We start from the raw sequence: 503,756 nt of genomic DNA on the forward strand, positions 1-503,756 counted from the left end.
TCATAGCCACAGTTGCTTCGCGGCGCTAACACGGAACTTTAAAAAAAATGTCGCGACTCGGAAGCGTTATGCGCCCGCCTACGCGAATCACGCACGTATTAAGATTTGTGGGGGCGGAGTTAGCATGCAACGCAAAGCCAACGGAAAGGCACGACTCGTACGTGTCGGCCATGACATCAGATTTGGGACATGACGACAACCGAGAAATAGTCAAGAAGTGGTCTATTTCGTTCTGTGACGAAAACTACAGTGAATCGATACTATGACAAATGAAAACTTAGTTGGGACCCCAAATCATCTGCACCCAGAACACGGCGCAGAAAGTGAGCACGGCGCATACCACACTGAAGCACATCCTTCCACATCCCGAGGCGGGCAAGAAATAAAGCACAGACAGGTCCAGCAGTTGCCTTCGGCGAATCACGTCAGTGAACTGCAGTTCGTTGTACGTCAGCATCCGACACAGGGCAGGATCCCGACTCGGCGGGTTCTTGATCTTGAATGCCAAGACGTCGTTCCGGTGGACCATGTCAGGAGGGTAGATATTCGGAGCGGCTTCTTCAGACTCTACGCAATCGGCGTACCTAGAACAGAGTGTATTCTTTTTCTTTCTTTTGGACATAAATACGGGGCGAGCTGGTAAAGGAACTCCTCGCCAAAAAAAGGCCTCAGCCTGGGCGCTCGGAAAAACTCCGCGTGTCCAGGCTCATGCTGTTTCAGTATGGAGTTCTACAGGAGACAGCCTTCACGAAAATCAAATACCAAATTCGCGACGAGGAACCGGCAACTTTACCAAGCCTGGTGGATTTGTTGGCAACGCGCCTACACGACCGCCATGGTTGCCAGTTCGAACACGGGCGGGGAAAGGGAGCATATGGCGAGAGTGGCGCGATGCAAGCACATGATGCAAGCACATGGTGCAAGCCGAAATGGGCCACGCCGTGCTCCGCGTGCACCGTTACGGCGCATTCGGGTGGAAATTTCATGGCAGCACGACCTAGCACTTGGAAATTGCTAGGTCGGCGCCCGAGCTGGATCACGTCACCGTTGCCATCGGAACATGAGTGACAGGAATCAAGTGGTCTTAGTAGCTTGTATCACGCTAGGGGCATCGTGGTCGCTCGTCCTCGGGTTCTGTCATCTGCTAACAACCCACGTGAACTTCGACGTGCGGGACAATGAGGGCCCTCGCTACCCTTGCGATGCGGATATGGCGACACTGGATATAGTTAGGCTATTGGATGCCCGGTCGCTTCGAGGCCGAGCGGAAGAAGTGCTAGGTGGCAAATTCCTGGCGCTCGGAAAGTGGCACGCGAACATCCGAGATCTGACGAACGGGCGAGAACAGGCAGGATCTCGCAAAAAAAAAAAAAAAAATTGCCACGAAATGACCACTCGAATTCGTCATTAGATATACGGTGTGCCGAGCCCCGATATTTCAGCAAGCGTTAAATAACCCGTTGAAGAAGCCAATGAACCGACAGCGCCGCTCATGATAGTTGTCTCACGGCAGGAACCCACAACACCTCATATTATCATCATACAAAACGATACAAGGTGTCTAAGAAAACGTGTCATTAAATTATAATTTAAAAGACTACGCCACCTAGAATGATGCGGTGAACGGCGGCATTTGCTCTTACTAGGTTTTTGCTACCCCCTGATGTGTATGTCATGTAACTTTATTAGGCCAGCTTGTACGAACTGAACTCGGAAATTTGCCAAGTAAAGGTGACTTTTTTACCCCACCAATGTGAAGCTCGTGCCGAATTTACTCAAGTTCATGATAGTTGACGCGGATATCGAGGAGCTATCCCATCGGAAAAAGTCACTGGACGATTAGGATAGTAGGTAATGCGAAATCTGAGCGCAGCATGACATCACTGACCTTGACGAAAAAGGAAAACATGCTTCTTTCAGTAAAAAAAAGCCGGGTGTGAGTTGTCATTTAAAGGGAGACTTCGCAACCAAATAGATTTCAAGCTTGCGGTATTCCCACAATAATTTACACAAACTGAACACAGTTGTGAAATATCTCATTTGAAAACGAAGGTGGAATCATAAAAACCACTTTTGAAATTTGAAAAAGTCTGGCTCCCACCCATAGAAATCGTAAGGAGAGAGGCCAAAAGAAAAGCTGGGAGAGAGAGTGATGGGGGAGAGCAAAGGAGTTGTACGAGGCACAAAACCCTCTCCCAATGTCCAAGTCCGGGAGGCGCCATGATCGATATTCTGGATTCGGTCGGATTCGGCCACAGCCCTTCCACATGCGAAGACCAGATGCGTTCGACGCAATGGTATCCAACACAATGCAAGTCGCTTCCGCTTGCGCTGGGCTCAGTGTGCCATGCCGTGTGCGAAGTGTGTTTGTTCGGTCTGCCATCACCTGTGCGCCTGGATTCCTTGGGGAATGAGTATCGTACGGTTTAAACCTTGTGCTGCAACATGAAAGAACGGCGCAGGGAACTCGTAAAAGACACCGTTCGCAATGCGCTAGGCCTACTGTATATATCATGGCGGCTCACAGGTTCAGATGCCCCTCTTCGCTGGCTTGGTTTCTAGTTATTATGAGAGTTCTATGTTCTCACTGAGCATCAATGGAAGTACTTGTTTCCTTCTTTCTCTGGTCGGGCAACGTCACCATGCATTAGTCATACCATTCCTGCGCTGTTTCCAGACTCTCAGGGAAGCAGATGACCGCTGTTTCTTTCCATCTGTGTCTGAGTGATCTGATCTCGAATCTTCGTCCACTGTTTTGTTTCGGGAATGTAACACAGTGGCTACGACCGGCGTGGTATACTACTACAGGGTGACGTAACGCGTTGGCCTTCGAAGGGGAAAGTTTCTGCGACTCCTCTCCACGGTCCTGTTTCGATTGGATTGCCCGCTTATTTGAGGCATAATTCGTCACGTGAGACAGAAACAAAGTAGATGGTAGGTATACGGTACGATGCGCAGCAATTTTTCCACCCATCGTTCCGAAGTTGATTGTTGAAAGTAGCGCTCGTCTTTGTTTCCGTCCTTGAATTTCGTTCAGCGTGTAGACATAAACCATGACCTGTGATGATGGAAATGTCCCAGCATGCAGATGCTGGTGGCCTCACACTAGGACGGTGCGGGAAGAAACTCAGGCAGGTACAGTTGCGCGCGCCAGCAGAAGCACGTCTTCTTCGTCGCCACCCCCCCCCCCCCCCGCAAGCGCACCCATGACTGTGGGCGATTATCAACGCGCCCAAGGCAGAGAATCAGATGTGCAGATATAAGGTGCTACGAGAGCAGACTACACTCGGTCTGCGGCTTCTGCCTGTATAAACGCAATAAAACACGCTTGGGCAGTTCTTTCGGTAAATACTCTGTTTTTTGGGCGCGTTGGTAATCATCCACAGTCGCGGGTGCGCTGAACGAAATACAAGGACGAAAACGAAGACAAGACACACAAGCGCTACTTTCAACAATGAACTTTAATGGCAACTTACGCGGGGGTTTTAAGCTGAAAGAAACTGATTTTCTTGTTTGTCAAGGTCAGTGATGGCATGCTGTGTTCAATCGTAATCGTAATCGTTTAATGGACGACTATCGTAATCGTCCAGTGATTTTTTTACGTGGTGCGTCCACAACAGACACTATAGGGAGGGAGAATATGCGCTTATTCCAAGAACAAGAGTAAAGACAAATCAAATGCAAGGTAGACTTCAGGGGAAAAAGTGGAAGATCAAGAATGGAGACGCAATGATTATCTATGACGCACGTCACGAAACTGTTGCTGATACCGCGGTCAGTGTGAGCTTATTGGGGATGAGCACTAGGTTTATAGGCAAGGTGCCTGCACTCTTAAAAATGAACTTCACCACATAGCACGCTCCTAGCCAACCATCATCCCGAATGACAACGTTCTCGCCCCTGATTTGTTGAAAACGGGAGGCGGAGCCTATTCTGTGCCGTGCATAATGAACACAAAATAGGCTCCGCTTCCCGTTTTCAACAAATCAGGGGCGAGAGCGTTGTCATTCGGGATGATGGTTGGCTAGGAGCATGCTATGTGGTCAAGTTCATTTTTAGAGTGTGTGCTCGTCACACTTCGTTGTGCAAACGAATTTTTTTATAGTCACCCACAGTTATCAAACACCCTGGTTGGCTAATCAGTATTCACAGATAAGCCATGTGAACAATGATGTAACCACGAATCCGGGCGCTGGCTGTGCTGTCCAAGTGTTTTCCCCCCTGTGAAGTCGGCCCAGTAGGCACGACCCCCCAAAGCAACATGCCGCTGTGCACGTAGGCAGACAGCCCGGGGCTACCACCGCCACAACCACCGGCGTGACACTGTGGTCGCTGTGTGGATAAATTTTGTCTGCATAAGGGAACAAGTGGACTGAAGTGGGGTAGTTGGTGGAAGTACATACTACTGGAATAATGAAGTGCAGCACAAACGCGCGCACAATAGAGTAGGCCAATTATGGTCTTTATAAGCGGACAACCGCAATTTGGCGACAGCTCGAGCGGGGACACTTGCTACAGGAAGGTCTGGGACCTGGTATCACCGTCCATCCCCGCCGGGTTCCTGATCAAGACTTTGTCTTGATTTGCATTGTTGCTGTTGAGTACTTCGTTCGTCGGACGTCTTTTTTGGAACCAACCTCTGCTCCTAGAACGCATCACGAACCTCTGTATTTGTATTGCCCTATCCGGCCGCTGCCTCAACATAAGACTTCTGGAGCATGACTTCGTCTATACAGGACGCGCTCCCTCTGGCCATCCGCCAGTTCGCCGGGGTTCAAACATACTACGGTAATCGCCGGCAAGGATTACGATGAAGCTGTTCGCGAGTTTCTTGAAGCGTTCTATACGTAAGTTTGTAGGGAAACACGTGCATAAGGGCACCATCCCTTTCTTCCCGTCAAGAATACACGTGGTATTTGGCCACGGTTTCAGCTTGCTCTGTCGTTTATTGCTCCACGTGTAAGCTACTGTTTTGCCATTGGTCATGAAATTCGGTGGCCTTGTGTACCGTGTATACTTGTCTTTGCCACAGTAAACTCATTATAATTGCGAGTCTGCAGTTGTGTCTGTCGATTATTGTACTTTACCTACCTTCCCGCCTTTTTGTGCTTCAGTTCATTACTTCAGTATGTCCACATAAGCGTGCTTCTCATGTCCAAGGAACATAACCACAAGGTTTCTGGCGCCCTCGACCGCATTTGAATCCGCTAGCATAGAATCAGTGGTCGTCGGGAGGGGTTGCAAGATTCTTAGGGGTGTTAGTGGGTGCGGAAGCGTGGTTCTGGAAAAATCCCTCTCTGAAAAAAAAAAGGATGAGTGTGAGGCCATACCATTCGAGGCGCTTGCGTCGAAGTTCGCCAACTTGCGCCATGACACGTTCTCGACCAAGGTGTTCGATTTCTGCTTCGAGTCGGCCTTTGAAGTGTCTGTATAGGGCGTAGTCGATGAAGTTTGCGGTGAGAATGACTTTTCGAACGTTTTCCGGTAGTCGGTGTGCCGAAGCCTTGATGGCTGGTCTGGTGTTCCGCTGGAAGGCTATCACGTCGTCCAACGTCCAGCATAGGGCCTCTTTCAGCAGGATCAGGGATTCGTCGAACATATCGGCGATCATCACTAGGTCCATGTTGCCGTCGATTCTGCTCACATTATATATGTTTTTAAGCAGCGAGAAGTGGTATTAAGTTTATACATCTACATGGTGTTATCGTCGAGAAAGTTTCCGAAAAATAAGACTGCAGGACATAAAAATTCGTAACCTTTCGGTGACACTCATAAAAGTTTTTGCAACTCACAACGGTAGTTTGCATCTATGTCACGTACTAATGAATCTAATTTTGTTAACTAAAGTAGCCAACGGGTTTTTACGGCCGTAAAAACCCGTACGGACCCTTTCTTCCCTCCGGGCTGTCGACACACAATTCGCATGAACATTTAAACACGTCACACCTAACCCTTTAAATACCATGCCAATGATGAGGACGGTGCCCAGAAGAAGAACAGTCTCTGTTCGAAATATCGGCGGCTTCTGTCCTGAGGCAACTCCCTCCCTACATCTCTACCGGTTCGCTGGATTTCTACCCATCTACGTGCCAGAAGAAGGTACTTTTGTGTTGCTGATATCGAAGTACCATGTACCATGTTATAGTGTCCCACTCACCGCTGTGGTCCCGTCAATCGCTACTATATTCTATATTTTGTGTCGTCGATTCGCCTGCGTACGAATGCTACTGCTGTCCTTTAGATGTTACAACGCCAACGACTTTACGTTGAGACTCTTTCAACGAAGCTTTCACTTACAGTGAATATATTGCAAAATAAATATATATATACATATTAGACCAGAGAGGTCCTTTAAGTATCGTTCAATGCTTACCGTGCTATGAACTCGGCGATGGCTCTTGCGTTGTTGGGTGTGTAAACGTCATAACCCAAATCAAAGGCCATCTGATTGACCCCGAATCCTCGAGGCCCGATTCGTTGACCGGACAGATACAGTTCGAAATATGCCATGTTATGAGTGTCTTGAAAATCGTCAATGTGAATGTCACTGAAAACAATCGCGTACGTAGATTACATAGATAAAAACTGCAAACACTTACTCCCCACCAATTACCTGGTCGACTTGAGATACGAAGCCAACGACTCAAACGCGGCATCAGGGGATCGCAGAATGGTGACGAAGAAGGCGTTCCCGGAGACGACGCTGGTGTACTCGCTGCGGTTCGAATAGCGGCTGTGGTGAGCGAGGATGTTGTACTCCATGTCGTGCCTGGTCGGCACCATGGACCGGTGGAAGGGGCGTGGGTAGCCCAGATAAATATCGCTCGCCGGAACAGCAAACCACAGTTCCCGGCTGTGGCCGTACCTCAGTAGAATGTTCTGCACTGTTGAACCGGCGCACTGGTGGGTCTTCAGGAATACGATGTTCTTCGCGGGGCTGCAGGAACCCGGGGTCCTGAGAGACAACAGGCAATCTCCAGGTGGGAAAGAGGAAAAAGAGTGGTACCACTTACACGTTTTGCCATGCAATGAGCCTGTAGCTGCAGGTCAGAAGCAGTAACAGAAACAGAGTGGGCTTCAATAGCACACGGAAATGCAGGAGGTTTCCGAAACTAGTTCGAGAATACTGGTGCCTGCAAGCGCAACTGCAGTCTTTGAGAATTAAAAAAAGTGATTTGACGACATTGAAAACGATCGGACAGGTGGACATCGTGGCTAGTCCCTTAGCAGATCAAAGAATAATGCGCACAAAAAGACAGAAACAGTGGTAGTCGCACGAACGGTACACCAACAAAAACGATAGAGCGTGTTGATGATAAAAGTTCACCTTCGTTAATAAGAACACTAATCACTGTGAAAATGGCTACCAGAGAAAGCGTAGAAGATACCCTTCTTCTTCTTCTTCTTCTATGGCCGTGAGCCACTAAGGGAGATTGGCCACAATTGGGCGAAATAACATCTGTGTGGCAGTGGTGAAATGCAGGGCCAGGTTAGGTGCAGGTGCATGATAACTGACGTGTATATGGCGTATGACGAATATCCGTGGAGTAAACAGGGTGTTTCAGTTAAATCCCCGGGGCGGGGGAAGGGTGCCGAAATAGCTTGCATTTGCTGGACACACACGTGGGCATTGTCACGACTATAGACAAAAAAAAAAGTAAGAGGGGCGGGAGATGAGAGTTGAAGGGTGAGGTATAGGCAGGACGAACGGTACTGATGAGACGGAAGTGCACTGTGGATGAGAGGTGCACTAGAGGGGTCTTTGCACGAGACCCGTTTCTTGAAGGAAAAGCACGAGGTTGCAAGTTTTGGTAGTTCGTTCTGCAGAAGAACCTTCGGGGAATAGGATGTCCGTCACTATATGCCAGGCCTGGCGTGTGGGAAGTGGGTTTCCCGCATAGTGTGCATGGTATGCGCGGCATTCTGTCAGGATATGTTCGATAGTTTCCGGATGATGACAGTGACTGCAGCTAGGATCCTCCCTGGAGCCGATCTTAAACAACTGCGAGTTCGTGAACGCAGATCCCGTGCGTAGCCGATGCAGCAGTGTCTGTATGACTCGGGGAAAGTCTCTAATGGGAAGAGAAGGCCGGTGATTTTGCATGATGTCATATGTATGCAGGGATGACGCACCTCAACTAGCTGCTTAATGGCCATGTGCCTGTAGGTGTCGGCCGGAACTGGTAGGAGTGGGCTGCAGCTAAGGTGTACTGAGGATGCTAGCTGGTCCGCTCGTTCGTTGCCTCTGATGCCGACATGAGACGGGATCCATTTGACAGAAAGATCACCTCCGATTAGCTTATGTTGGGCACACAACCTCTTATACAGCGAGCTAGGATGCTACCACACATGGGGTTCATCACGGAACAGAGGGCACTTTTTTTCGAGTCCTTAAGTAAAACGGCGTTAACTATTCCTCTCACTTGGACCGCGGCAGCTGCGTGTAAAAGAGCCAGAAGTTCGGCAGTCGATGATATAGGGTAACGGGCTGATTTCCCTTTATTGCCATGCCATGTTCAATGATGGGATGTAATACGCACTATGTAGCGCTTCTTTCACGGTCGTCAATGGAACTATCTGTGAACACCAGAGTATGCGAGTGGTAGACGTCACTTATCAGGTCCTCAGCCGCCCATTCTGGCCACCAGGGGGCTGGACTCACGCTTCTTCTGTAAACCTGGGATGTGAAGCGTTGGGGCGGGCACGAACTCACGCCATGGAGGCGTAGGTGGACTAGCTGGGAGTCGATGTAGGGCCCCACTATTGGCCAGAGAACTGGTGGCGCCCTATGGATGTGTGTGTCCTTCTTTGAGGTCCGTAAAGAGGGAACGCTTGCTGAGAAATGTTGCCGCGTTATCCAAAAACCGGAGCCCCCTGAGCTCCGAGTGGACACTGACAGGCTTTTCCTTAGCTTCCAGGTACGTTTGGGTGACGCTAGAAAAGGTAGGTAGACCAAGCGCAGTTCGTGTTCCGGCGTGATGAATTAAGACGCTCAAGGGCCTGCCGTTGGCGCAAATCCCCGGGCTAAATAATTCACGAACTGGATAATCAATCGAACCCCCTCCTCAATTTCTGTCTTCACACTGACCTAGATAGCGTATACCGTGCTGGCCAAGGCTAGACCTCCCCTCTCAGAAAAATCTAGGATCCGCCCCTCATTTCGCCTGTCTGGTCCCCACTGGGAAAGTTCCGGGGGTGGGCTCAGGCCCTCAAGCCCCCCGCAGTCGGCGCCTATGTGAGATAGTGTAGGATACGACGTTCTTTTGTAGTAGTAATTCTGGCAGAGAACTGCAGTCCCCACTCTTATCGCGGCTGCATCTCACGCCTTCAGCTTCGGCTTTGCGGAAACAAATATGCGAACAAATGCTGCCACGAAGAAGCCTACCAGGGGGCTCCACGATCTATCCAAAAGCGTTAGCGTAAAAGCGAACGGCTGCTACCAACCTTGTGAAGCGAATTTGCAACTTGCTGTATTCCTCAGTTAGTACTTGGCTGTAAATATTGGCTGTAAATATACTTGACAAGTTCCGATCCTTTCCTTAGAACCAATTGCAACGTTGTTACGTACTGTAATTTTTTATCTATTGAGATGATACAATAACCGTTTGTGCAAAATCACTTTGACAGAAGATGGAAGTCGATGACCAACTTCTGCGTTCAGACCAATGTGTTCTGGTTCAAACACTTGAATCAGAGCACACAAAGCTGCAAGCACAATGCTACGAGCAGGAAGCCTTGATTGAAGCTCAGAGCCACGAACTAAACGTCCTTAGAGAGGTAATGCATGCAACTGGGCGGGTAGGAACGAGCACCACTTGGGTAATTCTTCGAGGCATTTAATCCAAAATTCCGCTCTGGCAGGCGCGTATTTGTCCTCAGCATTCATTTATTACGGGAAAATTATCTTAGTCCATTAGCTTTCTCAATTTTGTTGTTGTTGTTGTTTTTCGCCACGTTCGAATTTGGATTCTGGCATGGAGACACGGTTTATTTCCTACTGTTTTTCTGTGTCTTATTGGTCTTATCTCACAAACTCGATCATATCTCACAAAAGTGAAGATAGAAGAGACTTTGTCACGATGAAAGCATAGCTTCAGGCACTTGCATAGCACACGTACAACAGGCTAGTTTACTTGGTGTCATCCTTCTCGCGGCTTAAACACAGGCTTCGTGTATCATGTTTGGGACGAGCATTAAAATGATTGGATTAATGTGATTCTGCACCTCGATATGTTGCGTTTAATTTAATTACAAGTGCCAAAATTTGTCCAGAAACCTTTAAACTGACTATCTGACGCGAACCAAAGCTGTCAGAAGCTTTCCTACAAGGCTCAGAATCACCATGCAGAATATTTCCATTAAAAAAAAAATGATTTTCATTGTGTCTTATAACCAGCACTTTCTTTGCCGCGATGTCACTGCCAGTAGCTTCCACTTCCTGACCTGTCAAGCAACCAATTCGAGATTACTAGCTGATAACGATTCATCATATCTCAAAACAGTCCTCAATTACCTGTATCTTGGTCACACACCGTGGTGATGGCTAGCGAGCTCCAACAGTGTGTGCTTGTATCACCGAACTCTGAATATCTGCTGCATCAACACGTAACTTACAGCCATATGAGACTCTAATCTCAAAATAAGTCTCCTTCAAAGTACAGGTCCCAACAAAAGTTTACGGAACACGCAAGCGGTGTATTTTCCCCTCGGTGCGACACCCTAGCGGCAAGCGGAAGCGGGCTTGTTCACACATTCAGAGGTGTGGTGGAGTGCGCCGGCAGCGACACCAATTCAAACCACGTTTCGAGCGGAGGAAATACACCGCTCGTGTGTTCCATAAACTTTTGTCCTGACCTGTGCGTTCAGTTTTCTGGACGTCGCATGTTTTGAGGACTACCGGTACCCTGCCAGTTGAATAATTGCGGTGTCTGTTGCAGGAATTAGCAAAGGCACGTCTGAGCCAGAAGGTGTCTATGAGCACTGGGGTAGAGCAGGAGGAAAGTCTGCTAGAAGAGAAGGAAACAAAGGAAGCCTCCCTGACATCGAAACTACAAAGCCTCGAATACAAACTACGGCAGGTAGGATCACCTGTTAACGGTGCTGTCACACTTGCTCGGACACTTACTCGGGACTTACTGGAATGTGGCACTGGTGCATTTCTGACCTGTCCATGGAGCCAGTGCTAATATTTACCCAGTGTCCGAATGTCTGGAGTGATTTTTATAGAGTTTTCGACACCAATATCGCTAGTGCCTTTCTAAACATCTCTGAATTTATCCGTCGGGTCTACTGGGACCGATCGTGCAAACATGCTTTTGCTGAGTGGCGCCTTATCAGAATTAAATTTATGAGTACGCCATGAAAAGTGTGTGAAGTGGCAGGTCCAACAAACCCTGTCATTGAGGTAAGATGAGCTCTCATTTGCCATCATAAATTTGATATGTGATCTGACCGCTTCAGCCAGGCCAAAACTAACCACTTTGAAAAAATGGCTAGGAAGCAAGCGAGCTGGTGAAGATGATGCATAATGTAAAATCCCCGAGACTAGGGAACACGAAAGGACAGACACAACACGAAGTCTCAAACACAGCTGAAAATTTTAATTCACATACAAGATGGTTATGGTTGTATATAATTCTTGTATGTGAAGTAAAATTTTCAGCTGTGTTTGAGACTTCGTGTTGTGTCTGTCCTTTCATGTTCCCTAGTCTCGGGGGTTTTAAAAAACTGCGCAGAGTGCAATGGCCAGTGCCGGCTGAACTCCACACTGCAGTTCTTCTCGTTGGACTGAGATTTTTTTCATCACACGGGTGCCTAAACCTCGTCACATCGGCTGCATGATACTAGAAAAATGTGCTTCACGTGCTTAAAGATTGTACGTCTGCTGTGCACATGGCAGATTGCTATGTGCGTGATTTGTTATTGAAGACGACGGGCAGGCAGGAGCAGACAGAGCTGTGGTCGCAGCTCTCGGAAGGGACATAATTCCATTAACATTCTCAGACTTTTCAGACTCGGAGTCTTTCGACTAATTCAAGAATCTGATTAGGTCTACACGAAAACCATATCGAAATTTGAAAGTAGCCGCCGTCTTCTAGCTGAGAATTGTGGGAATTAGCTGGTGAGCTCACCCTCCAGACTCCAGAGTGAAACGAACTGCCTCGGATGTGACCATGAGCGAATATTCGAGCGGACGGATCTGAGCTAATTTTTCATAAACCTTCAAGGCCGCGTGGATACCCGTATTGGATAGGTTCTTTGATGGAGCGAGCTGTTTTAGTGTTACTAGTTTAGGCTGCCAAGGGGACGATGGACAAAGGAGGCAACGCACAACAGAAACAGATTTGCCTAAACTGGTAATGTTACACCAACTACCCCAACTTTGCACTTTGGCTGTTCAGTGGCCTTTCATTATCTTTTGTTACTCCAAGTCCTACAACACTGGGCTGCATTCCTCAGTTCCAGAAGTGAGACAAGAATTACGCTTATTGTTGCAGTCTCACCAGGAAGAGTTCCGGCTCAAGGACGAAAAAGAACGCCAAGCCTTGGAGCTGGAGGAGCTCGTTCGTCTTCGGAGCGCCTTAGAGCTGGAAAGGAGGAACCTTCGGTCAGACTTAAGAGAAGCCAAGCAAAGGGAGCAGAGACTCCTGGTTGAAATTAATGACCTGGAGGAGCAGAATGTCTCCCTGCAGAAGGATGTGGCATCCTTGCAGGGTTCCCAGGTGGGCCTCTTTTATTTTACTATCTCAGTCGTTTGTCTTACATTTTGCGTTAAGATATCAACGTACCAGAATGTCACTGACTTACGAACTTTCCAACTTAGTAATAGTAATCGTGGAACGAGCGCAAGTTAGAGTGATATGCAGTATATATGATGTGCACCGAAAAATATCAAGGATCCCGTCTCGTCTGCTTTTTCATATTTTCCCGAGTTCCCCTAGTTCATGTCCCTGCACTTATTTCTCAAACACAGGGAGATGTTTCCGCCACAACATCTTGCGTTTATCTAAAAAGCGAGAAGCGCTTTTTTTTTTTTTTTTAATCACATTATCAAAAATGTGCATTTCCACACAATATTGCCCAATTTTATCCCGTTTTACGGCTCCCGAAATAAAACCCAATTTCCGAAACAATGTAAAACCTGAAACCCCCAAGGGCCTAATTATGACTGATTATGTCTAGGTTACTTATAATTGGGTACTAGACAGGAACCTCCATCTTGGAGAGAGATAACTGTCAGGTGCCTAGCAGTCGGATTCTGATTTACTAATATGATTCCAATTAGATTAAATCGGTTAATTCGTCAATCATTATTGGAGCCTCGCGCATATTCCAGGTCGAATTTGAGGGAGCAAAGCACGAGGTCTGCCAACTCTCCGAAGAGGTATCCTACTTGAAGAGCCAGCTGTACGATGCTGAGGCGCTCAGAGAAATTACGGAAAAAAAGCTCGAAGAAGCCCTCGAAGCGTTTCAGTCGGAAAGGGAGCAGAAGTATGCCCTCCGCAAAGAACTCGATCAGCGGCTGACTTCAGAGTCTCCTGTACTACATCTGAGTGGGCTGTCTTTTACAGCGTTCCACCTCGACCGTAAGTGGGACAAGTTTTCACTTTTTTGCCATATCACTGAGTACTAATGTTACCAAATAGCCTGCGTTGGGTCTACCCGTAGCAACATTTTACGCTTATGTTTCATTAATTATTATGTTAATTATTAATGTTAATTAAATGTTAATTCATAATAATGTTATTAATGTTAATTATTAATTAATGTTAATGTTAAATTAATGTTAATTATTATGCGCAAAAACATGTACATTACTGGCGACATGTCTGAGTATTCTAGTAGGCAGTGAACTGTGCCAACTGTGCAGAGAACAGTGTTGTCGACCTGAAGGCAAAGGTATTTGGATGGTAGCGGGCAACAATGGAACTGCTGCCACCTGGTGTATTGAAAGTGTAATATCGAAGCTACTGTCCTAAATGACTGTCCTAAACATAATTTTGTATGCACCATTTTTCACGGTCAGTAATAATGACAGTGACAAACTCTCCCAAACCTTTAAAAGTACTACAGGCAAAAAGACGTGTCATGGTCACACCTCTAACTTTGAAGGAGATGTCATTAAAACCATTTCCCGTGTGTATGAGCTGCACGTGTGATTTTAAGCGGGTCTGATGCTTTTTTTTTTTTTTTTGGAACAAGAGTTCCCGAACATTCGTACAACTACAGTCGTAGACCGATAATTTGGACTAAAAAAAGAACCAATGTATATTTCTGCGTCCTATGATTTGAACCAGTCCTGGGAAGACAGGCTCGATTATTTGTACTCATCTCGCTCCAAACCTGCATGGTTTTTGGGACTTGCCAATTCCCAAGCGCCAGAAATGTGACAAAAATGTACTCCCGTGCCCGATATTTCGTACTGCTTTTATGACACAAAGGCACGAAGGCTATTAGCCACTCCTCACATGATGCATGCGGCAGGCGGAGCTTATTTGCGCATGACCAAACCCAAACGCTCAACTATGAGCATCTTTGAGTATCGGAAATACTCAAATGCCGACCTCAGCTTGAAGTGAGGACGTCGATGATTCGTTGATGCACCCCCATCCACGGTGGCAATCCTTGACGTGGTGACCATACTGATGATGCACTCTCTGAAATTTGCCGCAACACGTCTAGATTCCTTTTTTAACCCCTTTGCTTCCACAGTTTCCGCACCCCTTCATGCACACCATTCCGTGCTTGACGTCACAGGTATAGCGGTATAGTTGACAGGTATAGCGGGAAAAGAATAGCTTAATAACAAAAATACAAAAAATGGAGGCGAATAATTTTTGCTTTATTTTTGCTCCTCAAACTGTAACGTGATGCACTTAACCATTTCGATACTGTCGTCATTTTCCCACTTAAGATTCATCCATTCATCCTCATCATTATGACATTGACATTTTCGCTTCTTCTCAGTAATTTCTTACAAGTATTAGTGCCATTGTTTCTGCTTAACTTCGATGTTTCACTGTTAACTTTGTTGCCATTTTGTCTATTTGAAAGTCTGTGTTTCTCATAGCCTAATTAAACATGTATAATATTTTGTGGTGCACCAACAAGGAGACCCTAATGGTTGTTTTTGGGCACCTAAACAAAAATAAAGTTGTTATTATTATCATTATCATTAGCATGATGCCTTAGAGGTCCGCGGCGCAGACACAGCTGAAAAGTCAGTAGACGCGCCGGATCCGACGCCTCACTCTCTCTCTATCTGCATCGCTATCCTTCAGTTGATCATCATCTGTGGTAAATTCTAGGTCATCACAATCCTCACCGTCGTCGCTTTTGAATAATCGCTCCACTATTTCATTGCTGGTAAGACTTCTGCTCCACCACGCTCAAATTCAGAGAACATTTCCCGCGTAAATCGCCAGCAGAATACTGGTTTGCCACTGCCACCTAGCGTTAAAAGGACTAACCAAACGAGGAGCAGCACTGACAGTGTCGCAGTCTGTTGGCGTGCTTTCGAAACAAAACGCTTTTCTGCAGTTTCTGGTGAATCGCTGACGACTTCTTCCGCTTCGGCTCCTTTCAAGGAGGCCCCTGCATCGCCCATCTTCGGAAGCGAATGGGTTAAGTAACTTGGAATGTTCGAAATGAAGTGGATTTATCCCATTCACAAAAAATTTGGACTGATTCCGTGGCTACTAGAAGTCCGAAAAATCAGTGGGGGATTGTACTTCTGCCAGATGTCCCGAGCATAAAGTCTTTGCCTGCCCATGAAGGCAATAAATGCTCTTCTTTCTTTTCTGTCAGTTCATGTGAGTGGCTCTACTTTGTAAAGACAACCGTGGGAAAAAATGCACGCGGGCATTTTCCTTTGTGTAATGGCTGCCCCCGTCATTGCCAAACCTTCAAAAGAAAGACCAGCCATTACACGTGCGTGTATTACTTTGTGCAATACAGTGTAAAACCACAAAATCAAGTTGCATTCTCACATTTTTCTCATTAGATTCACTGAAAGCACCAAATAATTGCAAATACTGCGATGAGCCTCTGAAAATATTAAGGAGAAAATAGAATTGATGCACTCTGGTGGTCACATGCTTTGTTGAGGGTGAGGTCTGAAGTTCCATTCTTCATTGTACATTCGTTTAAAAATGATCTAATCCTGTGTAAACAAGTACTATGCCAAAGATGATAATGCAGGCAACAGCTGGGTATGAGAGTCGGGCATGAGAGTATGAGAGCCGGGTAGAGTTGAGATGACACCACCTTTGGGTTTCAATATGGAATGCCATACTTTTTCTGAAGTGCCTTTTTTCCTTTTTTTTTTTTTGTGCACATTCAATTCTAGCACACTGTGTGCCTACAGCTGTACAATGGAACATTTGCTATTGCATAATACATGGTATAATTAGTTGGTTACGAAAATTCCATGTGAACTTTGATGCAATGTTCAATCCAATGAGGTTTAGGCACAAGCTTGAACCAGGTTCCCAAATTGTGTTGGGTTTCAAACTAAATTGTGTCTCGTTTTATTTGTAAGACCTAAAAAGTGCTGTCCAGAAGAAAGCTATTTTTTTGTTTCAGAAACCTTTGTCCTGTGTTAAGTGAGGTATGGGGACCTACGTCCCTGATGGGTTACCTTGAAGGTCATAATTGGGACCTGCAGCGTATTGTAGTACTCAGTGGTACTTGTAAAGATACAGAGTTCAACTCTCTATGGAGTTCCTCTTTTGCTACAGCATGCCCACGGACCCCACGAAGTTGCATGTATCATCACTCGGGTGAAGGTGAAACTTTCTATAGCCACACTGCGCTTCGCTGTCCGCATTGCTCATCATCCCTGCAGCTGCAGGGAAATGGACACACTTATGTATCTCGACACGTGCAGACGGAAACATCGAATAGCTTTGCTGACCCGATCCCATGGAATAGCGAGGAACCCCCCACAACGCAACGGTTCTTCGTGCCACTGTCTTCCACGGGGTTGCATTTCGTTGACAAAGCATCATCCGGTGATGGATGCGAAACAGCATCAGGCAACATTCAATGGGGTTTTGAGCGTCTATGCTTGCATGAGGTACACGAGAATGTTGTAAGTGGTGTCAGGTGTGGAATACCTGGTGATTTTGGTGCATGTGATACTTCTGCTGATGTTGGACGTGACTTGAGCTCTTGTGGACACTCTTTGAAGCGTAACACTTCAGATAATTCTGAAGCCAGCATGACCGAAGACAGTGCAGACTATCTTGATGGCAGGCTTTCAGCATGTTATCTTCCTGAATATGAAGGAGGGACCAGTAGTAAAGAAGGAAGTGTGATAGGGAACTATCTATGCAAACCTCGAGCGTCATCAGCGTCGTCAGAGCAGTCCACTGCGTCTCCGCCGCTGAATGTCGAATCGCTGGCGTCATCATCATCATCATCATCATCCACGCAGTCCAAGACATTGACACCACTAGTGGATTTAGCTCAGCAAAGAATTAAACGGAAGAAGCATTCCCGGCATTGTAAAGGGCTGCGCATTGCAGGCAAAATGTCATGCGCGATATTTGACGCAATATTTGGGCCCTAACTTTGCTCTGGAATTTCACATATAGATAGTCTGACTATGGTTAGATTCCCTTACTATGCATCTAGTCAAGGCAGGAGTACTTCAGTATTTTGAAAGAATTGCGAGGAAGCAAGCGAGCTAGTGACTAGAATGTGACTAGCGACTACTGACCCCTGAGACCTCGAGATGACAAAACTGACACTTTGTGCCGACTTGTGGGTCATTTTTGTAGTCCCGCAGTCTCTGGAGTTTTCGTCATGTATTGTTTAGTGGTTTGTCTGTGATAATACAGTGATATGATAGAATAGCAGCTGTGATGTAAATTAACGTATTTCTGAAAAGGAGGGATGAGTCTCTCCGGAATCGTAAGGTGGTGTGTTTTAAACACCACCTGGCGACCACCTGTTAAAAAATTTTATACAGTGCAATCCCGTTACATTGACCTCGAAGGGGACAGTTCCTTCTAATTAAGTGCAGTTTGAACTAAAGGGGTCACCCTGATTGAGGGCTTACTGTGCTAGCAACACATAATAGCTGCATCGGCAATGAGTCATGGCTAGTCAGGAACTGCCTAAAGTTCATGGTCACGCGATGCCGAGAATAAGACAAAAATTGTTGTATTTTTTTTGTTGTTGTTGTTTTGTTGTTGTTGTTTTTCAGGCAAACGTGGTCGAAAATATGCATCTGAAAGATGCTGTTGACTGACATCTTATGTTTTGCTGTTTGCTTGTATGTTTGTTTTGATTTTATATAGTATTTGGTCTAGTAGTGAGTCATGCATTTCTGCCATACTTTGATACAGTGATATTTTGTTACTCTTGCTCCGAGTTAAGCTCTGAGCTGAGTAATGTTGCACAGTATTCCTTATTCTGCTCAGCTCAGAACAGGGTGTAATGCTGCTGCATTCCCTGAATAGTATTCAGCCTGCTTGTGGCAATGTTGTGGCTGCTTTGCAGCGCCTATATTACCATATATGCCACATATTACATTGTTTGTATTTTATTGAGAATATAAGTCTGCGTTGTTTGAGCCACTTGTGGAACATGATTCCTCTGCCATTGAGTGTACTGATGTGAAGTTTTACCTGTGCCATGTAGAATGTGCAGTTAGTGTACAGTACAGTACAGTAGTGAATAGTGAGCTATCTGTTACACACAGATGGTCGGCAGTCCAGCTAAGCTTATTATGTAAAGTTTTGCTAGCCACCTAGAAAATGAATTGGTGACTGTTGAAAGTAGTGGCTGTAATGAGTAGAGCTAAACTTAGATAGGCACACGTTGGAGATGATGCTATATCTAGAGATAATTGGTGCAAAATACAGCTTATCCGTAGGCGTCTTAGACAGCATGGAGTAATTTCACAGATTATCACGCAGAAGGTCCCTATCAAGACTGCAGTCCTAGAACCTCAGGAACGGTGGTATCAGTTTCTCAAAAGGTCGATATATTTTGGTAGTCTGTACTTCCGTATTGGTGTAGTACTGTACTCTGTGGGCAAGTGTTCCAAACTCCCCTAGCAGGTGCAAAAGGCACATTCCACGTGGGACTTCCTCCAGTGGTGGCTCAGCAGCTCTGCGGGTCGTTGCAGTCAAGGTTGCTGCGATCATGATTAGGGCCCGGATATTTAGGCACTTAAAAACTGTGGAAACAGGCAGGCGATTAGGCCCTCGCAAATAGCAAAATAGGCAATATAAAATAGGCACGTTAATCTGGTACACTTTTTGGCTCTGCTGGTACACTCCATCCAGGAAAAAAGGCTACAGTACCGTACAAGCTTTGACTTCTTGTTCTGCTGAGGCGGCCCAGAACCATGCAATATTCGATGCTACTATTCGTTCTCCGCCCTCGAAGATCTCGAAACGCAAAGAAAGGCCAAATCTTTTGATAAAATATACATGAACCCCTTCTAGCAAACCAAGGTACTGAAGGAACACGAGAGAACTGATGTTCTGAAGCTGGAACAACATAGAAGGGACGAATACACACAAAGCCGTCGAGTCCTACAGCTGGCTAACCTTTTCAGTGACTTTCATCGTTTATCGTACTGAAGGAAACCAAATGCAAAAAAAAAGAAGAAGAAGAAAAACAAAAGGCACAAACACACAGAAACGAAAAGCAAAATGCAGCACTCAGCATGAGACTGAAAGGCGCACTCGCACCTCTAAAAAAAAAAAGCTGTCATGGCATCTAAAAACGTTAAAAAAGGGTACAATGCAATAGAGTCGATAAAAAGGCATTTAGGAGTTTATAGGCAAATGCCTAAAATTCCGGGCCCTAGTCACGATGCATCACATTTCAACTATACGGGGCGAGAAGGTCCTGCATCCAAATAATACGTAAACAGGTGGCACTATCAAAAAGCTTTCTTTTCATTGAGCATCTCTGAGACAGCGGCCAAGGACTGAGCAGCGAGCGGCTCATTTGCATACTCTCATTAATTAGATAAAACTCCCGTCTTTTAAATTTTGCTTCGGACGCTTTGGGAACCCCTTTTTACCGATCGGAGATTTCGTCGAAAAATGTTCCAGAAAAGAAAAAAAAATGTGTCGACACTCTGTGATTTTTTTAGTGATTAATTTGTTTTGGTCTACATGTCTCTTGCATGGAGCAGCGTACCAACGCGATCTTTTGGCCTGCTATCCGGCTATAAATTACGTGTTCATCCACGTAGTTCATACACGGGGTGTATATAAGGAATCAGCTCAGAATGTACCCTTATCACGATGTCGACGACTGCACCAAAGCGTCTCTTCTGTCCGTTTTTTTATCCTATGTCACGCCTGTGTGTGAACCAGGCGGATGAACACGTATTTGGCAGCCGGACAGCTGAGCGAAAGAGCGCATTGGTGCGCTACTCCGTGCAAGCAATATGTAATCTGAAACCAACTAATTACTATAAAAAAAAAATCACTAAGTTTTGACGCAGTTTTTTTTTCCTGGAATATTTTTCACTGAAGGTCCCAATCGGTAAAACGGAAGTTCCAAAAACGTCCGGAGTAAAGTTTGTTTTATTTAAATATTGAGCACGCGCAAATGAGTTTCTTGATGCTCAGTTCTTGGCCGAAGTCTCGGGAGTGATGACTAAAAAGAAAGCTGTTTGATAGCTCCACCTGTTTACCAATTATTCAGCCGGGGGACGTTAGTGAAACACCCGGTGTGGGTGGTGTTTCACCTAACGTGATAAAAAAATCTACTACTCTTAACATTATGGGGTCAAAGCTCATGGGGTACTCTACCCTTCCGTGGTATTTGTATGTTATGTTTGACGTTTAATGTTTTTACAGAGTCCCACTCTGAAGACGGACACCACATTGACGAGGACTATTCCGAGTCAGACGTTCCTGAGTTGCAGCAACTGGAAGCTGACATCATCAACCAGCCATCGGAGAGACGTGAGAAAGCTCCACGATGTGCAGTTGAAGCCCAATGTTATTAAGCTTCTAATATTTTTAACTGAAGGTGGTGATGTTCCAGCGACCTGTCGACCAGCGACTGTGAACGACCTCCTCAGCGAGCTCCATGTGACTGAAATAAGGAAGCTCGAGAAGCAGCTTGAGCAGGTAAGTAAAGCTATCGGGAAAAGTTCAGTTTGACTTAGAAGAACTGTAAAGTGAATGTACATACAAAAAGTATGTTTTTCTGAAAGCTCGTAACTTGGATGAAAGCGTAACAAATTATACAGAGTGAATGTGCAGCCAATGATGGTTCATACTTATCCAAATCTACTACTGTTCTGCAGATAGTGTGGGCCTCTAGTACAAGGCATACCTGGGTTTGCCTTTTCTGGTTAAGCGCCCATTACAAATTTGGGAGTAAAAATTGAGCATTATTTTTTATCTACAGACCCAGGTGCAATCAGCTTTTGATCAGTGGACCACACTGGCAATAGATAGCAAACAAGTCTGTCAATAGATATGTTTCCACGGAAGTGCAGTAAAGAAAGTAACTTGGACCAATTCGGAGTTAGCCTGATTGAGACCAATCTCAATATGGGTAGGCCAAGTCCTGGGAGGAGTCCGGTTTCACCAAAGGAAAGTTGGAACGTATCTGTACTTTGCTGTAACAATGGTCTCGTACCTATTCCATTACTTAGTTTAGCTAGCGGGTACAACACTGAGCCAGAGCACACCCTATACATTCTAATCAAAGTGTCACTCAGTTTGCTTTGACCGTGTATCGATGTTGAGCATAAGGTAAACCCCAAACTGTCATTCTTTAATGGGTATATACACCGGCAAACAACAGTACAACGACGAAAAAGTTTCCCGTTTCATCGTCAGATTAACGTACCATAAGCTGCAGGTCCCTTTTTATGTATGAAGGGTGCGTAGCATTCCGGTAGTGTATATACCCATTAAAGATGTCAATCCCCGGCATTTGGACTGTTTTCAAAACTGTCATTCTTAAAGCATTGTAATACCTCTGTCAGACGGGCACATATACGGCCCTTAAAGTTACGGCATTAAGGAATGGCCGTAAGTTACATACGGCCCTAAGCTCTGGGGAGCTGCCAGACGGTATCCGTGAAGGCATTTTGTCGATGATGTCCAAGTCGATAAACAAGTCTGTGAACGTTGAATGTAATGTAGCGAAATCACGCTTTTTCTTACTGAAAGTACACGAAAACAACGTTTTGTTCGTATTTTCAAAATACAACAGCAAACTATATTTGCTTTTAAGTGCTTTGTATATTTTTTTTAGTGGCGTCTGACTTTTTGGATGCAGACGACACGGTGCGATGCCGTGTGCAGTGGTTCGAGGGTGTAACTACAAACGTTGCACTTGTACAGGTGGGATAAAAAGTGAAGCAAATTGCAAAAACGCCAGAAAAAGACGGAAAAAAAAAAAGATGACAACATTACGTCGGGTAAAAAGCATTTTATTTCGAATTGAATTAAATGTGCTAAATCCTGTTTATGGTATGCTTGGTGACGAGGCTTGGGCAGTTTCGATGGAACGCCGTGAACGGTCTTGCGGGAACGCCGTTGCCCTTCTACCTCAGTTTTGTCGCAAAGGCCTTATTGCTGACCGTCTGGCAGGAAGTTAATGACAGTATGCATTTACGGCCGTGACCGTTAAGGCCATATATGTGCCCGTCTGACAGAGGTATAAGAGCACTTGATGTGACAACTTTTGCAGCTGGAAACAGAGAAAGGTCAGGTGGAATCGAAACTGGAAGATGCCTTACGTCAGCTGGATGAAGCGAACGGTGCGTCAGAAGGACGGATGCCTAACCTTGCCCGCCTTCGACGGCAGGTCAATGCCCTCGCAAATCTTCACAAGGAGGATTACGGAAGTGGGGTATGCTCCGTTCCTGTAACTGATTCCTGCGTATGTGTCAACATGTTCCTATGCATGCTGCCGCAATATGTAACAAGAAAGCTCTGTGCCGAGTGTCATGGCTGAGCGACACAGGGAAGAAAAGAGGCATTTTTTATGGCGGTGTCGTTAGAAAAAATGCTCGCTAGAGCTGGTGGAATTATGTAGTATATTCAGATTCACACAGAGTCACACTGTCAGTGAGTCACACAGTGAGTCACACCGCCAAATAAAATGTTTAAACCTACTTAAAGGAACCATCGCATCCAGGAACATACTATGTATGAGACCGGTACGATAATGAGACTCTGCATGTAACGATTTTGACAGTGATGCCAGAAGTGGGAGATAAAGGGAAACAGTATTTTTTTTAAAGGGATATTCATTATTTTAGAGCATCAATAATAGTTGCAGGCATTTTCCAAGGCCTACGCAGGTTTTAACCTCATGCATACGTTGTTCGTTGGCTTCTCTCAGCTTGAGTGCTTCATTTATTCAGCGACGCTGCTTGACGCACCATAGTCCGAGTTGCTTTAGCGCTATAAAAGCCCCAATGATGATTGTCATACAGTCGCCGACCGATTTTTCGGACCTCGAGTTTTCGGACATGCTCGATTATTCGGACTCGTTCGCGGAACGGCCGCGGGTCCCATAAAGTTGATGTATAAGAACGTTCAAAATTTCGGACGCCGTGCAGCCCCGTCGCTCGATATTTCGGACTCTGTTTGCCCGACCAGCGAATTTCTCTCTTGGGGTGACGGAAAGTATTGGTATCGTCCGAAATTCGTATCAAAAGAAATCAACCAACTAAAATATTGAGGCAACAAAATAGGCAGTGGTGATCGTTCATTTTCCATTCCTCTGAGTAGAAGAGGTCTGTCGTAACGCTTTTGCGTCATCGTATTTGGCCAACGGCCCAGCATGTGCTGTCCGCCCGCGAGTCGCGCGACAGCGCTGTAAAGCGAGCTTCACCTAAAGCACGCATGCGTTAGGTGAAGCCGACTTGCGGACTTGATGACGGCAGTGCCTCTGACAGTGTACATTGACGAAATGTCGCTTCGGGAAATAGAAGCTGATGTTATCAGGCAGAGCTGGAAGCGCGTTAGGAAAGCATCGACAAATTTTACCAGCCTACTAGAGCTTAGTAAAGGTTATTTTGAAGCGAAATTCGTTTTTTCGGACTTTTGCGCGATCCCCTCCGAGTCCGAAAAATCGGACGGCGATTGTACATTGACCCCAAAGTATCGCACTGTACAGGACACGGGAGACCTGCAGAAGCTGAAGGAGTCGCTGTTACGGCACGAAGACCGCCATCTCAAGGCTCTGAGGCTCGTCGAAGAACTGCAGAACGACTTAAACAAAGCTCAGGATACTGAGGATGCTGAGGAACAGGTAGACCGGCTGCGTGACCAAGTCGCCAACCTCATCAACAAGGTGGTTTTGTAATCTCCTTCTTGGGAATGTAACAACAACGACGAAACAACAATGTAACGTGCTTGTATTTGTCCGCAGATAAAGACCTATGAGGAGGAAATTGCGGACCTGAAGGAAGACCTCGTGTTGGTGGGAACATTCACCGAGGACTGCCAGAAGCGCATGGGTTCCGCGCAGGTGAGCCAGACAGCCTTCAGGTTGCGAAATATTGCTCAACTGCTTTTGAAGCAAACTTGTGCCAGTTCTTTTTTCCTTTGTACCGCTCCTGTTACTTGCGCTTTCCTCACTAGGGCGGTGCGAATAGTAATTTTGAAGTTGGAATCGGATATGAATTGAATATAGACAGCCAGTGAATACAAATAATGGAACAGGTACGAACGAAAGCTGATCGGTCTTTAATGAACAAAATGTAGTACACGGGGACACTCTTTAGATCTCGCACTGCTTACTTCCGTGCAAATACACTAAAACCCCGAATGAACTGTCGCACACAATCTGAATCAGCCCTCAATCCTGATCAGCGTCGTGGAGCTAGGAGCGTTTGGCACGGAATTTGACAGAATGCCTTATTTTTAGGGGTGTGCGGAGGTTAGAGTTCTCGAATTCGAAATCGAATATCAATCACTCCAAGTATCTCATTCGCGAATCGAATACCCAATGTTGGGATTTCTGAATATCCGACTACTCGCAAAATATGAAGGACGCCTCCTGAAAGTGGGCTTCACCTGACGCATCCTTGCATGAGGTGAAGCCTGCTTTACGGAATTGCCCATGCTGCAGGACCTACGCAAACAGATTGTAGTTTAGCTTAATAATGTGAACCCAAGTTTATTGTGCATACTCCGCAAGAGGAAGGGGCGGCGTCCCTACCGTGTGCACTTTAGCGGTGGCAGTGGGGGATTTTGATTTGATGTTTGGGAGTCTACCTTTAAAGACTCTTAAATAATGCCTACAGCCCAGAAATAAAAAGGGCGTCCTAAAGATTCACAGGGCATGTATTGTACGCTCCTTCCTATAATCTTCCTATAAAGCTCCTGTACACTCTGTAGATGCCGAAAGATCTTTCAGCGAGTATAAAATGATTGCAGGCGACAGACAGCATTCTTTATGAGAGGAGGACACGAGATAACGTGTGTGTAATGCCGAGCCACAACCTGGCCTCGAATCTACAATTTTATAAAATGTTTTTCGTTCCCACATTATCCAAGAAAATAAAGCGTTTGCCATTTGAAGCAGCTGTTTGATGCCGCGGAATGCTTGCCACGGAAAATCGCAGAATTTTACGAGACGGTGCCGCAGAATTTTGGGTTTGCTGCGGCAGAAAAAATGACTACTGCGGCCTTAGTAGTCATATTCGCAAGTGGCTAACAAGTGTCTGCGCTGTTGATCTCTGTCGCCGAGACTCACTTTGTGCACACCTGTGGGCAATCACAATCGTTGTCTAATCACAATTGTGTGCAATGTGGATCCTGCTTTAGTGCGTTCGGGGTATAATTGTTCGACACGTTCCGGAGACAGGTCAGTGCGGCGATTTGTAACAGCATTACTGCACACTGAAAAGATTTGTTCATTCGCAACCTGGCTTGTTGGTATGGAAGGATACGGCTTTTAAGCTTTCTAGACGTTGAAAGAGTGCAGGATGTCATAGTAAGAGATTTGCCAGTACTGGAGTAGTTCCAGTTGGAGCCTTTAACGGAGAACTGCACGTTAAGCACTTTGACGCATCATCGCGTCGCTCGAAGAATCCTTAAATGAGACTCCTGCGCACTTTATCTGTGCCACTTGACGTTGCCTTCTGCATTCGATATGCACAAACTGAGGGAAAGCAGTACACACATGTGTATTCGCATACACGTGCGGTCCGTGAGCATGTAAGCGTAATATCCGTCGCGGCTTTCCAGAGTTTGCATCTTCGTATGGTTTTGGATTCGGATGTGAAGAGCAGGCCGCTCTGTGGCGCCGTTATCGCTGTTGTTAGCACAGCGCGTGCTGAAAGCGAGAAAATTCAAAGTTTTTTCGAATCTCTCTATTCGATTGGACGACCAAATCGAATATCTGATCTGTGCAATTTGATATTCGAAACTTCCGAATATTCGCATAGCCCTATTTTCCTCCCTTGTGCACCGTGGTGATTTTTGCAGCGTGCTGCACGCTTACTTTCCTTGCCTATGCTCTTACACTTCTCTGCTTGATCAACCATTTCTTTGCTTATAGTATCTAAGTTGCGCGTTATGCATGTGTCTGATGCTGCTAAACTACATTCCGTCCTGGCATGCGTTGCCCATCATCCTATATCCTCCTGCACCGCACTGACAGAGCTTGAGCTGCTTCACGTCCCTCTGTTGGCTTCAAAGCTCCATAATGCGTGTTCAAACACCAACTGTTAAATATCTGCTGATGGCTCATCTAGGAGGAGCTGCTGGCTGCATCGGATGAACTGGCCCAACTGTACCACCACGTGTGTACAGTGAACGGAGAAACACCGAGTCGCGTAGTTCTGGACCATGCTGCAGGAACTAACGGCTCGATGGACAGTGGTACGTTGCATTCCGGCAAGTCCTTTCGTCTGTGACCTCACTGCATAAGGGGACTAGGAGGATTTTGATAATCTCCGAAATAATGAACCTTTTCCTTCGCAGCCATTCCAAATGTCCCAGCTCCCGACAACAAGCCAGCCACGATCAACTCTTCCGCCCTAGACACGCTCCGGGAACGACTACGCACGGATCACTTCCGCGCAGTTTTCCTACGTGGGAACACCTCCATCGACCCCGCACAGTGCGCCACTCTCGGGGAGACTCTCCGCGACCAAGTCCGTCACCTTCGATCTGCCGTCGAAACTACGCTGGGTCGCTCTAGAACTCCAGGCGACGGTACGGGTGAAGAAGACCCGCAAGAGCAAGTTATCAAGCTGAAATCTTTGTTATCGACGAAGCGCGAGCAGATAGCGACGCTGCGTGCCGTGCTCAAAGCGAACAAGCGTACCGCCGAGATCGCGCTTGCGAACTTGAAGTCAAAGTACGAAACTGAAAAGTCCGTCGTGAGCGACACCATGGTCAAGCTCAGACACGAGCTGAAGTTGCTCAAAGAAGACGCAGCGACCTTTGCATCTCTACGCGCCATGTTTGCTGCACGGTGCGAAGAGTATGTAGCCAGGCTGGACGAGCAGCAGAGACAGCTCACGGCTGCAGAAGATGAGCGGAAGACACTGAACTCTCTCCTGCGTATGGCCATCCAGCAGAAGCTGGCCCTGACCCAGCGATTGGAAGACCTGGAGATGGACCGGGAGAGGTCCCACCTGAGAAGGGGGCCACGGAGGGGTCCCACGGGACAGGGTGGGGGATCCCAGCGGGGGAGCCCGCACCACACAGCGTTAGGTTTTTTTGGACATTAGCTACATTAACGTTAGTTCTGGTTCAGCAGAGGCGGTTTTTCGAATATATATACTGCGTGATTTGTTTTCTAGGCAGCTACATATAAATGGTTATGAGGACTGATTCTTTATGCCTTTATTTATGCCACGAATCAGGATAATGCAAACTTGTCTGTTTACAAATGGAAAGAGTTGCAACAAAGTTGTCAACAGTGAGTCCCGATTTTTTTTCTTTTCTAGAATATAACTTGGCATAATGTTCAGTTTTAGTATGTATGTATTTATATATAGTTTTAAATATGTTTGATCGGTGCTTGTTCTTTACTTGTCTCGAGTTTAACTGCTTGTTTTTTTACCTGCCTTACTTCCGCATACTGTAAAACCCTTCAATTTTGCGGCCAAAATCACTCGCGAATCGGAGCAGAGCGCATATCCAGCGCCACAAAGGTGGTAAATTCTGGATGCTAAAATTTGTGGCTTGACTGGTGATAAGCCAGTTTTGAAACGACCTGTACAGCTATTTGATTAAAGTAGCATTGCATACTGTTGTCTGCAAAGTAGTCCAAATGCTGATTAATAACCGTTATACAACCAACTGTGAAAATGAATTTCTCGATTCCAGCACAGTTTTCAAAGCATCAATACTTGCTGGAAATTTCCGAGTGCCTTTAAAGGTAGTGAAAAGGGGGAAGGGAGGGGGCACAAATACTAAGGGTTTTACAGTATTGTTAAGCATAGTGGATGCACGAATATGCTTTAAAACAGCTACTTATGTTGCTGTTCCCTATAGTAGTACTGTCTGACTAACCTATTTATTACTCGCAAGTGTCTCTCTGAGCATGAGTTCTCAAGTGTGTAGGAGTTAGCCGACAAGCACTATACACGTGCAGAGTTCCCCATTTCGGCAGAGATGGACTAGACATTCCTTTTCTCTCCAGCGACGGACCCCCGCCCCACTTTTATGAAACTGAACAATTTTGCTGAAACATTTCAACTGGCGTGCGTAGTGTGTCGGAGAATACCAGGCGTGATACTGTGGCGACGCTGGTGTACTGCCAGTACCGTCCAACGTTGGCTATCTAGCTGAGTGACAAACAGCCGAAACTGCAGACAAAGGTGGCCAAAGTGTCGACTTTTTTGCGACCGCACCCGTGCAATTTTTTATCTGTCCTACTTTTTTGTGACATAATAGCGCTAGGAGCTCAAATGCACATTCCTACGTTAATTTTGCCTGGTTGTCCCGATTGTGCATCGCACACTAACTGCGTTGAATTTATGCGCAGATTATGTAAGCGACACAATGCTGACTGGCTTGTGAAGGTGACTTATGTCGCAGCTGCACGTGACACTATATTTTGCAGCCTCAGAATATCGTGGAGTGCCAATTTTCGGGAGATTTTCGCCGCAGCCGCAGAGTTGCTTTGGCTCGTCAGTGATGCATTGTTTACGGATTTGTTTACATTTGACACGAATTTACGTGCGTACTTAATGCTGTCTCTTATTTCCACGCCTGTCAGGAGCTTGCAGTTTGCACCGTTATTTATCTGTTACCGTTTCCGATAGACGGGTGAAGGCTTAGTTGTAACAAATTTTGAAATATGCCAAAGCCTCGAAGGTATCGATTGCACGTGACCGTGTGGCCATCTTACGAATCCTTCTGGTGCTGGTTTTTTATTTTGTGTATTACGGTTGAACAGTGTTGTTGACCAAAATGCTATATTAGCACACAGCATTAGCTGTCTCGCGACGTAAGACCACGAATTACCATGTATTAACTGAATCGTGCTGGCGTCGTTGTAGACGCAGGAAAAAAAAGAAGAAATGTACGAATAATTACGTGTGGAAGTCCCATGTCTTATAATAAAAATTGTGACTTTCTAAACGGTGGCGTATGTATTACATGTAGCAGAGATACAGACCTTCGAGTATGTCTGTAAACAGACACAACCGTCTGAGTAACGTACTATTGAAAAGTTGTCATCGTAACGGTGATTGCTATAAACGAGCTGGACCGTATTTGTTTTTTGCTTGCAGCCGCCATTAGCAAAGTGAGTGCTTGTGAGTGTTGGAAGTGCCTAAATATTTAAACTGTGCCTTTCCTTTTTCTTTTGGTTAGTTGTCATCCCCAAAGTTGAGAAACAATTATTCGCAATATTCACTCGGTGTTGCTTGGATCTCTTGGCGGGCCATTTTTAAATGCGCATGGAAAGAGAGAACTAATGCAGTTTCCTGTAACGAAGGTTCTCCCAGTACTTGTATGTATTTGTACCAAATAAAAGCTAAGGTGCTTGTTGTGACAGAAGCATTTTGTACGACACATCTTTCCAGGGTATCCGTAATGGTGCACACAGCGTCCAGTCCAGGTGACACCAGGGATCCAATCTCGCAAACTGCTGCGCCGTAGGACGACTATTCTTTGGGGTTTCAGACACAGTTTTTCACGCTGTCATTTCTTGATGTTTTCTATGCCTGTTCCCAACCACCAACTTGAGATTTGGCACGAGATGCTGTTAACAGGGCCATTCTGAGTTGGTGGGAATCGTTGATGAAGCGAAAATTAGCCAGGTTGGACCAGCGCCCCTATTCCCCTGTTTCTGATTTTCACAGTGGTATATTCTTGTCACTAGCTCGCTTGCTTCCTAGCGATTGTTGGATATTAAACCTTTGAGTCTTGCGCTAGTGTCACCTTTCTGTTTGTGCCCAGACTGGCTTTTGCACAATGGAAAATGTTTGTGCCATTCTTGGACATGCTTCATAACTTCACTTGTATTTCTCTGTCTAAAAATATTGCCGTCTGTGATAAAGCTTGTGGGACTACTGGTAAATACGTGAATGACAACTCTTAGGAAGCCATGATGACTGCGTCTGAAGAGCTGGCTTTACTGTGCCACCAAGCATGCCTTCTGACGGGAGACGCAGCCCTGGAAAGTGGAGCATACGACGCTGCTGCTGAGGGTACAGTCCATCATGATCTCCTTCTAGGCAACTAGGAAATTTATAATGTGTAACGTCGCAGGAGCTTGGTTCCAGTTGTATTTCTCAGTATTGGTCCTAATGGTAACTGCGTGCGAGTCATGCAGGACGAGAAACAAACGTACGTACAAAACGGGACAATACGAGCCCCAGTTCTGCCCTGTACGGCGCCTCGCTTGTATTCTTGGATGCAACCCAAACTCGGGGATATGCTCTTAAGGTAATGCCATTCCTTGCAGCCCCCCCAAAATTTGTTTGTTCGATTATTGTAGCACTGGACTACTACCACGTGCAAAAGTCCCTCCATGAATGTCTACGGACTGAGGACTTCCGCTGTGCCTTCCGCCAAGTAGTTGTCGATCCAACACCCTGCACGGGCTACGTAGAAAGACTCCAACAGCAAGCCATCCACCTGAACTGTGTGGTCGTCTCCGCTCTGGAACATATGGTACTTGCTGAAGAAAAAAGCATCACTCTCCGCCAGCTCCTCTGTGCAAATCAGCGCACCTCCGAGGTCGTACTCCAGAATGCAATCGAAAGGAACAACTTGGAAAAGGCTGTATTGGGCTGTGCCATTCAGCGGCTTTATCGGGAGAACCACGAACTTGTGCAAGAGATCCAAGAGTTGACCTCGCTTCAGGCTCTCTGCGCAGCGCGATGCGAAGACTATGCAACCAGGTCAGTCTCGAGGGTTTGTTGCACGAAGCGTGTGTCTTGTGCCGTTTCCCTATGCACTTTTGTTATTTAAACGCGGGCAAAAACAACAAATGTTACGGGCCTTAAGGCTTCGAATCTGGCAGAGGACAACTGCACGATACTGTTACTTGTTAGACACTTCAGTGGCGGGGGGTCTAACCCCAAGTGGGGTCATACTCCCGGTGTGTGTAGCCCCCACAGAACCCCTCCTGAAATAGTTTTATGGCTGCACCATCCTGTCAGGGACGTGTCATCCTCCGCAACGGACATTGGGCGCACGAAGTGGCGTGCTCATGTTTAAGCTTTGCACCGTCGATGTCGGCATGCCAGTCACCCCTGCTGCTGCCCGCTGTCTGTCGTCGCTTTTTCTTCATACTGAGCATGGCACTTACATGAACGATCTATGCCTTTGACAATTTTTGTGGTTCAATGCTGAAGACTATAGAGGTAGCACGGCATCCTTAGGAAAGGCTCTCCAAGAAAAAAAAAAACTCGGGACACATTTTTTACAATGTATAATGCGTATTCGACATCAGAAAATATGGATAGTTGATGCGAAAGGGTGCCTTCTTGACCACCCCAATGATCGTTCTTGCAGGCTTGACGAATGCCAGCGGCTCCTAGCAATCTCTGAGGGTAGCCACGAGACAACATCGGAGCTCCTAAAGGGCACCATCCATGAAAAATTGAGGCTCGAAGCCTTGGTGGAGGAACTGTTGCAAAGGCGGAGCGGCCGAGGACGGGGCTCTCATCAACCATAGGCTCAACGAGGCCGCACAATTTCAATTCAGGGGAACACCGATATCTTCCGGATATTTAAGAGTGTGGTACACCATAGTGACACCGCAGCGATACGATACATTACGGATATAATGAAATTATTCATATTATAACCCAATCGAATCTTACAACTGGTTGTACTGTCTCAGGTCTTTCTTCGGGTCTTCGAAAGACCTTCCAGACGGCCCTCGAGTCGACTCGGGACACATACTAACTCGTCCCTCATTTTCCTCTCCTTCCTGCTGTCCTGTCTGCATCTGTCTATGCATCTGTGTGCCACAGTTGATTGAAAGTAGGATTAAAAAAGGATTCTACGAGAAACATGAAAGAAGATATCCAAAAGTGTACCGCGAGCTTAAACGTAAACCAAAACCGAGAAGTACTGAGGGGAGAACGACTGGTGATTAGTTGGTTCTTTAGGTGCACGACTCACCAACAACCAGAGCAGGAAATTTCGCTACGACATCTTTCTCCCTTTTCTCTTTTCCAATTAAATCGTGGAAATGGAGTCGTGCTCACTTATGTTCAATGCGGCGAATGAGTTGAGCATGAATGAGCAAACTGAGTGAGCAAATGGGAGCTGTAGTGAGCAATAACAAAAGTATCCAGATTATTGCGGGTGCTATGTAGATTAGCTGGATGTGTACCACTAGGGGGAACCCTCATTCCTCTCCCGCTATCATCCTAACCATCACAACACAATCAGAGCACGACGGCGACTGCAGTTGTCTCTCGACGTAAAGCCCCGAATTATTGTTATTATCATCATCAGAGCATGATGGCCACGGCCTAGAAGCAGGGATTTGCGCAGGATTTTCATCTAGGGCTAACACCCTAACCTTTGCTGGTTTTGGGACATTTTTGTCCTATATATATATTGAAAGTACATTGGGAAACGTTGTATGAGGGGCGTGTGGGAGTGAAAATCCCTGGCCTGAAGATTGTACAATAGAAAGAAAAAAAAAACAGTTTCTTTGGCCTACCTAAATGTAGCTTTAAATCTTGGTTGCAAGGAGGTTGGCCCCTTCTTCCTTGGGCAGTTCCTCCTCTCCAAGTACTAGTGTTGCAACTGGTGACTTCGTGCCATGCAACCACTGTAACCCCCATGTAACCCCTTCGAATGGCAACAGGACAAGAGCGAGCTGGTAGATGTTGATAACACACACAAAAAAAACCCAAGACAGGGAAGAAAGAGACAACACACACAGGATCAATCTCTCTCTCCAGATCGTGTGTGTCGTCCTGTCTCAGGTTTTTCGTGTGACCCTTCTGATGGCTCTGCTGCATGTCATCTTGGACTTTTCGCTCCCCTCGAGCTCAGTACATATAAGCGCAAGAATTTCATCTACGCATCTTGTAAACTACCTTGTGTTGAAGCACACACAGTCCAAGATTACAAAAAAAAGAAGAAAAATACTTGATACGCGTGTCAAATTACCCGGGCTTTCTGTGTCACAGCCCGAAGATGCCAGATATTGGAGTTTAACCTCATTTCATTTTGAACACCACCATCTTACTAGAAGGTTTAACCATCACTACTACTGTTGCTGCTGCTGCACGGTAGGTTGTAGGTTTCACGCTTTTCCACAACACTGCGAAACGCAGAGCCCCATTAACTGCAACCTTCCATACCACATCACTATAGAAAAAGGTTCTCACCGTAACTTCAATGTCACATCTCAATATTGCAATTTCTTAATCTTCCCGTTTGTTTCTTTCATTTGCGTACCACGTACCATAAGGTATTAATTTACGCTCCACATGTAGTCTCTTTGTTGCTACGCACCTCTTCTATTACTTACTATTTGCAAGTAACAGAAGTAAGTATCCGTTTCGAGAGAATCGAAAGGATGGCGGCCAGCTGGTGAACGTTATAGTGCGGAATAAACCTTGAGCTTGAGGAACATCGGGGGAAAGACGAGACGACATGAAGGGCACAAAAACTTGTATTTAGGACCTTCGTATCATCTCGTCATTCCCCGGCATTTCTCAAGCTCAAGTTTTATTCTGCGCTATAATCCGTTACGATACATTTTGCTAAACTGGAACCTTAGTGCACTGCGTTTATTTGTGCAGCTTTTGTGTAATTGGTTAAAGCATATGGTTTAGCTCTTTTTCATGAATTTGTGCTCCATTGCAAATGCTTATCCACTGCAAAACCTTCAATACAAAGAACTACAATTTCTTGTGTAGTGCTGTCCTCGTTACAAGGGCATTTGGTGCATCTTTAGAAAAAAAATAGGTGCAATAAAATATTGGTCAAGTTTTTCTGTCGCTCAATAGAGAGCTGTGCCACATGCTAGCAAAATGTATAACCGTGAATAGCAGACAGCTCTGTAGCAAAAAGCAACTGGGAAATACGAGTGGAGGTATTTCATAAGTTTGATAATCTCTTGCTATCTGTTTAACGAAATACGTGCGCTAAAGCCATTCCCTTCATTTTACAAGGTTTACTTGAACACTGGCAACGAAATACTCTGTTATGACCTTTTTTTGTTGAAGAAATGACTTTTGTAACGAATGAAATGGTGTCCGTAGATGAATGTCAACCTTCGTGTTGAACGAACGGATTGGCGATCGACTCCATGCCGTCAACGGGAGAGATAACCACAACAGCAGTTCCTCGGCACACCACAAGCCCCAACTCCCTCGTATCGTCGGTTAACTTGTACGGGTCGTCGGGGTCACGCAGGAATTCCGTTGTGTTGTCTATGACGAGGTTCAATAGGGGGTCGTACCCCTTCAAGATGCCGGTAGCTTCACGGCCGCCTTGGAACTTCACTCGTATAGCTTTGTCTAAATATTTTGACAAGTCCACAATACTCTCCTTGCGTTTCTTTTCTTTGTCGCCTGCGTTTGTCGTCGACATTTCCGCTTTTAAAATGAAATCACAGAAAGATATAGCAAGAAAACCAAACGAAGTAACAGCGGCACAGCGATTTTATAAACGAAAAAGGACGCGCGGCGGCGTGCAGGCCTGTCTCATTATTCCATTTCTAGGTTTCCTTCGCAGGTGGCGCTAGTGACTAGTGATCATATATCATACCAGCGCCTCATCATAAGGCGCTGATCATACGTTCGTAGGGTGCGTACATTTCCTTGATCTTTCCTTCCCCCTTTTATCATTCCTTTTCCTTTTTTTTTTTTTCTGCCAATAAATCCCCCCCCCCCTTGAACTTTGGTTGAACAGTGGCGGATCCGGGCAGGGAGGGTTAAACAGTTAAACCACGGTGGTTTATACATTGAATTTCCTTCTCTCCCCTCCCCCAACAAGCGCTTCGACAAAGAAACTGCCCCCCCCCCCCCATACCGGGGGTATTGATCCGCTGCTTACACGTGGAGGAGATGGCTGGCAAGTTTTTGCAGCTACAATTACAGCATTAGAAAACACACAATTACACCATTTAGAAAAGAAACCATTCAGAAACTCCCGTCCGGTGTGAGATACCTACAACGAAAACGTGCAAGACATTTACACCCGAAATGTCCAAATATTACTAGTCTGTGCTGTATAAGGGAATCACGTGCGATATTGCACTGAGGGTACTCGTGCGATGACCATCATTTATGAACCATGATTTTCTCTGCAGACGGGGGGGGGGGGGGGGGGCAAAGCTCTTCTATTAGACACAATAGACGAATGTCCATTCTTGAAATATACATTGAATAGAATCGCAAACAACAACGCAAAGTGGATGACAATTTTTCAAGTGTGATTAGAACACAATCGCAATAAATATCAACACGACCGTGCTTTTTGTTTTCTGCCTTTTGACTCGCCTTTTTTTTTTTTTAGTTTTACTACCTTGCAGTATTTCGTTTAATATGACGAAAACACATTAGTAGCTGAGTCAATGTTTAATCGGCTGTGACAGTGTTAGAGCTCATGCGCACCTGTTCAACTGGTGTACACTGCGAAACTGTTTCGTATCTTCCATTGGCGCTAAATTCCTTCCTGAGAAGAGGTTCGCCTGCGACGAACCTTCGTGTCACCTCAGTGGCAGCCTGCGGTTGGTCGAAGAATGGGTAATGCCCAGCGCTCCTCAACTGCACCAGTGTCAGATTTCCACCTTGTGTGACGTATCCCATAAAGTCCTCATCTGCGTTATCTTTCCACCACAGGTGACGTGTTCCCAACCTGAAGGCTTCTTTTCCACACCAGTTAAGTGTCCTTAAAAATTTTTCTGTCGCAACACCTGACACCTTTATGTCTAACTGTCCTAGGAGCACGAGAACCCTGTAGCCATTTTCCAGCAAGGTCTCAAGCTCTGGACCCACAGTTCGTGTGTGGTCTTGGGCTAGGTTTGTTCTTACAAGGAGGTCTGAGCCGCGGTACAAGACATCGCTGCCGACGTGCAGTGCGTGCTTGAACCCCGGATTATTCATAAGATGTCTGAATTGAACGTGTTCTTCGGGCTCTGTTGCTTGTAGAGGGTTTGAATCGTAGAGGTACCCTGTTAGGGTTGTCATAAGCTTGGGATTAGAGGCGTCCAGAGTCCAACCGAATGTCTTGAAAAAGAGATGAAGCGATTCTAGTTTTTTGTGGTAATCCTTTCCGTAGACGAGGTCTTTGATTTGATTGATGACAGCTTTAAGTGTCTGGTACCCGGCTTGATCAAGTAATCCCAGCTGGAGCAAGTAGTCTGACGTGTCCAGCTGGATCATCGCTTCTTCGAAGAACCCAGCGTAGCACATGACACCCCTGAGGCTTAGGTGGAGCGGACCTCCTTCCTTTTGCATTAGGTTGTGCAGATGAGACGCCGCTGCTACAGCGAACCTAACTGTAAAATTTGAAGCTTCACTGTGGTGAGACACTCCAAGAAAGAGAGAAGTCATTTTAGTCCCTTTGTGGACCAGACGCATTTCCGCAACAATTAGTCCCTTTCTGGACACGGCAGCGTATTCGGATTACAGGAGGATAGCGCAAGAAGAGGACACAGCGGAAAGCAAGTGGACAGGACGAGCGTTGTGTACTCTTCTTGCACACACACACAAAAAAAACGGAATAGTTTAAGTGTACCTCCGTAAGACTCTCCAGCGACGTAAAACTCTCGTCCCCGGTATTCGTAGAAAATATCCAAGAACTTGCGCATAAATTTTTCAATGTCTTCGCTGCTATCTTCCATACTTTTCACGTAACCGTCAGAGTGATTGACAAAGCTGAATCCCGCTCCCGCTGGCTGGTCAAGATACAGAAGGTCGTAGTCGTCGCTCAGGGTGACGTTCCTCTTATACAGACTTCCATCCTTGTCAATTCCAATGGGTCCATTTTCGACGAACTGACCAAAAAGCGACGATTCTGCTGGTCCTCCTTGGATCCACATGATGAGCGAGGCGTTCTCCTTCTGCAATACAAGGATACGCGGCATTAGCTTCTCTTAACTGCGCCATTTGACGATGATGTTTTCGCAGACGCTCGTGAACAAAAGGAGTAATTTTACTCCTCTGGGGTACTAAATGCCTTTCCACAAAAAATAGTCCCTTTCAGGAGTAAATGAATGTCACAGAGTGGAGACTGCATTTTACGCTCCGTTCTAAGAGTTCCAGGTACGTAATTCGCGTGAATGCATGAAAATACTTTGAATCAGAGCGTCAACCGTGATATATTGGGTGATATAAAATCTTGCGACATACATAGGGCACAATTTGCGAAGAAAGAAGCATGAACTGTTTCTTACTCTGTGTTGGTCGAAAATTTCTAAGTTTGCTTATTTATACAGCCTCATTCAAATCGACGAAGAGCACATATTTACGTAGACTGCTGCACTTGGAAGACCATCTGCGAAGTTCATTGACTATTAGCAGTCCTGGGGAGTAAATGTCGGTGTTAGGGGACTAAAACAGGGAGTAATTGCAGTCTATGGGGCTAGAAGCGACAATTACTCCCCATTTTACTCCCTTTTTTTTTTCTTAGAGTGAAGATGAAAAATAACTGTTCTGAGGTTGCGAGCACAACAGACGAACACAACACAATCCCCGAGGCTAAGAACACGAACAATTGGAATATGGAAGTCGTCGAAAACGCCAGACCTTGCGGCATTGATGTCTGTGTTGTGTTCGTCTGTTGTGTGTTTCAGGCTCAGGACAGTTAATTTCCATCATGTTTACCTGATGCCGCTGCCTCGTATATACTTCTGTTGCATGTCTGTGCGTGTATAAGAAGAAACTTAGGAAAGAATGCGAAGGGGTGAGTGCGTGCCCGGTCAGTCGAATGAAGCCCTTTGTTAAGTCATCGGAAAGCAGATGTCACTCTATCGGCAATCGAGGGCTGCGTGGTTCGATTGCCCGCCGTTGTCTGGCTTCTTCGGCGTTTTGCCATATTTCAATTGTCCGTGAACAAGGTACGCTGTTTGTCAATGGTTGCCCGCACTATAGCGCATTTTTATTTTATTTTTTTTACACGTAAGCGTGCGCTCAACAAACCTGTGACTTGACAAGAAGGAAGAACAAGTGCTTCGTCATCTTCCCGTCAGTAGCGTTGGCATCAATACTTATGTAACCTGAGTGCGCGTTCACACCAAACGAGTCGTGGAAAAACTGTACTTTGCCACCTCCTTCTGTGCCGTTGTAGATAGAGTGCTTCACCACCGGTCCGGCTTTGAATCCGAAATTGTCTTCCGAGCATTCCATTCGCCTGTGGGAAGAAAACCACGCAAGAACGAATCTGTCGGTGCGAAAACGTCGGCGTCACATAAGATGGGAAATGCTGTATGCTTCCGAGTCATGAAGACAACCACAAGTCGATACAAAGAGAACTTACAAGCCCTGTTCGCTGACCAAAGACGTCAGACGTCTGTCGACTACATGAATATTTAAAGGCGTACCTTATTTTCCGCTGTATAACGCGCGCGTTATACATCGTCAAACAGTGTCCATGCAGAAGAGGCGGTGCGCGCTACCGGTGCACGTTATACATCGGACCTTTTTCCGAAAGAGTAATTCCTAAGAAAATGTCGTGCAACCACTAGCCTCGCGCATTGGTCTAGTCACTTAGCACTGGAGTTCCGCTCATTCGTACGAGTTTAATGATCGGGAAAACTGGGAAAAGTGGTGACGAGCATGTGTACACGAAGAGTGGACAGATACACCGTACGCAAAGCGAAGTGGACCCAGGAGGCATGGCACACAATGTCAGTGATCCTCACCTCATATAATAAAAAGCACTCATAGTCGACGCACATGCTTTCATTACTATGGGTACTAATTTTACCTCTATAGTGCGCGTTACACTTTGTGCATTTTTCAAAATTCGCTCAGGTGCGCGCGCTACGCACCAGAAAATACGGTAATAAATTGGTACGTATGATACGCGTTACTTACTGCGAAGTCACACACGATATTGCTCCGATCAACACAATAGCGCCAACAGCAAGCTGTTTGCAGGCGTTTTTGGTGATCGTCATTCTGATCTCAGCTAAAAGACTCGTGCACGTGGGAGGTTCTCGTCGAAGGTCAACAGGTGCAGGCTAAGCCATAACTGCAAAAGACAAGAGAACCGAACATCGCTTGAAGATGCAAAACGTTTACATGCCAAAGCACATATGTTGGAGCAGTACCGTAACCGATACCGCTATACACTGCGTAGAGGGATAGAAATATCCAACGAATCGGTAAGGAGACGTCGAAGGCGCGTTTGGACACTTTCAGAGATGTGGTTCATTACATCAAGGACGCATTGTACTTTGCGCCAAAATTCAGAGGAAAAAAAGAATTATTCTACGTGTCGTACTTAGCGATATACAAGCCCTCGAACACACTCCCGAGCAAAACTCAGACGTCACAGTGCTCAGAGATGCGTCCATTCCCATTGCCAGCCGTAAGCACGTGACCCCTCGTGTGCTGCCTCACTGGCGGCGGCGAGGGTTGTGATGTCAGAGCCGCATGAGTTTCGGTATTCGCGGTGCTCCATTTTCACCGCTTCCATTACCCTTTCCGCTGTGAAACTTTCAATGCAGGTTCACATCGGTGCAAAGAACCATCTTTCACGTTTATGGAGTACCTTAGGACGACAGCTGCCGATATTTCAAAACAGAAGACTCTGAGGTAAAGGAACTGTAAAGTGAATGATAAACCCTAAAGCTTGTAACTTGGATGCCGCACACACGAAGCAGTTATGCTGTTCATGGAGTATCTTTTTAGGAATCGAATTGTAAAGATTGCCGCTCCAAGCAAAAATTACGGACTCCAATCCGGCAACCCTGAGGCGGCCCCCCGCGCCATCTACTGAGAACTGAAGCAACTACATCACGTCATCTTGTAGTTACATACTTAGGCTGCGTTCCAATACTAAGCGCAGGAGAAGCTCTCTGAGTGGACAGCTAGGTAGACGCCCAAGGTAGACGCCTTGTCGGCGGATATTTGGGACAAACTTCGCAAACAAACGCTATCGCGATCTGTCATGGCCCGTAGGAACTTTAATTTCGCATTTCGTTTAAACGCTCAAATAATCAAATAATTCAACTCGATTTTCGATGCATTCTTCCTGCGTATCGTTATATTGCAGAACACAGTGATCAGCGAAAATGCCGTCACGCCTCATTGCTGTTACGGCGTAGTATTCCAATAAATGCGCGATTCTTGTATCTTCAATAAATAAATTAGATAAAATATCTCTCTTTTGGACTTATTGTTGAACGCCGTAAACGCACAAAACCTAGGAGTATCGATGTCGTCGACACGCGTATTAATTTTCACGGCTGCTGTCAGCGACGACCACACAGACGCATAGCTAGTGTGCATCGATGCAGACTAGGCGAAAGACGCCTGGATAGCAGTCTAGGCGCGAATTGGAACAAACCTTAACATGGCGGCACTTCCGGTTAGACCACTAGGCAGTCGACTAACCGGGGTATTGGAACGCAGCCTTAGTCTCTTCGAGGGGATGTAGGCATGGCCGTATAACTCAACCGCGAAAACGAAATGTATGCTGCTCTCGTGGCTGTTTTATTAAAAAAATATATGTACTGGATAAGAAAACGCTCTGTATAACACCGCTGTTCCGGGATTTCTCATGATTCATAAAATCACCGTTAACTGAATTTTATAGTCTCTCTTCGGTCATATCTGCGTCAGCAACTTCCGGTGCGCATCAGAATCATAGATTCAGGCAAGGGCAAGAGTCGTTACTTATGTGTTTGCGATTCTTGCAACACTATAGTGGGTGGTCCTTATTTTGGCCGCATGCACCCGTCATACGCTCGAAGGTGCGCCCGCTATAGCCAAAGGCCGCGTCTGAGCATCGGTGTCTCGTTTTTCGTCTACGTATGTCCCGAAAGGAACGAGGATCTGCTTATTGAAATTTATCTGTTAAACATTACCTGCACACAACAGGACATATCCACCGTACATCGCTTCGGACCATTCGGTTCACTTAAGACTAATTCGGCATGTATTCAACGCAGCGAAATTCCTTGCCTCTTGGAACTTGCTCTCTTCGCAGACGTTCGTGTCGCTTCCTGTACGTATTCTATTTCTCTTATTGTTTGAGCCAACTGATGTGAGTTTACTCAAGCAAGGACATCTACGGGCAAGCTCTTAAGCCCGTCATGACTTATTGCATGGTGTCCTGAGCAGGGTATACGTATTGCTTCTCTGAAATGGCCTCTATCAGTCTGTCTTAACGCAGAAACAAGAGACCTTCCATCTCTATTCCCAAACTTGCAGCAGTCAGCACCAGCGAGTACATGGCGATCTCATGGACTTACCCATCGAACTGGATGTAATTCATACCAGCGGTGGACTCACTCTTGCATTCACTATGACGGTCGTCGAAATTTTGGAGAGCTATTAGGCGTGCACACACAGGCACTGTGTGTGCCTGATTTAGCTTGTCACCATTCCGAAGCTTGATGACGATGGCGACGGTGCATAGTTGCTTAGACCCTGAACGGCAAAAGTGCAAGAGTGCAGGCGAGATGGTACACTGCTTACCCTGTACTCCTGCGATGATGACTCGGTAAGGACGTACACACAGAGTAATGAGCGTTCAAGAAACGTCTTTATTTGTGTTGTATGTCTTATTATGTAACAGTTGTGTAACAGTAACATGCTATTATTTACCGACCCAACCTACTAAACGCGCAAGTGACGCTACAGGAAATGCATTTGACATGCTTGTTCCGTAACAATTCGTTATGTACTCGGTTGGATCGCAGGTCCGGATGTCCTAACCCCCTCAATTTCAGTCGGTACATAGAGTACCAATAAACCGTGGTAGTATAATAGCATGCTTCCCAAGGCAGGACCCCCCTCCCCCCTCAGAAAAATCATGGATCCGCCCCTGTGTCCGACAGCCCCTACGTGCTGTCGGAGTCCGACACACTCGCACATAAAAATCGCACTGACCGTTCCACTGACGTCGTGCACGTCAGTAACATCGTTCTCCTGCCTCCGTCGCATCAAAACACGTTTGAGATCAGCAATGTCCCAAGCCCGAGTGAACCATGTGGCGCTTCTGCACTGCCACAATGAGCTCGTCAACAAATTAAACCCCGCTGCCATTGCGGGCGAGTTCATAGGACGGCCCGCAGTGCGAAGGGACACATTTTTCACCACGGCGTAGGAATTATTCCCAATCTCATTTCGTTTCACTCCGCATTTCATGGTAGAAATCGAATACAGATAACAACGCCAACGCCAAGCGTTCCACCAAAAATAATATTTGTCTTCGTGTAATTTATGAAATAATTGCGCGATGCGCAGTACAGAGTGCCTTCATGTAAGTTTTATATTGCTCTTTTGCTCAGACAATAAGAGCGAGGGTACGCATTTCATGGGCGAATGAGTTGTGGCGATCCCATACGCGGAAAACGTCATTCAGACGAAGGCCATTAAATGTCTCCGTATGGAACGGCACGAATGACCGTAAGACTTAACTCATTACGCACCTAATGTCAGTTTGCCCGTGTGACAGGGGTACAATGTAGATTACTAAATACTGACCTGCAAGCTACTATATACCGAGTTACTAGCGAGAGTTTTTAAGGTATGTAACTCAAACACTGTACCCAAGTTACTGTACAAGTCTGGTGTGAACACGGAGACGGCAATGCCTCGAAGTTGGTCGTAAGACGTTGGGCCGAATTGGTGCAGAAAGCTGGCAGTGTGAACGCTGTCTAGCGGGAGCTCTTGCATGAAAGTCTCAAGGACACGGGCGCATTGCAGTGCTGTTGATATTCCAGTAGGCCGAACATAAGGCCTTGGCGCAGGCAGCATAACCCCGAGTTTGGGTTGAAGACAAGGGAACCCTTGCGCTTTTGTTCTCAGTAGACTCCTCAAGCTCACGGCTCGAGGGCTTGATTCTTTGCAATTGCCTGTTCTCTCTGGAGTGCCTCAGGGTTCGCCACTCGAACCGCTTCATTTTTTAATTCGCAAAGATAGCCGATGTTACTCATCAGGAATGTCATGACTCCTTGTTGCGTCAAACCAGTGGTGACGGTGCTTGATATAAAGTGTCGACCTAAAGAGCGCCTTACTGCATGTACTCAGTAAGGAGGGTGGTCTGTAGTGCCTATTACACATGTGACATCCACTGGTGAAAACAAAAACTTAATTTAAATGATGATGAGTGAGGAGTTTCACCGCCAGGGGCGGTACCCTACCCTATTCCTGGCGGTAATGTGGTGAAATGGAATATTGAGTCGCGTCACAGTGAGGACAGAAGTCCTACGATGCCCAAAGGCTTTAGAAGTGCTTTTAAGGGCAGAGCGCTGGTAAGTTGGTTTGGCCATGGACCATGCAATGTTGTCATACTGAGAGGGATTTGAAAGGTTGGTAGTGTGGGCAATGAAGAAAGCTGTGCTCTGCAGTGACGGCATCTGAGAGAGTAAACATCGCTCAAGCGGTAAGGCCACTGAGCTGTAAAAGCCACATTGAGTCGCATCCGATGAATTAATGCAGCATCTTGATGAGGGGTGTTTCATGTCATCCGGAAAGCACCGAGAAAATTGTGCATCGTGACATTAGAAAAATGGAATGGAGAACTGTGCAAGAGAGTACGTATAGCCTACGACGTAGAACAGGAAATAGACTTCTCCTGTCGAATATCACGCGCACCCAACAGTTCTGACCGTACTTACTTACAAACCAGTACGTATATTTACTGAGTTGTCCGCTACAGTTGTCCGCCAAACAGAGTGATCATTCGTACAGGCTGCCTTATCTGTTCCTACTACTATTTCTTCCTCTTCGCTCTGCAGCTGCTTCGCTATCGAGTTATGCGCCAGTGCCCGCAGTAGAGCACTACAGATGTTTTCCTTCAACAAACGCACGCATCATCTTCACCGTTGCTTCGGTTTGATCGAAGAAGGGATAATGTCCACTACGTAAGAGATGCACAAACCAGAAGGACCCCTCCTCCGTTACATACCCCGATACGCCTTCATCTCCGACCGACCATGGAACGCGATGTGCCGCACTGAACTTACTTCTTCCGCGCCAATTTAAGCCTCTCACAAACGTCTCCGCGTTTGCAGCTGGAATGACAATATCAAGACCGCCGACATAAACCAGGACTTTGTAGTTGTCAAGAAGCTTTATAATTTCCGGCGAGATGTCTCGAAAGAAATCGAACGCCAAGTTCGCGAGGATCGTCGTGTCGTGCTTTCTGAATTCTGCGTTAGCTCCAACGTGGATCGCTTCTTTAAACTCGCGGTTCTTCATTAGTGTATCGTAGTGAGTTTTTTCCGGCGGCATAACTGGTTGTAACGCGTTTCCGTCGTATTGATATCCAGTAAGTCGTGTAAAGAGAGTCTGACTAGAAAGGTTCGGCGACACCCAAAGGTCTTTCTGAATTATGTCAGCCACCGCAATGGGGTCTCGGTTGTCAAAAGCCGCCCTCAGCCTTGTGAATACGTCTCCAAAGAGCTCCCGTCCCTTTTGATCCAAGAGCCCGATATGGTAGAGGAACTCCGTGGAGTCGAGTAGATTCTCAAGCGGTGCTATGAAAGGAACTCCACATATGACGCCGCAGAAGTTGAGCTGGACGGCGCCTGGTAGGTTCCTGTCCTTGTGGAACTTGATGCCCGTAGCCACGGCAGGTCTCGCTGTATAGAATGTAAAACGGATCGAGTGAGTATTAATACGACTGCGGGAGCGTTGAATGAGCGCTAGTACTGGGCTTCTGGACTGCATGAAGTGAGGTGTTTAGATCATAACTTAAGGCGTCGTCATAACTGCGACACAACTGTCGATTTTTGCATTGCCCTTGCGTAGCTATCCCACGGTTCTGGTTATGGCAGGCTATGATATGGCAGGCTAACCCATGGTTCGGTTAAAGCTATGGTAATCGTCAAGATAAAACTCTTCGCAGATGAGCGTTTTTGCAGGCAGCATCTGATCCGCATCCGCAGAGCTGGCTCATTTTCACAGCGTACTTTCCGATCCGTACGGTCCCCAAAAGCAGATGATAGCGCAGATCTTTTAGGATGCAACTGCGCACAGGTGCACATTGTACAGACGCCATCTTATTTTAAGTCAACTTCATTTTTTGCATTACTAGAAACTTCGTCGATTACCTGTGCGTACAAAACAAAATATTAGAAATGCTTGAAGACATTTTTCTGTCATTTTTGCTGTGCAGAAAGAGGACAACCGGATGGAGCATCAGACGCCGCTGACTGACTTCGTGCCGGCTTATCGCCATCCTCTATGCGCTATGTTGTTATCCGCGACTGACCGGCTCCGCACCAGCGCTATCCGCGTCCGATTACGCTACGATTATCCGATTGTCCACGCGATTATCCGCGTTCGCGATGATTAGTCATATTTCATCCGAACATGCAAGTATATTCTACGGTATCAGGTTACGTTCGCGGGTTGAGCAGGACATCAATAAGAAAGAAAGCTTGTCCAATAACTGACCACGAGTTGTGGTCCACGTCAGAACAGATGTAACACTAACCTCCATAAGAATCACCAGCGGGGTAGAACTGGCGTCCCCGATACTCAGGAAACAGTAGCAGGAACTGACGAAGGAAGTCGTGAATATTGTCGGCGATGTCCTCGAAGCTCTTGGCGTACCCGTTCTCGTTTTGCGTAAAGCTGAAGCCTGCCCCAACGGGTTCGTCCAAGTAGATAACGTTGGAAAAACTCGCTATGTTATGCTCCCTTTTATAAAGAGAGCCATTTCGTGAAATCCCAACAGGACCGCTGCTGAACAGCTCTCCGAGGAGGGACGATTGTCCTGGGCCCCCTTCCAGCCATAGGACAAGTGGAAGGTTGGCCGAGTTCTCCTGCAAGAGTAGTGAGCTAAAAACGGGAGACATAATGTTATATTTATACTACAGTCGTGCCAATGACTTGACCCCATTGATATGTACTACTCGAAATATACGGATCATTTTTACGGGGACCAAACCTTTGCAGTGTACTTATATATGTCTCGTTAATATGGAAACTCACTCTTCAGAAAAGACCAGCTTGCGGGCCTGACGTCACACTTAGTGGTGGCGCTGCAGTCAGCAGATCGTCTGCTTGGTGTAGGCAAAACAGCAATCAATTCGAGGGATTGGAGGGATCGTTGCACACGGTCCCAAATTTGGGACCGTGTGCAATAGAGGGTAACAATATGGTGCAGACACTGCCGCGTCAGTTGGACGACGACTATGTCATAAATGTGAACATAAAGAGGGCCATCATGCATAAGTCATCGTTCTTGTGCGGCTCCGTACGGGAATCCACAGTGAAGGCGTGGCTGCGATACTTGGTAGACAAGCCGCTGTATCGTGAGAAGAATAGTCGACTGGGCTACGTTGGAGCCGGCGGTCAGTCGCAGGCACGAGCAAAGCGAACGAGGAAATGACTGCAGATGCAGCTATCGAGCCACTAGATATCCATCGCGTGCCAGAGTCGGAGATGAGCGACGCCCATAAGCACACCACACTATGTCATTTGGTTTCGTTCATTTCACTACTTACCTGTACCCCTCAACCACGCGTCCTAATGAGACACGCATAAGACGTTTCACGGAAATCAGTGTAGTGGCATCTTTGATACCACCCACCCATAACTTTTCGTAGAACAACACAAGAAGGACATTGGGTTCTGAATGCGATGTTCGTATCACAGAGATGGACATTTAGCTTATCTGAAGAATTGGCAATTAAATGGCATTGAGTGCGCAGGAGCCTGAAGATCATCACCACGGCAGGACAATGGCAACCGCACCAAGCAGAAGAAGAAGAGATTTTTGGCAACCAGCACGTCGTATGTCATGCTGCCAAGATTTTGTCTACTTTGAGTAACCCATATCGTTGCGCACATGAACAACGTTCCTTCCTTTTTGGATGCCCCACACAGAAATAGTAAGGAGAGCCTGAGAGGGCCTGGAAGAAAAGCTGAGAGAGACAAAAGGAAAGGTAAAGGATTTCATAAGGTGACGGTGCCTTCTCCCGTTTAATTTATCTGAGACTGTAACTATTTACGGATCGCTTGATGCCCTCTGCAGGATCCTCGTTGCCACACTTCTGGAATTTTCTTGCGAGATCTTATACTGCTTTGAGTTCAGCTTGAGTTTAAGTATAGACCGTATAGTTACCTACTTGAGCCTTAACGTGCAGGAAGAACAGGGAGGTGCCACATGTTTCGTTGATGGTAATGTAGCCAGAGTAGGCTCCTCCGACGCCGCACGCTTCTTCGAATAACCACACTCTGCTCCTCTTGAGCGCTTCGTCGATTTTTCCTGCTTTTATAAGCGGCGATAGGAGCAGGGGTCCTTCTGCCTGTGTCTTAGCTGCACTGGCTCTGAAAGGATTAGAACGTATCACACCTGGGCGTATAGCCAGTGGGGGGCTAGGGAAATCATACCTTTGGTAGTGCATTTGGGAGAGGGAAACACCTCCTTCTCCATGTAAAGTCCCCATTGAACCCCCACCCCCGAAATATTTTTCGATCGAGCCTGCTGGTATCAGATGCCAACTTACTTCTGGGCAACATGACATAAGTCTTTGCAATGTACACGTACACTTTTTTCATCTGTCTTTTTTTTTTCGAGGTGCACGTTCATTTGCAAATACTCGAGTGCCTGAAAACGGGATGATTTTGAAAAGACTATAATACCAAAACAGACAAGAATTGTAGTGTCTGTTTCGCATAAGCAGATGAGTTGTGCTTCGTGGCAAGTACCTATACGCTCGTGGAAATGACTGGAGCTCAGAAATGAGACTCTTTCCATGAAAGATGCAAAATCGCACAGGTTTTCTAGCACATTTACGAAAGAGTCCCCTTCTGTCGAGTTTGACAACCGCAGTGCATGGGTGCAACCATCGCAGAAGGTGCGGAAGCGGCTGTATAACGTGGTTTGTGAACGCCATATTGTTCTATCAGATGTTGTTTTTAGCACATTGGGACGCGTCACGGTTAAAGGCAGCCGGTATTGCAGGTGTGGCCCTGCTTTTGTGTAGCCCTGAACTGGTTTACGTGAGTCAGCCATGACACCGTAACTGACACTGAAAATTGTTTCTTTAGAGCCGTCTTCTGCGTTGTAGCTTCTCGTCTGAGGTATATGAGAGCGTCCTGGGCCGACTTCACAGGGCCAAAATGGTCCAAGTTATTCGTAGTTCTGCTCTGCGGCAGGCGCAGCATTGTATAGCCACACAAGTGTGGGTGGACTCATATTACGTTGTAAATCTACCCCCAATTATTAATTATGATGTCCTCTGGGAAGTAGCGCGAGATTTTGAATTATTTATGAAGCAATTGAAAAGATACGTTCACGATTAGAACTTCATAAAAAAGATATCTCCCAGTCACTCCTTCAAAGAAGTTTCGCTCGTTATTATTTAGCCAATGTCGTACAAACCTAATTTATAACGAAAGTTCCGCGTCTATCTTTTGTGACATCACAGTTGGGCTGGGCACGAAATACTCTCACGTTAATTTCTTTTTTTCGCGGGCGCGCAGTAGATAGATACCCGACTTCTGCGTCGGAGCCACAGGTCAAGTTACAGACGTGCTGTCCTTTGTCGTTGCGACAGAATCCACATTGGATTGGCCTGGATTGCAAAATGGACAACTATGACATCATAACAATGGCGTCGCGGTGCAAATATAGCTGCCGTGGAAGTCATATACGGCACGAAAGGCAATCACTATAGTAAGTCAAAAACCCGAGCCAGCTCAAAGAGGCCAGAGAGTGTTCACTTCTCAACTGCTGCGTGTGTCGCCATCATGTACCATATATAGGAATGTTAAACATGATCGCTAGAAAACTCAGTTTTGCAACAAACTGTCCCCTTCCATTAATTTTAATCCCAAAAGGCTTCAATACGATAATATTATTACGAATTAGTGTATTACACACACACACACTTACCTTGTAATCTCCAGCGAGATCAACAGCAGCGTCTCCAGAACGACACAAATTCCAGTTGGCAACATTGAACAACTCTTTCTGCTAATTATACGTTCGTATACAAATGACGTCCTTAGAAGCAGTGCAATCCTCTGCGAAACTTTCTACCACCAAGGTACGTTTCCCTCCATTCCATCACAGTCCACGTCTAGCGAACTATGTGTGCATATACTGAACAAAATGACGGCTGAGGACAAGGTTATAACCTTCATACAGTTGTCTGCGTTGGTGCGTCATGAAGCGCATGCGATTCAAAACTAGGTTACCGTCCCTTCCTGCATGTACCTTTCCCTGGAGAATAGATCTCTACCCGAGAAACGTCATCATGACGTTGATAGACAGACTGAAGCCGAAACTAATCGGAAGGGAATGAATGGGTTCCACGAATGGGCACTTGTTCGCTGTCTCCTATCGAAAGCAAAGTAGGACCGAAGGTCGCGTCCCTTTCAGGGACCATCGTAATCCCATCAAGACTGTGGCTTTCGGGCGCGACCTTCGAGCGTAGTTCAACTCTACCAGATTGGTGGCGCTGTCGAACACTATGACGTCATTTGTTTGTAAACAGGGAGAGGTCCATTGCGTCCCCGTATCTCCGACGGCGTATGTAGTTGACGGACTAGATTTCTTTTCCATCTTAAGTTGAACACGACTATAGTGAGATGACACAGCAATTAAACAAAACAGCTAAGCGGTCGGAATGTCGGAATGTCACAGTGAGCCATTCAATTCATCCCATCGCTCATAGGTGCCGCCACGTCGCCGTAGTCGGAGTCGTACGGTGTGGTGAACGGGAAAGTTCACCATACGTACGGTCTTACCATGGGGATGCGTCCATTCCACTAAAACACTTCGAAGGGCGCTCCGTATTGGGATGCGATTCTATCTAAACCACTCCAGCAATTGAGTTTAAGCTTGTATGTTACAAAAAAAGGGGGGATGCATGAGAAGTCAGAGAAAAAAAGTATAGCTTTCACGACAAGGAAAGATGGCCATCGTGAAGCTCTGTAGCGTTTATTGCAATGTTGTGGATTCTAGGTCAGACCAGATCACGTCACCGTCTTTTCTTTTTTTATCAGATCCTTTAAATTGAGGTAAAAAATATATGGGAAAAGGACAAGGCGCAGGCTAGATGGTGAAGCATGATGATGGAGGAATACCCTGCCCTGAGACACGGAACGAAACAGACGACGCAGGGAACTTGCGTTGTGTCGTCTCTTTGTGCCGTGTCTCGTGGTACTCCTCCATCATAAGGTAAACAGTGCTGACGCTAGACGCCAGCAAAGTTTTCTTATTTCCTTGCAGGTAATTTTTTCGTGACTTCACCTGGAATCGACACTTCAGCTTCGCGCATCAGTTGTCGTCACTAAGTTGCATGAAGATGTTGATGCCACTTCGTTCCCCTGCCATTTCGGCGTCACCGTACAAGGGTGAAGTTCAAGAACGCAAGTTCTACACTTTGGGACGAACCCAGCTCGACGGTTTCACTGGACATACGGGTGAGCAGCGCAGATGTCGTAGAAACGATATGACGTCGGCAGTAGGGTCTGGATCCCGGGATCCCGAATTCGCGGGATCCAGGGATAGGCCCGTCCCGAAATTTCGGCATGATATATTTCGACTTTCCTGACATTCGAATGGTTGAAGGAAGTGATTTTCCCATGATTTTCTTCTAGGGGGGGGGGGGGTTGAAAATCAGTGGGGGGAGGTGCGGACGGTCTCACATGACGTCACAACCACCTGACCATACCCTATGACGTCACGTATTTATTTCACCCACGTATGATGTCACCCAGTGGCTTTTCCCAGGATTTCTGTTTTGGGGGGATCGGGATTTGAAAGAGTGGAATGGAGGGTACAAATGCGCTTTAGAAGACTTGCCCATTAACAACTGTGTTTCTGGCTAAATGAAGCGACATTCAATTTTCAAACAGTAACGCTTTATTACGGTGAATATTGTTTTGCTGCTCTCAAAATACCACCTAGGTAGTTCAGGTTTGTGAGCATCTTCCGTTCTGGTAAAAATGTTGTTTGACATTAAAAACAAAACGAGGACAGGTCACGAGAAACGCAAAAAAAAAAAAAAAAAAGGAAGAACACGCACACACGACGCAGAGCATTTCTCTTCATGCCCAGGAAGCAATCGCGAACGTTCTCAGCAGAGTATTCGATTCATAGTCGAGAATGACCTTTCTACGCAAGCCGTGCCAAGAGGAAGAAGCAGGACCACCATGGCAGCCCTTTACAAAGCGGGGAACATTGCGCTTCTTTCGCTACTGCTTGCGAACGCGAGCATGCTTTCCTGCGATGCGGGTTCCGTTGGGTAGCGTCCGTAAATTCGGTATTCACCGCAGAGATCCGCCACACCCCGGGGGGGGGGGGGGTGCAAGAGCAGCACTGAGGAGTAGCCTGAACGTTCGTGCAAGCGGGCCGCTGTGAGATCTCATGAAATGCATGCCACAGTTTAAATCCACGTCACCTCCGAACCATAGCGTAGGAAACTGTTCTCCAGCGAGCCCTGCGAGCTATAGTATCCTTCCTGTACGTAGCCCTTGGGCAATTGGCCTATACACACGCCCAAGTATTGCTTAAACCTATGACATAAGTTTCAGTGCAACTGCAAGTCGCCAAGTACAATCCGTTGGCAATGTCCTTGCACGACTTTCATCTTGCATGTAGGGATGCTTTCGCAATGGTCAGTGAAGGAATCTTCATTCAAAATTGTAGGCTGCATTGCAGTCATCGTGCGCAGTGTTTGAGCATGAAGTTGATGCCTGGTGACTGAGCAACAGTGCCTTTTCGTCAGTCCATTTCATATTTTCTTTAAAGTAAGGTCCCTGAGCTTGAGGTTTTCCTTCTTTCCACAAAGGGTTCATATTTGGTACTGAGTGCCGTACTGGGAGAAATTAGTCACGTTTCTCGCAGCAACTCGAATGTTGACACAAGTGCAATGCACGTATGCAAGAAAGAAACTTCTAAAGGTTTTCAACTAGTCCTTCAAACTAGGGGAATAACCTTAGCCTGTAAGCATGACCTCAGTCACGACAGAACATGCAGTCGCGAAATTTGGCAACATGGGCATTTGGTGTCTGTAGACGTATTTAAACAAACACACAAAATGTATTTAAGTAAAAATAATTTTTTCTATACCGTATTTAAATACAAGATATAAATAGGTGTATATTTAAATACTGCCTATCCCTGTGGCAAGAACGAACGAATGCAAAAAAGAAAGCTCCTTTCAAGTCCAAGCGTTTTTCCCACGCATGTAGACAAGACCGCCAGCTTCCATTTCTAGCTCACTTCCCTTCCTTTCGCTCAAAACAAAAACTACTCCGAAAACTGAGAACTAGACATTAGTGCCCTACTTACAGAGCCAACGACATTCCTTTCTTTCTTGCTCAGATATCTCTTACTTTTTATTTCGTCGTACATTTTCATCTCCCTTCCCCCGAACGCACCGCATCTTGACCTCTGGTAACCTCTGACGCGTCCTGATATCGAGGTTATGTCGCCCCCTAGCGGACCTTCTCGCTCCCCGAAGCTTATGTAAGTGTCTTTGTACGAAAAATGTCGTGAGATTGAAAAGCACCTACACGGCGCGTCAAGACGGGCGGGGAGATTGAACGGAAGCTGACGCCATATGTGGCCGCGCATACAGTGCCACCTGGCGGTTATGTGGGGGTTTATATTCACTGGGAGTAAGAGAGAGGGAATAAGTGACGTTCTTTTATATAGTCTCGTCCGCAAAATGTCCGATAGGAGCGTATTAGTTACGCTGACCGCCGCAATGGGGCGTGGATAATCTCGAGGGTCGAGCTACGATTTTTCGGTTTGAAGCGGAATTCGCGACACGAGGAAACAAACTTGGCGTTATAAATATCAATGACGAGAGCTAGCAGATTTCCCCAGAATAAGGTTTTATGCGAATTTTACGTGATATAATCGTAACCGTTATTAGAGAATAATTTTTTTTAAATGACTGAAGTGAAACAAAAATTCCGTTTCATATCTGCACTTCAGGATAAAACATTATTGCAATCCGCATAAGGCTTTTGTAAAGGTCCAAGTTTGCAAAGGTAACAGACAAGCAGTGAGACACGCCTATGAACAAATGCTTATAAGGTAAAGGCTTTCCGTATTCTTTTCTTTCTCTTTTTTTATTTTATTTTTTGCGGGGGGGGGGAACTCAGAAAGTTGCAATTTCGCGAATGCCTTTGCTTTTTTAACCATATTTCTAGGTCTTTCATTGTCTTTCATGACCATCTGGTACCGCAACTCCGCGGAAAAAAACACCCCATCTCATGGTCACTTCGTCAGATCTAGTTGTTGTTGTTGTTGTTGCAACACCTTTGCTGTGCTTCCGTCTGCCCAGAGTCCCCAGAAGACGAGAGATAGTCGAGGTGTCTCGTTGAATGGTTCGTCTTCCCAAAAATTTGATCATTACTCGAAGGCCTGTCATCACCACGCCTTCTGAGCAACAATCAAAATTTGAGAAAGAGTATATCTGCTTCCAGGACGTATTTACCTGCACGTATGAAAAATATTACGTGTATTGGCTCAAAAGGTCAAGACAGTACATAATGCATCATGCCACATATCCTGTTAGCAGTGTACTGCACGTGGTCGCGATTTCTTGCCGACCATCGTTTTGACTAACAACTTTGTCTGTTTCATAAAATTAGCACAATCTGCTCGTTACAAACTGAATTACGTGACGTAGCCACTCTTAAACGTAACATCAATATACCTAACACAAAATCAACGGTTGCGCTGCGGCTTTGCATGGTTGTCGAAAAAGTGGTCTGTGCGCGTCGTTCGCGAACATATTTGGTATTCTGAGGCGCGGGACGTATGATGGATTGCAGCGAGGCGGTTGTCACCGTTCTTTGTCGAGAAGTTATGGATGGCTTCGACATGTGCGCCACCCTCCCCACTCATTGGACAGTCTCATTTGACGTAACCGTAACTACAATGGAAGCTCGTCGTCTTTTCATAATTCAGTTTTGCAGCCGCGGACGTTAGGTTGTGTTCCCGCCGGATGTGGTGTGGACGTCGTTGAGGTTATTGATGAAAACCTCGATGATAGGCGACGTCCGAAAGTTTCTTGACCTTCAGGTCATGCCCTGTGTGCTTATATTACATTAAGATTGTGACAACGTTGATGACAGTGTCTCACGAATGGTTACGGATCATTTAACAGTTTCCTTTATAATCAATGAGAATACAATGTCCATCTCGCATTTGAGGAGGCACTATCTTTCACAACGTTTTTGACAATTATGGTCGTTTTCACCATCTTTCACGAGGTGCCTAAATGTGACGATATAGAGCCCCCCGAGCTGCACCATGCCCAAGAAAGGTGCTTCTGAACTCGTGTGAGACAGTACCGCAAACGGAAGGCTTTGATAGAGGCCGCAACTGCTAAAACCTGAGCTGAGCGTGTCCGAGAGCCTAGAGTCAGAAACTCGGTAGACGCCTACGACTCCTCCACCAATGATGTCCCAACGTTCTGAAACGCAATATCACGAAAGCCGACAAAGCAAATTATATGCCCAAGACCTCGAAGACCTCCTCCCCTTCTCCAGTTCCTTTTCTCTCTCTCTCTCTCTCTGGGCAAGTTGTGTGCATGCCGCTGCAAGGAATCGAAAGAAAATCATTTTACTGTTTCCATACCACGATAAGTTTATTTATTCTCAAACCAAGAAGGCAGTGCCAGCGGCTTTGAGAGAGGGAGAGAGAAACGTCATGACCGAAAAAGCGAGGAAGTACTAGACTTTTAATGGGCAGTGTTAATACATTACGCAGTGAAGAAGTCTCACGGTAAGATTTTCTTGCACTCCAACTCCAGTAATGAAATGGGTGGCCTCCATCGGGCCCCTTCCATGCTTCTATACGGGTCTTGAGGCACACACCGCACGTATTACTCGAGGAAGGACCCTATACGACAACGCACGTGCTTCGTGCACGATCAAGTCCAGAACATATGTCCGGCGTATTTCTAGACATATCTTCCGGACAAAGCGTATAATAAAGAAACAAAAATGTCCGCGGGACATTTTTCCGTACCCCCCAAAGTTTGTCCCCATGGTTTCTGGACACTCTCTATAAGCTTTTCAGATTGTTTTTTTTTTTTTTTTTTTTGTTACCGGCATTGCATACCAAGTTCGGTGGATCAGCTGGTGGCGTGTCCGTCCGCACATCCCAAGGGTGCGGGTTCGAATTCCGCCGAGGATGATGCCTAGGCAAAGTGGCGGGGCGCGCCGTTTTCCGCGAGGGACGTTAACCTACATGCGAGCAAAATTAATCTACAAACCAACCATCAATTGGAAACAAATTGGAAGTTTAATATAACATTTCATAGCGGTGGGAATTTCCCTTTAAAAGTAACATTATATAGGTTGCATGAAATTCATTCAACTATTGTTTTGAACTTACCCATACAGCGCTATGTCTGGCACGCGGGGCATGGCAACAGAAAAAGAAGCAGGTTGAACACTTGCGTGTTAGCAATTTTGGTACAACTACTGCTTCCCCACACTCACTTTTACCTTCCATTCAACGCTTTCACGTCCATTAGAGCCACCTTCCTCCCCCGCTATATACACGGGACGCCTCCGTATTATGGTACGACTGCCCGATGTCCGAAACGTCAATAGGCGCCTCCCCACACGGGCTTTCAACGATGCCATCATCCTGTCCACCCCCGCCTTGTAACTCTCACTTGTGCGTCCACCCGAGCGTTATTGATACAAAATGGCGAACAACGATGGCTGTCCGTCTCTTTCACAAATACAAAGGAAAGTGACGTATAGCCGGTACAGTGACTTAGTGACGGCTTCCCTTTGAAGGCTACAAGATTTCCATTTCCAGGTTGCAAGGTTTCGACAGTTTTTGTGTTAGTTTCGTTTTCGTTTTGCGGCACACGACACTTCACGGGTGATACCCGATTTCTTTCTTTAATATTGAACTTATGCCACAAAGAAAAATGTCTGCTAGAAAAGTTATTGTAGCACCGTCAGCGTCGCGGTTTCTTTTTGGAAGCAGACGACAGTTGCTTGTCGACACGCATTTGCCTTCTGAGTCGCTATTGTTATTTTTATTATTATTATTCGGGCATCGGCGTTACAAGTAATCCATCACATCCTACAATATTAGTGATTGATAGATTACTTATTTGGTAGTGCGGGGGCGGCGAGGGTGATGGCGATGACATGTTCCCGACTGTCGCAGATTGAAACATATTCGACCTCATGAATACCTTGACATCGTGACATTAAGCTGATCAATCAAAAACTGACCTGCACGGCCATTGGTGACAGCTCTAACAAAGAAGATTTTAAAGATTTCGATCTTCGGGGGGACCACTGATAAAAGAGGCATGAAAAGAAGTGACACGCAGTTTGATCGGATTTAGTTGAGGATTAATGCGGGATTATAATCGGGAGCCTCGGTATTATGCAACTGAGACGCCATTCTCTTCTTCTATTTTACGCTGGGTGACCTACTTTTAACGCAAAATGCGTTCTATCAATAGGAGTGACTTTGGAATTCGCCTCCTTCTTAATGGCCAGCTGTTCGGTGACGCCAGTATTCGTTGTTAACGGTGGTAGGCATTATATCGGGAATAATGTGGACCCTGCTAAAACAATCTCAGCCGTGCCAGTAACCTAAGCTGAATGCTTACTTGAAGCCGGAAGACACAGTGAGTCTTCAGAAGGTAAAGATTTGGGTAATCAGCGACGAAATCAAAACAGGAAAGAAAAAAAAGTGAGCCGTTTGTGCGATTCGGAGGATGCCGCTGCCATGCCTCGAAGAAGGCGGGTCCAGACAGTTCGCTGCGCTACACGAGCTAGAGCCACTCAAGTTAAATGTTTGCCAAAGCTGAACATGTAACAACTAAAAGGTTATGTTATAAAAATAAAACTCATTTTCATTCCGTAGACATATTGGCAAATAAGCCAATAATGGGCCCCACTTGAGAGCGCACTGTCCTAAACACCTCCGGACAAAAACGGCACGGAAGCCACACGCATGGATCCGACAGAGAGAGAAGATTCTCTCTCCTATTATTCCCGGTGTGCATCCATTTACGAGAGCGATCACGATTCCAGTAGCGGAACAACGGAAATGAACCACAACATGGCTATCGAACCCGAACGAATTAACCGTCCGTGTGTGTGTGTGTGTGCAATCTGTTTTTCCTCGCGCTGATTTCGATGCTTTCGCAAAATAAATAACCAGAGTGTTTCGAAACGGGCGCCGACAGATGTTAAACGCTCAGATGGATTTCCTTTTTTGCGTCTGTATTTATAGCATTTACAGCATTTGCGAGGAAGCTTTGTTTCGAAACGTCTCGTAACCAACATCTGTCGTGCTTCCTCTGAATGTATAGCGTGAAAAACATTTCGCACGTTGGAGGGGGAGCTCGCTTATTATAACAAAGTTTTGTTCCGACCACCTCTCTTCCTCTCTGTACTGATCTGCGAGTGATGCAAGCGATGAGTACGGTTTCGCCATTACATGGCGGCATATGATGGCTGGCTCGCGCATCTTACGACGAGTAATGGTGAGGTTTCTCTTATTGCGCTGTCACCGCGGAACAACTGTTGCTATATGAGCGATGCACAGACGTGGACTGATGGAATGCAGGAAGGAGTGGACCACATCGAGATTAGTACGCGTGAGCGTATTTCAGGGGAAGCTGTGCAAGACATTCGTCTGAAGGTATATGAAAACCACAAAAAACAGCACAACAGAGCCACCTGTCAGCCTTTAGCATGTTCCTGTTTGAAGTAAAGACTCCAGCGGTATTGTTTTTCTTTTCCTTTTTTTTTCTTCTTTTTCTGGATTCTACTCACATCCGTGGAGCGTTGACCGACTAGCTCGAGCAAAGGCTACCACCCCCAAGCGTTGTGCACCCGCGTGTGTGATTCTCATTTGCGTGTGTCATGTGTGTGCGTGTGTGCATGCCTCATCTTTTTAATCGTCATCCCACTCATATATTATCCCACATGCACCGAGGTATGGTACCGCAATTGTTGCGGTGAAGCACCTCATCTCATCGTCATTCATGTAGTTGTTGTGCACACTGCATTAGCCGGCTCCACGAAACGTGTTCCACAACAGCATGATCTCCAATCCACTATTTTTGCGTGTGTCTCATTACCATGGTGGGAAATATGAAAACTGACAATGCACGCGTTGTCTTTTGGCATACGCCGTCACACTGAGCTCGCTTATCGAGCCCAAACTGCGCGACTCGCTCATCGTCCTTGCGATGCCCCAAGTTCGTGCATAAGACGAGCTCTGATGTCGTACACCTGAGTTGCATAAAATGACCGGAACGATATATGCCGCAAGTCGATCTGTCCTACTCTAGGGGACACGCGTTGTCTAAAATCGGCACTCCGTGGTTTATCGGGTCTCAAATATCCAGGTGTTGCAAGAGACCACGGGGAAACATCCCATATGTCATCATCACTTCTGCTTCCTTTATTGTTGTTGTTGTTGTTGTTGTTGCAAGACCATTTCTTGCGAGTAATAAACACGTGCTGCACATGGTCCACCTTCACATAGGATATTGGCACAATATTGTCAAGCGCAACCGAGGTAATATGGGACGGCGAAGTACTGACAGCAATTTTAGCTAACCGTGTCGCCAACAGTATACCTCGTCTTCTGCTGCGCTGCCTCTCAGTCAGTACACTGTAAACTGAAAAACACCCTTATGGGTGTAAATCGCTTGTCCTATAATTGACTCCTCTTTTTACACCGTATGGTCTGGAACACCCTTTTTAGAGGGTGTATCCCGTGTAAAACGCCCTTTGAAAGGGTGCTCTTCCTTGAAAATGCCGTCTTTTGCACCCTTTATACACCTTTTTAGGAGGGTGTTTAACGATCTTACACCCTCCTAAAAGGGTGTTTAAAGGGTGCAAAAGAGGGCATTTTCAAAGAAAAGCGCCCTTTCCAGGGGTGATTTAAACGGAATACACCCTCTAAAAAGGGTGTTCCAGACCATGTACGGTGTAAAAAGAGGTGTCAGTTATAGGACAAGCCATTTACACCTATAAGGGTGTTTTCCAGTTTACAGTGTAGGACGTTTTTGTCGCTCGGGAAGGAGAAATAGTGACACCCGATGCAAAAAAAAAATATTTGTTGCCACACCTGGACTCGTCCCTCTTTCGGCTCTTTATCATAATAATTTTAATATTAACTTTATTTTAACGTAATTAATAATAAGGTTTATCGCGATAAACGCAAACGCTCGTAGAATGGACAGAAGGCGATATATACACCCAGTGTTGCACACCAAAGACTTCCTTCTAGAAAATACCACTCAGAGTCATAGGTTTCCCAAATTTAAAAAAAAAATCGTTTTTATGATTCTTGCTTCGTTTTCAACCGAGACTATTTTGTAACTGCATTTCGAGGATGTCGACGATTAGAGAAATAATACAAGCTTGAAATCGATGTGGTTGCGAAGTCTCTCATTTTAAGTAGTCCACGTTGTCAGTATATTAGCGCGCCATGTGACCCAGTATTCATGTTAAAAGCGATGAAAGTGGGGACACAAGGAACAACGGGACAACAAAGACACTGCACAGCATTCACAGAGCGAGCTGCATAAAAAGGGCCGCATAAAAAGATGAGCCCTATACGAAGGTTGCAAAAAACGAGGAAAGCCCAGACATTGATATATCAAAGACTATATGCTTGTTAGTGCGTGCCTCTCCATGTAGTGTTTTCTCCCGTTGTTCTTTTCCTCACTTTAATATGAACCAAGATTGATTGATTGATTGATTGATTGATTGATTGATGTGTTTAATGGCACAAAGGCAACAGACCCAGACCAAGAGACCCAGTGTTTGGTTTTATTCATTATACAGTTGGTCATGTTTGAACTTTGTTTGAGAGCGAAAGACCGGTCAGGCTATTCAGAGTCACTTCGAAGCCCAAGTTGAACACGGAGTGCTCCTTTGAAGTTACGCAGAGAGAGTTACAAGACATGATGCGCAAGGCAGGAGATTCCTGGAGTGAAGGATGCCGAAGTTGGCAGTGCTTCAAAATTCCATCACGTCATTTATTTCGATTATTTAAGTGATATATTATTATAATGCTATACTGAAGGACATGAAACGACATCAAGAGAAAAGAGATAATTCTTCAATATAATTCATAATACTTCAATAATTATATCAGCAAGTATGTATTCTGGCACAGTTACGTATTCAAGCAAGCTAAAGGTACATCACTTTCTCACGGTATTAAGCGTCGGCATATTAAAGAAGAAGGGAGGGCCAGGTTCTAGTGCTGACTGCTTTAGATTGGTTGTAATAAATTGTAATGTGACGAAAAGGTAACATTCTGTGCGATTACTTTTTTCTTTTTTCGTTTTTTGGTGCTTATTCTAAAAATTCTGCTAATCTACAAGCGAGCAACTACTATTCCCTGGTTCCTGTTCCCGTGAGCGATGATAAAATCATAAAGTGTATAAATTTAACTCGAAAAAACGTCAATGTGCAACGGATACCGTGGTCTAATGTATATACTTTACTACTTTCCCAGCGATTCGAGACTTGCAAAACATTACAACAGACATGGTGATAGCTGTAAATTATCGTCGCGTGGCATTCCTCTTATTTGCAGATTTCGAACGCAGTTCTGAATTACATATATTGAATTTACTATTTTCCGGCTTATGTACTGTAGCTCAGTCTCATCAGCGCAATACAAGTTGAGATCACCAACATTCCTTTCTCGATATGATTATCCAGAGATGTTCTTACTGCCACACACACACACACGCGCACACATATGGGATGATGATTTGGTGGGTCATTCACCGTCGTTCTTACTGTCATTGGTGGCACACTCAGGGTACTCGTACCCGTACTCGTAAGTACTCTAACGTAACTTTGATTTATGATTCGTGGTGATCTGATTTACGTCGGGACTCATCATGCGCGGAGGATGAAGTAATCTGTGCGGCTTGCGACCAACTTTCTCGCGTGCTCTACCTGGTTCGAACCCGCAACCTTGCAAGCGTGTAAGGTAACACAAGAACGAATTTTACGTTCTTTGTAACGGCACGCCGAAATTCTTACAAACAGGGCCGTGTTGAAGTTGATTTTTTGCTTCCGTTAGGTTTCTCTTTTATCAAATATAGAAATTTAATAATTTTAGTCACCTACAACATCTCCGTGTACTTTCTCTGCTAACATAATCCATCTTGTTTAATACTAGCTGTGCGGTGGTGGTGGCTGTGTAGTATACTACTAAGCGGGGCATGAGCAAATACTGGTATGTCCAGAAAGACAGGGACACTCTCACGAGCGAGAGATCCCGAAAGAAAACAGAACACTCACCGATTACAGATCATGTCCTTCCCCAAACACGTATTCATTAGAAAAGTTCCACAGGAACGTCCAGTTGACACCGTGGGAAAGTTCCAAAGTTCCACGCAAGATGTTCGAGGCGACGCATGTTGTCCTGCGTCCACTCCCATAGGACACCAGAACTCAGCGTCTTCTTCAAGGGACAGCTTCATCTACCACACGTACATATAGTGTTTGAGGAGCCACGGTATCGTAGACGTATCTGTGGACAACGCGGGCCACCACGCTTGATGAACGTCAGCCACCTTCTGGATGCTTCCAATCCCAGCAAGAGAATGAGGCACCCAGGTTGGTGATGCAACGGTATACTTACCACCAGATTCAACGTGCCATTATACACGAAATCTCCTCCTCTCAATTTTTTCGCGTAAGCTTTCGACCCCCATCCCCCCCCCTGCCGTTCGCGACTTCCTCGGGGGGGAAGATGCTCCTTCTAAACGGGGGGATTGCACATATACAGTGGGGTGCATTTTTTGGGGGGAGCAGGGGGGGGGACGATGGTAGGAGGAGTCTGAGCCGTGTGTGTGGGGGGGGGGGGGATTCTAAAATGGGAGAAAGGGAGTGAGTTTTATTTTAAACGAGAGAGGAAGATTTGTGGGGGAGAGGCAAAATCTGGCTGGTCGGAGGCGTCGATGGAAGCCGGAAATGGAGAAATTTCGCTGGGACTCGAGTGGTTTTTGACGATGTTGGCCCAGGCATTCGGTTTATATTTTGAGCATCGAGGTTTAAGAGTCTGCTTTTGGTAAACAAACGAGCTATATTCTCCTCCACAGTGAAGACTTCGGCCCTCACTGTGAGCCGACTCATATACCATTTCCCACATCACCACCCCTACACTGTAAACTGAAAAACACCGTTATGGGTGTAAATGGCTTGTCCTATAACTGACACCTCTTTTTACACCATATGGTCTTAGAACACCCTTTTCAGAGGGTGTATTCTGTGTAAGACACCCTTTGAAAGGGTGCTTTTCCTTGAAAATGCCTTCTTTTGCACCCTTTAAACACCCTTTTAGGAGGGTGTTTAACAACTTTACACCCTCCTAGAAGGGTGTTTAAAGGGTGCAAAAGAAGGCATTTTCAAGGAAAAGCACCCTTTCAAAGGGTGTCTTACACAGAATACACCCTCTGAAAAGGGTGTTCTAAGACCATATGGTGTAAAAAGAGGTGTCAGTTATAGGACAAGCCATTTACACCCATAAGGGTGTTTTTCAGTTTACAGTGTACAGAGCAGGAACGGACAGAACGCTCGTTGTACCCACTTTTACCATGTTTTTTAACATCACTATAGCCGAGAATATTGCGTGGCAGACAGAGACATCTATAAGCGAGGAAATAGCAAGCCCGATAACACGCCGCCACAGCAGAGGTTACCAATTTGAAAAGTCGGCTCCGTTACTCTTAACGGGTAACAGACAAGAGTAACTTGGTGCGGCTTACCGACAAAATAATTTCTGCGTAAAATAACTTCGAAATACCAGCAAGAGGCCAATTTGGCACGTTGATTTAAACTGCAATGGCACTAGTGTATATAATTTTGGCAACTACTCTATCTTTCTTAGTGGCCCAAAATGATGCTTCGGGTTTTGTTTATTTATGCGTTTCCATGTGCTTCCAACGCGTTTCCAAAGAGAAGGCGGATCTTTCCTCGATGATGCTTTTCAGCCACTCGACGAATGGATGACCAAAGGATTCTGCGTCGAGCAGACCGAACACAGCATAAAGCGACTCACCCGCAAGACAGCTCATACCAGGGCAACTAATACTACACCCACATCTTCTGGATTACCGTTCGATCCCTACAGCTGGCTAACCTTTTCAGTGACTTTCATATTTCATCGTTGATTTCTTAGGCAATTTGAGGCTTTGTTTGTATCTGTCCCTTCTATGTTGTTCCAGCCTCAGAACATCAGTTTCTCTCTTCTTCTCTTCTTCTTCTTCGCTTTTTTTCTTTTTGTACCATTCAAATTGAAGTCACGCCAGGAAATGCCGTATCAGGAAGAAATGTGACTTATACTGACTGGGTTATACGAATCCCGCACATGAACTTTTGCCGATGTACACTGAAGGATAATTCAAGCGCACTGCATTTGTAATGGGAAATGGGAATCTTTTTTTAAAGAAAGAATGATAGATAGATAGATAATTTTATTTCACACTCACGGTGTTGGAAATCAGGGCAAAAAAGTCATGTGGCTTTTTTGCCTGCCATGTGGCTTTTATTGGAAATAGGGAATTCAGAAAACAAAACCAAATAAAAATGTTCCACATTTTCGTCGCCGCATGGAACACTAAGACACTAATCCTTCGAATAGGGGGGGGGGGGGATATGTTTATTAATAAAAAAAAAGAAAGGAAGGGTCAGCCAGACGGAGGTCGGCTTGCTATTCCAAATCGAACAGGTGATCAATGGGCTCAATCCGAAAACAGCGTCTCGACCAATAGACGCCTTCCGATTTTTCCGTACACTGTTAGAAAAAAAGGTATAAAGAAGGTATAATAATGGGCTATTGTACCTTTTTTATACCTTCTGTTGCAGATATATACCTTTCGAGGGTATAGAAAAGGGACAAAGTGCCGATTTATACCTCCAATCGTGCGCAGGGGTATAAAAGAGGTATGAAGCAGGGATAACAAAACATATTTATACCTCATTATCACGTGTTTATACCTTGTGTATAACATACAACCGAGGCTATACTTCCTAAGGTATAACTGCAGGCTGTTTGTACCTTCATCGTTTTTATACCTTTACTTGCACCACGTGTTGAATCACATAATTTTCTTTTGTTGAAGCGGTGTCATTTAAGATAAACAGTAATTTGTTTAAGAAACACAGACTTTGTTAGAGTTGCATCTACAATCTATAGGTTGAGTTGAGACTGCGTCATATGTGTACCTGAAATAATTAAATCTTGCCGTTCTCACCCGTATGGTTGTCCGCCAGGCGAAGGATGCTCTACAGTTTGCCAAGTCGCCAGCCGTATATCAGTATTTGCTGTCCTTTAGATGTCGATCAAAACTGCCAAACACGCGGAACGGGTATTCCTCTTTGAACCTTTTCTTTCTTATATTATTTTATTTTATTTTTATATGGGGAACTCGTATGGCGTACTCCAGCGTGGTAAAGAAAAAAAAAAGTACGCTTTTCTTCTCATCAAATGTTATTTCAACTCCCTGTATTAAAATTTTGTCGCAAACTGGATTGATGATGATGATGATGATTGAAAGAAAAAACTGGGATTAGAATATACCTTTGCAGAGGTACAGTTTATGTGAAGAAAATGTATAAATTCTATACCTCCCCTAGGGTATAAACTACATATACCTTTCCGGAGGGTATAAATTTATACCCTAAAAGGTACGAGTTATTGCACGGGCGATTTATACCCTAAAAGGTATAAATTTTTCTAACAGTGTAGTATCGTCATTAGCCGGAATACGGGTTGAGACCATTGACCTACTCAAATGACAATTAATGTTTTAGTATTCAACACGACGACGAAAATGATAATGAGGATAATTTCGATTTGATTTTGTTTTCTAAATTCCCTATCTTCCAATAACCACTGTAGTGCGGTTTAACTGTAAGAAAAATTTCCGTAATTTTACTCCATAAGTGACTACTTGCTCTGTTGCCGGCATATGTGCCGTAACCTATATGCTAAACAAAATCCGTTGGGAGTGCATCCCTATAAGCAGTTCCGGACTGTGCTTTCGCAGATTAATATCCCTGTAGTGTAAGTGTCATGCTTTTCGCTTATGGGAGCTGTTCAGTGTGCACTCCAAACAATTATTTCTTCTTCACTTTTCTTTTTTTTTTTTGCAATAACTAGGTTACGGCACATATCCCGGCAACAGAGTTAGCAGTAACTTATGAGTTATGAGTAAAATTATTGATTTCTTTACAATGTGCTTCGGTAAACGTCATTTGTGGAATTCTTACATTTCCTTCAGTACAAGTGGAATTCTGAGAGATTTTTTCCTGATATGGTCTGTCCTGACGCAACTTCAGTTTGGAGTATGAAAAGGTACCCCAAAAACAACCCCCTTACCAATCATACACACACAAAAAGTTGAGTGTGCTATGAGCTGTCCTGTATGAGTTGTCCTGGTTCGAGTGTGATATATTTTGATTTAGGAATAGCAAGCCGACCTTCGGTCAGGCTGACCTTTCCGAAGTAAACGTATATATCCCCCCTGGTTCGAGTTGTCTTGGTATGACCTGGGTGGTCGCCCATCAAGTTAAAACCCTATTTAAAGTTGAAAACTACGAAACGGTCTGCCGTCGAACTTCTCGCGATTCGGACGATACCCGAAGCATTTCTTGTGCAAGATATGAGATGGCGTTGAGATAATATGTCATCTCTTCGATGCCAGCAGGAACACTGCACACCGTGGACCTCAACCACCCCTGCGCGTTCTGGCTCCATCAAGTATGTTTCATCATAAGGGAGTTCTCAATCACTCAGTCATGAGAGCTAGTGCCTCTCCATGCTTCTTTACCGCTGTCGTTCGCGTGGAAACGTATTAAGCCAATACACCGTAGGACCCCGTAGGAGCCGATATGGGGCACTAGAATCATTCTAGCTCACCTTAAAGCCGAGCCTAGAGGGTCGTGCACGAGGCGAGTCAGTTCTTTCTCCCTCTTCATTTTCTATCCGGTCGCCAGGGCAACCCACAGCTATAGCCTACACAACTAGCCCTATATATGCCGCAACAATCGCAGCACAACATCTTAGCCCAATATTGGACCAATATTGGCAATGTCGGCCCAATATTGGACCAATGTTGGGTCAGTATTGCCAATATTGGTCCAATATGGGGCCAAGATGTTGTGCTGCTTAAGCAGAGTCGTACAGAGTGTGATGGCGCTGTAGTCGTTAGAAACATCACGGCATCATGACTGACTAAAACCTACACCGTTCCTATACGCACGTGTACTGGAAGCTGCCAGGAAAACCGTTGGTTTAATACACCGAGTCATAGGCATTGCTTCTCGATGACTCGAGCGTCGAACACCCTGTTTAACTACACGTTCAGTATATTCTGCTAACACCGCAGACAATTAAAGCTCAATATCGAGCTTCAGGTTTTTCCAAAGAATTGAGGCAACTACCTTTTTTATGACGTAATGTCATGTGCGCATCGGTGTAGCGTCTCGTTACAACCAATCTACGCAGGAAATGAAATGCACAGCGAATGACATTCACACTGAATCTCATTCATTCGCTGCCGGGAGGGGACCTGTAATGACACTTGCTTATGGAAGGAGTTTCGGTTTGTTCTGCTGCAAAACTGCTTCATCTCAACGGCAGGGGCGAAACCAAAATATAGTAACGTCAAATAGAAATAAGAAAATGAGTTAAATGAGTTCTATGAAAAGTTATCGACCAATATGTGTTTTACGAGTTTAGCTATTATCGAGATTAAAAATGAAGACGCGTCGCAAGATTTGCAAAGAACTGTGTCCTGGTTTCCCAATAACTTCAGCGTCCGAGTTTCGATTTTTTAATGCGATTTTTCCTTCTTTATTCTTTTACATAGATGAAATTACACTCTACTTGAAGAGGTCGCGTGGTATGCCAATCACGGGAAGTTATGAATGAAACTTTCGGTTTAAGCTTTATTATATACAAAGAACAACAATTAAATACATAAATTCTAATATAATGCGTTCCTAATACTTTACGGACTGCTCTTGACATAATTCCCCAATGACTTTTTTTTTATTTTTCTTTGATAATTCTCCAATAACGTTTTGCGCTGTGTAGCTCTGCGCAACGAGCTGGATGATATTCGCACGCGAATAATGACATTCAGCGTCACCGAAAATGACATTCTGCCTTCCGCGTGACGTGTAAGACAGTAGCGAATTAGAAGATTAACTGGGTTCGAATCCCTGCACCGGCTGTGTTGTCTGGGTGCTTTCACTAGTCCTCCCCGGACGCCGTAAGTCATATGTCGGCACAGTTCCTCGTGAAGTCGACCCAGGACGCACCGCCACCGCCACCACCACCACGAAACTGTTTCAAAAGGCAGCGTCCACGTGTCCCATAAAAGCGTCCACACGATATCCAATTTGCACATGTATAAATGAGCTTAGCTACAGAACCCGAATCATCCCACCTCAATGGTCACTCGAGGCGGCTTTGTGCGACGAGAAAACTCCATTCTGACTGCCCTCAACAAAACGATCTCCCGACCAGCGGTCGGTGCACCATTTACACGGTATACAAACAGAAATCGCAATGGTCACTTTAGCGGTCACACTGACCAGAGCGCCTCGATTCAGACCCCGAATACCTTTCTCGGCGAGCAAATTTTTCATACAGCTTCGCGAACTCGAACCCCAAATTCACGTGTTTCCTTTTTTTTTCTTCTTCTTCTTCTTTTTTTTTCTTCCTTTTTTTTATAAAAGGACCGGATATGCGCATACCTAGCAAAAAATTTCCCCACAGTGGCCGCCATCTTGTTTTTGTCAAGCGTTGTCGATGTCGATGGATCCAATTTTGGTCGGCCGTCATTTTTTCCCACGGGCAACCTAGATGCGCTGTTTGAGATGCGTTCCTTTTCAATACGTAACGTTCCATAAAAGGAACTATTCTGAACGCAAAAGTTTTTTTTTATCTCCCTTATTCGTCAAAAGTAAAAAAGAAGTTCGGGAGGGGTGGGAAAAGAAAGGTATAGCGCTAAGAAATAGAGGGTTTGTCCAGCAGAAGGTGGATAGCGGTAGATTCTTATAAAAGGGCAGAGACGGGGCGGCGCAGAGGACGAAAAACTAAAAAGTAAAAAAAAAAAATTGCGCGACATAGCGAAAAACTTAAACAGATTAGGACAAAACGTGTCCCCCTCAAAATATGCGAACACCTTACGCCGAGTTTGGAAAGCTACGAGCTTTTTTAAAAAAATAAAAAGTTCCGTTATAAGAATAAAAAAAAACTGAAAATGTCCCGTTTTCAGACACAACACAAAGGCGCAGAGCCCAGACAGTTTTCTTTGTGTGTGTGTACCCGTCCAAGATTTTAAACTTAGGGGTTTTCATCTCGATGTATTTAACGGTGAAGGTCTTTCGGGAAGGGATGCATAAAGAAGAAGAAGGGAGAGGAAGCAAGAGACTAGGTCGACGGGGTTATAGGAGGAACTATATGCCACCTTTTCTTAGTTAGCGTTGATTTTAACATTTTGTTGACTCGTTTCGCGAGGTAAAAAAAAAAGGAGAAGAGAGGGAGAAGGTGAGACCGTTACCTTTTTCATTTTTATTTTTATTCTATCGATCGGCGGATATTTGGTTTGTGTTTGTGCTTTGGCTTTGCCCGTCAGGGAACGGCATTGAAACGTCGGAAAAACCAACATCGCTAGTATAGAACGAAATGTAAATAAAAACGGAAATAAGAGCGGTTTCTCCTATCTTCCTTGACTGAGGAAATGATGGAAATATGGATACCTCTTCGAATAGCTTATGCGAGGAGGGATCGACGTCGTGATGCTTTTTTTATCTGGGCATAAAAAAAAAAATGAAATAAAAGGTGCGTTAAATGGTGTTCAGAAAAGGAACGGTTGACCTTTCTTCCGTGGGATCCCATCGTGAGATTTTTCTTCCCAGTCTCTAGACAGGGGTTCAATACAACGGGTCCTGCGAAGGAGGCAGGTGGCGCTCCGATCAAGGTGAGCGTCATGTCTTTTAATGCGTGTGCATTTGGTTTCGTTCGGCGTTATGCACGGAGAAAGTAGGCCAAGCTGTTTGCTATATGCATGGCGCACTTACTTTGATGCGGGAGGTAACGCATTAAAATTCACCTTTGGTTACAAGTCGAGCGACTATTCGACTACAACATGTAGTGAATTTTTATTTATGTGTTTAGAATATTTGTGGCATAGAAAATGCCGTATAGAAGGAGGGTAAACACACAGTACAAAACATGCGTAACTTCGCTCGTCAGACGTCATAGATCAATTCGTTGAAATTGCGTAGGGAACACTCAACGCGAGAACCCTTCAACAAAATCGATGAAGAAACAGGACAATATTTCATATTCAACAGCTTGTTCTGGTCATCTATTCCGATCAGTAATTGAAGTAATTCCTCAGTAATTCCTCTACGCGCCATGCTGATATATACAACGAAGGGGGGGGGGAGATATGTTTATTAGAGGTAAAGGAAAGGGAAAAAGGTCAGACAGGCCAAGGTCGACTTGCTATTCCCAAAAGAGAAAAAAGGATTGAGGAAGGAGGAATGAAGGATTGATGCATGCTTGATGATTCAAAAGTAACCATAGTGTATTTCAACGTTGTACCCTTATTGCATGGTAGTGATGGTGATACTGCTTGCAGGAGTCGGCCATGCTTAGGCGGGCAACGTCATGGCTACCACGGGTGGGGACAGTGCGTCCTGGGCCGACTTCACAGGGATCTGTGCCGACATTGGTCTTGAAGCGCCTGAGGAAATGCGGGGGGGGGGGTTAATGACAGGATCGGCTCGCCGTTGTTGGCGACACGGAGGTGGGCGTCGTCACGACGCGATAATGTGCGAATCACCGGTGTATCCAATAATTGTGACGGTGAGACATAACGAGAACATTTATTTAAAACAAAACCGTCCGATGATCAAAGAGGGCCTGCCCTTCTTCTCTGGGTGACAGTTGCTTTGTTAACACGGTCTACCATGGTGGACCTTGTCTCAGAATATGACCGAACGGTCGCGGGGTACGTATTGCTATAGGAGTACTGCTCCTGGAAAGATTTTTCCTAATCTTACCTTCTTGTATCGAATACGACCGTCAGCAAAGAGCTGTATATTAACGTTTATAACTTTGACAATATCACTGATGTATAGGATGTTCATTTCTATCCGTTACAGTTTTTTATATATAAAAAAAGGTATGAAAAAAGGTATGAAAGGTACACGTACAGATGTCGTTTTTGCGAGTTTGTTCTCCGCCCAGACGGACAACCTATCGAAGTGAGGACAACCTATCGAATCGACAAGACGACTAATCACCTAAAATGCAATAATTAACTTTGTAATCAGGAACTTCGGGGGAAAGCGAGATAGCATGATAGGGAGACAATCCTCGTCGAAAGCCATTATGTTTTTGTTTCCCTAACTCCTGAAACGAGCGCATGCCGCGAAATAGCCATCGCCGAATTCGTTATGCAAATGAGACGAAACCAAAACAGCGCGCCTCAGGAGCGCTCGACGTTCGCCGACCAAAGCGGTTCATCTGGCCAGCAGGTCAGCACCTACTCCACCAATCATCTCCATCGCTCCAAAGCACACGTGGCCCTCTGACGTGGAATGCGCGCCGTCCTCCATGCGCTCCGATCGGCGCGGGTTCTGTCGAAATTCGGCGTCCCGCTCATTGGTGGAATAGGCAAGGTCGTGCTATGAAGACTGAGAGGTGGTGGGTTCGAATCCTACCACCGGCTGTGCTGTCTGAGGTTTTCCCTGGGTTTTCCCAATACTTTCCCGACGAATGTCGGCACAGTTCCCCTGAAGTCGGCCCAGGACGCACACTAACTCCTTCCTGCTGTCCTCTCTCCATCTGTCCACGTCTATACGCCGCTCATAGCCACAGTTGCTTCGCGGCGCTAACACTGAATAAAAAATATCGAAATTCAGCGATGAGGGGGTATATGTTTATTAAGAAAAAAAAAAGAAAGGAAAGGCTAGCCAGGCAAAGAGCCGGCTTGCTATTCAAAAAAAAGAATAAGGGAAAAAGATGGATATTTGAACGCACGTGCGCGCGTTTCAGAATTTTTTGAAGAAATGGAACAGCTTTCAATGAGGATTGTGTCCCATTCTGCTATCTCACGTTTGCCCAGGAATCCCCTAATCAAAGAGCTAATTAATAATTTTTAGGTAATTAGTCATCTTGTAGTTATACATACTCTCTTCGAGAGGATGTCCGTCTGGCCGTATAACTCAACTACAAAAACAACATCTGTGCTGTTCTCCTAGAGCTTTTTATATAAAAAAAAATCTGTAACGGATAAAAATGAACACAACAGCAAAGGCCCGAAAACAGATCCCTGAGGCTCCCTGAATGAACAGACAATTGAGTAGATGGAGTTTTGTTATACTCACTGTAGGCGCCCATTTAGATATGACGAAAGATGGCCTATCAAGTTTCCATTTTTGAATACACAATACAATTTATGTATAACTTTGGATGTGACACCTTACCCAAAAGCCTTTTCCAAATCCAGAAAAACAGCACCCAACCTGTTGGCGCGAATTCGTGAACAACGATAAATCGTGAACAAACTCAATCAACTGGAAAATAATGGACATGAACCCGTATTTGCAACCGTTCATCATACGGTGTTCTTCTAAAATAAAAAGACAGGCATATGACGTACTACTGAAAACGTGTCGAGAAATCTTACAATATGACGTTGATAGGTCGGTAGTTTTCAACATTAGACCGACCAGAACAATCTAACTCTCCAGGAGAAAGAATTAAAGCGTCTGGAGCAATACAGTGGGCGACAGGAAGTCCATGAACTATAGTTCAGTATGCTTTTGTATATGCAACTTGCAAGTTAAGGGGATGTTAGAGAAACAATCGAATTCATAATCGAGAATGCCAACGTCTTCCGCTTTGTCAAAGTGATAGGTTGTAATAAAAAGGCTTATACTACGGTTAGGAAACAAATCACATGCGAGAGAAACAAAGGAATGATCCGAAATGCCATCAATTACAACCCAGGAATTTTTTTTCTTTCAATCCCTTCCCCCATATCGTTGCATATGTTTTTGGCTGAGATGTAGGAAACATAAGGATAGTTGACTCTCGTCACTTACGACATGTTAGTGAAGCTTGCATAGAATGGAAAAGTAAGAACCGAAAGAAACTTTCGGCGAGCATTTGCATTGAATTCATTGAGCCATCTCAATAGGGTTCATTTCCACCGGACGGGGAATACTTGTGAAACATAAAATAAATCGCTTATCCAAACTTTCTCTTTACGACGGCATCATTTCTAAGATCTTGTCCACATAATGCGGTTTGCCTTCACTCGATCACATTAACGAATCAGCCGCGTTGACAATCTGACATCTGCTCTTCGTTACAAAGTGCGGAACCGATTATGGACGTCAGAGTTGGAGACTTTTGCATATCACGACCTCCCCGGGATATGATGAGGATGAGACAGCATATAATCTTATGCAGCGGTTACTATACACGCAGCTGCGCGTGTTTTTTTTTTTTTTTTTCTCTCTCTTTTCATTTTTTCTCTCTACCATACCTTTTGCTGTCGTAAACTGAGAGGTTCTGTGGTGTTTCGATTGACTGTTTCATTTTGTCATCATGTTCCTCTGTCTTGACGGGGTTCCATTCCCTTTCTGCAAGGGCACATTCGAATTATATTAATAAGCAATGAACAAGGTTCCAGGGACGACTGTGCCTTCAGAATAGGATTATCAAGGTTTAATGCACACTAAAGTAATGTCACAGAGCTTGTAGGTGGAATACATTGCTACCAGCGCCATTCTCGTTAAAATAAATCGGCCAGGTAAAACATAGGAACCATACACACAGACACACACACACACGATACGAGAGAATTGGGACTCGACAGCGAGCCAAGTAAGCATGCAGGGCCGGATAAAAGCGCACACCAACGGCATTTCGACCCGGAAGCGGCTTCCCAAGACAAAAAGGCGGGCCCGGCTTTTCTGGCGAAAAAAATAATCGGGGCGCAGTTAGCGTAACAAAAACACAAGACCGTATTGTTTGGTCTCCCTCACGTAGAAGGAGAAAAATAAAGGTATTTGTCGGCACGTATGTCTCGTTTGTTCCGTGACGCGCATAAAGAAAATGCGTTAACTGTGAGCTTTGTTATCTAATACTGTAGGAGGAGCGCGTGCTGTGGACAATAGTATAATGGTCCAAACAGTACATTAAAAAAACAATTCAAGCGCCAGCGATACCGCGTTTGACTGTGCACACTAACGGCGATGCAGTGTTGACACTTTATGCTCATATTAGCGCTGGTATTTTCATCCCCGTGGAGCGTTTTATACGTGAAATTTCGCTAATTTGACGAGACTGCTGGTGCGCATTGTGCTCGGTAAAATATGCTAGTTACGAGAATAATATTCCACCACGCAAAAAAAAAAAAAAAAGCAAAGGGAATAAACATGTGGTGACATCTGTTGTATGCCTAAGTCTCGTGGTCTACTCAGGATGGTTTTAGAAAATCACTTCAGGTTCATTACCTAGCCGTGGATACCTACTATAATTTCTAAAACTGATTTAAATTGTTATCTCAGTGAAGTGGAACCATAAACCCTGCATTTTCATTAACTCTCGAGTGTTACTGAGCCCAAGATTTGGGGGTTTGAACCCGTCCGAGGTCATCCAGCAATTTGGTGGCATATTACGAGCAGCTTAGACACACGTGGTAAGCGCAGCATCAACAGGCACAGGGAACACGTCCAACTACCAGCAACCTTGTTTCCAGACGTTAGGTTATCACGTCGTCACTTGGCCACGTCACTAGGGGCCGTCACGCAAGGGGTGTCTTATACCAAAGGGCCGACCATTTTGACGTCACTCGTGATCACAGTATTGTCTAGTGACCTAAACGTCCTCTCACGAAGTCAAAATTGCTTGGTCCATGGCCGAATCCAGCCCACCAACGCTGTGCCCTAAAAGCACTCCTAAACATTTTGGACACCTTAAGACAGCTCAGTCTTCACCGTCTGAAATGAGGCAGAGTATCACCCTTGGCGATGAAATTATCTTCATTAAAATATTGAAATCAGGTTTTTGTTTACCATATCCTCTCGAACCCTATGTAATATTCACCCTCGACGTAAAAAAATCAACTGTCACAAAAAAAAAGGATGAAAAGGAATAAAAAAAGATCGACACCACAACCACTTCCCTTCCCCAACAGGAAAAAGCGCGTCTCCGACGGGGCAGCTCCCGTAAAGGACGACTCCCGAAAACTCGCCGAAGGGAATCGGGCAGGCGGGAAGGGACAGGCAGCCACCAGTTGCTCCCCTCCCCACCTCCCATCTATTTTTGATCAATCGTTGATCTTCCGCGTTTGACACAAAATCTGTCGCCTTCTGCGCGTTCGACCCATGGTTGACGAACCAAGTTGTCAAAAATCGCTCTTTGCAGACACACGCAGAAAATAGCGGCGGGAACCAGCTGCTTCAGATTTTATTCATTATTCGTTGCTCCTAGAGAATACGTCCTTCACACGAATCTTTTTTTTTTTTTTTTTCTTGCTCGCCGCGTTTATGATATATGATACGAAATATGATGGATCGCTTGGATCAATGCGAAATAAATGATTTTTTTCGGGCGGACATCTTTTTTTTGTGATGATTCTAACTTTTTGCCGTGTAGTTGCGTAACGTTGTGTTGTTGGGAAAAATTTGTGAGAGCGGAAGAGAAAAACTGGGACGCTAACGTTTTCGTGGACGTTTCGTTCCGGTTGCTGTTGCGGGCTCGTCCCTCGAATAAAGAAACTCAAAATTTGCCCAATACACCGTGGAAAGAACACATGCTATTTGGGGTGGGGTGGGGGTTGAGGTCGGTGAGCACTTTTTGGAGCGTTAAAAATGAAGCTGAAACCCCTCTGAGTTTGAGTTCGCTTACTTGATGACAATACACACCCTCTGAGCTTGAAGAAAAGTAGCGGAACTTAGAGGTACTGTACCACAAAGCAGAAGACAGACAGGTAATGTTGGGGGCGTAGCTTAACAGCTTGTTGCTTGTAAACCCAGCAGAACAAGTTATACACAAGGTATATCTAAACTGGTAGCGAAAACAAGCGACAGCACCAAATCAGACCCATCGGCAAGGCTATCATCATGACGCGCGAGCGATCTTCGGTGTTGGTAGTAGGGGTACGATCGTAAACAAAAAAAAAAAAAAACTTTACAAGATGAGCATGGCGTGCGTGTGCACTAATAAGTTTTTCATAAATTCAATGTAGAGAAAGCTATCTGTTGCCCCACTCGTGTACACATACGAAATCATCTACCACCCGAGTACGTTTCCGTATCCTGCTCTCCTAGCGCATGTGTCACAGTGGGCTCGTTTATCCGTGCATCTCTCTATCCGTGCCGTGTGTCCGTGCATTGTAATACGGATTTCGTACAACTTTTTGGGGTTTTACATGAAGCGACGTTCACATCTTGGAGCTGTAGACCAAAATTAACACGAGTGAAGAGATGAATACAATGCATCCCCAGGAATCAGCTGTGCACCAACGATGTCATGTTTTTTTGCAATGAACCCGTTATGGCCACTCATTGAAGAAATGCAAACGTCTATTCACTACACGTGTACATATAGCTCTTCGCGAGAAATGGACTTTAAGTGAACCTAGTCAAAATCTGTGATAACTGTATGTATTTCGAATTGATATGTGTCATTAAATCTGATATGATTTATTTTCCTCTGCTCTCGTCCGGTGTTGTTGCCCTGGATGGTTAGTATGGTTCGGTCAGGGAAAGGGAATACAACGCAAACGAAGTGCGCGAATGTAAACGTTCCATGGCTAATTATGCGCTGCTTATTATTCATACTGCTGACGTCATCTCTGACGTCATTTATTTACAATCTTAGTAGTCCGAGAAACGGATGGATGGCGCTGAGGGTCTCTATCATGGCGTCATTCTGAAGATGCATGGGCCTATAGGAGTTACGCTACCTGTTTAGATGTACCTCGTTATACATGGGATGGGACTAGGTACGCTAAATATATCCTTAACTTGCGGTAACGTCTGGTGGAAAATAGTTATATATTTAAATAGCTATATATTTCAACTATACGTTATAGTTGAAACGTGGGACCAACACTGGACAGCTGTTACGGTGCCAGCGAGACATCATCAGCCCACGGGGGCTCCAACGTATCGGTTCATATTGACAACAGACGTGCGCAATGCATGCAGGACAGGTCCTGGTCATAGGCGAACATGTACGTGAACAATGTACATTACAATGTACAGGGCGTGTGCAGATAGAGTTGTCCCACATTTACGCCCGTAACGCGTTCCCTGCCTAACCCACGAACTTCCGGTGGCGCACGACGACCAATTATGAGATGAAAAGCGCAATAATAAAAGTCGTAGGAACGAAGGTGCGCGTAACAAAAAAAAAAAAAAAGGAAGCCACGCAAACATGCCTCTCCGTCCATCCCGAATTGCCTACACCGATGTCAACATGGCGGTCTCGGCACAGTTGCGTCGAGCCGCGCTAGGGGTGCCACTGGTGCAGAAACCGCAACGAAATAATCGCGCGGATGCTTATGTGCTCATCGGAGTTTGTAAACGCGGATGTCTTTGAGATTCGCGCCCAAGGAAGCGTAATTTCGTTTAGTTGGGTGATTTTTCGTCTCTCTGGTGATAAGTTTGGCACGGCTCCGGTGGCACCCCTAGCGGTAATGCGACGCAACTGTGCCGATGCCGTCATGTCCTATTGGTAAGGTTCCGCGTTTCCTTTTTTAGCCGAAAAACGGCGAAAAACATACGCCGTTATAAATTTTTTCGTCAATTTGGTTTTAACCGAAAAACACCATGAATGTCCGAGGAAAGATGAGAGAAGATATCATAATGTGGGAGATGTCATAACGGCAACGGTGCTAAGACAGCACGGCGTATAGATGTAGGCCAGCTGGCGAAGAAACTCAGGAACGCAAAAGACTGGACACAAACAGAAGGACGACACTAACACAAGACTAGGTCTCACTCAGACTTGGAAAGAATAAGCTACCAAGTCGGGTATAAGAATCACCTATAATTTGCACTGCAGGCACAATACGTTCATCCGTGCAATCGTTTTGATAAATGTCGACAAAGAACAGAGTATATAATTGCTGCAAAGTGAAGTTACCTATATGACGTGTGACAAGACTGATGTGAGTTTGCCACAAGCCACCGCTTGGTGGCTCTGTGGCATCAGCAGTGCATGGGTGGGTAGGCAACGTTTGAGGGAAGTCACGTGGAAAGTGATGTCCTTCCGTCATGCAGACTGAGACATTCACTAACTGGAAGGCTAATTGAGAAGTCAGTGAGGTATACAAGGAATTCGTAACATGAGGAGTTCTGTATTGTATGAGGTTGCTTCCTTGCGGATGGCATCGGGGTAGTGGGCCACAACCCGGGTGGTGAATTTCCTCATTTATCATCATCAGTGCAATGTGTTGTGGTTGTCGTTCCCTTGAGGAGTCCCTTCCGTAGCCTAATTATGTATTTAATATATTTCTATCTACGCAATAACGAGGTACGACAGCAGAGTAACCGTTGCACTGTCACAAACGAGCTATGTGTCTGTATCTAGACCATCACGCTTTTGGATTAACCAATTGGATAATAATTTGGATCACGCGTTAATCACGGATTAACGCTAAGGACACATTCAACAGCGCGGTTCTCACTGACGTCATCACAACACCCCTATGACCTATACCAGAAAGACCGAACGCAAAGGAAAGCTTACCCACGTGTCATCTTCGCTTCCTACGCGCGCGCGCCGGCGCCGAATAACCCACGTCAGTGTCATTTCCTTGGCGAACAACCGCTTTCACCTCGAGCGTCACACGCCGGAAAAGTTCCGCTTCCTCCTACGTTTTCTCATATTTATTTATCTCCACCTTTACCCGGTACTACTCGATGTTTCTTTTTCTTTATTTCGTGTCAGTTTTTCTCTTACATTATTCGTGATGCTCGAGTTGAGCTTTAAACCAACCGCTCTGCGGAAATTGGTAGTTTCGTTTTCCGAACATTCGGCCAGCCACACTGATCTAAAGCGGGAAAGACACACCAAAGGAGAAAGAGGGAGAGAGGGGGATTAGAGTTGTTAATTAAAGTTTTGATACGTTTATACGGAGTGTCGGATCCTGAAAGTTGGCAACAAACTCCCGACAAAATAGCTCTATTTCATCATTTAAGGATATTCGGCAACTTTCAAAAGCATCGTGCGATCGTCCTCACGTTTTTTTTTCTCTCTCTCTCTCTCTATTTTCTGTTAACGCCGCGAAGCAACTGTGACTATAAGCGGCCAACAGACGTGGATAAATGAAGAGAGACACACGGGTTCGAATCCTGTCACCGCGGCTGTGCTGTCTGAGGCTTTTCCCTGGGTTTTCCGAAGACCTTCCAGGCTAATGTCGGCGGAGTTCCCCCTGAAGTCGGCCCAGGACGCATACTAATCCCCCTGTCCCCCCACTCCTTCCTGATGTCCTCTCTCCATCTGTCCATGTCTTTACGCCGCTCATAGCCACAGTTGCTTCGCGGCGCTAATACAGAATTTAAAAAAAAAAAAGTGTCTCTAACTCAGCCGATCTCTCGTCCTCCGACCATATGAAAATTGCTTGTTCCATGGCTATCCCACCACCCACGCTCCGCCCTAAGAGCACTAGTAAACTTTTTGGACACTGTGAGACTTCGGTCCTCACTGCGGGGCGGCAAATGATTCCGTTCCACCATATATTACCGCAGCAATGGGGCAGAATATCGCCGCTGGCAATGAAATCCCCCAATCATCATAATTAAAACAAAGTTGTCGTTGTTGTTTGTAAAAGCATACCTCTACGGTCGAACTTGTGGGCAAATGCGTATAGTTGCGTTTTTGATCTTTCGGAAAAACCACGGTTGCACCTCAAATTGCTGTAACAGTAATTGCAGGTACCGCAATTGTTGCGGTGAATCACCTCATCCCATCATCATCATTCATGTAGTTGTTGTCGTTGCAGTACCAGAAACATAGCGGCGCATGCGTGTCAACTCCCGTCCCATCGTCATAATACGCGTTAGTGTAGTGCTAACATATATAAGAGCCCTGTGTACCGTTACCGTGGAGAGAAGAATGGGTCGTATCAGTGTTTCTCAATCGTAACTTTGGAGCTTCAGACAGGTATTGTACATGCAACGAAAGTATGCCCTAAAGATTTTAGTTTTATATATTATTAAGCCTATACTATAGTTACGTATGTTTTGTTAATGTTATGTACACATTTTTTATAAATCAAAGCCCCCTCAATGAAGAAACAATATACAGCCAAGTATCCCGGAGGACAACTGTCAACAAAACTGTTTAATAAATATATATACAGTGAACCCTCGTTAATATGACCCCCGATAATCTGACATACGCGCTTTACGACCATACTCCTGCGGAACAATGCAGTAAAACCTCTGCAAATCCCCCCCCCCCCGTTAATATGACAATTCCGCATTGTGACCAAAATTTTCGGGAACGACCATGGTCATAATAACGAGGGTTCACTGTATATTAGACTTTAAAAAGGGGTCACGACTCATGTTTGACGGACAGGTAACGGACACGATACCGACCCGTACAATGGCAGCCGCCATATTGAATTTAGCACCCTTACAATATGACGTCATCCTTCTTTGCACATCAAAGACGCGCATTATCGATCTCCCGGCCCAGACACTTTTGGAAGGGAATCTGTCTTGAAACAGCAGTGGAGACACCCGCCTTTTGAAATGTAGAGCGGAAGTTGAGCACTCAGACCGGAAGTGAATCTACGGACGTCGCCTGCAGCAGATGAGCCTCTGTTTTCTCGCGCGTGGCTCGGGTGCGTTTTCATTTCTTTCTACGTACGTGCGAGTTTTTGGAGACGTCTTCGTTCTTCAGACGGGGGACGATTTTTGTGTTTTTATAGAAAGATAGTTTAGTAGGGCAATGTGGCGGATGTGTTACACGTCTGTCCCGGTATCTATAGCGGGGTTGTTGTGTGTGTATCCGGTGGCTTTGGCAGGAACTGTGAGAACACTATACGAGAGTTGTTAAGACAATGCTCACGAGGAAGCCATGCGAGACGAATACGCCGATAAAAGCCGGAAAAGTTGGAATTCCTGAGTAACAAAAGACGACTAATCAATGTGTTACTTCGTAATGAAATAAGCACGCTGTTGAAAATACTCGTCTTAAAAATATTGTAATTACTAGGGGGCCTTTTGCGTTTCCTCGATAGTTTTACCTGCGCCTCAAGGCCTGCTGTCGAGGCTACGCACTTTGTCCGCCGAGGTGACGTGAAGTGAGTTTGGGGAACTCTCTAAATCGTCAGTGCATTGCCTGCCGAGTGTCACTAAAGCATGTCGTATGACAGCACACGAATGATACTAAGCGGAAGCGTCATTCGCTTAAAGCGACACTAAATTAGTCCGCGAGACAGGGGAATATAAGATGTGGATCAATTTGTTGCACATTGCTCTCAGAAAAACTGGCCTCTCGTAACTCATGATTTAAAAAAAAAAAAGATTGCGTCTTTGGGCACTCTTCTGAACGCGTTTAAATACGGTAACTTCATAGAGCAATCTTCTGATCACGATCCCACGCGATGAGGACTCCGACGACCCTTTCTTCCGGCTGACGTGTTAACAAACACCCGCTCAAAATGGCGCCAAAAATCGCTCCCCGGCGATCCTCCTTGGGCGATACGTGTCAAGGTCCGTGACCCCAGGAGCAGAGACGATAATAATAACGGTCTCTTTCCCGATCTTCTTTATAACCCCCCATTCCTGGACGCATAATGCGCGATCCCGGAAATAGAAGCCCCAAAAGAGGAAATGCTTCGCTCCGGAAGCTGTGCAATGAAAAGAAACCCCGCCTGGTGGTCGATGCTGGTCCATTGGTCGTCCCAGTTGTCTAAGTAGCTGCCGTAAACAATCGGCCGCACGTGTTAGGCCTAGTGGCCGTTACGTCGCGCACGCTGGGCTATGGTTACCTGAAGCGCCTGTTCTTTTCGAGATACCGTCGGTGATGTGTGACAATATACAATGGGGTGGACGTCTCCATATTTTGGTTTGTGAATCGTTTTGGGTCTCTGTATATACGAAGTGCGGTGCGGAGAGTGGCAGTTGTTTCGTGATGGGGATTTGTTAAGGAGGAGTTAGCCAAGGCTGGCTGACTGACTAGTTGACGATCATGCCATGTAGGGCGAGATACTCAACCGTTGATACAACTCATTCGTTAGGATGAGTCCATGTGCAGCCGTAAAGCCTTCTGCTGCATGATGAGAATCGTAAGAAGAGTGGCTAGTAGAAAAACTGTGAGGAAGGGGGGGGGGGAGATGAGGTAAGGAGGTGTTACCCTCCCAGTGCCCAAGTTAGCCGCCATGACATATCCAACGTCACCGTTGTAAAGCCACATCTCAGCCGCTAAAGCTCTGGTAAAACTCTGGTAAAATAACAGGAACATTTGGCCCTTCCGGCATCGAATCCAGTGTGAGTCATGTTCTGTGTCTGTCTTGTCCGCAGTGGTCGAGTGTAACGAGGCCACCTTCCATAGGCAAGGAGGAAATAAAACTAGTTGTTAGAAGGCGTTTGTCTCCCCGTCTCGTTTCTCGACACAGCATGAGTTACTACGACATTGAATGATACTCGTATTGATTAAAGCGAGGCAGTTCTGTAAGCCAGATATCGTGAAAAGTGAATCTGCGAGATCGCGCTCCTGAGTTAGAGTGGCGGTCCTATTGTGAGACCATCGCAATATAAGTACACGTCACTCGCAGGGGGGCGCCACAGTAGCTAGCGGAGTTTCCGCCATGGGCCCTACTATAGACCCTCACCATTTACTTGGTGTTTCGAAGTTCTTGTGCTGTGCGAATGTTTGTTTGTGCAGTGTCCCTGTGGCGAACGAAAACTGAAACCCAACATAGCAAGACATGGCAGCGCTCTGGACTTGTGGACGCCATCTAGAGGAGTGACATGAGTGAATAAACTCTAATAGATTCAAGAACTACGCGTTGTTTCAATCAGCGTAACACTGTCTCGTGTAGCACGTCAGACAAACCCTTCCTTCAGGAAACGATTATATATATTTGGCGGATGAGAAATTGACGTTACACAAACGGGGACTCTCCTTCGAGCCACACCTCTTCCGAGACCACTTTATCAAAACCCGACAGATGTTTGCACAGATCCCCCTCAGTGTCTTTGAAAAGAAAGAAAGCTCACTCCCATTCCGACACTCAAACACAGAGCCATTCACACATTTCTACGTTGCAGTTCGACATACTAGGCCACAAACAAACAAATAACCCTTTCCTCTTATTCCATTTGCAACCTCGATAGAGGACGTATAACCCGGGCCTCACTGAACAAATCTTTGATGTGGAGCGAAAAAAAAAAAAAGATGGCCTCCAACCGTCACGTGATGGTAAGAGCGCCATCTATAGACTGCAATAAATAACAGCGACAGCTCGTTACAGGCGATACATCTTCGCCCTCTGCTACACTTTTTTCTTGCCCCCCCCCCCCCCTCAAGCGTCTGTTCGGGGCAGCTTTTCTTTTAAAACACGAAGGCTATTATTACCGGTACGATTGAAATGAGACGCTTTGGAATCACGCGTTCCATTTTGTCCTTCCTTTTAGGATGAGTTCAAGTGTGGCGGGGAGTTTGATGTCTTTCTCAGCAGCCAAAGGGGTTGTATTGGTAGAAAAACGCAACACGGGAGGGCGCTGCTGCTCGCTCGCAAAGCGACGCGTTTTTTCGTTCGCGGGGAGGTTGTGTGTGAACCCCTTTTCGCGACTTTTCTAATCGGCTTCCACCTCTGTTCCATTTCTTCTTTTTTTTTTTTTTTTTCTGTGGTGAACGAATAAGTGTGCTGTTCGCGTGCCTCTGACGTTTTGACGGGCACTTTGCTCTTTTTTTTTTTACGTCCGTGAGGTTAAATACCGATGCGCAGTTTGGATTCCGAGGTCGCACATTGGGAAGCAGAAATGTCGGTAACGCTGCTGCTATAACGATCAACTGGATAATGGATAAAATGTGAATGCGATACAGTCTTATTCGATAACTTTACAAGTTCTATACCAGCTACTGTGGTGGGTTCAAAACGTACCACCGTCTGTGTTGTCCCAGTCTTTTTGAGATGCATGGCACAGCTCCCAGTGAATTCAACCCAGGACCAATACACCCCTATCTCTCATTCCTTCATCCAACCTTTTCACCACCTGTCCACGTTTGTACGCCGCTTATAGTGACCGTTGCTTCGCGGTACGGGCACGGAATAAAAAAAACGATAGATAAAGATGAGCGCGGATAAGATTGATAGTATCCGCATATGCACGGTATCCGCGCATGCAAGGTCCGCAATCGCATTCGCGCGGATACAAACTTTCGCACAGCAACGCAAGCGATGGCACACTTCACTTTGGATTCAGATTCACTGCATGCTCTCAATTATCGTTCGCCCTAAAGGACGTTGACAGAGACACCAATGCTTATCTGCCGTAAGACACTGCTGATAAGACACTAATGCTTATCCGCGCACCACAAAGGCGCGCGGTTTTCAGTATTTTTTCTTGACGGACTTCAAAGCATTTCATCACGCTGAGCAGCGGATATAACTGCACCCGCCGCAGACATCTATTAATAAAAAGCGAGCATTTCCGATCTTCTTGTTTGCTGTTAAAATTAATTTTGACCTTCTTCCCCTTCTTCGTCCGAGCTTTTCGGCGACTAAAGTCTCTAGCAAATTTTGACCGATAAAAAACTCGAACGAATCCGTCCCCATGTTGTGTCCGTTGAATTTGTACGGCGTCGTCCACAGGGCCTGGCAACCTTGAAAGCGACGCGGGTGACAAAGGTTTCAACGAACCATTCTCAATGGGTCATGTTATTTTTGTATTTCTGGTTGCTTCTTTTTCTGTAACGATTTTTTACACGTGGAAATCAATATGCGAAACTAAAATTCTTGTCCCCATAAAAAAAAAAAGTAGACAAAATATAATACATTTCTATTCAGGGTGCTCAATCAGCATCCTTTAGCGCATATAGCGCACGGATGGATGAACGTGGCCCTCGCAAAAAATAAAAATAAATAAAAATACAAAACAGTTATGCATCGGGGGAAAAAAATGACCTCGTAACGCATTTGGATATGCGTAATACAATAAGATGTATCGGGAAGAAAGGTGAGGAACGTGGTGAAAATATCGCTACATAGCCTCGGGAAGGGGGGGGGGGGAGGTATAGGTGGTCTCCCGGCGCTATAGTATGATAAAAAATATATATATATATATATAAAGGGAAAAGGATTAAAAAAAGAAAGAGATTTGCTTGAAAGGCTCGTACGTAGTTCGCTATTTTTTATCGCGGCGTGCATTCATAAAAAATCTAGCTGCCGTGTGAGTCCTCTTTTCTTCTTTGGATCCCGCGGGCACATTCGGGTAAATGTTTTATAGCCGAAATGTCCTTGAGATGCGAGAGATCGGGCGTTATGGGAAAGAGCGAAAGCGGCGTTTTATCGTAAATATGGGCTCAGTGGGGTTTATATAGCGAAGCCACCGTATTTTGACGGTTGGACGGTCGCGGTTGCATTGTTTGCGAGGGCACGGCTTTCGAGTAAATGTCTTCGAGTAACGGGTCCCTAGTTCGAAGGGAGACTCCTGCAACAGACGGAACGCCTAAGGGAAAGTTTAGTGAGAGAGGACGAGAATAAGAGTAAAATGCAGAGAGTGAGACCGAAAAGCTAAGGCATGGCTTCAGACAATGCATATAGCTCCATACGCTATGTCTGCAGGGCCATAACTGTGTTAATCGCGTACGACCCATAACTGTACATAGCACGAAACGGCACAGAATGTCAACTGGTTGATTTTATCGAGTACGTCCTCGAGAAATCCTGAAGGGTACTTCGAAGTACGGTCTCTAAACGGGACGCCCTGAAAAGGTGCAATCCTACGTTAAACACCCTTGTTTACTACGAAGGAACTATGGCTATCAGTACAGACGTATGAGTACAGACTATAGTACAGACGTGACGAACTGGAGAAATGATCCGTTAGCGTCCTGGGCTGACTTCAGGAGGAAGTGTGCCGATTATGTGTCAGAAAGGTCTACCAGAAGTCCCAAGGAAAGCCTCTGATTGCACAGACGGTGACACGATCCGAAACCTGTCAGCTCCCAGTTCTTAGCATGACCCTGAAATTGCCGCCTAGTGGGATACTGTATTCATTCAGCCACGCCGCAGGTGTGTTAACCGTTATTACCAATAGCTATACGATCTTGTACAAATCAACCTTCAACGGATATTGTGAAGATATCCGCGCTTAATTCGTGAACGAAGGTGCCAAAGCGTACGAGCTCAAATTAGACTCCTTGACTCGCATCAAAGAGCCTCTCGAGCGGCGAGCGAATGGAAAAAAAGAAAAAAAGAGAAAAGAATGAAAGGAACCGAGGCGTTCTCAACTCTGACCCCGACGCCACCTGTTGGCCAATCGACAGAACGAAAAAGTGGGAAAGGTCACCAGATGACCCCTGGTACTCTCAGGGCTTTCAATGCGTTCCACCTTTCTTCGTTTTTGCTATCGGGCCCTCCGACTAGATAGACGGCGTTGAAGCATACGTGCACAGAAAGGTAAATACGAGTAAAAGTAAAGTATAACAAAGAAAGTTTCGCCCTCGTTTAACAAAAGGCACGCATGGCTTTGACAGACACGTTGACTTGTAATCGCGCTCGAACTTGTTGTGTTTTCGAACAAGAAAACGTAGATGCTTCCGTTTCGACAGCCTCAAAGAATGATGTCGAAGGAACAACGTCATTTCTGCATCCTTATTTCTCGGTTTCCTATAGAATCGATTTACAATGGGGAGATATAGGGGAGTTTTCACATACCGCTACCGGTAGTTCTGCGCACGCGCAAGACCACCACGTTCTCGCTTACGTGCGCAAAGGCCATATCGTACGTTGCATTAAAGCTCTCTATTAACTCAGACGAAATAAAAACTACTCAAGTGAAAGGCGCGTATCCAAGCTTTCGTGTGGGTTAAATTTCGTTGATTCCGTAAGTATTGCGTCCCGGGGCACCTGTCTCTCGGCCCATGCGGACGCGGACAGCTCGAACGACACGGGTTCCGTACGCTCTCTTGACGGACTTCGGGAGGACCTACGTCGACATACGTCAGAAAATTGTGCCAGACAACTGAGCGAAAGCCTCAGAGAACACAGTCGGTTCGTGATTCGAGCCAGGGGCAGATCTAGGATTTTTCCGAGCGGGGGTCCGCTATGGACAAGTGCCAGGTGCATGCTGGGATTGGTCCATTGAACCCTATGTTCAAGACTGGAATTGAGGGAGGGTCCGGACCTTTGGACCTCCCCCCCTCCCCCTAGATCCGCGCCTGAATCGAGCCCTCCCATCACCCAATCATCAGCATGGCCTTAGAACAAATAGAGGGACTCGATGGAACCATGAACGTCAAGACGAACTACGGTGACTCACCAAACAACTGAATAGTGGAGATTTTTTTAAAGCTCTCTCATCTGCTCTCTTTATTAACACCCACCAATTGGTATTTATTACGAGACGCCGCGAACGAGGCTGAAAGCAAAGTTAAAAACAGCGAAGACGGCGCGTATAACGCTGACCCAGATGGAAGGCCTTCGTAAGCCGCTATAAAAAGGAACGCGGCAGTCCCTGTTTGTCCACCCAGACCACCTTTCGACAAAGTTCAGCCCTTTGCACAATACCAGGCGTCGTCTTAAGCTACGAGGAATGCGTACCAACTGCATGTCTGCTGTGTCCAAGTGATTCTGCATCGTTTTCCTCAGCAGAATAGCTGCTCTGACGGCGAGTGAAGGCGTGTTATGTTTCCAGTTGCAATTAAAAAAGACAAGCTAATTGCACCTGGCAAGTCGAAGTAGCGATATATGTGAAGTAGAGCACTGCAAAAGGCCGGGCTGGCCCGAAAGCTCGAGCCCGGCCCGGCCTGCGGACCGAAATCGGGCCTCAAAGTCAAGACTGCGGGCTCGGGTTCAGTCCGAGCGTTCTGGGGCCTCAGTCGGGCCGAGCATTTGTGAAACACTCTTTCGCAGTATTTATTCTTCAACGTACGTTTTGAAAACAAAGTAACGATGTCCCTGGGTGCTCCCAAGCTCCGTCTTTCTGCTAAAACGCTACAACACAGGCGTCGAGTTATTCTCGACTTCGCCATGTTGTGCATCTCGCCCTCGCTGCGGCGTGCACTGTGGAGAGGCGCGCTAGACTCATCACCCACGTGTATACAACTACAAACCGCATCAAAACCTGCGCTTGCGCGTTCCAACAACAACAACAATAAATGAGGGAGAAGTGATGATGACATGGGATGTTTCCCCGTGGTAGCCACTGGGCTCTACCCCATCTCACAGAAGTTAATATGAGAGGATGAATTATGATGAACGCGAAGCGCTGACAGGTCGGACTTCTGTTCCAAGTTATGTATGGTTTACGCTGTTTGCTGTGTACAGTGTCCGCCACATTGCGACTGCGCTTTCCGCAGCCGGGTCAGGCTCTGGTCGGGTAAGCCTTCGTGGCTTCAGGTACGGGCCGGGTCGGGTCGGTAAATTCAGGCCCGTGTAGTGCTGTAATGTGAAGTCGCGAGGAAAGTCTTTGCCTTGAAAGAACTGCGCCCCACATCATCAGACCTCTGCCAAAAACTTATACCGTGCCGTCGCTTACCACTTGAAGCCAGTGTTGTAGTAATCGCTTACTGAGCAACTAGCTACCCAGTGACTAATTAATAACTCTTCTCAGAGATCAACTTTCGTTGTGAATGCTAGTCAGCGACAGGTACTGAACGAAGATGAGACTAGTTTCTGAAATTATAGAGCTAAACGGGGAATTCTAACGTAACTGTAACTACAGTCGCTGTCCATATTTCGTGTTTTAGAAAAATATTTTAGAAACTTGCCGCATCTTTCTTCACTACCTGTCGCCTGCTGGTATTCAGAATGAAAATGGCTCTCTGATAAACAACAACAACGAATACACTGATGATGATGATAATGGGGAAATTCGCCACCTGAGTTTTATCCCACTAATCCAATGCTGACGGGACTGCATGAGATGGAACATGACAATGAGTTGACGATGGGGGAGAGACGGTATTGGAAGCCTGCACTGCACATCAGCATCTGCGGAGTAAGGCCCTGTTATGACTCGTTCATCATAGATCAACAACTTGTCAACCATTTGTCAACTAGCCATTTTGGGCATCTCGCCGGGCTCGGGCAGCCATCTTAGCTCACCTTCAAGCTGCCCATTCTTTGAGGATTTGCGAGCCTAACCAAGGTCGTCTTCTGAGAACCAACTCCGCGTCGGCCTGGTTTCCCCGACCAGCGGCTACTTAAGCGGCCATGTGTGGCCCACTTTTTGTCACTTTCACTCTTGCTGTACAGTATGTAAAATACACGTTCACTTTCGTCCTGCTTTTGGCTGTTGTCTACATTCCTGCCTGGGTGTTGGGGACCGGCGACGCTACCAACTGGAGGGTTCGCAACAACTGGTGCCAGCGGCGGAATGGGATCCACGGTTTCAAGATGCAGATGGTGAGCGGATTTGACTTTACTGTTACTTGGTCAGGATCAGGACTAGATTTGTGGGCATTCAAATCTATCTGGTGGAAGCCTTTCGGATTGTACTAGTGTTTTGGAGTAGTCCGTCAAAGGTGCCGTAGGACGGTATAGTCAAGTGGATAATCGCATCATGGATCTGACACAATTTCGAAGGATAGACCTAATTCAGGTGTGCAAGGAATTCGAAATTTCGGTAGGCAATGCGGCCAGGAAAGCGCAAGTCATAGAGGCGATTGTAAACGCCGAACTAGACCAGGACGATGTGACGGAAACCCTCAACGAGTTAGAAAGGAAACGACAGGAAGAGAAAGAGAAAGAGAAAGAAAAGCAGAAAAAGGAATCGCAGGCTCTAGAGGTGGAAAGGTTAAAGCTAGAACTAGAACTTCGCAGAGAAACGGCGAGCGCTTCGCATGCAAGGCTGCCAGTCGCAAGGTCAGAGAACGTAGACATGTCCAGGCTTTTACAACCTTTCAAGATTGGCCAGGACATTGGTCTGTTTCTGGTCAATTTTGAGCGCGCATGCGAGAGGGAGGGCTACGCTGAAGAGAGTTGGCCCGCCAGGCTTATGACAGTAATTCCCTGCGAGGCGGCCGATACTATAGCACGTCTTTCGGCCGAAGACGCGAAAAGCTACGAAAAGGTGAAACAGGGTCTGCTCAAACGGTTTCGCTTATCCGCTGAGGCTTTCAGGCTGAGGTTCCGCGACGGTGAAGGCAGAAACACTAGTAGCTTTGCCGAACGTGGGTTTGACATTAAGGCAAACCTACGTGAATGGATGAAAAGTGCCGAAGCTTTCGGTAATGCCGATAAAGTCCTTGAAGTGATTGCGCTCGAGCAGTTCTTTCAGGAAATTCCTGAAAATATTCGAAATTGGATACGCGACAAGTCTGGGGTTGCTACAATAGAAGCAGCCGCCGACTTAGCAGATGAGTACGTCTCTGTAAGGGGAATGGACATAAAGGAGTCCACGAAGAAAAATAGGTCAGGCCCCGTAAACGGGAAAGCGCGCGAGCAAAAGGCGAACGAGGAGAACCCGAAGAATGGCCAGGCTAGAGGGGATCAGAAAAGAAAAGAAGGGCGCGACGACAAGGAGAAAGTAAAAGCTTTTGAGAAAAAACAGCCCGTCGTGTGTCACAAATGCAAATGCGAAGGTCATATTGCGATAGGTTGCAGGAATACTCGTGTCGCGATGGCCTATGAAAGTGGGAGTAGCGAAAGCGAAGATGAACTAATGAAACCATATTTGCATCAGCTCGAAGTCAACGGAATCCCGTGCACTGTCTTACGAGATAGCGGGGCGAGTCTAGATTTAGTCCACCCGTCGTTAGTTTCGCGCGAGAATTACCTGAGTAAATGTGCATGGATTCGTCAGGTAGTGGAGGAACAGACGGTATGCTTGCCAGTAGCGGAGGTGACCCTAAAGGGAAAGTTTGGAGAGATCCGTACCGAAGCCGCGGTGAGTGACCGTCTCCCCGAGAAGTACATGTACTTGTTGTCAAATCGGACAGCTCATATGATGCGTAAAGCCGGAATGAAGTTAGAGACTGAAACAGTTTGCGCATTGACCAGAGCTAAGGCGCGAGAACTGAGGGCCTTGAAAGATGCCGAAGTAACCGCGCAACAGAGCGAAGCCGATGCCACACGTGGCGTCGAACATGCGAGTAACAAGGCGAGTACTGATAGCTCAGACAACTCGGGCGGGAGTACGGGGGAGTTTCTTGCACCTACGAGCGGAGCGTTGTCTAATTTGATCAGGGTAGACAGAGACACTCTTGTCGAACTCCAAAGAGAAGACGAGTCCCTCACCAAACTACGCGATATCACGAAGGAAGGGATAGCTAACAAGAATGTCAAAATCACTAAGAGAGACAATGTCTTGTATCGCCACTATGAAGACAGGAACGGAAGGGTGGTAGATCAACTGGTTGTACCCAAGAGCTTGCGCGCCGATGTTTTGCACCTGTGTCACAGCAACTCCTGGGCAGGACATTTAGGGATACGCAAAACGAAGCAGCGCCTACTTCAGGAGTGGTACTGGCCGGGGTGCTTTAAAGACATAGAGAATTATGTCAGAGCTTGCGACACGTGCCAGAGGGTGGGTAAGCCCAATGAGCGTACCAAAGCGCCTCTAACTCTGGTACCGATCATTACTGAACCGTTTCAGCGCTTAGTGATAGACGTGGTCGGACCGCTGCCTGCGTCCAAAAACGGGAGCAAATATGTGTTGACCATGATTTGCCCAGCTACTAAATTTCCCGAGGCGATACCCCTAAAGGAACAGACGTCTCCTGAGATCGTAGACGGTCTACTCTCCGTTTTCGCGCGGATCGGTTTTCCTAAAGAAATCCAGTGCGATAACGGTTCTGTCTTCACCAGTGCGTTAACTACGACATTCCTAGAAAAGTGTGGAATTCGCGTCATCCACAGCTCGTTGCACCACCCCCAATCGAACAGTGTCGAAAAATGGCACTCGGCATTGAAACGTGTTTTGAGAGCATTAGCCCACGAGTACAAGACGGACTGGGAATTAGGGCTGCCAGGCGCTATGTTCGCGCTCCGATCGGTTCCGCACGAGGCCACTGGGTTTAGTCCAGCAGAACTGGTCTACGGACGTTCGTTGCGTTCGCCTATGCGGTTAGTTAGAGAGAGATGGGAGAGTAACCAGACTGACACTACAGTGCTAGAGTACGTCCTCGATCTCCTGCAAAGGTTACAAGATTCGCGTGAGGTGGCCGAGGCTAACATGAAAGAAGCGCAACAAAGAGCGAAGTCGTATTACGACCGTAATTTGCGACCTAGGCTGTACCAAGAGGGGGACAAAGTTCTTGTATTACGCCCTACGAGGGCTAACAAACTCCAGGTGCACTGGGACGGGCCCTTTACTGTGTTACGCAAGTTGTCAGACACAACGTACATGATTCAGTTTAGGGGGAGAAAGAAAGAAGTGCGCACTTACCACACTAATCTAATGAAGCCCTATATAAGCGTGACTCATGTGGTAAGCGTGGCCTTAAATGCCCCGGAAGAACAACCCTCGGACGTTCCTGAATGGGGCGACATTGGAGATAACCAACCCACCGTAGACGAGATCGTTCGGACGGTTGTAGGGAAGATAGAGCTATCGGAAGAGGAAACAGATGACATCAGGCGACTTATTCGAGACTTCGAGGGACTATTCTCGGATATCCCCGGCAAGACTGACCTGATCACACACGACATAGAACTTACCACCGAAGGTCCCGTGCGATCGCGTCCGTACCGCATTTCCCCGCGACAGGAGGGCATTATGAGAAAGGAAGTTGAAAGGATGCTCGAGCTCGGTATAGTCGTGGAGGGAGACAGCGACTTTGCGTCGCCGATGATCATCGTGGAGGTACCTGGCAAAGAGCCGAGACCCTGTATCGACTACAGGAAACTCAATGCGGTAACGAAAAACCAGGTCTATCCGATACCGAACATTGAAGAACGTGTCGAGAAAGTGAGCCGAGCGAAATTCATTTCTACTCTCGATCTTATAAGGGGGTACTGGCAGGTACCGATGAGCGAGAAGGCCAGACGTTATGCCGCATTCACGACTCCGTTCGGCACATTCGTGCCACAGATGCTCAGTTTTGGGTTAAAGAATGCGCCGTTTTGTTTTTCCCGGTTAATGGACAATGTCCTGCGTGGAGCGGAAAAATATGCGGTGCCCTATCTGGACGACATCGCCATATTTTCAGATTCTTGGCAGGAACACTTGAATCATCTCAGAGATGTTTTTGGGCGGTTAAAGAGAGCCGGACTGACTCTCAAAGCCAGTAAATGTCACCTAGCCCAGGCCGAAGTTCTGTATTTAGGACACAGGGTAGGACAGGGCAAGCGCCAGCCAGCAGAATTGAAAGTCTCAGCGATAGCGGAGTTTCCCCGCCCTCAGAGCAAGGCTGAAGTTCGTGCCTTTCTTGGATTAACGGGATATTACCGGAGTTACATCCGTCAGTACTCGGAGATAGCTAGCCCGTTGTCAGATGCGCTCCGAAAGACAGCACCCACAAAGGTAGTGTGGGATGATGCGAAAGAGGGAGCGTTTCAAACTTTGAAGGCCGCGTTGACTAAGCCACCGGTTCTCATGGCTCCGGACTTTAACAAGCCGTTCATAGTCCAATGCGACGCTAGTAACCGCGGGATGGGAGTTATCCTTTGCCAAAAGGGCGCCGATGACCAAGAGCACCCAGTTTTGTACGCCAGCAGAAAGCTCTCGGTGAGGGAAGAGGCCTATAGCGCCTCCGAAAAGGAGTGCGCCTGCTTAGTCTGGGCTACCCAAAAGTTGTCCTGCTACCTGTATGGAACAAATTTTGCTTTCGTGACAGACCACTGTCCACTGACGTGGTTGAATCAGATGTCCGGGAAAAACCCTCGTCTACTTCGGTGGAGTTTGGCGCTACAACAACATAACTTTGAAGTTCGGTACAAAAAGGGAAAGGCTCACGTCAACGCCGATTGTTTAAGCCGAACGTGACTTGCTGTAATTCCTTACCGTAGCGCCCATTGTCAATGGAAGAAAAACTTCACGTGTCAAAACGACACTTTCCTTTTGGAAAGTCTACAATTTGAAAGGGTGTCAGGGAAGTGAAGTAATTTCTCTTGAACTTATATCGTCCTACGTGTTCCCAAAATTATGTTTGTTTCCTACGAAAAGTTAGGAATGCGTTTGTACATGTGTATTTGTATATGAGTGGTTAATCCTGACTAAGTGATGGTGAAACGGATTCGCCGCTACGCTGTGGATTGAGGCTCGTGGTTTCTGGTTCTGTTGTCTGTTTGCTGTGTTGAAGTGTTCTTCCTCCAGTTCCAAGCCATCCTCTACTCCGCCACGAAGCAAAGCAGCGTTTCCCGGTCTACACCTGCATCATCAAAACGGGAGACGGGAAGAACCCCCTGCATCTACCGCAAAGCTGGGTCGAGGACTGCCAATTCTGGAAACCCTGGGAGCTTGACTTCAGTGCCTTCATGGAGTGTCCACCCCACCTCGTTGCAAAGAATTGGCACATTGGGCGACATCCAGATCTTCTCAGGCCTTCACTGTTGAACTGTAGTGCCTTCCAAGATCTACCGAGGGCGGCGACGAGTTGTTATGACTCGTTCATCATAGATCAACAACTTGTCAACCATTTGTCAACTAGCCATTTTGGGCATCTCGCCGGGCTCGGGCAGCCATCTTAGCTCACCTTCAAGCTGCCCATTCTTTGAGGATTTGCGAGCCTAACCAAGGTCGTCTTCTGAGAACCAACTCCGCGTCGGCCTGGTTTCCCCGACCAGCGGCTACTTAAGCGGCCATGTGTGGCCCACTTTTTGTCACTTTCACTCTTGCTGTACAGTATGTAAAATACACGTTCACTTTCGTCCTGCTTTTGGCTGTTGTCTACATTCCTGCCTGGGTGTTGGGGACCGGCGACGCTACCAACTGGAGGGTTCGCAACAGCCCCCGTAAATGAAGGAAGGCACAGAATGTGGAAAGGCGTACTAAAAGGAGACCAATGGTATTGCAGAAAATCCAGGAAAGATCTGCAGGGTGCGACGGTGTTGCAGGATGTCGGTCCAGGGTCCAATGACTGTCACCAAAGTGAACGGAACGGCAGTGATATTATATAGTTGCAGTTACTGGGTAATTGCTCAGTAAGTTATTAATTGTAATTAGGTTACTTTCCAAGACTGTCGTCCCCGATTTCAACTGCTCGCGTAAGTTAATGAAAGGCAATGCTATCAGAATCGATCTCGAATCTATAACATTTTCTTCCGTGCACACTTCAGCGTTCCGCGAAATGCATAGCAGTATATGTGATAGTGAGCGCCGTCATAGTGAGTAATATGAACGGAATTAGTATATGCTACCGTATGAGCGTTGACGATATATATGTCAGATCTTTACTGTTTAGCTGTATTTTTTGCCTCAACAGTTTGTTGTGTCGTGCAGGGTAGGAACACTGATTGATATTGGAAATACAACAAAACGTATTTATGGTGATTGCACGTAAAGCTTTAAGTGTTTTTCTTTCTTTCTTTTTAGTATGATGTGAAACAGACGTGGCTGAAGTATTTCTGTCGAAGTTCGACAATTTTAGGTGCTATTAGTCGCCGAATGTGGTATTGTTTCTCGTGACACATGTAAGCCTGCTGGAAGAGGGCTTTGCCCTCGTTGACGATTGCCTTTAGCTGTTCTATGACATGGTGACTCTACATAAGTGTCGTGTTTGCCCCCAAAACATCGAAAATTACAAAATACGCATTCGATTCACACTGTTGTTCTTCTTGACCTTAAAAAAAGCTCCGAAATTTCACTGCCAGATCAAACGTAATTAAAAGACGCACGAACACGCGCCTTAACATTGTATAATTTTAAGTTTGTGCTATAATTGTAGCTCGCGAGTGTTGTTGTAGATTGATTTTGTACCACTTACTGAACTCGTCACTTTTTTTGTCCACCCCTCATGTAATGCCCCTGGGCCCTTGAGGTACAAGAATAATAATAGTAATAAAAAAAAAGCTGCCGCTGATGGGATAACATAAAACCCACAGCTGTCAATGATGTACAGGGTGTGTGCAGAAAAACATGACCCGCATTTTTACATGTAACTCGTTGTCTACTTAGCCGAGGAACTTCCGGTGGCGCACGACGGCGTATTTATGCGTGCGAAAGCTACAAAAAAATCCTGGAAGCCATACTCAGCGTAAAAAAATTAACTGAGCGCGAAAACATGGGCTTCCATGCATTAGAATAGGGCGGTCATGACAGTGCATGGTAGTGTATTTCGGTCTCATGAGAGTTACGTGCAGGCACCGCTAGGGGTACTGCCGATGAGCATCCATGTGGGACATCGTTTCGATTTATGCACCGATAGCTCCCCTAGCGGTACTTGAACACAACTCTCCTACGTGCACCACGTTGCCCTTTCACATACACCCTTTTGTCCACCATGTTGCCCTATTCTGATGCACGAAAGCCGACGTTTTCGTTGTTCCGTTTATTTTTTAAGCTGGGTATGGCTTCCACAATTTTTCTACAGATTTCGCACGCATAAATACGCCGTCGTGCGCCACCGGAAGTTCCTCGGCTAAGTAGACAACGAGTTACATGTAAAAATGCGGGTCATGTTTTTCTGCACACACCCTGTATATCAAACTCGTGGTTTTTCTCTCTACGTACAGTGTCTTATACTTTATCACCTCACAAGGAAGAGACGCAGTGCTTGCATTTAACGCTCCATTTATCCTTCAGTCACTTCCTTGCGTTCGCTGTTGTTGTTCCTCCAGTCTTGACGACCTAATCAACCAAGGTTACGCGTTCAGTAATGTTTATATTTCACCATCAGAACGGCAGCATTGTAAATATGCACAAACCGCTACGCGCAGAACGACTAAAACGGCCTTCACCCATCACACGTGAATCACACACGCAACTCAGTCGGGTTTTTACGACGGCCAGAGAACAATGGCGGTACTTAACCCTAAATCACTAGATACCAGTTCAATAGATTCATTTATTGAGACGTATCGTGATCGGAATCCGAGGCTATCATACTTTGAGTACTGAAGTATAACGTGTTCTCAGTTCAAGGGCTCGTCGTCTTTGAGCATCCAGCAGAAGCCCATATGAAGCGAGGTACAAAAACCGCCATATTCATCGATCTTTCGCACTCTAACGTTCTGGCACTCTCGCCACTGCTAAGGGTCACAGCGTGTTCTTCCCATCGACGTGGCATCGCTGCTGATAAAGCGATAAAAAACGAGCATCCAGGCGAATAGGTGAGGAAATATTAAGGCAAGAACGCTACAATTACAAATGATACACATTCAGGTGCGTCTTCTTGTGAACTTCTTCAGATACCTTTATCGGGAAGTATTCCAGTGCCATGTACAACGGTGTTGTATCTAGGCCGGCCCAGAAGAAGAACAGTCACTCTTTGAAATATCGGCAGCTTTCGTCCTGGAGGCACTTCCCTTCAAATTTCCTTACCGGTTCGCTGGATTTTCTACGCTTCTACTGTTTCCTCTTAGGTCGACGGAGGACAGCACGAGGGTGACGTTAGTATATGTGCCCTAGGCAGACTTCAGGGGGAAATGTCTGGAAAGAGAGCTCCGGGTAGAGCACCCCGTCCAGTCCCTTGCATGGCCTTTGAGTTACCAGAGGATGTCATGCAAACACACGGAGTCACGATTGCACACTTTTATGGATGACCCCGCTTGCAAGAACGTTGGGGAAATTCCTCGGTGGTGTCATCAGTATAGCTTTGGCAGTGCATCAGGCCGGAGTCTCATAACTTTTTCCCGGCAGTGACGACGGAAATCAGGGCGAGTTGGTGAGTTACGTGGACACGACGAGCACTTCTCCGTGCCTACGTCTTCGTGTGTTCTGTGGGCGCTCCTTTTGATGTTGAGTTCTATCCAGCAGCAGCACCTACGACGCGGCCGGCACGGTATAGTATAGAGTGGCGTCCCATAGCCTGGCTTGATTAGCGGTAGCAGTGGCGTAGCCGGCCCGAAATCCCTTGGCAACTTCAGTATTGTTAAAGGCATGGGCGTACCGAGAGGAGAGCAGGGGGGGGGGGGGGGGGGGGGGGCGTGCCTCTCCTGGAGTTTCGAGGTCACTTGTGGAAACTCTTTAATCATGGGTCATGATTTCCCGCTATGCTTGCCAATTCTTGCCTGTTGTCCCGTTTCGTCCACGTGTTCGTGAACCTTCCATTTTTCTGTAACCGGTCTGTAGCCTAGATCACTACGTTCACATAATCCCCTCCACACTCTAACAAAGCAGCCATTCACTCCGGCCGTAAAAACCCGTACGGAACCTTTCTTCCCTCCGGGCTGTTGACCCACAATTCCCATGAACCTTTAAACACGTCACACCTAACCCTTTAAATACCATGCCAATGATGAGGACGGTGCCCAGAAGAAGAACAGTCTCTGTTCGAAATATCGGCGGCTTCTGTCCTGAGGCAACTCCCTTCCTACATTCTACCGGTTCGCTGGATTTCTACCCATCTATGATTTTCCTCAGACATATATAGCAATGTGAACATATGAACACCCGCACAGTCCGCCTCCAGGAAAAGATGTCAGGGGTATGCATGTTTTGCCCCCCTTGGAAAACATCCTGTGAACACCCATAGTTCAGGGGGGTGTAAAGTGAATGGTAAACCTATAGAAACAGTGTGCTTCTGAAAGCTTGTAACTTGGACGCTTCAGATATACGTAGTACCTCACTGAAGAGGTGACGACGGAAAAAACAAGGACAGACATAGTACCTCATAGTGCCTCCATAGTACCTCATGCTGTACATTGTGCATTTTTTAGCTATTTAATTTCAAAGATTGCTGCACCAAGCAAAATTTGCGGACCGCAAGACGCGGCAGTCCTGAGGAGACTCGCGCCACCTATTGAGAACGCGAGGAACTATAGGCTAGTCATCGGGTAGGTCGTGGCCAGCTGCAACGCACGCTTCATTGTCGAAGGTGTACGGTTGGTGCATTGATTAGCGAACATGAGCGCGTAAACCAGACATCCATAGAAATCGCCTGGATGCTAGCTTTTGCACACAGCAGGGATGCCAAGCGACCATTGAAGCTGAAAGACGGAGGTCACCGAAAAGGCTAGCCAACTGTAAGAAATTCCTCGGTGGTGTCATCAGTAGCTTTGGCAGTGCATTAGGCCGGAGTCTCATAACTTTTCACCGGCAGTGACGACGGAAATCAGGGCGAGTTGAATCCACATCTTCTGGATTACCGGTCCAGGGCTCTAGGGTTTCAGTGACTTCCATCGTTCATCGTTAATTTCTTAGGCACTTGAGGCTTTGTATGTATATTTGTCCTTCTATGTGTTCCAGCCTCAGAACATCAGTTCTCTCATGACCATTACAGCTTTCATCATCTGGTCAGTCTACTCACGCCGGGACCGTGGGTAGAGGCCAGTAGTGGCAGACGACATGGAGACTCCGGAGAGAGAGAAACGCCGACAGACGGCGCATGTTGCGCAGATATATTTACGAGTTACAACAGCTTAAAACGAACATCTCAAGAGTATCTGTTATTCTTCAAAACAGGTTTAATAGTATAATTAGTAACGTGTCTCAAGTGCGTTATGTAGTATTTCAATTTCACATGATGCCTGCCCACCACAGAATAGAATAGAAAAAAAAAAAATGGAAACGTGGAGCTGTTCCAGGACGCTTGACGTGTGGAAGCACTGAATGAATTAACCACCAATCCGAGGCGGGCTCCCATTGTTTTCCTTTGCGAGCTAGAAGGTCGCCAAGTCCAGTCTCTAGAAGTATTCAAAATTAATAAGCAAAGTATGATGAAGAAGTGAGAGGTGATGACGTGTGTGTCATGTCATCACAAAGTCAAGTTCTCCTGGCCATGATGGTATCTTAAAACATAGTAGTTATATTTCGCTTTACAGTCCCTTTAACGCTCTGAAGGCGTACGTAGTACCCAGGCCTGTGGTATACACACATGCAGGCATGTAGACCTAGGTCGTGGGAATGGTGAAATGAGTCTGCGTGAGAGATGTGTCGTGCATTTATAGCTCCGGAGTGAGCTTTGAAAGGATTACGGTAATGGTCCGAGCCTCATATTATTACAATGACTCTTCGTTGATATACAGTGTCTTCATTTTTATCATTTACAGAATTGTTATAAAAATGCTACGAGAGCAGCACAAATGTCGTTTTTGCAATTGGGTTATACGGCCCGTCGGCGGACATCTTCTAGAAGAGAGTAACTGCAAGGTGACTAATTACCTGAAATTCATTAACAATTTAAGGAACTTTGGGCAAAAGCGAGATAGTAGAACGGGAGACAATCCTCGTTCAAAGACATTCTACCTTTTAAAAATCCGAAAAGAGTGCGTGCCGTGAAATATCTATAGCTGAATTTCGGTATACAAATGAGCCGAAACCAAAACAGCACGCCTAGGATTCGCGGATTCGGGTGGCCCATCCCTAGTAAAGTCCGAAGCATCTGGAAACATAGCTCGCTCTCGCCCATTGCAGGCTTCTAAAACAGACTGTAAAATTGATCTAGTCAATGCACAACGATAAAAGGTCTTGCTTTGCGCTGAGTGGCCGCACACCGTCACTATAGGCGGTGCAACACCAGGAGACCTTCGTTTCGTTCTTATTTTGGTTACTTGCTTTTCTTTGTCCGCACCGTGTCTGATTACTGAAAAGAATTCCTATTGTATTACCCGGGGTCTATAATATCTCGCGAAAGAAACAACGGACCTTTTTCTGCCATTAGCGCGTTGATTACCTGTACAGTTTTGCGAGCCTCGCGATAAAGAAAAGTCATGGGAACGACCAGCGCTATAAGGACGTATTTCGAATCGATATTCGAGGCACGGTAATTGCTTGCAGGAAGATTTAATGGGCAGATGGCGACTGATTAGCGTAAGACATTGGCGGAATGTCAAGGCTAAAAGTGGTTTTGTCAACACGACGTACAGACCACAGTGACGTTACCAACTTCTGTGTTCCGGTTAATGGGGTCTTGACGGCACCAAACTTTTGTCTTACCAATGTGCCCACAAAGTACTACGAGCTTATCATCAGAACGACCACAAGCGTCAGACATCTTGAACAGAGCATACGGAACCACAACTTCGCGGATGTCATATCAAACTGACCACAAGGCACAACAAGCTTTAGATTCCGTATCAAACTGACCAAAGGGGGCAGCTAAATATTCTGGTCTTATCGAGGGGGTTACACCATAAGGCAAACTTTCATCTTAGCAAAAGTGCCCCCAAAAGGCTTCACAAACTTTAGTCTTCTTGTCAGTCTAACCACAAAGCGCCTTTTTTCTGATCCTTAAGCCATGCATACAAGTGGCTCACATGAACCCACTCGGTGTCTTTTATTGCTGAATCTCACTACAGGTAAGAACCTCATGTTAGAGCCCACATAAAATGATGCATATGAAATACTTGGACTGCGTTCAAGAAGCCATATCAAACACTGTGCTTCGCGTCAAGAGCAACGGTATAAAAATGTAAACTGATAAAAAAAAATGCACAACTGATCGCAGTCGTTCCTGGGTACAATCCAGACTTGCATAGCACATGGTAAAAATTAAAAACCTACTGTATCATCGTATGCTATATTAAAGTATGACTAAATGCTCAAGGCTGTTCACGACACCCGGTGTTGACACGACCTATGACAACACGACAGCAAGAAAACAGAGAAAAAATGTTGAACACAGAAGATAAATGGAGAAAGAAAGAAAGAAAGAAAGAAAGAAAGAAAGAAAGAAAGAGAGAGAGAGAAAGAATGAATGAAAGATAGAAAGAAAAAAGAACAGACTGTAAGCAAAATAGCTGTAATGAAAGAAAAAGTTTGGTCTACAGGACGTGTTTCATACTTTTCTTTTTTTCGTCTCTGCCACTACCACACGCAGTGCGGCAGGCAACTATACCAAGAACATGGCTTACTACGTTACGCTGCTTAATACCATCAACCTTCGAGCGTATCTGGCAACATAAAACCCAACAGGTGATAAATGCTCTCTACACCATAACTTTTTTGAATTGCGCTCCAATGGCCTGCGCCACCAAAGGCGGCACACACGACGCCACCTGCTGATACTGTTCCAAAATGCTTCCTTCAAAGACGAAGTCATCGGGATAACCCTGAATCCTGGCGCACTCCCTAACAGTCAATACTCTGTTTTCTTCCGGATGGAGCACCGGACCCCTTTTGCTCATGGGCTCGGGGTTTGCCACGACAGTGTGCAAGTATCCGTCCCACTGCAGCCGTCCGTACAAGCCAACCCAGTGATTCTGCCGGTCTGCAGTATGCACCAGCGTCCAGGGAATCAGTGTCTGTTCCTGCCTAAACATGGGGTCGCACTTCTTAGTATCGCCGTTCACGCATGCGCAGACACCGCGCAGCGTCCCTGTATCTGGATCGCGGTGCGTATAAACCAAGGCGTGCGCGAGTGTATTGTCTGAGAGACGAACCGACTTGTTGGGCAGGTCTCTCCAGTCTGCACCAGGACTGAAAGGGACGTTGTCGATACGAGCTTGTTCTAACGGTTTCATTTCCTTGCACTGATGGTTGCTTAACGTGGGACGTTTGAACCGGCGCGCAAACTCAGTGTTTGAGCCCCTCTGAGGACGAGTCTTGTTGGTTAGTAACGGTAAGTCTGAGATGGCGTCCCTCAGGGTCATGCGACGGTAGGGCGCCGACGGGGTCGCTCGAGTCAGAGCAGTGGAGTAGCGCCTCCCGTCCACTGCGATGGCGAGCCGATCGTCAGATACCTCGAACGCGTGTGTCGGCTCCGGAAATGACGGAAGGCGAGAACAACTGGCAGATCCGAAAATAAACAAACGTCGGAAGCGCTGTGGCACACCGTAGCATCCGTCCTGCAGTACCCCGCAGGACACCTGGTACCCGAGATCGAAGAGACACTTGAGAACGAAGACCAGCACCGCGCCGCTGCTGTACCTCACTAGGGACCGCTCTGCTGCCAGGATCACAAACCGCGGGTTCAAGTATGAACAGTAACTGAGAAACGTCGCCACCTGAGATTCCCTGAAATGCGTCACGTCGCTAGCGCTCAGAGGTCGGAACGTCTTGAGTGACTCGAAGGAAGGTGAGCCACAGATGAGACCGATGTTATCCGTTGCAACTTGTCCCGCAAATAGGCCAGAGTCCGTGACGCAAATGCGTTTCAATACCGCTTTTGGGTCCTGTCGGGGAACATGGCAATCTGGAAAGTTTTTATGGTAGGTGGCCTGGTGAATCGTGCTGTTACTTACAGCTAACACCGGCTCCGCAACACCGCTGTCCCCTAGACCACGCATTAAACTCCCCGTACCACAGTAGACATCAACTGCTCTGAGTGGCTCTGAAGAACGCACCTCCTCCATTTGAAGCCCGTACTCGTGTTTCGATATCTGTCCACCAGGCGGTACCTCGTCGATGATTCCGGTACCGCTGTCGTACAACTTGTTGAAATAGAACGGGGGTTTTGATGGGTCGAAACATGTTCCGTGGACACCAGATGCGCTGTAAACGACATCACACTTTGCAACGACGTCTTCGAGGTTTACCTCGCATGTATCATTGCTCTGATACAGTTGATGAACGTCGCACACGTCTTGCCCTGAAGACGGCAAGTCTTCCGGTCTATAGAACCTTCGCACTTTGAAAGAGGCCTTTAGGTCAAAGGTACGGTGGAGGTCAATAACAGCGCCGACAATGTAAGGTTCTGGAAGACGACTATCATGAACGGTGGGAGGCTGTAGCTGCTTTCGATACCGCTCTGGGTACGCCACATCAATACTAACTTGACGTTCGGCCATGTTTTTATCCCCGTCTTTCACTCTTTGTGGAAATCCATTCGGTTTTATCAGGACGTAGTCACCTGGTGCGTAGGGAGCATCATCCTCTACTGTCACGTCTTGTGCACTGTACGGAAAACTACAGCAAGCGCAAGTTATACCTGCCTTCTTGAGCGCTTCGACCAGTTTCACTTCACAACCCAGAAAAGTGCAGTGGTCCACATCGCACTGGCCCACACACTTGTAGTCTTCCCTGATTCCCACGTCGTGTGTCACTTCCCCCACAAACTGCACCTTACACGTTGACTCTATCGACACCAGCGGGACATCATCACATTCCTTTGTCAGAAACACCTGTCTTTCAAAAACCCCTTTGAACTGGCTACCGAAGAGCGTCTCGCTGTAGCGTCTGAACCACACGATGTGCGCGAAAGCCTTTGCGTCTTCCGTTTCGTACAGAGCGATCACTCTTCCGACGTAAACGATCGTGTCTGGTAGGACGGACCACACCTGAACATCATCGCCAACCTTAACGGTGAAATCCGCCGTTCCATCCCCGATCTTGTTCACTATTCGCACGCAGCCATAGAAAAACCTGTTGCCGACCCTCCGCGAGGACCTCCTCAACCAATGATGTTCCACAGGGTTCGTCGTGATGTAGCGTCGTTTCAAAAACGGCCTCGAACGCAGTATCGCGAGTTCAGCATCCATCGCGTCTTCCTCGACGTCGTTGTGTTCCTGGCTGCCCTTGACGTGTCTGTCGCCACAGCGACGGCGGATGCAGCATTGCTTAAATGTACCTGAGCCGCCGTACTTCTTCATGTTCCTGCAGAAGACGCACTCCATACAGTCGGACGCAAGACAGGCTTCGCATCGGCCACAACGGTTCTTACGCTTCGAACCCCCGTCCAAAATGACATCTTTGCCCGCGAAGAGGTTCGTTATGGTTTCTTCTACAATAGGCGACAGGAAGGTCTGTACGACCATTGTACTGTCTTTAACTTTTCGGCCCCCTTTGCGAACAGGGACAGTTTGTTTCGGATTCCATGCATTCTCTCTTACCACGGATCCAGTTATCCGCATTAAGGACTGCACAAAAGAACTTCCGAGAAGTGGGTAGTCGTGTGTGCTACCAGCTGCATCGTAGGCTTGGATATGATCGACGAGGAACTGAGCATGCTTATGTACAGTCTCCTCTGAGAACGGGCCCACCGTCGCTGGCAAACCCGTCGCCTCTTCCACTTTACTCAGCAGGTCTTCGAATGCGAGTTCGTCATCGTCGATCAATAACTCCATTATGACTTTCACAAGATATATTTTCTCCTGCATGTTGTCAATGTAAGGCTTGTACTGGGTGCTGGGCTGCATTAATACATACTCCGCGAAGGCCGTTGTCACACCCAACACAACGTTTTCCCCGCCATCGTACCCTGTTGTCCACCAGGACACAATCGGTCCAACCTTCGTGACAGGCACACCATCGTCTTCACCAGGATCTTCAGCGCAGATACTTTTCATGTATCCACTCATGAACAGAGGAATGTCGCTTTCGATGAGTCCACCGTCGAACGGGCAGACATGTTGAAACTCGTCGTAAAATGTGAAGCTGGTTATCTTGAACTGCGGTTGTTCCGTTAGGTCGTCCTGGTTGCACAGGGATGACGTGAGCTTGGGATCCACCAAAGCAACGAACTCTTCCACGGCACCTGCATGGTCGCCCGAAAAGTCGATGACTTCAGGAGGGTTCAGACGCTTTCGGCACGCTTTGCACCATGTAATATCGGCTGCTTCTTTTTCGGAATTGACACTGTGACTGCTGGAATCTTTTCGCGTTCGCTTAGATGGTGTCTTATGGACAACCTGTTCGTCGTCGTTGTTCGGTACATCACCCATGTTCCGTTTTCTACAGGATGGTGTCTGTCTGCTAACTGACTTAGTGAATGCGTTCCTTATAGTTGTTGTACCTGATGACGTTCCTTGTTTCTTCCTACTGTCTTTGGCAATTTGAGTGAATGAATTGCTCTGGCACCTTTGAGACTCCATGCCAGTTGAGTCGTGTGAAGAACTTGATGCCACAGGTCCACCATTCGTTTCCGGTGTTTGTACTACGCCACCCTGTGGCATGCTGGGACACTGTGCAACACAGTTCGAATGTTGGACGCCATGTCTAGCTACATCCGGAGCCCCAGAGTTTGTGTCTCTCTTTGGTGTTCGTGCAAACGCTTTCGCTAAAGGCGAATTTGCTAAGCTTGAAGCACCACCCGTGCGTTTAGGCCCATCTGTTTCGCTCGTAGTAGGCGGGGGTAACGTTGGGCCTTCCTCAGGGCTGCTATTTGGGTCTTTTCCCTTCTTCTTGCGGCCCGCTTTTGTCCCAGAAAAAGGATGTTGCTTAGGAGTACGCTTTTTTTTAACCGGCGTAATTACTAATTTGTTATTTTCATCACCACTGTCGTTCTTCGTTTCATGGCTTCTGTCAACCATTGTCTCATTGCAGTCCCCTAGTCTGGGTGTCCTGGGTGTGACGTCTCGTGTTTTGCCCATCCTGCCCTGAAAAGATAGGTGGGCCAACCTTAGTATGCACCACAAACAGAAGAGCATAGCAACATCGTAACCTGGCTACAGATTCAAATAAAGCAGTCGTCAAAATAGGCAGGTAGCAACTGGACTCCTTTTGATTCTCGGTCAAATGGGCTAACCATTACGCTGTGCTGTTTGACCGCCCAACCATTTTCCCTTTTCGGACAGACAGGGCGCGCACTCAGCCTCCTGCATGTTTTTGTCAAACACACACGCAAGCATTCAAAGAACAAGCGAGGCAGGCAAGGTCAGACGAACACGATGGAAATGAACCGGCAGGCCGTCGGGAGGTCGTGGCATCGTGGAGTGTAGTGATTTGCGTGTTCGACCGGCAATCAAGAAGTATGGGCTCGAGTCACGCCGCTGTTTCGCTTTGTCGATGGCTGTCTCATTTCAATCTACCAATGTTGTTACGCGTTGGAGGTTTGGTGTTTACCTGCTCGCATGCGAGCCTCAGCTCGTTATTTCCATTACATAAAGCGTCCCTTATGTGAAAAGAAAGAGAAGTGTTCTTACAGCACCTCCTTTTCTTTTTCTGCAAGGTGAACACAGGAAAGGCAGGCCGACTCACATCCCCCCCTTTTTTTTTCTCTCTTTACCTCATCGCCATCACTATAACAACATCAATGTTCCTACAATTTCTACTCGTTCTGAACTGTAGCTGAAATTTTCTTTAGACTATAGCACATATAGCTAAGCTTTCCTGTAAGTTGAGTGAACAACGTGTGCTTAGATGGCGACATATCAGATCCTCATGGCAGTGTTAACATCGCGCATCAGAGACACAGCAGCTCTTATCTCGATCGCTTTCTTTCCGTGAGGATTGAAGATGCGTTATTTCGGTGCGTCTATTACTAAGCTTACGACTTTGCCGGCGCATCGCAAACTGGAATCTCTGCCTGAGTGCCAAAAATAATCTTGCGTTAAGAGACACGCGTGTCCACCGGGTAAGCGTTGCAGCAGCTTCCGTGTAACTTAGCAGTCCTGTAGGAACGTCCGATGTGGGCTTCCGTTCGTATCCACCAAGGCATTTGATTTCCGTGCACGCCATACATAACATGGTAATCGCTCTTCAGGATATTTAACATGACCAAGTAAACTTGTGGAGTACAAGTTCGATAGAATTTCAATATAATGTAGCACAAACTGAATACACAAAATGCTTACACTACACAAGTCACATAATACTAGACAAACAAGCTAAATCGCGCGTAATATTCTCAAAGAAACTCACACAAGAACGCCACTCAGGTGAGCCAGTGGCAATTCAAGGAGACACGGCCACGGCGGACACTAATGTACCGCGTCTCTGTCTCTCCGAGTGTAACAAGCTGGGTCTCCAAGAAAATGACTACCTGCTTGTAGAGCGACATGAGGAGAGGGTACTGAACGCGAAGGCGCCTGCCTTGATGATGATGATGATGATTGAAAGAAAAAAATGGGGATTGTAGCCCTCATCACGAGGGCCGGCTACCCCAGATCACCTAAGGAATGCCAGACACATCCACCCACACCCACTGGAGATGTCGCGAAGCGGCGACGAACGCCACAGCCAGGGTCATAGCCCGTCTAACAGCTTGGTGTCCCTTAAAAACTGTGTAACGGCTCGCAAAGCTGGCAGTTGAGTGCTCGTTGGCCATGGGCCCAGCACCTTCTGCACTCCGAAGGGTCGATTGTCAACCCGGCCTAACGCGGCTACAAGTCTGTCACGACATTCAGAGTATCTTGGGCACGTAACTATAATATGTTCGACGTCTTCGATTGAGCCACAGACTGGACAATTAGGAGAGTCCGCCTTCCCAAGCCTGTACAGGAGTCTTGCACCGTATGGTACATTGAGCCGGAGCCTGTGAAACAATGACGTAAGCTGTCGTGGCATGGATGTTGGGAGGACCAGGGCTAGTTCGGGGTCAACCCGGTGCAGAAGGGAAGATCCAGCCTCGCCACAAAACCATTGATCTTTTGACAGCTTATGGCTCAGAGACTTTAAGGCACTCTTCGTGAAGTCGCGTCCGCCTTCGTGAAGTAAACACTGCGGAATGTACTATTTCCATGTGCTTTCCCGGCGTTGTGATCGGCCGCATCATGTCCGGTGATCCCACAGTGGTCAGGTATCCACCGGAAAATCACGTCATGGCCAGCGATCACTGCTTTTTGGTGCGCTACTAGTATGTCATTCAGTACAGGAGCTGAGAGGTGGTGTGTACCCGGTGTCATAAGGGTCTGTAAAGCGGCTTTAGAATCACAGAAAACCACCCATTTTCCCTGGGAAGGCGCGCACGAGATACGCTCTATGGCTAGAAGAAGAGCGTGTAGCTCTGCTGCTGTGCGCGCTCTGTGCTGAGTGCGCGCGTATCCGCGGGTATACACTCACCAGCGATCACCTCTCGTCATTGATTTGTGAGTGGACATGACGAAGCACGAAAGGGGCTGACCATCGCGCACACAATTTCGGATAAAAAAAAAAGAAAAGAAAAAACGTTAACGAGAGTCACCCGTCATATGCTCGGAAAAACAAAAGCGGTATATTCAGGACAGATATGCAAGGAAGGTCTTGCAAGAATCTCGGGGCTGCATAGAAAGGCGCACAATGCGAAGGGTCACACGACGCTCATTACGTTACACGACGCTCGACGGTCATTCGTTACGACGTTTGATAAGCGAGAATCGAGTGAGACTTATTGCGCGGGCGGATTACGCTCATTGTCACGCGAGAACAGTAAGGCTTTCCCATTGCATCAACGCTTTATCCGTGGTGACTCCCTGGATGGGAAGCTCTCAAAAGACTCACGCTATTACGACAGGAGTCAACCCTCATGCCCCTCCCCGCACCTTGTCACAAAACAATGTCCGCTTTAGAAGGCATCCTTTTCTTACTTTCATCTTCTCGTAAAAAATATTTTCGCCTATACTGAAGACGGAATTGCCTCGAAGTGTAATTCGCGGCAACTGCAATTCACGAAAGAGGAATTCCTCGTCGTGTCGCTTCAGCGTCATATCGTCGAAAAGTGTGAATGACGCCAGCAAGGGGTGAGAGGTTGTTTCAAACTGACACGCTAAACGCTCCTCGCTCGAAAATGTTCACACGCAACATTTCATTGGAGCGACGGCATCGTGTTAATTCTGAATCGAGGACAAGCCGAAGCTTTTCGCAAACTCCGGGTTGTCTTTCGACGTCTGTGTTGATAGCTTGATTAAGTAACGCGATAAATTAGGCCGGTTGGCACATTATTTAAAATCGTAAAAAAAAAGAAGAAAAAAGAAAGAAAACGGTGCTGGGTACGAATAGTACGAGACGAAAAAGACGCGACGACGCAAACACTGAACTTCAACAGTCTCTTCCTATTCGTACGCAACTGCTTTCTTTCTTTTTTTTTTTAACGATTTTAGACAGATTGATTCGTGTTTCCATAGCAGGAGAGCGAAGTTTACGCATGCAGAAAAAAGGATTCATGATGATGATGATGATGATGATGATAACGAGAAAAATAATTCATTGTCAAAAATCGATTCGCCATATATGGTTTTGTTCCTTAAGTACACACTTCCAAGCACCACTGTGAATGAACACAACATTTCCCAACGAGAATGATAAATCGTGGCTCTATAAGTATGTTGTGAGACAACTATGATAATGAACGACGGTCTGCGGATTCATGTTATCCTGGTGACTCGCAACTTGCGCCAAATCGCTGGCGTCCTCAACCTGGTTCGAACTCGCAGCGGGTGCTACTTGAGCACCATATGTCCCAGATTGAACCCCTAAGAACCTTGGAGTATAGGCAACCCGTAATCCACAACAGGAACACGGGCCCCTTTAATACCGTATCAAGGCCGCACGTAGCGACAATCACCCCATCAATTAGACTGTCATTAGCGGAGCCCACAACCGGTCCCTCCGCATGACTCGCAACCGCAACTATGCAACATAACGTTCGTTACGTCCACACGTTCATATAGAAGCAGGGAAAGTAAAAATGTATCTTAGCAACGTGTCCTTCGAAAATCGAGGAGGTAGTACAGGATATCCGGTTGTCCCGGTTACCGTTGGGTATTACTGGGTCAAAGGGGAGAAAAAACAAAACAAAAAAAAACTTGTTTTCAGATGACTAATTCGAGATACATACTCGTAGGAGTCACTCCGCAAACATGTTCAACGGCATTCGTGATAGACTGCCTTTCAACCACAGAGCGCAACATTAAAAGCAACCTAGTAAATGGAATTTGTTCGTGTCGCACGCTTTTTTTTTTTTTTTTTTTTTGTGGTCACAGTCAGAAAAAAAAAAAATTACAACGTGTCGTTGAGATTCAAATACATCAATGTGTGGATACACATTTGTTATTAAGCCAGCAAGTGCAGGGAGAATGTATAAGAACGAGAATACGTTGAGAAAAAGAAGAAAAAACGAGCCCCAACACATGAGTTACTGTTTGGATTATATACGTCTACTATTTACGACCGGGCATTTTGCGAACAACAACAACAACAAATACACTGATGATGACCATTTCACGAAACAGCCCCCCTGCCACAGAACAGCAATCAGTTCATTTATAGCAAAGCAACAGGTATTCCGTCCACTCGACTTCCTCCTTCCCGAACTTTTTTTTTAAATTCCGCGTTAGCGCCGCGAAGCAACTGTAGCTATGAGCGCCGTATAGACGTGGACAGATGGAAAGAGTACAGCACGAAGGAGTGGGGGACGGGGGGGGGAGTTAGTCTGCATCCTGGGCAGACTTCAGGGGGGGGGAACCGTGGCGACATTCATCTCGAAAGTCTCCCGGAAAACCTAGGGAAAAGCTCAGAGAGCACAGCCGCGGTGACAGGATTCGAACCCACTACTAACGAGCGGATGGTTTTACCAACCTCGGCCGCGTGGCCCAGGTCTTTATAAGGCCCGAATAATAAGAGCGGTCAGTGAAGCGCGCATTTCATCCACACACAGACGTAAAAGAAACGACAGAAGGACGCCCACTGTCGCTACTCGTGCTACTTTCGGGTGACGAAATCCGCTGCAGATCGCTGCTTACCTCAGGCGCACAATTTGCCCAACGGGGGATTGAAACAGATCCGAAAAGAAGTAGGTAACGCAATGGGGTTTTTTTTTTTTTCTTCTTCTTCTCCGCTCTTGACAGGCGCGTCGCCGTCGGCGTCCAAATTGGCCGCTTTTGCTGGAATTCGTTGACACGCGTCCACAGACAGGCGTCGAAGGCGAAAGTACGGCGCAATCGTCGCCGTCGTCTGCGAAAGATATGTACCGAACGTCATTAAAATGCACGTCATTAAAATGACTGAACTTCGATGAAAGTGTCCTTCGCTTCCTGAACTTTCTTTACCCTTCTCCTTTGCTTCGCAACAAATTGTCCGCTGCTACAGAGTATACAGCGGACTGGTAGCAGTTGGTGCTACCGCGCACACGAAAAATATAAAAGTGTCCTAAACAATGACATACACGCTGCAAGGCGATTGTGCAGTTTGTTTCGTTCCCTATCACACCATGAACTACCTACATGGGGGGAAATGTGTCATGGTCAATACAAAACGTAGCAACAAAATTGCCATCCGAAGACAGAGCTCTAACAAATGACACAGTGACACACAAAGGCAGCAAACCAGGCAGGTGATCCGGCATTATCGGCTCTTTGGATCTTTCCGTATCTCTATACGTGGATAAACTGTGGTTATCCATTAGGTTAATCGTCCCCTGGTACTTGGATTGAATTAGACTGTCACTTCCTTTGCTATCCTGAAGAAGAACACAGCTACCTTTACCGTCATCGAGAGGCTTATAGCCTAACATTGCAACGCGCGTACAAGGACAACGTGGTCTTTCCTCACTTCTCGCTTTACATACGCCGCAATTAAAAGACGTAAAGGCAAATTGAAGCTTCCCTTACGAGATATTAATCGCGACACAATCTAAAATCCCCAGTACAGAAGATGCCAAGTATTCCGCGCAGCGACGACCAAATGTGAAAACCAGCAGCCTTCAAACGAGATAAACGTCCAACCTGTGCGTAAACAAAACGCTTCGCCTTTTGCGCACGCCAGGTTACCTCCTATAATGACACGACGTCCCTCATTCAAGATGGCATTGCTGAACCCCTACGGCGAGTCCGTAGTAGCACCATACAGGCCTCTGCATGTCCATCTCCAGGTGTATTTTCTAGGGTTATGCACTATAAGGGGAGGACACACAACGTGTGCATCCGGTGTACTAACTCTGCCTTACCTGTGGTAGGAAAAGAAAGAACGTGCATAATCTTTTCATCGGAAGGCACCACCAGCAGTGTGGTCAAGTAAATTCAGCACCCGGTCATTGGTCCAAAGTGACTGGGAGTAAAGGGTTCGAACCTCACCACCACCGGCTTCTGCTGTCCCAGATTTCGCGGCAGACAGGCAATGGACGTTCATCGTTGTTTAGTGTCAGATACAAGAGTAAATCGGTTAGACGTCCCGTTTTTTTCAGCTGTTGTCCTGTGCGAGGGCGTTTTGTCCCGCTCCGGCTGCGTCGAACTCCGAATGGAAGCAAGATGCGGCTAAGCAGCGGAAGTACTTGCGACTTCCACGTCGACCTCGCTCGTCTCGCATCGGCTCTTCATGCTCAGCAATGGAACCGCTTAACGCTCTGGTTAACGAGCCACTCCTATAGTCAAAACCTTGTCGAAACCGAAGCTCGCTTGGTGCAGGCTTGGCTCATCCCAGGGTGGGAGAATGGTCTTGGTAAATTGATCAATCATCGCGGTGCTCACGATAATAGACAAACGGAAGTGTAAGTTCAGCCAGCTGGGGGAGATATTTTCCTTTCATATCGGGCAGGTACACGAAGTACATGTATACATGGATGGATGCTAAAAACAATGCATTCCTGTCGAAGCATTTCATGTGCACGATGGGTAGTTTGTAACACGTAAAGAAAAAGCAAATGCCGGCACAGGACCTGCGTGAAATAAGAAGAGATTGCTCGTTGACTGACAGCATACTCTTACCCCATCCTTCAAACCCCGGTATCTCGCATTGGGATCGGAGGAATACGGTCACCTTAGCCAAGAATGAAAAGACGTCGCACTACCAACGTACCAACTGGCCCATCCTGCATAATTTTAGCTGAAAAGGGCTCGCCGTACAATGCTCCTGTGACATTTTAAACTGGCGCTTAAAACGCAGCCAAAAATAATTGTCGGCCGTTCACACCTTTCACAGCTGAATATGTTTAGCGGGCAACCTGTCATCATTCACTCGGCTCGTTTGCGGCATCGAAAACGTTCGCATGACAGGCGCTTCACCTTTAAACGCGCTTCACGAGTGTCTTTCGAGCCACCGTCGGGCAATGCAAATGGAGAGAAGGGTCGTTGACACCCGGCTTCTCGCTGTAAAGGGTTCCAAACGGTTCTCTTACTTGACGACAATGCACACATAACTCTGGTCAGAATATTCTTCTGTACGGAACATGTGGCTGCATGACGTGAACGAGCGTAAAATAGAGCCTTCGTTCATCAAAAAATTTCTGTGCAGCAACAGTGGATGCAAATCTGAAATGGAACAGAAGCAACTGTGATTATCACAGTGGTGCAACTGTGATTATCACAGTGGTGCAACTGTGATTATCACAGTGGTGTGGCAACGTGGAGAGCAGGAAGGAACGAGACAGGGAGAGAATAGTATGCGTCTCGGACCTACTTCACGGGAAACTGTGCGACATCTGACTTCACAGTCTGCCGTGAAAACCCAGGAAAATCTCAGGGTCAGTTTGCGGGACGAATGCTGTATCAACGAGGAGGTATAGCCAGTAATTTGCAGGAGCATTTCACTTCCCTAGTAGTATAAACCCGGATTCAAGTCGGTACCTGTAACCCCTCTCCTATCAACGACGCCGAACCGAAAATCGTTAATTTTAGCCGAACCGGAATTGAACCGAACCGAACTGAACTGAAATGAACCGAAACTATTAAGATCGGAGCCCTCGTGTGAACGAAACGCTGACCCTAACAGCACCTGAAGATATGCTCCTGGAGGGTGACAGTATACGATATTTTCGCCCCTTGAGATGTCATAATAAGCGCATTCTTTTCACTTGCACTGGACTGCACTACCTTGGACTCCACGCAAGACGGGTTTTCGGGAGCTGCACTTTCCAGCTGAAAGGAACTTTATTAGTAATGCCTTTCTTTTCAACAGGAAAGTGCAGCACGCAAATAACCCAGTTCAGATCCGGTGCAGGCGGTGCAAGCGAAAAGAATGCACCTTATGCCGTCAAGCAAAATGATAACCGAGGATAAGATGTGAGATAAGCTTCACTCCACCTCTCCGACAGATCAGTACCCAGAGATATTAGACCTATACAAAAACACGTCTCGTGGCTTTGTGTGTCACAGATCTTCTGCAATCGTATATACATAGTCTTAATCACATAGGTCACGCTTCACTAACGTTACGAGCTTCGCTTAGAGTTTCTTTTCCTGGTCCTCCAGACATCATCACTTGACTGCACTGCACAAAAACGAAGACGCGTTGCAGGCTTTCTTCGGAAGCGAGAGATCTCAGAGAGCATCAGCCTTCTTCGGGTGTCGTTCACCCGAGTCTCCGGCGTCGTGCAACTCTAGCGACGGCATGAAAACTGTTGAACACATCCCTGCTTCATTGCAGAAAACATGGGCATTTGAAGAGACGGCACATATAAAAAATGAACGGGCACACTTGCTGGCATCACTAGTTTATATACCCTCCGGACCAGTGCGGACACGTTCGAGAACACAAAGGATCCTAGTGGACTTCATAGGGGAAAGTGACCTCATGGCAGTCTTGTACCGCTGTCAGACGGAATAATTTAGTGTCACTTTCAAGGAGTGACATTTGCACTTAGTGCCATTCGTGTGCTGTCACACGACATCTTTTAGTGACACTCGGGAGAAAGTGCACTAACGATTTAGTGAGTTCCCCAAACTCAGTTCACTTCTCTTCGCCTGACCGAGTGTGTAGCCTCGACGGCACGCTGTGTGGCACAAGTAAAAAGATTGAGAAATAGCGAGGGGCTGGACACCACGATATTTTTAAACGAGAATTTTCAACGGCGTGTTTATTTTATTTTAGTACAGAGTGACATTGTGCCCCCCCCCGCACCCCCCCCCCCAAAAAAAAAGTATAATTACTCTCATTAACAGTCAGGAAGAACTTCGCGTTCTCGGCGATCCGGCGGCGGCCATTTTTATTGTGACACATGTTTGTGTTCATGTTAACATTGCCTTGAGTTTGAGGGACAACGCAAGACGAACACAGGACGAGACGAACACATAGACACATAGACGTGAGTCTATGTGTCTATGACACATGTGACACATAGACACACATGCCTATGTCTATGTGATACATTGACACACATGTGACACATAGACACACATATATAGCTATGTGACATGTGACATAGACATGACATGACATCTATGTGACATAGACACATAGACTCACGTCTATGTGTTTGTCTCGTCCTGTGTTCGTCTTGCGTTGTCCCTCAAACTCAAGGCAATGTTAACATCGAGTCAACACCAGATAGCTTGCCTGCTCCTCCTATGTTCATCGACATGTTTTGGCCAGTTTGTTTAATGTTGGAAGAAGAGTTGCAGGAGGTGTTTCTAAATGAAAGAAAAACGTTCCGAGGAAGGTATTGTGGCGCATGCAAAAAAAAAAAAAAAAAAAAAAAAAAAAAGTTGCCGCCGCTTATTCTTATCTATCGTAATTACCATCATTGCTCAAGTGACACTTACTTAAGCCGTGTAGCAAGCACGTAGTGAAAGTGACGTTCCCTTGGTTGGAGTGCACTTCACGAAAATGACACTAAATTGGGGTGACTGGGGTATTAACGGACGGGAGGGAAAGACACAGCAAAAGGAAGCGAAAAGCGTGACCAGCTGAATGACAAAGATCAGGGCCATGCCACATGTGAACATACACTGCCTTGTATAGACGGGACAGTCTGTTGTGTGTGCCTTAGTTATTTTCCATTCTTTATTCCTTTTTATGACCCTTTGCCGCCATTACTTGCCTGGTGGTTGTTAGTGGTGCTAATGAAAGAGCTCGCCGTTGTCGGTGTGGTGGGCAACGTCATGACTAACGCTCTGGGGAAATGTGCGTCCTGGGCCGACTTCTGAGGGAAGTGTGCCGACATATATGTCTAACAGCGTCTGAGGAAAACCCAGGAAAAACCCCGGACAGCACAGCCGGCACCGGGATTCGAACCCGTGTACCCTTATTTGCTTGTTTAGGGGACTGAGGAGAGGTTGGCCAATAGCAGACCGCCAGGAAGGCGGACAGCTTAAGTCACTGAAACCAGTGACTTTAAGATCGCCCTTACGACACCCTTAGTCCGCAGTGATCGACTTTTTTTTAATCGTTTATCTTTTCTTTCTTTCTTTTTTAATGAATGTTTATTTCGAGTTTTTTTTTCTTTTTGTGGAATAGCAAGCCGGCATCAGCCTAGCCGACATTTCCTCTTTTCTTTCTATTAAACATATACCCCCCCCCCCCCTATAGCTATAACGAGGCAGGCTATCTTACGACTCATCTTGTAGAAGAGACCCTGTCGTCCGTGTCGTCCTTATTTCTTTGCTGCCCAAGCTCAGGCTGTGTTCTCCATGGACCTTGTCCACCAGCCGGTTTGCGTCAATGCCATCCTCTCAGATCCTTACAAAAACGCAAACACTGAGGAAGACTGATAAGAAAGAGAATATCCGGCACTGGTGCAGCAGCCAAGCAGTGCTGATGCTCAACCCGAGCACTTTCCGGACACTTCATGATTTTAAACAGATGACAGCAGCACCTGCCGGTGTTCCAGGACACATCCTGCGACCGCTCGATTCATGATTACCGTGTAGTGTCTGTCCCGTGTTTCACTGACATCAGTTACTACCACGTTAGTTGAATGTTCTTCGGAGCGAAATCTCCAGACCAACCTCCACACATATTCCTCTCTACATTATGCCCTCTGTAGACAGCACAACCGTTTACCCCCCCGCGTTTATAATCCACACACGACCCGACGGCTCCACGCCAAACCCCCTACGCGTCGGCATCGCGCATTCTTACGCAAATCAACCGCACGGAAATCGGATGAAATAAGCTTCCCCCGTTGTTTTCTCTTTCGCCAGTGGCGATGTTCGCGGCGAGAGTGCATCGAAGGCAAAACCGGATCACTCGGAGGCATCCTTTCTCGCCAGATTGACCCAGTTGGCGAGAGCGTGCCAGCACAACTCTCGTCTAGCGGGATTCAACCGCCACGTGCCACAGACGTCGTACCGGTGTCTCCAAGACGTCCACACAAGGTGAGCACCGACATGGACTCGCGTCACTTGGATTAGAAAGGGTGGCTTACGAGGCCATCGTATAGGTTAGCCACGCAGGCATTGTTCCGATAGATGCGCTATATTGAAGAATAGTTCGATTGCGTCTGAGAAGATAAGATAATGATCACTGATGACAGTGTAGGATAAGTATTGATTTGGAATCACGGGGGAGCATGAAGTGGATTGTTTGTTTTGAAAACTCTCGACACTTTGTCCAAGTCAATGGCCAAGGTCTAGATGCTAAGTTCCACGCCATGTCAAGGACTTTATAGTTACACCCCTGTCTTGGTTTAGGACTATGACCGTGTGCCAGGCTCTGAATGGGCCCATATGTACCGCACCGTATCAAGGATTCCATTCAAGGTTGCTCTGAAGAAAAACGTAAATTTGCGACACACAAAAATAGACAATGCGTAGCAGCAACCCTCTGCGATAGCGGGACCCGTCGTTGCAAACAAAGACCTCTAGCACCACTTGCAACAGTATCACTTTCATAACTTCCTACAGGTAAAGCAGTGCAGACGCTGAAAAAAAAAAAAAAAAAGATGCGTAACTTAAGGAACCAAAAATACCGGTAGAGGATAGGCAGGTTTAAGATAAACTCGATAAGAGGAACGCTGCTCATCTCCTGATCTTCCGATATACAGCGTGGTGCTGAAAGGAAAAGCACTTGGCTAAAGTTGCAGTGTAGATTCTTGTCACGGTACAGGTTGAGACTGTCCGCATCACATTATCGGTGATCGCAAAGGAACACCGACATCGTTGTATCAGATATCAATTGCGAATGTTTGTTTAATGAATGGCCGTTTGAGATTTTTTTGCCGAGGCATCTGTTGATACGATGTCTTGCCTCGTGGCTTTATTCGCGTGGCTGTACGGTCGATTACGCAACAGCTAAGCGACACTAAATGGTACGAACAAAGGCGTTCGCGTCGGATAGATTGGCTTTGGCTGTCCAGTGGTCAACCTTCTCTTATCGCTTGATGAATGAAGGCATTGCGAAAGAGGAAGATTCAAACGGCCTGACACATAGCGGAAGTACGTGATCCAGACCGTTCAGAATAATGAATATTAATGATTTCCACGCGAACGGTCAGGACCTGTTATCGAACGATGTTCTGATTCAAATCCACCGTACAGCCGGTAGATTCTTAAAAGTACGAGTTACAGCGTTTGAGATTCTGTAGACACGCGGAGTATAATTGCTGCACATATTACTTTACTGGCATGAACAGTACATTAGAGACGTGGGACCGTTAGAGACCCGTATGCATATAATATAGTACATCGGAGACTGTACAATGCTAACTTTAGCACACATTTTAGCATATATACTTGAGTAGTTTGCGTGGACCGCCTTCAGGTATAGCTCTAGAAGGAATCGTAAAGCAGCTGAAACTCGTAAAATGAGTTCCACGGATAGCGTTAGCCCTGAGGACCATAACACCAAATTTTCGTCTCCGTTACAGGCATATTTTTTTTTTAGCAAATGAGCACTGAAAATTGCGGGCAAGACTGTGCCGAAGAATACACCAACTTCGCACTGCCAAAGCTACATTGCGTATGCTTCGTCACTGCATCAACGCTGTGTAAAACGTAGAGCGCCGTCTACGGCGCGCCGCGTGGAAACCAAAATGGCATTAAAAAAGCTGGATACATCAGCGCCAGTGTTGCCCGCTAAAATGACGGTTGTCTCACACCAGGCGTCGCCCCGAACGACTTTCCAGCAATTTTGACAACAAATTAAAAAATGTTTAGAGCGACATATCACGAGTGTGCTATGTTATGAGGTTTTTGTTAAGGACAAAGACACATGTCTCAGCGGTTAACATCACGTGATCTCGCTCCGTGCATCCCCTACATTTTTCTCATTCTCGTTTCGTCATTCCATTAAACGTACTTCATCATGTACGGACGTCCTTGATTCCTTTACATTATTACTATATTTTAGAAACAGGTTCCTAAACGACACCAAACGTGTATGCTGCTTGCTTCCTGCTTTACGGTATACCTTGAAGTTTAAAGGGGGCTGTGATACTTTGAGAGATGTGGTTGATTCAATCTTGTATGCATTGTGCTGAGCTCCAGAGAATTAAAGAAAAGAAAATTATTTTTCATGTGTCGTACTTGTCGAGAAACGAGCACGTGATCCCCCCCCCCCCCCCCCCCCCAAACAGCCATTGGCAGAGCTGCAGGTCATGGTGTTTCCGTCGGATTAGTTTCAGTTTCAGCGGAGCCCGTTTTCTGCGTTATGTTTATTACCCCGGTTGCTGCAAAACTTGGAATGCAAGTTGTAAAAGAACGTATTTTATATTTATTCGATATAACTGTGAGCGAGGTGTCGGAACCCGTTTAAGGAATACTGTCCATGATGTGTTGGAAAGTCAACATCATTATGCCTGTCTTCTGCTCTCTGTCTTTTGTTGTTGTTTTTTCTATTCCTTTTAATGTTTATCTTCCTTGTTTTCTACCTTATTTATTAACCGCTGCTGGTCGCAAACAAGCAATAGATCTTCAAAAAATGTTGAGTGGGAATTACACAGCAATCGGGTAAAGGGTGACATCCTACTGGCAAACACTATACGTAATACGCATTTCCTGTAACGCGAAACACGCCAAGACACTTCAAGATGAGCCGTTCGGTGTACCAGCCTTGAGCTTGATTATTCTACTCGAGTCCGCGATTACGCAAAATTTCGACGGCCCTGAAATCCATTACAGTAGTTCATCCTCAACCGACCTCCACTTCCAATGTCGCGATAGTCCCTGATCTAGGTTCAATGCTGCACTCCTGCAAGTCCTCAATCTCCGAATTTCGTTTCTTCCTTTGCAATCCTTCACCAGAGGTGGTGTCTCAGCTCGAGGGGTATCGAACCTGTGAACGGACATGTTACCACCTGATCTCCAGCGAAGTTAGTCTCACCACGGTAGAAATTTGGGGTAGTTGGTACATAGCCATGAGTAAAACCAAAGAGAGGACGAAGACACAACGGTAGAAACACACAACAGCGGAACTGCAGACTCTCAACTAAAGGAATTTATTGACAATACGTCATTTCCTTTAGTTGAGAGTCTGCAGTTCCGCTGTTGTGTGTTTCTACCGTTGTGTCTTCGTCCTCTCTTTGGCTGCAAGATTTTACTCATGGAAGCTAGTCTATTTGAGAAAGGGAATATCATTAAGTAATACATTTAGTTTGGTCGGTTAGTCTTATTGCCGAGTGGTCTGAGCGCCGATGTGCCGACTTCGTAGGTTAATTCAGACCTTTGTGGGCATCCACCCACGAGGCAATCCACTATGACCTATTCCACGAGGAGGCTATTACTATATTTAGCTTCAGCCAGCGAACCACCTATAAGGCGCAGTACGGCACGATACGTGTCATCATTTAGTTCAGTGTGAACCCCCGCGGCTTTAACTTCTCTCGTGACAAATACATATAAATACGTGAGTGCCCTTCGGAAAGTAGCCTGTCAAGCTACGAGTCCGCCGCCGACCGGTTCCTTGAAATGCGTGGGCTGCTTACACCGGCGCATATGTACCGGCGTAGTCCGGAAAGATGGAGCTCTTTATATTTATGTAGCGTGAAAACTGTTATTAGACGCGGTACGTTTGTTGTCATTAAATTCTTTTTTTTTTTCCTCGTCCGTTTCTCATTCACTTCGCACTTTGTTCCGCTAGCAAGTTGTTTCACAAGTCGTGCTTTGTTCGTAATACGAGAATATAGTGTTTCTTTCTTCCGTTGCTTTTACTGCTATGATTTGTACCCCTTTTACTTATAGCATATTGCTTCATGCGCTACGCAGTAACCGGCGCCTATATGTTGTCTCGGTGTTTCTCCCATTTTCATGTTCCAGAGTTCTTGATAGATTTCGTGTGCATAATGGAGGAACAGTGTTGTACTCAAATTTTCATTCGGCAGTTTTCGAGATAAAGCAGCACTCGGTTTCTTTCGGTTGTTTTCGAATGACGCGAGCAAGAGTGGATGCACCCCTGCGGATATCACAGAGGTGTGTGAGTGAAGGCTGCTTTCAGGATTACTTTTAACTTTTACAGCTTTTAATGTGAGGTTTCGGTGCCTCACCGAGCAGAAAGTGGAAGCTAGCGGCGGTGACGTACTAGAAAAAGTCGTTGTCCGCCACCTGTTGTTCGAGGTCGGAATTAGACGTCAGTGTTATTAATTATCAACTCAGGACTCTTGACAAGCTGCCACCCCTCACCGCACAAACCGACAAACAGAACCAGGATGTGCTGACAACACATATCCATTCTACTGCGTTAAGTGATCCACTGTCTTTTAAAAAAAAAACTGCAGTTTCTAATGCAGATCTTCCCTTTTACGTATTCTTACTCCTTCTAACTTGTCGGATGACGTGGTTCTCACCGCAAATGCCCGAAATATTTTCCGCGCTCTAGATTCAGGTTCTTAGCCCGGTTTTTCGTTCCACATTCGCATTATACATTGATATGTAGACATATATTACTTAGCACTACACTTACCGATTTTATATGTGCACGTATGCCTGTCTTATAGTGCTACGCTTATTCGGTGATGTGTTGACGGGTAGAACCAGGAAAAACTGGCTCACGACCGGTTCAGCTTTCTGGAGGCAAATGTCGCTTATTCACGTCACACACGTTATGGACTGTCTCGCTCTACCACCGTATACAGCAAATTGCTGACGACAGAAAGGGTTACACCCACGGAAGTGCACCGAATATAGTTTACGCAATAATATGCTTATATTTACCACATCTAGACTAATATAAAATGAGGGAAGGGAGATGGATGACCTCGCGCGAACTTAACAAAGATACCGTCCATCATGGTGGTGGTTACTTATAATATGAATGATGGTTCGGTCAACTCATATTCTCGAGTCTGACTCTATAATTAGGGTCTCATTTTATCGGGTAAGACCCGATACGTACGTCCGGAATGGACTTGGATTTGTATGGGGTTAAACCCTCTTTGGAAAAAAATGCTGTGCAAAGAAGTAAGAGGCAAGTGAGTTGGTGTAACAACTTGCATAGGTAGCATTTCCTCATGCTGAACGAAATGCTACCGCTGTGGCATTATGTGGCATTTTGTACCCGCACCGCGTCCGCGGGAAGTGATGATGATGATTGGAGTTTTAATGGCGCATCGACAACACAGGTCATAATGCGCCAACACTGTGATTATTATTATATGACTAGTTAAAAATGGGTGCGATGTTTAAAAAAGAGAGAAACAACTGATAAAAAGCAAGCCTATAAAACTACAAAAGATAATTCCAACGTCTTTTAAAAAATTCAAAACTCGATAAGGGATGATAGCCTCATCACCGAGCAATAGCGCTGGGCGAAGAGGTAAGAAATATGTATAAAACTCCTTAAAATGACGCTGACGATGAGTTTCGTGATGTGGACGTGTGATGAGTGTGCAGAACAGAAAGATGCTCACCACATTGCGCTGCATCAGACGCAGCGAGTGGCACATCTGCGAGTGGAGTGCGGGTACGAATTTGCTTACCTGCGCGCACCTATATTAATCAATACTCCACACTCTCATACTAACACAATGTCCTTCTCGGCATGTTCAGCGTGAACGCACGCGGCGCCTATAAGAAATAGAGGGAAGCGTATGGAGGGCACGCCGTTGGAAGTCTGTCGACATACCGAGGATCAAAAGTCAAGGATCGCGACGCCCAAGGCAAAATAGTGAGGACGTAAAACGTCATCTGGGAGTCAAATTCTCACGGCGTGACCATTGTGGTGAACCGTATCGAGTTCCCGCACTTCCTGGGACTGCTCCTGGTCTTTCCGGGATTGACCTTTGCGTCGTCTGCTTCCTAAAGTCAATGCCGTCTGCATTCAAGGAAGGTGCACCCACGCTTCATCGCCTTTTGTCTTCGATCTTTTCTTTTGCTTTCTTGTACGAACTTTCCTTGAGCTGTTACTCTGCTCTGTTACTCATTCTGCGGAACGAAATTTATTCGCAGACAGCGAGGCTGCGTCGGGTCACGAAGCAGACGTCAATACGTCGGAAGCAGCCGCAGATTCTGTTGCACAATAACAAAGAGTGCAAAGATTCAATGCCAATTGTAGCGCCGCAAGGAAGGGGTATTACGTTCCAGCGCTACACAGAAAAAAAAAAAAAAAAAGAAGGCTTCGGAAGTGGCTACTTGGTCTACGGACATATACCGTCGAAATTCCTGCCCGCAGCATGCGTTTACATACGTTTCAGATACATCACTTTAAAAAAAAAAAAAAAGCTCGAACAGCAAGTTTTTTGCAACAGCGTATTATGAATGCATTTGCACATGTACTACAGTAATGAAGTTGGGGAAAGAAGCAAAAAGTGGAGGTTCCAGTTGACGAGTCACTCAACCCAACCGTCGAGCATGTGGAGTTACTTGCCTCAAAGCGGAAAAAGGAAAGAGGTCCAAGTACGAAAAGAAACGCGACATTCCCACAGCACGCGCGGACAATTAACACCAATTCTGCACGTTTTTGTCACTTTAAATACATATCGTTCCGAGACGCGTATTGCTTTTCTCCGTTTTCTTTTGTCTATACATAGGCGTGGGAAAACTTCTCTCTCAACTTACAGAGAAGTCATCATTGAGAAACAACGAGCGTCGTCAAGCGATAACGAGTTCCGCTATGGTTCCTAGAAAGAGTTACTCACTTTTTTTTTCTTCCTTAAACGTGATTTGTAATTCATGCGGCGCGGAGGTATTCCGTTGTGCCAAGTGTTGTTGCACACAACCGGTTCTGGTAGCGGTTTTTAAAAATGGCTTCGTCATGGGAGAGGAATGCGTCTTCACTGCGCCTCTATTATAACGGGACCCTTTCTAAGGTTATTCGCTTTATTCGTACGTCCGCTAGGTTAAGACACTTTCTTGCCACTGTTGACACAACCTTGCGCTGGAGACAGCTTGTCGTGCTTATAATTTCGTCTCTTCTGGTTGCAAATGAAGGGGGAGCCACCCACTCGGCTACGAGGCTAAAGGTGTTGTGATGAACGAGGAAAACGAACGGCATCCGGTTTCGTTCCTCGAGTGACGTTAACATTACCACCAGGCAGCTATATCACGACGGCTACGTAGCCAACAAAGGGCACTTTTAGAGGCTCTTTCAAAAGCACAATGAACCCGTGGATGCAATAAGGGGTTAAGTCGACTTATCCCCTTTTTAGTATTTTTGTTGCAATGACACCTACGTACCAGTATGTACCTGCCAAACATCATCAACATTCAAAGTGCTCACCAACATTCAAATCAAGTTGTTGTTGTTGTACTGCTCCGAAACCGCTGATGTTTCACAGAGCAAAGCACCGGAAGCTGTTGACGGTGACGTCACGTGAGAGAAGATTTGCGCATAATTTACCGCCATTGGCAGCGGTAGTATATGTATAGGTAATATGTTTCTTTCTATCGACACTGCCAGAGAAGGTACATCCCGAATCACTGTAACGTGTAATCACATAAACGTCATGAAACGAAAGCTGATGCACGCAAGCGTACGTAGCCTGCAAAAATCCAACTGCACGTTCAAATAGGGCTTCCAGTACAAACACTAGGAAGGAGTTGCCTCACGACAGAAGCCGCCGATATTTCGAACAGAGACTGTTCTTCTTCTGAACAGAAAAGAAAACAGAAGAAGAAGAACAGTCTCTGTTCGAAATATCGACGGCTTCTGTCCTGATGCAACTCCTTCCTACATTCTACCGGTTCGCTGGATTTCTACCCATCTACAGTACAAACACTGTTTTTCTTAATTTGTTTTTTTTTTTTTTTTTGCTCATTCTGTGCTGGCACTGCGAAGTAACTGTGGGTGTGAACTGTGTTCAGATGGAGCTATGAAAGCAGGAAGGAGTTGGTTCTGGGCCGACTTTATGGGGAACTGTGCCGCCTAGAAGGTGAAAACCAGCCGGTACTATATGATTCCAACCCGCCACCTCCTCAGCCTTTAGCACAACCTCGTGTCTACCATAAACGGGAGGATTGGTCACGTCGTTGGTACTATATGAATAAAATATACCTACGCCAACATGAAAAAAAAAAATCAACAAAACTAAATAATCTCCAAAGCGATTACCACACACTTCTTGCGATAGCGCCGCCTTTGAGCACCATACAAGTCAGCCAACCTGTGACCTTCAACTACATATGCTAAGCAGTACACATCCATCCTTCTTACGCCTTACCGAAAATATTTTTTTATTTTTTTCTCTAAAGCTTACCTACAACTAATCCTGCGCGGCAAAGAGTTCGTACCGTTACGGCTTCCAGAACCGACTCAGAGACAACGTCGCGACGCTTAGATTCCCGAGTCACGTATATACCTGTTGCTCACTTGACCTCCGAGCTGTTCAACATGGAAGGTCGCGAAGAAGCGCGGAAGCCATCCGAAAATAAGGCAAATAATGAACGCGACGAGTACGTCGAGAAGGCACGAAGATGCGAAACACGTATTAAACGGTACGGAGTTCCGTTTAATGGGAGTCACTCGCCGATTTAGACTGGCTTCCTTATTTGGCAGCAGAAATACAGGAAGGATGTTTCTAAGAGAAACTCGAGGAACACTATTCCGTCTTCCCCGGAGCTTTTCTTTATCTGCTAGTTTCCGGGTTTTCGGCGCAAGTACAATTTTGCGTTCTCTGTCGAAAGAAGGCACTTTTGGGCCAAAGATCCAAACGAGTCGGAAGTTCTTACGCGCGAAATGATCCAACTAAACTGTGAGATCGAAGAGAGTTAGATCCCACAACTTTATTACAAGATGGTGAACGGGGAGTTTCATCGCCGGGAGCGATACTCTAACCCCATTGCTGGTGGTGATGAAATGAGCCCCTTCACAATATAAGGATCCAAGTCCTATGGTATCCAGAAAGGTGAAGAGAGCTTTGAGGGCAGGGCGTTGGTGGGCTGGATGTGGCCAGGGACCAAGCAATTTTGTTTTAGAAAAAAAAAACAATTGATTCAAATGAACACATTTCGAATTTCCCAGAATTCCTCGCTATTCTGTAAATGTGAGATTAGTTAAATCATTTTGCCCTGTACTTGGCGTTTGGTGGATTATGCTTCAAGCTTCACCAGCTTATCTACATGCTAAGACGTCGATAGATTTTTTTTTTTTATCTCACTGCACGTATCCACCAATGTGTTGCTCTACACCCGAGGCCGAGGGACTTTGAACTACCTCCTATCATGACAAATCACGTGCTAGTTATGCCGCGAATACACGTAAAACATAGTTACGTGCTTCGATGTAAACCTGCCTTTCGGAACTTGAAGCACGTGAGGCAACAGACGCGTAGCAAATGGGCAAAATTTAGCTTGACTTTCCGTGCGACGCCGTTGGAAAAACAGTGAAACTCAAGTATGCCGCCTGCATCAAGTGTAATCCGAAGCCCAACACTACTACGTTGTAGTGCATGAGGCAATTAAGCGGAGAAGGACGAACGCATCCCTCACGCCTCCCAGTTGCATACTTCAACTTAACACGACCTGGGTTCCCATTCTGAAGCGAACCTACACTACCGCCCTCGCCAACAGCAGTGGCTTCACATGCAAGCCCACTCAATTCCCAACCCTGATACACGCCGGCGCCATGACCATCCACACGTCGCAAGGAGCGACTTTCAACGAGCCGATGTATCAGTATAGCAATCAGTGAATATCGAAACTTTCGATATCGATAAATAGCAACATCGTAAAAGTACTCAATCATCGTTACCACCTCTGCAATGAAGCGCAGAGGCCGCCGAACTACTGATATTTCAATCAGCACGCGTGTCGCTATCTATATCGGTGTATAGCCCGCCATAATCGGTGTAATATGGATATTTTTATCGATAAATATCGTTATCTTTAAAGTATCGATGACATCACATGCGTAAAATATCGATAATATCGATCAGAATATCGATATCGTTCCAGCCCTAACTCCACATCCGCAGGACTCAGTCAACGTAGCTATGTCTAAGGCGACAAAGTTACAAGGTCACTTTCTCACCAACGCGCTTGGTGACTACGTTCTACCACGCCAGGGCAAAGCCCATGCAACATGGCTTTCATATACATGCACTGTCTTTGGCCATCGATAGCTCCCCCATGACTGGAACTTCTTTCGCCGTTTCGTAGTTTCCGACCTACAAACCGTCGAACGTACGTATGCGTCAAGCCCTGATGTCAGAGAAGCGAAAGCCTCGCCTCACTGACCGAGATGCCTGTCGTGATATCAGCGACGAATGAGTGTCCGTTTCGACGATGCAGATTTCCCGATTTGCCGTAAAATGCAGGTTCACATCGATGCTTGTATATAACAAGGCTCCAAGTGTCACAACCCTACTGGTATACATTCGTGGCATTAAAATTAATGTACAACTACCAACGTTAGAGTGCCTTCGAGTACTTGCATTTCCTAGCAAATTCTTGCGATCGTGTGTTCGTGACAAGCACGTTCCATTTTTTCGTAAGGGGAGCCGCTATTATGTAAACAGTATAATTAGGCAAATGAACCAGTACCAGTCTACACTTCCATTTCCCCGCAAAATGAGCGCTTTAGAAATAAAATAAATAAATGTGAGTCAATAATTACACTCGGTCCGTACATAGTACCGTCACTTTGAAAGTTTCCCCTCTTTGCAACCTCGAGAGTTGAGACTGAGCGAAATTGTAAAGAGGGAGGCAAGAGGGTTGCCATGCAAGGAGTTAGTAGTCTGTCTTCGAGATAAACTATCTCCAAAAACTAGCCCTTTTCAATTGTGTGCCTTCGTTGGCCTATTAGGCTTACCCGATGTTTATCGCTGTTTCATTTTTGGTTGTTCGTGTATATTTTCGGAGACTACGGATATTGGACTAGACAAACATTTCCGTGTTTGTTTCTTTTTTCGTTGTTTTTTTTTTTTTTTTTTCGTTTTTGGCTAATCTAATCGTAGGTTTACCTCCAGCGTCGCTCTCATGTTGCATAAATCCTTTCTTGCAGTTGAAGCAACACGTAAGCTGAAACACGAAAGCCATGGCACCGTGCAGGTTGCTCGCAGGTGAGTTGGTTCAAAACGGGGCGTGGCCCTGCGTAAGTGCCACCAGTGCGTATGAGGTCAGGCTACTTATCTAGTGGGACATCTTGACGCCTTCTGTGGTGTGCCAGTGTTTCACGAGAGTTTCCCTTTGCGGTCAGGGACATACTCGTTTCGTCCCCTGTGTGCTGCGACTTTTCCGGAATAAATGCCAAATTTGGGGACCTAAAGTGCTGGATTGAACATAATTGAAGTGAGCGTAATTCCCTCAAGAGGTCTCCTCTATAACGTTAATCCTTCCACTTTCAGGTTTTCTTCTGATCGCTCTGGCTGCTGCACAGTACGATGACGTGTTGGTGAGTTCGCCTGATTTGCATATTATACAACGGCGGAGGGAGTGGCAGCACCAAACAGGGCGTAATTCCCCGCGCATATAACGTGGGAGTAATCAGCTCAACGTCTGACTGCTGACGTACTCTCGCGTGAGGAGACCAATTTCTGCCAAGAATTTACGAAAATTGTAGGGCGGGTAATTGAGTCGACAGGCGACACACCGTGCGTGCGCAGGACCATTCGTCGCCGAACGCTGGAATTCACGAGGAAGTGACGTCATAAAAAAGTACGTTATTGGTTATCGGACAAACATGGAGCGATTGCACCTTATCAGCCTATAGATATGCCGTGTTCTGGAGACTGCAGCAGAATATATACGACCCTCTGTTTACAAACATGTGACGTCACGAGAAGACTGGGTCGAGGTTATATTTCGCTGTGGTGGGCAAGAGGCGAGAAAAACGCGTCCGCTGATAGGCCGAAAAGGCTGATAAGGTTGATAGGTGATTGGCCAGCATGCTTCGCGCGGTGGCGAAACGTAATCTATGATGACGTAGGGGTGCAGGTCGTCTATTGCTGCGTTGGTTTAGAAGAATTCGCAGAAAAAATTGCTCTTATAAAAGGGGTGAGCAAGAACAGACAGTGACCTCACAGGGGTAAGGTAGGGCTCGTTAGTACGTTACATCTACGATACAGAGCACAGCAGACGAAGACAGGACAGGCGCTCACCAACAACAAAATAATTTTACTCAAATACACACACCCATACAAACAGGAATGCCACTCCACACAACAAAGCCAGCTGACGTCATCCAGGGGCCATACAACGCCACCTATCACTCATCCACGTGACGTGGGCATTAATAACCCGCCAATGACGGCTGTGCTCTCGGCGCCCATAGCTACGTTGACAAGAAACCATCAGTCGCATGTACAGCCGCTGGTAGCCACAGAAAGCATGTGTTCGAAATTGTCTGCCGCGATGGCTGGAAGCAGATGACATTAGTAACTAAGTTACTTTTAACTTGTAACTGTAACTAGTTACTTTTGGGGTTAACTAGTTACATTTCCAGAAAAGTAGCTTTTAACTGTAACTTAGTTACTATTTCTGTGAATGTAACTGCAAAATGTAACTAGTTACTCGAATAAATGTCGATCCTCGCTTACGTACGTACACATGTCGTATTTTTCCCTGTGGGAGAGCCACATATTGACTTATGCAGCTTCTGGTTAAGTGCAATAATACTTTTATCGCGCTTAAGTAAATGTAAATAAATGTATGTTTTTAACAATTTTATCACCCTCTCATGCTCATTTTGATAAAAAGTAACTGTAATGTAACGAAGTTACTTTCTCTCAGTCACTGTAACTAGTTACTTAACCAAGAAAGTAACTATAACTGCAAGTCAGTTACTTTTTAGAAGTCACTTATCCAAGACTGCTTATATGTCCACGCAGGAGAGAGGAGATATTAAGAAGAAAAAAAGAAGGGGGAGGGAAAACCGACAGCTATATCGGGTTCTGCCTATGCTTGGACGTGAGACTTTGTAATTCGCAAGACAAGCATTGTTTTCTACGCGTGGCGAAAACCAGTGATGAGCGTATATTGTTTCTCAGACCCGCAATAGCCAACGCCTCTGAGAAGCCACGTCCGACGTAGCTCGCTGACTGCAGGGGACACTTCCGTAGAACAATTTTCTTTCCCGCATTCGCCCTTGATAGCCGTATACCCTTCAAAACATCCGCGCCAATTTTTCCTTCAAAGAAAATATGCAAGAACAGCGCCTCGGCCTGCTCAGCCGCATTCCAATCACGGGGTACAATCATTAGATATGCTAGACTATACATTCTTCGGGACGAAATTTTGAACGGCCTCGTGGGCGCCCTGTTAAAAATGGGCGTGTGCCGAGCATGCGAACCCCAAATGGAGGCGTGCACTTTAAGGACCACGAACTAAGTGAATAAAACCACGAACTAAATCTAATAATTTATACGTAACAGCTCGATAACAGTGTTACGACCATAATGCGCGAATAAATATATGCAGGGAAAACTCCCGAAATATGCGTGTAACTATACATATACACCAAAAATATTCGAAATACGCAGCGCAAATTGTGAATGTATGCAATGTTTTTCATTGTTCTTGGTATGAGGGCAATGCCGTCTAATTAATAGCTTTAAAAAAGATAAAAATTAGGCATTGTATTTGGGGTATACACACGGTAAAATTAGTCCCGCTTTCGTGTAAATTAATTAATCGTGCATATCGCGTAAAATTGACGTTCAGGAACAGACAATAAAGAAGGCTCACGCCACAGATACAAATCATGCAGCTGAAGGCTTTGCTTTTGGTGCTGCACCACAGTGCAGATTGAAAAGCGGACGCCGCCCATCCCCGTAACGGCAAAGGTGGTGGGGAAGACAAAATACGGCCCACCTGCCATACACGCGCAGCGCACGCACTCCTACGCCATGCGAAGGCGCAAGCTTTGAGCGCCGCCGTAAGAAAAGAGCTCGAACATCTGGTGGGTAGTATTGCGCGTTGTAAGGCGGCTAGTGTGGTGGTTGAACGCCACGTCCCACCGAAACTATTCTATTATGACCGAATTTCTCGCGAAAGGAAAAAAAAAAAAAAAAACTTCCTTCAAAACAAAAAAAGATGAAATCTCTCGCACCTGGTCATCTCAAATTTTGGCAAAGATGCGCTATGCGTGCATTTTCAAGCGGAATATGCCACAACGTGCAAAACGTGCATTTATATGCGCCGTAGAACCTTCCTAACCGATCCCAAACCACGACCAAAAGTGTGGTCTTATCGTCCAGATTTGTAACCCAGGTTTGTTGATCAAGTTTGTAACCCATCATCACTTTATACTTTTGTACTCTTGCCAACTATTTGCTTTCCTGTAAAGCCCGTACGGGCCTTTGAGGAACTCCATAGTGAAAAACCATGAGCGTGGGCAAAAACACAGACAACACGAACACGACAGGTATCCGCGTAAGTAAAAAAGAACGTACATCAAGTAGCGTAACCAATAACAAAGTTCAGACTACGGATGTGCCTGCTTTATTACCTAGCTCATTTACACAAAGGACCAGGCAATAGTAGCTGACACGTGCATCGTTCACGCTTTCATAACATTCCGACCTTCTCTGACATAGAGCCGGACAAGACGCCAGGTGAATGTCCATGCCATCCCGAAGACTTCCTTCAGCTGCGAAGACAAGCAACCGGGTGAATACTATGCCGACCCCGAAGTCAAATGCCAGGTGTACCACATCTGCGTACCAGGATCCTTTGGACGTATGACCAAGATGAGCTTCGCCTGTCCCAACGGCACGCTCTTCAGCCAGGCTTCCAGAGTGTGCAACTCGGAAGACCGCGTCTACTGTCCCCTGTCGGAGAGGTTCTACGAAAACGTCATGGGAGCCATCGACACCGACCACGACGAGTACGTCAGCTCTCGTGGTGGAGCCGACTTCCACAACGTGGTGCACAACACCATCGGGGGAGGATACGTGGAAGCCGGAAGCAGGAGGAGCCCGGTGAGGCCCGTCCAAAACGAACCCGAGTACGATTATGTAGATGAGACGACGACGACGACGCAAGCGCCCAGAAGGAGGGGACATCAGCAAAGCAGTAGGAGGTTCCAGCCGCAACAGCAGCAATCAGGCAGGAATGTGCGACCACAGGTAAGGAAATACTTTTACAGCGTCAGCAGAAGCACCTGAGATCCCGTGGTCCGCGTCCACCATAGAACTCCCATAATCCTCTCCTCCTCATCCTCTCTCTCCTCTCCTCCATATGATTTCTATGGCGTCCACAGAAAACGCGCGTCTCGCGACCCCCGCAGAGTGAACTGCCATTTCTCGCTCGATTCTTGCTGTAGGCTTTTGAAACTTGGTACGCACATTGGAAATGTCACCGGCTCTGGCCTCGTCGACCGCCATTGACGTGCTACGCTTATTGTGAACGCCGCTTTACGTAACATCCACAAAATCTTGGCTGTCAAGCGGTCCCACAAACGCGATCTTGAGTCGAACGACAGAAGATTTATTCCTCTGTCACGTGTTAAAATTTCACGCCCCTATATCTCAATTTGCGCGGGAACTATCGTCGAAATCTGGACGCGTGTGCCATCTGACAGCGTCAGCTGAAAACTTGCGTCACGTGACACCCGCAGAATGTAATCCAACCAGTAACACAAAGACATTTGAGAAAAGAATAGGTATGTCACACCCAATGTGCGAAAAGACGAATTGAAAGTCCGGAAATAACGGAGAGACCGGATTGGTGGCGAGATACCGTATGATGCGAGGGGTGACATTGCGAAGGCACGACCGGATTGGCCGATAGACATCGTATGATGATGAACCAAAATTCAACCATTGTATTGTAGGAACCATTAAACATTGATTCACACACATCCGGCACTGAAAATTGCGTTACAATTGCGTAGACGTCCCTTCAATTTTTTGTAAGGACTTTGGGCTCATTCATAACGAGCTCCAATATCGAAATAGCTCCGATGAGAGCCAACAAGCTCGAAACGGCCATCTCCCTTCAGATCGGCGTTCTAATGATCGCCGTGGAGGGAGACAAAGTAGTGAATGCCTGCTCTTCCGTTTTTTTTTTTTTTTCTTTCGAACGTGCACACGAAACCCGCTTACAACGATCTCGTGAAAGCGCTTACACCGACCGGCGAGGCGTCCGTATATCAAGAAGGATTCTGTTCTTCATTGGACGATCGAAGGAGGCTGACCATCTAAAACATCCTTCCCAATCAAGTCGCAAATCTTAACCCACACACCTCTGTTCCCCGCCTTGTGAGATCAACCGCGGCAAGAAGTCTCACCGCTATAAATATATTTCAACAAAGAGCGTGATGTATTACTCCCACATAAGCACAGGGAAATTGCCGTGCCTGCAGCGGAGCGCAAGAATTCAGAGGGTCATTTGGGCAACACAATTCCGATAGTGAAATCGAATACATCGCATGTATAACGTGACAGAACGGAATGCAAGAGACGCGACCGTGGATCTCAGGAGATTCATCCACTCACGCGGTACCAGTTCATCCTGCCGCTGGACATGCTTCAAATGAATATGACAACCAAAATACGTCTAACAATCTTACACCTTTCAACAAACTCGCATGTTCAATGACGGTGATTTCGATTGCTGGTTTAGCAAAAGCCAGGCTGTAACGATACTGTCATATAGCAATCGAATTTTGTGATTTCGTCAACATCGTTATAAACGGGTTCGACAACAAGACAGTACAGCATGGTTTGACGCGAAATAGCCCGAAGCGTCATTTTGAACTAAGCGTTGAAGACAGGATGCAAATGCTCAAGAAAAAGCTTTATGGTCTGAATATACACACAAGTGCTCCCAAATCAAGATACCTAATGTACGCCCTCTTGTGCCTCCCCTGCCGCCCAAGTCCGTGGTTTCAGCAGGATGCATCAAGCTAGCGCCGCGCTACACAGTTTCACTAATCGATTCAACCAAGTTCATTACTACAAGTACTAGTTCCGAATGCTTACAACGAAATGCTCTTCCACCCCCCTCCCCCCGTAACACACCAGCAAGATGTGAGTCACTCCCTCGCTTCTCTTCCAGCCTCAAGCCCCATCAAGGACCACCTCGACCACCACGACGACTACTACTACCACTACAACAGCACCTCCACGACCTTCTTTCCGCCCATTCCGCCCACCTGCCACTCCCTTCCGTGGCCCTCAAGTTGCGCCACCGGCCCCACAAGCAGCTCCACTTCACGAGGCGCCCCTTCCACAAGCAGCTCCCGCGAGCAACCTGCCTCACTCCCCTCAATTCCATCCACAGCAGCCTGGTGGATTTGCTTCTGGAACTCCCCCAGCTGGGCCACCTCCCCTTCCTCAGAACGTATTCTCTCGGCCTGCCGCTACCCCACCAGTAGGGCCACCACCCCTCCCACCTAACGCAGTTCCATCCAGCAACGATGCATCCCAGCCAGTCCTCAGGGTACCACAGCGTCCACAACTCCGAAGACCCGTCTTTACTACTACGACTACAACAACGCAAGCACCCTCAACCCCTCTCTATGACTACTATGACTATGAAGAAGAACCAGCAGCTCAGACTCGTAACAAGAGAGCCGTCCCCGTGAAAGCTGTTGTGCTTCCAGTTGGCCACAAGGGAGAGATCCCAGAAACCAGCTTCACTTGTCAAGACAAGATAGCTGGGGGAGTCTACGCTGATTCTGAAACTAACTGTGAGCTATTCCACATCTGCGTCCCTGTTGGAAAGGGTAAACTCTTAGACTATGGTCTACTGTGTGAGGAAGGCACTGCGTTCAACCAAGAAACCGGAACATGCGATGAGAAGGACACCTTCTCCTGCGACCGCAGTCTCCAGCTCTCACAGACAGACAAGACCAAGGTTATTCTTGCAGACAAGAAGCCGTGGAAGTTCCCCAAGACTTTGAAAAGGACAGTACGAGACGTAAAGGACACTGTCGAGAATGAAACTCAAGAATCAACACAAGAACCAATTCCAGAAACTTCTTTCACATGCAAGGACAAGATCGTAGGAGGGTATTACGCTGATGTTGAGACCGACTGCAGGGTGTTCCACATCTGTACGCAGAAGACAGCTGAGGGGGAAGTTGAAGACATGCGTTTCCTCTGCACCAATGGAACAGTATTTGACCAGAAGAACCTGGTATGCCAAAAGGCTGAGCTGGTCTCGTGCGAGAAGTCTCCAGAATATTACAACAGAGGGTTCCTTAGGTACCTTGAAGATGAGAGACGGAGAGCAGACATTGAAGAAGAAGAACAGAGCCGAGCGGATGCCTTCAAAATCACCAAGGTGAAGAGCCGGTACCCAAAGAAGGTGGGCGACTTGAAAAAGACTGTCTTTTTGAAGTACCCAAGCTATGAATGAACGATGTGCAATGAACTGAACGTGAGAGGGCCTTACGTAACAAAGAGACGGAGAAGTCACAGCGCAGAGTTATATTTTGTTTACTATTTACATGTTGCCACGCAAGGCTTGTTATGCTGCAACAATTTTTGTTTTGCATTCATCACTACATCACCCCTGTTATCACCGTACTTTTTGTCGATTCTACATTAGGTTTGACGTTGCTGGGTAAAACCTGATTCCATCACATTCTATTTTGGTTTTTATCTGGTCAAAATTTCCCAAGATTAACTTTGCAGACTTTGCAAACTTTCACCCAAGACAATTGCGCAACAAAACATCTGTTACAACAGATGTGTACCATTCACATGTATTTTTGCACACACGTTTTTCACATGTGCTTAGTATATACTTGGTCAGGTGCAATGCTGACCAAAAGCACCTGTTTACTTAAATCCAGTAATACAGAAATGCATAAATAGTGCCTCAATTTCATCTTGAATTTGCAGAAGGCCTGAAGCAGTCAGAACCCATTAATACAGAGGAGGAGAACACAACACCTATGTGAAAGAATGGCTAAGAAGCAAGCGAGCTGGTGACCAGAATACATGATGAAAAAGCCCAGAGGCTAGGGAGACGACGAGACTTAATCTGTGTGTGTCCGTTTTATGTCGTCTCCCTAGCCTGTTTTTTCTTTCTTTTATCATGTAACCTATGTGAGATTTGATAAGTGCACTCTCATGGCACATGATGTATAAATGCATTACAACATGTTCAGCACTTTCAAATCTGCTGCAGAATGATCTAGAAGAACAGTTGCGGCATATTTCTGCGTTCATTTCAAGCAATCATGCAAAAAAGCACATTGTTGATTGGAATCACATTCTATTTTTTGCTGTAAACCCATTCAAACTTTCTCACATACGCCACAGCACGTCAGAGCTTTACATTACACACCACCTGGATGGAGATCACAGCATGTGTTGGGTAGAAAAATTTAAACAGTGATTTTGAAGTTATCTCATGATCACTGTGCGAGTCACTTCATCAGATGCCATCATGTTACCTTGTTTTCAATGTGTACTGCAGCAATAAAAGTCTCTACGACTTCTTTTGCAGTTTATTTGACGTGTTTATTTGTTGTATATATAGTTCATGCACACATTTTGCTAAATAAGATTACAGAACATAACAGATTATATTTTACAGAACTTAATTGAAACTAAGTTGCTCTGGCTTGAAAGAAATTACTCTAAAAATTGCTTACTGCTTGTTGACGATGAAATTTCGTGGTCCTGTGTTGAAGCCACTCTTATCCAGTTATCTAAAAACCCTTAGTAGACTTTAGCTTACAAGGTTTGGTTGTTCTGTGGCAACAAGAAAAAGCCGCCTGAAAACGCTCATTGTACTGGTGTCGCATAACTGCCGTATGACAAGAAGATATTGGTGAACAAATTAGAATCGTGCAAGTGAGCTAGTGAGAGGTACATTCCCTTAAGTTTGATGAACACACTGGATGATGAGGACAATACAAAACTCGCAAATATTGCTCCACAGCGTAAGTTTTTGCCTTCTTTTATATACATATATATATGCATACTGTGTGGGCCTATTTAAAATTAATGTCATCCGAACCATACGTACCTTATTTCACACCACGTGATCTCCCACGTGATTTTTTTTCAGGTGGACGCCTTTCATCGTACAGGTAAACGCTACTAGATTTTAACGATAGCGCCGCTGACAACCCTCGTAAACTTTAGATATCAAATGTATCAAGCCAGCAGAAAATGCCACATACATACAGCTATATATCACAGCAACATTATTCACCTATAAACAAACTTTAGCCGTGCGTCATCACGCGATACCAAAGCACACGAGATTAAGGACAAGAGAAAAGCACACGAACAATTATCTAATGAGACTTTCTTGTGCGTGTTTTTCTTGGTGTCCTTAGCATCGGGCATTTTAATCATTCTTGCAGTTTCAGTCACATTCCTAGGCTGCATGTTTTCTCACTCAAGGTATTATCTCGTCACTCGTTCGCCACCGGATGGTGCGATTGTACAGACGCTGTTAAACTCACCTTATCACTCTAGGGTCTTCTGCTTCTGGAAGAAAACATGTTACATGTAGAAAATTGCAGAACTGTCATGTCTTCGATGTTAGGAGAAGGCTTACATTTCGCGCGCAATAGCCGTGGCGCGCAATGCTGCTTTCGCATAGAGATTGTTTTCGTTACGGGTGCTGCCATCTCTCAGTGGTAACAAAAGACGGCTGTATCGTCCGGTTGCCAGACATGCTCCTACTTTTGCTGTCGCCAAAGAAATGATTTGTCGTGGCGCTGCAACTACAATTTTACGTTTCTGCTAGTCATTCATACGACAATTTGCTGGATATTTTCCTCTGAGGGCAATCTTTGTTCACGTGCACGGCAGTACTGGCGTATTGGGCAGTCTCAGAAATATCTGGGGCGGGGGGTGTTGCAAAAAAACCAGAAAGATGTAAATGTGTAGGAAAAATCACTGGTTAATTGAACATGCTTTTTTTCAGTCTTGGGAATAGTTACTCAGAAAAGTAATTAATGCACAAATAAAGTAGCTTTGTAACAGTTACTCTTCAGCAAAAGTAACTCGTTAAGTTACCATTCGAGTACCTCAGTTACTTCACAGTTACTATCCAAATCCGGAAGGAAAGAGACTCGTGTTGAGCGAAAATTTATTTTTATCAGCTTATAAGCTACTTGTACAAGTTACATTTGCAAATATTCTGTAAATTCCAAATCACATGAAAAACAAAAAAAGAAAAGTAGACGTGACTTCGTGAATGAATGTCGCGAAACTGTGCAGCATGATCAACGCAGTTCAATAATTAAAAGGTCAATTACCTGAAGGTGTTTCTTCCAAGTTCGACGTTGACGTCTTGCTCGCACACAAGGAAGCTTATCCGCTTATTCCTGTTTTTCAGCCATTTTAATCTAAAAAGTCCAACTTTACTTCAGTCATGAACCCTGATGTCAGAGCCGCAATCTCTAATTTGGAGAGAGGACAACAGGAAGGAGTGGGGTATGCAGGATGTTGTTAATATGCGTCCTGGGCCGACTTCAGGGGGAACCGTGCCGACATTTGTCTGGAAAGTCTGCCGGAAAAACCAGGGAAAGCCTCAGACAGCACAGCCAGTAGTAGGATTCGAACCCACAACCTCCCAGACTCCAGCACGACCTTGGCTACCACCAACGAGGTTTTCCTCACCCAAATCCCACATTCATTCAGCAACTTTTCTTTATTCTCAATGCAGATACGTACTAACGTACTGGTACAGAAACTGAGGGATCATGCCTCCATTGAAACTGCGAGGAAATGACAAAACTATACTCTACAAGGCATAAGTATACAATCGCAGGCGATATTAAGATGTCGTAAGTTTACATGCAGCGCATCAGATTCACACATCGATTAACATATATTCTCAGTCACGTGATACAAAACAATGACCTCCTAACATAAGTGGCCCAATGCAACAGTGTTACTCTAGATATCGTTCTCAGCGCTTCGGCTCTGTCGCCTTACCATCAGCTCAAGCGGTGGTACATTTGCAGAGGATACCGTGGACGGTTCGGATACATACACTGTTAGAAAAAAAAGGTATAAATAAGGTATAATAATGTGCTCTTATATCTCTTTTATATCTTCTGCTTCAGGTATATACCTTTGGAGGGTATAGAAGAGGTACAACTTTCCTATTTATACCTCCAACCCTTCTCAAGGGTATGAAAGAGGTATACAGGAGGGCTAACGTACCATATTTGTACCTCATCACCGCGCGTTTATATACGTTTGCACTGGATTATGTACAAGCATCTTCTCCTCGTAATATATAACAAATATAACGCTATCGAAGATGAGCTAGCACCACACTGATGATATTCGGCGTAACGCTTGGACGGAGCTTGATAAGGACGCCACGAGTTGAAAAGCATAAAATGCGAATATAGTGTTATGTTTCTGGAAAGGACGGCCGTGCTTGTTGCGTAAAAATTGACAGGTATTGACGACATTATTGTGCGTGACTACACAAGGGGTAAGCAATCGGCTTCTCACTGCAGAAATGTTCAACTATGGCGTATTGCAGCGCCGGGGAAAAGCTCAGGGGTGGCGCTGGGGTAATACGCTTGGCTTGCGATGCTCATAAATGTAGAGTTATTACAAGCGAAATAGCATTGGTGTGTTTGTATGAAGTCAAATGTGAGGACTATAGCTCTCTGTGAGGGCGCCATGTTGGACAGAATGTTCAAGGGTGTAACTTACAAAGTCAAGTGCGTGCGATATGTGATGTTTGTTGACATTACCAAAGTGTGTTGATCTGGGCCAGTTGGTACAACATTTTGATGCAATGGACACAAGAACGACGACACTCCACAAGCGCTGACTATCCACTACAAAATTTCATGCATGGAATGCCACAATAAACTTACAGATGACAAAGAAAAACGCAATAGACGTGCGACCTATAAGACACCCAACCAAGCACATTCGCAGAAGTATAGGTTAGGCATGTGCTTATATCTAGGAATTCTAGCTCTTTGCTACATAGGTGAACATATAGACTATACAGTATTGTCACGTACGATATGTGTGCCACCATAAGCTACAACATGCACTTTGTGAAACGTTTGCGCGACCATCAGCACTCGGACGAGGCATACTTGAAAAAAGACGTATTTGCTAAGAAATCCCAGCCAATATCAAATCGATTGCACATTCGATACAATACAATTTACAAATCGATTGTATTCCTCGGCGAAAGGTTCAAAGTTGCGCGGCAGCTGTACCATCAACATCTTTGACTGACGAACCCACGGAAGGAGATAACAGTGGTATATGATGAGCAGATATGATGATATGACGTGATATGATGAAGGACCTCATATTATTTATTAGAGACTTTTAGTACATCGTACGCAAAGGCGATAGCGTGCGTAACAGATAGCGTTGGTGGTTCTGCGCACTGCGCGAAGCTCTCTTTCTGTTATGGGCGTGCGCAGAACCATCAACGCTATCCCTTACGTACGCAAAAGCGATAACGTACGATGTACTCAAAACTCTCTATTAATCTCCTATTTCGTCCCTATAGAACGGTGTATATTTCGAGACCATATAGGTCAGAAATCTCACGGTTACGCGCGGTTGTCCACAAATTGCTGGAACGGACCAGACGACACCGGGACTCTATGTGATGACGTAATGGAGGGTCAGGGAGGAGGTCATAGGCGGGCAGTTGGTAACTGACTAACAGTGCATCTTGAAAAATGAATCGCAGCAGGGGACGGGGACAGGCACCATACGAACCAACCACGGACATTTTTTTATTTATATTTTTTATTTATTTATTTATTTATTTGGGGGGGGGCGCTGAGAAAATCCCCGCCGCCAGCAAGTAGAGTGGCAACTTGTAAAAGGGCATTGAATCCAATGCCAATGCTGCTCGACGGGTTGACACGACACACGCTTTCTGGAGCTAGCGCGTTTTCAGTTGGTTCGTGTGGTTCCTGTCCTTGTCCCGTGTGCTGCGATTCCTTGTTCAATATGTACGACTCGTTTGTCCAGGTGGTGCACTCACGCAAATTATATTCGTGGGATTACCAAAATGCGTACACACAGACTGAGGAAACGTATATTCTGCCGTTACATCAACGCTGTCATTACACGTGGGAATATTACTATACGCACGAAGCCCCCAGGTGAACGCTGACAGAAGTAATATGGCAACTGACGAGAATTCACGGATTGAGCTCTCTCATTTCTAACAGCAACTTCCGGAACACGTGGCTGTACCACGTGCACAATTATGGACATGTAACTATTCACGTACACGCTACGTTCTGCGCCAACACTATATACTCTGAGGTGCACCAGTTGTTGTAGGCACCCGAAGCGAAGCTATACAAAGACCTCAGCTTGCTAAGAGGCTCTCCCCAACAGAAGAATGCAACAGAGGTGCATAGAGGGGCCTCATCCCTAGCAGATAGCGCGGTCCCCGCAGTGGTGGTTTCAGGGGCGTTTGCCCCCCCCCCCCCCACTCTCCTACCCCGTTCCGCCCTTCGAGAAAGAACCCCCCCTCCCCCCAAACTGAGGGCCTGGATCCACCCCTGGATACCTGTCTATCGCATACGTACATTGAAACTTGTGGTGCAGTGTTCCCAGTGGCGTTCACCAAACATTATTCTCTCGGGACCACTACCGGCTACAGTCACTATACTACCGACTATAAGGATGGTTAAAATCCAGGCAGAGTAGCCCAGAGTCTAGTGTGATATCTGCTCTCATGGATAAAAGAAGAGAATGGGGCAGGTATTCGAGAGAAGCGATGGGTCAAGTGACGTATGCATAGGGGATGAGTTGACGCCTCGTACGCACTTGAGAGGACCAATGAGAACGATTTGCACACGGCGCTTTGGGGGCCATTTTGACTCGCGACGGGCATCAGACTGGTGATCTCGATTTTTGTACCTAGCCTCGAGCGATCGCTTGTGACAAAACCGACATCTTATTCTAGTCAAACATCACAGGTGACATCATTTTTAAGACATGTAACTTTGTTCGTACGCAGTCCCTTCCTGCCGTTCCTCCGACGTTGTATGCCAGCGCTCCGCAAACATATTACCCATTGGCTGAGGCCCACAAGGCTAAGATATGTTCAGGAATAACTGAACAAGTTTCAGTTCATCTCTCGGCATACTCTTTCTCCCTCTTCGTACTTGTCGTAACTTGTTGCTTATTTGTGTAAAGTTACGTCTATTGCACACAATTGCAACGAAATAGTGTGCATACGTACTTTCAAAATAATGACTACCCGGATGGATTCAACACTGGTCGAGAGAATATATATGGAGCATGTCGTTTTACCGGCTTAGAGATGCGGTGTATCTTCCTCTTACAACAAAGAATCGGGGGAAGTACGTCATTGATCCATTCTCACGGCACCGGAAGCAGGCTAGGTTCCTATCAGGGGGGTCATAAAACCATGCTGGTGCAAAACGTCCCACAAATTGTCCTGCTTCGAAGTGTTTGACCATTCTCAGCAATTGTATAAAAACATATGTACGGAGAGCTTGGTTCTTTCTGCGAGTCTTCTGTCAACAGGTTTTCGGGCAAGCGTAAGGACAACGGGTTCAGTGGTCGATGGTCCATCTTGGTCATGTAGACGACATCCCCAGCTGGGCTCTAGAAGGAAATAGAACACTATATGCACGACTTCCTGCTTTTGTTGAACAGGATATGAAGGTCAAAACGCTCAGATATTTCTGCTCTAAAACAGACGTCATGTACAAAGACATTCGCTTAATTTAACACACACACACACAAAAAAAAAAAAAAAAAAAAAGACATGCAAGAAACCTACTAAGGCCAGAATGAGAGTACAGGAGCAATTGAAGTTTAGTTTCAGTTTCCATGCGTCCTTATTTTGTGCTCGTAGGTAACATTTGGCAATGGTGAGAATAAAGAGCGACTTTCAGACGTGCTCATGATTCCTAAGCACATACCTAGATAAGTATCAGATGCAAGCACACTTTCGTCTTTCGTGAAATACAGAAGACAGGCAAGAAAGGCAAATTAAAACGTATTCTCCTCCGTATTCGTATTCGTTATTTTTTTCATTACAAACAAACAAACAAAGCGTATTCAAACAACTCAGGGAAAAGAGGAACAAGAATCGAACCTGGGTCTTCCGATCTCCGGTCAGATATGCTAACCGCTACACCAGCACTCTCGTTGTTTATGCAAATTAAAACGTAGAGTTTTCGCAAAAAAAGTGCGTGAAAGTCAGAAAATAATTTCCTATAATTTGCTAGCAAACACGAGCGGCGAACATGCCGATCAGAATGACCATTATATTTCACAACGGCCCTAATATGCATTGATTTAGATATTAATGTTCTACAAATAACTCCATTGCCCGTGCGGCCGAAAGACTCTTTCTATGATATAACTCCACAAGAAACTTGGTGAAGTCAGATCCATGTATCAAAAGAGTTCATGGGGTGCTGATCCAATGTCCCCCCCTCTTTGTATGTTTTTTTTTTCTTTTTCTAATAAACATATAGAACCTCCCCCACCTAACAAAATGTTTCCTTGACGACCAGATTATCTCCAAGAACTACATTGAGTTCAATTCACGAATGTGCTTTTAAATGTGTCTGAAGGAAAGCGTCTGAAGGAAAGCGTCTATAGGCTAAACGGATATTGAATGATTTGACGGAGAATGTTCCAGTGCAAACGAAGAGTATTGACAATGCTCCGGGGATGGAACATGCAACGATAGTCGCGCTTTCAGAAGCCAAAGCTCCATCAGGCACAATGGCCCCAGACCCTGGTCATTGTAAAAAAAAAAAAAAACATCCTCGGTTAAGATGGCTTATCCCAACAAACTTTCATTAATGGCATACTGACACATTGATTAAAAAAGAAGCAAACGCAGTTATCGGCTATACCGAGTCTTTACTGGAACCATAGCAACAAGAAGCCCGCCTCTTCTTCTTCGTCTTTTTTTTTTTTTCTCGCATTTAGTGTTGACGTCCGTTGCCAGGGGCAACGCTGAACGATTACAGACCTGAAGGCATAAGCGGGACCCATACTACATTGAGTCACTCACGACAAAGAACAGCGACTGCCTGTTTCGGTGTACGGTGTTATGTTACTTGTGTGCTCACATGACGTTATAAGTGTTAGAAAGTGCAGCGAACGAGCGCGCTATATTCACCGGTGCACATTACACATCAAAGTTTTTTTTCTTTTTTCTATATGTATGCACTACGTGCCGCGCGTAGCGTCCATCAGACCCCACAATAGCGTCCTCTTTGTTGATATGCACCTTCAAATACTATTATACAATTCACTAAGTAATGTGCTACACTCTAAAAACAGAATGAGCAAATTGGAGAGTAACTACAGTAATTGCAGCTTCTGGTCCCCTAGATTGAAATTACTCCCCATTGTAGTCCCCTTAAAATTTACTTCCCTCCCCTCTTTCCACACACTGAACATAATTCCTAAACGTCGCAAATGGTCCCTCGAATGCAACAGACCACGTAAATATGTGCCCTGCGGGAATCTTGTGGAACAACGCGATATAATTGAGCAACGTTGTACCACCACTAAGAAGCTGTTACTGCCCCTAAAGGAGATTGCTGTTGGGCTATAATAGGCCATGTTAGCAACCGCGCAGGTTTCAGAAATCATATCGCTCGTAAGAAGTGATAATCATTAACGTTTTGCTTTTTTATGTTGCTGACTTATTATAGATGTTCTATTGAAGACTGCGGGATAGGCCAATATGTGACTATAAGGTCTGACATTTTCGGGTTAGATCCGATTCCGCCCGATTATTCCCTCCCGAATCAGCTTCGGACAATTTCGGGTTATACCCTATTTCTCCCCGAATTCCGATCACGTTTTACGTTGTATCACGTGTCACATACACGATTTAGTTTAGTGTTTGACCAATATGTGCACCTGTGACTACGGGCTGCTTGCTGGAGGGAAAGAAAAAGTCACCCGATAACAACCGATTGTGCCAATAGCACCCGATTTCAGCCGGCCGAATCTGGCAAAGGCATTTAACCCGAAAATGTCAGACCCTAAATAATGTCCCACCAATGCACCACGGGCGCAATGTCCCATCACATCGCTTTCAGAAAGACTGCGAACATCACACGGAAGGCGGATTTGAAAGGAAGCCCCTTGATTCCAAAAGACCGATTTACGCCCCCTGGAACCACGTATAGCATCCGTCTACACTATCTCACATACCAGAGGACGAAACGCAATCTTGTGTGTTATCTTCTATCGAAGACTGGATCATCATCATCATCACCATATTATCTCCAAGTATTACATCATGGAATTCAACACAGTTCGTATGTCACACTAACCTGACCCGTAGCTTATAGTCATCGAATCATGACATTCTCGATGAGCTGTGCCTACCTCCGAGCGCTAAGACCAGTGACACGTTTGTGAGTATGGTTCATACAGGCGTCCTCACTCCACGAGAGAGAAATCGGCTCGCGTGGGCGGTTGGAAAACACAGCGCACCTGGAACTCAGAAGGACAGCTAGGTCACACTGCAGTTCCACATGGTTGATTTCAAAGCAGCTGCCGTTCCTCTTTGACTTTCTTTGAATTGCGCGGAAGACACGCTGGAATTGTATGGAAACCCTGCAGCAATGAGCTACAGTTTTGGACAAAGCGAGAAACAAAGTTCCTGTGGCCAGGCATTGTGCGCTGTACTGTCCTCCAGTCTTCAATAGAAACTTTCGGCGAGTTTGAGGAGGCACGAGAAGTGAGGGAACAGGCTGTCCAGATCTGTGTCCTGTTTCCTGTTCACCTCGCTCTCTGTCTTTCCCTGTCTCCTCAAACTCGAGGAAATGTAAAGGGAAGTGCCTCAGGACGAGAACCGTCGATGTTTCGAAACCGGGAAAATTTTATGCGTTTCTTACTCTGTGAAAATTACGGGTGTGTTCCATACTTCCTAGGCGGTGTACTGGTGTGGACATCGGGCACAATTATTGTCCATTTAATATTACCGTCCGTACCCGTAAAATATAATTGGATCGGGTACACCAGACTCGCTTACATAACCGCTTACATATTTACGAGTTCGCTGAACTCCGCCGCTGCTGGTGTTATAAAATTCCCTGTTTAGAAATATTCCAGCTGAGCAACAGCGCCGTCCTGACAAGATGTCTTCAGCTGTCTTACAAATAATAAATGTTTCAACAAAGTAAGAAAAGGCGAGCTAGCTGGTGTGTAAATGAAAGAGGCAACATTTCCTTCAGTTCGCGGATCTGTTTCAATAAATGTTTGTGGCAGAGAGCAGTTCTGATGTCCCATGCTCGCTGAACAGCTTATAAAAAAAATAATAATAGGCAAGAGTTTATGATTTCAATTTCCTTTACGAGGCGCGCACCTGTATGTGCTCTTCATGCACTCTTTAGTAGATGTTGAAGTCATCGTTGACTAAAAATATAAACACACAACATGACTGAACTTACCAGAAGATGCTACCAAAAACGAAATATGTTGTTGCTCCTGCATCCATGTGTCTGTTCCATAAAAAGCGTTGTGCACCCGACCTGAGTCTGAAACCACGCCTTCCAGCACAGAAGAACCCGTGTCATTGGAGTATACCACCCGGACATGCTATTTCCTACCGCCATGGTAACGTCAATATTGTTTGCTCTACATTTAAATCGACATGCCTATCAGGCGCCCGAATTACATACCAACGTCACTGCCAAAATACTGTCCGCTACTTGTAAAGCTAATAGCGCGTGAAAGACAGGTTTCAAAATGGATTCTGAAACCGTAACCAAACATATTGCCATGGCAACAACCTTGTCGTGCGGTATCGCCATCTGAAGGCCGATCTCATTACTAGCGGTAGCCATTCTGAGATGGTGTTTTTCGCAGTTGCCTCCGCAAGAAATACCGACGGTATATCTGATAACCGCATTGTCTGTTGTTTCGTTTGTTCGTGCCTTATTTTGACAACGCGCGTGTCATCCTAGGTTTGAATTAAAGAGATCTTTGAAGCGAAAGTATGGCCCCCTTTCCAGAGGAGGTTGATGTATTTACCGTACCACACTCCCGAATGAAGCGGCTTGTCGAAGGCTACTCGGAAAAGGTAAGAGTCTGTTGCTGTGTCATCGATGTTGTGTACTGTAGTGCGTTGTTAGAGAGACAAGTTGGAGCGCGAAGCCACGATGAATGTCTGACGCGAGCATTGATGTCGGTCACCGTTCTTGCGGTTTTCGTAAGATGCTTGCAGCAGAAAGATTTCATCTTTCTTCTCTGTCGTAATTGGAGCCTTGTGAATGCCGAACATGAAAACTGACACCTTATTGGTCTGAGTACCGGAACTAAACGCAACGATAAGTTTGTAAATCATGTGTGTCGGCGACTTTTGACCACTTGGAAAGACGTGGACAGAGTGAACACAACCCAGTATTTCTCGTGCGAACTCATATTTCACCGTTTATATTCGCAGTTGGGCTGCACAGACTTTTCGGACTACGATGCACTGACGTCGCTCTTGGGTAGCCTTCACAAGACTTTCTGTGAATTCAGATGTCACGAACGAATTGAAAATCAATTTATAATGAAGAAGCTAAAGAAGAAGCTTAAGGTGCGTCACCTTTTTCCAGCATCTCGCAGCATGACACTTGCAAAGTTGAATCGCGGAACATATTAATGAGGTAATTGTGTAAGACAAGCCTGAAAATGCCTAAAAGCCAGATTCGCCCATTGTAGGCACTTTCAATTCAAGATTCCGCAGTGTGCAACTGCCACAGCGACAATCGTCTGTCCGACATATTAGCCCTCGTACGCGATGGCTATGCGTGTACAGACCAGTCCGAAAGAGTCCATTATGGCCAGAAACTTCAGCACGCCCTGGACGAGTTCACCGAAGTCTTTCTTCCTCACATGAAGGAAGAGGAGGAGGTAAATACTTAAGGTGTAGGGAAAACGGAAGGTTTCTTCATTGTGTTTAATTTAACTTATCAGGTTACATTTTACGAGTAGCTTATAAAATGACCTGTTTGCTAGAAGTACGTGTTGATGGAGAGGCGCAGCATTTTTTATTTCAATTGGACATTAAGGGAACCATGAAGAGATCCAAAAAAAATCTGAAAAATCTGGAAAATAGCTCACAAGGATGACTTTCCATACTTGTCCAACTTTTGCCACATTGCATGACGTCACTTGCATCATTTGCTCACTCCATGGTTGCACCAAGCCAGACTACCAGCGGTGAAGGTCACCTGCTTCTGACATCACATCTAGTTTCTCCGCTGCACCAGCTATGATCTGGTCGCAGCAGTCACCTTTTTTGGCCACGGCTTTTAGTTCGTATCTTCGTTGTTCTAACGAAGGCTCGGTTCATACTCCGCATGGTGAACGTATTAGCAGCCAGGGATGCGTTACATATGCTTACAGAGGTTTTGGGGACCTCTTCATTGGCCCTTTAAATCGCAAAGAGTAAATCGAGACGAGTTACGATATTATGCAGGAAATTGTTGCGCAGCTGTTTTGTGAGCTGTCGAGACCCATAGTTAGAAGTGGACATAAAAAAAATTGACAGTATCACGTTCCTGGCATAAGGCACGGATGGCCACATGCACTCAACTGTTTTTTTTTCACACTTATATCTCACCAGATGGCACGAGTGACCCTTGCTGACACCTGGTTAGAAGGAGCAAGGCTGCAAGAATATTCTGGAATAAATCTTTGCACTACGTTTTTACGAGCGATATTTTAATTTTGGATGTAACTTACCTTTTCGAGTAGATGTTGTATTCCTCTTAGTTTTGAGTGTTATTGCAGACGTTACAGTGAGTTTCCCTTGAACGTCTCTTCGTTTTACAAGCCCAATTATTGGAGAATCAGGATGTTAGCAATTTTAAATCTTTTGCCACAAAAATCTATCGGTGGAAGATTCAATAATTGTGCGACGTGATTGGTTGCAGGTGTTTCAGCCAATGCTGATTCAGTACTTCGGGTATGAAGAGCTTCGATCTTTGAAAGAGCTTGTCATTCGTGAGCACACCAAGTGGCTGGAGCAATGCTTCAAGGAAAAATGCTGCAGCGAATTGGAGAATGTTGATCAGAGTAAGGGCACCAGTGCTTCTAATGACTACGCCATTTTTTAATAGTGAATTGGCTCATTATGTTTGTGATAGAATTGCTGTAATCACTGCACTATATAGCAAGCTTAACTATTTTATTTTAATTATTCGTTGCATCATTATTTTTGTCACATTATATAGTGAGTTTCATTACATCATTATGACATTATTTTCGTGGCTGCATTAGACACAGTTAGCTCTATTATTATGCAATTTCTTTATTTTCATTGCATCATTATTTACTTCTCTGCGTTACATAACTATGCCATTATACATAATTAATTCCAGTACTACTTTGTCCGATTACTTTAGAGGCACTCGACTATTCCTACTACTATGCTACATGCTCCTGAGTTCGTGTTCTTCTTAGCTGTTCCTAGAACACTCCTCCACAGCACAACACTGGTCTGGGCTGACACACAAATTCAACCTGGCCCATGTCCCAGGCTTGGGCCTCACTCTTGATTTGATTCCTGCCTTGGGTGCAGCTCCAGAATTTTTCATGTGCCCAAGGTGGTCCCGAGCCTTTGCTGGTTGTTCCTGTCACATAATGAGGCCGGGTGATCGGACCACATAACTCTGTTGAACTGGGCTTGCGACTTTGGATCGCATCTGGAGATAAGTCTGGGCCTGTGCGGTGCTCTAGATCTTATAACCTGTTTCTTTCTTCTGACCTCGACGGGAATAATAGTGGGACCTTCTTTCTCGGTTTGTACAGAGGAAGATGAAGACGTAGCTGCACAGGTGGCTGGGACGTGCTCGTTTGAAGATATGCCAGAAGAGCTGGTCTTGAAGGTCCTCGCATATTTGAACCCTCACGACCTACTCAAGAGCGGTGCCGTCTGTCGCCGCTGGTATCAGCTCTCCAGGGATCCGCTGCTCTGGAGGGACTTCCTTCCCGTCCATTGGGCGAGAGGTAGGCCCCTCTCTCCTAATTGCGGCTTAAAGTGGGACTCCGCAACAAAATCACCGCAAAGGTTGTGGTATATCGGTAACCTTGGGGATGTCAGGAACATGTGTACGAAATAGTTGCGCAGATTTTATTTGAACAAATTTATTACGAAGCGAGCGCTTCGTCTCCGTGAAGCGAGAGGGCACTGCAAGCAGTGCATTGCTGACATAATCCGGTAAGGGAAAATGCAGGTTTCGAAGCAGACGACAATGCTGTGTGACGTTACGGTATCCTCCTCCGGACGAACCGCCGTAGTATGGAGCTCTGTTTTCTGCTATTTGGTTTCAGTTTGCTATTTTTATCATTTACGAATTAATTACTCGCGCAAAATGAATGCGAATGTTGTATTCGGCATCGAGGGATTGGTTCGTGTTCATATGATGCTCACCTCATTTTTTTCAAATCCTCGCGAAGTCTCCCTTTAAAGGGATGCACGAAGCTCATATCGTGTCACTCTGCCATGGATATTAAAGGGATGGTGCGGGTCGGGCATTTCTGGAACTTCCATTTCATTTGTTCCATTTTATTGTCAACTGTAGCACAAAAGAACATTTTTAAGGGGAAGAAGGGCACAAACTCCAAAAAGGTTTCATTTGTATGTCGACGGTAACACAAGGTGCAAAAGGAAGACGACGAGGAATTCACGAAATGATTACTTAGTAATGCGAACTGCATACGAAAACAAAACACACTCGATAAATAGTTCTACCTGATTAACTCCCGTAATGCACTTACGGACAGATCAGTTACATTTACACCGCTCGCGCAATAATTGCTTAAAATCCCGGTAAGAACGCGAGATAGAAGCCAATTTCCGTAATTTGTTCTTGAAGTGGAAATCTTCCGTCGCTCAGTGTGTCGGGTGTGTTGTATCGGGTGGTTTTCCAATGAAAATAATGACAACATAATAGCGTTGTTCTACTTCACAACTAGCAAATATGCCCTTAATAGAAAATAAGCGTAACAGTTAGTAACTTTAAGGATATTGAGACTAGAAAAAAAAGCTACAGTGTGACTGTCATAGGGAAGATCAGCTATAATTCTGACTGCCTGCTTTTGTACAACTAAAACTTTGTTTATATTACTTTGACGTGTGGTGCCCCAACCCAAGAAACAATAACGTAGGATGGAAAACCAGACTTGTACACGTTACTGAAAAAAAAAAAGGAACTAAATACTGTAACTCGTTACTACAAAAAAAGGAACTAAATACGTAACCCATTATCGAAGCAGCAAAAGGAATGTGTTACTGTTACTCGACAGTAAGGAGTTACTCTTATGTTACCACGCTATTATAGAGCCACAACCATGTCAAAATCAAAATGGACACGTGCCTTATTTGGTCTGACAATTTACGTGGAATTCGCTTTGAAGAACAGTCGGTACTCAAAATGGGCATCGGTTATTTTTGGCGCATTTCCTCGAGAGAACCTCTGTGGCAAGACTGAAAAATTGCTGTGGAAAGGCATGGCTGCATCAAATACAGCAACCTTTGTTTGATGCATGTATTGGAAAATAGGATGCGCCTGATTTGTAACAAGGCTGATTGTCATTCAGAATAAAAAAAAGTGCTTTTCCTCCAACTAGACAAATAAACTAGATTGCTGTCCTGCTGATGACTGTTAGAAATTCTGCCCTCACTCGAACCCAATGAAAGGACCCCATTTGCCATCGTGAATGCACAAACGGCTACATTTGGGAGGCTCTAATAACTGACATAAAGGTGCAGGCACTAAGGGGGTCGTTGTCGCCGGAGGTCTGAGAGTTCCAGTCGAAGTGTTATAACGAAATTAACAAGAAAACAAACAAAAAGAACAACAAATAACAAACGACAATTAAATAAAAATCCAGGAAACGTCCGAAACTGTTTCCCAGAGCCTCAATTGTTTTGCTTCTAATGTGTGTCAGGGGCTTGGAATAAACCTCGTGATCTACTACTGGAACCACCTCTGAGCGAACACAAAGGGAAGAGCCGCGATGAGGACGCGGACTGGGATGAGTCGAGCGGAACCAGCTCGGAGGACGAGGGCGAGTCAACGCCGGTCACCAACGATTTTCAGCTTCTTCAGCGGGAGACCACTGTGTTGAACGCCTGCATTCGACACCTGCTACCACGCATCGGACAAGGAGTTCGGCGGATTGTCTTGGCCACCTCCAAGCCGCTGAATAACAGAATGGTAATGCTGCTCCGAATATTTGCGGTTGTCTTCTTTGGAGTTGCAGAAACGATTTCCACATCTAGTAAATGACAATTGCTGAATGAAGATGATATGCACTCGCAAAACAGAAGATTATGCTTATTATCGCAAAATCTGAATGTGACGCAGTACAGAAGAGTGTTTTACTGTTCGTCCGAGTGGCTGTGGCTTTCTCCCTTGGAAGTTGATGAAAAATTGCCAGTACCGTAGAAGCTGCAAGGAGAGCCTAGAAGAAAAGCTAGGAGATAGAAATGATAGGGAGCGGAGGATATGTATGGAGCCGATGCCCTCTGCTTGGTGCATGTGGCTGAAAGCACTAAAGGCGCACTAAACCGATGTAAGAGCAACGGTGTATCACTTGGAATATGTTCATTTTTTACTCTGAAACATCTTTTCCTAAATCATGAAGGTTGAGAACGACGTAGGAGCGCAGTAATTACAAAATGTGTTGCACACTATTTCTTGAACTTACTCCGCCCTCCAGGATCTCACAGCAGTACGGGGCGACGTCATTTTGACGTTTCGTGCGGACCACCAGTTACGTTGCTGCTTTTTAGAAAGAGTTTTTTTTTTATTGCTTTTTGGAGCCACTAGTCTACATTCACGAAGAATGTCCTTCCCCAACCTATTATTTGTACATCTTTTCCGGTTGCCTTCACTAACAGAAATGAGATCACTTTATAAGCCTATAGCTTATATATGTTTTTACCACATCAAGATCATGGTTTGTGTGACTTTTTATAAAACATATTGTTTTAGCATAATCGTTTGATTTTTAGCTGGTCGTAAGTTTCACCGCAGTTTTGGCGCACTGCAGCCTTAGTTCCTTGTGCACCATAAAACCATCATCATCATCATCATCATCACTTTATAAGCCGCACTTGAGTGAAACCAGGTCCACAGCCGCAGGGGTGTTTTGCAACGCGACAGCAAACGGGTTTTGCAGGTTGTGGCAGTAGCTTTACATTCCCGAGTTCTCTCCTGCAACTGACCTTGGCTGACCTTGTGGGAGTCCGAATATCGGTTGACTACACAAAACGTCATTCGGGGATGAGTCGAGGAATACAGGTTTCTGACATGTCTGCCCCGTTTGTTGTAGCCGAGTGATGTTCGCCGACTCATTAGACGAAGGGGAGAGTTGTGCTCATTTCGCTCTTGGATCCGCGATTTTAAATAGTGAAAGCACTTTGGTTGCACAAAATCTTACCGTAACCAAAGTGCAAAGTTGGGATAGATGGTGTAACATAACTAAGTGTGTAACCCCTGCTTTCGCTCTGTGCAGTTTTTTTAGACAAAGTGAGACCACCAGTTTAGTGCCTCTTTAAAAGCACACCGAGTCATTGCATAAAATATATTGGATCAAACGTCTCGGACATGTTTCGTCCCATATGTGTGTAGGCTTTTATGCGTGGGAGAACAAGGGTCCATCCTGTTTTTGGCATACAATGTGTGCACATGCTACAGCTTATCGTACGCAGTTCCTGCTCTGGGCAGCAGTGTTCTGTCCTAGTTCAGGTGGGTTGACGTGCTCTCGCTCTGGCTTCTTTTTTGTAGTTGCGTTCAATCCTGCGTCATTGCCCCCATGTGCGCTACCTGGATGTCTCCTACACACAGACAGGCGATGCGGCTTTCAAAGGGTGAGGATAGATAAGTACCGTAAAACCCTTTATTTTTGCGAGCCCATAATTTTCGCGAATTTCGCGAATCGAACCTTCGCGAATTTAAGGGGCACGCGAAAATTTCGGGCGCAGGTCGAGGCGTGTCAGCTTCAACAGTGGGGATATTTGGGAATCCGATTTTTGTCTTCCGGTCACAACTCGCGAAATTCAGGGGCCGCGAACAAATCCCGAGTGCCCAATTCGCGAAATTTGCGGGCCGTGAAAATAAAGGGTTTTGCAGTATATTGTTGAAGTCCTTTTCGGAGGCATTTTTGTGGTTTTTGCATCAAAAAGTGATTTGCAAGAACTTCAGTTGCATGAAAGCATGCTCAGCCAGGGCTGCCATGTTTCGGGGTAGATAATTGCTGTCAAGGCTGCGCAGACGTTCGAGTCCGACACTTGACGACGATTTGTTCTCATAATCAGTACAATACATTTTCACTCTTTCCACATTCTTTTTACAATCTTATCTGCTGGGTGTGTCCCTGCCTGCCGGCAGATACTCGAAAATTATTTGAAAATTGCGAATAGCAAATTTCTTTCGCGAATATCAACCGAATGTTCCAAGTTATTCGATCCGTATTCAAATATTTGAGCACTCGCACACCCCTAGATAAAACAACACGCATGCAATGTTGTTTTGCCACCACCATACTTGACAAGTAATGCGCAGTTGGTGGCGACTTCGCCACAGTATCGTCCGTAATGTTCGATTTAAATTTTCTAAAATTATGAGCACAGTCGGGACGAAAATTGTGACGTACAGAGGGCACAAGCTGTTGAATAGATAAATTTTCTGAGATTGCAGCGCTACTGCTATACAGTACCTTTAGATAGATTGGAGGTCAAGAAAGAGGGTTCCTTTGTGGTTCCTTCTTTATACACATTTCTGTGCCCTTCAGCCTACAAGAACATGGAACCTGCTCGTCCCTCGAATATCTTGACCTGTCTGGATGTCCCGGATTCACCGATGTCGGACTGGAAAGGTTGGGTCGTTGCCTGATGCAGTTGCGCGATGCCAGCACGCATGATGCGCACGAAGAGAACTCTCTGTGTCGGAGCAGCCTCATTGCGAAACCCCTCTTGTGCGGAGTTCGCCGATTCTGCAGCACGTGTCCGTATCGAAGCCGCTGCGGAGGGGTCATCTCATTTTCGTCCGGTCAGCAGAAGACTTGCTCCGCGGAAGCTGCCAGCCCGGGACAGGTTGGGCTTAAGCATCTGAACCTATCAGGGTGCTTTCAAGTGACAGATGATGGACTTCTGTGAGTATTTTGTGACCATTGCGTGGTTTACCATGTTGTGTGTTCGTGCCTCGGTAGGACGTAGTTCATGCGCTGAACTGTCACTGCTGCTTGCCGTACGCGTCCGGAGATAAACACTTGCTTCTCCCGTAATGTCTACGTACCTCTCACTGGGCTAAATGAGTGCAAAGTCTTGTTTTCAGCTTTAATTTGTGCGGTATATACCCGAAGATCCTTGCAACGTAATGAAACAACGGTACGATAAGTTCAGTTTTCAAGGTGAGCGTATTTCTGTGTTCTAGTTGCTTTCTCCGAAAATGAGGGCCCCCAAGGTTTCTACCAGTCCAGTTGAAGCAGAAAGCGAGACTTTGTGTCGAGTTCCAGTGTTGAAACATTGTGAGAGACTGGGGGAAGACTCAACTGTTTCTCTTTGGTGCACCCAGTATATAATGCTGGGCACACGGAGCATCTAGGGCAATATCAATTGTTTTGTCTCTCACTTGACCTTCTTCGCGTCACATCTTTGTACAGCTTCATGGCAGACCAAGGTCTCCTGTCCAAGCTGGAATACCTGGACGCTTCGGGATGTTTCAGGCTTAGCGGTGATGCACTGCGCGAGGCCATACTGTGCGCGCCGAGGCTTTTACCCGAAAACCTCTTCTACTGTGACTATGTCGATGGCGGGCCTTACCACGAATCTGCAAATGGGTGCCAGAATCTGCAGTGCTCCATCAGGGCCTGTTGCTGTGTTGGACAATGAGCCTCCCAGTGCAATCCGAGACGTGTTCCGAGGGATTTCCCTTTTATGTATATACTCTTCACAGATAGAAGCAGTGGTGCATGATGTGTATTAGGCAACCACCAGTACTCACCACCCCAGTAAGAGTACCTTTCTGTGTAATGTGTAGGCAACAGTGCACTTATGCAGACCCGGCAATGTGAGGGTGTCTCGGAGATCCAGCTTACTTAGCTAGCGATACGTGTTAGTTTGGTAAAGAGTACGACATTGAGTCTGAGTTGTGTTTTCACTGCAGCTGCTTTTAAAGTGTTTCTGCAGCTGCAACATCCTGCAGCTTCTGTATCCTTGTTGCAGGTCTCACCTTCCCTATTCCTACTTTATCCACACGCAGTGTTCCCTCCCCATTGCCTTACCCACATGCTGCACCCACTTTGCCGTTCCTCAATATGTCCCGTTTCCACTCCTAATTTTTATTTTTATTTTTTTTCTCGCCTAGCACCAACTTTCTGTGCATGCTGCTCTCCTCCCCACTGTAGCTAAACAGTGTCTCCATACATTTGGTGCATTCTTTTAGCTTCCGTATTGTACAGGGTGTTTTGGCTAACACGTTAAAAAGTCGTATTAAAAAATTGACTCGTGTGAATGTTATGGGGTCTATGCTATTTATCTGTATTTTGCAATTGACTTCTGAGCACTTTTAAATTTGTGAGAAAGTGAGTTTTCCCAATTGAACTCCAAAATATGCCAAGTCAACCTGACATTTTTTTTACAGAAACAAAAGCACATGCTGGATTTATCTCATTCTGTTACAAAATACATTCACTGCTGCAACAGTAATAGCTGAAAAAAAATTGTGAAAGCTGTCTTTTTGAGGTGTACCAATTGCCAGCCACACTTTGTATCTCTGAAAGAAGCAATGCAGGAGGCCATGTACCCGACCTTTCCCTTTTCCAAGCTAATGCTGATACGTGTTTCTGTAAAAAAAAAGTGAGGTCGAGGTGGCAAATTTCGGAGATCAATTGAGACAATTCAATTTTTTGCTAAATAAATTCGATAAAAGTGCTCAGAAGTAATGGCAAAATCTTCCCCGGAATAAATAGTGTGGATCCCATAATGTTCGGACAAGTATATTTTTAATACGATTTTTGATCATGTTAGGCGAAACACCCTGTGTATTTTGAACCGGTGAAAATACGGGGACCTTCCTGGTTCTCATGAGCTGTGAAACATGCGAACCTTTGGGTCAGGTTGTGGAGTTTTCCCCTTGCTGTAAATTAGCTTACGTGCGTATTTCTTTGTTCAGATCGTTTTGTAGAGGCATATATTTATTTTCTTGGGGTAGACACCCAAGACCTTTCGTAATTTGCTTAGCCTCAGCTTTATGGGCTCGTCTGTACCTTTGGTCCACCTTTTTTTCCGCCTTTTATCTGTCATGTCTGAAGGCTGCCAGTCCTCTTTTAGCATTTAATGTGCTTAGTTTTCTGCTTTGAGTCTCGATCTCGTTTATTGCCCTCCTGACTTTCTCAAGTGGCTGTTGAATATTGCCTCAGACCTTTACTTCAAAGTGCCATCTATACATGCTGGTGCCAATGTGTCGATATTTTTGTTTCAAACTTGACTGGGACATGGAGGCCGCTGGTTATCGGATGATAAAAATGCTAGAACCGCACTTCTTCTGTTTCTTTTTCAGTGCAGAGAAGTATCTGATAGGTTGCTGTTCTATTCAGTGTTGCTTTGAGGTTCTTTTACACATCTGACATAAGACATGTCATTAAATTATCTACTTCATTCATTCTACTTCCCTAACCGTATTGAACTGTGGTGATCAGGGATTGGAAATATTTGGGCAAAGAATGTAGCATTGCTGTAATATGCTAATACATTCTGTACTTACTATCCTAACAATATCCTGTTACAATAACAACTTGATTGTTTGCAGACATTTGCAACATTCAGTTCAAGTCAGTATTGGCAAGCATGCCGAGATAGTTTGATGTCATGTGCGGACCATGCTGTGTGCAATATGTGCGTTAGATCTACGTTCATATTCAGCATGAGCTGCTTTCCTTGTGTGTACTGTTCCCTTGCAGGAGTTTCCTCACCTGATACATATACTTCGAATTTTTTCATTGTAGTTTTTGTTAGAACAGAGTGTGGGATGTTTGAAAGCATAGCTTGCTTCTGCCCCGCACTTAGCCTGTATAGCCTTATAGGTCTCTCGGTCCATTCTATGGATGTAACATTCATTCCATATTGTAACCATCATACTCTCAACACGATGATGTAATCCTTTCTCTGACAACTTTCTTCTCTTTGTTGCATTTGAAATTATGCTTGCCAAGGTAATAACTTTCACAGTGACAATCTATTCATTACGTCCTGGCCTTGGAGGCATAATATCGCTTAACACTATATGTCGAGACACATTCTGACAGTTTGTAGTTGAAAATACGGGGTGTCCCGTTAAAAGCTTTACAGTTCTTTCTTCACCTCCTGGAATGTCTATGTTCAACATTGACGACATACGACAGTGAGAATAGGAACAGATTCTAGTTTTCTGCTTTTGAGTGGTGAAAGCACGAACGGACCATTGTCTCATGATGCAACTATGACAAGTTTTATTTGTAGTCTAGACCTATTCCTACGGGCAATACCGCCTGGCATCCCGCAAGAGGCTCAACTGAATTCTCATTATTTTTACTGCTCTTTATGTTCACAGTTAGTGCGGAATTGGTCGCAACTCCAGTCAAAGCTCGCCATGGCGGACAATTTTTAGATGGCGTTGTCCATATTCCCCTATATTTTGCCCAGTCAAATCCAAGCAGAAAACGAGACTTTGTGGCTAGTGTGAACCATCAAAATATAAATATAAATACGAGAAACAACTTCGAAGTTTATCACTGAACCGCTTGTACTTTACGCGGAGATTAATCCTAATAAATATGCCGATATACCACGTGGATTAAGATAGCATTGAGCCTTCACTAGTTCTGCTTCTCTCCTTGGACATAGGACATTTGGTGTTGCAGGGCTCCACCTTAATCCTCCGTTCGTGGGCAGTGTCTGGAGATGCACTGCATCCAGTGGGGGCCGGCAGCTCTGTCTATGTATCCTATATGTAGAATAGGTCCTTGTGATCAAGATATTAGAAATGTGTGTAAGATTCATAGTTTGCAGACATCTTTTATGGGAAAGCTGCAGAGAAGGAATGTGTGTATAAATATGGAAAGCCAGTTGGGACTGGCCTGTTGTGATGAAGATGACTGGTCATAGAGAAGTGTTCTATCAGTATGAAAGCAATGTACATAGAAAAATGCATTTATTCCAAAGCTCAGGATATTAAGTCTTAAGTTCTGTTGAGTATATTATGTGCAGCAGTCCATTTCTTCCTTTCTCTTTCTTTATTTTGCACCTGTTCACGTGCTGAGAGGCACATATATCTGTACTAGTGGTGTTTAGAAGTTCTACTTTGTTTTGAGGTTGTAAAGAAGTTTGTATGCTTTCAGAAATTAAAATGTCCTCCAGGAACAGTATCCACCCCTTGCATTGTTTGCAATTTAAGTGTGAAGGACCCTGCAATTTACTCTTCTCTCCTCCTCAAGAGGTGTGACTCAACAGTGCTAACAAGGTGCCCAGTCACGTGGGAAATCGTTTGAGGAGACCAATGGGAAGGTGCCCCACATTGTCAAACCCCTTGGAAAAGGAGGGAGACAAAGCAGCTTCCTTCGCACAATATATAAATGTCATCAGTGAAGACTACGCGCTTCCACAAATTTTCTTAAAGATCCGCAAGGTTTCATTTGGTGTAATTTGTTGAGGCTCTTATTGTTTTACAACACATTCAATGCACTTTGATGACCTGTTCACTACTGGACGTCAGCTCTCAATTGTAAACTTGACCATCGCCGTAAAGTTCACCAAGGAAGGGTTTGATTGTACGGATAGTTTTGGGTGGCTTCGCAAAGCCTCCGAGGCATATGAGCTGTCTAGTGTATCTGAATTTGCGAATTATTCGGAAGTTAATGGCTTACACAGAAGTACTTTCCAAAGTGTTAGTAGTAGCTATGCACAGAGAAAGTAAATCTAAATGTGATAGAAATGTGTTTACTATAGTGCATTGGAAATACCACTTCCTTCATGCACGTATACAAAACATTCACCAAACATACTGTAGCAGGTGAATAGACTTAATGAACATAAAACAGCACATCAGGGTCACATCATGCCATCTTGCATCTGACAATAATTTGTCACAAGCATGTATGGTCATGCAACCAATAAGAACACATGAACGCTCACAGGAAAAAAAAAAAAAGATTGCGAGGAAGAAACTGACAACGAGGCTTGTGTCACCCTCAGACTTGCACTTTGCTGCCACTCGAGCTGACTCGTGGACTGATCTCTACCATATTGGATCATAGCCTTAACTTGGCCGGCCTGAGCAAACAGAATTTATAATATGTAGCAAGGAAAAAATCTGCAGCCATCTTTTGTAGGCATCTGGAGCTGTAAGTCATTGAACCAGTTTGTTTATTTGTGAACAAAACTTTCCAAAAGAGCCCCGTGCTGAGGCATTCTTAATGACGAAATTAATAAATATTTATTCACAGTTAAACATGATATATGTGTAGAATATTCGCCAATCGCGGCAGCACCTGCTACATATCGCCTTTTCGAGATCATCTCACAAGCGACGGCCCTGAAAGTTTGTCAACACACAGCACACTGTCCAGATCCGATCTGCCATGGGAGCAATGTCTGTCGGAAACTGCCTGTCTAAGATGTGGAAAGACTTGATAACTTCTACCCTCTTTCGAATCCTCTCTAAGGCTACCTTCTGCACGTCTACCACATCCTGGTTCATTAGAGTCGTTTTCTCTTTTGGCGGAACACACAGCCTCACCTTCAGAGGCTTCAGGAGGTCTGCAACGTAAAAGCTCCTCCGCGCGATCACACAGTCACCAGCGTCAAACTGTAACTCCAGGAACCCACTTTCTGTCACCAGGTCCCGGTCTGAAGTCCCTCCTGGGAAGAGGGGCGAAACAAAAGACACTAGTCCGTCGGGTGACATCGCGATCAGCCCTTTCATGGTGCCACCGGAAGAGCTGGAACACCCGATCTCGGTCACCTCAACTGCCGCACGGAACTTCGGAAATTTCTTGGCAATGTCCTCCGGCATCTTCCGACTGACTGCCTGTCTCGATCCCCATAGTGGAAGAGCACTGAGCCGTTGGTACATGAAACTTATCCAGGCGCTGAACACTCTCTGGACGGTGGATTCGTCGAGAACGAACCGGTATGCCAGGTCCCGCATCAACAGACCCAGCTTTAACCTTACAAGCACGAGGAAGCACTGGTTTTCGATGCTGGGTAGAGAGAGCAGGTCGTAATCCACTGGTTCGTTCGAAGATATCCTGAAATCGATATTTGATCCTTTTTCTCCAGGATTCAGGTACTTGAGAATGGCCTTGAAGACTTCGTAGCTTGGCAGGCCAGTATAAAACTGGAAGTCTGCGCGGTTGTCCTTCAAGTGTTCAATCGAGAATGTCGACCTTTGTGCTTCAAGCTCGCGACATCTTACCTGGAGCATGCTGCGCTGTTCTTCGAGAATTGCGACCTTTTCTTTCGCTTCACGAAGTTCTCTTTCCATCTCTTTAAGTCCTGCACCTTGTCGTTCAGTGTTGGTGCGGTTCAGGTCTATATCTGCAGACAGAGCTTCATATAATTCGTAGCTGTCCATACAGTCCAGTCTTACTTGTAATGGTGCTTCCTGACAGCTCAACTCTACTTCAGCCGGCACTTCAGGGCTGCTTGTTTCGGGCTGTCTGTACAAACAGTCGGGTTCTATTTGTAATGGGGCTTCCCGACAGCTCAATTCTACCTCAGCTGGCACTTCGGGGCTGCTTGTTTGGGGCTGTCCGTACAAACAGTCAGGTTCTACTTGTAATGGGGCTTCCTGACAGCTCAATTCTACTTCAGCCGGCACTTCAGGGCTGCTCTCATGTCTCTGTTCCGCTATAACCGGGGCTTCAGACTGGCACACAACTTGGTATTTCAGAGCCAGCGATGTGCACTCCCAAGACTCCATCTGCCCCTTTGCATTGTTCTCGGGAACTACATGTTCAAAATGGACAACTGTTTCTTGTGCATCTTCGCATGTTTTGTTAACGGGCTCACTGCTCCTCAACCGAATTACTCTCATACGGGGTTTGTCAGCACAACGTGTGACCTCACTCTCCGAAGCAGTGGCTTTTTTGCAGGGTTCGTCCGCGTTCGGTACGATCTCACCGCTTGAAGAAGGGGATTCGGCGACTGCAGGTTCTGTCTGTCCGTCTGCTGGAAGCATGACTGACGGAACAGCGTCCGCAACCAGCAACCGCCGCCCACTTTTAATGTTCTTGAGGAAGTCTTCCTCCTTGAAGTGTTTGCAACACACCTTGGCAGTACGAACGTTGTATGGCGTTTTTTTGTTGATGGCGCCGAGCCACAATTTCTGCAACTTCTCTTTGCCCGGTATGCTGTGGTACGAGACCTGAAAAAAACAGGATGTACGAGGTACATCACACAATGTTTCGCGCAAGTCGGCCTTCTTTGCCCAGGTTCAGTGCTACTGTTGCTGCTATGCAGGCGTATGTCACCGTTCCGAGCTACGAGATGTGCTTGTCTAGCCATTCTGGCAATCCGAAGACAGAAATTTTCGTCTAACAGGACAAGAAGCTTCTCAGGAGGATGATTTCTAACAGATCATGAAAGGAAAAAGTAATAGCTGAGGCCAATAAAATGGGGACCACAAAGCTTGTGTGTGCATACTTTAAGTGGCATCTATATGGAACTAGAAAATTTCTTGGCAGCTAAAAAAATCGTAGAATCATTTGAGAAGTCTGCATCACTATTCCCATTACGATAATCTTTTCCACTTGTCCCCCAGGAGGCGCAAAGTAGACGCTGGTACCTGGTACTGCTTTCCAGCAAGACAAACACTGGAGAAGTGGCTATGGCAACGCCAACTGTATGTAGAAAGAGTGAAATTTTTAATGTGTATTTGGCAGTTTAACACTACGTCATCCTAGAAACTCATGTAACAACTTGGGAAAGCTACCTCTGCTTACCCGCGAACGCTTTAAAATGCGCGGGTCAGAGCTGGATGAATGTCGCTGAACGGCCATGACTAGCTGCACTACACGGCACTATTTACTTTTAAACCGCTTCGAAACTACGAAATACTAGGACGCAGTGTATCGACGTAAAAGCTTTTTTCATGCTTGAAGAAATAATCATACCCTTCGGCCTTCATCGTCTCTGTACCCATACCGCCTGCAGCCAGGAACAACGCAGAAAAGTCCCATACCACAGGCTAAGGTCAACCGAGAGAATGCGTACTAGCTTTAAATACAGATCTTAGGTGCTGATGTACTTATACCAAGATCAGTATTAATGAAACTTTCGAAAAACACTTGTTTTGGATCCCGTTTTGCTGCATACAGAGAGCCGAGAAGAGTTACCCAAACATGGCGACCATAATGGCGGCGGTGGTCCTCTACCACAGCCCAGAGTGGCTAGACCCGTTGGTGGTACTGCCGGTACTGCCAATCCGCATGGTTACTAAGTTACTAACGTGTAACCAGTGGCTACCAGCGTTGAAATTTCAAAGTAGTAGTCCATAGTAGCGAAGCATGAAAAAATGTTTGTGTAAAAGAATCTTCGGAAGGCAGTTTGGAAATGTTTTTGTTCAAAGGCCAAACAACAAGTGCGGAAAAGTAGCCATTTTATTTTCTTCGCAGTATAATAACCAATGTTGCAACGTTTTGATACGGCTACAATTTTCATCCAGTCTGTCGTTTCGTGATGAGGTCTTCCAGTTGCGTAGATTTGGAGCAGTTGCGTCGCTGAAGTGTTCTGGAAGAACGAAAAGTAGAATGCTACCTATTCAACATGTTTCTCTACGTATCATCACGCGATATCTTTCAGTCGTCACAAAAGGATTGCACACGGGAAATTTGGACAGGCCTCGCTGCACCGAAAGGAGGGACGTCGCGTCGCGTGAGCTGCCACGTGCAGACGTGTTTCTGACGATTCTCTCTCAAATCGGATAGTGTATTGGATAGTCTATAAATGGGATAGCCTATCAGGAGAACTCTATGAACTTGTTCTTTTGCACGTAGCTCTAGCGACTTCTTTTTATTTCTCTCTCTTTTAGAAGTGAACAGACATTTTCCGTAGACACCAACTTGCTTTTTTGCATTTTTTCAACCTCCCCCACCAGCTTGTCATTTTCCGTTTCTTCTCTTGATTTCAACGAACGCTTCGTGACGAAGAATGGGTGCCGCGATTTTAAAAGCAAAAAGCAAGAAATATAAAAGGTCCTGCGCCACTAACAACAAGGGAGATGCGGCAGTGGCATTTCGTATTGTCAACTGTAGGATGGGAAAAGCTTCTCCCATGCCAGAGACGCCGCTGTTCATTGGTTTATTAATTTACGGTCCGGGTTCTATTTTGTATGATGATTTTTCATTATTCTTTCTCTAGTCCACGTTCTTCTGCTGCATTATACGGCCGCTTGAATCCAACGTTTGCCGCTTTGCATTGGTCCTCCCGTCCGCTCCACATCAGCATACGCACGAAAAACACCAGCGGAATTCGCCAGTGTTGAGTGCACGGTGCTGTGTACAGACCCACGGCAGTAGCTCATGCCATAGTCAAGACAAACCAGAGCGAACAGAGTGCAGAGTCTCAAATAATGACGTGTCCTATTACCGTTGATAGCAGTGAGTCACGCTATTTTGCAAAGCCTCTATTGCTATAAGTCAGTTGTTTGACAGATTCGTGCCATATTGGTGGGGTTTGAGTATAACTATATGAGTACGCGTGCTCCCAAAACTCAAAACTTAAGGGCCGCCACTTCTCTCAACGACTGCTGTGAAGCCCGAAATATGGCACCCCTGAGGAGAATGAGACAATGCAAGCAATCACTTACTGGAGAGCATCGGCAATGTCGCTTTTACTGCAACTGGAGAACGTGTACGGAGTACTCGAAATATCGTAATGGCCCATGATATGTCCTTGTGATGCATTGCAACTCGTCTGCTCGTCATACTTGACTCCCAGTCTGAAAAGGGGAAACGCAGGGTGTCCAGAGAAGAACTTTCCGGGTATTTCTTTGACTCCAGCAATGTGGACCAACCTTTAGAGTGTCAGATATAACACGTTTTCTGCTTTAATCTGAGTGGTAAAAACACGGAGAGACCTCGTTATCTGATAAAACGTTAGATCGAGTTCAATTCCTGAGCTCCATGTACTTTTATGGACAACATCGCTACAGCATGACCGGCCGCACTCGGGTTCGTTTCTATCAGGCGCCGTCAAGATGCACGACTGAGCTGGCCTGGAATTGGATGCAACCTTGAAGCTCGAGGTGCAGCTTCCTGAAAGTCGGTATGGTAAGGCCGCAACAGGGGTCGTATATGTAACCCATAGAAATACATCTTGTTCAAAAATTAAACTCCGCCTTGGTGCCTTATTACACGGCGATGTTCCTTCGTGTTCTTCTCACTCAAATTAATGCAGGAAACGAGATGCCAAGTTTGACCGTCGAATGGGAGGCGAGGAAACATCATATCTCGACATCGCGATGAGGCATATTGGTAACACCTACATCTTCGATATGAACCTGGACAGGGTGAACACGGTGTCGGAGAAGTTCCCCTTTGCAGACACCACAGCGAATACTGTACCTTCACACAACTTAGTTCTGTCCGTAGCTCCTGAAAAAAGTAGACATCGTGCACATGACTTCTCCAATCCACACTCTCGGAAAAAGGGGAGTATAGGAAACTCCCCTGGGGGGTGTTCACGCTCGTCACACATTTGACTCCCTTTGCGGTGTTTATGCTCCTCCCCTTGTACTACCTTACTAAAGGTGTTCTATTGACTCCCCTTCCTGAAGGAGTCCCCTGGACTCCCCTCCCTGAGGGTGTTGCCTTGACTGCTCTAACCAGGCACATTGCAGAGAACGCTAAGCACTCTGTTTTCCGCTTTGTCATCAAGTAATGTTATTTTTTGTATCTTTTGTTTTGTTTTGTTTGTGCTTTTGTGTAGATACTGATCTCCGTCGCGCCACGTTAGAAAAACAATACTGCCCTTGCCGCAAAGCACGAACAGGCGCAGTGCATATCCGTCTTTGTATTGGTCAAAAATCAAGGTAGTCGTATTGCCAACTGTCCCACAGAACTACCCAAACGGAACATCCTTCAGGACCAGTCATTGGGATTCCAGTACTATACGACCTGAATTTTTACAACCCGCTTCTAGAGTACAAAGGGGCGAAACACCTTCGTAACGGCGACGGACATACGCCTTATGAACTCGCAGTGAATCTGCAGTAACTGACATTGCGTTACTTACTTGACCGCTTCCGTTATCATTAGAGAGTATTTCCACGGACATTTTTCTCTCGAATGAAACGACAGATCCAAGTGCCGATTACAAGAAAGACTGCATTGCAGTGACTGTGGCATCTTTATGTACACAAGAGAACAAGATGTAGGCACCAGTATACTTGTAAACTTTCAGTAGCTGTTCCTCAGTACGCAATGTCGGATATTCAAGGATAACTGCCACCAACATGTTTTTTTTGTTTTTTTTGTACAGCCAGGGCTTGCGAAAAGTAAATGTCCTCTGCAGCTATACAACTACTTTGGCCATGTCAGACAGAGGCTTGTTCATCTGTTATTTTTCTTTTTCTTTTCTTTTCATTATTTGCAGGTGTGTCTCAATGATCTTAACAAATTCATAAAAGTACGAGACTGCACTGTCGCGTAATCCGGAATAACATAAACATTGTGGAGTGAGGCTAACACCCCTTCATGAAGGAAGTGCACCCAACACCCCGCTTTAAACAGGGTCACGAAAGGCTGTCGCTGCAACACCCCGTCTGTTGGCGAGGGTGTAAGAGCAGCGTCTGACTCGCTCTTGACTCTCTTTTTTCTAAGAGTGCAGACCACGTGCTGGTGATATTGTGTTCCATCTATAAAAACATGTGCAGACACACTGTACAAGGTGTGTACCAGCAATGTCTTCAGAAAACGACCACTGGTGGGGGGGGGGGGGGGGGGGCACCGAACTTCCAAGCGGGGTATATATGTATATGGACGCATGTTTGTGGGTATGTGCCTTGGCATCTCAGCTGTGTTGGGCAATCTGATAAATTTCAGGGAGGGGGGGGGGGTTGTAAAAAACGGAAGTGTGTAGAGAAATCCCTGCTGTGTATAGATAAGGTGGCTTTTACGGCTCATTGACGTTACACCGCTTGCGACAAGATGACTCTCCTAGATGCCGTCACAGCGGTGACCTGGAATATCTAGAGCATATCCTTCTCCATTGCCCGCACTACCAACATTTCAGATCCACACTTTCAGTGTCTCTAAATCAGCTGGACTCTCGCCCTCTCACTAAGCGCGAAGCCCGTTTTGTTTGTTTGTTTCCGCAAGTTAAAGCTCATCTTCGACGCATGAGGCGCCACTGTACTCCTTTCCCCTCTCACGTTGGGATGAAGGAAATACGTTTCTGCGAAGATGCGCAATGAACAAAATAAAGAAAAAAATGGCGTTCCTTCACGAATTTTTTTGCGGGCGATCTATCGAACGGATTTTTGTTCTGAAAACGGCTACGATATCAGGTGACCGAAAGGAACAGATGTTCTCATTGGGACAACTTTGTAGCTTTTATAATTAAAAAGTTAATTAATGAAAGTTAATTAAGACATTACCTTTGGACTTTGCTAATGCCCTCCTAAGGAGTGCCCTTCGGCATATGCTATATTGCAATTGATTTCATATTGGAAAAAGTGTAAAAGTGTTATATATATTTTTTCAAATATGTTCACAGTTCGCTGGGACACCCTGTATATCACGTATACACAAATTATGTACTTACCGTCCTTGAGATCACGTGCACGTGTAGTGGCGTTGCTGGAAATATTTCGACTGCAAAAGACAGCTAAGTCACTCGACATACAGGGTGTCCCAGAAAACGAGTAATTGAATTTTAATAAAAAAAGCTACGCCACATAGAATCATGCGGTCAACGCCATTTGTTCTTACTAGGTTTTTGCCACCCCCTGATGTGAATGTCATGTAACCTAAGTTTAATTATGTATTTTTTTGGGAACTGAACACGGAAATTGGCCAAGTTTGTTATTAGAATTGAATGACACGTTTTCTGGGACACCCTGTATAAGAACATGGGACATTGTTACCCTCTAGGTTTTGCACAACAAAAACTCCGTAACTACGAGTCAGTTTACAATTCACTTTTTTTCTGTTTTTCCTTTATACCTCTTTTCGCGCACCAAAGAATGGCGACGGACAATTAGTGTACGCATGTGAGATAGAAACAATCATTAGTACAGAAGCATACACACAGGGTCCTTCTCTCCGCTACAGATTTCTACATTGTACATAGAAGGTGCATTTCTTTTTACCCGCTACATATTTCTAATAGAAAAAGTTATGAAATCACGATTATTATAGCTATAAAGTCGATTATACGGCTGGGCGAACATTCTATCGACGACAGTATTCAATTATTAGGTGCCTAATTGCAAAAATCTAGTATAAGTAGACCTTGGCTTCCGTATCACACAGAGATATTTTGCTTGATGTGAGGCGTATATGTTTCAATGGCAAAATTCACATAGGATTCTGACGGCATAAAATTTAGTCTACACTCTAAAAACAGAACTTCGCCGCATAGCACGCTGTGAGCTAACCATTGCCAAGAATGATAAGGTTATCGCTTCTGATTCGAAGAGAGACTGGGGCGTACGTCTTTTTGTGGCAATTTTCATATACCCAAATTACCACAAAAAGGCGTACACCAACCTCTCTCTTCGAATCAGCAGCGATAACCCTATCATAATGTACCCATAACCAGCACTTCTAAACACAGCTTGCTATGCGGCGAAGTTCTGTTTTTAGAGTGTAGACTAAATTTTATGCCGTCAGAATCCTATCTGAATTTTGCCTCACATCAAGCAAAATATCTCTGTGTGATACGGAAGCCAAGGTCTACTTATACGATTTTTTGGCAATTAGGCACCTAATAATTGAATACTGTCGTCGATAGAATGTTCGCCCAGGCATAAAATCGGCTTTATAGCTATAATAATCGTGATTTCATAGCTTTTTCGATTAGAAATCTGTAGCGGGTAAAAAGAAATGTACCTTCTATGTACAATGTAGAAATCTGTAGCGGAGAGAAGGACCCTGTGTGTATGCTTTTGTACAAGTTGTGTTACAGTTACAGTACAGTGTTAAGTTCTGTACAAGTGTTAGAGTCATACTCGAAATAATGACAGAACGAACAATATTATCCTCACTTTGTCATGAGCAAGACCACGTGGGCGGCGCAGGTGTCGTTCTGGAACGCGGACTTGAGATTCTTCGCTGTCTTTTTCGGGTACACTGCTCCAGTACCTTTTTCCACAAGCGTGATATTTTCGTTAAATTCCTGTAAATATCAACGATTCGCATTCCAGAGATGATTGTCCAACCATTATGCGGGTACCCCATATGAGAACCGCTTACACTGATGTTCCGAACACATGGAAGGCGTACTCGTAGCGTTCTGTTTGTGGCTTCATGAAGCCTCTGGCTAACCTGTGTAGACTCAATTATTACTTAATTCCCCGAATGCAGTACGCTGAGACGCACATCAAATGACACACAATCGGATGAATCAAAATAAAGCATGCACTCTTAAAAATGAACTTCACCGCATAGCACGCTCCTAGCCAACCATTATCTCGAATGATATCGTTATCTGCCCTGATTTGTTGAAAACAGGGGGCGTACGCCTTTTCTGTGACAATTATGAACAGCATAAGTGTCACAGAAATGGCGTACGCCCCCCGTTTTCAACAAATCAGGGCAGATAACCATATCATTCGAGATAATGGTTGGCTAGGAGCGTGCTATGCGGTGAAGTTCATTTTTAAGAGTGTGCGACAAAATATGAGCGTATTATCGAAAAATTATTCGGGAACTTATCCATCAGTTAATGGCCATGATCGAACGCACAGAAGACACGTGTGCAGAGTTCCCGTTAGATGGCACCTCTGTATTTGAATGAACTAGTTGCTAGTTGAACGCTGTCCATCCGTGTCTTCTGTGCTTTCCATGATGTTCATTTTGAACCAACATGCTCTGCAGCTTATAGGGCTCTTATCCAATTAATTGCGATATGCACTGAAACAGAAGAAAGCACACACTCTTAAAAACGAACTTGACCGCATAAGCACGAGCGAACCACCATCCCAGGTGACGTCGTTCTTTCCCCTGATTTGCTGAAAACGGGGGCGTATGCCATTTTTGTGACATTATGCTGTTCATCATTGCCATAAAAATGACGTACGCCCCCCACTGGTTCCACCAAATCAAGGGAGAGAACGTTATCGTTGTTGTTGCTCTGGATAATGGTTGGCTAGGAGTGTGCTATGCAGTGAAGCACGCCATGTGGTACTTACACCGGGAAGGGATACGTAGAATAAGGCAGTTTTTTCTTACCTCGAGAAAGGCAATAATCGTCAGCTTGGGAAAACTATACGCTACTAAAACTCACAGCGCGGAATACGTTGATCATGTATTTTTCTTCTCCTTGAAAGCTGATGAACTTGTCTGCGAGACTCTTGTCCACCACAAGTGCCACATTCAGTGGAATCTCCGTCTGCGTCTCTGAAATGCGTCGCAACAGAATTGAGAATAAGCGTCCACACAGGGACCTGTTTGCATCTGCGATCAAAATCAAAAGCGATAACCCTATCGTTCGCGGCAATGACTGCATGGCGCAGTACGTGCTATGCGGTGAAGTTCGGTTTTTAGAGTGTACACTCTTAAAAATGAACTTCACCGCATAGCACGCTCCTAGCCAACCATCATCTCAAATGATATCGTTATCTGCCCTGATTTGCTGAAAACGGGAGGCGTACGCCTTTTTTGTGACAATTATGAACAGCATAAGTGTCACAAAAAAGGCGTACGCCTCCCGTTTTTAACAAATCAGGGCAGACAACGATATCATTCGAGATGATGGTTGGTTAGGAGCGTGCTATGCGGTGAAGTTCATTTTTAAGAGTGTATATGGCCGCAAAGGCTGAGCACACGCCGAAACCGGTATCGAAAATAGCTCGGAATCGAACACAGGACCGAAATACTGCTCCGTAAACGAAAACCGGCACCGAAGGTATAGCTTGGAAACGAAAGCGGAAACAAAAAGTCGAGCTTTTCGTGTACCAGAAATAGAAACTGAAACATCATTACTTCTGGTAAGGAAACCTGGTTTAAACTCCAACATGTGCAATGCGCGTATTAAGCTTTTTCAATAAAACTAGAGTAGTGCTGTCACCTGAAGGAGTCTGCCAAACCAGAAGCAATGGTAATAGTGACAATACTGAAACACTAACCTGCATGAAGAGCAAATTGGAAATAGAAGCAAAGTAACACTGGCCTCCACGTCGTCATCGTGCGCTAACAAAAGACTCAAATAAAGCCTCTCCAGAGTGGTTACAAATGCCAATCTTTCTGCAGCTGCACGATCGGAGGAGAATCTCTCAGGAAGTCTGGCATTACAATGGAGAGCAATTTGCCTGTGGTTTGGCCCTTGAAGTGTTGACAAAATGTATCGTGGAATATGTTATAATTGGCTTCGGATTTCACACAATCGATATACCAGACGGAGACGTCTATAGGTAATGGAGACGTCTAGACGGCACCTTATAACGTTTGAAAATTGCAGTTTTATAGTTGCATAATGGTATAGTTCGCTTACATGCCAATCATGACAGCAATTCGAATCTGCTGCTATGACTATACAGTAGTTGAAAAGACGATTCCCAAAGCTCTTCAGTGTTCTTCGAACGACCGACGATTTCCCCAGCAAAATACCTATTGGGGGGGGGGGGGGTATATATATTTATTTTATCTTATTTTATTTCGTGTTAGCGCCGCGAAGCAACTGTGGCCATCAGCGGCGTACAGACGTGGACAGATGGAGAGAGGAAGAAGTGGGGGACAGGGGGGGTTAGTATGCGTCCTGGGCCGACTTCAGGGGGAACTGTGCCGACATTCGTCTGGAAAGTATTCGGAAAATCCAGAGAAAACCTCAGACAGCACAGCCAGTAGTATAGGATTCGAACCCAGCACCTCCCAGTCTACAGCACGACCTTGGTTACCACCAACGAGCGGGTGCCATGCCGTTGGTGATATACATGTTTATGGTATTTGAAAATAGATACGATGTATTAGTAATCGAGTTGCATTGAGCAACCTCAGAAATTTCAGGGGAGGGAATGTTTAAAAAGTCCAGGGAAGGAGGGAGTACAGCCCCGACGCCTCGGATGGTCTTAAAGTATAGCACAGAAATCATTTTTAACACCCTGTTTTCTTCCTATAAAGCTATTAAGTAGGCCAGTAAGATGCACCATGAGAAGCCATTCACACCACAGAGTCATAATTATCGCAGAAATTGAATTTAAAGTAAGCCGCAAAAAAAAACGACCGTGCGCAACGGCGGTGGAGAGCAGTACCAGCCTGTGATCCGCCTGGGACCTCGCGCTGACGCTTACAGGGGCCGCGCTCGCTGATTGGTCCAGAGGAATGTTGTCTGCTGCTCAGCTGTTCCGGGTTCTGAAAAAGCATGCTCCTAGCTCCGTCGTTGTTCGGTCGCTCCTTCTATCCCCAATTCTCCGGGGGAACTGGCAAAACTGGTTTACGGCGCGGCAAAGGGACAGGGCGCTGGATCCCCACTGACCAGCGAACCAGAACGAGTTACCCCTGTAACGTCATCGGTGACGTGCCATGATACCTCCTCCTCCTCGTTATACCCGGAATGGCGAGTTAACGGTGAACGCGCGGAGCCATGTTTGTGTGAGTATTTTTCTGGGAAACAAATTAAACACATCAAAACTTTTCGCGCTACTCGGTAAAATGACACGCACTTTCATCAGAAGTCTTCATCTGAACTTTTTGGGATGGCCCTCTGTACTCCTTTAACACCCGTTACTGAAGATTTTCAAACGCCACCCAAGTCTCTATCACGTGAACGGCACGTTCTTTTTTGTCCAAATAGCACGGTTATTTAATACCTGCAGTTCAAAACTCCTCGAGACCGTCAAACAAATGGAATCGTATATTTGTTTGCTCTATCGTAATGCTCCACAGATATCACTCGCAATCCCTTCCAGTGCACAATACACTTCTTTTACAAATGGAAAGCGAGCTCCACACAACCCTTCCAGGTCATCCAGCTGAAAGTTAAACACCACCACCCCCAGGAACTGATCCGAGAGCTTGCTCTTCAGTTCCAAGACCACCTTCGGATTGGACACAGCAAATACGGTCCTGTCGTTCTTGGCAATGCGGCACTTGCTTATTGGCTCTTCGAAGCGCCTCCAAGACCGCGTGCCATTTTGTCCAGCAACGCAATAAGCAGAATATGGCTTCGTTCTCCTAGCATAGTACCCGAATGGTGGGTGCGGATAATTAATGTACTGATAACACGTGGTGTCCAAAGAAAACAAGGTCATCTCTTGCATCCTATTGCGGCGATCAGGATTAGCTCCCGCTTCTATTTCATCGATGGCAGTCTCTATGGTTCGAAATAGTCCCAAGGACCTGATTGGCGTGGAGCACGAAGGAGAACTCCTTGTCAAGTTGTAGCCCGGTCTAGAGTGACTGGTTTTGATGAAGACGGCTCCAGAGTTTATCGTGCCGAGGCTTAACAGTCGTCGTTCTAGGCGGATGTCCTCGGGTAGGCCTACCAGGAACGCCCTCCGTGCCTCCCGCATCGCCTTCGCGAATTTACGAACGAAATAAGTGAAAGCCCGCTTAGATGTCCTAGGGTCGTAGTCGGGTGCGTAGAACATGATGCCTCCGCCAATCTCTTGGACATCTAGCGCATCCGAAATGCTGTTTATAATACTGGCAATGTTTTCACCTTTCACAAGGACATCGCGAAGCCACCGGGATTTCGATGCAGACGTTGATATGCCGATGAATATCCTGTTGCTCGGAAGGGCCTTCTTGAGATACCGAGCTGCCGTCCACACAGCGTTGTTGCGGATGGATGGTTTGGTCATGCAACATGCAACGACGTGGGTGCAATAACGTCGGAGAAGCGTCTTGGCTTTGGCCGTCATGTTGAAGACGGACCTAGCTTCGTAGACGCAGACGATCTTCTTAATGTCGGTGTTGAAAAGCGATTTTCCACGTTCAATGGCGAGTCCCGGTGCGGTCGGGGCCATGTTGGTGTCGTAGAAGTAGTAGTTGAAGAGTGTAGCAGCCACCATGGCAACACCCAAGCAGAGTAGCCCCACTAAGATTAGTAGCGCGTAAGCGGGAAGCGTCTCTATTTCTCTCGGTTCCCTATGCGGCTTCATGACTTAGCAAGGAATACAGATCGAAACGTTTTGCTTCTTCTTCTTCTACCAATGGGATGATGGGGTTTTTCTATCGTATAGGCTACTTCTTCTTCCACGAGAATGTTGCTGGCCCACCGTAGTTGTCTGCATGCCTAGAAGTTAGCCTGTGGCTAACTTCTTTTCGGTCTGCGTTATGGACATGTTATAGAGCACTCTGTTATTTCCCCACCCCGAAATCGTACCTTTGGCCTTTGTTGCAGTTGGGAGAGGGAAAAGGGGATGGAATCCTCTCTCCCACGTGAAGTTCCCGTAGAACGCCTCCGGCTACGCTACTCGTGCACACGGTCGGACGCCGGTGCGATGGTCGAGCGGCAAGCAACGGATTGGAACCTCGCCAGAAAGAGCTTTCTGGAACCGGAGTGGAACGTGGAACACCGCTACGATGCGCGTAGCTCCATCTTTCGTCAAGAATAGAAGGGTTTTTGTGCTCTAAAGCACCGTGCTCATAGCATGCCGGTGTTGAAGCTTTATTTTCGAAAAAGATTCTTCCACAGAACAATAACAAACCTACTTCCATATGTGTATTGGTCCGATAGGATATTGTACAATTTACGAAAGGGAACGTTTGAACGATCCACCACAGCAGCCCCCCATAAGGAAAAACGTTCCAAAGGCGGCAGCGTTTTTTTTTTTTTTTTTCGAATATTTTATATGATAAGTTTCTGGTCGTCTAGGTCGCCGGTGGGGCAATGTAGGTCGGGAGGATGCGAAAATCACAAAACAAAACACGACACCATCACCTGGGGAGGGACCCCGTAGGGCGGCGAGAGGCAAACGTTGGCAATCATGGAGATACCCCCGAGAGACAAGCACAGGGTCAACTTGAAATATGCAACAGACACCAACAAAGCTATTGAATAAGATTAAAACAAAAGTAATAATACTTCATCCACCAAAGTGCGAAATGGGAGCGAGCAAAAACCCGCTCCAAGCGATGGCCATTTGTTTGAGGAGACTTCGGAACCAAATTGATTACTAGTTTGTTTTACTTCTACAATCATTTACATGACCAGAACACGGTTATCAAACATTTCCTTCGAAAACGAAGCAGGAATCATAAAAACGATTTCTGAAATTTGCGTGAGGTTGTGCCAATGGAAGTCTTTTGTGGGCAACAATGGTCTGCAGACGTCGACGTGCATACATTCCGTTCTCTACGTGCGTTGTGTTCGTTTCGTTCTACTCTCATAGTGCTTGTATTAATTATTCGTCAATGGGCGAAAAGAGAGGTGGGTCGAGATGTTACTTCAAAGTGTGTGACAACAGCCAATTTCGACGTCTGGTGTTACTGTTACCTATTTCTCCTTTCCAAAAGATGAGCAGAAAGGCGAGATAAACAAAACAGTATACAGCAGAATTTGTTCCGATCATTTCACACCTGACATGTTCGACATCACAGCATCTTTCATCATGAGCTCTGATATCTCAAGAACGAAAAGTCCAGGCGAGTACTGTTTCCAGACTCTCCGAAGCCAACGCAACGGGGCGCGTACTGTTGGGTACACGGCCGTCTAAAATCTCCAGCCCGTGGCCGAGCAGTCCCCTATCGGCGATGTCGTGCACGAAGGAACTATACCATTACAGTCTCCGAGGTAAGGCCACGCAGCGCCGCCTGTCGTGAGAGAATACCATCGCATTATCAGCGTCGTCTGCTAGGGAGAGCACACGGAGGAGAAGTAAGGAGACCGAACTCCGCTGAAAAACGACGTCCCAATTTATCGAGTCAATTGTTGGCCGCGGCGCGGCGCTCGCGTTCCCTCCGGTACTAGCTCCGCGAAATCGCCTGCACGGCAATGCGCCGTTTGTGCCCGAATACTCTACTAAAAAGCGTTCAAAACGAATGTTTGTTCGATAAGCATAAACAACGGTGTCTCCAGTAACGAGTTAATATTTTCTGGTCAGCTACAATTATTTTTGCTTTTCTTTTTTTTTTCGGTTTCTGCTACCTCGTTTTTGTCTCATAGATGGAAGCTACATGTCCGATAAAAATGGAATCGGAAATAAGAAGAGAAAAAAAAACGAAACTTTAATACGTAAGACAAACGTCTGACATTGCCAAAGGTGTAGTGTCGAATGCCTCCGACGGAATCCTCTGTCGCTTCTCCCCGGCCGTCTCGGGTATCGTGCCCTTCTCTCTGTGGTGCGCGCGTACTTTGACTACTGCGCTATAAAGGCTAACATACACCAAAGGAAGCAAACGTTGTTCCGAAAAGCCACATTTGACTTGTATGGAGGAAAGAAAGTCAGGAAGGGAAGAAAGAAAGTTAGAAGCTGTGTAATCGAAAGTCGGATGCGATCCTTCCGGAATCGCGCGTTATGTGGGTCGTTGCATAAGCTGGGACTGAGAAGTTTTATCTCCGTACGTGTCAAGCAGTTGTGTGTGTGAGTGGGGGCAAGGAGGGGCGGGACGCTCTGATGATGGGACACGGTGCGGTTCCGAAGGTTCTGGCACTTAGTTTCTTATATCTTGTCATACATGCCAATCGCTCGCTTTTGGGAACTGCAAAATAAAGTCGGGATCTAGTCTCTAATTTATGTTGACGAACACTGAAATCTTGAACAACACATTACTTCTACATTATACACTATCGCTTTGGTGTTCAGTTTCAAGTTACTTCTGTACAAGCATATGCTGCTCAAAGCGTTGCACCGGATATATATTTTACCACCACCACCAAAAAAAAGGAACAATACTGCAACACCACCAATATATACCTGCCAGAAAAGCTAAAAAGCCCTAATTCCAGTATGGGATTTACCGCCCCCCCCCCCCCCCCGGTACACCAAGATGAAAATCGTCTTCGAGAAACAGGAATATAAGTGCATGCACGGAATCCTGTACCGCGCGTGTGCAAAACCTGCGACAGAAGTGCGTTCTGGTACCTTGGTATTAAATTCGTGTATGGTGGCATGCGAAATATGTAACTCTCTATCCCAGCGGATGCATCACAATTACGACAAAAGACTCCTGTTTCCCAAAGCGTTGTGCATACGCGGCAAAGCTCTCGTGCAACAGCGAGAATGCAAATGCGGATTAACCAGCCCAATGACATTATTACCCTACACTGCGAGGTGTTCCCGGGAACTAATACTGATCAATGCAAACGATTATCAATGTAGATCTCGTGGTCGTGCGTTGGCGGTGATGTAAATACGCGTACCATCCTGTACGATGTCGGATAACAACCTTTGTGCTTCTTCGGGTGTCGTGTTTTATCGCAAATAAAAAAAGAAAAAAGAGAATAGCTTCTTGACTGCGAAACCACCACGCTTACGGAGACATTCAAGCCGTCCAGCCAACGCGGAGCCCCCTTCACGGCGGCTTCCCCGCATTCTAAAATAAAAGCTTCTCGCTTTGCACTAACAAAAACTATAGGCGAAAAATTCACGGAGAGATCGTTCCTTGATACACGATAAGCGTGTTTACGTATCAAAACATTTTTTTCTGCTTCCACTGGACACACAAGTACATCTGAGAGAGTGCATTACAGCAACCTTATTTCAGAGGAGCAAGTACCTGACGGAACGCGAGCGCCGCGCCGCGGCCACAATTAGACTCGAGGAATCGAGACCACGCTTTCTCAACGGCGGCTCGGCAGAGTTCGTTCTCCTTACTTCTCCTCCGTGGGAGAGCACTTCAGCGCGGCCTCCCCTCGGGGAGGGCATTGGGCATTGGTATAGTTCCTTCGTGCGCGACATCGCCGATAGGGGATCGCTCCACCACGGGCTGGAGATTTTAGACAACAGTGTCCCCAACAGTACATCGGACAGCAACGCAAAAGGTACATATTATTATATTTTCGAGCGTGCTAATGGACACATGTCAGATTGATGCAAAAGTATAGGTCGTAGACCATATACTCTTAGGGAAGTGGATGACTGCGGTCCCTGGCAGCAGACGTAAAAAGCATATATCATATACGTGCGTAGCGTCCTGTAAACTGAATCCTAAGAAATATCCGAGCGACTCTGGTCGTCGGATCCTTCAGAATGGAAATTATACATCGCGTTGTCAGCTGAACCAGCATCGATAGAAAACGGAGAATCGTCTTCTGTTGCGAATACGCGTGTCACACACACAAAACCATCCACATGAAGCTGTCTCTGCGAATAATCTTCGTCTTTGAGCATTCTGATCCCGAATCTTCGTCCATAGTGTCGTACGGCGCATAACGACGTCGCTACGTATGCGTCCGCCGTGGTATATCCTACATGCCCGCTGCATGCATAGTGACGTCACGCCGCCGCCGCCGCCGCCTTGGGAGGGGGAGATTTTCGAGCGCTCCTCTCCACGTTCCAGTCTCGGTTTGATTATTTCACATTTGAGGCAGAATTAATGACATAAGTAGGAAACAAACGTTGCGGCAGGTATTCGGTGGCAGTTATGCGCCAGGTACAATATGCAGCAATTTTTTCTCCAATCATCGCAAAGTAGAGCACCTTAGATGAAAGACGTTCCAGATGAAGCCCTTCAGACTAGATGTCCTGCAGTGACTAAGTCAGCAGACCGCTTCATTCTATGCCAAAGGCATCAAACAGTTGCCACAGCGATGTCCATGTATGTACGAGGGAGGACCCAAAAGAAACCGGAATTGTCCTCGGGAAGGCGGATTGCTTGTAATACAGGCTTTAACCACTAGCTGAGTGTTTTACGAACTGTTCTGCATCAGTGCACCAGATGGTGTTGTTGTGCAAAGCTGCGTTCGGCTGCAGTGAATTCTATTTTTAGACCCCTTCAACGCGTTTGCCTATTTCGTGATGGCTGATTTGCACGAACAACGTGCGGCAGTGAAATTTTGTTTCCTGTTGGGCAAAAACGCATCCGAAACGGCACTTATGCTACAGATGGCTTACAAGGAGGCAGCTTTGAGCAAAACACAAGTGTACGAATGGGTTTCTCGATTTAAACGAGGCGAAATGTCGATTGACGATCAACCTCGTTCCGGAAGGCCTTCGACCAGCTGCACCGAAGGAAATGTCGACAGAATTAGTCAAGCCGTCTTGCAAGACCGCCGTCGGACCATCGATGAGCTTGTGGAGTTGACAGGGGTGTCGTGGAGCTCATGTCAGCGACTTTTATCCAACGATTTGCATATGAAACGAGTTGCAGCGAAATTTGTGCCCAGACTGCTCACACCCGAACAAAAAGAGAATCGCATGGCTGCGTGCCGTGCGATGAAGGACCAGTTGGAGACGGACCCCGACTTCCTTTCTAAAATCATAACCGGAGACGAATCTTGGTGCTACAGTTACGACCCCGAAACGAAACAGCAGTCTAGCCAATGGAAAACAGCCAGTTCTCCACGACCCAAGAAAGCACGACAAGTGAAGTCGCACGTCAAGACAATGGTGATCTGTTTCTTTGATGTGAGGGGGCTTCTGCACTCGGAATTTGTTCCGCCGGGTCAAACGGTCAACCAAAGTTTTTATTTGGAAGTTTCAAGAAGGTTGCGCCACGATCTGCGGAAGAAACGTCCCGAGTTGTGGCAGTCAGGTGATTGGTTCTTTCACCATGACAGCGCACCTGCCCACACCGCGCTGAGTGTTCAGCAGTTTCTGACAAAAAATGGCATGACCCCTGTGCCCCACCCTGCCTACTCACCTGATCTCGCCCCCTGTGACTTTTTTCTGTTCCCCCGCATGAAGAAAGTCCTCAAAGGGAAACGTTTCGCCGATGTCAAAGAAGTGAAACGGAAAACGGCACAAGCACTAAAAAGCATCAACGTCGACGAGTTCCAAAACTGTTTTGAGCAGTGGAAAAAACGTCTGGACAGGTGCATTGCATCAAAGGGAGATTACTTTGAAGGTGTTTGATGTTAGAGCATGTAACAATAAAAACACAATTTTTTAGAAAACAATTCCGGTTTCTTTTGGGTCCCCCCTCGTATATATGTATACCCCAAGAGCACTTTGGAAGCGGATTACCTGGGGGTATCCCGCATGGAGGCGCGCTTATATAAAATACAAAGTGAAATATAAAAACATAACGGAAGAAGAAAAAAAAAGTGAACTAGAAAAGTCAAAGCAACGGTGTGGGCGAGTTGGTACATATGAAATAGAAAAGCACATGAAAATGCGCAAGGAACAAAATAGAGTACAACAAATGAGAAACCCGCAAACATTTGAAAAAAAAAGGAATAAGCATAGAGAAGGCGAAGAGATCAGCTAGATACGCACGGTGAATACTGTGAAAAACTCATGTAGTTCAGTGCTTCACAAATTTGCTATTGCAATGAAAGCAACAAAAGCCTTGGTCAACCTTGAACAAACTTTGTATTCTACAGTTGCCTCATCGCACTGTCTGGTCCTCTGTTCACATCCTCGTCCCTCTACGATTCTCAAGCTCAAGGCGATGTTGCCTTCTTCACAGTTCCGACACATTTACGGCGTTCACACGTCCAATGACACTGTTCGTAAAACGAAAGTATCTACAGCCAAGTACCACAAAACAAATAAGGCAGGCTTTATTTAATAAATTCATGTCAGGAGAGTAATATGCTTTTACAGGCATACATATATAACTTAGATATATATGTATGTATACAAGAGAATGGGAGATCTTTGAATATGGAATGTCACAATGGATAAGAGAAACACAGCCTACAAAAGCGATTGGTGGTGTGCTCTTATTTCAAAACAACCGAAGGCATTGACAAAAGCGCACATTTGAAGCTTACAACAAGGAATACTGTATCTAATACAAGATGACTTTTGCTAGTGTATGCCGCAGTATAGCGTGCAAACAAAGGATGAAAAAAAATAAGCAGTGGCAAGGTTCAAGCGGTGATTGAGAACAGCACGTTCACGGCAACGCAACCCGGTTTTGTTACTTTCAAATTCGGTAAGACTCGGTCTTTGGCTAGCACACCCCTGTCATAGTAAGTATGGCACATTATTTAATAAATGTACAAGAGTAGCCAAGCACACCCAAGAATTTCTAGCAAGTTTCGGCTTTTTTTGTCCAAGATCTTCAGGTCAGCATTCTCATCGTAAGAACAAACTTTTGTACAGTAGAAGCGAAACAGAGGTCTGATCATGCCTGTGTACCGTGGGTCAGGGCGTAGGGTCGGCAAGGAGCTATGAAGGATCAACATTTTTGATACAGTTACCGACAAACAGATTGGCTAAAGCGCGAATAAGCCCGTGAGGAGGGCTGCTATTTGCAAACTGCATTTGGCCAGTCGGCAAGCTTGCTCTGAGAAGCCTTCTTTTTGCAGTTAGAGTATTTGTTAGATAGTATGTCTTCTTAACCTTCTTGTCATTTATCTTCCGCTGGCTCCTCACAAAATTTACTAAAGTGGTAAACAAACCAGAATCACATTTGCAAGAAGGCTCCTTCGAAATTGCGACAGTGTCTACCAGATTTTTTAAACTCACGCCAGTGTCAAAAAACATAAGATCGCTCCAGTGACGAAAGGCTAACCTTACGACAAGAATACTTCGCCTTTTCACTTCCCTGTTTCCAAATGAAGGTGATGATGATAAAGAAAAGCTAAAAAGTGAAACACTGTACAACATTCTCACAAATGAATATGCATTTAAGAATTAAAAAGTTCTCACATGACAGTCACCCAGTTAACTAGCCAACAACAGCCACAACAGGGGATAAACTTTTTCTTGGCATCTCTTCACATCTCAATTTGTTTGACAGCCTCGACAGCATTAGCCGTGACGGTTATTGGTATTAAGAAATGGCCGGGTAATTTGTACCGTTGCTTATGCCGGCCCGGGTTGAAGCACACTGCGGTTTCCAGATTGTTTTGCGTTGTCTTCAACTGTTGATTTCACGTGACGATGTTACATTTCCACGAGCTTGCAACATTTAAGATTAGGTTTAGGAAAATAAATAAAAGCACATAGATGCACATTTTAATATTACACGGAATGGTTCAAACAAAAACTTACTAGCACTTATTAACCGTTTTCCTTTTTTTTTTTTTTTGCTTCCTGGCAAATTATAAATAAATAAAGGGCCCGAATACTTTTCCCTGCCTTTTCATTGCGTGCGACATGTCAAGCTAAAGCTGCTCGCTTTGAAATAATTTTGGGAACACAAGTACGCATAGGCACATAAAAGTATGTTTTGGTCTAAACCAGCCCGTACAAAACCAAAAAAACACTCTTTACAAGCCATAAATTACAAACACGTGGAAACGTAACGCCGTTACAATGGGTACATTGTAACGATTTTCGAAAGCCTAAGAAAGCTTGGAGTCAGCCTGGCATCTTTTGATCATGGTAGCTCTTTGGATATGGCCAGAGCTTGGCTCTTATCTTTAACCAAACACACAAGGATAAAAGAGCCTATGTAAGTAGCTCAGTTTGATTGACAAGCTTGTGACCTCTGAACAAGCAGCGTGGATTCTTTTCTTCACAGCAAACATTTGTTCAAACGCAAAAACAGTATTGCACATATAATTTGCATTTTCGAACCATTTTAGCCACTGTTACAAAACTTGCTTAAAAAAGAGAAAACAGTTTTTGAGAAAATTCATCAGGTTGATCAAGTAACATAGCCAGCCTCCTCCTCCCCCCCCCCTTTCCCTTCCTAGCAATTTTGGCGGCACAATTTTTTTTAACGAGAACTTCAGTTAATAACGGCCGAACAACCTAAAAATTACCCACAGTTGGCTATGCTACTGCTCACAGTGCCTGCCCTGTATTGGAAATACAAAAAAACGACATCCAAGGTCCATTTGGAAAACACAAAACGATTGAAAGAAGTCCATTTCTTTCAGTACATCGTCCGGAAAATTTGCGCAGCAGTAATAGGCATAAAAAAAACATGAAAGCATTGCCAGCAACACTGTCTCCGATTGGGCGTAATTCTCAAAGCTACGGTGAAGCACGAGCAGCTGCAGTGGTTGCAAGTTTGATAACAGAAGCGACATGCACAAAGAAAAGGCATACAGATATATATATATATCTATATATATCAAGATATGTTCATACAGTATCTCAATGGAACACGGGGAATGTAACATTATGAAAGTCAACACTGTCTCGCTAATACTCAGTCGCATATTTTTTTTTTTTGTCGCATTTCTTTCGCAAATTCTCACTCCAAGACAAATATGCACACATGCACAAGCAGCAGACACACACACACAACAGATGACAAAGCGGCAGAGAAGGAGAAGGCACGAGTGACTGGCTGTCTGTGCACCAGCGATTCAGTTAGCTCTTAAAAACAGCGCAGAGAAATCTTAAAAAATGGAAAGGCATATACCATTATACGACAACAACTTTTACTCAAAGGCTTTGTGCCAAACATTGAGTGGGTCAGTTTGGACACAGAACTGAGCATTGAGCAATATGGCAGTGAGGTCAGTATTGCCTCGAGAGTTTTGTGGGGAAACAGGACACCCAACTTGAAATATGGAGAGGGTTCAAGAAATGCAAAGGGATGTTTCTAACAACACTCGTTGACAAAGTGTTTCCTTGCAAATACTTTTTTGTGTGTTTTGCACGTGAATAACTCGTTGCGGTGCATTCTAATTCGTGTTGCTCATTTTCCATGCGTTACGGTAAATCAATTTTAAATCTTTAATGCGTCGTTTGTGAATCGTATACCCCGTTCTAGACGCATTTCTAGCATTTCAATCAGTTAATTACGATACCGAAAGTTTCTTCTCAGCATTATTTACCTTTTAACTCTACCAGCTGCTTGTACAGAATTTATAAATTTCATGTCAGCAGGATCTAGTATGGCCATTTCTTTGTGCAAGACCTGGCCCTACAGAGAAACACGACACTTTTCCGCAGCTACTTATTTTTTGGCACATTAGAAATTTGGGCGAGAACATGGCAGAAGAAGTGGCGCACGCAGTTTTTGTAGCTTCTTCACGGCATAATTGTGCTTCTTCCAACGAATCTCGCTACACAGCAGAATGGCATAAGAAAAGAGTTGAAACACAGTAAGAAGGAAACTTGACAGGTAGAGATGACTCAGCGTCAGATTTAAGTGCTCTTGGCCGCAATGGTTTCACCTACATACTACGAGGCAGGTGACCCATTTTTCCAGTAAATATACACACAAGATTATGTACAGTAGAAAAAGAGAGCAGCTATAACACCAGGCGGGTGCGCACAGGTCACAGTTCAATGAGGGTGACGTCGTAGGTGTCCTCCTGGTTCTCATCGATCTCTATGAGGAAGGTGTCTTCGTTGCAGTAGTGCTTGACAACGTCATCGTCCATTCGTACCGTGATCCTGGAATGGATGTAACTAGTTAGATGGGCGGTGTTCAGATGGAGAGAGGACAGCAGGAAGGAGTGGGGGGGTTAGTACACGTCCTGGGCAGACTTCGGGGGGACTGTGCAGACATTACGTAACTCGTCCGAGGAGCAAATTCTCTGGAAATTTATTTTCTGGAAAATTTTCCTTTCTGTAATTAGGTTTCTCGTGTAGTACGAAATTTCCACTAGTCGCAGAGCAAGCGTTTGGGCTGGTTGGTTCATATTGGATTAAAAAACAATTAAAAACCTCCAGTGCTGGGTAGGACGAGGACAGAGGATAAAAAAGGACAAGTGAAGTCTGACCTCACCAATAAACTGGTTGCAGTTCAGTGCCGGTCCTTGTCCTTTTTTATCCTCTGTCCTCGTCCTACCCAGCACTGGGGGTTTTTAATTGTTTCTTAATTCCACTAGTCGGTTCTCAAAAGGACACTTTGTCCTCCTTTAGAATAGACAGAAACCAACTCCTGTTGAGGGCCTTTTAGTGAGAGAAGGGATGTGTTGGGACTCAAGAAGTGGGGGCTTACCGACGACAACTTCGGAACACAACTACCACTTAAGTGTAACGGCCATATGATATGACTGTGGCCGAACAGTAGGCCTCAAAATTAGTCTTCGACTTCAGACTGACCCTTTAAGTTAAATTTGCAATTTTCGGAGGGCCCGCAAAAAATAGTTTCACGTGAAAGAAAGCGCATCTACGGTAAGCAGAGTTCAACGTTAAAGGAGCATCGAAGTGACCTCCAAAACATTTTTTGTTTTTCGCTGCGACGTCTTCTGCAATGACTAAAATGAGCTCCAGCGAAACGAACGATGACTGTCTTTTGTGTATTTTATTGCGCAGTGACAATACACCGCAGAGCAAAAATATTTGGCACGGTGACTCCTTGTGGACAGCTTCACAGATGAAGCAGGGTTTCGAGTCACGTTAAATGTCACTTCCATGCTCCTTTAAGAAAAACACTTTCTTGCACAAAGCTCTCGACAAACAATTCTTGGTACGTACCCTTTCTTGCATCGTTTAAATATATTCTTTATGCTTGTTGCTTCTACTTTGTACTTGCTTTCAATCTAAACAAAAAAAAAAAAGGAAGCTCAAGTTTTGTCAAATCCAAACAGAGTAGCCAAATGCAAATGCTATTAACTATAACAATGATTTGTTAATAAATGGGATAACTTACGGCTTTCGCTAGACCAGCCAGCGAAGGCGGCACCAAATGCAGTGGATGAAAGAATTCCTCCTCGTTCCGTCGTGCGTAGAGGAGCACTGCAACAAAGTACTGACCCATGTACTAAGACTGTTCTGGCTGACAAGTAACGACTATCCAGGCTGTAATGCTATCATGCTCCCGATGACTTCTCACTGTTTAGGAATGCCTTTTAAAGTAGGCTACTGCCATTCTCCTACTAGGATTTTTTTAGACATTTCGTACACCGTATAGGACCCGTAACGTTTACGGGTCCCCAGTTTTCCGGAATTTTGAGAAATTTATAGTGGCTGGATATGTGTGGACCCGCTTTACGAAAAATTGGGACTGCTAAGTTGCGTTTCAATGCAAGCCCCATTAACCCCGCAGTTACACCGGGCTCATGGACGGGAACGCCTCATACGGGGATATGAGCCCTGTTTGCAAAGTTCGAAGAAACTTTTCGAATGTGCAGTTGAACTTTTTTTTTTAAACTACAACCTTGCCATAAAATTTTTGGTACACCCAGGCCCACTAATGATAGGGAAGCGAGCCAAGTCCGGTGCACCCTCTTAATTGGAAAATTGCAAAGCTTTCAGGCCTGGTGTAGATTTATTTACCCGATATTTAAGATTTATTTGGTAAGAAGAGATACTACTTTGCCAATATAGCCGTGCAGTTACCTCGGTCATTGGGAAACAGCTTCATCTTTTTGAGTGGAGGCGTGATGACAGGAGATTCAGTATTGGCACACGTTTCGATTTTATCCCTTCTGTCCAGCCTGAAACAAGAAAGAAAGAAAACGTTTAGCTTGTTGCTACCCGAAGCAAAAGCGCTGACGCAGGGACAATAACTTGAAAAAGATAACTGGATCCGAAAGGAGCATTCGCTGAACATTGTTCTTCTGTTACGCAGTGATGGGCTTCTACTCCCATGTTGTTATAGCTACCAGAAACTAGATTCTGAATTAAGTATCTAAATGTGAATGCTGCTGCATCTGACTCAAGACAACTGCGAGATCATGTTTTTATGCCACTGTATGTTTACAGTTTTCTACTGACCAACATTTTATAAGCTGAGTTGAGTTGAGTTTGAATGAAAAAAAAAGGGGGTAGAAGTAGTATTTGATATAACCAGTACTTTCTTTAAAAAAATATTCAGCATTTATTTGCAGGTATTTCCTTAACACATGTGGTAGTTTCCTGAAAATATGCTTCCAGTGCACATGCATGAATTATATATGGCATCAGAAATAAAGCTACAGTGGACTTATGCAGGCATATGGGACAAATTGGTGGGACATTACAAGAGGTTATAGCTATGGAGGCACATGGTGGCCAGAGTATGAGTGGCTGAACACACACCTGGCCTCGCTGAAAAGCCCCGGCCACTCTGCTCCGCTTGGAGCCGTGGTCGTCTGCAATTCATCTGGTGAAAGCTTCGGTTTCCTAAGAACAAGCAACGTGGGAAACCTTGATGTCCGAGGGCAATCCTTTACCATTCCTCAAGGCACAATTTTTGGACATATATATGGCTCACGATTTTGTTACCTGCTACTTATAAAACCATTCATAATCCCCGAAGTAGTTTGTAATCATGCAACATTATTTTTTCAAGTTATCTGCTCCCCAAAGTAAAGCCACCCACCCATACTGCTCATTAAGTTACTTTCATTCGTAAAATTGCCATATTTTTGAGGTTCCCTGTTAAAAGTTTTCTGTATTGTACCCACCACGAACATATCAATTTTTTTTAACTGGTCAATGAAAGCGGTCAATCTTACCATATTTCTTTCGAAAACAACAACAACAACAACAAGAAAGAGCATGATTCAACCTGAAATACTAGGTCACATAACATACTATTTAATGTTGCCAGGGCTGAGGTGAGGAAAAAGATGACACAGACCCCTTTTGAAAGGATACTTACGGTGATAACTACGCAACACATCATATCTAATCAGGAGTAATTCACACAACCACAAATAATGGACTACTTACTCTGCTGAGGAAGAATCTTCTGGTACGATGACTTGGCTTGTGTAGAAGCTTAGCTCCATACCAGACACCTGTGTAGGTTGTCAGATACGGTGAGACCACTGTCATTTGGGAATGAGCTCATCCCGTAGCAGACAAAGACATACCTTGTCTGTGTCTTCACTTGGAGTGAAGAGCACCGGAGGTTTGATGAGATCACTCATTGAGTAAAATTCGGACCTATCACAGGACTGGTGATACATTTCTTCTATCTTCTTCCGTCCATCTGCAAATCACGGAACAGAGTTTGTCGTTAGTTGCGTTATTACAGCCTCCTTAACCGAAGCGCCCAAGACACGTTCTGCCGATGTTTCGCGACACAGCTTTTCATAGTTTTACGAGCGTTCACATTTTAACCCAATCCAGAATTTGTCAGCCAGATAAGTACAAACCTTTTATGGACGAATCGTATTCTTTAGCATCAGGATGTTGGCTATCTGGTCTATCTGTCAGATGCATTGTTCAGTATCAGTTTACAGATGCACTGGTCTATTAGTACAGGTTTACAGTATGGTTAGTAGCAAAACTCACCCTTAATTTTTGGTATGTTAAGTTTGAACTGCTGCAAATTCTGAATTGGTGCAGTGCGACACGTACAATAGATTCCTTCTTTGGATATTTATATCGTATAAAAATATAAAGGAGATAGGGCCCAAGCAAGACATTTGTGCAGAACACGGTGCAGGTGCAGCGCTTCACTCATAGCTATGGTAGTACAGAAAGGAGAACCCAGCTACACCTATGCACTTGCAGTTTCACTATACTGCACTGCTAGTAGGAAAGGGGAATATATACATAGAAAACAGTGTTTATGCCACACTCTGCAGATTTGCAGCCCAGTCGTGACAGTTTATTGAGATAACGTTTGTTCTACTGCACCACTTGGAACTTATGTACTTTAGGGGCATAGAAATGAACTGACGAAATCTTCACTTCGATGCCTGCAGAAAAAAAGGAAAAAAAATTGAGAACTCACTTCCTGTAGCTGTTAATTTTCTCTTGGCTGCTCTACGTTCCTCGTCTCGCGTTTTGCGTTCTGCACCCTGAAACGGAACACGCGCATGTGCATCGATGAAACATTTTTCAATGAAAGCTAAAGGGTCGAATCAGTAATACATCGCGGATGATCAGAAAGGGGACGTACCTTGTCGCAGAACACTTTAATTTGGCAGTAACCACGATGAACGGGAGTACAGCTTTCTCGGTATTCGTCGTACGTGTCGATCTGGAGGTGAAGTGGAAGTCCCTGCAGGATGACAAAAACAAGACACATTTTCAATCATCTGCGACAGCTACACGCGGCTACACATGGTAGAGGGGGCAGGACAGAGGAAGAAGTAGGAGACAGTCAGGGTATCTAACGTGCATCCTGGGCAGACTTCGGGGAACTGTGCCTATGCACTCCGTATACACTCTTAGAAACAAGCTTCACCGCATAACACGCTCCTGGCCAACCACAATCTTGAATGATATTGTTGTCTGCACCGATTTGTTAAAAACGGGAGGCGTATAAGCATTTTTTGTGACACTTATATGCTGTTCAGAATTGCCACAAAAAAGGCGTACGCCTCCCGTTTTCAACAGATCAGAGCAGATAACAGTATCATTTGAGATGAGAGGTGGCAGCGTGCTATGCAGTGAAGTTCATTTTTGAGAGTGTTTGGAAAGTGTGTAGCTAGTGGTAGGATTCAAACCCACGCTCCCAGTTTTTTGATGACCTTGGACACTGAGTGGATGTGATATCCACTGGGCCACCATGCTGGTAGGACTGCAGAAGAAAATCGTTATAAAATGTCTCACCTTAACTCCTTTCTGGTTACTGAAATCCGTGCTTAGGCATTGCACAGCAACGTTGACCTGCAAGAGTACAGAAAGAATTGTATCGCCAATATACAATAATATCTCACATATCGTAATATCAAGAGCATCAAAAGGCAGTAAATAACCCAATAAATCTAGCTTAAAAGCTACCCTCACCTTTGCTGGGCCCTCTAGTGGATTCCAGTAAAAGGCGATGGCATTATGGGTAATTTCTTCGATTTGACCCATGATCCCTGTGCTGTTCTTTGTGTCTGTCAATGCACATTCTATCGTTCAATACATCAGCAAAACTGCTCCTTAGACACTCTCATGTCTTTCTTGTCAACGGCAGATATAAGAGCACAAAAGCGCACGTAGCCAAGCTAAGGCAAAGCAAGCAAAGGTCAGTACTCACAGATCCTTCAGTGTATTAGTTGGAAGAAAAGAAAAAGTTTTCAGTGGCTGGGTTAGTTCAAGCAGCAAGCAATCGAATGCTTACTAAAATGACATCAGTGACACAATACAGTGTCAGATGTCCTTCGCAGCACCAGTTTGATAGAACTGAAGTTTGAGAGGTTGGTGCATTAAGAAATTTTCTGTAAGAGCTGAAAGAGCTGTAGAATGAAACACGCCACACACACAAACGAGCACTGGAAAATGGAGGAGCATGTTGGTTCAAAATGGACATGATGGAACGCACCAGGCACAGACGGACACTGACAGTGTTCAGCTAGCAACTTCAGACCTTCCAGACCAGTGCTGAGTGTTTTAATATAAAATAAAAGTTCTTAGATGAATGCTGTCCATGTCCGTCCGCGTCTTCTGCACGTTCCATCATGTCCACGCTTTACACAGTGCAGAATGACTGCAGATATATGTGAAAAGACCTCTACTTAATCTAGCCTTCTGTCGTTAGTAAATGGACAGTCTTTATACGAATAAGGGAAATGGACAGGTAGTCCCACGTTATCCTAGATAAATATAAGAGACTGTTCTTTGCACCATTTTGAACCTGCATTGAAAGTTTCACACTGAAAAGAGTAATATAGAAGCGGAGAAAATGGGCACCGTGAAACTCGTGCAGCTCTGACATCACAGCGCGCACAAGAAGTCACATGCTTATGGCTGCCAGTAGGAATGGACACAACTCAACTCTGATGTCGGCGCTTTGTTTGGCGGTGTGTTCGAAGGTTTCTATCTCGCTAAGGAAGGCATGTAGAACAGTAACTCTGTTTTCTTGAGTATTCTGGCGTGCAGTATGACGCGTCCATAATGTAATGAACCACATCTACGAAAATGTCCCAACCCCTTTAAGTTGGAAGTAAGTTTTGTGTAAGAGTGGTACCAGCGAATATGTTTGCACAGAGCAGCAGATTTTTCTTACTACTACATAAAAAATGTTTCTAGCAATACGCAATGTAGGTAACTCCCGTAAAAATCTGCATTGTGAGACCCAGTACTAGGTACCCTGTGCGATCTACATACATGGAAGGGGTTGAGGTACCCAAAGCTTGATTTTAGGGGTGCTACCTTCCTTCCGACACCTCTATGCAGTGTGCATCCTAAAACATGGTCTGCAGTAAGTGAACTGAGCTCGGCTGACAGTTTTCACCACTCCAAACGCTGCTTTCAATGTTCTTCCTGTTTTTTTTTTTTTTTTCAGCTATCACCATTATAGTAGGGAATGTATCTTGCTATGGATTGGGGTAAATCTGACATGGACTTTGTTTCTGGCAGAAAAAAAAAGATAAATAAAAATAAAATAAATAAATAAATATGGGGCTCACTTGACAAATTTCTGAATTAAATGGAGGAAATCCAGTTTGTCATGACTTAAAATTAACAAATGTGCTCGGAAGTCATTGCAAAATCTCCTTCAAGATAAATAGCGCAGACCTCGTAATTTTCGGACAAATAGATTTTTTTCATTAGATTTTTAATACATCAAGTGAAACATCCTGATAAGCAACATCCCTGAATAAATTGGACACATTTCAAGTTAAAAAATTTTTGGAGAATAAAAGTGCTAAAAACGCAAGACTAGGAACATTTTGGAGATGGAAATTTTGGAAGCCTATCGTATCAGGAGAGGTGGGGACCACTGTAGTGTTAGCACGCTGTCAATATATCTAAGCGATAAAGATTAGCTGTACCTTGACCGTGTAGAAATAAGTGTATATACACATGCTTGTCTTCCTACACTGTCGTAAGTGTGTCATTCAGTCCTTAGTCTCGCATCTTTGGCTCTTTTATTCTCGATTATGCACCAACATATGCCTATGACCAGGTTCTGTTGAGGTTAATTTTTTTTGTTTTCATTCGTAGCTTTTCTCATGATAGGTCTATAAACAGTCCTCATTGTGCCAGAGTAAAGTTATTGTAGAAATTTAAATTTTATTTAAAATTTATTGTAGAAATTAGGAATATTGTAGGGGAAACTGTAGGTGAAGCTCTAGGGGAAGTAAGGGGTCAAAGGAGGCAACAAACACCGAGGTACAAATGTGTAGGATAGAGAAGATGAGCAAAAAGGTTGGGTCCTTACAAGACGTACCGGCATCGAGTATTCGTTGTTTCACACTGTGTTGCCGGCTGTGCCAAAACTGCCACGCCTTGATTTCGTCCTCGGGGGACTTCTCCTCCCGGAACACCAGCATCACGAGGGACTGCTCGGGGGAAAAATTGAGAGAACGTTGGTGGTGGTCCACAGAACGGCATAAAGAAAGGACTCGGAAACTGAGAGTAAGCAACATCATTCTCACAAAGCAGTAAATACTAATTTGAAGGAAGGCGACAACTTGAGCATGTCAGTGACGTATTGAAAGCAATAGTTTTTTTTTTTTTTTAATTCTGTGTTAGCGCCGCGAAGCAACTGTGGCTATGAGCGGCGTATAGACGTGGACAGATGATTAGAGGACAGCAGGAAGGAGTGGGGGGACAGGGGGGTTAGTATGCGTCCTGGGCCGACTTCAAGGGGAACTGTGCCGACATTCGTCTGGAAAGTCTTCGGAAAACCCAGGGAAAACCTCAGACAGCACAGCCGGTGACAGGATTCGAACCCGTGTCACCTCCCAGTCTCGGCGTGGAAAGCGATCACTCTAACCACTATGCCACGGGAGCTGGTGGAAGCAATAGAAACGGTGAAAAGGATCGAGGGAAAAGAAATAAAGGGGCTGGGAATTAAACGATTAAACCGATTTAAAGATAAATACAAGGGGACACTGGAGTTGTAAAATTAAAAGGCAACTCTGTTAACAACCTGATTGAGCCATGTGTTCACCGAAGTTAGTTTGTGTGGCATATTGTTTACCCACACAAATAGAGCCGCAATTTCAACATAGGGTATCCGCACCCTTCTTTCGGGGCACTCCACAGACAGTGAACCAGTGGCACAGCCAGAAAAACATTTCACGAGGGGTTCTAATACTCGGGGGGCGTTCTAGGGGTTCGGAGGGGACTTTACATGGGGGAGGAGGATTTCATCCACGTTTTCCTCTCCCAAATGCGCAACCAAAGGTACGATTTTAGTAAAAGAGGGAGGGGGAGAGAAACTGCAACTGATCCATTACCTTGACTGGGGTGTTCCTCAGAGGCTTGTCTGGATCTGGGACGTACTCCAAAGTAATACCGTAAAACTGACCTGTAGAAAGACGCGTAAGAGGGCACGTTGGAGAAACAAAATGATGCCTGGAGATTATATGTACCACCAATATGTAACAGGCGATGCTTACCCTTGTTTATATAGGTTATCCTGTCGTCTTCGCGTCGCTGACTCGTAGAAATTGGAGACTCTAAATAATACTTAAACCCTACATCTGACTGTCTGAAAATGCAAAGAGATAAAAAAGAAAGCTAAATAAAAATGGTTTGTAACAGTAATAGCCAACTGACAACAACACTGCACATGGACATGGTATATGTAGTGAATGCTATATTTAGTACTTTTAATAAAAAAATTATGCGAAACATGCTAAATTTTAATATAAAAAAATGGCAGTAGGTATAGGAGCATACTACAGGTGGCCTCATCTTAGTATGTTGTTTGTTATATATAGCTTAGCATGGTATGGAGCATTATGATTCAGCATGTGGTGGTAGCATGATACGATACCGCAAGGGCTTGAGAGATAAGTCAAGCGGCTTGTGCTGAGAATAAAAAAGAGCAGCACGTAGCACTTACAGTTTAGGTATCTGAACCTTGTCCGCATCTGACGCCCGTCCGTATTCGTGCCATGAGCGTCGTACAGATTGCGAACTGCCAGGTCGACTGGTCGAGCTGCCATTGGTCTGCTCTGGTGACGTAAGAATTGCTGCTTGGGATGACAGCTCCGAATAATCGAATATCTGCAGGTACATAACCAGGCATGAATCTCTCGTTGAAGATTATATTCTGTCACAGGGTGTACAAATGGGTTCACAAAGTACAGAGTTATACTGAACACTCATATCACCTAAGAAGTGACTTTGTGACACCTGCTGGAGTGCACTAGTTAAAGGAACGGTCGCATTCCTCGTGGGCCACTGACTGCAGTACCAACAAGAGCAGATTGAAAGTAATTGTCCCGAGACTGGAACATAAAAAAAGGGACAAACACAAGTTGGCTGCTGGGGATAGGGTTGCCACCTTTCGGAGGGAAAAATACCGGCTGAGGGAGAGGAGGTGGAATAGCGGGAAAGGAGGAAAGGAGGTGGGAAAGGGAAAGTGGGTGAGGAACGTTCTAGCTGGCTCGACACAACCACCAACAGCTTTGCACAACCACTGCTCTTGTCCCCTCCGAACACAAGACGTAGTGAATAACAATGATAATAATAATAACAATGAATAATCATAATAATGAATAACTAAGAAAACGACTGGAGTCTGCGGAGTTAGGTCTGTGCTCCAGATTTATTCAAGCTGTAGTGGAATGTTGAAGGAAAAACCCCGTAAAAGCCCTTATGAAAGGTCTTGAGCCACAAATACCGGCAAAATGCTGCCGGTATCACCTTCTTACCGGCAACCGGCAGAGCGCGCAAATAACCGGCCGTGCCGGTATAATACCGGCCTGGTGGCAACCCTAGCTGGGGACATGAACAGTTGAAGCGATGTTCGCATCCGGAAACCTACCTATGACACCGATACCACTATGTTTGGCATCGGCCAACAATCTACCCGGCTAATTTTGTCGTCCGAAAAGTGCTTAGATGTTAAATAAACGAATTTTAAAGATGAGCGCAGCATCCGCGGCCGCAGAAGCTCCGGCGGCGCGACGTCACTCCCTAAGCGGAGGAGTGAGAGGGAGAGGCGCTGAGAGGAGGAAATGTGTCCTACAGACGGCCGCGGCATTCCCTTTCTCAAGGTCGCGCACTCATTGATTCTTAGGGAGTGACGTTTTCTCTTTTTGCCAGAGAGGGAATTCCGGAATACTCTCTACATCCGGCGTCTGCTCTTGTCATGTATTCCGTCGAATAACAGTCAAACTATGCCACTATTTCACGTGGGGGTTTTCGATACCGCGGTTAGTGGTCCAGGAGGGATGAAACTATAGTTTCGAAGTCGACTGAAACGGTCCTTTTAAGTCATAGGCTCTGCGAAGTTTCGTTTGGGTTTTCGTTCACTTCAGTGTGCTAGGTAAAAGACGATTATGTTGGAAAACATGAAAATTACGGGGACTATTGTACAAATAAGACTCACGCTGTACAAGAACTTAGGGGCACCAGATGGAAATTGAAGGTGGGGGTCGAACGGCAAGATCTATACATTATGGCGGCAAATCCGCTAGTGTCTGCGGCGAGTAACGTCATCTGAATAAGCTCTTTAAATGCGAATCATTGGTCGCAGACTCGATGGGAAGAACTCGCGTTGGTGGTCGTCGCGCTATGTCGCAATGAATGTGCCACACTTTTTCTACACCATATTTCCGCATGCAAGCCAGCCAAAGTACGTTTCTCCTCTACCACTTTCTCAGGTTCACCGAACCGCGATGCGCAAGGAAGCGGAAACAAGCAGCAGTCATCCGGAACTGACGTGCGTCAACGCCGGCGACTCTACTCAGAGGGAGTAAAGAAGAAAAAAAAAAGTGTCAAAGTGTTATTGCCGCGCGACGATGCGCGATGTCTCTGTCGCGTTCACGTGTGGGCCAAAAAGCGCAGTCGATGATAATTAGGTTTCCACGTGGGGAGCACTTTAGCCAAATTCCGCCATATAATAGTACTTCGAGGTTGTACATGCATGACGAGGTTGTTACGATCATGTGTGACGCCACAGTAACTTATTTTGCCCATTCGCGGATGTGAACGTCAGTGCCAGATTTAGGGGAGGGCAGACGGGGCACTTGCCCCGGGGCCCCCACCACAAAGGGGCCCCCCATCAGAAAAGGTCTTGTCCAAGGGGAATCTGTTTTGCATGCCTGAAACGCATCCCTGAAACGCATGCCTCAAACGCATGCCTCAAACGCATGCCTCAAACGCATCCCTGAAACGCATCCCTGAAACGCATCCCTGAAACGCATCCCTGAAACGGAAACTTGGTAAAAAAATCTCTCCTCCGTCCACGCATATCGACCCCGAATAACACATTGGATAGACACGGAATACACGAAGGAGCCCCCACAGCACAGTGCCCCGGGGCCCCCACCACAGTAAATCTGGCACTGGTACTATATGCCGCCCATGTTGCTGGTCCCTTCGGCTGGATTCGAATAGGCAACCTTGGGATCATCTTTCCCACCGTTATTCAGGGTCACTTAATTATATGCGCAAGAAATACGCGCCCAGAAACGTTCCCTGTACGCGTATTTGCTAGAATTCCAATGCTCATCGCATCCCGATACAATCGCGAGCTGACGTTAGCAGGACGTACGATTAACGGTCTGTAACGACACCCGCTTATGTGCTGGAGGTTGTGCATTTATGCGTGTCAGTGTTGAGCACCAGCGAATTCTCGACAGCCTAAGCTTGATGATGAGATAACGTCTTTATGATCGCACACGTTGCTCTCTCAGCCGGCCCTGTGCCAAGAAATCGCTTTCAGATTTATGTATCGCATGCTGCAGACGTCCCTGCGTAGGAAATCTGGAATGCTTCTGCTAAGGCATCGTATAGGTTTATTGCGCAATAGAATTTCGCTATAAGCGGAATTCGTCGAGAAATCTTGAATTCCTTGCGCTTGATATTTGGTAGAGGTGGGACAAATCCAGAGTTTTCCGAAACGGAATTCGAATCCACGAATCTTTCGAATCCCTTCTTAAGAAAGAGTTTAAGAAGTCAGGAAAAAAAGAAATGAGAAAGAAAGAAAAAAAAATAAAAAAGAAAGAAAAAATGCTTCTAATGGAAAGTGATTTGAAGCAGAATATGATATCTTTGTTTAACGAAAAACAGATTAAATAATATAGATGGGTAGAAATTAAATAATTTCTACCGATTAAATTCCCGATTAAATAATAGTTCACTTTCAGGAGGGAACATACCAATACCACTTCTTCTTAACTGCAATTTATTTAACATATTGTTCATCGACTGCGGGAACATAAATTCTCGAGTCCGAATTGTTTCCATAAAACTAAAGTTATACAATCAAAAGTGAAACCATGTTACTTTTAAACTTGTAATGTAATGTAGAGTCCCTCCCTGAACCCCTTCAGTACAGAGTAGTGTAATCAAACAAGAAAACACCCGTCGGCCAAACAGGCTTTCGGCGGACTGCGGAGGCGCTTATAGTTTTTAAAAGAAACAAACAAACGGCATGGTTGGGGGATTCGAAACATTCGTCTTTTTAAGGACAGTGGGATTCTGATTCCCGAATCCCGAATCCCTGCCTATAGGATTTGAGGATTCGTGAATTCGGTTGGCACATCCCTAATTTCCCTAATTTATTTTGTTATACTGCTTGCAGGCGCTTGCTCTATATCCCCTTTGGCCACCATCACTGAGTAGAAAGGAGGAATATCTTATCTCCGCAGCTGTCCATCCGACTACCATCGGTCGTAATGAGACACTTGGGGATTAAAGGATTTTCGGCCGTAATGAGATGTTACCCTAAAATATGGCCCCTATCATCCTCCGCATAATTTCCGAACGCGGCGCTCGCGTGCCCTGGGTCGAGGCCGGGTTCGGAACCATAATCATCCGGATCATTCGGTACCGGAATCATCCGGTACAAGAAAATTACTTGACATTGCAGATCCGCATATTGTACCGTCAGTATCACCTTACTAAAAATTGTACATGTCCTCTCGGTATCTCTTTAGCAGATATGGAGGATACTTTTCATTGCAGCACCGTCAATAATTAAGGCAGCCATGTTTGCCGACATTCTGCATGTGCGTGTTGTGCTGGCTCGAATGTGGCAAGACGCCGAGAAGTTTGCAATATTTCGGTTTACTTATGGAGGTAAAGTAGTCATTGTTCCTCTGCCTGTAGCCAAGCTGTGCTTGGAGCAAGAATCGAGAGACCATTTGCATTTGAAGTTGTCCGAATATGTCGGCTTGTACCCGAAGTAGAAGAAAGGATTTTCATAAGATATTCGACAGAAATTTGAGAGCTCGAAGCTAAAACAAACAAACGAACAAAAACGTAGCAGTTACGATAAAAAGAAACCCCTATGAATTCTTCCTTGTGCTCTCAAGTACCGCTTAGCTTGTATTTTTTGTGTACAATAATAAATACCCCCGTCTTGTTCTTCGCTTTGATTGGTTGGCCACTACCGTCCGCCGCCGTCAGTCGCGCAAGGAGTGACTGCTTGGACGGCGCCAGTGAACGACCCTCCGACGTCCTGACGTTTCTGACGTTGTGGGCTCCCGCACGGAAGTGGCAACGCGCCTTAAGTTCGGTAAACCGTAAACAGTGCATCGGATTACATATTTTTTTAATGATTTTTCTTTAACTGTCCTTCGTTGTTTTTATCACATTTTCTTTTTTCTTGATTGTTCCGCGAGGTTCGCTATACAAGTATAGGAAAAGGAAAACTTACCTGCGGCAATCCTGCAGATTCCCGCGGCGTCATCGTGGCCTCACCTATGCCGGAGTCCGGCGACGGCAGGTCGACCGTGAGGCCGTGCAGGTTGCTCTTGTAGCCGTTGACGGTGCCGTTTTGACGGATGTACCGTTCAACGAAGCCGGTGTCCGTTCCGTTGCCCTCTGGGTAGGCGGAGGCAAGGTGTTGCCGTACGGCCTGGTACTGCTCACCACCGGCATAGTACTCCCTGCAATAAAAGTGATCATGAGGTATACACACACGCGGAAAAACGGTCTTCAGCTGGCTTTCTTCTTTGCATTTTTAACTTCGCAGTGGAAGTTTGGCGACTATATCACTGTAAACTGAAAAACACCCTTATGGGTGTAAATGGCTTGTCCTATAACTCACACCACTTTTTACACCATATGGTCTGGGACACCCCTTTTATAGGGTGTATTCTGTGTAAAACACCCCTTGAAAGGGTGCTTCTCCTTGGAAATACCTTCTTTTGCACCCTTTAAACACCCTTTTAGGAGGGTGTAAGATTGTTAAACACCCTCAAACAAGGGTGTATAAAGGGTGCAAAAGACGGCGGTTTCGAGGAAAAGCACCCTCTCAAATGGTGTTTTACACAGAATGCACCCTCTAAATAGCGTGTTTCAGACCATACGGTGTAAAAAGCGGTGTGAGTTATAGGACAAGTCATTTACACCCATAAGGGTGTTCTTCAGTTTACAGTGATACCGCGTGGGAAGCTACACTAAACCCACTAGCGTCCATTTCTTGACACGTGCTTGCATCTATTTACATATAGGAATAGATGCAAGACACATGATGTACGTGATGACCATGGCCAGATATAACCTCGCGGAACCATTATTTTATATTACTGTTATTGCGAGCTACAGCCACATCGCCTGTGGAACTGACGCCTTCGATGCTTCAACGCCTTCAATGTATACCGCGTGACAGCGTCTGAACGCACGTGTGAACGCTCAACGAGAAAGATGGATGGGCACAAACCTGTAGTACTCGGAAGGCACGGAATATGCGGACGCTTGTCGCGGACTCGCCGTCGTAGCCGTCGTCGTCGACGTGGCGAAGGTGGTAGTGGGGAGGACGCCAAAGAGATCCCCGTAGGGCTGGGCGTTCTGCACGGTGGCAAAGACTGGCGAGTACGGGCTCTTGGGGTCGATGAGATCATCCCCGTGAGATGACTTATCACTCGCCTCCTGCTTCACCTGCGGAAAGGCGCAGATTCCATCACAGGAAGCACACCTGCAGGCTCATAAACCACATAGCGGATCATCCCCAAAAGTTGACGCAGTGGAAGTAAACGTCGCGAAACAACTATGGTCACAAGTGCTGACTATGGTCACAAGTGCTAACTATGGTCACAAGTGCTAACTATGGTCTCGGTAGTCGGTCCGTGTCCACCGGAGGGTTTTTTCATCCCCCTGCCATAATGAGAATAAATATGGCCGGCAAGCGCAACTCTCCTGCGAGCCATCTTGCTCGAGATCGACATGTTTCAAGAAAAAATGGCTAGGAAGCAAGCGAGCTGGTGGAGATGATGCATAATGTAAAAAAACCCGAGACTAGGGAACACGAAGGGACAGACACAAACACGAAGTCTCAAGTAGATCTCGAAGATCAATCTCGAAGTCTTTTTGAGACTTCGTGGTTGTGTCTGTCCCTTCGTGTTCCCTAGTCTCGGGTTTTTTTACATTATGCATGTTTCAAGAGTTATGCATATACCATCCTACGCAAGTAGCTTAGGTCAGAGCAGCTCCCCAGTTTTCCTCTCCCCCCTACTGCCAGTGTAGCGACCTCATAAAGGGTCCACGCTATGCCGGTGTACTCGCTTATTGCTGCCTTGTGAGTGGACAGACACTATAGGTCACGTGGGTTTTCAAACCTTTACCCTCTCCCCTGCGCAGCGATACAATGATGATGATTGGTGGCTTTACATCGCGAGACAACTGCGACCATAGGCGACACCACTGTGGTGAGTAAGTAGCGGTGGTGGTGGTGGTGGTGGTGGTGGTGGTGGTGGTGAAAGGGCTCGCCGTTGTCGGCCTCACAGAGGTGGGCAACGTCACAACGGATGCCCTGGGGGAATGTGCATCCTGGGCCGACTTCTAAGGGAACTGTGCCGACATATGTCTGAAAGCGTCTGAGGAAAACCCAGGAAAAAAAACCTCCACCTTCCCACGTACAGTCCGCCAATCACAGCAGTCAGCCAAGATGTCAGCCAATCACCGACAGAGGCTTTCTGTGACTACCAGTGGCTGTCCATACGGCTGATGGCGGCTCGTTTCCAAATAGCAACGGCCGCAGAAAGGAACGTCGTGATTGGCGGTCTCTTAATTGTTACGTGACGTTGCTCAATCGACCAGGCTTTGTCTCTACGTGGTGTCGGTTGAGAGACCACGTGAAAATGGCGCCTATATAGTAAGGCGTCAGTGAAACGCCCTCGTATCGTCACAATGTCTCCGCGTGTGAAACCGTGTGGATTCCAACGATTATACGGTGCTGCTGAAATTTGCGAAAAGTGAAGCGTGGAAAATTCAATCATCATTGGCGAGAAAAATCGACGAATTTATCCTCGGAGGGCGAGCTCTCGAGAGTTTACAAAAGGCGGGACTGACCTGCACAACGACAGAAATTGGAATGGTGACTTCTTCCGCTTTTGGCTCGTCCGAGAGGGCTTCCACCATGTTCTCGTCCGGGTCCTGTTTCACGTTGGACGCTGCCGTCAGGAACAGGTCCTCCTGCGTTACGAGGGCACGACTCGTGGGTGGGGGACTCGGCGTACCCTTTGGAGACACGGGGGTACCCTGAAAACAGTCGCGTATCGATGTAGCAACGTCTCAGCCAATGTTGCCTCAAAAGGACGAGACTGCTGCGAGCTGCGGGAGACGTGATGTGATGCATGACGTCTTTGTGGTACATAGCACGCGTATAAGACGTGAGGAACACAAGCACGGGTAAAGGTATCTTCAGTGCAGACGTGATCGCCATCGAGACGGAATACACCACCGCGTTGTCCTGACACCTATCCGAACGGCACAACGACCTTTCCGTCTTTTTGCGGATGCGACTATTACGAACTATTTTTAATTCAATACTCTCGCACGAAGGGCATCCACCTCATTTCCAACACGACGCTCAAGACTTGTACCGCTAATTATAAACTTTATCTATTTAAGTAAAATGCTCCTGTATTGCTATACTCCTCTCTATATAAGGAGTCCTTTAAAGTTGTAAGGAGCTCTTACTTCGAAAGGGTTCTATAGCCTACCCGCGTGTCGGAGGGGAAAAAGGAACAGAGGCCGCGGTGCGATGCTCCTCAGTTGTAAGACTTACAACTGCAATCTCTCGTCGTTTTGTCGCAGTGGACAACAACATTGTTTTTGTTCCGCCAAAATAAACTCCAATGATAAAGCAACTGCGTATAGCCTCGATCATGTTGCTTTGAAATGGTAACGCGTGTACTGAAACACCGCGTATACGTATATCAATAAGTACACACATTCTCGAGTGATACACTCTTAAAAAAAAGGGTGTACTTTCACTCCTTTCTTTGCCACATATATAACACCCTTTTGGAGAGTACAATTACGCTCAAAAGGGTGTCTTCTCACTCCCTCAAGGGAGTAGCATAACACCTTCTCCCTGCAGGGGAGTAATGTTACTCTCCGGTAGGAAATAAGGGAGTGATGTTACTCCCTTGAGGGAGTGAGGAGACACCCTTTTGAGCGTAATTCTACTCTCCAATAGGGTGTTATATATGTGGCGAAAAAAGGAGTACAGCCTTTTTTTAAGAGTGTAGCAGAGAGCGTTGTATACGAAGCTGACGACATGAGCTTGAGCTATGCAGTCTACGTACCTGCGCCGGAACCGAAGCTACAGAGACGGCATGCGTCCAGATCTCCGGTAGCGTCGTGGTAGGCGGCAACGTGTTGGCGTGCTGTTGTTGCTTGTATGCGTACTCGTACATGATGGCTTGTTCTTCAGACATGTTGAGCATGGCGCTGGTGGCGGCAGTCAGCGGGTGTTCCGTGTAGTAGGTGCGCCATGCGGCCGCCTCGCCGCCGTCCCCGTCGGGCATCACCATGCCGCCCGACGACATGCGATGCTCGGGCACCACGAGAGCCGCCACCTGGAAGATTGACCACCTTTATATTCCGCTGCGGTGCTCAAGAAACACCGACATTTCCCCATTAGAGAGAGGAGATTGTAGTAGCAACACACACACGTGCAATCGACATATACGCTCTGCACAACGCTCGCCACGGGGGAAGGATCACAATTGCAGAGTGTTGTTAGCCAATTAAATGCTTTGCAAAACGCATAAGGAAAGACGTGGATGAAGATACTTTTCAGCAGCTTTTATGCGTTGCATGATTTCTGGTTGAGACGCGCGTATACCTGTTGTTGTTGGTCAGGACCTTCAACGAGGACAAGTGCGACCCCTTTGACGCAGGCTTCTTCGACGCTTATGTGACCAGCAGCTAATGCAGCTACCTCGGACACCGGAGGAAGCTCCGATGACGGTGCGACGACGGATGTGACAGGTGGAAGAGGTACGGTGAGTTCGGGAGCAGGGACGGCTACCGGCTCAGCACTGGCGCCGTCCACGGCACATGCTGGGCTGGTACGCTCACTCTGCGCTGCTGCATCCGATGGACCGCCACTGCGCAAAGAAAGTCCATTATTAGCCTCCCATGTGGCCTATAACGGGGTATGGGGAAGACAGAAGACAGACACTTGTGCGTCTCTGAATAACTACAGGGTTATTCTAGCAATCGTTACACATTTCGATCGCACTGTAAAAAGAGAAGACTAGGTTTGGCCCATCCCAAACTTGGCAGACTGAAAACCATTTATCTGAAGTTTCATTCGAATTTTTTGTAAGCGCTATGGTCGTGTAGAAAGCAAATTAAAAATAAAGCAAAATCTCGCCCCATGCATTTTCAATGGCCTATCCCCCACAAACACCGCCATCTTTTTCTTGTGTCTGCTTCACATTCACATCACTTTCCACAGGTAGCGCTGCCTACAACGATGTCACATGCTTCTGATTCTGACGTTATGCACCAATCTTCTTGTTCCAGTCTTTTTCTGTATGCTAGTGCCACCTGTGTGTGGTTAAATGAAACTGACGCGCACAGAGCAGAAAATGGCGGCTTTTGAGTGAGATAGGCCATTGAAAATGCATGGGGCGAGACTTTGCTTGATTTTTAATTTTTCTTCTAAAGGACCATAATACTCAGAGAAAATTCCAACAAAACTTCAGACAAATGGCTACCAGTCTGCAAAGTTTGGTGTTGGATGAACGCCGTCTTCTATTTTTACGATGCGATCAAAATGCGATCAAACGTTTGCTAGACTAACCCTGTATATGAACGACGCCGCAGTGGCCTGTCCCTGAATGAGTCTTGCCCAGTTGAAATTTGTTTAACGTGCGAGGAAAAAAAAAAGAGGAAAAAATAAAGAAAAGAAACCCCAGCACTCGGTACTTAACGTCCCTCGCAAAGCAGCTCGCGTATAGCGGACCACCTAGTAGCTGGAAGTCCTCGTTACAAGTAAACACGCATGCACTTTTACTATACAAGTGGTCGACTCTTTCAGGGCGAAGTTTGTCTTATGTCCGCCCATTTTGGTGCTACAAGCCTGTGTACAGCTCGCATCACAGTTCACTTGAACGCCATTATGGCCTGCGGTCCCTGTTGGTGCTTAGAAGAAATAACGGCGGATGGGTGTTTGGGTCATCTCATTCCAGTTATAGAGGGGTATAGCCATATCGTTATGAAGGGCGTCGCCAGGGTGGCTCTCTTTCCATTCGCAGGCTGGAGCGGCGTTCAAGTTAACATTGACGCGAGCTGTACCACTCCTAGAGACCGCAAGCTCACAAGAACAGAAAATCGCCGTCATTTATTATCGTTCGTCAGCGCCGCTTATCAACTTCATGTATACGGACGTGGACAGCGGGATGGGGTTTAGCCAACATCGGTCTGTCTTTTAGCATGACCTTGCGGATGGTGTATCCACTCAGCCGCCGTATGGGAGATGCCTCTTTCAAATCACTCTCCAAAGACCCGCAGCAAAGTCCAACGAAAATCAAAGGCAAGACAGAGAGCCTTGAATCATGCTCAGCCTTCGCAGAGCGCGAAAGGGCCTTCGGGCTTTTTTTAAAGTCGGACTGCGTGGGAACGCCACACCATGGAATTTTTCTCTTCATTTTTTAATAGCTCTCAACCAAGAGAGAGACAGACATCAGTATGCTGGGGTCGCACACGACGACCAAGAAGCTTATCGCGTCTTCTGCGACGCATTCCCCTTACTATCGCTCGGACGTTGGGTCGCGTACCGATATCCGCTTTTCTTGGTTCTCTTTTTTCTTTTATGCCTGCGTGTCCAGTCCGGTCCCCGCAGGATGGTATTTCGATGACGAAGCGCGTTTCTTTCGTTTTGCGGTGCTATAGAGGGCGACACCGTATATGGCTGCAGAAAGCGATGCCATTGCTATTCGCCGCGAGATCGAACAGTGTCGCCACCATGCGGCTGCTTTGCCGTCAGGTGTCGATGTTCCGATTAATGTACGTGGTTGTTGTGGGAGAGCTGTCAGCTTGAAAGACGGATAGCACCAACGAAAAAGAAAGCATTGGTAGTCGACGTCTGTGGTCATTTACATCGTAAGCACGTAGTTAATGACCATTACAGGATGATGTACAGAGGACTCTGTAAATTTGATTATATTACACAAATAACAGGTCAACATTGATAGTTTCAAAAAATGGGGAGGAACGACTGTCCTTTCTCGGGGCTTCCACGTTTTCATTCCCTTAAGATCGTTATCGTTATTTTTGTAATGAATTTCTTCCGCCCATGTCATACAAGAGGCAGCTTTTCGAGATATGTGCTAAGTTGCAATCTGGTCAGCATCAGGCACGTTGATGATCGCCCAGTCCCAAGTTGTTAAAATGTGATCCTATAAACTGCGAGCACGAAGTTGGTAAATACTCCGCGGCTTCCAACACACAGGCCATCCTATAAGAGAAGAACCTCAACAGTTAAAAGTTGAATCTGAGCACACGATCTACGGCGACCATCCAACGGGTCCCGTTAGTACACGACAACGAAGACTACGAAAAAACACTGACGTTCCCTGTCCGTCTCCATGTTTCTTTCGTAGTCTTCGTTGTTGCCAGCTCCAATTATGTTCTGCTTGTAACACCGCTCGTCTTCATCTTCATGGCATACGATTAACCAGTACGCGTGACACGTGTAACCACTCTTTCGCGGTGTACCCCAATAGTGTACCCACAAACATGGTCCCCCATCATTGCGTCCAGCGATGCACGGCGAGCTTATAAAATGACCGCCTAGAGCGAAGATCGTGATAAAAGGGTGAGTATCCAAAATTGGTTGCCTCCCCCCTCTCTCTCTCTCTCTCTTTCTCTCGCTTTATTTTCTAGGCGTCCATTTTATTGGAGGGTCGACGAACCCCTCTGATAAATGATCGAACACGTAGGACTTTATATTATGGCTCGAGAGGCCAGGTAGCAGCGGGAGGCGACCAACCGAGGTTCTTCTGTCCCGCCACCTCGTGCGATGGATGTTTTTACATGGTCGTATTACGATCGAGATGTCTGTCTACCTTTCAACGGCCGAACTTTACGGAATATTTTAATACGAGTTTTAAAAGCCTAGAGGGAAATTCTTATTACCTGCACTGGCTTTGCCATTTGAGTACATTCTTAAAAAATGACGGTGGTAGTGATACCTCACCGTATAGCACGCTCCTAGCCAACCATCATCCTGATTCCCGAATGACATCGCTCTCTCCGCATATCCCATAAACCACCTAAATGAGGCGGAGCTGCACGCGCCCTCAGGGAAGCCACCCTGCTCCAAGTCCTTCTCCCACTTTTTTCTTCTTTTTTTTAGCAGTTAATTACTTACAACTACTACACTCTTAAAAATGAACTTCACCGCATAGCACGCTCTGCGCCAACCATTGCCACGAATGATATCGTTATTTGCCCTGATTTGTTGAAAACGGGAGGCGTACGCCTTTTCTGTGACAATTATGAGCGTCACAAAAAAGGCGTACGCCTCCCGTTTTCACCTAATCAGGGTAGATATCATTCGAGATTATGGTTGGCTAGGAGCGTGCTATGCGGCGAAGCTCATTTTTAAGAGTGTACTACTACTTGAAAACGGGAGGCGTACGCCTTTCGAGACTGTATGAGTTTAGAGCTTTTATAGAGCCTCAGATATAGTTCAAAGCGAATTATTATTCTTCAGCTCGAACTCTAAGCGAACAACTTACTCAGCGCTTCTGGGGCAAATGGACTGTAAAAGTAGAACGAGAAAATAAAATGACGTGATGGCCAGAAATATCGGGGCAAATTCTGCTTTAACCTAAATTATGCCTGCCAACAAGTTTGAATAATAAATGCAGCAATTACGCGCATAATATCGAGCAAAAAAAAAAAAAAAGAAACGCGACAACCGCAATGATCGCACGAGCCATCTCCGTTACAAGTCTACAAGATAGCGCTTATTACATGAGGACGAATGAACTTATTTCGTTTGTCCGCTCTCTCTCCCCCTCTATCTGTCGATGGAATCGTGGAAACACGGCGCGGGCAATAAAGCAGACGGCGCTTCGAGCCGTAACCCCACGTGACCCCGGCTGTCAGCCATTCACAGCGGCCGTTCGTTGACCCCGCCCCCCCCTCTCTCTCTCTCGTCCAATGAAAGCGAAAGAAAAAGAGCAAGAAATAACGACGCGGTTCGTGAAAATGGATGGGCCGCGCGAACGTCTTCCGCTTGGGAGAACAAAAAGAAAGAAAATATTATTCTGACTACGTTCAATAGAAGCGGAACGATTGGATTTAATGAGGCGAATGAAATGGGATGGCTGGTTATTTTATTTACAGAACAAAAAAAAGAAAAAAAGGTCGCACAGTGCCAGGGGTTGGCTCTCGGTGCTGGTGATGCAATTGCGTTTCATTAAGAATATGAATTATTCTGAGAGGCAGGAAAATAAAGAGTTAAACGAAATGGGTTGTGCATTTTTATCGTGTGTGCAGTGGAGGGAAAGGGAATCCTAATCAATTTCCTGTTCGTGATGCAGTGCTTTTTGTAATCATTTCCGAGCGACGCGATAGGTTGCGAAAACATTCGGTCGGTTACAACAACCATGCGAAATAAAGAATTTTTTTTTATAGGCTTAAATGCCTTCCATGCACAGAGAAGGATGGTAGAAATTAGGAACTATTTCTCTCTCTCTCTCTTTTTTTTTCGCCGCCTCACTTGAAACATACTAATCATCGGTATATCCGCTGATAGACAAGAAAAACCTCCGAAAAGCAATATCCGAAACAAGATAATAACCGAAAAGAACCCTGATGTCCTTCGAGAAAATGAGAGAGGGAGCCATGAACACTTCACTGAACATTTTCTTCCGGCCTGGTACCTTTCTTCGCCGTCGTCCCGACTGCCCCCGTATATAGCGAAAATGTCGTTATAAGTGGACTAACCGTCCACTTACCCATCTAAAGACAGAGAAAATGGACATTATCCGCCATTGTGCGCTCTTGACTGTGCCCACGCTCACTTAGTCACGTGCAACTGCGGGAAAAAAAAAGTATGTAAAGGAGAAAAAAGAAAAAGTTGTCTTCTGAGAAGTGGCACCTTTCGGAAGTCTCTGAAGTCACGCGTGACGGAAACGCACGACTTGTCGCCCAGGTGTTGCTCTTACGCATATCAGACCGTATAGAAAGAGAGCACCTATAGGGTATAATAACGATTCACCGTTCTAGGAAGTCGAAATATAGTGCGTTATAAAGGGTATATACAAAACGGGTTAAAAATATAACAGTTGACTGAATATACACAACGTGCAGCTGCACTCGAGAGAAGCTCGTTTTTCCGTTCATACTATCATATGACCCCTCGTTATTTCACTCTCCTCGTTAATTGTTTGTATCATTACAGTATAGTTGTCAAATAAAGTTAAGTAATCATAATACGAAAAATTTCGTTATTGCAGTGCTGTTTACCGTGCGACAATTGCCCTTCAGTGCGTGCATATTCGTGCTTTTGTCATTTTTGGACACCATGTAGGACTTGGATCCTTATTGTGAAGAGGCTCATTACTTCATTCCCCACCGCCCCCTGGCGATGAAACTCCCCATTTACCATATCCAAATAAGGGGGGTGATATACGTTTATTTCGGAAAGGTCAGCCTGACTGAAGGTCGGCTTGCTATTCCTAAATCAAAATAAAGTTGTTGTTGTAGTTGGCTTCAGGGATTGTGTTATGAGGGCGTGCGTTCCGATTGTCGTATTTTTTCACTATATATATAGGGGACCACCCAGCTCATACAAGGACAACTCATATACCAGGACAACTCATACCGGTACAATTTCATATACCAAGCGAACTCATACGGCGGGGGTTGTTTTTGGGAGTAGCTTTTCGAAGTCAAAACTGAAGTCACGCCGGGAAAGGCCATACCAGGAAAAAATGTCACGGAATTTTACTTATACTAAGGGAAATGTAAGAATTTCCCAAATGACACGTACAAATATAGCGCACTGAAGGATAGTTAAACCGCACTACAATAGTTATTGGAAATTAGGGCATTTTGAAAAGAAATAAAATCGAAATTGTCCCACATTTTCGTCGTGTGTGGAATAATACTAAAACAGTACTTAATCATTTGAGTAAATCAATGGTTTCAACTCGCATTCCGGCTCCGGCGTCCCGATGTAGACACTCACATCCCCATTTTCTTTTCTTTTTTTCTTTACCACACATCACCGGTTCATAACAACACAACTCGGAAAAAATCGGAAGTTGTCCATTGGCACGCTTCTCCGAACATTTTTTTTTTCGGGATGCTTTTTTAAAATTTTAATTTTGTTTAGCTGTTCCGTTGCAAGCCAGAACTCGTGCCGCGCCTCTCATATACCAGTCTGAAATCGTCCCAGTCGATGTGACATGAGGAAATACGCCGAAGAAAATACACAGAGCTGACAAATAAGATTGTATCTCCATTAACGCAAATTCTCATTTCCCATTACAATTGTAGTGCGCTTTATAACTATCCTTCAGTGTGCGTCGGAGTCTTTTGTCGTTTGTTTTTGAGCCGACCCTCGTTATACGGGGTATTTATTTTTATCCTTTACCGAATTTTTATTAAAAAAAGCTATGAGAGCAGCTCATATGTCGTTTTTTGCAGTCGAGTTATTACGCGGACATCCAGTCGAAGAAAGTATATGCAACTATAAGATGTCTAATTACCAAAAATTCATTGATTAACTCCTCAGTTGGGGGATTTCGTACAAAAGTGAGATAGCAGACAGAGTCTAATCCTCGTTGAAAGTCATTAAACGTCTAACAAATCCTGAAACACGCACGCGCGTTAAAATATCCATCCCCGAATTTTGATACGCACACTCTTAAAAATGAACTTCACCGCACAGCACGCTCCTAGCCAACCATTATCTCGAATGATATCGTTATCTGCCCTGATTTGTTGAAAACGGGGGGCGTACGCCATTTCTGTGACACTTATGCTGTTCATAATTGTCACAGAAAAGGCGTACGCCCCCTGTTTTCAACAAATCAGGGCAGATAACGATATCATTCGAGATCATGATTGGCTAGGAGCGTGCTATGCGGTGAAGTTCATTTTTAAGAGTGCAGATGTTGCCGAAACCGCGGCCACCGGGAACGCGGGGAGCACAGCGCTCATTTGACGTCAGAGGGTCACGTGATTTGGAGCGATGGAGATGATTGGCGTAGGCAGATAAGCCTCCGTCGGCGTAGATGGATGCGCTCTTATTGAGGCGCGCCTTTTTGGTTTCGACTCACTCTCATACCGAAATTTCACCGGTGAATTGCATTTTACCGAAATTCATCGATGGATATTTCACGTCACGTGTTCTTTTCCGGATTTTTAAACGATAGAATGGCTTTCAACGAGGATTGTCTCCAGTTCCCCTATCTCGCTTTTGCCCCAAATCCCCTAATTAAAGAGTTAATTAATAAATTTTAGGTAATTAGTCACCTTGTTGTTACACGCTTTCTTCCAGAGGATGTCCGCCTGGCCGTGTAACTCAACTGCAAAAACGACATCTGTTCTGCTCTCATAGCTTTTTTTATAAAAATTCTGTAAAGGATAAAAATAAACACCCTGCATATAGATGTGATACCTTGAAAATGTAAGACACCTTTATTCTACCCGGGCTCCTTCCACCACACAGTTTCCTCTTGTTGCCTCAATAGACAGTGTCTTCGTTGCACATAATAATAATAATAATGAGTACATCTGCATGGGGGTAAAAGTTGCACAGCCGAAAAGCGGTTGGAGGCACAGTTCGGTTTCGATCTTATGTCTTGTGAGCTCGGAGTACACTCTAAAAACAGAACTTCACCGCGTAGCATGTAGTGCGCCAACCATTGCCACGAATGATAGGGTTATCGCTTTTGATTCGAGGAGAGGGGGGAGGCGTACGCCTTTTTGTGGCAATTTGGATATATGGTAATTGCCACAAAAAGGCGTACGCCTCCCCTCTCCTCGAATCAGAAGTGATAACCCTATCATTCGTGGCAATGGTTGGCGCACTACATGTTACGCGGTGAAGCTCTGTTTTTAGAGTACGTTTGAACGCAGTTCTCGGCAAAGCTCCATTAAGTATACGCAATTTCACGTTGTTACTTCTGTTCTGTGGACGGGATCAGCTATACGATGATAAGATGGAAAACTGCACTTATATATGTACCTAAAGTAGAACGCGTTATACGCGCCGTATTAACGGACGCGAACAACAGCGCGAACTCGCGAATCACACTTCACCCGATAACACCCGTAGGAAAAATCGATTTTACTCAGAGTTCATGGAACAGGGACAGATTTTTATCTGCCGAATTTAGGGAGATGCTTCAAGCAAGGATCAGTGCATTATAAATGTGCTCCTTTGAGGAGGCCCTATATATGCAAAATAAGCCAATGGGTGTCGCTCAAGACGCAAAACCTCCTTTCTATGTACTTACGTATCTTAAAAAAAAAAAAAAAAAACGCAACTACGGCGTATACGCCTCCGACTCCTCACACTCGACGAAAAAAAAAAAAAAAAACAGAAAGGAGTGCTTTTACTCATTTTTTGGGACTAAATGCATTGCCACAAAAGAAGTAAATCGAGAGTAAATGCGCGGGAGTAAATGAATGTCAACGAGTGGAGACTGCATTAAATACTTTGAATCAAACCGTCACCCGTGATATGTCGAGTGATATACATATAGCGCTTCTTCCTTCGCAAATTGTGTCCTACCTGTTTCTTACTTTGTGTGGGTGGAAAATTGCTAAGTTGGCAGAGTTATACAGCCTTATGCCATCAAATTGACCAAGAGCACATACTTACGTAGACTTGCATTAAGGAGTCCATTTGAGAAGTTGAGTGACTATTTACAGTTCTGGGGAGTAAATGTCGAGGTTACGGGACTAAAATGGGGAGTAATAGCAATCTATAGGGGGACTATAGTAGCTGCAATTACTCCCCATTTTACTCCTTGTTTCTTGGAGTGCAGGAGTATAAACTGATGTGAGTTACTCTATCCGAGGAGCAGCATCAAGGGGGTGTAATCGTTATTATTAATTGATAATGCTTTGAGCGCAGAAATGTGAAATGGAAGCGAGCAAAAAGTCGCGGAATGCTACTTCAGGAACCTCTTCTTTGATACAGCAAAGCAGCAGGCACATTACAATATAACTGATACTGTAAATACAGCAAAAAAAATAATAATAATATAAATAAGGAAAGAAAGGAACACTGTAAACGTTTTCACACCTTTAAAGGTGTGCGCTATGCACATTCAATCTGGTTGCGTAACATTTCATCTCCAGGATGATATTTTACAAAATTCGGAAAGCATTACTAAAGATCAAGTGTCAGTGCAAATCTTGCTTTCATTATGTCTTGAATATCGTAGGTACGAGCTAATGCATATATGCATCGCTATCGATAATCGAGCACGCGCAAGTGTCTACAATACTGTTGAACAATGTTGAGATGTTGCAAAACTGAATTTTTTGGAGGACAGACAACGCTCGAGTAAAGAAAATTTGTGCGAAACCGTGCTCCATTATGATGTTACCAAAATTACACCTAAAAAGGCGTGCGCCATGCACGCTATTACACCTTTAAAGGTGTGAAAAGATTTAGAGTGAAGAGAGAAACAAGAAATACAAGTTGATTGGACAATTAACTTGAACGATTAATAAGGAAACGTGCGCGTAATGAAACGTGTACATCAGCATATGAGGCGTGCAGCCGATGGTCAAATGGTAACACGTGATCGCATCCAGGCCGATTAAAGTCAGTCTCTTCATAAGTTTCCGTAAAGCTATATACAACAACCGTGAAGACTCCCTATACATTTGGCAACCCACGAATAGCGCGATATCGCACCAAAAGGGTCACACATCTGAGAAAGCAACATTTCAGATACTGGAAATAAATGGCATCTATAAATAAAGGCGTTCGTGCCCGACCGTCGGGTGATAAAAAGAAAAGAAGAGACAGTCCGTACAGCCTCGTGGCTTTCATGTTAACGTCAAACGCGTGGGACGCGATGTCTGATCGGCCTGACACGTACGTCCGCGTGGGATCCAATAGCGTCAGCCCGAGATGTGCAGGGTTTTCCCCGGGACGAAGCATTCCTTTTCGTACGCGCCGTAAGGTGGCGCGGTAGACGTGCAAGCTTTCGGGTGGAAGTGGCCAGGAGCAACATGCCGTCACATCGGTAGAAGCGCCTCCAGATTTATTTTGCGGATATAAGAACAATTAAAGGAAATTCTCTCCTGTGCAGTATCAATATAATATAGCGTCTTCTTCAAACTTAATAATGTACTCAGTTTACTCTACTTTTCAGAGTAACTTTGTACCTTACAAATACTTTTAAAAGGCAGTATTTAGTGTATATAGTGTAATATACTTACTCCCCATCACTTTTTCGGGAGACAGTAATTTCCAGACAAAAGACTGACTTGGTTTGTTTTGGTTGGGCTCTATGCCATATACATAAATTTCATCTCAGATATTCCGGGGTATCTCCGTCATTCTGCGGCGTAGCCTGCCAAAAGTGGGCGGCACCTTTGTTATAACGCGGGGCAATGTGTTGGCTAGAAGGGCATGTTAGTGAATGCTCGGGGTCTGTCGAAGCCACGGAATAGAAACAGCGTTTTGTGGAATAATAACATTCATGTATGCCAAGGCGATATCGCGGGAAATAGGAGTATATCGGAACGATACGCTTGTTTGTTTTCGCTTTGTTTCTATTTGTTTGACAGTAATTTTCGCAACTTCTAACTTCATAGTATCTTGAAGGTAACGAGTTACTTTGAGTATTTAGTATTCTACTGAAATGCTTTTCCAGGTTGAGTATACTTAGTATATTTCTACTCATTTTTTATTTTTTGCCTGGTACTCAATAACTTAATTTACACGATTTTTTAAATTATTATCTCTTACAACCATGATGACGATACAAGAAAGGAGCGTCTTGTGCTTCGTACACCCTTATAACGACATTTTAGAAAAGGGTGTATATAATACACCATATTTACAACCTCAAAAAATCTGAAGAGAGATTCATTTAGTTTAAAGAAGGTGTGGTACTGCTAGATACACCCATTTTGCACATTTAAGAGCGTGAAAAGGTTTAGTGATACGTCAAAAATATTAATACATATAAAATATTTAAGAGGAAATGACGAGACAAATACAAAAGTCTAAATGTACAATATAGCAAAACCAATATTGTAGCAGTTGACGAGGTTCAGCATTAATACTCGTGACGCGAATAGAAGGCAATTTTCTGAAGAGTTCTCATACGTACACCAACGTTTTTTTTTTAAATTCCGTATTAGCGCCGCGAAGCAACTGTGGCTATGAGCGGCGTACAGACGTGGACAGATGGAGAGAGGACAGCAGGAAGGAGTGGGGGACAGGAGGGGGTTAGTATGCGTCCTGGGCAGACTTCAGGGGGAACTGTGCAGACATATTCGTCTGGAAAGTCTTCGGAAAATCCAGGGAAAACATCAGACAGCACGGTAGGATTCGAACCCACAACCTCCTAGTCTTCAGCACGACCTTGCGGGACAAACCTCTTGGGACAAAAGTTTACGGAACACCGGGGTGTCGCATTTCTCCTTTGCAGTGACACCATATAGCAGCGGATCCACACATACTGAGAGATGGATAGAATACCCGCTTCTTCCCGATAGCTAGCCAAGGGGGCCGCTCTGATGAAGAAATAAGAAGGTGCCGTGTTCCGTAAACTTTCGTCCCAAGCAGTACATCTCCATTTCGATAGAAATGTGACTTTATCTTGAGAAAATCTGTACACGCTTAGCCGGTATAGAAACCGAATAATATCGATACCTGCATATCGATACTTATAATTTCCATCCTTTCGTGCTGGACACACAATAACTGAACAAGCGTCAAGCACGCGAGATAAAACCTACGCATAAAAATAGAATGACAACAATTAAAAAAAGCAGCGGAGATGAATAAGGACAAAGTTGACGCAGTGAACAACACATCGGTATATACAGCGCGTTCAAAATCGGCCAATCCTTCCTCGCTCTCCACAGTGCATTGGCACGTAGAAGAGAGGAGAGGAGGCGACCCCCCCTGGCAATGCTGTTGAACTCGAGGCCATCACTCCTTCTCCATAGCTTTTCTTTTTTCGCCTACGTGGTATTTTATTGGGTTTCTCGGCGTCTTTGCGGCTTTGTTTACACGCTTCGACGAAAGCTATATTTTCTCGTTGTGCACTTTTGGACGCTCGTGGAAGCAAGGAACGAAAACGCACTTTGAACAAGAGATAAACTGATGTTCGGAGGCTGGAACAACATAGAAGGGACAGATACAAACAAAGCCTCAAATTGCCTAAGAAATCAACGATGAAAGATGAAAGTCACTGAAAAGGTTAGCCAGCTGTAGGGATCGAACCCACATCTTCTGGATTGCCGGTCCAGGGCTCTACCAATTGAGCTAAGCTAACACGCCTCTCCAGTGACTTTCGGGGTGCGTCATCTGAAGGGACGACAAACCAGCCACTCACTCTCAATCCAGAAGATGTGGGTTCGATCCCTACAGCCTGGCTAACCCTTTCAGTGACTTTCATCTTTCAACGCACTTTGAGTTTTTAATATAAAGTTAGTCCTTAGTGCAAGGTTCCTAGCTGTCTACCTCAAAAGTTATTCGACGGACAGCGTTCACCAGGGAGGCATCTTTCGCTTTGTGCTTGCAACGGGAGACTGCGGCACAGAAAACTGATCAGTATATATAGCCTATACGATGTATCGCAGCATTCGACCAAAGGAAGCGTTAATTGGTCCCCGCATGAGGATCCTCACAAAAATGGTGACGTCACAACTCCTTTATGAAAGTAAGTAAGCTTTTCCCCAAGAAAACCATCTTTCGAGCGAGTAAAATTTATACCTTCCAAAGGGACTTCTACATTACTCCATTTTCAAGGGGTATAACCACACCAGGTTCGCGCCAGCACTTCTGCACCTGCTTTAGTACCTTCCATGACATTTCTGGTTTAGTATGTATGTATGTATGTATGTATGTATGTATACAGGGTGTTTGCTCTAACGTGTCCAGAAATTTTATTTCAAGCGAGCGATAAAAGAGAAAAGAGCGCTATACTATTCAGCTATACTTGACTAAGAAACAGGAGTTTTCCACCAAAGTAACTGGTGCAAGTGATGTGGAGTTGCGGGCCTCACTCACTTAAAACCAAACCAAACCAGGTGCTACCAGTGAAGCAGTATCTGTTTCTTACTCAAGTAGCAGAAAAGTACCACTCTTTTCTTTTATCGCTCGCTTTAAATATAATTTCTGGACACGTTAGAGCAAACACCCTCTACACTCTAAATCTTTTCACACCTTTAAAGGTGTAACAACGTGTATGGCGCACGCCTTTTTAGGTGTAATTTTGGTAACATCATAATGGAGCACGGTTTCGCACAAATTTTCTTTACTCGAGTGTTGTCTGTCCTCCAAAAATTCAGTCTTGCGACATCTCAACGTTGTTCAACAGTATTGTAGACACTTGCGCGTGCTCGATTATCGTTAGCGATGCATATATGCATTAGCTCGTACCTACGATATCCAAGACATAATGAAAGCAAGATTTGCACTGACACTTGATCTTTAGTAATGCTTTCCAAATTTTGTAAAATATCATCCTGGAGATGCAATGTTACGCAACCAGGTTGAATGTGCATAGCGCACACCTTTAAAGGTGTGAAAAAGTTTACAGTGTACCCACTCGGTGCCCCGGTCCCACTAAAGCCCCACTATACTATGCGACCACTACCCATATAAGCTCACTGCGTATATGCTTGATCGCTCGATGCAACAATGGGATGGGAAAAGGTGTACGTGGGGCCCCTGTTTGTTGTGTTTCCTGGAATCGTGTCACTCTTCTTTCGGGCCACTGGAACCCCCGAGTGGAGGTTTTTCCCACAACGTGAAAGTTATCTATTGCTACTTGGAGGATGAGGTTTTCGATAGTTCCAAAGAACTATACTTAACACAGAAAGCACGCGAATTTGGAAGCTCCCTAGAACGCAGTAAACGACGGAATAAATAAGCGACGAAATTAGCGTGTCAGAAGGCCACGTGATGTCGTCCCGTATGGTGTGAAAACCTCATCAATTGATAACTTGGTGTAAAACCAATAAATATATAACCGAGACAATACAACTGAATACAACCGTGGCACACACGAGTTTATAACTCAGAAATCTACACACGAGAAGCAGGGTGTTCAAACTTAAAACTTAATTTAAATTTGGACAGGGAGTAAATTGTTGCAGTGAGGGACGGAGGTGGGGGGGGGGGGGCAGATGCAGGGAGGAAGGTGGGTAACTCTTTGACAGGGGGAGTTAAAATAGAGTAAAAGTGGGAAGTTACTCCGTCGTTACTCCTTTTTGCCTCAGATTGATATAGTAGTACTTCGTAAGAATTTTCTAGAAAAACTTACATGGATAACGCGAACCGGTGGATGCACGAACTGCCTCACTCCGCGCTGCCTTCTGCCGTGTGCAATTAACGCGAGTGCCTTATACGCGAGTGGAAAATACGGTATACTTGACAACGAATCACGTCTTGCATAAAAACAGTCGTTTAAGAGCGCAGAAAATCGTCAACATAAATTTTATCCACCGAAGCAACGGATTTTGCCACGTGACTAGTCAAACTCCTTTATAGCGAACACCTTTTTAACGAAAATACCACTACAGCAAATTTTTTTTGCGGTCCCGCTGGAGCCTATAGACATCCTTTTTAACGAAAATACCTTCACTGCGATTTTTTTTTGCTGTCCCCTGAGTTTCGTTGTAAAGGAGTTTGACTGTATAGGGCAGCCTGTAAATTCTTTTCTCTCGAGAGATCTTTCAAACTTTGCTCGGCCGTCGAGCTCTGACATTATATATAGATCGGGAGTGAGGCCTCGCGGTGACTCATTTGGTAGCGCGTTAATTCGCCTGCTGATGCCGATACCGTTGCGGGTTCGAACTCGGTGGCAAGAGTATATACAAGTTGCTTCGACACGCCGTCTTCCGGGAGGGACGTTATATACAGGGTGGCGTGTGTTGAGATTTCAGCGTATACGTTTAAGAACCCTCAGGTGGGCAAAAGTAATCCACGACCTTCTTGGCGTCGCGCATGATCACAGTTGTCTCGCGACGTAAAGTCACGAATTATTATTACATATTTTAGATCGGGAGTGAGGGCTATTCCAATTGGATCTCCCGTATATCCGGCACGAAAAACATGTTTCAACTGCACAGATAACAAAAACACGCAAGATGCATGCATGGGTCATTGAAACCGGAAGAGGTGTCCGTTATCGGTTCTAGTTTGAAGGAACCAAAGTCTTTTTTTTTTCTTTCCTACATCATGAATCTCCGTACAGCCATTGCAGACCGCAGGCCTACTCGCGTAGGCAGAAAAAAAAAAAAAAAAAGTGTGTCGGGATAGTTGAATATTTAACCTGTACCAAAGCGGACAAGGACAGAATGTCAGCGCTTGGCCTCAGAGGGAACCTGCCTTGTCTGAGTAATCCTCGGGCTCAAACGACGGTTGCTCCTATCAAACCGGAATACATACATACATCGAGGGGTGAGAGATGACGATTCGTTATCAGAAAGATCGAGAGATACATTGGGACATAGTAAGACACTCCCATACAGGATGTTTACCTAACTTGCCGCATCTCTTTTTTTCCCCTATATTCCTAAAACGCGTGTAGGATTTACCGCATTCCATGACAAAAGATAGACCCCTCTAGATGCGAAGAAATTTGCGAAAGCTGAGACTGCCGAGACGCGCAAATTATCGGACGCCCTCAGTTCTCAGTCAAATTAAATGCAAGAAACTGTGGAGGAAAACGGAAACCAGTTCAATATACAAAAATTCCGCAAATAGAAACGGATACCAAAATATTTTCGTTACCTTTACCGGAAGCCAAAACGGAAATCGCTACCGAAAATCGTCTGGAAGTGGTATAACGGGTTCGGAAACGAAAATTGAATATCTTAGGTATACGGGAAACGGAAACAACGTTAGTTTCAGTAACCAACCATATGGTTTTCCTTCAATTGCCTCTCGTATTAATTCGTGCATATTGGATCCGAGCGTTTTAGCCTTTTACGACTTTGGGGGAGGAAAGGTCGGATATGTACTCTCATGCATTCTGGGGATTCGTCATCAGGAGATAAGGAAGATTTGATTGACTGCAGTGAGGATGATCAGTGGCCAGATTAAAGTGAGAAGAAAAATGAGCGCGCGATATACGCTTTCCCCTCTTCCGATATAGCCTGGTTCGACGGTCTGTACAAACAAAAGCAAACAAAAAGTTTGCTGTTTGTTTCCGCTAAACTTCCATATGCTGCAGCCAATCAAGCTGGAGCCAATCAACCCTTAACGAGCTGGACTCTCGCATCCTCTCTCTCACAAAATTGCTTGGTCCCTGGCCACATCCAGCCTACCAATGCTCTGCCTTCAAAGCTCTCTTCACCTTTCTGGATGCCATAAGGACTTGGATCCTTATTGTGAAGGGGCTCATTTCATCACCACAAGCAATGAGGCAGAGTATCGCCCCCTGGCGATGAGACTCCCCATTCATCATCTCGAAATAAAGTTGTTGTTGTTGTTCCAATCAAGTACTGCTTACCTTCGGAAAACGAAATCGCGCTTTAAAGTAACAAGAGGCTCTTGGCTAACCTCTCACTTGGTCCACATGGATGGAAAAAGGCGGATGTGTTCAATTCGACAACTTAATACTGTAGTAGAACGAGTCTTCCTATACATGTTAACTGCGTATCATACGCTACAACATCGTTCCGACACGAACCCACCGAAATCCCCCTGAACCAGGCCTCCCTTCGACAAAACCCGCTTCATGGGTACAATTTCACCGGCTCTCAAGATCAAACCTTCGTTGCGCTTCCTGTAAGTAACATTTCCCGAACAGCAAGTCGTACAAAATAACAGCGGTCGAATAAAAACTTTACGACAATCCCCGCATATTTTCGCTTGTACGCTGGAAGAAGTGTCATAAAAACTATGCAGCTATTTTTTTCTTTTTTTTTTTTGCACGCTCTAACGCATTGCAAGCTTTCAGGCGTGGAACGTTTAAAGCACGGACAGAAAAAAGCTCCCATTAATCTTGATTCTGTAACATTTTATGCGATCTTCACACAGGTGCACACCTGACCGCGTGTGACCGCCGGTGGACTTACACGGCTATCTGCACACAAAGAAGAGAAGGGAACTTAAGACGGTTTATCGCACTTGGAAATCGCCAGGAAGATAGGGAAAAACGTTTTTTTTCCTTTTTGCGCCGCCACTCGTGACAGCAACATATTCGGGAGACAGATGCTTCCAAAAAGGAGGCGCCGCTTTATGAAGTGGGAGTGCGGTTAAAGTATCTTCCTTTTGTGCAGAATGTGTAACTTTACACAAAAAGTGCGGTTTATACACCGGTTCTTAGTGTCATTTCTCACGGGCAGGTGTTTTTGTGTCCCTACTGCATACTGAAGGCACTTTTATTTCCTCGGGTTGTTCCCCAACAGCTTCAAAGGTCACGCTATCTTCATGCTTTTTGAGCTGGACTATGTTCTTTTGTGTACAGGACAAACTTATGACTTGCGACGAAGTGCGGTTTATGCTCGGCGTCATTTATGCCGGACAGGTGTCACTGCTTTAGTACGGTAGCCTTTTGTGGCAAGGGAAAATTCGCGCAGTAGCCTCTGTGACCACGAAAATAAAATGATTCTAATGTTTCGATGGTTATTTCCAACAGGCGTCGCTGGCATAGTTTGAGCTTTGCTCCCCATGTCTTTCTATTTTGATTGAGGCTGTTCCCCGAGCACGTAGCAGGTGCTCTGGAATAGTTTTTCGTCTCTGATCTTGAAACGAGCGTGTTTTTCTTTTTTTTTTTGTTTTTTTTTAAGGAATAGCAAGTCGGTCTACGCCTTACGTCGAACTAACCTTTCCTTCCTTTCTTTTTCAATAAACATACCCCCCCCCCCCCCCCATGTGCGGTGACCACGGGCATATTTTTGCGTTAATAAAGAAAGAACCCATACTAAAAAGCACGTCCAATGAAGAAGAAGCCGCAGGACAGAAAAAACACATTTCAGCTTCTCGTGGTAGGATTATAGATAGCACGTTTCCAGGAGGCTGCTAGGTTTTGGTCTATTTTTTTTCTCTCGTTTTTTTTAGGTGTGTCCCTCCTTTTCTTTCTGTTACTTGACATGCGCATTTACTATGATTGCTTATTTTTGTTTATATTACGACGTATTTCGAAAGATTTTAAATGCAGATCGTAAAAGCAGTTTAGAGGAGTGCTGATAAGCGTCATCTCTTCGGGACTGAGTGTATTCCTTTTCGGTTTTGAGCAGCAGGAACGCTCGAAGATTTTAGGACGGGGTTGTTTTTTTTTATGTTCTCGACGGTACAAAGATGGTCGTTAAAACGAAACGGTGCAGTTTAACGATCGAGGGCCACTTTAGCTTGCGGACGAGTGCACCACCCTTTGTGAATTTACTGCGTGCCTAATACACGAGCCACGTGATTGGAGTTTTTGACGCATAATCTTTAAAAAAAAAACACGCAGTAACTGCCTTTGACAGATGCGCTTCAAGTACAAACTACCCAGTGTCAGCACTTTTGTAAAGTATGGATAACGCACGTCGACGGATATTGCACGCTGCCCAAACCCCTCGGTGAATATAACGCGCACCGACTTTTTGCGGCTCTTTTTCTTACCGTGTATAACGCCCCCGAACTCTCTCATCCACCTGTGGCATACGGAACATGTCCTTCTGTACTGTGCTGCTCACGAACTACAACGGTCTTTTTGGGCTCGACCATAGGCAGGGTTACAACGAGCCCCTGGTTCTTGAGAATGCTCCTTGGTCCTTAGGTCAACTCATCGTTGCAACGTTTTACCACCGAAGTCCTTGGATATTTCCATACGGACACAAGGCTGGCCTCGTCTCTCTTCTTCAACCATGGTACATTGTATCACTGCTGGTGGGGTTGATTCGGGTTCATCACACCAATTGCACGGTTCTGTCTTCATGCTTTGTATAGCACCTGGCGCATTTTCTAACAGCTAACAACTCATCAATGCAGAGTCGCATATATTTTTTGTTTTGTTTTACCTAGCTCACTTTACATATCCCCTAGTGTATAACGATACCGTGCATAGCGATACCGTGCATAACGATACCGTGCATAACGATACCGTGCATAACGATACCGTGCATAGCGATACCGTGCATAGCGATACCGTGCATAGCGATACGATGCCGTCGAGCGAGGCATCAGCCATATCGGTTACAAAAGCCTCATCTTAGATGTTTCCATTGAAAAGCGTCCACAACGATTCGATGGAAGAATGCACAAATGTTTCATTCTTCTAAGAGAGACGTGATGCAGTCATTTCTGAGTCTGGCTGCATTGTAAAAAGCGTGCTTTGAAATGGGGGTCAATCATCGTCTTGTATCACACGGCATTGAGAACTTGGCACGAAGTACGAGTTTCGAATTTAGAAAAGAAAACGAAAAAATGAAGTGAGAAATCATGTTGTCGAGAAAGTTATAGCTGAAGGAGCTACATTAAGAGGGTTAAGTTGTCGTTGGCCGTCCAAGCCACAAATATCGGTGATGGCTGCGATGCCCGATAGGGGGGCGCCACAGTCTGATCTGAGGGTCTTGATCGTCCTCACAGACGCCCTAGTCACTTGATCCGTTCACTTGACGGTTTTAGGTTCTAGTACTTTGTAAGTATTACTTGTAAATACTCCCGCATTTTTCATGTCATCGACGCTAATCATCCACCAAGCAACGTCTTGACAACGAACAAAAACCGAGACCAAACTCGACTGGACATGGCGGCGGCGGCTCCGAAGCCCTCTATAGAGGGGTTACATCAGAGAATAAACCCTACATTAATCGTAGCTCCGCGTGCATGTGTAAACACATTCGCCCAACACTGCCACAATTCTCAACTGGAAGATGTAGTGCCGAGAGAAGGAAAGCGACAACCGCTGAAAGGGCGGTACCTCATCCCATCTTCCAACCACCCACGACCCGATCGTCTGGGATGCATTTTTTTTTCCCGCGCCATTGTTTTCACGGACGGCCCCCTGGCGGTCATGAAAGCGTCTCTGGCCATCCGTTACCTCACTCTATATACATGTTCCACTTTATTCCATCTGTGCCTGCTCCGCAGCCTTGACTCGCTTTTAACGGAAGCACCTGCCTGAACATAAATTCAATCATCCCTTTGTGGTCTCTCGCATTTGTATCGTATGAAATATGGGGCTTAAGGACTAAGGTCGTGTGGATGTTGGCGCAGGAAGAAATATGGCGTGACGGCGTGTGATGGGTTAATATGTTGTGTCTGGGATGGGTTCAGTTGTAGTGATGGGTTAGTACGTTGTGTCTGGCGAAGCTTTGCTTTGGGGTATACGCATTAATGACTTTTTTCATGTCAGGTACATGAATAGCCTATGTATTGAGTGGTGTTCGATTTTCACCGTCCCTTATGAAAATGACTTTCTAGTTCCTATGCAGGACCTCTGGAAAGTTTACCTATGGTGTCCAGTGTCAATCTTGTCTATAGTAAACATATAGAAGTTGTAGCGAGTTTGTAACTTGCAAAGTCTATATATTTTCTCTACAGAATTCTGGAACTGGAATATATATATATATATATATATATATATATATATATATATATAGACTTTGTATGAAGTCTGTGTAGAGCTTATCACTACATCCGCTGCCGCTGCACACCAACAACGACCTTCTATGCCCATTATACTCTCGAGAGGAGACAGAAGATCCCTCCTCAGGCATTTGTCCGATTCCTGGTCTACCCTACAGTGGCAACACGACATTCCAACTATGTCCTCTTTGGGAAATGTAGACCCAACGCTGTCATACCGGCTGCCTGCAAAGCTTCCTCGTCCTCTGAAGTCACTCATCCACAGGCTACGTCTGAATGTGGCCTTCACTCCGTCCTATCGATAGCAGCTAGGCTGTGAGGCTAGCCCTATGTGCAACGAGTGTGGCGTACTTGCCGACGTTGAGCACATACTCCTCCGCTGCCGGACCTATGTCAACGAGAGGCGTACACTGCAGTCGCAGCTTGCCACCCTTGGCTGCCGCCCCTTCAACTTGTCGACCATCCTCGGCCCTTGGGACACCGCGGCCGACTCCAGGGCGGCCTTACGTCACGTGGTTGACTTCTTTGAGGCGACAGGCCTAAAGGACTCATTATGACCCCAGCAGCGCCCTCGGACATTCCCACCATCACGATCACGTCCAGCATCGTCATCGCCACTTCGATCATTCCCGTCATCTCTCATTGTCACCACTCATATTAGACACCCTATAGCTATGGAATAGCGTTCCACTCCTAGAGTGGAAAACCTCTCCACTTCATCATCACAATATATATGTTGTTGTTGTTATCACTACATCGTCATCACTTATTTATTGTTGTTGTTATACTGGGCATACGTGAAACTGGAACGGAACCGAAATTTTTTCAAGAACCGTAATCGGAACGTAACCGCAGTTCACCATCGGCAATTAATCGAAACCGTACCCTGAACCGAAAAATGTGATTTCGGTTACCGGTTCATATGAATCGGTTTAGGAGTTAATTAACGATAACAACTTTGGATGCGATATTTGTATCGCTTTACAACTCTCATTAGTGGTGTTGTACGTGCTACTGTTAAAGTATAGATCTGTTCGTCATCTGTTTTTCATTCAGAACTTGTGTAGACAACATACGGTCTTATGCGCTTGGGTTGAACCTAATCGGATGACATGTATTGCGTACCCTTATGAGTTACGAACTATTATTGTGATCAAGAGACAACTGATGTTCTGAGGCTGGAACAACATAGAAGGGACAAGGGTCTTCTGCGAGAAACGGTACGGGGGGGGGGGGGGAAATTCACCCACGAACCGACGGCATCGCTCATCATCGAAATCGCCGCGCGACGTAAAGCCAGCAATCCCTGAGAGACATTGCAAGATTATGAAGCCTGTCACCGTCGTCAAATCCTTATCGCTATACCTCAAACTATACGAACGCGTTGAGCTGTGCGGGTACCACTCGAATCATTGGTCAGAAGGGTATCGCTAACGTCCTCCGATCGCTCAATGTCCAGTAAGGAGGACATGGACTGACCACCTATAACCTTGACAGAATGTAACGCCTCCATGTCTTTGGGAAGTTGCTTCGATTCGAGCGGATGGGTTGCCCTTGAAGGTTTGCTTCCGGAAGGCCGTCTCGCCAGGTCATGCGGGTAGCATTCCACGACCTCACAGTCTCACTTTTTGCCATTGAAACAATGGCTGTGTCACGAAACGGCGAATTAGCTCTAAGAGGCAGAAGCGAACGCGCCATAAGTATGGAAGTGATGTTTTTAGCTCACTCTCTAGAGGAGTAGTTCCCGACTTTCTTATATACTGTAAACGTATTTTTATTCGCGATGTATTAATTTTCGCGAATTTCGCGACCACTAAAGAATCGCGAAAAATTGTACTCGCGAACAGAGCTTGACGTTTATCCCGCGAAAGAAAAATAGCCCCGGAATCGCGAAATTAAATACTCGCAAATAACTTCGCAAATGACTGAATGCGCGGTTCGCGAAAATTAGTACATCGCGAATAAAAATACGTTTACAGTATATGATGCTCACAGTCACGCTGTACGTTCAAGTTCAAGTCAATTATTTTTACTTAATCGATTTTCCCGTTCTTTTGCGCAGTAAACATTATGATATACAAATAAGTCATTCTTCGCAATAACCTTCGACAACTCGAAACTGTTAGGTCCTGAGTCGTCCGTCAAGGCGCTCAGGGTACTTGAAAATTTTCTACATACAACCGAGCTTATGAACATTCTATGACTCACTGAATGTGTGCTGCGTGTATACCACCAGCGATTCCGACATTTTACACTCACTTGGTCGAAACTTTTGAACTATACATGTTGAACTCCATCATCATCTATATGTTCTTCTCTGCTCATCACGTTTTTGGTTTCTCATCGTCTGTTTGTACTTTGTGTGTAAGCGTACTGGGGTAGCCAGTTCGACTTCGTCGAAACTCATATCCCCTTTTTCGTCTTTATCACATCACCATCATTCTTAAGCTTTTCAACTTTCTCCCTCTCATGCTGGTGGTCGATTCGACCCGCCGAGGATATCATTTGAACCCACCCTTCGAGGAGGCGATGAGCCAGGTTTTAGTACAGATCCCGACAAAAGTTTACGGGACACCAGAGTGACGTATTTCTTGATCTCAGCGCCACCCTGGCGGCGAACGGGAGTGGACACACCTATTGAGAGGTGCGTCGAGTTCGCGGTCACCTGTTTGTAAGTCTATCTGCTCCTTTTTGCAGCAACTGTGTGGCTCAGATGACTATACACACCACTCCAGTGTTCCGTAAACTTTTGTCGGGACCTGTACATCGGAAGGTGGTGGTTGTGATGGTGAATAGAGGCTCGCTTGCTGTATACATCGGAAGAACACTATACGAAAACGATGAAGCTATGAAATCCAAGCTTAGCAATGTGATGTCAGCCGCTTCAAAGAAACAGGGTGATTGGCTGATCATGTTTTTGGAACCGTTATCATGAACGCCCTTCAGATAAAAAACAAAACAAAAAAAAACCCCGCAATTATTTTAACACGGACTGAGAATGAAAGAGACGCGGTTTAATGACGCCTGTGCCTGCTTTGCGTTTCCAAAACGCGCACACGGACAGATCCATGCACAGCGGGTCTCAGCTGTCAAATAAAAATTCTGCTCGTATCCACGTCTCCTATACATGCAAATCAACATCGGCAACACACAAGGAACCGCAACGCCCTCACGCAACGGAAACGAGAACAATGACACACACACACATACCAAAGTATAAACAACGCAAAGTGTATTAACGAGGAAAGCGCTTTAAAGTAGAGGGAGGCACATGTAATACAATCGTGCCTTCGACAACAATGGCCGGCCTTGGCTTCTCAATAGAATAATTACTTATTGGGCCGCGAAAAAAGATGGCGCCCCAAATCGGTGCCCTTCGACGCAGACGAAATTGCAAAGCCGGCCAACGGCGCTCATATTCGTACAAGAGAATCGAGGCCGATTGTTTGCTTCACACAAGGAAGCATAACTAACCCCTTTGTTACTATTAGACTAATCGCGGAGCAGACAATTCGTTCACACGCAGCGCCACGTAGCGGAGGGTATGTTGACGAAGGGAATGTACCAAGGTGGATGTTTTCACTGTGAAGGATGCGCGTGGAGTCATAATAGGATTTTGATTGAAAAGTGCGATTGCAGTGGATGAATGCGTGGAGTTTTACAATCGCCATCAGATTCGCATCGGCTCACTTTCATACCAAGGCAGCCTTTGTTGGTATTGCGTACTCCTACTGAAAGCACCGAGACTACATTACCGGCACGTGAAGTGGACACTTGGATCCGCATCGTCCCCAAAAGGGAATTATAAAATGCAAATGAAGATTGATTGATTGATTGGAAAAAGAAAAAGTGGAGATGTTAGTCCCAAAGCACTCGAGACTGGCTACTCCAGGGGTCCAATCTTCAACTTGTCGTTATCCCATAACGGTGGCGAGAGGGCTTTGCCGTTGTCGGCCTGTCACAGAGGTGGGCAGCGTCACGACTGACGCCCTGGGGAATGTGCGTCCTGGGCCGACTTCTAAGGGGCCGACATATGTCCGACAGCGTCTGAGGAAAACCCAGGAAACACCCCAGACGGCATAGCCGGCACCGGGATTCGAACCCGGATACCTCCCAGTCTCGACGTGACATGGCGTGATGACGTAACGCGCGTTAAATGCATCACTTCGGCCCCTGATTCGCCACGAGTTCTTGCGCGAGCCTATCAAACCGGCTTCGAGGCGTACGAACTTCAACTTTAACGATAACGATCGATAACGATATGTGAAAGTTCAAGATCGGGACTCAGGACGCGTTAATTAGGTCTCACTATACATAAAGCGAAAGAAAAAAATGCAAATGTCACACGCAACATCGCAGGTGCATTTTGCAGATACGCAGTCTTATTTTGCTATCTCTGTAAACTTTAATATCTGTGTGTATACAGTATACTGGACGAGACAAGCATTCAAAATGCAGGAACACATTTTTGCTGTATAGAGCTTGCAAGGTTCTTCGATGGAACCTGGCCGTGGACGCGAGCAGTGTTGTCGTTGTGAACAAAATCGTCACTGTTTTGATATTTGAGTTTTAGTATACCGCTAGCGGGTGCCCGGAAGGCACCGTGTCTATATCACAATGATCATATAAGACGAGGGTTTTAGTGCATCGCACGCTATCGCTTTTGCGTACGTAAGGGATAGCGTTGGTGGTCCTCATGCGCACGCGCAAAACATAAACAGAGCTTCGCACGCAGTTCCGCCACGCTATTCGTTACGTACGCAAACGCCATAGCGTACGTACGGTGCACTAAAACTTTCTAATCGTATATCACTCTAAGAAAAAAAAAGGTAGAATTTCCTACCCAAAGTTGCAGCGGGACGGTATATACTTCTACCATTTCGTGCCAATTCACCCGCGACTTCTCCCCCGAGGGTATAAGCGGTGGCGTCCCTCTTCCTTCCTCCTCTCTCTCGCGTTTGCTCTGAGAGAAAATGGTAGAATTTCCTACCCAAGTTGGTAGAACGACAGATTCTACTCTCTAGTTTGTTTCTACTCTGAAATTATACCCAAAGCATAAAACAGGTTGGAGTAGAAATGTGGTTGCAATGCAGCTGTACCGAAATGGGTAGAAAATCATACATTTTTTTCTTAGAGTGTACGTTTTAGTACATCGGAAAGTGTTCACGACAACAGTTCCGAGACCATGCATGATAAGCCAATCACCTTCTTTCTTTGTAGCGAGTGACGTCACATTGCTAAGCTTGGACCCTCGTCTTCTAACAAGGGATTCGGATTATGTAAATAATCACAACCAATTTTTCAGTCGAATTTTGCCTGATAATTGTACATACGAATGCTAGACTGTACATATCTTTAGCACTTTGACATACTTGTAAAGATAGTTTGCACGCAGAACATCTACGTTGTTATTGTGTTAGTTAAAAGCAAAGTGTAATCTGGGCAGTTACTCGCGTAATTAAATAATTATGTTGATAAAATATTCTGAACAGCTTGCAGTTGAGAGAGAGTTTTGAGGACATCGTACGCTATCGCCTCTGCGTACGTAACGGATAGCGTTGATGGTTCTGCGCACGCCCATAACAGAAAGAGAGCTTCGCGCAGTGCGCAGAACCAACAACGCTGTCTGTTACGCACGCTATCGCCCTTGCGTACGATGTACTAAAACTCTCTGATAACTTCCTTTATCGTATCGCTTTCGCTGAAATCTTCCGATATAACGAAAACTCGCTAATAACGAAAAATAGCGGGCCGGTTGGTACATATCCATGACTGACTGTTGGCGACTGCACACTCCTAAAAAACAGGGTGTACTTAACTCCTTTTTCTTGCTACATATATCACTCCCTTTTGGAAAGTACAATTACTCTAAAAAAGGAGTCTCCTCACTGCCACAAGGGAGTAACATTACTCCCTTACTCCCTACCGGAGAGTAATATTACTCTCCAGTAGATAGAGCGTAACCCCACTCCCTAAAGGGAGTACAATTACTCTAGTGTACTTAGAGTAGCACTTAGAGTACAGTTACTCTCAAAAAAGGAGTCTCCTCACTGCCACAAGGGAGTAACATTACTCCCTTACTCCCTACCGGAGAGTAATATTACTCTCCGGTAGGGAGTTAGAGCGTAAGATGCGTAATCGAGCGTAGACTTCTTTTTGAGAGTAATTGTACTCTCCAAAAGGCAGTGATATATGTGGCAAGAAAAAAAAAGTGAAACTACACTTTTTTTTTAAGAGTGCAGTACGAAACTGACAGTAAACAAGAAAGACACGCACAGCTAACTCTTTCAACCAATTTAATGACAGAAAACGGTTTACACGCATTCGACAGATGACAGTTGTTTCCCGTTATTGAATTGGTTGAAAAGTGCGACGAGTTAGGAGTGTCATGCCCTTGTTTACTGTCCCTATATATATAGTTTCGTACTGTTACAGTCGCCAACAGTTGATATCTGCAACCTGTCCGCATATCTGCTCCTGCGTCCGAACCCTCAATGATTATTATTACTTCATCAGTAAGCATTCTGCGGATATCAGTTTACATCGGCAGACAGAGAAGTGCTTCGAAGGGTGCACTTTTATTATTTTTGACGGCGGTAAATGGGGCTGAATGTTTACCAATACGAAAGGAGTTGACGACGTTGTTCACATCTGTGCTGTTAGAGGCTAGCTTGGTGCGATTATGTGCATTTGAGCGCTGTAATATTTATGCCCTATTAAATAAAACAACAACAAACGGGTCTTGCCGAGCGTGACGTCACAGATACAAAACTTCGTTCCACGTTAACAATATGAGTGGCATGGGCGTTGTTAAGGGGAGGGGCACGTGTTAAAAAACGCGCTAAAGCCTCGTTTAACGGTGTGCAACAAGACTAAAGTATAGGGACCACTGGATCCACCACAAATAACTTACGCTTTGACATTCTTTTGTCGCGAATTAATGACATAAAGAGGAAAATGAAACGATCCGTTTAATCTATACCGGGAAGCTCGACTCGCGGAATTCCGAACGAAACCTTTGGAGAGGCTCACGTATATACATCAAACTCCCGCGAAAGATCAGAGCGTTGAACCATATACACTGGCGGCGAAATACCCAACCACGTTTCCGCACGAATCACCGCAATACAAACCGTCAAAACGGGCTTATTCCTTTCTTTTTCTATCCTCCCTATTTTTTCTGCGTCCACTTTCTTCCGATCCCGTAAGTATTATTATTATTTTTTTTGTTGTAATGCTCACTCCACCGAATACGTCCAAAATACGTGTGGGAAAATCGCTCACACCCTATAACGTCTTTCCGCCAAACTAAAAAGAACTTCCCCAAAACGCTTTCCTTTTTTTCCCCTTTCGCGGAGGAGACCTTTTGTTCCAAGGAGGTCCGGCACTATAGCTCCACCTTGCCGCAAGATAGAGCGACAAGTAGGCGTAGCGTGGTTGTCGCTTCATAAACGACAGAATCTTCAAAACCGACCCTTTTCTACGCAAAATCGCAGGTTCTCACGATTCCCTGTTTCCCCTATTATCTTCTCTCATATTCTATCTGACCACCTGGCCGAGAGAACTCTTTTCAAGACCATTTTTTCTCAACGGCCAGCCAGCTTTTTTTTCGTCTCCGGCCCAAAATAAGGGAATGGTCTACCCTTTTTTCGTGTATCCCTAAAAGGGGAAGAAGCAAGGTGTGGTCTTTCTGCCACCTCCAATGCATCTTACATCACAGGGGACAACGAACGCGGAAGCTTTGACTGTCCCCGCCTGCAGTTTGTTTTTTTGTCGGCGTCTCATGTAGGAGAAAGGGTTGTTTCAAGAACAAAGCCTTGTCCGGTCCCTTGACGTCCTTTTGAAGCTCCGAGGATGAAAAGACGCTTTTGTGGGACCGAGTTGCGTCATGGTGCATTGGGCGGGTGTCTTGAATGTGTGTAGGGAGCTTGAATGTGTCCGGCATGGGAAAAAGGGAGTTTTCCCGGAAAAGGGATCGACGCTATCTTTCTTCCTCTGATGAGGAACGGCTGGATAGGCACGCTCAGTATAGTAAAGGGTTTAACCATTTGAGATTAACGAATAGCGAGCATGTTTCTGGGTGGAAGAGTTCGTTAGCAAACGCCTCTTGCGATATCTTATCGATAGGGGTGTGTGGCTTTTTCGTCTTTCATGGATGATGTCATCTACCAGGTACGGTGCTGTCGTGGAGGAATCGGGAATCTCGGACTCTCATAGAGCGCATACTAGTACCGTGAATGCACAGCCGGTCTCAGCGTAGAAGCCGTTATCTGAGAAAATGTCGGTGCTACGTATTATTGTACATAAATATCTGCCATCCTAACTATATACAGTTATCTGTAGTATAGCTGTCGTATATGTATGGAGGTATAGCCCCAAATCTAACTATTCCATTATAGCGTAGTTTTTTATGTCACAGAGTAAATATAAAAATGGGTGCTTCGCGTAAGCATCAGGTTATATGCGCTGCACCATACCTCTTATTGAAATGTTATTGGTGGAATAAAATGTCAAATTCGCAGCTGCTTGTTCACAGTATACATCGGACGAGCCCAAATCGCAGTGGGAAAAATCGTCTCTACCGAGAAAAATACGATTCGAAAAATACTCTACCCATTAACGTCAAAGGCGGCACACCCTGACAATTTGCCTCCAGTTTGTCATTACTTTTTCAATTACCCCCCACCAACAACAACCGCCTCTATTTATCGCCCTTCTTCTGCTATGGAGGCCACGTTGCTTCACTCCATTGAACACGGCTCGTACTTTTCAAAGCAACTCGCTCTATCGAACGTCATACGTAGATATTCCTTCTCACCGCTACGTAGCATTTCACGCCTGCGCTACTGGGGTGGTATTGGGACAAAAAGTATATAGGGGGTCGTTTTTTTTATTTATTTTCCCCTTAGACAGTTGTTGTTATTGTTGCACGGCAACACATACACACGCATCGTTCGTGTAAGAGCGGGATTTTATGTATAGCCGGCTTTGTGATCTTTCCAGGCGTGATTTCTTTGGCGTGAGCTCAAGCTGACGAAATTGTAAATTGAATTGGAGAAGGCCTCAATGGAGGCAGGATATTCTTCTCGACGTGTATACGCAGGATAATAAGAAGGTATCTTTGACAGGGAATAAGAAGGGAAGTGATATCGGGTTTCCATTATTGTCAGTCTGGAACTAATTGGCTGTCCTCCGAAATGAGTGACGTTTTTGAGAAGGGGCTGATGTTTTGATATCGCAGGAGGGTGTCGAGTGACGTTTTATAGGTCTAAGGGTACCGTCGTTGAAGGAGAAAGGGAGCGAAGCTTAACGGTGTGTGTTTGTTGTTTGGTCGTTTTACGCGTAAAATAGAAATGCGACGAAACGCGGGTTCGGTCCTGTTTAGTTGTTCTTTGCGAAGTCGCACGCGAGAGAGGATAGAATGTCTCTTTTAAATATACGTGCTTTATTTTTTTTTTTTTTTTACTCCGTGTTAGAACCGAGAAGTAACTGTGACCATAAATTACATAGAGACACGTACAGATGTTAAGGGGGCATCCTGGGGTAGACTTCGGGGAGCTGTGGCGATATCCATCGGGGGCGTTCGTCGGAAATACCGGAGGAAACCTGAGACAGAACAGCTGATGGTGGAATTCCAACCCAGCACCTCCCCTTGGAGCTACCAACAACGAGCTTTATATATACCGCTAGCTTTATTCTGCGTTATACACATGTTTATGTGCATGGAAGTTTTTTTTTTTTTTTCAAGTTAGCTTTTTCTGTGGACTCGTGTTTGTTTCAGTTATCGACAGCTTCGACTCATTTTCAGTTTCAATATAAAGTAAGCGCCGATTGCTTGAGTAAAGCGGTCAGCACGCGAGGCTCCCAAAGAGATTTGCCGTAGAAATGAAGGAGGTAATTATCTTCCAGGATAGTTGTGAGGTGTCGCTGTCCTCATTACGGCGATATACTATACCAGAGGTGAGTCGACATATAGGGAGGTTAACATTATTGTCCCGATTACAAGGTCGTGCGCCTATCCATCTTCCAGACCTATTCTTTTTCAACCACGAACACGGACCTATTAAGAATCGCCCCCGCAATGATTAAATCACCTGATCCATCACGTCGCGCTTTACTCAACACATTATATTCGGTCTCCCAGAGCCACCCCGCAAAATGTATTCTCTCCTCTCGACCGCGAATCAACATATACCTTAACCCCCCAAGCTATCACGACACCTTTTCCCCCCCCATCCATTACTGGTCATTCTCGTCGAGATAATGGGCATTTGCCCAAGAACGATCATCCGGGATGCTCAGCCAGGAACACAGTGCGGGATCAACTTGGGTGCACACGCAGGCACAGTGCGGGTGGGAAGACGGGAATGTATCACCTCTGTTGCATCCGACGTTTACACTAAGAGCACGCAAACGAAGCCTGGGATAAAGAGCAACAGGAAATGGCGGATATGTTAATAGAGCAGGGGTTTTCTCAGCACCCCCACCCCCTAATGCCTCTCCCCAAAGATCTTGCTACTCCCGACACCCTCCCCGCAGCGACTAAAATCCCTGGGAACATCATCCCCGTGTTAGACTTGAAGACAAAGGAGTAACACTGGGCCGGTTGGTGATCATCCATGATGAAGCGACGAAAGACAGCCTAATAAAAAAGGAGTACTTCTACTCCTTTTGGGGACTAAATGCACTACCACAAAAATTACTCCCTTTCGGGACTAATTGCGTCTGTAGTAAATGAATCCCACAGTGCGGATACTGCCTTTCACTCTCTGTCTTCCGTCCCCATGTACATAATTCATGTGCATAAGTGAAAATGCCTCGAATTAAACAGGCTAGTGTGATACGTCGAATGGTATAAAGCATTGCGATATGTATAGGGCACAGTTTGCTAAGAAAGAAGAACGGACTATTTCTTACTCTGTGGATATAAAATTGCTGAGTTATGTAGCCTTATACATTGAAATTGACAAAGAGAACATATATACAGAGTGTTGCATTCAGGGATCCATTTGTGTCGTTTAGTGACTATTTGCAATCCATATGGGGAGTAAATTCCAGGGTCATGGGACTAAAATGAGGAGTAATAGCAATCTAAAGGAGTAAAAGCAGCAGTTACTCCTTATCTTGCTCCTTTTTTTTTTTTTTTTTTCTTAGAGTGAGAACGGAGTGACTGTTTCCGTGCCTGCTCCGTCCTTGTGTCTTTTGTCGCTTCATCATGGTTTCCGTTTCTTCTGAATATTTCATTCGCGCGCGACTCAACGCAACAGACATCGTCAGGTTCTCCCCTCTATATTGCTGCTCGTGATAATTTCCCGGTGCTCCAGGGGGCAAGATGAGATACCTGGAAGCGATTATCATGTGCAGATAAGAGGTCTGACTGAGCGGTGTGACCTCGCTCATTTGCATGCAGTAATTATTTGGGGCGGGTAATTCATTCCGACTCCCCCTCGTCCCCGTGGCGGTTGTGTTCGTGATGAGATTGACCTCCTGAACTGTTCCTTCGTTTTTGCCCCTCGTCTGTTCGTGGTTCGGGAACAGAAAGGGGTGATCTTTCTTTTCTTTCGGAGGTAAGGTGAGGTGATCGAATAACTACTTCCTCAGGTGGAACTGTTTTCAGGTGGGGGAATGAGTATAGTGGACGCGGATTATTGTTCAGCATGAAATCTCTGTGCACAAGTATCGTACACTGTAAACTGGAAAACACCCTTATGGGTGTAAATGGCTTGTCCTATAACTCACACCACTTTTTACACCGTATGGTCTGGAACACCCATTTTAGAGGGTGTATTCTGTGTAAAACACCCTTTGAAAGGGTGCTTTCCCTTGGAAATGCCGTCTTTTGCACCCTTTCTCCCTTTATACGCCCTTTTAGGAGAGTGTTCAACAATATTTCACCCTCCTTAAAGGGTGTTTAAAGGGTGCAAAAGAAGGCATTTCCAAGGAAAAGCACCCTTTCAAAGGGTGTTTTACACAGAATACACCCTCTAAAATGGGTGTTCCAGACCATGCGGTGTAAAAAGTGGTGCGAGTTATAGGACAAGCCATTTACACCCATAAGGGTGTTTTTCAGTTTACAGTGAACGAACACTATCTGTACCACTAGTTTATCCAGAAGCGAGAGCTGGGGGGGGGGGGGGGGACGTGTGCTTTAACTGTTCAATCTGTGGTTGTACATAAATATTGCTCATGGCCTTTCTGACTCCGCATTTGTTTAACATTTTCAGGGGTGAACTTTTGCTTCTATCACATATAGCGTATCTTGCGAGATAATCTTCACGTCCTTCAGGGGTCCGTTTTAACGCGTATCCGACCAACGAAGAATGTCATAACAGAAAACGCAACCTTGCCGAGCAGCAAACGGGCAAGATCATCACTTAAATTTCTCTGCCTATACAAAAAAGAGTTTAATGTTGGATTTAGATTGGAAAATAGAGAAATCCGTCGGCCAACGAATTCAGCTACCCCCATGCCATATACCCCCAAATAAAGAGAAAGATACCCCTCTAGCATTGTCCTCTTAGCGAGGGTGGCGTCTTTGCGCATCGCGTCTATACGAAACCAACTCGATCGCATCAGTGCTCGCTCAAAACGCTACCATGCACCCAGATACAACTATACTATATATGTGATCGCCACAGCAGCAATGCAATGAACAAAATACAGTATAGCGCACGCAAGATTGTTACGCGTTCTCCATACGACAGTTCACTATACGAAGTTCTCAAGTGTCCACCTTCTTGGGCTATACCCAGCAGCACCTTTCCGGCATCGGTCATTCGACATCCCTTATGCGGCCAATATAGCGAGGCACCGCGTCCTATAGTCTAAGTCCAGAGTTCGGCTCCTTCGTGTATACATTGAACAAAATTGATCCTGGTATCTAGCCCTCGGTAACCCCCAAAATATTCCGAGGGCATTTAATTATTTAGCTTGACTGTCTTGCACGTACTGGCATCCTGCCCTCACTTCGAACACCAACGCCAACAGTATTTCACCGCATTCTACAGATACCATGTCCCACTCCACCCAGCCCTTCTACTGGGTGACACCCCTCTTGTGCCGTTTGATAACGTAATCAAATTTTTGACCACGTGTGGGTTTCTTAATCAGATGTAGATGATAAGCATTGCTCCGCTTTTATCAGATATCACCGAACTCCTCATGTAAATATCTCATTGTCACACTTGTAGATAGCTTTTAACTGCCATGATCGCTTGTTATCGTCATCCCCCTCTCTGTCTTATCCTGGTCAATCTAATCGCTCATCGCGCATACCTCATACCTGTAGATAGGTTTTAACTACCACACACTCTCTCTCACATCATCTTTCCCATAATCATCTCAGATACACTCACCATGGTTTTGGCGCTCTATGGCCTTTGTTGCCTTTGTGCCATTAAACACATAATCAATCAATCAATCAATTTAATTATTTAATTCGAAAATGTCGGAACCACGTGTATACGTGGCAGACACGATTGGCGAATAACAAAAAATGAGCGAGCAGGACGCACGAGGAAAAGAGCGTGTGTAGAATAAGCTGTGAGGTGGGCATTTCGGTGTGACAGGACTGGGTCAGAGCGTCGGCAATTAGCCTGCCACCGGGAGCCCCGTAATTTATGAGGATGCTCCGTCCAAGAGCATTGTGTGTCGTGGGTGACGGCCGCCAGATTGCTACGTGCGTGCGGTCATTGCGCGAGTACAGCGGCTGCGTTGGGTGGATATACAGTATAGTGCACGGCCTGGTTTCCGAGGGAAGTCCGGTATTTGTTCTCGCGGACTGGGCGACGGGCGAAGCATTGCCTCCAAGTGAGACTTGGAGATCAAATCCAATAGCCCGAATACGCTTCGGTCTCCACCGATTTCCTCGCCCCCCGTAATATCGTCAGACCGCGTAGATCTAGATAATCAGAAAGATGATCCGTAACACAAGGTTGTATCGGAAAGGTTCGCGGCGGCAAATCCTGCTATAGTACTCTGCTACACTATAAATTGGAGAGCTAAACGTTCAGAGAAAACGCGCATGATGTTCAGATAATGTAAAATTGGGACGTAAAAGACAAAAGGGAAATGGGGTCAAAACCAATTTTTCCATGCATGTACTCGCAAAAAAAAAAAAAAAAAAGTATAGAGTATATTTTTTGAATTCGCCGATTTACGTCGGCCGCGTGGTCATAGGCGCCTGTCAGATGACCAATTTTGCCCCCTTGAACAGCGTACACGACATTGATGACGATTGTCACCGTTGCGACCCAAGCAAGACGGAATTATATATCTATGTGTACAGCCTTATACTTCGCGGCTGTACCTAGGCGATTGAAAAGAATGTAGGCAACATTGCGTGACGAAGGAAATTGGTTCAAAGCCAACGGAAAGTACAGTGACCTGCCAATCACAACACTCGAAAGCTGTATACACGCTCGCATTGATAGCAAATCACATATACAGCAGACCTTGTAGGGTCCGTTGCCGGTGAATACAAAGCGCCCGTATACCAAGCAATACATGCATGGTATGCATGACAACGCCTTAGTCTGTATTTAACCCACGGGGTACCTTGTGCAACTTTTTATTGGACAACACAAGCGGAAGACCTGCTGTCTTGCGTTTGTGATACATGGTTGCCAGAATCGTTCGCGTCGTACGTTCTCGTACGAATCTAATATACAAACGGATAGATTGTTCGCTCAGCTGATGTCAGCGGATGGAAACGTCTGGAGACTTTGAATCAGACGTTCAGTGGATACGACATTCATGACATGTGCACCGCAAACGGCAACAAAGTACGGCAAACTTGGGTCACAAGGTGCGTGCCAGTATGCGGGGGTGGGGGTACTATCAGATATGGCGCCCGTGACTTTCGCGGCAAATGACAGCAAAAAGCTAATCGAAATTTCTGGTTTATATCGCAACGTAACTATGATGCAGAGCGATGGCCATTGGATCAATTTTGTCGACGCTGCCTGACATCTGCGGAAGACGGCGTGTCTATAACTAACTTGTATACCCTGCCACAAAGTTGCTGTCGTGGACATTGCAGGCACCCAAGCATATTCCCAAACACCGAAGCGCACAGGCACAAGGAATATATGTTAAACGCAGAATTACGCAGTTCACAAAAGTTGGCATGGATATGGATATATGGGCACAAATCTGCAGCTCTCGCCTTCACAAGGAAGCATATGCACCCCTATAAGCTTTTCCTTGCTGGTTCGCCGATCAAGCAGGTGAAACATCACAGGCTACTGGGTGTCGTCTACGACTGCAACTTGTCCTGGAAAAAACACATTGATCACCTTGACAAAAAGGTTCAGCGGTGGACCTCCGTCCTTCGTCATTTTGCTGGCGCCAAGTGGGGTAATGATGAGCAATCACTCCTGGCTGTTCATAAGGCTTTTTTGTTCGTGGTACACTTGTGCATAGCCTTCCTGTTCTTCACGGCACATTTCTGAGACACAAGTTCAGCGGCTTCGGTGCTTCCTTGCACGAAGCTGAGAATCTGTCTTGGCGTCCCCAGAGTTGCGCGGATGGTCATAACCGAAGCTCATGAAATACCAATTGACTGTACGTCACTATTTACGCCTTATAGCTCATCACCGCCGTCAGCCATTGGTAGCAAGACTTCACTGGCACAAGCAGAGCAACCTCTACAAAATCATTGCGGAAGCAATGCCTAAATTTCCCTCGTTTGTAGTAAAGCCAACAGTGTCTTCGATTCCCCCGTGGTCTCTCTCACTGCCCTCGATCTCCCCCGGCATTCCGGCACTCAATGTTTAAAAAAAAGCAAGTGCCACCGTCAGTCCTTCGCCAGATGTCATTGAACATGATACGCTGAGCACACTGTCGTCTACACCGACGAGTCTTCTACACTCGTAATTCATCGGCCGCCTTCGGTCCAGGTGTCTCACGGATATCGCCTGGCACACTGCACTTCATCTACGTCTGCGGAGCTTTACGGCATCTTGTCGTTCCTGCGGTATATGCTCTGCGCGAGGCTCGCGAATGTGGGCGGTATACACGGACTCCCAAGGGCAGCCCTGCAGTGCAGAGCGAGCATAGGTGCGCGAGGTACATTAGCTCCAATTGTCACAGGCATCCTCAGCGACGTTCAGCGTCTCTGTGACGTAGGCCACTCCGTCACTTTTCAGTGTATCCCAGGTCACGGTGGACTAAGCGGAAATGTAGGGGCTGACAGAGTGGCTGCTGCTGCCAGACAATATGCCAGACAGTGATACCGGATATGTTGACCCGTGGTGACTGGAGGACATTCTTGTCGGTGATGATACAACCAATGGCGGCGCAACAACATTGCCGAGACATTACAGACAGGTCCTTGTTGCATGCCGTAGATCCAACTTTGTCGTTTTCCCTCCCAGGCCGTTTGCCCCGCTGTCTCTCCTCCCTTCTGCATGGACTTCACCTCAATGTGGCCTTCACCCCGCAGTTGAAACACAGACTATATAGGGTATGCTTCCACCAGCTCGTGTTCCAACTGCGGCATGGTGGCAAGCATTCAACACATCCTCATCGACTGCCCTCTCTACAGTTCGGAGACGGCAATGCTCCAGTCCCAACTGCCCGTATAAACAACAAGCCGCTCAGCCTGCCGCAATCTTGGGTCGGTGTTCTAACCCTGTGCAGCACCGTCAATGCCTGCACTCATTCTATCATGTTCTTGACGTCTGCTAGCCTGCTCGAACTCCTCTGACCTCAGAGCTTTTGCCATGAATACGGAGATGTGATCTTCACAGCACTATACATCTCCGGTGGCCGACTGAATGAACTACTATCCCCATCAGTTACGACGCATCCGCGTGTGTGATATCTCATTTGAGTGTGTCATGTGTGTATGCCTCATCTTTTTCATGGTCATCCCACTCATATAATTAACCCATGTGCACCGAGGTATGGTACCGAAATGTGTTGCGGTGAGTCACCTCCCATCGTCATTCATGCAGTTGTTGTTGAACACGCATCTGGAAACAGGGTAGATGGCGGCTCTGATGTGAGAAAGATATTCCTATATGTGAGCAGGAATTACGAGACAGACCCCTCTTTACACAGACATATTTATAACACGTTGGCTACACGCGATCCAAAAACACGCTCAAGGGACATCCTACGCAACAGTTGTTTAGAGACGGATCTGCAACATCGATACCAAGATCCGCGTCACTCCGGTCATTAGACTGCGAAAATGGGGTCGTTACTCCACGGCTGCCTATAATACGCACGTACACCCATTATATCCGAGGAGCCCGCATAAAAGTCTCGGACAGCTAAATTCGGCGAGCGATATACAGTGGCCCAATTGGGGCTCCAACGGAAATTATTACTCACGGCCAGGTGTTGTAGCTGGAGGCTATATGCGTTGTTTTATTTGAAAGTTGCCAAGGTCTTTATTGCTCCGTTGGGTTGGTCTTGAGGAGCTGTTCACGATGTTCGAGTAGGACGACGGATTAAATTATGAATTATTCGGATTGGAATAATGTCGCCGAATCCTATATAGAGTTTACTTACGCTTGCTTTTCATATCAATTGTATCGTTAATGATTCGGTGATGGCATTGTATCGCTACATACCCACTGCGTGTCCTCCACCTTTTTTTTTTGTTGTGTTTTGCAATAAACCTATATCCCCCCCCCCCTCTTCGTGAACTCGTGGGGTAAAAATTGAACGGTGTTTAAACAGTTCGCGGGGAAATCACGGACAAGCACGGAGTATTTCCTGATTCACGTAGAGAAAGAATTTTTTCAGTCGCTAGACTAAATTGCACAATGAGAATATTCTGAAGAGCAAGCCAGAAGAAATCGTATGCACGATGGCAAAGTTTGCAACTTCCAATGAGGTTCATTTCGGCTTTTATAACTATATCGGCTGGTATCAGCTTTAATACAGGAATTGAGAGGCTAACTAATAGTACTGAAGGGACATGTACACTATACACGGCGGAGCACGTACTTATCACACAGATGTACTTATTGTATGCAAAGGGTCAAGGTCATAACGCGTACTTCCTCCTTTTTATAGATCAAGATAACGAAGCCGGTATACGAGGCGTTACTTATGAAACGCGTAGAGCGCATGGTTGCCAACAGATGAAGTGCAACGTTTTTCCAACGAAGTACTGCAACTATATACGTCCCTGTGCAACTCCTTGTTCGGCATCCAAACTTGAGAGCGGAATATTTGGCGTTCAAAGCTCCTAAGTGCTACATCGCGGAACAATACAATCAAAGCATTATGTTTTCTACTTGCTTATACGAATGCCTCCTAATGAACCGCTTCTCAACCGTAATTATGTCATGTGTGTTTCTACAAAGGCTGTCGGGCAACACAAAAGGCGTCTGTCAGACATTGCATTCACCACCCATTTCACGTGGATTCTCGCGAACGTGATGCTACAGTCTGGGTCAGATATTGTGCGCGGTTTGTAGAGGGCGTTGCGAGCCGTCGCCCAGGGTGGGGCATCGTGAATGCCCCAAGGCGCGGAAGAATACCCAGCGAGACGCGTTCGTTCACCTTTTGCTGCGCGCATTTTTATTTCTGCGGGCGCTCCTGAGGTGCACAACGGCTCGTTAGGCTTTGGTCGCTCGACGCCCTTCGAAGTCTACGACGAATTCTAAGAAAGTCGTTGCGCAGCACGCACGATATAGGAACTGTATAGCTGCGGTTAGATGATGTCAGCTTAGAGCATCTGGCAACACTGCCTTGAAACAATTTCGCAGTAGCATGTGTCTTTATGGCGAATTCGCCTGGTCATTTCGTGGCAATTGTTGTTTTCTTTTTTGTTTTGTTTTTTCGGATTCCGAGCAGTCATGTTCGCTTGGTCAAAGCGAAGCAATCTCGCATGTTCGCGTGCGGTGCGCACTTTCCCAGCGCCAGAAATTGGCCAGCTAGCACTTTTTTCTCCCGGTCTCGAAACGATCAAGCAGCGGGTTGCCCAACTATATCCGGTGTCGTCACATCCGCACTGCAACGGTGGCGAGTGCTCTCATTGGCCCGCTCGTCAAAGTTCACGTGGTTTAGCAGACGACGGGACCCGAAGACGAGCGACCACGGTGCCCCTGGTGAGCGGTTTTAGTCACTTAAGTGACTAAAACCGCTAGATTCTTGGCACTCATGTTTCGGGTGGTAACGGTCACGTGATCCAGCTCGGGCGTCAACCTAGCAATTTGCGAGCGCTATGCAGTGTTGCCATGAAATGACCACCCGAATCCGCCATAGACTGCAGAAAGTACCGTATCTCCGGCATCCAATCAACCAATAAGATTCTGAGTCAGGCACGCTGTCATTGGTTCCGCAAGGTACGATAACTTCACTGTGAGGTTACCAACGGTGTGCACTCTCTATTGAATAAATAGATCCGCGGCATCCGCAGCGGCATTTGAAAATATTTTTTAATCACGACTGAAATTGCGGTGAAAAGACGAGGGGCGACGCTTGGTGGGAAACAATCGCCTATTCGTCGAGCAACGGTGTTACATGTCCCCAACCTTGTATCGGCTAAGTCGTGGGCTACGTAGCCGGCTTCATTAACTTTCTTTGAAAAGTTTGTTCAAACGAGATAGTCCCCGACATGTATTATCTCAAAATGCAAGAACATTGGTACATTGTGGAAATGAGTAACAAACTATCAGCAGAAACACCATGAGAGTCACCCACGCAAAAATGCACCACGTCAGGCAAGCCGACGTGGTGATGGTAGCGGTGCACAGATGCCGCTGTACACTCCCATCGTTATTGGCATGTTTATGTTCGCCGCCCTACAAGGGGGAACTGCGGAATTCGTGTCGGGTCTTAGACACAGGGTTGCCCGTAATATTAAATCTGAATTTTCGAACAAACTACGAGGTGGATTTGGACGAAATTTGTGGCGTTTGTATACTGAGCACCCAGGCTGTCGAATGAGCCAGCAGTATAAAATTGTATACCTGCTGCTTTACAGTACCTTTAATCATTAGGTGTTTGAAATTTTAGAAAACGCCTAGTTGAATCGACGAGGGAAGATAATTCCTTGAGTCTCAGCGAATCTGTGACAACAGACAAACCGAACTGGACGACACGCCCTGTCCGGTTTGTTTTGAGAACGTGTCGCGTTATTTTCTGTTCCTTGTCTCAGGTTCTCTCATCGTTTTACAATGTACTAGCTCGCCTGCACCACTTCTATACCATTCCCTTTGTCTCCTGTGCAAGTTTCCCTCACACTCAAGGAATTATGCTTCCCTCATCGAATCTATACCCTTCTTCTATGCTCATCGCCTATTTTAAGGTCACGTGAACATTTCATTTCTTCTACGTGAAGCCAACAACGGACAACCGAATTCGCCAGATGTGAAGTCGCCCCTTCGAATTGTATGAGATGACAAACTGCACAGTCCAACGACACGAAAATTATCCTCGACTTGTTCCTCAGCAGCAATCCCTCTTACACACAGCGACAATCCAATACTATGTATGCATGAGTAATAAAGGTGTCTGATGCAAAATCGAAACACAATTCGCAGAACCGTAACTTCGTGTCTCTATATAAGCAATCAGTTGGAAGAATGTGTCGACAATGGACGTGTCCATGATGAAAATCACTGTCTCATGTTACAGCTTAGCGACTCATATTTCATCGCAGTCCTCCAGCGAGCTGAATTTTAACACAGAGTGCTCCCTACAAAAGTATTATATTATCATATATATTATGTTATGTATCAGGCTCAGTTATTCGCCGATAAGTCGTAAAAAAAAAGCAGTGCCCAGTTAACTTTCGCAACAGCATACAGCCTTCGGTGTGCATGGGGTTTGCGTATAGTCTCATATAGCAATAATAACTTTGTTGCGATATTTATTTTTCTGTGTTTGTACCATTTTGAAACACAACACGCACTTCTGTCGTTGCATTTGAATTAACCGTGAGTGCAAACATGGGCGGAGGATAGGACACACAATTCAAACGACGACAGATTAATGAGATAATTCGGGGCTTTACGTCGCGAGCCAACTGTGACGACGACAAAGTAAAATGAAGAACAAAGGCAGGTGTCGTGCCCTCCCACATGACATAACCAACTTTCAGAATGGCTATCCAGCTGGGTTACCAGGCGCTATTCGCCCTGACAATTACTTGTTGCTTTGCTCGATTGACGGCAAAACCTCCTGAAACGCAACGGCAAAACGCACATGCATGAAGCAAATGCATGCAGCGATTCACAGGGCAGCGATGGGGCTGCAAACTGCATTCTCTTATATGTGTGGGATGTAACCCTGAATTAGTGCACGATGTTACTTACAACATTTTGATTACGAAGCTAAACTAATGACTAACAATACAAAAAAAAAAAAAAAAAACGCACAACTTTCCGCAGGCTTATTTAGGTCGATGTACCATCTAACGTAACCCAAGTGCCACATATGTCATTTGAAATACATTGAGCAGAAAAAGTAATAATTTAAATAATAATAATGATAAAAGGTAGTAATGCGCTTTCCATTATTCAAATAATGGGTGGGACTAATTTGGCTGGCATTTCGATTAAAATGGACGGGAAAGCCCGCATGACACATACAAGTAAGCTGAGCATGAAACTTCACGCTGTACTGCCATGTTACATGCAAAGACAATGAGATGTATGCAACAACTCCGCAAAGGACGCACCCACTTATTGACAGAGCCTGCCAATCGAAGGCGCGGTGCATTCGAGGAAAATTAAGGAAGGGGTAAACAACGAGTAGGAGTGAGATCTTATCGGTGCACTGCGGGCAGCCGTTCGAACAGGAGGGCATCAACCGCTTGTTGATTACAGGTAAGATAAGAGATATAGAACGTCGCTGAAAAACTACAGTGGAAATTCTGATACTGCGTAACTGCAGCGGTTAGGTATTCAAATATGCGAGGCAGCTGAATATTGAAGAGCCACAGAAAAAAGAGAGAAAGAGAAAAAAATAATAAAAGAACGACAGGAAACCCTAACGTCTTTATCATAGATGACGTTGAGGCGATCTTTGGGGTTCGTAAAGTGACCTGAAGTGGCATCATCTGCAATTACCTATACACGTCAACATAACACGGCGAAAGTGCACAGCGATGACAGTTGAACGTGCCAGACGAACGGCAAGAAAGTTAAGAAAGTTGAAAAAGTGGAAAATCCTAGGTGGGCGTAGTTGTACACTGTAAAGCTACGTAACCGCGCATGCAGGAGCGCTCACAAACAATCAAGCAGTGAAGGTTATTGGTGCGAAACATTACAGCGTGATAACCCAAAAGAAAAAGCGACTTACCAAAACGTTCACTAAGCATATCCAGCAGTAGCAGCAGTGCATGCGGAAACACACAGAAAGCGCACAAATTTTTCCGGCTCAAAAATCCGAGGCATAAATCCGGGCCACACAGCTGCATTCAAAAGCCGTCCCAAGCAATCGCAGAAATCACGTGGTTTAAGCTTTGTATCCGGTGTTGAATGTCGGCACAGCCTTACCTGCAGGGAGCTTTTGACAGGGCCGCTCCGGAGCCGGCATTCCGGATGCCACGAAACCTTCTCCGGAGCTTCAAACCGGTGCGCGCCCCCGCGGCGCTCACTTGGGTCACGTGACCCACTGACGGAGAAGTCACGTGGTCCGGAGCCAATGAGGCGGAGCGGGCCCGTTCGCGTTGCTCCTCCCGCCCTCTGCCGGAGCTTCCTCGTGATGCAGCCGCGAAAATTAATTCTGCGGCAGTGAGAGACGAAGCGGCTGTTGCTCATGGGAATCGCGCGCATTTTCGGTTTCTGCGACATGTTTCTCTTCTTTGTGTGTGCGGTTGGGAACAATGGGTTTAGGGTGTAGTACGGGGGTAATGTATAGGAGAAAAGACAAGGGGTGTAGCTGCGAGACAAGGGTGGAAGCAAAGATGCCATGGGTGGCTGCTACGTTCTAGTTATCGGTTCAACAGACGTCACAATTGACCAGCTCATTCTGGTTGGAAGCTACAAACGGTTGCCCAATGTTGCTCCGACAAAATCATACTCGCGTCTGCCTTTGGGTTCTTTTGCCTCAGACTCGGGACGACGGCGTTGGATCATATTCGTCAGCGAGCCACACTCGGTGTGTATTTATTTACTTATTTTTTCTCTCTCATTCTCACTATATTAATATCTACTTTCAACTTTCGATGAAGATGACTGAAAAATAAAACAAATAAAATAAAATGACGCAAATAAAAGTCTTTGGTTGTCAGTCAGTGCTGTGTTTGTTTCGTCTTTTTTCGCTTTCGTTGTCCGCTTGCACTGGGGTTTTCTTATCGTATGGATCACCAACCCGCTCGGATTTTAACTTTATTTCAGTAGATGCAACAATCCAAACCTAAAGAAGAATTTATGTAACCTGGAAAACTATGCTGCGGTGGTGTATATTCGGTTCAAAAATTTCTCCGAAAAAAGCTAAATGCCAACGCGTAATCCGCGGTAACGAATCTGCCTTGCCGGAAGACCTGAAACAATGATGGATTGCCTGACTTGGTTGTAAGTATATAGTGTACAAGGGAGAGGAAACACACACACAATGATGAATCATGTGCTCGTGCATATAGAGGATAATACGGGCAGTCATCCACAATGCGGCAGGTGTCTCTCGCGATTTTCCGCTTTTTGTCTGTGTCGTAATCTGTGTATGAGATTGGATTGTGCAAAGACACGCAGGAATAAGACAGGGGGCTATCCGTGCCTACTTCAGAAGCAACTTTGCCGTCGGACACCAGAGGGAGCGCAGACGGTCGTGGGGTTCCATCTTCCAGGACATCCGAGCGGATGATGTACCTGCAGCGCCCATGTTTTTGTTTGTTTGTTGTTGACTTCGTGTTCGTACCGCAACGTAAATGTGGCAGTGTAGAGCAGGATGCGTCCAGGGCCAACTTGAGGGCCCTAAGGACACACTATCCACACTCTCTATGGATCGTAGAATTAATAAAGAGTGTCGCGATAGCAACGTGTACGTTTCATCGTTACGAATAAAGGAATCCAGGGACAGAAGACAGCACAGCCGCGTTCGAACTCACCACCTACCTGTCTTCAGGCACTATAAACGACCCTCTGTTTACAACCATGTGACGTCACGAGAAGACCGGTTCGAGGTTATATCTTGCTGTGATGGTCAAGAAGCGGGAAAAATAAAAAGAAGCGGGCCGATAAAGCTGATAACGCACACCAGCATGCTTTGCGCGGCGGCGAAACGTAATCGATGACGTATACGGGTGCAGGTCGTCTATACTACTCCTGCTCGCTACGCAGCAGCAGCACTTATTTCAACGTGCAAACCTAACCCAACCTAACCTAACTTAACGTGCCAACCCATCAGAGAGCATATAGGATCCAGTGCTCTTTGAGAAGCTGACGTATCACACGCTCGATGGCGCTACTGTTCAATGACCATTGATTTCAATTATAATTGAAGACTGCCCGTTGTGACAAGGGTATTACACATGTATGGCTCGGGACATTGACAAGACGCCACAACCCATCATCGTTGTGGAGTCACAGACCGAACATTCCTTTTGTTAACTCCGTACTCGCTGCTGGGGGAGGTGAATACGCGGTGGGGTTCCTTGTGTACACTGGAACCCCTCACGAGCGTGGGTGGCTGTCGAGTACCCCCACAAAAGGAGATCCCCCTGGAGAGAAACAACTTCACATACCAGACAAGACAAACTGACCACGCGGAAGTGTTGGCAGAGTCAACAGAGTCAAAGAGTCAAGTCGGTGGTATAAAGTGGCGATGATTCTGTAAAGTTCTCGTAAATTCGGGGATTTTAGGATTCTTAGCGTTCGCAAAAAAAAGAAGGAAAAAAGAGAAAGAGAGAGTGACACATGCCACCTGGTGTGGAGACTGTGCTATTTGCGGTCGCTTTTCTATGGGTATTCCGGCTTGTTGGGACCCTCTCAGTGATGTCTGCGTTATTGGGATGGCATCGTATAGTCAATCGCGTCGGACAGCCAGATTTCCCGTCAAGCAAGGGTCACGTAGCGCTTATCGAATAAGGAATTCTAGACGATGGGAGAATTGCTAAAAAGTAAGTGAGCTGGTTGTTAGAATTCATAATGCTAAAACCCCGACTACGAAAACAGACACACGGACAAGGTCTCTACTTTGAGACTATCAACGTTGAGACTTTGTTCGTTGTTGTCTGTTTTAGCAGTCAATTGTCTAGTAATTCTAGGTTCGAATTTCGATTCGCGTCGATGTTTGTTCCCAACCGAATATATTCGAATCGTTACGAAGCTGCACACGTAAGGCCGAAAACAGCACAAGAGACGGCACAGAGCAAAGTGAGCACTATACCTCATATTCGGATAACGGTATCGGATAACCATCATGCTCGGATCATGAGGTACCGAGCGAAAGTTACGAAGAAAAAAAGAAGGCAAGAAATTTCCACACCGGTGCACACACGCGCGCGTATAGCCTCGTATACAAGCCGTCCCTCTGAGTTGGAGGGTTCCAGTCCCACTTCCCGTTTATCAACTATATACTGTCCAGTCGGCCCAGTAGGTCTACTCGTTGCTTCAATGTCATGCTGCGAGAAGAAACTTGTCGCAATGAGTGGTTTACAGGACGAAGCAGCGACCTAAGGGAAGGGGCTGTTGACATCGAGAGCCGACGGCAGGAATCGCTGGAACGCACATCCGTCGACCCTCAACGGAGAGTTTCATTTAGACTTCCGAAGAGGAACCTAATTACCTTCAATTATGCCCGTGTCAACAAGAAACAGATCACGCGGTGCTCGTCCTTATCTCCCCGTTATCTCATCATCGCACCTCAATCTATTCCCATATCACGAAAACGAGCCAGAAAACAAAACAATTTTCTTCTGCTCAATAGCCTGTTCCTTGCCAGACAAAGCGACCCACATTATCCTCCCTGCGTAGATTACCATCTCTCATAGCACGCCATAGATTACGGGGAGAGAATAAAAAGATTCTCACGCAATAAAACTCTTCATCACGCGCGCCTAAGTTTCCTTTTTTTTTTTTTTTTTTTCTGCACCGATATTCTCCGAGGGAAGACCTCATAAACCCATCGTCACGCTTTTGGGGCTTCGAAGGGTCGGTGCATTTAGGCTTAGCACATGTACATCTCCATGTTATTTTGCTCGTCCAATAAATATGCAGGTAGTATAACTGCTGTCTATAGAAGTGTGGCCCCTATGCATCTTCTGGTTGGTCAGTTCGAATCACTGCGCATGCTCCAAAGAACAATGGCAACTGCGTTGCCGGAAGTCTACGCCAGAGGTATATAGCGTTATGAATTTAGGGACGGACCTGTTCGAGTAAATGCCTTTCGCGATATCGTGTGCAAAATCGGGTGTTGGTTGCGTGAGATATTGGACTATTTGGTCATCAGAGCATAATGTAGACGGCAGCGCTTCCTGCGTCATATGTGCACCTGCTACGTACGCAACAATTTTTACTATGCGTGTACAGACGAAACGTTGCAGAACTGCACACTCTGACGCCATCTCGGAAAGCTCTATTACGCGCGCCAGAAGGGACAGCGAGTAATCTCCCTTATAGCCTGTTATCGGAAACTTACAAACGTTCATCTAATACATGTATGCGCACAGTGAGCGGAAGATAAGATATTGGCAGAGGCGGGGAATTCTGGCCGGCAGCCAGCGCCGCCTAATGGATTTCCGTGTTCATAGTATACGGGACACGCCTATATGCGTATGCGAAGACGCCATTCTACGTAATATATCTACTTTTATGCACGTAGAGGATTGGCCATTGTTCTGCTTTGATGACAGGGATGTAGAAGGAGTATCCCCCGTCTTGTTGGACGAAGCTACGCGTAAGAACATACTTATTATGAGCACAGTGTTATTAGTATGCCTATATACAGGGAGCTTTTCTTTCGGCTTCTCCTACTGCTCCAGAGTGTATTACATCAGGAAAGTATACTTGAGTCTCGGTGGCCGCCTTCCTCGTCAGGACTGGGTTCGAATCCCTGCTGCGCTGTCCCGGGAGTGACTCTATATAGGGTACTTTAAAAATTTTTAACCATTTTCTATATAGGGCTTCCTTCATACGGCGGCGCATTTTCCTATATGAATTCGGGACCGCATGATCGTTTTTACGAGACTTTTCTATATTCGTCGGCAGTGCATGATTCAGCAGGTGCAATCGCCTGGCTATGAATTGGTTATAAACTTGTCAATAATTGTATCTATCCCTCGACATTCCATAGAATACGCGGTCGACCCATATGGAACGAGGTTTTTCTGAATTTTTTTTGTCGTTCGATTGTTGCGAGCGCGGAAGGTAGAGCCTTTGGCAACTCTGTCATGTGCGAAACGCATGACCAGCGAGCGGCATATATAGCCGAGTCAGTAAAAGCATTTGCTCGTTGGTGGTAGTAACGTAGTAACCTACCACCGGCTGTACTGTGTGATGTTTTCCGCAGACTTTCCTGACGAATGTCTGCACAGTTCCTCCTGAAGTCGGCCCAGGACGCACACTATCCCCCTGTCCTCTCTCCATCTGTCCACGTATGCGCGACGCTCATATGTAGCCACAGTTGCTTCGTGGCACCGCATGCACTGCTGACGTTGAAAAAAAAATGCATTGCCCATGATGGACGTTCTGTACAGCCAGATCTAAACCTAACATTATGCGACCAATATTATTCCCAGTTGATTTTGACTGTATGGTCGAGTTGGCGTTAAGCGAAAAAACCAACAAACGACCCTTCCTGTATATATATAGCTTTTGTAAACACACCGAACAATTGTGACTCTTCATGAACTGCTGCGCCGCCGGATTCACACACAAAAATTACCTATGCCTTACTCTTTTGGTATATAGTCGAAGAAAGAATAGGGCCTGGGAAAATTAAACTGCAAACGGTGGTTAAAAAAAGGGGAAGGAATTTGAGCTTAAACACAACGTTCTTTCCTTCAGTCTCGCGGTATATACGTATAGCAGTGCGCTTATACAGCCATTTATTACGATTTCTTTCAAACGTCAAGTGTGTTGCTTTATATCAGAAAGAAGAGAAACCTCCAATTCCTTCCCTTAACGCGACTGCCAGCGAAAACCTATTTTTCATAAAACCGACTCCCGTCTCGTGGAGTCTCTTCAACGTCAACAACAATAATGAAAAAAAAAAAAAAAAAGTTTCCACTCGAGATCCATTTGTCACAATCCGCGTCATTAATCAACAACGCGTCACAGGTTAGGGCTCTTCAACGATACAAGAAAGAGGAAGGTGAGTGATAGGGTTCGACCCTCTTAAAAAAAAAAAAAAAGAAGTGAGCGAGGGAAGTTTTGCGTTGCCACTGGCAGGGGGCGTTCAGTTGACTTTCTTCGCGGCAGGGGGGTAAGATTGCGCAATGGCTGGAGTCTTGAACGCGCGCTGTCTGTCGGTATAGACCTGATTCTGAAATTGCTTTGGATAGGGACAGCCACACGTCACCTGTGTAGGGAGTAACATTACTCCGGCACGACGTAACAGGCGTCAGGTTCAAGCCTCGGGTGTAACGTGACGGGCTGGACACAGCATTCGCTCTCCTGAAGGCTGGAAGGATTGAGGGTTGGACACCTTCTCTCTGTTTCACTCCATTCCTTCCTCTCTCATGGCCACGCTTGCTTCGCGGTGCTAACGCGCCATTGTTCGCAAAATTGACGTTCCCTATAACTGTTGTTTGCGACCGAGCGAGGATTGTGTCGCAAAAGGCGAACGTCAGAGGACGTTCCTTGTAGACTCGAATGAATGGCAGCCAGCAGCACGTGACCCCCTTGAGGCGCATGCGTGAACTGGGTGGGGCACGTGACGGTTGAAGCGCCGTCCTTCGCCTTGCTTCCACAGACTCCACCCTGATTAAGCATGCAGGAAGGTTCTTATTATGGGCCTTCAATGCAGCGCAATAGACCCATTTTTTCGCTCACATAGCCCACTTGGCACTTTTCAGGTGCACCGCGCTTTTGTTTGTCTCAAATGGGCGTCGGTGAGACATTTCTGTTGGCCACCTCGATATCTTTCGTTTTTTTACAGCCTTGGCCTCGGAGGGATTTCGTTAGAGGTCGCATTGCGCTCGGGGCTATTTTGATTAATTGTGTGTAGCTTCGTTCGAGGGGTGTTATTATATTCAGGGGTGTTGCGAAGGGAGGAGGGTTCGTTCGTTTCCGGGATGACCGTTTGGTGTCCGCTGCTCTAGGTGGATGCCTATTTCGAGTTGTTAGCTGGCGGAGGAATCTTGCGTAACTATAGTCTTTGGACGGTGTGCTTTGACTGGTCTGCACGTGCCAGGGATTATATCCATAGTCATAACTGAACAGGCGGAAAGGGTCTTCGATCACCCTAAAATATTATGTCTGTGCGTGGGCTGCAGTATACTGGACGACATCCGTCGATGCCGGCCTCGGCAGCTCCGCGTATACAGGCGCTATCGCCTTTGCGTACGTAAAGAATAGCGGTGGTGGGTATGCGCACTGCGCAGAACCACTACGCTATCCCTTACGTACGCAAAGGCGATAGCGTTCGATGCGCTAAAAGTTTCTAATATGAGGGAGGTAAACGTTACTTCCAGAAGCACAGTATCCCTTTAATGTCGAACGTGTTACTCGAAGTATTAGCGATTAGGATAGTCCCTCACAAAACATAAAAACAAAACATATTGGTACATCATCTACGCATATATATATATATATTACAGGAACGTTATGACAGTTCCGAAGCCGAAGTTTTGTTAGACATTGGGGGTTCCTTCGCTCCCTAATAGCCCGGGTCCCACATATTGAAAGTTTGCAGCTGTTTAAGAACGTTTGGATTCGTTTAACCCGATGAAGCCATCGACCTCTTCTTTCGGCAGAGATGGATTAGAAGGTCCCGCTGAGAGACAACACAAAAAGCTCGGCCGGGAAAGTAAAGCATAAGCGCGGCTTCCCATAATCCCCTCCAGAGGAGAATTAAGCCAGCCTTCAATCCGTCATGCGCCGTTAAAGAGGACTTCGGTGGAGGAAGATGGGTCTTCGCTCATTTGGAAAAGATCCTCTTTTTTCTCTCTCTCTCTCTCTTTCTCATGCGCTTTCAAGAAGAAAAAACAAGTCAGTTCAGCTACATGTGTTAACAACACTGTGCCCCCGTTGCCTCGTCCTTTTGCCTGGTTCAAGAGGGAAGTCGTGGTTGGGAGTTTGATGGAATATCTGACACGGGTCTATATGGGATACTTTGTTTGAAAAAAAGAAAAAAAGAAAACGGCGTTGAGAATGCGTTAGGAGTTTCGTGGGTTGTACAGCGATAGTTACACGTGCGGACGATGAGTGACCTTTATACAGCGGAAGTACTGTAAAAATGTAAATCATTACCGTGTCAAGAAAGCGTGACTATCAGTGCAGCGAGCGACAGTATAGGACGACTATACGTTAATGAGAAGAGCGTATGTACTACTTTAAATTGACATTTTGATCATCGAGCATCAATTCGCAGAGGTTTTCTGTCAACGAACGGGTTGCGCATTTCCCAATTTACTGAATTACTACTTCACTTTTCGCAGACAATCCCGACAGTCAGAGCGCTCCGAAAAAGCGCGCCACTAGCCACGCAATTGATCGGTATTTTACTATCGGCGTTATAAATCATCCTTCGTGGAGGAAAGTGGCCGGGTTCGAGCTCGCCGGTGCTCGGTATCGGAACGCGGAAACAGTTAATCAACGACCTATGATGTGACGCAACGACCTATATGATGCCAATAAAAATACGACCACGATGGCAATTGATGCTCTGAGGCAGGAACACATATAAAACACAATTACCGTACATGCAGCTTCTACATCTGGCTAACCTTTTCAGTGACTTCCTTCTTTCATCAATAAAAATACGAAAATGGAAAGTATCCCATTTCATCTTCCAACCATCGATAGTGAGGTGTTACCTCAAATGTGCCTCAGATGTCACTGTGTCTTCCTACAAGGCCCAGAGAAAGGCCCTCTCCAAGGGCTGCATGGTGACGAAACGGTTTCAAAGTGCAACCGGCCAACGTGATCACCGACGGCGTTCGAAGTGCCGCCTCCGACGCGGAATGCGAGAACGCTTTTTGTCAAGACAGGAAGGTCAGAGTATATAAACGAGCAAGAAATCACCTCCATTATGTCCTTGCTCTGCCCCGTGGCGCTGATACTGAACGTTGCAAAACTCCCGATGGAAATGTGCAAGATGAGCTGCCCTAAAACTGCCATTTTTTCTGGCCTGGGTAATCTTTCTTTTTCCGCGGTAAAGGATATTCGCCGTTCCGGTAATATGTTAGCCTACACCGTTCACGTGACTTCCTTTATACATTGCGTTTCGGCGCTGACCGACAGTCCCCTGCCAACGTGAAACTATTAGATGCGCGTATTTTGTCGTTTTATGGGCGCCCATTACTTTCTCGACGCTTCTTACTCGACACGATATCGCATCAACTGTGCGACGCGTCTTGGTATACCGGTGTCGTTACCGTTGAGATCGAGTGGCTGCGGCACGATGATGATGATGGTAGGAGAAAAAAAAGAGAGAGATTCGATGCGGCATGAGGTATTCGCAAACCTACTGGTTTTTGCTGCGAAGATATCGGATAAAGCGACTGAGGTCGAAAGGAGTTACAAAACACGCATAGATACAGCTTGCGAGTTGTCTATCAAACGGGTTTGCTGCCAACAATGGGCGCCGCCATTTTTGTGCGCGCCCATAACGATGACATTTGCAACGACCTGTGTATATGACGAAGCAATGAAGGGGGGGGGGGTATATGTTTAATAGAAAGAAAATAGAAGAGGAGTGGTCAGCCAGGCTAATGCAGGCTTGCTATTATACAAACGAGACAAAAACGGTAAAACAAATATTAAAAAAACAAAAATAAAATAAAATAAAAACAGTCAGAGTAGCACAGGCACGACTTAGCACGAGAAAGCCCGGTCAGAGGGTGGACGCAAGGCCCGAGTCTTATGCAGGAAGCGGTGCAGGGCAGTGCAGGTGACGGCCCACTGTGTATATAGGCCGAGGGACCAAGCAATGCCCTATACGAGGTGGAAGGCCACACCTGTGTTCGGAAGTCACAACGTCCTCTCTGTATTAGTGCATACACAGCCGGCAATATCTTTACCACACTCGAGTCGTCTCAGTATATACAGCGGTATACGGCCCAGTGGATGTAGCATGCTGCATGCGCTCCTTGCTGGCGTCACGCTAAGGTCACGCTAAAGACTTGGAGGTGGCGGGTTCGTGTCCTGCCACTGGCTGTGCCGCGTCAACTCTTCTCCGGGTTTCCAGGCAGGCTTTCCAGAAAGTGGATGTCGGCACACAGCTTCCCCTATGAAGTCGGCCCAGGACATTTATTATCCTCGGTGTTCTGTCTCCCACTCCTCCCTATACGGTCTTCGGCGGTTCCTTACCTGACGCTTTTCCGTCTCGGTGATCGCGAATGACAGGAGAAGGGGAAAAAATGAAAGAAAAGCCCTAACGGTAATATATACCGATGAAAGCTTTTTTTCACATTGCTCGATCGGAGAGATAGGCCGGCGGAAAGGAACAGAAGCAAGAAAAAAGATGTATTTCCGTCTTGGCTGCAACCCCGGCCATTTTGAGCGTAATCTGCCGAAGCTCATTAACATGAAACACTGCAGAGCAACGCGCCATATTTATTTCCGTTTTTTTCCCCCGGTTGAAGGGGGCTTCCTGTGGGCACTCTTGGCTGATGAATCACCAGCCCCCATTCCTTCCATGATACGCAGGGAGCACCACGGAAAAAAAGAAAACGCGATGAGTATAGGCGAGGTCAGGTGTTTTGGAGCCTAGCGTGCCTGAGAGCCATCTTGGATGACGGAACGAACGGTGATTGGTGGAGGCGGGTAAATGTAGCAAAGTATGCAGTAATGGAGCCAGGAAGGATTAAATGGTCTCGAAGGTTGCGCGGTATTTATCATACTTTAACAGTTGGAGAGGGGATATAAATGAATGGTAATTGGATATCTCTTCTATGCGAAGTCCGAGGATGAATGTATATTGAATACCCGCTGATGTCATCCAGGGAAAGAAACCTCGCTGTGTGGGCGGTTCGTCAGCTGTAGTCAAGGGGAACCGAAGCAATTGGCATGCGTTGTCCATATAGTGGCTGCTGAAGAGACGTCCTTATGTGCACGATACATTCTTGTCACGTGACCGTTATGCGAACACATCCGACTGTGTCATTTCTCGGTGACATGTTTATCACTTCCAACAGCCATGTGGTTGCGGGTCCCTCGTACCTTTTGGAAATTATTCTTCGCTGTTGTACGGTATTTACAGTTCTAATTCGACAGATTGATTTCCTCAGCGGTCACCCTGTCGTTACCGGGATAACCCCTGTTTTATACAGCTAAACTTATGACCTGCGTTTGGCGCATCATGTGTAGCGTTTGCGCCATTAAACGCAAAATCATCGTAACCATCACGTATATGGTGTTGGAAAGCTGGTAAATGTAATTGATCATTCCGTGTCCACAAGGTAATTAATGTTCGTGCAAAACTGTTCCATTTGCTAGCGGTGACCGCAAGGGCTAGAGCATAGTTCGTAACATAATTAACGATAAAGGTTAAACCATGAATGGGGTATTTAATTCAACCTTACTCCTCATTTGAAATCGCAGTTAGCGAGGATGCCGAAATATAAGTGTAAATTGGATACTGCCTACGTTTATCATTAATAAGATCCATAACACGATGACAAATCACAATTAAAGATATACGGGAATATAGTTTAAAGGACTTTAGATACTAAAACGGGTGTGTGTGTATACCCCTCTGCAAGAAACAGGAGCACCTTATAACGTATTTCATTGTGTTATCGGGGCCTCTCTAATATCGTGTAAAAGCACTCCGCAAACGAACAAGTTTTAAGAGCGAAGCACAAAGAAACTTCCTGGTTCTTTTCCTCTGGGCGTGACATTTGCGAAAGGCTTCTCGGAATACACACCCACTGTTGTTAGAAATAGTGAACACTTTCTTATACGATGTCGCCGACGAATACGTATTTCCTGTGGTGGTTCTTTCGAGATGATCGCAAGCTAAGGCAGCCTCAAAGTTAACTTAGCTTATAGACTATACAAGCACATATTATCTTCGCGCGTGTTTTCAGCCAGACATACCCAACTATTGAACATGAGAGAACTGATGTTCTGAGGCTGGAACAACATAGAAGGGACAATCACATACAAGGCCTCAAGTTGCCTAAGGAATTAACGATGAAAGATGAAAGTCACTGAAAAGGTTAGACAGCTGTAGGACTCGAACCCACATCTTCTGTGTTAGCTTAGCTCAATTGGTAGAGCCCTGGACCGGTAATCCAGAAGATGTGGGTTCGAGTCCTACAGCTGTCTAACCTTTTCAGTGACTTTCATCTTTCATACCCAACTATGTTTCCTTTTCAAGCCAGGTCTTTCTTTTCTATCTTTTTTTTTTTTGCTTTTTCACAGGTGATGAGGCTAATGTGACATATTCCACACCTTGCGGTAAATAGAAATATTCCATACGCCGATATATATATATATATATATATATATATATATATATATATATATATATATATAACAGTTTCATGCGCGGAAGAGGACAAAGAGGCAAAGAGGCAAACATCCCTCTTCCAAAAGACAGCCACCCACATAGTCGATTCCAGTTCACGAGGAAACGAAACCTCCTTTCCTCGCGTACTTTCGTCACCGCAAAACATTGCCCGAAGTCAACCTAAGGGGTGTTCGCTCACCTCCGTTTATGCGAACGAGTCGTGACTTTGCAATACAAACCGCATTTTTTACAACCGCCAATTAAGTGGAGCCCGAACGATATCGACATCCACGACGAGGAAGCGTCGTGAGGCGTGAAAGGAAGGTGCATTATGGCGCCACTAACATCAAGTGCCCCATACGAAAAAGAGGTCTGCATGGTCAAAGGCCTCAGTATATATTGCTCGGTAAGGCTTTTTTTTACGAGGGACGCGTACTTTTCTTTCGACGAGTATTTGCACCAATGGGAGAACGCGTATAGCCTGTTGTTGCCAGACTTATATGTGCGTGTCGAAATTGGAGTGAGTCATCTGGAATGAACCGCTGTGGATACAGCCAGGTCCCCCAAACTCACCTCGGAAAAGCGTGCAACGAAGAAGGCCGCCACTAGATACCCCACTGTTGCCGTTCCGGATCACTTCAGTGCGCTAAGTTTAGCGGTAAAATGTTTTTGTTGTTTCTGCGAATGAATCTAGTGTTTATATGTCCAAATAAAACGCGTATAACAACTTTCTCTGTCGTGTTTCACTTTTTGGTCCGTTTTTAAACGTGTTGAGCGATCGGAAGGATCTAGTGCACGGCTGCGTGCATCACATAGCGTACCTGTCGTACCAGGCGCCGCAGGCGCTGCAGTCGTCCATTTCTCCTTCGGTTACTTGGCCTGGCTTGGATGGTGCTTCAACTGGATCTTTAGCGCGCTACAATCCACGCATGCCAACGTCTGGTAACAATGGGGTATCTAAGGGCGGCCTCCGGCATTGCACGCATCGGGATAGGAACAAATACATGGGGAAATGGCGACCTTGGGGGACCTGGATACAGCAACCACTCGGTATAGTAGCGCATCACTGTAACCGTTCTCACGCCTTTAAATGTGTAATAATGGACATGGCGCACGCCCTTTTGTACCACGCACGGTGTAATTTTTGGTAACATCATAATGGGGGACGGTATAGCGCTAGTTTTCTTTACTGGCATGTTGTCTGTCCTCCAAACACACTTTCTAAATCTCAACGTTGTTGAACAGTATTGTAGACATTTGCACGTTGTTGATTATCGTGCGTAGATGCATTAGCACGTACAGCTTGGGACAAAAGTTTACGGAACACGGCACTGGAGTATTTCTTCATGGGAGCGGGCCCCTGCTACATATCAAGAAGATATCGAATAAGAAACGGGTGTTCAGCTATTCTGTCCGTCTCTCAATGCGTGCGACCACCTCTGTTTGCTGCTAGGGTGTCGCTCAAATGGAGAAATGTGACAACCCCGTGTTCCGTAAACTTTTGTCCCAAGCTGTACGTACGATGTCCAAGACCTAATTATTAATTAATAAGATTTGCACCTGACACGTACCTGATCTTTTTTTTTAATGCTTTCTGAATTTTGTGAAATATCATCTTGGAAGTACAATGCTAGGCAACCAGGGTTAATGTGCATGGAGCACACCTTTAAAGGTGTGAAAGAGTTTACAGTGATGGCTACAAGGCCATAGCACGAGGTGGTGGGTTCGAATTCTGCTACCGGCATTGCACTCTGAGGTTTTCCTTTGCACTGGCAGATTTTCGGTATACGCGGATGTAGGCGTATAGTCCACCCTAAAGTGCGACCACGTGACTTAAGCCAGTCTGTAGCTGGCATTGGCCGCACCAAGAAGTATAATACAGCGTCAAACCAACCGAACTAATGCTTGTCGTCGCAGAACGGCTGTATTGTTACAATGAGGTGTTTGCCTATTCATTATATATACGAAGGCCCCACTTGGAGGCATCGCGTGACGAGGTGTTGTTGCGGCGGAGAAGGCCTATACACTCAAAATCTTTTCACATCTTAAAGGTGTAACAACGTGCATGGCGCACGCCTTTTTATGTGTAATTTTGGTAACATCATAATGGAGCACGGTTTCGCACAAATTTTCTTTACTCGAGTGTTGTCTGTCCTCCAAAAATTCAGTCTTGCAACATCTCAACATTGTTCAGCAGTATTGTAGACACTTGCGCGTGCTCGATTATCGATAGCGATGCATATATGCATTAGCTCGTACCAACGATATCCAAGACATAATGAAAGCAAGATTTGCACTGACACTTTATCTTTAGTAATGCTTTCCAAATTTTGTAAAATATCATTCTGGAGATGCAATGTTACGCAACCAGGTTGAATGTTCATAGCGCACACCTTTAAAGGTGTGAAAAAATTTACAGTGTATACGCCAACGTGCAGGAATAGGATTACACCTTACAGCAGTCTGCAGGACTGCTCCGTCAAGGAAAAATCAAAAACCTCTGACACTCCTGCGTAATTTGGTCGCGAAGTTCGGTTCATTTTTATATGGCCCATCTACTGATTTCGCATACTACATTTTCTTTAGTCGGATGCAAATGTTTGCGTAGTAATACAAACCTATAACGTGTGAGAAGAAATCGGTATTATAATACCGGTACGTACGTATAGCACACGTCGATTCTGAAGTATTACCGTTTGCGCATTGCGGGTCTAAAAGCGTATTGATGCTCAGAGGAGTGGAAGATTGGGCTAGTTGGTAGAAAGTAATTATTAGCGCAGTAGGAAAACACAGACGAGGACAGGCGCCAACTTGCGACTAATTTTATTTCCACAGAAACAGGTATTTTGACACTTGCCGATCCCTTAATCATAATCATAATTTGCCGTGCGCAGAGCGGGACCTCAAATCAGAGACTCGGGTGATCAAAAAAGAAAATAGCCTCCAATTACCTCCATCTCTTTCTCTCTCTCTCTCTTTTACGGTACATTTTAAAGCGAGAAAACTTCTTCGGTATCTTGCAACACACATAAAGAAATGATGACGAGGTGGGGCTGATGCCGGCCATCAGGCTGGCCGCTGTCGCAGCGCCAATTGTAGATATATATATATATATATATATATATATATATATAATGAAAGATGATGGAGGAGATGGCAGTTCAGGTGATCAAAGCATGATGGAGAGGCCGGTATGATGAGAGAAACTCTCAAAAGTGGCGGAGACCTTGATACATATGAGTGGGACTGGACCAGGGTATCTTGCGAGCAGCGGCGAATCTAGACCCTTGGATTGGGGGGGGGGGGGGGTTCCTTGTCGAAGCGCGGGGGACGATCGCCCAATCACCCCTCCCCCCCCCCCTCCCCGGGATCCGCCACTGCTTGCAATTAATGTACTGTATCAAAAGCCAGGAAGCATATTCAGTACATTGATTTTGTACACTGGCTTACATAACACAGAGAGAGAGAGAGAGAGAGAAAACAAACAAAAAAAAACAAAAAACAAACAATAGGACGGTTGGACAGGCGTTTTCATCAGCATGGACACATTTGTTTTGTTTCCCTGTTACGTAAGTCAGTGTAAAAAATCAATACACTGAAGAAATGTATACTCCAGAGTCTGAGGATTGCCAAATAGCCGCTACCGTAAGATGGCTCGCAATGGCACAGGCGAGCCGGTGCATGATGACGCAAAAAAAAAAAAAAAAAAAAAACAGTCACAGGGAGAACTAAGGACAAAATACACGAGATCGTGTTTACTTAGTTCTATCCGTCTCGGGCTTTTATCATTTTCGTCATCGAGGTCTGAGTGCAGGTATAAGTCTTATTTACAGCCACACATGAGCTAGGGGGAGTGTCTTGTACAACTTCCTAAAACCATTCTTCATGATATTGTATATCGACTTCCACTTTTGTTCAAAGCTACGCGCACCTATAAGATGTGCTTCGTCACAGCTGACCGCGTTCAGCCTATATAAGACCGATGACACCGAGCTACAAATGCACGATGGAATCCTCCGCCCACAGCTCTAGCTAACCCCCATATAATACACTGTAACTATAAACAGACATCGTCTCCAACTGGCATGCCTGCATGCCCAACCTTTCTTTTTCTTTTTTCTTATTCGACCTAAATATATAGCCCCACTGCTGCGCATCCGAGAACATCGACGCCCCCCCGTGTCGAAATCGTGCGCTCACGAAGCAGTGCGCTTCCCTCGAAAAAACAATGCAATACCTTAGCAAAGCAACAAGAAAGAAGCCTAGTCATGCACGACGCTGTAACAGACAAAAAGAAAGAGGGATATCGAGGGAGAAGGTGTGAGAGAGAGAAAGAGACAGAGACAGAGAATGAGGAAGCGTCTGCCTACTATGACGTCCAGGGTATAAAGATAAAAAACGGTGGAGCCGAAATTAGCTGTCGGAGAGCACAGTTGACCTGGCCAGACGAAGACAAACTATATTTATGTATTGATTGTGCGTTTTTGCGCTCGTAATCTGCTCCTATGTGTCTTGCCCTGGACCTTTGTTGCCGTAGATAATGATGTTTGTTCTTGCAATGCGAGTGTTGTTTTTAAAGTGTGCTTTTTGTTGATAAATGGCCATGGAGGCAGACATAACAGCTCTAAGTTGTCTGTAGAATGTACGGGGTCCATTAATGGGAAGAAAAAGTAATATGCCCTCTCAGTATACATGGCGTTTCTCAGCTCGAATATACCGAGTAATCTATATTGTTTACTTGCACAAAGATTGGCTGTTCGGGTGCAAATACTCTCCGTTGCCTTTGTTCGTTGACTAACTCTTATGATTGCTACGCGATTGAATGGGAGAGATTGTTGACGACAGAGCTCTGTCAGGTAATGCGTTCTCGATCGGTTACAACTGACAAGAAGGCTCCTAGCTTGCATCGAGTGAACTCGTGGATCGATCCATCGGAATCTCACATGACTATTACGACCCGACCAAACCCTGTGCTTACAATTCTTTTTTTCTCGTCTATGCTAACGGCTTGCGATAGTCCGAGAACAAATAAACAAACAAACACAAAAAGAAACAGCAAGATTCGTTATATCGTAATTGAAACGGTCGATACAATTCCTAATTATTATATACACCGTCACTCATTAAGCCTGTTATTTGCGATGGAGTCTCACTGGTAGCCTCCAGTGCCGGTGTGTGTGTGTGTACTTATGCGTGATTTGAAATCAACACTTTAATAAGTATTACTACATTTTATTAATTAGTCCCGAAACCTCATTCTAGTCTTATATGCGCATTGCTTCTATTTGTCTCTTTAATGGGGCAATACAGGGTCGTCGAGCTGCTTTCCTATTGGCCGCTCGTCGAGCTGTTGACAAAAATAAAAGGATCGTTAGATTAACTATGAGACTAGTATGCAAGGGCGTCGCTTGGATTGCGGCATTGCGCCCATGCCTAAGTACTGCTTCCCGAGGCAACGAAAGTGATTTTATTAGGATGGGCGACCATTAACCGATCAATCGGATCAATAACAAATTAAACTGTGTCCAAAGAACGGCCGTCGTAATAATCGCCCGTCCTGCCAGCACGGGTATAATAATGAGCAACGTTATATCGAACTAGTGAAAATTATAACGTATAATCGCTGCCGAAGACATTCCAACGGATACGCCAAGTTTTCCTGTTTCTTTGAGCGCGTCGTCACATTGGAATTCCCGATGGCCCGTTACTCTGGCTAATGAGCAACTGCATACAGAAGGAGAGAGAGGGATTATAACGGAAACGATGAACGGCATAAATTCTCGCACAGAAAGGTAAGTCCGAGCGCACGACTTTGTTGGCAAATTCAGGCTAACCTCGAAGGTCGTCTTTCGAGAAATCCCATCTCCCGCGTGTTTGTTGCGCTGGTCGCCCGCTGCTGGGGCGCTGCGTGACTGCTAACGGTGGCGGGAATTCCCGATTTCAATTCCTCTCCCGGAGAACTTTGGCCTCCGCTCGGCTGGCTGATGCACAGATCCGTCGCAGATAAGCTGGATTTTTATGTGCGGATATATTGAAACATTAGTGTAGCGTGCCAAATAACATACGCGACGATGTACAGTGCAGCGAAACATCGATTATGCAGTCAGTATATATTCGCGGGAACGCAGGAAGAAACGTATTATCCGAAAAAAATAAAATAAAATCGGATTACGTGGGAGAGCATTGGACAGCACTGACGCGCTGTGAACGAAAATATTACGAATTGAGAAACAGTATGAAGATTAAAATGCGCATGTCGTGTGCCAGAAGTCTGTAGGAAGAAAAAAAACAACAACAACAAAATTCATCGAAACGTCTTTGATGCCGAGGAAATACAGGAAGACCAGCCAACCAACAGGAAGAAAGGCATTTACCCAGGAAATCAAACGGCGCGTGAGAGCACAACAAATGGGTAACTATAATTATCAAACGAGATACCTTACAATATTGCGTGCGATATCAAGGAGGACAGAACGGCAGAAAAAAAAAAAAAAAAAAAACAGAAAAGGTACATAATGCGCACGAGTCGATTGAGAATTTGAGTTGATGTTACTTTTTTTTTAAATTCCGTGTTAGCGCCGCGAAGCAACGGTGGCTGTGAGCGGCGTACAGATGTGAATAGATGGAGGGAGGACAGCAGGAAGGAGTGGGGGACGGGGGTTAGTATGCGTCCTGGGCCGACTTCAGGGGGAACTGTGCCGACATTCGTCTGGAAAGCCTTCGGAAAACCCAGGGAAAACCTCGAACAGCGCAGCCGGTGGTAGGATTCGAACCACAACCTCCCACTCTTCAGCACGACCTTAGCTATTCCACCAATGAGCGGGCCATGACCTGAAATGTGATCATAAGGTTTCGGCCAATGACTGCCTCTGTCTCTCTCTCTCTCTCTCTCTCTCTCAATATATATATATATATATATATATATATAGGGTGAGGTAAAAGGATTATCAAACGGCCACGAAGTTTTACAGAAGTTCAAAAAAAGACGCGGAAACAGATTTTAGGGAAGTTAAAAACACTAGTTTATTACATGGGGAGACGTTAAAAAGTAAAATGGGCAAGGGGTCGACGTTTCGACAGTGGCACTGTCTTCGTCAGGACAAAAGATGCATCTTTTGTACTAAAACTGTGTAAAAACTAGTGTTTTTAACTTCCCTAAAATCTGTTTCCGCGTCTTTTTTTGAACTTATATATATATATATTCGCTCGCTGAGTGACCCCTGGTTTGCCAATTCCGAACGATGCGCAGCTACCCAGAGCTGACGAGCCGAATAAAGATCTTGATGCAGCTGGCTTAGAAGCTCTTGTTCTAGCTTAGAAGATCTTGATATAGCTGGCAACATGGGACAGAGGCTATACGAAAGAGTGGGTGACGTTTAAATAAATCAGGCTGTTTGTGTGACAAATACGGTACTCGATTGATAGTTTCCCGGCATGCTACGTCAGTCTTCAGAAATGGAGATCAAGCTAGTTCTTTCTCTAAGTGATGCGAATTAAGAGCAAATTACTTTCGTTGTCAATGTAGACCGTGTTTTCATTTTTCAGGTTACTCGAAGCCTGCGTGCAGATATTGTAGTTGCAGTACGTATTTTGTATTTATTGGTCGTATTGTTACGTTTACTGTTACTATGTCGTACTTGCAGGCTGGTTCTAATGGAAATATCTAGCGTGACATCATTGGGTGTATTTTTTCGAACGAAACATCAACAGGAGCTCGCTCTTGTCGTGTGTCACCGGCACGAACCCTTTTCGCGAAGGTGTCCTTTGCAGCTGTAAAGGACCCCCAATGGAAAGGGGTTCAATCGTGCCCATGTGTAAGGGGTCGTATTAGACGTGTATCGGAGCAGAGTATAACATAATTGCCTAGCACTCATTTCCTCACCCTTCCTCGCTAACCAAGTCCGTTTGCATATGGAAAGAAATTGTGACCAATGAACAACCTGTATAGTGAAAGCACTCGACCCCTGCCTGCCTGCTGTGCCCTGCTGACCCCTGCTGGGCGGAAGGAAGGCCACACATGACGATCGATTGCCTTTCTTTCCAAGGGAGCTTTTAAAACGTGGAGCCTCGGAGAAAGTCTCGTCACTTAATTGCACGTGCCCGGGGGTAAATTGTCGTCCCTCTTATTTTAATTTAGAGTACCTCGTTTACTATCGGCTATAACTTTACTGAACCAGCGAGACACGAGCTTAAACACTTAACGTGGCACTCTTTCGCTTTTGTGGAAAACACTTTTGGCTGCAGCGAGCGGACTTTCGAATGCCGTTCCTTCCTTTTCAAAACCACGTGAACGGAACCGAAGTTCCACCTAGTGTTACGTGATGGAGCATTCACACGGTGCGGTATGCATCCACATCGGGAGTTGCATATTGCGCACTTAGCAGACGACACTTAACAGATGACGCCGCCAGCGTGTTTTCCTGTCGTCTGCTACGGAATATCTTGTGACTGTGTCTTAGGATATTCCTCACGGTTATAGCAGTGCACGTGAAGGCACGACGTTGAGCACTCGCGCTCGCGTGACAGCAGAAAACTGTGACGTGTTTCGCATCTTCCGCTGGAGTATTCTGGAGAATGTCTCTCATCGGAATACACGGCTATAGAGACGTATTCTCCGTGTACCGATTTTGACAGTGTATGTACAGCCTGTAGATTCCCCCCCCCCATCAATTTCGCTTCATCGTCCCACACTAACGTCTATATTCTCGACGCAATTTCTTCGTCACAGTGGAGGGCACCACGTTTTTTATTTATTTATTTATTTTTGCAAGTTTGCGCCAACGAGCGAAAGAAGAAATCCGTGAAGGAATAAGGCGATAGTCTCGGGATGATCCAATTTTCCACTTCCACGTTTCGCTGCCGTTCACACCGAAACGTATAACTCTCATTATGAATGCGAAAATCCCGTCTTCCAATATGGAGCAGATGTTTACAAACCTTCTTCCGGCTGGAAGAGCTCGGATAATCGTTGCCTTGGACGCGTTCAACCTTGATGGGTCTTTAGGGACTCAGCCAAAGCAACAGCGGTCTTACCTGCATGGAAGAACGTTTCCTGATTAGTACGGACTGTGTGCACATAACTAACGCACAACTCGCTCAGACCATAATCACTGGCTTAACAAATTATCCTCTCATAAATCATACAATCAGCTCTTATCTGATCGGCCTTTCCTTAACTGGTGATATGTGCAGCCAAGGAACAAACCAACAACACGTGCGGTATGCTCAGGTGGAGCTGCTGGGGGAAGTTATCATCGACCGATGGTAGTTACCGGTGGTATGAAAAGAGAGGTTATCAGTTTTTGGTGCCGGGATGGAGGCGATATAATTGTTACGACTCGAAAGGTCAAGTGGAGGTCGTTCTGGGGTAATTCGCACCTTGCAAGCGGAGGTTGTTGGTACGAAGTCTGGTGGCCATGGAGGTCGGAATTTATGTCTGATGAAGTTGATGTTGATGAGAAAAAGTACCAGGGAGAGAATTTGTGTCTAAATTACGCATTGACAGCTTTGGCTGCCTTTTGCTATGGGTGCCTATATGCAGTTTCAAATGGTATACAGTCCCGAGCATGGTATAGTTACGTTAAATGGGTTGGGACCTGTGGCGTGGTCAGAAAAATATTTCGTGAGGGGGTACTTGTTGACTTTACATGGGACAGGGGGATTTCACCCCCGTTTCCTTCTCCGAAATGCACTACCAAAGGTTCGGAGATGAGGGATGGATTGTATCTCATTACGGCCGAAGTCTCATTACGGCCGTTATGAGACTACCTTCTGCCGTATTGAGACTTTGGCCGTAACGAGACACTTGGGGATTAAAGGATTTTCGGCCGTAATGAGACTTTCGGCCGTAATGAGACTTTGGCCGTAATGAGATGTTACCGAGGGATGAACCCTCTTTCTCTCTGGCAACGCCACTGGTTGGGACACTTTGCTCAGATTTATGCCAGATAATGTGAACCAGCAAAAGAGGTAACAGACATAGTGTACAAAGTTGATTGGTACAGCCAATACTGATAATCCACATCGTGCTCTGATATCGGAGAAGGCATCTCCGCGCCAGTAAGGTCACGTGCTTTTGAACGCCAATGGAAATGGCGGAGGCTCCTATCTCGTAGGAAATGATTCTCTTTCTCGATGCTGTGACGTGTAGTATACAACGCGTGCATTATGCGAGGAAATAATTTAGTGTAAAGTGTCACAACCCATTTAATGAGTGCTCAAGTCGTGATACAACATAGAGAAAGAAAGAGAAAGTGAAAGAAATCTATGTTTCTGCGAAGTGCATATGAATTATATCAACGAGACAAATCTCATATACGAAATTGAAGAACTCGAACGTAAAGAGCAGAACACAAATGTACATCGAAAGTGTCAACGTATATAGTTAATCGAACACGAAACAGCGGTAAAATCCATGACGTGCGTCATTTCGGGCTCATCCTTAGGTTGTGGGTTCGAACCTGGACGAGGACGTATGCGAATTTGCGGCACGTACGGTACAATTCGCTCCAGACACTTCGTCCTTCGCGACGGACGTATTATACGGGACGTATATTTTCGCACGCTTCACTTTTGCCGTGAATGAAAGAATTAAAAACCTGCGTCCTCTTTTTTTTTTTTTTTCAGTTGTTCCGTATTAGCGCCACGAAGCAACTATGGCTATGAGCGGCGTACAGACGCGGACAGATGTAGAGAGGACAGCAGGAAGGAGTGGGGGGTTAGTATGCGTCCTGGGCCGACTTCAGGGGGAACTGCGCCGACATTCGTCTGGAAAGGCTTCGGAAAACCCAGGGAAAACCTCGGAAAGCGTAGCCGGTAGTGGGATTCGAACCCACCACCTCCCAGTCTTCAGCACGACCTTGGCTACCAGCAACGAGCGGGACGCCTTAACACACCATGCCGCTGGTTTCCTGGGTCCTCGGCACGGTTTCTTGTCATTTCACGAACGCTCAGATTTGAACTTTTCGATACAGGATCTTCTTGGCTCTGCTGAGCTTCAAGTTCAGAAATTATGACCGAACGCCACTCGTGCGTTCTGGGGTTTTCCCTATACGTGTTACGGCAGACTTTCCAGACGAATGTCGGCACAGTTCCCCGTGAAGTCAGCCCAGGATGCATACTAACCCCCCCTGTTCCCCGCTCCTATCTATCTACGTCTGTACGCCGCTCATATCCGCAGTTGCTCCCCGGCGCTAAGACGGAATTAAGAAAAAAAAAAAAAAGCCCTATAACCTCACACGTGTTGAATGAGAATCCCTTCAGCTGGATGAAATTAATATATTTCCAGGGAGACATTTCACAATTCCCTCTGGTATTAACTGCAGCGACCGAGATAAAAACTCGGATAATGGAATCGTATATATTCAATTAGTGTCCGCGCTGAAATAGGGTTATGCGAGTTTTTGCACAATCAGAAGTGCGGTGGAAAGAAGTCAAAGTACGATACGATCGATAACTTCTCAGAGAAAAAAATACGAGAAAGAGAGGGTTAAGCGGAGAAGTGTTATCACGTATACCCGGACAGTGACAAGGACCCGCATCAAATAGGGAGCCTTTGAAACGATACGGGCGTATATCAACGTACTATAAATATTCCGCCATTCGGCGTCTTTCCATTGGCGGCCTGAGCGAACGAAAAAAAAAAAAAATCTATTTGAAGGGGGTTCGTGCGTCGAGATTACAGAGATAAGGTCATATAGTGGAAAAAGCAGGAGAGAAAAAGAACGATACGTAGAAAGGAGCTATAATTCAATATAGGAAAGATGGGCTGGAAAGTTTAAAAGTACATACGGAGAAAGAAGGGATTCGCCAGCGGAAATCGCCGCTACGTGGCTGGCCTCTCAAATGAAGGTATCGCTCCCAGGCAGGGGTTATTCCAAATATAAGTAATCTATCGGCTGCAGTTTCGTGACGGTGGAGGCTCCGAAAAAAAAAAAAAAAAAGAGAGAAAAGAGAGAGAGACAGGGGGGGGAACGTTGGACGTGCAACGTTGACACCGTTTCAACTAGCCGTCGAAGAGTGCATATTTGTGTGGAAAAACCACTGGTGATGTGGAGCTCAGATAAAAAAAGGAGTACCAGCAACGTGGTCGAATGGATACACCATCCGCTCGTTTGCGAGTGTTCCAAGGTTATGCCGAAGAGTGGAAGGTGGTGGGTTCGAACCCTACCAGGGCTGTGCTGTCCGAGGTTTTTTATAGGGTTTTCCAAGCGGACCTTCCAGGCGTAAATCGCTTCAGGGCGAACCTCTTGTATATACTCCTTCCTGTTGTTGTTTGTCTGTCTGTTGTTGGTGTTTTTAAGTGTTGAGAGAGGTCAGCCAATATTTGGCTCGCTACTCTTGTCTGTCTGTGCACGTGTGTACACCGGTCATAGCACCAGGTACTTCGCGGCACACACACAAAAAAAAAAAAGAGAGAGAGAGAGAGAAAAGGAAAAGGTAAACGAGGAAAGGGAAGAAGATAAAGGCGCTTGCAACTATACACTCTTAAAAATGAACTTCACCGCATAGCACGCTCCTAGCCAACCATCATCTCGAATGATATCGTTATCTGCCCTGATTTGTTGAAAACGGGGGCGTACGCCTTTTTTGTGACACTTATGCTGTTCATAATTGTCTCAAAAAAGGCGTACGCCTCCCGTTTTCAACAAATCAGGGCAGATAACGATATGATTCGAGATCATGGTTGGCTAGGAGCGTGCTATGCGGTGAAGTTCATTTTTAAGAGTGTACTTAAGGGTACTGGTGTAGTGTTCGTACTACTATTTATGCGCCAATAAATTATCCCGGTAAAATGGAGAACGACAGGGGTAATTGCGACGACGAAAGTGTATCAAAATGTGCACTTATTGGGGTACACTGGTACATTCGCTTATTGGGTACAAGCATGTGTGTGTGTGTGTGTGTGGGTGTGTACGTGTGCGCATGTATTATACGGAAAAGTGCAGCAGCTATTTCGGCTCCATCATAAGATCTATGCGTACGTGTATTCTGTTTATTGAGGTATTCTCGTGCCTGTAAGTGGTCGAAAGTCGATCATTTGTCTAGGAAGCATTGGTGAGGGGGTATGTAAAGTTAAAATAACGCGGAGAGGTTAGTCGCAGTTATGAGGATCTACTGCTCCGCATTCATTTGCTGTGGCTGCCGTCAGCATCCACTGAAACATATGCGTCACTCAGGGACATCGGTGGTGTCTAAAATCGAAGAAGAGTTCTGCGAGTATAGGGCTGATACCTATCTATCTCCTCTCTCACATGGATCTCCACAGGATGGTACCCTTCGGCGAAACCCTTCGGCGAAACAACAACGCAACCTCAAAAGTCCTAATGAGCAAAATGTTATACGTTATATACGTTATACTTAACGGCTGCTTGGAGGTGGACGAGTAGATCGAGGCAATTTTTTTCGTGCGCATCTGCGCGCAGTGAAACACCGCACCGATGATGAGACATCTGCAAGGCATCCCCGCGTGCACATGAACGAAACCCTTTCCACCCCCAACACCAAGGTCACCCACTTCCCCGGTCCACTCATTACCACAAACCTCATATATATATAGTGAAAGGAATCCACGCGAGAGACAATACCTCGCACACTGCCGCTATATTCGCACGAAATTCTTCCTGGCAGGCGGAAAAAGGCAAGGCCAGAACCGTTCCCACACCTTTCTGGTCCTTGGGTGTGACGCTCCTCCCTCATTTTACGAGATGTCCATCTTGTCCACTCAGCAGAGCGCTATTAACGCAGATGACCCCGAACGATGACCCTATACCAACCAAGGTTGACCATATATTGTCCGATCGTGTGAAGTACAGAAAGGTTTCTTTTATGCGTTGCACCTTTGGCAGGCTTCGAAAGTGCGTGCTTTATGTGAAGCCCGTTGTGTATACACGTTGGATGATACGGGGCTTCCTTCTCGGTTATATCTGCCCTCGAGATCGGACATCGCGGACTCGTTCCTGTTTCTATATAGTTAGGCCAAATAATTACGGGTCTCTAGCGTGCCATTATTTGCAGTGCAGGGAATATGGACGAAGAGAGAAACAGCGGACGTGGGATCGACTGTTCAGGGACTAAAGAGGTGCATATTTATGTAAAGAACAATGCTGTATATAATGGCATTTCATCTTTATCCTTCCGAGTAAAGTGGACTGTATTGCGGGATATACGATTTCCGTGCATGCTGGTGCGGGTTGAATGGAGTAGGCGGTTAAGCGACGCTAATCGGTTATTGTTAAATTGTGTGCTTGCAACGGAAATAGGGGTGTATATAGCGGGAAGGGTGAAATGGGATGGTTCCAAAAGCGCTTGGGCGTGTGCTGTACCGCTGGGAAGGGTATTACTTACATATGTGTCGTTAATGAGGGTTTTTGTGGTTGCAAACAAGCTTCAGAGATGCGACTTCGTACTGAGAATAAGGGCTAAGTTCGACAAACTTGGCGAGCAACGCTGTTGCGAAAACTGCGGCGTTATTGAACAAGCTCTCTTCGTGTCTGTTTGGCTTTAAGCGTATTTTAAATTGAACCTTAATTGAAATTTAATTGCTGGACAATATAAAAACGTACGCTACAGATACGTGCCCTTTCTGGATCTGTGCACAACGTTCGCGTTCCAAGGTTCAGCCGCACGGATTTCCCTGCCACGTGACGTTATCTATTTGCACCACCGAAACCGAAATTCATTCGGGCTCTGTACTAATCCACTTTTACGGCGAAGAAGACTGCGGTTAAAACCTCAAAAAGCTGGATTACGAAACATTTTTGGATAACGAGATAAAGAACGGAAGTTTCTGGTCGTCTTATATAATCCGCAGAATCGAACATCGCCATGCGTGTCTGTCGCAAGACGGGTTATGCCAGGCGCGTCTTTATCGCACGCGACTCGAGGCACCCATAAAAAAAAAAGAAAAGAAAAAGAAGAAGAAAATCAATTTTACGCAACACTTTTTAAGACGATTCGGACATGCTCTTGGCATTCCTTTGTGCAGTGTTTCGCCATCTCCATTCTACACGTATAGAGGCGACCATTTCGTTTCCTGGATGTCCTGTTCGGAGATTTACATGCTCGAAGGCCAGGCAGTAATCTATTTCTCGTCGCACTAAATTACAAGGTCAAGGATTGCACTTCGTGGTTCGATTTTTTAAAAGGGGGAGTCCTTGCGTTCTCAGCTTCCGAATTTGTTTCTTTTTTAAAAAGCCAGTGCATTAGTTTTGTGCACCGAATTTCAAGTACCTTATATACACGGTACTTCAAGTGAGCCGTCGTCAAAGGGTGAGTGAGATGGATAGCTCATTCGTCACAAAAAAAAAACGAGATTCATTATCAGAATATATTGTTATTAAGACAGGATGCATCTAAGAAAGGTCGACTTCGATTGAATTGAATATGAGAAATGTTAAACGCAAGTTCCCACTGCGGGGCACTAGCAGGATTGTTGCTTGGTCGTCTTATCGTCGAGCGCTGATTGGTTGATTTGTAAAAGAAAAAAATGAAGATGTTACATGAGCCACTCCGGAGCCGTCGAGCGCTCTGCGTGTTTCTCGTAGGGGATCGTGCGTCCTGGGTCATCTGCGTCATCTGTGCTGATATTTTGGAGAACACTTGGAGAGACTACTCAAAGAACACATCCGTCGCCGGAATTCGAACCCTTCTCACCTTCCAACGAGTTGCCGCGCGTAGTGGTGGTGGTTGTAATGAGTAAAAAAATGGTCCCGGAAAAAATAGTCCCTGGTTGCGTGGCCTGCAAAAATGGTCCCGCAGCTCCTGTGCGCCCAAAAATACAGAAACGTGGTTGCGGACGAAGCACATTGCAGCCGACCAGATGCTACCGTTCGCCCTCCCGATTTTTTGAAATTAGGAGACATATGCTTTTTTTTTTATATGTTAATGGGCAATAAAACCTGCACCCGTTCAATGAGGAACATAAAAGCGATATTAATTGCTACTCCGGACCTGGATGCTAGTATTTTTATATCCATGTCGACTCGGGGACTACAACCGACGGACCCCACGTACACCGAGCGTGAAGTCAGAACCTCAGGCCCAGTTTCAAGAGTTTATATATACGTTTTATTTTATTGGTACGAATACAAAAGGTAACGCGCCATTTTGCTTAAAACTCTTTAATACTTCCTTTTATAAAAAAACGCGGGTACCCTTTTTTTCCAACGTACCTCAGCCAGAAATACGCGGAAGGTATAGCAGGACCTTGGAGTACCGCCTGCTAGCCTTGGCGCGTTGTCTGTACTACACTGAATAAAAAATAAAAAATAAAAAAAAGAGAGAGATAGTGGAACAGCAGGAATAGACGGCACTCCGTTCAGTACAACTGATGCAGCGAATGCCATCGCTTTTATGAATGGCGTGCAGCATTTATTCTCCATTCACATCAATGTTAATGAAAAAAAGAAAAAAAAAAAGAAAGAGCATATGTCTCCTAATTTAAACAAATCAAGAGGGCGAATGATAATACTTTGTCGGCTATGATTCGTTTCATCGGCTGTCCACAACCACGCTCCTGTATTTTTGGGGCGCACAGAACACTGCGGAACCATTATTTCCGGACACGCAACCAGGGACCATTTTTTCCGTTACAAAATTGTCCGGAACCATTTTTTTTTCGGAACCCGCGGTTGTGACTAACATGACGGCTTCCGGACTTGGAAGCTGGGAGAAGGACATGGCTTCCGTACATATACTTTGCCCTTATAATTAACCCCATTCTATCTCTCTCCTAAGTTTTCTTCTCCCCTCTCCCCTCCTGTGTCCCAACCCAACCCATGCAACATCCTACGTGTCTTCACGAAGCTCAAGTCAGCAGCGGCACGAACAGTCCATTGCCCTGGCTAACGACAACCGAGCTTACGAACCTCGCATGTATGATATTGCCTACCATCGTGAGCTCTCCACCGCTGCTTATAACTATGATCGGGGCCCCAGCGCGTAATTACAGTAATCTCCGCTAGGAGGATAATAGGGCGTCTCGCTCCTGCCAGCTAATGCGTTACAGAGAGCGCCCTATAGATACATACGTATAGCTACGTGCATAATCAGCGGCCCCTTGCGGAATTTGCCTACACTACAAGATTAATGGGGAGGAGGGTGTATTTTTTTTTTATTATTACACGGTGGGTTTCTCGCTGAATTTACGACCTCTTCCTTCTCTATCGAATGAACAAATCGGCAAGAGTAAAGCACAAAAACAAAACAAAGAAGTGCGAGGTTCTTTTCTGTTTTAGTTTTCGTAATACATAAACCTTTGGCTTCTGTGAGTGTACGTAATATTCGCGTTGTCGTGTTTTGGTAAACGCTATAGCGTGATGTGTTGTTTTTATTTCGTTATGCGGTGCTTGGGTCGCGTCTTTCTTTTCTCTGTAGACTGAGGGCTGGTGCTTCGTTAAGGGCACCTTTCATTATCTCATTAAGAAAACGTGGCCTGGGGGACTATTACCATATGCGTTGCTGCATCGGGGCCGGCATGCGTTGCTACAGTTCCACGGGAAATGCGTTAAAATGGACCGCGTCTGTTGGATTCGATAATTGATGAGGCCGTGAGAACGAATTGTTCGTATTAACGTAGCGGAGACGTCTGAGCTCTGCTGATCGGCCAGGCTGACGCCAAGGGAACTGTGGTGTACGACGTGCCAGCACCATGACCAGTTCATGGTTCATTCTTTGGTGAGACTGGGAAGTTCAAATCTTATCACCGTCCTCTCTCACGGTTTTTCTGAGTTTTCTTGCAGGCTTTCCAGACAGATGTCCACTTAGTTTCCCATGAAGTCGGCCCAGGACGCATACTAACCTCCCTGTCCCCCACTCCTTCCCGCAGCATGTCTTCTTTTCACGTCTGTACGCCGCTCATGGCAACAGACGCGTGGCCGTGCTGACACGGAATCAAAGAAATGAACTGTTGGTGCGTCACGACAACGCCATCTATAGATACAGAAGGCCTGCTTGTTGCCTCCTCTCCCCCCTTCGCTACGTGGTCACATAAAGTCAGAATTCATCTGCTACCGCGATTCGCCGTTCTGCGAATTCAAGAACTCGCAGATGCTCGCGCGACTAACTGACTAAAAGTGCGACAGTGCTTTCCAGAAAATTAGCCTCGAGAGAAATATGGGACCGTGTTACGCTTTAGTTTTTGTTATCCCATTTATTACGCGGGGACGTTCACTATACTCGCAGACGACAGTGGCTGCCCATGCGGCTGACGGTGGCTCGTCTTGGCTACGACCGCTGAAAGCATGTTCGCGGTTGACTATGTGGCCGTTGAAAACACAGCCCGGATTGGCTGAATCTTGGTTGTTACGTCACGTCGGCGAGTTATAGCAGGCTTTCCATATCTAGGTGGTGGTCTTGGCCTTGGCTTCTCAAGCGGTAAATCACCCCAGGCCATAGTCCTGATTTATTTGTTCTTGTTGTTGGTTTTGGTTTTAGTAAAAAAAGAAGAGAGAGAGAGAGCACTTAGCGAGTACGTTACCGCTCCCCGTTTTCTTGTCTCGACAGAACTGGTAAAAGGATTGTAAAACTTGTCGAAACTGCCGTTAAAAGGCATCAGACATTTGATGCACTTCAGACATTTTTGTTGCCGGTCTAACCAGGGTTGCCCCCCCTGTTCTGCCATAGCATTCTTTCCCCACTGATCTTGGAGGTTGACAGACTAATTAAAAAAAGAAGCAACAACTTCATTTTGGCGAGGATGATTGGGTGAGTTGATTTCATTGCTCGCGGTAATTTTGTTAATGAGCCTTACAGTGAGGATGGAAGTCCTCCAGAAAGATTAGTAGTGCTTTTTGGGAACATGGATTAGGATTTTAAAAAATGGCTAGATAAAAAATAATAATGGTGCAGCGATGTTATCACACCTTGGGTTTGTCTGCCTATATGTAGTATGGCGACATGTTGCGCGTGCCGTAAGGACTGCGGATAATTTCGACCACCTGGGGTTGTTTTGACGTGCGCCGGAAATCTCCGACACGCGGCGCTGGAAGCAATGTTTACCTTCCCCCACATTGCTACCGTCCTCGGCTGGGATCGAACCCGCGATCTTGAGCTCGGCATGCCAACACGTTACCGACTGAGTTACCGGCTATGGTTTAATAATTCCACGGAGGTAAGAAGTTGGTACTCCGACATTGAATTGAATTGAATTGAATTTATTTAAACTTTACAACGCTTAATGAACAGTACAGTTTATACAGATGGAAGACCAAGAGGGAAAAGTATCCCGGTTAGATTATTTATTCCGATATTTGCATTTTTAAATTATTACAACTTTAAACAGGTTAATTTCCGCGTTCAGTTTTCTCGGCGGGACTTTTTTTACGTCCTGCGGAGAGAACGATAATACTCCTCACTTCGTGCTCGCTGTCTTGTGGTGGCGTAGAATCACCCGCCTCGTGCAACACTGACAGGGTCGTTCTCTTCGCCCACTCCTCAGCGCGGTATATAGTGACTCTATATACACTACATCTACGCCGCGGGTTGTCTCTGCTCTGCGGGTTGCGTGCCCAATGCGCGCTCATCCATTTTATGTTTTGCGTAAGACGTCACCTTGCGAGAGAAAAAGGAGCTGCGCGAAGGGACAGAAGAAAAAAAACAAAATGTAATGAAAATGGAAACAAGAAGATACAGAACGAAGGATGCGAATCGGTCGATTATCTTTCACTTCGTTTCGCAATCAGCCGTACGCGTCTTTCTTTTTCTCACATTTTGCGTTTAGGGATTTGTTGTTTCTTTGAAACCGCATGTAAAGGCGAGGCGGAACTTTGCCAAGTTATTTGTAGGTTAAGGCAATAAGTTCATGATTGTTTTTTCGTTCTTATACGAGCGACACAGTTGTTTAAGGCAGTGGAAGAATTGAACGTGTGCCGGGAGCGTTTTGTCAGAGTATTCCTCTTAAAATATAGTACGACCGTGACAACTTATTGATGATGTTTAAGAGCGATACTATATATGTTGAAGCATGCGGTTCGAGAATACCCAAACGACATGACGGCACTGGTAGTGGTCACGTGCTTTCGAGAACCAATAGCAGAAGGCCAGTATCCTCTGACGTCACTGCTCGCTTACGGCAATGTGTTTCGAGAGCATGGGATATACGCACTGTTCTGCGCAGTTGCTACCACTGAAGATTATGTCACAGACCGTCCGCTGTGGCGTCGCACGTGACAATATAGTTATCTCGCCACGTGAGGCCGCGAATTAATGTTACAACAAAAAGAAACTTAAGAATGAAGAATCGTCACGATTGCTCTCAGTCACCAACCCAAAAGGAGCACGCTGTTTAATCTCGATGTTGACTCGCGATACAACAAGTATCAATTACTTTCACGCTTAAGAAAACCCATTGTAAACACATATCGTATTCGCATCCACACAAGCAGCTACTCCATCTTTGTGTACAACCCGCATACAAACATCCCCCGACCACAAAGTTTTTCTGCTCCAGCGATTCACCCACAACACTTCCGATGGGCCCTCGCTCAAAACAGACCGTAAAAAGGCACACACACACACACACTTGCTACGTGTGAGCTCGAACCCCACCAAACACTTTTATTATGCGGCGCCATTCTTACGTAAAAACGATTCTTTACAATCTCCAGGTGGCGCTCAGAGCGTCACACGCTCCTGCAACAAAAGACAAGTGGCCAACTACTCACTATGGCCGAAGAAAAAAAAAAAATAAAGGGAGACACCATTATCAGTTTCCATTAGAGCCCCTTTATAACCCTTTACCACGAGGGTCACGCAAGGGGGAGAACCTGCGCACCTGGAGCCTAATAAAATGCAAACATTGGCAGCGAGGGGTCGTATAGACGTCTGGCAACCCTTCTGCCAAAACCGACGCGACGGAATTTGGCACGTCTGCCAACCGTGACGAAAGTTCCGCCGCCATGATGGAGACCTGCCCTCTTCCTTCCAAGTTGGTAATCGAAGGTTGGGTCTATACATGGTCGTGCTTGCTTGTAAAATGCTTCTCGGTCAGTTCGTATACAAAGCTGAATAAATTCCTCGCAGTTTGCGAGGAACTATTGCATAAAATATAACGCGGACGGAATTGGACGTTTTTTTTTCCTCGAATAAGTACTGGGAGACCAAGTGTTGTTTCTTCGCCTCACGCCATGTCTTTCGATTGTCAAACTTGACACAAAGTCTCGTCTTCGGGGGCATGTGGGATACGCCGGACGTTTCGCATATATACTTCGGGACTTGTGGGATAAGAGCTTCCGTGTGGGTACACGCATACACAGCAGTCAGTGATGACCAGCGTCCAAGTGGATACAGCTGATTACAGCTGATAAGGTCACTCTAAGGACAGGGAGGGGGCAGGATGGAATCGCACCACCGACTGCTCCTTCGGCAGCCTTCCAGAACTCCAGTTATATAGCCAAAGACCACTCGCTGGCAGCCACATTTGCTTCCCGGTTAACACGGAATAAAAAAGCACATTGAGAAGGCAGCACCCATTGTAAAAGACCTTGATGCTGGCTAATATCGTCGTCGAATCGAGCGGGCTGACTTCAGCTGTGGAGGGCGAAAGATGGCTGTGGTGTATATACGGGGTTCAAAACGATGCCGTAAACATGCCACCTATATATCCACGATCAAGTGGTCGCTCGTGACAAAATCGCCGTCCTGTCCTCGTCACGCATCGTAAGCAACATGATTTTGAGGCCACGTGACCGTTGTGGACGTTTCTCGTGACTTGTGGACGTTTCTCTGCCAGCACAAAACGACTGGACGATGAACGCATTTTTCCAGTGTTAATTACAGGGTATTTCTTAGCCGCTCTTATTCCTACGAAGCCTGATGTCCGTGGCCACCCTCCTTGGTCCCGTCCCCTGGCCTATACCCTGTGGGCCGTCGCCACAGCCCTGCTCCGCTTCCTGCAAGATTCGGGCCTTGTGTCCGCCCTCTGACCGGGCTTTCTCGCGCCATGTCGTGCCTGTGCTGCACTGACTGTTTCTCCTTCTTTATTATTTTTTTTTTTGTGGAATTGCAAGCCGGCATCAGCCTCGCTGACAATTCCTCTTTTCTCTTTTCTTTCTATAAAACATATATCCCCACCCTCCAATGGAGTCCCAGTGGTACGAGGCCACATATGCAAACCTGCTTGTTTTATTGGGAGAATATTGGATAAAACTAATTACTGAGCTCCAAAGGCCTTAAAAAAACAGCAGTCGCTTTGTTTAGAAATTTTAGAATTGTTTAGAAACGGCGTTGTCCGCCGCCATTTTTATGCTCGCACATCGTTTGTGACCGACGACCTTCCCAGAATGCATTGCCATACATTGTCTGACACGTCATCGGCCATCGGGGACCCATATGTAGTATAGAGCACCGAGATGCATTCCGCGAAGGTTCCGGCATACAGTCGTTTTATTGAATATAATATAGATACAGTGAGCCCTCGTTAATATGACCCCCGATAATCTGACATACGCGCTTTACGACCATACTCCTGGGAACAAGGCAGTGAAACCTCTGCAAATCCCTCCCGTTAATATGACAATTCCGCGTTATGACCAAAATTTTCGGCAACGACCATGGTCATAATAACGAGGGTTCACTGTACACGAACGGCGGACAGCGGTTGGGTGTGTGCATGAAATGTGTGCCCGCTTCGGAAAACAATCAGTGACCGTTTCTTTTTATTCGGTGGGTCATCGACTCGCATGGGAACCACACCCTGCAATGTGATGTCCCGCAATTAAGGCGATTAATGATCCCCGCTACATCTTTTTACACTCACCAACTGCTGCTTTATCGGAGGAGCTCCCTTTCTTGAGCGGAGGGAATATATTGATTGATTGTTCTCGGTGGAAGTTTGGTGAAAAGAAAATGAGAATCATCAACTCGGGCTGCCACTGGGCGTCAGGTCCACTCCACCTAGTGCTTGTTCAGTGGTACCGGTCAACTAGTATACGCAACTTCTGGCACCGGGTGTCGTAGAGAAACGAAACAATCAGCTTACATGTTTGGTGTCATGTAGGCATTGTTGCCTCGCCTAAATGCCTCGCAACACGCGTGATATGGGGTGAACACATGGGTGAAAAAAAGCACACCGCAGAACTGCATGGTTAATCCTACTATACGCACATATTGATTTTTATTATCTTTCGAGTTCGCCCTTCAGAACAGCAGTAGAAGAGCTGACGCAGTTATCTCTAGAATTTCTTATCTTGCACGTCTCCGCGACCTACACCTTATCCCAATTTTTTTCTTTATCACATCACCATTACCTACCTTACATGCACATCATGGCATCGAAATCCTGCTGTTGCGTATACGGCTGGTGTCATTTTGAAAGTAAAGTGCGATCGTGTGCCGGCCCGTCTCTGTGTCGCTTCAATAGTGAGTTTTAGTATAACGTACTCTGTAGCCTTTGCGTACGTTCTACTAAAACTCACTGATATCAACTTGTAAAGCTTGTGACAAAAGTTTTCGGAACACCGGCGTGTCGCATTTCTCCATTGGAGCGACACCCTATATAGCAGCGAACAGGAACGGACATTGAAACATGGGTAGAATAGTCGGCTACCCGTTTCTTATTCGATCTCTTCTTGATTGCAATAGCAGGGGGTCGCTACGACGAAGAAATTGCCGTGTTTCGTAAGCTTTTGTTCCAAGCTGTACCAACCGGACTACTTCGATCTTCATACAGTTACGGCGTTAAAGGACTTATAATTACTTAGAATATTTGACACCAGCTCCCGTGGCATATACAGTGAACCCTCGTTAATATGACCCCCGATAATCTGACACACGCGCTTTACGACCATAATTCTGGGGAACGATGCAGTGAAACCTCTGCAAATCCCCCGCGTTAATATGACAATTCTGCATTATGACCAAAATTTTCGGGAACGACCATGGTCATAATAACGAGGGTTCACTGTAGTGGTTAGGATGATCGCTTTCCACCTCGAGACTGGGAGGGAGGTGACACGGGTTCGAATCCTGTCACCGGCTGTGCTGTCTCAGGTTTTCCCTGGGTTTTCCCAAGACTTTCCGGACGAATGTCGGCACAGTTCTCCCTGAAGTCGGCCCAGGACGCATACTAACCCCCCTCTCTCCATCTGTCCACGTCTGTACGGCGCTCATAGCCACGCAGTTGCTTCGCGGTGCTAACACGGAATAATAATAATAAAGAAGAATATTTGACATTGGCACTATACAGCGCAATCTATGTGCAGGCCGTCTGCTACAGCCAGCACAATCGCCACTAACGCCATCCCGCTAAATGACGGCACCCTCAGCTAATAGATGACTATACGCTCTATACACTGGCGTTGCAGTATATGCGCCATCTTTAAGTCCACAGTGCCGAGCCCATCGCATGCATGTATGCTTCCTCGTAATAATTTGTTTCGCCGCCCCTCCGTCCTCGTGGACCATTCCATCAGCTATACGCGTGTAGTGCACTCATATACAAAGACGCAGTTTATACAGCGTCTATACGCAAAGGAGTGGTTGTCCATACGTGAGAGTGCACCTCGAGAAGGCAATGAACCTGAACGCTTATTATCCTGGCTCGATTTCGCGTGCTTCGATATATGCGTGCTGCGGTATAATCTGGCCGACGAATAGCGCGGGTATTATGCCGGAATAATTCCCAGGGAGGGAGCCAAGTTGGATTTATGAAAGCCGTTTCGGAGTTGTGCAAGATGGCCGCTCCGTATACTCTTCTCTCTCGCCTCCTTTTGCGCTTGTTTTGGCGTAGTTAGCTTATAGACAACCCAAGGGCAATGAAGGGCTTACTATGTTGCAGCTTACGTGTTTGCACCGCGGAGCATCCGCTGCTATATGAAGGAGGAGTGAAGGATGGAGTGAAACGTCGCACTGACACAAAATGCATCGTGGTAGGTAATACAGTATATATAGCGTACTGACGAGGAAGATGTCACTAGTGTCACATGATCGTCCCATTTATGTGTGTGTGTGTGTCTTTCAATGTGAGTGCGAATGGAAACCAGATAAGAGAGTGAATTTCCTAGCGTGGCTTCGTATACAGTGACACCTCGTTATTATGACCATGCTCGTTCCCGAAAATTTTGGTCATAATGCGGAATTGTCATATTAACGGGAGGGATTTGCAGAGGTTTCACTGCATTGTTCCCCAGGAGTATGGTCGTAAAGCGCGTATGTCAGATTATCGGGGGTCATATTAACGAGGGTTCACTGTACATTTATGAGAGGGATTCGTGAGTCTGACCAGAAATCAGACGGTGTGGGTTCGAATCCCACTGTCTTTTCATCAACTAGCCGATGCCACGGCACGCTTCAGCCGGCGTCTCTCAACGGCTCCCACAACCTCACCCTCTCCTCCTCTGGGGCTCTCAGAGCTTCGGCTCCCGTGCCTGTAGCGGCACCCTGGGACCTCCACTTCCCCAGCGCCTCACTGTTTTCCTCGCTCTTCTCGGGCTACCGGATCTGATTACTCATCAGCTGTGATGCTTCGCCACCGTCTGCCGTGCCGCCATCCTGTTCAACCGTGCATGCTAACCACGGTCGCCCTCGCTGCCCTCCTCCAGTGAAGTCGCCGCTTCATCTGCTTTATCGCCGCTTCGCGTCTGAGGTTGGGGGGAGTGATGTAGCGGCCGGTGGACAACGACGAAGATGACCACGCGCCTGGAGCACCTGCCTCAGTTCCACCGGCGCTGCTATGGAGATAGGCCACCATCATCGCCTCGGCATACCATCATCGCCGGTCGGGACTCATGTAGGGGGATACCATCGTCCTCTACAAACGGATTTCGCTGAATTATGATAGGTATTCGCACATCGTAATGGGGCGTCAAGATAATTCGTAATGGCGTCAATGCGGCGACGGACTATAATGGGAATACATGTATCAGGAATGGACAACAATCTCTGTTACCAGAGGCATGCCCGCTCGTTGGTGGTGGTAACCAAGGTCGTGCTGAAGACTGGGAGGTGGTGGGTTCGAATCCTACCAACGGCTGAGCTGTCTGAGGTTTTCCCTGGGTTTTCCGAAGACTTTCCAGACGAATATCGGCATAGTTCCCCCTGAAGTCGGCCCAGGACGCATATACGAACTCCCCCTGTCCCCCCACTCCTTCTTGCTGTCCTCTCTCCATCTATCCACATCTGTACGCCGCTCATAGCCACAGTTGCTTCGCGGCGCTAACTGCGCGACCATACAAAAACTCCCGAGCAGTTCCGACGTGCATTTGAGCCACATTTAATGTAACGGATATCAGTGACAAGTGATGCATGGCCACACTTCATAACGGTACATAAGCGCGAATATGTCGGGGATTAATTATATTTAAGTTCAAGAGACAGGGACTTGTAGGAGATTCCGAGCCAGGGTGTTTTCTGTGTTGTCTCCGTATTTTTCTTCAGACGATCACCTCCGGGGAAATACTGCAGTGAAGTATGTATAGCGACTAACACTGTCTCCCCATGTCCTCGTTGTCCACTTTCCCCGTCTGCTCGTTACAATATTCCGAATCTGAGCCTCAGATGCATTGCCGTACTATCAGGCAAGGTCTTTTTTCTTATTTCTTCGGCCGTCTCGCTATTCGAGGTATGCCTTAAAACATGCACTGAACATGCAGCATAAATCGAAATATGTGCTAACTTGCAAAATAGGCATTTTCGTGCATTTTAAATTCGTACAATTGCATACTATACGCCCCCAAAACGTGCAAATATCATCTATTGGAAGCTGGGTATACTAGGCAAACAAACAAACAAAAAATGCAGATTCGCTGTTTGCACGTAACAGTATGCCGCAACTAGTAAGAAAAAAATCTTTGGAGACTCCCCACCCCATTTACAGGAAGTTCCCACATGGGAAATTCCCACCGCGAAATATCCACCTTCCGGGATTTTTCCCTCACGAAAACCGCATCCTCGTAAGATTATTAACGACTCATTCACACAAGAGCGTGAGCGACGCGACTTTGAAGCACTTTCCCTTCACAATTGAGATGCTTTCTTTTCTCTTTCTTTTTTTTTTTTCTTTTTCAACCGCCCACGCCAAAGGCAGGAAATCGCTCGTGAAGATAATGCATCACAATCTTGCTTTTCAGACGCAAAAGTCCACCTGTCACGCTGAACAATTCGCACTCCATTCTGCGTGATATATTTCCGCACGACACAATCACGTCGTGATTTCCCCGTTCTTTCCTTCTGTATTGAAATCTCGCAGGTAGGCGGCTCATTAGATAGCGTCTGCAAACCCTGTGACGAGAAGAAAACAAAACTTCCAAGGTTGCTCGACTAACCTTCGCACGCCTCAGCGTTGTCCGACTGGCCTCGTTTGTGTTTCTATCGCGTGCAGATCGAGCGCTGGATCCTTTTTAGAGGGTGGGCATATTACTTGCCATGGTTGTGGGACGTGTCTTGCGAGGCAGCTGTCTTTAGCGGAATTTATTACTCGGGCTGCCGTTCTGTTTACAACGCTGGGCGAGAGGGGTGCATTGATGAGGAAAGAAACGTATTGGAAAGGGGAAGAGAGAAAGGACGTTGTAGCACACACTAATTGTCGACTCCGCAGATGACAACATTATCGTTGTACTCGTACATAGAAGCTAAAGTCTGATCATATCGACCATAGTCTTTCCAATCCAACTCCGAAGAAGATATGTGAGAGTGCGGAGAAATGGGATCTATTTATATATCGGGAGATTGTTACATTACGTAAACATTACATTATGGAAACGTACGCCATTCGTGGGCATATATGAATAAAGTCCCGCAGCTTCACCCTCGCTGCAAGTTATTAATTAAGTCGTTCAGAGCGGGAACATTATGACGTATTTAACCTTATTTAACGTTAAGTGCGGGAAGAACATTCAGGATGTGCCGGCGATTGAAACAAATGTTAAGCCGCAACTCTTCCCCATATTTTGAAATAATGATTCGACAAATGTTTCCAATCGCACAAATAGCGCCAGACTGGAGTTTGATGTCTTTGGATACTACAGTCAAACTCCTTTATAGCGAACACCTTTTTAACGAAAATACCACTACAGCAAATTTTTTAGCGGTCCCGCTGGAGCCCTATAGGTCCAATAATGGACATCCTTTTTAACGAAAATACCTTTACTACGAATTTTTTTTGCTGTCCCCTGAGTTTCGTTGTAAAGGAGTTTGACTGTATCTGAATTGAATACACGTACTGTGCGCAGCATGTGTAAAGTCTTCTGCAATGGAGTCGGAGTGCATAGACAAGAAAACGCATTAAGGCAGGCGTGGTTGGACACGCCTAAATACATCTCGCTGTCTCCGGGAGTTGTTGATTTTTTTTTTGTTCGTTTTGTCCCGTGAGCTTCTGCGCGCCAACAGTGCGCTTTCCTCCTCGCCTTTCCTTTTTTTACATTCCTTCCCTTTGTTCTGCAAGTTTAGTAAGAACGGCACGATGTGAGTGGACACTTCCGTATAAGAAGAATGCCGTCTGTTTTACATAGTCCCTGTAATGATAGACAATAATGCTATTTCTTTTCTAAATTCTGCGTTAGCACCGCGAAGCAACTGTCGCCATTAGCGGCGTACGGGCGTGGACAGGTGGAGAGAGGACAGCAGGAAGGAGTCGGGGACGGAAGGAAATTGATACATATGCAGATCCCAAATGATATTTTTGTTACGATTTCTTTGTTTCGGTAACAAATGAGCATTTTGAGAACAAAACGGATAATCGTTTGGATCTTCGATGTACTTTTAAAATGAACGTTTTTAAAATGTTTTCAAATGTACTGACGACAGCAGCGCCCCTTGCCACTCATGGAAAGTTTATGCGTCAAATACGCAGAAGGTCCAGTTAGAAAGTTTACGCGTGTTTCTTGGCGTCCTTCCCCGAATCTTCACACACTTGGTACAAAGTCTCACTGTCTGCATGCTTTCACTTGAGCGGGAAAAACATACACGGTTCGCTCATAAAGCAAGTGAAACGAGCTATACATGTATTTCTCTGAGCAATATATACAGGGTGTCTCTTGTAACCTGTCAATAAATTTTATTTAAAGAGAGCAATAAAAGAAAAACGACCGCTACTTTTCTGCTACTTGAGTTACAAACAGGTGATACAGCTTGGGACAAAAGTTTACGGAACACTAGGGTGTCATATTTCTCCATTGGAGAGACGCCCTAGCAGCAAACACGAGCGGACACACGTACTGGGAGGTGGATAACACAGCCGGTCACCCGTTTCTTATTCGACGTCTTCCTTATATCTAACAGGGGGCCGCTCGGATGAAGGAATACGCCAGTAACGTGTTCCGTAAACTTTTGTCCCAAGCTGTACCTCTGATGTAGCACGTGTTTGTAACTCAAGTAGCAGAAAAGTAGCGGACGTTTTTCTTTTATTGATCTCTTCCAATAAAATTTATTGACACGTTACGTGAGACACCCTGTATATACCACCCGTACACTGCGTGCCGTGACGCTACGCAAGAGGCAACGACCAAATCTTCACGGTCTTGCGGAATAGCGTTGAAACTCTCTATAGGCGCGGAAAAAAGTCGTGAAAGTGCTGGGCGAATGGCTTGCGATTCATCGTCAGGGACACAGCTCTCACTCATCCCCTTCGTTAAGAGCATAGCAGAGCTCTCGTCTTTTAATACTTTTTTTGTTTCCCTTCTTTTTTTCCTCTACTGGATCTGGAGTAGCTTCTCCCGCGGTGAGCGGGCTCACATCTCCATTTCTTTTCTCCTGCCATCATCATCATCATCATCTATAGACGGAGCTGTAGAACGTGCATCTGGTATTGCCCAGACGAACGCCTGTCAGTGTAAGAAACAAAAAAAGGAGCAAAATGGGAATAAGTGCAGCTTCTACTCCCCCTAGATTATAATTACTCCCCATGTTAACTTTACTCCCCAGAAGTGAAAATAGTCACTGAACTTCGCAAATGGTCTACTGAATGCACACAGTCTACGTAAATACGTGCTCTTCGTGAATTTGATGAAATAAGGCTAACTTAACTAACTTAGCGATTTTCCACTCGCACAGAGTAAGAAATAATTAGAGGTTCTTTCTTGACAAATTGTGCCCCATGCATGTCGCAAGATTTTATATATACGACATATCACGGTTGACGGTTTAATTCGAAGTATTTTCATTCACGCACATGAACTATGTACATGTGGTTCTTGGAACAGAGCGTGAAATGCAGACCCCACTCTGTGACATTCCTTTACTCCCGCGCATTTACTCCCGAAAGGGACTAATTTTTGGGGACTCCTTTTTTTTCTTAGACTGTAGTTCGTCCTAGTTACAGATAACGAGGACCCTCCAGGTTCAAATCAGATACGGTTTTCCTATCGTTTTGAGCGTGGAAAGGTACTATAGGGATACCTGGTGGATGGATTGATAATCGTACACAGTCTTATTGACACTCTCTCTTTCATTACATAAGGGGGAAGGGGTGGCAAGCTGAGGGCGAAAAACAAAAATGATTCTTCGTAAAAAAAAAAAAAAAAAAAAGAAGCATCCCCGAACCACGTAGGTATATACAAGTGATGCCAAACAATGGTATACAGGCAACAGTGATTAGCGCCAGTTATTTTCGCCTTGACGGCAACTGTGGCGTATTGACGTGATTGATGAGCAATCAACGCTTCCACTTTTGACAGCTGTACGATGTGCTTCATTTGTTGACTCGCGTTCTTTTCGTTTATGTCGAGCCATCTGTCTATTGTTCATAACCGTCCGGATGTGCCTCGAGACATTCTCCCAGAAGGTGTCTCGTAATCTCTTCCTGAATATATTATGTGTTTTGCGGGTATGCCTTCCAAGGGGTCATGTTCGTCGAGGAATGTGTGACCGCCGCACTCGAATCGACAATGGCGTCTTACGATATTCCTCGTGGTACTTTGCCATCAGATGTTTATCATTTATTAACATTCAGTTACTATAGGGTGCTTAGTGTCTTGTTTTATGATCTAAAGGGAGATTCTTTTATTTATTTAAGATATCTTTTTCGGGGTATAGTATAAGACAGTGAGGACGGGGACGGTAAACGGTGCCGCTGTCCGGCTTTGTCTTGGACGTGGAGGAACTGTCGTAAAATTTGGGTTGGGGGCGCATCGGATTGTCGATGCCCGCCGTTGTCATTTGTAAATTACTGTAAAAAATTACGGTGTTACAGTTATAGCTGGCTCGTGAAAATAGTGACTGGCCGATAACCCTCCGCTTGTTGCTATATTGGCTGCAATAGGTAACCGCGTCACTCCGCGTGTTTTGTGAGACTCACAAAAAGGTGTTTGAAATTGTATACGTAGAACAAACGGAACGAGAAGCAAGTAGGCGACGTTGTTGTCAAACATTTTGCATAGCACTGTTCGAACACACACGCACACACACACTCTCTCTCTAAGCCTTAATAACAGGTTCCAAAACGGTGCTATCTTTTGGGGAAGTCATAGCAAATGGCGAGGACACCGGAAGTATACGAACTCTATAGGCAGCACCTGTATAGGCGCTGCGATATCATTTTTTCTGGCAGAGTAACGTCTATTGGAATTGACAGGCTACATTATGTGTCACTCTTAGCTTGAACACGACTATATGCACTTGCAGCGCTTTTATCGACCCCACTTCAGTAGGTTAGTATAAAAAGAAAAAGTTCTATGGGCGCGGCTTACAAGGCGGAAAAATCGGCATGGCATTCCTATGCACGACGGCAATGAACCGTCTTTTTTTTTTGTGTGTTCTGGTTGTAACTCGTTTGGCGCCGAGTGTTTGTCTATCCACAAGTTCATTGCTAAGGGGATGCGGAAGGCACTATCTGTCTCGAGGCTGTCTATCTCCAGCCAACCGGTTTACGTCACCCGAGGCGGCGACTCCTTTTGTTTTGGAAAATAGACGATCGATTTGAATCAGCCATCGTCCAAGTATGGCCAAGGTTACGCCTCATCGTTGACTAGTGGAACGATTCACAATGCTGGGACTTTGTAAGCACTGTGGCGCGTTTTAATGTATACGCAGACACACATTTTTTGAATGCGGTGGACAACACGGCCAAGGACGAAAGAAGCTTGAGCATGCGCTATACACGGCACATAAAAGAGCCAATACCGAAACTAGCTTTTGAGCTGTCTATGGTTGTTGTTGTGCTCTGTGTGGCTCACGTCCAAGAGTATACCTAGTAAGTTTAAAGGGACACTTCGATAAACGTGGTGCCGGCATGGTACAACATGCCGGAGAATACTTCTGTATACGTGTCGTCAGGGCGTCGCACGTTCAAGACACGGCTTCACACTTACGCTGAAGCTACAAAAGAAATGGAGCTGCAGGTGCCCACCAGGGAGACCACATAGCTCCAGGTGCCATCCAGTTAGAAGAAGAAGAGGAGACACAAACCCTCGAGCAAACTTCCGCATCAAGCTCTGACGTCAGAAGGCCTTTGCCATTCCCATGGGTTCCCGAAGGCACGTAACCTCGGTCGCCTGACTTGATGAGATTCCTTCCATGATGTCAGAGCCAGACTAGTTTCGGTTGGAGATGCCGACTTTTTATACTATGCCTATTACCCCTTTTGCCGTACAAATTGGAATGCATGCAGGTTGAAATGGATGCAAACAACAGTGTTTTCCGTTTATCCGGGATAAGTATAAAGGGCCAACCCTTTTAAGTAATCTAATCCAAAGTTAAATTGCCACTACGGACTAAATTTCGTGTCTTCAGAATCCTACCAAAGTTATGTTACTGAAATCTTCTTGTCTCACTGTACATTCCTGCAAAATATTTCGGCTCTACGTGACGCGTAAGCTAGAGAAAATTAATTTAATTAACAACGTTACCCTTGGCGTCTTCCGGGGGGCTCACTTTTTGCACTCCGCTAGCGGAGCCCCACGTGACATATCCTCCGACCGCTCCGACCTTCGAGAAAACGCAAAGGAGGGTGAAGACATCTCTCCCATTTTCCCCTCTTTCGATCAGCGTCACGTGACTTCTTCACCACGTGACCCTCCCCGGACGCCGGCGTCGTTGCTAGGAGACGAGTGCCCTCTCCAGAACATGGCATCATTGCAGTTTGTGGGCTTATGATTACGTCACCCGCTCCTCGCGTCATCGAAACTTGTGGAGGCTCAGCAGAACTTCAAAAATTGACAGAAGTGCACAGCGTTCGTAAACAGGATTGAAATTTTGCGTATATAATGCTTGAGGCACCTTCTTTTCATGAACTAAATAAAAGAAACACTGTTTTCCGAGTCCGGAGTGGCGCTTTAAGTTTTGTGTCCCCACAAATAACCGCACGATCCTAATAATGGCTTCTAAGTAGAAGCACCTAACGAGTATGATAAGCAACACGACAAAAATTGGAAATGTGAATTGACGCAATCGTTGTACTATATGCATGCCGCGAAGCAGAACAGAGATCTTGCTTTGCGGCTGTCGATACAATTCACATCGACATTACCTTCGTGCTGGACCAATTATAGACCCTCGTACCGGGGGTTGAGCTCGAGCGATCGGAGAGCCCTGGTGACATTTTTTATAGACATCGCTTCTTCCTTCTTCTCTCTCTCGCATACTTATTTACTGAAAAGTTATTTCAGTTGTAGGATGTAGGAGCCAACGTCTCCATATTTTTCTTACTGTATCTTTCCGGGCCCTATATAATTACGTACGCAGTGTACGTATATACCCACATTGACTACGAAAAATGTCGCACCAATGCGACCTATACGTTTCCATTTTTTTTCTACTTCTATTCTGTGCTATTCTACGAAAAATGTCACTAACTAATGCCCTGCGAACAATGCGAACATCGTTTGCGAACATCCGTTTAAACGCGACTACATGTATACGTATACAGCAGCCAGTTTACAATAAATACGGCAACGTTCTAAAATAAGTATAGCCGGGATCGTATATATGTCACGCCACTGAAAGGAATAAGCAGCACGTGATACCACCACGGACGGACTCGTATTTAGTCGTATACTTCACTGCGTATTTGTAGAATTTATCCGACACGACACCGTCCCCGTGATCCAAAAGGAAAGGACTCGAGCCTGTGTATACTATATGAGCATGAAATAACGTCACGGTCATCAACATAAAGGATCTTGCTGGTTTATTCGACAAAACCGAAGTATGGGTTTCCGCAGCTTGTGAGGATTGCTCCAGGAAAATACCGACCCGCGAGTAGTGTTCATGATCACAATGGTCCCTGTGCTGCTAACGGTCAACATACTGCTAAGCAGTGATGGCCAGTAGTTAACTACATGTAGTTAAACTACTAGTTAAACTACCTGGTTGTAGTTAAAAAGTAGTTATCAACTACTTGCAGAAATGTACTGGCAACTACTAGTTAAACTACTATTTTAAGTAGTTAACTACAGTAGTCAGGTTACTGAAGGCGCCAACTAATTCCGATTTTGCCGCAAGCTTTACGGCACGATTGTGCTTCCGACTTTTACCTTGAGCTACTTGTTTGATGAGAACGGAGGTGCAGAGCAATTGTGTCGTCCATGCGTATTAAATCTTCACTTTTAATGCTTGTCTAGTGAAGCCTCATTTGCTGCGAAATAATTCTGAAACTTAGTGTATCGCGTACGCACAGAAAGAATCCCGCCGCAAGCTTTGTATTTGACGATCGTAGCAATCGCTTGAGCCAAAGTTTATTATTGCTTGTGATTCCTATTTAGGTGTCCAAGAACACTACAAGGGATTGGTGTTGATGGACAACGTTAAGTAGTTATAGATGTAGTTAAACTACATTGCAGTAGTTAAAAAAGTAGTTGTAACTACTCCCCTGAAAAGTAACTGAACTACTAGTTAAACTATTGCATCACAAAGTAGTTAATAGTTATAGTTAAACTACTGTAGAAGTAGTTAGCGGCCATCACTGCTGCTAAGTCCCTTATGCCCTCTGCTTTCCGTTCGACTATATACGATAAGTGAACGCCTTGGCATTGCAAGAATCAGATATTCCACTACTTCCTAGATCAGCTCGATGCCGGCTAAACCGAGCCACAACACGTACAGAATCGCAAAACAAGCACGGCTTCATAATTAGGTTTATGCCGTCAATATATTTATCTCCATCGACGCTGTTGGACCGGTCCCTCATGGGTCGCGCATCCTGAGGTCACATGGTGGACGAACAAACAAAATTTATCCGCCGAATTAATTAATTGGGTTCGGTGTTTATCGAATTGTATGGTTTACGCCGTGGTCGTGCCATGACTTCATTCGTGCGTGTGTAAAGGTTATATTGAACGTTGAAGTTGTATGCGGCTCTTTTATGTTTCGGATGTAACAAAACCGGCGGGACGTCTCAGTCGTGGTTATGAAGCCATTTAAGGCTAACGACAACAATAATTTTATTTAAGATGATGAATTGGGACCATTTCTTCGGTTCGGATTTATTTGTTGTTGTTGTTCAGTGTGAACTTTTCCCAATAATTACTGTAATTATTTGACAATAGTCGTTTCTGTATAGCCCCATTTCTTAATAATTTGTAACAGTCTGTTACCCTGCTTTAGTCACACCTACTACTACTACTAATTAACACTAATTAGGAATCGATAAAAAAAAATGTTCCTAACTATAGCCTACATGGCTCGATTATATCACTCTAAAAACTTCAATCCAAACCGTAACCTGAAGACGGCCCAGCGTGCTCCAGACGTCTCCGCCTTTCCTCGGGGGCCCTCGACGCCCCTTCGTACGTTCATGAGGGGTGCACTTAGAGCCGCTGGTAGCATGAGGCCATTGACCTTAGCATAGCTACACCGCTCGCTCACGGGAGGTACCTAACGCACTACGATTGTTTACAATGAGTTCAGTTCAGTTCAAAGAGAGAAGAAACAAACGCAGAAAGAGGCGCTCATTACGAGAGTCGGCTACTCCAGATGACTTAGAAAAACAAAAATGGATAACTACAATAAGAACACTCTTAAAAATGAACTTCACCTCATAGCACGCTCCTAGCCAACCGTCATCTCGAATGATATCGTTATCTAACATGATTTGTTGAAAACGGGGGGCGTACGCCTTTTCTGTGACAATTATGACCGGCATAAGTGTCACAGAAAAGGCGTACGCCTCCCGTTTTCAACAAATCAGGGCAGATAACGATATCATTCGAGGCGATGGCTGGCTAGGAGCGTGCTATTAGGTGAAGTTCATTTTTAAGAGTGAACGATGAATGACACTCACTTGTTTGCAACGAATCGGGGCTTCTGGGCTAGAATATCAGTTTTAGACGTTGAGCCCTCAACCGATACGTAATTTCGGAAAGAAGCGCTTGCGCGTCAATGGGCGGCGTTTCATCATGCACGACGCTTGTACATTACATATGTAAAGAATGATGCTACGTACCAGGCTGATACCAGTAATATACTTGTGTCAGTACATCGTTGTTCCACAAGTCTATACAGAACCACTGTGACTATAATTTTGCAGTCTCCTTGAACAAGCATATCTGGACACCTGGGCCAGATACGTCCAGCGATGGTGCAACTGACGCTTGTATTATACTCTATATATGCATGGCTGGCGGCATGTTCGAGCGGGCTACCATGTTATCATTGGTTGAAAGTGTGGCGTAAAGACCACTAGCGTGACTTGTTACGCAGGGTCACGTCAGGCAGAGGCGCGTCGCTGTCTGTTTACGAATTTGTAATAATAATTGGGTGTTTACGTCGCGAGACAACTGAGATCATGAGCGACGCCACAGCGGTCGGTCTGTGGATTGCTTTTGCCCACCTGAGGGTTCTTTAACGTGCGATGAAAGCTCACCACACGGCACCCCGTATTTAACGTCCCTCGCGGAAGACGGCGTGTCTAAGCAACTTGTACCCTGCCACCAAGTTGCCGGCGTCCTCGGCCGGGTTCGAACCCGCGATCTCGGGATCAGAAGGCGAACACGCTACCGACTGAGCCACCGAGGCCGGTTTTTTACGAATTTGTAGCGTTGCAGTTGTATATACGACACGGGTATAGTGTTGCCCCGGCAAAGCCATGGCGTGAACGGGTGGTGTACTATATAAGTCCGTTCACGGCTGTACATTATACCGTGCCTGCACTTCAGCTATGAGCCACTGTAACTTGAATTCATTGAAACATATGGGCCTTGGTGGCAAAAGTAATCCACAGATCGCACCGCTGTCAAGTTCACAGCCATGCAAATTTTCGGTATACAGAAAATTTGCATCGCTCTATACTATTCGCTATACCACAGAAGGAATTGGGGTCAACCACCTCAATGAGGGAGAGACGGTTACGGCAGCCAATTAGATCGGCGCCTAGGGCACTCCCCGTCGATCTTACAAGTGTTGACGTCGAACGGCGGCGTCGCTGCACGATAAGCACCTGCCGCTTGAACGAAAAAAAGAAGGAAGACAAGGAAAATAATAAGACCGGTGATTAAAAGAAGGTATATGGCATGTGGACGATAGTATAATATGCGTAACGTATACAATGCGGTTCTAAAGATACAAGCAAGTACGTATTGGGTTCAGAACGTCTTTATCTGGACAGTCTCTGATTTATTACTGTGCAGGCGACATTCGAGATATCTTCTTTGGCGTGCTCGGAAGATAAGGTGGAGGAAGGAATGTAAACGGGTCGATTTTGTTGCGGTTTGTGATAGGGTTGCCGTGGTTTTCGAGATAACGCCGCAACTATGAGACGCATATTTGATAGCGTAGCTGTAATTGCATCCGTTTGGAGTGGAGGACACATCTGTCAAATTTATGTCGTTATCGTATCTTCTGCGGGAGTTGATAAGAAGACAAGGAGCGCCGGTGTGTTGACGTGCAATCGTGTTCCTGTGGTACATTGGGAGTTCATTTTTATCTTTGAACGGACAGTCCAGGATATGTACGGTCGTATTGTATTTAACTGTCATCTCTCTCCCATGGGGTCGTCATCAGAAGCTTCCAGCTTTTTCTCCGTCAAGCAGCTCTGGTGCCGTTGGTTTGATTTTTTTCAATACTCTGCGCTAGCCACGGCGGAGGTACAACGACTGATGCAGCCTGCAGCGATTTGCTGTTTGAAACTTTGCATTGAGCGTAACTGACAGTCGGTCGCACCATTGCGCGGTCACCCCAGAGCTTTAAAGGGACACTCCGTCGGCTATTTTTCAGATTACGGCCACGTTGCGGTTACGTGCAGACGCAGCACCGAAATACCGAAACAAACATCACATGCGCATCGTGTTTCAGGTTTCGTGTGACGTCACCATAAGCAGGCGCACATTTGCTGACGTCACGACGGCGCTCGACCGAAATATAAAGGTAGGGCGCCCCGATTCGAGAGTAACTACAAAACGTAACGAGCGATTATCGTCCGCTATCGATGACGTCCACGGTATAGGGTTCGAACCTGCTGCCTTAGGAAGACGAAGTGGTTGCCATCCAGGACCGGTGAATTTCTAAGGGGACTGTAATGTAACGTCTTTTTATGACCATTTAGAGAGACAGTCATCTAACAAAGGCACCCTTTCTTAACGACGCCATCTTCCTTCTCACGTAATCTCCACCGTCAGCACAATTCGGAGAAAAATCCGCCCTACATAAGGCGGATACACACAAACGGTAAGAAAAAAGAAAGGCGCTCATCTCCCATTGTTGCCAGACAGCAGAGACGGACGCACAAAAGCGCGAGCAACTCTGGAAAAATCTCACGGAAAAAGTGAGCCAGTAGAATATATATATTCTGCAGAAAAAGGCGTTGTCTCCCGTACACCCGTATATATTTAAAGAAGGGGGTAGCCAGGGGGAAAGCGTTGACAGTTCGTCGTCCCCTGCGCGCTTTTGTGGCGAGAAATCTCGAATTCGGTCCGTCTAAAGAATGGAGGATTCAAAGAGGGAATGTTTGGGCGGAAGGAGTCTCGGATGTGCTGGTGGTTGGACAAGAGCTTTTTTTTTTTTTTTTCTTTTTTGCGTCGAACAGCGGTGTCGTGGGTTTTGGGGGGGAAGTACATGTTTATTTTCACAAGTACGCGCGTATCTATGCATAACATCATGACCACGTGTACATTTATGTAGTGTACAGTCAAACCACGATTTATGAACAGCGAATGTTTCTCGAAAAAGCGATCACAAAACGGGGGAATTCATAAGTCGAGGTCTTAAATGGCTAGAAGAATATACAGCTGGATTCTCAGCAAACTGTTCATAAAACGAGGGTTGAGTGTACTTACGTAAGTACTATTGTGTGCTGTACTCGTACTTGTAATACATATCAATTATACCTACCGTGTATACCGGTATGGATAGCGGGCGCGTTGTACGATGGTAGAATGTTCCCCGTGCAGCCATCCTTCGTCCAAGTGCAACGCTCGGAAAAAGTGAGAAAACTGGATGATAGACAGCGAGCACGAGCACACGAATGGGGGCACAGGACGGACGACGTCGAAGTCGTCCCCGCAGAAATGCTTGGTGACAACTGACAAGGAATGGGAGACACCGACTCCAACTGATCGGAGCCATCCAGGCCTCCGTTATAAATGGAATAAAAGGTACCCACACTAGAAGGCTTTCAATACTGAATATTTCATCGCCGCGATGCGCATTATGCACCTGAAAATGCAGTACAGGCACTTGCATGTAGGTACTATATATGTTAGAAAAGATGGTCCACAAGCCAAGGAGCAATAAATGAACCGACAGAGGGAAAATAGCGAAGCGAGAACCAGTTTGGTGGGCTTTTGGATATATATTTTCTTCATTACGTATAATATTCATTTTCATTATTCATAAATAAACATCATAGTTACTATAGTATGTAGAGTTACGGCGGCAAAGGCGTTACAGTTACTCCTCGACAAAATAAATCTCGATGTATATAATTTCCTGAAGTTTCTCTTTTATGCGTGTGGTTTTCTTGTTTGGCCTACCGTGTACACAGTTGACGTGTACCCGTGAACGAGACACGGCGGTCTATTTAGCCGTCCTGCCGTAACGGAACAATGCAATGATTTGGGGTTAGGTTCCGCGTCGCTGTAAATTCGTTGTACGTTCGTCGGTGTCAGGTTTAGATTGGGTTATTTGAGAAAACCGTCAAGCGTGAAATGAGAAGTCTCCGTAGCGCCCTGCGCCGAGCGACACGAGCGATGAAGCGACACGCGAGCGGGCAGCTTTACGTCGCTATTTACTTTTCGTCACTGAAAACAAAAAACATGTTACGTATTTTGGAAGGTCTGGTCACGTTTCTTGAAGCACTAGCATGGGAAAGATGGTGTATGTGCGTGTGTTTCTGCCCGGCCATGAATCGAAACTCGTGCACTTCGATGGGGATGTATACCAACGCAATTAGTCTAGCAAACTTTACAAATTTTTGTCACGTCGTAAAAATAGAAGACGGGGATTAGCCAGCCCCAAATTTTGCAGACTGGTAGCGATTTGTCTGAAGTTTCGTTGGATGTTTTTTTTGTGTGTGTGTGTGTGTGTGAGTGTTATGGTCCTGTAAAAGACGAATTAAAAATAGAGCAAAATCTCACTCCATGCAATTTCTATGGCCCATCTCACTCAAAAGGCGCCATTTTCTTCGTGCGCGCTTCATTTTCACACAGGTGTCACCTCACACAGGTGGCGCCAACATACAGAAGAAGACAGCCGTATATAGGCCTATATACGGCTCTGGAAGAAGAGGATTAGTGCATATCGTCAGCATGGGCATGTCGCATCGTTATAGTCAGCGCCGCCTGTGTGAGGTGATGTGAAGCAGACGCAAGAAAAAAATGACGGTTTTTGTGCGAGATAGGTCATTGAAAATGCATGGGGCGAGATTTTGCGTGATTTTTAATTTTCTTTCTACATGACCATAATGATTGCAAAAAATTCCAATAAAACTTAGGACGAATGCATGGATATCAGCCAAAAAAGTTTGGGGTGTGCCAACCCCCGTCTCATATTTTTACGAGACTAACCCTGTAGAGTAAAGACAGGTCATGTGCTCGAATTTCTTCCAAGCGCGCTAGGCATCTTGTCAACGTCGTGGGATTCCAATAAAAATTAAATGTATTAACGCGGTGTAAAAACTGAAATCTAACTGACATTGACGACCGTACGCAACAGTGTGTAACATATGGCATATCTTCCCATTGTGGGACAGACGGAGGGCGCGTGAGAACCGCCTTTACTCACCATGGGTTCGCACATCTCTTACATTTTTTGTTAGCCATTTTGATAATGGCCGTCGCGGCTGATGATAGCCTTTGGCGTCCATTTCCTTAATGCTTTTTTTTTACTTATCGCTGCTGTCGATGCTGCCGGGGATGGCCTGCTGAATAATGACGTAAGGTGCAATGACGCTGTAATAACTGAAGAATGCGTTACCATAGTTACGCAACGTGCTTATTTGGAACCATTATTGCGGTGTGTATTCGGGGCGTCGTTCGGGACTGCACTGTAAGTAGCAGGATGACGTAGTTCGGGGTTACTAATTAAAACGTGCTGAAATTGTGCAGAGGATAGGCAACGCAATGGAAGTATATCGATCATAGAAAGAACAGAGTTCCGGCATACTCCAAATATACCACAAGGTATTTTCGCAATTATTGCTGATTCACTGAAGCTGACACGAGCCCAATAAGGATTTCGAGCACAAACCGAAACTACGATCTTTACTGCAATGGCTTTGTAGACGACATACGAGGGGACGATGAAAGTGTCGTCTGCTATACATTGTGTTCTCAAGCAGATGACAGAGTAGCCGCATTGCGACGACGCAGTTTGAAGATGAGCTGTCCAAATAAGTGTCCGAGCTGAGTCAAACGGACACTATCATTACAGAAAAGAAAGAGAGAGAAAAAGAGAGAGAGAGAGCATGCTAACAGCAGAAGACAAAACGAAGGCTGTTGAAACCGTCGTCTGCTGCGCTTCCTCTTCAAGCAGACGATATTTTGAAGGAAGTACGATTTAAAGTGCCCGTATCCATCCCAGCTCTCTACTCGGGTGAAAAGGAAACGAGATCTATATTTCCAGGCAATTTTTGTTTCTGGAATCACTTTTTATGTAACGAAAAAGTAAACATATACCTGACGGTTTAAGCTGACATGCACTCTCTCTTATTTCAACACACATCGCTAATCCCAAGCGTTCCTCTTCAATGTGGGTTGACCAAATTAGACCGCGGATGATTTTGACGAGATCCCGTGAAATAGTGTCTGTCGATACGCCCATTTACTGTAAAAAAAATAAATAGGAAATATATATCTGTTTGCAGAATCGCAAGCAATCTGAACGGCTCCATTCAAGTTTGCCAGACGACCGCGGTGAGTATATGTATCTTTCCTTGTCCCCATGCTGTCTTCTAAACCTTTTTCTTGTATTCATTTCACCTCAATCTTTGTCTCATTGAGCTCTGTTACGCGTAACGTTTCCGTTCACAGAAAATAACGGCAAAAGAAACGGAGCCGATTGTAGTTTTCCCAGTTACATGGGCGGGTGCTATACCTAAATAATATAACTTGCGACTACTGAAACTGAAACCGAAACAATATAACCAATGTCTGCCACAACGACACTGCCAACGACACTGCCAACGACACAGCCATGGGGGGACGGAAGAAGGGGAGTAGGGTATTGAAGAGACGAGAAAAGCCTGGGGCAAGTGTCGTATGAAAAGGGGGCGAGTTTTAGCTTTCTTGAAGCCGTGTAAGGCGTCACGTCTCCAGAGATGGCCATTGAGGAGCTCTGCACTCACCACTTTGGGGGCCGGCTTGATCAACGTCACCTGGATGAAGAAAGTTTGATATCTAAAACGGCGTGACGTATATAGTGCCACGAATCATCTTCGGGAAACTTCCAGGGCAGGCACGAAACGGTATATCTCATCCCGGCGCGTGCTGAAGAAGAAGCAAGAAGATTCCGGACACATCGCCTGCTCTCTGGCAAACGCACGTGCAGTTTCTAGACTTTTCGGCGCGACGCTTAAATGTTTGTGCGCTCCAGGCTGGAGCATTCATTCTTTGGACCCAGTTGTGTTCAGAGAGCTATCACTCTTGTGCTTTTGCTACCAAATAGTTTAATAAACCGTTTGCTGTTTATTCGACGACTCGCCGGCCCATTTCGCTCGTGACAATAGTTACTATGAGTCCGCCGTCGACGACTGTAGCCAGGCAGACGAAAAGCCGTCCCTGCACTGTAAACTGAAAAACACCCTTATGGGTGTAAATGGCTTGTCCTATAACTGACACCTTTTGTTACACCATATGGTCTTAGAACACCCTTTTCAGAGGGTGTATTCTGTGTAAGACACCCTTTGAAAGGGTGCTTTTCCTTGAAAATGCCTTCTTTTGTACCCTTTAAACACCCTTTTAGGAGGGTGTTTAACAACTTTACACCCTCCTAGAAGGGTGTTTAAAGGGTGCAAAAGAAAGCATTTTCAAGGAAAAGCACCCTTTCAAAGGGTGTCTTACACAGAATACACCCTCTGAAAAGGGTGTTCTAAGACCATATGGTGTAAAAAGAGGTGTCAGTTATAGGACAAGCCATTTACACCCATAAGGGTGTTTTTCAGTTTACAATGTGGCATCCACAGAAAGTCTGACATCCTGACGTATATATTCGTCCATGTGGCGAAGAAGGAAGCGGCCTTTCTTCCTCTAGGTGGCTGGTGGTGATGGCGATGGAACTGGTTGCCGTAGTCGTGCCTACGCTCAGGCGAGCAACGTCACGTCTATATCGCAGCGTGGGGAGCGCGTCCTGGGCCGACTTCACAGGGAACTGTGCCGACATTTGTCATGAAAGCGTCGGAGGAAAAACCAGGCGCTAGGCCTCTATAGGTTGCACAGAGACACGACACGATCGCACCCATCCGGGAATTCCGAAACTATATGTGCTATGCATGTAACTGTAAAACCGAAACCGCAAAATAGCGGTCACATCACACGGCTGGTCCTCCGTGTTCTAGCTTTCCTTTTCGGTCGAATGCTTTTCTGATTCGCCTCCATGAACACAAGTACCATTGGAAAAGGATTGTCGAAGCCATAATCTGCTGCGTTTGTTTCACGAGCACGGACGACAGTTCAGTACAGTACAGACAGACAGTACAGTTGAGTACTCACTCGCATTTGAAACCTTTCCTCTGCGTTCGGTGACTGCCGTGTATACTATATCTAAGCGTTTTATAGTCACAATCTACACAGCCTATACTCACATTTCAAGCTCTCCTTCTGCAAGACAGACCAAAACTACGACACCTGTGAGTATAAAGCAAAGGACGAAAGCGTCGTCTGCTGAGTTTCCTTGTCGAGCAGACGAGATTTTCGAACTTGTTGTTCTGCATTCAGTGGCCACCCTCTATACTTAACTTGTGGCATTGAGCGCAGCACGTGCTTTCGTCCCAACGGGGCTAAAGACATGGAAGCCCCCGCTGTGACCTGACGGATGATAACGCAACGAATAAGAGCAGTAATAGTGGTCATTAGAATTACAAACAAGCCCAGTGAGAGTCGGGGTCGGAAGGTTCCAAAGCATCATGGCGGAAGTAATGAGCTCTTTTCTCAAGGCTCCTTCGTTATATGCTCTCGCATCAGTTTTCGTGATGCATGCGATCGTTGACCGGAAGTTCGATCAGGCGTCCCGTATATATACGGAAGATTTCGCAAGGAGCACTTTTGTCAAGAGGGTTTTGCGAGCATAGGTGTACATGTTGAAGTATAGTTTCATACTGACGTCCAAGTATAGTAGTATGTTGATGTAATGTTGATGACGCAATGGCCGCGCGCTTGGCATATATCCAAGAGGTGTTCGAATGAAGCGCCACCAGCCGTGCTCTTAACGGACCACTGTAGTCGTGTCTAACTTAGGAAGGAAAAGAAATCTAGTCCGTCAACTACATACGCCGTTGGAGATAAGGAGACACGATAGGGCGCCAGGAGAAATACTGCAGCGCCACCATGCGCCATCAGTATGGGGGAGCGCACCCTCTGTCGCAGCGTATAGCGTCATGTGGCCAATCTTAACGGCCAGTATATGGAAGCAGAGTGAGTATGAAGGATCACATTATCTGGCGCAGGAGGGAGCGTGACCTCTCTGCGTCCAGCCATCCTATTTGCGGCGCAGTAATATATTATGAGAGTGGGTGGACTACATTTCTTTTCCTTCCGGCTATATATAGAGGATGAAGGCGATTCTAGCGTCAGAAATGCCGCTATACTGAATAGTCCGAGACAGTGTGGAACAATAATCTAGCGTTATTACAAGCGCAGTCAAGTACATTACCATTGCTATATATGTCAATGCAGTATCATCGCCCTGAAATGTCACGTACCTATATACACAGCCGTGTCTGACCCCGCATGTTGCTGAGTACATAGTATTCTAGTGTTCAGAGGCAGCATAGCACTCGCAGCATCCCGCCCGGGATGCTTATGTGGAGGTCTAACTAGCTATATGCTTCGGGAAAAGCTTGGACGTGTACACAACCGTCCCTGTGAGCCGGATTCATCGTGAAATCGAATACCCCATTGTCTGAAAGAACATTGAGCATGCGATCTCGTTCAGCCATTCGTCCCGGTCCATCTGAAAGAAATGCCTTCGAAGGTCCCGCAAACATCCCGTCTGTATATCCCCGTATGGATCCCAACGTTATCTTTCACATGCAACACAATTAGCAACTAAATGGGAGTGTTATCTTCACAGTGATTAAGAGTCCACTGAGACAACCTCCAAGGACGCCATTAAAATAGGTGTTGAACAGCGCGTCCAATTTGAATCACAAAAGGCTCACGGTGTTGTTATGTGGAATGAATGGCGACCTCTCTCGGAGAGACAAGGCTGTTGATGAACGGCGCCGTTCGATGGAAAATGAGAGGTCGAACTTGAGGGTCACCTGTCGATAATACGCGAACGGTAGTCAACGCGAGGTTGAAGTGGTGTTTGAGGAATTCTCAATGTTACGATGACGTCATTATAGTCCAGCGACGTCTTGGAATGTGCTGAGGGTGTGCTCTCAGTGATTCAATGGTTATGTGATCCATATGCAAAAAAAAAAAAAAAAAAAAAAAAAAATATCGTCCAGGTTTTGACAGAAGGTCAACGGTTTTACACTGACTGAATGGTTTCGCCTGGCCAGCTGTTAGCTTCCGAAAACTTTCCAATTACCGTTGACATTAACGCGGTAACTATGGATGAATTTCAAGAAGCTCAGTTAGTGTTTTCACACGCTAGCTGTAAGTGGGGGGGGGGGGGGGGGGGGTTAGTAATGTAACTCCGTTAGTTTTTTGAAAACAACTTCTTCGTGAGTGCTTCCTCTTCCTGGTAGTCTGTATAGAACGCAGGTATAGGGTTATTATACAGTGCGCAGTACCTGATAAGTCAACATGCAGACAAGAATCGGAGATTGCAAACGCGATAAGCGATATGGAAATTATGTTTCGTTCCTGTCTGGCCGCGCTAATTGTGTTCTTGCTTCCCTTTTCGTCCATGATCGGAAGTCCGATGACTGACCTTATCGACCTCCGGCATTCAGAAATTAGAAGAACGTGAATATTGGATTACGAAGCATATAATCAGGGAATCATTGCGTATTTTCATAAATTATCGTAATATGAGGCAGGATAAGCATTGTTTCGGTTGACGAATATTGTTTGTTCTGATACGGTAATTTTCTTGGATCGTATTGCACATTCAATGGCCTCCCCTCACGCGTTGTTCTCGACTCTAGAGCCATTAGTATATAGTCACCATGGTAGGTAGCCATGAGTAGCCAGCTACAGAGGCATTCTATGCTGTTACATAATTCTTCGTTCTTTAACTCAGATAATACGTGCGACATTTATCTCTCTAGACAGGTGCATATATTTAGGGATAGCCTCGATGCAGTGTTGCTATAGATGCGACTTCTCTTTAATCCTGGATAATAACCGATAAGTGCCGCTGAAATAGGAGGACATCCTATACTTCTTTACAGTGGGAGGTGCTGCATGGGTTCGAATCCAACCAGCTGTGCTCTCTGGCGGTTTCCCCGGATTTTCCAGCAGTCGTTAGTTCCAGACAGATGTTGGCAAAGCTCCGCAAGAAGTCGGCCCAGGGCACATACTAACCCCCCCCCCCCACACACCCTGTCCCCAACGCCCTGCTTTCCTCTTTCCATGTGTCGACGACGTCTGTATATCGCCCATATATAGCCACTGTTGCTTGGCGGTGCTAACACGCAATAAAAGCGAGCTCCAACGTTCGTGACGACATACGGATTTAAAACGAGAAGCGATGGAAAACCATGCACTCGCAGGTTACGTGAAAGACATTTCACCCGGAAAGAGTCAGACCGTCGAGAAGCAAAGTATAAAAAGCAAAGCGAGAAAGACACCCGAGCACATTCTCAGGAACTGCCCGAAGCAACTCCGATCACGAAATCAGCATTCCGTTCCGTGGTAAAGCGTCGCTATATCAAAGCTTCCAGATCCCTAAAAAAGAGCTTACAAAAAATATGAAAACGGGTACCAAATAAAAACAAAGCGCAGGCCTTATCGTCTTTCAAAACTCAAGTAGAAAAGGTGAAGGACATAATCCTCCTCTTCTATACGTGTATCGTTCGATTCGCTATGTGGTCTTATCGTAAAATGTGGCCCCAGGTGACAAAGGAATGTGTCTGGGGACTGTACTGGTTTTGTATTGCTTCTCTTTTGAGAAGTGGCTTCTGACGGTGCATGCAAATACAGTGAGCCATGTACCGCTTACTTTCACCATATACTTGCGAAAACCAGCGGCATGGTCGAGTGTAAACATCCGCTCTTTGGCCGTTACTCCAAAGGAAGTGTGCTGCCTCGAGTTTTCCGGCAGACTCTCCAGGTGGATGCCGGCACTGATGTCTGTCCAGGACGCAAACTGCTGTCCTGCCTCCGTCTGTCCATGCCCGTCTGTGCGACACTCATAGCCACAGTCGCTTCGCGGCGCTAACACGGGATATAAAAAAAACACTCGTGAAATCCATTCTATATCGTCTCTCTTTTTTTTTTCTTTCTTACTTTCTCCCGTCCTATGGTCTGCACCAGTAGCGTAGCGAGGGAGATCTTATGGGAGGGTTTCTATGGGAATATACATGGGGAGGTTCTTCCCTTTCTCAAATGCACAACTCAAGGTACGGGTTCGGATGGGAGTATTGAACACCCCCTGTGGGCACGCCACTGGTCTGAACGTCAGCCTGCTGGTCTTCTTCAACCAGGACGAAGCACTTAGACGGGAAATGATCGATCAAAAAAAGAAAATAAAAAAATGCTTGTACTATACCGCACGAAGAACGGGACATACCCCGAGGGACTCTTTCAAATACCTGCGTGCTTTTCCTTCATTGCGCCACGAAACAATGCGCATCGGAACCCATACTGAAATGTTAATCAGTTTAGCATTGTGACGAAACGCTCTGGAAACACTCGGCCACAGGAAGGTCGAACCCATTACTCGTCGTCGTCCGCCGTAACTGGCTCAGGGATCGCCTTCAAGCTTCCTCCCATCTTCATCAATTACAAAGGAGGACGTCTTTATAGAAAAGAAAAAAAGAAAGAAAAGGTCACCCGCGTAGGCGCTTGCGTTCGTCTGTGGGAGCGTTAAGTAGATGAATATATTGAAGCGATTATTGTACCACAGACCTCTTGATAGGGCAAGTGGACAAGTACCTGACGTCCTCAGCGGAAGCGTGTCTGTCCTCTTCTAATTTTGTCGTTATACACATCAGCAAAAAAAGCGAACGGCGAGTGGATACAACGCCCACTCCCGGTGGGAGGTCCGCGCATGGTCACCGCGACGCATCATCCTAGGATTCACAGGCTGTCCTTTTTTTTTTTTTTTCTTTATCACATCACCATCACCTTTGAGTCAATATGATGCATTAAATAAATTTCTGTTCATTACAAGACTTTCCAGTTGTTTTGAAATCACAGAACGTGTGTACGAAACCTATATAGAAGTCAATGTCAGGACATCATCTCTGGACATCATCTCTGGACATCATCTCTGGACATCATCCTTTTGCGTTTTCATCATCTCATCATCAGATTGAACTTTCTGTATTAAGTGTACTGGGGTAGCCAGTTTGACTTCGTCGAAACTTACATCCCCATTTTTTTCTTTATTCACATCACATCACATCACATCACATCACATCAGCCGAAACCGAACCGTCGCTCGTGATCGTAGTTGCCACGCGACGTATTATCACTATGTTTATGCATATGCGACTGGGCGTCGTGTTGGTCCTTCTGTGTTTCATTGCCCTCCAACTACCACTACCCTCACATAACCTCTTTGCGCTCCAGGCAGAATGCTCGGCAATAACACGCCACAAACTAACCTGTTCGTTTCCCATTCCTTCATACTGCGCCCTCTCTCGAGGACTGTGTATAGTTCATAGCCACTGTTGCTTCGCGGTGCTAACACGAAACAAAAAACTAGGGTGAAATTTTCTGCCCATGTATAGCTAATCCAAGTAAATTTTCTCCTAACGTTTGATGTACCACTGCACCGCTATTGGATATGAACTGTTTTCTGCTATAGGCCTGTTCGACTTAAGAAAGAAAAGAAATCCAGACCGTCAGCTGGTCAAAATATTACTGCGCCGCAGATAGGATGGCTGGACGCAGAGAGGTCACACACTCTCCCTGCGCCAGATAATGTAATCCATCATACTCATTCTGCTTCCGTATAGGCTGTGAACACTGACCGCATGACACTACGCTGCAGTAGAAAGTGCGCTCCCCGCATGGTGGCGCTGCGGTATTTCTCCTGGCGCGCCATGATGTCTCCTTATCTCCAACGGCGTATGTATAGTTGACGGACTAGGATTCTTTTCCTTCTTAAGTTAAACACGACTATAGCAACCACCACCACCACTACAGTGGTGTCTCACCTCCATAGTGTTTCTTCACCACAGACACCATTGTCTGACCAATCGCATCATTACCAGATAAAAGAGGCTATGGAGGAAGAATCAAGTTAAGAATTACGGGAAACACTCGAACCTTCCGAAACTGGAAGCGTCAAAGCTTTAGTCCGCCCTCAATAAGCGCCGGACGTCCGTTAAACTCGGCGAGGGCGAAAGTCCAGGGAATCCAAGTAAAGAGGTAAACAAACTACACGTAACAATGCAGTATCTCCGATGCTTCGAGGAAAAGCATCGAGAACAGGCATAGATCATTATGAGTTCTCGGACTTGATCTTTGTAATTCAAATCACATTGCAAAGACCATGAAGGAGTAAGTGATTTGACCCTCACTTCTAATAACTACTCTCCAATGACGATGGTTGTTTTTTTCTTCCACTGAATCATATCGAACGAACCATTGGCTAATTAACTATCCATGTGTTGTGTATATAGTGTATGGATTGTAAGGGAGAATTGTGGGCCAAGGGTACGTAGCGTGTTCTTTCCTATATTTATGCTTCGTTTATTCTCCCTTAGTACCTTATAACGGCCTAACGACTTTACACCAACAGCATCAGTTTGACCTATGATCCAGTTCATAACGTGGGACGACGATTCTATATTCTGTGAGAACTCTGTCGCGCAATTCGTTGCTCTTTTAACCCCATCAAACAGCAGTCAGTCTAATCCGAATCATCCTTTAGGGAAAATATAAGCAAACTCTGAGCAAACTTCCGTTTTCGTTTTAAGTGACCTCACACAAGCGACCAATGACACGCTAATGGTGGAGAGAACTTCCACGTTGTCCCCGCAGAGTATATATACCCCCTGAAGTTGGCTGTATATACATACCCCTCCTTCGTTCTGTTTGCCCTCCATCCGTCGACGTGCTGTGCACCGCTGAAAGCCACAGGCGCTTTGCGGTTCTAACGCCGAATCAAAAGCAAAAACAGCCACCCCGTATCATTTATATGACAGTTATCGAAGCATCGATATCGACTTGGACGCTTTGGTTCCATCGTCGTTTCCGCTATGATGACCATTGACCACAGGGCGTCCGGATGCGCAAGCAAAGCTATAGCAGAAAGAGTATAGCATGCAATGTAATTGAGCTGGAAAGAATAAGCGAACCATCACGAGGATCCTTTACATTCATAATGCGCGTGCATTGCTCGGAACATTGCAGATGCAATGCGCATCTCTGCCAGGTCAATGAAGGGTTAGGCCACTTGCGCTGGATGAATAACACGAGGTATTTTTCTTTTCTCGCACGAGGTAACTAAACATTGAGGAAGCATGAGTTGCTTATACTTGGGACCGTCTTCTCTCGCAGAAGGCGTACGTTAGATTATCTGTGTCAGACTATATGAAAGGCAGCCACGATAATGGTGCGATGTCGGAAAGGCCGAGACATCTTGGTCGGCGCCCTATAACGATGACTTTCCCAGACCGAGGATCGGTGTCCCATATCGCTGTATCAGTCGACTGACTACGGAGTTTTAGTATATCAGAAGGTGTTCACGATAACGGTTCCGGAAACGTGATAAGTCGGTGGCACTCTTCCGTCGAATGCGTTAGGCGTTGCATTGCTCAGTTTGGGTTTCACTGCTTCTTTTACCGTATCATTTTCGTGCTCCCAATCTACTCCCTACTATCGCATCTTTGTGCATTTTCTTTTTCTTTTTTTTTTTGTGTGCATAAAGTACTCAGAAGACAACTTTGAGGCTTTGCCTCGTTAAAAGTGCAGCTCCGCTGCTGTTCCGAAACTATGAAGAAGTTGTGATATTCAGAACCGTGCTCCCAACTTCATTCATAAACGCACATTGCTTTCCAAATTTCCATACTCCTTCGTGAGAAATTTGAGAAAAACTACCGGGCGACGGTTCCACTTGTGACGTCATACTTGGAACTGCGCGGATTGGATAGCCATACGTAGCCAGCTCTGCCTGGCAACCAGTTTGTGTTTACACTCCGTCATGGCCGCTGTATCGTGCTGAAATAGCTGTCACGAGCTATCGGGGACCACCGCACCGTTTTATCATTATTCTTATAAGGAATACTTCGTCTTCGAGCACGTTCTCGTTCTCAATAGCTTTCGTGGTGCTTATTTCGTGGTATTATACTAATCAATCGCTTATTTCTCTTGGCCGCTATGCGAGGAGGGATTAACTGACAAATGTTTCATGATGAAGCCCGATATAGGCTGACCGTATAAAACATTCATATCAACCATATAAGCAATTACTGTACTACCGAGTGAATGCCATCTTGGGCTTGGACATGATGGCAACGCCGGTGGCCCTTCAGCCGTAGCTTCCCGTAAATGCGACCACTTTGGAACAATGTGTGCATATTTCTCGGCCTTCATTGGTGGTCCCTTTCCTCAACCTATATTTTTACCGTGGTACGTACGCTGTATAGCGCGTGCATGTCCATGATCCCTATCACTGGGACATCCACTGTCACGCCACGTCAAGCCCGCGCATTTTCCGTCGAGGGTCACTTCCTCCTTTTAGAAATACACTTCGAAACGTCGTTCGCTTTGAAAGAGTACCCTCGGCCACAGAGAGACACTCAATCGCCGTGCATGCATCTGCATGTTCACGCTGACCCCTTGTGATGTACGGCGATCTTTAACCCACGTGCGTGGTCCGTATCGTCCTCGCGAGATGGCGCTCGTGAAGGTTGAAAGGTGAACGCCGTCTGGACGTGATGCGAGGCATTAATGGTGCGTGCCCGAAACAGACGCTGCACTGTAAGCCTTCCACTGCATACAGAGCTTAGGTTTTCTTTTGACTTTATGTCCCTGAAAGGTTAGGGGACTCTCAACAGAAGTATTCTTTTTTATACTCCGCGTTAGCTCCGCGAAACATTGCAACTGTAGCTGTGAAGAGCTGGTGACTATGAAGAGAGGTGCAGTGAAGCCAATATGGCCAACCATGCCAATATACCACGTAAACAAGGAGAATTTTGCAGGGGCAGGCCACAAATATGGACGGCGCAAACATGTGAGCCTCCAAGGTCCAGAAATTAACGAATTCAAGTAACTCGGGGAAAAGAATCGCACCACGTTCTTTTGATTTCCGGTCCAGGTTCGATTCCTTGCGTCAGCACCTTTTCCCTGAGTACTTGAATATACAAATGCTGCTTTTTGTCGTGATTTTTAAAGAAAAAAAAAACATGAGAGCAGCACAATTGCATTATTCGGTGGGTGCGAGCGTTATGTGTAAGAGAGTATATACTCACGGATGACTAATTTCCCAACATTTTAACCGAAGGAACTTTTTAATTAGATATTCTAGAGTGCGTTATTGGTTGCCGAATGGGAGACAGTACATGTTTATGGAGCCAGCCGACTTATCGAGAAATAAAATATAAAAATAAAAAGTCGAGTAAGCACTTTGAGAAGTATCCAGTTTCTGCCATGATATTAAGCGTTTCCAATTATCGCTCCCATAATGCAATCGGTCACTGCCATCTGCTTTAATTGCCGTGCCAATACGAGGGCGTGCTGAAAAGTTCGTGGCCTGATGGCCCATTCGCTTCCAGGTATATACGATCGCGATTTCGTCATAGGCACAGTGAGCGAGACGGAGAAAAGGGGAAGAAATTGTAGGTTTATATAACGCGAAGCGTTAATTTTTGTTCGAACTATCATCCGAACGATGTCTACACTACAACCGTGAAATTTTGAAAGGATGAACTTCGGGGTGTCATGAAGTTCGTGTTCATGCAGAAGAAAGCTCAAAGGGAAACGTACGAGTGCATGATGTAGTCATGAGTAGTCATCATATTCAACCACGAGGGAGTGCATGGTGTGCCAACTTTCAGTGCAGGGATTTTGACAACGAAAACGCCAGAAGATCAGGGAGACCCCCCAACGGTGTCAATATCGGAAATGGTTTATTATGTTCGTAATCCCATTTTGGTAGATCGGGCGTAACTAAGCTAAAACAACTGCGGAGACCTTATATAGGCATATGCAGAGAACGCATTTGGTTGACTCAATTATCAGCGGGAAAGGTCATGCCCTCGGTTTTCTGGGACAAGAAAGGTGTTTTGATGACTGGCTATTTCCAGAAAGCTGCAACAGTCAATGGAACATACTGACTGTAGCTTCTCTGCCGGTTAAAGGAGGCTTTGAAAGGAAAACTGCGCGGAAAGCTACGGAAAGGCGTTCTCCTGTTTGCAGAACAATGCACCGGCTCACAAAGCAGGCAAGACAATGAAGGTTCTGATGGACTTGCGATTTGAATGCATTGAACATCCGCCGAACTCTCCGAATCTCGCCCGATCGAATTAATTTTTATTATTTCCGAACTAGAAAGAAAAAATTAAAAAGTCAGAGATTCCCGGGGGACTCGCTGGTGATAAGAGCAGCCGAAGCATACATTTCGGAGAGCAGACGTCGGATTTCGTTTTTCAAGGGTCAAAGAAGCTTCAGGAACGATGTGCGTTGAACACCGATGTGAATATGTCGACATTTTCGGGTTTATGACTCTAGGCCCCGCTCTTCCTTGTCGGGCCGACAACTTTTCAGCATCCCCTGGTATGTACATGCACACTCCGAAGGTCATTAAGCAAACTACGAAGCGAATATCGTGCAACACGTGGGGGCAAACATTCCATCGGCCAAAGAGAAGAAGGATGTCCCATCCTCCGAGCGTCGCATTTACGGCGAAATGAAGATTGGTTCGTGCACGAACGACCATCCAACACTTTTAAGCCGGACGGCACTCTGCAGTCTGCATACGTAATGAGCAGATACCTGCAATCTGCCCAATAGGCGGACGATATCCGTAATGGCCTTTGCATGGTAATGAATGCGCCGTGGATTAAAAAGAATACACCTTCGTGACTGCGGCTTGCATGTGGGGGCCGAGCGGTTTGGAGGAAAATGGTCGCTACTGTACTGGCGAGCCATCTAGCGGACGACGCTGGTGGTTCAGAGAAGGTGTTTCTTCTTTCTTTCTGGCTGTGGGAAGGTGGACTAAAATGGTGATTGATGGTGAAGTAAATAAGCGCGTGGACTTGTACGTGGAGGTTTCCATGAGTGTCTGCCACACTCTTAAAGGAGCATGGAAGGGACTTTGGAACATACATTTTTTTTTACTGCGTCATACGAGCATACTACCTTCAGGAACCGTCACGCAAAATATTTCCTTTGGGAAGTGCGAATTTACTGAGAAAATTGCTTTGGAAGAGAGCGCGCGACGATCTCGCCAGCGCCTCCTCGCATCTCGTGACGTCAGGTGACAGATGACTTTTCATTGGCTACCGAGTATCATCTGCTAGCGAGAGCGACCAGTCGAGACGCGGGCAGGGCGGCGCGAAATGCGACTGCGCGGAAAGAAGGCGCTCGCCTCGGTATTTTGGCCAGACACACGACGTTGCAGACTGGCAGCCGAGGAGAGCAGGTTTTCTGACCTGTGAGATCGAAATCTCTCTTGCGCTCTGGGATTACGCGCCACAATCGCAGTTTTTCTGCGAATATGTCTCCCTGTGCTTGTAATCCTAATTTCTAGTTTTCCCGATATATTTGTTCTCGACCAGCTGCATGGCCGAGCGGGTTGGTGGTAGCCAAGGTCGCTCTGACGACTGGGAGGCGATGGGTTCGAATCCTACCACCGGCTGTGCTGTGTGAGGTTTTCCCTGGGTTTTCCTAAGACTTTCCAGAAGTCGGCCCAGGACGCATATACTAACCCCCCTGTCGCCCACTCCTTCCTGCTGTCTTCTCTCCATCTGTACGCCGCTTATAGTCACGGTTGCTTAACGGCGCTAACACGGAAGTAAAAAAAAAAACCTTGCTTGAGTTTTTCCGTGCGCGTTTAAACATGAACTTCACCACATAGCACGCTCCTAGCCAACCACCATCCCCGGCTGACATCGTTCTTTCCCCTAATTTGCTGCAATCGGGGGGCGTACGCCATTGTTGTGGCATTATGCAGTTCGTAATTGTCACAAAAATGGCGTTCGCCTCCCGTTTTCATAAAATCAAGGTAGAGAACGTTGTCATTCGGGATGATGTTTGGCTATAGGAGCGTCCTATGCGGTGAAGCTCCGTTTTTAAGGTACAGGGTATTGTATTGTGAGTATCGAGTAAGCATCTTATGGAGTATGACTTTCTATCGTGTCCGTATACTGTCCCTAAGGTGATAGGTTCGATCCAGGCAGAGGCAACTTATTAGTGTCTCGATTGGTTGGCCAAACTTTCTTCGAGAGCCGGCTCGTTTTCTTTCTATATTGGTGAGGTCGCTGATCAGGCTTTTTAGCCAACCTCTCGAAGAATAAATCCTTTCTCTCTCTCTTTTTTTTTTTTAAATCGTGTTTTCAATTAACAGAGAAAACAGATCACCATTATCTGCACGTGTTCGTAAAAGGCGCTATGCGGATGTATATACATGTGAGCCCAAGACAACTATACGGCAGACAATGTCACTGAACTATACTCTGTCGCAGGGCGGGCGTGCTTTGACAGCCGTCTCCCATCCAGTGTGACAACTCGTAACCTTCCTGGCGTAACTTATTGTGACCTTTTTGTCAATTGCCGCGTTTCTTACAGGTGGAGGGCAGGCCACATTTTCTTACGTTTCCTGACACGCGCATCAGGGTTGTCGCGACGGCCGGAAGTCCTTACGGCGTGACGGTGAACGATTGTTTTCATCCTCTCCCTCCTTTAGGTTCATTGTTACGTAGTTAACATATTTCCTTAGAGGCAAAATACAACGTTGTCAGGCGTGGCAAACACTATACCCGATCAGAGTAGGGCAGGACAGGCGCTTTTAGTGATTTTGAAGTTGTCAGTCCTGATCATCGGGTGGACTAGTTGGCTGCGTGTATAGACCTCATGTATAGACATGATGGTTACGGGTTGGGAACCGCCTGAAAACTTCGCTACCTGGGCCACAGGGGTGGCATCCAATGCATTGCTCCGTAGACGAAAGCGTGCTGGGCGAACGCAATGCATCCTGGACAGGTCCTGGTCGCACGTCACAGCAAACGTCAAGGCACACGTGACCTTAAAGATGGCGGCGCCCGCGATCGGCGGCCAAACCGTTTGTAAACAATGCGGTTGTTGTTTCTGGACGACGTTTTGGATGTTTTTCGATCACGGTAATTATTTTTATCCGATAATCTCGCAATAAAACGCACAGTTTTACACATAAACCCTCGTATTGTTGACAACTTCCAAAGATGTGATGACGACCGCGCGTTAAGACTTACCGAGCCGATGCCATGTACTTAAACTAAGGTGAAATGGGCTACCATGTTGCGGAAGAAGCACCGCATAGTTTACGCTGGCAAAATGCGGTCATCTCTTGGTGTTATGACGGCAGAAATATGTCGGTAAGCGGCAAAACGACATGTAAACAAAGTCACATGACCTCAAAATGACGTTTTCTATGACGTGCGACCAGGACAAGATGGCAGTTTTGCCAAAAGCACCCGCTTGAGGGTAGTTACAACAATGGCGGGTTTGTGTCACCCCTGTGACCTGGGCTATACAAGTTGCCTTCATGTGACGTCATTCGCAGGAGAGCGTCGATGTCGATAGCAGATTTGCCGCCATAATGTCCACAGGTTTTGACTGTCCCAAGACTTCACCCACATCGCATTCGTCGTACGTTTGGCGTTTCAAAATTATTGTGCTGTATATGAATGTTATTTGTACCTTATCCAAGTAATTTCTATGTTTTCAACGTTAATAGTCCTGTAAGTAGCACATGGGCAGCGAACGAAAACCGGAACCAAACTTCGAGGGACCTATATATACATCATTTCGCTTTTTCTAAACTATAGTGCCCTCTGGAGGGGTGACGTCATTGAATAAACTCTAGACACGCAGCGTTAAATGCGGTGTGCTGACAATAACCGTCGGGTGGGCAAAATTAGTTCAGGGACCGGCCGACAACGTCACTCATGGTCACCTCGCAACGTAAAGCCACCAATTATCGGCATCCTATTTGAGCGATTCCTTGCTGAAAGTATACCCGCATTTTCAATTTACTGCAACTAGCGTGACGTCATTCTGTTATTAGCACCCCCAGACGGATGTATTCACAAGCTAAGCATTCGATTCTTCCAAGCTGGCCCTGGAAACCATAGTGGTAAGAAGACCCATTACACGGTTGCCGGATGACTGAATTGTACCTATAATCGCAAGGGATTGATTCATTGTCGTGTATGTGCTGAGGTGCGGTAAGAATACCTCGGACACTGCAGGAATTGTACGCTGGATGATGTCCTACACTCCACAGGCTCTTTCACTGGAAGATATTCCGAAACTCACATCCTATGTATATAGGCTGCTTCCATTTCATTTATATTCCACCTTAAATGCCCTTGCGAGCTTTACATAAGGGAGTGGAGTAAATTGAACATTTTCGCACAAACATGACGCAAACCTGAAGTTACGAGAAAAGGAAAAATAATAATTGAAAATAAAGGAGGGTCACAAAAAGTTAAACACCGTACATAATAAGTTAATAATGCAAAAAAATATGAATACAGAAGTGAACCTTGTAGTGAAAACAGATTAGCAAAGAAGATATGTTGACAAATGGGAACGAAATGAAACTTAACATAAGAACTTCCTCCAGGAAACTGGACTCGGACTGGCCTATAGACTGCCTTATAACAGTTTATTTGCTCACGGGACTTCTCACAGCAGTCACCGTGCTACAACTTTCAACCGTACAATCAATTTAACACCTCATATCACATCATCTCATCTCATCCTAGTTCCGCCCACATAGCGAGCCACAACATTATATTGCACAACAATATTGCCACAACAACGGCAAGCCGGTATACCATCGTCGCCACCACCATGCACCTACCGTATTGCTCGCGGTAATTTTGTGAAAATACAATTGAAAATAGTTCAAAGGCCCTGGAAAGCGACGTTTATTCCTTAAAAGTACACTCCGGCTCTGCAACGTAAAAACGATAAAATACTCGACGTTCCTGAACCAGACCTGGCTTTATCATCAGGATGAAATGATTTGGCTGTGCTACCTATCTATCTGTTAAAAAAGCAAATAACATTCCGGTAGTATAGGCATGGATGCTTGTTGATGGTGTTATTTGTGTGCTTGATAAACGAGGATTCAAAAAAAGAAGAAAATTAAAGAAACAGCGAAAGAAATGTAGAAAATACTATCCCAAAAGAAAATACAATTGTGTGATTTCGCACAGGGGCTGATGCAGACCCTCACGTTTGGGTGGCGGTTTTTTTTTCTCGAACCACGTAGTGGGGGGAGAGGGAAACCTAATGTTCAACTTAATGGTTCGGGAGGGGGGGGGGCGATCGGCCATACCCCCTCCCCCCCCGGAATCCTACTCGCGTATACAGGTATATGTGATGTCAAAACAAAGCTGGAACGGACTTCTAAGCTGACGTTTCCCAAGTCATCCGAAAGATGGAGCCACCTGTCCCTTCTCGGGCTGTTTGGAGAGAGAAAAGGGAACGCCCGGGTGACGCACGTCGAGGTTAGGTGTGTGCGTTCGGAAGACTTCCGGATTTGCTGTTTGCGCTGGTAGGCGACACAGGAGAAATAATAAGCGAGTAGTGCAAGCAGACGTCGCTGGTGAAAGATGCCACAACTGAAACTACATTCCAAGGTCGAGAAAATGGAGCTTCCCTCGTGGGATGGCTCTCCTAAGGAGCACGAATGAAAAGTATAAAAAATACCAAGACTGGTTCAGTGACGCTGTCTATCCACATTGAAGCGACGCAAGGTTTGTATTTTTCTAATAACCATGCACCCGCCTACACCGTCCCCTGTTCTTCCATCCACGTATTTTGGTCATCGTCGGACGCAAGACGACTTAAACAATTTTCGAACGTTTTTGATTCAAAACACCGCCAATAACTGTGGCTGTGAGCGATGTACAGTCGTGGACACATGGAGAGAGGACACTCTGGATGGTAAGATGAAGTGGAGCTCGTGTGGGGTTAATTTGCGTCCTGGAACGAGGTAGGGGGAACTGTGCAGACTATATACCGTTGGGAAGTCTATCAGAAGAGCCAACCGGTGGAAGGAATTCGACCCTACCACCTCCTAGTCTTTAGCATGACCTTGGGAATCAAACTAGCCGACGCCTGTAGCCTCGGCCGAAATAAGACTATCTTCGGCCGTAATGAGATTTGGCCGTAACAAGACACTTGGGGATTAAAGGATTTTCGGCCGAAATGAGACATTCGGCCGTAATGAGATGCTACCGCCTCTTTGCCACTTCGCTGATAAGAAAAAAAAAGTGAACGTTGACTTATTTGTAAGATGGCAATACGGTGTATTGGATTACATATATGTGAGAGCTATATGTTTACGAGGTATATGTATATAGGATACATCACTCTGTATACAGTATATTTCTAATGTCATAATTTACTGTTTATACTGTACGTTAATATGTACTACACTGTATATTTGTTGTTGTTGTTGTTGTTGATTCTTTTTTTAAAGATTGACCTACCTAACATATACATTTACCATGTAGAGCTGCTAACAAAATAAGATATTAACTTGAGGTCCTAGAACTAGCATTACTAGCATGGGACATCTTTCTGTACAAACTGACCCAAACTTTGTACCCCTGAACGAGTAAATAAATAAATAAATAAATAAAACAGATCACACCAGTTGAGAGCATTGGAGATGGGTGGGTTGTTCTGCTTTCTTGGTTTTCACACGTCTGATATGGCGCGCACCAAGATGAGCTGCGCCCTAAAGGGTTATCAGTGTTGCCTGAATTGTCGTCGCAACAACCAGAAATAGCGATATAGTGAATAGCGAATTTATGGCTCGTTCTCCGAGCTCGGCGTACACCAGCTCTACCCAAGCTTAACTTTCCTTCGAATGAAACTTCAAACTCGAGGCTAATATTGCCCACATCAACTAAAAATGGTGATTTGCGTGAAAGAAATTGCGCCTTTGGCACCGTTTCAAGAAATTGAGGATAAAACAGAGTTACTGATTTTCCGTACAAGTCTGTTTTGAAAATAGCGTGTCGTTTTGGAGAACACCCATCCATTTGAAAAAAAAAAAAAAAAAAAAGCAAAACAAACAAACACATAAAACAGAACCCCGGTCTCATTTGCGAAATGCCTAGTCTCCCTTGGAAAACAGCGACTTTCTTGTGAAAACACCAAGTATCTTTTGGTAGTTGTCTCGCGAATTATCAGTGGGCTTAATCGCTTGCACGTGTCACCAGATAACGAGGGGCGGGGCACTCGTCGAGAAGGGCACGTGATAAAACACGTGCACGGCGCTCTTCGCGTGATACCTGAAGGGTGTAGCATACACTCTTAGAAATGAACTTCACCGCATAGCACGCTCCTTGGCCAACCATCGCCTCGAATGATATCATTATCTGCCTTGATTTGTTGAAAACGGGAGGCGTACGCCTTTTTTGTGACAATTATGAACAGCATAAGTGTCACAAAAAAGGCGTACGCCTCCCGTTTTCAACGAATCAGAGCAGATAACGATATCATTCGAGGTGATGGTTGGCTAGGAGCGTGCTATGGGGTGAAGTTCATTTTTAAGAGTGTACGTCACTCGCTACGTGTCACGTACCCGTGTTTTTGAATTTCCCGCCGCTCGTTAGCTCGTTAGACGTGCAAGCGACATCGTCGGTATCTGAGAGGGACGTTAAATACGGTGCGCCGTGTGCTGAGATTCGAGCGCCCGTTAAAAAAATCCTCTAGTGGCCAAAATTAACCCGCAGACCGACCGCGTTCCTCATCAGCGTGTTTCGCGACACCACCAGTTATCATCATTGCGGAACCTTTACTCTTTCATGAAAACGAATTACACGCCTAAAAATCACGGCCGTCCCTCCATCTGTCGGCAGAGGGATCAACCTCATATCCCTCCTCCTTTTGCCTTCTCTCATCTTTCCCCTCCGTCTCCTGTTACAAGGCTGGAGGGGAGGGTGACGTCTGCTTCAGCGCGTTCTGCCTAGATAATCTCCTTCCAGCGGCGCAAGCACATGATGAGTTTTCTATGTGCACGCATGGCGTGTGTATCCGTGTGGAAAACGAACGTGAAAACGCTCCATTGTTTTCCGTCTGGAGGTCATTGTCAGGCTCGTCACGTGACTACGATGACATCTTAACCTTTCTTGGAAAACTCAACGGCTGCCGTATTGTTTTTGAACAGATAACTTTGCACCGCGCCACGATTGGGGATAAAGGCGCCTTTTGGTTCGTTGGCTCGCGGTTGGGGGGAATGTCCATATAGTGTGCGCGTTCTGATTTCAAGTCGGTCGTTAGGGGTTATACCGAAAAAAGTAAGTGATAATGTGCAGGTTTATTTCACGATGCAATTCTGATCATGTCCAACACACACACCCATAAATGGGATCATATCCAAAGTAAGTATTCACCAAAGTAACCTCAAGTGATGTGATGTATCATTTTCCATGCTTGTCGATTGTAGTGAAATGCGGATATCGTTTTATTTGCTAGGGAAACTAGGAGTTCTCGTAGTATTTTTTGTACGAGTGTAATATTAAGTAACACCACATGCGACAAAGACAAGTTGAAAAAGCATGGTTGACGTATGATGTGTGCACAGGAAACCGAAGCATTGTGCATCACTGCTGCAGAACTAAGCCCTATAAGTTCTGCTGCACCGCATTGCTTTATCAGAAAAACGCACAGACGGACCTCGAAATTGCTGCTATATAACGAATCCATGTCGTAGGAACGCAGACAAGCGATTTTCCTATCGCAACGAATTGCCTTATTACAAATACGGACATTAAAAGTTTCAACATTCATCGAATTCCTTTTTTTAAAAACGGAAAAACGGACATTCGAATTTTCTATTATAACGAACTCGTTTGTGAGAAGCACAGACGCGGACGTTTACTTTATTACCAGTACAGGCACCGCACATTCAAGGTATCATATTTCTCCTATTTACGCATTCGTCTTCGACTCTGGTTTAAACGTGCGGTATTGGAGCCCATATATTTCGTAAAACTTACATCACAGGGCGCGACAACACAATCTCCCAGCAAAACCTTCCGAAATTCACAGACGCGTTCCAGCCCAAAACGCCGTATATATATATATGTATACGTATTTACAGGTACAACGCACTCAGGCCTGCGTGTCAAACAAAAAGAAAGAATATATCTCGTTGCGTGTTCGCTTCGTGTCTCATCCCAGCATGACGTCCACAGCTTAGCTCCACTTGAAGTGCACGTCACGCCAGGGTCAAGTCCAGAAACGGCCGTCCCACGCATGCGCAGTACATGCACCCACGCCGTCTTGCGAGCCAAGGCCGCGTCTCAACGGCCACGTGGGACTTCTTCAATGTGGAAAATACTTACCTGTATACATTTTTACGCATATTAATACACGCGATTCTATCTTGTACATGGATTATCATTCATGTCATATCTCGCACGGGAGATGTTTTTTTTTTTTGTTTTTTGTCTCGGTGTTAATTATAGTTATAGCGCAACACGGTCGCGCGGCCTGTGTGGAGGACAGTTCTTGCGCCACGACTGATGTCACGAGCAAATATTTTTATTAATTTATTTATGACAGATACCTGAAAGGTGCCCGCGGGGTTTTTACATTGAGGCGGGATGAGATTTGTTACAACAGCAACGAGAGAAGAAAAAAAAAATACGTAGATAGAGCACAATGCGAACTACACAAAAATGGAAGTTACAATACAATACAATACACAACAATACACAATACAATACACAATACGGAGGTAGCGGGCGAGTTCTCGTTTGAACACAACATGGTCCACAATATCGTGACCAGCAGCTCGAGAAGACAATTCCAGTCATTGGTCATCTGGGGAAAGAATGACCGATGGAACTAAACTGTTTGGTACATGATGCGATTGACTTTAAACTGATGATCCAGCCTGATATATAGTACGCAGGTTGGATGAAGAAGGGCCTCAAAGAAGGGTTATGGAAAAACTTGCGGTAAGTACTAAAAACCAAACTATTTCCTGCGTACTGCGAGCTCGGGGATACCAAGAGAAAGTTGAATTGACGTGGATACTAGAAAGTGTAAGTGTAGTTGTTAGATATAAAGCGAGCCGCACGATTTTGACATGTCTCGAGGAGTATAGTAATGTATAGAAGTATAGTAAATATGAATTACTCTTAACTGAAACTCTTATACGAGCAAGACTGTGGAGCTGCTAATAAAAGCAAATATTAGAAAACTTCCGTTCATTAGCTCGCTTGGCGCTTTTGAACTATACATGTTGAACTCCATTATCATCTCTGTTCTTCTCTGGGCATCATCTCTTTGTTTATTTCATCATCTCATCATCTGTTTGTACTTTCTGTGTGTAAGTGTACTGGAGTATATAGCCAGTTCGACTTCGTCGAAACTCACATCCCCATTTTTTTTTTTTTTCTTTATCACATCACATCACGTCACATCGCTTGCCGCTTACTTCTTTGCTCGTGTATTCTCTTCCTCCGAGGCTGATACAAGAAACAATATGTCGGAGTCTTCGTTGGTTTGAGCCGCTCGGTTCACCTTGGCGACAGCCCTTGGGCCCTTGACCGACATACTGCAAGACGGTCGCAGATTTTCCTGGATTTTCTGCGAGACATCGGTCTCCTTTATATCCTTTAATGCTGATGTGCAAGGCTTCCTATACCGTCTCTCCTCCATCGTCACCACATTGTCATTTTCCATCTCATGCATTCATCATCATCAGTGTATTTGTTGTTGTTGTTGTTGTTGGTGGTTTGGTCCAAATGCAGCTTTTAAGTATTTGTATAGTTTTGATGTTTTTCCTTTGATGTTTCCTTTGAAAGCTCTCTGTTTACAAATTCCGTTTCCGCATTAATATTAAGACATTGCTGTTCTTTATGAACACCTGCCTATCTATATATCCTGCCTGGATTTAGAAGGCATGTGTCTCACGTCCAAAGAAGGCGTGGGGAGCGCAGCGAGTCATTGCAACAAAAGTCCGCACTATCTCTCTGTCAAAGGAACATTTTCTATAGGTCCTCGCATCCGAAGGGACAGTATTTATGGCGGTCTTATATCCTGGACTTGACGCAATGCACGAGCTGTCACTCTCCATGATCGGATTGTTGCAGCCGTGCGGAGACATTGTTGCTTTGATGACTCGCAAGGCCGACCATTGTTCCACGTTGGGTGATTGCTCGTGATCGGAGCTTTTCGTGCAGACGTCGGAACAATAGCGCGGTTTTCTTTATCTTGCTATCACGTATATACAAGAGGGTGCTGGATGAAGGGAGTTGGCAGAAACGATTTCGTATATCAGAACGTGGTTCCAGTATATTGATGGATGACGTTTGGAGGTGAATAAATCTATTTTTGGGTCCTATATACGTTGGAAACGCTTTCTTTTCGGAGCTGGTACGGGTGAAAATGAACTCAACGGGGAATGTCAGTGGAAAGGAAAGGGAAATGATAGGGCACAAACTGCGGTGTCAAAATAGGACCCAACAACTGCTGCAGAGGAATAGGACACGCAAAATGGATTATGGTATTTTTTTGAACGCTTATCACGAATGTCTTCCGCTCTACTAAAACCAGTGGCAGACCCGGGAGAGGGGGTGGGGTGGGGGTGGGGGATCCCCATCCCATCCTTGTTCATTAGGTTTTGTTCCTTCGTACCCCTCCGTCGCTTCGTGGTTCAGCCAAGAAACTGCCCCTCCTTAAAAAAAAAAAAAAAAAAAAAGAAACTGCGGGTCCGCCTCACTATCACTGACTACGGTAGACTGAGTTTAGAGTATTTAGAGTATTCATGTCAGCTGCACTATTGTCCAGGGGAAACACGATCTTTTCCGCGCCGGAAGTTTCGTGTGCTTTATTATAGCAGGGCACCACAACGAACGACAAGTGTGGCAAATTCTGGCGTAAGCGGGACTCTAAAATGTTCACATAGGCAAGAGGTATGTAACACAATGTGATGCACATTCGACTAACTTGTTCCTCTTATGACGAGGCCAGTTAAAAAACTGGTTGTGCCCAATATTTTCTCAGCGATCAGCATTTTGAACGCTATTATGCTTTTCCATTTTGTTTTTTCGTTCTAGTATAATATCTCAATATTACATGATCGTACAATATTGTAAGTATACCAGTGTTTCGAGAAGACGCACTTGAATTAAATGGCGAAGCTTCAAATGTAACGACGTAAAAAGTGCAGAAACGCGTCATTTCAGTTTCACCGCGAGCCTGGAGCACTAATTGGCGCAGACACGCATGGCGGGGTGCATTGATTGGTCGCCAGACAGAGCCACTGCAGGCACTTTGTCGTCTGCAATGGGAGAGCACGCGCATGGGTGCGCATGCGCATTGTTTCTACCAGAGAAGGGAGGATCTCTGCCCCGAGGCGTCGTCCTTTTCCGTTGCTCACGCCCAACGTTGCGTTGGCTCTGATTGATCAACTCTGGGACGGAGCTCTGTGCGGTGCAAACAACAAGTTTATTTTAATGACGATGATTGGGGGTTTCATCGCATGGTGCACGCGTATCTTTATTGCACCTCGCATTTTCTCTGAAGAACTCCACGTTTTGGACAACGATATGAAGTTAGTTTATTCTGGAGCCTGCTGAGGGGAGGTGTCTATCGAAAAATGAAGCTGAGATTGGGTGCTAGCGACGCCGCTGTTTTCGATTTTACGGTAGACCGCATTGCCGTTTCATAAGGGGTTCCAGAATTCCTGAATATAAAAGCCTGCAGCGGGCCCCCCGCCCCCAAAGTGTCGTGTGCAAATCTCTCTGTGTCTCTCATTGGCCCTCACACAGAACGTGACACTGAAACTGTTACATATTCTAAATAGAGAATGTCAGACCTCGTAATTACAGAAAATGAAGAAAAAACGTGTCTGACCCAACATCTACCGGCTGTTTCGTATTGGCTATGTTACATATGTAAAAATGTAAAGATCCTTTCGGCTCTCTCAAACGCGCTATGTATAACAAAGACTAAGGAAAATTATGCCAACAACTGCGCCATGTATATGAGATGTGCAGATAAAACTAGTCCGCTTTGTCTGCGACGAAAATACCAGTTTTTGTGGCAACTTCCGGCCAAAATCGCTCATTGCTCCTTACGTGCAGTGCAAGGAATTACGCTGATATAACCAGATATATTTGCGTAATTCGGTTAACTAATTTTTTTTTAAAGCCTATGAATCAATTGCTAGAAATCGAGAACAGTTATTGTTGCGTGAGATACAGTTTTTGAGTATCTACACTCTTAAAAATGAACTTAACCGCATAGCACGCTCCTAGCCAACCATTATCTCGAATGATATCGTTATCTGCCCTGATTTGTTGAAAACGGGGGGCGTACGCCATTTCTGTGACACTTATGCTGTTCATAATTGTCACAGAAAAGGCGTACGCCCCGTGTTTTCAACAAATCAGGGCAGATAACGATATCATTCGAGATAATGGTTGGCTAGGAGCGTGCTATGCGGTGAAGTTCATTTTTAAGAGTGTAGGCCAAGAGCAGCCATTCTGCAGCACCTTCTGCAGAACCGCACATATAACCACTGTGGTCTATAGTGCGTTCTTAACCAAGAAACTTTCCTAACCCGATAACGCACAAACGGACACTCTAAAAACTGAACTTCACCGCATAGCACGTATTCTGCGCCAACCATTGCCACGAATGATAGGACTATCGCTTCATATTCGAAGAGAGAAGTGGGCGTACGCCTTTTTGTGGCAATTTGGATATACGATAATTGACACAAAAAGGCGTACGCTTCCCTCTCTCCTCGAATCAGAAGCGATAACCATATCATTCGTGGCAATGGTTGGCGCAGAGCGTGCTGCGCAGTGAAGTTCTTTTTTTAGAGTGCAGATGCAGCCCGTGGCATACAGACAGATTAATGAAACATATTAACATAATGCATGCTAATTAACAATAACGACATAATCGGCAAAATTAATGATGATAGAAGCATAATTAATGAGAATAAAAGTAACAAAATGTCACCCCATTTTTGGCTACCAAAATTCCGACGGATAACTGACAAGGAAGTCTGCCTTGAACTGAAAGGTATAAAACCAAAGCAACGCAAAAAAAGAAAAGAAATAAAAAGAAAAGAGCGCTCAATGAACACTGGCAAAAAAAAAGAAAGAAAGAAAGAAAGAAGAAGGAAGAAACATACAAACAAAAGCGGTGTAGCAATAATGAAAAAAGTATTTAGAAAACGAGCGAAAGTGGCCTGTTTCACAACTTGGGACACCTGACCTTGTGCTTTCTCTGGACCGTGAAACAAAAAGAGCCACTTCCGGATAAACAGCCTTTTCCAGTGGCCGTTTTATGCAATCAGAAAGCGGTGTTTTCCCGCGGCAACTTTGGAATTACGCACCCCTGCGTCTGACATGGGGCGCTGGATATAAGAGTGACGAAAGAAAGGCTACTTTTTGTCCTTATTTGAATGTAACGAGTCACATCCACACTCTTAAAAAAAGGTCGTACTTTAACTCCTTTTTTTTTTTTGCCACATATATGACACCCTTTTGGAGAGTACAATTACGCTCAAAAGGGTGTCTCCTCACTCCCTCAAGGGAGTAGCATAACACCCTTCTTCCAACTGGAGTGTAATATTACTTCCCTTGTCAGGGAGAGGGTGTTATGCTACTCCCTTGAGGGAGTGAGGAGACACCCTTTTGAGCGTAAATTGTACTTTCCAAAAGGGTGTTATATATGTGGCAAGGAAAGGAGTTAAAATACACCCCTTTTTTTTAAGAGTGCAGGAACAATGAATGCGTTGCTGAAAGAAAAACGAGAGACAATGAAAAAAAAAAAAAAGAGAGAGAGAGAGAGACAGAAACATGGACGCCCGTGATATAGGTCCCAGGAGGTATCGTGGTGCACTGTGCTTAATCGTAAAGCGTTACAGAAAAGGCCCCAGAAAGTGTTATAGAGAAAACACAGTGTTGTAGCGATGCTGATGCGATCGCGAGATACAATGTTATATAGACGAAGAGAACGACGTCACAGAAAGTATATATGCTTGAGGAGTGCATGGTATCTTTTCCACCGTTCATCTCCTATACTTTGGGTTGTACAAATGTGCGACCAATCTAATTGTCGACCTTAGCGAATCAGTTGGGCTGGTTCCACAGTTCCGAGCTCGAACCCGGCCAAGGACGATGCCAGCGACGTATGGCAGCTACGCTTTGCACGGACACCTGATCCTATATACACGAGAGCAGCTCAGATCACATCCGAGTAGGTGGGAAAAATTCATCCACAGACTCATGATGAACTCGGGACGCCCTGCTGAGGACAGCGAAGAAGAAGCGGAAGAAGTAAAAAAAAAAAAAAAAAAAAAATGGACGAAATCTTCCAAGAAGATTCCAAGATGGGTCGCGTCTATATGTGAGTGCTGCTCGCAAGATGTTGACTTTGAGTGGTGTTTCCTATAGCGTTGCCTGGTATACATTGATGAATAATTCCATACTGTCTTTTCATCAACACTCTAGAAACAGAACTTCACCGCATAGCACGTAGTGCGCCAATCGTTGCCGCCAATGATAGTGTTATCGCTTTTGATTCGAGGAGAGACGGAGGCGTACGCCTTTTTGTGGCAATTACCATATATCCAAATTGCCACAAAAAGGCGTACGCCCCCCTCGCTCCTCGAGTTAGGAGCGATAACCCTACACTCTTAAAAATGAACTTCACCGCATAGCACGCTCCTAGCCAACCATAATCTCGAATGATATCGTTACCTGCCCTGATTTGTTGAAAACGGTAGGCGTACGCCTTTTTTTGTGACAATTATGAACAGCATAAGTGTCACAAAAAAGGCGTACGCCTCCCGTTTTCAACAAATCAGGGCAGATAACGATATCATTCGAGATGATGGTTGGCTAGGAGCATGCTATGCGGTGAAGTTCATTTTTAAGAGTGTATCATTCGTGGCAATGGTTGGCGCACAGCGTGCTATGCGGTGAAGCTATGTTTTTAGAGTTAAGTGCAACTCTTCGCGGCTTTGGCGGTCGATAGTTTGGCTAAATCGCTCCAAATTGTAAAAAAAACTCATACCTTCAACCCTATTAAATCATCATAAATCAGGAAAGTTTGAAACTCCCGAAGGTACTCTCAATATGCACTGTTCCGGTGCTCGGACCGAGGCAACCTATGTACGCCGGCGGAATGAAAGAAGCGTGTGCTCTCATGCCAACTTCCTGTCGTCGCCGTGAGCCGCAGTTCCCGTTTCCGACCGTGCCGTCCCTCCACCGACCACTCAAGCGAAATGCCTCGGTTACCTGACCATATATACCGAAGCGGCTGTCGTCTGTATTTTATGCTCATTCGAAGCGCCTTTTATAGCGACACAGGATTGTATCATGTTCCGGAGGTTGAGGAATGTTTGAAGATCTGTGTCCGACATCAGATGGACGCAAAGGGTCTCAGCTTTTCGAGACGGGCATTTTAGATATCTGAATGAAACAGAAAAGAATCCGGGAAACCTAAAACTATACACCGCGCTCCCCCAAACACACTCTTAAAAATGAACTTCCCGCTGTGGCGTCGCTCATGATCTCAGTTGTCTCGCGACGTAAACACCCAATTATAACAATAATAATAAAAATGAACTTCACCGCATAGCACGCTCCTAGCCAACCATCATCTCGAATGATATCGTTATTTGTTGGAAACGGGGGGCGTACGCCTTTTTGTGACACTTATGCTGTTCATAATTGTCACAAAAAAGGCGTACGCCTCCGGTTTTCAACAAATCAGGTCAGATAACGATATCATTCGAGATAATGGTTGGCTAGGAGCGTGCTATGCGGTGAAGTTCATTTCTAACAGTGCATGACTTGACCTACAGAAGACATTGGCCAACAATCGTTCCGAATCGTTATATTAAAGAGGGACGCCTTTTTTTTTTGTGACACAGAAAGGCTCCGCCGTGTATACATCTTCAAACACGGATTGGGTATGACGACCTCCAGTTTCATTGGGGTCCCAAAGCGCCAGGGTACCCATATTACAAAACTCTCTATTGTTTCTGATACGAACGAAGGCGGATGAATTTGGCGTTCTTTACGCACTCCAGAAACCAAACGATTTTTTATTTATTTATTGCTCGCGTCTGTCAAGAGTATACACTTGTGACGCAAGCGTTATTCACAGGAAGGACTGTGTCGTAAGTGTTCTACTGTATGTTGTTGCTCCGAATTTGAAATGAGCATTTACGAACGATTACGCTTGGTAAACAATGAATAATCTTCTGTTCGTGCTCGACGGACATTCACTTGTCCCTAGTGTATACCGCACCACGCTTGCATCATGTTAGGAACACCAAATTACCTGTGTTGAACACCCAATTAGCTGTGTGAACACCCAATAATAATAATAATAATATTAATTATGCATATAAAAATAATAACGATACATAATTAATTGTGAAAGTAAATATTTAAATAATCGCTATTCACGCAGTTGGGATTGAGAGGGAACATTATCCTGGATCGGGAGAAATATTGTCCCCACCACGTTTGAACTTCTTCCACGGAACAATCCAAAATGTGCTCCAGTTCGCTGTTCGGTTCTGAGGCTCAGGCGTATCAGCTTGGTTCAGGAGAAAATAAGGGCGTGCAGGGATTTTCGGTTGTGGTACAGCTCGGGTTCACGTCTCTGCCAGAGTTACGGTTGCAGAAAGTGCCACTTTGTGGTGAAGGTGAGCCCGAACACATTCACCGCCCCACTTCGAAGAAAAACACCAATAAAGATAACGCGATTGCCTCGAAAACACGCATGCTCCATGTTCCCCCCGCTATCGACGACGCACAGTGTTGTATATCCTGCTGATTTGAAGAGCAGCCATCAGTGTCAGGTTCGCGGGAAAAGCATCTTAATCAACATTAATCCGACCTAGTTCACCTTTCCCGCTTCCTTCCTAAAAAAAAAGAAAGAAAGAAAAAAATTACCAAAAACCTTTAAGTGGCATTCCACAAGAAAAGCCTCTTTTCATCCCTCAGACACACAGGCGAGACATCGCAGACGTATTTCCCTTCCTCTTTATTTTTCACCTCCCGCAGAATCTCCCCACCAACTTCTGCACACGGAAAGCATGCAGAGACAACGGCACCAACTTTTGTTTGCCATTTCCCATCGAGCCGGCGCTGAAGCGAAAACAGAAACTAAAAGACAAGTATACAGCGGAAGAAAATAAGCAGGCGCAGCGACGCATCTCTCTCTCACACACATTTCTTTCTTTTCATCCTCCTCACTCTTTCTCGTCTTCTTGTTTTCTGCAGCGACTAAATTGCAGTTGAGGGAGAGAGAGAGAGAGACGTCCCCGCCGAAAATATACCTGCAGGTATCCACCTGTTATTTAGAAGCCATCATTTGTGAGTGGCTTTTCTTTCTGCAGGGGGCCCCCCCTTCGCAAGGAAGAAGGCTCAGGAGGAAAGTTTTGGTAGCCCGGGGCGTCCGCCATTTTGAGACAGGTGCTACGTCGTCTGCTACGTTGTTGCAGACGAAGGCGCAACTTTGCGACGCAGAAGGCTTTTTGGGAAGGGAGATTCTGTATTGTTTTTCGTGCGTGTGAGCTGAATTTATTGCTGGACGCTTGGGTGGCGAAGGTCTTTCGGACGCTATACTATATGGAGGTACATTTACGACGGCCTCACCAATGTGTAAATCAACTCCTCCAATTACTATTATTATGGAGCCGTTTATTTTATTGTTAGGCGTTTATTTTGAAATGTACCGAGGTCCAGAACAAAACCTAGCGCGCGCGCACACACACACAAAAGTGCCTGATTGACACCCGAGAGTGTTATCATGTGCATGTCTGTGTACAGAATATTCGATACTTGAAGAAGCCTGAACTTGGGCACTAGGAGATCGACAGACACACACACACACATTACCCTGCAGGGGAGGGCCTCGATATTGATAATCCCGGTTGCGATATTTCCGAATGCCCGATTTCACGGTCTCGAAACAAATGTAATGCTCTATTGCTTCGTAAGGTGACATGCCGTGTTTAAAGATCCGACATTACTATTTAACCACTCAAATTCACTGGTTTTCGATGTCAGTCCCAAGTCGTTGTAGCGAACGTAAACCACATTTTTGCGGCCGTTAGGCCTAGCAGGGCGGACACGACGGAACAGCCTGTTGGTTAGTATAAGTATTATTATAGGTAGTCCAAGTTCGATGTTTGCATTCGTTTGGTTCGTGTTTGGTGTGTTCGCTTGTCTAAGTTCGCTGTTGGCATTTTCCCGTGCGCTACTGCGCATTTTATTGTCAGATAACATTTACTTCCAGTAGTTTATTTTGCAAGGCCCTCCCACGGAAGGTTCACTGAATCGTTTTCACTCAAACGGTTTGTGAACTGTTTTGCCACTAAACCAAACCAGATGATTAGGTTCTGAGTCCGTTCCCCTTCCCATTGGTCACCCACGATACCGTTGGCGAACCGATTTCGCGAAAACGATTCACCAAAACTCAAGGTTCCCGAGTACCGACCTGAACCCGGGATGAACATTCTGAAGGGAAGAGATTTCCTCAGGAGACGCTCCTGTGGCCGATATACTTACTGTCTCTCTGAAATTGCTTCTTGCGCTTTCAAACTGCTTTGTTTATTGACTGTGCTGCGCTATGTATTTATATTTTCTCTCTCTGGTGGTATTGGCTATATTCGAGACAGCTTCTTAAAGATACTGAGTCGAGATACTTTACTCAGAATGCATGTGATGTTAATGTTGATGGGGGAGGGGGAAACCGTTGTTGGCCACACGCGAGTAGGCACCATCACGACAGCAAAGCAGTGAAAAGGTTTCACTTCCGCCACTGTGTGACTTTTTCCACTTCTGCCATATCAGTGAGTTTTGCGTACGTAAGGGATAGCGTGGTGGTTCTGCGCAATGCGCAAAGCTCTCTTTATGTTCTGCGCGTGCGCAGAGCCACCAACGCTATCCCTTACGTACGCTAAGGCGCTAGCGAACGATATACTAAAACTCGCATAGAAGTGTGCAATCGAGCTGGTCTTGCGCTGTCCGGATCGTTGTCTGTGTCCCTCTGTGTTTATGTTACCTTCCTCAGACTCAAGGAAATGTTACCTCTGTCCTTCACTCTTAAAAATGAACTTCACCGCATAGCGCGTTCCTAGCCAACCATCGTCTCGAATGATATCGTTCTCGGCCCTGGTTTGTTGAAAACGGGGGGCGTACGCCTTTTCTGTGACAATTATGAACAGCATAAGTGTCACAAAAAGGCGTACGCCTCTCGTTTTCAACAAATCAGGGCAGATAAGGATATCATTCGAGATGATGGTTGGCTAGGAGCGTGCGATGCGGTGAAGTTCATTTTTAAGAGTGTTCGAACCTTATATGGTTTGGACTGCTTTATACAGCACCACATATACATCTCCTATAGATAATCTTCCGTTTATTTCATTTCTGCGTTAATATTTCCACAATCCATTATGCACCACTACTGAGTCTCTTCGTGGGCGTATATAGGAAGACTTCAATGCTTCTCGCGTCGGATGAAAAAGTGGCGCATTCGTCTTGCCAACCTGACACCCTTCAGCGAGACGAGTCGTCGGGAACCGATTAAAGCCCGTGACGTTCAACTATGCGTCACCTCTACGAATGTGTTGACCCTCTACAAGGCACGTGGGTGTCTTGAGAACGAGGCGTCCACCTACGCTAACCACGGGTGGGAAGTCGAGGGACTTCCAAGTCAGAAAGGAAGGCTGGGTTGTCTGTTGTTTTCGAGTCGTTGATTGCGTCGAAGCATAAATTAGGAGTTGGTGGGGGTTCAACAAATCGTGCTTTGTATGCTGTGCGCCTCTCTTTCTCTCTATCTCTCTCTCGAGGGTTTCACCGATTATTCAGAATTAATAAACTTAAAAAAATTAATTAAAAAAATAAATAAAATGTGTAGCTAAATAAGCCGGAAGGTGCGTGTAACGCACGAAGGGGTGCTGCACCCAATCGGTAACCCTGAAAGAAAACACCCGATTCCCACCTGTGTTTTTTTTTTATCCTGCAGAATTTGTTAAACTGTAGAATCGGAGAAAATCGATTACTAATCAGACGATGAAAGATGAAAGTCACTGAAAAGGTTAGCCAGCTGTAGGGATCGAACCCACATCTTCTGGATTGCCGGTCCAGGGCTCTACCAATTGAGCTAAGCTAACACGCCTCTCCAGCGACTTTCGGGGTGCGTCATCTGAAGGGAAAAATTCCCTTCAGATGACGCACCCCGAAAGTCGCTGGAGAGGCGTGTTAGCTTAGCTCAATTGGTAGAGCCCTGGACCGGCAATCCAGAAGATGTGGGTTCGATCCCTACAGCTGGCTAACCTTTTCAGTGACTTTCACCTTCATCGTTGATTTCTTAGGCAATTTGAGGCTTTGTTTGTATCTGTCCCCTCTCTGTTGTTCCAGCCTCAGAACATCAGTTTATCTCTTACTAATCAGAATTAGCGCACTACACAGGTGAGGACATGCACAACCTTAATAGGATGCGCACTCCAATTGTTCTAAAGCTCAAGAAGTTAAAAAAAAACACAAAAAAGAAAAAACCTTGACCAGCACAAAGGGCGTCAACGTATTGCAACTATGTTCCAGCCCATCGCAATAATCAGATCCCACGATAAGATCGCCTGTCTAACATGACGAACGACCCATCGGCCCATTGTTTCCAGACGTTCAGCCACAGTGTGTTGTCTTCTATATGAAAGGCTGCTTTGTAACCAACAGGTCCACGAACTTTGATGGTTCCGCCGTGTGAAGAACGGCTATAGTTATTGCTATTGTGCTTTGGACAGACGTATAGAGGTTTATTGAATCAGATTGTACCGGAAGTTAAAGGGCTACAGAGTCGGGTTGGTTTTTTTGTGAACAACCTCGAAGGCGTTATGGGTCAACAGAGTATATGCTGAAGGCCATCCATTGCCCACAACAATCACTCCTCATTTGTGGAAAGGGGGGATATGTTTAATACTGATAAAAAAAAAACGAAAAGAACGGAAAGGTTAGCCATGATGCAGGCTTGCTAATACCAAAAGCAAAACAAAAGAGAGACAGAAAGTTAACAAGAAATACAGGAAAAGACAGCGCCTTCACTAATCGTTGTGCAGCATGTGAAGCGTGTGGAGCGTTTTGTGGAAAGCATTTGCGTGACACTTAACATAACAGCAGAAATATCACTAAACGTCGTACGTTTTCAAGAACAACATTCAAGCAACATTCGGGATATCTCATTGTGTTATGCGGTCAAGTCTTTAGAGGGATGTGTCTCTCGAGTATATATATAGCTGCCAGCTCTCTTTCTGCATAAGGCGATGCACCGGATCCGTTTGTCAACATGCAGTATCCAACCTACTGGCACGCTTCAATAGCGGTATATCAACAGAGTTTTTTTTTTTTGTTGTTGTTGTTCTGAAATACCGCAGCAATTAAAAGGAAATATTTCTCCAAATAATTTCGCAAGAATAACTAAATTCAAAATCTTCGTATACATCTTTTCTTACAGCAGAACTTCACTGTTTTACGAATCTCGTTGTTACTTATATTACTCCAAAGTATATATGCGTTTACAACCAAAAAAATCACAACGAATAAACAGCCTGTTCATCGGAAGTTATACGATACTCTTTCTGTAACTGGCTGGAATGGGTGTGTGGCGCTAATTCGCGTATGGTATCGTGTATATAGTCCCGCTATGTTAGCCTGCATGGTGTGAGGCATTCTTCTAATGTTTATCAACACTCAGTGTGCAGTCAGAGAGAGAGAGGGAGACAGAAACGTTTAAAAGCGGCACTCACGGGACATGCATCAGAAATGGTTTTCATATATGTATATGTCTCGAGTGTATCTAGAGCAGAAGGACATTGATAAAAGTGCACTTGTTGCACTGCGTCGTATACGTTTCTTTGCACGATTCATTCAGTTCCGCTTTTCAGTGCACCACTTTTCTGTTACACTCTTAAAAATGAACTTCACCACATAGCACGCTCCTAGCCAACCGTAATCTCGAATGATATCGTTACCTGCCCTGATTTGTTGAAAACGGGAGGCGTACGCCTTTTTCGTGACAATTATGAACAGCATAAGTGTCACAAAAAAGGCGTACGCCTCCCGTTTTCAACAAATCAGGGCAGGTAACGATGTCATTCGAAATGATGGTTGGCTAGGAGCGTGCTATGCGGTGAAGTTCATTTTTAAGAGTGTACGATTATTTCGGTTTTATGAAACAACAAAAACTTATTCTCGAGTACCTTGAGAGACCGCGAAAGGACAATATAGCTTAAGTATAGATACCGACAGGGGAAAGTATTTCCGTATATGGCCCACGTGTCTACTATACATCGGAAGTCTTTCACATGGATATCTTCCTCTCTATGTAACCAACCTTAGAGACTGCAGGCCTACTCGACGCCTGATACATACACACAAAACAGGATGTAGTGCACGCGTGACGTCAGCATTGTTTCCGCATGACGTCACTCGCAGGGGAGCGCCACAGTCGCTCGCAGTTTCGTCCACAATGGTCCTGACCCCCATCGCTTTTGTCGTTCATTTGGTGTTGACATGTTCGTGTATACCGCGTCTGAGTGTATCGTGGTGACAAATGCCAAACGGGCAGGAAACGAACACTATACATGCGCGAAAAAAAAAAAAAAAAACGCTTTTAAATACATGCGTGTATTGTCTTGTCTTGGTTTTACGATGTGCCTCCACTTTAGATATTTTTCTTACGTCCATATAGTCTTCCAAGTATAGCCTATATGACAGTCTTGAATATAGTCCAGAGGCCAAAGGTGTGTATATTGGCGAAACAGGACGAAAAACAAGCACATGAATGAAGTTGAACATAGACGGGATATCACCAAATCTACACTCTTAAAAATGAACTTCACCACATAGCACGCTCCTAGCCAACCATCATCGGGAATGATATCTTTATCTGCCCCGATTTGTTCAAAACGGTAGGCGTACGCCTTTTTTGTGACACTTATGCTGTTCATAATTGTCACAGAAAAGGCGTACGCCTCCCGTTTTCAACAAATCAGAGCAGATAACGATATCATTCGAGATGATGGTTGGCTAGGAGCGTGCTATGTGGTGAAGTTCATTTTTAAGAGTGTACAAAAAAAGAAGAAGAAGTAAAAAAAAGAAGAACCTGACTGAACTATGTGACCACGTGTGGCGAACCGGACACAAAGTTAACCTAGATAATCCAAAAAGATAAGAAATTCTGTCAACAAACACCCATGCCCTCTTCCGGACTGCTACCTACCGTTAATAGATAAATGAGCAACTCAGCCAAAACACTTGTTTCTGATGATGGGAGCAGTACTGTTCCCGAAACGGCAATCTTGTACTCGTTTTTAATGTTGTTGTGCCACAGTGTGCGTTTTTTACCAGTAACAATATATGACAGTGAACGAAAGTCGAAACCAAACCCTACATCATGGTGGCGTTCTCGCAGCTACTGCCCTCTACAGGGTGTGACGTCAGTGATTCAGTCCTGTGGCGCTTGGCTGTCCTAACTTGACCCATATACTCTACCAGCATTGGCAAACCGTTCAAACAGGGGACCATTATTATTATTATACGCAGAGTCATCTGGAACGGCGTTACACCATCGACTGCATCATTCGACTTTTCGCGCCCGAAGCACGACGTCACCATTTGTTTTGTCCAAACAGCAGGAACGTGGCTGACACCGTCTGCCGCCGGAATTCAGGGGAATAATCAAAACACCCGATGACGTCATCAGAAGGTGCTTCGAACCGTGACTCCTGTGTCGATGACATTATCCCTTTTTGTGTCTCTCTGCCAAGGCTTGTCAAGCGTCACTGCTTGTCAAGAAGTATTGAGACAGCGCGTGGCGTATACCGTTCGCAGTTCCAGCTTCTTCTATGATAAGGTAATTTTTAGGATGCAATACCTCTTGTTGACCGCGAATGATGGACAACATGCAGTCACCATTTCTTCAGGAATTCCTGAAGCTCCTTCCTCACCAAAAGAAAAAAACAACAACAACAAAAGACAACATAACACTCATGGCAAACTATATTTGTGGACGCTCCACCGCTAATTTCCACGGTTAAGCCCTGCACACGTTATTTTTCTATTTCATGTTTCACTCTAAACCTTGTTGTAGTATACCATATTGGATGTGCTGAAGTAGTCTGTCCCTACATTATTAGAAACGAACTTCACCGCATAGCACGCTCCAAGGCAACCACCATCTCGAATGATATCGCTATCTGCTCTGATTTGTTGAAAACGGGAGGCGTACGCCTTTTTTTTGTGACACCTAATGCTGTTCATAACTGTCACAAAAAAAAAGGCGTACACCTCCCGTTTTCAACAAATCAGGGCTGATAACGATATCATTCGAGATGATGGTTGGCTAGGAGCGTGCTATATGCGGTGAAGTTCATTTTTAAAGAGTGTACCTTCCCACGTCCCCCATTTTCTTGTTAAACACATCAAGACGTGTCACACGCGTTATCATCGTGAGAAGGCAAAATAAACGTCATACAAAAACGAAAAGCTCGACTAAACTGAGAAAACGCATAAGGCCTAAAAGGGATACGCGTGTGGTGCACGATAGGCAGTCGAGAAGGTTCGTGGCTCAAAAGTATCGAAACCGTTCCTCTTTAAAAACGTACGAATAATATGGTATTTTCTTATACGTATTTTACGAGGAAGAACGGAAAACTTAAGGGGCGTCATGAGTAGGTGATCTTCGTCGAAAATATATTCAACGGGGGCAGGGAAATTGTCGGAGTACCAGGAAGCACAGGCTAAATGATGACTCAGAAATAAATTTGGCCGTCAATTATAATTTCTACGAACGTGGCTGGAGTTCCTGTAACATAAGTTAGGCTAAAACGAACGAAAAAGATCCATTCACCACATAGAATATTTCGTCACCCACTGACTCGTAAATGATAGCCCCGCATTAAAAACAATTCTTCCTTTACCTGGCGATATTATAAGAGAAGGTATAGCAACGCCCCATATAAGGATGTGTGTCTGCTCTACTGAACGTGCCAAGAATCCGTTTATATATCCAAGGAAAAGCACGTTATCGATATAGCCAAGGGGGCCAAGAAACTTCCAAGGTTTCTGATCTGCATAACCTCGTAAAATCATCCATGCGCAGACGCTGTTTCCGATCACCTTCGAGACGCTGAAATCGACCGCAATATATCATCCGTGATATTGTTCTCGAAGCACACCATGAAGAAGTACCGTCAGGTTCGCGGACAACACCGGAATGCGTAAATCAATACATATAGCGTTGCTTTCCAACAGAGCCCTCTTGAACCTAACCTCGGACGCTTGTATATAGGAGAACTTATAATATTGCGTCTTACTATGAACTCTTGGGAAATGTCACACGAAAAGAATGTCGACGTTTCCAACAATATGTTGCCTTCATCAGCAAGGAAAACACGCTGCACTTGTTGAACGCAACTACGAGGTGTAAGTTGATAGCGGATGTGCGGAAGGCGGGACCAGGGGGCCGTGATACACTTCAGCTGAATGAGCTCACATCGTGGGTAGATCTGCGAATATAATTTCGATCACCTGAAACCGCTGATACACGCTGCTGGAAGATTGGTTTTTGGCATCAAGTGCTGGCTTTCGCGTTTATAGGTCCACCTGAACGCAGCTACAGGCGCAGCGATAGAAAGCTGTAAAGGCAGCGTTTCCGAACGGAGGGCTCAAATAGAAACCTTTATAATTCCGGAGTTTTTAGTTACAGCGCCTGTAACAAAGCATTGGAAACGATATGCTCTTCGACCTCGACTTGACTATACTTGACTTTTGAAAACGTTAGTCTGCACATTAGTCCGCCAATCCGACGCTGTTGCGCCATGAAAACCGTTATCACTATCTGTTCAGCGAGGTTGCAGCGAGGTTACAAGCAGGGCTCATTTGGAAGAAGCTCGGATGTTGCTTGGAGAAAGCTCCAAACACGATAGCGACTAGAAAAACACACGTTTTCACTCTGCTGCTGTCCTTCAAAATAGCGGATGGTCTATACTTTAAGCACAACCCGTAGAAGCATGCGGCAACTCCCGCGTTCGAGACATTGACTGGAGCGACTTGGCCGTATTCAGGCGAGACTGAATATCCTACCCGTCGTGACCACGAGACATCCCGCACTATATAGAACGTGGAATCCAGGAGCACACGGAGAACTGGCACACAATGTATCCGCACGAAAAGACGTCTCGGCAGCCGGTTATCCACACACTGAATGGTTGTTGAAGCACAACATTGGCGAGAAAAAATCCGTCCACCAAGTGGTTTTTCGAGGTTCTCCAGTGGGACCCGAGACGTAAACAAAAAGGAGAAAGAAAATCCAGAAAAGCAGGTCCACCATCCACCCACCTGTCTAGCCCTCCAGCGGAGGTTGCTGCTTCAGCCGGCTGCTGTTCTTCAGGGTTACCGGCTAAACCCGAAAAACCTGTTGTCGCTTCCGCGGCCATAGCCGGTCTCCACAACGCAACCTGTTCAGTCGCACCCTCGGCGCCGTCACACCAACATCACAACACAGAGACACACACACAGAGTTCGAGTCCCACCGCAGTCAGCAGCGAGCTGGGATTTTCCGCGCTGCACGACGTCCGAAACGTCGACGTGGACGGAGGCATTGGAGGTAGAAAAAAAAAAAAAGAAAGAAAATCGCTCCTTCCCAGTAATTTTTGCTTTATTTTTGCTTGCGAGCCTCGCACGTTTCAATGGGCCTGGTGAACGCTCTCTCTCGGAGAATGTAACCTCCTCCTCTCGCTCCTCTTTCCGCCACAGGTACTACCTGCCGCGACACCTGGAGGAGACGCCATGCACGTTACATGTGGGGGGGAAAAATGCTTCAATGGCGGCGGTTTTGTTGTGGCTCGCGCGACTCCGAGATTTGGGTCCTTTGTCCGCGCGACAAGTGAAATGTCCCGTTAGAGCATTGTCGGATCCAAGAATTGGGTTTTTGTTGGCTCGTCTGTTTGCTTTTTGTGTCTGACCCGCACGCGCCGCAAAGCTTCTTGAAAAAGGAGATCAGCATAACATGGGTATATACAGGGTGTTCAAAATTAAGTTTTCACTAGCACCTTATAAATAGACGAACAAAAGAAAACTGGTGCTATTTTTCTGTTCCTCGAGTAAGAAACAGGTGCTACGTAATTAGCAGCACCTAGCTGTTTCTTACACAAGTAGCGTAAAGTTATCATTCGGTTTCCTGTCATCGCCGTGTTTGCGTAGCGCTCGTGAAAGCTTAATTTTGAACACCCTGTATATATGGAATACAAATACCACAAGCGTACGTACGACGTATATAATGCAGAGTTTGGAGAGTTTTGGTGCCGAAAAGAGCACGTTCATTTCTTGTGTGTGTTGTTCTCCAATGAAACAAGGGAAAGGGTGCAGGCTAGCTGGTATAGATTCATGAAGAAGACCGAGAGACTGTCGTCTTCTGTGTCCGTGTCTCTCGGTCTTCTTCATGGTTGTTGTCCAAGTTCTGTAAATACAACTCGAGCGCTGGAAAAAGAAACACTTCCGTTCAACTGTATTGAAAGGAGAAAACTACGGAATAGCTACGAAAAAAAGAAAAATGAAAAGAAAAACAGTGACGAGGCTTTCGCGCGGGCTCCGCACTGACATATTTGAATAGGCAGCGAAATTTGCTGCGTGTTGTATATTTCGCAGGAATATTCATATTCAAGTTTCTCACCTGATGAAGAAGAAGCTGGTCCCGTATTAAATTTGTTTCCGAATGCTTCCTTCATTATACTGCTTTTTTTTTTTTTTTCGCAGTCAGGATTAGCGAGTTAGGGGCTTTCAGGCAATACCGAGACAAATGCGGCCCCCATGCAAACTCAGGACCTCATATAGTGCTTACCGAAGGCGTTATAAAATATCGAATGTGTGGAATGTGGAAAGGGGAATATGCCGGGAGATTGGTCGGGGAAAGGATACTTGGCAAAGGTATGGTGCTACGTGTTGGTACCCCAGCTCGCAGGGTTGAGTGGTTAGGATACCTTCCACATCGAGTTCGAACCGTGACCTCTGCGTGTTTTCCTCAGATGCTGTAAGGCAAATGTCGGTACAGTTCTCTGTCAGTTCAGCTATACCCGTCCACGTAAGGAAGACAAAAAGCTCGGCAGTAACACCATTAACAGCATGACTGCTGCGTCCTGTTTTGTTTGAATTCTGGCAGCGGTTGTTCTTTCCAACAATTCCAACTTATTGTCTCTTCAGAGGAAACCTTTTTCTTCTTCTTTTTTTGCAGGTGTGCATGTCTATTTCAAATCGTTAAGCGTGGTAAGTGTGATTCAACCATGGGCTTTTTGTGCATCGGGGTATGGGCCGCATCTCATGTGGCGGATTTCCCCATTCATCATAATCAATTTATCTGCTGTTATTGTTTTTTTCGTTTTAGTTGCACATGACGAAATGAACATAATCACGAACGGAAGGTTTGCCCGGAAGGAGTCGCCATTTGGTTGACTGAGATGTGCGGTGACCGACCACGTATAAGTGCTTTGCCAAGGCGAATTGTTAACGACTTCCGTTACTTACGTGTATACAATGATACTACACGGAGCCAAGGTGTAAAATCATCATGTGCTTTACTTTGACTAGCAATTTATGTCCCCCCTTTCTTTCTGCAATAACTGCACTCTTAAAAACGAATTTCACCGCATAGCACGCTCCTAGCCAACCATCATCTCGCATGATATCGTTATTTGCCCTGATTTGTTGAAAACGGGAGGCGTACGCCTTTTCTGTGACACTTATGCTGTTCATAATTGTCACAAAAAAGGCGTACGCCTCCCGTTTTCAACAAATCACGGCAGACAACGATATCATTCGAGATTATGGTTGGCTAGGAGCGTGCTATGCGGTGAAGTTCATTTCTAAGAGTGTGGCATTGGAAACGAGTGTCAGTTAGCTTAGTGTGATTTCTCGTGAAAACGTCTGCCGTCACATGGAATATCGGTACACTGTACTGTATACCATACCGTTTTATGAGCCCAGAAGTTCATCTGACGCTAAAGGTGACAGCTGGGAGACAATAAGGAAAAACCTCAAGCTATTTTCCAAGAATGCTCTAATGGTGGTCAGTGACAGGAGTGGAGATCTGAGGAGCCCGCAGACTCGACATCTAGGTCAGGTGACCACGAGTTACAAGCACGTGGAATGCAGACACAACTCGAATGTCGTTCATATTGAAGCGGAGTGGAATCGAAGAAAAAAGGAGCGAGTCACATGAGGTTACCCATTTACTTGAGGTTACAAAATCTATTACTAGTTACATTTTTTTGCAAGGTAACTAGGTCGTCACCAGGAAAAGTAACTTGTTACTAGGCAACGCGTAACGACATGTGCTGACTCATCTCAGACATAAATGTTAGGGGACGAAGCACTTACAGATTTCATGGTATGCAAACTACATCAAGGATTTTTTTTCGGAGCAAGTTCTGATGAAATAGTTAATAGTTGAACGCGGTGCTAAATAACAGAGCTAAGGATAGCATACAAACAGGCACACCCAAATCTTCAGCAATTTTCCTGCTTCTGCTTCTACTACAACGTTCTCAATTTTTGTGCACTGGAGTTGCGAGGACGACACGTAACCCAGGAAGAAGAAGAAGAAAACAGAAGTGGTACTCGATCATTACCCGAAAAGGTTTTACCCAAAATAGATCCAAAACAAGCTGCACCAGCTTCGTGACTAAAAGCCGTGCTCAAAGCACAATTTCGGGGAACACCTTGACCTTCTTTCTCCTGCACGGGAAGAAAAGGAACGGGTCCTTCAGGGAAAAACGGCTTTTGTCTGGCTGGTGTGAGTGGCGTCGAAGGCTGCCACTAAGAACCCCAAGAAGACATTGTCATTGTTCTCCGGCGCGTCCCTGGCAGGCAGCTTGAGTCAAAGGCGCATTTTCAGGGATTCCCTTACCAGATCATAACAGAAAATAAGACACTGCAACCGCGTATTCTTTTTTCGCGATGTATTAATTTTCGCGATTCCAAGTTGTGTTCGCGAGTACAATTTTTCGCGATTTTTTAGCGGTCGCGAAATTCGCCAACATCCTAATAAGGGGTGAATAAGGGGTCGGTGCAGTGGGCCCCATTTCATGTGGCGAATGTGTTCGGGCAACCGCGGAACTAAATAGGTAGTTGAACAAAATTACAGGCAGACAACGAAGGTATAGGAACTAAGGTAAAAAAGGGGAAGTTATTTATTGACTTAACTTTCCACCTGTAAATAAATAACTTCTCCCTTTTTACTTCCTACACCTTCGTTGTCTGCCTCTAATTTTTTCAACTGTATAATAATAATAATAATAACCTTTATTCACCACTCTCGTGGATGAGAGTTGGGACAAAAAAAAGCCCAAAGGACTTGACAAAGGTCACAACCCACCGGCATCATCATAAACACATCAATACTGAACATATTTACAAGCATATGTACAAGTCACATAGGTTGCAATAAATATGACAACATTTTGACTTTTACTTGAATGTCCGTACCCTTGGCCGTAATGAGACGGGTGGCAATCATAAGGCCGAAACTCACAAGGCCGAACTATCAAAAGACCGAAACTCAAAAGGCCGAAAAATCAAAACATCGAGCAATCATAAGGCCGAAAACCAGAAGGCCGAAAAATCAAAACACCGAAAAATCACAAGGCCGAAAAGTCACAAAACCGAATTATCGAAACGCCGACAAATGAGGAACCCAGTATACGAGAACTGGTATTCCAACTGCGATAAAAAAAATTAGCTCTACAGATTAAATACAATAAACTTGTTGGGAATTAATACAGCAAATAAATCGTTTCATCGAACATCGCATTAATAAAGTACTTTCGATAACTTAAGGGAAAACAAAAAGGAAAAGTAGAGATATGAACCACTGTGTCATTGTGTGTTTATTGTAAACGGTGGCAATCAGGTTCGGGTTACCAAATGTAGAGAAACACCATCTCCTCTACAATTCATTCAGTGGGTGATAAAAGCCATTGACTGGCATTCACCTATCACACACTTTCTCTTTGTAGTAAACATATTATAGATTATTGCTAGATTAGGTTGGCAATACGAGGTTATAGTTTATTGTTTGTTTGTTTGTTTTTAATGAAAAGAGCAATTCCCTTCCAGTGGTCATTCACAGGGATGCTTACACTAGGTCTTCTGCTTCTTTGGCCGTTTTATTTCGGTGATCGGTTCGGTGTTCTGATTTGCGGCCTTTTGTCTTTCGGCCTTCTCATTGCTCGGCCTTATTATTTTTCGGCCTTTTGGCTTTCGGCCTTCTGACACTTCGGCGTTATGATTTTTCGGCCTTTTGTCTTTCGGCCTTATGATAGTTCGGCGTTCTGATTTTTCGGCCTTTTGACTTTCGCCCTTATGATAGTTCGGCGTTATGATTTTCCTTCGACCAAACTGAGATTTTGGCCGTAATGACACATGCCTTGGGATTAAAGGATTATTTTTTGTAATGAGACTTTAGGTTGGAATGAGGCTTCGGGCTGTAATGAGCACGACCTACTAGATTCTAGCGACCATGTCATACGGACCCCTTCCCAGCGCCGCATTTGGAGGCTAGCGGTGGCGCTACTCATCGGCCCGGTTATTGCTTCCTCAATTTCTACAGTACTCTGTACTTTAGCTTGCCTTACTATTCTATTATACTATTCTTACTATTCTTATTACTATATTACTATTCTTACTATTCTTGTACAGGCTGTGGATGTCCCACGAGAGATGCTTCCTTCTGAAGTTGATTATCGTCATCATTCTACGCGTTTTCATAGGAACGGAACTGTTGCCGTCGTCTGCTACGGTAATCGTGCATCCGCTTCTGCGCGTTCAAAATTCAAATTTCCATCGTCCAATCATGATGCAGATCTCGCGGGCCGATGAGCAGCGCCCCTAGCGGATCCTGCGGACGGGCTCCTCATAGGGGTTGCCGATTATGACATGGTCGCTATAATCTAGTAGGTCGTGGTAGTGAGATAGGTCGTGGTAGGTCGTGGTCGTGGTAGTGGTAGAATCTTATTATTATTATTACGATACTGGTCTAACCGGACGAAGACGAAAATCCAAGACGATCCCATTATAGGAACGAGAGTTTGAAAATGAAATGAAGTAGACTGACATGCCGCCAAAAGCCTTTGAAGGGGAACTCCTATGCTACGGAGTCTCTTCCGGAAACCTTTGCAATTTTCGAGTTTGGACAATGAGTTGAAGGTACATAATCTAACCGAAAGTAATTTCTAGATTAGATTCGAGATATTAGACAGAAATACGAGAGATGTGCAACGAGAAGCTCCATGACGCCTTCCATCTTATGTATTTTAACGGCCGTTACTTTCAAGGTCACGCAAAAGACTGTGAGTGACGGGGGTCGAATCTTCTCTTTGTGCATTCCCACTGCCTGTAAAACGCTGCTTACATTTCTGAACAATGTATAGGACTTGGGTCCTTTCGGTGAGGTTCATTATTGTATTTTCACCGAATCACCACTACACACTTAAAAATGAACTTCGCCGCATAGCATGCTCCTAGCCAACCATCAACTCGAATGATATCGCTATGTGCCCTGATTTGTTCAAAACGGTAGGCGTACGCCTTTTTTGTGACACTTATGCTGTTCATAATTGTCACAAAAATGGCGTACGCCCCCCGTTTTCAGCAAATTAGGGCAGATAACGATATCATTCGAGATGATGGTTGGCTAGGAGCGTGCTATGCGGTGAAGTTCATTTTTAAGAGTGTATATAGCAGTTTGGTATGGAGTATCGCTTGTCGCAATGGAGTTATCGTCACCAAAATAAAGCATCGTCCTTTTATCAACTCAATCGTGCGGCAACAGTCCCTCCGAGCCTCATATGTTCCCCCTGAACAACGTTGTATCTGCCTTCGATCTGCCTCGAAGCTGATTCTCGAGATCCCTTTCCGAGACGACATTGCACCATGCGCCGTAGATACCGACGCCGCCAGAGAACGAATGATGACTGAAACGTGCCGAACCAACAGAACATCACCAAGAGGAACAGCAGCCATTTGACGAGCTATCCTGGCCATCCTCTTTTTGCGCAGTCCAGTCACGCATGCGCACTTGAGAGCAGTCCTCGGGGAGCGAAGATGATAATCGGTCGGTGAACAGCACGCTTCCTTTTTTTTTTTCTTTAAGTCTTATTTATTATTCGCAACTCAGCTCTTATGGTGTTCTTTTTATTCCGTGTTTGACAGCGCTATTTGAGATGATTGAGTATGAACCTGTGCTCTGAACTACGTCAGCGTATTTAGTTAACTGTGTTGACGCTTTTTGTAAGGCTTTTGATTGGTTATCTGCCGACAGAAGTGGATTCAGGGTGTCCTGCAGTGAAACCGCGGGATGAGAACCTCTCCTCAGCACATCCGACCCTTTGGGACAAGGGCAAAACGCAGTGATTAAACGACTGCGCATGGCGTTCGAAGAGTATACAGAATTATTAACAGCGTTCATAGCAGCTCGGGATTACTTCGTTTTGAAGACAAGTTGGGGGATTTGGAGACTTGAGCGTCGTTCTGCGTGTGGTCTTCTCCTGGCTGTTCTCTCCGGGTGCTGGTCAGGGGCAGGGCATGCATGAGTAATAGTTGTGCGAGATTAGAAGTGGCTTGGGGGCCACATCTGGTGGGGTCTTGGGATGTTGTTGTTGGTGGTGGTGGAGGTGTCCGCGTTTGGCATGGGGTTTCCCGACAGACAAATATGGGCACGGTTGCCCCCGAAGTCGTCCCTGGGCATACACCCCTGCCTCTTCCTGCTGGTCCCTCACAATTGCTTCGCCCGTGGTAACGCCAGAAAGCTCTCTCTCTCGAGAGAGAATAGTTGTCTCGGTTATAAAATTAAATGGCGGAAGAGCGGCCGTGTACGAGAGTCCTTGAAGCCGCAAATGACGCATTCTCGATGTCATTATTTCTGTATTCACCGAAGCAACGAAGGCCGTCGGAGTCGTATATATTCGACGCGAAAATGGCGTCGATCAAAAACCGCCATCACATAGGCGGACGCATCATCCGGTGTCCCGGATGTGATGGTCAGTGGCCTTCTGCAACTTCCCGTTTTGCATCGCTTCACGTTCTTCTGATCGAAATGATGCTCAATGTTGCTCCCATCATGCGGTGTGGGGGGAACACGTTCATTATAAATGAAGAAAGGTTAGCCAGACTAAGACTCGATCTTCTCCCACACATATACAAAAAGAAAAGTAAATTACAAGAGAGAGAGAGAAGCTGAATCACTGTTCCTAGTGGTCACTGTATAGCTATTCAGTGACTCTAACTGTTCCAGTAGCGCGTGGCGAGAAAAATATTTCGGAGGGGTTTTTACGGGGGTTACGTTCCATTTCGCCTAATTCAAGTTATCAGATTAAAGGGACGGGAGGTGTGACTGGCGCTAGGTGAAACGGGACTGTTGGCAAGTGGGCGTTACGAACCCCCCCCCCCCCCGATAGTGATTGGAAATGAATGTGAAGCCCTACGTAGCAAGAGCCCTTCACATTTCGAAATCAAGGTGCGATATCATTAGCATACCTCGACAAAACTCACTCATGAGCATGCTCATTCATGCTCAGTGTCGCGAATGAGTTGAGCATGAATGAGCAAACGGAGAGCTGAGCGAGGAGTGAGTTAGCGTGAGTGAGCATGTAGGTGGCTGAGCAGGGAGTAAGTGAGCAAACAAGGAGCTGAGCGAGAGATGAGCGAGCATGACCGAGCAGGAGTCACTAATTCCTGTTTCTGATCAGTGATCACTAATAATGAAATGAGTCAATTATTATCGAATAAAGAGGGATTAATTGGCTCTACGATAGAGACTAGATACGGAATGGGGACCTGCTACTAATGTAAAATCGCTAGCAGACACAGACAAACGCCTTACGTGCAACTCAAAGAAATGCATTTTGTGTCTAAAGACATTCTTTGTGCTCAAATGGCGTTCGTAGGTTTTTTCAAAATATGGGAGGCATCTTGCAGATTTTTTGTTTTTTAACAACAGTTCATGGTAGCCTCCCAGGTTTAGAAGAGTTGTGTCCTTCTCATTACTCATCGCTTTTCAATATACATGTTGACCTCGGCGAGGTAATTTATGCGTGGGCTCTTTTCTGAAGAAACTAGCGAGCAAATAAAGCAACTAGAACGATCCTACGTTCTGTGGCAGAAGTACTTCTATGGAATATCGTTCGAAAACTGGTTGACGTGGATCGTGGATACAAAGTGAGTTTTAGTGCAATCAATGTACTCTATCGCCTTTGCGTGCGTGGGGGATAGGTGGCGGTTCAGCGCACTGCGCGAAGCTCTATCTATCTAGCTATCCCTTACGTGCACAAAGGTGATACCGTACGATGCACTAAAACTCACTATTATCACAAGCTCCGAGGGCAGCCGATTCGTCGCTTTCGGTTTATGCAAGTTTTTACAAACAGTAGTGTATAGCAGACAACTTTCAGGTCGGGAACTGGAAGCCGGACTGACTGCAGTGCAGCATACGGCGTTGCCTGATTCCCTTTCCCTTTATAGTAACATGCCTCGTAGCAATTAATTTTTTCGCACGACACAACGAGGCCTCGTATCATTCCTCTTATCGTCGGCTGTGGACCAAGGAACGGCCTTCTCTCTTCGCTTGACACGGGTCAGTAGGCGAAACGGGATTGCCTGCCGCATACATTAGGCGAATAGAGACCCCGTACAGATAATCGGCTAAAAAGGATTAGGCGAAATGGGAATAGGCGAAGTGGGAAGAATCGGAAACTTTGTATGGGGGAGAAGGACAGATAGCGCAGTTCCGTAAAATAACGGCGACGTTTGGCGGTGTCATGGACGGATGAAGACGTGTGTGCCGCAGCGTCAGCCGCCACCGTTTCCAAACCGGCGCGCCGAGGACCTCTTCTTGCTCCTATACGCACCTGTTTTCAGATGAAAAAAAAACGCGCATTGCAGCATTCTTCCCAAGTCGAATTTGCTTTTGTTGATGCCGATGACGGTAAGTTGTGGTTTTGTGCTGTTTTTTACTTGTGTTTTTTTTTGCGGCGCTGACGCCGCCGAAGCCGGTGGTAAAATGGGCCTGCCGCCGCCGCCGGTCAAAGTTCCATCGACGCACACGTAGATGAAAGAGTGGACGCGCTCATCGAAAAATCAAGTCGAAACTGGGGGTGAGCAGCCTCGGATGTTACCGCTACTTTTGCTGTTCCGGTTTTAGTGTTGTCTGTCACAGGGATATCCTTCCCCTATACCATATGGGTAACATCCCTGAAGCGATCGTTTGTGGAAGCGCTTTACGCTTTATGACGCGAGACAACTATGCTCACGAGCGACGCCAAAGTGGATAAAACAAGAGGCGGGAAAACTACATCCTCTCCCCGCACCTTCTGTGCGCTCTTGTTTGCGACAATCAAGAGGCCGGGCAAAAGCGGAATTTTTACTAATTTTTTTTCGACTATTTCGGTCGCGATACTGTGCATCGTTTTGTTGGGTCTGTGGTTATCTGTGGAGGACTTCATATTTCTGTAAAATAAATACTAAGGTTCGCTTGCCAATCTTCAAAGTTCAACTGAAAAAAATAAATTTCCCACAATTAAAAATTGTCCAAAGCCAATTCCTAAATGGCGGCAAAAGTTTCCAGAAGGTCATTGTTGAAGGTCCCACAATACACCGGCGAGTAAGTCGCCAGTTAGAATTTTTTTATCACTTTATAGGTGGAACACCCTGTATATGACTGCATTGCGGCGGCTGAGTGAGTCTTGACACGGGTGTCATTATGCCGTCATTTGGGGGAGGCCAGCTTGTACGAGGCCACATACGCAAATCTACTTGTTTCACTGCAATAATATTGCGCAAAATAATTACTAAAGTTTAATTAAGGCGTAATCAAATCAAATCAAGTCAAGGTGTAACAAAACAACGCAAGGAATCTACAACGACGTTCTTTACAAACGTTTTGGCCGCCGATCACGGACGCTGCCATTCGTACGATGACGATTCCGTCGAACCCCGATGTGTGGTATATACGGCACCTCTGTGTTGCCTGTGCACAGCTGTATACGAAGCGTGCCTCTGCAATTCCTGAATAGATGTGTCCCTATAGTATATCTTGAAATGACTACCGATACCCCCCTTACAAGACTCCGAGGAAGCTATAGTGCTCGTCTCCTATATAGCCACACGTCTTTTGCCACTACACTTTTCTATTCTCTCGAATACCCCTAGCTCTCTTCTATCCTTCACGGTCCTTCTGTAACATGATGGCTGAATTGTCCCTTATGGCTCTTACCCTGTCATCCATAGTCATCGCGAGTTTCTTCCAACATGCAGCGCCATGAAACTTTGGACTGCCAAGGATGGGCTAATGTATAGTTCTGTTTCACATGCGATTGCACCATGGCTTCACTCCTGCGGTGTCTTCCCACACTCAGAAAGGCCTCCACCACGTAGAGGGGCTCGGAAGTCAACGGTTGAGTTAATTTCTTCTAACTCGTGGCCACCTCAGTGTCCCATGACCTCTCGCTCGCGGAAAGAAACAATGGAGGAGACTCACACTGGCGGCAATAACGTATAATGACCGGAAGTCGCGTGACCTTGGTATCTACTTTTTTTTTTTTTTTTTTTTGTGGCACTGATTCTGGACACCTGTCGTGTAACAGAAGCTTATGCGTTCTGTAGTTGCATATTATGTAATGTTATGTTGACAGTACCGAAAACCGCAGGGAACGCATTCACCGCTTTTACAGCTTTCGCGACACTCTCGTTCACACTGTGCTCCGAACGCTGGGAATGCCGGCACTATACCGTACTCGGCTTCAAAAACTGATCCGTTTCATTATTCGAACTGTACTTGAGTTCCCCACGCGTAATATTTATAATGTCGCTGTGATAAATCAAGTATCATGTAGTCAAGTAGCATGATGCAAAACACGTATTTATTCCGTTTTATACAACAACCTGAAAAGCAATGCCCGCTGCGAGCAGCAGACGGCATGCATCTGCTGCGTTCCAGAACTTACTCGGGACGACCCCAGAGTAGGGAGTACTACTCTCCGCGTTCCAGAACCTACTCGATGACGTCACGACCCCCGTTCCAAAAGCGGGTAGCCTACTCGAGAGTAGCTACTCGAAGTCGACTCTCTCTATACTCCCTATCAGACGGGGGTAGCTAAAAGCTGTCGTCTGCATCGAAATCTATATGGTCTTCTGCCGTTGCTGTAGCTTGTCTCGGCTGCATCATGGAGGACGCCCGGAAATTTCAGTGCGGACTTTCCGACCTGAAGTTTTCTTCAGAACACGTGCACTATGTTTTCTTCACATGCACGGAACCATGTATGCAACACGCATTAGCTCGTTGTATGTGAAGGTCTAAAGCAGGTTCGACGCATTTGAGAGCTAACTGCGGCCAGAACAGCGCTACCGTTTCTCGGAAGGCGCGGACGCCTTTTTGTGACAATTATGAACAGCATAAGTGTCACAAAAAGGCGTACGCCTCCCGTTTTCAACAAATCAGGGCAGTTAACAATATCATTCGAGATGGTGGTTGGCTATGAGCGTGCTATGCGGTGAAGTTCATTTTTAAGAGTGCATGCCAGGCAGTACGACAGGAACGAAATCTCTTGACGCCCTCGATGGTCACGTGGCAATGCTCCTCGCGTTGATTGGTTAGACCACCACCAACTCTCCGACGTTTTCGCTCGGCGACCGATTCCCACCAACTCCAAAGTTGGTCCGAGTTGGTGCAGAAAGTTGGCCCGTGTGAACGCCCGCTTAGCCTAGGCGTCCGCCATGTTTGTTGTCCACGCCGCTCCTCTCCCTTCCCGGCATTCTCGCTCGTGGAGCGCGCTGATTGGTCCAGACCACGTGGTCCAGACCCACGGCTTTCCCGGCGCTCCCGGCAAAAGTAGATGCAATCTCAACTCTCACGTCGCGGCTTTCGACACCTTCGCGACATCCGCGGGATTCACGGATTGCTGTGTGAACATGAGAAGTTCACCGGCATCTCCGTTGTTCGCGACTTTCTCGGCGTTCACTGATGTAGTGTGAACGTACGTTATTCACATTACACTGTTAGAAGAAAAGGTATAGAAGAGGTATAACGAAGGTATAAACCAGGACTAAACTGCCATATTTATACCTCATCACCAACGTCTATACCCCGTTTAAACCATGTGGGAGGTATAAATCGTCGAGGCTATACCTTCCACGCGGGTTGAGGGTATAATAAGGTACTTCTCTCTTGCGTTTATACCTTCGGTATTATGTATACCTTTAGATATGAACCTGTGGTAACCACATTAATTTGTGGTAGAGACAGTATGCCATCTCAGCTAAGCAATAATTTAATTAGGAAACACAGTCAGTAATACAGTTGCATCGTAAATAATAGAGGGAATGGTTTATAGCAGCGTGCTGCTTGTTCCTGAAATGACAAAATCTACGCGTCCTCACTCATACAGTTGCGCGCCGGGCGAAGGCGCCCCACATTTTGCGAAGCCACGGCGTATTATACCAGTATCTGTTCTCCGTCGAATCATCCCACGTTGCTTCTTGCGTGGCGAGTAATCTGCACGAGCTATCCTCGCCGTTTTACACCTCTACTCTGCAAATATGAGTTTGTGGGTTCGTTTGTGTGCGTACATGTCCAGGTATTGTCTTTGTCTTTTTCCTTCTTGCGGTAGTTCTTATTAAAGCGCATGTCGCTCAATATTATTTTGTTCTAATTTATTTAGGAGCTGGATCAGGAAAGTGCCACTCTTATCTAGTGCTGAAATAAATCGAACATTCCACTTTTCGAAGATTACACCCCGAGTTTGAAAATATACCTTCAAGGGGATATATGTTTATACCATGAGGTGCAAATAATATACCTTCAGGCAGGTATAAAGTTACTACACCTCGAAGGAGGTATAGCGTTTATACCTCAAAAGGTATGCGCCCTGGGAAAAGCCATTTATACCCTAAAAGGTATAAATATTTCTAACAGTGTACGTCATCCGCAGGAGGACGCCACTGTCGCTAGCAGATTCGGCGCCATAATGTAGGTTCTCAGGATTTGACTGTTCGGGCCTTCACCCACATCGCATTCGCCGTACATTTGGTGCTTCAAAGTCATTGTACTGTGCGAATATTATTTGTACAATATTCAACAAATTTCCGTCTTTTCAACGTTAATAGTCCTCTATGTAGCATACGGCAGCGAACGAAAACCGGAACCAAACTTCAAGGGACCTATGTACGTCATTTCGCTTTTTCGAAACTAGTGCCCTCTGGAGGGGTGACGTCATCGAATAAACTCTATTCCGTGATAGCACCACGAAGACTGTGGCCGCTGTATATACAGAGAGAAGGGCAGTGAGAATAAATGCGAGGGGCTAGCGTGCGTCCTGGGCTGACTTCAAGGGGGGGGGGAACTGTGCCGTCTGAAAAGTCAGAGACAGCAGCCGGTGGGAGTATTCGAACCCAGCACTTTCCAGTGTTCGTCATGCACAACACACCTGACATCTTCTTACCCTCCACTTGCTAACAACGTATCTTCATAACGAATCACCATTTCCGTTTCCCTCGAGCCGTCAGTCAAAAGTGACCCCCGCCTCCGACCAACGACCACGCCTTGTGTCGGTGGACGCCCTCGTAGAAGAACGCCGGAAGAAGGTCGGACGACCTACCTTGAGGTCACCGTTGACCGCACCACGAGGTCGCCCTTTTCAAGTCCAGATAAAGATGCCAGTGAGTCAGAGTGAAGCATAATTATAAGTTGACGTTGACACGGGTGTTGTCCCTGAGTGATTGCGTTGTCAGAGAAGACGAAGGATTTCTGTAACCTGATGGGTTTTAATAAAACAGGAAAATCATACAATATTAGAAGACACGACAGATGTTATAGGCCGCAGGACTCAGAGACGTCGGCAGTCCTTCACGGCAGGGGGGCAACCTTAACCCAACCCAACCTAACCTAACTTAAGCTAGAGGAGAGCACTACGACGCATATAGTTCTACATAGATTGAGAAGTGTGTCAAATACAAAAATGGGTGCCATTAACGCGCTCATTAGAAATGACTCGTCCAAGCAATCCGATGGCGGTGGAGGTTGTAATGCAGCTATAGGGAAGACCGTCTCGCGTTCTTGATTACTTTGAGGCGAAAAAGAAATTGGCATTAGAGTAGCAGAAACTGAAATACTCGTTGATGGTTTCACTAATTGCGGTAAGACAAATTTATAAAAGTATAAGCAAACGGTGGCGTGTTTCTTTCCTTCGTATTTTTATTCTCGTCAAAAGTACAACGATTTCGTCTGCAAATGGTGCTGTACTATAGTATACACAGGCTCTGTCGATTGTTCTAGCCATGGCTCATGCAAGCATTTAAAACATGAAGCCCTAGTCTTCCCGAACACTACCTCACCTTGCAACCCGCTCTCGTCGTTTACAGGACTTCCACTTCGCACTTTCCTTCACGCTCTTTCCCTTTTCGAAAGCCTGACCTCTCGTATAGTACTGGTCCCATCCAGGTCTTCTTGATGATGTCAATTTTCAGCCAGCCAAAACTCTCAATTCTCTCCTTCACGCCACGATCTCTCAGTTCGAATCGAAACTATAGGGTTGCAGGATAGGCATTGCTGGAGTGAAGTTATCCCGGAATCACCCCTTCTGCATCGCAAATAGGAATAGAATGGTGGGAACGGTTTAGGAATGGAATGGGAATGACACCTGGTATAGTAATAGTTCGTGGCTTTACGTCGCGAGACAACAAATGTGACAAAGCTTGCTACGATGATACGATGCAAACGCGCTCATCAGAAATTGCGGGACAGATACAGGACCTATACGATGGACATTCAATAAATATATATCCCCCCCCCCCCCTATACGATGCACAAACTTGCGCGTTCGATCTCGAGCAACGTTGCGCCACGCAGCGGCCGCTCCGTGAGACATCCGAAAACGTGATGTCTTCGTACTCGTGCCTGTAACGATAGACAGCAGCACATACATAGGTCACGCGTGGAGGAAGTGGAGAGAAGAGAGAAACGTGCGGGAAGTGACGTGTAGGTCAGGTTTGGCTTCCTTCGAGCCTCGAAGCATAGGCGGGGTGTTTTCAACCTGACGGAGGGGCCCGCCGAGACACAATGCCCCCTCCCGTTTCATACACAGAGGTCGGGCAGGGTGTCGGGGATTCCGTGTTGGTGCGTTGCGAGACAAAGTTTTTGAAGATATACGTGTCAACACTCTTTAAAAAAAATGGGGTGTACACCCATGCCACATATATCACTCCCTTTAGAGTGTACAATTACTCTCACTCCTCATTATCCTCACTCTCTTCATAGCTACGAATAATGTAATCGAGCGCGTTGGTCACGTAGTCAGATAATGGAGGCTGTGAGCAAGGAACATGCGGATGCATCTGATAAACGGTGCGGTATGGCGCACGCATCCGTTGTGCGTACCGATAGCGGCAGAAAGTGGATATGGCGGAAAAATTTAAAACCTCAAGCTTCAAAGGCTCCGCTGCCCGGCCTTCCACAGAGCCTCTGTCCCAAACGTGGACGCTACGAGACGGCGTCACAAGGAACAAATTACATTTATGCCTCGCTGATACATTGTAAGGCTTCTCGGCCATATAATAACAGGTGACAGACGTACTCATGCCCGGAATGAATGAACGGAACAGACACGAAAAGTTAATAATATTTTGTACCTTTCGTAAACTTGCACACTTAACGTCCACACAGTGTCACATTACAAACATCAAAGAAATAATTGCGTCCCACCCAAACTGCCCTATAGCTACTGGACATATCTGTGCCGTACTGCAGCAAGGCGTCCACGTACCTCGCCGCAATGCGCTCCGAATAAAGAGGCGGCGATGGAAACAGCAAGCCGTCCACAAATCCGAGATGGCCACCACGAGGTATCAGGACCGCTGCCACGAAGCCAGACTCCTTTATCTCCTCAACTGGCATCGAGTTTTTGGGCACAAAGACGTCGTCTTTGGCCGTCAAAAATAGCAGGGGTCGACGCACCGTTCCCAACTTTCCGTTCAGGCAGGAAGCCTTGTATAGTAATCTTCAACGAACCCAAATCGCAGAAGTGGCGTTGTAAAACGGGAGTCAAACTGCTTGACAGTCTTGCACTTGGACAGCTTGTTGACGTTCAGTTTGGCTTCGATGACGTCACGGTTCCGCTGGACGTAGTTCATGAGATACTTGGTCAGATATTGGTTGATTATAAGGTTTGGCCCCATCTTCTGCAGGTTCTCGGTGGTTGCAAGAAGGTCAGTCGGCGTTGAGGTCACGAGAGCTGCGTCTATGAGGGCCTCATCTCCTGTTTGCGATAGGTAGTGGATGAGGACGACGCCTCCGAAGGAATAGGCGACGCTCAGAACCGATGTTGAAGGATACTTGGTTTTGATGGCGGCGATGACGTCGAAGAAGTCGTCTGTATTGAGGCAAGTGCGCAGGCGGAGTGTCTTGAGTGGGACGCCGCCGTCGTCTCGATGGTTGAGAACGACGCACCGGCATCCCAGGTCGCGAATGAGGGGGACCAAGGACTTTAAGTAGTACACCTGTGAAAAGAGAGAAATGCTGATTGTGGCAGACTTAACTATCCGTCAGGTTTACCTGGCTGTCTCCAGTGAGGCCAGGCAAGACGAGGACAGTAGGTTTATCGGGCTGGGCGCCTTCTTCGCCAAACCAATCCAGGGCACAGACGCCACCGTCAGAAAGGGTCAAGAGCTGCCGATTGTACGCGATGTCGGGCTTTTTCTTCTGCAACAGCAGGGCCACCAAGGACTGGGTGTGGCTCGTGAAGCACCACAGAGTTGGCAGGAACCGTTCGCGGATGAAGGAACACCTTGTGAGGAGGAAGTTTCGAAAGGCACCTTCCCTGCACACGAGACATGGTTTCTTTGAAGATGTTACGACGTATAGTAGAGAGCGAAGGCTGTCCCTACGGCACACGCGACGATGCTGTAGCGCGACATTCTTCGTGGTTGTTCCTCACACGCCGTGATCAGGCAATGCCGAGCGTTTTTCCTCCTCCTCAAGCTTTCTGGCATGCCACGCGCATTGGACGCTTAATCGGCTTAATTGCCTCTTCTTCGTCTTCTTGGCATAGCCAGAAAACGGTTCTTCTTCCACCACTAAGCACAGTGGCCACAAGCCACTTCTTCAAGGACGGACTTCAAGGACGAACCGCGACCTGGAGAGGAGGACGCTGGCAGATGCTCTCTGGACGCCACTGATATAGGGCTGCTCCGTGGCTTTTGGAAGTAAATGTGACTAGTTGCTAGTCGTACTCTATTGTAATATGTCCAGGGGCGGATCTAGGATTTTCCCGAGGGGGGTGTCCGCTATGGACAAGTGCCACGTGCATGCTGGGATTGGTCCACTGAACCCTATGTTCAAGTCTGGAATTGAGGGAGGTCCGGACACCTGGACCCCCCCCCCCTAGAACCGCGCATGAATGTGTCGATAGTATCTACATCATCGGGACGGACAACACTCACGGCCCCCGACCAAACATAACTGGCGCAGTCGACTGGCTGGGATACTACGGCTTTCTACATGGAGACGACTGCAGCGACATCGGTTACCTTCGAAGCTGCGAAAATGACCAGATATGGGTAAGTCTAAATGGATACCCGTCAGCCATATCCGAGGCAGCACAACGGCTATGAAAGAAACCCGGCGACGAAGAGACGTCATGATACAGAACGACATCTAAGTGAGAGGTTCTGCAAGCTACGGCTCATCATACAGAACGACATCTAAGTGAAAGGTTCTGCAAGCTACGGCCCATCGTACCGAACGACATCTAAGTGAAAGGTTCTGCAGGCTACGGCCCATCGTACAGAACGACATCTAAGTGAGAGGTTATGGAAGCTACGGCCCATCGTACAGAACGACATCTAAGTGAAAGGTTCTGCAGGCTACGGCCCATCGTACAGAACGACATCTAAGTGAATGGTTCTGCAGGCTACGGCCCATCGTACAGAACGACATCTAAGTGAGAGGTTATGGAAGCTACGGCCCATCGTACAGAACGACATCTAAGTGAAAGGTTCTGCAGGCTACGGCCCATCGTACAGAACGACATCTAAGTGAATGGTTCTGCAGGCTACGGCCCATCGTACAGAACGACATCTAAGTGAGAGGTTATGGAAGCTACGGCCCATCGTACAGAACGACATCTAAGTGAAAGGTTCTGCAGGCTACGGCCCATCGTACAGAACGACATCTAAGTGAATGGTTCTGCAGGCTACGGCCCATCGTACAGAACGACATCTAAGTGAGAGGTTATGGAAGCTACGGCCCATCGTACAGAACGACATCTAAGTGAAAGGTTCTGCAGGCTACGGCCCATCGTACAGAACGACATCTAAGTGAATGGTTCTGCAGGCTACGGCCCATCGTACAGAACGACATCTAAGTGAGAGGTTATGGAAGCTACGGCCCATCGTACAGAACGACATCTAAGTGAAAGGTTCTGCAGGCTACGGCCCATCGTACAGAACGACATCTAAGTGAATGGTTCTGCAGGCTACGGCCCATCGTACAGAACGACATCTAAGTGAGAGGTTATGGAAGCTACGGCCCATCGTACCGAACGACATCTAAGTGAAAGGTTCTGCAGGCTACGGCCCATCGTACAGAACGACATCTAAGTGAGAGGTTATGGAAGCTACGGCCCATCGTACAGAACGACATCTAAGTGAAAGGTTCTGCAGGCTACGGCCCATCGTACAGAACGACATCTAAGTGAATGGTTCTGCAGGCTACGGCCCATCGTACAGAACGACATCTAAATCAGACGTTCTGCAGGCTACGGCCCATCGTACAGAACGACATCTAAGTGAGAGGTTATGCAAGCTACGGCGCACCATATATAGAACGACATCTAAGCGAGAGGTTCTGCAGGCTACGGCCCATCGTACAGAACGACATCTAAGTGAGAGGTTATGCAAGCTACGGCGCACCATATATAGAACGACATCTAAGTGAAAGGTTCTGCAGGCTACGGCCCATCGTACAGAACGACATCTAAGTGAAAGGTTCTGCAGGCTACGGCCCATCGTACAGAACGACATCTAAGTGAAAGGTTCTGCAGGCTACGGCCCATCGTACAGAACGACATCTAAATCAGACGTTCTGCAGGCTACGGCCCATCGTACAGAACGACATCTAAGTGAGAGGTTATGCAAGCTACGGCGCACCATATATAGAACGACATCTAAGTGAAAGGTTCTGCAGGCTACGGCCCATCGTACAGAACGACATCTAAGTGAAAGGTTCTGCAGGCTACGGCCCATCGTACAGAACGACATCTAAGTGAAAGGTTCTGCAGGCTACGGCCCATCGTACAGAACGACATCTAAATCAGACGTTCTGCAGGCTACGGCCCATCGTACAGAACGACATCTAAGTGAGAGGTTATGCAAGCTACGGCGCACCATATATAGAACGACATCTAAGTGAAAGGTTCTGCAGGCTACGGCCCATCGTACAGAACGACATCTAAGTGAAAGGTTCTGCAGGCTACGGCCCATCGTACAGAACGACATCTAAGTGAAAGGTTCTGCAGGCTACGGCCCATCGTACAGAACGACATCTAAATCAGACGTTCTGCAGGCTACGGCCCATCGTACAGAACGACATCTAAGTGAGAGGTTCTGCAGGCTACGGCGCACCATATATAGAACGACATCTAAGCGAGAGGTTCTGCAGGCTACGGCCCATCGTACAGAACGACATCTAAGTGAGAGGTTATGCAAGCTACGGCGCACCATATATAGAACGACATCTAAGTGAAAGGTTCTGCAGGCTACGGCCCATCGTACAGAACGACATCTAAGTGAAAGGTTCTGCAGGCTACGGCCCATCGTACAGAACGACATCTAAGTGAAAGGTTCTGCAGGCTACGGCCCATCGTACAGAACGACATCTAAGTGAATGGTTCTGCAGGCTACGGCCCATCGTACAGAACGACATCTAAATCAGACGTTCTGCAGGCTACGGCCCATCGTACAGAACGACATCTAAGTGAGAGGTTATGCAAGCTACGGCGCACCATATATAGAACGACATCTAAGCGAGAGGTTCTGCAGGCTACGGCCCATCGTACAGAACGACATCTAAGTGAGAGGTTATGCAAGCTACGGCGCACCATATATAGAACGACATCTAAGTGAAAGGTTCTGCAGGCTACGGCCCATCGTACAGAACGACATCTAAGTGAAAGGTTCTGCAGGCTACGGCCCATCGTACAGAACGACATCTAAGTGAAAGGTTCTGCAGGCTACGGCCCATCGTACAGAACGACATCTAAATCAGACGTTCTGCAGGCTACGGCCCATCGTACAGAACGACATCTAAGTGAGAGGTTATGCAAGCTACGGCGCACCATATATAGAACGACATCTAAGTGGAAGGTTCTGCAGGCTACGGCCCATCGTACAGAACGACATCTAAGTGAAAGGTTCTGCAGGCTACGGCCCATCGTACAGAACGACATCTAAGTGAAAGGTTCTGCAGGCTACGGCCCATCGTACAGAACGACATCTAAATCAGACGTTCTGCAGGCTACGGCCCATCGTACAGAACGACATCTAAGTGAGAGGTTATGCAAGCTACGGCGCACCATATATAGAACGACATCTAAGCGAGAGGTTCTGCAAGCTACTGTTTACAACATAGAACAATATCCAAGTGAGAGGTTCTACAGGCTACGACTCACAAGAATCACAATGTCCATCTGAGAAGTTCTGCAGCTACGGCTGGATCAACGACAGTGCTCCTAAAGAGGGACATCGGTGTTGTGGCGAAGGTAGGTGGGATTTTGTTTTGCACACTTTTGGTCAGCCATGTCGGTGACTACGAGACATATGGCGAAAAGTGGAGAGGTGGCCGCGTCGGAACAGCAAAATGATCCACCTAGGGAGGATGGTAGCTTTGATGAAAGGATGCAAGAGAAAAGGTTAGAATTGGAGTCCTTAAAGCTGCAGATCGATCGAGCTAGAAAAGCTCAAACTGGCACAAGTGCAGCAAGCTGAGAGCGATGTAACGTCGAGAACACGAGTGCAGGGAGAGAGAAGCGTGATGGGAGAATACGCCAGGTAACTGAGAGCCGTGTTAACGCCGATGCCGGACTCCGACCCCCTCGTACCAGTTGTTGAGATCCGGGATCAAAATGATAGCGTAGCGGAGGTAGTCAAGCAGGGGTCCCTCTCCAACAACAACAACAACAGAGGTTTATTACATGTTGGATGCGCTACAGACCCAGTGTAGTGGGCTGTAGAAGTTGACGGTGAGTATCTAACAGTGGGGTAAAACAGGCTCGAGCCCGGTAATGTACGGGCCCGCGCATCTCCATTTTTTTATTTTACCAATCAATCAATAAATCAATCACTGCAACATTTCATTTTCTGTGTTTTTTTGCTTAGTAACACCATCAGGTGTCTCTTACAATGTGCTGCCATCTGTGCGAGACACCGCACGACTTTAAATTGTAGAACAGCTGCGTTCAGATGCCGTGTCCACTCACCGCCTTCTGCAAATGTTACGCGAGTAGATGATTCCCGGTGCACTGAGAAGAAATGATTTTGACAGGAATCACGTGATATGACGTGTCACGTCATTCACCACCGCGAGTCAGAAAAAATAATTTGCGGTGCTGATGAGCTGACATCGGAAGAAGTTCGTCGCGTGATTCGTCACGTCGCGCATCTCCGTGGTAATCATCATCATCATCTCCATCATCTTCATAGTCTCGTTACGCAAAAACCATGCGCTAATGGATTCATATGGTGTCATCAAAATGTACAATAGCGCTAGAAGACATGGCTCTGCCAGATTAGCCGGTTCATTAGCTACAGATATACGTGCTACCGAAGTGTGTAAAATTAACGAACGTCGCACTCACGGAAAGGTTGTAAATACGACCTCAGAACACCTGCGTATAAGGGAGAAGGTTAATAAAACTGTCTTTTAGCTAAACACGACTTCATGATCCTGTTTGGGCCTTACGACTTACAGGCTCGTTAAACTTACGTTCGAAAGTACGAGGGCTTTTATGTGTCGTCGCTGGAAGCAAGCTTTTGATCTTTGCACGAAAGGGGGAGATGCTACGTAGTGACGTCACGTGTGACAGCCGTATTGGTAAACGTAGGAGGACGTTACCCTGTAAGCAGTTAGCTTCTCGTGGACCAATCGCGTCAAAGCGTCATTAAGCGCTGGTAAGTCCTAAGGAGATTGTACTTTTCTTTATCGCATGATGTACGCGATGGATAATGCCCTCGAATTCTATGATGTTTGACTTCCGCGTCACGCCTATAGACGTCATGCGTACGTTGCACCGTATAAGCTAAATATTTCTTTCGTCGTACTATGTAGAAGAGTGTAAGAAGCCAACCATCATTCCTAATGACATCGTTCTCGCACCTGGTTCGTCGAAAACGGGAAGCGCGACCTTTTTGTATGCAGTTCATCATGCACTCTTAACACAAAGCTCACCACAGAGCACGCTGAAGGTCAACTATGTTTGTCAACATCAACATCAAGGTCAACATCACACTGTTTTGGTTCTTCCTCAGGGATGTGCTCTACAACTTTGCAATTACGCAGTCAACCTATTTTCACTAATTACGAAGATTAATTATGAAAGTTAATTAACGGCTGCGCTAATTACTGATACACCACCACCCTTGGGTCGGCCCCAACCGCGAATAGATATATTCAACCACTTTTGCGAAAGAAAGATCAATCCCAAATTTAATAAATTCTGGTCAGTCTTACGTGACGCGCCCTGTATAAATATTACGAAATCGACGTCAGAGGTGGTGGACCTTTACGTAGTAATGGTAACGTCGTTGGCATCCATATATATACACTCTTAAAAATGAACTTCACCGCATAGCACGTTCCTAGCCAACCGTCATCTCGACTGATATCATTATCTGCCCTGATTTGTTGAAAACGGGAGGCGTACGCCTTTTCTGTGACAATTATGAACAGCATAAGTGTCACAGAAAAGGCGTACGCCTCCCATTTTCAACAAATCAGGGCAGATAACGATATCATTCGAGATGATGGTTGGCTAGGAGCGTGCTATGCGGTGAAGTTCATTTTTAAGAGTGTACATGCCGTTTTCACCGCTTCCGGTTTGGTGCCAAAACGACATCCGGTTTAGACGACATCCGGCGTGAGAATGACATCCGGCGTAGAGGGTGCGTGAGTGTCACAAAAAGGCGTACGCCTCCCGTTTTCAACCAATCAGGGGTCAGAACGATGTCATTCGCGATAGTGGTTGGCTAAGAGCGTGCTATGCGGTGACGTTTCGTTTTAAGGGTCAATTCGACTCATTTACATTTTAGGAAACGAAATTACGCAAACCCAACCTCCGAAATTTTACTTCGTGGTTGTACGGTCCGACCACAATTCTGTCACATTTCACGTACACTCTTAAAAATGAACTTCACCGCATAGCACGCTCCTAGCCAACCATGATCTCGAATCATATTTTATCTGCCCTGATTTGTTGAAAACGGGAGGCGTACGCCTTTTTTGTGACACTTATGCCGTTCATAATTGTCTAAAAAAAGGCGTACGCCTCCCGTTTTCAACAAATCAGGGCAGATAACAATATGATTCGAGATCATGGTTGGCTAGGAGCGTGCTATGCGGTGAAGTTCATTTTTAAGAGTGCACTCTTAAAAATGAACTTCACCGCATAGCACGCTCCTAGCCAACCATTATCTCGAATGATATCGTTATCTGCCCTGATTTGTTGAAAACGGGGGGCGTACGCCATTTCTGTGACACTTATGCTGTTCATAATTGTCACAGAAAAGGCGTACGCCCCCTGTTTTCAACAAATCAGGGCAGATAACGATATCATTCGAGATAATGGTTGGTTAGGAGCGTGCTATGCGGTGAAGTTCATTTTTAAGAGTGTGTACGTGAAATGTGACAGAATTGTGGTCGCGTGCGCGTGTGGGTGCGCGTTCACCAATTCTCAGCTGTTCAAGATAGGCTCTAGGGGTGACGCCTGCTGTGGCCACTGTCAACAACCCGAAACAATCGAACACATCCTGCGAGACTGCCGAGCATACCATTCTGCGCGCGAAACACATCTCCCTCGCTCCACCTCGGGCTCGCTAGCTGACATCCTCTACCCCGCTGGTTCTTCTGCCGAACGTTCCGCCAAAGCAAGAAACCTCATTCTCTTCCTGCTGAAGACAGGCCTTGCTGATCGACCCATCTAATACTGTACTCTCCCCGATGAACTCGTGCACCTCACCGCATCCCCATCATTCAACCTCCTCTATCCTCCATCCGTCCGTCCTTCCTTTGTGTTTTGTTTTGCTATGCGTCTTCCTTTTCTTTTTTTGGCTATAGTCGTGACGACGCCCACTTCTGTGTGGCCAACAACGGCGAGCCTATCCTGCCATCACCCCCCCCCCCCCCTCATTTTTAAGAGTGTGGAAAGTATACTCCTGCACTGATTCAGAAGCTTCATTCGACCAGCAGTCGCTGCGATTGCTATGTCTAAATTGCTATGTCCATGGACAAATCCAGCTCACCAGCGCTCTGCCCAAAAAGCATTTGGAAACTTTTTGGATACCGTTAGACTTCGGCCTTCACCGTGAGCTGGCGACTCATCATTCGATTTGACCACATTACCGCCAGTAACGGCGTATACAGTATCGCTCCTGGCGATGAAACTACGACGAAGGCATACCTTGAGGCTTGAGGGAACGATAACACACGAAGAAGTATAGACAAGACGAGGCTCACTTCTTCGTGTGTTATCGTTCCCTCAAGCTCAAGGTATGCCTTCGTCGAACCTTCACCAGCTCGCTTGCCTGCTCACCCTTATTTCATCTAGATGAAACTACCCAGTCATCATCATTACAATAATGTTGTTTTTGTTCTATAAAGCTGTTGTCCAACTAGCAGTCATTGGAGTACGCTATAACAAGAAACGCGAGCGCAGGTTAAATATATATAGGCCTTCGTGGTTGATGAGTTCCTTTGTTTGTTTGTTGTAGGCTCCAGGAACTGCTACTTGCTCAAGTGGGTTAAAATGCGTCTCTTTGGCGCCCTCCTTCTCCTGTTCACAGCAAAGACAGACGAAAAAGTAGACCAGAATGTATTACAACGGTGCGTGTATATTGTCATGGAAGGTTTAATAACGTAACATTTCCACGGAAAACGTGTCATTGAATTATAATTAAAAAAAAGAAAATACGCCACCTAGAATCATGCGGTCAACGGCATTTGTTCTAACTATAGGTTTCTGCTGCCTCCTGATGTGAATGTCGTGTAACGTATGCTTAATTATGTAACTCTTTTGCGAACTAAACTCGGAAATTTGCCAAGTAAAGGTCACTTTTTTACCTCAGCAACGTGAAGAACATGCCGAATTTACTCAAATGAATAATAATTGACAAGGATATTCAGGGGCTATCCCACTAAAAAAAAAAAAGCCGAACATCATGCTCTATACGGAGCTCCCAGAGGATAGCGCGCGACGAAGTTTTCAGCGCAATCGTTGTCAGTTCGACGAAAGGAGGTTGGAAACCCAGCCCACACCGGCATCGTATAAAGTGCTAAAATAGGCATGGCTTATCGCGTCCATATTCCGCTGGGATCATGCCTTCCCTCTCCCAATTTCAGGAACTGTCACTTTTTCCACTATCACTCTGTGGGATGGGTTTGCAACCTCCTTTCGTCGGATTGACAACGATTGCGCCCAAAAAGTCGTCGCGCGTTATATTCGGGTGCGCCTATAAGCATGGATGTTCCACAATTTTTTCCGATGGGGTAGCTCCTGAATATCACTGTCAATTATCATGAATTTGCATAAATTCGGCGCGCGCTTCGTATTGGTGGAGTAAAAAAAGTGACCTTTACTTCGCAAATTTCTGAGTTCAGTTCGCAAAAATTTACAGAATTAAACTTACGTTACATGACATTCACAACAGGAGGTGGCAAAAACCTAGTAAGAACAAATGCCGTTGACCGCATGATTCTATAGGTGACGCTGTTTTTTATTTATAATTCAATGACACGTTTTCTGGGACACCCTGTATATTAAAAAATATATATACATATATGTAAAATGCACGTTGACCTTTCCTGCAGATACGTAGACAGTGGCAGAATTATAACGTCAACGAGAAACGGTGAGCCTGTCCTCGTCGCATCGATCTTCGGCGCCGACGGGAGCTTGGAGGACTGCGAAGTTCTCCAGGGGAGGCAAGTTCTCGTTCATTGTTTAACGTGGCGATCGTGCTGTGGAGACGTTTTAATTTTTAGGGTGCAACACGAGAACGAACCACCCCAGAAAGAGATTCCCTAATATTTGACTTATATTCTGATCAGGCAACTGTAAAAATAGTAAACGCTATTACCATATAGATATGGTTGTACACAAGCAGCCATTTAAAAGGGAACAAATATTTGGTAACCAGTCTCACCGCATACAAGCGGCTCTGATACGGTATCTGATCGATGATGGCGGGTTCCATTCCAACCACCAGTTGTGGCGTTTTGCGGGGTTGTGTGGTTGTGTGTGTGTGGGGGGGGGGGTTGTTGCATGTAGTTTTACAAATTCCTTAGCTGCCCACGTAACGCCCCATCGTGTCCCTCTACGAATACACATAAATACATAAATAAATAAACTAACCCTATCATTCGTAGCAATGGTTGGACGATGCAGACATCGTGCTATGCGGTGGAGTACTGTTTTTAGAGTGTAGACCGCCAAGACGCTGCATAACCAGAAGGATGACCGAGAATTGTGTCGTCTAGTATTTTATTTTGGGTGCTAGAAAGGGATACTATAGAGGTTGGTGCTTGTTTGGTACTGCAACACAGTTCTCTTTCAGGAAGCCCGTGGACCAGGCATCAAAAGTACTTCCGAAAGCTGCCGTCCGTCCCGTGACTGAGGGCGAGTTGAGAATCTCTTTGGCAGCGTGCAGTAACCTCCACGGTACTTCAGGGAGAGGTCGAAGTGCAGCCGAGAAGACGTGGGTCATTTATCCAGGTGATGTTCAGGCAAAATCCGCGAGTAAACCTCACGCTACAAGCACAGCACTTACATAACGTTAGAGAGAAACAAAAACTGAATTGAACTGAAAGACGAAACTCTATTGAATTGAATGGGAACGCGAGACAAGAAGAAAGGGAGAATGCTGTCGTGAAACCAAGACATCACGTTTCACCAGTCCTTCTCAATGACGCCACTTCTCCACACCCTGCCAGCCTGTATACGCTCTGGTGATCAGCTCTAAATGAGGCTGAAGAAACCTGGTATGGCGACGCTTGAGTTACAAACTGATACAAGTTTCATGCCTTCATACAGGGCTGGACGACTTCTGTTACTTTGTAGGGTATCGTAATTTATCGGCACGTTGCTAAAGAGAGCCAGTACACTCTTAGAAATGATGGTGGTGGTTTTGGTGATGAAAGGGCTCGTCGTTGTCGGCCTCACAGAGGTGGGCTCTTAGAAATGAACTTCACCGCGTAGCACGCTCCTAGCCAACCATCGTCTCGAATGATATCGTTATCTGCCCTGATTTGTTGAAAACGGGAGGTGTAGGCCTTTTTTTTGTGACAATTATGAACAGCATAAGTGTTACAAAAAGGGCGTTCGCCTCCCGTTTTCAACAAATCAGTGCAGATAACAATATCATTCGACATGATGGTTGGCTATGAGCGTGCTATGCGGTGAAGTTCATTTCTAAGAGTGTACAAGCAAGTCCCGCAGCGATAGCCTGCACTCTTAAAAATGAACTTCGTCGCATAGCAGGATCCTAGCCAACCATCAGCCCGACTGACATCGTTCTTTCTGCTTCGTTGAAAATGGGTGGCGTACGCCTTTTTGTGACACTTATGCAGTTATGATAATTGTCAGAAAAAGGCGTACGCCCCGTGCTTTCCACAAATCAAAAGTGATAGAGGTATCACTCTGTACAATGGTTGGCCTTCAGCGTGCTATGTGGTGAAGCTTTGTTTGAAGAGTGTGGTCCACACTCTTAAAACACTACACACACCCTTAAAACAGAACTTAACCACACAACACGCTGAGGGCCAACCATTGCCCAGAACGATACAGTTATCATACCTGATTCGTGGGCAGCACGGGGCCATACGCCCTTTTGGGACAATTATCATAACTGCATAAGTGTCACAAAAAGGCCGTACGCCTCCCGTCTTCAACCAGTCGGGTAAGAAAACCGTATGTTATTCGAGATGACGGTTGGCTAGGAGCGTGCCATGTGGTGAAGTTCATTTTTAAGAGTGCACTCTTAATGGTTGCGTGAGTTAATGGTTGCTTAAGGCTGTGAATCGTCCACCTCATCATCATCTAATGTATGTGTGTGTGTGTGGTTGCTTATGCAGGCACAAAATGGTGTGGTGACGGAAACGTTGCTGAGAACGACGACGACCTCGGAGAGTCTCAGGGCACGGACTCGTGTTGCAGAAACCACGACCGGGCGCCGGACAAGATTCTCGCTAGGGCAACCAAGCACGGCATTGTCAACAGTAGAAACTATACGATGTCAGTGATCTTTGCATCTTGTGTACTAACACTCAATGTGTTTATTTTGCGAGTTGTTCTGCAGTACAGGGATCCATTTCAATAACGGGTGCCAATAAGAGTCCATTCGACATCCTCAACTCCAAAAACAGAACTTCACCCCAGAGCACGCTGCACTCTTAAAAATGAACTTCACCGCATAGCACGCTCCTAGCCAACCATAATCTCGAATGATATCGTTATCTGCCCTGATTTGTTGAAAACAGGAGGCGTACGCCATTTTTGTGACAATTATGAACAGCATAAGTGTCACAGAAAAGGCGTACGCCTCCCGTTTTCAACAAATCAGGGCAGATAACGATATCATTCGAGATTATGGTTGGCTAGGAGCGTGCTATGCGGTGAAGTTCATTTTTAAGAGTGTGTGCCACTGCCACGGATAATAGGTTTATTACTTCTGATTGGAAGGGAGATGGGAGCGTACGCCTTTTTGTGTCAATTATCGTGTATCCAAATCGACACCAAGAGGCCTACGCCCCTCTCTCTTTGAATCAGAAGCCATTATCTTATCATTCAGTGCAATGGTTGGAGGACAACGTGCTACGCGGTGAATCCCTGTTTTTAGAGTGTGGGTACAAATAGTTGTCTATTGGACACCTTAGAATAGTCTGTTCGGCGCGTTGCGTGAAATACAAATTCACGATTGGCTTCCGTTTCTCGTGCCAAAAGCATCCCATATGTTGTGCGATATTTCAGAAGCCATTGCGACGATGACTGGAAGTTCTTCAACTGTTTAAAAGACGAAGGAAGCGAGGCGTCTCGCGAAGTCGGCCACCTCTACTTCGACATCCTTGCACCCGTGTGTTTCGCAAGGGCGCCCCCGTACGAATGCAAGGAGTACTACACGTAAGTCGACGTCCGCTATTTTTAGCGTTAGAAACTTGGGACATTCGTGAGGACCTCCGACACCCCCAGCAGAAAATATTCAAAATCTGAAAGCCGCGACTTCCTGCAACCTATAGGTCGGCGCAAGGTGTATGCCGGGAGCACTTCTTCAACCTGGAGAAACCGCTACGGTGGCAAACGTTTTGGACACCGACTTTTGCGGAGAGAGACCTCACTCAAGGATGCCCCGAATCAGAAGAAGGCGGCCCACCGTTACTTCCCCCATCTCGTCCCGACCATCAGACGGTTCATCGTCCAGGCCGGCCGGGACCTGTAGGAGCTAGGGCGCCCGAGGGAATTGCAACGCGTCCGACACGTGGGACGCGACGTCATCCTGGTCTTCGACCTGAGCGCGTCCCTTCACGCCATCCTGGCGGCCTCCGGGACCGTCCGGCCAGAAGAAGGCATCCACCTCAAGGGCATTCAGATTAAGTCGTGTCATATTCTATGGAGGTAAAGCGAGCGACGAAATAAAATTTGTTATTTGGGACGGGCGGTTTGGATAGTGAATATCTGCGCAAACGCACAGCCAGGAAAAAAGCAGTCATTGCGACAGATATCCTGATCTATTTCTTATCTGTTGTATTATATCTCTCGATTTATTTACCTGTATCTCTGTTAGTATTATTATTACTCAATCTATTCTATCCTAGATATCTTACAACAACCAGGAAAGGGGGGGGGGGTCTATGTGAACCGTCACGCTGAGCGTCACCGCTTGCAGAAAGGAGTGGCTTTTGTGACGTCTTGCAAGAACAAATTTCAGGACCGTCCTCGCAGATCTGACTGTCGATTTGTAACTGCTACATTTCGTTCCCACAGATTTGAGAGGAAAATTGACAATCAACGTAACTTCACAGAGGTTGTGACTTATGCTCTCTGTATAGCGGTGGTTTCCAACCGGTGTTCCTTCAACATTGTCCTGCGAAGTTCCGTGAACATGTCTCTGTCGAGTGCCCACGAGTAAAGCTTTAGTGTGTCTAACCGTGCCCGACATCTCACCATTGGCACCGGTACTGACTGGCGTCAATATCGCCGGACGTCACAGCTGACGCTGGTCCTATAGAGACAATACAGCCAGCAGCACCTCAACACCTGTTGGATCAACCGACAATCATAAAGCTCACTCAAAACATAACTCGCCACTTGTACGTATCTATCTCGCATGGACCACAGTATACGTCTACCACTCTGCGGTATAGGGAGTTCGCCGAAATCATACTGTTGCCACCAAAGTTCGTGCTGTCCTGTCTCTCTATCTGTCCACGTCTTAGCATGACGAAAACGCGTAGGAACAGAGAACAAGACACGGAATGCGCCGTCCGTATCTTGTCTCTGTCCATTCGCGTCCTCTTCGTGTTAAGTGTAAACTAACACGCTCACCATCTTCTCGCCACTTACGTCCACGTCTGTAATCCGCTCACAGCCAGAGTTGATTCGCGGCGCTAACACGGAATCTAAAAAACAAAAAAAGAAAGAAAAAAAAACTGCTCTATAGGGTAGTTGACGTCGATGTCAACCTACAAGTTTTGCAGCTTAACGTGTATTTTATTTATTTATTTATTTGGATAATACTGCCGGCCATCAGAACCAACCAGAACCTCTGTATGAGAGTGAAACTTGACCAAGTTGAGTTCCTCACATGACGTGTGAGAAAGCTTTATCTTCCCCCGGACTTTTTTTTTTCGTAGATAGTGCCTTTCCACCGTATTTGAACTGACATCTCGACAAGCCGTTGTATGTAGCGTCAAGCTGTTTCACTCCTCAGGTATACGACTTCCCTCGCTGCCCCTTCTCCTCGGATTATATTCGCTGGGGTAGTCAGATGTTTATGTCAGCGACGAATCGCTCACGAGTTGCAAGTGAGCACGAGATGAAAACCGCAAGGCCAACGCCATGCATAGGGTTTGCTGACGTCATCCATATAGCGCGAGACGTGGTTGTTTCTGCTGTCGTTCGCTGCCACTGACTACAAGACTGGTATAGTGTCGAAAAAGTGAAAAAAAAAATTCTATTAGAAGTCGACCCACGACGCACATGCCCTCAGAGCTTTACTCGTGAAGTTGCCCACCTCTGCGAGGCCGAGAACTGCGAGCTCTTTCAGCGCCACCAACACCACCAGGTGAAAATTACGGTGATATATTGTTCAAATAATATTCACACAGTGCGGAAAAGTGAACGCGATGAGGGTGAGGACTATCAGCAGAGCTGGCGAGAGGGAGGGCAGCCGACGATGATGCCATGGGACTCGCGGGACCCAGGGCCCGTCGTAATCATGTAGACTATGTTATCGAGACGTGAGGAGGGCGCCCGCGGGCATTGCCCATCCCTGGGGCCCGTAATTTCTCTCGCCGGTCCTGACGATCAGGACCTACGTCATGGCAGCAAATCCACCGTGCTTTCTTTCTGTTATTTCTCTGGCCAGACAAGCGTTGTGAAAACGAGATCGTCAAAGGCAAACATCTGTTGGGATCATAAACTTGGGGCTACGTTCGTCTTATTGAAACGAAACGAGTATCTCCGGGGGGCTCTTCGTTCTGCCGTTTCCAGTATTTTACGTACAAGGTGAGTTTCCCATATCGTGTGGGCTGCAATTGAAATTCGAGACACGTTCGACGGAGCTGACATGTGCTCCGTCATGCGACAGGAGCCAATATTTACATCAGTATCAAAACTTGCGAAGTCACCCATGTCTCTAGTGCGTTTTCCTTTGGACGAGGTCATTACGCTTTCCTTGGTCGTCAGCAGCGGTCATAATATTGTGCTCCGTTAGGCCGGTTTTACACTACCGTAGTTGTCGTCCGTTTGCTTGAAAATGGAACCTGAAAGCAATAGATGACAGCAGGTTCCTACGGGCCCATTTCGGCTGCCATAAAAACGCAACGAGAAAAACGTTAATGTGAAATGGGCCTTATTATAAAGGGTAGGTAAGTTGATCACGGAACCTCGGATGAGTTTTATGTATTCCGTAGCAAAAAACAAACACTTCAAAATAAAATAAGAACGTGCACCCGTAGAGGAACTAATATGTCGTTACAAATCTTTTTCATAAGGACAATGGACCTTATGTCATATCTATACTTGGTTCTCATCCTGGCTACTGCGACAACCGACAACAAGAAAGAGGATAAGAAGGCCGACGTGGAGAGTTTTGCCAGGTACTTGGATTAAATGAAAAAAAGAGAAAAGAGACTGTACTCTATTCTCTACGTTGCACACCAAGGAGCCAGGCTGGCTTCCATGGGGGCACTTGGTGACGTGTCAGCTTGCTGGTCCCAAAGTAGCGGATTCTAATCTGGTGAAGGACGTTTTGCATTGTTAATCCGGGATGCTGAGGGTCGAGCTCACGTTAAACGATAATCGGGCAACCGCTTGGTGATAGTTATTACTCTGTTGCAGCGGTAATTTGTAGCTCCACGTCGTGAGACAACTACGGTCTGTGAATTATTTTTGTTCATCTGAGGGTTCTGTAATGTGCACCGAAATCTGAGCATACTGCACGCCACATTTAACGTCTCCTGCGGATGACAATGTGCCTGGGCAACCCGTATACCCAGCCATCAAGTTGCTGGCGTCCTTGACCTCAGGATCAGTCGACCAGACGCGAGATTGGCGGACACATTCCCAACAAATCCACCAAGGATGGTCCAACAGATCAGAGGCTGCACTTGTCTTGCTGACATATCTGTTAGTATTTGCAATTTCATGTTCACGGCACAAGTTGCTCAGACACGCCGTCTTCCTTGACGGACGTTAAATACTGCTGCCGTGTGCTGAGGCAGGTGCGCGTAACAGAAACCTCAGGTGGGCAAAATTATATCCACAGAATGACCACAGCGGCGTCGCTGATGATCATTGTTGTCTTGCGACGTAACGGCAGCAATTATCAATTATCACGATGGTTTTAAGTGCTGTACTGTCCGGCTATGCCCCCCCCCCCCCCATTATTTATATAGGTTTGGGAGTACTGGACATGTCTTCAAAGGAACAGCAAAGGGCCAACCAGTTCTCGTTGGTGTGGTAACCGGCCCAGACGACAGCATGACAGACTGTGATATCGTACTTGGCAGGTGAGCGAAAATTTATTCAAAAAGATGCATTCGACGCATAAGTAGTATAAGTTAGTTGGGAAGGCGGTTGTATGAGAGTTAGCGCATGGCAACGGGCTCTTAGCAACGGCCACCTGCACGATCTGGATCACCCGGGGTAGGGTACCCGCGACGCCCACGTGGACGTCGACTCCTCCCGAACGCACCTGTGCGTTGGCTCCTCGCGATCTCGCCAAGTATACTGCATCACAGACGAGACATCTGCATCTGGCGCGTCAGCATTGACGAAGTATGCTCGTGAGGACAGGGAGAGAATGCTCCGTGTCCGTGCCAGTGTTACCAAGTCTTGTCCGGTTGTCCCTACATGTATGAAACCAGAAAAACCTCTAGAATTCGGACAAAAACTTCCGTGTATGGAATATTTTCATTAGAAATCACGCTGCCACGACAACAGTTTAATCAGATATCGGTCGACGCTCGTACTTTCGTTCAATACAGCTTTATGAAAACACCCATTGTGCGCCTCAGCTGCCAAGAAGAGGCGCGAGAAATGGATATTTCTTTTCTGCAACCAGAGGAGGCCCACTGGAGCGAAAAAAATATGTAAATAAGCCGACAGCGATCAATCGTGATACAGTGCATGATATTGTACGCAATGAGCTTTCCTTCAACTGGCAAAGTGCTTGGCTCGATTGTCAGTGGTACCAAAAGAGCCCAGCATGTGTTCAAGCAGCCCAGTGAGCCCTTATTTTTGCTTTTGGTCTGGAATTAGAGCCCGAGCTGTTTAAGATGGGAATCCTACGCCACCGTGTTGCGCTGGGTTGAAAAAAAGCTTGGATATGGTGAGGTGGTGTTGCAATGTCTTTCATTGTAACACCTGTTCGTTCTATGCTATGTTTGTTTAACTGTTCACACATAACTACAAGGCCCTCTGCTGTAAACATTGCAAGACAAAAGAGAGAACATCCCCGGATTTCCTTCCATAGCCTCTAAATCGAAATTCTTTCTGCTAGGCTGCGGCACTAAGCCCTCTAGATTCAGAGGGAAACCATCCACCTTGGCAACACTGTCGTGCACCAGGAAACAAACACGAGATACACATTAGACGCGAATTTAGCAGGTACAGCTCGCTGTCGGACGTGTTGTACCGGCTGGCTCTCGTTCGGCTTGGGGTCTGTACAAGCTGATCGAAGATCGAAACCCATGTGTACCACTTGGGCGTAACGCGTTTCCCATTTCATGCGGTATACCGAACCGTTACAATATTTAGAGTGCACACATGCTGTCGGCCATATCGGCACCACAACTGAACGCTACACATTATTGTTTAGGGAGTCGGTTGATAAGGCCATGAAGCTGTTACCACCAGATGCTGTGTCCGAAGCGACGGAAACGCAACTTGTCGTACCCCTGGTGGCCTGTACCAATTTTCGCCGCAACAACGTCAAAGGGCGTTCTTATCCTGAAAACACGTGGCTCATCTATCCCGGTAGGCGTTATTTATTTTCTTCTATGCAATACCTCTGTGACATGGGTAGACTTCCATCATCATTGAAACAATTGAAATCGTTGAACATGCGCGTAGCGCCACCAAGCATATGACATGTAAACTTCTCAAAGAGAATTGGATCCAATGCTCTTTGCGAGGTTGACCCGTCGCACACTGGATGGCGCTACGCGGAAGTACAATGGCCATTGGTTTCAATGGTCATTCAAGCCTGCCCTTGTCACAGTGGCATGATATTGTTGCTCCGTGAACTGAGAAGAAATGTCCTGTGTTTTTTTTAAACGTGGCGTACAGACGGACATCAAAACGTGTACTTGTTGTGCAAGACATCGTCGAAGTAATGTGGAATATTTTGCTCTAATTTCTGCAATTTTTCTAGGCTAAAAGGGACTACCGCATCCAGAAACGCGTGTATGAGACCGAGGAATGTTGGGCAGCGCTTCACCGTCTACTTGGCCAAGTTTCTCTTCCACATTAAACAAACGAACTTTAAAGATTCGCACCCCTCCTTAGCTAAAGTTAGCCCCAGTGATGGTAAAGTATGATGATGTAAGCAAAGCACACGAATGGGAGCGGTAACGCAGGAGGTTGTCTCCGAGCTCGTCTGCTTCGCGTTCGCACCACAATATATTAAGTGAAAAGTGTTCGGTAGATACGCCGACTTTTGCTTACCCGTGTGAGTTCCGATGTGATCATGTCTCATGGAACACGGCGTTATGCTCCCGCCTGTACGGACGCGTCCGACGCTAACCCAGAAGTGACGTAACACTAGCCGATCACAGACTCTTCGCTGCCTGCGGACGCCATTCTACCCGCCTGCCGGTCGCCAAAGGCCCTCGGGCCGCTCTCTGATAGGGTTTGTCTGAGTGACGTTTTTCCCGATTTTCAGAGAGGGAATAGACCTTTTCACAAAAGTAAGCGCCATCTGTGGCACGCAAGGGATCATGGGAATTTGGAGCGCCTTAGGGCCGGTTTCACCAACGCCGATTAGCACTTGAACCGAGATCCGCGGTCCCTTAAATGAAATTTAAGGCTTATATGTGCTTCACTAAAGATAGTTATTGTTACTGAAACATTTACCAGGTCGCTAACTAACGTTTGACAAGTTTTAGCTCGTATTGGCAACTGTAGGATGGGACAACCGAAAGCTTGCCCACATCTCACCTCAAAAACTCGTATTGCCAACCTCACCTCACCTCACCTCAAAAACTCTACAAAAAAACCGCAACGTCTGTTCAAAGATAACTAGCGTTAGTGAAACCGGGCTTCAGAGCATTACAAGACGGCCAGAGGCGGGGGTAGAAAAAGAACAACAACATTCACGGTGTTCGCATCAGCAGCGTCAGCCGGGCCGAAGCAGACGACGGAGCAGTGTCCCTCAAAGTTCCCATGCTGCTTTGCGCCGCGCACTGGGTGCCACGTGCATCTTTTTAAAATCATCTATTCCGAGATACTCTCAACATACGTCGTCTGCTCTTGCCATGTATTACACCTGCACAGAAACTACTACACTTTTTCGCGTCGGGTTTTCGGTTTTATTGTCGGCGATGAACGAGGACTAAAACGGAATTATAGCTTCGGAACCGAGCGGGACGGATGGGACAATCCCTTCAACTGTTGCTCATTGTATTGAATGCAGGTACAAAGTGGTGCGGAAGTGGCAACATCGCTCTGCATGAACAGGAACTGGGCGAATTGATCGAGGTGGACAAATGTTGCAGACAGCACGATTATGCCACGGAGACAATCAACCCCAGGGAGACAAAACATGGACTCACAAACTACAGAGGTTATCCCATGTCAGTACCAACTTCAATCTCTTTCACTATTGTTTATACAACGGATGCCATCCCTGGGGTTCGGGCCGTGGTGTCTACTGGCGTTTTTTTTTAGTTCTCATTATTTCGGGGTTGTTAACTCTGAAAGAGCTCTAAAACGGTAATTATCTGTAATTCTCCCAGTGCGTCACCTCAAGTGCGTTGAAGAGAGGAAATTACTCAGTATCTGGTGAATTTATGTCGCGAGACAACTGTGCTCATGAGCGACGCCACTGAGTAACTGAGTCGGGTAACTTCCCATGTACTTTTAGTTTTACTTCTTTTTAAAAATCTTATATCGATTTAACAATATCTTAATCACAACTAAACTGTATCTTTTAGCTGTTAATTCTTGGACTGTGTTGGCACTGAACTACAGGGCTTGCCCTCACAGTCCCGCTTTGTGTACATTTTTGCAACATAGACTACATAAAGATTACCAAAGATTACCACTGTGGTCGGTGCGTGGACCGTGGAGATCGGAAGTTAAAGGGATTCCAACACTTCATCTCAAGTTATTTTCGGATGAATGTGGAATGCACGTGCATTCCAAGTTTTACAGTGAGGGAAATAGACACGGCGTAGAAAACCGGCGCCGCAACTACCGAAACTCGTACGGCTCCGACCGTGGTTGCCAGGTGAAAATCATGAAAAGTCGCCAGCGCCAAGAAAATAGCAAAAAGTAGCCAGTATAGCGTGTACTTAGCCAGTTGTATCGCCAGTGTCCCGTAGGCAGCATATAACATGATGATATGATAAATTAAATATAAAATATGATGATATGATAAATTAGCAATTTGGACGATATCTTATTTTGTGAAAGAGAAACGACAGAAACAGAGGAAGTCATAACCAGTCTAGCCGCCACTGCATAATCAAAGATAAAGCTTATGGTAATTTGTATAATTATTAGTCGCTTCTTTACATGGCGACACAACTATAATCATGAGCGACACCGAAGTGCATGGTCAGTGGATAAATTTCACGATCTCTAAAACCGCAGCGCAGAAACAGAATAGCCCGAAGGACATCGCAGCGGTTGAGAGATGGCCGACCATCGTGTCATAAAGATGAAAACTGTCCCGTTATAGGTACATAGAAGACTCAAATATAACTGCCAAGAAGCTTTCACAAAATAAGCTAGAAAATAGCCATGTACGCCATGACAGTCAGAAAGTAGCCAATTTGGCGCAGAGTAGGCAAATCTGGCAACCTTTACTCCAATGATCAGTTTATGATGATACTGTTGGATGGAAATACAATTGCATTCAATTGAATTTAAATGTATTTTACAAGTACGTATGTTCAAGGGTTTATATCCCGACACTTAGAAAAATAATTATCTTTTCCTCATTGCTCTAGGCTGCAATACAATGTGTGCATGATGCAATGAAACACATCTTTCGAAGTGTCACAATCCCTTTCAGAAATGAGGTATAGCCGTTTATCGTCCCCGGGGGTCTTATGATGGAAACATTAAGATAGCGCTTTCAACTATTCCGCTGACCTTCGTAGGATTTGCTGAAAAGGAATCCGAATTAAATCAATCCAAACATGCAAGCAGGGTCTGAGGGTCAGTGAAATATGCAAAAGGATTATATTACAGGAAACTCCACCCTTCACTTTGGACACAATAGGACTTGGATCCATATTGTGAAGGGGCTCATTATTTCATTCCCCACATCACCACCAGGGTAGAGTATCGCCCCCTGGCGATGAAACTCTCCATTCCTCATCTTAAAAATAGAGTTGTTGTTCATCCTTCACTTCTATTTTTCTTTTCTCCTCTCCCACTAATAATCTAAATACTCTAGTTTCCCTGTTGTGGTTCGAACCCTTCTGATGGCGACATGAACTTGGTTGAGTTGCTCAGTGCAATACTGATCTCAGTGCGTCTACCGAACTACTTTAGGTCTATACTGACTATATCTAATACTACTAATATATCGACTACCTATATCTAATGATATCTAATATTTAATCTACTGATTATACTGTGGCGCCCCTGATGACCATAATATAGTTGTCTCGCTACAAAGAACTCGAAATTATATTATTATTAACATTCAGCACCGGTATCGTGTATTTGGGATGTCATTACCAGCGCAACTCAGTTGTCTTTTCCCCCATTAGCAACCACGTGTGCCATAGAAGCACTTACTTCTGGAATTTTACCCTACAGAACCACCTGCAATGACGACTGGAAGTTCTACGCCTGTCTGAAGAAGGAAGGCTCCCCGGCAGCCATGGAAATCGGTCATATATATTTCGACATGCTCTCACCCTTGTGTTTCCTGAAGAATCACACAACTGAGTGCCAGGAATATTTCACGTAAGCAGCACCAGCGGCAAAACGGTCGAAACAATTGGCCCAGTGTACGCGTTTATTCGTTCACGAGCATAAACGTCCATCACTCTTAAAAATGATGGATCGTGGTGGTACTGCTGAAGGTACATAAAAATGAACTTCACCACATAGCACGCTCCTAGCCAATCATCATCTTGAATGATACCGTTATCTGCCATGATTTGTTGAAAACGAGAGGCGTACGCCTTTTTTCTTTGTGACACTTATGTCGTTCATAATTGTCACAAAAAAGGCGTACGCCTCCCGTTTTCATCAAATCAGGGCAGATAACGATATCATTCGAGATGGTGGTTGGCTAGGAACGTGCTATGCGGTGAAGTTCATTTCTAACAGTGCAAGTTAATGGAGGTATTTCTCTTTCCTGTCGTCCACGCCTGATTTCCTTAGGAGCCACCAAAGCGTGTGCAAGACGTACGGAATTGACAAGAGCAAGCCGCAGACGTGGCAAAAGGTGTGGAATCCAACCTTCGCCATCGCCACGCGGCCATCAGGATGCGCACCAATGACCGAGCAGCGAAAATGATCCTTGGTGTACGTTATGGACGCCAAACATAAAAGTTGAATAAAATCCGATTGTGTTATTTGAAATGTGGGTTCCTTGTACCGTACAGTCGTCTAGAGCCATCTCTTCGCTGCAACGCAGTTAATTTTTTATTCCGTGTTAGCGCCGCGAAGCAACTGTGGCTATGACGGCGTACAGATGCGGACAGGTGGAGGGAGGACAGCAGGAAGGAGTGGGGGACAGGGGGGTTAGTATGCGTGGAACGCAGTTAATTTCGTCATCTTGCTTTTTCTTGGTATTGCAGGCCTCACGCTGGCTTTGAACACAATGTTTAGTACACGTGTTGCATAAAATCATTCAATGCTTTAATTACTCATTCTGGTTAATTTCTTAACAAATTAATTTATTTTAATGAAGGAATTTCCAGCAAGTTAGTGGTATCGTAAAGGTTATCTTCATCATGGCAAAAGTTGCTGAGACACGCCGTCCTTCTAGCGCCCGTTAAAGGGACAGTCGCATCCTTTCCAATCGATTTCGAAATTATGGCGCCATTTTATTCATCGAGGACCACTGACCACGGTGTCGAAAATCCCACGCGAAATAGTTTGACTGTAATTCGATGGAATACTTGAGAAGAGCAGACGCCGGATGTTGAGAGTATGCCGTAATTCTCTCTCTCGAAAAAGGCGAAAACGCCATCCCCTACACCACTCATCAGAGCACGGGCTTGAGAAAGGGATGGCCCCTTTCTCTCGACGGCCCCTTTCTCCTCTGAGCGCCGCCCTCTCACTCCTCCTGTTTGTGAGTGACGTCATCATGATGTCTTTGCGCCGGAAACTCTGCAGCTGCGGAAGTAGCGCCGACCTTCAAAATTCGTTTGTTTGATACCTAAGCACTTTTCGGACAGAAACAAATAAAAAATAGCCAAGTAGATTGTTGGCCGATGCCTAAAAGAGAGGTATATGTTGCATAGATGGGTTTCTGGATGTGACCATACTTATAAAGAACCCTGAGGTGGGCAGCAATTAATGCTATTTCTTCTGAAATTTTGCATGCTTGGTCCCCTTATTGAAACAACGCGTCCTTATCATATTCCGAAATTGCAATGCCTCCTCCACGCATGTCGAGGCGAGCAGCGAGAGCGATTCGAGCATCGGTTAGTGGATTCATGTAGAAGAGGAAGGCAGATAAGTGTGTTTATGTTTAGTTCACCTGGAGCTATACGGCGCAAAGGACACAGATAAGCTGGAACCGCGCGGGGCGTTTCAGCATAAAGCGTACTCAAGCGCGTCAGGAGCCTCATGATATGTCACGCGGACAGCAGCCGTCAGTCCAGGGCTGCACCAGTCACAGCGTGGCATAAGTAGGAGTTCCCGGTTCCGCATCATAGGGCAATCACGTGTTCTATGGTTGACAAGTTTAACAAGCTTTTTCTGATAAGCACGCCATGGCAAGCTTATCAAGAAAGCCTGTCAAACTTCGAGCATTAAAAAATAATAGAAGTAGAAGGAAGCCCTCAGTCATGGGCAAGTTAGTCCAAAAGAGGAATTAAGTTACAGTTACAGTTAGTCTGCGAAAACAGTAACTGAATTACAGTTACTCTTTCTGAACTATAGTTGCAGCTAGAGGTATAACGCTAAGGTAGCTCAGTTACTTTACAGTTACCTTTGTAGAGGTCGCGTAGCAGACGACACAGATGGCGTGCGCCGTGCGCAGGCACATCGAGTTTTTGCACGCCCCTCGTGTTACGCGCCAGCCTTTGACCATTCTACACGGCCACCCTGATCGAGTTCAGTTGGCACCCAGCCGGCAATAAAGAACTTTCCGTTGCAGTCCTTTCTCTGACTCAACACCTTCTATGAAAAAAGGCGCATAGTACTTGTACTGTCCTAACATAGTTTACAAACACATATTTTTCTACGGGTCTTAACAGTACGTTGGGAGTTAGTCTACTCTAGGTCATCTGAATGTGTATAAGATGGCACTTTGTGGAATCCCTGGATGGGAAAAACGGCAGAGCACTTGAAGCCTTGACAAAATGACGCTAGGTGACTGACGCGCAGGAAACATTGCCATGCCTGAGTAACTTAGTTACAATTACATTTTACGGTTACTTTAGCCAACTATAGTTACAGGTACAAATTACTTTTGTAAAACAGTAACTAGTTGCTGCAAAAATTAACTAGTTACAAATTACCACCCTATGCTGCTTGTGTCTTCAGACTAATTGCGGCATACTTTCCCCTGAAGTCAGCCCAATTGGCTGGCATTTCACACATACGTGAGCCGACAACAGCGAGACGACACAGGGATTATGCCGTTTATTTCCAGAAGTGTCCGAGAATCACTCGTCGTCCTCGTCTTCCGTGTCTTGAAAATGTTCCACTAACTCTTCTTCTTCCATGCTTTTGTGTTGAGGTTGTTGGGCTCCATGCGTGGCTTCGTCTATTTCTTCTTCCTCTTCTGGTGTGAAAGTAGGGTTGTTGAACTTCTGCCATACTTTGGGTTTGTCCTCTCTCACAATGAACTCTGTGCATTCTTCCACGGGCGTCCTGTAAATATGGCATTACAGTCAGTGTGAAAGTCTGAAAGTTGCGAGGCTCTGATATTTGAATACTGGTAAACTGGCTTTTGTTTTCTCTCTCTCTCTCTCTTCAGTTGTTCACCAATGAACCCCCTCGACGGAGGACCAAGCCTGCAATCTAGCGCCGTTGTTATTTCGCACAAGGTGCTGTTGTTCCGTTGGAGGCGAACAATTTCCTCAGTAGATCTGTAGCGCTATTTTGTATTTTGTAGCGCGTAAACCTGTAGCGCTATTTCTAACCTACTTTTTTCTTTTCTTTTTTTTTCTTACAATTGAAGATTAGATTAGTTAGGGTTCCGCGCTTTCGGTTTTTAATTGATGGCGGATTCGGCGTCTTTATATTTATTTTGCTGAAATCGCCGTTTTTCGGCGATTTTTCTGGCGTGCGCATGGTTTGCCCTGCAGGTGTCGGTGAACGTAAATCGCAACGTAATTTCAAGACTGTGCATCTCAGAACAACCTTAAAGCCGAAAACCAATACAAAATTAGCACCTGTAAGACTTCACTCAAGGGGCACTTTATTGCTTGTTGGGATTCACAGCATGTTGTATCAAGGCCGCCACGGAGTTATCTCGAGCAACGGAGGTTATCAGTATGGCAGTGTCATATTAGATTAGCGGCTCGCGTGCCGCGGACCACACACGTGCCAGAGTGAGGGCGCTGGAGTGGCGCGATTGCCACGTTAAAAGGACTGGAGTGGTGAAGTGGTGTGGTACCTCAATCGTGAACGCAGAGCTCATGTAAGCATATTGTAATGGATGCAGGCATTGCGGGCAGCCATTAATTCTCCTAATTTTTCCTCCGACATTCATTTGTATTCGGCGTTTTTCGGTTAACGCCGAGTGACGATAAAAATTACCGGCCTATGTTTTTCGGTGTTTCTCGGTTAAAAAGGCCCGGTCACTCCAATACTCGCATGTAGGGATCATGTAGGGAGCAATAAAAATGACGAGCAAAGAAGAAGAAGAAGAAGAAGAAAAAAACTAAAAACACTTGATTTCGCCTTATTGTTCTTCTTGGTTCATTTCGTCATTTTGCAGTTATTTATTCGGAGAACGTCACGAACGGACATCTTACTTTCAACCAAGACCACATTTATCAAACTGTACGTCACAAGGAATGACACTTACGTTCCGTCCTTGCATTCGTGAGGATGATCGAACCCATAGCAGCTAGGCGACAGGATATCGAAGTAAAGAAAACCCACTTCTTCCGCTATGACGCTCTTGGTTTCCTTCAGACAACCGAAAAATAACATGTCTGCCTCGCACGTAGACCTGAAGAGATTTGTTCAGATTGTAATGATTTGCCGTTCACGCACGGGGACGACTATGAACAACAACTGCCCCGATTAATGACGTCGACTTATATAGTGCTATTGTGTTTGCATGTGCCGAAGGACAACGGAGACGCTCAGGAAAAGCGGAAAACGTACGTTTCCTATTTTTAAATGTAGACGGTGAATACAAAATCGAAAGAAAAAGATTTAATGATGGGAGAATGGGAAAAATGTGAGCTCGGGGATAACATCTCTCTCGCCCAGGCTGAGACTTTGCCAGCCACGGGGTTCGGGTAACGGGAAGAGCACGACAACACAACCGCTATTTCGAACAAGGAGGGTGGTGGTGGTGGTGGAACTGCCCGCCGCAGTCTGCCACTCTCAGGCTGGCAATGTCACCACTATAGCACGTGAAGGATTGCGCGTCCTTGGGCCGACTTCACAGGAAATTATGCCGACATTTCTCCTAGAGCGTCTGAGGGAAACCCAACGGAAACACCCAGACAGCCCAGTCAGCACTCGGATTCGTAACCGGGTCACTTCCAAGTGTCGGCGTGGAATACCACCAAGAACACCTTACTTACTTACACTTTAGTAACACCTTACACCTTAGTTACTTGAGAACACCACGTGTACCCAACCAGTCAGCAGCCACCTGGTGGGCACCTGAAATACACAATCTTGATTGTCAGCCCACAAGGTGGCCGCTGACTGGTTCGATACACGTAGTGTTTTCAAGGTTGGAAGCTAAAGCGCTTGTGTTGTCGTCTCACCTATCTGTCCTTCGCTCTGTACGCTTCCCGTTGTTCGAAGGTGACACACTAACAAGATGAAATGTGTACCTTCCATCATGGAATTTGTCCACCAGCTTTTCCGCGTCTACGCTGTTTTATCAACGAAAAATGCGTTTGTCACTTTCAGATTGATCGCTCGAAGATAATGCACATAAGAAGGGCTGACACCTGAAAGACGGTTCTGCTTTCATTCAGTTCTTTCTTCTGGTGACGTGCGGACTGCTGGTAAGCATCTCGTCGGTTAATGCCCTCCTTATAAGTATGTACATTCCTTATGAAACACAAATTTGCTCAGTGAACTAATATTTGGCTCCCCTCGTCGCTGGTTGTCAGCGTGACAATGCAATACTAACATGGTATAGTGGCGGTAGTTGATGATACCGTGCAGAGTTCCTCTTGGTGGAATGGTCTCCCCTGAATGGTCGTGGGCTCGACAACATTTGTCCACATCCTTGTCGTCGCCTACATCGTCGTAGTTTGCTGCAATGTTCCCGTCGCCACACCATTTTGTACCTGGTGCAATTAGATATCAGGCTCATAACTTTCTTTTCTTTCTTTCTTTTTTGCTCTCAAGTGGCACGCTGTTACATGGTTGGCGCGATATACAGGTTCCGAGAAAAGTTTACGGAACACGCGAGCGGTGTATTTTCCTCTCTGTGCGACACCCTAGCGGCGAGCGGAAGCGCGCGGGCTTGTTCAGTCGTTCATAGGGTGGAGGAGTCAGAGTTTAGCCATCTTGTGATCTTTTGCCGCTTCATGGGAGGAGCCTGTTTTGACGTCAGAGTCGCCGTTGTACCGCCCAAAAAGTCTGAATCGAAGCGAAATCCGCCTATCAGCCAACAGATAGGCGCCATTTTGATGCAGTCCACCGGCTAGTCGACGGGTGCTTTTGTCGCGCTCAATGTAATCTACTATGTACAATCGACGGCTTATGACCCACAGGAGCCTGTGGCAGGCCTGTGGTAAGGGGGGCTTTGTTACGAGACTGCAAGGATTCAAGGACGAAGGGTTCTCGAAGGGCGCGATACGCACGTGTCTTCACCCTTTCATTGTGAATAACGCTTTGTATCAACATGGCGTCGGCGACCGGTTGAGGAATGGAGAACAATACAGTGCATCGACGGAGGTCGTTCAGCCGTGACGCCGCATGACGCAGTTCAAGTTAGGTTCCTCCTAATGGCCAAACTCTCAACTGCTCTGGGAGGAATGCGCCGGCAGCGACACCAATTCAAACCACGTTTCCAGTACATTCAAGCGATGCCGAAACTACCGCGCTGTGTCGCTTATATCGCACTCGCTCAGCCCTCTGAACGAGTAAACGAGCCCGTTCCCGCTCGCCGGTATAGGGTGTCGCACTGAGGAGGAAATACAAACCGCTCGCGTGGTTCCGTAAACTTTTGTAGGGACCTGCACGTGTGTCGAATCGTGCATGCACAAGTGGAAAAACCTTTAGTTTTTTACCTGGATAAATGCGCCACCTACTGGGTGACCTTGCTCTGTGATTAACTCCTTGGAGGTTGTAGCATGCAACGAAAATGGGCAAGAACGTCGTTTTCCTTGCGTACGCAACGCTTCCGGGTGGGAGAAATTTCAGCAGTGCTGCCACGGGCTCTCTGCTCAGAGAAAAACAGAAATGAAATTAGGGAACAATGCCAGCGTCAATTATAGTTCCTCAGTCATTTCGGAGCTTCGTTTTCACGAGGCTCATCGTATATGACCCGCCCTCACTAAAACCTTACAAGGTGACCTGTAATTCCTACGCCGTTTCTTGCTGGCCGCCTGCCGACTAAAATGTGGTAGACTATTTCATTTCATTTAATTTATTTCATTCTACACAAAATATATCACAAACTAGAGACCATAGACATGGAGGAGCCAGAGGGAAAATGCAAACAAGCTATAGAAACCACTATAGGAACAAAATGCAAACAAGCTGTTGTGAGCTAGTCGTTGGTAATTTCCCTGAGTCTGGGGGCGTCCAGACTCGGAAGAAGCGAGTGAATGAGAAACTTGTAGGACGAAAAGAGAACGGGCAAGAGACGATAACAGTGGGCTTGCCGTGGAAAGGTATACTGTAGAACATGGCAGCAGAATGCAAGCAAGCCTGCCAAGTTTTCAGACACTACATATCGTATTTTGTGCTACTATGTTAGATGAATATGGAGCAAAAGCAGGACTAACCTCCCTTTGGCGACAGCGCAGTCCCACATCCCTTCGTTGCGTGCGAACAATGCGCCGACCAGGGCTGGTTCTCCATTAGCGTACCCTAGCAGTACCCTACCTGATCTTGCAAACCTACGAGAAAGATTAATTGGCGTCACCACCATCCTGCAGCAAGACTTCTTCACACAAGGAGGGGAGGGTTTCCGGTGGCGCGATCACCCTTCCATTCACATTCAAGATGCATACGTTAGTATCGCTGGTGCGCCTCCATAAATGGATATAGAACCCCCATCATATGTACATAGTCACACTCATGCAATCATATGTACATAGCAGCCTGCGCATTTCTCATCGTAATGGATTCTAAGTAGCGTACTAGTGATGACGTTGAATACATTTCCTCAAGCGAGAAGATTAACTAGAATCAGTGGCGTAGCCACGCGGGGTTGGGGGTGGAGAGGGCTTGAGCCCCACCCCCACCCCACCTGCCGCAGTCCGACTCACGCGAACCGTGCGAATCCTAGAAGAAAAAAAAATATAGTATATACATATGTGAGGAGCCGAGGAGTTCTGGTGTGGTGATCGCGAAAGTTCTTGCAGTGAGTGGCGCCTATCTAAGCAGCATTCCTGAACCCGTATTTTTTGCGGTCCGCTTTTAACGAGTCTTGCTTCCATCAAGGATGTAAGAAGAGCAGATAGAAACGACACAGACGCAACTTATTCACTCTATGTGTTCAGACCACGACCTACTAGATTATAACGACCATGTCATAACCGGCAACCCCTATGAGGAGCCCGTCCGCACCATCCGCTAGGAGCGCTACACATCGGCCCGCGAGATCTGCATCAGATTGGACAATGGAAATTTGAATTTTAAACACGCAGCAGCGGACATACGACCACCGTAGCAGACGACAGCACCAGCTCCTGTGAAAACGCGTAGAATGATGATGATGATCACCGTTAGAAATAAGCATCTACCGTGGGACATCCACCGCCCGTACAAAAACAGCAAGGTAAGCTGAAGTACAAAGTATTGTAGAAATTGAAGAAGCAATAACCGAACCGATGAGTAGCGCCACCGCTAGCCTCCAGTGCGGCGCTGGAAAGGGGTCCCTATGGCATGGTCGCTGTAATCTAGCAGGTCGTGGTTCAGAGGCGTTTCGTACCTCAAGAAATCGTTGACGCGCAAAGCTTCATGGGTACGAGGCCAATCTAAGTCGAAGTCGTAGTCTTGCTCTCCAACTTCGTCTTGCAATATCCTTCCTTGAAATCTAAGAAAACACGAATATAAAAACCAAAGTACAAGCAAAACTTAGCTTTGTGGTCATACCTTGAGAAGCGAAAGGCATCATGGGTATGCGGCCCGTCTGGGGTGACATCCCTGTCGCTCGTTGCCAGCCCGGCTGCCACGACAACAGCAAGAACTCGTACCGCGACAAGATGCGTTGCTTTCCTCATGACTTCCGGGATTCTGCAGAACAGAGGACAGCACCGTCCTGTGTGTGTGTGTGAGAAAGTTACTTAGACGTCACCGCCACAGCCAGCTTGTGAAAATAGTAGGTTACTTTTTACTTAACTAATAACATCCACAGTTATCCAAGTCATCCAATCATCGTCATCATATATTCGTCGTTGTTGCTATTTAGAAATGAAAGCACAGTAAACCTCAGCACTTGTACAGTCCAACCGCTGTGTACGATCATGTGTCCTTTACACTTAAGCAGTACTTGTGTTTCTATGTGCCAAGCGAAGAGTGGTTATCCTGCTCACCCAACTTGGGAAGGAAGAGCTTGCCTACTCCTGCTGTTATGTTCAGGGAAGATTAGTTCAGCCCGTGTCCAGAGTTTCTCGCTGTAACGTTCTAAAAAACGTCTGGAATGTGATGCGCGGGCGAATATGACACTACATGTGTAACTTATTTGTAGTTACCTTTGCCTGCACACCAAAAGTGGTTACAACAACAATTAAATTATGGATGTTTGGATGCGTTGGATGTTCCCCGATTATGCTGCGGGACACTACCCCAGCGCCAGTGGGCTCATATGATTTACAGATGGGTCAAAAGTTACTTTTCCAGAAAAGCAACGTACTCGTTACCTTAAGAGTTACTGAAAAATTTAACTCGCTACAGTTCCAAGCTACTTGTAATTGAGTTACTACCCAGTACTGCTTGTAGTTCGGTACTGTGAAGGCAAAATCATTTTATGGATATACGTACAGCCGCATCTCTCGTCAATTTCGGAACAGGAGAAAGATGGCCGCAACCTTGGCATATAATGGGATGGAGTAGAACGGTGAAGCTTTCCTTTGGGCCCTTTATTTCCTTTCTTTGATACCAGGTTAGCAGCGATACTCAATGAGAAATGGTGAAACCCCGATTCAAGAAGAAAACCACAAAGAATACAGCAAGAAACGACAAGAGTAGACTGCGAAACAACAACAACATAGATGAATGGATGATGATGATGATGGTGTGGGATGTTTCCCTGCGTTGAGTGCAGGACCCTACCCCATTCCAAAAAGGTTCACATGAAAGGATGACGAGGGAAGGAAATCCCTACAGTTCGTGAAGGAGGCCGGTGGCCCTCAGAAGCGAAAAAAAAAAAAAAAGCGCGAAGGGCACGGCCCTGATGTGCAGGGTTACTCCATGGGCTGAGAACTTTGCAGATGTTGAATGGCCTCTGATCCAGCATTTCAAGTTGACATTTAAAGGCCCGTCGCTGGCATACGTACTGGCTATAGTCATCTATAAGGTGTCGGATTGTTGCCAGGAAACCACAGTTGTACTTGCCGGTACTTCAATAAAAACAACTTGAGATCCAGTAGCTTCGTACGCAGACCATGCGCATTCCACTGGAGGATAGTAGCCCGCTTATACAGATGGTCCGTGACTCGTGGTCAGAAACTTTTCAGCAGCGAGTAAGGCCTGGACCTCCTGGAGTCCAGCGGCGTCAGGGTACGCCGCTAAGATGGCCTTGAGGACGGCTAGAATCAGGGGGACCAGCGGCACCACCGCTCACTTGTCGCTCCGACTGCCTCAGGCGCGGAGGGAGCGGTGTGCTTGTTTGTGCACCAATTTGTGGAACCGCAGCGGCCCTCTTGACAACATCCGTATAGGTCTGGCGCAAGGGAGGTGAAGACGTCAGCGGGTGCTGGGCATCCAGGCTAACCGTTGGCTCTCTCGTGGACATTCTTGTGCGCTTTGGAGCTAGCTGAATCCGATTTGGACAGACAGACAGACAGAAAAAGCACACACGTATAGTTTGGAAAAGTTGCAAACGTAACATGAGCTCCTGATTAGGACAAGTTTCACTGCAGCATTTGTGCACCTCAGATGTATCGAAGCGGAAAAGCGTATGCTGTCACACGACCGGGTGGGATTTGCATTATGCTGCTTCCGGTGCACGCATCCTATCAATTTATCGAATGTGGGGAATTCATCGATTTTCTGAAGATAAATCACAACAGAAGCCTTACATGGGGAATTGCCTACATTCTTCGGAAGATGGGGGCATGGGAGCACCCCCGCTCCCCCACCCCCAGTCTCAGAATGCGGGGTCCACGGCTTCCTTCATGCGTGGATTTCTGGCGTGCTGCCTGATATTCTGCCTGATAAGACAGGTCTTTACAGGGTGTGAACAGTCACCTTACCTAATTTCGTTTCCTGCAGTTAACTCTTCAGGAAAAAAAATAAAAGAAGAGAAAGAAAAAAAAAAGTTTTACTTTACGCAAGGTACGCATCGGTACGCATCGGTACCAGTACCATCCGTTTAACACAAAAGGCATTCAAACTCTAAAGGTGTTCGCACGTTTTTGTTATTCACATTTCCTTTTGATTCCGTGTTAGCGCGCCGCGAAGCAACTGTGGCTATGAGCGGCGTAGAGACGTGGACAGAGGACAGTAGGAAGGAGTGGGGACTTGGGGGGTGGGGTAGTATGCGTCCTGGTCTAACTTCAGGGGGAACTGTGCCGATATTCGTTTGAAAAGTCTGCCAGAAAACCCAGGGAAACCTTCAGACAGTACAGCCGGTGCTGAGATTCGAACACGCGCCCTCCCTGACTCGGCGTGGAAGGCGATCATCCTAACCCAGACTTGTGCCCGTTACTCGAAAAAAGTAATTGATTACCGTTACCGTTACTTCTGTGGAAAAAGTAATTGATTGCCATTACCAATTACTCGACTTCAAATGTAATTGAGTAACGAGTAGAAAAGTAACGCGTTACTTCGGTCGTTACTCTGCATTCACGCAAATTATAACCGTCTTTGTGTGCCTCAGAAAAAAAAAAAAAAAAGAAGAGGTTCAACAGCGGAACAGCTGAAATAACAAGACAAACAAAAACACGTAGGACAAGGAGGTCTGTACGTCCGGGAAGACGTTGACCCGATTGTGGAAGAGCATTGCGTGGAACTTCCCAATGACTCACTAAACCTCCAAAGCTTCAGGTACCATCACACTGGTGTAGGAAGAGATTAGGGAGAGAGACTCTGAAATTCCAGAGCGTTATTACAATGACCTCCGCTTGCTATAGTAGTACTAGTACAGCCCAACAAAGGCTGGTGGCACCAGGGGCTTGACTTGAGGTGGGGCAGAACATCTGAAAGGTAATCTCTGCCTGAAAAGTAATCAATTACTGAGGAATCGATTACTCAGAAAAGTAATTGATTACTCGAAAAATTACTTTGACAGTAAAGTAACTGATTACTCGAAAAATTACTTTGACAGTAAAGTAACTGATTACTCGAAAAATTACTCAAAAAGTAATTGATTACAAGTAACGCAATTACTAGTAACGCGTTACGCACAAGTCTGTCCTAACCACTACGACACGCGAGCTGATAAAGAATGCGATGCAATATAATATGCATCTAGTATTTCAACGGATACAGCTTCTTGTTTCGCGACTACCTTACTAGCTTTCGCGGATGTATTGTATAAGGACGAGTCCATAGCCAGTTGTCTATCGTCATCCCTTTCACCCTGTCTTCGACAGACCGTCTAAGCTGGACACTGATATAACAGACAGTATAGCCGCATGCGAACTTACTTTAGTTTGCTGTCACGTCGATTTCTTGAGATCCAACGCACATCTGTAAAATAATAATAAAAAAGGGAACGAAAAGGAAGTGACGTGCTCCACGTCTATTGGTCTTCAGCTGGAAACTTGCACCTGCGTAGCGAATGTACTTCGATCCTCCTTCGTGACACACTGGGAAAAATGGCCGAGTTCAACTCTCTGAAAGACTGGCGAAGCTGTCTTTGCAACACGAGCGGTGTTTAATTGCTCGCTAATGAGTGTGTTTCTTAGCACATTTTAACCTATGAAGCAAAAAGGAAAGAACCATCAAGCTAGTCTTTTCAACTTTTCGTCGGTCACGACGTAAGACGCTGTTGTAACTGGCAGAAGCCACAACTAGCTGATCGAGAGCCTCGACTAAACGCACCCTTGACGGTATAGCGCCGCTAGTGCCTTTTCCGCGTGTTCTTTTTTTCTTTAAACGTGATATGAAAAGGGGCTTTGTAATCCAAGTTGCGCAGGATAGATGTCGTGAATGGTCATTTGCATCGATGTGTAAGTTTTACGACGAAGGCGCTATGGATACCGCGAATATAGAAACTCATGTGGCCCTGACATCAGCACCGCTGGCAATGAGCCTCACGGCGGCCGTGGGGGAAATCACGTGCTTACGAGTAGCCAATAGGAGCACTTTTCTCCGACGTCACGACTGGAACGGAATGCATATCTGTATCTCACTAACTACAATGCGCAGAGGGCAACCTTATTCCCCTCGATAATTTTTCATGCATTTCAATGCGTGCACCACCACATGTATCATGGCGTCTCGACCAAAAGTGTTGCTTTCGATCTCCTGAGTATCAGTGTCCTCCGCATCCTGTACGTCAGTAGCGAGGATATTTGTGTCGCTGCATGTGGCAGCTATTTATTCTAATGATTCAATCTATATCTATATTTGTCTTCTATCTCCTATGCTTGGTGGTAAAGCAACGAAGACAAGCTGCGGGTCTTCGCAGCATAGCCTTTGGAACAGCTCACACAGACGCGCGCACGCACACACACACACACACACACACACAAAGGAAAAAAAAAAACACCCATGTGAGATGGCCTCTCCTCTATTGTATGTCATGTATCCTGGATTTTGTCTTGTATCAATCCGTTTTATAAAACGGAAGACAATATATGCTCGCTTCGTCGCTTCGGACGCTTCGGTATATATATATATATGAGTCGCTTCGGTAATGTTTGTCCCCAAGAGAATGAGCAGTCACGTGAAATGAAACTTCATGAAAAGTGAAAAACAGACAGACATTTATTTCCTGGTTTGAAAACGTCGTCGAGGGCGTATCCCGGACGTGGTACGTGGCTCCTGCATCCTTAAATATCTCTGTGATCGGCAGAAAAACGTGGGTTGTATACCAGCTGCCATACTTTCGCCTTTTGGTCGTTGAACCAGTACTCTTTACATAACGTCTGTGCGTGCCTGCAATGTCAAAAGAACACGATTGCAAACATAATCATCCTGTCATGTCTGCTTATTGGACTTGGTTCACATGTAGCAACTCATATTTCCACGCATTAACGCACCAAGTGTCTTCAACGGGTATTTCAACGTAGATGCTTACGTTACTAAACCGTGGGGGCACCAGTGATATTCATGGTTTGAAGAGTGTCCTATATATGTATAGTTGACATTTAGATGAAGGAAGATAACATGACGTGCGAGAGCCGTGTAAAGATTGCGGTCCCGTGTGCAACAGCCAACAGATTTATGCAGTTACAATTTTAAATACCACTAAAATTCATTGACGAATTCGTGTTGAGTGTGGGGTGCTTGTATATTTCTCGTTGTTCCGGTGCGTTTGATGACGTCAGACGCTACGTGGACCATGTGCGGTACACGACATTACCTGCGGTACTAAGAACAATACTTTAGGCTTCTCACGTAAAATATTCCTTGCATTCGTACGGGTGACCCAGAGTGAAGCAAACAGGGGACAACTGGTCGAAGTACTTGTGACCTACAGCTCTAGCTTCAGGAGTGCCTTCCGTCTTCAAGCAGCGGTAAAAGTCGCTGTCGTCCTCACACGTGGACCTGCAATACCAATCGTGCCGTTCACAGCTTTACCAACTTCAACACTTTCTGGGGCGCGGAAACGCCTCAAATGACTCGCTATGAATCTGATGAGCGCTGTAAAATGACAAGCAAACAGGACGTTGTAGGAGAGAAATTCTACTGGCCCGTCTGGAGCAGCTCTTTCATTTTTTTCTCCCCTCGCAGGCGGGGAATGAATCTTGCGCTCCATATTTGCGTGTTTCGCTGGTCGTTTGAGATGAACACGATTATCAGATGCAAGGCCTACGAGTTGTTGCTGAGTTCCCCGCCAGCACTCGACTAATGGACGAACTCTAATAGGACACCTTTCCATCATCAGCACTTTCACATCTCTTCCACAAGCGCAATGGGGCAGTGTACCGCCATAAGGGCGGTAAATCACCCACCACATCATCACTCCATTTATGTATGTGTGTTGAGATGAACTCGCCCTGCTAGGCGGAGCACCCTCTCTTGTCCCGCCGTCCGGATTCAGCTGGAACTCAAACGAAGAACCATCGTCACTTATGGACCTTGTGAGGCTTAGCAACAGAGAGCGGACTCGGTTAGCTTGTAGGATGTGAACGACGACCTCGGCGAGGCTCTTGGTCCGAGAACAATTGGTTTTCGCTCCTCAGTCCCTCACGATTCAGGTGCTCGTAACGGATGGACCAGTAGAATTTGACGTTATTCAAAGGAGAAGAACACTCCCAAGGAAAAAAAAAGAAAACATGTTGTGCCACACCAGATGTACATTTCTGCTTTTATCTAGGAACTCCACATCAAGTAATGTCTGCTGGCTGACGCGTCAGTCACATTGCTCGATAGAGCATACTTTTGTGTTTTCAGTAAATCTTTGTAGTAATGAGAGTTGGTATAGTGTAACGTAAAGTCTCGTCCTGCCTGCATGCCTCCGTGTCCTCGCCGTTCCTTGGCTCCCAGAGTATTCGTACGACACACACTCACACATAATTGGGATGATGATGTGGTGGGTCATTCATCGCCGTTATGGCGGTACACTGCCCCACTGCGCTTGTGGAAGGGATGAGAAAGTGATGATGATGATGGAAAGGTGCCTTACTAGAGTTCGTCCATTAGTGTAGTGATGAAGAGGAACTCAGCAACAACTTGTAGGGGCTTCATCTGATGTGACGGGTTCGACCATGGCCCGCGTGAACGTGTGAGTGAACGAGGAGTACGAGTGAACTACTAACATGGGGTAATTTCTGTCATTCGTCAATCCATGCTTCGATTCTTTCGGAGCAATCTTGTCTTGTGCCAGATCGTGAGCCCTGCAACACTGATCAGTCCTCTCGGAGTCTCCTAAATCTTCCGCATTGTCTGCTATGTTGCCGTCTCCGCACCACTTCGTGCCTAAAGGAGAAACAACGCGTAAAATTAAAGGGATTTTTCAATTCTAAAAGGGGGTTCGCACCAAGGTGTACTGGATATTGACGTAAATGACGGTTATTTGCGTCGATGTGAACCTGCTTTCCAAACCTCACAGCAGGGGCGGATCGAGGAAGTTTCCTACGGGGTGTCCGGTCTTGGACAGCATGCTACATACAGTGTCAATTGAACTATGTGGCAATATAAATTGAGAGAAGTTCGGGACATTTGGCCGCCCCCACCCCGCATACGGGCTTGATGGTAACACGCGCGAAAATCGGCACCGACTCATTAATCAGCAGAAAGTGCCGATTTCCATCTAAGCTGATGATGCTTGCCCTTTGGATCAGCTATAAATCCCGTCCTGCAATCCAGCGAAGCCGGCACCTGACAAGAAGCTAGCGAGTGCCGTCGGCGGGACTCGCTGACTTTTCGTCAACTGACGTCTTTCAGGCTTGAAGTTTAGGTATAGGTTAGGTTAGCTTGGGTTTGGTAAGGTAGGGTAAAGTTAGGTTTCCTAAAAGCCCCTTAGGTTTAGTAGATACACGGGACAACGTGTTCGCCTGAAAAGCATATTGGCGTATGATTAGGGTCTTTCTTGCTTGAGGACTGGTGTTTCATGGAGTCTCAGGGAGCAGACGTTAATAACTGCAAGCTACCATTAAAGGGGTTTTGAAACCGTTTTTCAAACTTTTCAAAATATAACGCTGTAAACATTGATTTATGTCCGCTAAACATGTTCATTTTTGCGATCCCGCGTCACGAAGATATTGCACTCTGAAGGTCGCACGGCTGGCAAGCTCCTTCGTCGCGCTCAACTCTCCGCCTCCTATAGCCCGTCGCTGGAGTGACGTCTTATCGCGGAGAAAGTTTTCCGTTTCCATGACGACGCAGGTGGTTGTAAAAGGACCCGGCCAGCGCAGAACAGCCTTTCGTTACGGTGATCTTCGGGTACTTCGGAAAGCGTGCGCAGCTAAAACGTCACTTCCCGTCTGTCTGCCGACGCCTCTCGGTGCTGCTCGGCGCCACCGTCAAAGGTGGCTGGAAAACATCGCAGTGTTAAAAACTTTCAGTTAGTAAATCGTTCAAATGAGGAATGTGGGACTTTGCGTGTCGGATCCATGGACTACAACGTATTAAATGGAGCCATACATTTAGTGGGTCGTTTGTGGTTTTTCATCCCTTTTAACTACAACAATACATGCAGTTCTTGCTGTCTCTTCCTCTGGGCACGGCATCGTCATTAAAAACGGTTTCCCGAACGTGTCTCGTGAGGCTGATGATAACAGTGATATGGAGCAAGAATAAAACTTTTCATTCGTACATTAATTGCACCGAAATGTCCGGCCGCCTTCTTCCATTTCTTACCTTCGTAAATGGGCCATTTTGCTGCAGTTTCCTCCTCGTCGGTTTCGTCTTCTCCCTTCTCCTCTCCGTTTTCGTGTCCTTCATCGTCCCCTTTGTCACCTTCCGACAGGAAAGCTTGACAGCTTTTCATCTTGTCCTCTATTTCGTCCTTAGTCACCTGCTCAATCTTAGCTGCCTTGTTCTCCACAGCTGCGATGTTTGCACTGCATGTAAAAATACGCGTGTCTGAACGCACACATACACGTATACAATGGAGAATTGTATGGGGACAAGGAAAAAGCTGAACGACAAGTAAATGTAATGTAGCATAATTCTCTCGGTCTTTCTTTTCTATGTTTTTTACGACGGTATCATGGTGGTGGTGGTGGTGGTGATGGCGATAGGGCTTGCCGTTGTCGGCCTCACGTATGTGGGCAACGTCACGACTGATGCCCTGGGGAATGTGCGTCCTGGGCCGACTTCTAAGGGAACTGTGCCGACATATGTCTGAAAGCGTCTGAGGAAAACCCGGGAAAAACCCCAGACAGCACAGCCAGCACCGGGATTCGAACCCGGGTACCTCCCAGTCTCATCATCATCATCATGACGGTATCATGGTGGTGTTGCGCACCGTACCGTACAGCCCTCCAATCGTAGGTCACTTTTTCTCCCCTCCACAGAGCCAAGCAAGGCTTGCAGGACCCCTTCGCTTTCATGATACGTGCCGTGAACGTGCATCAACTTGTTCTATACGCAGATCGGGGACATTTGCTCGCCGGACCTCAAGGCGGACAAATGCTCACCAAGTTTTTTTGCGTGCCTGTAATAGAAAAATGTGTGTCGCAAGAGAACATACTTTGTTGCGGCTAGGGGTGACTGGTGGGAAACATCAAATTTCCGTGTCGTTTTCAACCACGCGGATTGACTGAAGCTCCTTAATAGTAAAACAATTCATACATGTGCGCAGGCATGGGAGCATGGTATAGGACTGACGTGGTAGTGGGTTATGTCTGTAAAGGCGCAGCATGAGTCTAATAATCGAGGGCATTAGCTTCCAAGAATATATTTAGTAGTTGCGAAGCAGTCTGATTTAACTATAGTAAAAGTTTCGCGTGCGTGACAATTTCAAAAGCGTACAAAAATAATGTGTATCAATGCTGCTTTTACGAAATGCTGTGAGGGTATAACATCGGGCTTATAGTGCTAAGTAAACTAATCCAGCTGGCAGCTTTTAACCTGGCTTCGCGTTTTTTCTCTTTTTCTTTTTGTAATAGTATGCTTTAAAGGTACTGTAAAGCAGCAGGCAAGCTGTTAATATTGGCAGTGGCATTTGAAAGCTTATACCGAAAGAAATCCACACTGCAAATTTTATATGCGACAGAAAACTCTATTTTTTAATCACGACTGAAATTGTGGTGAAAAGACGAGGGGCGACGCCTGGTTGGAAACAATCGCCTATTCGTTATATGTCCCCAACAAGGTTACGTAGTGTTACATGTCCCCAACCTTGTGTCGGCTAAGTCATGGGCTAAGTAGCCGGCTTCATGAACTTTCTTTGAACAGTTTGTTCAAACGAGGTAGTTCCTGACATACATTATCTCAAAATGCAAGAACATTCGTACATCGTGGAAATGAGTAACAAACTGTCAGCAGAAACACCATGAGAGTGGGGCAGCCCGTGGACGACGATGAAGACGTGCCTCTGCACCTGCCAGCCCGTTCTACCCACTGTCCTCGTGTGAGGACACGTCCATCTGCCCGCTGGGACATTCCATCACCGCCGGTCAGGACTCATATAGAGGAAGTCGTCGTCGAACACCATGTTCGGCGTAATTCGGCCATGCAACATTATGCCAGCGCGAACCAGCAGCGAACCACCCTGTAGCAGGCAAGGCGCACCGGGATCACTGTTCCACCGGGGACCCACAGAAAGACAACAGTAAGTTCAGTTTCTTGCCTCCACCTGCTTCACGATGGTCCTCCCCGGCACTTCTCTGGCGACAAACAGCATCCACGCTTACGTACCGGTCGCGGTACTGTCGCCCACTCAGCAACCCAATCACCCAGAACTAATCACCCAATCACCCACTCCTCAACGGAATCATCAGCCACTGCACGCAATCAACAACCACTCAGCACTCACACCTCATCTCTGGAACCCGCCCGGATCGCAGCGCTCTTGTTCCTGCCATCCCACTGCTGCTGCATCAACAGCCACAATCACAAGCCGTGTGTCGAGTCGTCCACCATCCACGAGTCGTCCTCATTCTCCTCTTCGTGGAGTCGACGCGGACCTCAACCGCATGAACCGCTCCGCGTCTATATGTGTGTGGGGGGGAGTGATGTGGTGGCCCGTGGACGACGATGAAAACTTGCCTCCGCTGGCGCGCGGCACTGCACCTGCCAGCCAGTTCTACTGGCACTGTCCTAGTGTGAGGCCACGTCCATCTGCCCGCTGGGACATTCCATCACTGCCGGTCAGGACTCATGTAGAGGGTGACCATCGTCCTCTACAAGAGTCACCCACGTAAAAATACACCACGTCAGGCAAGCCGACGTGGTGATGGTAGCGGTCCACAGATGCCGCTGTACACGCCCATCGTTATTGGAATGTTTATGTTCGCCGCCCTACAACGGGGAACTGGGGAAGTCGTGTCGGGTCTGAGACACAGGGTTGCCCGCAATATTAAATCTGAATTTTCTAATAACCTATGAGGTGGATTTGTACGTAATTTGTCGCGTTTGTACACTGAGCACCCGGGCTGTCAAATGAGCCAGTAGTATAAAATTTTATGCCTGCTGCTTTACACTACCTTTAACAGCTAGCATATGGTGAGACCTTGGGAAAGTTACGCTACGCCATCGCGTAATCTTGCAAGGAATGGAAATTCCCTGGGTAGGTGAACTTCGGAAATGTCTTTTTGTACTTCATATCTCAGGGAGCGGTGCTGTTTTGTTGCTTTGCGGTGAGCTGGTGTTCTCCTTTTAGTATTCCCTGTTCAGACGACGAGCACTGGAAGGCTCTTGCCCCCTCCCTCTTATTTCCTCTTTCCTGGTAAAATCGGTACCGCACAAATGCAGACCTAAAACTTTAGGTTCAATGCCTCACAAGCAACAAAGAAAAGCGAGCAGATGGCTATAAAGGCAAAAACGACTGGTAGCATCCAAGATTTGTCATATCTTGCGTCGGAAGCCATCGGACGATTACTTCGTTTCTAAAAGGTTCGAAAAATAAAGTTGTGAGTTTGAAATATACAACGGTTGTTACATCATTCACTATTACACGGTAAACTAGAACGGGATGAGCAAATGTTCGGTCTCGTCTCTGGATTGGTGAGCGATTGTCCGCTCCCCGTTCTATATACGTATAATACAATTGAACGGTTGAATGCGAAATGTCAGGAACAAAGTCGCCTTCGCAACTGTGATTCGTTCCCACATTTTGCAAGGTGTTGGCACGGGCATTTTGTGCTCCCTGCTGAAATGTTCTCTCCTTTTTCGGCAGGCGCTCCGTTGTTCTTTTTTTTTTCTTTCTTTTTCGACAGATAAATCGTAGTAGTGTACTCACGTTCCGTAAATGATGGCGCAGTCTTTGATGCTTTTATCCGAATTGAGTATGATCCCGACGAGGCTGGGTACCTTCTGATGTTCTCCTTTATAAATTGCTCCTTCGGTTGAAAATCTGGGAGATGAACAGAGGCGGCATCAGAAGTTGGCTACCAGCTAAATGTCTACAACCGTTGCTCACGCTCGCTAACTAAGAGGCGCTAACTAAGAGGCGCTAGCTAAGCGCTAATCCCAAAAACAAATTTTAGTTGTAGTTATCTTCTTTGTACCCAATGTGCTCAATGTCCATTGCACTGTCAATGCTGGGAAAGCAACACTCCCTGAAGGTGCATTGCTTCTGTGGCTGTAATAACAGCTCTGACACACATTTTGTACTGCATCTGCAAAGAGGCGGTAACAGGCAAGGTTACCACCCTTTTACACCCTTTATCAGACGCAATGTTGACTTAAGTGCTAACCATAGAAGTTATCACCTTTTCACACCCTTTTTTCTTAGAGTGGCAGCAGAGTTAATTGAAGTACACGTGAAAATGTGGTGTACATAGTCTACGATTTCGACGTTTTCGCGTTTGGTGTGAAGCCAAGGTGTGGTACATGTGAAACGGCAGTATTTGCGGAAGTGCGCTTCTATCTTTCTAATATGACACTACCTGGCACTATCTTCCCTCTGGGCCCCTACCTCCAGTCCTCATCGTTATATTTAAAGTTCGCACGCTCCAAGGCCACTGTGGTAGGCTCGCACAAGAGCTCGTGCCGAATCACGGGCCGAAGTGACTCATTTAACGCGCTTTATGGGATAACGATAAGTTGATAAGTAAATTTAAAAATACGATACGGCAAGTTGAAGATCGGGTCCACTCGATGCGCATTATGTAAGCGATGGCGCATCGTCTTCTCTCCGGTTTCGGCTCGATCGTGTCGTGCTCATGCGAAGGCTGCTATTGCCTGCAGTGGATCGTCTGCCAGAGCGCGGGATTAAGGCGACTGGTCGACTGCTCTGTCTCAAGGTTGATCCTCACTACGCCGATCGGCTATCCCCGCTGTGCTATGCCTATGGCTCACTATGCCGGTCGTCATAGTGAGAACGCACCTTCAGAACGCGGTGCCGCAACAATAAAAGACAGAAAAGCAAGGCATGCTCCTTACTGTTGGGCGAATGAGATGACGTCACAGACTGGCAGGCGAGGGAAGACACTTCTCTGGTTCGGGAGAGGGGTTCGTCGTATATTTTGTACGAACATCTTGCCAGGGCCTACCGATCTTCAACGTTTTTCAACCATTTTTAACGTATATTGTAGAGACAGTGATTATATTGCAAATTTTAAAGGCTGAGTGAGAGTGACAGGCACAAAATTTAAGATTAACCGACGGCCAAGCAATTATGGTGTTCTTTTTAAGGTTAATAGTTGAAAATCCTTGAAGCGACAGAACGATAGCTGTGCACAATCCTGCATGTGGGCTACTATTTCTGTCTTTACATATATTCATAAGTGAATTTGTAGTTGTGAACGTTACCTGATAAAAGCGTTCACTTTTTCCATGTCGGCAGTGTCCGGTGCCTGCGTAGGCGGTGTCGGTGCAGGTGGTGCACTTGGCTGTGCTGTAGGCGGCGTCGGTTTAGGTGGCGCAGTTGGATTTGGTGTGGGCGGCGTCGGTGTCGGCGGCCCAGTTGGATTTGGTGTAGGCGGCGTCGGTTTAGGTGGCGTAGTTGGCTTAGGTGTAGGTGGCGTGGGTGTAGGTGGTGTAGGCTTTTGCTGGCCTTGCACGACACTCAGAACTAGCGCAAGTGCAAACAGGTGCGCTTTACGAGGATACATCGTACTATCCGAGAACCAGAACGCAGCTTCAGATGTGAGCTGTACTGCGGAAGGTAATTTATCGTATTAGATTGGGCATCGCTTTACGGGGTGCCCAACATGGTATCGTTCTTAAAGATAAGACTAATAATATGACTAGAAGGTAACGAGACTGAAAGAACATGTGAAGGATGACATTTCATGGAACTTTCATATTGATTACATATGCAGAATAGCCTTACGAAACCTTGGTTTCCTTAGCTGTAAGCTATACATGGCATTTCCCGAAATTAAGTTAAACGCGTATAAAACTGCTGTTCGCCCAAAATTAGAGACGTCATCTATGATTTCGAGTCAATTCCAGAAGTATCTGATTGGAAAACTAGAAAGTACACAGAATAAGTCTATATACGATTTATCTTTAATGCACATGATACTTCTACCAGCATTATGGAGTTAAAACAACAAAATAACATTGCATTTCTAGGGAATAGACGCTTAATCAAACGTTTGTCATTCATGCATAAATTATTCCACACAGAGTCCACATATTTAAGGCCGGCATGCTTAATCTCTGGCCGTGTTGATCATGTCAATAAATTACAGTCGACATTTGGAACTACCGAGTATTTTTTTCAACTCTCCTTTACATTGTGGTATACGTGAATAGAATAGCTTACCTTCTGGTATTGCTATTGTAACCAGTCGTGATGAATTTGTTACCTTGTGTGAACTTGAGCTTTTGTTTAGAGCCCGAATATAGATTATGGGCACTTGTTTCCCTCCCCCCCTGATGTAATGCCTCTTCTGAGGCTCTTCAGGTAAATAAATGAAATGAAATGAGATGTCAAACAGATAACAAAGCCACCGGTCGAGAGTCATCGCACCGAACTCGTTGAACATGTACTAAAAACAGGTCATTCTTTCAACTTTCACAATGTAACAGCCTTGGCACGTGAGCACAGATTGAGGGGGTAAGAAAACTTTTGGAATGTTGGCACATCCGCTCTCAGGATAACGCATGTAATAGTCATAAGGGACCTCTTCCTGCGTGCTACAAGGTCTGCCTCTTGCTCTCTATCATGGATAAGTTGTCTAAATAAACAACAAATGAACAGCAAGTAAACTACTGTTACTTTCTAATGGAGCTAGTTACAGGTATAGTTAAGAACTCCGCTTCAGTTGAGACATATCCTTTGCTGTATGCTTCTAAACAATGAAGAAATGACGTTTGAAAAAGACAAAGAACTTTCGCCGAAAAAATATGACACTACCTCAGTCTAATTTAGGTAAAATTACATGTTACGGCTACTTGCGCTGACAGTTGTAACTAGAAAAAGACCTCCGAACTGTGGCTAGATACTGAAAAGGTGACACACTACAATTACAAGTTGCTTGTAACTTGGTTATTGCCGAAACCTGCGTCTAGGGATAAAACGTAATTCAACCTCTGTTCCGTACCCGCAGTGTGTCAGTGGCAGCAATGATGTGAATTCTAGGAGTAAATCCCAGCTACACTTGAAGAATTTAGCTCGAGAAATTCTATCAGAACGGATTTATCAATCCAGTTGATAATCTGTGCCATGTCACACGCCAAGGGACGTTAATTGCAGTCTCGCGTTAATTATTTTTCTGATAAGTTAACGTGAGAAACCGGTAAATATATGGACACCCTTTTAACTTTTCTTCCATAAGCACAGTCAAGTTGACATAGTTCGTGCTATTACGGTATCACGACATTTTAAACTTACCTCAGGGAGCCAAGTCTCGCAAAATGCTTAACACATCAAAGCTCTCTCACTTTGTTCCCATAAACGGCCTAATGAGTATAAAAACACTCGCATCAGCTGTGCTAACGCGGGGCAGAGGATATTCTGGAGTGTGTGCTCACGAGCGAGTATTTTTTAAGCTGTTTATTATGGCACGCAGAGCGCAAAGTCGTGAGCTTTAAAATCAACTCTGCCTATGAAACTTTTTCGACAGAGCCTGGAAAGTGTTTAAAATGTAAAAAGGCTGGACTCTTCCTGCAGGCAGATTGTTCGACGATAGGACGCTTACAAACCAACGAAATAACCATCCTGCAGCCTTATACGGCTACACGTGATGTTTGCCAATCGTATTTGAGGGGAGTATCTGACAATAATGGTGAAACCAACCACAAATAATGCCGATGCCACTTAAGTGATGGCTACTCTAGGCCGGCTGGTTCAGCACATTAATGCGCGGCAGTGTTGTGACATATTATTCGCAAAGAAGCACGCTGTGTGTATAATATGAAATAAATTGTTTTCATAGAGTTTTTCAGTAAAAAATAATTCGGTGCAGTAACCTGATTTATGAAATTTATTTGGAGGAAAAACTAAAGTTATGCCTCTGCGAGGTTCAACGAAATATTGTCTTTCAAGTTAAGAGAGTATTTTCGAGGTACTGCTTGGAACAAAAGTTTACGAAACACTGGGGCGTCGCATTTCTCCATTGGAGTGGGCACACATACTGAGAGCTGGATAGAACAGCCTGTCACCCGTTTCTTATTTGATCTCTTCCTGATAGCTAGCAGGAGACTGCCCGGATGAAAAAATACGCCAGTGCCGAGTTCCGTGAACTTTCGTCCCAAGCTGTACCACGAGGAGGTGGCCTGAGTAGAAGTGGTCATATTGGACGCCGAGGAGATTCGGTTTAAGGTTGTGTCGGATGGTCGGCGCCAGTAGTAAACAACGGTAGCCGAGGTGCACAAAGGGGTGTGGACCATTTGGTAACGCTTAGTAATCCAAATCCTGGAACTGGAGAACTGACTATGAGGAGAACCATCGCAACCCTCTAACTACCACTTGTTCCATAAGTGCCTGAACGGTGACTGCATAGTGATCCGCAAAAGCCAGATTCGATAGCCATGTCGGTATAAAGCGCGCGCTCGTTCTGACGACTCAAGCATCGCTGCCCGACCTTCATAAGAAAAAGATACCTCCGCAAATTGATTTAAAAGAAACAAGATAACGAGCTTGATATATGTGTTGCGAAATAATGAGTCGCGTTTGATATCGGGGCTCTTTAATGACACTTTATCGCAACGAGGCTCGCTACATGTCTGCTTGTCCAGCCACGTCATAGGTCCCGGTAGTCGTTAGTAAACCTGGGGTTGTAGAGTTTCTGCCACCGTTTCGGCTTCCGTTGGTTCAGGACGTATTCCACGCACAGGACCTTCGTGCCCCTAAGAGAAATCAACGCCCATATTAAAATACGTGATGAGTGAAGAGAAGCAGAAGAGCACGAACATGATCGTTGATTGGTGCGTCACCTATACTACTCACGTACGACTGTATCTATAGCTTTTTGTACCGTCGTATTATTACGATATAAAATTATGGGACGTCCTTGTGGGACGTGCAAGGCGCTGCCATAGCCGTCGCCGTATACATCCCGGGGGACGCCTCGTAATTTCGAATATTGCATATAGCGTTATGAGTCATTAGCGGCATGAGGCAGCGAACCGAAATAAACGTCTCCGTAAGTCTTAATTTCCTTAACTTAGACTTTAATTTCCCTTTGTACTTTGACCTTTCGGTAACATCCTCTTGGTCCTTAAATATTAATCTGATGAGAGCGATAAATATTCTAGGAACAATGACGTAACAGCCATGGTTTGCAGTCGCAGAATATTGTGTATAGGCAAGAGGAGGCCATTCTAGATAAGCCCTGGAGATCAGTGGCGTAGCCAGAGGGGGTTTTGGGGGTGATTGAAACCCCCCTAAACCATATCTTTGGTAGTGCATTGGGGAGAGAGAAACGAGGGTTGAATCATCCTCCCCCATGAAAAGTTCCCCTCGAGCTGCTCGCGAATTATTTTTCTGGCTACGCTTTTGCTGGAGATCATTGCTTGGGCATTGGCTCGGCGCTAGGCCAAAACGTTGTGTTTGACGTAATTGTCGATTTACCCTCTGGAATGCAGTTTTTCTTCAGAGACTGAACCAGACGTTTTCGCATTTTCACCGCCTAAGTTGCTCCGACATGTTTTGAGAGGTGTTTCCAGATATGAGAGGCAGTACTCACGGATGGTACCGCTTGCACTCGTAAGGATGAGTCTCCGTATAACAGATGGGAGCCAGGACGTCGAAGTACTCGTGGCCGACAACGAGGGATGCCGGTGATCCTTCGGCTGTTAGGCATTCGTATAACTGTTCGTCCACCTCGCACTGAATCCTGAAACAAGAATTATCTGCTAGTTTTTTTTTTCATATTCGTGATGCTAACTGCAACGACTCCCTTCCTGATGCGTAGTTGTACATTGATCTCGTAAATTGTACAATCACAATGATACTTGTATGCAACGCGCCAGCTGACGGTATTCGAGTACATGGGGACGAGATATCAATGTGGTCGGAATGAACTATTTGTAGTGGCGAATTGAGGAATATTCTTTACTGGGTATGAGTAGATATGCCGGGTAAGAAAATGGTTGCGAAAGTCAAACAAGAACCGCCTCTGGTGTACCCCCTCCCCCTCAAGTGGGTTTAGTGTTTGGTGTGCTTCACCTCTTATCTTATCCTCAGGTGCCTGAATCCTGTCGAAGGAAACAGTTCGCGCGTTCCACGTGGGTAAGATTGCACTTAAGAAATTACTCAGTTTTAAAGTTACTCAATCGCCTTGCGCCCCCCCCCCTTAAAAAAAAAAGTAGTAGTCACTGTGCATCCACAAAACAATCTGGGTTCTGGCGTGCACAGTGACCAAGCCTTACTTCATTTGACAGAAATAGCCATTGCGTTGTTTACAAACGTGTTTGCCGATCATGGGCACCACTATTCTTATTATTATCATTATTATTATGGATACGTATATTTTCACGTTTGCAATGGCGTGTGACCTGGCGCTGTCCAGAATGCATTACGTTCGTTTAGTACGTTATTTACTATGGACTGACACCATTTGGTTGGGCGCCACTTCGTTCCCTTTGTCAGTTTTATTCTGGTATCTATTCCTTACGATTTATATTTTGACCACAGCTTGTGCTCACATGGGATAATGTCGGTAATTTATGAGACCATGTCTCGATCCTCTCGGCGGAATAGGTCTCGCGTTGAAGTCATGAGCCCTGCAGCATTTGTCCGTCTCTGCGGCCTCCCCGAGATCGCTGCGGCTGCTGGCTATGTTGCCATCCCCGCACCACTTCGTGCCTGCAAAAAGGTCAGATTCACTTTTTTTTTTTCTGATATGCAGCACGTATAGATGGTCGAGTCATTTAGGGAGAAAGACAGGAAGGAGTGGGGAACAATCCTCGGAAGACTTTGGGGGAATGTCTGCCGGAAAATTAAGGGAAATCATCGGACAGCGTAGCTTACGGTAGGATTTGAACCCACCCCCTCCCAGGGAGCTGTGTCCACTTGGCAACGCCCGTGGGACGTCGTCAATGTGAATCCTTGCAACTAACTTTCCAGTTGTTGCTTCCTACAACATGTTTCCAGAACGAAACTCCCGCTATCAATCACATTAATACGTGGAGGGCACTCAACTAGGTCAAGAGCAGATGGTAGAAGCCGAAGAAGAGTCACTCTTTCCCTTTTTCCTCAACAATGTTGCAAAATGAATTGTAGGTAGACTTCTCTAAAAGCGAAATGAGTTCAAAAAAAAAAATCACTGTACTGCATAGATGAATCAAGAACAAGGAAGAGATGGTATACGTTCTGAGCTACGTCTTCCTCGTCTTGAGCTTTGCATAGTAGTCCCTCCTCAAGTTGGGGTAGGACCTATACTAAACCCCCTGTCTCCACTGCTTCCAGTGTTCCTTTGCACCTGTCTTAGTAATTTTTGCATCGCGGTGCTGAAACAGGTGTACATAATCCAAAGCAAGCATAGCCCTCTGTGTTCCAATGGACTCGGCCGCCCTACGGCCTTTCAACTCAGTACACAGGCCTGAGCTTGTTATCCGCATTAGGAGCTGAGGCCAATGCAACCACAGAAGCACGAACGCAACACATAAAGGTTATCCCAGATAAACGTAAAAAACGGTGCTTCGCACCGATGTGAACCTGCATGGAAAGTTTCGCAGCGAAGCGGGCAATAGAGACGGAGAAAATGGGCACCGCGGACAGTGAAACTCATGCGGCTCTGACGTCACACCCATTGCCACCGCCATTGAGGCAGCGCACGAGAAGTCACGTGTTTACGGCTGCCAATGGGAATGGACGCAGCTCTGAGGTCTGTGATGTCCGCGCGTTGCTCGGGAGTGCGTTCGGGGCTTGTATCTCACTAGGTATGACACGAAGAAGATGAATGATTTTTTCCTCTGTATTCTGGCGTGCAATACAATGTGGCCACGATGTAATGAACCCCTTTAAGCTTCACAACTCCCAGTTTGATATTGCGAGTGAAGAGCGCTAGTTGATAGTGCTAGACGCTGTGGGATAGAGATCCGTCTGCCGGTCAGATGTGCTGTCTTTACACCGCCTTTCTCGTGCAATTTTGCTCGCTACTTTCTATACGTCAATCATATAGCAAAGGGGCTTGTGGATAAATTTCGTATGCCATACCCCGTACGTCGATGACCCTGTGTGGGAGCATGCTCATCTCACATTGGTACCCTGGGATACCATCGGAGTACCTACCGGGATATATTCCCCACGATAGGCCATTTCCTACGAGAATTTCTCCCATCGACGGGTGCAGTTTCTGGCAGTAATCAAGGTACGTTTGTAATTCTTTGGACTTGACTTGCTTGACGTCCACCAACACCTTTTTCTGGGCTTCTTCCACTTGTGCTCTGCCGAAAAGACAGTATTTTGGAAATATAGTATTGTCGTCACATGATGCAAAATGGTAATGAACTAGTATTAGCTCGATGGCTGCGCGTAGGCCTTCGTGCGCTGGATGCCATGGAACCCATACCCATTACACAGGGAAGCTGAATGTCATTTAGAGTGCATGACGCTCATGAGTGCATCAGGAGCTCTGGCCCCTCTGACGTCAGACCTCAATGCCGGAGTTTGTTCAAGGTTTTGTATCGCAACAAATACAACACACGTAGAATACATTTTTTCTCAGTAATATACTCTGGGTTGTAGTACAATAATCACATGAACCACAAACATTAAAGCGTTACAGGTGACAGGACAACCAAGTAATTGTGAAAGGCAAAGGGAAAGCAAGCCTTATGCCAAGTACTCACGTTCCTTTTAGAACTGCACACTGTTCTGTGAAGTTATCTTTGACGATGACTGCAACAAGATGCGTCAGGCTTCGATGAACTCCTTTGTACACAGCACCGCTGTTTGCAATACTGTGGGAGTACAAATTGGGATTGTTATTCGGGTCGATCCACACAAAAAGCAGACTGTTTTGCTTCGTCTCTTGGTTTACACAGTTACGTGCTCTTTCGGCTTGAATGTCTTTTACAAATTCGGGGTGCGAAAATCGGGTCCTATTCCTTTATTTGTTCAGGAATCCGCTGCGATCGTAGTGACGCACAAAGTCCGCAGCAAAGTACACTAGGTGACACAAAGTACACTGGCCTTCTTGATCTGGCGAAGTCATAAGCTTCTCACCAAAGAGACAACACTTAATTCGCATACGTGAGGCTTCACCAGGCTGTTGTGCTGACTGAATGCGGCCGCTTGCCAAGGGAAAGGCCCGCCGGATAAGGAAGCTTGGTTATAGTGGGCTAGAAAGTTGTGTGGCGACTGCATGGTTTCTCCCCAAGCAGCACAATGTACTGAAAGTCGAGCGCGATAGGGGTGGACGGTATGTGTCTTAGCAATGTTCTTTAGCATCACGAGTCTGTTCAAGGGCTTCCACCTACCCGTCCACCCCTACTGCACTTGACTTTCAGTACATTTTGCTGCTTGGGTAATTTCTCCGGGATGACTGAGTTGGAAAGGAAACGAACAAAAAAGGGAGAGAAGGCTGGCCGTGGCGATATCTGCAACAACGACACAACTGATAACGAAGACACGAGCGCCTCATGCCCTCGTTTGTTCGTATCGCATTCCATGCATTGATATTCGCGCACCGGTGCTCTCGGACAAAGAGCAATAGAACATCACGTGACTTAGGAAAATCCGCCAGAGCGCGGTCCTATCGCGGACTTCAGCGTCCCTGGAGCATCCGTTTTTGGGTTCCTGAAAAACTTGCCGATTGACACACCCATCGTTCTTGCTCACCATATAGTATGCTGCGCAAGATGCAACGGGTGTCAAACAACAGCAACTTTATTTGAATGATGATGAGTGGGGAGTTTCATCGCCAGGGGCGATAGACCCGGGTCTTTCGTGCTGGAACATTACAGTTACAACCAAGTTAACAATGAAGAATACAATTACATTACAGCTGAAGTCAGTCCGAGGACGGTTTGCACTCGATTCACAGCGTGAAGGTGTCTTTTACTGGAAAAAGTGAGGTCCACGTCTAAACTCGTTAAAAGCACCTAAGAAGGCCAATGGGAACGGTTACCTGAGAAAATTCTCCACGGCAGGATCTTGACTCGTTTCACTTTCCTTTCCTCGTTTCCACTGGTTTCCGTTTCTCTTATCATCGACCTTATCAGAACCTACTTTCCAGGCCTTTGCAACAACCCCTGCCACAAGTGCAGTCTTCAGCAACCATGCTAAAAACAGTGCCATGATCTGCAGCTCCGTGACACGTAGGTAGGTTTGGCTTTTGTCCTGCACAGGGCTATGACAGAGTAGGCGTCACCTGTGGTAACGAGGATGGGTTTACTGTCTCGTTGCTGCGCCATGAAAGAAGCAGCTTTAAATCAATTGTAACTATGTAGAGTAATAAATAAATACATACAGTAAGGAGCACCTGAGTACAAGGAAATGATACACTTCATCGTTACCAGTCGAGTGCAATGACCATTATGCAGTAATGATGGTTCTTGATGACGGTTAGCGCACTTCACTGTTCCTCTAGAAACAATGTTTTCCATTTCGGGGGCTCAGGTTTCGCTTTGTGGCTGAGAGCCTTAGGCAGCTTTCTGCACCAACTCGGCCCAACTTTGGAATTCATGTCAACTGGACGACGGCACCAACCATCACCAACCATCACCAACTCGAGTTGGCGGTAATCTGTCGCCGAGCGAAAACCTCACAAGTTGCTCGTGCATCAACCAATCAGTGATAGGGGCATTGCCACGTGACCTATAGGTCCACTCCCGATGGCGATGCAATTTCGTTCGTGCCGGACTACTACCTCATACTAATAAATTGTATTGGTTACGAATTGTGTAGGCATAGCTGAGAAATATTTTTTCCCCCAACGGCACACAAACATACGAACAGCCATTTTTTAAGAGATTGCTCCACTCTTGGCGAAGTAAGCTGACGTATAAGGTTGTTTGTGGACGAAGCTGCCAAGTTGGTACGTGTGAACACGGAAACTGCACAGTCTCGAAGTTGGTCGCAAGGCGTTGGTCCTAGTTGGTGCAGAAAGCTCGCCCGTGTGAACGATGCCTAACAACCAACGCCACCATGGTATGACAAATTCTAATGACGAATAATTCGTCGCTTTACGTGCGAGACAACTGTGATCATAGCGTCAAATATGACCGCGTCCATTTATCAGTGCATGTCACGCGATGTGCAAGATACAGGAAATAACTGAAGTGAATGTAGCCCAGCAAGGTTACATCCTGGACTACAACCTTAACGACGAACTCGTTACCAAATCAAATAACGCGTTTTGTTCCGTCTATTTCGTGTCATGTATGTCTTATCGAGACAGTGCGCAACCAAAGACAGACTTACCTCGCTGAACTTGCTTTTCGAAGCGCGTAAAGATGCGAAAAATTCCACCTTGCAGGAGACGTGCACCTGGCTTTCGTAATATATTTTTTTGTGTGTTTAGTTGTTCATTAGGTTTTCTCATCGTTCCCCAGTCTGCAAATAAGGAAAGGCAATAAACTCGAAGACCGGGAGCGAAAAAAACATCACTGAGAAAGGTGTTAACGAAGCGCACGAACTGAAGACGTGGAAGCCGCAGACCAGACGTAATTTCTTAAGACAGGTGATTAGCTAGAACATTTTGCTGAGCGTTTTGAAATGTCGTTGCATTGTAATGATGGAGCTCACAATAAACCACATTACCGGTGATGGACTTCCTAGGAAGTATCACAATCTTCATTATACTACTCAGTACAACCCCATCTATGAGACCCATCCCTAGACAAGCGCTCAGATGGAAATGATTTCGCAGAATTGACAACGTCGAGCATATCAGGAGCACTCTGATGCTATATGGATGCAGCAGGAACGTGGATTGTGCTCTGTGTGGGTGCGCGTTCTCATATTTATACTATATGCTTAAAAAACGGTTGCGACGGTTGAGGTGTTGGCTGCACAACCCATTCTTTGCAACAGAATTCAACTTTCTAATGAACGTCAAAGGATGCCAGCAGCGAAAATGAAATTTACGGACTATCTGTCATCATTACGGACATGACGATTTCCAGAGAGATTTATTTCGGACATTGTTCACCAAAGTCACAGCTATGCAAGTATCAGATTATAGACCTATGGAGCCAAATTGCGCAGAAATATTGGCAAAGGTGGTACTAATGGAGAGGTTCATAATGGGTGGGCTCAACAATTATACAACCAAAGCGCCCATTGCAATGTCGCAGTCACTGTTTCGCTTTAAGAAGCTTCTGAGATGAACCAGCCACGATCACTTCTTGGTCTTCCAACGGCTTTGGGGCAGGCTTCGGAAGGAGGAGGTCGTAGTAAGAATCAACCCAAAGGTATAGGACACCCTGTGGATCAAACAAAAACTAGTATTGATCATTTCCATGGCAACCAGATGCGTACTTCGCAATTCCTGTGCATCTGCGTCGAGTCAAAGTATACCGAACATCATTCCTGACATAATTTCCTCTCAAATACTGTGTTTTTAGTTCAGGTTATCGTCTCGAATGTGATTACCTGCTCAGTAGAGCTGTAAAACAGATACGTTTCTTCTGTTGCTTGAAGAACGCTACGTAAATACTTTCCACAGACAGCAGCACGCGAACGTTCTTATTTGTTCACCATATATATCTCACGCTCAGACAAGATAACTTTGCTTGCTGACAATACTATATGCGTAACGCGAAAGTAATGCGAATCATTACTACTAAATTGACAGAACAAGATTTCATAAACGTCCCACTCATCCGTATATCCCTATACTACATCGTGGTGACGTCCCTGAGACGTTGAATGAGTTGTCACTGGTCTCTTGGATGTTCCACAAACGACCCCGGGATCTGCAAACTGCTTTGTACATGGGAATCCAGAGCGCGGTATTCTGTAAACGTGCCTGGGACATATGTTGTATATAGTGGGCAAAAATGTCGCTCTGGGATATCTTATGCATATCATATGAATGTTCGGATATTCAGGACGCGACCGACCATGCAGGGATGTCCCAGGGATATTAATGGTTGAAGTGCAAAGGTGCAGGCGAGCTAGTACACTGTGAAAGGACGGATAGACGTGAACGTTTTTGAGAACGTGTTGAGTTTGTTCTTTTTTGCTCCTTCTCTCAGGCTTTTCGTCGTTTCATATAAATGGTTTGCCGGGCTGGGTGGGTTGCTTTTCGGTATCGTGGCAGCAACTTGATTCGGTGAGGTCGTTCCGCCATCTACCGCCTTTTAGAATGACACAGTTTTCCACAAAAGCTAGATTTTGACGGCGTTTCGTCATCTCTGTTGGGATAAAACCCAAATGAGTTCGCGAGATTGCTTGCTGTACTCAACGGCTGAATCGCGACGTTTTGGCGTCTTTTGAATTGCGCAGTAAACGTTGTTCACACTACCAGCTCCTAAAAAAAGTCCGATATACTCACACAGGCGACGATCTCGAAGCCCAGGTAGGCGGTATATCTGGCCTTTGTGACAGGACTCTTCAGCTGCGTATATATGTACATATTGAAAGCAAATCTAGAATCGTGTCAATCAGTTGGCAAGTAGCTTTCTACTGACGTCTTGGGAACAATCGGCACTTCTATAGGACTGATAACAGAATGCAAGCATTCGTAAGCAGACAGCGAAGAAGAGAAACATAGAGAAGGGAAGTAACAGATTTGGGTAAAGGGCCTTGTGGCCCTGACCCAGTGTCTAAGCGCGAAAACCGCCATGATAGTTACGACTGCCAACTCCAGCAGTCGTAAGTACGGCTAGCGTCAAAGTTAACTTGAACACTGCTCCAGTCTGCGAAGTGGAGCCGTAGAGAGCCGAAGAGAGCCACTCCTTGGCAGCGCCTAGCAGTCGTCATCAAGTCTCGACCTCAAACGTCCAGGTAAACCGATTATCTATACGCCCAAACTAACATGGCAGCCGTGTGTAGGTGGCTGCGCATGCGCATACGCGCGCTCGGAAAACGTCCATTAGGATGGCTACAACATCAAAGGCTCACCGACGCTCAAGCAATGAGCTCAAGGACGGCAGTAAAGGCTGACTTTACATCAACTACCGTCCTTGAGATCATCCTTGCTTGGGCGACGGCGAGGCAGTATTCGTCCTAATTGCCGATCCAGCTAATTTACGCTACCATCAAGACCTAGTTCTTCGGTACTTATCATACCAGCTGCGACGTCTTCTTCTGCCATGTTCTAGGAGCCTCGAAAGTTACAGGACCTCAGCAGAAAGTGGACTGAGACTGTTTCGCAAACTATTCTCTTCCATACGAATGAGTGGATCTCTCGCACTTCATTTAGTGCAGATATCACTAAATCTTGTTTACTTACGAGCATAATTATCCCGCTCTGGTTTTGAGGAACAGAAATCTGTGCAAGACGTTGGAAAAATGAAGGCAGTTTTATAAGACCCCTCTGAACACATTTCCTATTGCGGAACCTCACTCAAATGCTCAGTCCGCGAAATATAAGTGCTGTTAGTGAGAGTTATATCATTGTAACAAGTTTTTGAAGGATCTTGGATCGTGGTTACTGTCATCATCACGTGATGAGATGTTGTGATTTTCCAAGATTGGGGGCGATTTTCGCGTTGCAGGATGGACAGCACATTTGTCCGTTTGAAGTCTAACTATATATGTGGCGTCGACGTGAAGCACCAGTGTTGCCAGGCGGGAGCGCGCGTGTTATGCCTACGTGATGTTTAAAAAAATATTGGGGATTGATTTTGTAAAACTTACGCATCGCACAGCCAAACAGTGTGAGGTAGGCAGACTTTAATTCACACATTTTGTAAGACTAAAGTTTGGTTCGGATTTTCACTTTAATCAACAGGTTTATACTTACTTCTATAGATGCATTAATTCCAACTTCCTGAAATAACATTCCATAAATGTTTATGCGAGTCAGTCAAGTTCGCACAAGATGCTGCGGAAAATAAAAGTTTACCCGCTTTGTGTCGTCGAAGTGACCTGATCCCTTAAACACTTGCTCTTGCTGCGTGAAAGGACGTACACATGAAGCACACGAACGCAATCCAACATCAAGGAAGGTGGAATACTCAGAGTGCAGGTTTTTGGCTCCGTTTTTCTTTATGACAAATATACTCTCATTTCGGGCTTCATTTTTGTGTGCCCATGAACAGCAGTACGCTTTAATATCTGCAGATGCCGCAACTATACGTTTTTGCTACACGACTTAAGTGGGTGTCACTAAGCGCTTATGGCAACTGCGATAGATAAGAATGAACGGCGGTAAAATTTTTAGGCGTGCGTGACAATGCCTTCCTGCTAACGTTTTTCTTTTATTTAGAAACACTTCCTGCAAATATTCTCCCAACATTAAACATAATGGCCTCAAACATGTGCTACAACAAAAATGGTCGCCGCCAGACCGCCGAGACTGCGATGTTTTCACAGGTTGTTAACGAGAGCATAATGATACGTGTTTTTTCGGCACAATGTCACACTGCACTAAAATCACATAAACGCGCTGTCTGAAAATACTTGCTTGTGGTTGTCGGGGCCCGTCATTTTTTCTCAATGTTTTTACCTGTACCTCGAAGCCTGCCGTCGAGGCTACGCGGCCGGTCCCCCGTAGAGAAGTGAAGTGAGGTTGGGGAACTCACTACATTCATTTTTAGTGCACTTTCTGCAGAGTGTCACTAAAAAAGATGCCGTGTGACAGCGCAAGAATGACACTTGCGCTTAGTGTCATTCGTGTGCTGCCACACGACATCTTTTAGTGACACTCGGGAGGAAGTGCACTAAAGATCTACTGTGTTCCCCAAACTCACTTCGCTTGACCAAGTGTGTAGCCTCGACGGCAGGCTTTGTGGTACAGGTATAAATGTTGAGAAAAAGCGCCAACACCACAATATTTTTAAACATGCATTTTCAACGGCGTGTTTATTTCGTTTTAGTACGGTGTGATATTGTGACGAAAGAACACGTCATTACTCTCGTTAACAATCTGTTAGCCGGCGTTCACACGGGGCAACTTTTCCCAGCAACTCGAAGCAACGTCTTATGAGCAATGGACCTTTTTCACATCCGTGTGATATCCTAGCGGCTCTCCAACGAACCAAAACAAATCCACGTGGGTAGCACAAAGGACCAAAACCGGTCCGGCCGGAGTGGGACCGACGAACTCGCACCGTTCGTCCTCACTTCTGTCGTCTTCATACTGCGCCATCTAGTGAAGACGGAGATAGCCCTGTCCGCCGTCTCAAGGTCGTGCGCATAAGCCGTGGTGAAAGAGATTCATTTCGGGTTCGCGTTCACATGTCGCAACTCGGTAGCTCCACCCACAAGCAACCTTACGGCGACCGGAGAATGTCGGTTCGAATCCAACTGGTGGTGTCTTTTCTTGAGTTGCTATTTGCCATATTTTAGTGTGTGTGTTTTTTTTTCGCGAATTGTTCATTATTACCATCAAAAATGGCAATTCATATGTTTTCGTAACGTTAGTTAAAAAATAAAGTTATTTCTCAGCTGCCTGCCAGTGCAGGATTTGAACGAACGAAATCCACCACGCCTCCGGGAGTCACGTGGCAATGCTCCACCCTCGCTGATTGGCCGGTGCACGAGCAAGTTCTCAAGTTTCCGGTCGGGGAACGATTATACGAGCAACTCGAGTTGCTGGTGGTTGCCAGTGTCGGCCGAAGCTTCGCGATCGTAGTTGCCATTATTGCTTAAGTGACACTTAAGTAAGCCGTGCAGGAAGCATGTATAGTGAAAGTGACATTCGCTTGGTTGGAGTGTACTTGACGAAAATGACGCTAAATTAGCCCGTGTGACAGAGGTATCGAGAATTCTGTGTGTTGTCTTTTCCATTCCTGTGTCTCCAGATTATTCGTCATCGCAGAAGGTGGGATTTTTAATACAGTTCTCGAGCTAACTACAATAAACGAAGATTGATTGATTACCATTCGAAAGGCTACCCAGTAGAGGACAACGACGTCAACGACGGCGTTGGCGATGAGGTAGCGGAGGTAAGTGATCAGGAACCTCCTGCGGCTCTGGAAGAATGATTGAAGCAAATTACGATTACAAAACGGCTGATGAAACTCACCAGCTACACAATCATTCGCCTTCACACACTTTCCTATGGCCGGCGAGAAACCTTTACTACAGTGCATGACACCAACACACGATGTGCCCGGTACGCTGAGATTTCGGCGGCAACACTAATCCGACCACTCTGGAGTGGCACGTGATCATAGTTGTCTCACAACCAAGAGCCATGAACCGTGACGAATCATCGTTATCAGCACAGCGAGCATCGTAATGAGACACTTGGGGATTAATGTATATTATTGGCCGTATTGAGACGTTCGTTGTAGTGAGACTTTTGCCGTAATGACGTAAAATCGAGAGCCGGGGTGGTAATATCGCCGGAAATTCGATTAGAGTCCGGTGTGTACTTATTGATCTTGCTGCAACGCGATAGTTAGAGCATTACACAATGAACTGCTCGAGATCCTGCTTCATTCATGAAGCCACCATTCAAAATATTTCCCCTCTCTCATCACTGTGTAATTTCATTCACAAAAAAGGCACCAAACACGAGCCATGAGTGGTGCGCAGTCATCTTAGAGGCCAGATCGCAGATGGCGTGGCGAAGCAGCACCGTACAGCGAGCGCAGCTCGGCAGTTCGGGCCTCGAAACTCACGATCGCAATCATCTGATAAGGCGTGAGTTCAGCCGCGGCTACAAACTCAAGTGAAGGTCGACATGGGGTATGTCAGTGAGCTCGATCATACCGCATATTAGAGCACTCACCAGATAACATCACACTTGTAAACAGAGCAGGTGTAATATTATCTGGTAAGTGCACTAAAATGGGGCATGATCGTACTCACCGATGGTGCCATGTCGACATACACGTCGGTTGGCAGCCGCGTCTGAACTCCCGCCTTATCAGATGACTGTGAGCTTCGAGGCCCGAAATGCATAGCTATGATAGCGAGCAGTGGCGAAGTCCGATTTCCACCGAATATTCGTTTGCTACGCGCACAGCACGACGGCGGAATCTCCACATCAGTGAGTGAGTGAGTGAAGTCAGCATGACCCATTCATTTTCCAGCTCTCTGGACGAAGCGAGCTTAGAGGTTGCTAATCAGGCACGATCACTGTCCTTGCGGAAGAGCGCGTGCTACTTGGTGCACAATACGCTGCTGAGGGGCGAACCAAATCGAGAAAAGTGGCACTCTCGCATTGTGCGCTGTTCGTGCAATCGACAGCATATATGGACTAACCCAATATACCCCGACGAACAGGACAGCCGCCATGACGCAGTGGATACAGATGATGGTCGATGCGACGAACTTGATGTCCACATCAAGTTGGGCTTCTGGAAGGAATGCCAAATATAGCGCTTTAGTAAATGGACAAAAATGAGCTCGCACAAGTGAGACGGGAAAAGTACATTTGAGGGGTTCCATGCCGAATGGATAAAAGGAAAAGTAACATACTTGGCCTCGAGAACATGTACAGGAGGAGAAGTTGCCTGACCTAGGACAAAGACAGGAAGAGGGAGCTAATGATGCACATGGGCTACGGACAAAATACTAAGCTATACTAATATAGACACGAGATACTAGGAGCCAACAGACATGAGTGTTTGCGCCTGATTCAATGTATTCCTATACGAGGCAGAACTTGTATCGAATTCAAGTGATAAAAGCTGCCAGCGGGGGCGCGCTAATACAACAGTCCTTCTAAATGCGGTGCTAGCACTCATCGGTACGACTAACAGTGTGGCCAAAGGTCGGTTTGGCTGGACAAAACCCAAAAACTGAAAGTTCAGATCTTAGTAGGAAACACATTTCCAGGTCATGCTACAGTCCTGGGACCAATCGAAACCGTTGGAAATGTCGGTTTTCCCCTGCAACTCTTATCGCAACAGTGGCATAGAGAAATACAACAAGTTCACTTGAAGATGATTGGGGAGTTTCATCGCCAGGGGCGATACTCTACCCCATTGCTGGTAGTGATGTGGACCGGTTATGTCCAGAAAGATCAAAAGAGCTTTGAGCGCAGAGTGTTGGTGGGATGGATTCAGCCAGGGACCAAGCAATTTTGATAGGGCTAGAAGGGGCGGGAGTCCAACTGGCTAAGAGACTCGGAGGGTGCGGTTCGGGAAGGTCGGTAGTGTGGGCAATGAAGAAGAATGTGCTCCAGATCCTCTAGGGCACCGCAGTGACGTTCTAGCCTGATTATATTGGATGAAAAAGCGACAAAAATGCGCAGTGGAATTCTGCGGAAAAACATCAAGTGTGCCAACCTATATCGTATACTTACAAAGCTCATCGCAGCATATATAATATTACATATCTTCCTCCCAAAGCATAGACAGGGTAATTCGCACATGGTTCACTATTCTTGGTACGGGGTGCAAGACCTACGTGGTGAAAATAGTATGTAAGGAAAGCGTTGTTGCTGGACGTTATTACAAAAGGGATTTGACGGAGCCTCGTTATCGATAAAATAGGACTCAGCAACTGTTATTTCAGAAATTGAAATTGCCCAAGTTGCTGCATCACATAACGAAGTCTTAGGCGCCGTGTGCTCAGTTTACGGAGCACGTTAAATGATGTTCTTGCCTTAGTACCAACAACAGCGGCGTCGCTGATTATCATAGTTGTCTCACGACTATTACAGAAGGAGGTTTGTCTACCGCTAAACTTCAAGCAGAGAACGGGAGACAGTGGGAAGTGTCGACCGATAGATAAGAGGACATTGACGACCGCGAAGGGAACAAATGTGAAGTTGATCGCGGGGCATTCTGTACAAAGCGTACTTCAACTGGTAAAATTTGTGATTGCTACAGGAGACCATACGGCAGTACTCACGACAGGGGCGTATAATTTGACATCACTTACTACAGGTGACGACTTGAAGAACAGTTTCATTCCAATTCACCTTCTTCTACTTCTTCTTCTTGGGGTGGCTACAGTATCTTCTTCTTCCACCACTAGGTACAGTGGCCGGCTACAGTATGCCGGATAACCTAGTGGTGGTGGTGGTGATAGGCCTCGCCGTTGTCGGCCCCACGGAGGTGGGCAACGTCACGACTAACGCCCTGGAGGAATGTGCGTCCTGAGCCGCCTTCTAAGGAAACTGTGCCAAAATATGTCTCAAAGCGTCTAAGAAAAACTCAGGAAAATCCCCAGACAGAACAGCCGGCAGCGGGTTTCGAACCCGCGTACCTCCCAGTCCCGACGTGACACGGCCAGCACGCTACCCGCTTAGCCACGAGAACTCCGCAATCGAAACTGTGCCAGGTGGAACTGTGGGGACGAAATCCAATTTGGACCGGGCGGAGCCAATCACGGAGCACAACGAGGTGAGATAGTCTGTCAAAGACCTGTGCAACATGCTCCACCAGATCAGCAAACACGGCAGTGAGCGCAACGGGCCTTAAAGTGACCAGCGAACAGCCTTTTTTCGGATAGGACAAGTGTTATCCTCGATAGTTTCCAGCTCACCTGTTTACCTTGTGATGGGAAGTTGTGCGACCTCGAGAAAATATTCTCTTCCTTCCTCTGCCCAGTAGGAGAAGAAGAAGAAGCTCGCTAGGCCACCGACTGGCGTTGAACTCATTTCCGAACGCCAATCTTCAGGAACGGTAAGTGAAAATGTGCCTGCTACGAGACTAACCCACCGCATCCTTAGCTATGAAATGCATGTTTTTGCAAGGTTCAGGAAGACCATTCGAAATTCCATAACATCAGGCCTATCATTTCTATTCTCATTGCAACTTACTAGCGTTTTCAAATTAGTTTGATCTCTCGATCAACACATCTGCCTCGGTGCATCAGTTTGTAGCGTGTCTATAGTCTGAGCCCTAGATTACGGTTGAGGACGCCACAAACTTAGCGGCGGCGTACAAGGGCGTACGTGGGACCCTCATGTGGGCAACCTCAGTCCATGGAGTGACCGACCGACTTATGGCGAATTTGCATTCATTTCCTGGCAAATTTGCCAGATTCTGAGCACTTGTGTTGGCATGGTCGAAACGTAGCAATCTCACGCCGTTTTCCTATATCGCCTGGAACCTGCCAGCGAGTATAGCTCCGTGTTGGGACCACTCGTTTTTAAAAATTAGTGAAAGCGTTTGGAAGGTAAATATTGCATAAAAGTGAAAGAAGGTCATATACTGAATCTAAAAATGTAAGCTAGCACCTCTTTTTACACGGTCCCGATTCGGCCGGGCAGCGCGTTGCCCAACTGTGTCCGGTGTCGTCACACCCTGCGCCGCCACCTGTGCTTTTGCCTGTGCGACTATAGCTGGGCCACCTGACAGATTACCGCTACAGAGACTCTCCAGTAGCCTGTAAACGTGGCTGCTGACAGTGATGTGCTTTGTCATCGCCATGAACAGTGTGCGTAACAATGCGTCTGGAGTATATCAAACGATAGAGCCCTGAACAGCCATGGCACCACAGCAGCATCCAAGGGCGCTAGATTCTTTGTGCCCGCTTTCAGGAGGCAACGGTCACGTCATCCAGACTAGCAATTTTCCACGAATTGAGACGAATTGACCACGCGAACAGGCCATTAGGCAAAACACCTTTGACTTCTCAACTGACATGTCAACCATAAAATTTTGGATGCACTTTTGAACTTGTTCGTTTATGTTTATTGCCTACTATATTGTGCCATAAAAACACTCAATTTAATCGGTCAGTGACTGATCAAACATACTCAAGAACGTTGTCTCACCGTGGTGATCTTCTCTGTCGACCTTAAAGGGAGACTTTGGAACGAAATGGATTTCAAGCTCTCGGTATTCCCACAATGATTTACACGACCTGAACACAGTTGCGAAAACGAAGGTGGAATCATAAAAACGACTTTCGAAATTTGAAAAAGTCTGGCTCCCACGGAACGTCAATGGAAGTACTTCTTTCTTTCTTTCTTTCTTTCTTTCTCTGCTCGGCCAGCGTCACCGTGCATTAGTCGTACCATTCCTCCGCTGTTTTCTGACTCTCAGGGGAGCAGATGGCCACTGTTTCTTTCCATCTGTGTCTGAGTGATCTGATCCCCAATCTTCGTCCATTGTTTTGTTTCGAGAATGTAAGACAGCGGCTACGACCGGCGTGGTATATACTGCTTGACCGCTCCATGCAGGGTGACGTAACGCGTTGGCCTTCGGAGGGGAAAGTGTTTTGAGACTCCTCTTCACATTCCTCTTTCGGTTTGATTGCTCGCTTATTTGAAGCATAATTCGTCACACGAGAAAGTAACAACGTTGATGGCAGGTATACTGTGTATGCTATATGCACCAACTACGATGTGCAGCAATTTTTTCACCGATCGTTTCGGAGTAGCCCTGTAACGCCATTTTACACTTCCACATTTTTTTTTTCAGTTGTAGTTGAGCCATAAAGAGTACTACTGGTGTGCTCAAAATTGACGAGTCTTGTTGCAGAAAAATCTATCTAAATATTTTTCACCTAGAGCAAACATACGTAATTCAGAAGCACCCCCTTACTTAGAGGGGGTACGAGTGGTCAACGAGACGATATGGCCTGCTACCAAAAATAGCTTATAACTGTTGCTACAATTAGGGATAGTAGCGCTAAAGTAGAAGTTACTCGGGTAGGGCGATATCTTTCACGCATCAGTTTCCAAACTTTCGTCGGTACACTACTAGTACAGTAACATCAGCTACTTTAACTGGGTAACTGTAAACTGTAGTTACGTTTTGGAAAACTATAATTATTAGTCAGTTTCTATTTCCACAATCGAGCTGTAATTGTAATTTTTTTGCTGTTTTTAAAAGTATAGTATGACTTGCATATGACCGGTCTGTATATTTTTTTTTTCTGTACCCTGAAACAGGCCTCGTAGTTGCGCACAACAACATACCTTGTCCTCATGCGAGTAGTATAGAATGGTGATCGATCTATGCAGATGGTCAGTTCAAAGAAACCAGGCCCGGTAGATTTACCCAAGATTGCGAAGTCAAGCGACCTTCGTTCGGAAGCAGTTCAGTACCCGACAGTCGATGAGGCATTGGCCGAGCAAATTGGAAACCAGCAACAGAAAGAGAAAAGGGAGCACTGGGACAACAGCCTAGAGTTCTTGTTCTCCTGCATTGGGATGTCTGTGGGCTTGGGCAACATTTGGAGGTTTCCCTACATTGCTTACGTCAATGGGGGCGGTAAGGTCGTCGGTAGCACTAATAATTGGACAAAGACGTTCAGTTCTTGCTTGCAGCGGCGTTCCTCATCCCATACTTGATACTGATGATAACTGTGGGGAAGCCCATGTATTTTCTGGAGCTCATTCTGGGGCAGTTCCAAAGTCAGGGGCAGTTTGCTGCTTTCAACTGTTTTCCACTAAGCAAGGGTAAGATGTGTTGCCTTTTCACGCAGGTCCCCCAAGGTCGCCATTTTCCCATGTATTTGTTCCTATCCCGATGCGTGCAATGCCGGATGCCGCCCTTAGATACCCCATTGTTACCAGACGTTGGCTTGCGTGGATTGTAGCGCGCTAAAGATCCAGTTGAAGCACAATCCAAGCCAGGCCAAGTCACCGAAGGAGAAATGGACGACTGCAGCGCCTGCGGCGCCTGGTACGACACGTACGCTATGTGGTGCACGCAGCCGTGCACTAGATCCTTCCGATCGCTCAACACGTTTAAAAACGGGACCAAAAAGTGAAACACGACAGAGAAAGTTGTTATACGCGTTTCATTTGGACATATAAAGACTAGATTCATTCGCAGAAACAACAAAAACTTTTCGCCGCTAAACTTAGCGCGCTGAAGTGATCCGGAACGGCAACAGTGGGGTATCTAGTGGCGGCCTTCTTCGTTGCACGCTTTTCCGAGGTGAGTTTGGGGGACCTGTTTTCACGACTGCCCATTGTTGCTTTGCAAAGGAGGCAGCATTCAGCCTATTTATACCTACTTGACAGATTACGTTGGAAGAACATATTCTTGCAGACAACGTTCCCTAATGATTCTTCATAGCTGCCCTGACACAAATTTTGGTGTCAAACAGCATGAATATTGCATTGCATTAGCAAACTCTTATGTGACTGCTCACGATGTACCATTCTTCAAAGTCCTGTCAGTACTTTGCTTCACTAAACTGCATGTGCCATCAAGTTACGCCTGCTAGATGACTTTGTAGCCTTTAATGTACTTCACACTTTGCTAATGGGGTCATGTGATATATCAGTGACTGCAAACGCTTGTTATTGCCGAAACGCCAATGCACCGTCATCATTATGATGTATTGTGTCATCGCTCTCTTTCTTATGATTCTCTGACCTACTGGTCTGACAGAAGTTTTCACCATCTCAGCATTCACAGCGTATCTTGTCCGTGTCACATCACGAGCAATGTAGTCATGTCTCGTAACTCACCTAACAGGAACACTAATTATCCACTTGGTGTGGTCGCGGCCGCTACCAAGAATTTATTTATTTATTTATTAATTTAATTAATTTATTTATTCAGAATTCGTTATCCGTATCCAGACATGAAGTACTGGAGACAATAGAGACTAGAAAAGATCTCCTTCAAGGATTGGCTAAAAAAGCAGTGGCCATTCATATCCGAAAGCCGACGTACGACAACATTCTGCGGGAACAAGAGAAGTGCTTTGCGCTATATTCGCTAATCTGGAAATACGCTACCCAAAAGTGGGTACTGAGACGAGGCGAGACATGGCTGCAACAACTCCCAGAGAGTTTTTATACACGCTGTTGCCACTCGCTGTTAGGCCTCAGATCTGATTTTCCCACTACACTTTCAGGCGTAGGCGTTGCCATGGGATACGCCTGTTTCTTCGTCTGTCTTTACTTCAACATTATTCTCGCCTATGCAATGGTCTACATTGTTCATTCACTGAAGACGCCTTTGCCGTGGACAGAGTGCAACCCTGAATGGGCTGATGATGAGTGCTTCGTACGGGGAGTGACTTATAATTGCAAGATGGTGGAAAAGAGGCTTGTTGACATGTAGGCTTACATATGTGTACCATAAGCATTGCGGATAACTGGCAGGGCTCGAACTGTGTAAAAATTCATTGTTGCATAACGTAGCAGCAATTTTTTGATTTAATATCATAATCACAAGTTCTGCAGCTGCCACATCACACTATGCTGCTTCCAGTTCTTGCTTTGGAGAATAGCCAAGCTGCCGCTAATTGCAGGCTAAACTTGCTGATTATATTTTAGCCGACCTTAAAACAGCCCTGCAGTTGGCTTTATGCTGCCCATTTCGGCAAATGTGTGCCGGCTTTCATCACTGCAAAAGAAAGACCACATATAAGACCGTTTATTTTACATGTTTATCGTTCTTGTTTTTCTGTTTGTGTTCTTGTATCTTTCTGTTCACCAATAAGAGTGTTTGCATTCGATTCCCATTGCTGGTGCCATTTCATCAACTGCCATATAATCAAGAAATGCAGCTTTGTCTCATTTGCATTGTGACGTAATGAAAGTGTGCATCTTCATCACAGAAGACTAGTCATCACTGCAATGGGCTCGCAGATTCTTATCCCTGTTTTCCAGATATGAACACAAGACGCTCTTGGACAACGACACGATTGAGATAACATACGGTCATCGGAAGGCACAAGTACCTTTTGGGATGTACCACAACGCCACCATGATGTGTACAAATGCAACACAGACTTCGGTGGAGCAGTTCTTCTAGTAAGCATGCGACATGGACGTAATGATTATACAGATGGAACCAAATGCATGTTCTGACCCTTCCAGCAAAGCAGTTCTCTCTATCAGCAAGGGCATTGAGTACCCAGGCGCTGTCAAGCCTGATCTGACAATCAGCCTCTTTCTTGCTTGGGTCATTGTCTGCATTTCGCTCTCCAAAGGAATTAAGACGTCTGGAAAGGTGTGCAGTTGTTGTCAGATAAGATATATAGTTACATAATGCAAGCTCCTTAATGATAATGTAGTATATAATTTCAAGAGATCACATCACCACGTTCGGTGGGTCAGTTAGGTTTGTTTTTCGGCCATCGTACTGTTTATGGATACGCTAATAAAACTATAAAACTAAAACTATAAACCTTGTGTACGGAATCGAATTAAAACATGGGGCTGCACCCCTTATTTTGACTCAGAGGTGAACAGGACTCTCGTATTCACGGAAGCTTGCGAGACTAGCAATATAGAGTCTGTGTTCTCTTAGGAAATGCCACTGCCGCACGTTTTCTGAACTGGTCCTGAAAGCATGCTACTTTTCATTCCTTTGTGTGCACGTCCTGTGCATCTAGTGATATCCAGTTATAGTCAGCTATCACGTTCTATCAATCTAACAAATTCTGAACTTAACTGTTGTAAAAACCATCTTACAGTTCATGCACAGCAAAAGTGTTGTGACTCATGCATGAGGAGGGGGCGAGAGGGTCTCGGTGGTAACGTCCCGTAAGGCGTCCCTAAAATGTCCCGCAGGATGTCTACAGGATTGCCAAAGGGATGTCTCAAGATGTTGATTGGCAGTCCTATGATCCAGAGTACACCGTTTGGTCGAATACTGGATATCCGCCGGATATCTTGTCAGCTCAGTAACATCATGCAGATGTTCACAGGACGTGTTATGATTTACTGGGTCTCGTCGGCTTTGGCGAAGAACGTTAACAACAGTGTGTCATGTGCGAGTGTTAAGGAACCCCCGGTGGGCAAAATAGAATAATGCACCGAACATGGCGGCGTCGCTCACGATCACAGTTGTATGGCTACATAAGAGCCCAGACATTTAGATCAAAGTAAAAGGAATGAGAGTTTGCTACACAACATATGCTTCACTAGTAAAGCGTGGACATATCTTACTGTTGTACCTTGAACTCTTGATCCGAACTTCCAGATTGTGTATGTGACTGCACCAGCGCCATACATTATTCTTGCTGTTTTGCTGATTCGTGGTGTTACACTTCCTGGTTCATTGACCGGGATCGCCTTCTTCCTCATACCTGACTGGGAAAAGATGCTTTCTTTTCAGGTAATGTATTTAACCTCCTCTGTGGTTGTTCTTCGCTAGAGCGCTTAAGAACAAACGTAAGGGATCAAAGCATGCTTTAAAGATAGTCATGGCCAAGAGTGCCAGATTTAAGTGGGGCAGGTGCCTTGGGGACCCCATCAAAAATGGGTCCCACAATTTCAGTATGGTGCAATGAAATAAATTTTCGAAGCGATCGTGCTACAAATGGTGTACAGTTCAGACTTCCTGAAAGACTAGTGACCAAACACGTTCTAACTTCCCATGCTGACTCCCGAGTCTCAGGCGAGAGACGCTGGCATGAATGTGTAAGCATAAGCGTAGATTTGAGTGGTGGAAACACTGCGAAGACGACGATTCATGTGTGTACATGTGTTGCAATAAAACAGTTACGAAGCAAGCAACAGCGCACTCTCTGAAAATGAACTTCACCGCATAGCATGCTCGTAGCCAACCATCATCTCGTATGATATCGTTATGCGTACGCCGTTTTTGTGACACTTACGCTGTTTATAATTGTCACAAATGATCACCTGATCTCCACAATTCATTCGTAGGTATGGCAGGCTGCATGTCAGCAGATGTTTTACTCCCTTGGTGTGTCGATGGGCCCTATTATCTGTCTTGGAAGCTACAACAACTTTCGCAATGACTTGAGAAGGTATGCTGCTTAGCCAGTTTCAGACGAGCACCTAGCTGTGTCTATCTTACCCAGAGATATAACCATAATCACTTTTGCTGACTTCATCACGAGTATATTTGGTGGACTCGTCGTCTTTTCTGTGTTGGGAAATATGGCGCACAACTTGCATGTTGACATTGAAGACGTCGCAGAGAAAGGTGGGTCGTACAAACAACAGTCTTTATAGATATTTATTTGTTGGGCGTGCTTGAAACATTTATATTATCGTGCGCAGTTATTACTTCCACACTGTGTTTCTGAAGTTCATTTTCCTCATGTTTGCCATCATTTACGAATGACAATGTTCCCCTGTATATACTGTTACACAGCTTCAACGAATGGCATTCAGTGTGAACGACGATCAATTTCTCGTGTGAAAGGGTTATAATTGGAGGTGAGTCGGGTAAGCAAACTTGAACCTGCACCCGCACAGTACCCGCGCGCGTATGACCTGCACCCGCACCCACAAGAATTTTATCAGGGCGACGCGCACCCGCAGTGCTGTCTGTATACCCGCATACCTGCATTGGGACCCGCAGGGGGAAGTGTTCCTCGTCCACTTTACCGCTGTTTCTATTTTGAAACAATGGAAATTTTGAGTGTTGGCTAAGTGTCTCGGACGGCTTCAGTCGTATGCCAATAAAGCTGCAATTCAACAGAGAGTCATATATGTCTGCATTAATAATCGAACTCGATCGCCAGAACTTGCCTGCTGACGTCTGGCGCATGGATTTATACGGCCAACGACATAGGGCGCTTCTGAGCTCGCGTGTGACAGAGAGGGATCATTTAGTTGGCCATGGAGTGAGGGTAATGCGGGCATATCCGCATTACTCGCGGTCGCATTGCGGGAACACCCGCGGTCGCATTGCGGGAACTCCCGCGGTTTGCCCACTACCCATAGCGATCGCGAATTCCTACCCGCAAATCGTGACGATGTGCTGGTACCCGCGGGTATACCCGCACCCGCGCTCAGCTCTAGTTATAATTGTCTCTACGGCCTTTTGCTATGTTCCTTTCATTCTATCCAGGACATGGCTTGGCTTTCGTGACATACCCAGAAGCTGCAAGTTTGATAAAATGGCCAAATCTTTGGGCATTCGCATTCTTCTTCATGCTGTTTTTGCTGGCCGTTGACAGTCAGGTAAGTGACCTCGTAAATCTGACTCAGCGAATGTGCCCCGCATCGAGGTCTCCAAATTTTACTTGAGTACTCCACAGTTTACGAGCATTCTTTGCATCGTTAGTAGTAACGTTTTACACTCCGTTGCCCCCTTGTCCTTCCGCCCACCGCGCTGGTTCTCGTAACGTGCGTGTCTCTCCTTCCCAGTATAAATGCCTCTGTAGGACAGGCTGCTGTTTGTGACATGATTTGCTTTCGTTACAGTTCGCCATGTTCGAATCTGTCCTGGTTCCTCTGAAGGACGAGTTCCCATTGATCAGGGGGAACTCTGGGAAGTTTCTCATTCTGCTTTCGCTCGCCAGTTTCCTAATGGGTATCAGCATGACAACGCAGGTGAGTAGTATCTCTTCCGATAACTCCAACCAACGTTGTCTCGACGAGTTCTGCTTGCAGGGCGGATTGTATGTGTTGAATTTGATCGACTCCTACTTGGGAGGTATGATATTCCCTATCATCGCTGTCTTTGAGCTCTACACGGTTTGTTGGTTTTATGGTAAGAATCGTTAATAGATATCTTTTAGTGGCCTCTTGCAATCAAACGCTGTCCGCGGCTTGACATGCATTAGCGTCGAATTACAATACTGGAAAGTTCCCGAACTGTACTGTGACAAAAATAAGGTAATCTATGACTCCCCCTGCAAACATGTTCTTCATACCGCAAATGGTGTCAATTAACGGACCTATGAGTAACCCGTGGTGACACAAACTTAACCTTCCTTGCTCAGGCATAAGAAATTTATCCCTGGACATCGAGTTTATGCTGGGCTCCCCTCCTGGCTATTTTGTCAAGTTGTGCTGGGGTGTTATCTGCCCGATAGCGCTGACGGTGAGTCTATATATAGCACAATATTTCCTTGGCCTTTGCCATGTGGATACCTTGGAGGTGGAGGCAATCTAACGTGCTCTTGTCTTACCTTACCTAACCTTACCCAATCAAAATATGTGGGTACGTTTTCGCTGGTGGTGCATTCTACAAATAAAAAGTTCTGACCATCTGTCGTGAGAGCGGTGGTCACGCATAAGAAGCTAAGAAGTATTGTCGTCATTGTATTGATTTAGAATCCCTTCCTTAATTTCCATTATTACGTCCCTGGGTAATGGAGATGCAGGAAGACGCGGTCTTCCCTGAACACCTGGTATGTCTCTAACAAATCATGCGAGTATAACCAGAGTATAACCAGGACTCGATCAAGTTGTCCTCTCTTCATTCATCTACGTCTGTACAGCACTTACGGCCTAAGTTGCATCGAGGTGCTAACACAAAGTAATATAAGATGGGTGCTGACTGCGTAGGTCAGATTGATAGGAAACATCCTGCAATCGGAGAAATGCAGTGCTTTCTAGTGAGCGGGTCAGAGCATGCAGTCCAAAAGTACGGCACTTGTTTGTGGCCACCTGCAGTCCTTTGCATTTTTTTTTCTTCAGGTCATTGTATTCGTGGGTATCTTGACGCACTCAAGGACATCTCAAGGAAGCTACGTCTACCCGCTGTGGGCAGATGTCGTCGGGTTTCTTCTGCTTGGTGTCGGTCTGGTGCAGATCCCCATTTTCGCCTTCATGTACCTCAGGAAGAACGACTACGTGCGTACGATTCTTTGAACGTCGTTTTTTATGACTGTAGATAAGGTAAAAGCGCACTATAAAGCACGCTTGGGAAGATGAAAGCTTTGTAATCTTATAAAGGGATGATCGCATCCGGTCAGGTCGATTTCGAAACTATAGTCTCGTGGACCACACTCTAAAACCAGAACCTCACAGCACGCTGTGCGCCAACCATTGCCGTGAATGATAGGGTTATCGCCTATGATATTTGAGGGGAGAGGGAGGCGTACGTCTTTTTGTGGCAATTACCGTATATCCAAATTGCCACAAAAAGGCGTACGCCCCTTCTCTCTCCTGGAATCAAAGGCGAGAACCGTATCATTCGTGGCAATGGTTGGCTCACACGGTGCTATGCGGTGACGCTGTTTTTAGAGTGCACTGACCACAGTATATAGAAAATCTCACGTGAAAAAGTGGCCGAGTGAGTGTTATTCGATGGAATATATGACAAGAGCGGACGCCGGATGTTGAAAGTATGCCGGAATTCCCTCTCTGGAAGAACGAAAATAATGCCACCCCTTAAGAACCAACGAGGGCGCCACCTTCAGGAAAGGAATGCCGGTGCCGTGCAGGCGTCTGGACGGCGCCTTTCTCCTCTAAGCGTCGCTCTCTATGATATCTTTATCTGCCCCGATTTGTTGAAAACGGGAGGCGTACGCCTTTTGGCACTTATGCTGTAATTGTCACACACACAAAAAGAGGCGTACGCCTCCAGTTTTCAACAAATCGGGGCAGATAACGATACCATTCAAAATGATGGTTGGCTAGGAGCGTGCTGTGCGGTGAAGTTCATTTCTGAGAGTACACTGGACGTCTTTTAATCCTCTATGATGTGCCACTGTGTACACGGACGCAATAGTACCCGCGGCCAAAGCCCAGCATAAATATATGGTCCCCGTTGTTCAGCAAAGCGGTGCTCAGTGTGCCTCTTCTGTAACGGCTATACACAGTTTTCACCGCTTCCGGTTTGGTGCCAAAACCGCACCCGGTTTCACAGGAAACACTCTCTGCGCCAACCACTGTGCCGATTAATGATACCATCATCGCTTCGGATTTGAGGAGAGAGAGGGTCGTATACGCCTTTTTGTGACAATTCAAATTGCCACAAAAAGGCGTACCCTCCCGCTTTCAATTACACATCAGGAAAGCGAAAGCCAAATTCTGCATGGCGGCTGGCTCCGAGCGTCCTTAGTCGCGGAAGGACCGGAGGTCTTCGTGACACCGGAAGTTGGGGCAGGGGCTCGTTTATGTTTACCCGAGAATGTCATGTATAAGAATCGTTCTGATATGCCAGGACTTCAAGAGCTGTCTGAAGCCTTCCCCTGACTGGGGCCCGTACAAGGTCAAACATTTCCGGGATTACAAGGAATTTCTCCGAAGGAAACAACTGGAAGAAGAGGATGAATTAAAGCCTCCAGGAACGTCTCAGGAGAGCCCAGAGCCATCACCAGAACCAATTACGCCTGAGCAGCCTCGAAGGATAGCGAAGGCATAAAATCAAATCGTCTGCTTAATATTTTGGAAAGCGAAGCTTGAGATCGTATGAGTCTTACTCAGACCCAATGTGTGCAAAATAGCATATCATGCCCCTACCTAAGCGTACTAGAGTTTTTAAATTGCACTACCTAGTGGTACATACAGCGCAAGTTGTAGTCTGAGTAGAAATAAACACGAAAACGAAGAAATAAACTACGCATATTTTGTTTTGTCCAGACTTCATTTACATTGACAAATGCACAGCTTCAGTCATTACAAGTACGGGGAGAATTTGAAACTAAGTTGTTATATTAATGTACACAGCGGCAACCGGACATTTGTGAATTTTCAGTCAGTCGTTGCACTGGGTTGACTGGGTCGAGGGTTCTCCTATCTATCGGAAAACATACACGCTGGTAAAATTTCAGGCATTCTAGTTTATCCGAAAAACTCCGGTTTGGGGGGGCTCCAGTAACCGAGAACATCGCAAAGAAAGCCGTGCCAGGATTGGTTGATTCCTTGACAAGATTGCCTCTCATCGTGGGTTAGCTGACCCTACCTACAAGGAAGTGTGGATCTCTCGACTCAAATCGACTGTGCAACAGTCACTTCACAATACACCAAGCACCTGCGTAATGTGGGAGAACTGCTTGTTTGCCTCAAGCACCTAGACGATTACGTCTGTTGAAAAGCGTGACTGACAACAATCTCCCAGATCCACTTGGAAAACGTCTAGTGTCAATTATTTTTTCCCTTTTCGGAGAATCATGTTCCTCTTCCTCCTCAAAGCGGTCATCAGAGTGAAGCGGTGTTCGTGAGAGGCAGGTTGTTGGGACGCAAGCGAAAGCGAATATCCGGATTTCCAGATGTTGGTGCTGCCAGATGATTGTGATGCAAACGTCGCTGTCGGAAAGTTTTACTGCATAGCCGTGAGGTTCTCATCGTTTTGGCGTGCGAGAATGTCGTTTCGCATTTTCTCCGATTTTCGCATATTAATTCAGTTTTTAAAAAATAAACTACGAAAAACAGTCGAGGAAGATCACGAAAATAAGCTTCGAAAACCTGGAACCCTACCAGTAACTCACTCGATAGTCTTGCATTCTGCAAATCCCTAGTAGCAACGGTTGAAAGATGCCGGACATGATGTAAAAAGGATTATGCAGAAAACTTGACCGTTTGAGCGTATTGACATATTGTTCTTCGCTGTCCTTGCAAATCGATATGATGAGAACGTACGTGGTAGATAGTGCTAGGGATCCTAGATTAGCATAAAATTCGGCTATACTGCAACGATCTAGACTCTGCAGGTCATCGATACACCAAAGCGACATCTACATCATTGCCAAAGACGAAGAAACACTTTTTAGCATGTGAGAGGTTATACAAATGTTACGTTCGCCCTATACTGGAGTATGGATGTGTCATCTTCTCTCATCTTCCCGACTACCGGCTGAGGAAATTGTTTATCTTAGAGAGGAAGGCGATACGCTTATGCTTGGGCCTTCCTAGGTTCACTGCCAACGATGCTCTGTATCTTGAGTCCCATGTCCTGCCGCTGAAGGATCGCTTCCGCCTGCTAACCGTGAACACTCTGCTCTCATTGTTGCAGAATCCCCTTGCTTTAGAGCATAATGACTCTCTTAAATATATGCGATCCTGGATGTGTAGACGATGGCGGAAATCAAACATCCCTCAACTCCTCTTTGCTCAGCTTCTGCTGACCCCGTTGGACGTCTCGCTTGTAGACATTGCCCCACCTATGCCCCCGCCAGTGCCAATTTCCGTCCAGGTTCTCGATATATTTCGTCCCGGCGCGAAGCACACCTCCTTGAATCATCTCCAGACTGTGTTGAATTGCCATTTTTCTCGGTTCTCCGATCACCTCATCATCGCAACTGATGCATCTGTCTCGGACGAGCGGGCCGGTGTGGGTATTGTCATCCCGCAACTTGACGCCCGTTTCCCTATCCGCTTGCCCGACTATACACCTGTTTACGAGAGCGAGTTCCTGGCAATGGTCCTCGCACTACTCAAAGTGCCCCCGCTTTTCTGTAAGGCACTTCTCATATCCGACTCCTTATCTGTGGTATCGGCCTTGGACTGTCGCGATAGCTCGTTGTTCCCAGTCCTGGCCTCACTCGCCCCCTCTCACATATCACACCTAATTGTAACCTGGGTTCCAGGCCATTGTGGGCTCCCGCTCAACGAGGCCGCTGACACCCTGGCGAAGATGGCCCTGTCCGGCCCCGTGCTTCCTATCCTCCCGCCGGTTGCTGCCGTTGTCCGTGCCCGTTACAAACGCTATCTATCCCTTGCTCGGCCTCCTCCCCGCCTCGGCTATGAACACCTCTCTTTCGCTTGGAACCCGCGCTATTGCCACTCTCGACGTGCAGAAGTCTGTCTGACGCGTCTCCGGTGTCTTGCCCTCCCGCTTAACTTTTACCTCCATCGCAGTGGGGTGCAACCTTCCCCAGGGTGTCCTGCATGCGGTCACGACGAAACCCTCCAACATTTTGTTCTCGACTGTAGTACCTACCGCCGCCTTCGCCTACAGTCCCTCACCCTTCCACTGCTAAGGTTCAGCGTGCCCCTCTCATTATGCGCATTACTCTCGTTCGGTGCGTCCCATACCGGAAAATGGAATCCTGTCATCGCAGATAATCTCATTTCATTCGTTGCCGGCTCCAACCGGTTCTAGCCCTTAGTGTCACTGTCACACTCATATCATACTGAATTAGCCCTGGCCAATCTCCCTTGCGGATCGCGGCCATCTTCTTGGGGAGAAGAAGAAGAAGAAGAAGGTTGTCAACATATATACGAACACGGCCAGAGTAGCCAATACCTAGAACTATACAACAAGAGTAAGAAAAGTAGCTACAACGCTGAAACCATCCGTCGTACCCAGACTTCCAACGGGGCCGCAGTGCATCGAGTCGACTGGCCAAAGACCGATCAAACGCTTCGACAACTAAAACACTGCGCATAAGGCAAATATTGGCAAAGTATCCTATATCAGGTAGGATGCACAACCACCCCTGAGCCGCCATGTACAGGAAGGCAAACAGTTCAATAACAATAATGAAACCACCAATAGTGACTCCTGTCGGAGCAACCCAGAAATATCTTGATGTGAAAGTGCGCAGTGTGAAGTGTACATGTCGGTCCTTCCTTGTGTGAACATTGTGAGTTTTTGTGTATGGGGCCATCCCAAAGATACGCCCGCGGTGTCGCAAAAATGGATTAGGGCTCCGTGAACACGAACATGTACCAGGCACTATAGTGGTGAGGTCCCGTTCTGTAACCATGAAATATGCCTGTTTGTAGATTTTTGGAGGTCGCTAAGTGATCGCTGTGAGTATACAGTACCGAGTTCATGAGGAACTGTGGGGACGCATATCTCGAGAAAGCCCGCGGTTACTGCAGCTATGGCGGGGAAAGCCCGCCATACTGCAGCCGTTGTGTAGAAGTGACCGCGTGATCTCGCGCCGCTGGTGACAACGGATCAGCCGGTTCAAAGCTGACCACGCCGGGTGGCTTAGCTTCTGAGTTGAGCCACCTGCATTCCGGTAAGCGTAAGACTAATATGGGACTGTGGGTTTACGTTGCAGACATACCAGGGTCAAAGGGCATAAACAAGCGCTTCATTTGTGTTGCCCCCAGTTATGTGTGCAATGTAAACATGCGGGCAATGTCCTATCGATGAGGTCTGCTAGGCTGTAAATCGCACGAACGTCCCCATCTGAACGTAACTGAAATTATTATTGTGGTCGTGATATGTTATATGTTGGTTGGTGTCTGTTAGCCAACTTGAGACTGTATTTTAATAAACAGATGTCCAGCTCGTCTCAGGATGAGGTACCCGACGAAGTGCCACAGGATACAAGTGATCGGGAACGCTGGTCCAGCAACCTCGAGTTTCTGCTCTCTTGTGTGGGTATGTCAGTGGGGTTGGGCAACATCTGGCGTTTCCCTTACATGGCTTATGCGAATGGAGGCGGTAAGTTCAAGGTCATCTTGGTGTACGTGTGATTAGGCTATAAATGTTTCATAGTAAGCATCCTGAAAAGGAGCTCTCACAAAACGCTTGTTACTGACACGAACGCACAAAACTGACGGGCAGGATTCCAGGCGGTGCTGTAGCTTAACAAATTTCTGTTCAAACAAATGTTCTGTGTTTAGGGGGGGGGGGGGGTGAGGGGGCGTCCTGCGACGACTTCATAGGGAATTTATGGACATTTCCTTAAAATATCCAGAAAGTAGAAAGCATCAGTGGAAATCAGCGGAAAAGATCCAACGGGTGCCGGGATTCAAATCCTGGTCAATTGGCAGTCTTGACTCCTATGAGGTTACCTTATCCCCAATAGAACGCAAGAAAAATCGTGTTTATTTCCTACACTGAATTTCCTTATACGGAGCAAAATGATTCTGTTTCTAGCTGCATTTCTTCTGGCTTACACCATTCTGATGCTAACGGTCGGCAAGCCCATGTACTTCCTCGAACTTATTCTGGGACAGTTTCAAAGCTCCGGGCAGTTCTCAGCCTTCAACTGTTTTCCTTTGGGAAAAGGTATTAAGTACATGGTTATCAAATTTCTCTACCGAGACGCATAATCAGCATTTGCTTCAAGGTATTGGAATATCCATGGCCTACGGCTGTTTCTTCGTCTGTCTGTACTTCAACGTGGTTCTGGCCTATGCCATGATCTACATGGTGCACTCATTCAAAAGCCCCTTGCCTTGGACGTATTGTAATCCTGAGTGGGCCGACGAAGAATGTTTCGTCCGCGGCCAATCACACAGCTGCAGATCTCTCAACAAGAGGCTGGCTATAAGGTACTTGGAAACGCTAAGCTACATTGTGATATGCGATGATAACACCTATAGAGGCAACAACAACGACAAAAAAAAAAAAAAAAAGAGAGACACTGCCTCGAGATGAGACTATCCAGATCCCGCAAATTCGCCATAGCTTGCACACCAAGTACCGATTTTTTTGCAAGCAAACCTTACTTGTGCGTGTCGAAAAAGCACCTTCTGTTTCCATAGATGCACTTACATATGTACCGACGCTGTACTTTCCATTTTCTCTCTTGATTTCAACAAAACTGTTCCGTTATTGCTACTCGATATCATAAAACTTGATAACAACATTTAGTTCACCACTCTTCACCAAGTGGTTGCATAGCGACCGCGCATTATCGTTGCCTTCAATTTGTTCGTGCCTCTGACGCCGCCGGCCACAATGTTATCGCCGAGCAGGTCGAGTCCTAACTAGTACAGTTCACGGTAATGACACTATAGTTGAGACATAGAGGGTTTTAGAAAACCGCTACCGGTAGGCGTCTATCGGGATAGCTGCCTCCCGCAGTATACAACACTTGGCTTTAGTATACCGCTACGCTGTTGCTGAAGGTATCGGTGGCTGCCGTAATTTTATGGCAAGTACAAGTGCCAACTAATGATATAATGACACGAGTAATGCAGTAATAAGCACTAAGAAGCACGTGGCAGTAGCAATTTCCCAGTGGAATCAATATGTTCTTTTACTCGGTGGTGGTGGTGGTGAAGATGAAAACTGCTCGCCGTGGTTGGCCATACGCTTGTTACTCGCGTGTCACAAGAGCGCACACAAGCGATCGTCACTGGAAGTACCGTATCGCATAGCACATGTTATTGCACTAAGTCAACTTATTTTGAATAACTGAATGCCAAACCGCAAACTCACAAGAGGAGGATGTCCACGCGGTCACACATACCAAAATTCTGCTTGCAAAATTGCAGTGGTGACCGTGAGTAGCGGCTCTACCGTTACCGGCTGAGCGGTACACTAAAACTCTCTATTTCTTTCGCGTGCGCGTATCACAATGGTGACGTCAATACCGGCTCTACCGTTATCAGCTAACCGGTATAGTACAACTCGCCACTATCGCGCCATCTTCGTCCTCAAGAGACGTGATCGCGTTCAAACGAAGGTTTTCCCAAACCCAAAGCATTAGGCTAGTTCCATCGTAACTCAGCCCTTTTATCGAGGTCCTTCCTGCTGTCCTCTGTCCACGTGTGTGCGCACAGTTCATAGAAACAGTTACTGCACGGTGTGAACACGGAATAATCGGTAAAAAAATCATTGAGAAACCGTTTGAATGCGGCGACTGTCTTGAGAGACGGTATTTCTAGGTAAAACTTGTAAGGAACACTGAAACAGTATGGAAGGTGACCAAGTTCGCCCCCACCTCAGGTATCGATACTCAAGCCTTCATACGAACGACACCGTCCAAGTTCTTTACAAGGGCGAAAAGGTGCTCGTACCGGTGCATGAGTACAGAAACGCTTCCTCCACCTGTACCAATGCCACACGAACTTCTGCTGAAGAGTTTTTCAAGTAAGCACCCCTATACACAGTCCGTCATAGCCGTATCAGATAGAACATGCGGAAGTCACACCGCAGCTGTGCTCAGAACGAACAGAAGGAGGATTAGACGGGTAGAAATCCCGCGAACCGGTAGAGAAGTATACGAAGGGAGTTGCATCAGGACAGAAGCCGAGGATTTGTGATTTCTGTAGCACGTATAGCGGTCAATACAATCACGTATTGCATGAGACTTCACTGGCATTTGCAGTGTGTGCCTCAAAAATCTTGCCGCGGAGCCTTATTAGATTAAATTTAGAACATTTCCATTTTTAGCTGTTTTATAACGCAAACACTTTGGTATTTTCAGTCATTATGTTCTATCAATGAGTGACGGAATTGAACATCCGGGGCGTATTAAGTGGGACCTCACACTGGCACTTTTCATTGCGTGGATGTTCGTTTGTCTCGCCCTCTACAAGGGAATCAAGACTTCAGGAAAGGTGATCCGTTTTCAACCATACAGGGAATACAAAGCTGGTACAGTTGATGCACGAGTGAATGACGAATACAAGTTTGCGTGATGATATCGCCTCAAGTCATGCGAGTGGTTATTTCCATCGATGTTCTCCAGCAAAAGGGGCTACAGGCATAGCGAAGATGGTAACAACGCAGTGACATCATGGCAGGATTTAGTATGTCCACCAATGAGGCGGTCGCAAGAAGGGTCACCTGGTTACAAGAACCAGACTGATATTAGAGCTATTTACGACGTGTAGAAAAATAACTTTCCCCCTCAATGCTGCACAGCGCTTGCAGGATGCAATGAACCACAGCCCCTTTCACTCTTGGACCATCTTTGCAGATAGCCCTAGTGACAACACCTGCACCATACCTCATCCTGTTCGTACTTCTGATACGAGGTGTGACGCTACCTGGAGCTGCAACTGGCATTTCTTACTTCCTTGTTCCTCAGTGGAAAAAGATAATGCAGTTTGAGGTGAGGGCAAAGGATAATCAGAGCACACAAAGTTGCGCATGAACTTTCTATTTAAGGTCTGGCAACATGCATGTCAGCAAATGTTCTACTCACTCGGAGTATCGATGGGGACCATAATTTGCCTAGGCAGCTTCAACGACTTCAGACATGACTTGCGAAGGTAAATATTTTCGTTTTCCGGTGGGCGCCAATAATAAGGTGATATTGTGATTGCTTGTAGGGACTTAATATTCATCACCTTCGCAGACTTCTTCACTAGTGTCTTTGGTGGCATGGTGGTCTTCTCTGTCCTGGGCAACATGGCTCATCGACTGCAAGTTGACATTGAAGACGTGGCTGAAAAAGGTACGGGTATTTGATCTGGATCGGCTACTGTCACATTCACGGGAGTGAGGCGAGGAGTGTTGTCAGATCTACGTAGCGTAATTGCCACCTGCTACTACGAATGCGGACCTGGGTAGACGCTTATGCGAGAACCGGTATAAGGGGTAGTTACAAGAGAGGCTGCTTTAGATACGCTACTTTGTATTACTGGGGAGAGGAAAGGACATGTAAAATACCGTTAGCACGGCTACCATACTTCGTGTACTTTCTACGTGCTCGCAACCTGCTCCGGCGTAAACGTTGCCGCACTTTTGAATAGCAAATCACGTGATAACGAATAGTGCAAACTAGCGCCAAACCCCTCGCAAAGCGGCGACCATTGGAAGTATTACCCCGGTGCTGGGAGCTTTGGGTGGAAGTCGAAGTCAGTATCTGTAGAAGCGGGCCGTGGACATTCTGATAGCGTGCTCCAGCCGAAGCAGCAGAGCGCAGTCACGTCCGTTTCTACAACCTGTCACAGGAAGGCTAAGCAGCCATCACTTGCCGACGGCAAACGCTTGAGGGCCCAACTGAGTGTAGAAGTTGCGGTACATGGTGGGGCGGGCTGATGTAGGGGGAAGGTGCGGTCAGCCTGCTCTGGAGTGCCGGCTCGGTGCACCCACGACAGGGAGAAGATGGCAGGGTGAAAGAGGCAGGGGAGACGACACAGGAGAAGGGTTAGGTGTGCTAACCCTCTTGCTCTGGGATTTGGGTAGTCCAAGAGTACTAGCCAAGGTACCACGGTACCCACGGTACCCACCAGGATTATTGGCCAAGTTACCCCATCATCGTTGCGGAACCTCCTATTTTTTGTATCTCTTGTCTTGCACTACGACTAATCCTACGACTGCGTAAGTTCGTCCCCCATTCTTTTCATATCGAGGACACGGCTTGGCCTTTATCGCTTACCCGGAAGCAGCGAGCATGATGGGGTGGCCTAATCTTTGGGCTCTGAGCTTCTTCTTCATGTTAGTCCTGCTCGCGGTAGACAGCCAGGTAAGAATTTCCATGCTTGGCCATGGTGACAGTAACTGTCTTTACGTATAGAAATAATAATGTGTAAGCCTCGAAGCAGCGTAGGCGTATTACAAAATACATGTTAATGGCGATTACAGTTTGCGATGGTGGAGTCAGTTCTGGTGCCATTCAAAGATGAGTTCCCGACGATCAGAAGAAACTCCATTGTATCTGTCGCGGTCTTTTCGTTGATCAGTTTCTTGCTGGGCATCAGCATGACAACTCAAGTAAGCTCAGCTAGAGATTTTGCTGTTGACGTGTGCTTATACGCACTCTTGTTGTTAGTGGCACGTAGCAATGGGATGGAAGTTTAATGTGGCAGTTTGCATAGTAACCACCCCATTTCATAACTTTTTTTCAACAGGGCGGTATCTACGTATTGAACCTGCTGGACACCTATCTGGGTGGCATGATCTTTCCCATTATTGCAGTCTTTGAACTGTATTCTGTTTGCTGGCTGTACGGTAAGCCATCAATACGTGCCTTAGAAGAGTTTCATACATGCGTTCCATTACATCACCCATGCATTGTGTAGCAGGCAAGAATATTGAGGAAGAAGGATTATACGATATAATTGGCGAGATGCAGCATACGTCGGCGTCAAGCTCTGACGTCAGTCGAGCTTCCGGCGTTCCTATAGTGATTATCGCAAGCGCGCGACTGGTTGTGCGGCTGCCTTTATTTTAGGTGCCGATTTCCGACGCGTCTATTTGCTGTAAAATTTTTAAGGTAGGTTTACACTGACGCAAACTACCGTCTTTGCGTTGCACCTAAAATGAGCGTCCTCGAAAGATTGTCGATCTGAGATCTCCTGCAACAAATCCTATTGGACATCCTAGTAAGGAAACTGATAACACCTTCGATTACTTATCACTGGGTTAATACGAAGCCGACAGAGGTCGTCACGGGCGCAGCGGCATGGTCACCATGTGGACATGGTATAATAGGCTTAGAGACGCCTAGAGTCCTTCCGGAGGACGTTAGACACGGTCACCCTCTGCTGAGATTTCAGCCCTGGTGAAAAATCTCAGGTAGGCGCGTTACTTGTGATCGTCTTGTGATGTACAGACTAGTTACTTTTATTATCATCATCATCATCATTTATTTTGGCATTTTCCCCAATACAGAAAAATTCGCAGAAGTCGCTGCGAAGATTGTCGTGTCATCGACAGCATTTATGAGCTCATCGCTGGCGTGTTTCGTCACCACGGCTTTCGTCTCTGCAACTCACAAGTGGTATCGCATTTCAACGACAGTTTCTGCACCGACAGTCTGCAGTAGCGTGCGATCCATGTACCTTGTCTATGTATTGTCCATCCATGAGAGTTGTCTTCTTCTTCTTCACCTTCCCACTGACAATTCCCCAATAATGACCTGATCCTACCAGCCTCTACGTAATCGTCCTGTAATATTTTTTCGTCCCCAAGGTCTCGCGAAACTTAGTCCTGCAGGCCCTCTTATAGCTTCTTGCATTTTACCGATAATGATGATAAAGAAAACTACAATCATCAGCGACCCCACAGTGGTGGCCTTGCCCATTGCCCACCTGAGCGTTCTTGAACACGTCGAAATCTCAGCGGATAGTCGCAATAAAACACGTGATCTCCAAGCAGGGTCCAATGGAAGCACTGCTTATGCCGTTAAATACCCCGCCTTACCAAAACTCTGCAGCGTTCGCTCATAAATGCTATCGCATTTAAAAATACTGGGACAAGGGCAACAATCTAAGAGGAGGTAACAGTAACAGTGTTTCTCTTCCTCGCCAGGATTTGCCAACCTGTCATTGGACATCGAGTTCATGTTGGGTTCCCCTCCAGGACTCTTCCTCAAGGTCTGCTGGTGCGTGATCTGTCCAGTGGCTCTTACTGTGAGTGCCTGGGAGAGAATGGGATGCGTGTCAAGTTCGATGTCTTCGCCAAGAAATGTTTCCTTAAGGGCCTCGCCCAGCTATTTCTTATATTCCTCTGTGCACTATATGGAATAGCAGGGTTAAAGAGAATGCGCGGCGTTATATGAGCAGCATACAATATATGATATCACTTCGGACCTCGCTGTTTACGGTTGGTTAAGGACACATGTCGTGGCTGTTTAATAATACTCAATACATTTAGTGCACGGATTCAACATTTGTAGCGATCCAGAACGAAATCAATCGAGCCATTTTAAAAGCATTTACGTTCAAGGTTGAGAACGTATTACCTAGTGTGTTGTGCCATCAGCCGCCTTGTATAGCCTGCTCAATTAATTGACTTACCATCGGAGGGCGAAGAATCGTCGTGCTTAGACCTGAATTATTGTAGACCTTTTAAATGTCAATTATGTAAACTGAGACGTAACTTTTACACCAAGTCCCACGTATAGCTACGACTCTAACCATTCGAGAGAGAGGAATCCATCTCCATTGCTAATATGACGATTGTAACGCAGATCATAGTGTTGGTGAGCTTCCTCACATACAGCAGGAGTACCCTGGGGAGCTACGTGTACCCAGAATGGGCTGACGCACTTGGGGTAGCCCTCTTGATACTTGGCTTGGTGCAGATTCCAATATTTGCCTTCGTCTGCCTCAAAAACAATGACTATGTACGTGCACCACACGAAGTGGTTGGAGGTTTATGAATCTTTGGGCATATACGTATGTCTCTGTGACCCTTCCTCAATTTTCTAGAACATCACGGAATCTATGAAGCCATCTTCCAAGTGGGGACCACATAGCGCCGAAGTCTTTGCGGAATACAAGCAGTTCGTGACAAACAGACGTGGGCCTTTCTGGCAGGACATTATCGAGCCCATGACGCCTGAAAATGATTCTTTGATTGCGAGGGAAGATGAAACAACTGAAGAAGGAGACGCTGAAGACGTCCAGGTTGCTGAACCGTTGTCCCGTGTTTCCTTTAGCGTAGGCAACGTAGATACTGACGACGTTGAAATCGTCAAGGGAGCAGGAACTTCGAAGTTGGCTGACACGGAGCCTAAGGTATGAAGAGAGCTGACATCTTTGCCACTCCGTACATAGAAAAGTACCAGAGGGCACGAAATCGTCCGTTCATGGTGTGGGCTTCGAAAATGAAGTGCCTCTTTTAGTGGCGGTTTGCTTCGTCTTAGTGCTGAAGAATGAGGGTTATCTGAATGCTGTATTAAAATGAAAGGCTCAGTGTTTACGTGAGAAAATTGTTTTTAATTGATTTTGACACAGAAAGTCGGAGTGTCGTTCTCATTCAGGAGAGTGGGAAAACACGATAAAATCTTTCCCTCTCTTCTCTTCATCTAAATGCAGGATTTCCATTGGTTTTCATTGATTAAATAAATGATTTTTAGTGAGAGTACTATACGAATTGTTCCAGCAATTGCAGAAAGACATAAAGCGTTGAAGACGTAGAAAATAGACCAGTTTCATTCAAAATAAAATTTTATGCACCAAAAACGTATTCAACGTGTAAGGATCGATCTGAACCAGCCGCAACCTTCTTTTGTTCTTCTTCTTTTTTTTTAATTGCCTCCTCGAAAAATACTGTTCTCCATCACACCGTGGTGAGAATACTGCTGCTAGACTCCCACCACTGACAGGTTGAATGCCATTGATGTAATAAGCACATCCATGCGATTCTCCGTCTTACGAACTCGTACACCACACAGCTAGCTTCGCCACTTCGCGTCGTCCTACCGCTGACAACAAGACGTCCCACAGAGGGCGCAGAAGGCAAGGCGCCGTGGTACGGCCTATAACTTGCTTGGTGCCGCGAATAGAGACCGTGCACAGAAATGCACCACATACTCTGTTTCATCATCGCGTATTTTTAGTTATTTTTTCTGTACGTTCATCGTTCAGTCAATGTAACATCAATTAAGTCAAGAATGTGCCATTTATTGGGCCTTAACTGCCCCGTTGGAACTGGACAAGCGCCAATATTGGACCGATATCACGTGCTGGAATCGCGGCAAAAATGGGGGAATTGAATTCACGGGTAATCCAATGTACATTCACACTAAAAGTTCATTCGTTCGCTACCACACGGGAACATATATGATGACATTACAGGGAAGTGACACTCGCATACCAAATAAGTTTAGGGAACACATTCGCGTTTGTTCTCGCACAAACTGCGTACTCTCGATGGCAGAGTGCAGTAAAAAGCAGCAACAACAGTAATAATATTATCAAAAATTAATTACTAAAAGTCACAGGCTGACGTGTGCTTTGCGAGTTTATTTGTCCTCGGCCATAGCCTCCTATATACTGAGTATATAGGAGGCTATGCCTCGGCATTCAAAACGAAGACTTCACGAGACAAGTCAAGGGCAGGAGAGTCAAGAGACAAAGGAGTCGTCCGTGTGAGGTGCTACCTTACCAGAGACAGCACTAGTGGGCCGCAATATTTCGCATATAGCATCAACAATTTTGGTGACAACAGGAGGGAAAGAACAGAAGCCTTCGTCTGGCAACCTTTTGCGACAGGCACACTATCATCGGCATCAGAGCAATTCTTACTGCATTTCGGCATCGTGTCGACTTTATAGTTATTGTATCGACAGGTAACTGACAGATCAAAGAGTCAGATCCCGAAATGCACGAAGAAGAAATTCAATGGCACAATAAGAAGGACTTCCTGTTTCTTGCCTCACTTCTGAATTGCAATCCATACGCCATCTACAGCTTCGCTACCCACGTCAGCACTCATGGAGGTAAACCTCTTATGGGGTTAGGATTTGGTGCTACGATATATGCGTTATTATTTCAGCTGTCTTTGTTCTGTCCTATCTGGCTGTGTTATTTACCTTCGGAATGTCGGTGGTCCATTTCGAGATCATGCAAGCGCAGTTCTCAGGAGCCGGCGTACTTGGAGTCTATGCTGCCTTTCCGCTCTCGCAAGGTATATACGCGTAGAATACCTGACGGAATAGTCAATATCATTTGCGTATTCGAAGTCATCTCCAAACACGTTGAAAGATTTCATGGGCATTGCCTAGCACTATTGGACTATCAACTGGGGAATATCGATACAGACAATGGACACGCTCCTTGGTGGTATAGCTCGAATGTTATGCTGAAGACTTGGAGGTTGTGTGTCCGAATTTTACCTGTGCTGCCTGGGTTTCCCGACAGCACAGTGCCCCATGAAGTCGACCAGGGACCACCCCCCTGCCTCCTAATCATTTCTACTGTCTTTTCGCGAGCGATACCTTTGCTCCCAAAGCATTATTCGTGCGCTGTCACTGCGTTGTTCATACCACCGACATTACCCAGAATGCAACAGCGGAAGACGCGAAGAACGTCAGAGCTTTCTGGCTGTCACGTGAGCGCGAGCGTTCAACGTCGTGTCTTCACGTACACACTGCTAACCGTGAGGCACATCCTGCTACACAACCACAAGATGTTCCGTAGCAGACGACAGGAAAACACGCTGACGGTGTCGTCTGCTAAGTGTCGTCTGCTAAATGCGCACTACGCCACTCCCGATATTCCGGCACCGTGTGCACGCTCAGCTTAACGCGGGACGGAACTTGGGCTCCGTGAGCAGGGTTTTTGCTTTTTCTTCTACTAGAATATTCCGTGAGGATGTCGCTCGTGTGAATACGCGGTATCGTACATTTTTTCTCGTGCAACACTACCATAGGGGACGCCTGTGAAAGAAAAACATTACCTAGATTGTACACCATAAGTACTTGTTAAAGGGACGGTCTCGTACTCCCTGCCCCTCTCATATAAAGTGTACCATTCCATTGCCCTTTGTCGAAAATAGAATACTGCGAATTTACCCGACAGAGCACGTCACTGTTATTAGATAACCGAATTAAATTGATAAATATTGCAGAGCATGCCACGATCTGTGTTGGCAACAATACGAGACTGCGGGAAAGTCCGTGGTAGGATACAGAAATCGTCTGCCTTTGCGCGCGCTAGTGCACCGGAGTGGGCAGACGACTTTCAGAAGGGACTGGGTACCGCGAACAGAAGAACATGACAACATTGTAGTTTGTGGGCTTATGATTACGTCACTCGGTCCCCGCGTCATCGAAACTTGTGGAGGCTCAGCAGATCTTAAAAAATTGACAGAAATGCACAGCGTTCGTAAACAGGATTGAAATTTCGCGTATAGAATCCTTGAGGCACCTTCTTTTCATGGACTAAATAAAATAAGCGCTGTTTTCCGAGTCCGGAGTGGCACTTTAAGGTCTACGACTGCACAAACACAAACACGAAGGCTCAAGCTTTTGAGCCTTCGTGTTTGTGTTTGTTTACGTGTTCTTGCCCATCGCTCAGGCTTGCCTATCATGAACCATATCTTTGCCTCCTTCGATGGTACTGATTGTTCAGCATTTTGGGACTCGTTCCAGGCATGGGGTATGCCATATTGTTCATGCTCTTCTGCAAGGTGCTATTGGAAGGACCCACCGTCGCTTTCACCATCGCCGTGTTCATCAGCTCGTTCAAGGTTCCACCTCCGTGGCGTCATTGCTTCGCGTTACAGAACGCTCAGTCGGATTGCTACGATATCGATGGTGACATGGTAAGTCAGCTGAGTTTGGCCACATTGGAAGCTCCATTTCATTTACAAAATGCTGTCGTTTTTGATGCGCAGTTGCCTATGGAAAATTGGCTCGAAAAATTCTTGAGGGTTTGGGCTCATATCATTCACAGTTCAATCTTCGGTCAGGTAACATTACAAGACGGGTGTTTTCGGTTCGGTTCGTTTGGGGTTACAATATAGAGTAGAACATAATGCAGTCTCGGCCTTATACAAGGCAGGTATTCAAAGCCATATGGAACTGTTTAAATTCGTATGTCTGAAGTTGAGGGTTTCGTCAATACCGTTCAAGTACCTTCATGTTGCTACTTCTGCTGTGTGGCAGGTACTTCTGGCAATAACGTACCTACTGAAGCTATTGGCATATTATAGATCGAAAGCAGTACTTATCAGAAGTACACAACGTCTAACGATCGTAACAACGAAGTACACAACGTCAACGTCTATCGATATTTCGGGAGCACGCGATCGAAAAACTCGAAAAACAGTTCCACACGAAAGAAAAATGCACTAGTATAGTATGTTACTCACGAATAACATACGAAGTGGTGTTCCAGATATCGACGTTCCTTTTGTTTCAAAAGCAATAGAGTTCCCCGAGAACTGCGTCATTGTCACGAGATCTACCCACAAACACACGTGGTCATATACGCCAGAACACGCGAATAGTTCCGAGGGTGGCCGGCACCAGTCCACGGTGACGCTTCAGTCGCTGCAACGGTTATAGAACACGTGGAGCGCCATTCATGGTCACGGCCAAAGCGGAGCTGCCAAACATGACGTCATAAACTGAAATATGGCAGTCGTTGAAGAAGACCACGTGAAAAGATAGACAGCGGCGGGTATCGAACCACGCATCTCTCGATTGCCGGTCGGATGCGTTAACCAATTACGACACGCTGGCATCTGCTTTTCCCATCGTTTATAAAAGGCCATCAATCGTATAACGGGAAACGCACTCACTCTCTTCACATTCTTTCGTACACTTCTTCTCATATACACACACGTACATATATGTAACACAAGTATCCGAGGCGGAGGCATCTGGTGAACACGATGGAAAGTATAACTGTTCTGAGCCGTTATTTCAGTTGTTCATGTTCTTAGGAGCCTTGAGGATTGCGAACCTTGAGATGTGTTCGTCTGTTGTGCGTTTCAGCCCCTGAACGCTTACTCCCCATGACGTCTGCCGCTTCTGTTGTAGATCGGCTTTATTTCGCTGTATGTGCCTTTGGGCGAGCTCCGTCTGAGGTCGTATGTGTGTCCGTCTCTTCAAGAACTTGGTATTGGTACATTGCGACTAAAGTGCCATGCTGGCGAAGTGTAATTGGCAATATACACCTGACCTTTAATTAGAGAGGTGTACGTTCGAGTCCCGTCGTAGGTACTCGCTGACTCTTCGTCAACTGCCCTCTTTCATACCATCTGGGGTCACCACACAGCACCTGTTTCACCTGGTGCTGAGAGGATTGATTGCTCACAGTTATCAGCTGACTCCAGGATTTTGGAGCTGAAAGTTCATTCATAGATTTTCTCCAACCTCTTTTTTTTCTTTTTTCTTTTTTTTTTCAGATAGGTTGCGACGTCCTCTACGCGAATTTGGCGAAGGACTATCGCTCATCAGCGCTGAAGGCGGGAATCCCTGTAGTCCTCCAAGGTGAAGTGGTCTTCGTACCGCACGTATTTTTTCTCAGCGCTTCCTCCAACTGCACTACCGGAGGCCAATTTGCTCCTGAGGCTTACTTCATGTACGTCCCGAATCGTTGTGATTCCTACATTCTCGGCGCAGTGCAATGAGTATAGAAAGCTCTTTCGATGCGTAGTCGCTCGTAATTTGCCTCATGATTCTAAACAAGAAAGCAGTTACGGTAGATGCAGAGGCGACATATGGTAGATACGGGTACACTGTAAACTGAAAAACACCCTTATGGGTGTAAATGGCTCGTCCTATAACTGACACCTCTTTTTACACCATATGGTCTTAGAACACCATTTTCAGAGGGTGTATTCTGTGTAAGACACCCTTTGAAAGGGTGCTTTTCCTTGAAAATGCCTTCTTTTGCACCCTTTAAACACCCTTTTAGGAGGGTGTTTAACAACTTTACACCCTCCTAGAAGGGTGTTTAAAGGGTGCAAAAGAAAGCATTTTCAAGGAAAAGCACCCTTTCAAAGGGTGTCTTACACAGAATACACCCTCTGAAAAGGGTGTTCTAAGACCATATGGTGTAAAAAGAGGTGTCAGTTATAGGACAAGCCATTTACACCCATAAGGGTGTTTTTCAGTTTACAGTGTACCACTAAACGTGCTACTTACGCTTCGCTCTAGAAGAATTACGCAATGCTAAATATTTCGAACGAAGTAAACAATTTCGACCTGGGCCAAGTCACAGATAGCTCACACGCGGACACGTTCCACTTCGATTCGACACGTTCCAGAAATGCGCTGTGGCTTTGGCTGCGGGGCCTGGACGTCGCAGCTATGGGAGTCGAATCTGTATCACGATGTTTCCAAAACTTTGCATTACACGTCCCTTATATCCCTCAAAGCTCTTCTAGTCTACGTTCTCATGAGTTCTACGGCATACTTGCCGGGCTCTCTCTGCAGGAGGAAAATGGGCCTGGAACTGGGCAGCTCGTTTCTGCGTGCCGATTTACTTCTGTGCAGTGTACTGAGCTACGTTGTCTTGCTCTGTCTTCTTTATCCTGGTTTCGTGGACCTTCGCAAAGTACGTACGAACAGATTCGCGTAGCATGACTAGTGCATTTCAACCGAAAAATGGTAGAGGACTGCTTGCTTAGAACTTGCTGGGAACAGTTATCGGTCAAAATGGTTACCGTCGCTCTTTACGTCTCAGACCCGTGAGAAACTGCGGAAAGTTAGTGTTGTGGTAGCAAAGCGAAAAGGAAGGAGATCGAGGGAGATCACTCTAATGTCATGTCGCAAAGATAGACTGGGACGACAACATAAGTTTCCTGCCGCTGCATTGAACTATATATACACAACGCGTACGAGGTAGCTTCACATTATGTGCTGCAACTTTTCTGGTTACAGCATTACAAGCAGATAATTTGTAAAAAGTGCGACACATCCTCGAGTTTGAGGGGACATGCAATCGACGAAGTGGGCAGGACAAACTCAAAAATAAGAAATAACAGTCCTTATCTATTGCTCCTCTTCATTCGGACTCTGGCCTTACGACGGCGGATTTAAATTTCACGCCTTCAACGTCCCATTGACAACCCAGAGAGGCTAATGGCGAATTCGGGTGGTTATTTCGTGGCAACTTTTTGTGCCAGGTCCTGTCTGTTCTCGCCAGTTCTGCCAAATCTCGCATGTTCGCGCGGCGCCTTCCGAACACCAGAAATTTGCCAGCTAGCACTTTTCGCCCGAACCCGAAGCGACCGGGCAGAGGATTGCCCAATTATATCTGGTGTCGTCTCATCCGCACCGCGAGGGTGGCGGAGGCCCTCATCGGCCCGCTTGTCGAAGTTCACGTGGTTTAGCAGACGACGAAACGCGAAGACGAGGAACCGCGTCGCCCATAGTGTGATCCAAGCGTCTAAACCCTTCAACGTACTTGATAGCGCTAAAAGACAAGGACAGAGAAGCAGACAGGACGAGCGCTTACTGACAACTGACAAGTTTAGTGAAAACAGGGTTGCAGGGTCTATGTCCTTATCTTTTAGCGCTTTTAAGTATATTGAGCGTTTACCAACTTTCCGTATTACAATTGCGACTCCTAGACTCCTGGCACTTATGTTCGGTTGGCAACGGTCACGTGATCCAGCGCGGGCTAGGTATTGTTGCCATGGGATGGCCATCCGAATTCGTTCGTCCAGTGTAGAGATAACGTGATGCGTCGAGATAAGTAATCGGAGCGAACCTATTGGACAGTGCTATGCACGCGCTGTCCGCTGTCCAATAGACGCAATCCGATTATTTTTCTCGACGCATTAAATTATCTCTCCACAGAATGAACTTAGCCTTTTGTGCACCCTTAGTTTTGCTTTGACGCACTTGTTTAATTTCAGCCTACATACCTGATGCTCCTGCTATCAAGGATCTCGGCGCTCCTGATATTGATTCACTGCTTGAGCCTACCTGGATCGTATCACAGATGGAAAAGATTCTTTCGCTTTAAGCTGGCCAAACTCTGGGATGTCAACGTAGGCAATTTTCTGTGTCTTCTTGAACGGATCCGTCTCTGCTGCGCAGCGTGTTTTCTAGCAGTACATTATATGTATTGCCCCGTAAGCATAAACGTGCGCAAACTGCCAAACGTTGGAAACGATTATGTAAATAATTTAGAAGAACCCGTGGAAATAGTCCTACATTATTCGCTGAACGGTGTAGATTGATTGATTAAGCTGCTTTTAGTAGCAGGCTATATTTTAGGCAAATAGTACCTAAGTTGTACCTACATAACCATCCAGAGACTGTTGAGATGACATGTCGCTCTATAGCAGACGACAACGAGATATGTACGTATATGTGAGCTTCGTTTTTCTACTTTCTTTTCTATTCACGAGCACCGGAGTAGCCAGACGCGACTTTTTCGGCGGGTCTCACATCTCCATAGGTTTTACATCTCAGTCAATCAATCAATTAATACATACATGGAGAGATGGAGATCGCACCGACAGGCGTTAGCAGCCGAGAATGATGGGTGCCAAAGAGGCTCCGTTCTTGACTGCTTTGAGCACTTCGTCTGTGTTTGTTCAACGTATACGCGCCCAAGTCATGCTTTCCCATTATGGGGTACGGTCCAACACGATTAATGAACAGCTTTCCCCTATCTATCCTTTTTTTTTTAGGACGAACAGTAGATAGTGTGTTCTGGCTTCATAAAAATGCGTGTAGCGATTGTTTTTTTACCGGTACCACACCGCAGATGTGGCTAGCTGCAATCATCGACTGTTTCCTTTGCTTGCCAATCGGTGGACGTGGTCTGACTACGCTGGCGAGACACAAAACCTATGAATCCAGAATCCATTGGTAAGTTTGCGTCCAATTGCTGTTTTCTGTCTCTCTGTTGCTTATTCCAACGTTCTTACTATGTAGGTCAGTTTCACACCAGTCAGCACAAATTGTTGCAGCGAGCGACACTGCACCAATATTGCCATGCAATATTGATGTTATGTTGCTAATGAGCACCTTCGTTATACTGCAACAATGTTACGGAAACAACGTTGCAAAAATGTGACACGGCAATGTTCATGCAACATTCCTAATGACCAGCTATTTTACATTGTAGCAACGGTACAGAAGCAACACGTACTTGAGGAGCACTGCAGTGATGTCTTGGCCATATATGTGCTATGTAACACAGCATTCTTACATATATTCAGTAATCGTCCGTGGCAAACTTCTTGGGAACGGTGCCGTCATTCGTCTGGAAACCCTGGGGTAACTGCAGATATCATATGCAAGATTCGAACCTGCGTTATTTCCCAATCTTGGCGCAGAAAGCGATCATTCTAACCACTATTCCACGCGAGGGCTCAAGGTCGCACTGACGCTATGGAAGAACGCCATATCGAGCGTCTAAGCACATACACATTCGCATGTGCGTAAGAATGGATTGTAATGAATTTCATGTTCTGGCAGTGTTGTCCCAGAATATAACAATTTTATTTTAAGGTGATTAATGGGGACACACATTATCCACTAATTCGGCCCATAATGGTCACACTAAACATTCTCGGACGTCTTATATTTTATTTTTTCTTCGGCATATTGCCCGCATTTATTTAGTTTTTATTTAGTGTTCAGTTCCACTGAAGGTCCGTTGTTGCCCCAAGCATTGCTACGATATTGCTTCAATATATAGCATCAGCAATTTAACTGTAATGTTCCCGCAGTGGAGCACATGAAAGATTGCCCCAGCAACATAATCGTAATGTTTCTCAAACGCAACATCTGAAATGCTGCGCCAACATTGAAATAGAAGCATTGCGGTAACATTCCGTTTGCGCCATGAAACGTTGCCGCAACATTTGAAGTCACATGTCAAAAGCAAACTGATAAATGACTCTCCGCAAACTCTCCGGCGCCGCCTTGCTCGTCTAGGCTACCGAGAGCTTTCCCTCGCGGTGCTACTTGGCCCTACCCAGCACGCTGAAGTCACGTCTGCGCTGACACGATTCCTTCGGGAATCTAAACTCCTGGGCACTCTCTGATGCGCAACGATTAGTGAAGGAGCTGTTACTTCTGTACTTTTTGATAATTTTCTGTACCCCAGCTGTTTTCTTCTGTTTGCTTGAAAGCATTAGGGAATAGCAAGCCCACACCGTGGCTAACCTTTCCCTCTCCTTCTTACTTTGCATTAAACATATCCCCCCAAACTGATAAATGACGAGTGAACACCACGGGAAGTTCCGAAGATTTCACTTCATTGTTCATTGTTTGGTGGGAATCACAGATAGAGAAAGATAGTGCAAAGATTGAGTTACACAAGTGCCTCGGCAATCTTGCATGAGAAAAGTGCAACATTGATTGTTTCGATGTTGCCGCAATGTTTCAGACGTTGCCTATAGAGGCAACATCTCTATTACACATTGTAACGTTTCCTCAACGTACCATGTGCAAGATTGCTCTGCCGCCCTGGGCGGTAGGCCCTGGGAGGTTGGTTGGACAGTAGTATAAAGCGGGAATTAAGAGAATTTGAATATACTATCTCGACAGTGCAAGTGAGCGTTTACTTTTCTTTGTTTACATAGCTTCTGACGGCAGTGAGGGAAGAGGGCGGGGGGGGGGGGTTCACGTTTACCGTGCCCCGGGCGGAAACTCACCTCGGAATGGCTCTGGCTCTACTCATCCTTTGAAATACAGCAGACGCATTGATACAATGACATTGCTGCAACGTTCGGATCAAGTTGCTGATGCACTGTATTGTGAGCAATGCTGCCCGCAGCAGCATTGCATTAAAATTGCTTGCCAAACACCACATCAGCAAAGTAACTGCGCCATTTCGTCAGTGGTAGCACACGCCACATTGCTTCGGCAGAACAGTCAGACTGTTAGCTCTACGCACGTTTTGAGATACAGTAAATGCGTTGAAATAATGATATTGCACCAACGTTGAATTTGCGTTGCTGATTAGGCGTCTTGGAAGAAACGCAATTGCAACATCTCATTGACATTGCTCGCGAAACATTGCATCCATAATGTATACGTCACATTACCTCAGTACAACATATTCAGCATTGCTTCAGTATGTGTATATTTCTACCTTCTCAAACTTGCTTTCTTGAATACTAGATCCTTCTGAACACACAGAGGGAGCTAGTGTTTAAGAAAGCAAATCTGAGAAGGTAGAAATATAGGGTTCCTGAATACTAGCTCCCTCTGTGTGCGCAGAGGGAGCTAGTATTCAGGCACCCTATATATTTCTACTTTCTCGAATTTGCTTTCCTTGTGCTCTTGCGCATTGATTTTTCTTGCTGGTTTGTCCAGATTTGGAAGACAGTTACACGAGGTTAAGACGGTTACACGAGGCCCGAGAGGTATTGTACAACGAAATAATGACTTCTACGTTACAGGAATGCGCACATTATTTGCACCGCGAATTTCGCGTTCAACGTGGTGATGAGCCTCATCTTTCTGTCCTTTGAGGGACACTTCGAACAGTTGATGGGACAGCCTCTCAATCGAGTCATCGCGCCTTACGCAGGTAAGGGTCAGTAAACATGCACTAACTTTGGCTTGGTTCTGTCGGCTGCATAATGGGATGTGTTCAGCTCAGAAATTTCGAATAAGAGAGATAGAGAAAATACACTTTCTCATGGATCATCTGCAGCTAATTTTCGGGGCACAAATGGTATCTTATCAGGGTACATACAATGCAGATACATTCCTGTGTTAACAGCACAATCAATGTAATGCATCGACGTAATAATGTAATCCATCATGTTCTTTTGTCGTGAGGACCAGGCTACACTTCCCCAACGTACCTTGAGAAGAGACCAATTATGCCCATTTCTTTTACTCCGAACTGTTGTCCATAAATGTACCATGATCGAAAATACATATCGTGACAGTAAGACCATCTGGGAGAAACAGTGTTGCTTAACGAATTACAAATTGTGTCGCACCTACAAACACAAAGCTCGGCAACAAAAAGTCGGCGTTAGGTCTACTTCTGGACAGCGGGGGTGTGCGAATTTTACAAATTCCCGTACTGTTCCAGATATTATTAGCTGCATTTCGCATGCTTTTGCGGTTTCATTACCCCAACAGTAGACAATCGCTTAAGCTTAACGTTGTTTTAATACAAGGTTTCGTGTGCAGTTACAACAGTTTACACATCAAGCGCAATGTCATTGGATGCCCGACCCATATTGGGATTTGGACAGGCTGCAGCCATATTCTTTTTTATATTAATGGTCAATGCCTTTTCGTGTCAGGTGAGCTGCCTCAACGATTGCGTGCATCGTTTTAATTGTACTTTCTCTGCCGTAGTTTTTGACGACTGAAATCATATTCGACGAGCTGCTTCACTCATGCAACACAATAACGAAGATACACAACAGTTATCGAGTCGTATTCTACGTTGCTTTATTGCTGCTGAGCATACCCTGCTTTACAGAAGTAAGTTACTAAGGTGTCGATAGCAAATTAGAAGGAGCTGAAAGGGATATTAAATAAACTAATTTTAAAGAAGAGCGCGGCCGCAGAAAGACCGGCGGCGTGACGTCACTATCAAAGCGCTCGAATGAGAGTGCGGCGCTCAGAGGAGGAAAGGCGCCGTCCAGACGTGTGACGCCCGCACTATCACGGCATTGCTTTTCTCAAGGTCGCGCCCTCTTTGGTTCTTAGGGAGTGATGTTTTCTCGTTTTATCCAGAGAGGGAATTCCGGAATACTCTCAACATCCGTCGTCTGCTCTTGTCATGTATTCTGTCGAATAACTACGCTACTATTTCGCGTTGGACTTTCGATACCCTAGTCAGTGGTCCACGAAGAATGAAATGACACTGTAGTTTTGAAATCGACTGAAACAGGTGCGACCGTTCCTTTAAAGGTACCGCAAAGCAGCGGACGGACAGTTGACGTTTAAGGCGTAGCTTAAAGCTATATTGCAGAATGTACGAATGCAGTATGAAGACAGTCAAAATGGCGGCGTTGCGAAAGGCTCTTGAAACGCTGCTCCCCAGACGGCGTCGTGACGCGCCACACTCAAGCGCCTGGGACTTCAGTGAGTTGTTTGCAATACGCTCTGCAAGTAACCGAGCGTTCTGCGCATGTCTCCTCTCCCGGTTACTCCACTCGGGAAGCCCCATTGGCTACGGCGGCGCCCTCCCTCTTCCCTCTCACTGCCTCCTCTCATGCGCAGAGACGAACTTGCATAGCGTATTGCAGCCGCTTCAGTGTTGTGCGGCTGGGGAGCATCGTCTCAATTGCTCTTCGCAACAGCGCCATTTTGAAAGGTTTGAATACGGGATTCGTACGCTTTGCATTATAACTTTGCGCTACAATGTTCAATCACTTTGAAGTTTCGCAGGGTTGAATCTATAGCTCCTTCAGAGCATTATACGGTATGTGGACAACGCATGTTCCGTCTGCATTGGGTGATTGCCGTGACTCGCCGGCGCGCGTACAATTTTGTAGGGCAACACCCTATTACATTGTAATCAATCTCATTTTCAAGCTCTCATTTTGATTGTCTCTCTCCGTTACAGTTAGCTGTTTCTTACGAAGTGCGATTGAAGCCGTCGACGCAGGCCAAGTACGTCATATTTATGGTCGTGTTTGAAATCTTCACCTTCTTTAGAGGATACGGTAAGCTTTAAAGTTCACTTTTTGAGGAAGTAATGTCGGCCTTCATATGACATTAAGAGGAGAGGCTACCGTATGATAACAGAATGGGTACAAAGAATGAATCAACTCCCGATAAATCAACTTTAATAGGGACAGGATTACGTGCAGAAGCTGCACTTCCTCAGGTGAGCTGACGAGGTGATGACTGACGTGTGATGAAGTGCAGGTTCTGCGCGCGAGCTCATATCACTATTAAAGTTAATTTCTCCGAAGTCGTCCTCATTGTGTTTCACAGCCTCCCAGTTCGAATGTGATTTTTTCTTCTATTTTTTGTTTAATCGTTTTTGCTACGATGATATAAAGCTAGGCAACAACAGTCGGACATAGAGCAGTCAGGATATTACAAGAAAGCACTTTTTCGAAGTACGTAGCAATCACTAGTTTAAGAAACATAAAGAGTGTGCATATTGAGGTAAACCTCACGTTCTCTCTTTTTCACGTTTCTCTCCCCAATAATGCTATGTGGAGCTTCTATAGCGGCCACTGGCGTAACAGTCCGATGACCCGGCTCTCCCATCGGCAATGGCCGTATGTCCAGGTCCCTGGTGTAGTAGTAGGTCGTGACCAGAGGATTGGAGCAAGCACGTTCTCCTAAGACGCCGATTTGTGATACATAGAGTTTTGAAACAAATTAACGATCCGGATCAGAGAGAAAGAAGCAGAGATAGTCGAGAGAAGATAAGGGATTCTACAGTACGTATCGTGAGACCTCTCATAGATCGGAATTATGACCCCTATCTGGTTGCATGTCATTACGAGGCATAATGACATCGCATATGACAAGAGGTTAAAAAAAAACAACAAAAAAAGGATTTCGCTTGGATTCCTATCCAAGCTATCCAATCCGCGTAACGTCTCTGATAACACGGTACGCTATTCCTCGAGGGGATCCGTACCTACGATACGCTGAAGCTCCGCTAGCGTCGCGTATGTGCCATGTGGCCAACGTCGTAGCGGGTATCGTATCGGAGATGCAAAGACGGTCTACTGAAACTCTCTATTAATAGACACTGTCCGTGTTTGTAAACAAATGACGTCATGGTATTCGACAGCGCCAATAATGGACCTTTTTCACAATGGCCTATGCGCATGCGTATGACCTTGAGGCGCCGGAGAGTATTACAGCGAAATCCACGTATAACGACATTGACGGTAATCGCGAATTCTATCGTTATACGGGGTAAACTAACAGGCAAAAATGGGAGAAGTCTAGCACTCGCAAGTGAATAAAATAAGTATTTAAAGAGATTGAAACATTTATTTTACTGAAGAACAAGCTTGTTCTTCAGTAAAATAAATGTTTCAGTGTCTTTAGATACTTATTTTATACGGGGCACATCGTTAAACGAGGGTTGACCTAAATAGCGAGTCCTCGAAAAGTCGCGCGCCACCCCGCGTGTAGCAACAGAAAAAGAAACAGACGCTAAAAAAACGCGAAGCTGGGTGACATCGCACTGGCTTTGGAAAACAGCGACCAGAACACGTGGAGGGAACATATCAGGACAACTTCTGGCAATATTACACGTGAAAGAACTGATGTTCTGAGGCTGGAACAACATAGAAGGGACAAATACATACAAAGCCTCAATTTGCCTAAGAAATTGACGATGAAACATGAAAGTCACTGAAAAGGTTAGCCAGCTGTAGGACTCGAACCCACATCTTCTGGATTACCGGTCCAGGGCTCTACCAATTGAGCTAAGCTAACACGCCTTCTCGGCGACTTCCAGGGGTGCGTCATCTGAAGGGACAAACCAGCCACTCTCTCTCACTCATCCTCCTTTCACTCTTGCATTTTTGCGCACTCACACACACATTCATACGACGGGATCGACGCAGGCGGCAACTGATGAACATGAAAGAACTGATGTTCTGAGGCTGGAACAACATAGAAGGGACAAATACATACAAAGCCTCAATTTGCCTAAGAAATTGACGATGAAAGATGAAAGCTCAATTGGTAGAGCCCTGGACCGGCAATCCAGAAGATGTGGGTTCGAGTCCTACAGCTGGCTAACCTTTCCGCGACTTTCATCTTTCATCGTCAATATTACACGTCCCCATTCCGTAAGTCGGCTTCACCTAACGTCTGCGTGCTTTAGGAGAAGCTCGCTTTAGAACACTGTCGCGCGACTCGCGGGTGGAAAGCATGTGCTTTGCCTTTTGAATCGTCTCGCGGATTTGAGCAGCATTGGCCATATACGGGGACATAAAAGTGTTACCACCTACCTCTTTCACTGACAGTATTGGAAAATGAACAGTTGCTGTCTATTTTCTTGCCTCCATTTTTTTGTTGGTTTAATTCTTTTGATACGAATTTCGGATTGTACGAATTTTTTCCGCTACCCTGTAAGATTCGTATCATTGAGATTCTACTGTATCTTATCGCGGCGATTTTTTGCCGCGAGGTTACGCGCACAAACAGGACAGCGTCGAACGTCGTTATACGAGTACTCGGGACCGCGGTCTTCATCGCTGTACTTGGGTCGTTTCCCCATAGAAACAATGTATATTTTGACAGTAAAATCATCAACCATCGTTTTACGAGGGGTATCGTTATACGAGATATCGTTATCCGCGGGTTTTACTGTATATCCGTCTTCACTAGATGGCGTACTATGGGGACGACAGAAGTGGGGACCAGTGGGGAGACCGCAGGAATGGCGACCATGTCGGCCCCACTCCGGACCGGTTTTGGTCCTTTGTGCTATCCACGTGGATTTGTTTTGACGTGCGCCGAGCATGGTTCGTTGGAGCGCCGCTAGGATACGACGCATATGTGAAAAAGGTTCATTTGGTAGAGTTGAACTACGCTCGAAGCTAGAGGCGAACAATGTCGCGCCCGAAAGCCGTGGTCTTGAGGGAATTACTTGATTAATTGATGATTAACTTGATTAATTGATGGTCCCTGAAAGGGACGCGACCTTCGGTCCTACTTTTCTTTCAATAGGACGCAGCGAACAAGTGCTCATTCGTGGAACTCATCCCTCTCCTTCCGATATGTTTCGGCACGGTTCCTGGTTTCGGTTTCAGTCTGTCTACCAACGTCATGATGACGTTTCTCGGGTAGAGGTCTATTGAGGGGCGCATTTGGGGCTTCTAGAGAGAGTGCACCAGCCTACTAAGAAAACTAAAATTCCATTTAGACGAAAATAGGGTGGAAAACTCTTTTGCGAAACTGCTTGTGAAATTAAGGATGCTGGGGACAGGGGCGGGTCCAAACGCTCGGTTTGAGGGGGGGGATTCTTTGTCTGAGCGCGTAGAGAGGGAAATCTAATGTATCCAATCCAATGTTGGGGGGAATCGCCCAACCTTCCCTCCCCCTCCCCTCCCTAGATCCGCCACCGGCTGGGGATCGCTGTATCGGTCAACCTTCATTTTATCTGCCGGAGAAATTCGTGTCTTATATATAATTGGTCCAGCACGGGAAGAGGGCTGGGTAGCTGTATAAGTGCACTGTTCCGTGTGGAAAACAAATCCGGTGGTGTTTCTCGTCCTTTTTGGTCCCAGCACTGGTAGTTTTATCGATTCTGGAAGGGCAGTCAGCACTAACGTTCACAATATGAGTGCTGTGCATGTTCTTCATAATGTGAAAGCCTCAGTTTGGGCACACGGAGGGACGACTCAATTGACATCGCGACTGAGTCCTCTGTGTGCCCAGACTGAGGCTTTTACATTACGGAGTTCATCCACCAGCTGGCCTGCGTATATGCCATCTTGCCTGTGGATGTTCTACTCCTTGTGACTTCGCTTTCATCAGGTTTGCAACGGGTGCTCATTGACTATGACTTTATGCTGAGGCATCCACCCAGCACCTGCATTCGCATCTGCTGGGCCACCATTACGCCCTTAGTGATTGCTGTAAGTGGTCATACAATTTTTTCATCATTCGTAGCGTTAATGGCAAGTTTGCGAGTAAAATTAGTGGAAGTATAGGAGGGGTTACTGTAGGGGGGCCAGTGACCAGTGCCCCGAATAGCGGCTTTCTGTCACCGGTTTCTGTCACAGAGAGGTGAAATAAATAAATAAAAATTGTAACTGGAACTATAGTCACCCCTTTGGTAGCTTCAATTTCGTGGCCCTAGCTGTACATGGTCACACTTCGAAGAAGTGACTGTAATGGCATTAAAGCTACCCACACACGAAGGCGTCGGAGTTGTTCCACTACATCAGTTGAAAGTTCCCTGTGTCTTGTTTTGTAACGCCGTTTAAAGCTTGAAACTTACTATCACTTAGGTGTATAATTTGTGATCTCCATCTTTTTTAGTTCCTACGTTACATCAACGGATTCAAAACTCTGTGTACATGAGTGGTAGAGAAAAGAATGTTTCCAATGTCGATCATTATATCACGAACATTTCAAATGAACTAAATTAATAAGCGCTGAGCGCACACTCAGCGAAAAACACGCAGACAGCTCAGCAGATGCAAGGATTCGAACATGGAAGGTGTCCGATTTCAATAAGTATGGGCGCAGTTCCCTGTGGAATCGGCCAGGAACGAGCAATATGCCCCCACCATATCGGCAGCCAAATAGAAATGATTTGTCCAAGTAGAAGAAGGTGACCATGACACTACCAGAAACTTCGATGTTTCGCTTTTTCGTTATGTGCAGACATCGCTGCTCTACCTTGTGTTCAACGTCCAAAATTTCGCCCTGCCGACGGATAACGACGAGTACTCGAAGGACAACTGGAAGGACTTCATCGTGCTCTGCGCTGTCCTCGTATTCGTCTTACTGTATGCATGTTGTCTTTACCGGGATAACGAATACGTAAGTAAAAGAAGAAGAAAAAAAAAACGTTTCTTCTGACATCGCAATGATGCAGATGGCGCTTCAGGAAGGCAAAATTAGAATCTCGAATGCTCCAGACCAAGGCTATGTCTGGCTCGCACAGACGTGACAGTTGACGTCAGAAGACCCCGTGAAATTAAGCTCCATGCAAACTCCTTCTACAGTAAAAGCTCCTCTTACTCCTACGCTGCGTGCACAGAAAGTCGCAATGTTTTCCCCTTTTTTGTCAACCGCAACAGATCATTTGAGATCTGTTTGAAAGACAAACGCTGTGGCTACCAATATGCTGATGGCCATATGCTGATGGTGACTCTTCTGTACTGCTACCGTCACTGAAATGTTGAGATTGGCGGTCCGCCATGCTCGCATGTTTTCCATGGTGGGTAGTCCTCCTGGACTACCCAAATCCCGGAGCAAGAGGGTTACACCCCACTCCCTCCCCTGCGCCACCATCATCCCTCCCCTCCCTCTTTCACTCTCCCCTATTCTCCCTCCCGACCTCCACTCTGCACCGACCCGCCACTTCAGAGTAGGCTGACCGCGCCTTCACCCTACACCCCCCCCCCCCCCCCCCGTGTACAACATGGACATAGAAGAGAACAAGCTACACCATCTGCTTGTCAAGGTCTTACATGCCGATTCACACGGGAGATATTGGAGGCAAATGTAATTGATAAGTTGGGAGGTGAATGCGTCGATCCACCTATCTGGAAAGGAGACAACCATTTTCTCTGGCGGAACGAAATGTGACGGACAGGATTCTGTGGGTTCAGTGAGGCCTAATGTGTTTTATGTATTTCTTAGCCAAGTGTTGAAAGAAAGAGCTCCACCTCTCTTTCATTTTGCGAAACCTTTGTATTCCATTAAACGAACGCCATACCATGTAAAAGCGCGACATCCTTTTCTTTTTTGCGAGTTAAGCTTCACCGTTTGCGCTGAGCTTCGGTGCTCGGGCTGGTGCGACCAGCAGACAGGCATGGATCATGATCGACTGCGTGATACCGATGGTCATCGGTTTATTAAAGGCGCAGTGAAGTGCAATTTATCACTGCTCCGGACTTTGGTATCTTGTTTGTTCGATAGATCGAACCTTCTTTTTTTTTTTTTTTTTTTGTAACCTCTGCTGCGTTGCTGCCAGATATACTTGGCGAAACACACAAAATCGTAACTATATAAAACCAGTGGTTCCCAAATGTTGTCTGGATCGAGGAGGTACGCCGACCTCGAGTGTCAGTGGCTTATTTTAATTGCGATGTAGCGGTGGGTAGGGCTATTTTGCGTTAGCTTCTACTCTGTTATACCGCATCTGAAAACGAAAGTTAAAGGCATTGCTTGCTTTTGTTACATTGACATTGAAAACGTCTGTTGACGAGGATTCTCTTTTGACACGTACTCAGAGTCAGACAGTGGAAGCTCTCTTCAAACCTGCCTCCTCCTGGGGACCGCGTAACAAGTTTTTGGCCATGGACTACCGGGAACGCATTGCAGTCTGGGAAGAAGGTCGTCGTCAAGTAGAAACTGAGGACACTATGCTGGAACCTCTCTTGCCGTATTATACGACACACCCAAGCTCCCTGCACAGCTTCCAGGACCAGTCGTTTGTTATAGCCACCCAGAATGGATGGCGACACTCACGGGACGAAGCCTTGCCCGGAGCGTCACCTCACTCGGGCGCACAATCGCCTTACTCGGGGGCTCGGACGCCATCCACTCAGCTGGTGGGCACCTTCAACGTTATGGGTGATATCGGAAGGGAGGGCACGTGAAGAGATCTCTTTCTCTCTCTCGTGAATATTAAAGTAATCTCAGTCGATATATATACCAATATGCCTGTACGTCAGGCTTGATGCTTCCTATCGAATGTAATGTCGCGTGCACCGTCGAGCGCTTCGCAACCAGAGCGCGCTCAAAAGATCCTCACTGGGCGCGTTAAGCGGGCTCCCGAGCGCCATAACCCGGGTTTCAGGGGAACGTACCCTTGGTGTCTATACTTAATGGTGTTTGTGAGCCTATCCGAAAGCCGAGCGCCAGAGCCGCTGAGCGCGCGCCACCTATCGAGCTTTCTTTTGTCGTCTGCTTTTAAGCAAACATAGCAGTATACCATAGCAGTCCTCTATAATCGAAGAACTATTTACCGCCGACATCCGATGATTCCGGAAACACAGAGCATGGGCGGTTGCAACGTGTTCCAACTGTTGCGCCATTTCGAAAGGCAGTACACCGGAACATGCGTCACGCTCCGGAATTGGCCTCGCTCTTCCCCAGCGTTCTCCGGCTCCCCGGCTCCGAAGAAGGGGTGCGCAGGGTGCACCCGGGAACGTGCACCGGAAGTCACTTTCCCAGGGAATGTTCCCAGAGCACGAACCTAACGCGCCCACTGGAGTTAAACGAAAAACACCCTCGAGATATTTTCTGTTTTTATTATTCGAATGTTGGGCAACACCTCTGCGCAAGGTTCAGCGTTCAGGTGCGTCCACCAATTCCGCATTTTTCCGGGCAAACTAAGGCAATTCTGCACGAAACCCTCACTTTCGAATGTTTTTTTTAAAGTCACCTAAATGCCGCTTCGACCTGAAACTTTTTTAATGAAATGCATGGGTCCTCCAACACAGAAGAAATATGTTTCTGGATTTCTGCATTTACATGGTACGACAAAAAAAAAAAAAAAAGCCCAACTTCGCAGATCTCGCGAGCCTTTCACTCGGCAAAAGCCGTTCGACGGGTTACTCAGGCAAGGCGTGGATGAGGCTGCAATTAGTCTTATCCTTGTACAAGAAGGTCCTCTTGAAATTTTTGCTGCACGTTTAGTGGTAACAATTCCACAGCAGCTCAAACGTACCACATTTTTCGGTTTGCCGGCGTCTTTTGGAGTCGCCTAGTGGCCGTTACGTTCCGCGCTGTGTGAAACAAAACTATTACGAGGACCGCATGTAGCGAAGCCGTATGGCGAACATTATATATTTTTCCTCCTTCTTTTTCTTTTTTTTTTTTTTTCGGATATGGTTGAGCCACGCAACCGGGACACATGAGTAGGGAACGACCCAGCGGCAACAACGCTCGGCAGGAGCTCACGAGAAAAGGGCAGTTTGGTGATGGGCCCCGGAGTATATAGAAGGATCGGGGCTGTCAACTTGGCTCTCCTGCAGAACAGCGGACGCGGCCACAGGACTGCAGACTCCATCCACTTCGGAGTCGACGCGTCCACAAAGGTGCACTTGCCATGCAAGAGGCTCCGGCAACGAGCATCGCTGTCCGTTCCACACCGAACGACCGTTGGCAAGCTGCGGACATGTAGTTCGAGGGGATTTCCATCCAGAATGAGTTCGGGCGCGCTTGTAGCGTATGTGATGGCATCTGGTTCCAATTCGAAGGTAGTTCAGATTTGACATTTGTAAAGTCTTTGAATGTGGGCAGTTACCTCAGTTATTGTCGGCCAATCTTACGCAAGCTAGGAGTTAAATGAGTGTATAGTGCAGCTGGTTCACAGATGTGATTATGTGATGTGTTAGCCGTGCGCTTTCTGTTGTCTCATCCTGACATCCTAATATGCCGGAAACAAGTCGACACTTGCAAACCGATGTCTGTCGTTTCAGTGTCCCATGCGAGAAGTATTCACGGAAAAACCTAGCGATAGTAGCCTGACAACTACATATAGTACCTACCGACTTTTTCTTTGTTTTTTTTTCAGCGACTCATGTCACGTCACATTACGAACAACTATGTTTTTTCGTTCCCTGCCGCCTGATCGATATCCTCACTGATAATGTCTGATCGTGGTACAAATGTGCAGTGTTGAAGTGAAAGCCGACCTAACAATAAACATTTCACGGTTGGAAGGTGGCGGCAGTGGCCTGATATCTGCCTGCCTGCATGCTGTACTACATGGTGCCTAGGCTGGTGATATATCTTTCACTATTGTCATTTCTTTGTCACGCGATTGCTTGTGAATGCTCAGAACGTCTAGTAAAAGCTATGAAACAAATCCATGCAAGTTTGACAGTAATGCCTAGGGCTCATTTATTACGCGCTCGCTGTTAATTCTTTCCGATTTCATTTCCAGTTCAAGGTAGTTTCAAGGCACTTGTCGTGGCTTGAGGGGCTGCGGTGGTGTCGCCCTGTGGTTTAGGTTCTGCAACGAAAGTACAAAATGGGAGGCTCTTTACCAGTACGGACTGCATTTTTAAAGTAGCACAGATGTAATTTTTAACACCCTGTTTTCTTTGTATGGAACTGCTAAGCAGGTCAGTAAGATGCACCGTAACAATTAATTCACCCCATAGAGTCACAATTATCGCATAAATTGAATTTAAAGTACGCCGCAAAAAGCGACCGTTCCTGTTCGCCAGGCCTTCGAAACAACTTGTATTTGCTGGCGAACGCTGGAGCTTTGATGCCTTCTGGTCCGGTATTTGGCGTGACGTGGCATTTGGCCGCGTGTGTGCTCTGAATGGAATTCGCATTCGAAAAATACGCTTATACTCACGTCCTTCTGCAGGCTCGTCAGCTCGACCACCTAAAAGAAAGAAATTTCTATCAGCCAACATGTTCGTCCTCTTGGTTTTACACGGGTTTCTAACAGTAGCTATGTACATGGGGAAAGGAAAAATATAAAAGTATGGTACATGTTCATATACAGCACGTTTATTTATTTATTTGTCGTTTATATCATCGTTTACGTTATCGTTTACCGGCATAGGGAAATATTTAGATAATTGGACTGGCGTTTGCTGGTGCGATTTTCTGACGCGCCAACTCCAAAGAGGTATCAGGATTTTAAACAAAGGCTGCATCTATGGGCATTGTACCAAAGGCATTTCAATGCTGTTTCTGTATAGGGTCACCGTTGGCCGTATATGTTTTGGTCACGTGGTCACTGTCACATGGTCATATCAATTTGGGGCACCCGGTGGCCTGCCTTATGAAGCTATCTCTTTAATAGGCGACCACACACAAAAAAAAAGACTCCCTTTGTTTGAAGTCAAAAGGAGTATAACATGATTGCCAGGTCACCGGCATATATATTTTCGATGGAAATAGTTTTGCAAATCTTAGGAGGGTTTGATGCAGGTCAACGGGGATTGGCTCAAAGCCTAAAACTTACTCTTTGAGAGCGAGAGAAAAAGATAAAAATAGGCTAGACGAAAAACACTTCTCACGTCTCCTCACTCGTTATATGCACACACAAAAAATAAAGAGAAACGGAGGTCACGTATCGTGTCACCCTTACGAGCTGTATAAGAATGTAAAATGATATTGTAACGTGCCTGACATGTGGCCCATCACACTCTGACCTGAACAAAAAAAAAAGAAAAATAAATAATAAAGAATTCTCACCAGAGTTTCCCGAGGAGCTGTGCCCATAGACTGCTGAACCACCGCTGTGGCCGGAAACTGGAGACTCACTAGCCTGGCCACCTGCACCCCCAGCATCGGGCGCCGCCGTGGCAGCGACCGTTGTAGCTCCGTGTCCCGTTTGAACTGCCAATAGGAGCACTGCTCCTGCTAGAACGAGAAGAATGCTGATGGGATGCATGATGGTTGTGAGGAGCACGTGCTTTGGACACTCCTGTCTGCCGCTATTTATAAGAAGAGTGGGAGCGATGTCACGTGGTTCTTTTTTTTTTTCTTTTTTTTTTTTTTCGTGAGTCCCGCTCGCTGTGAGATTTATTGCTTCGTGAGCCATACGTATCCCGTTTTACGACATCACGAAGGCGATTCATATGTCGCGCGAATGAGACAATAATAGCTTATACGACGGCTATGAGCTTGGTCATGCCGTAACAAAGGTTCTTTATCGTGCCCTTGCTTCATTGGGGAAACAAAAATGCGAATGGAATTAGCGTACGTGTCGGGCCATTGCCAGGCGTTTTCTGTCGTAAACATGAAGTGCCTGAATAATCTCGCTCATGCTTATTTTCACTTCGGAATTATATGCGAAATGTAGCTCTTCATGTAAGAACATATCATCAGAACTTTAGTGGGGAACAAGTCCTCGCACAAAGTTCTTGGACGTTTACGGCAGCACCAACAGTCGCTACTACTACCCATCTGTGTGCTTAGCTGCTTTAAAGAGTATAGAAAATATAGCTAAAGAGGAAAGGTATATGCCGTCAAGCCACCTATATGGCTCAGGTTTTGCATCAGGTCAAGGGTACCGTGGTTTTGACAGGAAGAATGGCGGTAATCCAACCACTGTAGACAGTAAATGGACAATGTCCAGTAGCAGCAAAACCTCAGCAAGCACAAACATACGAGCCTCTTTACTTTCGTATATGAGTGATTTGGAGTAAGCGGCTCCTCGGTTCTATAGGAGTCAATGTCTCCGTAGTTTTCTTACTACATCTTACCGCGAGAAAGTGCAGAGCGTGTTGGTTGGTACATTGAAACATGATCAGGCAACGAGGACAGAGGACATACACTGATTAGCGCTGTCTGTGCATGTCATCTCCAATCGTCGCCAAAAAGTACGAGCTGCCTACTACCCGCTCATTCCTTCTCTTAACTTAATTCCTTATCATACACAACGCCACGGTGGTGGTGGTGGTGATGGTGAAAGGGCTTGCCGTTGTCGGCCTCACGTATGTGGGCAACACACAACGCCACAGGTAACAGGACGCGTTACGCTGTCCACAAGGGACCACCTATGAGGAGAGTGATCTCGCCAATGTTGCCAGCGTGAATGTTCTTCTGTCGGCCGCAGGGCCTATACTTCCCTATACGTTTCTGTGCAGGAATGTGATTTAATTTTAATTTCGAGACTTTATCATCGAGTCATGTGATCCAATGATCCGCGTTCACTTGAAATCTTCGTCCAGCACGAAAAGGCAACGTTTGGGGTTACCAGGAAACTTTGTTGCTGACAACAGGTTACGCTAAGGTTGTAGGTTAATCTTGTAGTACTCGTAAGCGTGAGTGTTGCAACAATTGGGATATCTAAACATCCAGAGCGCAATATCCTGCAGACGTACCTGGGACACCCGTTGTTTGGTGGAAAACTACCGAAACGCGAATGTCGTTGTGGGATATCCCATAGATGTCTTGCGGATGTCCAGATATACGTTCGCGACCTTGTAGGAATGTCCCAGGGATATTAATGGTTTGCTGGGAAGTGCCGATTGTGTTGAAGTTGCGTCCAGCGTGAGAACATTCTTGCAAATAGTGCCTAAAGTTATGCTGCCCACGCGCGGCTACTTTGACTATAGGCTGCACTATACTCCGAGACGAGGTAAGGCCTCCAGTCACAGAGCTATATCGCCACAGCAGATAATGTAGTCCGCGTGTTGAATTAAGAGTGGGACATACGAGAAGATGGCGGACACCAACCAGACAAGGAAAACGGTTCACACGTCTTGTTAACGGGAACATTTTACGTATTCCCTCTAAAAGCATGCTGTAAGTATACGTCATCTCTGATGAATGATTTCGCAGCATGGTCAGTGTACGAGCAACAGTTTTAGGGGGCGCACTATGTTGTGATTCGGAGGCCTCATGCGCCCGTCTAAGCCAATCACAGGCGCCCTTAGATTTGTGGACGGAGTTCACCTGTAGGTGCTTCTTTCGAAGTGTTATACCCCTCGATACCTTGACGTCAGAACTAAGCGGTAGGAACGTGTTAGATGATTGGTCGTGGCGTGTACTGTTTTGTAGTTCTCTTTTAGGTAATTTATTGAACGTCAACACTATCCTTATTACACTATTGAGAATTCATTACGATGAGAAATGCATAAGCTACTATGTACGAGGGTGGTTCCATAAGTTTCCTGCCCGAGGTAGAAAATGCGCGCTAATTTGAAAATGCGATTAAGGACGCGTGGCGCCATCTGTTCGAGCGCCATCTGGAGGGCCGGAGCACCACCCTCAACCCTCTCCATGCTTTTGTCGGTTGTAGAGCGGCATTTCAAACAGCCAGGGTGCACTCTTCAGTTAAAATGGAAAAAATCGAGTACCGCGCTGTGATAAAATTTTTGACATAAGAGGGACTTTCGCCTAGAGAAATTAAAGCGCGACTGGACAACGCGTACAGGGAAGCCTCTCCGTCGTACACAATGGTAAAAGACTGGGCTAAGCAGTTTCGACTGGGGCGAGTGTCCATTGAAGATAATCCACGCGATGGTCGTCCAGTGGAAGTGGTGACACAAGAAATTTTGTCTCTTGTCGAGGAGGAAGTGCTGAGCGACAGACGTCTGAAGGTGAAGGAAGTCTCAAAGGCTGGGGCTTTCCAAAACAACGGTTCTTCGCATCATCGGCGAGGGCCTTCACATGAAAAAAGGTCAGTGCGAGATGGGTGCCACGACTTCTCTCGTCAGTTCAAAAGCAACAGCGCGTTGTCTGTGCCAAAGAGTTTTTGAAGCTCTGTCAAGAGAACGAAGAAGAAATATTGAAGTCAATTGTCATAGGGGATGAGACTATGGTGCTCTACTATGATCCCCTCTCGAAAAAGGAGTCGATGGAATGGCGCAAACCAGGAGAAGCACCCCCAAGAAAAGCCAAGGTCACACAATCCACAAAGAAGATCATGGCAACAATATTTTGGGATTGTCACGGGATCCTCCTCATCGACTTCGAAGAGAGGAACACCACAGTGAATGCGACTTACTATGCTTCACTCCTGCACCGACTGCGAGACGCCATCAAAAAAAAGAGGCGCGGCAGGTTGCGTCGAGGTGTCCGGTTGCTCCAGGACAATGCTCCTGTCCACACGGCTTCCCTTGCCAAGGCTGCACTGAAGGAGTGCGGCTTCGAAGAAGAATCCACCACCCACCCTACAGTCCAGACTTGGCACCGACTGACTACTTCCTGTTCTCAAGCTTGAAGAGGGATCTCAGAGTACGGAGATTTCAAAACGATAGTGAGGTGCAAGAGGCAGTTTTCCAGCATTTTGCGGACAAAACTCCGGACTATTTTTTCAAGGGTATAAGAATGCTGGTTGAAAGGTGTCAAAAGTGCATCGAAGTTAAGGGTGACTATGTCGAAAAGTGATACACTTGTTTCGTTTCTACGACTATTAAAAGTTGGTCGGGCCGGAAACTTATGGAACCACCCTCGTAGATATGATCGCATGACTGTGATAATGTACATATGCTTTCCAGCGAAATAAATTAACCGAATCGAATCGAACGTAAACTTGTCCTGGTCAACAAATGTTGCTTGTTATCTCAGGTCCTGAATAAGTAAGTGGTTACTCGATTCGGTACAGAGCCCGAACAATTGTTTGACATATTTTCCCCTACCACAAGTCCTCGTTGTTAATAGCTTATCAGAGACTTTCGGGGACCATGGGCGTATTCCTCAAAAATGGAGAGATATTTGTTGTTCATGCTCCTCGGGAATTTCTCTTTCATATTGTGGCTGGATTGTGTTGCTGTCTTTCTTAAACATGTCACTCGACAAAAATGTATTTCTTCTAAGCTAGAAAATTGAGATAAGCATTCGTCCATGTGTTCTGGAATATACTATCTTGAAACTATGAGTCAATCTAAAGGAACGTGTCCGGACTCGGTATGGCTTAACGAGCTTCCGCTACCGCCGAACCATGCAGAGGAAACGACGTGTATTTCACGAGGCTATGTTGCTGAAATGCATTTCAAGTACTTTTATAGAGCAACTCCGCTCGTACGCTATTTTACGGCCTGTACACTCAAAAAATGGTTACGTTACCAAGAAACGATTCGTGTAACGTTTCATAATTAATTGAATTCGAATAATTTCGCGCGTCAATAGTTGCCAAATTATATGCTTTAATATGATGGGCGAGCTCGGAGTCCGGAACCTGTACTCCACCTAATATTTTACGACTATATATTATATATATATATATATATATATATATAGCGGCCGCCAGAGGTGTTGCTAACACCCTGCAACATTGATATCTCGCAGAGACACAGTGTTTATGCCGACCCAAGAGCGTGTCACATCCCTACGCTGTGCCGATGAGAGCCAACTAGCTCGAAACGGCCGTCCACAGCTGGGATTGTGGCACGCTTGACATGTGTATATATATATATATATATATATATAAAAGTTGAAATAAACGAATGCGGTTGACCACGAAAAACCCCCTCTTAGTTTTTAATAAAGTCCCCCTTTTATTCCTTATCCTGTAGAAGCACCGTCTCCACTTCTGATCTTTATTGAATACCTATATATATATATATATATATATATATATACATGTCAAGCGTGCCACAATCCCAGCTGTGGACGGCCGTTTCGTATTGCCAACTGTAGGATGGGACAAGCGTAAGCTTGCCCACATCACGGTTCAAAAATAGTACTGCCCTCGCCCTAAAAACGAAGAGCAGGCATGCACTACATTGTCTCCCTCCACGGCGATCATTAGATCGAAGGGAGACGGCCGTTTCGAGCTTTTTGGCTCTCATCGGCACAGCGTAGGGATGTGACACGCTCTTGGGTCGGCACAAACGCTGTGTCTCTGCGAGATATCAATGTTGCAGGGTGTTAGCAACACCTCTGGCGGCCGCAGTGCAAAGCCAGCAAGTACAGATACAAATATAAAAATGAGCGAATGCTCCATGGCTGCACGTGAGGCATATGTTTACATGTCAAGCGTGCCACAATCCCAGCTGTGGACGGCCGTTTCGAGCTAGTTGGCTCTCATCGGTACAGCGTAGGGATGTGACACGCTCTTGGGTCGGCACAAACACCGTGTCTCTGCGAGATATCAATGTTGCAGGGTGTTAGCAACACCTCTGGCGGCCGCAGTGCAAAGCCAGCAAGTACAGATACAAATATAAAAATGAGCGAATGCTCCATGGCTGCACGTGAGGCATATGTTTACATGTCAAGCGTGCCACAATCCCAGCTGTGGACGGCCGTTTCGAGCTAGTTGGCTCTCATCGGTACAGCGTAGGGATGTGACACGCTCTTGGGTCGGCACAAACACCGTGTCTCTGCGAGATATCAATGTTGCAGGGTGTTAGCAACACCTCTGGCGGCCGCAGTGCAAAGCCAGCAAGTACAGATACAAATATAAAAATGAGCGAATGCTCCATGGCTGCACGTGAGGCATATGTTTACATGTCAAGCGTGCCACAATCCCAGCTGTGGACGGCCGTTTCGAGCTAGTTGGCTCTCATCGGCACAGCGTAGGGATGTGACACGCTCTTGGGTCGGCACAAACACTGTGTCTCTGCGAGATATCAATGTTGCAGGGTGTTAGCAACGCCTCTGGCGGCCGCAGTGCAAAGCCAGCAAGTACAGACACAAATATAAAAATGAGCGAATGCTCCATGGCTGCACGTGAGGCATATGTTTACATGTCAAGCGTGCCACAATCCCAGCTGTGGACGGCCGTTTCGAGCTAGTTGGCTCTCATCGGCACAGCGTAGGGATGTGACACGCTCTTGGGTCGGCACAAACACCGTGTCTCTGCGAGATATCAATGTTGCAGGGTGTTAGCAACACCTCTGGCGGCCGCAGTGCAAAGCCAGCAAGTACAGATACAAATATAAAAATGAGCGAATGCTCCATGGCTGCAAGTGAGGCATATGTTTACATGTCAAGCGTGCCACAATCCCAGCTGTGGACGGCCGTTTCGAGCTAGTTGGCTCTCATCGGCACAGCGTAGGGATGTGACACGCTCTTGGGTCGGCACAAACACCGTGTCTCTGCGAGATATCAATGTTGCAGGGTGTTAGCAACACCTCTGGCGGCCGCAGTGCAAAGCCAGCAAGTACAGATACAAATATAAAAATGAGCGAATGCTCCATGGCTGCAAGTGAGGCATATGTTTACATGTCAAGCGTGCCACAATCCCAGCTGTGGACGGCCGTTTCGAGCTAGTTGGCTCTCATCGGCACAGCGTAGGGATGTGACACGCTCTTGGGTCGGCACAAACACCGTGTCTCTGCGAGATATCAATGTTGCAGGGTGTTAGCAACACCTCTGGCGGCCGCAGTGCAAAGCCAGCAAGTACAGATACAAATATAAAAATGAGCGAATGCTCCATGGCTGCAAGTGAGGCATATGTTTACATGTCAAGCGTGCCACAATCCCAGCTGTGGACGGCCGTTTCGAGCTAGTTGGCTCTCATCGGCACAGCGTAGGGATGTGACACGCTCTTGGGTCGGCACAAACACCGTGTCTCTGCGAGATATCAATGTTGCAGGGTGTTAGCAACACCTCTGGCGGCCGCAGTGCAAAGCCAGCAAGTACAGATACAAATATAAAAATGAGCGAATGCTCCATGGCTGCAAGTGAGGCATATGTTTACATGTCAAGCGTGCCACAATCCCAGCTGTGGACGGCCGTTTCGAGCTAGTTGGCTCTCATCGGCACAGCGTAGGGATGTGATACGCTCTTGGGTCGGCACAAACACCGTGTCTCTGCGAGATATCAATGTTGCAGGGTGTTAGCAACACCTCTGGCGGCCGCAGTGCAAAGCCAGCAAGTACAGATACAAATATAAAAATGAGCGAATGCTCCATGGCTGCAAGTGAGGCATATGTTTACATGTCAAGCGTGCCACAATCCCAGCTGTGGACGGCCGTTTCGAGCTAGTTGGCTCTCATCGGCACAGCGTAGGGATGTGATACGCACTTGGGTCGGCACAAACACCGTGTCTCTGCGAGATATCAATGTTGCAGGGTGTTAGCAACACCTCTGGCGGCCGCAGTGCAAAGCCAGCAAGTACAGATACAAATATAAAAATGAGCGAATGCTCCATGGCTGCAAGTGAGGCATATGTTTACATGTCAAGCGTGCCACAATCCCAGCTGTGGACGGCCGTTTCGAGCTAGTTGGCTCTCATCGGCACAGCGTAGGGATGTGATACGCTCTTGGGTCGGCACAAACACCGTGTCTCTGCGAGATATCAATGTTGCAGGGTGTTAGCAACACCTCTGGCGGCTGCAGTGCAAAGCCAGCAAGTACAGACACAAATATAAAAATGAGCGAATGCTCCATGGCTGCAAGTGAGGCATATGTTTACATGTCAAGCGTGCCACAATCCCAGCTGTGGACGGCCGTTTCGAGCTAGTTGGCTCTCATCGGCACAGCGTAGGGATGTGACACGCTCTTGGGTCGGCGCAAACACTGTGTCTCTGCGAGATATCAATGTTGCAGGGTGTTAGCAACACCTCTGGCGGCCGCAGTGCAAAGCCAGCAAGTACAGATACAAATATAAAAATGAGCGAATGCTCCATGGCTGCACGTGAGGCATACGTTTACATGTCAAGTGTGCCACAATCCCAGCTGTGGACGGCCGTTCCGAGCTAGTTGGCTCTCATCGGCACAGCGTAGGGATGTGACACGCTCTTGGGTCGGCACAAACACTGTGTCTCTGCGAGATATCAATGTTGCAGGGTGTTAGCAACACCTCTGGCGGCCGCAGTGCAAAGCCGGCAAGTACAGATACAAATATAAAAATGAGCGAATGCTCCATGGCTGCACGTGAGGCATATGTTTACATGTCAAGCGTGCCACAATCCCAGCTGTGGACGGCCGTTTCGAGCTAGTTGGCTCTCATCGGCACAGCGTAGGGATGTGACACGCTCTTGGGTCGGCACAAACACTGTGTCTCTGCGAGATATCAATGTTGCAGGGTGTTAGCAACACCTCTGGCGGCCGCAGTGCAAAGCCAGCAAGTACAGATACAAATATAAAAATGAGCGAATGCTCCATGGCTGCACGTGAGGCATACGTTTACATGTCAAGTGTGCCACAATCCCAGCTGTGGACGGCCGTTCCGAGCTAGTTGGCTCTCATCGGCACAGCGTAGGGATGTGACACGCTCTTGGGTCGGCACAAACACTGTGTCTCTGCGAGATATCAATGTTGCAGGGTGTTAGCAACACCTCTGGCGGCCGCAGTGCAAAGCCAGCAAGTACAGATACAAATATAAAAATGAGCGAATGCTCCATGGCTGCACGTGAGGCATACGTTTACATGTCAAGTGTGCCACAATCCCAGCTGTGGACGGCCGTTCCGAGCTAGTTGGCTCTCATCGGCACAGCGTAGGGATGTGACACGCTCTTGGGTCGGCACAAACACTGTGTCTCTGCGAGATATCAATGTTGCAGGGTGTTAGCAACACCTCTGGCGACCGCAGTGCAAAGCCAGCAAGTACAGATACAAATATAAAAATGAGCGAATGCTCCATGGCTGCACGTGAGGCATATGTTTACATGTCAAGCGTGCCACAATCCCAGCTGTGGACGGCCGTTCCGAGCTAGTTGGCTCTCATCGGCACAGCGTAGGGATGTGACACGCTCTTGGGTCGGCACAAACACTGTGTCTCTGCGAGATATCAATGTTGCAGGGTGTTAGCAACACCTCTGGCGACCGCAGTGCAAAGCCAGCAAGTACAGATATAAATATAAAAATGAGCGAATGCTCCATGGCTGCACGTGAGGCATATGTTTACATGTCAAGCGTGCCACAATCCCAGCTGTGGACGGCCGTTCCGAGCTAGTTGGCTCTCATCGGCACAGCGTAGGGATGTGACACGCTCTTGGGTCGGCACAAACACTGTGTCTCTGCGAGATATCAATGTTGCAGGGTGTTAGCAACACCTCTGGCGACCGCAGTGCAAAGCCAGCAAGTACAGATACAAATATAAAAATGAGCGAATGCTCCATGGCTGCACGTGAGGCATATGTTTACATGTCAAGCGTGCCACAATCCCAGCTGTGGACGGCCGTTCCGAGCTAGTTGGCTCTCATCGGCACAGCGTAGGGATGTGACACGCTCTTGGGTCGACACAAACACTGTGTCTCTGCGAGATATCAATGTTGCAGGGTGTTAGCAACACCTCTGGCGGCCGCAGTGCAAAGCCAGCAAGTACAGATACAAATATAAAAATGAGCGAATGCTCCATGGCTGCACGTGAGGCATATGTTTACATGTCAAGCGTGCCACAATCCCAGCTGTGGACGGCCGTTTCGAGCTAGTTGGCTCTCATCGGTACAGCGTAGGGATGTGACACGCTCTTGGGTCGGCACAAACACTGTGTCTCTGCGAGATATCAATGTTGCAGGGTGTTAGCAACGCCTCTGGCGGCCGCAGTGCAAAGCCAGCAAGTACAGACACAAATATAAAAATGAGCGAATGCTCCATGGCTGCACGTGAGGCATATGTTTACATGTCAAGCGTGCCACAATCCCAGCTGTGGACGGCCGTTTCGAGCTAGTTGGCTCTCATCGGCACAGCGTAGGGATGTGACACGCTCTTGGGTCGGCACAAACACTGTGTCTCTGCGAGATATCAATGTTGCAGGGTGTTAGCAACGCCTCTGGCGGCCGCAGTGCAAAGCCAGCAAGTACAGACACAAATATAAAAATGAGCGAATGCTCCATGGCTGCACGTGAGGCATATGTTTACATGTCAAGCGTGCCACAATCCCAGCTGTGGACGGCCGTTTCGAGCTAGTTGGCTCTCATCGGCACAGCGTAGGGATGTGACACGCTCTTGGGTCGGCACAAACACTGTGTCTCTGCGAGATATCAATGTTGCAGGGTGTTAGCAACGCCTCTGGCGGCCGCAGTGCAAAGCCAGCAAGTACAGACACAAATATAAAAATGAGCGAATGCTCCATGGCTGCACGTGAGGCATATGTTTACATGTCAAGCGTGCCACAATCCCAGCTGTGGACGGCCGTTTCGAGCTAGTTGGCTCTCATCGGCACAGCGTAGGGATGTGACACGCTCTTGGGTCGGCACAAACACTGTGTCTCTGCGAGATATCAATGTTGCAGGGTGTTAGCAACGCCTCTGGCGGCCGCAGTGCAAAGCCAGCAAGTACAGACACAAATATAAAAATGAGCGAATGCTCCATGGCTGCACGTGAGGCATATGTTTACATGTCAAGCGTGCCACAATCCCAGCTGTGGACGGCCGTTTCGAGCTAGTTGGCTCTCATCGGCACAGCGTAGGGATGTGACACGCTCTTGGGTCGGCACAAACACTGTGTCTCTGCGAGATATCAATGTTGCAGGGTGTTAGCAACGCCTCTGGCGGCCGCAGTGCAAAGCCAGCAAGTACAGACACAAATATAAAAATGAGCGAATGCTCCATGGCTGCACGTGAGGCATATGTTTACATGTCAAGCGTGCCACAATCCCAGCTGTGGACGGCCGTTTCGAGCTAGTTGGCTCTCATCGGTACAGCGTAGGGATGTGACACGCTCTTGGGTCGGCACAAACACTGTGTCTCTGCGAGATATCAATGTTGCAGGGTGTTAGCAACGCCTCTGGCGGCCGCAGTGCAAAGCCAGCAAGTACAGACACAAATATAAAAATGAGCGAATGCTCCATGGCTGCACGTGAGGCATATGTTTACATGTCAAGCGTGCCACAATCCCAGCTGTGGACGGCCGTTTCGAGCTAGTTGGCTCTCATCGGTACAGCGTAGGGATGTGACACGCTCTTAGGTCGGCACAAACACTGTGTCTCTGCGAGATATCAATGTTGCAGGGTGTTAGCAACGCCTCTGGCGGCCGCAGTGCAAAGCCAGCAAGTACAGACACAAATATAAAAATGAGCGAATGCTCCATGGCTGCACGTGAGGCATATGTTTACATGTCAAGCGTGCCACAATCCCAGCTGTGGACGGCCGTTTCGAGCTAGTTGGCTCTCATCGGTACAGCGTAGGGATGTGACACGCTCTTGGGTCGGCACAAACACTGTGTCTCTGCGAGATATCAATGTTGCAGGGTGTTAGCAACGCCTCTGGCGGCCGCAGTGCAAAGCCAGCAAGTACAGACACAAATATAAAAATGAGCGAATGCTCCATGGCTGCACGTGAGGCATATGTTTACATGTCAAGCGTGCCACAATCCCAGCTGTGGACGGCCGTTTCGAGCTAGTTGGCTCTCATCGGTACAGCGTAGGGATGTGACACGCTCTTGGGTCGGCACAAACACTGTGTCTCTGCGAGATATCAATGTTGCAGGGTGTTAGCAACGGCTCTGGCGGCCGCAGTGCAAAGCCAGCAAGTACAGACACAAATATAAAAATGAGCGAATGCTCCATGGCTGCACGTGAGGCATATGTTTACATGTCAAGCGTGCCACAATCCCAGCTGTGGACGGCCGTTTCGAGCTAGTTGGCTCTCATCGGTACAGCGTAGGGATGTGACACGCTCTTGGGTCGGCACAAACACTGTGTCTCTGCGAGATATCAATGTTGCAGGGTGTTAGCAACGCCTCTGGCGGCCGCAGTGCAAAGCCAGCAAGTACAGACACAAATATAAAAATGAGCGAATGCTCCATGGCTGCACGTGAGGCATATGTTTACATGTCAAGCGTGCCACAATCCCAGCTGTGGACGGCCGTTTCGAGCTAGTTGGCTCTCATCGGCACAGCGTAGGGATGTGACACGCTCTTGGGTCGGCACAAACACTGTGTCTCTGCGAGATATCAATGTTGCAGGGTGTTAGCAACGCCTCTGGCGGCCGCAGTGCAAAGCCAGCAAGTACAGACACAAATATAAAAATGAGCGAATGCTCCATGGCTGCACGTGAGGCATATGTTTACATGTCAAGCGTGCCACAATCCCAGCTGTGGACGGCCGTTTCGAGCTAGTTGGCTCTCATCGGCACAGCGTAGGGATGTGACACGCTCTTGGGTCGGCACAAACACTGTGTCTCTGCGAGATATCAATGTTGCAGGGTGTTAGCAACGCCTCTGGCGGCCGCAGTGCAAAGCCAGCAAGTACAGACACAAATATAAAAATGAGCGAATGCTCCATGGCTGCACGTGAGTCATATGTTTACATGTCAAGCGTGCCACAATCCCAGCTGTGGACGGCCGTTTCGAGCTTTTTGGCTCTCATCGGCACAGCGTAGGGATGTGACACGCTCTTGGGTCGGCACAAACGCTGTGTCTCGGCGAGATATCAATGTTGCAGGGTGTTAGCAACACCTCTGGCGGCCGCAGTGCAAAGCCAGCAAGTACAGATACAAATATAAAAATGAGCGAATGCTCCATGGCTGCACGTGAGGCATATGTTTACATGTCAAGCGTGCCACAATCCCAGCTGTGGACGGCCGTTTCGAGCTAGTTGGCTCTCATCGGCACAGCGTAGGGATGTGACACGCTCTTGGGTCGGCACAAACACTGTGTCTCTGCGAGATATCAATGTTGCAGGGTGTTAGCAACGCCTCTGGCGGCCGCAGTGCAAAGCCAGCAAGTACAGACACAAATATAAAAATGAGCGAATGCTCCATGGCTGCACGTGAGGCATATGTTTACATGTCAAGCGTGCCACAATCCCAGCTGTGGACGGCCGTTTCGAGCTAGTTGGCTCTCATCGGCACAGCGTAGGGATGTGACACGCTCTTGGGTCGGCACAAACACTGTGTCTCTGCGAGATATCAATGTTGCAGGGTGTTAGCAACGCCTCTGGCGGCCGCAGTGCAAAGCCAGCAAGTACAGACACAAATATAAAAATGAGCGAATGCTCCATGGCTGCACGTGAGGCATATGTTTACATGTCAAGCGTGCCACAATCCCAGCTGTGGACGGCCGTTTCGAGCTAGTTGGCTCTCATCGGCACAGCGTAGGGATGTGACACGCTCTTGGGTCGGCACAAACACTGTGTCTCTGCGAGATATCAATGTTGCAGGGTGTTAGCAACGCCTCTGGCGGCCGCAGTGCAAAGCCAGCAAGTACAGACACAAATATAAAAATGAGCGAATGCTCCATGGCTGCACGTGAGGCATATGTTTACATGTCAAGCGTGCCACAATCCCAGCTGTGGACGGCCGTTTCGAGCTAGTTGGCTCTCATCGGCACAGCGTAGGGATGTGACACGCTCTTGGGTCGGCACAAACACTGTGTCTCTGCGAGATATCAATGTTGCAGGGTGTTAGCAACGCCTCTGGCGGCCGCAGTGCAAAGCCAGCAAGTACAGACACAAATATAAAAATGAGCGAATGCTCCATGGCTGCACGTGAGGCATATGTTTACATGTCAAGCGTGCCACAATCCCAGCTGTGGACGGCGGTTTCGAGCTAGTTGGCTCTCATCGGCACAGCGTAGGGATGTGACACGCTCTTGGGTCGGCACAAACACTGTGTCTCTGCGAGATATCAATGTTGCAGGGTGTTAGCAACACCTCTGGCGGCCGCAGTGCAAAGCCAGCAAGTACAGATACAAATATAAAAATGAGCGAATGCTCCATGGCTGCACGTGAGGCATATGTTTACATGTCAAGCGTGCCACAATCCCAGCTGTGGACGGCCGTTTCGAGCTAGTTGGCTCTCATCGGCACAGCGTAGGGATGTGACACGCTCTTGGGTCGGCACAAACACTGTGTCTCTGCGAGATATCAATGTTGCAGGGTGTTAGCAACGCCTCTGGCGGCCGCAGTGCAAAGCCAGCAAGTACAGACACAAATATAAAAATGAGCGAATGCTCCATGGCTGCACGTGAGGCATATGTTTACATGTCAAGCGTGCCACAATCCCAGCTGTGGACGGCCGTTTCGAGCTAGTTGGCTCTCATCGGCACAGCGTAGGGATGTGACACGCTCTTGGGTCGGCACAAACACTGTGTCTCTGCGAGATATCAATGTTGCAGGGTGTTAGCAACGCCTCTGGCGGCCGCAGTGCAAAGCCAGCAAGTACAGACACAAATATAAAAATGAGCGAATGCTCCATGGCTGCACGTGAGGCATATGTTTACATGTCAAGCGTGCCACAATCCCAGCTGTGGACGGCCGTTTCGAGCTAGTTGGCTCTCATCGGCACAGCGTAGGGATGTGACACGCTCTTGGGTCGGCACAAACACTGTGTCTCTGCGAGATATCAATGTTGCAGGGTGTTAGCAACACCTCTGGCGGCCGCAGTGCAAAGCCAGCAAGTACAGACACAAATATAAAAATGAGCGAATGCTCCATGGCTGCACGTGAGGCATATGTTTACATGTCAAGCGTGCCACAATCCCAGCTGTGGACGGCCGTTTCGAGCTAGTTGGCTCTCATCGGCACAGCGTAGGGATGTGACACGCTCTTGGGTCGGCACAAACACTGTGTCTCTGCGAGATATCAATGTTGCAGGGTGTTAGCAACACCTCTGGCGGCCGCAGTGCAAAGCCAGCAAGTACAGATACAAATATAAAAATGAGCGAATGCTCCATGGCTGCACGTGAGGCATATGTTTACATGTCAAGCGTGCCACAATCCCAGCTGTGGACGGCGGTTTCGAGCTAGTTGGCTCTCATCGGCACAGCGTAGGGATGTGACACGCTCTTGGGTCGGCACAAACACTGTGTCTCTGCGAGATATCAATGTTGCAGGGTGTTAGCAACACCTCTGGCGGCCGCAGTGCAAAGCCAGCAAGTACAGATACAAATATAAAAATGAGCGAATGCTCCATGGCTGCACGTGAGGCATATGTTTACATGTCAAGCGTGCCACAATCCCAGCTGTGGACGGCGGTTTCGAGCTAGTTGGCTCTCATCGGCACAGCGTAGGGATGTGACACGCTCTTGGGTCGGCACAAACACTGTGTCTCTGCGAGATATCAATGTTGCAGGGTGTTAGCAACACCTCTGGCGGCCGCAGTGCAAAGCCAGCAAGTACAGATACAAATATAAAAATGAGCGAATGCTCCATGGCTGCACGTGAGGCATATGTTTACATGTCAAGCGTGCCACAATCCCAGCTGTGGACGGCGGTTTCGAGCTAGTTGGCTCTCATCGGCACAGCGTAGGGATGTGACACGCTCTTGGGTCGGCACAAACACTGTGTCTCTGCGAGATATCAATGTTGCAGGGTGTTAGCAACACCTCTGGCGGCCGCAGTGCAAAGCCAGCAAGTACAGATACAAATATAAAAATGAGCGAATGCTCCATGGCTGCACGTGAGGCATATGTTTACATGTCAAGCGTGCCACAATCCCAGCTGTGGACGGCGGTTTCGAGCTAGTTGGCTCTCATCGGCACAGCGTAGGGATGTGACACGCTCTTGGGTCGGCACAAACACTGTGTCTCTGCGAGATATCAATGTTGCAGGGTGTTAGCAACACCTCTGGCGGCCGCAGTGCAAAGCCAGCAAGTACAGATACAAATATAAAAATGAGCGAATGCTCCATGGCTGCACGTGAGGCATATGTTTACATGTCAAGCGTGCCACAATCCCAGCTGTGGACGGCCGTTTCGAGCTAGTGGCTCTCATCGGCACAGCGTAGGGATGTGACACGCTCTTGGGTCGGCACAAACACTGTGTCTCTGCGAGATATCAATGTTGCAGGGTGTTAGCAACGCCTCTGGCGGCCGCAGTGCAAAGCCAGCAAGTACAGATACAAATATAAAAATGAGCGAATGCTCCATGGCTGCACGTGAGGCGTATGTTTACATGTCAAGCGTGCCACAATCCCAGCTGTGGACGGCGGTTTCGAGCTAGTTGGCTCTCATCGGCACAGCGTAGGGATGTGACACGCTCTTGGGTCGGCACAAACACTGTGTCTCTGCGAGATATCAATGTTGCAGGGTGTTAGCAACGCCTCTGGCGGCCGCAGTGCAAAGCCAGCAAGTACAGATACAAATATAAAAATGAGCGAATGCTCCATGGCTGCACGTGAGGCATATGTTTACATGTCAAGCGTGCCACAATCCCAGCTGTGGACGGCGGTTTCGAGCTAGTTGGCTCTCATCGGCACAGCGTAGGGATGTGACACGCTCTTGGGTCGGCACAAACACTGTGTCTCTGCGAGATATCAATGTTGACGAGGAGACAGCATAGAGGAATTTTAGCGTGTCTGTGCAGGATCAGGGGTGGGTGGGTTCGTGGTTTGCCACTGCCGGTGCCTTTTCATTTTTTCATTTCCTTTTATTTTTTTCTCTTTCTTTTCTTTATTTTTTTTTTTTTTTTTTTTTGCAAACAGGAGCATTTTAGCATTAAGCCCCCTCAACTGTCGGAGCTGTCTCACTGCTCGTGGCATTGTTGGAATTGATCACTAGCTATATCGGGCAATTGCGTCCGTGTACTTAAGGAGTCCTTCGAGGTTGCTTCTCCTGGAGACATGGCTCATTACTGGAATGTCAGGCTACTAAGAGCGCCATTAACCATTTACTGCACCTACCTTAACAATTCGTTTTTTTTTTCTTCGTGATTGTGGCTTTAAATAACGGTTACATTTTCGTTAACCTCGGAACATTAACATAGTTACGAGTCAGGTGCTTGATAAAAGGTTGCCGCGTTCAGTCCATCCAGAACCGCGAGAAATTATCGCAGATTAATAATAGCGCGAGTCTGCGTTGTACACGCCGACATCCGCAGCAACGATGCAGTGAGAACGTCCGTTTTCGTATCTCCAGCTCTCAGCTAATTCCGGTCTGCTATAAAACGACTGCTTCTAACACTCAACGGTATCGCTGCATTCGAGTATTCGACTCTGCAAAACTGAACGCCTCGTCTGAGCTGAAAACCTCACATCGTAAGTATACTTTTATTTTTAAGTGACTCTGAATTTTTATGGATGAGGGTAATTGAAGTGGCGGTACATGGTCCGGATCGCCCGGGTTCTCAGCATGCTTGCACGGTGCATGCCTGTCAACGACAGTCACGTCATAAACAACGAGAATTTGACGAGGCAGACCACAATTAGGTACGACACGGACACGTAAGCCTCAGACGCCCAGAAATGAACGAATTCAAACTACTGAGGGGAAAGAGGTGCTGGCGGCATTGTTTATTGTCATCACTAGGAAACAAAGAACAAGAAAAACCGTGGGGCGTGTCCAATAGCTTTCGCTAGTACAGGCTCATGCCCCGCGGGGTAAATGGAACAGAAAAACAGGTGAGATAAATAATGCAACAAACAGTTACATTCCTGGGTTCAAATAGGCTGAAGTGTCCATAAGGTATCGTCGTAGCATGTTGCGGAATGACTGGCTGTTTTTAACCTCAAGAGGCATAGAGTTCCAGAGTCGCGGCCCAGAACACACTGTCAATCTCGTACCATACATATTTTTTGGCCGATATAACATAAAGTCATTCGACATGACGCTTCGGTTACCTCTTGGACATTTTTTAAATATGTTGTTATTAAAAGGAACGTTATTCTTTACAATTGACTCTACAAGTAAGGCACGACGCTCTCGAATAAGATCAGGCAGTGGGAGAATTGTAGCTCAAGGGAATGGCGTGCTGGTGTGGTGTAGCGGTTATCATATGTGACAGGAGATCACAGGACCCAGGTTTCTGGCATCAGTACATTCTTTCCCTGAGTATAGTTTGACACACGTCATGCTTGGAATCCACGAAGGACCGTCGGTCAAGCGATACGATGTCGCGTTTCCAACGCCTTTTTCTGACTCCAATGAAAGAAAAAAAAAAAGCGCAAGTCTGCCCTGTCTGAGAGGTATCCAATTAGTTTCGCTTCTTTATTTCCCATTTACGAATGAGTGGGACTGAAGGAAGATGGCTTAAATGCAGTTGACTCGATTTTTCGCAATACAACTAAACCGTGCTCATATTGGACATCGACGCTGCGAGGGACTGGTACATTTTACTCTAGTGCCTTCCAATATTCGAGTACCAATCCCTAGTACCTCTGGGTGTATACCAATATCTAGAGTACTAGCAGTAGAGTGAAGTAACTACTGTAATTAGTGTTTGGTTAAGACCCTGTCAACATCTACATCCTCAAAAAGAAAGAAAATGCGGCACAATGTTTCCAACTGAACAAGAAGGTTCGAGAGCTATATTCAGGAATCCAGTGCATGACCATTGCTTTTCGTCTTTTTACTCGGACATTCCTACCATCACGATCAGGATCGCCATCGCCACTCCGATCATTCCCGTCATCTCTCATCGTCATCGCTTATCATCGTCATCATTCATCATTGTCACCACTCATATTAGACATCCTAGCTATGGGGTAGCGTTCCACTCCTAGAGTGGAAAACCTCCCCACTTTATCGTCAGAATATGTCTGTTGTTGTTGTATGTTTCATTATGCTGTTGTATGTCTGTATCTGTATGCGTGGCTAACCTTTCCTTTTCCTCTGTTTCTTTTTAATAAACATATCCCCCCCCCTATATTCAATATCTTTGCACTTCACATGTTTCCTAAGGTATGCGTGTGCTTGACAGTATGTGAATGTTATGTCTCTTATGTGATCATTTGTGCTCCAGGAAACATCAACCATGAAGGTAGTAATCTCATCGCTCATGCTTCTGGCTCTGCTCCGTAAGTATATATTCGAAAGCGATCAGGCTTTGCCTCCAGGTAGTGTTGGCTCTGGCAACGCCACCTAGATACAGAAGGCCTGCTTGTTTCCTCCTCTCTCTCCTTCGCTACGTGGACATATAATGTCAGAGTTCGTCTGCTACTGCAAATCGCCGTTCTGCGAATTCAAGAACTCGCAAATAATTGCAGATAACTTCGCAAATTTGAATCTGTGGACTAAAAGTGCAACGCGCTTTACAGAAAATAAGTATTCAGAAAGATATGGGACCATTTTGCGCTTTATTTTAAAGTTTTCTCATTTGATACGCGAGGAAGTTCAACCACTACTCGCAGACGACGCTGGTTCGTCTCCATGGCTACGACCGCTGAAAGCTCGTTCGTGATTGACTACCGCCGTCGAAAACACGACCCTGATTGGCTGACTCTTACTTGTTACGTCACGTCGACGAGTAAGCAGGCTGTCTCTATCTAGGTGATGTTGGCTCTGGCCTCCTCCGTTACGTAATCGCAGTGTCGTCTGCTTCAATCAATCGCCGCAGACGATTTCAAACACACAAAGCCTGTGGCTACGAGTGGCTTCACGTACGGCTGATATGGTGTCTGATTCCTATCGTTATGCCCGATGAAAGCAACTGGAAACACTAGAGCAGGTTTTCTGTAACACTTTGCAATCTCCTCTGCTCATCAAGATAAAGAGGGTACCTTGCATTGCCACCGAGAACCAATTGTTCTGTTGACACCAAGTAAGAAAGTAAACGCGTAGAGATAATAACTGCGTGTAGCGCATCACGAAATCAAATTTATTTTAAAATAATTAAAAGAAATACGCCTAATTGATAAGCGCGGGATTCTGGTCGTTGCTATAACGTATGTTGGAACTCATCTCAACAGTGCTGCAAAGACATAAAATCTTGCGCGAAAATTCGCGATAGACAATAAGGACTTGTAGAGTATCGTAAGAGCACTCCGATTCCAGCTCCATATGGCTGTCAGTCAATCAGATATCAACAACATGACGTCATGCAGCCTCTCCAAAGGAATCAGGCCAATTGGCTTATGTTTTCGGAAACGTTATCGTGAAACTTGTACGTTCTCCTAAAACTCGCTGACGTCATAATTCTCTGTCTCTAGAAGCGCGACTCCAACGCACCCTACGTGCCCCGTGCAAAAGCGTTCGTAACTAACAGTACATTTGACTGTGCAGAGCTCGCCACTTGTGACTGCGAAAGCTCCGCTTCTGAAGCTCAGGAGTGTTTGAGGAACCTGGCGGTTTCTCCACTGCTCAAGGATCTTGATTCTGAGGCGGTAAGAACTGAAGCCGACAAGGAAAAAATTGTATGCTGGTGAGTAGATTTTCGTTCACATTAAATATCTATTATGGAAATCATCCTCAAAAGCACACTGGAATAAGCTCACACTCTGCCCAGTGCATTAGGAGATGGATAAGTTGGATGAGAAATGTAATAAATTGTGTAACAGCTTTTATGATTTAATGGTGAAATGCGACTCTGTTCGAACTTTCAGAAAAGAATTAGCAGGTGTTCTCTTGTAGCTCTTCGGAGCATTGATCGATGAATACGTATTGTTGTAAGATTTGTTTTGCTTTTATTACTTTATTATTTTATTACTGCTTTATACTAATGGATTGTCGTCTTCACTGTCTTGTTTGTTTGATTGTGTTGGCTGTGCTCTCGCCATGTCGGGGACTGTGTCCCTTTTGCGCGTGCACATTACCAAATAAACCTGAAACCTGAATACATGAGATGAAATTATATGTCTCATATGCTTTCATGTCTAGTGGACTGAAATATATCAGGACCTGCGTCGACTACTACCTCGGTAGAGAGTGCCCTGAGCTTGCTGCCGCAGCCAGCGCTTCTGCTCGCGATGCCTTCCTGCAAGCTACGAGGTCTGCTACGACATGCATCGGTGTTTTGCCAACAAACTGCGAAGGGTTGTCGTCGCTCTTCAGTTTGTAAGCAACGGGTGTGTAGCTATGGTTCACATTAAGTAAACCTGCAGAAAAATCTTCTTTCCCTTTCCTGAACAAACAAAGCACAGTAATATAAGGAATGGACCGGGCAGGTCTCAGAACGTGCACTGTTTTCGGGTGTTTCCTGAACACCGCAGAGCACCTAAGGCTGTTTCACAGTGCTGCGTTTTACGCTTGCGTATAAAGCTTGCGTTTACGTGAGCTCAGTGCCCTGCATTTTCTCATTATTATTGATACTGTTTTATTGAGTTGCTTCGTAATTGGACAGATTCTTACTAGGCCTGTAGGCGTTTGTTTTCGCCATTTCGTTTCAGGCTCGACCATTGCAGCTTTCTTTCTCTGTTTGCTTGCTTTTGTTTTGTTTCTGGTATTTCTGTTACGGACAACGAGCACAAAGCTTAAAAAAAATAAAGACCTGCATATACAAGCTCTTAGAACCATGAAGATCGCTTTTGAAAGGCAGTGGCATATCTTTCAAAGCGAAACCAGATGCTATATATTGCTTGTCTCGCGATCTTCCACAAATCCGAGAGTCCAGTCTGCCTGCGAGTCAAACTAAGTGGTGAGGTGCGATAAGTTTAATGCGATTGCGTATACTTGTAACAGTAGACTGAAGAATGGCTTGGCGTATTGACTCACTATGACGTAACATCTGTGTTTCTTACTGCTTTTGGTGTGAGCCATTCAGTTGGGTCATCAAAAGTCGAACTCACGCCGCGACACACCTTGCCATGTTTCTCTCTCTCCTGCAAGAATGCTCCATTTAACATTCCGTCAGGGACCTTATTCGGAAAATTTTTCAAAAGGCCGTTATGACACATCCTGCAGATGTACGGCTAGGGACGTCCATCTATGTCACTCCCAGGGATGTCCACTTGACATCCAGTTCAGGACATGGACATTGGGATCTATTTTGGACGTCCGCAGGAGATAGTGTTCTGTCTGGGAAGGATACGTACCGCAAGACCTCAAATGCACAATACATGGCATCCACCGGTGTTCGGGTAGGAAGCTCCAGCAACCTCACATTACTGCCAGAGTGCAAGGCGGGCTCCTTGTTTTTTGTCTGTAAGTCACACGGTAGAACACTTCTAACATCTCTTTATTGCTCTCTCTCTCTGTTGGAAAGAATAAAGGGGATTATTTTCGCTGCAATCAATTCTCCTTACACCATGTGACACTGAACGGGTTAGAACTTGTTTTGAACCGTTATTTTTTTTTTTACTCCGGAGCTGTTTTCTTTGAACCGAAACGAAAACCAGAACAAAAACCTTCCGGTTCAACACCTTGCACACGACCACACAAGATAGGTAAGCCAGTAAAATCAGGTCTTTTGCAGTTTGACAGTGTTGCGGGGGTGATTGCGGTAGCGTGGCATGGTGAACTGGGTTCGATTCCGGAATGGGCAAGATGAACAAGAACTTCTTCTGTGCAAGATTCTAGCAGGCAAATACGAGTAGCAAGTCAGAGTGTCGTCGGGCCTGGATCGTCATCGGCGGGGTAGGACGGCAAAGCTCGGGTTGTCTTCGCTTTTGTAGGCTCCTGAGCTTGGCTGAGCCTTTTGGCGATTCTTTGTTGGACACCATGGACCGCGATATGGTCCTTCCAGCAGCTATAGTTATATGAAGCAGGCCACATGGAGGAACGCTAGGCGCTGGGAAGTGAATCCGTCGCGCAACTGAAATCTAGTGTAAACTGGTAACTGGTAACTTTCTGAGAATGGCGAGAGCCTTCTTTTTGCTCAAGTGATGTGCTTTTCTGTAACGTTCCACGCCACCCTGTACCCCCCTCGAGTTTATCATATCCCTCTATAAGTCGTCCACGCTATTAAGGCTTGCTGCTGCTGCTGCTGAGGCTCGGGAGATTTGTGCAGGGAAATGAGAGACGATAGTTTCGAGACTTTGGAAAACCAGGAAGGTTTCTTCCCCGTCTTACGTTGCATCAAATATTTGACGGGTTCGTAAACGGAGGAGCACCTACCCCAACAACACAGAAAGGTCCCGCGATCGTCCCCAGGATGTCAACCCCTGACGACGATGACATCCTCAGGAAGTCATCAACTGGTCCTCCCAGTGTTACCTCAGTGTTAAAGTGGGACTCCCGGTCACATCACCTACACATCCTCAGGGCTGCACTCAAGTGGGCACCGTCACGACTATAGCAAAAAAAAAAAAAAAGGCGAGGGAGAAGAAAGTTGACGTGCATATTAGTGAATATTGTTACACAATCACGCAAACCAGTGATATATTGTAAGGCAACGGTGCTTCCCGAAGTTATTGCATGAGGGTAAAACTTTCCAAACGCATACGAAGGGAGTTGCCTCAGGCAGACATGTACAAGATACTCAAAAATGTATTTAAGATAAGATAATTATGGAATAGATACGATATAAGAATTATGGAACACAGTCTTGGAGTTACAGAATGGCGAGAGTTCTCAACCGTTTCTTGCTTGCGAATATTAACATTTACTCTGTTTCTCCCGCGAGCCTTCGCGATACGTTCTGAGTTTCTACAAAGAGGTTTTTGTTCCGTGTTTCCGTTATATGTTGCGTTGCATACTACTGTACAACGTGTTGTATAACCACTGTATCTGTTAGCATCAGGCCTTCTTTTTTACCGTTGTACAGTGCTGAAACTTAATGCAATTCTTTGACTTGCTGCTGAGGACGCCAAATGCAAGGGGGTACTGCCCTAGTCAAGCAGCGTTTGCTGCTTTTTGGCGTACCTCCTCCAATTGTGCTGTAGCGCAAAAGGAAAATAAATGGAAAAATGAAAAAAAAGCAATAAATACTAACGTTATAATGTAATTAAGGTAGAGTATAAATACATGAAAATTAAAGTAATTAAGATAGAGTACAAAATACTTCAAAAAGTATTTGAAATACAATTAAGATACTATTTGTCCTTGAACGCAAAAAGTCACCGGTCACTGGTCAATGCAGCAAGTCGCCGCTATGTGACATGAATCACCTAAACCCTGCGCACTACGCAAGCCGCCGCAGTGTGATAGTAGTCATCTAAACACAAGTCCCTAAAAGATGGCAAAGAGATACCACATAACTCCACTAAGTATATCTATATGTGACCATTAACAAAGCAAACTTTCTAGCAGGTCCCTGCTCGGCGAAGTCAGAATTCGGCGTCACTGCGTCAGGGCACACATAATAGAACCCTCACTGGCCAAGGATTAGGACACACAGGGTAGGATCTCTAAATGGAGACTTCCAAGAAGGGCCAATGTCCGGGTCAAGTCCGAGGGACTCAAGAAATTTCCACTGAACAAGCAAGATAATGGAAAGACGAGACACAGAAAGTTTGCGAGGGAGATCCAAAATATGTAATTACAGTATTGAGTAGAAAATACCATAAGATGTATTTTAAATAGAGTACAAATACAGAAAACAAAAAGCATTGAGTAGGGTACCAAAATACCGCAAATTGTATTTAAAATACAGTATTTTAAATTCAATACTCCAAATACGTAGAAGTCTGGCCTCAGGACAGGGGCCGCCGATATTTCGAACAGAGACTGTTCTTCTTCTGGGCCAGAAGAAGAACAGTCTCTCGAAATATGGGCGGCTCCTGTCCTGAGGCAACTCCCTTCATACTTCTCTACTGGTCTCTATGGGTCTCTACCCATTTCCAAACACGTAAATTTCTTGTTTTCCATGTAGCAGTTTGTTGTAACTTGAACAGAGATAAAATTACGAGGTGATTCTATTTCAGCGCAGGCAGATAAGACTTCAGAAGAAGCACTTATAGATATCCTGTATTTTAATAATCTGAAAACCGCTGCTGGTATGAGAGACACCTACTATAAATCGTATGGGTCGATCTTCCTCTGTGAAGAAATAAATTAGTGTTGTTTTTCGACGTGGTGCGGTGCCCCACACAAGGTGACAACAACTAAACTATTATACTACTAACGAATCGTACCTCCGTGATACACGTATGCACGTATTACCGCGCATTTCCCGGCATGCCGGGTTTTGCGAAGTAGACCGGCTTTTACGATCCGCCCACCTGGTCTATCCCGGCATGCCGAATTAAGCGAGGTCAACGACAATGCGAGCACCAAACATTTATGACATAGAGTGACAAATATCGACAGCCGCTACACTTATTTACATTTGGTTGTCAGGAGGATCGCCGCTGTCCTCGTCTGTAAGGCCAGTCGGGTCTTCGTCGTCTTCGAGCGCTGCAGAGCGCCATGTCGAAGTGTCGCGCAGTCGCTGGTGCAGCACGTTGGTTTCCGCGCCACCAACAAGTCCGCACTTTACAAAGGACTGTTTGATGACGTCTTCGGAAATCCAGCTCCGTGCTTGTTTTACCCAAAAGTGCGACAGTAAGGTATGAAGGGGAACGGCGCTTTCCGAACCTTGTGTATTCAACGTCTCCATCCCGCAGCCACGCCGTCCACAGTCCTTTCATTGGCGTCTTGAATGTTCCCTTCCACGTAACATCAGCGGGCTGCAGCAGAGGAATCATTCAGCCAGGAATAAAAACTATGTTGTAATGCGAAATTGCGGAATGCCAAATTGTAGAACGCCGCAGGGTCCTCTACTACCGAACTCCCAAAACGGGTTACAATACGGGTCAGTTAGGACTTCTTGATGACGTGGCGGGAATAGGGAGTTCTTCCCGCTGACCTCCTTGTGGCTGTCATTGAGCCATACATAATCCCCAGGAGCACCCTAATCCGGAAGCATCGTACTATTGCGCGTGGTATTTCCCGGTATGCCGGAAAATACGGGTTTTCCCGGCATGCTACCAGCTCCGGTGGCGCAGCGGTAACGCGTGCGCTTGGAGACTGGGAGGTCCGCGGTTCGAATCCGCGGGCCGGCTGTGCCGTCTGGGGTTTTTCCTGGGTTTCCCTCAGATGTGTAATAGGCGTATGCCGGCACAGTTCCCCTGAAGTCGGCCCATGGACGCAGCTATCCTCCCCCCGAGCGGATTCCGCTCGGTCTTCCACTTCACCCTTTACCCTCCTCCTCTCCACCACCTTCCCTTCCCGAGAAACATGCCGCCTAATCAGGCAGGCAGACCTCTCGGGTTCCTCCCAACGACACTCCTCCTCCTCCTCCTCGATTGCCATACTAGATACGGATAGATACAATACGGATAGATTGCCATATTTACACACTTTGGAAAGAGATGCATGTACTTGAGATAGCAATAGCTCTAGCGTTTTAATGATAATGCACATGAGCATCCCGTGATAATCTTTCTGTATTTCTACTGGTTTTGCAATTTGGATTGACTGGCCAGCCAGTTATAATGATTAATGAGTTTCCAACATGATTGAAGCCGCGATAGTCAATTAATCGGAAAGAATTTGCACCTTTCTGGAGTGTGACCTGATAGCGCGTTCCAACAATAGAAATTGGCTGGCAAGATTCAGATGTCAAATTCAGCGGCGAAACTATCATCGCGTTGTAGATAGCCTCGGTATATCAGTCAGATCAGTTCCAGGACATTTCATTGAACAAACTATTTAAAGTGATGCAACGGAGATTTATTTTGGAGCGGCCACTGTTATCGTAGCTCAGAAGACAATTTTGTGGCTTCCCATAAGGCCATAACCTCCCAAGCAGCACAATGCACTGAAAGTCGAGTGCAATGGGGTGGACCGGTATGTGGAAGGCCTTGAACAGACCCGTGAAACTAAAGAACATTGATAAGACACGTGGCCGTCCACCCCCGTTGCACTGGACTTTCAGTACATTGTGCTGCTTGGGTTATGAGAACAACGTGATGGTATCTGGTGACAAATAAATAAGAACTGGAAAGAAATAAGCAGGGGGAAAGGCAGAAAAATTCTTTGAGTCAGCCTTTCGCCTGAAATTCAGGGCGAAGACAAGGAAGCGATATTTGTTAGCACTATACACGGCCATATATGAGCTCTAGAGTCTTTATGGTCCGCAGAAACTTTTGACGCATCGCAGAAACAAGGTGACAAAAAAAAAACAGAAAAGAAACAAGAAAGCGGTACGAGGATAAGCCTACCACAACCTCTGCCAACCTGCTGATAACCTGATAACCTGCCACCTCTAGCCTGCCATGTCAGGTAGACCTGAAAGATCTGATACCCTGAACGAGAGTTTAGTTTGAGCTTTAATGTATAAGAAAGGGGTGGAGTAATTAAACGCGTCACCCGACGGATTCTGCTACTCACATATCTGTGAGTTCCTTACTCACCTAGTTATCTCTACAGTCAACGAACTTCGCCTCCCTGAAAGAGTATTGAGGGACCGTGCTACAACAAAAGCAAACGTGCCTTTATCGTATCTGACGCCTCGCTTTTTACGTGCTAAAAAAAAAAAGCGCCTGGCTTATATATATGTCTGTCAGAGGCGGCCGTAATCCAGGAAAAACTAGCGCGTTCGCAGCATTTCATTGCAGAACGCCATAGAAACTTCCTTTAATGGTAAACAAGGCTGCGGCCGGAAGAGGCATCCTCAGAGGATTGTCAGTTCTCGTGACGGTTACGCGCTTCCGAATGACGTCATCCATTCAAGTGTGTGTAACTTACATGTGCTTTTTCTTTGCATACAGCCGCTGTAACGATGTGGGTCCGGAAGTTGAATCGCGGGAATTTCGCGGTATGGTTGAGGCTATCTATAAAGCGCGTGGAATGTTTACGTTTTAATCAGAATATCAGAGTTTGTGTTTCCGGATGTGTGGAAACGTGATGTGGGACAGGAACATGGGGGTTTGTTGTGTACACATGCTGATACTCCGAACCAATAACCTAACATCTTTCCTCCTCAGTCTATGGCACGTGCATTGAAAGTAGGGCAGTCATCAATCCAGTAATCGAGTGTATGTTCGTGTCTCGCCGCTAAGTGACCTTTCTCTGCGTTTTCCCGTTCTTAGAGGGGATATGCGACCGCCCGCCCTAAGGCATGCGCGCATAAGGTAAATGAATGTCACTTGCATCAATGTGGACCGGCATTCGAAGTTTCGCAGCGAATGGGGTGATAGATGAGTGAATGCCGAAAACGAAAACGATCCCGTCGTGACATCACGGCAAGCATCCCCGCCAGTAAGGCGGCTGTGGAATATGCCGCGTGCTTACGAGAACCAAAAAGAATGGCTCTCACTCCTTTGACATCCGATCTCGACGGCGACGCGTATTCAAAACTTTGGCTGCGACCAGCTACAACACGTAGAAATGTAATTTTCAATGCGATATAATATCTACAACACACCTTTCTATAGCCTCGGTAAAGACGCTTCGCGTCACATTTGAGAAAGAGGGCCATCGGCGAGGTGCTCTCTCACTCTATTGGAGCCCTCAACTTCTTCCCCTTGTTTGCTTAATAGACCTCTCCCTGTTTGTAAACAAATGACGTCATAGTGTTCGACAGCGCCACCAATTTGGTAGACTTGAACTACGCTCGAAGCTAGGGGGGCGAACGAGGTCGTGCCCGAAAGCCACCGTCTTGAGGGGATTACGATGGTCCCTGAAAGGGACGCGACCTTCGGTCCTACTTTTCTTTCAATAGGAGGCAGCGAACAGGTGCCCATTCGTGGAACCCCATGCCTTCCTTTCCGATTTGTTTCGGTTTCAGTCTGTCTACCAACGTCATGATGACGTTTCTCGGGTAGATGTCTATTGTTTGTTTGGTAGGGGTTTCAGGGTAAGTCGCGCCACGTCGTCTGAGAAGAAACCGGCGGCGGGCGCATTCGCATCAGTGTCTGCACCAAGGCTACAGTAGTACGTATACCTTGGTCTGCACAGCGCGTCTCGCGTGATGTCCGGCAACACGGACGCCGCGGAGTTGCAGTGGACATAGGCGGTGTGCTGAGGAGCATTCGCGCAAGTATAGAGTTCGCAAATTGCCGCCATTGCTGCGGAACAACAACAACAATAAATGATGTAAAAGTGGCGATGACATGGGATTGCTGGGATTGTGATTGCTGTGGAAGATGCAGACGCGGTGGCCGAAAATGAGGAACCTAACAAAGCGTGTCGGCATTACACTCTGCAAGATGTTCAGAAATGCGCACCAAAGCGTTTGCAGGCGACACCTATGTTTCTGCACGAGGCCCATGTCAACCTATGGTCGGGTTTGTCGTGGCACCGCATGAAAATCACGTACGGTTACAGCGCAGACATTGTCCTTTGGCAGCGCGTCAAAGAGTACAGTGATTTTTTTTTTTCTCCCAGAACACTGCGGAGCGCAGTACAATGCGTGCAACATGCAAGGAACCTCACTAGGCGCCGATGCCAGCAAGCCGACGTCCCGTCTCCTTTTTTTTTTTTCTTGTCTAATAAATGCATAGATTGAGAAGTTACACGTCAAAAAGAACTCGTTACAAGTTAAGTTATCGTGTGCAAAACGTAACTAAGTTAATAACGAAGTTCTTCAGCATAAAATGTAACTTGCAGTTACTGAGTTACTTAAAAAAAAGAACGAGGTACTTCCAAGTTACTCCGGACACAAAATAGCATTACGCAGATGCAGCGCGCGTGAGCAGTTGAGTTAGACCTTGAGTTGCCCGAGTGCAACACGCTTAGATTATTATATTGCAACACACTCAGATATCCGTCGGACATGCGAATCCGTTGGGACATTTTTCGGGCATTCAGAGGATATTCGGTGTTGTTGGGGTCGGTACTTTTGCGCCGTGGTAACTTTCAGAGGAACTCGTTCCTTTTTCAGGTAACTTTGCCAAAGTAACTTATGTTCCAAGTTACTTTTAACTCACTTTTCACTCACGTCCACATATTTTCTTGCTTTCTCTCCGGTTCCTTCATGGCATCCTTTTGCCATAAAACGTGATATTCAATCAACGACAGTATTTTATTCAGGAAGTATGAACCGCTACGATTGAAATGAGGCTGAACCATTGTGCGCCCACAGGGAGTAAGATGCAAAGCGGCCTGGGTAAACGGCCTGGGAAAAGCGGCCTGGGTATTGAGAACTGGGTAAACTTTAGGGACGCTCTGCTTTACTGCTCTAATCAGTTTATACCAAAGGTCAGGATTAGGTCCTCTATTTCGTGTCCATGGTACACGAAGGAACACGCTGCGAAAAATGTTGAACAAAAAGAAGAGATTGTACAGACAAGCTAAGAAAGTTGGTAGTCAACACAGGTGGACAGTCTATCGGAATGTTGCACTGCAGTATAAGAATGCTCTTAAGCATGCTAGAACAAAGTTTTATAGTGTAGACCTTGATGGTATGTTGGCCGCTAATCCTAAAAAGTTTTGGTCAGTTGTGAAAAAGCCAAGCGGGTGCGAGTAAGCCTGTGATCGTTGATGGCACCAATCAACCCCTTGCAGACACAGATGCTGCTAAGAACATGAGAGGCTGGAACAACATAGAAGGGACAATCACAAACAAGGCCTTGTTTGTGATTGTCCCTTCTATGTTGTTCCAGCCTCAGAACATCAGTTCTCTCATGTTCAACACTTGCCGCTTGCGTCGATCCCTGTCATATGAATGTGTGTATGAGTGCGCAAAAATGTAAGAGTGAAAGGAGGACGAGTGAGAGAGAGAGAGTGACTGGTTTGTCCGTTCAGATGACGCACCCTGGAAGTCGCTGAGAAGGCGTGTTAGCTGAGCTCAATTGGTAGAGCCCTGGACCGGTAATCCAGAAGATGTGGGTTCGAGTCCTACAGCTGGCTAACCTTTTCAGTGACTTTCATCTTTCATATCTGCTAAGAAAATCAACGAATACTTTTCTTCGGTTTTTACTTGTGAAAATGAACCATGTCTAGTTGCTGTTGCTGACACTTTGCACGAGTACACTGTTGGTCCAGTCATAATTTCGATTTCGGGTGTTCTTGAGATTATTAATAATTTGCCATTATCATCATCCCCAGGTTGTGATATATCTCTTCAAAGATTTTAAAACTTACAAGATACTTTTCAAGCAAGATTCTTGCTATCTTGTTTCAGCAGTCTTTGGACACTTCTGTGGTTCCCAGTGACTGGAAAGATGCAATTGTCGTACCAGTCCCTAAATCAGCTCATACTTCAGCCGTTGAAAACTATAGGCCCGTATCTCTTACGTGTGTGTCTTGCAAAGTACTCGAACACATTTTGTACTCTATTGTCATGAAACACTTGGTTCGATGTAATTATCTTTATAGCAATCAACACGGAAATGCTTTTCCTGCGAGACACAGCTTTTTGAATTTGTAACTGACACATATACGTCTCTTAATAACGGTAACGAAGTGGATGCGATATTTATAGACTTTAAAAACGCATTTGATCGCGTACCACACTGTCGTCTGATTCAAAAGCTTTATACTCTTAATCTTCACACTAGTATAATTAATTGGATATCTGCATATTTACAGAACGACTCAGTGTGTTAAGTGGGGAAATTCTTTTTCGGACTCTTCTGTGGTAATATCAGGTGTACCCCAGGGATCGGTTTTAGGACCGTTACTATTTTTAACTCACATAAACGACTTACGCCCTTCAACTCAGTCGTGTATTAGGCTTTATGCTGATGATGTTGTTCTTTATCGGTCAGTCAGGTCCGAAGGTGACCGTACGACATTGCAGTTAGATCTCATGAAAATCCAAAACTGGTGCGACGAATGGTTAATGCAGGCGAATGAGTCAAAAACAAAGTGTATGGTCTTTTCGAGGGCAAAGAAACGAATTTTGTATACCGCTTAAATAGTAAAGTAATTGAAAATGTAGCCAGTTTTAAATACCAAGGCGTGCATCTTAAGAACGACCTGACTTGGAACAATCATATCACAGAAATATGTCATAAAGGTAATCAGGTATTGGGTTTCCTACGGAGATCGTTGTATTTAGCATCACCCACAGTTAAATTGCTAGCCTATCAGACACTCGTACGCTCTAAATTAGAATCTGATATGGAGTCCCTATCAGAAGTACCTCATTGATGAGCTTGACTTCATTCAGAACAAAGCTGTCCGTTTTATATACATATAACAAATATGACAGTCAGAGTATCACAGATTTCAAAAAAATGCAACTCATCCTTCTCTTAGAAAATCGAAGAAAAATATGGAGACTGTCATTCACGTATAAACTTTTCCATCATGGGTCTCATTATTTGCAAATGGCTCATCACTCCTCAAGCCGAGTTGATCATTTATGTAAACTGCAAGTAGCTTTTGGTTACACTATTTACTTTTATTACTCCCCAATGCAAACATCCATTCGTGAGTGGAATGCCCTCCCTGCGAATGTTGTAGCTTCAGTATCTCATACACTGTAAACTTTTTCACACCTTTAAAGGTGTGCGCTATGAACATTCAACCTGGTTGCGTAACATTGCATCTCCAGGATGATATTTTACGAACTTTGGAAAGCATTACTAAAGATCAAGTGTCAGTGCAAATCTTGCTTTCATTATGTCTTGCATATCGTAGGTACGAGCTAATGCATATATGCATCGCTATCGATAACCGAGCCCGAGCAAGCGTGTACAATACTGTTGAACAATGTTGAGATGTTGCAAGACTGAATTTTTGGAGGACAGACAACACTCGAGTAAAGAAAATTTGTGCGAAACCGTGCTCCATTATGATGTTACCAAAATTACACCTAAAAAGGCGTGCGCCATGCACGTTGCTACACCTTTAAAGGTGTGAAAAGATTTAGAGTGTAAACGTTTTGTGAAGCAGCGCGAAATTTTGTATTTGTTATGATTTGTTTCTTAACTGTTTGTCTCATGTTCGTTTCTGTTACTACTTGTTCCCTCTTTTGTCTGTTAACCCCCCTCATGTAATGCCTCTTGGCATTTGAGGTATATAAATAAATAAATAAAAAATATACCCCCACACACACACACACACTAGGCGATGCAGGATCCGTATTTGTGTGTGCCAGCCATACGCTCCAGCGAATGCTGAACGTTTTTCTTGCGCGAGTCAGATATTTCAACGCAACTTTCTCTCCCCGAATGAAACAGAAATGGAGTAGCTTGTCCCGCAGTGAGCGGGCTCACATCTCCATTTTTTTTTCTCCTATCATCATCACCATCACCATCATCAGTAATGGAGACCTCGAACAAAACAACAGTCACCACTGTGCGCAGATAGAACGATAAGTGAACGAAACGTGCTCATTGAGGGCTTCATTCCTTCAATTCGCTTTTGCCCCATTGCGGGTGAACTTCGTAATGGTTTACCTTGAAGCATACAGGACAAAGTACCGGAGAGAACACGCGGATGTTTGGAGCGGAGGAGAAAGTACGTGTGTACGCACACTTTCACGTACACACGTAATTCAAAACAGGTATACAGGCAAACGAGTGGGTTCAAGACTGAGAGGTGCATCCCAAGCAGCACAATGTACTGAAAGTCGAGTGCAATAGGGGTGGACGGTATGTGTCTTATCAATGTTCTTTAGTTTCTCGAGTCTGTTCAAGGCCTCCCACCTACCCGTCCACCCCTATTGCACTCGACTTTCAGTACATTTTGCTGCTTGGGATGGTGCGTGCACCTTGGGTTTTCAGACAGATGACGACACAGCCACTCCTTGATATCAGACAGAATCCCGATTTATCTCCCTTTTTCATCTTTCCACCTCTGTAAACGACGCTCATGACAACAGCTGTGCCGCGGTGCTAAGAAGGAATAAAAAGTGGGACATTCTGCTCTGGACCAGTAACTTTACTTGAAAACACGTCAGGCTCCCTCATCTAGCCTGATAGACAGTATGTACCTTGAAAGCAGTCGGAGGCAACTCTGGCAGCCTATACACGTGTGGACAGTTGGGCAGAGGAAGGTCTATATTATATAGTGTGCCTCTAGGGCTGACTTCATGGGGAAAACATCTGACTGCCAGAGATTCTGCACGACTTTGGGCTTCTACCGATGATCGGCCGCTGGTGAAATAGTTGCTTTCTCGAAACAGCATTTGCTCAATCGCAGATATAAGCGGCGTGGCATTCGTTCTTTGGATTGGGTTGGATTGGATTGGAAAAAGAAAGAAAAATATGCAGAGGAGTTCTTTGGGGATGGAACTCCAAAGGCGTGCCAGTTAGTGGCTGTGGTTTTCGGCCGGACTTTGCAGGCAGATGTCGACACAATTCCTCCTGAAGTTGGCCCTAGGGTTTCCACCTGTCCGGATTTCACCCGAAATTTCGAAATTCGGAAATTCAAGGCTCGCGTTCGGTGTCCAGGTAAAGGCATAATCCGGACATAAATGTTCGGGAATTGGCCAAGTCGTAGTAAAAACCTTACGACTTCGAGTTTTCGTTTGCGTCATCGCCACCAAAGATTGAGCAATAGCTAAAATGAGCAATCAAAGTTACGTTGATCCACATGAAGATACTGTAGGGAATCTATTATTAGAAACCTCTGTGCCCAGTATTCAGCTTTTAAGACTCAATAATTTTATACTGTCCTTCACAATCCACTTCGTCCAATCCAAGACAAGGCAAAAAACGGAGGGCGGCGTGGCAGTAACAGCTCCCCATCGAGCTTGTGATAGTTCACACAGCACTGGGCATAATGCAAATGAAATTGACAGGACCAATAAAAATGCAACGTTATGCACTCCAGACGACCAATCAGGGGCCTTCCTGCTTGTCTCGCTTTTTAGCGTGACAGGGCTGCCATCGACTTCTACTGGTCTTCCGTCTAACACCCAGTTATTTGTAGTCTGAGATACCCAAAGCAACGTCTGGTTTTAAAAAAAAACTTTCATACATCGTATTGATTCCAAGGGTCTGCGTACACAAAGCCCACAGTACGTTGCGGTATTTTGCGACGGAAAAGATGGCAACCCTTGGCGCCCGCCCCGGACGCATACTAACCTCCTGTCCTCTCTGCATCTGTCCACGTGCGTCAACCGCTCGTGGACACCGTTGCTTCGCGGTGTTAACACGGAATCGTCAATAAACACACGCAGGAAATCGCACGTAACGTGACGTCTAGGTATACCACGGGTTACGGAAACACTCAGTTTTATGTTATGGGAATGGGTAGTATAATGTTCTGTGCTCAGTAAACTTGATATTGTGTATCAAAGGACCATAAACAATCCCTCGCAGAGCAGGTAACTTCCCAAACAAACTGCGTGCTATCTTCGGTGCTTCTGCTACGCATACGCGTCCCGTGACGGAGATTTTCCTAAGGGTGATTTAATAACAGCGCTTCCACTTTTGCTACTTGACGCTCGCGTCGTACAGGAAATTGCATCACGAGTATATATATATATATTTCTTTGTTCCCTGGCTATTGCAGAAGTGGACATAATTCCTATACAAGATTCACATGTGCCCTGCCTTGTATACACGGCTTTTTGGGGATTTTGAGGAAGTGTTTCCGCAAACAGCTTTTGACTCTTTCTGAGCGAGATTGTACGGTAAGTTTTGAAACTATTTTCCGATAGAGAAGAATAACGAATTTTGAAAAGGACGACATTTGCGAGTCGGAAATGCTATAGTGTACTTCGTTCCTGTATTACTTGAGCGATGAAATAATTGTTTTCTCGACACGTTTGTGGGCAGACGTGATATTGGAGTCATTTCAACGAGGCAATCTTGCCTCTGCTGTGAGCATTTACCGATAAAGGAAGAACTATCCCCTTGCTGAGCCCCGCATATCTTTCTCTCTTACGATACGGTCACTCCCTTCTCCCCCGCATAACCCAAGTCCCGTTAAAAGTAACACGACTTTAGTTACATCGTGCGAGGAAGCAGCTTTATTTTCGGGCCATCTGCCCTTGAATTTGGTCCCGGACGCACACTAACCTCCCTCACTCCTTCCTATACTATCTATATGTCCCATCTGTAAACCACAAAGTGGCCTATGTAGTTCCCGGTGTGAACGCGAGTATTTTAGGCAATTTCCCACAACGGGGTACTATACGACGAAAGCACAAATAGAAAATCCCGCGTTTTTCTACACTCTTAAAAAATGAGTTTCACCGCACAGCACGCTCCTAGCCAACCATCATCCCCAATGACAACGTTCTCGCCCCTGATTTGTTGAAAGCGGGAGGCGGAGCCTATTTTGTAACCATTATGCACCATTCGCGCACTTTCTTGTCCGTGCCTGCCGTGCCGGATATAGACGTTTCTTTTCCTTTTTTTTTTTCTTTAACGACTGCAAAAAGTAACCCTCATATAGCCGTGGGTGGTGTTGCCCTTTCTTTGAGGACTGTGAAA

General features: G+C 46.0%; 21 protein-coding genes and 1 pseudogene across 43 annotated transcripts; 9 read left to right on the top strand and 13 right to left on the bottom strand.

The window, feature by feature from the left end:
• Window positions 1-207: 207 nt before the first annotated feature.
• On the bottom strand, window positions 208-7,374 carry LOC135397549 (galactosylceramide sulfotransferase-like). The gene is made up of 5 exons (XM_064629141.1): window positions 7,014-7,374; window positions 6,614-6,955; window positions 6,374-6,547; window positions 5,331-5,636; window positions 208-584 (listed from the first exon to the last, which is right to left on the bottom strand). Exons 1-5 carry the CDS (start codon window positions 7,208-7,210, stop codon window positions 278-280), a joined length of 1,326 nt encoding a protein of 441 aa, XP_064485211.1. The 5' UTR covers window positions 7,211-7,374; the 3' UTR covers window positions 208-277.
• Window positions 7,375-9,419: 2,045 nt separating this feature from the next.
• LOC135398787 (protein bicaudal D-like) lies at window positions 9,420-32,200 on the top strand. Of its 3 annotated transcripts, XM_064630238.1 has the most exons (13): window positions 9,420-9,777; window positions 10,938-11,078; window positions 12,498-12,722; window positions 13,337-13,586; window positions 20,835-20,942; window positions 21,010-21,110; window positions 22,690-22,851; window positions 24,127-24,303; window positions 24,382-24,480; window positions 30,523-30,631; window positions 30,693-30,770; window positions 30,922-31,327; window positions 31,944-32,200. In XM_064630238.1, the coding sequence occupies exons 1-13, from the start codon at window positions 9,631-9,633 to the stop codon at window positions 32,104-32,106; spliced, it is 2,166 nt and encodes a 721-aa protein (XP_064486308.1). In that variant the 5' UTR covers window positions 9,420-9,630; the 3' UTR covers window positions 32,107-32,200. The 3 variants fall into 3 exon arrangements, with proteins under 3 accessions (XP_064486308.1, XP_064486309.1, XP_064486307.1); XM_064630239.1 differs by lacking the exon at window positions 30,693-30,770 and having other exon boundaries at window positions 9,421-9,777; XM_064630237.1 differs by lacking the exons at window positions 30,523-30,631; window positions 30,693-30,770; window positions 30,922-31,327; window positions 31,944-32,200 and adding exons at window positions 26,714-26,840; window positions 26,943-29,978 and having other exon boundaries at window positions 9,422-9,777.
• A 2,470-nt stretch (window positions 32,201-34,670) lies between these two features.
• LOC135397464 (U6 snRNA-associated Sm-like protein LSm7) lies at window positions 34,671-34,994 on the bottom strand. Its single transcript, XM_064629068.1, has one exon. The coding sequence runs from the start codon at window positions 34,992-34,994 to the stop codon at window positions 34,671-34,673; it is 324 nt and encodes a 107-aa protein (XP_064485138.1).
• Window positions 34,995-35,968: 974 nt separating this feature from the next.
• LOC135397550 (probable serine carboxypeptidase CPVL) lies at window positions 35,969-42,000 on the bottom strand. 2 transcript variants are annotated; one of them, XM_064629143.1, is made up of 5 exons: window positions 41,830-42,000; window positions 39,446-39,602; window positions 38,669-38,759; window positions 37,146-37,470; window positions 35,969-36,906 (listed from the first exon to the last, which is right to left on the bottom strand). In XM_064629143.1, the coding sequence occupies exons 2-5, from the start codon at window positions 39,526-39,528 to the stop codon at window positions 35,984-35,986; spliced, it is 1,422 nt and encodes a 473-aa protein (XP_064485213.1). In that variant the 5' UTR covers window positions 39,529-39,602; window positions 41,830-42,000; the 3' UTR covers window positions 35,969-35,983. The 2 variants fall into 2 exon arrangements, with proteins under 2 accessions (XP_064485213.1, XP_064485212.1); XM_064629142.1 differs by having other exon boundaries at window positions 38,549-38,759.
• Window positions 39,540-47,985, bottom strand: LOC135397465 (venom serine carboxypeptidase-like). Its single transcript, XM_064629069.1, has 5 exons — window positions 47,930-47,985; window positions 47,665-47,866; window positions 46,026-46,356; window positions 44,579-45,168; window positions 39,540-39,602 (listed from the first exon to the last, which is right to left on the bottom strand). The coding sequence occupies exons 1-5, from the start codon at window positions 47,983-47,985 to the stop codon at window positions 39,540-39,542; spliced, it is 1,242 nt and encodes a 413-aa protein (XP_064485139.1).
• A 41,356-nt stretch (window positions 47,986-89,341) lies between these two features.
• Window positions 89,342-93,706, top strand: LOC135397466 (uncharacterized). The gene has a single exon (XM_064629070.1). The coding sequence runs from the start codon at window positions 89,342-89,344 to the stop codon at window positions 93,704-93,706; it is 4,365 nt and encodes a 1,454-aa protein (XP_064485140.1).
• Window positions 93,707-101,072: 7,366 nt separating this feature from the next.
• On the bottom strand, window positions 101,073-137,955 carry LOC135398789 (DNA (cytosine-5)-methyltransferase PliMCI-like). 2 transcript variants are annotated; one of them, XM_064630243.1, is made up of 3 exons: window positions 137,878-137,955; window positions 137,783-137,807; window positions 101,073-106,074 (listed from the first exon to the last, which is right to left on the bottom strand). In XM_064630243.1, exon 3 carries the CDS (start codon window positions 106,066-106,068, stop codon window positions 101,749-101,751), a length of 4,320 nt encoding a protein of 1,439 aa, XP_064486313.1. In that variant the 5' UTR covers window positions 106,069-106,074; window positions 137,783-137,807; window positions 137,878-137,955; the 3' UTR covers window positions 101,073-101,748. The 2 variants fall into 2 exon arrangements, with proteins under 2 accessions (XP_064486313.1, XP_064486314.1); XM_064630244.1 differs by having other exon boundaries at window positions 137,783-137,804; window positions 137,878-137,930.
• On the top strand, window positions 117,245-136,816 carry LOC135398788 (uncharacterized). 2 transcript variants are annotated; one of them, XM_064630242.1, is made up of 6 exons: window positions 117,245-117,420; window positions 128,414-128,471; window positions 128,757-128,803; window positions 131,946-132,476; window positions 134,410-135,663; window positions 136,203-136,816. In XM_064630242.1, exons 2-6 carry the CDS (start codon window positions 128,447-128,449, stop codon window positions 136,209-136,211), a joined length of 1,866 nt encoding a protein of 621 aa, XP_064486312.1. In that variant the 5' UTR covers window positions 117,245-117,420; window positions 128,414-128,446; the 3' UTR covers window positions 136,212-136,816. The 2 variants fall into 2 exon arrangements, with proteins under 2 accessions (XP_064486312.1, XP_064486311.1); XM_064630241.1 differs by having other exon boundaries at window positions 134,410-136,816.
• A 9,162-nt stretch (window positions 137,956-147,117) lies between the features above and the next one.
• On the top strand, window positions 147,118-159,704 carry LOC135398790 (F-box/LRR-repeat protein 5-like). 2 transcript variants are annotated; one of them, XR_010424137.1, is made up of 11 exons: window positions 147,118-147,191; window positions 147,266-147,381; window positions 147,745-147,882; window positions 148,008-148,199; window positions 149,225-149,366; window positions 150,102-150,299; window positions 152,244-152,512; window positions 154,088-154,170; window positions 155,094-155,453; window positions 155,964-157,059; window positions 157,097-159,704. XR_010424137.1 is itself a non-coding variant. In XM_064630245.1 (10 exons), exons 2-10 carry the CDS (start codon window positions 147,298-147,300, stop codon window positions 156,190-156,192), a joined length of 1,695 nt encoding a protein of 564 aa, XP_064486315.1. In that variant the 5' UTR covers window positions 147,118-147,191; window positions 147,266-147,297; the 3' UTR covers window positions 156,193-159,704. The 2 variants fall into 2 exon arrangements, 1 of the variants encoding a protein (XP_064486315.1); XM_064630245.1 differs by having other exon boundaries at window positions 155,964-159,704.
• A 980-nt stretch (window positions 159,705-160,684) lies between these two features.
• Window positions 160,685-163,703, bottom strand: LOC135398793 (uncharacterized). Of its 2 annotated transcripts, none has more exons than XM_064630255.1 (2): window positions 163,452-163,703; window positions 160,685-162,703 (listed from the first exon to the last, which is right to left on the bottom strand). In XM_064630255.1, exons 1-2 carry the CDS (start codon window positions 163,515-163,517, stop codon window positions 160,856-160,858), a joined length of 1,914 nt encoding a protein of 637 aa, XP_064486325.1. In that variant the 5' UTR covers window positions 163,518-163,703; the 3' UTR covers window positions 160,685-160,855. The 2 variants fall into 2 exon arrangements, with proteins under 2 accessions (XP_064486325.1, XP_064486326.1); XM_064630256.1 differs by lacking the exon at window positions 163,452-163,703 and adding an exon at window positions 163,281-163,395.
• Window positions 163,136-370,524, top strand: LOC135398794 (phospholipase A2 hemilipin-like). 3 transcript variants are annotated; one of them, XM_064630257.1, is made up of 8 exons: window positions 163,136-163,180; window positions 300,880-300,928; window positions 365,593-365,704; window positions 366,689-366,806; window positions 367,439-367,592; window positions 368,951-369,110; window positions 369,846-369,995; window positions 370,112-370,524. In XM_064630257.1, exons 1-8 carry the CDS (start codon window positions 163,166-163,168, stop codon window positions 370,464-370,466), a joined length of 1,113 nt encoding a protein of 370 aa, XP_064486327.1. In that variant the 5' UTR covers window positions 163,136-163,165; the 3' UTR covers window positions 370,467-370,524. The 3 variants fall into 3 exon arrangements, with proteins under 3 accessions (XP_064486327.1, XP_064486329.1, XP_064486328.1); XM_064630259.1 differs by lacking the exon at window positions 163,136-163,180 and adding an exon at window positions 178,311-178,425; XM_064630258.1 differs by lacking the exons at window positions 163,136-163,180; window positions 300,880-300,928 and adding an exon at window positions 362,612-362,778.
• On the bottom strand, window positions 163,920-171,760 carry LOC135397551 (uncharacterized). Its single transcript, XM_064629144.1, has 8 exons — window positions 171,629-171,760; window positions 170,788-170,900; window positions 169,755-169,826; window positions 169,547-169,677; window positions 168,103-168,152; window positions 165,824-165,932; window positions 165,146-165,277; window positions 163,920-164,067 (listed from the first exon to the last, which is right to left on the bottom strand). The coding sequence occupies exons 1-8, from the start codon at window positions 171,684-171,686 to the stop codon at window positions 163,995-163,997; spliced, it is 738 nt and encodes a 245-aa protein (XP_064485214.1). The 5' UTR covers window positions 171,687-171,760; the 3' UTR covers window positions 163,920-163,994.
• On the bottom strand, window positions 181,083-340,182 carry LOC135398791 (protein grainyhead-like). Of its 9 annotated transcripts, none has more exons than XM_064630251.1 (22): window positions 339,916-340,182; window positions 203,268-203,532; window positions 202,726-202,998; window positions 201,485-201,607; window positions 199,857-200,074; window positions 198,849-199,080; window positions 194,079-194,242; window positions 193,630-193,721; window positions 193,468-193,538; window positions 192,444-192,564; window positions 190,079-190,173; window positions 189,902-189,958; window positions 189,246-189,347; window positions 189,078-189,144; window positions 188,494-188,547; window positions 188,209-188,327; window positions 188,066-188,133; window positions 187,430-187,513; window positions 186,749-186,846; window positions 186,060-186,145; window positions 185,885-185,949; window positions 181,083-184,855 (listed from the first exon to the last, which is right to left on the bottom strand). In XM_064630251.1, exons 1-22 carry the CDS (start codon window positions 340,011-340,013, stop codon window positions 184,738-184,740), a joined length of 2,670 nt encoding a protein of 889 aa, XP_064486321.1. In that variant the 5' UTR covers window positions 340,014-340,182; the 3' UTR covers window positions 181,083-184,737. The 9 variants fall into 9 exon arrangements, 8 of the variants coding, with proteins under 8 accessions (XP_064486321.1, XP_064486318.1, XP_064486317.1 ...); XM_064630248.1 differs by having other exon boundaries at window positions 199,857-200,065; window positions 201,485-201,673; window positions 339,916-340,181; XM_064630247.1 differs by having other exon boundaries at window positions 192,453-192,564; window positions 201,485-201,673; window positions 339,916-340,181.
• On the bottom strand, window positions 356,223-357,544 carry LOC135398795 (phospholipase ABHD3-like; annotated as a pseudogene).
• Window positions 370,525-372,303: 1,779 nt separating the features above from the next.
• LOC135397552 (uncharacterized) lies at window positions 372,304-380,356 on the top strand. The gene is made up of 7 exons (XM_064629145.1): window positions 372,304-372,599; window positions 373,088-373,192; window positions 373,991-374,104; window positions 375,415-375,572; window positions 377,230-377,389; window positions 379,590-379,739; window positions 380,163-380,356. Exons 1-7 carry the CDS (start codon window positions 372,319-372,321, stop codon window positions 380,296-380,298), a joined length of 1,104 nt encoding a protein of 367 aa, XP_064485215.1. The 5' UTR covers window positions 372,304-372,318; the 3' UTR covers window positions 380,299-380,356.
• A 2,227-nt stretch (window positions 380,357-382,583) lies between these two features.
• On the bottom strand, window positions 382,584-392,348 carry LOC135398796 (uncharacterized). 2 transcript variants are annotated; one of them, XM_064630261.1, is made up of 8 exons: window positions 392,147-392,348; window positions 388,431-388,571; window positions 388,267-388,371; window positions 387,116-387,229; window positions 386,396-386,547; window positions 385,288-385,447; window positions 383,992-384,138; window positions 382,584-382,829 (listed from the first exon to the last, which is right to left on the bottom strand). In XM_064630261.1, exons 2-8 carry the CDS (start codon window positions 388,556-388,558, stop codon window positions 382,622-382,624), a joined length of 1,014 nt encoding a protein of 337 aa, XP_064486331.1. In that variant the 5' UTR covers window positions 388,559-388,571; window positions 392,147-392,348; the 3' UTR covers window positions 382,584-382,621. The 2 variants fall into 2 exon arrangements, with proteins under 2 accessions (XP_064486331.1, XP_064486330.1); XM_064630260.1 differs by having other exon boundaries at window positions 388,431-388,596.
• Window positions 392,349-393,413: 1,065 nt separating this feature from the next.
• On the bottom strand, window positions 393,414-404,194 carry LOC135397553 (microtubule-associated protein RP/EB family member 1-like). 2 transcript variants are annotated; one of them, XM_064629147.1, is made up of 7 exons: window positions 404,065-404,194; window positions 402,033-402,373; window positions 400,519-400,632; window positions 396,972-397,174; window positions 395,429-395,588; window positions 394,065-394,214; window positions 393,414-393,602 (listed from the first exon to the last, which is right to left on the bottom strand). In XM_064629147.1, exons 2-7 carry the CDS (start codon window positions 402,332-402,334, stop codon window positions 393,497-393,499), a joined length of 1,035 nt encoding a protein of 344 aa, XP_064485217.1. In that variant the 5' UTR covers window positions 402,335-402,373; window positions 404,065-404,194; the 3' UTR covers window positions 393,414-393,496. The 2 variants fall into 2 exon arrangements, with proteins under 2 accessions (XP_064485217.1, XP_064485216.1); XM_064629146.1 differs by having other exon boundaries at window positions 402,033-402,378.
• A 1,150-nt stretch (window positions 404,195-405,344) lies between these two features.
• LOC135397555 (uncharacterized) lies at window positions 405,345-412,146 on the bottom strand. The gene is made up of 7 exons (XM_064629148.1): window positions 412,045-412,146; window positions 410,750-410,992; window positions 409,470-409,580; window positions 408,910-409,064; window positions 407,322-407,481; window positions 406,361-406,510; window positions 405,345-405,521 (listed from the first exon to the last, which is right to left on the bottom strand). The coding sequence occupies exons 2-7, from the start codon at window positions 410,917-410,919 to the stop codon at window positions 405,416-405,418; spliced, it is 852 nt and encodes a 283-aa protein (XP_064485218.1). The 5' UTR covers window positions 410,920-410,992; window positions 412,045-412,146; the 3' UTR covers window positions 405,345-405,415.
• A 589-nt stretch (window positions 412,147-412,735) lies between these two features.
• Window positions 412,736-420,707, bottom strand: LOC135398799 (uncharacterized). 4 transcript variants are annotated; one of them, XM_064630263.1, is made up of 10 exons: window positions 420,574-420,707; window positions 419,993-420,092; window positions 419,164-419,203; window positions 418,948-419,042; window positions 417,615-417,707; window positions 415,637-415,684; window positions 415,535-415,561; window positions 415,022-415,060; window positions 414,122-414,184; window positions 412,736-413,048 (listed from the first exon to the last, which is right to left on the bottom strand). In XM_064630263.1, exons 2-10 carry the CDS (start codon window positions 420,059-420,061, stop codon window positions 412,920-412,922), a joined length of 603 nt encoding a protein of 200 aa, XP_064486333.1. In that variant the 5' UTR covers window positions 420,062-420,092; window positions 420,574-420,707; the 3' UTR covers window positions 412,736-412,919. The 4 variants fall into 4 exon arrangements, with proteins under 4 accessions (XP_064486333.1, XP_064486334.1, XP_064486335.1 ...); XM_064630264.1 differs by lacking the exon at window positions 420,574-420,707 and adding an exon at window positions 420,544-420,569; XM_064630265.1 differs by lacking the exon at window positions 419,993-420,092.
• A 441-nt stretch (window positions 420,708-421,148) lies between these two features.
• Window positions 421,149-449,529, top strand: LOC135397467 (uncharacterized). The gene is made up of 33 exons (XM_064629071.1): window positions 421,149-421,319; window positions 423,611-423,860; window positions 423,917-424,048; window positions 425,464-425,668; window positions 426,224-426,367; window positions 426,434-426,566; window positions 427,542-427,676; window positions 428,231-428,334; window positions 428,389-428,513; window positions 429,387-429,499; window positions 429,743-429,871; window positions 429,932-430,031; window positions 430,264-430,364; window positions 430,964-431,119; window positions 432,435-432,629; window positions 434,328-434,667; window positions 434,800-435,011; window positions 436,448-436,613; window positions 437,052-437,183; window positions 437,245-437,449; window positions 438,852-438,995; window positions 439,333-439,465; window positions 439,828-439,962; window positions 440,019-440,122; window positions 440,183-440,307; window positions 441,209-441,321; window positions 441,441-441,569; window positions 441,707-441,806; window positions 443,109-443,209; window positions 443,770-443,925; window positions 444,011-444,319; window positions 447,679-447,851; window positions 449,442-449,529. Coding segments are annotated over exons 2-33 (4,800 nt in total). The 5' UTR covers window positions 421,149-421,319; the 3' UTR covers window positions 449,443-449,529.
• A 5,707-nt stretch (window positions 449,530-455,236) lies between these two features.
• Window positions 455,237-466,420, top strand: LOC135398798 (sodium- and chloride-dependent glycine transporter 2-like). Its single transcript, XM_064630262.1, has 8 exons — window positions 455,237-455,347; window positions 455,412-455,542; window positions 456,160-456,275; window positions 456,331-456,459; window positions 457,550-457,649; window positions 461,449-461,549; window positions 462,304-462,462; window positions 463,881-466,420. Exons 2-8 carry the CDS (start codon window positions 455,458-455,460, stop codon window positions 464,247-464,249), a joined length of 1,059 nt encoding a protein of 352 aa, XP_064486332.1. The 5' UTR covers window positions 455,237-455,347; window positions 455,412-455,457; the 3' UTR covers window positions 464,250-466,420.
• Window positions 466,421-484,742: 18,322 nt separating this feature from the next.
• LOC135398800 (uncharacterized) lies at window positions 484,743-488,667 on the top strand. The gene is made up of 4 exons (XM_064630267.1): window positions 484,743-484,880; window positions 486,584-486,638; window positions 487,843-487,981; window positions 488,437-488,667. The coding sequence occupies exons 2-4, from the start codon at window positions 486,596-486,598 to the stop codon at window positions 488,615-488,617; spliced, it is 363 nt and encodes a 120-aa protein (XP_064486337.1). The 5' UTR covers window positions 484,743-484,880; window positions 486,584-486,595; the 3' UTR covers window positions 488,618-488,667.
• Window positions 488,668-503,756: the final 15,089 nt, after the last annotated feature.

The sequence above is a fragment of the Ornithodoros turicata genome, chromosome 6 (genome assembly GCF_037126465.1).
Source record: "Ornithodoros turicata isolate Travis chromosome 6, ASM3712646v1, whole genome shotgun sequence".
NCBI lineage: Eukaryota > Metazoa > Arthropoda > Arachnida > Ixodida > Argasidae > Ornithodoros > Ornithodoros turicata.

Excerpts from the sequence above, each read along its gene's own strand:
- LOC135397549 (XM_064629141.1), bottom strand. The coding sequence starts at position 7,210 with ATGTCCACCTGTCCGATCGTTTTCAATGTCGTCAAATCACTTTTTTTA. Across the intron at positions 5,637-6,373 it reads ATCGCCGAGTTCATAGCACG|AATCGACGGCAACATGGACC; the intron begins GTAAGCATTGAA and ends TAATGTGAGCAG. Across the intron at positions 585-5,330 it reads CGACGCAAGCGCCTCGAATG|GTACGCCGATTGCGTAGAGT; the intron begins GTATGGCCTCAC and ends ACTCTGTTCTAG.
- LOC135398787 (XM_064630237.1), top strand. The coding sequence starts at position 9,631 with ATGGAAGTCGATGACCAACTTCTGCGTTCAGACCAATGTGTTCTGGTT. Across the intron at positions 21,111-22,689 it reads TCGAGAAGCAGCTTGAGCAG|CTGGAAACAGAGAAAGGTCA; the intron begins GTAAGTAAAGCT and ends CAACTTTTGCAG. Across the intron at positions 22,852-24,126 it reads AGGAGGATTACGGAAGTGGG|GACACGGGAGACCTGCAGAA; the intron begins GTATGCTCCGTT and ends CGCACTGTACAG.
- LOC135397464 (XM_064629068.1), bottom strand. The coding sequence starts at position 34,994 with ATGTCGACGACAAACGCAGGCGACAAAGAAAAGAAACGCAAGGAGAGT.
- LOC135397550 (XM_064629142.1), bottom strand. The coding sequence starts at position 39,528 with ATGACGATCACCAAAAACGCCTGCAAACAGCTTGCTGTTGGCGCTATT. Across the intron at positions 38,760-39,445 it reads ATATCGTGTGTGACTTCGCA|GCGAATGGAATGCTCGGAAG; the intron begins GTAAGTAACGCG and ends TTCTTCCCACAG. Across the intron at positions 37,471-38,548 it reads TCCTTCTTGTCAAGTCACAG|AAGGAGAACGCCTCGCTCAT; the intron begins GTTTGTTGAGCG and ends CTTGTATTGCAG.
- LOC135397465 (XM_064629069.1), bottom strand. The coding sequence starts at position 47,985 with ATGGGGACTTTACATGGAGAAGGAGGTGTTTCCCTCTCCCAAATGCAC. Across the intron at positions 46,357-47,664 it reads TCCTGCACGTTAAGGCTCAA|GAGAACTCGGCCAACCTTCC; the intron begins GTAGGTAACTAT and ends CTACTCTTGCAG. Across the intron at positions 45,169-46,025 it reads CGCTGGTGATTCTTATGGAG|CGAGACCTGCCGTGGCTACG; the intron begins GTTAGTGTTACA and ends CATTCTATACAG.
- LOC135397466 (XM_064629070.1), top strand. The coding sequence starts at position 89,342 with ATGGATCTGACACAATTTCGAAGGATAGACCTAATTCAGGTGTGCAAG.
- LOC135398789 (XM_064630243.1), bottom strand. The coding sequence starts at position 106,068 with ATGGGCAAAACACGAGACGTCACACCCAGGACACCCAGACTAGGGGAC.
- LOC135398788 (XM_064630241.1), top strand. The coding sequence starts at position 128,447 with ATGGCACCGTGCAGGTTGCTCGCAG. Across the intron at positions 128,472-128,756 it reads ACCGTGCAGGTTGCTCGCAG|GTTTTCTTCTGATCGCTCTG; the intron begins GTGAGTTGGTTC and ends TTCCACTTTCAG. Across the intron at positions 128,804-131,945 it reads CACAGTACGATGACGTGTTG|AGCCGGACAAGACGCCAGGT; the intron begins GTGAGTTCGCCT and ends TCTCTGACATAG.
- LOC135398790 (XM_064630245.1), top strand. The coding sequence starts at position 147,298 with ATGGCCCCCTTTCCAGAGGAGGTTGATGTATTTACCGTACCACACTCC. Across the intron at positions 148,200-149,224 it reads ACATGAAGGAAGAGGAGGAG|GTGTTTCAGCCAATGCTGAT; the intron begins GTAAATACTTAA and ends GATTGGTTGCAG. Across the intron at positions 154,171-155,093 it reads GGCGATGCGGCTTTCAAAGG|CCTACAAGAACATGGAACCT; the intron begins GTGAGGATAGAT and ends TGTGCCCTTCAG.
- LOC135398794 (XM_064630257.1), top strand. Across the intron at positions 365,705-366,688 it reads GACCAGAATGTATTACAACG|ATACGTAGACAGTGGCAGAA; the intron begins GTGCGTGTATAT and ends CCTTTCCTGCAG. Across the intron at positions 366,807-367,438 it reads AAGTTCTCCAGGGGAGGCAA|CCCGTGGACCAGGCATCAAA; the intron begins GTTCTCGTTCAT and ends TCTTTCAGGAAG.
- LOC135398793 (XM_064630255.1), bottom strand. The coding sequence starts at position 163,517 with ATGGGACTTTTCTGCGTTGTTCCTGGCTGCAGGCGGTATGGGTACAGA. Across the intron at positions 162,704-163,451 it reads GAGACGATGAAGGCCGAAGG|GTCTCGTACCACAGCATACC; the intron begins GTATGATTATTT and ends TGTTTTTTTCAG.
- LOC135397551 (XM_064629144.1), bottom strand. The coding sequence starts at position 171,686 with ATGACGACGTGGAGGCCAGTGTTACTTTGCTTCTATTTCCAATTTGCT. Across the intron at positions 169,678-169,754 it reads CATGTGTTCGGAACATCAGT|GAATTTAACGAAAATATCAC; the intron begins GTAAGCGGTTCT and ends TGATATTTACAG. Across the intron at positions 165,933-168,102 it reads TGCACGTGATCTCAAGGACG|GAGCTACGGACAGAACTAAG; the intron begins GTAAGTACATAA and ends TACTTTTTTCAG.
- LOC135398791 (XM_064630246.1), bottom strand. The coding sequence starts at position 340,013 with ATGGCCGCGGAAGCGACAACAGGTTTTTCGGGTTTAGCCGGTAACCCT. Across the intron at positions 203,533-339,915 it reads TCCGCTGGAGGGCTAGACAG|TGGCGGTCCATCGGATGCAG; the intron begins GTGGGTGGATGG and ends TTCTTTGCGCAG. Across the intron at positions 192,565-193,467 it reads TGAGGAACACCCCAGTCAAG|TCCCTCGTGATGCTGGTGTT; the intron begins GTAATGGATCAG and ends TCCCCCGAGCAG.
- LOC135397552 (XM_064629145.1), top strand. The coding sequence starts at position 372,319 with ATGTTATCGAGACGTGAGGAGGGCGCCCGCGGGCATTGCCCATCCCTG. Across the intron at positions 375,573-377,229 it reads CACGTGGCTCATCTATCCCG|GTACAAAGTGGTGCGGAAGT; the intron begins GTAGGCGTTATT and ends TATTGAATGCAG. Across the intron at positions 377,390-379,589 it reads AACTACAGAGGTTATCCCAT|AACCACCTGCAATGACGACT; the intron begins GTCAGTACCAAC and ends TTTACCCTACAG.
- LOC135398796 (XM_064630261.1), bottom strand. The coding sequence starts at position 388,558 with ATGAGGAAAGCAACGCATCTTGTCGCGGTACGAGTTCTTGCTGTTGTC. Across the intron at positions 384,139-385,287 it reads AACTACCGCCACTATACCAT|GTCTACGTGCGAGGCAGACA; the intron begins GTTAGTATTGCA and ends AAATCTCTTCAG. Across the intron at positions 382,830-383,991 it reads CACGAATGCAAGGACGGAAC|GACGCCCGTGGAAGAATGCA; the intron begins GTAAGTGTCATT and ends CCATATTTACAG.
- LOC135397553 (XM_064629147.1), bottom strand. The coding sequence starts at position 402,334 with ATGTATCCTCGTAAAGCGCACCTGTTTGCACTTGCGCTAGTTCTGAGT. Across the intron at positions 400,633-402,032 it reads AAAGTGAACGCTTTTATCAG|ATTTTCAACCGAAGGAGCAA; the intron begins GTAACGTTCACA and ends TTCATCTCCCAG. Across the intron at positions 393,603-394,064 it reads GAATGCAAGGAATATTTTAC|GCACGCACAGACGTTATGTA; the intron begins GTGAGAAGCCTA and ends TTGACATTGCAG.
- LOC135397555 (XM_064629148.1), bottom strand. The coding sequence starts at position 410,919 with ATGGCACTGTTTTTAGCATGGTTGCTGAAGACTGCACTTGTGGCAGGG. Across the intron at positions 409,065-409,469 it reads TGTGCAGTTCTAAAAGGAAC|AGCACAAGTGGAAGAAGCCC; the intron begins GTGAGTACTTGG and ends TCTTTTCGGCAG. Across the intron at positions 405,522-406,360 it reads GAGTGCAAGCGGTACCATCC|GGGCACGAAGGTCCTGTGCG; the intron begins GTGAGTACTGCC and ends GATTTCTCTTAG.
- LOC135398799 (XM_064630263.1), bottom strand. The coding sequence starts at position 420,061 with ATGTGCGAATTACCCTGTCTATGCTTTGGGAGGAAGATATGTAATATT. Across the intron at positions 419,204-419,992 it reads TATATGCTGCGATGAGCTTT|GTCAGGCAACTTCTCCTCCT; the intron begins GTAAGTATACGA and ends TCTTTGTCCTAG. Across the intron at positions 413,049-414,121 it reads GCTTCGAGATCGTCGCCTGT|GGTGTCCTATACCTTTGGGT; the intron begins GTGAGTATATCG and ends TTTGATCCACAG.
- LOC135397467 (XM_064629071.1), top strand. The coding sequence starts at position 423,611 with ATGGTCAGTTCAAAGAAACCAGGCCCGGTAGATTTACCCAAGATTGCG. Across the intron at positions 436,614-437,051 it reads GGCTTATGCGAATGGAGGCG|CTGCATTTCTTCTGGCTTAC; the intron begins GTAAGTTCAAGG and ends TTCTGTTTCTAG. Across the intron at positions 437,450-438,851 it reads AACAAGAGGCTGGCTATAAG|GTATCGATACTCAAGCCTTC; the intron begins GTACTTGGAAAC and ends CCCCCACCTCAG.
- LOC135398798 (XM_064630262.1), top strand. The coding sequence starts at position 455,458 with ATGAGCCTCATCTTTCTGTCCTTTGAGGGACACTTCGAACAGTTGATG. Across the intron at positions 455,543-456,159 it reads AGTCATCGCGCCTTACGCAG|TTACAACAGTTTACACATCA; the intron begins GTAAGGGTCAGT and ends TTTCGTGTGCAG. Across the intron at positions 456,460-457,549 it reads GCATACCCTGCTTTACAGAA|TTAGCTGTTTCTTACGAAGT; the intron begins GTAAGTTACTAA and ends TCTCCGTTACAG.
- LOC135398800 (XM_064630267.1), top strand. The coding sequence starts at position 486,596 with ATGAAGGTAGTAATCTCATCGCTCATGCTTCTGGCTCTGCTCC. Across the intron at positions 486,639-487,842 it reads CATGCTTCTGGCTCTGCTCC|AGCTCGCCACTTGTGACTGC; the intron begins GTAAGTATATAT and ends TTGACTGTGCAG. Across the intron at positions 487,982-488,436 it reads AAGGAAAAAATTGTATGCTG|TGGACTGAAATATATCAGGA; the intron begins GTGAGTAGATTT and ends TTTCATGTCTAG.